The sequence below is a fragment of the Heloderma suspectum genome, chromosome 2 (assembly GCF_057233095.1).
Source record: "Heloderma suspectum isolate Gila_16-S chromosome 2, 16-S_ref, whole genome shotgun sequence".
Lineage (NCBI taxonomy): Eukaryota > Metazoa > Chordata > Lepidosauria > Squamata > Helodermatidae > Heloderma > Heloderma suspectum.
The window spans coordinates 307,013,555-307,590,270 of record NC_139459.1 but is presented as its reverse complement, the minus strand read 5'-3'; the positions used below and the strand labels follow the sequence as shown (position 1 = coordinate 307,590,270).

The 576,716-nt window shown below is 44.9% G+C and overlaps 8 protein-coding genes across 15 annotated transcripts; 4 read left to right on the top strand and 4 right to left on the bottom strand.

Annotated features, from left to right (window-relative positions):
- Positions 1–155,825: 155,825 nt before the first annotated feature.
- On the bottom strand, positions 155,826–185,809 carry LSM3 (LSM3 homolog, U6 small nuclear RNA and mRNA degradation associated). 3 transcript variants are annotated; one of them, XR_014788546.1, is made up of 6 exons: positions 185,778–185,809; positions 180,307–180,417; positions 177,970–178,065; positions 177,287–177,380; positions 176,304–176,342; positions 155,826–156,133 (listed from the first exon to the last, which is right to left on the bottom strand). XR_014788546.1 is itself a non-coding variant. In XM_084840212.1 (5 exons), exons 1-4 carry the CDS (start codon positions 185,796–185,798, stop codon positions 177,300–177,302), a joined length of 309 nt encoding a protein of 102 aa, XP_084696338.1. In that variant the 5' UTR covers positions 185,799–185,809; the 3' UTR covers positions 173,827–176,342; positions 177,287–177,299. The 3 variants fall into 3 exon arrangements, 2 of the variants coding, with proteins under 2 accessions (XP_084696338.1, XP_084696337.1); XM_084840212.1 differs by lacking the exon at positions 155,826–156,133 and having other exon boundaries at positions 173,827–176,342; XM_084840211.1 differs by lacking the exons at positions 155,826–156,133; positions 176,304–176,342 and having other exon boundaries at positions 176,375–177,380.
- Positions 185,810–189,364: 3,555 nt separating this feature from the next.
- XPC (XPC complex subunit, DNA damage recognition and repair factor) lies at positions 189,365–236,278 on the top strand. 4 transcript variants are annotated; one of them, XR_014788544.1, is made up of 17 exons: positions 189,365–189,964; positions 194,061–194,265; positions 195,210–195,334; positions 196,247–196,361; positions 197,049–197,133; positions 199,053–199,210; positions 200,214–200,331; positions 201,883–201,972; positions 203,513–204,460; positions 206,829–206,989; positions 208,634–208,715; positions 209,401–209,535; positions 210,700–210,869; positions 212,428–212,521; positions 213,325–213,414; positions 217,761–218,056; positions 235,844–236,278. XR_014788544.1 is itself a non-coding variant. In XM_084840209.1 (16 exons), the coding sequence occupies exons 1-16, from the start codon at positions 189,853–189,855 to the stop codon at positions 217,986–217,988; spliced, it is 2,916 nt and encodes a 971-aa protein (XP_084696335.1). In that variant the 5' UTR covers positions 189,365–189,852; the 3' UTR covers positions 217,989–219,334. The 4 variants fall into 4 exon arrangements, 1 of the variants encoding a protein (XP_084696335.1); XR_014788543.1 differs by lacking the exon at positions 235,844–236,278 and adding an exon at positions 218,249–219,073; XR_014788545.1 differs by lacking the exon at positions 235,844–236,278 and having other exon boundaries at positions 210,700–210,795; positions 217,761–217,914.
- Positions 222,731–251,290, bottom strand: TMEM43 (transmembrane protein 43). Its single transcript, XM_084840210.1, has 12 exons — positions 251,163–251,290; positions 243,646–243,799; positions 240,914–241,048; positions 238,186–238,280; positions 235,788–235,837; positions 233,012–233,081; positions 232,569–232,639; positions 232,190–232,311; positions 230,711–230,785; positions 230,495–230,596; positions 225,887–226,004; positions 222,731–224,465 (listed from the first exon to the last, which is right to left on the bottom strand). Exons 2-12 carry the CDS (start codon positions 243,784–243,786, stop codon positions 224,263–224,265), a joined length of 1,182 nt encoding a protein of 393 aa, XP_084696336.1. The 5' UTR covers positions 243,787–243,799; positions 251,163–251,290; the 3' UTR covers positions 222,731–224,262.
- A 415-nt stretch (positions 251,291–251,705) lies between these two features.
- On the top strand, positions 251,706–277,241 carry CHCHD4 (coiled-coil-helix-coiled-coil-helix domain containing 4). The gene is made up of 3 exons (XM_084840208.1): positions 251,706–251,882; positions 259,777–259,875; positions 273,235–277,241. The coding sequence occupies exons 1-3, from the start codon at positions 251,861–251,863 to the stop codon at positions 273,516–273,518; spliced, it is 405 nt and encodes a 134-aa protein (XP_084696334.1). The 5' UTR covers positions 251,706–251,860; the 3' UTR covers positions 273,519–277,241.
- Positions 277,242–277,492: 251 nt separating this feature from the next.
- Positions 277,493–384,328, bottom strand: LOC146354936 (netrin-4-like). Its single transcript, XM_084840207.1, has 12 exons — positions 384,210–384,328; positions 383,761–383,806; positions 381,828–382,673; positions 358,452–358,993; positions 336,812–337,075; positions 307,585–307,711; positions 303,748–303,936; positions 298,027–298,240; positions 297,538–297,671; positions 295,755–295,823; positions 294,055–294,225; positions 277,493–281,137 (listed from the first exon to the last, which is right to left on the bottom strand). Exons 3-12 carry the CDS (start codon positions 381,913–381,915, stop codon positions 281,001–281,003), a joined length of 1,935 nt encoding a protein of 644 aa, XP_084696333.1. The 5' UTR covers positions 381,916–382,673; positions 383,761–383,806; positions 384,210–384,328; the 3' UTR covers positions 277,493–281,000.
- Positions 382,089–467,868, top strand: UROC1 (urocanate hydratase 1). 2 transcript variants are annotated; one of them, XM_084840205.1, is made up of 22 exons: positions 382,089–382,235; positions 384,364–384,444; positions 388,111–388,252; positions 404,132–404,262; positions 407,172–407,265; positions 409,421–409,480; positions 414,743–414,871; positions 417,541–417,602; positions 420,035–420,101; positions 422,270–422,413; positions 426,859–426,947; positions 428,010–428,072; positions 428,848–429,027; positions 434,262–434,359; positions 434,759–434,831; positions 436,562–436,683; positions 443,078–443,148; positions 449,391–449,489; positions 452,492–452,591; positions 454,205–454,286; positions 465,296–465,395; positions 467,597–467,868. In XM_084840205.1, exons 3-22 carry the CDS (start codon positions 388,127–388,129, stop codon positions 467,735–467,737), a joined length of 2,031 nt encoding a protein of 676 aa, XP_084696331.1. In that variant the 5' UTR covers positions 382,089–382,235; positions 384,364–384,444; positions 388,111–388,126; the 3' UTR covers positions 467,738–467,868. The 2 variants fall into 2 exon arrangements, with proteins under 2 accessions (XP_084696331.1, XP_084696330.1); XM_084840204.1 differs by lacking the exons at positions 382,089–382,235; positions 384,364–384,444 and adding an exon at positions 383,556–383,733.
- A 14,123-nt stretch (positions 467,869–481,991) lies between these two features.
- On the top strand, positions 481,992–507,280 carry ZXDC (ZXD family zinc finger C). Of its 2 annotated transcripts, XM_084840202.1 has the most exons (10): positions 481,992–486,033; positions 491,387–491,539; positions 492,557–492,635; positions 493,904–494,034; positions 496,738–496,908; positions 497,650–498,335; positions 499,353–499,437; positions 501,533–501,687; positions 503,830–503,931; positions 504,280–507,280. In XM_084840202.1, the coding sequence occupies exons 1-10, from the start codon at positions 484,812–484,814 to the stop codon at positions 504,364–504,366; spliced, it is 2,871 nt and encodes a 956-aa protein (XP_084696328.1). In that variant the 5' UTR covers positions 481,992–484,811; the 3' UTR covers positions 504,367–507,280. The 2 variants fall into 2 exon arrangements, 1 of the variants encoding a protein (XP_084696328.1); XR_014788542.1 differs by lacking the exons at positions 501,533–501,687; positions 503,830–503,931; positions 504,280–507,280 and having other exon boundaries at positions 497,650–498,484; positions 499,353–499,438.
- On the bottom strand, positions 506,319–540,886 carry CFAP100 (cilia and flagella associated protein 100). Its single transcript, XM_084840203.1, has 16 exons — positions 540,650–540,886; positions 534,968–535,119; positions 531,505–531,591; positions 530,531–530,637; positions 529,121–529,313; positions 526,152–526,219; positions 525,340–525,503; positions 524,236–524,316; positions 520,053–520,237; positions 518,512–518,698; positions 517,681–517,747; positions 513,180–513,331; positions 512,132–512,267; positions 511,720–511,922; positions 511,027–511,120; positions 506,319–507,874 (listed from the first exon to the last, which is right to left on the bottom strand). Exons 2-16 carry the CDS (start codon positions 535,032–535,034, stop codon positions 507,761–507,763), a joined length of 1,905 nt encoding a protein of 634 aa, XP_084696329.1. The 5' UTR covers positions 535,035–535,119; positions 540,650–540,886; the 3' UTR covers positions 506,319–507,760.
- Between the last annotated feature and the right edge of the window lie 35,830 nt (positions 540,887–576,716).

Sequence of the window (576,716 nt, the reverse complement as noted above, 5' to 3'; positions counted from 1 at the left end):
TGGCTTGCAAGTCATGATAAGCTATGGTGACCACCCACCACAGCTTGAATATTCACAATGGCGGCTGGTATGCGTCGCAGTCCACCGTGGCTTAAATAAACCACAGTGGCCACCACTGATCATGTGAACCTAGTCTTTGTTGAGGATTACATTTCACTACAATCACTGAGTGGGCAGGAAAAGGACAATTCACCTGAGCAGTCTTCTTCCTTTCTTTCGCTTTTAAAAAGTTCAGTTATATAATTTGTGGTAAAGTGCTTATTTATTTAATCTATTTATTGTCTGACCACTTTCAAGAACTGCAAAACATGTTTGTTGGTTTTAAAGTTAAGGGCAAATCAGAAAAGAAAGTAAACATGTTGCTAGACTGGCAGCCAGAAAGGGTATAGCAGGTGGTTTTACAGCTCATTTTTAAAATTTGTGTTATAATGTACTGTTGCTCTATTGATCTATCTGCAGTGATTATATACATACATACATACATACATATATATAAAAATAATGTATGGCTGTGAGAGCTGGACTAGGGAAGGCTGAGCACTGAAGAATTGATGGTTTCGAACTGTGGTGCTGGAGAAGACTCTTACGAGTCCCCTGGACTGCAAGGAGGTCAAATCAGTCAATCCCAAAGGAAATCAACCCTGAGTGCTCATTGGAAGGACAGATACTGAAGCTGCAGCTCAAATATTTTGGCCACCTAATGTGAAGAGAAAACTCCCTGGAAAAGACCCTGATGCTGGGAAAGATTGAAGGCAAAAGGAGAAGGGGATGGCAGAGGATGAGATGGCTAGATAGCATCACCGATGCAATGAATATGGACTTGAGCACACGCCAGGAGAGAGCGCAGGACAGGAAGGCCTGGCGTGCTATGGTTCATGGGGTCACGAAGAGTCGGACATGACTGAACGACTGAACAACAACAACTCTCTCTCTCTCTCTCTCTCTCTCTCTCTATATATATATATATATATGAAGTTGCCAAAATGTAAACTTAAACCTAAATTGACATTTCAGCATTTTCTCATTGAATGAGACTTGAAATACAGTAGAATCCCCACTTTCTAAACTTCAGGTATGTGAAATTTTCTACTGCTGTTTATTTTCAGTCTAAATGTACGTTTAACTGAAAGTTTGGGCTATATTCTATCTATCCAGCTATCTCTCTGTCACCCCATAATGAAACAGATTACATCCTTTCTCTGAAACCACTGTTTATAGTTTGCAAAGAGGCTTGGTTTGATAAAGTTTTCTAACAATAAACTTGAGTTCAGACTCACATTTTGACAACTTTGGAGCTCCTCACACAGAATCAATAGTCAGTGTGTCCTCCATTGTTTTCATTGGAGTTGTGCAGAACTGGCTATATACTCATTGATTGCTGTTTTAGCTGGGTTAAAAGTGCACATGTTCCTGCCAACTTTTGAAAATCCCAGAGAAGGAAATCTAAGTGCCACCCCCATTTCTATTACTTGAGCCACGATGAAAGCAAAGCCAAGAAAAATATTGGTGTCTATATATTTATTATATTCAATTAGATTACAATCTTAATTATATGCTGAAAATGAACGCTCAATAATGCTTTAAAGATCAACATTAGTCTTAAGGATCATTAGTATATTCTGTCTGGATAATGCCCAAATTATTAACTGTGTAAGGAATAATGCCTGAAAGTTATTATTTTAATTATTTTTAATGTATTTATATACATGAATAGGGTTTTCGAGTAGCTCACTTCCTTTGCTGAAATCTTCCTAAATCTCTCAGTACATGACCAGGCCACCACCAAAAAGGCCCTCTCCCTTGTACTCACTAGCCTAACTGCCCTTGGTGGTGGGTAGTGAGAAGGGCATCTGCTGCTGACCTACTTTAAGGTGAAGATGTTTTATTTAAGCAAGCCTTTCCAGAATATTGATTTTACTGTATATTCCTCTGATTTTAAAATTGTTGTTAGTTTTGTTTAATTTTGTTTTCATAGGTTGCCATTTTTATCTTCGTTTGCACTATATTGATTTCATGTAAACCATTATGAGTATTTTTGAAATGGATGGCAATCATGCTTTCCCCATCTTTCCGTGTAGCCTGTGGCATTGCTTACTTACATAAGCCATCTGGGTTTCTTTGCTAAACACATTTGTTGTCCAACAAACAGTTCTGGCACAGTGCATCTTCATCACTTCTGTTCGGAGATGACCCACTGCCTTTTGCAGACAATTAGATAAAATGATTGTAACATCTCTGCTACAATTCCACAGTTGTAAGGGCCACTTCACATATTAGCTGGTGGCAAAGCATGTAGCTGCCATTCTACGTAGCCACATCCAACCTTGGCTCCCTGGCACATGATTTGTGTAATACAACCAACTGGTTGTCGTGTGCATATGCTGCATTCTTTTACACATATATGTAAAACATTTGAATATATATGTGCAAAAAGCAATGTGTGAAATGGAAATTTCACAGAGAAGATTCTTTTATAAGGCTGAATAATGAAAAGATTGCAAAGCACCTTTGCACACAGCACATGTATACTTAAACTGGTTTTACATTCCTAGCTTTCTCAAGGAGCCTAAGAATTATAGTTCTGGGAAGCTGCTTGGTCTCCTTAATTAATTTGTTTCTTGGAATCCTGGAAGAATTTGTAGCACACTGAAAACTAACTTTCCCAGGGTTTGGGGGATGAAGGGGAAGGGGATGTGGTAGCCCTTATGTTAACAAAGTTAGAGCTTCCCGAATCACCATCTTAAGGATAGAACATAAAAGACAAGCATCTACCATGGCCTCCAGCAGTAATACCTCCTCTTGCCTCTGTTCCCCCTCCCCCAAACTTTTAAACATCTAGCCTTAAGAGTTCTGCAAAGCACAAAATCGAGTTCACTGCTTTGGGACAGGTCCTAATAAAGGTCTTGTGAGTCAATTCTTACTGGAACAAAGTTACCATTTTCAGATATTCAAATGATGCTCCCATTAGACAGGATTCTGATAAGACCTTATGTGCTGCTATTAGAGAGAAGGGAGCCTTGAACTACCTTGTCTGCTGATGACTGGGAAATGATCGAACAGGATAATGTATGCTATCTTTCGTAGGAAGTTAATGAACGAACAATACAAGTGAGACCTGCAACAAAATGTTGCAGTGTGGAGGGCTTGTGTTCAGGGTTCCAGCCAGCCATGACCTCTTCCAGGAAACTCCAGTCCACCCCCCCACCCCATTTTCTATTTTCTCCCCTAACAGCCAGACAGCATTCTGGTCCACTGAACACAGTCAGTCCTAGTTGGGCTGTTTGGAGTCCCTTCCCCCTCCTGAGGATTTCTTCCCCCTCCCCCCGCAGGTTTGCCCCCTGCAAGTTTTTTGTACATCTGCAAATATTTGGATTCCTCCAAGCCTGCTGTTACCTTCCTCTTGTGCATGGATACTGCTGTTTTGGTTACATAAAAATTCAGCCATGGAGAATTAGTTTATTGGTATACAGCAGCCTTCCCTAACCTGGTGCCCTCCAGATGGGTTGGTCTACAACTCCCAGAATCCCCCAGCCAGCATAACTAGCTGGGGGATCCTGGGAGTTGCAGTCCAACACATCTGGAGGGGACCAAGTTGGGGAAGGCTGGTACATAGGATGGGGGCAGGGAAACTGTGGTTTTCAGGAAAATATGTGAGCAGATATACACACATGTGTAGTTCTAGTTTTGAAGTGCTGCATTTATAACCAGTAGCTCCAGTGAGAGATGCAGAAGTATGTACTTTTTTTTTCACAAAACCACTGAAACAGGAAATCCAGGGAGTAAAATTAATTCCAGGGTTCCAGTCCCATGTGAGCACTGGCTGAAGACGGCACTTGGACAATGTAACTCCATTATGAAGTGTTTTGTTCCCTGGAGAAATCTTGGACAGGCGGGGGGGGGGGGATGGGAAAAATTAGTCACCCTCTCAAAATACAAAAACAAGGGTCATCAACTGAAATGCACACAGAAATTTAAGGCAAAGAACCGGAAGACTATCTTTATGCAACACAGAATTAACTGCTGGAATGCATTGCCACTGTGGAAAAAAATCACTGGGCATCTCTAACAGAAAATTATTGGCACCTTAAAGCTATAATTCATAGCATTGTTTGCGGGGAGCCATGACAGTTAAAACTCTTGTAAGACTGATATGACTTTATAGTATAAATATGTCCAAGTGTTTGCAACATTGATGGAGACACAAACAGCTGAAGGTGGTGTCCTGAATCTCCTCCTTTAAAATCACCTACAATTCAGAGTCAGCTGGCTATAGAAGAGGGTTTTGGTGGAAGGAGCTGGGACGGGGCTATTTTTAAGCTCAAGGACAGGGCAGTCTGAAGCATGCCAGCTTGACACTGCAGTCTTTTTAATTCAGCTGGATGAGTATATCAAGCCCTTGTGCCAACTGCCCATCTTGCAGAACGCAGATGCTTGGATTTCATCAGCTGTGGTGGCTGACGCACTCCACTGCCATGTGTCCAGCAATGCTGCCTGCGTGAGCTGGACTGCAGTCTGCCAAAGCCTGGAACATGCTGCTCCTGACACACTATGCATGTCTTTATTTAGGTCCTTGGGGAAATATGGAAATCCTTTGATATTCAAGTAACAGGAGTTCCATGAGCTTGTGGAGAGTGGCATAGGGTAGGGGTGGGAGGTAGGAGGTGGACAGATGAACACTGGCGCAGTGGAAGCAGGGCTCACAGGGACACAGGCTGGCACTCTTTTATTAGCAGGGATGCTGACATGATCTGCTACCTACTGACTTCATTGTTCCATCTGAGCTCAGCTACAGTCCCCACAGCAGCTGGGGGCAGGTGGGGGGAGAATGAATTTTCCAAGCAACAATATATTGCTGCCTGTTGCAATGCAAAGTATTTTGGAGATGGTTTAGACTTAAATGGGCATTTAAGACCCTTAAGCTTTACAAAAGATCTGCTCCTGGTGGAGATGAAAACCGCTAGAACTGGTTTGTTGATCTGGATCAACACAGCTGCCTGAATTTTTGTACTTTCCTTGGGGGCATTAATTTGTGGACTGTCTTGATAAGCACCTGAACTTCAGATTTTACCACTACACCCCTGCAGCCAAATGAGTTTTCGGATGGAAGTATCATTAAAGGGACAGTCATGTACAGAGCAACCAGGCCCCCAAACTGAGGTTTATACAGAACACAGCAGTCATCACACTGCATTGTCTTTTACATTATTCCTGCCCCCCTTGAAAGTGTGTGTGTGGGAGCAGGTTGAGTTGGGATTTGAACTTGAAATACAGAATGGTGTTCTGGATGTGCACACCTGCTTTCTTTCTAAGAGCTCAGTCCTTCATGCAAATCTTGCATTACATTTAAGGATGGGGCAAAAAACCGAAGTGAATGTGCTCAAATATGCGCACATCTCACCATAGTGGTGAAGACTGTGATCAGGTGACCTGTGCACCTGCCTAGTCTGATGTCCAGGTGCTAACTCTTAATGGGCAGTTTCAATGTCCCTGCCCTGCCTTTCCCTTATGTTTTTTTTATTATTATTGTGAAACTGGACTTTGATGCCTTCACTTTGATCTGACAGCCCTTCAAATAGAGGACTGTCCCCTATAAAGTAGGACACATGGAAACTGTATGGGAAAGTGGGTTGAGGTCCCACACAAAGAGTTACCAAGGGCCACATGCAGCCTGTCTTAAATGAAATACCAGGGGTGGGCAGACTTAGGCTTGTAGGATCTTCCTTAATTTTACTAAGGAAGTAAAACTAACCTTGAGATCTGCCAACCAGATGCCAAAGAGTGGCTCAGGCAGGTGGACATATATTAAAAGATGATTAACAGGCTGCTTCTGAGCACGTGCTTAGCCCAGGAGTCCGTGATCAGTACCAGAACCAAGCTTACAAGTCCTTTCACACACAAAGCCACTCCTGTTTTCTCCCAAGTGTTCTTTTCCAGCAAGGGGGCGAGGAATCTTTTCAGTAATTGCTGTTGTTCGACAATTGGAAATCAGAAATCCTTGCTGAGCTTCTGCAAATCACCTGGAGTATGCCAGTAGATCCTGATATGGCCTGCCCAGCAATGTTCTATGACACATTCTTTGATGAATTAGGGGGTGTGATGGCAGTGGCAACGCCCCCACCAACAGCTCCCCACTGAAATTTTGCAGCAAACCACTACAGAGCCTTAGAAAGGCCAAACTTTGCTTGAAAACATTTACATTTGCATATCAGCTGCAAACTACTGAGTTTTGTTTTTTGCTGGCATGCTGCCAAATTTGGTGGGGCAGGGGTGGCAGAAGAGAACAGAGGGGCACATGCCAGCCCTGAACATGAACCCTTTATTGCTATATAGCAGTGCAGGGAGTATTACATGGAGGGATGAGTGTTGTAATCTTATGGCATTTATCTTCCTTTAGACCACTTTTTTCCTCCACCAGTGAGAGAGAACTGCTCACAGAAAATAAGGGGGAGACGGAGAGATGAGGATTTTTACCATAGCTGTGATTGTGCAGCAGCATGATCCTCAAACCACTCCCAGAAGATAGCACCAAAGACAGGCATTCCTGTGTTCAATGTAAACTATGGATGGGCGAACATGCAATGTTGGAATTTGTTCAGGTTTTGCAAATTCTTCCTCCCAATGGTATAAATACGCATTTTTAATTGAAAAATGCACATTTTCCCCCATAGGCTAAAGCGTGAAAATGCACATTTAGAAGGAATTTGCGCAAATGTGCATTTGCACATCTTCAAACGCAAGTGCAAGTTTGGAAAATGGTGAAAATTTCCTGAGAATTGCATTCCTGCTTGCATTTGCGTTCGATATTGCAAACGGGACATGTTCACATGGTTTGAGAAAAGGAACAAAATCCTCATATATACCTAGTGTAAATATCGCCAGCCGCATTGCCCTCTGCAAGCTGGAGGGCTGCTATCTGCAGCAGGAAGCCTGTTCTATTCGTGTAGGCCCCCTGTGCAATTTAGAACCTGGAAAATCAGGGCTCTAAAGACCTATTCGCGCATGACAAAAACTGAGGAACTCGCCACTCTGGTGACATCACACCTAGTGGCGTCACCCCTTGTCATGATGCATGTGATCCCGTTTCTAGTGTCTGTGTGTAGAGCACGAACATCTGTAGGGAGGAGGGAGCCCTACAGATGTGTGTATGTGTACATACATGTACAGATGTGTACCTACGTGTAGGCCTCCATGTGGGCCAGAACGCTGCACTATTGAGATTCCAGCCCACGTGGATGCCTTTGTATGTACAACAGGCCCCCTCCCTACAGAAACCCATGCTGTACATGAAGACATTAGGGATGGGACTATGTAATGCGTGTCATGTCAGGGGGCGGAGCTACTTGGCTCGGTCCTGTCTTCTGCTCACGTGGTAAGTATTGTGCCATAAATCCTGAGTTTTGTGTCACCACCAAAAGCATGAAAATGACATACCCTTGGTGTGGCATGGCAAATTTGTAAAAAAAATCCACATTTTCATATCACCTCTGAACCTATGCCAGAGTTGTGTGCTAGTAAGTTTTGTGCCGTATTGCATTACAAATCCTGAGTTTTGTACTACCACCAAAAGGATGAAAATGACATACCCTTAGTGGGGCCTGGTGAATGCAAAAAAGTTCCACATTCACATATCTCCTCCAAACCTATGCCAAAGTTTTGTGCTAGCTTTGTACTGTTTTCTGCCCCAAGTCCTGAGTTTTGTGCTACCATCAAAAGCATGAAAATTAAATAACCTTAGGTGGGGCCTGGCAAATGACACAAATCCACATTCTCATATCTTCTTCAAACTTATGCCAATGTTTTGTGCCAGTTTTGTGCTCTGTTGTGCCACAAATCCTAAGTTTTGTGCTGCCACGAAAAGCATGAAAATGGCATACCCTTGGTATCGCATTGCAAATGCTAAAAAAATCCCTATTCTCATCTCTACTCTGAACCTATGCCTATGTTTTCTGCTAGTTTCGTGCTATTTTGTGCCAGAAAACTTGAATTTTATGCCTCTACCCAAGTGTAAAAATGACATACCCTTAGGTGGGGCCTGATGAAGACAAAAAAAAATCCACATTCTCATATCACCTCTGAACCTGTGCCAAAGTTTGGTGCTATTTTATGCCACAAATCCTGAGTTTTGTGCTACCACCCACAACGGTGTACTGATGCATAGGGGTGTATGAGAATTTGGCTTTTGCTTGCAAAACATGTGAATGTGCCCCATTCGAAGCTCAAATGCAAGCACAAGTGTGAGAAAGTGTCTGCCGAAAATATTCGTAAATTGTCAGAGACGTGCTCACATTCATCTTGTTCCCAAATCCCAGTTTGATTTGTGCAAGTTTCCTAATCACATATAGTATGGGGAGGGGGGCAGTTAGGTTCTGATTCTTAGACCAAAGGAAGCGTGTTGGTGAGGCGGTTGAAGTCGTCCTTGCTCCTGCCATACCATCCTTTCCCCAGAAGCATGTACTTTTTTCCTGGGCCCAGCCAAGCTCTGAACTTTAGGATCCGGAGCTCAGTTGAAGAGAAAAGTGCTGGGGTGAAAAGACTGTGGCTGAATCTACACATAGCAGTTATACCATTCTCATATCGTTATCATAACTATTGGTGCCCAATGGTGTCATGCGTAACAATAGTTATGATAACAGTATGATAACGGTATAACTGCTAAGTGTAGATTTAGCCTGTGGTGTCTTAAACTGGGGCCTGGTCCAGCCAGGACCCATACTAATCAGATTCAAGGATACCAATATGACTCAAGTCCACTTGTGTGAAAGAATAATATAGTTTATTGATAAAAATGAATGCAGATAATAAAAGCAAAAAAAGCTTATGCATCCTTAACCCTTGGTTCAGTCACTCTGGTTCTTAGGGAGGATGATCGGCGCCATTCCATGGGGCTGGTTACCTAAGCCGGTGGCATCCTTCCCCCTTTCAGATGAGAACATGTAGCAGGCCAATTTGCTCAGGATTTTATAGAGAAAGTATCACTGAGTTAGAAAACTGTCAGAAAGCACACTCATGCTGCCCCCCCCCCACTAAGGCCTTTCTCTCTTGGAACAGTGAAAGGAGTGTCCCTATCAGTTCAGAAAGTACAGACCGTGCAGAGCTGTGCAAAGCAACTACTGTGCATTGTTTGTTAGTTTCTGTTAGTAGCAAAAAGTGTGGCTTTCACTGTATGTGAATACAGTGATGAGAACCAACTCTAAAATAATGAAAATTGCCAACAGCTCTAGCAAATTAGCATACTTATGCTGTTAATTACTACATTAAATATTGCATATGACTCTGGGTAAATTCACACCTGACTGCCCATTATTCTTCTGAAACCAACTCTAATACATGTGGGAAGGTAAACCATGGCCAGAGGAACTGTTTAGAATATATATTGTTTAAGCCCATCTGTTTAAATGTGATTGGGAAAGACCAGGATCTAAAGTTTAGAGTTTAAACAAACTGGCTTGCCACCCTCACATCATCTCATCATGTTGTTGCAATCCTATACACATTTATTTGGAAGTAAGCTCCACTGAAAGAACTTCTCAGTAAACACACATAGGATTGGCCTGCTGCCTATGATAACCAAAGTCAGCATCTGATGTTGCAAAACTGTCCTGGTTTTTCCTTCTTTTCCAGCTGGCATGTCCAAGATTCATTAAGCAAAAGCAGAGTGGCATTTTGTCACCATCAATGCTGCCCAGTTTAAAAACACACAAAAACAAGCCATGCTTATATTTTTAATGGCTGACCCATTCTTGAACCATGCTTCTAGTGTACTGTTATAAAGTAAAACATGAGTTATTTCCTTCAGCAAATATATAGCTATACAGAGCCAACACAAATACCACATTTGAGCAATATTTGGCTGCTTCATTATGACATGATTAACTATATCAGATGATATTGGCGCCCACCATCATTGCTTCCTACTAAAGGCAGTCCAGTGTTGATGAGCGAGATAAAAAATGGAAAAAGAAATAAAGAGAGAACATATCTCATCACCGTAGTTGCCAACATTCTTGGGGACAGGGCTACTGCGTGTGTAACGGCAACAAAAACAACTAGTTGCCCACCTCTGCTGTAAGGGAATGCTTCTAAATTCTATTACCATAAGAGTGGAACAATCTGATGGTACAGAGCTGGGACAAGGCAGCAAGAACAAGAGTGTTTAGTGTCCTTAAAATAGGAACACAATATGTCTTGATGGGGGTATAGAACAGCCTTCCTCAACCTGGTGCCCTCCAGATGTGTTAGACTACATCTGCCATAATCCCCATTCAGCGCAACTAGGCTGACCAGGGATGATGGGAATTGTAATCCAACACATCTGGAGAGCACCAGGTTGGGGAAGACTGCTATAGAAGATGCTAAGAATTCCACTGGTATGGTCAATTTTTCCCTTTCTATACCCTCCCCCCCCAGTTCCTAAGCAAGGAAAGTAAAATGTGGCTTTCTTGCCCTCCTCACCAGTTTTCTTTAATAATTTTTATTTTCATTTGTGCATGCATGCAGAATACACATGCATAGCAGGACAGGGAAATGTGAACCCACTTTTAGTGTTAGGCTTCCATATTTGAAATTGTAGTTTATTGGTAGTTTGCCTAAACTCCTCAGTAAGGTTTAGAGTGCATAGCAGTCACCAGAGTTAGTGGATGACTGCTATATTCCTATGGTGTGTGGATAGTATCATTATATTGTTAAGTCACTAGATGGCACTGGATTTAGTTGCATTTGAGCGGAGTCAAGCATTTCCTGTGTGTATTCTGTTCTTGTTAGACAGAGATAATAAACTTCTTGTCTAACTTCTTGACTTGTTTGTTTGTTTGTTTGTTTGATTTATTAGCTGCCCATCTGGGTGGCTACCTGGCCTCTCTAGGCAGCGTACAATACTAATAACAAATTTACATAATTTACTGAACAAAACAACATAACAAAACAACACTGCTCTAAAAACCCCTAACCCACCCCAAATGCCCGTCTGAACAGCCAGGTTTTTAAAGCCTGGTAGAAGCTCATCAAAGAGGGGGCATGGGGAAGGTCACTAGGGAGGGAATTCCACAGAGTGGGGGCCACCACAGAAAAGGCCTTCTCCCTAGTCCTCACCAGCCTAGCTATCCTGGCTGATGGGACAGACAGAAGGCCCACCAAGGCCGATCACATTGAGCAACGTCCCTGGTGTTGTTGGAGGTGCTCCTTAAGATAGACTGGGTCGGAACCATATAGGGTTTTAAAGGTCAATGCCAACACCTTGAATTGGGCCCCCAAAACAACTGGTAACGAGTGCAACTCCTTCAGCACCAGAGTGATGTGGTCTTCCCGACAGCTGCCTTTAATCAGGCAGGCCACCACATTCTGCACCAGCTGCAACTTACTTACTTACTTATTTAAAACATTTTTATCCCACCCTATATCATTAAGATCTCAGGGTAGCATACAGATAAAATCAGTGTGAACAGTATAAAACAATAAATAATTTAAGCACCTAAAAACATATTAAAATATTAAACAAGCTAAAACCAGTTAAAATCTAAAACAGTTAAAACTATGTGCTAGTGCTAGGGAATGCATTTAGACCTCAAAGGCTTTGGTAAAAAGCCACGTTTTTACTTGGTGCCGAAATGAGACCAATGTCTCCACCAGTCGGGCCTCCAAGGGGAGGGCATTCCCCAACCGGGGTTCCACAGCAAAGAAGGCCCTCTCCCACGTCCCACCATAGTGTATGACTCATACTGGTGGGATGCAGAGGAGGGCCCCTCCAACAGATGTCAGTTCTTGGGCAGGCATATATAGGGAGAGGCTCTCTCTCAAATATCAAGGCCCCAAGCCGTCTTTGAGGGTAACCCCACATACAGCAGACTACAGTAGTCTAGGTGAGAGGAGACCAGGGCATGAACTACTGATGGGAGCAGATGGTTAGGGAGATGGGGCGCAGCCACCATATCAGATGGAGTTGGTACAGCACTGCCCGGCTTACAGCTGACACCTGAGCCTCCATGGACAGCTGGGAGTCTAAAATGACCCCCAGACTGCGGACCTGGTCCTTCAGGGGTAGCCGCACCCCCTTAAACACTAGGTCAACATCACCCAACCTTCCCTTGTCTCCCACAAAAAGTACCTTGGTTTTGTCAAAGTATATGGTATACTGTTCCATTTTTAAAAAAAATCTAAGCCATTTTCTAACATCTAATTTTGGTTTTCTCTTCTCACAGAGCCCTAGCTTCTAATGATGATAAGAAAAACCAGTATATAAAACAAATTGGATTCTCCTTCCAAGCAATACTCTGATACTGTACAACAATCATTTTGAACCTCGTGTACTCTCTCCATACGTTAATACCATCCTTGGGACCTAGCATGCTTTATGAGCAATAAATATGTCAACAGCCCTGCCATACAGGAAAAATCAGCTTCCCCCCCAAATCCCCCCCTCCCGCATCTCTTCAAAATGTACTGTTGGTTAGTTGCAATGTTTAGACAGTAGTGTTTATGGAAAGCAAAAGAAGAGGCCCAGAAATACATTTTCTCTAATCCACTTGCCTTAATTAAAATGTTTCCACTTAACTTGAAGCTGAACTGTTTATTTAGCACAATGAGCTCTGGATCATACTGAAGTCAAGGAAATCTTTTACAAGAAAAGGGAGAAGGAAGGGCCAGCAGGGTGCTTTCAGATGAGACTTTTACTGTGCCGTTACCCAGTCTCATTCATGGAACTTTATGGGAGGTCCAGACAATGATGCCTTCCACTTGGAAACCTCCACAAAAAATCTGTTAAGGAGGAAAAGATGGAATAGTTATACAATACGTTTTGATTGGTAGTGGTAGGAGCCTTACGTATGGAAGCACCCTAAGTTATAGATTTTTCCTCTGAGTAATCATGCATATCCAAAGCAGTTGTGTTCAAGCTGTGCATGCAGTTTTAGTAAAGATCAGATTTGTCCCTGATCAATCTGCTGTAGTTTTCAGATCAAAACCCTGAAACTGACAGCTAGCTTTTCAACTCTCATTGCTTGATATAATACAGCCCCGTCCCCTGACCTTTTTGGGCTGGTGGGCATGTCTGAAATTTTGATAGTGTGTCATGGTCACTCTCCAAAAATGTCTGCCATGGAGGAAAGTACTTACCCATTCACAAAATGGCTGTCATGGTGGGTGTGGCCAGTTACAAAACACTCATTTTTTGGAAGGCAAACCGATGAGACTAAAGAAAAGTAACTTTGCCCAAGAACCTCAGCACAAGGCAGAAGTGGGGTCTGAGCAGCAAAATATGAAACCACTCTTTTGAACCCACTGTTTCCTACTCCAGCATCCATTTCACAGTAGGCAAACTGATGACGCTCAGAGATAAGTAAATTGGCTGAGGAATGGTACAAAGCAAAGGGGGGGCCTGATCCTCAAATGCTAATGCATACATTTGCTCCCACATTTCACAACAAAATACCAATGTCACAGAAGATAAACTGGTGATATTCAGAGTATCACATGCACACACACACACACACTCACACACATCCCACACGTAAAACACACCACACAAAAACAGCTACCCACCATAGTTATTTTCTAAGAACGTCTCTGGGGCTCAGAGGCATTCACTAGAAATGCCCAGTGTTTTGCTTTGCAGCATGCCAGCCTCTCAGCTTAAAAAACATTTTAAAATAGAATAAAAATCAGGAGGGTAAGCAGATGCCAAGAGTGGTGCCCACAGGCCCATTAATATAATAGATACTTGGGCGGGGGGGGGGAGAATTTATGCTCTGAAACTGAAAAGTGAGTGAGCGAAAGGCTATCACCAACTGAGGTGGCTTCTAAACTAAGCAAAATGGAGGAAGCCAGTTCTTCTGTAAGACGGAATGCTGCATGTTAAGGAACAAACGCTGGTGTTTGTTGGGACATTATATGGTAAATTAAGCTTGTGTCTGCTATCTTGAAGAAATTGGATTTGGGGGCAAACCTAGACACAGAACTGGGAGGTATAAGTACACTGCTAAGGTAGGGGCTGTCTATGGGGACGCATAAATGTTATGCTCGATGTTACTTTGCTTAGATATTGGTTTTGGCCATGAAATAGCCATCATCTTTACTTATTTCCTAAATCAAGCAAATCCCACAGCTAATTTGCAAAACAATTACACAATTCATCCAGTCTCTGCTTAATGTGTAAAAATTGGCGACAACTCAAAGAGTAACTTAAGAAAAGCCTTTGTCTTGTTAACAAAATCACATTAATTTAAGGAAAGTGCATTAACTGGAAAGATCCTTGGCTAATTTACAAAATATTGATTCTCAAAATGAGGAGTAGGGATACTAATCCACCTATCCTGAATGTAAAAAAGAAAAAAACACAATACACAATCTTGAAAAATGAAATGCAATGACACAAATTCTTTTTAACCATTTATTTAAAATTGTAACACTGGACTATTTTGCAGGGCAGATGTGACCCATGCTGTCTCAGCTCCACTCCCATCCCCTGCAATATGGGTAGAATAATGATGGGTTTCATCTGCATTGGCATTGGCAAATTATTTTTTTTGACATTTACAAATTGGCGCGTGGGGGGGGGGGATCCCAATTCTTTTGGTATGAAATAAGGCCTGTGTTATTTATTTATTACATTTCTAAACCACCCAATAGCTGAAACTCTCTGGGCACTTTACAAAAATTATAACCATAAGTACAGCATAAAAACAGTATAAAATAGAAAGATCATAAACGTCTATCTTTGCTGCTATGTTTTATTTTTGGGTAGTCACAGTACTGCCCAATGACAACAACACTAACATCCTGGATTTCTGAATTGTTTTCTATGGGGCAGCATAGGCTTAAAAGGCTTATAAATGAACCAATTGTTCATCAGAATGGGTGTGTCAGTCATTGCTATGACTTCATTTATTGGCTCAAAAAACTCCAAAGGTAGGAGACTAGTTTCTCACAAAATGAATAGACGGAATAGTGCCTACACATTTTGCTCCTATCTCAGGGTCTACAAGAGCTAGAGGCTTACTTTAAAAACAAGAACAAAAACTGGAACTCTGGGGATCTTTGCTCATTGGAGCAGGGGGCAACTGCCCTTACCCCATGAACACACATGCTGGTAATCACTGAAAGATAAATGAGACTGGAGCGATATGAGCAGAAAAGCCAGTACTAGAAATTACTTTGGCTGCTACATTTTGCACCAGTACTTTCCAAACACTTTTCAAAGGCAGCTTCATGTACAGTGTGTTCAGGACCTGTGTCAAGGATAGGCATGGTTGGGTACCTGTCAGGGGCCCACACCCCAGTAAGAGCCCAGTGACAAGGGCCCCTGGAGTTACTCTTCCTCTCTGCTCTCGCTCTGGTCCAGACAACTGTAGCGGTGAGAAGGAGGAGCAGGAGATGCCACGGCCTGCTTGCTCCCTGGCTCTCTGCCTGTCGACCAAGCAAGTGGTAGCAATGATGAGAATGAGGAGGTGGAGCAAAAGCATCTAGTGATGATGGTGGTAAGAAGGTAGACTCCCTGGGGGAGGGGCCCATTGAGGACTGTCTTGCCCAACGGCCATCAAAACCCTGCAGTGTGTTGCAGTACTCTAATCTGGATGTGACCAAAGCATGTGTGACGATGGCCAGATCTGCTTTATCCAGGAATGGCCCAAAATAGTTGGCAGCAATACTGGCATGTGCTTTACACTTGACCCTTCCAGAACAGGGATCTCAGATGCTGAGGCTGGGACAGGGTTCTAAGAAACACCTCCGCTTGTATTGCTAGGGCTGTTTGCTGGACAAACAGGTGGACAACTGGTTAATAGTACAGGATGAAATGTTGACTTGCCCTCCTATATACCTATATATTAACAGTGAATTCATTCTCCAAGTCTAGATCATTTCTGTACTTGAAAATGGGATGATCCACACACAAGAGAAGTACCCCCAAAACCCTTTAGAAAAAGCACCTTAAAAGGGGGGAACCCCAAACAACTCAGGGAGATCTGAGCACGCTCAGTGGCTGCGAATGCTTACTGGCTGTTGGGGATGGGCTAAGGAAACCCAGGGGGGAAGGGGAATAGAATGGAGTATCCTGGAAAAGGCCATGACTGGCTAGCTGAAGCACTGAACAGAAGCACTTCACACTGGGGGCTGGGGAGGAGATCGTAGGAAGGGGCTGTAGCTCAGTGGCAGAGCACCTGCTCTGCAAGCAGAAGGTCCCAGGTTCAATCCCCGGCATCTCCAGGTAGGGCTGGAAAAATTCCTGCCTGAAACCGTGGAGAACCGTTACCGCCCATCAGTGTTGACAATACGGGGCTGGATGGACCAATGGTCTGACTCAGTGGGCCGGTCTGCACAACATGGCTGGCTCACTGGGGGTTACTTAACCCACAATGAGCTACGGTGTGTGCCAGGCAACATTTTGAATATGCAACCCTGAGCATGTGAACCAGGCCACCTGCCACCAAGGTTATTTGAGGGTTAAACCACTCTCACATAACCCTACAACAAATTGAACCTGGGTTTGCATGACATGACAACCCCCAAGCCAGGACTGCATAGTTAAAATGTTGCCCAGCACATGCTGTGATTCATCAGAGCAGGGGTTAAACAACCCCTGATGAGCCAGCCATGCCATGCAAATCAGGTCAGTACAAGGCAGCTTCCTATGTTCCACTTGTCCTGTGCTATTAAACAACTATCAGCTAGGGGTGTACGAAACCTACTTACCCGTCCGCTGAAGGGGTCCACAGGGGGGAGGCGATCCGTCCCTCCCCCCGGAATCCTCCCCGGCCGGCTCCACAGCGAGTCTGCGGAGCCGCCAGCCGGGCCCATCCGCAGCCGGACTTCCGGCCGCTTCCACACAAATCGTGTGCGGTGTAGTGGATGCCATTTGTGTCCCTGCTGTTGGCCGTGATAGGCCACATAAATCTTTACGTAGCTCATCATGGCCAACGGCAGGGATGCAAATGGCATCCGCTATGCCGGACACCATTTGCGTCCGCAGCCCGGCAGCGGATGGCTGCGGAACGAAGACGACAGACCCATCAGAGTTTGAAAGAAGCAAACAACGCCCCTCAAGCTGGAGGAGGGAGTAAGAGAAAGAACAGAAAGAAGAAGAAAGATACACATTTGCAATTCGAATTGGGAAAGGAGGGCGGAGGTTTTGTAGCTGGTGTTAGCTGAGACTGAGGTTGCAGCCTCAGTGGGGAGGGGACTGCCCAAATTGCCATCTGGGGGATATTCTGCCCCATAGGAGTGGCTGTTTTCCCCCCATTTGTGTTCTGTTTGTATATTTGTGAAAGAAGCAAATACTACAAAGATGCCTTCAGTCTCCAGTGCTCTCTCATCCAAAGAAAACGGAAACCAATAGCACTGCCACTGGACCTTCTTCGCCACTTGGGGAAGAGGGAAATTTGTAACAGTATGCTACAGCACCCTAAAGTCAGACTCATCTGACATGAGAATGTAGCAGAATATAATCTTGCAGCAGATGAGCAGGAAACGTGAGGTTACGGGGAAAAACGCTCTTGCAGGTAATTTTGGCCTTGTGGAGCCAAAGCATGCTTTTCCTTGGCTGGAAGGGATAAACAAGCTCCCTACCTCTCCTCCTCTTCTAACCAATGGATGGGGCCAGGCCAAGCCTTCCATCACCATAATGTTTTTCTTGGGAGGAAGGAGATTCAACCTTTCTGTGGCCCTTGTGCTCAAACAGAGACACTTTCTGAGGCAATTCAATTAAAAACTTGATACGGGCACACTTGAACAGAACTGCATGGAAGCCGTGTTAAAGGGAAAATCTGTCACAAAGCATCTTTGCGAAAATCCAGCTTTTATGGCAGAAAAATCCATGGTTGCTGTGGAGTGGGGGTAATGCTATGTGTTGCATCTGTGTGTGAGGTGCAGTAGCACTGCAGTAAATTTCTCGTGTAGATTGGGCCTTGGTCTCCTGGCTGGTGGCAGTGGCCAGACTGTGTTTCCTTTCTGCTCTCCAGTCCCAGGACAACCATTTAAGGGCTAAACATCTTTTGGCATTCTCTTGATTTAAAGAAACAGATTTGAAGTAATTTGATATAATCATAGAATCATAGCGATATCATCTAGACCAATCCCCTGCTCAATGCAGGCTCTGCACCGCAGGATGCAACTCTGGAGCAACACAGAACAAGTCTGCTCCATCTTCTGCTTGACAGCCTTTGAGGACCACTGTCATGTATCCACTTAATCTTCTCTTCTCCAGGCTAAAATTCCCAGCTCTTTCAACCATTCCTCCTAAGACCTGGTTTCCAGACCTCTCACCATCCTGACTGTGTTCTAACTTGTCAATGTCCTTCTTAAAATGGAGTGCCCAGAACTGGTCACAGTACTCCAAATGCAGCCTGACCAATACAAAATAGAGTGGTACTACTAGTTTCCATGATCTGGACCCCATGCTTCTGTTAATGTAGCCCAAGATTGCATTAGCTTTCATAGCCGCTGCACTGCACTGCTGGCTCATATTCAGCTTGTGATCCACTAAGACACGTAGGTCCTTTACACGTGGCCTGCTGCCAGGCCAGCCACACACCCCATCCTATACTTGCGCCGTTGATGTTTTGTACCTAAATGCAAAATATTTCATTTATCTTTGTTGAATGTCAACTTGTTAGAGCGCCTTACATCACTGAGCAATGACATCTTAGAATTAAGGAGCAGAACTTAGAGCTTCCATGCAGACACGACTCCTGACACTTTTTTGTTGTTTAATTAACAATGCCTCTACCTCAGATACTGTAAAGAACACACATATGACATGTAGTGACATTGGTTATCTTTGCTGCCCACACTTTATGTACAAGCTCTGAAGTATACATATCAAGTTAATTTCGTATAAAATGGAGATGCTTAAATGATAGCTTTGCCTTTGTCTTATTCATCTTTCATGACCTCCTTTGCAGAGTTTTAAAACAAAATGCAGGGGACAGGCAGACTTGAAACATGAAAGGCACAGTGGAAAATGTCAACAGCAGTATCAGAGGAAATAGCTGAGATGGAACACTTGTGAACAAATGGGTTGTGGTTTGTAACTTTATATTATGATGTTGCTTAGAGACGTTGGAAAAGTAGCCACACTTATTGGGCATAAGTCAGTTGAGTGTTTACTGTTGAAATCTGGAATGTAATTCCCAGCTGTTTACAAATGGAGGGGGAAAGGGTAGTGCCACAAATCCAACGCAAATAATATATTTTAGTCCTGTTTTTCCATCCATGCATCAACTATTTGTAGAAAAACATGTATTTTATGCAAAAAGCAAAAGGTAGCTGTGTTGGTCATAAGAAACATTCCAAAATCCATATTAGTGTAATACCTAGGAGACTCTCTCTGGTCCATTATCTCCGTAATGGAAATACTTAGGTTTAAACTGGGATATTTTAATTTTATATGTCCCTCTTCTTTTGTTGTTATATTTGTGGGATTTATTTTTATGTCCTTTTGCATAACTATGACCAGAGAGCCAGTGTGGTGTAGTGGATAGCATTGTTGTTGTTGTTGTTGTTCAGTCGTTAAGTCGTGTCCGACTCTTTGTGACCCCATGGACCATAGCACGCCAGGCCTTCCTGTCCTCTGCTCTCTCCCGGAGTGTGCTCAAGTTCATATTCATTGCATCGGAGTGGATAGCATGCTACATGCCAATCAAGGTGTCCTGAGTTCAATTTGTTGGACTGACTGAATAATCTCTCCCATCCTCAGTTCCCTGTCTGTAAAATGAGGATATGAATGGCAGCCTCACTAGGTTCTTGGGGAAATGTCACAATTCCGCGAAAGCATTTTTGTGTGTTCAAAACTGAAAAATAACTTTAAAACAAAAACATTGTAACCTGCAGTTCAAGACTGAACAGGTTATAAATTGTGATGAGCAAGCTCCCTATTCTTCACCTCTTAAATAGCTCAGTTCTTCTGAGCTTTCTCAGATAATTCTCAGGAAAACTGTGGTATCTTACCGAGAATTTTCTGAAAAAAAACCTGAGGCCAGGAGAGCTCACCTCCAGCCCTTTCTGCCATTCCTCGTTTCCTAAAACTTCCCCTGAGGGAGGAGGCAGGTAGGACTGGTATGGAGGGCTGCAGCAGTGGCAGAAGCCTCATCTTTAAGACCAGGATGCTCCTGTGGAATGATCATTGTCCCTGGGGTGCATAGAAAATGGAATTCCTCCTGCCTCAGTCCACTAAAGCAGAGGCATGATTGGGAACTCTGTTTCCCAGGTTCCCTGATGGCAGTGGATGCTCTGTAAGAGTTATCTAGGCCTTAAAGGTGAGTCCTGTGTGAATGCTCACCAGTTCTCCTTGCCACTCCCAGCCCTTGATAAGATATACTTTGGGGAAAGGGGAAGCTGGTGACAGGCAGCAGTGAGCTGTCTGACGGTAAGAAATACTGGTGCAAACCATCACAAGTCAGGCTTGAACTTCAAGAGGTTTGAGCTTGGCCTACTGCAGCTTATTGCTTTCAGAACTGGGAAAATTGGTTTCTAACCCACCCTGCCCCCCATTCCAAATTTTGGCACCATCACCAATTAAAGAGAACTTCCAAATAAATGATAAGCATGCATCCTGACATTAGATTCGAATGGGCATATGGTTAAGGAGAAAATCTGCCAAGAAAAAAAACCTCTTGTCCAAGTTCCTCTGAAATGATGTACACACCAGAACACAGCTGTGGAACTCCTACTCATTTTGATGTGCCATGTGTAAGTGACGTTCCTCCTGATAGATTATGCCCCAGATTCCCAAAATACTTTGTATTTTGGAATGTTCAAAATGCTTCACATGTATGAACTCTGTAAATCTTACAGCTACATTGTATAGTAAGGTAGGTCACTATTATTATCCCAGTATTATAGATGGATGTTCATGGGGCTGAACCCAAGAGATAATGTCTTCATAAAGTCAGCTAGTAAATTAATGCCTGAGGCAACATTTGAACGCAGAACTTCCCAGATCCCAATCTTATCCATTACTCTGTACTAGAGTGGTCTTCTGCTATAAGCTCTCTGTTCTGCCCTGAAATGAGTTCTTTCCGGGAAGCAAATCCCTTAGGAAATTGAGACAACAAAAGAAAATCAAATTCATCAGGCCCAGGATTTTGGAGGAATTCTTTCTTGCTGGGTCTTTGGCCTACGTGGAGACACTCAGGCAGATCTACTTAACATTGAATTGAAAAATAAGGAGGTTTGGGGTCTCTAATCCAATCTGTTTAGGTCCCTAAAATGTGGGTAGTAGGTCACTAAAAAATTATTTAAAAATCGAAGGAGAAATGCTGTTCATAGCAGTCCAAAAATCACAAAGACAGATATGACACTGGGAAATATTAGGAAGAAAATATCACAGAAAATACCTCTGTGAATATCTGTGAGGCATCCAATACTGGATGAAGAAGGAAAAGAAAAGTAAACTGAGAAAGTTTACAGAAAGTGAAAATGATTAATAGTATTGTTGTGAGTTTGGCTGCCTTGATTACTGTGATTGGGCCTGTCACTGGGCAATGAATGGGTAGTGAAGGGATTAAAAAAACAGAAGATTAGCAGCCATGAGTTCACTAAATGCACATGGGGGAGAGTGGGACTGCATACAGTGAATGCTTGCTGGGTGTGTGTGTGTGGGGGGAATACATGCATGGTCATGTTGCAGACATTATAGCAGGTGACAGAGTTTGCTGCTGTGACTACCTTCCTCTACCTGCATTCATTGAAAGTGTGGTTAGTGGCTAAATAGTGCTGTTAATTTTCTTTGATGGCTGAAATCTCTCTTGTCTGCCTTTGGGAGGTGACACCTTTCAGCTACAGAGAGGAGCCGAGAAAGAGTGTTGTTGCATTGATTTTAAACAGAGAATAAATTAAAATTGTGTAGAGTGGCAAGGGTGCGCAAAAACAGCCATGGGGACGCATGCATCCCAGAGGCTATGTGTTGCCCAGCTCTATTGTAGAGAGAATGTGCCTGCTATACCTATCTGTTTCTGAAGTTAAGCAGATCTGGACCTGGCCAGAACCTGTTTGGTAGACAGCCTGAAAATCCCATATATGCTGCTTTGATTGCTGTGATCTCCCTGGCAGAAGGTCAGATACACACTTTATATATCAGTAAACAGAAGAGTGTTGTTTTATCATGAAGATTGGTGAAACTAATTCTCAGAATTTAATGGAATAACCTCCCCTCCGACATTTTGGAAGTGTACTTCAGTAGAAATGTGTATGTATTGGGGTCATCTCTGTGTAGAGGGAAAAAGGTGCCTCAAATGTGTACATAGTTGTGAGTGAAGAATATATGGGTGTCTGTTTTCCCATTTGTACATATTTTGGGGGACACAGTAGTTTCCCAATTTTACTCCCTAGCTCGTATTAATTCTCAATCATGTTATACTCTGGGCATCGCTACACCAGCCTAAAATCCTGCATTTAAAACAGGGCTTTCTGCCTACCGTTTTAAATGCAGGATCATGACTCCCTTTTTCACCCACTTCCTTTCCCCCTTCCCCTTTCCCCCTCCTTCTCCCCATATCTCAGTCTTCCATTATCTTTCACTGATCTTGCCTCTCTTCTTGCCGCTTTTCCTCTTTTCACGGAGGAAACTCAAGGGGAACACAACAGGCTAATGTGATAGCTCATTATCTGCAATCTATTTAAAAACGGAACAAAGGGCATTTAGTACAGGAGACACCCTGGAGGGTCACGGCGTCATGTAAAGAGCCTGCAAACTTCCGTGAAAGAGCAATCTCAATCGCAGGATAAAAGCTCCATGTGAAGAAAGCCTCTGTCAGTTCAGATGTGACAAAAACCCATGGCTTGGTACTACTTGGCCAAGCCTTAGGTTTGCATGCTCCCCCACTTCTTTCTTCATATGCACCATTAAATGAGTTACTACTGGTTTATAGCAAGCTATTAACCCTAGGCAGTTCAGCCTGCTCACCTGAGGGATAAAAGTAGGGAGGGCATGTGGCTGCGCACACACAGCCCACCCCCATTGGCTTCTCAGTACCTGACTTTCAAGTGTTGAGGGGGAAGGTCCAAAGAGGGTGACTACACACATTTGGTTGAAAATGATCATATGGAAGCTTCTATTCATGTTCCTGAGCACATGGAGGATTCTACTTTGTCTCCAAGCAAACATGAGTAGAAACCCCCTTCATACAGCGAGGCAGTGTGGTGTAGTGGTTAGAGTGTTGGACTGGGACTTGGGAGACCCAGGTTCTAGTCCTCACTCGGCCATAAAGCACTGGGTGACTTTGGGCCAGTCACTAACTCTCAGCCTAACCTACCTCACAGGGCTACTGTGGGGATAATATGGAGAGGAGGAGGACCATGTAAGCCGCGAGAGGAAAAAAGCCGGGATATAAATGTAATAATACTGAGGGGATGTTGGGGCAGGGCTGTAATAATACTGAGGGGATGTTGGGGATGTTGGGGATCCCCTAATACTGAGGGGATGTTGGGGCAGGGCTGTAATGTTGGGGCAGGGCTGTAATAATACTGAGGGGATGTTGGGGATCCCCTAATACTGAGGGGATGTTGGGGCAGGGCTGTAATAATACTGAGGGGATGTTGGGGCAGGGCTGTAATGTTGGGGCAGGGCTGTAATAATACTGAGGGGATGTTGGGGATCCCCTAATACTGAGGGGATGTTGGGGCAGGGCTGTAATAATACTGAGGGGATGTTGGGGCAGGGCTGTAATGTTGGGGCAGGGCTGTAATAATACTGAGGGGATGTTGGGGATCCCCTAATACTGAGGGGATGTTGGGGCAGGGCTGTAATAATACTGAGGGGATGTTGGGGATCCCCTAATACTGAGGGGATGTTGGGGCAGGGCTGTAATAATACTGAGGGGATGTTGGGGCAGGGCTGTAATGTTGGGGCAGGGCTGTAATAATACTGAGGGGATGTTGGGGATCCCCTAATACTGAGGGGATGTTGGGGCAGGGCTGTAATAATACTGAGGGGATGTTGGGGCAGGGCTGTAATGTTGGGGCAGGGCTGTAATAATACTGAGGGGATGTTGGGGATCCCCTAATACTGAGGGGATGTTGGGGCAGGGCTGTAATAATACTGAGGGGATGTTGGGGCAGGGCTGTAATGTTGGGGCAGGGCTGTAATAATACTGAGGGGATGTTGGGGATCCCCTAATACTGAGGGGATGTTGGGGCAGGGCTGTAATAATACTGAGGGGATGTTGGGGCAGGGCTGTAATGTTGGGGCAGGGCTGTAATAATACTGAGGGGATGTTGGGGATCCCCTAATACTGAGGGGATGTTGGGGCAGGGCTGTAATAATACTGAGGGGATGTTGGGGCAGGGCTGTAATGTTGGGGCAGGGCTGTAATAATACTGAGGGGATGTTGGGGATCCCCTAATACTGAGGGGATGTTGGGGCAGGGCTGTAATAATACTGAGGGGATGTTGGGGCAGGGCTGTAATGTTGGGGCAGGGCTGTAATAATACTGAGGGGATGTTGGGGATCCCCTAATACTGAGGGGATGTTGGGGCAGGGCTGTAATGTTGGGGCAGGGCTGTAATAATACTGAGGGGATGTTGGGGATCCCCTAATACTGAGGGGATGTTGGGGCAGGGCTGTAATAATACTGAGGGGATGTTGGGGCAGGGCTGTAATGTTGGGGCAGGGCTGTAATAATACTGAGGGGATGTTGGGGATCCCCTAATACTGAGGGGATGTTGGGGCAGGGCTGTAATGTTGGGGCAGGGCTGTAATAATACTGAGGGGATGTTGGGGATCCCCTAATACTGAGGGGATGTTGGGGCAGGGCTGTAATAATACTGAGGGGATGTTGGGGCAGGGCTTGTGTGTGCTTCCATCACATGAGCAGGGTGAATACTTGGTGCCATTAAAAAGGTAAAGGTGTCCCCAACCAGTCGTGTTCGTCTCTAGGGGGTGGTGCTCATCCCTGTTTCTAAGCCGAAGAGCCAGCGCTGTCCGAAGACGCTTCCGTGGCCATGTGGCCGGCATGACTGAACACCGAGGTGCACGGAACGCTGTTACCTTTCCTGCCGAAGCTGCACCTATTTATCTACTTGCAATTCCTTGCTTTCGAACTGCTAGGTTGGCAGGAGCTGGGACTGAAGGCGGGAGCTCACTCCGTCACGCGGCACTCGGGTCTCGAACTGCTGTCCTGCTGACCTTCCTCATCTAATGAACTATGGTTTGAAGGTGGTTTCTAATCCTCATTTGGGGGACAAGCACAAACCATAACTTGTCTGTTTGGAGGTAAAGGAACAAACTAGGGAGTAACTAATCAAGTGGTGTTTGTGAGAGGAGGGAGGAAGTGGCATGCCTCATTCCCATTACACAGCTTGAGCTTTATGCACAAAGCAACTCAATATCTAATTTTCTACTTCTGGCTTCCAGTCACTTACTATATCGTATACAGAAGGGAACAGAAAGGCTTGTGCTACTACTTCAGAATATAGATAAACACCCGGCCTCAACTGAAATCTATTGCTTTTGGAGTAGAAGTGTTTTCCAGAACAGACCTAGGACCTGCAACAATCCAATAGGGTTCTGCTTGGGAAATGGCGTGTGAGAGGCCTACTTCAGTCTGGGAATATCCCGAGGTTGGACAATATCCACCTCACGTGCTTGAGGGCCTGCAGTGCAGTAAACGATAAATATCCTTTTTGCCCACTACACCTTTGGAACCTTCCCAGCATTTGAGATATGAGTTTAGCCAGGCCCAAGTATGCTGCCAGGCCCTTTATGCTCCAAGGAAGGAATAATGTTTTTATTTTGTGCTCAATGTCTTGGATAAGGAGCAAAAAACATTCCTAGTTAACCAGAGAAATGAAATAAAGCTGATATCTCTAAACATAGAAATCTAAAGGTAGTTATTTGAAATTGAAACCCATACTACAATCCTGGATTAGGGTGTAGAAGGACTTGTCTGATGCCATAATGCCAGCAGCCTAGCCATCTGTTCATCCGTCTATTCTGGTGAGAAGTATTATTTCCAAACTTTCTGGATTTCATTGGCTTCTGTTATCTACAGACTTCAGCACTTCCCACGCCTGAGTTTCTCTCAGAGACGGATGGTTGAACAAGTCTCAAATTCCACAGCCAAATTAAGGGTGCTGTTCCTTGTAGAAACTTCGGCTAGGCTACAATCCATGCACCACAGGATCTCACAGGCCTGTTTCCATGATGTGTGAGAGCAGTAAGACAACGCAGATGGTGTTTCAGTGGTAGAACTGACTCCATTGTTGTTGTAGTTTTAATAAATTACATCAGCCCTACCACCTCATCTCACTATTACCCATTTATTTTACATATTATAAATGTGAGCCTGGAAACTGCTATGTTGGGTTAACTAAGTCTTTTGCATAAGCCCATAGAACTGACACAATTCTTTTCTAGGCCCACATGTCGACACACATAACTACATTAGTTAGGCTGCAATCTTGCCTCCAAGATCAGAGGCAGCGTGCCTTAGAAAACCAGTTGCTATGGAACAATAGCAGGAGAAGGCTATTGCCCTCATGTTCTGCTTGGCAGAAGTTCATAATTACCTGGTTTAGCATTTGAATTTGCTCAGCTTATAGAATCATAGAATAGTAGGGTTGGAAGGGGCCTATAAGACCATTGAGTCCAACCCCAGCTCAGTGCAGGAATCCAAGTCAAAGCATCCCTGACAGATGGCTGTCCAGCTTCATCATGAATGCCTCCAGTATGGGAGAGCTCACCACCTCCCCAGGTCATTGGTTCCATTGTCATATTGCTCTAACAGTCAGGAAAGTTTTCCTGATGTTCAGCCAGAATCTGGCTTCCTGTAACTTAAGCCCATTATTCTGTGTCCTGCATTCTGGGATGATCAAGAAGAGATCCTGGCCTTCTTCTCTGTGACAACCTTTCAAGGACTTGAAGAGCACTATCATATCTCCCCTCAGTCTTTTCTTCTCAAGGCTAAACATGCCCAGTTCTTTCAGTCTCTCCTCATAGGGCTTTGTTTCCAGTCCCCTGGTCATCTTCGTTGCCTTCCTCTGAACCCTCTCCAGTTTGTCTGCATCCTTCTTAAAGTGTGGCACCCAGAACTGGACACAGTACTCCAGGTGAGGCCTAACCAGTGCTGAGTAGAGGGGAACTAGTACTTCACGTGATTTGGAAGTTATACTTCTAATAATGCAGCCCCAAATAGCATTGGCCTTTTTTGCAGCCACATCACCTTGTTGGCTCATATTCATCTTGTGATCGACAACAATTCCAAGATCCTTCTCATTTGTAGTATTGCTGAGCCAAGTATCCCCCATCTTGTCACTGTGCATTTGGTTTCTTTTCCCTAGGTGCAGAACTTGGCATTTATCCCTATTAAATGTCATTCTGTTGTTTTCTGCCCAGCACTCCAGCCTATCCAGATCACTTTGAATTTTGTTTCTGTCTTCCAGAGTATTATCTATCTCACCCAATTTTGTGTCATCTGCAAATTTGATAAGCATTCCCTGCACCTCCTCATCCAAGTCATTCATAAAAATTTTGAAGAGCACTGGGCCCAGGACTGAGCCCTACACTACCCCGCTTGATACCTCTCCCCAGTTTGAGAAGGGCCCATTCATAAGGACTCTGAGTCCGATTCTGTAGCCAACTGTGGATCCACCTGATAGTTGTTTCATCTAGCCCACTTTGAGCTAGTTTGCTAATCAGGATATCATGGGGCACTTTGTCGAATGCTTTGCTGAAGTCGAGGTATATTATGTCCACAGCATTCCCACAGTCCACAAGGGAGGTGACCTGATCAAAAAATGAGATCAGATTAGTCCGGCAGGATTTGTTCTTGACAAATCCATGTTGGCTTCGAGTAATCACTGCATTGTTTTCAAGGTGCTTATAGATTGATTGCTTTATAATCTGCTCCAGAATTTTCCCAGGGATTGATGTCAGACTGACTGGTCTGTAGTTCCCAGGTTCCTCCTTTTTGCCCTTTTTGAAGATAGGTACCACATTAGCCCTCTGCCAATCATCTGAGCTTGTAATACTCAGATTTATTATCAATCAGACATAATCTCCCTGAGAATTTTCTATATAGCTTAGAATATGTAATGAAATTATGCACATGTACAGAATATGCTCTTAAGTTTAAGACTAATGTTTGTACATGTCCTGAACACAAATTATAACTCAGACAGAGGTAAGCAAATGCCCCCAAAGGAGGATTTTTAAGGCTTATAGGAACTGTGGGCAAGTCCAGGAAAGGTCTGGAGCCTTTGGAAAGGGGGAGTTGTGCAATCCCTGAGCTTGTGTGACCAAGCACAGAGAAGTTCCCCAACCCAAACACCCAAAACTAATAACTGAGAGACACGCAGCTATTGTGACAACTGAACGCCTGGAAAGCACCTATGGGTGCTTTCAACTAGACCTTTCAGGCTAGGCCAAGCTAATGTAGACCATCATTATCTAGCATACAGAGTTCCAAGCAGGCTTCTTTAAGCAAGGTGTTTAAAGAAGCACATAAGAGAGCTGCATTTTGCTATGTGAAACAACCCCAGTATTTGCCTCAGCAATTATAATGTGTAAAACTGTCCAAAGATGAGGTTCTTGCATATTGTCAGTTTGCTGTCCTTAAATGGCCAAGCTTTCCAACTTCTTTCCAGGCCATCCAGAACAGAATATTATCATATTTGCAGTAGCTATATTTCAGCTTCTCCCCAGTGTTCAGTATGTGAGGTTATATCCGCACAACAGACTTACAGTGGCTTAATCATCATTTCCTCTGGGAACTGTAATTTGGTGTTTGTGTGTGTGTGTGTGTGGGGGGGGGGACTTTGGCTCTCTTAAAAGAGAATTCTCAGCAGCTCTTCAAGAAACAATTCCCAGGGTTATTTTGAGGAACCCGTAACAGTTTAAGTGGCATTAATCCAATGCAAGTCTGTGCTGCAGATATGTCTGATGCTTCTTCCCTGGGTAAACTGGAGCCTAATGTTGCAACAGCAAACAAATTCTACAAATGCACCTGACGGTTTTCTGCTACCTCAGCATAGCTTGGCTTGTTAAAAAAGAAAGAAAGAAAAAGTCCTTGGGACCAGGCTCCTGTGGGAGATTTGTGGCTGTGCCATCAGTGGAGCAAGAGGGTGTGAAATTGAAACACTTTATAGAAACAACAACAGCAAACAGATATGAAAACATATCTAGTGATCCTGGATCACCAACAAGACATATGTGGAGGCTGGAAGACCCTCCCCATTGCAGAGGAGTTGAGAGGTTTTTATTAGAGCTGAGGTGAAATTTTCTCAGAAGCCATTTTTCTGAGAAAATTTCTTAAGATTTGTCCTTTTCTCAGCCCATTAGGTAAAGGAGGCCACTTTGCAGAATTTTCTCTGAATATTCTCCACAGTTTTTCTTTTACAACTGCCATTTCCCGCCCGCCCAGCCCCGCCAGGTTTGGGGCATAGTGGGGATGCAAAATGGTGGACAGGCTGCCAACTTGCAGCAAAAAAGAACAAGAAAATCTTTAGGAAGAAAGAAAGAAGCTGGGCTTCAGCCGCTGTTAGGGAACTGATCCTCTGCCTGGAGAGATTTGCTGAAATGGTCCCCCAATGTCTCTCCCCACAAATAAGGTTAAGAAATTTGAGAGGCTATTTGCACATACTCCTAGTTTTTTTTTATAGCAACTCGCTTGACCAGGGATTTTGTGAGGGACAGTATTGGCAAAGCAGTGGACAGAACATAATAATGCTGTTCGTTTATAACCTGAGTAGGCAGTGTGAAGGAAAGGACTGTGTTTCCACTTGAAATCTAGCATATCATGAGGAACTCAGCAGCAATTTCATATCTTTAATGGCTACAGAATCGGACTGGCTACAGAATCGGACTCAGAGTGTGCTTATCAATGGGAACTTCTCAAACTGGGGAGAGGTAACGAGTGGGGTACCACAGGGCTCAGTCCTGGGCCCAGTGCTCTTCAACATTTTTATGAATGACTTGGAGGAGGAGGTGCAGGGAATGCTGATCAAATTTGCAGATGACACAAAATTGGGAGGGATAGCTAATACTTTGGAAGATAGAAACAAAATTCAAAGTGATCTGGATAGACTGGAGTGCTGGGCAGAAAACAACAGAATGACATTTAATAGGGATAAATGCCAAGTTCTGCACCTAGGAAAAAGAAACCAAATGCACAGTTACAAGATGGGGGATACGTGGCTCAACCACACTACAAGCAAGAAGGATCTTCGAATTGTTGTCGATCACAAGCTGAATATGAGCCAACAATGTGATGTGGCTGCAAAAAAGGCAAATGCTATTTTGGGCTGCATTCATAGAAGCATCGCTTCCAAATCCCGGGAAGTACTAGTTCCCCTCTACTCAGCACTGGTTAGGCCTCATCTGGAGTACTGTGTCCAGTTCTGGGCACCACACTTTAAGAAGGATGCAGACAAACTGGAGAGGGTTCAGAGGAGGGCAACAAAGATGATCAGGGGACTGGAAACAAAGCCCTATGAAGAGAGACTGAAAGAACTGGGCATGTTTAGCCTTGAGAAGAGAAGACTGAGGGGAGATATGATAGCGCTCTTCAAGTACTTGAAAGGTTGTCCCAGAGAGGAAGGCCAGGATCTCTTCTTGATTATCCCAGAGTGCAGGACACGGAATAATGGGCTCAAGTTACAGGAAGCCAGATTCCGGCTGAACATCAGGAAAAACTTCCTGACTGTCAGAGCAATACGACAATGGAACCAATTACCTGGGGAGGTGGTGGGCTCTCCCACACTGGAGGCCTTCAAGACGAGGCTGGACAGCCATTTGTCAGGGATGCTCTGACTTGGATTCCTGCATTGAGCAGGGGGTTGGACTCGATGGCCTTGTAGGCCCCTTCCAACCCTTCTATTCTATGATTCTATAAGCAGATTCAATTACAATTGGGGTGGCTGCGGGCAAATGAGGAGAGGGTTATGTAGAAGATATTTCAGTTCACACAGCTTTTCATAGAATAGTAGGGTTGGAAGGGGCCTACAAGGCCATCGAGTCCAACCTCGATGGACTCATTTTCTGCCTGTCATGATGGGAAGCTGCCTTAGACGAGGTCAAGCTATTTGCTAATCTGGCCCAGTATTGTCTATTGTGACTGGGAGTGGCCCAGGGTCTCTGGCAACTCTCCAGGGTCTCTGGCAGAGAATCTTTCCTGTCACCACCTACCGGATCCTTTTAACTGGAGGTGCCGGAGATTAAACCTGGGATTGGCTAGACGCTAAGCCTGTGATCTATCACTGAGCACAGGAAGTGCTCTTTGTATCTTGTCACCTTTCTGATATTAGTGGGGCACCTTCAGCAAAAATCATAGATATGATATGACTAGCCCTAATAGCATTTGCTCAAAGGCACCTATTCGGAATCTCAGTTTTCACGTGATTTATTTATTTATTCATTTATTACATTCATATCCCTCCTTTTTCCTCCTTAAGGAACCCAAAGTGCCGTACATAATCCTCCTCCTCCTCTCCATTTTATCCTCACAACAACCACCCTGTGAGGTAGGTTGGGCTGAGCGACTGTGACTGGCCCAAAGTCACCCAGTGAGTGTCCATGGTCAAGTGGGGACTAGAACCTGGATCTTCCAACTCCCAGTCTAGCACTCTAGCCACTACACCACACTGGCTCTCTGGTACACACACACACACACATACACACACATAATTTTGTCTTGTCTATCTATCATTTATCTGTCTACACACACACACACACACACACACACACACACACGAAAATGGGGATTCTGGAAAACTTGGGCTGAATCTACACATAGCAGTTATACCGTTATCATAACTATTGGTGCCCATTGGTGTCATGTGAACCAATAGTTATGATAACGGTATGATAACACTATAAGTGCTATGTGTAGATTCAGCCTTCTTTTCATTATACACACACACACACACACACACACACAATTCTAGTGTGTGTGTGTGTGTGTGTATATATATATTCCTTATAGATACAGAAAAACAGAACATGCAACTATATAGGTAGCAGTCCTAAAAGACTGAGAAACCAGAGAAGGCCTCCAGTAGCTGTATAACTGGTTTTCTGGTGTATTTTTCCTCTCTCCTCCAAAAATAATTCTATCTGTGCACTGGAAACACAGCATACACATTTTTGTTGGTGTTGCAGAGACGGCTCTAGGTTTCAGAGTGCTCTCAGCAAAGTTCCCTCTGTAGTGGTTCCCCCCCTGCCCATGAACGTTGCCAGGTTTGCCTGATAGCATGCGGCAGCAATACCCTGATGGGTGCCGGGGTGGCTTAGAGCAGGAGTGGGCAGGAAGTAGATCTCTAGATTTTGGGACTTCAATTCCCAGCATGCCTGATCACTGACCATGCTGGCAGAGGCTTCTGGGAGTTGAAGTCCAAAGCATCTGGAAACCTACCTTCTTCCCATCCCAGGCTTCCCATCCATTTAACCCCCCCCCCCCGATCTCTTGGAGCTCATTAGAGCACTGTACTAGTGGGGCTGAGGACAGGCTTCAGTGGTGGGCCCTGCTGTGATGGTGGGTATTAGAGATGTGATAAAAAACTGGAAAATTTGGAAAAAAACTGATTTTTTTCCATTTTTCCCCAAGGACTATTCTGAAAAATTGGAAAAACGGAACAGCTTTGGATTATGAAATATTTTCTTTTAGAATTTATGACAAAGTATTTATATATTGTTACCCAGCCTTTACTCCCTACAAAATGATTTCTAAAAACTATGTAATAGGAACACTTGTATAGAAAGACTAGAGATGTAAAATGTCTGGAAATAATGGAGCCATGGGGAAAAATATTTTTTTTAATCCTGTCTGTAAGATTCCCAGCATAGTTAGTTTTTTTCATTCCTTATTGAAATTATTGATCTATAGTATATTTTACTGATAGACATTTATGCTGTGTTTCCCAACATGTGAGTAGAGTCACTATTGTGCATTCTTGACAGTAAATGTGTATTCTTACAGCTTGGGTTTTGTTCTATAGAGTCCTGTGTTTCTGATGCTACTGTAGCAGTCATTTAATGTAATTCTAATCTATTCAGATAATACTTACAAATGTACTGAGTTTACTTGTAAATGTTTTAAAATATAATGATAATTTTATGAGCAAACTAAGTTACACATAAAATAACTTCAGGAACAGAAGGCTGCTTTATGTTCCTAAAGCAGCCCTCTGGATGTTTTGGACTACAGTGCCCAGCATTCCTGACCATTGGCCCTTCTGCCTAAGACTGATGGGAGCTGAAGTCTAAAATATCTGGAGGGCACCAGGTTGGGGACGGCTGTATTAAAGCAACAAATTGACTTTAAAGAGTGCTAAAAAAACAAGTATTGCTTATTTTTCAATTTTTCCAAAATTTCCAATTTTTCTGAAACCCCCCAGAAAAAAACTGGTTTTTTCCCGTGGTCTCAAAATGTCTGGAAATTTTACATCTCTAGTGGGGACTGGCAGATGCCCAAGGATTCTGGATGCTGATGCTGGCCTTGCAGTGCAGCTTTTCATTTTGCTTTTATTGAAATGGTTATGAACAGTATTAACAACAGCAACAGAACCCTGTGTTGACTAGATGATCACTAGCATCATACATTTTGTGCAACGAAAAAGGAGAAGAGTTTTAAAGACCATTTTATTTCAATAGACCATGTACAGCAGCACTGCCACGGCCGTGTGAACCATTAGGTAGTAGGTTGGCAACTTAAGGCATTGCCGCCAAAGAGGATGTGCATCACCAAAAAAGAGGACAAAGATTTACATAACATTTACGTAAGCTAATGTATATGTACAGATGCAAACTCAGAAATAATAGCTTTAATTTAAATAGGAGTACAATATGTCTCACCATAGTAGGGAGGCTGTGACCAGGTGACCTCTGTGCCTGCATGTTCAGCTGTTGTCCAGGCACCATTGATGGATAACTGTTGATGGACAACATCACACTGCTCTCCCTTCCTTCTTATGGGTCTTCATCTTTAAACTGGACTTTGACTGAACAGACCTTCAGATAAAGAATGCCTTCACACAGACGACTGCCTTCTGTAAAGTAGGACATACTGTATGGCCACCCTATTAGTGTGAAGCTGCCCAGCTGAGATTATGAGGTAGCAATCAAGGGCAGAAAATTGTCAATTAAAAAAATATGTTATTTTTACTGTTAACTATATGGACCGGTTTGCTCTGGGGCCCAATAGAAGGTGCTGGTCTTAGCCTTTAAAGTCCTATATATAAGCAAGTGTATGTATATGTAAGCAAGTGTAAAGTGATGCACGTTGGGGCAAAAAAATCCCAGCTTCAAGTATAACCTGATGGGATCTGAGCTAGTGGTGACTAACCAAGAAAGAGCTATTGGGGTAATGGCGGACCATTCAATGAAAATGTCAACCCAGTGTGCGTCTGCTGTAGAAAAGGCAAACTCCATGTTAGGCATAATTAGGAAGGGAATTGAGAATAAAACTGCCAATATCATACTGCCCTTATATAAATCTATAGTGTGACCACACTTGGAATACTGTGTAGAGTTCTGGTCACCGTACCTAAAAAAACATATTGTAGAGCTGGAAAAAGTGCAGAAAAGGGCAACTAAAACCATTGAGCGGCTGGAGCATCTCCCCTATGAGAGAAGGTTACAACAGCTGGGATTGTTTAGCTTGGAAAAAAGGAGGGTAAAGGGAGACATGATAGAGGTGTACAAAATTATGCATGGTGTGGAGAATGTGGATAGGGAGACATTTTTCTCCCTCTCTCAAAATAGTAGACGCCGGGGTCATCCCACAAAGCTGATTGTTAGGAGATTTAGGGCAGATAAAAAGGAGTACTTCTTCACACAGTGCATAGTTAAACTATGGAATTCACTACCACAAAACGTAGTGATGGCGACCAATTTGGATGGCTTTAAAAGGGGGTTAGACAAATTCCTGGAGGAAAAGACTATCAATGGCTACTAGGCTTGAGGGCTGTGTGCTACCTTCAGTATCAGAGGCAATATGCCTGTGTACAACAGTTGCTGGGGAACATGGGCGGGAGGGTGCTATTGCACTTGTGTCCTGCTTGTGGGTTCCCAGTCAACAGCTAGTTGGCCACTGTGTGAACAGAGTGCTGAACTAGATGGACCCTTCGTCTGATCCAGCATGGCTCTTCTTATGTTCTTATGGATATAGCTGAAGACCCACATACTTAACGGACCACCTTTAGGCCCACACACCAACTGCAGTCAAGTCTGCTTACTGTTCTATTGTTTCAACTAGGAGCAGGGGAACTGCTAGTGTTTAATTTGTTTGGAGTTCTTACATGGGGGAACACTCAGAAATAGGGGGGCCACTTGTTGTTGTTCAGTCGTTCAGTTGTGTCCGACTCTTCGTGACCCCATGGACCATAGCACGCCAGGCCTTCCTGTCCTGCGCTCTCTCCCGGAGTGTGCTCAAGTTCATATTCATTGCATCCGTGATGCTATCTAGCCATCTCATCCTCTGCCGTCCCCTTCTCCTTTTGCCTTCAGTCTTTCCCAGCATCAGGGTCTTTTCCAGGGAGTTTTCTCTTCGCATTAGGTGGCCAAAATATTGGAGCTTCAGCTTCATTATCTGTCCTTCCAATGAGCGGTCAGGGTTGATTTCCTTTAGGATGGACTGATTTGACCTCCTTGCAGTCCAGGGGACTCGTAAGAGTCTTCTCCAGCACCACAGTTCGAAAGCATCAATTCTTCGGCGCTCAGCCTTCCTTATAGTCCAGCTCTCACAGCCATACATTACTACTGGGAAAACCATAGCTTTGATTAGACGGACCTTTGTCGGCAAGGTGATGTCTCTGCTTCTTACTATGCTGTCTAGGTTGGCCATAGCTTTCCTCCCAAGGAGCAAGCGTCTTTTAATTTCATGGCTACAGTCACCGTCTGCGGTGATCTTGGAGCCCAAGAAAGTAAAATCTGTCACTGCTTCCATTTCTTCCCCTTCTATATGCCAGGAAGTGATGGGGCCAGATGCCATGATCTTAGTTTTTTTAATGTTGAGTTTCAAACCAGCTTTTGCACTCTCCTGTTTCACCCTCAACAAGAGGCTCTTTAGATCCTCTTCGCTTTCTGCCATTAGGGTGGTATCGTCTGCATATCGGAGGTTGTTGATAATTCTCCCAGCAATCTTAATTCCAACCTCTGATTCATCCAACCCGGCATTTCTCATGATGTACTCTGCATATAAGTTAAATAAGCAGGGTGACAATATGCAGCCTTGTCGTACTCCTTTCCCAATTTTGAACCAATCGGTTGTTCCATGTCTGGTTCTGACTGTTGCTTCTTGACCCTCGTACAGGTTTCTCAGGAGACAGGTAAGGTGGTCTGGTACTCCCATCACTTTCAGAATTTGCCACAGTTTGTTGTGATCCACACAATCAAAGGCTTTAGCGTAGTCAATGAAGCAGAAATAGACGTTTTTCTGGAATTCTCTTGCTTTCTCCATGATGCAGCGAATGTTGGCGATTTGATCTCTAGTTCCTCTGCCTCTTCTAAACCCAGCTTGCACTTCCGGTAGTTCTCGGTTCGCATACTGCTGAAGCCTAGCTTGTAGGATTTTGAGCATCACCTTGCTGGCATGTGAAATGAGCGCAATTGTGCGGTAGTTTGAACACTCTTTGGCGTTGCCCTTCTTTGGAATTGGAATGTAAACTGACCTTTTCCAGTCTTGTGGCCACTGTTGAGTGTTCCAGATTTGTTGGCATATTGAATGCAGCACTTTAACAGCATCATCTTTTAGGATTTTAAATAGCTCGGCTGGTATACTGTCATCTCCGCTAGCTTTGTTGTTACTAATGCTTCCTAAGGCCCACTTGACTTCACTCTCTAGGATGTCCGGCTCAAGTTCAGTGACCGCACTATTATGGCTATCAGGGACATTCAGATCTTTCCTGTATAGTTCTTCTGTGTATTCTTTCCACCTCTTCTTAATCTCATCTGCTTCTGTTAGGTGCCTGCCTTCTTTGTCCTTTATCATGCCCGTCTTTGCACAAAACGTTCCCTTGAGATCTCCAATTTTCTTGAAGAGATCTCTAGTCTTTCCCATTCTGTTGTTTTCCTCCATTTCTTTGCATTGTTCATTTAAGAAGGCCTTCTTGTCTCTCCTTGCTATTCTCTGGAACTCTGCATTCAGTTGGGTATATCTTCCCCTTTCTCCCTTGCTTTTCGCTTCCCTTCTTTCGTGAGCTACTTGTAAAGCCTCATCAGACAGCCACTTGGATTTCTTGCATTTCTTTTTCTTTGGGATGGATTGAGTTGCTGCCTCCTGAACAATGTTACGGACCTCCGTCCATAGTTCCTCAGGCACTCTGTCTATCAGGTCTAATCCCTGAAATCTATTCCTCACCTCCACTGTATATTCATCAGGGATATGATTGAGGTCATACCTGAACGGTTTAGTGGTTTTCCCGACGTTCTTCAATTTAAGCCGAAATTTTGCAAGAAGCCGCTCATGATCTGAGCCACAGTCAGCTCCAGGTCTTGTTTTTACTGACTGTATGGAGCTTCTCCATCTTTGGCTGCAAAGGACATAATCAATCTGATTTCGATATTGACCATCTGGTGACGTCCATGTGTAGAGTCGCCTCTTGTGCTGTTGGAAAAGAGTGTTTGCTATGATCAGCATGTTCTCTTGGCAAAACTCTATTAGCTTTTGTCCTGCTTCATTTTGTACACCAAGGCCATGCCTGCCTGTTATCCCGGTGATTTCTTGACTTCCTACTTTAGCATTCCAATCCCCTATGATGAAGAGGACATCTTTTTTTGGTGTTAGTTCTAGAAGGTGTTGTAGGTCTTCATAGAACCGATCGACCTCAGCTTCTTCGGCCTCAGTGGTTGGGGCATAGACTTGAATTACTGTGATGTTGAATGGTTTGCCTTGGATTCGTACTGAGATCATTCTATCGTTTTTAAGATTGTACCCCAATACTGCTTTTCCCACCCTTTTGTTGACTATGAGTGCTACTCCATTTCTTCTAAGGGATTCTTGCCCACAATAGTAGATATGATGGTCACCTGAATTAAATTCGCCCATGCCTGTCCATTTTAGTTCGCTGATTCCCAAGATGTCGATGTTCAATCTTGCCATCTCATGTTTGACCACCTCCAGCTTACCTTGATTCATTGATCTGACATTCCAGGTTCCTAAACAATATTGTTCTTTACAGCATCAGATTTTCTTTTCACCACCAGACACATCCACAGCTGAGTGTCCTTTCGGGTTTGGCCCAGCCGCTTCACTCTTTCTGGCGCTACTTGGAGATACCCTCTGCTCTTCCCCAGTAGCATATTGGACACCTTCCGACCTGAGGGGCTCATCTTCCGGCGTCATCTCTTTTAGCCTTGTGATACTTTCCATGGGGTTTTCTTGGCAAGAATACTGGAGTGGGTTGCCATTTCCTTCTCCAGTGGACCACATTTTGTCAGAACTCTCTGCCATGACCTGTCCGTCTTGGGTGGCCCTGCACGGCATAGCTTATGGCTTCACTGAGTTACGCAAGCCCCTTCGCCACAACAAGGCAGTGATCCATGAAGGGGAGGGGGGGGCCACTTAAGCATCGCCAAAAAAGGGGACAAAGGAGGACACCAATTTGCACAATATTTGCATATGCAGAATTATTTGTATAGGTGCAAATTTAGAAACTATCATTATTAACTATTATTTCAATAGAAATACGATCTATCTCACCAGAGTGGAGAACACTTATGAGATGACATGTGTGCCTGCTCAGTCTTCTGTCCAGGTGCTCACTATTGGTGGGCATCTTCAAGGCCCCTGCTGCTATCCCTCCTTACAGTTCTTAAGCCTGGACTGGACAACCCATCAAATAGAGGACACCTTCAAATACAGGACTGTCCTCTGCCAGCCCTCCAAAATAGAGGACTTTCCTCTGTAATGTAGGACACCTGGCACCTCCCATCTGCAGTTTGTCTGAGGTGGTACAACCTATTCTCCCACTTCATGTTGTTGTTTGTGTAGAGCAGAGCAGAGTCACAGTTGTCTCCTTGATGATGGAGGAAGTCAAGAAATTTTACTATAGGTTTGCTACATATAGCAGGAGGGTGCTCTTTCGAATTTCTCCTTCTAGCACCAACTTTTCTTGAGCTCTCTCTGAACAGTGCTTCAGTGGATTGTGCTTTATTTCTTGGAAGACATATTAGTTTGCATGCTCTCAAAATATTGTGTCTTCACTTGTATCTCCAACTCCTATTTCCATTGGTATCAGCACTTCTCTCTTGTTGGTTATACGCAACAACTTCCGATATGTTATCACTGTGTATGAACTCAGTTTGCCTACCATTTTTACGGCTGTCCAGATCATTAATAAAACCCATTAGCAGTAAATTGAAAAGACTGAGCCGGGAGCAATGTACTCAGATAAAAAGGATTAGGGCAACACAGGTTTTAATGCAGCAGGATCTAATGTAGGAAATGCTGCTGCTGTGGGATGGCTTGGAGATCCACATGGAGATTATTTTAAATGTGAACTCTGCACTTTGATACTGAAAGGATGCTGAGAAGCTATAATGGATTCAGCGGAGAGATCTGCAGCTGTTTATGTCAGCAAAGCCATCCTCGCATGCCTAGACTCCTCCTACTTCTTGCTTTTGTGCCAACAGGGAAATGCTTATCTTCCAATAGTCTCTGTTGACCAAAGGCCATCTCATTTTTTCTGGGAATTACCCAAAGAAATCAACAGTCCATATTTTCCCTATGTTTTGTGTTTTATAGGGAGATTTAGGGGTGATGTTACTGTGAGCTACTTGAATTGCCTTTCTTCGTGTTCTGCTAGCCCCTTCTCCTGTATCTTGAGAAATTACAGCTATGAGTGGTGAACAGATGCATCTTATTTCTAGTGCACATGCATGTAAATGCATGTACCTGAACACTAAGGCATAACTATGAGGACAGAGAGCCAGTGTAGTGTTATGGTGAGAGTGACAGACTGGGAGCCAGGAGATCCGGGTTCTAGTCCCCATTTGGCCATGGAAGCTCACTGGGTGACTTTGGACCAGTCACAGACTCTCAGCCCAACCTACGTCACAGGGTTGTTGTTGTGAGGATAAAATGGAGAGGAGGAGGATAATGTAAGCTGCCTTAGGTTCCTTGCAAGAGGAAAAAAGGCGGAATTTAAATGCAATCAATCAATCGTGTCATTATATAGTTTAGTCACTAGGTGACACTGGACCTAACTGGATCTGTGTGGAGGCAGGAGTTTTATGTTGTTATTCTGTTCTTGTTGGTTATTTGAGGATTTAAAACCTGATTTCTGATGCCATGTCATAGAAGACTTAGAGGACACACGAGTCAGGAAGCTAGATTAGCACTTCTAATGTCTCGCTTAAACAAGAATAAAGCAACAACAGGTAACCCCAGACACTATACCCAAAAACAACTAAGTCCAGTGCCACCTAGTGACTAAACCATATAATGACACTATCCACACAATCACTAAAGCACAGCCTGCCAGTTTCACAAGTTGCAGCTGGTGAGGGTCCTTTGTTTGATAACCTATTCTGGAATAGGGGTGGACGAAAGTCACTTGTCCTCGAAGCTTGTTCGCGGTGGGGGGGAGGCGCTTTGCTGCTCCCCCTGCGAAGTTCAGGCTGGGTGGGGGAGGCTTCCCGCCTCGCCCAGCCGAAATTCAGGCCGGGGAGGAAGCGCCTCGCCTCGCCCAGCCGCGAACTCAAAAGTTTTTTTTTAAAAAAAAACGCCCCCGTGATAGGCTACGTGACGATTAACGTAGCCTATCACGGCTAGATCTGCAAAGTCAGCCGTGATAGGCTACGTGAATAATCACGTAGCCTATCACGGGTGACTTTAAAAAAAAAAAAGTGCGTACGCTAATGGCGGCCCGCATAGGGAGCCGCCATTCGCGTTCCTTATTTGGTCTCTGTAGTCTACGTAAATGTTTACGTAGACTACGGCGAAAATAAGGGCAACGCTATTTGCGTTGCCCTTATTTTCGCCGTAGTCTACGTAAAGATTTACGTAGACTACAGCGACCAAATAAGGAACGGGAATGGCGGCTCCCTATGGGGGCTGCCATTATCCATACGCGCTTTTTTTTTTTTTTAAGTCACCCGTGATAGGCTACGTGACGATTTACGTAGCCTATCATGGCTGACTTTGCAAATCTAGCCGTGATAGGCTACGTTAATCGTCACGTAGCCTATCACGGGGGCGTTTTTGTTTTTTTTTCTTTGATTGCAATGGTGGCGGCGGCAGCCGGTCGAAAGATCGGCTGCCCTCCCCGCCCCGGACGAACACCCGCCGAACCGCCGGCCGGACCCGCCGCCGGGAGGGACATTCGGCAAACGTAAGTCCCGTCCCGGGGGGGTGCGGGGGGCGGGGGGGGCGGAGAATTTCTCCCCGAAACTTGTTCGGGGGGCCGAACACGTTGGCGCTTGGCCCTCCAAAGTTTCGGGGAGAAATTCTCCGCCATCCCTAGGAATAATTAGGTTTTTGCAGTATATGTGTAACCAAAAGAACAAATGCCCTCTTTACTTTTAAATTAGTAGAGGGCAGGCTGAATGAATGCAGAGTGGATGAATTCAGCATTTGGCAAGCAGAAAAACACCTTCAATAACTTGTAAGGGGGGAAGGAGTGGGGTGGTAGTGATCTGTGAAGACCAGCCCTATGTGTGTCTCCTTGGAAATAAATCCTATTCATTTCAGTGAGACTTTCTCCCAAGTCTCTGTGTGTGTATGATTTGAAGGGCTGTCCCTATTTTTATTTGTGAAATGTTGAAGGATATGGAATGCTTCTGTTATATAGGAAAATGTGAAAATTCCAGTGAGGGCTTGCACCATTGTTTTACTGAAATGAATATACTGAGATTTCTGTGTGTGGCACATTGCAGTTTCAATTCCATGGTTTGACCTGTGACAGGCTTGTAGATGGATAGCCCTCCACTGTAGCATGTTAGGACCTAAAACACTGGCCTCATTAAGATCCAATGGTAAACCATGGTTTAGTGCTATGCCTAGCCTCCTCCTGAGCTCACACACCCCTCCTCTCCTCCTTTCATGTATTTGGGAGGATGATTTCAGAAGTTTTTACTTTTACTTTTATTTATTAATTACATGTCTATACTGCCCAATAGCCAAAGCTCTAGTTAACTGCAGCTTCCCGTTTTGTCTGATTGGGAATGGTGGTTAACATTAACTGTGGTTAGTTTAAACAAGCCAGGTTCCAAAACCATGGTTTGAAGTTGGCTTATTTCAAGCTAACCATAATTAATGTTGACAACAGTTTGTTGGTTTAGACTAAATGATAAACCGTGGTTAACTAAAAGCTAAAGTAAAAGCTTCTGAACTCCACTTCCCAGCTATGCATAGGAGGAGAAGGGAGCATGCAAGGAAGCTAGGCTCATTCATGTAGCACTAAGCCATGATTTAGCATTATATCTGAACATGGCCACTGAGTATATATTTAAACAACTGCTAGTGAACTGCTGTTCATGAATGTACAAGTGCTCACATAAGATACACACATATGAAGAAGTGGATGTTACAAACAAGTAGGAGTTTGCACATGTGGATTAGATCCACAAGGATAAGGCTTTATTGTCCTTATTCAGTGTTCTATCAAAGGTCTCTTGCAGGAGAGGAGAAAGCTCTCCTGAAGCTATTGAAAGCTCAAGATCTTTGGCTCCTGGCTTCTCATTCTATGAAAAGTCTACCTGGCCCAACACAGGAAGAATAAAGAAAATGAAGAAATAAAATTGCAGGAAAATCCTTCCTTTACCAGGTGAAAATCCATAATGTTAAAAGTCCATAGGTGCACCTGACTCAATTTAAAAATGAATGAGTTCAGTACTCAAATTACGGGGCGGGGGTGGAGGCAGAATGGGCCAGGCCCCTTATCTTTTGTGATGGTCCCATTAGCTACCGTTTTAGAAGACTGGGGATTCCATAGTTCCTCCCATAATTCAAGCTCTAAGCTTTGATTTTTGTTCAAGCTTTGTTTTTGTTCTTGTTTTGCTCCCTCTAGGGAGCATTATCTATTCCTCTAGAGAGATTAGCACAAAATTTCTGTTCTCCTAATTATTAATCATTTTGTGAATATCCTGTATATTACAGGTCACCCGTTTACCAGGATGGTGCAACCTGCAAAGGAAAGTTGGTGGTTCGCAGTGTGCATAAAACCTTCTGTACAATTTGTTTTTCCTAGTGTTGTTTATGCAAGAGACAAGTATGAGAAGTCTGGAATGTTGAGGCCGGTGCTGGATTTCTTGGTATGAAGTGCTGCTGCTGATATGGTTTGAGACTCAGGCTTATTTACGCCAAAAGTCAGAGTCTGTCTCACGAGCTCTCTTTTATGTGGGTGTCTGATTCCATTTGGGCATATCCAAATTCTTGACAAATGAGGTACCAATAAATGCTGCTGAAGAAAAACATACCATATAGTCTAGCTTCTGTAGAACCTATAAATCTTGTATATGGCTCCCAGCTGCAAGACTTCCTAAGGACCGAACATGATGTCCAAAGTGGAACACAAAATTGCCGATCAAAAATCAAGAAACATGGACAGATGTGTCTTTGACTCACCTCTAAGGAATTCCAACTTTAAAACAGAATTGTACAGCCACTGAGACCATATAATAGTTTAGCTATGTGTGGTGGTAATAACAGAAGAAGCGACAGTGGTAACAGGGGGAATAAGGTTGCTCCTTGGGTCATTTTAAAGCAGTCTCTCTGAGGGGACAGAGCTGCTAGAGGTATTACCTCATTAGTTTTACCCACTTTTTGCCTCAGTATTGGGCAGTGGGCCATTTTACACTGGCATACTTAAAAAACAAAATTATCCCATGCAAATCAGCAACAGATGTTACTCCCAATCATCGCAAAGGGGCAGCCCATAGTAAGAGATAGGGGCTGTGAATCTGACTTGGGTTGAGGTGGACTTTCTGCCCCTGCCTCTGCTTGGCTACCAGCTTTCTGCTGCCTCCCATTTTCCAACCTCTGCCACTCCTATATTTGGCTTCCCTTGTCAAGTCACTCTTTTAAATGTGATGTGCAAGTACAATGTTACATAGCAGGGAGGCAGTGGGAGCAGTGGGCAGGAAGGGGTGATGACTCATGGAGGGACTCTCAGTCTGTTTGGATATTACCGAAGCCACATAGCAGCTGCAGAAATATTAGCAGTGGCAACAGCATAATAGTAGCGGCCTCATACTGCCTGTTCGCATAATATATGATGGATGGATGGACTGACTGATTGATTGATTATGTTGGTGGTTGGAAACATTAGTCAATGACTTATGGTGACAACGTGAAGAACACAAAGAAACTGACAAGTGTGGGAGGCCACCTGGAACCTTATGATGCAACGCACAGCCCTCTTTGGGTTGGTATTGAACAGCAAATGATCAGGACATTGATTCTGAGATGGAGGAAAGGGAGAATTCCCCCCCCCCTTTGTATATTAAGAGAGACATGAATGAATGAATAAATTTAGTGTGTAGTGCAGCCTTCCCCAACCTGGTCCTCTCCGGATGTGTTGCCCTACAACTCCCACTATCCCATAACAGTGCAGCCAATTGATGACAAGCTAGCTTAGTGTCCAGATCCCTATGGCAGGAATTCTGTGGCACCTCAAGGGAGTATTGCTCTCAGAAAACCAGGGCACTAAGCCTGAACAATGAGCTGCTGAACGTGAGGAGCCAGGTCAAAGTCAACAGCTTTATACGATCAAGTGGAGTGCCATTGGGCACTTTGAGTCACCTGACCTCTACTGAACTAATAGCCGAAATACCACCAGGGGTGATTTCTTGTTAAGGGCAGTTATTTGCCAGCAGAACCCATGAGAAGAGGAAGCCACTTACTCTGACTGCTGGTCTCTTGACTTCTTTCCTCTCCTCTTGGCCTCCCTTAATGCTGGGAGTGGCTGGGGCTGAGTGGGGCTTGTCTCTCTGCCTTCTCCTCTGTTCTGTGGCTAAGGGACTCTAAATTTCCATGAATTCCTAAGGCAGCAGACAAACAGTCCAGGAGGACTGCTCTGCCAGATTTCCAAATATGGTCATGTTCAGTTCCCCCTGAGCCAGTCAGGATCCAGTTTCTGAAGATGGTGGCCCTTCAAGATGCCCATACCCAATGGGTATACTTTTTAAAACAAATATTATTCTTCCTTTGCCTGCTGGGTCCTCAAGAGAGAGACAGTGGAGGGAAGGAAGCAGCTACTGCCAGCAGGTAAGGCATCTCTTTTATGAGTGTGTATGATTTGGGGGTCTATAGCTATTTTTAAAAATTAATCTTTTATACTGAAGCCTGGGGGCCTGTAAGCAATTGTTAGGCATGTGTGTAGGGTTTCACAGGAGATGCAGCCCCTTGCTATTTTCCCTGTTTTGTTTTCTCTTTTTTCATTTTTATTTTATTTATTTATTTATTAAATTTATTAATCGCCCATCTGGCTGGGCAATGTACAGAATGTATAAAAGAACAGTTTAAAACAATAAAATCCTAGAGTAAAAACATATTTCTAAAAATACCCTAACCCACCCCAAATGCCTGCCTGAACAACTACGTTTTTAATGTGCGGTGGGAGCTCATTAAAGGGGGCATGGCGGAGTTCCCTAGGGGGCATGGCGGAGTGGGGGTCACCACAGAGAAGGCCCTCTCCCTCATCCCCACCAGTCTAGCTGTCCTGGCTGATGGGACAGAAAGAAGGCCACCAAGGCTGATCTTGTTAAGCGGCCTGTCTGGTGTTGCTGGAGGTGCTCCTTAAGATAGGCTGGGCCGGAACCATATAGGGTTTTAAAGGTCAAAACCAACACCTTGAATTTGGCCTGGAAAACAACTAGTAACCAGTGCAACTCCTTCAGCACTGGAGGGATGTGATCTCACTGGCAGCTGCCTTTAATCAGCTGCAGCTGTAGCTTCCGAACCGTCTTCAAGGGTAACCCCATGTAGAGCACATTACAAAAGGAGACCAGGGCATGTACTACCGATGGGAGCAGATGATCGGGAAGGTTGGGGCACAGCTGCCTTATCAGATGGAGTTGGTACAGCGCTGCCTGGCTCACAGCTGACACCTGAGCCTCCATGGAGAGCTGGGAGTCCAAAATGACCCCCAGGCTGCGGACATGGTCTTTCAAGGGTAGCCGTACCCCATTCAACACCAGGTCAACATCCCCCAACCACCTCTTGTCTCCCACCAAAAGTACCTCGGTCTTGTCAGGTTTCAGCTTCAGCTTATTCCTACCCATCCAGCCACTCACCATCTCCAGACATTTGGAAAGGGATTCTATGGCCAACCTTGGTGAAGATTTGAATGAGAGGCAGAGCTGCATGTCACCCACATATTGATGACACCGCACCCCAAACCTCCTGATGATAGCCCCCAGCGGCTTCACATAGATGTTAAATAGCATCGGGGAGAGGATGGCACCCTGTGGCATTCCACACGTGAGTGGCCACAGGCCCAAAACCCTCCTCTCCCAGTGCTACCCTCTGGTACCTGCTGGAGAGGAAGGACCGGAACCACCTCAATACCATGTCTCCAATGCTGAACCCCTCCAGGCGGTCCAGGAGGATACCACGGTCAACGGTATCAAAAGCTGCTGAGAGGTTGAGGAGAACAAGGAAGGAGCATTCGCCCCTATCCAGAAATATTTTAATATATTTCTTCTGACCTGGGTATGTGGAAACAATTGTGTATGGGGAGGGGGATTGGTGTCCCAAGAGGCCACAGAACTTTGCTATCTTTCCTATTTTCTTTCTGTACCCCATGTATCATTCTGCTTTTGCATTCATGATCTTTCATTGGTTTGCCTTTTTCTGTGTAATGGGTTGATGGTGGAGCAGAAAAAGGTGGGTTCAAAGGAGTGCTTTTAAGATGTTTTATGGGTCAGATTACCCACCCCCACCCTCTGCTTTACTTTCATGATCTTGACATTATTTGCCTCAGTTTGCCTTTTCTGTGCAATGGGTTGCTGCTGGAGGCTGAAGCAGAAAAATATGGGTTCAGAAGATTGTTTTTGTAGTGTATGGATCAGAGCAACATCACCAAATTTCTGCTTTGCACTCATGATGTAAAGTTCTTGTTGTTGTTGTTGTTCAGTCGTGTCTGACTCTTCATGACCCCATGGACCATAGCACGACAGGCCTTCCTGTCCTGCGCTCTCTCCCGGAGCGTGCTCAAGTCCATATTCATTGCATCAGTGATGCTATCTAGCCATCTCATCCTCTGCCGTCCCCTTCTTCTTTTGCCTTCAATCTTTCCCAGCATCAGGGTCTTTTCCAGTGACTTTTCTCTTCGCATTAGGTGGCCAAAATATTGGAGCTTCAGCTTCAGTATCTGTCCTTCCAATGAGCAGTCAGGGTTGATTTCCTTTAGGATGGACTGATTGGACCACCTTGCAGTCCAGGGGACTCCTAAGAGTCTTCTCCAGCACCACAGTTTGAAAGCATCAATTCTTGGGCGCTTGGCCTTCCTTATAGTCCAGCTCTCACAGCCATACGTTACTACAGGGAAAACCATAGCTTTGATTAGACGGACCTTTGTCGGCAAGGTGATGTCTCTGCTTCTTACTATGCTGTCTAGGTTGGCCATAGCTTTCCTCCCAAGGAGCAAGCGTCTTTTAATTTCATGGCTACAGTCACTGTCTGCGGTGATCTTGGAGCCCAAGAAAATAAAATCTGTCACTGCTTCCATTTCTTCCCCTTCCATATGCCAGGAAGTGATAGGGCCAGATGCCATGATCTTCGTTTTTTTAATGTTGAGTTTCAAACCAGCATTTGCCCTCTCCACTTTCACCCTCAACAAGAGGCTTTTGAGATCCTCTTCGCTTTCTGCCATTAGGGTCGTATCATCTGCATATCTGAGGTTGTTGATAATTCTCCCGGCAGTCTTAATTCCGACCTGTGATTCATCCAACCCGGCGTTTCTCATGATGTACTCTGCATATAAGTTAAATGAGCAGGGCGACAATATGCAGCCTTGTCCTACTCCTTTCCCAATTTTGAACCAATCGGTTGTTCTATGTCTGGTTCTTACTGTTGCTTCTTGACCCTCGTACAGGTTTCTCAGGAGACAGGTAAGGTGGTCTGGTACCCCCATCTCTTTAAGAATTTGCCACAGTTCGTTGTGATCCACACAATCAAAGGCTTTAGCATAGTCAATGAAGCAGAAATAGACATTTTTCTGGAATTCTCTTGCTTTCTCCATGATCCAGCGAAAGTTGGTGATTTGATCTATAGTTCCTCTGCCTCTTCGAAACCCAGCTTGTACTTCCGGTAGTTCTCGGTTCGCATACTGCTGAAGCCTAGCTTGCAGGATTTTGAGCATAACCTTGCTGGCATGTGAAATAAGCGCAATTGTACGGTAGTTTGAACACTCTTTGGCGTTGCCCTTCTTTGGAATTGGAATATAAACTGACCTTTTCCAGTCTTGTGGCCACTGTTGAATGTTCCAAATTTGTTGGCATATTGAGTGCAGCACTTTAACAGCATCATCTTTTAGGATTTTAAATAGCTCAGCTGGAATACTGTCATCTCCGCTAGCTTTGTTGTTAGTAATGCTTCCTAAGGCCCACTTGACTTCACTCTCGAGGATGTCGGGCTCAAGTTCAGTGACCGCACTATCATGGCTATCAGGGACATTCAGATATTTCCTGTATAGTTCTTCTGTGTATTCTTTCCACCTCTTCTTAATCTCATCTGCTTCTGTTCGGTCCCTGCCTTCTTTGTCCTTTATCATGCCCGTCTATGCACAAAACGTTCCCTTGAGATCTCCGATTTTCTTGAAGAGATCTCTAGTCTTTCCCATTCTGTTGTTTTCCTCGATTTCTTTGCATTGTTCATTTAAGAAGGCCTTCTTGTCTCTCCTTGCTATTCTCTGGAACTCTGCATTCAGTTGGATATATCTTCTGCTTTCTCCCTTGCTTTTCGCTTCCCTTCTTTCCTCAGCTACTTGTAAAGCCTCATCAGACAGCCACTTGGCTTTCTTGCATTTCTTTTTCTTTGGGATGGATTGAGTTGCTGCCTCCTGAACAATGTTACGGACCTCCGTCCATAGTTCCTCAGGCACTGTGTCTATCAGGCCTAATCCCTGAAATCTATTCCTCACCTCTACTGTATATTCATAAGGGATATGATTTAGGTTATACCTGAATGGTTTAGTGGTTTTCCCTACGTTCTTCAATTTCAGCCGAAATTTTGCAACAAGAAGCTCATGATCTGAGCCACAGTCAGCTCCAGGTCTTGTTTTGACTGACTGTATAGAGCTTCTCCATCTTTGGCTGCAAAGGACATAATCAATCTGATTTCGATATTGACCATCTGGTGATGTCCATGTGTAGAGTCACCTCTTGTGCTGTTGGAAAAGCGTGTTTGCTATGATCAGCGTGTTCTCTTGGCACAACTCTATTAGCCTTTGTCCTGCTTCATTTTGTACACCAAGGCCATGCTTGCCTGTTATCCCGGTGATTTCTTGACTTCCTACTTTAGCATTCCAATCCCCTATGATGAAGAGGACATCTTTTTTTGGTGTTAGTTCTAGAAGGTGTTGTAGGTCTTCATAGAACCAATCAACCTCAGTTTCTTCGGCCTCAGTGGTTGGGGCATAGACTTGAATAACTGTGATGTTGAATGGTTTGCCTTGGATTCGTACTGAGATAATTCTATTGTTTTTGAGATTGTACCCCAGTACTGCTTTTCCCACCCTTTTGTTGACTATGAGTGCTACTCCATTTCTTCTAAGGGATTCTTGCCCACAGTAGTAGATATGATGGTCACCTGAATTAAATTCGCCCATGCTTGTCCATTTTAGTTCGCTGATTCCCAAGATGTCGATGTTCAATCTTGCCATCTCATGTTTGACCACCTCCAGCTTACCTTGATTAATTGATCCTACATTCCAGGTTCTTAAACCAGGTTCTTAGAGAGCCAGTATGGTGTAGTGGCAAGAGTGTTGGACTGGGAGCTGGGAGATCCGGGTTCTAGTCCCCACTCGGCCATGGAAGCTCACTGGGTGACTTTGGGCCAGTCACACACTCTCAGCCCAACCTACCTCACAGGGTTGTTGTTGTGAGGATAAAATGGAGAGGAGGAGGATAATGTAAGCCGCCTTGGGTTCCTTGCAAGAGGAATAAAGGCAGGATATAAATGAAATAATAAATAAATAAATAAATAAATAAATAAACAATATTGTTCTTTACAGCATCGGATTTTCTTTTCACCACCAGACACATCCACAGCTGAGTGTCCTTTTGGCTTTGGCCCAGCCGCTTCACTCTTTCTGGCGCTACTTGGAAATTCCCTCTGCTCTTCCCAGTAGTATATTGGACACCTTCCGACCTGAGGGGCTCATCTTCCGGCATCATCTCTTTTAGCGTTGTGATACGTTCCATGGGGTTTTCTTGGCAAGAATACTGGAGTGGGTTGCCATTTGCTTCTCCAGTGGACCACATTTTGTCAGAACTCTCTGCCATGACCTGTCCGTCTTGGGTGGCCCTGCACGGCATAGCTTATGGCTTCACTGAGTTACGCAAGCCCCTTCGCCACAACAAGGCAGTGATCCATGAAGGGGGATTTAAAGTTACTTGTCTCTTAAAATTTCTTTGCCTATCATGATCTCTGGCTCAACCTACCAATGGCTCCAACTATTGCAACCTTTGGGTCTCCCTGCAATTAGCTGCTCTGTCCTCTGCCCCACCAACCACAGTGATCACCTGCTGCCAATGAATACCGTCCTCTGGTATTCTGTGATGGAACTGGAGTGGGAGCAGGGGGGAACAAGTTAGTGGTGAATGGAATAAGGCACTTTAGTCCTGCTGTTAGAATCTTTCATTTCAAGATAGTGAGTGTCTGTTGCTGTGCAAGCTGTTAGCTAGCAGCCACCCTAAGTAGTCTAAGGCTGTAAAAAAGGCTGATGTTTTATTAAATTTTAATGTCATGATCTGTTTGCATCCATCTTTGATGGAGAAAAGTGACATATATGTTATTGAAACTAATAACAACAGCAACCTCCTCCTCCTCCTCCTCCTCCTCCTCCTTCTTCTTCTTCTTCTTCTTCTTCTTCTTCTTCTTCCGATGTATCCAGTGGCGGCTTTGCACCAGCGGAAAGTGTGTATGTTCATGCAAGGCAGGATACCCAATATCTGCCAATCCTACCTACCCACTAAACCCCTCTATGCAATAGCGCATACTGTTTTGAGGATCCCTCAACACTCAGAAGCAATTGGGGGAAGGGGATGCAGGGGGGAAGGGAAATCAGTGAAAATTGGATGCTCTGACTTGCTTGATAGTAAAGACACCATTGGATACAAAATAATAATATTAACAACATATGTATTAGGAAGTCAACCTCACTGAACTCACTGGGAATTATTTCCAAGCAGGCATGTTTGGGATTGGTCTGCAAGGAACATTTCTTGTAATGTGGCTTTTTAATGTGGTAAAAGAGAAATGGTGGTCTGTGGTGAAAAAAAATCCATTAGAAGCTCTGACCCTTAAAAAAAAAAAAAAGATTGATCCATCAGTTGTGGCAAACCAGTATAGTTATTTTTAAAAATCCAAAATTCATATTAGGGCAATATCTTCATTAAGATATCTTCTATATCTTCAAAGTCAGAAAGTAGTGTGCAACTTCTGAGTTCTCCAGAACTCTTCATCAGGCTAGATGATAAACTAAGCAGGGTGGGATGGGGAGAAATCTAGTAAATGCAAGAAGACCAGGTCCCCACGTTGCAGAAACTCAGTCACTTGATTTTCGTTGTGCTGAAAGGGCTGTCACTTGTTATTATATTTACACATACATGCACACAAACGAAGCATGTGCCTCAGATCCTCTGGGAAGAAAAGGAACATGAGAAGCAGTAATAAAAGACTGGAAGGGAGAGCTTCATTCTTGAGTGCCAAATATTTATGTCCACATTGTGGGAAGGACAATGGGTTATTATGGTGGTGCGGTGGCGTTTCTCTGTACCTTCATATTCCAGTTATTTACAAGTATTCTGTCCAGTTTGGGGCACTGCATTTTATGAAGGACATTGACAAACTGAAGTGTGTCCAGAGAAGAGGAACCAGCCAGGATGGTGAGGAGTATGGAAACCAAGTCCTGTGAGGAACAATGGAAAGAGCTGGGTATGTTTAGCCTGGAGAAGAGAAGATTAAGGAGAGGCATAATGGCAGTTTTCAAATATCTGAAAGGTTGTCACACAGAAGATGGAGCAGACGTGTTCTGTGTTGCTCCCGAGGGTAGGACTAGAACTAACGGCTGGAAGTTGCAGTGAAGCAGATTTTGGCTAAACGTTAAAAGAAGCTTTGTAACAGTGAAGGCTGTTTGGCAGGGAGCAGGTTGCCTCAGGAGGTGATAGGTTCCTTCTTTGCTGGAGCTAATTAAGCAGAGATGAAATGGCCATCTGTCAGGGATGCTATAGCTGCACTGCAGAGCCTGCATTGAGCATGGGGTTGGACTAGATGATCTTCAAGATCTCTTCCAATTCTCTGATTCTATAAGTGTGATTGTGCTGTCTTTTGACAATATATGATGATTTGAAGTTTTCCACGTGCTGCTATAGAATTGTACATACCTGCAACATATTTAAAAGATACATTCTTCTCTGTGAAAGAGCACATCTTTTCAAGCAACTCTTCGTCATTAAAATGATTATGAAGTTAACTTCATGCTTCTCTTGAATAATATATGCGGGGGTCCTATGTTCCACCTTCACATGCCTCTTCCCCCCTACAACCCTACATATGAGAAGACTGCTCTTGAGTATTGCATGATGGCAGCATCTCCACTGTCATGCTGCATGTGTCCTAAGACTTGTCCAAGGGTATGTTCCCGTTGATGTCTAGCTGTCCAGATAACCCAGAGCCAATGTCACTCACTGACCTGGTTCTCACAGCACAGTAAGCCGCCATGAGTTAATTGTGTGCTGTGTCCCAGCTGCCATTTTGCATATGCAAGGCATGTTGGGGTTATGTTGTTGCACTGCAGCTTGTCGTGAGAGCCCAGTGAGAGTGGGTTGTTGGCATAGTTAAGAAACAATCCATGGGCTGTTTTAGGGTTGTGGGTGGTTTGTTAACCATGCCAACAACCCACCCCCACCGGGTTCACACAACGTGACAAGCTGTGGTGTGCCCTTGCCACTGCTCACATATGCAAAATGGTGGCCATGGAACTCCACATCATGGAGTTCCATGGGTGAACTAACCCATGGTGGCTTGTTGTGTCATGCGAACAGGCCGACTGTGTCTTTCTGTGCCCAATTATCAATCATCTGGATGTCAGCATTTGATCTTTGAATAGTGACACAATAGCCTAACACAATGGACCTCCTGAAGTCAACATGCAGTATTGCTGGCAAGGATTGCCATTTAATGGCCAAGAAAGGAGAAGGGTGTGTGGGAAGGCGAGAACATGCATAGCCTAAACAAGACATGAATTGTTTCAAAGCCAAATAGTATCAAAGGTCATGAATAATGATTGCAGCAGACGTTAGATTTGATTATACCGTTGCACCACCCGATGCAGCTCCAAGGGAAGGAAATTCTTGTGGTTTGTGGGGGTTTTTTATAAAAAGGCCGAATCGTTTAGATTGCTTGCTTCTGGCCCTGACACAGCCATTCTTCCTGCTGGTTGCCAAATCTCTTATCTCCTTTTCGATCACGAGTAGAGTGAGATGTTGATGTTGGCCTCCAAAAACCAAGAGACGCACAGACTGCAGTCCGACACACAGTTGTGTATGCCTGTATACCCCTGACAAAACAGTGGTGCAATCGGAATAATGAGGACAAATAGCATGATTCAGAAAACTCATAACTCTCACTGGAAGCAACAAACACAAACAAAGCTGCAATGGTATGTGTGCTTTCCCCTGGAAATAAGCCTCTTTGAACACAACGGGACTTACTTCTGTAAGTGTGCATAGAATTGCACAGTTAGTCATGTCGTACTTACGTGCCATTGATTTCAATGGGATTTATGGCTTCCATTTTATTTTATTTTATATTTCTAGGCCACCTTTCAGAACAACAGCCCTCTCAAGGTGGCTTACATCATGAAGTCTCATACAGCAAAAACCCATACAATGATAAAACAATAAAACCTAATAAAATCAAGAAACACAAGCAATAAAACATCTAGCTTAGACAGCACTAAAATCTAAAACACAGTTGCAGATAAAAACCCAGAACACTTCAATAAAACATAATCAGGAACAGGCCAGAGAAAAGTAAGTCTTCAGGGTCTTCCTAAAAGCTTGCAATGATGAGGCGTATGGACCCCTGATGGCAACCCATTCCAGCGGTGTGGGGCCACTGAGGAAAAGGCCCTCTCTCTACCAGTGTGTTCACTGGCAAATAAATCCCATTGAGTTCAAGGAGGTTTACTCTCACATTAAGAGTCCAAAGTTATGACTAACGTTTGCTGGATTGTGCCCAGAATCTGTTACTAGGTTGGCTTTTCCTATTGCCAAAGAATTCAGGACTTTTATAACATAACAGAACTCTACAGGCAAAGAGGAAAAATATGAAAAAAAGAAATGAGAATACCTATTACCTGTAACAAACAAGAATGGAATCTAAGCAGGATATGAAAGCTCACATAATGCTGGTTAATGATTGCAGTGTATTTCATATTTGATTATACTTTTTTCTTTTTCCTTTTGGTTGCCAGACACAGCACTCCCAAAGGGAGTGGTGAAAGCAAAGGAAAAATATCAGGTGATGGTTTGTTTCTTCTGAACTCTGGCACAGGCTGCCTGGGTATCCTTCGGCACTTAGTGTATATATCCTTTTTCCCCCGTGATCAAGTGGGAACAAGAACGAAGATGATCTATTAAATTAGAGGCTTGGGGCATCTCCATATGCCAGCTTCTGCCAGTAACAGTAATATGTGTGTGTCTAGGGACGAGATTTGCATCTGCAGGCCACATGGAGAGGTACAAAGGCCATGCCGATTGGTGCTTATCCAAACAGACTTAGCAGGGTCCGCTTGGGTAGCACAGCAGCCACCGCTCTAACCCCGCAACAGCAACACCTGTAGCATAATGTTAGTTTCCCCATAAGGCAGCAGGAGGGGATCACTTTTTGCAGCACGTCATAGAAAGCTTAGGGCAGGGATGCAGAACCGCAAGCCCAGAGGCCAAATCTGATCCTCTTGGGGACCCAATCCAGACCTCTGGGGTTCCACAGAGGCCCCATCCCTTTCTCCCAACCACAGCTTGCATGGTGGTTTCCTGGATTTTCTACAGTCTTTTCCCCAATATAAAAGGTTGAAATGCTTCTCCTAAGGATTAGTTAGTGGCAGTAGGGGCTTGAAGCTAAAATATGCTGGTATATCTGGCCTTGCTCATTTTACCTTCAGCCCTGCCCACCACTGGAATACGCCCCCCCCCCCCCCAGTGGCTCCGAAATGGAATTTGGCTCTTGGATGGAAAGAAGTTCAATGCCCCTGCCTTAGAGGGTGCACCAGTCAGGAAGCTAGAAGAGAACTTCATTGTCGCTCAGACAAGAACAAAACAGACACAGCAAACTCCTGCATATGACTAAGTCCAGTGCCATCTAGTGACCAAACCGGAGATGAGCCAGCTTCAGGCTTGTGAGATCTACTTTGTTTTTTTACTAGAACCCTGTGGTGCATCAACCAGAGACAGGTACAAAATAGTGGCTCAGGCAGGCGGACATACAGTAAGAATTTGGAAACTGGGTGCCTCTGAGCACATATGCAGCCAAGGAACCAAACTCACACAAGTCATGTCACACAAAAATGCACTCCTGCTTCCGCCTCCCCCCACCCCCGTGTTCTTTTTCAGCACCCTAATTTAGGGAGGGAAGTTTTTACATTTTCGCAATGGTTAAACAATTAGGAGTCAGAACCCCTTGCTGATTTACTGCAAATCACCCAGAGATTTACCAGCAGATGCTGATCTACCTTCTACCCAGCCCGGACTAAACTACATAAAAGACGTATCCACCCACTAAAGACCTGCTGAGACCCAGCTTACCAAACACGGCTCACACAGAGGAACTGACTCAGAACCCTTATCAAGGGCTGTAAGTTTTATTCCAGTTGTTTATAAGTCAAACAATGTGTTCCTTCATAACAGACCTTCCTCTCGATGATAATGAATTAACCTCTTGTGTGAGAAAGTGCCACTTCACTGAACATATATAAACAGGAGTCCAATTCAAATCCTCCATATACAAACCAAGAGCAGTGGAAATATATAGGAATCGATGCAAAACTTTGAAACACACACACCAAAAGAGGCAGGGTAAGATCTCACTTTGATCACAGTGCTTTGAAATAATTATACCCGCTACACAAACACATTTTGTGGCTCAGTTGGATGCATCTGCTCCATCATCGTCCGTTGGAAATTGATCGCTGAGGTTTTTCAAACAGAAGGTGGTAGCTGGGCTGTTGTTGATTGTGAAAGGGAAGAAGACAGACAGTGGAGAAATCAAAAGCGGCATTTAGTGTATTGGTTTAATTCAACCTTCCCCAACCTGGGGCATTCCAGATGTGCTGTACAAGTCCCAGCATCCTCCAGCCAGTGCATGCTGGCTGGGGGATGCTGGGACTTATAGTCCAACACATCCGGAGGGCAGCAGGTTGAAGAAGACTAGATTAATTTATTGTTGCATTAATTTATTGTTGCATGCTTCCTACATCCCCAAGTCATGAGAGGTTCTGGGTGCTATCCAGTTTTGGTTTCCTTTGGGTAAGAGAGCACTGGAAGATAGTTAAGGCATCTTTGAAATATCTGCTTGATTGACAGATATACAGGTAAAGTAGAAGTGGAGGCAAAGAGCAGGCACAGTTAAATGGCAGCACATCTGTTACCCCACATTAGATCCCCAGAGAGAGGTACCCTGTACACCAGCTCACAGCTGTTTCTCTCTGCTGCTCTCTCCCTGCAAACTTCAGACGGCTCTTTTCATACATACATACTATCATAAGTTAAGTTTCTTTCTCTGCAGAGCCTCCATGCAACCTGAAGTTGGACAATTCTACAGGGTTGCTGTAGGCTATTCTCTCAGTCTCAACCTGACCCCTATCCTGCAGTATTCAGAGTGAATTACATTGCAGGGCTGTTGTAATCCACTCTCCCCAACCACAGCCCTGGAAAAGGAAAGGAAAGGTTCCTCCTGTGCAAGCACCAGGTCATTACTAGAGGGACGCCGCTTTCGCTGGCATTTTCATGGCAGACTGTAGTGGGGTGGTTTGCCATTGCCTTCCCCAGTTGTGACTACCTTTCCCCCAGCAAGCTGGGTACGCATTTTACCGACCTTGGGAGGATGGAGGGCTGAGTTGACCTGAGCTGGCTACCCGAGACCCGGCTTCCGCTGGGATCGAACTCAGGTCATGGGGAGAGTTTCGGTTGCAATACTGCCGCCTACCACTCTGCGCCACATGAGGCTCTAACCACAGCCCTGACTACTCTGCAAATGATGCACTGCATTTGCATTTACTTTGGAAGAGCCATTTTTATTTTATTAAAAAAAAGAAAAAAAGAAAAGGGTTTCACTTGAAGTAAAGCCCAAGCTTAAAAAGAGAAATGTGCTTCTTTCTTTACTGCTACCAGTGGGTGGATTGTGTGTGTGTGTGTGGGGGGGAAGTAGTGACTAATTATAGCTATGTTAAAATCTTGGATTTCTCCATTGATTTCTATGGGCGGCTCTCACTTTCACCCTGAGGGAAATTTTAAAATGACTTCTTAATGTGATCCATGAGGAAATGACATATCTAGACCATTCGATGGTTGTCTCTGATATTTTCCTTTCCTGCTTTTCTGCTACATATCCTATAGGTGGCACTGTGGTATAGTAGAATAGCGCAAATACACAAGAGGAAATAACTCTTACTTTTGCTTTCACAATTAAATGCCACATTTCTCTGCTCTAAAATCACTCACCAAAAATGATGGTAAGTCGCAGAAGCAAAACAGGATGGTCACAGCATCATCTAAAGAACCCGTAAACAACCACACATAAGGGAATGATAAGCACATGATAAATGCCTCATGGATGCCCCTATCTCTTTGGGGAAAGTGGAAGCTTGGAAAAGCTCTTAGTCAAAAAGACGCATGGATTATGTTGAGATCTTGAGTAAAACAGTCGTATTTGCTCTTTCTAGACAATAATACAGGCTTGCTTCTAGGATTGGTTTGCAGGGGCTTAGTGTGTTTTTGTAGAGATCTGCCCAGTTACTAATTTACAGATGGGAGACGAATAAAAGGGATCAGTCAGGTCCCTCAAGGGCACAATGGATGTAATCAATGTGATAACACATTTCTCTGACGCCTTCTGCTGTCTCTCAGCCTTCAGCTTAGATTCCTGCAACAAATATAGTACATAGCCTGCCCCCACCATAGGACCAGTTCAGGGCCTGTCTTAAGATGGAGCAAGCGGTGTCTTTGCACTGAGATACAAATGTGCCTTTGACAACTGAAGTACTGCAATGTGCTCTATGTGGAGCTTCCCTTAAGGCTGCTCTGGAAGCTGGAGCTAGTGAAGAGTGCAGCAGCTCAGCTGTGGTCAGGAGCTGCTCCTTTTCAGCATGTAACTCATTTGCTCAGAGAACTGTACTGGCTGCCTATTCGCTACTGGGCAAAGGTTTAAGGTTCTAGTACTAGTGTACAAAGCCATAAACAGCTTGGGACCAGGATACCTGAGAGAGCGCCTTCTCCCTTACCAACCTGCCCAGTCACTGAGGTCATCAGATGGGATGCTCCTGGTAAGGATGGTGTGAGAGTCCGGGAAGGGGGCCTGAGGGGGCTGCCTCAGGTAGCCGATGCTGTAGAGTGGGGAGCAGTGGCGAGGTGTGGGAGGACAGAGCTCTGTGTGCCACACAGCCTGCTTTCTGCCCCCTAAGTTAGCCTGCTGTTCTCAGACGCCATGGAGGACACATACTGCTGCCAGTGTTGAAGTAAGATTTAGCTGCCGGTCCAGTCAGCTTCTGTAAGTTAAATGGAGGGCACCTTGTCCAGTTCATCCTAGGCAGCAAAGTGTCTTGGGGTTGTCCCTTATCCAATGCCGATATAATAAAATGGCAGCCTAGGGTTGAAATGTGGCAACAAAGTGCTCAAGTTAAGGTGGAGTTGGAGACAGAAGGACTAAGGGGAAAATGTTGTGATGGACTTGCATGAGCTCCTCATAAACCAAGATGAAGAAGCGAGACCAGCTCTTGCCTGGATACTCCAAGGAAGTAGAATTAACTGGATCAGAAAAATCGGCCTAGAATTGGTTCTGCGTAAGGGCTGAATGATTTTGTGGTACATAAAAGTGACATATTCAGGACGGTGACAGCAACACGAGAGAACAGGAAGCCAGGCTTGCTCTGGAAACATCAGATACGAGAGCTGGTCTGATGTAAAGTGGAGAGGCTTAGAGAGTGTTCCGATCTCACTTCAGCCACAAATTCACTAGGTGGGCTTAAGCAAGCCACTGTCTCTAGCCCTGAGGCCACACCCCATCTGTAATACCAAGATAAGAACACTGGCCTACTTTCAAAGGCTGTTAGATATTGTTATCCCAGATCATTCTCCTCTCTCTCTCTCTCTCTCTCCCCAATGTCCTGTCAAGGGGCAGGAGGTGGGCAGTGGCAGCCCCTCATAGGAAAGCCAGCAACAGAGCCCCCTTGTTGACCACATCAGTGCGCAGGCATAACCTGGAAGCTTTTGTAGGAAGTACCAAATGGGCCACTTTGTTGTCAAAAGGCCTCCTCTCGCTGGTCCAGCTGCTGTCCCTGTAATTTAGTTTTGCCCAAAGTTGAGTGATAGTTCACAGACTGAATCTTTGCCTGATATTCGGTTTTTGGTTTTAATTTTTGTGAACCGCCCAGACAGCTTCATATCCTGATCTGAAAAAGCCCTATGGGAGGAATTACCTCATGATGCCTTAAACTGGGCTTTAACTGAAGTGTAGAAAGGTGAGGAGACTTCAGGTTAGGGGTGGACGAAAGTCCCTTACCTTTCGCCGAAGCTTGTTCGCGGTGGGGGGGAGGCGCTTCGCTGCTCCCCCCGTGAAGTTCAGGCCAGGGGGGGAGGCTTCCCGCCTCGCCCCGGCCGAAATTCAGGCTGGGGGGGAGGCTTCCCGCCTCGCCCGGCCGCGAACTCGAAAGTTTTTTTTTAAAAAAAACACCCCCGTGATAGGCTACGTGACGATTAACGTAGCCTATCATGGCTAGATCTGCAAAGTCAGCTGTGATAGGCTACGTGAATCGTCACGTAGCCTATCACAGGTGACTTAAAAAAAAAAAAAGCGCGTACGCTAATGGCGGCCCCCATAGGGAGCCACCATTCGCGTTCCTTATTTGGTCGCTGTAGTCTACGTAAATCTTTACGTAGACTACAGCGACCAAATAAGGAACAGGAATGGCGGCTCCCTATGGGGGCCGCCATTATCCGTACGCGCTTTTTTTTTTTTTTTAAGTCACCCGTGATAGGCTACGTGACGATTTACGTAGCCTATCATGGCTGACTTTGCAGATCTAGCCGTGATAGGCTACGTTAAACGTCACATAGCCTATCACAGGGGCGTTTTTTTTTTTTCTTTTCTTGGAATGGCGGCGGTGGCAGCCGGTCGAAAGACCGGCTGCCGCTCCCGCCCCGCACGAACAGCTGCCGAACCGCCGGCCGGACCCGCTGCCGGGAGGGACATTCGGCGAAGGTAAGTCCCGTCCCGGGGGGGGTGCGGGGGGCGGGGGGGGTTCGGAGGATTTCTCCCCGAAACTTGTTCGGGGGGCCGAACACGTTGGCGCTCGGCCCCCCGAAGTTTCGGGGAGAAATTCTCCGCCATCCCTACTTCAGGTGGCCAGAGAGAAGAGTGTAAAATGAAAAACCACACACTTGCACTCACTCCTCAACCACCTCCTAAGTAAGGTAAGCCCAAGAAACTCAAACCCAACCCATGAGAATTTCTCTGAAATTTCTTCACTGTTGAATTTTTGTGACCCACCCAGAGAGCTTCTGCTATTGGGTGGTATAGAAATGAAATAAATTAAAAATAAATTTAAAAAATTCCCAGCTTGCAAGTTCAGGATGGACTGTGAGCTTGAGTCCAGATATAGGCTTTGAGTTTGAACACTGATTCAAGTGTGAAATAAATGCGATGTCGGCCTTCCCCAACCCCAGCCTTCTCCCAGCACCGAGGGACACATCTAGAGGGTGTCGGGTTGGGGAAAACTGTGCTATGTGAATGCAACCACTCATTCACCGCCAAATTGCATGGATGTCCCAATCACCCCCCCCATTGTACGTATTGTGTGATGGTTCAGAGGGCCTTCAGATATGCAAATACACAAATGACTTAATAGCAGTTGGGTGGGATAGAATTGCAACCTCCTACAAAGTACCTCCTACAAACAATAAATGAACGAGTGCCTCCTGAGTACTGCTGTTTAAAAGAAAATGTATTCAGGAGTTTGAGAAACTCCCTCCCAAGGGAGGTGAGATTGGCTCCCTCTTTGTTCTGCTTTAGATGGGTATTAAAGGCTGCCCTGTTCCATCAGGCTTTTAATGTTTAATATTTTGCTTCTCTTTAATTTTAATGCTGCTTGTAAATTTTTTTTGAATGGGTTTGTTCCTTGGGTTTTATGTGATGCCTTTTTTGTTCGCTGTGCCTACAGCCTCTTCAGTGGAAGGTGCGAGTTTATAAATAAATAAATGTTTTCTTTTACAATTCAGTTCTGTCCATCCCTAATAGACCATACAAAAGGGGGAAGGACAAAAGAATTAAGGGCGGGTTCTGGTTGAATCCTGAGGAAACCCCAGATTCTATTTGTATTGTGTGTATGTCACAAAGTGTATGGTCACTTTGTCTTTTTTAAAAATTTATTTAAGTAAAACAGTGGTTTTCAACTTGCATTACTAGAAGCATTGGCTGGATGTTTAGGAGAGGGTCCTTGATGGGAAGTTTGGTAATGGCAGACCAGTTTCCTTGAAATGCAGTTTGATTTCTACCCATCATTCCCTAAAGTGACCAGCTTTAAGGAGGTGTTGGGTATATTCTAAAGTGTAATCTCAGGTTTCATATAGTAAAAGTTAAGACCAACAATAGTGCTTGGCATCCCAGATCACACTTAAGAATCCTCTGCAATGAACAGGGGTTCTTTGGCAGTCAAACTAACGTTGGAAGTTTGACAACCATGGTCACAGAAGAGCCTTTCTCAGCCTTGGGGCCCCAGATGTTGTTGGACTACAATTTCCATCATCCCTCACAATTGGTCATACTGTTTGGGGATCATAGGATTTGTAGTCTCATAGCATGTGGGGACCTAAAATTGGGAAAGCTGTAAGAGAAACATTCTGTAATCTTTAACCTATCAGGCCTAAACATTATGGTGAATCCTGTGGGATTTGCTTGAACAAACCTTCCTAATCACTCTGGACATTACCACCTAATATTAAAGCAGAGTCTCTGTGCTAGAGCTGTGTACAAATGGCCTCTTGAAATTCTCCACTTGAAATTTGCAGAGAAATCTGGTGGACAATTTCACTGAATTTCTCCAGGGGGAGTAGAAATTCTCAACAGTTTCTCCCAGGCAGGGCTCCCCATTGGCAGGGCTTGTAGCACAGCTTCTTTCCTTTTTGGTAAGGATTTGAGGGGGAGGGGTTCATGCTGCAACAGCATCACCTGTCTTGGCTGGCCCTTTATTTGCATCCATTGCAATGCAGGCGGGCACAGTGTTGTGTCCAGCTCCAGGGATGAGGTGGTTAGTGCTCTGCCAAAATCTGTCCTCCAAAATCCTGAAAATTTTCTCTCCCCCTGCCCCATGAGAGAGGCTTCCATTGTTCTGTCTCATTCAGGATGCTTTATAATTTGGTTTGAGATGTTTTTGAGCGTACCTAATCACAGCAAGCCCCCCAGGCTGCCTGCATATCCTGATCTGAAAAAGCCCTATGGGAGGAATTACCTCATGATGCCTTAAACTGGGCTTTAACTGAAGTGTAGAAAGGTGAGGAGACTTCAGGTGGCCAGAGAGAAGAGTGTAAAATGAAAAACCACACACTTGCACTCACTCCTCAACCACCTCCTAAGTAAGGTAAGCCCAAGAAACTCAAACCCAACCCATGAGAATTTCTCTGAAATACACTATTGAATTTTTGTGACCCACCCAAAGAGCTTCGGCTATTGGGCAGTACGGCAATGAAATAAACAAATAAATAAATAAAATTTCTTTTAGAAAGCAATTTGTCTTCTATCAAATTGAATGAGAACTGTCGAAAAAAATGTGGGAGAAATGTTCGGCAAAGCGCTACAGTCTGTGCATATATTCAAGGCAAGTAAGAGAGAAGGGTCTAAAATACCAACAACAGCAAGAACAAGAACAGCCCCCCCCCCCCCGCTGCCATCATAATTGCATTCTTTCTCTCCTAAAGCAGAAACATGCCTACTGGTACATTGCATTCTGTCAGAGTGAAAAGAAAGAAAGGAAACAGAAAGAAAAGCCTGTTCCTATTGATCAGGGGTAGGGATTCAAAGCCTGAATCCAATTTTGAAGAAGCTCTCAGGGGCTGCATTCTGGTAGGGATGTCAGAGAATTTCACCACGAATCTCGGGCAGGCCGAATGCCAGCGCATTCGGCCCCCCGAAATCGGTGGTGAAATGGTCTGCCCTCCCCCGGGATGGGACTTACCTTGGGCGAATCTTCCTGGCGGCGGCGGCGGTGCAGTGGCGGCGGCCGGTCTTCCGACCGGCTGCCGCCGCCACCATTTCCAGTAAAAAAAAACAAAAACAAAAAAAGTGATAGGCTACGTAAATGTCTATCACGGCTGATTTAAAAGAAAAAAAACGCATGTACACAAATGCGTTCCTTATTTTGACACGTCTTAGTCTATGTAAACATTTACGTAGACTAAGACGGTGAAAATAAGGGGAACGCAAATAGCGTAGCATAGCCCATGGGCGCCGCCATTTGCGTATGCGCGTTTGTTTGTTTTTTCTTTTACGTAACATTTACGTAGCCTATCACGGCTGACTGCAGGGACACTAACGGCAGCGGCTACGGCCGCCGCCATTTGCGGACCCGGCCAGCCAGGATTCGGGGGGAGGGACGGAGCGCCTCCCCCCTGGCCAGAATTTCAGGGGGGAGGGACGGAGCGCCTCCCCCCCTGGCCAGAATTTCAGGGGGAGGGACAGAGTGCCTCCCCCCCACCTCGAATCAATTCCGTGAAATGGTAAGTGACTTTCGTACATCCCTACATTCTGGTGGTGGGTAAATTGGTATTTTACCAATTTAAAATTGGTAAAAATACCAAAATACCAGCATATTAAATACCAGCATATTTTAGCTGGTAAAAATACCAGCATATTTTAGCTTAAACCTCCAGTAACTAAGCCGTAGGAGAGGCATTTCAACCTTTTGAAATGGGGGGAAACCACAGGAGAAGTGGGCATGGCCTCCTGGGAAACCCCAGAGGGCCAGATTGAAATCCCAAGAAGGCCAGATTTGGCCCCTGGGCCCGAGGTTCCCCACCCTTTCTATAGACTGAAACATTGTGGTTTGTTATTGACTTATATACACTGCTGGTTTCCAGCTGATAATATTGTACAGTCTCTACCATTAACACACGGCCTGTCACTGTTGGCATCTCTCATTATCAACCTCTGCGATCCAGAACTCAGTCAGGGGGAGATCTTCACGACAACGGAATGAGAAGCACATGAAAATCCGGATTTTCATGGAATCGGCTTTGGCCCATCAGGGACACACAAAGCAAGATAAGCTGAGTGTACTGTACCTTTAAAATCTGGTTTTCAGGGGTCACACAGTGCTTGAAAGCAACATACTTCCAAGTTGGGTGAGGGGAGTAGAACGGAATGTTATCAACCTGACAGGGCTGCTCAACCAATGAGAGAGCCTTGTTTCCCGCCCCTGTTCAGGCTCCCCCTCCTTTGCATGAAGAAGCCAAAACCCCAATTCTCCAGTACAGCATCTGAAGGATCCCCATGAGAGCAGCCCACCACCCCAATTTTTTGCCCCATGCCAGCAAATTGTCACAGAGTTATTGTTCCCACTCCATTTTTTCCAATGTGCTCAGATCTCCCTGAAGAAGCCAAAATCCCCAATTCTTGAGTGCAACATCTGAAAGCTCCCCCTAAGAGCATCCCCTCCCCAATTTTGCCCCATTCCAGCAAACTACTGTGGTGTTATTGCTCCCCCCTTTCCCCAATGTGTGTACTATTCAATGAAGAAGCAAAAATCCTCGATTCTCCAGTGCAGCATCTGAAGGCTCCCCCTGAGAGCATCCCCACTCCCTAATTTCACCCCATTCCAGAAAGCTGTCGTGGAGTTATTGCTTCCACCACCACCACCCTTTCTCCTTCTCTGGGCACTTTCACCCTGCCTGCAATGACAGGTTCCCCAGACCTCTCCAGATTGCTACTGCAATAAAGCTTTTAGCATTGGAGAAGCAACTTTATATAACATCCAAGAACCAACTTCACACAATATCGGAGATGCGATTTAACACAACAATGGAGAACTGAAGTAATGCAAACATCAGAGAAGTGCATCATCACGGAGGATAATTACTCCCACTGGTGAAATGGGAGTGCAGGGCGATTCTGAAGGCTGGAAAGGCTCAGTGAGGTCACAACTGAGTGAAAGACACACCCTTGGGCAGGGCTATCATGCCAAAGTAAATGCGAAGGATAGGGGCACACAGCACCAGACGTGCAGAGTAAATAAATAAATTTCTTTATTTAAAGAAATTAAACAGAGTAACAGTAGTCTCAGAAAATCTAGGTTTTCCACTGGAAATCTCTGGGGTGGCTGCATATTGCAGCAAATCCCCAGTGAGGACAGCCCCCATGTCTTCTGCTGTCCCTTGTAGGGATGTATGAAATTGCCCTTACCTGTCTCTGCCAGGTTCCGCTGGGGGGGGGAGGCACTCCGTCCCTCCCCCCGGAATCCTTGCCGGCTGGCTCCACTCCGCGGGGATTCTGCGGAGCCGCTGGCCAGCTCCGCCAGCAGCCAGACATCCGGCCGCTGTCTTGCAGGGATGCAAATGGCAGCGACTGTAGCTACCGCTGTTTGCATCCCTGTAGTCAGCCATGATAGGCTACGTAAATCTTTAAGTAGCTTATCACGTCTGACTTTTAAAAAAAAACAAAAAACGTGCGTATGAAAATGGCGGCTATGGCCGCTGCCATTTGCGTTCCTTATTTTGGCCTGTCTTAGTCTACGTAAATATTTACGTAGACTAAGATGGCGAAAATAAGGGGAACGCAAATAGCGTAGCGGACGCTATTTACGTACGCACGTTTTTGGTTTTTTTTAAAGTCAGACATGATAGGCTACGTAAAGATTTATGTAGCCTATCACGTTGTTGTTGTTGTTGTTTTTAACCTAGCCATGATAGGCTACGTAAATCTTTACGTAGCCTATCATGTCTTTTTTATTTATTTTTTTACACTGGAAATGGCGGCGGCGGCAGCTGGTCAGAAGACCAGCCGCCGCCGCCGCCAAACCGCCGCCAGAGCCACCGCCGGAGCTGCCGCCGCCCGGAAGATCCGCCCCTGGTAAGTCTCGTCCCGGCGGGGATCCGCAGGGGGGTGGCAGGCCGTTCCGACATGGAGTTCGGGGGGCCGAATGCACTGGCATTTGGCCTCACCGAGATCCGTGGCGGAATTCTCTGCCATCCCTAGTCTCTTGCACTCACTCTGGAGCAGAACATTTATAAGGTTCCAGGGGTACTGCCAGACAAGGTTTTTATTGTGCGATCACCTTGCTTCATTCATGGAATTTTATGGGAGTGGGTCCAGATGGTGACATCCTCTCTTGTTTTCCCACTGTGCCACCTGCCTTTTCTCTTTCCACAGAAAATCCATCAAGGACGAAAGGAGGAATAGCTGAACAATGTGTTTTGACTGGTAGTGCTACAAGCCTTCCATCTGGACGTGTCCCAGGTTTAGTGCCCATTATCACTTTAACAAGTGCAGGTGTCAGGGATAGGAAAGATCTCCACCAGGGACCCTGAAGAGCCTGGATCCCCATCAGCATAGACAGGATATTTGATCAGTGATGTGATTGACTACAAGGCAGTTCTTGGTTATTCATTTTTGTTCCATCTAGATAAGATCACCATACAAAATACATGGAAAACTCATAAGAATACAAGAAGAGCCATGCTAGATCAGACCAAGGTTCCATCTAGTCCAGCATTCTGTTTGCACAGTGGCAAACCCACTGAAAGCCCACAAGCAGGACATGAGTGCAACAGCACCCTCCCACCCATGTTCCCCAGCAACTGGCATACAGAGGCATACTGCCTCTGATACTGGAGGTAATATATAGCCACTATGACTAGTGGCTACTGATAGCCTTATCCTCCATGAAAATCACTTATTTAAGTGTTTTTATTTAAACTACTTATATACCACTTGATATCATAAGATCTCTAAAGCAGTTTACATAAAAAATACAATGTAAAACCAATAATAAATAAATTAAAATGTTACAAAAATAGTAAAACAGAGCAGTGTGATTATAAGTCAGGGAAATCCTGAATAAACATGTGTAGCTTCAAGAGGCATCTAAAGTTCGCCACAACTTCTGCCTCTCAGGCCACGTTTGGGAGAGTGTTCCTGAGGGTAGGTACCACTACAGAGAAGGCCTGTTTACATGCCATTATTTGATGACACACGGCTAGCTGTGGGACGACCAATAAGCCCAACAAATATATAAGCCAACAAATATTCAGTGTCAGGTGTGTGAGAGAAAAGGTATGGAAACAAAGCTAGAAGAAAAGCAGTTACACCTGGGCAATTAACTGTAATTTCTTTTTGTTAAGCTTGGCTATTGCCCAATAACGTGGGAAGGCTCTATAGGTAAGATGCTAAATCATCCTGCTCCAGAGGCAAAACATCTATGTGGCACGTCAATGGAATTTCCCAGATGAACCTAATCTCATCATTCAAGCTGGATTCAAGCCCATCCCAGTTCTAGAAGTCTAGATGTGAGATGTTGCAACAGCAGGAGCCTCTCTTTGCTAGCTGATCACTTTTCTCCATTATTACCCTAGTAGTAAGAAAGAAGGGGTGGGTTATTTGTGACCTTCCAGCTGTGATTGGGCTGTAACTTCCACCAGCCCTAGCCAGCATAGCCAATGGAGGGGCATGGTGGGAGTTGCAGTCCAAGAACATCTAGAGGGCCACAAGTTGTCCACCCCTGAGTTAGAGGATGACAAGAAGTGAGGCAGATTCTGCTTGGGTGCTTCTGCTATGTTCCAGCCAAAGTGAGGAATGATGGGTAAACCCACGTTAAGTAGTCTTTTGAGCACCAGTAGTCCAGGGCAGGTTGTGTGAAAAAGCTTAACCCCTGAAAAAGCTTTAATCTGAGCAGCAAGGGACTCCCTTTGTGATGTGCACTGGGGTGAAAAACAGTGGTTCAGACTTGTGTATCACAATAACATGCCATTAAAGTGCAATGTTGAAACAGGAGCTGAAAGGTATCGCCATCCTATCTAATAGCCAGTAGGGGCTGATGACCGTTGGGGCTGGTGGAGCTGAGACCAGGGTGGATGCTCCATATTCTACTGAGATTGCTGGAAGAATACAGGAGAAGACCACATATGGCACTTAGAAGCAGTGGAACAAATGTACCTGATTGTAGGGGGAAATCTGGGCCATAAGTGGGTGGAAGACAGGCAGTGGGTCACTGCCTCATTTGCCCCAAATATAGAGCCATCTCTGCTAAAAGCTGGGACAGTTCTTTCAAGGGCTGGCTCATCAATGATCTGCGCTAACTTGATTTGGACTGACTAGTTAGTATTAAGGTTAGTATGTCGGGACGAATACATTAAACTATCTGTTAACGTTATCGGGGAGGGACCATATTTCATTGGTGGAGTGCATACTTTGCACAAGATCCCAGGTTCAATCCTGTCTATTTTTCTAAAGGCTCAGGGAGCAGGTGATGGGAAAAACCTTGGCACTGGAGAGCCATCATCACTAGTTGGAGCAGACAACACAGGGCAAGGGATGCTTGAGGGATTTGATCTTTGGGCTCACCTAACCTGCACTTCCCAGACTAATGTGCAGCTTGGAACTAAATTGTCCACTGGGTTTTGTACTTCTCAGACATTCCGATGCAGTTTTCGGCTGAAACAAAAGAGATCAAAATACATTTAACACAGTATATTTGGAGAGAATATACATTTTAAAATGCACATTCCAGTATGTATTTAAATGTGGACTTAAGAAAACAAAACAATTTGCAAATTAATGTAAAAACAGGGCAGAACGGACTTAGGAGTGAACATATCCAAAAGTAATACTGACCAGAAGTAGACTTAGGCTGCAATCATATGCATGCCTGGGAGTAAGTCCCACTGAACATCCTAGGGCTGACTTCCAAATAGACATGCACAGAATTGCACTGTGATTTCTCCATCCTAGGGTAGATGGACAAATGTTCTGACCTGAGAGAAGGCAGCTTTCTTTATTCCTATTTTTATATATCCCCCCTGCCCAACACTGATGAGAGGTGACTCTCATCAGTTCTCTTTTGGGGTGTGTGTGGCTAAAATGGAATGATGAATTGGGTATTGTTGTATATGCTCATATTAGACATTACCTCATATGCATGGTGTGAGTTCATGCATACACCCATTTCTCAATTGCACAGAATTTTCAGGGTTAGAGATTACATAAATGCACATAGCAAACTAGAACTCAATTAACTATCATGAGTTCTTGCAAGAAGCCTGGGGAAGTTACAGCTCCGAGAGAGGTCAGGTGATCTCTGTCTTGACGAAACTACAATTCCTAGGGTTTCTTGAGAGAAACTATGATACCTGAACCTTCTAAAAGTGGCTTTCATTTGTAGTGCAGAACCTCCATAGACAGCATAGCAATGAGTTTTCAAAGAGCTTCACCATCAGCTCTGTCTTGTACTTTGTTTTGGAGATCTTCTGCTGCTTACCCATCCTATACATGAAGGCTCTGCAGAGATTTGTACAAGTACTAAACAGAGTAACAGAAAAATATGAGAAACAGAGTGGAGGTACTGTATTTATGCAGCAGTTTTTCTACCACAAAAACAGAAGGAAGATGCCAAAGCACTACAGGAGTAAAAATTTGGTTTGGTTTGCATTTCAATGCAAACTCACCATATTCGCACTTCTGAAACCGAAACACAACCCAGAATGCAATTAGACATCAAAATCCATACTTTTCTGAAGGTTGCAATGCCATTTGCCAACAAAAATCCACCCATTTGAAAAAAATGTATACAAAAATGCATATATATTTTAAAACTGCACACAAAAATGCTTTATTTGATGGGAAAATCTCTTGCAAAAATGCATTTGTTTGAAAAATGCATACAAAAATGTATATATTTTGGAAAATGTGCATGAAAGTATGTATGAATGTGTGTGGACAAAAAATAATTCACAATCTGATGCAGAAATGGGACAATTAATTTAAAAGTGGAAAAATGAGAACCAGGGTGAAATTGCGCTTGAGAGATTCACCCATCCCCATCGAAAGCAGTGTGCATAAGTGGTTTGAGTGCAGCTAAGTAACTCTGCTGTAGTCCTATTTTAAATACGTGAAGATTTGAACATGTAAAATGCAAATTTGTAACTTCATGAAAAAATGTGTTGTTTATACACAACCTTTCCTAGGAAAATATATTAAATTTCACCCCTTGCTCTTTTGCTAGTTTCTGTGAAATTGGATCAGCCCTTCCATATTACTGCCCATTGCCAAGAACCAGATATATTTATAGGAACTGCCAAATGTAAACATTTCCTAAGGAAAAAAATGAGAAGGAATTGCTTGGGGCTGTTTGCAGGCTTGACTTAATAATTAGCTATCAAGGATGGCGTGCTTGTCTCTCAGTCTGCTTCAGTTTCAGAGCCTAACAAACTTCCTGACCACAGTAATTTTCTATTTATTTATTTTGTTTGTTTAGTTTTCTAAGACCAGAGAAAATATTTTAAAGTGTAATGCATTTTATTTAGAGGGTCCCTTCTACGAATGGCTCCTGTTCATGGAAAGGGCTGAGAACCAGCAGAGGCTCCCTTTGGAAGAAGTGGGAAGGTGGTTTTGGCCAGTTTCCCTTTCCCCGGACATCCCCCCTCCAGAACATCTTTTCAGGGAGTGCGGGGTAATGCAAGGGAAAGGCAGAAAGAGCGAAAAATCATGTCCCCCTCCTTCAGCCGAAGCATCGTAAGAGCGGAGCTCGGCTCACAGGAACTCTGGATCCAAGTCTTTGAAAGATCATATGCTTTAGCTTCAGGCTTAAGCACTAAGCAAAAGACCTGCAAGGAAAACCAGAGCTGGGAACATATAACTGCAGCAAGTTGTTGAACCTCTTGTGCTGCCGTAGCTTTGTTGGCATGGAAAGTATGAGGTCAGGACAATATTGGACAGTCCATACTCCAGTACTCTGTCTGCCAATGGCTTCCCAAAGGTGTCATGGTCAAACTAGATGTAACGACAGTACATAGTGTATTGTTCACGGGTCTGACCTCTTCACATATTTGCCAGACTTAGACCTGGTTAACTTCAGCGTTAGATATCCTCAGACCGTTCACCGAGCTCTGAAGGTATCCTGTTAAAATATCATTGAACTTTAACCCTGGGAGATCGCACAGGAAGGCATGCTGGTTAGGGAAAGAAATCTAGGACACTAAGCCCACAACTTCATGTGGTCTCCATCTAGAAGACGTTGGCCACCATCTCAAGAGACATTTGTGTAACCATCTTTACTCACCAACTCCAGATGAAGCAGGAACCACTCTGGCCTGTCCATCACTCATCTTTCATCTCCTTCTGAGGTCTCATTGTTGCTAGTGACAGAGAAGGTGAGGAGCAGAGAAATTAGCTGCTAATGTAGAGATAAAGTAAGCAGTAACAGACAATGAATGGAGGGGGAAAGGCAGCCAGCAGTTCCCACTTCTCTGTGTATTTGCCTATGATTCCCTCCAGCTTGCCCCACCATTTTCTCAAGAAGTTCCAGAATTCTTCATAGTCATTGGGCAGCCTTTCCCAACTTGGTTCCCTCCACATGCGTTGGGCTACAACTCCCATAATCACGCAGCCAGCTGGAGGGCACCGGGTTGGGGAAGGTTGGCCTTTGGGCCAGGTGGTAAGATTCCATTCTTGCCCACCATATGGGGCAGCACACCATCCCCACGGCCACCATCCCTATAAGTCATGTGGGGATGGGCAACATGTGTAACATCCTGCATGCATAGACTGATCCCCATTTGGATATCTGGGAACCGACTGTGTAATTTCGGCCTAACTATGTAGAATTTTATGCACACAGGCTATACCTGGAATGCACTGTCCCTGCATATCCCTTTACAATAGGGATGGGAGGAAGGGCAGGTGCATTCACGGCTTCCTCCATGCAATAGCTTGATTGGCATTGTGTGAACCAGCCAAGAACCTGGTTTACATTGAGTTACTGCTGGTGTGAATAACATATTCTGCAGCCAGCCTCTCAGAGGAGTTGGCTCAAGTCAAAGGCCATCAACACCTGCCTCTTATATTTTCTCCTGTTGGTCTGTAGTTAGCAATGTACTCGTTAAGGTGGCCATGTGTCCTACTTTACAGAGAACAGTCCTCTGTTTGAAAGGCTGTCCAGTCCAAGACTAGTTCAAAGATAGGAACATGCACCGGACCTTGTACTGAGTCCAGCCATTGGTCCATCTAGTCCAGTATTTTCAACACTGACTGGCAATGGGTCTGCAGGGTTCTGGACAGGATTCGTTCCTAGCCCTACCTGGAGATGATGGGGATCGAACCTGGGACCTTCTGCATGCCAAGCATGTCCTCTACCACTGAGCTAAGGCCCCTTTCTGTGAAAAGAAGCATAAGAAGGGAAAGCAGGGGTGCTGAAGTTGCCCATCAGGAGTTAGCAGGTTGAGTGGGCACATAGGTCTCCTGGTCAGAGTCTTCCCTGCCAGGGTGAGATGTACTATATTTCTATTTAAATTGTCATAATTGCTCCTAAATTTGCATCTATTTATACATATTAGCATATGGAAATTTTATGCAGATCTGAGTACTTTAGTCTTTTTTCCTCTTTTTGGGTGGGGTGATGCAGTTCCTCTTTTTGGGCAATGTGTAAGCAGCCACCCTAGCATTTGTTTTTAACTGTTGGCTTTCTTTCTGAAGAAAATACAGATCCATCCAATCTGACTCTCAGGTTTTCCCAAGGAAAATATATCATAGCACTAAATTAATACACCACAAAATGATGATGCACAATTATAATAAAAATATAAATTTGAAAAATGCTTTGTTTTTCTTCCCTAGAGCTTCGATGTACAGCTGTTGGCCTGGTTTTGCTTTTCCACTATAAATGGAGGAAATTATTATTAATTCATTTAAAAGTAAGAAGAGGTGAAGCAAAGACGATGCTGAAATGAGAGGACACTTTTTCAGGAAGTGCTATGAATAGAAAAGGCACATGTTGTAAAATCTAAATTCTTTCGAAGTCCTAAATAGGACAGAAGTTAAAAAGCAGCAAGAAATGGCAATTGGTTCCAAAAGTGATGATGTCAGATCATCCCTTTCTGGCTGTGTTGTTTGTTTTGTTACTGTGGCCTCGGAAGCAGGGCTGTCTACTTTGGAGAGTCTGTGTCTAGGAGTCCGGGCTCCTACATTCTATTCCTGGCCCTGGCAAAGTTTCAGCAAGCTAAAACTTCAGAAAGACATTTCCAATACATCTGACCATGTTTAAACATGGAATGCCTTAAAAAGATCCTTGGCTGTAAAGAAGCGTGACACATGGGCCACAATGTAACACAGAATGAAGGACACTTACGACAATTGAAATCAATAGGCTTAAGTGTGCCCACCTATGTGTTGGATCATGGTCATGATGTAGAGAGTAATGTTATCCAAATTGTTGGGTCAGCCTACTCATGAGTCAGGGTTAGGCACTTGCATCAGGCAGTGGAGTGGGAGGAGTGGCAAACTGCAAAGTTCCCCCTTGTCCCTGCCCGCCTCCTCCAGCAGGTGCTCTAGAGAGCCTCCCCAGCTGCTCTCCTGCCAGAAAGAGAGTGTCTGGCAGGGCTCTCTGCCACCCACCCTCTATTTCCCTCATCGGCAGCCTCTACTTCCCTCATTGAGAGCCAAGAAATGACTGTGGGGCTCTTGTGAGAGCTCTTGCAAGACCCAGACAGCCTCTTCTTCTGGTGGCGTGGCTCTCCATAGATCCTATGCTGTGGCAGCAAAGGTAAGGAGGGTGCAGGATGGGGAAGGAGGTGGGGAGTGCAATGTGGATGGGCCAGGGAAGAGGCACAATGCAGCAGCATGATATGGTGGCACATGTTCTTTCCCAGTTCAGGCGGAGAGAGAGCTTGCACCAGGGCTGGCTGGGTGAATCTACACCACCCTGTGCCCTTCTGTCATTACTTGTCATATACATCCATGGGATACTCATGGAGTAGAAGGCTATCAATGGCTACTAGTCCTGATGGTTACGTGCTACCTCCAGTATCAGAATTCAGAAGCAGTATGCCTATCTATACCAGTTGCTGGAGAACATGGGCAGGAGGGTGCTGTTGCACTCATGTCCTGCTTGTGGGTTTCCTGTGGGCAGCTGGTTGGCCACTGTGTGAACAGAATGTTGGACTAGATGGACCCTTGGTCTGATCCAGCAAGGCTCTTCTTCTGTTCTTACCGGGGCCTACTGTCATCTTGGCTCTACTCTTTGTGTTTAATGTGATGATGTTGCTCATGCACAGTACCAAGCTGTGGCAATTGGGACTGGGGTGCTGGCAATCACTGAGAGCAGTGGAAAACATTGTGGTGGATAAGCAGAGGGATTAGGAAGGAATAGCAAGAGGCAGAGAGCTGGATGAAAAACTCAGAAGATTTTTTTGTGTGAACTATAGAAAGCCTCCTAGGGAATTAGATGGTTATCTTCAGCATATAGGGCATGCTGTCATGTCAGAGCATTACTATACCTTTGGGAAGGAATAGAGGGCAAACTGAATGGATCTGATTCAGGTGTTGTTTTTTCCAGACCCATCTCCTTCCATGCCTACTCAAGGTAACTGAAGAGAGTGTGTGTATGGTGGTGTAGTTTTACTGCAAGAGAATTGAGTTCAGATCCCTGCTCTGCTAGGACTAGGTACATTTGAACACAATCTCTATGCCTAATCTAGAATCATAAGGTCATAGGGTTGGAAGGGACCTTTGAGGTCAGCTAGTCCAACCCCCTGCAGGATCTGCAATGCAGGATGCAACTACAGCATCCCTGAGAGAAGGCCATCCAGCTTCTGTTTAAATATCTCCAGCAAAGAAGAGCCCACCACCTCAGTAGGTGGGAACCAAAGCAAAGCAGATTTCAGCTACGCATTGGACAGTCCATCAAGTCTTAGAGACTTCCTAAGAGTTGTTCACCTACTGCTTGTCCAGCTTTCTGGAGCAACTGAAAACAGGCCTGCTTCTTCTTCTATATGGGAGACCTTCAGATATTTTGAAGACAGATATCATGTCTCCATTTAATCTTCTCCAGGCCAAACATACCCATATCTTTCAACTGTTTTTCACAGGACTTGTTCCAGACGCTTCCCCATCCTGGTTGTGTACTGCACACGTTTGCTCTGAAGATAAAAAATGAAAGAACCCCACATTCACTGTTTTGAGCTCTTTGGAAGGAAGGACGGAATACAAATGTAACTTATAAATAAGGGAAATCAGATGAAAGATGAGCACGTCAGCTGAGAATTCTTGCTATCATCCTATGCTGGAGGCCAAGTAAGAAGAAGGAGCAGGCTTTAAAATCTGCTTAAAGTAAGCGAAGGGCCAGCGAAAAACAGGATTTTGACCCATTGCTTCTCCTTGCACATTCATGCAGCTTTACCAGATCTTAGACCAATCCAGAATACGCAAAATTGGTGTGGCAGAAGGCCCAGAAAGAAATTCATGCCTCATAAAGCAACAACTTCCAATCCAGTAACCCTTCTTAGAGAGGTCTGACTTGCATGTTAAGAAACATTGGATCCAAGTTGACTTTTTAAAAAACAAAACAAAGCAAAACATCACAGGATAGATTCAGAGCCAATTAGTTGTACTTAAGTTCCACACAAAAGTCCCACACAATAACATTTCACATTGATTTTAATGGGATCTATATGTGAGTAACTTGTTCTGGATCCTACCTACCCCATTGTTTTACATAGCACAGTCTCATTAGCGGGTGGGACAGTAACAATCCATTTTAAACCATTTCTCTCTCTGTCTCTCTCCCTGTTCTCTCTCTCAATTTCTCTCTCACACACACAGCTGATCTACACTTACGGGTTTTTTCGCTTCCAATGAGGTTTCACCATCCGTCTTTCACACTAGGCAGTACCCGCCTCGAATTGGAACCAGAATTTCCCGCTTTAGTGCTCCTGCTTTCAATACCCTGATATGCCGGTATTTCCCCTTAATGTGCTCTGATTTTCCGCCTTCGCTACCATATCTGGTCGTAGTCCCCTCCCCTGCCTGTCCATATATGGCGGTGTTTGTATTTCCCTCCTGTCCAGTCACAGCTCTTGACAGCCCCATGTCATCTTCCAGCTATGATCACATAGCTTCCTCAGCACTCAATGGTTCCTCAACAAGAAAAGGGCTGGATGTGCATGCGCTTGTCTGATCTTGGAAGCTAAGCAGGGTCAGCCCCGGTCAGTAGCTGGATGGGCGACCACCTGGGAATCAGGCTTCCTGCGTTAAGCAGGGGGTTGTTCTATCCCTTCAAATGAAACTTAAGTTTTACCCCCTTCTATCCCCCGCTTCGGCTTTTTTTAAAAAATTAAGGCATTATCTTCGAAGAATCGTGGCTTCTCTGTGATTTTTTTTTTCTTATTCAGGCATGATCTTTGAAGATTTGAAGATTCAAAGATGTGAAGCGGAGGATAGAAGGGGGTAAAACTTAGTCTCATTTGAAGGGATGGAACAACCCCCTGCTCAATGCAGGAAGCCTGATTCTCAGGCGGTCACCCATCCAACTACTGACCGGGCCGACGTGAAGCTTCAAATCTTCGAAGATGCCAGCAGCCCTCCTGCAAACATGAGCGCTGGGTGCTGCCGCCACTGCCCCTCTTCCTTGCGCTGGCTGTCAAGGGCTGGCACGGGGAAAAGAGCATTGGCAGACACCCCCCAGCTCGCCCTGGCCTCCAGAAGGTGTGGGGGGGTAGAGGATAGGTGCCTCCTTCTTCCCTCCACCCCCACCTGCTACAGCAGCAGCAGCAAGGGACAAGCTGGCCATTTTCCCCAAGGCCAAGAAAACATGCAGAAAATGACAAGCCTCTCCTGCGCCACTGCCACGCGGTGGGCGTGGAATCAGCAGAAACAGGGAGGGCTTCTGATCGTCCAATGAGAGTCACCATCTTTACGAGCAGGAAAACAGCACAGAGCTCGAGTGTGAACCGAGCTCGTGCATTTGATGAAGCACCGCAACGGGGAAAATGGCTGAGTGTGGATGATCATGTTTTAATGTGAGAGCATTTAACCCGACAGGACACCGAATTCATTGCGATGGCGGGCACAATGTAAATCAGCACACACACACACACACACACACACAATGGAAACAATGGGAAGTGATGTTCAAAGGTTTCTTCTGAGGTGCCCTTTTATCTCCTCCACAACTGTGTGTTGTTTGCCTGTGGAACACGAATGGCATTCTAAGAATAAATGCTGCTGAAGAGGATTGAGGTGGTTCCAAAATCTTTGCAGGGAGTGTGAAACCCATCAGTCTTCTCTGCTCAACACCATTTCTCATACTGAGCCCCCTCTGGAATGACAAGCTTACAGAGTGATTACCCGTGGTTGGCTGGTCCCCACAAATTGCATCCCAGTTCCTCCAGTGGATCCAGGAAAAGATTGAAATATGGACCATGCATGTAGCAAGTAGGACAAGTCAACAGCAAAAATAGCTATAGAGGTAGATTTCTTATTTGTCCTCTGGCCAAATGTTTCCATGCTACCTACCAGCACAAGACCTTCATACTGGTAGAGCTTAAGTTAACGAGGCTGGCTTGCCAGCACCCTGGTTACACAAGTGCTGCCTTTCTCCCCACCCCTGGCATCTTTCAGCTCAGGCAGTTAGTTTTCTTGCTTTGGCAACCACTGTTGTTGATGAAAGGAAAGTTACTGTGCATGAGAATGCTTTGGCAGCCTGCTAAATGGCGTTATGTCAGCATGCTCCCTTGACTGACTAGCGCACCCACTCACAGAGTTACTCCCAGTGAGAAAACTAACACCAGTGTTCTGCTTTGCTTGAAGGAACAAGTATAAAAAGAACCACCTATCAGTGAAGGGTTGGGGGTTGGGGGGGGGGATGATGTCTGAAAGCTTTCAGATGAGATTAAAGTAAACCCACATTGTAACCGTGGGGAGGGGAGGGGAGGCAGTGAGAAAATACCATTTGGTATGGCAAGGAGCTGAGCTATCCATGTTGTTGACCCAATGGAAGGCCAAACTCTTAGATAACGGAGACCCCTGGCCAGCTGCCACTTTTATGGGAAAGCTCCTTTGAGCTTAGGGATGGACACACTGGGCTGCCACAAAATCCCATTGCCACAGCTACCTTTTCATCTACATGCTTCTCTTATCTCTGCCTTGACAAATGGAAGGGCCAACTCCTCAAGGAGAGGGGCAGATTCAGACCAGCAGACCCTAGCTGCTGATCCTTACCTTAGAGTTTCTCTGCATGGTGGGGAACACGACTGTTATTCGTAGCACAATCGAATCCTCATTAAGTCTCTCCTGGGTTGCAAATGCAGGCCTTTCTAGACCCTGTAAAAAAAAAACAACACAGAGTGGTAGGCGGCAGTATCTCAACCGAAACTCTCTCCACGACCGGAGTTCAATCCCAGCGGCAGCCAGGTCTCGGGTAGCTGGCTCAGATCGACTCAGCCCTCCATCCTCCCAAGGTCGGTAAAATGAGTACCCAGCTTGCTGGGGGAAAGGTAGTCATGACTGGGGAAGGCAATGGCAAACCACCCCGCTACAGTCTGCCATGAAAACGTCAGCGCAAGCGGCAGCCCTCTAGGAGTCAGTAATGACCTGGTGCTTGCACAGGAGGAACCTTTCCTTTATGAGCCTCGTGTGACGCAGTCGTAGGCGGAAGTATTGCAACCGAAACTCTCCCCATGACCTGAGTTCGATCCCATTCCCAGCGGAAGCTGGGTCCTGGGTAGCCGGTTCAGGTCGACTCAGCCTTCCATCCTTCTGAGGTCAGTAAAACGAGTACCCAGCTTGCTGGGGGAAAGGTAGTCACGACTGGGGAAGGCAATGGCAAACCACCCCGCTATAGTCTGCCATGAAAACGCCAGTGAAAGCGGCGTCCCTCTAGGAGTCAGCAATGACTTGGTGCTTGCACAGGAGGAACCTTTCCTTTTGTTTCCAAACAAATATCACTAGCATGGATCCAAAATAGCAGCACAATATCCTGTCTTCACACAGTGGCAAAGGGATGCAAGGGTGTGTCTGTGTGTGGTGGCAGTGGGGAATTGTAGACAATAAGTGGTAGCTGGGGAAAAGTATGTGGATTCCATGCACCCACCATGCAATAAAATGATAAAGAAGCTGCCTTATACCAAGTCAGACCTTTGGACCATCTAGGCCAGTATTGTCTACACTGACTGGCGGCGGCAGTTTTCCAGGATTTTAGGCAGGGGTCTTTTTCTGGTAGAGGCTGGGGATTGAACAAGGGGCCTTTGCATGCAAAGCATGTGCTCTGCTATTTTGCTGTGGTCCTTCCCTTTGTCTAGAAAGGGCCTGAGATGGGTCTCCTGTAATTAACGCTTTTCTCTTCTGATGGGTCCGAAGCTCAAGAGATTCAGCTGTGAAAATGTTTATTAACAAATGTGCGACTCTTGTTTAATTCTGGCAGCATTACCCAGCACTGGGGTGATCTTCCTACCCTTTATCTCATCAGAGCATGAGTCACCTTGTGATACTGCTGATGCTGACAGGTTGTTTGAAATTTTCTGCCCACGGATTATATTCACGGAGTGCTTACAAAACATTTTCTAATTATTTTTCCTTCCACCACACCGAACACCATTAATCAAGTGTTATTATTCCAAAACACATTGGATTGTAGCAATGGTACACTCTGCAGGAGACATGCTGAATGACTGGACTTCTTCCAGGCGATGCTTGCAGGTGACCAAAACTTCTTCTTCTCCTTCTTTATAATGAATTAAGCATTCAGGAGGAAGGAAAATTTACATTCTCACTGGATTTATTGGCACATTGTGTAACTGGGACTTTCAACTGGAAGAGAGCCCTGCAATTGTCTTTCTTGTCTCTGAATTTTATGTTCATTCTTTAAAAACCAAGGGTGTGTGTCTGAGTTTTGTAGGCAGGGAGCAGTAGCAGGTTTCAGTAGATGTAGTTCAGACTGTTTCCTGGCTTGAGCACCCCACCACCATCAAAGTGCTCCCCTTGGTCACCTGTCCCCATTTATCTGGTGCATCAGCTAAGTCTTACATTTTCCACAGTGTCCTGGAGCTATATAAATGTTGGTTATCATTAAGATCTGAAAGCCTACAACTGGATCTTCTCAAGATTAAATGGCAGAAAGCATCAACATCCAGTATTATCGCTTGCTCAGTTACACTGTACACCTTAACCCACTCCTACATTCTCTGAAAAGAGGGGAATTCTCACCATTCTGCCAGTTACCATGTAGCAGAAACAAAACCAAAAAGAAACAAAAACAGAACTTGAAATCCAACGCACTTGCTGTTCTCTGCACGCAATAGATATTTTTCAATGAACTCGATACGATGCTTAGAAAGGAAATGTTCAAAAGATGCTTTTGCCAACACATCTGTTTCTTCCCTGGTTAACCCACAATCCAGTTAAACTGAGATTTAAGCCAGTTCAGCCCCAATGTAATCAAGGGATTAAATTGACTGAAGGACATGTATTGAGGTTGAAATGAGTATAGGATGGAACTGTCCACATCTGGATCGTTTAGTTTTCCATTATAATAAGCAGGGATTTTTGTTTTATTATCAAAGTAGAAAATAAGTACTTAGATGCAGGTATGATGGCTATGTTTCAGTCGTCATCACCAAAGTAGTAGCCATACTGAGACACTGTTTTCATGTACTCTATCATGCCATGAGTTTTAAGAACCATTTTTCAACAGGATATTCCACCAATGCACTAAATTTTTTTTTAAAAAAAATCAGTTGAGTTTAAATAACCCACAGCAGTTCTTACATGGGTGGATACCACTACGCTGGGGTGCAGAACCTCAGGCCAAGGGTCCCAATGCAGCCCTCCAGGGTTCCCAAATGGCCATGCCCCTTTCCTCTAGCCTCACCCCGTTTCCCTTGATCACCGATCATTTGGTGGTTTCCTGGCTTTTGTGCAGTTTCCCCCCCATTCTAAAACATTGAAATTGAAAACATTGAATCTGAAACATTGAAATTGAACATTGAAACTGAAAACATTTCCGGCTTTTTGTGCAGTCCTGCCCCCCTAAATGTTTGCAATACCCCTCCTAAGGCTTAGTTACTGGGCAGCAAGAGCTTGAAGCTAAAATCTGCTGGCATTTTTGGTCCAGCCCCATTTGCCTTTGGCCCCACCCACCACTGGAATGCGGCCCCCAAGAGCTTCTCCACAATGGAATTCAGCCCTCAGGCTGAAAGAGGTTCAACACCCCTATGCTAGTGCATGGAAGATGATGCCCAACACATACAAGGCCACATGCCGCTGGCAACAAAGCACCTATACTGGGCTGCAAGTGGGGGCCAGTGACTCCATATGCAGGACAAGTCTCTCCATGCCACTGCACACAGCCAAGAAAAGGGTTGGTGCAGAAAATGGCCTAGTTGGGGTGGGGAGCAATTGTACATGAATTGGTCACCGCATGGTGAAAACTGCCATCTGGAAGGACTTCAAAGAGCCTTCCTGTGCCCTAGCCTTGCAGTAAGCACTGATGAAGTCCATTCTACCTCTGAACATTTCTGTAACTATTCAAGTTGTGTTTGTGTAGCCTCTCCTCTTGTGCATATTTAAACAAGTAGAACCCTGTGGTGCCAATGCTGAAACACGTCCCGAAGATGATTAAACAAACTATAGGCTGGGTTTAGTTTAACTACTCACATTATGGTGTTTTTCTAGTAAGTTATATCACAGGTTGTTTACACAAGAAAGCATTGCTTTTCTGCAATGAGCCGGAAGTGAAATTAAAATGGAGGTGCTATATTATCCAGCAATAGCCCTACCCCATGGCCATGATCTGTCTAGAATGTTTACTCCCAAGGTAGTCCTGTTTAGCAAAGTTCTTTCCATTGTTAAATAAAAGTTTCCACTTTGCAGGTCCTGTATGCTTTATTACTTCCTGCTGAACACAGCTTAATTGACCCTCAAATAGGCCTTTTAATTGACCCTCAAATAGCATCTCCTACAGGGCAATCCTTTACGTCAACCTGGTGCTTTCCAGATGTTTTGGACTACAACCCCCCAAAGCCCCTGCCAGCATAGCCAATGATTAGGGATAAGGGGAGGTATAATAAAAACATCTGGAGGGCACCAGGTTGCCTAGCCCTGCTGTACATGTAGATCCAGAAGTAAGTTCTATTGAGTACAATGGTGCTTACTCCCAAGTAAAAGTACAAGGGATTGCCTTAGTTGGCACAATGTCATTTTTTTTGTTCCCACTGTATGTGTGTGTGCATGCGTGCGTGTGTGGCGGGCGGGTTGTCCAGTGCTGGTTTCTGTGCATTCTTTTTTCATTTCATTTTTTATAGCAAAATAGTATTATTGTGCTATTTAAAAATGACAAACCAGTAAAGTACCCCCCCTCCCCTGACATCAAAGCAATTAAGAGATGCTATTCAAGGGACACTTAAAAGGATATTCATCACTAATCCCTCATCTGTGATCAAGAGGAAGCAATAAAATGCACAGGACCTGCACACAGGACACTTTTAATTAAAGGCTCATGAGCTCCCAAAGCCTTTATAGCACTTTGTGAGGCCAGCAATGCAATTGCATTTTATAGCAAAAAGGTTCCACAACTCAGGACTGTGGGGGTGGGGGCAGGAAATACAGGAGGACAAACAGAAAACACTGGAATGCCATGATTTGGGAACCTCGTCCGGATTCTCTGTGGGTGCTTCCAGACAGAGGGCTCCTAGCGCTACCAATCAAAAGGCATTGTGCACCTATTCCATCTTTTCCTCCTCAATGTTTCTTTTTTCCCCCTGAAAAGAAAACTGATGGAAAAAGCAGTGGAAAAGCACAGGAGAGCTACAAACTGAAGATGACGTCTTCATCCACTGTAAAATTCTGTGAATGACGCAGGGTGATTGCAGAATGAAAGCACCCTAGAAGCACCCTATAAATCAATGGTGGGCAGCTTGTGGCCCTCCAGATGTTTTGGCCTACATCTCCCATCAGCCCTAGCTAGCATAACCAATGGTGAGGGATCATGGGAGTTATAGGCCAAAACATCTGGAGGTCCATAGGTTACCCTGCTCTGCTGTAAATAGCGAATGAACAAAGGATGGTAATTCCAGAGAAAAGGGCAAGCATGGAAGCATCGTGTGTATACTTTAGCCTTCAGACATGAAACAGAATAAGGTGATGCAGCAGTTCCCCAAACAATCTCTTTTGATTGAGCTAAGAATTGTTCAAAAGCATTTGCTGGATGCAAAGAATTCCATTCTGATCTTGCTACTCAGCACTGGTTAGGCCTCATCTTGAGTACTGTGTCCAGTTCTGGGCACCACACTTTAAGAAGGACACAGACTATTGAAAAGGTTCAGAGGAGGGCAACGAAGATGATCAGGGGACTGGAAACAAAGCCCTATGAGGAGAGACTGAAAGAACTGGGCATGTTTAGCCTTGAGAAGAGAAGACTGAGGGGAGCTATGACAGCGCTCTTCAAGTCCTTGAAAAGTTGTCACAGAGAGGAAGGCCAGCATCTCTTCTCGATCATCCCAGAGTACAGGACACGGAATCATGGGCTCAAGTTACAGGAAGTCAGATTCCGGCTGAACATCAGGAAAAACTTCCTGAGTGTTAGAACAATGTGACAATGGAACCAATTCCCTAGGGAGGTGGTGGGCTCTCCCACACTGGAGGCATTCAAGATGAGGCTGGACAGCCATCTGTCAGGGATGCTTTGACTTGGATTCCTGCATTGAGCAGGGGGTTGGACTCGATGGTCTTGTAGACCCCTTCCAACCCTACTATTCTATGATTCTACGAAAGGAATTGGACACAGAAGGACTCAAATGCAGGCTAGCAGCATGCAGAGAGGGTTCCAATTGTTGTTGTAAAATGTTCTGAATGACAGAAACCTTTTCATGCCTCCCCTTCTCTGCTGCCAGACTGTCCCTTACTGTTTTTACACCCTGCAAGCTAAGCATGACATCCTGCATGCTAGGCAGTTTCAACCACAACTGGGTGGGTTGGTCAAAACAAGGCTATATAGAAAGTGTATCAATCACAGCATAGTAGAACAGTTATCATGTTCAGAACAAGAGAGACATGTCCAGTGAGTGACGTGAGCCCTCCTCCACCAGGCAACTGGGAAGGTCAAGAGATCTGCTTCGGAGTCAGGCTTAGTGCTTACCCATATCCTCATTGGCAGGTGCTCTGAGAATCATGCGCCCTTGTTGCCAAGAAAGAGAGCTTACACCCAGCCCTGTCTGGCTGCTACAGGTCACACTTCTTTCAGAGGAAACTGTGGCATCAACGTGGCCTATCCTTGCACTAACCACACATTTGCAGGAGGGCAGCAGGAGAGGGTATGTGAGCACTTCAGTGGTGTAGTGGTGCCAGGGCTCACAGGGACACAGCACTGGCACTTTTTGATTAGCAGGCATGCTGATGTCATCTGCCACCCCCACATAATTCTTTGTTCGCTCTGAGCATAGCTGAAATCTTCACAGTAGCTTGGGGGTGGGTGGGATGAATTTTCCCAGCAACAATATATTGTTGTAATGCAAAGTTTTTTGGGGGTGGCTTCTTGGTCTTGAATGGGCAATTAAGACCCATCCACTTTATTGGTAGAGACAAAAACTCCCTAGAACTGCTTTGTTGACATGGCAGCTGCCTGCAATTTTGGCCTCTCCTTGGGGGCGTGTCTGTGGGGACTATTGTGATGAGTGCCAGCTTTTCAAAATGTACCACTACGAGCATCTCTACACCAGCCTAAACTCCCACATTTAAAAAGGGCTTTTTGCAGGATCACAAGGGACTCCCTCGACACGTGCTTCCTTTCCCCCCTCCCCTTTCCCCCTCCTTCTCCCCCTTATCTGAGTCATCCATATGTTTCATTGGTTTAGCTCCTCTTCTTGCTGCTTTTCCTTTTTCATGGAGGGAACTCATGTGGAAGACAAGTGGGCTAGTTTGCTACCTCATTATCTCCAATCTATTTAAAAACAGAATAAAGGTCCTTTAGTGTGGGAGACACCCTGGAGGTTGATGATGTCATCTGAAGGGCCGGCAAACTTCCACGAGTAACCAATCTCAATAGCAGGATAAAAGCTCTGTGTGAAGAAGCCCTCAACCACGGAAACATTTCCTGTCACTTTGCACATTAGGCTCTGAGCTTACCCCTTTCTTTAGCTTGGGGATGACTCCCGTGCAACTTGAAAGCTTGCAGTTTTTCCCCAACAAAGTTCATCACCATGGGGCTTGTAATTACTGGGAACCAGTGTCTCTGTATATCAAAGGGTTAGCCAGCTGACAGTTTTATTCTGCTTCATGTCTCTCCCTCCCCCGCCGCCCGCTGCCCCCAGTTTATAAGCACTTTGTTCTAAGGTGCTGGAAGGGAGGCGGAATGTCAATAAGTGATCTCTCCATTTCATCTCTCGCTGCATAGATGAGGATGTTTACTTGGTGCTCGTCACATTGATGGGCAAGCCATGGATTAAAAAAAGAAGGAAAGAGACCGCTCAAAACAGGCTTGTGTGTTCTGAGCATTCTCCTTGAATCATCATGTCCATGAATGCAGCTTGTCTCTGCACAATTGAGTGGTTATTCCAGGGTCACTCGTGAGGGCTGGACCAAACCCATCAACCTTTCTTGGAACTGAAGCAGCAGCACACAGTGTTTATTTTGGAAAACAAATGGCACATTGTAAGAACTGCTTGCTAAGCGCAAGGTAGTGGTGTATGTGACAAGAGAGGGGAAAACAAAAAGAAAAGGGCAGGAATATTTTGGGACGAACTAGAGCAGGGGTGAGCAGGAGGTAGATGTGGATCTACTGTGGCAGAGCTCTGAGCAACTTGCATGACATCGGTAAGCGTCTCTGACTCCCCGTTGTTTAGCAATAATGCCACTAAAATGATTCCACGCCCACCCCGCATTCTAATGCTGAAACGAAGAAAGCGTTGGGTAACCAGGAGAGAGTGGCGCCCTCCTTGATACGTTTCTGCAAGCACGTTTTTGTTCTGGCAGGCCTTTGGGGATAGCTAGTCTGGACCTGTGAGAATAGGATGGATGGATACTATCTTTTTGGTGTCTTTTAATGTTTTGATATTTTATACAGTTTTAATACTTTTGGTGATTGAATTATATTTTTAACTTTTGTATACTTCTATTTATACTTCTATTTATAGGTTTTAATTGTACAAGTTTTAATGTTGTAAAGCCCCCTTGTGTCCCGGTATTGGGGAAAAGGCAGGATATAAAGAAATATAATAATAACCAGGACAGGAATTTTGTGGGGAAGGACTGTTTGCTGAGCTCCGTTCAGTTCTGGTATTCAGAACAGGGCTCAGAATCCCTTAATTCTAAGTGTATGTCTTTTGCACCAGGGTCTGGTTGCTGGGTCTCGGGATTCTAGTAAAAAGCGAACTAGATCCCGCAAGCCTGACATCTGCCCACCTCGACTAGGGGATCTAGAAATCTACATGGCTAGGATTGCATAACACACTGCAGAATTTGCCTCAGAACCTGACAACATGTCCAGCTCCAGGCAGGGTTCAAATATTTACCACTGGCCATTTATTTTATCTTTAGCTAGCTAATGCAAGTTGCCTACCTACCTACATAACTGCATAGTCTTAAGCTAGCATCAAAGTAGAAAAAAGAAAAAAATCAAAGTTGTTTTTAATATGTCCATTTTTTGTAAATCACTTTGACTTAAAAAAAATAAATTAAAAGGTAACAAATACATCAAACAATAAATTATTGTTTATGGCTGTGCTCATACCACAGTCTCTGTACCACAGAGACTGTGGTAGTTTAGAGCACCAATAGAAGGGGGTACTGCATTGTATCTGACAGCTCCTTGAGTACAAGCATTTTTTCCAAGATGGATCACAGGCTCAGGTTCCTGTCATTTCACACACACACCCCCAATACAACTGAGCAGTCCATCTTGGATTTCTGGTGTAGCCTACATGCTTTACATGACTTAGGGCACAATCCTACCAGGATAGACGGCCGTCTCCGAATTCGGAGGTGACCGCCTATCCAATGCAGGGCAGGAGAAGCGCAGAGGGGATCGTTCCCTCCACACTTCAGCCGCCCTGCATTTGTAGCTAGACAGCCAATTTTGGCTGTCTAGCTGCTGGAAGGCAGAGTGGGGGAGGAGGCTGCCAGACGACACATTGGATGTGTTGTACCGGCATTTCAGCCTTCCCCGCCCTGGAATGCCCCCAGGAAAGCCCCGCTTTTGCTGCTCCGTGCTCCTCTTCCAAGCGTGGAGTGCGGGATCGTTCCAGGCTGACTGCAAGGCAGTGCAGGGGGGGGGGGGAAGGCTGGTTCTCAGGGAACTGACCTCAGAGCATGGGCTCCGAGGTTGGTTCCCGGAAACCGATGTATCCTATGGCCATCTAGCCGCTGACTAGCGGCCATAGGATTGCTCCCTTAAGGAACATACAAAGGAAACCATACAACAAGCGGCTAGAATCTACTTTCTTGTTAACATAGTGACTTTTCCTCCTTGAAACCACAATTCAGACATTTTATTTTATGTATTTATTTCATTTGTAAAATGTTTATACCACTTAATATATTAAAATCCCTAAGCAGTTTGCATTAAATTGCAAGATAACAAGATAACATAATAAATAAAAACTTGTACTTAAATGTCCTGAATAGTCCTTAAAATGTACTTAATAATAGTCTCCCTTGGGGATGCAGAGCTGTTCTCCATCTGCTTTGGCATCTTGTAAAAAATGCCATTCTAACAGATCTCCCTTCTCTCCTTATCCCTTTCCCCCCCTCAGATCAAACCTTTTTTTCCTTTTGATAACGCCTGCCCCTTCACAGCCTCATTAAGTAATGCCAGTATTTTCTTTCATGGTCAGTTGTATGTTGCCATTCCTAAACAAGCTAGGATATGTATGTATTGTATTGTATTGTATTTATTTATTTCTATACTGCCCAAAATAAAAAGGTCTTCACCTGGCGCCAGAAGGAATACAATGTAGGTGCCAGGCGAACCTCACTAGGGATATAGATTCGAGGAGCTTGCATATCCTCTGATTTACGTGCTATTCTTACTTCTAGGGAGCCCAATAAACAAACACGCATATGGCTTTCATGGAAAGCAATCTCTTCTGAGAATGGAATGGACAGTTTGGAAAGCACTCAACTTTCAAGGTCCTTTCCCCCCTGACTGAACCTTGCTTAAAGCACATGGAACAGAGTAGATCTCTAAAGGTGTCCAAAGTACTACACTGTACTCCTTTCGGCACCAGGTGAAGACCTTTTTATTCTCCCAGTATTTTAGCATTTTAGCTTCCTAGTCTTTTAGCTTTGCTATTTTAAATCTGTATTTTAAATCTCTGCTTTGCTGCTAGGTTTTATTTTGGTTGTATTGTTATACTGTGGTTTTAATGTTTTATATATTTTATATTGTTTTATTGTGTGCTCTTTGGTTTTAATTTTTGGGAACTGCCCAGAGAGCTTTGGCTATTAGGCGGTATAGAAATAAATAAATAAATAAATAAATAAATAAATAAAGTTACCAACCAGAATTTGAGGCACTATACAGGGCTGTGTCTTGCAGTACTCTGATATGTTTGGCAAAAGGTGGGAGGGTCAATCTCAGGTTCTAGTGTTTCCTCTTCCTCAGCAGCTTTGCCATTCCCTTAATGAGCTGAGCATCTGGAACTAGGGACTGTCAGTCACCACGACGTCAGTGGACGGCTGTTTGCCTCTCTCATTTTACTAATGAATTTCTAAGCAACAGGATCTGTACGAAACATACTGTGTGCATCCAAGCCAGATTCCAGATCTGAGTGCTATGGGGAAGCTGAGAAATCGATCGTAAGCTTGTGGTTTCACCTATCTTTAATCAGAAACCCTCTTATCTTCCTGCCCTGCTACATCTCGGGCTGATCGCATAAGTAGCATGTTCACTCCTTCTGACTCTTTTTTTCCCCCTTGGAGGAAATCCTCTGAAAGGCTTGGGAAGGGCCATTGAACATCTGCTTTGTATGCAAAGGTCCCATTTTCAGTCCCTGGCATCTGCAGTTGAAGGGTCAGGCTGCATGGATGGGAGATGTCTGAGCTTAAGTGACGGTCAGAGTAGACCAGGAAAGTTGAACCTCAGGGCCATGGGCCAAATCTGGCCCACCTGAGGCCTCAATCTGGCCCTCCAGGGTTCCCCAGGTGGCCAAACCCCTTTCCCCTGGCTGCCAATCATCTGGCAGTTTCCTGGCTTTTGCCCAGGTTTTTTTTTTTTACCCCATTCTAAAAAGGTTGAAATGTCTCTCCTAAAGCTTAGTTTCTGGCACTAGGAACTTTAAAATATGCTTGTATTTGTCTTATTTTGGCCCCAGCCACCACTAGAATGCAGTCCACAAGAGCTTCTCCGAAATTAAATCTGGCCCTTGGGTTTAAAGTGTTGGGAATATTGCAACTTTGTCTGCAAGTTACCAGAAGACAGCAGTGCTGCAGTTAGTAAATTCATGGGAATTTGTGTCATGGCTAGCCTTAGGATCTCTATAGCCTGCAGTGTGGTTTCCTGCTCCTCCCCTTCCTCCCTGCCCCCTTTGATCTCCCACCATCGCTGGGAGCATGTTGTATTTGCTTTCTCTTTCCTGCCAGTGTTAATGGACTTAACAAACTCTGTCTGAAACTCTATGCTGTACCTGCATTTTAATGCAAGAACATTGTGAATAAACCATTTTACCCTTTCTTCACTAAAGAAGGGTGTGGTCCCTTGTTTTAGCCTTGTGTGTATGTGTGACTGGTAAATTGCTCATTCTGCTCTGCCTTTCGTTTTTTTCTCTGCTAATTGCCTTTTTAACAGGAGGAAGCAATACCAAATAATTCCCATCATAAAGAGGTTCAGCTCCCCTGGGGTATACAATACTAGGCAAGAGGGACTAATGGTTTAACTCAATATAAGCCAACTTATATTGTTAGTGTCCTGATCTGGAACTATAATTGCTAACTTCAGGAATATGAACTCTGAGGAATTAAGTAATAATGACATTCTCTCTTCCATTTTAAAGTTCCATTTAATTCCTTTTTTTGAAGTAACCAATTCAAAATTATAAGCACTAATTTGAAGCTAATTGAATGGAGGAAGCGATAGTCAGTTTAGTACTCAATGGCAAATGATCATTAGCAAGCAACTTTTCTTTTACAAAAATCAAATGCTAATTCTGAAACTATCACATAATCCACTGTGCTACTTTCTCTGTTAGAAATATAAGTATACACTCCATTCAATCAATCTGCTGGTTTTCATTTAGAACTATCAGACCTCTACATCTAATAAAATGTGCTAAAGAGGAACCTGAGTAATTGATTTTTTGATCCTTAAAGGATCTGGTAGTGTTGATTGGACATCCATTCAAATCCCTCAAATGCCAGAGTTTAGAAGAATATAATGTATTGTTATCTGAACCAACTCTTGCATCAAGATCACCAGCAATAACTAAATGAGCTGAAGGGTAATGTGGTTCTACCATAATAAAGTATTGTTCCAATTTATCCCAGGTGGCCTTCACTTCCTGCCTAGAATGTAATGGTGGTAAGTAAATATTAAACAAAAAAACTACAGGCTTTAAATTTTGTCAAGACTGCCATAGCAATTGGATTACAGTAGGGCAGCCAAGTAATGGGTGCATCAAGTGCAGAGGAGACCTGCACTACATCTACCGTTCTGTATAGCAGAACTAGCTTCTACCGTTCCAGCCACAAACCCTTTTAACTCAATTTTTCCTTTAGCCCATGTTTCCTGGAACAGCAAGACATCAAAGGAATTTATAAATTCGACAAAATTGCTATTCCTCATTTTAGCATTCCAGAAGGTGATATTCCAGGATAGAATATTCAGTTTGGAATATCTCTGAATCATTTGTTGTCCGTTAATGTGGGATATGTTGTCAAGTTTCCCTTTTGTATCCTTGAAGATGCAAGGATCATTGATAGAGTGATTTATGACTATATTGGGCTCTAGAGGAATTTTCAAGATTAGCTCTACTGTTTGCCCCATCTCATTGGGCTCCAGAAACCACCCCTGTGTCCATTCTATTGCAGACATCCGATTGTGGGCTGGCTTATTACTGACGTACTCTCTAACAGGAGAATTAGAAGTAGGCTGTCTTATGCAATTAGAGCTAAATTCCATTTGATTAAACAAGGAATTATGTCTTCTGGAGTCAACGATGTTTGTGGAAGAGTACCACAAACCACAGAACACAGGCTTTTGCAGCAGTCCCCATCCTAAAAACACTCCCAATCAAACAGAAGGCATAATGATAGTCATGTTGATAATAACTTTGAATGTTCTCCGGGTGAACCTTTGGGGCAGCTGTCAATTTTCCACGGAGCAGACATCCACTCATTACTGCAGGGCAAACAGGAATTAAAAATAATGCTCAGTTTTAAGATTATTAGCTAAATTGGTGCTGTGCTTGAACACATTTCATTTTCTGCTCCTGGAGGTTCAGCACAGTCCTTCTGGTGTGTATCCCTGTAAACACAAGAAAACAGCAGCCCTTTTTAGCTGTTCTCTTCATCTATAATTTCTAAAATTGCATAACGTACTACATAAGGTGCCTGCTTCATCACTATAACTACATGAACTTGAATGTATTTGTATAGGTTGAGTCTGTACTTCTATAGGTTGACTCTGTATGTGTGAATGTGTGGATTAACCTATATCAAGGTCCTACTGAATAGAAACTGAGATGACTTGAGGATGACGTTATACATCTGCCTTGTCAGAGAAATCAAGTAATAGTAATCTTCCATGTTGTTCTTCTGGGGTTACCCTTCCTTACAATTTTGTCACTACATAAAATGAATATCCAACCACTGACATGCCTCAATTAAAAATGGACACCGCATTTGATGCGGTTGTCTCCTGACTTCACAATGCAAGGGCACATTTATTAGCAGAATTAGCATACAGGAATGACAGAGAAATATTATCTCTCAGTGGTATCCCCCTGCCTCTCCCAAAAGGAACTTACCCATACACTACGTTCAGCATCTAAGGCCCTCCTCCAAGTGCCTCCTCCAAGGGGAGCTCGGAAGTCAGCAATGAGGGAGAGGGCCTTCTCAGTGGTTGCCCTCCATCTGTATAATAAGCTCCCTGATGAGGTCTGCCTGGTGCCAACATTATTATTTTTTAGGCGCTAGGTTAAGACTAATCTCTTTTCCCAGGTATTTGGCAGCAGATGGTGAATTTTAATCGGTCCTGGATGTGTCTTTAGCTATGGCTGATAGTTCAATGTTGTTTTTAGTTATATGTTGTTTGTGTATATTGTCTGTGTGCTTTTATGTGTTTTTTTGTAAATGGCCTTTAAACTTTTTATATTGTATTTCATGTTTTAACTTCTGTAAACCACCTAGAGAGCTTCAACTATGGGGCGGTATAGAAATGCAATACATACATACATACATACATACATAAAACCGATTGTATAACTCATACTAAAATAGTTTGGATTCAGATTGTGGGAGCAACCTATCACACCAACCTATCTTTAAAAATGTAGTGGGAGAATAATGCTGCTTGGCCTTGATCATAAGTAAGACCCTCTTCTTTGTCCTAGCATCTCTACCTTGGACTCAGCTGGACGAACAATCTGTACCTCTAAACGCTTGTGGTTAATGAGGGGATAAATGTGTATGTGTGCGGGGGTGGGGGAGATGGGATAACTGTATATACACAGCCAAGTGCTTAAGGAAAATAACAACCAATGTGCAAGAGAAGGAAAGCTAATCTTCAGCACAAAGGCAGAAGTCTTCTTCAAGCCTAATAATGCAACATTAAACACCTGACTGGTCACTATTAGAAGAGGCTTTTGAGGGGCGATTTCAGATGGAGGGGTCCTAGGGGTAACAGTTACAATTGTGCAGCTATTCTATCTTTTCTTCCTTAATGGATTTTCCATGGTAAGAAAAACGATGGAAGAAGTGGTGGGGAAACCCAGGAGGGTTACAAGTGGAAGGTGACTTCATCTGGATCCCCTCTAAAATTCCATGAATGAGGCAGGCTGCGATCCAAGCCTCATCTGGAAGCACACGGACGGTGCAACCCTCTTGGGATGGGCGGCCACCTCCGAACTTGGAGGTCACTGCCAATCCAATGCAGGGCAGAAGAAGCGAGGAGGGGATCGTCCCCTCCACACTTCAGCTCCCCTGAATTTGTGGCTAGGCAGCCAATTTCAGCTGTCTAGCCGCGGGAAGGTGGAGCGGGGAAGGAGGCTGCCAGACGACACATAGGTTGTGTTGTACCAGCGTTTCCACCTTCCCCACCCCAGAATGCCCCCCGGAACACCCCGTTTTCGCCACTCCCCGCTCCTCTTCCACGCGCGGCACGCGGGGCTGTTCTTGCAAGGCAATGCAGGGGTGGGGAGGTTGGTTCTCAGGGACTGACCTCAGAGTGTGGGCTCCGAGGTTGGTTCCCGGAAACCAACGTATCCTATGGCCATCTAGCCACTGACTAGCGGCCATAGGATTGCCCCCTAAGAGAAGTTTCACCAACAGTCACTTGGGCACTATCAAACTGATGATACAATATATCTGTACTTGGAGAGGCCAGTCATGAGAAATGGCCCGTACATTTGCACCTGACAATATAAAGCACTACACTGACATTCTAAAACTGGCGATTTCTGACAGAGGCAGAAAGTCTTATTTATGCTCTTCCAACTTTAGGATGCAGTTGGTGTAGGATCTCTGATTCATATGAAGCCTTTTCTCTTATTGTGGGATGCTGCTAAAAATGAGGGCAAGGCAGACGAGAGCCCTATTCCTGTCTGCCCCCTCGCACTACTCCAATTGTGGGGGTGGGGGAGAGAGCAGGACTGCACTTGCTGGCTCCGGACTCTCTGTGGCATCCCCGTTGCCAGCCCAGTCGCCCCCCATGCATTAGAAATGTCTGCAGTGGGGGGCTTGCTGTCCTTGTGTAGGTTCCTGAGTGATTTAGAACAGTGGTCATCCAGGATTCTGGATCATGCAAGTAAGGACACTGCGGGTATTCAGCCCTCGAATGTGGGGGGGGAGGCAGAGACAGGGCTGCAAAAGAGGGGGTGGAGCTCATCCCCACTCTTCCCCTCACATGATTGAGATCACATAAGGGGAACATATGAATAGGGCCGAGCTTGCACATACATGTGTGTGTGCATGCGTGTGCGCATGCATGTTCATGTGTGCAGAATTTACCCTGGATATAATGTTAATTTGATCCCAAGTTAACTGTCTCCTGTCCTCATGGTATGTTTGAGGTAGGCTGCAGTTACTGACTTTTAGGGTAGCCACTTATGCATCTCCAAAAAACCAATTTGCAAAACATTTGCATATGAATATGAATTTCTGTATAGGCAGAAATTTAGGGGGGAAATAACCATAAATAGAAATACAATCGTTCTCGCTATGGTGAAGGCAAACTAGGAGTCCTATGTGCCTAGACAGCTCAGTCTGCTTTCCAGTTGTAGATGGACAACTTCAAGGCCCCTCCCCTCCTGCCTTAAGGTTCTTTGTCTTTAAACCAGACTTGGTCTGGTCACCTCTTCAAACAGACGACACTTTCAAATAGAAGACTGTCCTCTCTGCCATCTCTCCAAAGTAGAGGGCTCTCCTCTGTAAAGTAGGACAGCTGGCCACGCCATGAGAGCTTCTTGCTGATCACATTCTCAAATCCCTCTCTCCTCTGCTTAGAGATTGACATTCAAGTTCTACAAATAAATTTAAAAGCTACCTCTTAGCAGACCAACCAAGGCACAGACGAATGTGAGTGGACTGGCTTCTCGTTGCCAGTTGTCGAATGGCTATGCTCCATGAAGGGATGAGAAGCTTTCATGTTTCTCAGCCAGAAAAGCTAGGGTTATAGTAACTGTTTGGTTTTGCTGGGGGGTGTCCTCAGCATGTGACATGTCTTCTGTTCCCATATGTCTGGCTTGTGCCCATGGGAGGAGACTCCTTCAAGGGCTCTGAGTGGAAGTTGTTTGCTTTGGAGGCGGGGGCGAATTGACACTGCTTTACAGACTATTACTGTTTGTCTGCTCCTGAATAATATGCACATGAATAATATGCACATTTATAAATGAACAGGTATCACAGAAATGCTGTAAGTCACTAGAGCTCTCTCATCCCCAAAGAAACAGAACCTATTGGGTCTTTTCACTGCTTAGGAAAGTGGGGGAGATGGGTAGCAATAAATTAAGCAAAATCAAATGGGATAACCCATTCCCCCCCCCTCTCTCTCTCTCTCAATCCTACATTTGATGTGTGACATACTTTATGATAGGCCTCAAAGCATATTGGGTTAGATCCAACTCCACTGTTGAAAGTGGACTTCCCCACCCCCTCTTTCCCACAGCAGCCCCTCCAGTCCCCTGAAAACGCTACACAGAGGGCCAGTTTGCATGACACAGCTGGCTTATTGTGGGTTAACCCACAATGAGTGGTGCATGCAGCTGCCATTTTGATTACACAACCCCAGATCAGACCAATCAGAAGTTGCACCATATTGTCTGAACTGGGTCATCTTGAGTTATTTGAGGATTTAACAATCCTTGCTCAACCCCTACTGCGAATTGTGGGTTAAGCAAGGGTTATTTAAACCTTGAATAACCCATGATGACCCAGTTCAGACAACATGGTGCAACCCCGAATTGGCATATTCAAAATGGCAGCTGCACACATCCTACACATGCTGCGACTAATCGTGGGTTAATTAACCTACAATAACCCATTGTGTTGTGCAAGCCAGGTCAGAGAGCCAGGAGATCCTACTGAATGGGATGAACTGTGGTGTGTGTGTGTGGGAGGGGGGATCCCCCCAAATCAGGCAGAGGGGCCTTTCATGAGTGGAGCCCTTCAGAAGACAAGTCCTGGATCCAACCCCTTGTTTCCCTTCTGCTATCTCTCCAAGCTTAAGCCACTAAAATATGACACATACCCCTACAATTGTGTTACATTAGTGATTAACATATTAAAATAGTAAGGTTACGTGTTATATTTTACTAGCCCATACCAATGTGAGCTGATTTTATTTTTCTTGTTGACTTGTGCTGAGGCAGTGTTCTGTAGGGTCAGTACTGTCCAGATCCTGACCCAACAGTTCCTGTTCAGCTCACTTTTAAAGAGACTTCAGCATATGTTGAGTAGAGCACGTGTTGAGAAGCCTTTCCAAAAGCTGGTTCTGCAGATGCAAATGAACTGCTGGAAAAGCCAGTGTTTTTCCATGTTAAAAAAAATGGTTGTGCAAATTGTGCTTTCTTGACAAGAATAATCTTTCTTTTCTTTTTCATGATCTGAATAATCCAGGAAAGAACTAGTGAAGCCTGACATCTTAGATATCCCTGGGAAGTTAGGTAACAGGCAGTGCCCTGCTCAAGTACCATGCAGAGTTGAATGTCGAAGAAAACAATTCATGAACTTGTTGTCAGTTGGCTAATTCGTTGCCTATGCAAACTCTCAAGTTTGGCAGAAGGCAGAGGAAATCGCATTGTGTCTGTTCCAGAGAGGATGTCTAAAAGAAAAGCCAACACCAGGACAGCTGCTTCCTTGAATCTCCGCAACCTTTTGGGTGGAGATACAAAATAACCTTACAGTCTTGCCTGTCATTTTTAACTGTCTGTGGTGCTAGTTCTCATAGGGGAGCTGGAGGGAAGAAGTAGGCCTGTTTATAAAGAGGTTTGACCAGTAATGGCTGAGATGGAATCGTCTTGCATGTCAATACAGGTGGAGCAGCTTTAAGAGTAGCAAAGGTCATCAGTTGGCCAGGGTAATTTCATTCATTCATTCATTCATTCATTACATTTATATCCCACCTTTCTTCCATCCTGGAACTCAAGGTGACTACATGTGGTTCCCAGGTGGTCTCCCCTCCAAGCATTGACCAGACCCAAACCTGCTTAGCTTTAGCAAAGTGGCTGCCTGATGTGCCTTCATACTTTGCCTTGGGACCAGGATAACCTGCCATTATTCATTTGTTTATTATATTTGTATCCTGTTATTTCACTTCAAAGCTCAGAACAGAGGATAATTCCATTTTCTCCCCATCCACCCCTCCACCAACCAGTCTGTCATGACTGCCAACCATTTTCTCCTCCCAGGCAATCTGTTATGACTGACCTAGGCCCAAGCCTGGAGGTCTCCTCCTCTGATGAAGATTCCAAGGCTCAAAACCCCACAGGACCCCCACACTACTGTAGGCATCCCTCACCTCTCCAGAGAGGCTACACAGGCCCTCCAGCAACAGTGGACCTTGAGGGACCTGTGGATGGGGGTGCTGATGAACTTACTGAAGTCAGAAGAGGAAGCTGAGCGAGCGTCCAGCCATAGAGAGTGCTGGCTCCAGAAGGTGTACGTGGAGGCAGCAGCCCGCCGGCAAAGCATATGCCTCAGGGCCGTAAAAAGCCAGGCTCCTCATGAGTAAGAAGGATACTCAGAAGCAGGGGGCCTCCTCAAGAGTAGGGTGCCTTCTCAGGAGAAGGGAGCCTTGAGGGCTGGGCCAGCTCTTAGCAGCTGGATCTCAGTAGGGCTCTGGAAGACCAAGCTACATTGTTCAACCCTGGCTACAATGATCCTTTCCCCCTTATACAAATCTACGGTGCAACCACACTTAGAATACTGTGTACAGTTCTGGTTACCACACCTAAAAAATGATATTGTAGAGTTGTAAAAAGTGCAGAAAAGGGCAACTAAAATGATCAAGGGGCTGGAGCATCTCCCCTATGAGGGAAGGTGACAACAGCTGGGATGGGATTGTTTAGCTTGGAGAAGAGGTGAGTAAGGGGAGACATGACAGAGGCGTACACAATTATGCATTGTTTGGAGAAAGTGGATAGGGGGACATTTTTCTCCCTCTCTCAAAATACGAGAAAATACATGTTCCCCAGCTAGAATACTAGCTGGGGAACATGGGCGGGAGGATGCTGTTGCACTCGTGTCCTGCTTCTGGGTTCCTCATTAACAGCTGGTTGGCCACTATGTGAACAGAATGCTGGACTACATGGAGCCTTGGTCTGATCCAGCACGGTTGTTATGTTCTCATCATGCTGTCTTTTGGACTGCTTTTCCAGGTTTGATCCCAGCCTCTGTATGAAGCTCTGCATTTCAGACTGGCTGTGCACCCAAGGCTGCCTGTGACTTCCAGGCCCTGCACTGTACTCTGGCTAGGGATGTCAGAGAATTCCGCCACGGATCTCGGTGAGGCCGAATGCCAGTGCATTCAGCCCCCCGAAATCTGTGGCGGAACAGCCTGCCACCCCCCTGCCACCCCGCGGATCCCCGCCGGGATGAGACTTACCTGGGGCAGATCTTCCGGGCGGCGGGCGGTCTTCCAACCGGCTGCTGCCACCGCCATTTCCAGGCTTGTGAAAGAAAAAGAAAAGAAAAGACGTGATAGGCTACGTAAAGATTTACGTAGCCTATCATGGCTAGGTTTAAAAAAAGAGAAAAAAACGTGATAGGCTATGTAAATCTTTACGTAGCCTATCATGGTTGGGGGTGGGTTAAAAAAAAAAAGCATACACAAATGGCGGTGGCTACGGCCGCTGCCATTTGCGTTCCTTCTTTTTACCGTCTTAATCTACGTAACTAAATATTTACGTGGACTATGACGGCGAAAATCAAGGGGAACGCAAATAGCGTAGCGGGCGCTATTTGCGTCCCCTTTTGATTCGCCGTTTTAGCCTACGTAAAGATTTACGTAGGCTAAAATGGTGAATGAAAAAGGGACGCAAATAGCACCCGCTACGCTATTTGCGTTCCCCTTGATTTTCGCCGTCATAGTCTACATAAATATTTACGTAGATTAAGACGGCCAAAAAGAAGGAACGCAAATGGCGGCGGCTGTAGCCGCCGCCATTTGCGTACGCACTTGTTTTTTGTTGTTGTTTTTTACCCAGAGCCCTCCGTGGCCGGAAATCCGGCTGCAGACGGCTCTGGCCTGGCCGGGCTGGGCCTGGCCGGCTGCTCCGTGGAGCTGCCGCAGAGCACAGCTGGCCATTCGAGGGTTCCGGGGGGAGGAACGGAGCGCCTCCCCCCCCGGCCAGGATTCTGCGGGGAGGGACGGAACGCCCCCCCCCATCAACATAATCCGTGAAAGGTAAGTCACTTTCGTACATCCCTAACTCTGGCTTAACTCCTCTGCTTCGTTTGAGTCACGGGGGAGGCTTGGACTGAGCTCAAGCAGATTAGGCTGAGTGATAATGGCTGCCCCTGGGTAGGGTGGCCACTTATGAATCACCAAAAAGAAGAAAATAAATAACCCCCAAAGAGGACAGTGATTTGCATAACATGTTGCATATGCTAATTTATATATTTGCATATATAGTGATGCAATATAATAAATATGATAATCTAAATAGAAATATATTACATTTCATCATACTGTGGAAAGGTGTGACCAGGTGACCTGTGTGCCTGCCTCTTCAGTCTACCCCCCAAATGTTGACCGTTGATGGGCAACTCTTCTTAAGGTTCTTTATCTTTAAACTGTAATTGGACAGGGCAGCCTTTCAAATACAGGATGGTCCTCTGGCAGCCCTTCAAATAGAGGACTGTCCTCTGTAAAAGAGGACACCTGGCCACCCTAAATGTCCACCCAATAACTGAGAAAGGAGTTAACTTCCAGAAAGCAAAGGAGGATGTTGGTGTTGGCTGGGTGGCCATTGTGGGAGGATTCATGTGGTAGGCTTGGTAGGGTTTAATGGGAAAGAGCAAACAGAAGGCACAAACATTTTGTAGTAGTCTTAAGACGAACAAAAAATAGTCTTGTGCCACCTTTTTGCTGCAATAGACTAACACAGCTACCCTCTGGAAATCAAGAAGATATTTTGTATCCTTGCAATCAGAATTATAGCCTGATCCTAAAGATATTCAGGCCCAATTCACAAGGATGGTAGCCACTCAACACCACTCCCCTGACGTTCTGTTCCTCCTCAGTAACTTTTCCAGTTCTAAATCGCATGGCATTGCAGTGATCCCAACATTCTTTCCCATACTACATCAGCGTGTTAGGAACATGTCCCGGCTCCCTCGTTTCTGTGTAAGTATATTTCTAACCAGAACTGGCTCCAGGGTTGATGGGGCTTGCGGAAAAGTGCTGTCCTGTGGGTTCTCCTCCTTCCCCTGTTGTTTGGTCCTAATAAAAGCATTGGCCTACTGTGGATTGTTTGTTTCTAGCGGACCAGTAAGGCTATCTGTGCTTTATTTTTTCTTGGCATAAAACAATGGGCCACTTGATGAAGTGAGACAGCAAGGCAATTCAGGTGAACAAATCTTGATTTAGAAAGCCTCTGTTTTTACACCTGGCCTTGAGGACACAGCACCTTCTTTTGCCTTGCAGCGTGCAAAGTGTATTAGTAGGTGGGCTGCAGTGCATTGCAATGATTTCCTTGATCAATTGTTTAGCGCACTGTAAGAACCACAACATTCAAGGGTATATCTCAGGGCATAAGAGGAGACACATGTAGCCAAGATGAGAAAGTGCTTCAGAAGTAGACCTGAGTGTCTTCTTTCTTTCATACTGTCTCAAAAATAACCAGGAGAAGAGTTTAAATATAGCACTATGGAATAGCTCTTTCCAAGAACTGATGATCTGTTTGCTCATAACGTTATGGTCCTAGTTTTGCAAGGTTAACTTACAGAAGCTGCTACTTCCCTAAGCAAAGGCTACTGCAAAAGAAAACAATTCCCAAGTGGTACATCAAGGCTCACCCCTGGGTTATGGGAACTTTGTTGGTGGGCCTCCATGCTGGAAACAATAGATACTGGGCAACAGGGGCCGAGTCAGTGAGCTTCATTTAAAGGGCAGGGGTCAGAGATCAAGTTAAATACATTACATACGTGTGTGAACCAGCCCTAAAAAGGTCTAACCTTTTGGGAGGACGGAGGAACATGAAGCCTTCAGCACTTGGGCTACCAGCAGCCATCACTTTATTATTGGATTTAGCAGCAGAACAATTCCTGTATTCATTCCAGCAAATAACATTTATATCAGAGTTTTCTGCTGCTTTTTTGTTTTGTTTTGTTCTGCTGTTTTGCATTTTGTCCAAACCAAAGTAAAATACACACTAAATTATGTGCAAGATATTTAGTCAGTATATCAACTTCTATTAACCATGTAACACAGAAAAAATCATTATGAAGGGGAGAATGGTCTTAAAAACTTTGCTTTCGCCAAGAGATCTGTACAGTTTTACATGAGCTTCCTAGCACAGTAACCCTTTCCCCCAAGAGCAGGGGGTGCAGAACCAAAAAGGGATGGGAGGGCCAGATGAGGCCCCACCCAGCCTGTCGCGGTCTGTATGACATCAAGTGGGTGTGGCCACACCCCTGACATTAATGGCCTAAAAGGCTTGTGTCCAAGATACTTGAAGGATCACCTCCTCCCATACCAATCTGCCTTCTCCATAACATCAGAAGGATGTTATACCTCCTCTTTTCTGGTCCGACGTCACCTAGAGGAGCGGCACAACTGATGGTGATGAAACTTGGGGCTTTCAGGGTGGCTGCAGCGATATTGTGGTGAAGCACCGTGCCCCATTGTGGGTGACCTCCTTTCTGGATGCCTTTTGCTGCTTGATGAACACATTTCTATCCCAGCAGGCTTTTTCATACTAAGCCTTTCTTTGTTTACAGGTTATTTTATTTAGGGTCTCTGCTTCTGTATTTTTATTGTAACTGAATATATGGTTTTATTTTGCATGGTAGTTTAAAATTGTTGCGAATAGGGATGGACGGACTCAACTCTGTCCGGGGCCATCAGTTGCTCACCGAGCTGCTGCCCACATGCCACACGAGCCCTGCGATGGCTCAGTGACCGACGGACAAGCGCCATGGACCCACCTGCTCCTTCTCTGAGCTATTCTGCACAACAATGGTGGCTCGGGCATTTCTGGAAAACGAATGTTGCATAGATAGTGGCTGTAAATGGCGAGTGATGCAACATTGCAGGTGTGAATGAGCCATTCCTGCCTGTACTGTTGCACTGATCATCCTTTACGGCAGCAATCTATGCAACGTTCCTTTCCCAGAAATGCCTGAGCTGACGTTGTTGTTCAGAATGGCAGCTCGGGGAAGGAGCAGGTGGGCTGCCGGATGCTAACTGTCCACATGGCACTTGTGGATGGGTTTGGTGAGTGCTGCGTGGTCCGTGAATCGGGGTTCGGGGGGCCAAACAGGGGGAGTCTCTTCACCCCCATATCAGGTGGCTGCAACATCCCTAGTTGTGAGCCACTCCATGCACTAGAAAGATGGGATATACATTTCTATTATATAAATAAAATAAATCTAGAACACTTTTTTCTGAGATATTAACTTTACAAGTTCAGAGAGTCTTGATTTATTTATAGTATTTAGTTTTTTAGAAATGTATAAGTGTAGTGTGTAGATAGTAGTACCATTCTGAAGTGGCACAGTCTCAGTATGACAGTACCACATAAACTTTCTGAGCATGCAGGTCAGACTTTGATCCAGTTAGCATGTTGTGACTGTGAGTTTCAGTAGCATGTTCTGCTTGTGGTGAAGCACATGTGAGATTGCTTTAGCTGTGGGCACCCAACTTCCAACCAATGGGATTATTTAGTAATGATGTTAGAAAGGCAATTAGCAGAGTAAAAAATAAAAGGCAAAACAGAATGAGCATCTACCAATCCCACATGCACATAGGCTACCTTAGCACAATGAAGGAGACCCCGCTCTTCTTTAGTGAAGAAAGAAAAGAGTTTACTCACAAATATTCTTCCATATACAATGCAGGCAGAGCGTAGGCCTTCAAAGGAGTTTGTTCAGTCCATTTTGTGTTCCATTACGCAGGCAGGAGCGAGAGAGCAAACACCCATGCTCTCAGCAATAGTGGAAGGTCGGAGGGAGAGAGAGAGAGAGAGAGAGAGAGAGGAGGGGAAGGAAGGGGAGGTGCAAAAGGAAGAAATCACAGGAAACCACACTGCAGGTTATAGAGATCTAAGCCTAGCTGTGGTCAAAATTCCCATGAATTAACTAACTGCAACACTGCCCCCTTCCAGTAACTTGCAGATGAGGTTGCAATATTCCCAACAGCAACAACCCATGTTTATTGTTCTAATATGGTAGATAATAGCGGTAAAACAAGTAAATGTGGAGAATGGTTAACTGAACTGAGTCGTGTGGGTTGAAACACTCCCATGGTTGCTTTACTATGTGATGAAACTTGCATAGACTTCCCCTAACCCTGGGGACTCCAGCAGGGTTCCTATGAGCACCAGTGTCCCCATGGACACCTCTCTTGGCACCTGCCAGCCTCCCTGCCCTTACTGACGTTTATTTTATTTCTTTTTCTTTTCCTTTTTTTAATCTTTATTTTCACACCACACCCCTGCCTTGTACTTAGGTTCTTGGAGAGATTACTTTTCTTTTACTCTCACCTGTTTGCCTTCTTAGAAATGAATATTTTGTGACCAGCCATGCCTTCCATTGTAGCCATTTTATGGATGGGCAAGCCCTCCCCATGGCAGCCATTTTGTGAGAGCACCCACAACACTCCCAAGATTCCAAATGTACCTACCAACCCAAAAAGATTGGTGAAGGTTGCAATTAGCCTTCAATCACAGGAGTTCAATAAGTGATCTTGTAGAGGTCGAGGGAATATCCCTGAGCTTTAATATTTAGAAAGTGGAGATAGCAGTAACCAAATAACTGGAGTCAACAGTTCTGAGACATGATTTAATTTCATATGTGGATGATAAGACTTTCAAATGTATGGAGCTATCATAACTACCGAATATAATGAATGACCTCACAGCAGGAATAAACAGAAGTAGAACACTTATCAGCAAAAGTAAATAAATTTGTTTTGCATGAAGGCAGTAATTTGGAGAAGGACTGAAATGTTTTACAAAAGAAAGAAGAACATTCTCCATAAAATATTTTGTTTTAACTTATTTCCTTCTGAGCCAGTCATGGTTTTTGACACAGTTTTCAGATCCAGCCTTCAGGGCAGCCACTAAGTAATAAAACTGGGTCATTAAATCCTCTTCTTAAATTGGATAGAGTATTAGCTGAGTCCTCTGAATCCTTTTTTTAACCTCAGGACAGAAGCAGGCCAGTCACAGAAGTATTAAGAGCTGATATCTGTCTTACATTCTTTAAGAGCTGTAGAAGAAAGCAGTTCATGGAAAGAGGCGAGTTGGATTCACCGGGGATGTTACAGTTAGGTCACAATAAAAATAGGATACAACATGCAAGCGGAGATGAACCCCATTTGACCAGTGCAGAGGGAACTGTATAAGAATTTGAATGGGAAGTTCATCATTCTGTGCCCTATATATGCAAAAGACTGTAAACGAGTTCTGCTCTCAGATCTGGAAAGAAACAAGTGCCATCTACTGGCAATGATTAAAATACAAATAAAAAGAAGTGCTATTGCTCAAACCTAATTAAGAAATATCACCACTATTCAGATACGTATGGGCAGCTAAATGCCAGTCTTGTACTTATTTTATTATTTATTATATTTTTAATTTGCCCAAGACTACAATGGCATACAGTTAAAAATATAAAATACAATATAAATATTTAAAAGAATATAATACAGTATAATACAATAATTTCCTACAAAATAATGTTTAGGAAATTATTTCTGTATATGCTCAGAACCATACTGTTTTCTTTTTTCTTTCTTTCTTCCTTTCCTTTCCTTTCCTTTCCTTTCCTTTCCTTTCCTTTCCTTTCCCTTCTACCTTTCTGTACCACCTTTCAGCTGTAACAACAACCCCTGAGGCAGTTTACTAAGCAAAATACCACTAAGCCCATTTCAACAATACCAGAACAAAAACGGTGCATTAAAACACACAAGAGCAGAGGGTTTGTTTGTTTGTTTTTTGTTTTAAAAAGTGGAAGTCCCAAGATTTTAGAGGTGACCTCTGATTAACCTCTGATCACCCAGTGAACCTGGGTGATCAGATAACTGTTTCTTTTGCACCCATGGGAGCAACCACTTGCACAACATGGATTTTGTGGTTCTAAAAGTGACCCCAGAAACAAGTGGAAATGTTCATTTCTGGATCGGGACAGGTCAGCAGAGCTCCCTTCTGTGAGCTCCACTCACCTTTCCCATTCTGGAAACAGGGCTAGATCTACACTAGTGCTGTTTATCGGTTTTGTAGAGCACTGATAATGTTTGGGGCACATTACGCATTCTGTATGCCACTTTTCTAAAGTTATTTCCTTCTTTTTATTCTATGTTACCCAAAATACTGCAACAGATGTCATTCTGGCCAGATCTACACCTCGTGTCATATCGATACGATCCCACCATGGTGACTCTATATCCCTCTTGCGCATTTATATCTCGTAGGACACACAATGACATCTCTTGTGGTATTTTGGATACTATGGAATAAAAAGTGGGATATAATGCTAGAAAAGTGATATTCGGAATGCCTAATGTGCCTCAACAGTTATCAGTGCAATTCAATAGCAACAAAAAGCACTAGTGTAGATCTAGCCAGAGTGTTTTATGAGGTATACATGCCCTAGCCCAGCATTTCTACTCATTTCAGATTGCTTGTAGAAGTGCAAAATCCCTGTTGCACAAGCAGTTGCTCCCACTGGTGCACAGGCACCATAGGATACTGTGCATGGGATTTATCCACACAAGCAATCAACTTGTTAGCGTGTTACATTTGTCCACATCAGTGTACAGCTGCAGTTGGTCAGGAACACTCTTATAGACAGAAAATGCATTGTAGGAAGGAACCGTACGAGCCTGCTAGATACCATAAAGTCAGTGGAGTGATATATATACAGTTTAATTTATAGAGAGAGTTAAAGTCAATGTGTGGTGTTGACCTTTAAAGCCCTAAACCACCTGGGACCAGAGTATCTAATGGCACGTCTCCTCCTGCATGTACCTGCTTGGACTCTTAGGTCATCTTCAGAGACCCTCCTCTGGGTGTCCCCGCCAAAGGAAGCTAGACAGGTGGCTTCAAGAGAGAGGGCCTTCTCAGTGGTGGCATAAACCCCCCAAAGAGGTTCACCTGGCATCTATGTTGTTATATTTTCAGCACCAGGCAAAGACCTTTCTTTTCTTCCAGGCATTTTAGAAACCTAGTTCTAGGTTATTATGGCTGTTTTATTGATTCCTGTGCTGTTTATCGTTTTGCATTATATTGTATTTTATTCTTTTAAATATTTGTATTTCATTTTATATTTTGAACTGTGTTTTAAAATGGCATTTTAGTTTTGAACTGGTTGTAATCCACCCAGAGAACATTAGTTATTGGGCAGATTAGAAATGTACTAAATAAATAAAATGAAGTAAACAAGAGGTGATTATGAACTTGTTTGAAAACTGTCCATAATTATATGAACGTTAAGAAAGAGAAATAACTGTTGTGGGACAATGAACTGGATGGTGATGGGCATTGTGACTATAAAGTCCTTTTCACTAGAATAGGGTCTATTAATTCTTCTTTTACTTTTATACAGGCATCTCTGATTAAACTAAGGGAGTGTCTTAAGGTATAGCAGTGGAGTTTGCTTGCAAACATTTGCAACTAGAGTGGGTTGAGTGAGGCATGGCCAGTTCTGCCCACAGGCCCAACAGTCGTGATGGCTAATTCCCAAGACTGATACAAAAGTCCTGTCCTCATACCAACTGAAGCAGTGAAATTGTTCTGCGTTTAGGGCACACGGTCCCTGCCAAGTCACATTCCATCCATGTACAGCCAGACATGTCGCGTACCTTTATTACAATGCAGATAATGGTGGGGGGTGGGAGTCATGGGCTGTGCATTTCACATGTGTATGGTTGACAGCAATGAGTCTGCCAACCCCCCGAAGTCACCGGGCATCGCTTTCCATAGGTATGGCTTCTCACACTGAAGTCACCAAAGCCAACCCCACGCCCCAAAAACATGAATGGAAAAGCAATGGAATGGGACTGAAATGTAACAAATATAACCCATTGCTTTCAGTTAGACTTAATTGCATCGAATCTCTTTTTGCCGGACTGTGCCTCAAACCTAGAATATGAAAAGCTTCCTTGTTGACACAACCCCAGAGGTTACAATCCTCAGCTTTTCATGATGCAGGCATGGCAAGTGGAATGTATATGATGTTGGTCTTAGTACATAGTCATAGGTTTAGAACACAAGAGATGTGCAGTTACTTCCCATTTGTTGAGCAAGATGCAGATATCAAAGCAGAATATTGCTTCTCCAAGCATATCACATTTTATAATATTAATTACTCAAGCAGCAGTATTCTAGCACTGGGAGAATGTTAAACTTTCCTCAGGTACAGTGGCCATTGTAATTAAGGGTGCTATTGTTTAGAATGCAGTCGTGTGAATGATGTTGGAGCCTATTGGATAGTGCCTGTGACATCACTGATGACAAGTGCTGACTCTTATACCCACATCATCATATGACTGTTTTTAAAGTTTTGTTTTATTTTTCAGAAGTTTTTGTTTCTACTTCTCTGTGGCTATGGGGGACTCCAAATATGGGGGACTCCAAATTTGATCAGACAGCGGTGTGGTGGGTAGAGTAATTTCCCAATCAGAAATTTCTCCTACCTGCTTTTCTCCCTGCAGGGAAGAATAGATTGAGCCTATATATTTTCCCTATGGAGAGAGAAGAAGCTGGGGAGGCCATTTTGTTTGTGAAAATTGAGGAGTGAAGGTGGGGATAGGGTTTTTTTAAAACAGCAACAACATCTCAACCACATCATTCCAAAATTCCAAACAAAAACAATGGGGAGATATTTCTCTCTCCTAGTTTGTTGCTGAAAACTCCTAACAATTTCATCATCTTCCATGATTCAAGGAATATTAGACTATTGGTCTTGATTTTAATGGACATGCGGAGATTTCTTAGGAATATTTTTCTTGTGAATAACTATCAGTGCTGTTATATACACTGCTGGGGGGTGGGGGAAGCAGAATCTGAAGTCTAACTGAAAAGCATACTAACTAATGCTTGAAGAAAGATTGGCTCCACATTGAACAACAGAAACAGTTGTTCCAATCAATGCTAACCAATCTCACACAAATTAGTCTCAACAAAAACAGTCCAACTAATAAAAGGAACCTGTTCTCTCAAGTTCATTCTGCAAGAACATAAAAGCAGTAATGAATATAACTGCTACATTCATCACCATAATTTGCTGATGAATTATGGTGCCTAAAATATACTAGGTGTTGTGCATAGGACTTTGCACATAGGCTCACTGTCTAAATCAGAGGTTCTCAAACTGCTGATCTGTGCGCTCTGTTCAGGTGGTCCATGAAAAGATCTCAGAACACTTAAGGATATATGTACTTTGTCCCACACTTGATTTTTTTTTTTTAACCAGGGCCAGATTGTCGGACAGGCTAACAAGCACCTGATCTAGGGCTATTGTTTTCATTACAGAGTGGTGGTACGGTCTAACAATTTTTCCATATTACCATTTGCAGAGGCCCTTCTCGGCGGCTTGGCCTGTGTCCATGTTTTTTTAAACACGGCACTTGCTAGACCTCCATCAATTTTCAAGTGGTCTGCAGAGGAAAGCTTCTGGTGTAATTAATACCTAAATAAAATATTTGTGTGCTGTGAGATGCCTGTATGTTCAATATTGTACAAGTAACCCTGGATTCCCCTTCATGGATCACTGCCTTGTTGTGGCGAAGGGGCTTGCGTAACTCAGTGAAGCCATAAGCTATGCCGTGCAGGGCCACCCAAGACGGACAGGTCATGGCAGAGAGTTCTGACAAAATGTGGTCCACTGGAGAAGGAAATGGCAACCCACTCCAGGATTCTTGCCAAGAAAACCCCATGGAACGTATCACAAGGCTAAAAGATATGACGCCGGAAGATGAGCCCCTCAGGTCGGAAGGTGTCCAATATGCTACTGGGGAAGAGCAGAGGGTATTTCCAAGTAGCGCCAGAAAGAGTGAAGCGGCTGGGCCAAAGCCGAAAGGACACTCAGCTGTGGATGTGTCTGGTGGTGAAAAGAAAATCCGATGCTGTAAAGAACAATATCGTTTAGGTACCTGGAATGTCAGATCAATGAATCAAGGTAAGCTGGAGGTGGTCAAACATGAGATGGCAAGATTGAACATCGACATCTTGGGAATCAGCGAACTAAAATGGACAGGCATGGGCGAATTTAATTCAGGTGACCATAATATCTACTATTGTGGGCAAGAATCCCTTAGAAGAAATGGAGTAGCACTCATAGTCAACAAAAGGGTGGGAAAAGCAGTACTGGGGTACAATCTTAAAAATGATAGAATGATCTCAGTACGAATCCAAGGCAAACCATTCAACATCACAGTAATTCAAGTCTATGCCCCAACCACTGAGGCCGAAGAAGCTGAGGTTGATCGGTTCTATGAAGACCTACAACACCTTCTAGAACTAACACCAAAAAAAGATGTCCTCTTCATCATAGGGGATTGGAATGCTAAAGTAGGAAGTCAAGAAATCACCGGGATAACAGGCAGGCATGGCCTTGGTGTACAAAATGAAGCAGGACAAAAGCTAATAGAGTTTTGCCAAGAGAACATGCTGATCATAGCAAACACTCTTTTCCAACAGCACAAGAGGCGACTCTACACATAGACATCACCAGATGGTCAATATCGAAATCAGATTGATTATGTCCTTTGCAGCCAAAGATGGAGAAGCTCCATACAGTCAGTCAAAACAAGACCTGGAGCTGACTGTGGCTCAGATCATGAGCTGCTTCTTGCAAAATTTCAGCTTAAATTGAAGAACGTCGGGAAAACCACTAAACCGTTCAGGTATGACCTAAATCATATCCCTGATGAATATACAGTGGAGGTGAGGAATAGATTTCAGGGATTAGACCTGATAGACAGAGTGCCTGAGGAACTATGGACGGAGGTCCGTAACATTGTTCAGGAGGCAGCAACGAAATCCATCCCAAAGAAAAAGAAATGCAAGAAAGCAAAGTGGCTGTCTGATGAGGCTTTACAAGTAGCTCACGAAAGAAGGGAAGCGAAAAGCAAAGGAGAAAGGGGAAGATATACCCAACTGAATGCAGAGTTCCAGAGAATAGCAAGGAGAGACAAGAAGGCCTTCTTAAATGAACAATGCAAAGAAATCGAGGAAAACAACAGAATGGGAAAGATGAGAGATCTCTTCAAGAAAATTGGAGATCTCAAGGGAACGTTTTGTGCAAAGATGGGCATGATAAAGGACAAAGAAGGCAGGGACCTAACAGAAGCAGATGAGATTAAGAAGAGGTGGCAAGAATACACAGAAGAACTATACAGGAAAGATCTGAATGTCCCTGATAGCCATGATAGTACGGTCACTGAACTTGAGCCGGACATCCTCGAGAGCGAAGTCAAGTGGGCCTTAGGAAGCATTAGTAACAACAAAGCTAGCGGAGATGACAGTATTCCAGCCGAGTTATTTAAAATCCTAAAAGATGATGCTGTTAAAGTGCTGCATTCAATATGCCAACAAATCTCGAACACTCAACAGTGGCCACAAGACTGGAAAAGGTCAGTTTACATTCCAATTCCAAAGAAGGGCAACGCCAAAGAGTGTTCAAACTACCGCACAATTGCGCTCATTTCACATGCCAGCAAGGTGATGCTCAAAATCCTACAAGCTAGGTTTCAGCAGTATGCGAACCGAGAACTACCGGAAGTACAAGCTGGGTTTCGAAGAGGCAGAGGAACTAGAGATCAAATCGCCAGCATTCGCTGCATCATGGAGAAAGCAAGAGAATTCCAGAAAAACGTCTATTTCTGCTTCATTGACTACGCTAAAGCCTTTGATTGTGTGGATCACAACAAACTGTGGCAAATTCTTAAAGTGACGGGAGTACCAGACCACCTTACCTGTCTCCTGAGAAACCTGTACGAGGTCAAGAAGCAACAGTAAGAACCAGACATGGAACAACCGATTGGTTCAAAATTGGGAAAGGAGTACGACAAGGCTGCATATTGTCACCCTGCTTATTTAACTTATATGCAGAGTACATCATGAGAAATGCCGGGTTGGATGAATCAGAGGTCGGAATTAAGATTGCCGGGAGAATTATCAACAACCTCCGATATGTAGACGATACCACCCTAATGGCAGAAAGCGAAGAGGATCTCAAGAGCCTCTTGTTGAGGGTGAAAGAGGAGAGTGCAAAAGCTGGTTTGAAACTCAACATTAAAAAAACTAAGATCATGGCATCCGGCCCCATCACTTCCTGGCATATAGAAGGGGAAGAAATGGAAGCAGTGACAGATTTTCCTTTCTTGGGCTCCAAGATCACCGCAGACGGTGACTGTAGCCATTAAATTAAAAGACGCTTGCTCCTTGGGAGGAAAGCTATGGCCAACCTAGACAGCATAGTAAGAAGCAGAGACATCACCTTGCCGACAAAGGTCCGTCTAATCAAAGCTATGGTTTTCCCAGTAGTAATGTATGGCTGTGAGAGCTGGACTATAAGGAAGGCTGAGCGCCAAAGAATTGATGCTTTCGAACTGTGGTGCTGGAGAAGACTCTTATGAGTCCCCTGGACTGCAAGGAGGTCCAATCAGTCCATCCTAAAGGAAATCAACCCTGAGTGCTCATTGGAAGGACAGATAATGAAGCTGAAGCTCCAATATTTTGGCCACCTAATGCGAAGAGAAAACTCCCTGGAAAAGACCCTGATGCTGGGAAAGACTGAAGGCAAAAGGAGAAGGGGATGGCAGAGGATGAGATGGCTAGATAGCATCACAGATGCAATGAATATGAACTTGAGCACGCTCCAGGAGAGAGCGCAGGACAGGAAGGCCTGGCGTGCTATGGTCCATGGGGTCACAAAGAGTCGGACACGACTGAACGACTGAACAACAACAACAACCCTGGATTTGAAGATGAACTCATCTTTCTGTGGAATATGTGGTCTGTGTGCCAAGTTTCATAAATATAAGAGATAAGGGTGAGCTGTTCTTCACGCTGGCCAAAGCAAGATCTGAGCCATTCACGCTCTCCCTCCGACAGCTGTATCAAAGTTGTGATCCCCATAAACTATTTCCTGCCCTTATTTTAGTTACATTATCCTACATGGAAGATTAAACAGAGACCGGCATGATTCTCCTTAGCTGTCGCTCTTAATAATTTAATCCCACTTTCTTGTGGATTTGTAAACATGAAGCAGCTCCACTAAGTCCCCTTGTACTTTTCGTTGGACTCTGTGTACCGGTCAACTTCACACACACCAATGTCACTAGGTTTGTGTGGGGTCAAACTTTTAGCACCTTGGCACGCACAGAGTGAGACTACATGGGCGGGGCCGGTGGGGAGGACTCTTTTCAAACTATGGTGATCAAAGAAGGCATCCGAGTGAAACAGCAATATCGTCCAATGACTTTTTAACAGGTGCCATTTATTTTTAGCTTGCTAAAGTGCTCCAATCAGATTTACACTCAGAGACAAATCCCATCTCTGCCTCCTCAGGAACAGAAAACTCACAACAGTGGAACCACCACTAGGCCATGGGCAAAGAATTTGTTTTCCAGCTCTGGGCTGGAAACGCACTTGGGACAATTCTCTCATCACATTAGACATCATAGGTCATGTCAGGATCTAAATTCGACACTCAGGATCTAAATTCGACACTCAAGGTCTACCTCATTTTGCCCCAGCATTGAAGGGCTGTTTCTGAGGGTCAGTTCAGAAGTGCTTATATCATGCTGAAGACCTGGGGGTCCCTGACATGGCACCCACGGACACCTCTCTTGGTGCCCAGCTGAAGGTGGTGGTTTTCTTGTGTGTACAGTACTCGCCACCAAATAAGAAAGCACAGCCAAGGGTGTAATGCTGGCGCATTCCTAGTAATACTGTTAGAAGTATGGAGTCGCTTTTCATGGGATGGAATCAGGAAGTGTGGTCAGAAATGCCAGTTTTGTATCATCTCACTGGCTCAGCTCCTCATTTGTATCCAGACTTAACTGAAAGCGCTGGTTGCAACCTATAAAGGTCCTCATTGCTTAGGGCAACAGTATCTGAAGGGCTGCCTTTTCCCATACATTCCAACCCACGCTTTGGGACAATCAGGAGAGGCCCTGCTTTGAGTGCCTCTACATATTGTTTTGGCAGGTGGCTATTTGTGAGTAGGCTTCTTCTGTGATAGCACCCCAATTGTGGAAGGCCCTCCCCAGAATGATCTGCCTCGTGCCTACTTTGTTTCTTTTTCACGACCAGGCAAATACTTTTTTTCCCCTTCTGTCAGGCCTTTCAGCTTGCTATACTCTCTACTCCCTAGAACCATATAGGGTTTTAAAGGTCAAAACCAACACCTTGAATTTGGCCCGGAAAACAACTGGTAACCAGTGCAACTCCTTCAGCACTGGAGTGATGTGATCTCGCCGGCGGCTGCCTTTAATCAGGCAAGCCGCCGCGTTCTGTACCAGCTGCAGTTTCCGAACCGTCTTCAAGGGTAACCCCACGTAGAGCGCATTACAGTAGTCTAAACGAGAGGAGACCAGGGCATGTACTACTAATGGGAGCAGATAGTTGGGAAGGAAGGGGCGCAGCCGCCGTATCAGATGGAGTTGATACAGCGCTGTCCGGCTCACAGCTGACACCTGAGCCTCCATGGACTGCTGGGAGTCCAAAATGACCCCCAGGCTGTGGACCTGGTCTTTCAAGGGCAGCCATACCCCATTCAACACCAGGTCAACATCCCCCAGCCTCCTCTTGTCTCCCACCAAAAGTACCTCGGTCTTGTCAGGGTTCAGCTTCAGCTTATTCCTCCCCATCCAGCCACTCACCGTCTCCAGACATTTGGACAGGGATTCTACGGCCAACCTTGGTGAAGATTTGAATGAGAGGTAGAGCTGCGTGTCATCCGCATATTGATGACACTGCACCCCAAACCTCCTGATGATAGCCCCCAGCGGCTTCACATAGATGTTAAATAGCATCAGGGAGAGGATGGAACCCTGTGGCACCCCACAAGTAAGTGGCCACGGGTCCGAAACCTCCTCTCCCAGTGCTACCCTCTGGTACCTGCCAGAGAGGAAGGACCGGAACCACCGCAATACGGTGTCTCCAATGCCCAACCCCTCCAGGCGGTCCAGGAGGATACCGTGGTCAACGGTATCAAAAGCCGCTGAGAGGTCGAGGAGAACAAGGAAGGAGCATTCGCCCCTATCCAGAGCCCTCCTCATATCATCTACCAAGGCGACCAAGGCCATTTCTGTCCCATGCCCAAGCCTGAAGCCCGACTGAAATGGGTCTAGATAATCAGTTTCTTCCAAGTGTGCCTTCAACTGCACCGCCACCACCCGCTCAATCACTTTGCCCAAAAATGGCAGATTTGAGACTGGCCGAACGTTGTTCAGAACTTGAGGATCCATGGAGGGCTTCTTTAAGAGCGGTCTTATCACTGCCTCCTTGAGGGCTGATGGCATCACTCCCTCCTCAAGGGAGGCGTTCACCACCGCCCTGATCCCCTCACCCAGTCTCTCTCTGCAGCCCATAATGAGCCAAGATGGGCAAGGATCAAGTAAGCAGGTGGTCGGCCTTACAGATGAAAGCACCTTGTCCACTTCATCAGGAGGAAGAAGCTGGAACCAATCCCACAAAACCGGTTTGCCACAGGCCGCCTCTTGCTCACTAACTGTATCCACAGTGTGCAGAGTAACACACCTAATCTGATCAATTTTATCTGCAAAGTGCCTTGCCAAGGCCTCACAGGAGGCCTTAGAATGCTCCAGTGGTTCCGGAGCCACAGGACCGACCAGGCTCCGGACCACTTGGAACAGCCTCCTGGGGCAGCACTCTGCAGACGCGATGGAGGCAGCATAATATTCCTTTTTTGCTGCCATCACCGCCACGTGATAGGCTGAAGATACAGCTCTAACCCGTGTCTGATCGTCTTTGGAGCGAGACTTCCGCCACCGGCACTCTAGTTGTCTCACCTCCTGTTTCAGAGCTCGTAACCGCGGATTGAACCATGGTGCAGTCCGAGCCCTGTTCAGGGGGAGAGGGCGTTTCGGAGCCACCTGATCTAATGCCCCAGTGATTGCGGCATTCCAGCCACCCACCAGGGTCTCGACCGAGTGGCCGTTGGCGTGCCCCAGAGAATCCCCAAGCGCGTTCAGGAATCCATTTGGATCCATAAGACGCCTGGGGCGGACCATTTTAATGGGTCCTCCACCCCTGCGGAGGGGTTGTGGAACCGAGAAGTCCAACGTCACCAGATAGCGATCTGACCATGACAAGGGGGTGGTGGATATACCCCCGACTTCCAGATCACTCCCCGCTTCTCCAGAAACAAACACAAGGTCTAGTGCATGACCGGCTACATGGGTGGGCCCAGTTAGAATATGGTGCAGCTCCCAGGAGGCCATGGTCTCCATGAAGTCCCAAGGTGCTCCTGTGAGGATGGCCTCCGAATGTACGTTGAAGTCCCCCAACACCAATAAGTTAGGGGACTGTACACGCACATCAGAGACCACCTCAAGCACCTCGGCCAGGGAGTCAGTCGTGCAGTGGGGTGGACGGTACACGAGCAGAATCCCCAGACTGCCTTTCGGGCCCAACCTCCAGTACATGCACTCAGCAACTTTGGTCTCCCGGAGAGGGGGCGTGGTGAAGACCAAGGGCTCTCGGTAGATAACAGCCACTCCCCCTCCCCGATCCCCAGCCCTCGGCTGCTGTGCATACGAAAATCCGGCTGGACACATGGCTGCAAGGGTTGGAGCAGCAGCCTCGGCCAGCCAGGTCTCCGTAATACATGCCAGGTCTGCACTCTCATCCAGAATCATGTCATGGATGAGGGAGGTTTTCTGGGTAACAGACCTGGCATTGCAGAGCAGCAAACAAAGGCCAGAAGATGGGGTCACGCCTCCCCCAGCCATCCTTTGGCTCTGGACAGGCCCGGAGCAGGGGACAGATATTACACATCTCCCCCTTGTTCCCCTTACCTGGCATGGCCTGCCCCTAGCGCTCCGCCAGCGCCTACCACCCAGCCTCGGTATGTTCTGGCCCCCAACACTCCCCCCACTGCCTCCATCAGGTGGACACATGCCCCCTCGCTCCCGCCTATCAGGCAGGCTACCCGTCCCTAAAAACGCAACAAAATCCCCCAGAAAAACAAACAAACAAACAATTAAAAATCCCCTTAAAAATAATGCCAGGCCTGGTCCTGCAGGGACTGGCAGTCTGCCAGGCAGACGTCTACAGAGAAGGCCTGGTGGTGGTGGTGGCGGCGGCGGCGGCGGCAGCAGCAGCAGCAGCAGCAGGCCCAGCAGCAGCAAGCACACCTCTTCCCCTGTGGTGGCCTCTCCTGCAAGCCCTGGCTCTCCCAGGCCACCTTCGCCAGCCAGCTTTTGTAGCCCCTCCAGGGAGGGGCAGGTGGAGCAGCACAGCTGGCTCGGTACCTGGGGGCCTGGTCCTGCAGGGACTGGCAGTCTGCCAGGCAGAAGTCCACAGGGAAGGCCTGGTGGTGGTGGTGGTGGCGGCGGCGGCAGCAGCAGCAGCAGGCCCACCTCTTCCCCTGTGGTGGCCTCTCCTGTAGGCCCTGGCAATATTTGTGGCAGAATATTGGATCACGTGGACTAAAAAGCAGGAAGTAACACTACAGAAGCAGTGTAGCGAATGTGTCATGTGCCCCAACAGTTGCCAGTGCTCTTCAACACCGCTGTAAAGCAGTAGTGTAGATCTAGCCCAACAGTCCCAGCGTGGAGGTCGTCCAGGTGCGAGAGAAGCACTTGGAAAGTAACCAGCCAGGGCCCTCTTCACCCATGGGAATGAATAGAGAAGGAGTTACAAAGCAGAGATCCCAGGCTGAAACGCTGAGCTAGGTGGGGGGAGCAGCAGCAGCATCTCCTGAGCCGTTCCAAAAGGCTGGCTGGGCAGGGAAGGTCCCTCTGGAAAGACCCACCCTCAGGGAGGGGCTTACCCAGCCCCTCAGGTTGTCAAAGAGATGGCTGGCACCAGTTTTCGTTGCAACTATATAACATAGCTCATTAGCCAAAGGGGGTTGTAGCCTAAGTTGTCCCATGTTATGCAAAGCCACCTAGAGACTGCTGTTCATGTCAGGAGCCTCCTAGCTGCCTCTTGCAGTCCCCTCCAGTAGCCAACTCAGGACACCGACGATGAGGATTCTTTCCAAGGCTTTATTCCTTTATGACTCTTTCAGATACTAATCACTAGCGACTAAGCAAGGAACAGCACTGGGGAAAGATAGCAGAGTAGCCTAAGCTCCAGGTAAGGCAGTTGGTCCCTGTTTGAAGGAGAACCATGGGAAGACTCTGAACCTATGGGCTAGGGAGAGATCCTCCCTCTTTCCCTTGGGTCCTCGGGATGCGACCGTTGTTTGCGCGCCAAATGAGCGCTACGCCTCCTTTCCGCGCCCTCCGTCTGTCGTCACTCCCTGCATCTGTGCTGAGCATCCAGCAAGCTCCCCTCCAGCGCTCTCTCACTGCCAGGGTCACTATGTATCCCAGGAATGCTGGCAGGAGGAATCTCTGCCAGCTGCTGTGCTTATGAGAGATGAGCAAGCTCCAGATTGCTGTTCTTCCTCAGAATCAGAACTGCTCTGGGGCTCTATGGGCTCAGTTTCTACCCTGACAGTTTGTAGATTCCAACTGTAGCCTGAAGCACTGTTGATCTGACTGTAGTTTGCATATTAAAAGCAATTGTTCTGCAGGAGACCTGAGGCTGGGCACTTGACACCCAGAGAGGTGTCCGCAGGCCCATTGGTGCCCATGGGCACCACGCTGGGGACCTCAGGCCTAGGGACCTTCCTGTGTCACTAACCTCGTTCACCAGAACTCACAAGTTACCCGCAGCAACTGCAAAGCCTCCTCCATCCTCCTCAACAGAGGCACGGGAAGAGTGGTGGCTGACGTGGTGCTTTGCTAGGCAAAACTGCCACTCTGCAGCCATACAGCAAGGAGAATAATTTCTGCCCTTACCCTTAAGTATGGATAAGGCAACGGTGAAGGTACGGCTGCTGAGGGGAGAGTCACTATGGTGTATGTGCAGGCTGCTGACACCAGTGCAAACCCTACAAAATCTCATATATGTGGCTCTGTTTGCCACTGTTACATTGCAGCTGTAATAGGGGCTGGTTATGTCACTGGGAAGCAACCCAAGCAAACATTCCTACATCCTGACAACTATTCTGTATTTGTCATGAGAAATGTGACAATGTGCCATCATATTTATAGCACAGCATCTCTCTTTGATCCCATCTCAGAGGAGGATTCTCCCCTTGACATAGTTTTCTATGCCCAGCTGGCGGTGGCAGATAGTAAATAAAAAGGATTGACATTTTATAGAGTTCCTGTCATCTAGAAGGCCTGAACTGATTTATAGTGTGCCACTCTCTAGGCATTGGCCTATAAATAAGCAGGCGGTATTCTCTTGCTTGCTCACTCGCCTGCTCTCTGATTTTCAAAATGCCAAAATAATTCAAGATTCCTATCTAAACTCATCTTGATAAGGATCCAGTGTTATGAAACATACATCGTTTTGCATACCGGCTGTAGTTACAGCTCTCAGCTGTGGCTGCTCTCTGATTCTGAAATGATTTCCATCCAGCCCCAGGGCCTAACTGCCATTAAACCTCCTTAGGAGAGCACTTTGGATTGGAAATGAGCAGGCTGGTATGGGAGACACCGGAGGAGGTGATGCTCCTCCCTGTCGAGCTTTGATTCCCTTGGAAGCAGTGAAAAAAACCTAGACAGCTTTTATTTAATGCAGCTTCCCCATAAATACCTTCCCCTTGGCCTTGTTTCCATGTCTGGTACAACTTCTCTCAGTATTTATGTTTTTTTATCTTATGGGTTTCATTACACAGAAGATATGGCAACAGGCTCTAGGGTTACATGGCTTTCAAAGAGGATTAGATAAATCCATGGAAGGTAGCTCTACTGAAAGCTGTTAGCTATGATTGCTAACTTGAACCATCATGCCCAAAGGCAAAACAGGGCCAGCCCTACCATGAGGCAGGGTGAGACAGTCACCTTAGGTGGCAGATGCTGGGGTGGTAGTGGCAAGGAGCAGCAGCAAGGACAACATTGTTGGAGACAACGTTGTGTGTGCCACACGGCCTGCCCAGAACCCCCCAATGTAGCCTAATGTCCTCAGGTGCAGAGGAAGAAGCAACGCTGTTGTCAGGTGCTGAAGTACAATTCAACGGCCAGTCTGGTCAACTTTGCACATGGAAGTGAGGGGGCGCCATCTTGCCTCAGGCAGAAAAATGTCTTGGGCCAGTGCCACATACCTTGGAGTACTAGATATTGGGTACAAACACCAGGAGATAGCAGCTATCTCCACTATGCATGGGCATGAGTGTCTTTCCACTGGCCATTGATGGAGATAGAACACTAGACTAGCTGGACCCCTGGTCTAACCCAGCAGCAAGAAAATTCTTACATTCTTAAGTCAATTTGTGCACTTCGATTGCCCCCGATTTCTTTTTCGTTTATTACCTGGAAATCTACAAATCTACAAAGCGTGTATAACATTAGTGTAAATCATGAGACAGAACTCATGCCTCATCATAAGGCTGTTTTTAAAAATCACAAGATACAACCACTGGGCGATAAATGTCTAAACCAACTCTAATGCCATGTCTCTGAGGGGAAGACGCAATATTTTTGAAAAATTGACAGTACCAAGCTGGTATTGGGGTCAAATGCCATATTGGAAACCCAAACAAATAAAATACCTGGAAGTTATTAAGTAAATAAAAACAAACAAAAAGGAAACAAAACCCAGGCACACTAAGGCCTTCCTCCTTCCAGTATAGTTGCACATAAGTCATTTATATAAATGGCTTTTAACCTCTGCGATTTTCTGTCATTGTAATCTTTGTAACAGCGCAGAAATTTTTGCAAACCGCCCAGAGAGCTTTGGCTATTGGGTGGTATAGAAATGTAAATAAATAAATAAATAGTGTCTACTGCAGAGATGACACCTGCTCCTTCACATGCAGACATCAGTCTAGTAGGAAGAGATGTATTTTGGGATGTTCACACACCATCGTGGGTTGTTCAGCTTCCAAACAATATACGCCGGCAATGAAACAGGCAATGAAAAACAAAATGCACACCACTGACTATCACTTTTTTTTATATTTACCGCAAGCCACTCAGAGAACCTTCTCTTTCGGGGAGGTGTACAAACACCACAAAGAAACAAACAATATATTTAGAAGTATGTGTGGAGACCATCTGGTCACACGTGTCTCCACCACCTTTAGTCTTACTGTAATAATTAATAATCTTATGCTTGGATTTGTTGTCTGAAATTGTTACATCCTTTTGCCCTGAAGAAAGGAGAATCTCTGTCATTTCTTTGTACATAACTAATAAGTGTCAAATCTTTAGGAAAACTAAAAATGCTGCTGTTCATACATCTGGAATTGTGGACAAGAAATGCTGGGGGGGGGTGGCATTTCTGGTTTGTTGTTTCCAGTATCCCAACCAGAATCAGGTTTTTTTTTTTAAGCTAGTGGCACACTGGTGAAAATGTTATCGTCTGGACCCTGTAAAACTGGAGCTAGTTTATCAACCTCTGTCTGGCCTAGATTTTGAGCCTTGGAATACCTGAATATATGTCAGCATCATAAAAATGTGATATTTTGGAATCACAACACTGCCAGAATTTAAGAGGCCTGTAGATTTGGATAGCATATACTGCCTTATTGGGCAGCTCTCACTGAATGGCACTAATTGTTCATCAGTTGTACTATTCTTATATGATGCAAAGCACTGTAGAAGAGTCTCACATTTTGGACCAAAATGCCCCCAAAACCAAATTAGTAAGTTTTGCTCAGAATGATAGCCATGATTCAAAAAACCCCACAATTTTGCTGCGTTGTGGGGGGGAATGTTTTTAAAATTAGAGAAATGTTCTAATTGGGAAGAAAAATGTTTTTGAAAGGTGAGTAATTTGTCTATTATGAAAATAGATTAAAAAAATGTTTAACCCTCTATCCTCCGTTCCCACGTGAAATGTACAGAACAGGTATCATGCTAAGCATCTGTAGGTGTGATGAGTAACTAATAACTATAAGCAGCATTTAGCAGGATCACGTTGACTCCTAGCATCATCTGTGCATGGTTTTACAGTTGTCCTGGTCATTCAAACAAGGGTACATTCACACACACACCCCAGCCCTAAGACCAAACACATCACTTTTCCACTAAATTAAGGACGGGGGCCTCTGAAAAACTTCGGCATAGTTGAGGACTATGTGGTATGTGGAGTTGTGGAAGGCTGACACAAAAGTTGTGTGAATATTTTTCAGTGCTGTTACGGTGTGTTTTGACCCTATATGTTGACAGAGGGCTAAGAAATGGCTTTGGTAAACTTTATGGGCATTTAAGTTTTTGGCTGTGCTCTTTAGCAATTGCCATCTAAGCTGAGGCAATGTGCTAGACAGAATGCTATTTTGTTTCTTTCTTCTGCTTTTTCCTGAATTAAACTTTCTTTTGTTTATCAGTCTCTCAATTTTTACTTCTTTACTTTGACACCCACAAATGGCTACAGCTATTTGAAATTGTATTGGCCCAAATCCAAAGAAACTTAGTCACACTGAAGTCCAAGTAAAATTAAGAGGACATAAATTAGTCACAGTGAACATGTCCTATTTATTTCAATGGGACTTAAGCATGACGAACATTCTCTGGACCATTACTTTTGATATAATCCAGAAGATGGATAAACGGTGTTGTTGGAAAGCCTCTTTTGTTAAAGAGCTGTTCATAGAGAACTACATCAGTTTTAGTCCTGGTGGTTGTACGTCCCCAGGTACCTTTGTCTTCCTGCCTCCAAAGAAAGGAAGGGAGCTGGTGTTATCTAGCTTGAGTTTGGTGTCTGGGTGAAATTTGGTTAGCCCACTCTCATTTGTGAATGTTAAGAGTAGGGCTGCCAGTTACATGTTGCCCAAAGTGAGAAAATGCAGCCCCTAAAAAGAGGACAAATGAGGACACAGATTTGCATGAAATTTGCATGTGCTGATTGATATGTATAGATGCAAATTTAGACATAATTATTATAATTTAAATAGAACTACAGCACATCTCACCACGGTGTGGAAGACAGTGAGCAGGTGGCCTGTGCACCTTGCTCAGTCTGCTCTCCAGGTGCTGTCGAAGGGCAACTTCAAGGCCCAGCTCTTCCTTCGGATGGCTCTTTCTCTGTAAACTGGACTTAAAATAGAGGACTGTTCTCTGCAAGCTTGGTCAGCCTACTGAAGAGTCACCCCGGCTTCGTTCTAAGTGCAATAGGCATGCAGGTGACCCAGCTCCTGCACCTGTTGTTGCTATACAAGCTGAGGCCCTTATTCTGGCCAGAACTGATCTTCTGCTGTAATACTAATTCGTATAATGGTGAAACCTTCCATGTCAGTTTTCTTGGGCTTAAGAAATTGTCCTGGTAAAGGGCTTCTGCAAATACAAGATCGGATGGATACAAATGATACCAAGGTAGGTCTTGCCCTCGATCAGCATTGCTTGTTGCATCCATACAGACAATGGTGGTTCTAAAGTAAAAAACAAGAAGACTTTTGGCAATGACCTTAATTTGCTGGTACTCAGAGTACTCAATGAACTTCCAGGCAGCTGAGTGCGAAGGCTGGTTTCTGAGCAACGGGGAGGTTTTGGCTCTCCTTGTTATAGGCACTGTTTGAATTCTTTGCTCTTTGCTTTCCCTGCCAGAATGGGCAAAACGTTGTGTTTCTAGGCTTCAGCGTTGTCTTGTGTTTGGATTCCTTTGGATTAAAGCAAACATCTTGTATCGGCCTTGGAGAGAGATCACACAGTTGTCCATCATCTTACTCTGGAAAACACAAGCTTTGGTTAAGGAGAACAGAAGTCACACAAGGCCAGTGAAATATGGAGGCATTTTTTTCTTCTCCCACTGTCTTCTGTACTGATGGTTTAAAAAAACATTTATTAGTAATACTTATATATACTGCTTAATATAATAAAATCTCTAAGCAGTTCACATATAAATATTAAAAATCACATTTAAAATATATTATTAAAAACAATTTGAAATGGATACCAAGCCCTTGAGATGGGGAGGGATATCAATTAAAATAAATAGACCTGAGTCTTGCCATCATTAGCTAGAGTTGGGACAAATGCTGATTATCTCACCAGTGCCTCCTTATGTATGTACCAGTCCTGTCTCTTTGAGGATTGTTCTAGCCTTGCAGTACTCACAGGATCGGCACTTGGCAGCCCACTGAAATAAGTATCAGAGGACAACCAGCAGCAGGAACAGTGAAATGCAGGAGGGAGCAAGTCCCTGCTATTAATTCATCCGACGCACTAAATACCTTAACACCCATACCAATGAGGCCCTGGAGACAAGAGCTAGCCTTCATCTGAGGCCTTAGCAATACAAGAGGCAGGAACGGGAGCTCAGAAGGCACTGAGTGTAGTAGCAAAGGGGATTCAGGAGGGTGATGGATATCTGAAGCTGGAGTTTGTCAGAAATAAGGCTTCTGTGGAGGATTATGTCAGATGTCTAGAACCAATCTGGCCTTGCCACATTAAGCCCATCATGACATCTGCCAAGTCTAGAAGTACCAGATAGGGGCAAGAAGTAACCCAAAACTAGGAAGATCAATTAGGTTGAGGGGCAAGAGAGAGAGGGCCTTCATGGTGGTGGCCCTATAGTCATGGCACTATGTATGGCCCATACAGTGCAAGCCTTCAAACATGCATTGAAAACTCATCTATACTGTCTCTGTTTAAAAGTGTTTATGCCACCGATTCTTGAGACTCTATGTTTCTTTACGATGTTGTATTCTTATGGTTTTGAAGCCTCAAATGTATCTTAACACATCTCATTTTATTGTTGTATGCTGCCTTGTGAAGGCTATGCCTTAAAAGTGTCCTATGAATATTTTAAATAAAGAAACAAGAAAGAAACAAATTTTGTCCTTGAATGCTCATAGTTCAGTGGCAGAGCACATGTGATGTGTGCACAAGGTCAGAGGTTCAAGCCCCAGTGTCTCTATTTAAAAGGATCTCAGGCAGCCGGGCTGGAAAACTCTCTGCCTGAGACAATGAAGAGTCAGTGTCAGTCAGAATAGATAATACAAAATTAGATCAACCAGTGGTCTGAATCATCACAGTTTCATATGTTCCAGGATAACTTTATCCCTGCGATACACATTGTAGGTCTGTAGGATGGACAAGATAACCCAGTGCACTAACACTGCACAATCCCATGCCTGTCTACACATAAATTAGTCCCACTGAGTTCAATGGGGCTTACTCCCAGGTAAGTGTGTATAGGATTGCAGCCTCTCCACCATTTCAGTACATTATTCACTGTCTGCAACTGGCACCTCTGGAATTTACAGGCCGCTATACCAGCTTTCTCCAACCGGGCACCCTCTGGTTGCATCGAACTACAACACCCCTCATCCTCAGGGAAAGAGGCCACCAAGTTGGGGGAGGCTACAATACCATCTATCACATGTTGTGCCAAAGGAACAATCACAGGAAACAGCAAAGTTATCATCATTTCATTAACATTTATTTAAACAGCAACTACAACAAAAGCCTTTACAAAATGTATATATGTCATTTCCTAAACACATTTGCCTCTGCAGTGAAGCTCTTGTTTCATGCGTAGTACGTTTCCACTGAGTCCAGAAGACAAAGAAAACTTCCTCTCCATGCAGTGATGTTGCTTGCTTCTCATCTGGTGGTTTCTGTTTGTTTGCTTTTTGCCAGTGGGAAAATTAACCGAAAGAACTCATGGTGAAAAAACATGAATCCTGCAGAGGACTTGAAAAGATTTAGGAGCTTTAGAGATCACACACACACAGTCATGAGATGGAAGAGAGAGTAGTTTTTGTTTTTACCTTGTAAATATATATTTTCCCATGTTATGCTCATGAAGAATATGGAATTTTTCTAAAGGTAGGGGTGAAGCTGAAATCACATGCTGAAGCTCATGGCTTTTCCAGTTCCTTAAGGGAGTGATCCTATGGCTGCTAGTTGGTGGCTAGACGGCCATAGGATATCTGGTTTTCCGGGAAGCGACCTTGGAGCCTGCACTCTGAGGTTGGTTCCCAGAGAACTGACCTTCCCCCACTTCTGCACTTCCCCCGAGGCAGCGTAGAACAGCCCCGTCCTCCGCGCTTGCAAGAGGAGCATGGAGCAGCTGAAAGGGGGTGTGTCTAGGGGTGTTCTGGGGCGGGGAGTGCGGAAATGCCTGTACGACACATCCATGTATCGTACAGCAGCCTCCTTCTCCACTCAGCCCTCCCACAGCTAGATAGCTGCAATCGGCTGTCTAGCCAAAAATGCAGGGCAGGAGGAGCACAGAGGGAATGATCCCCTCCATGCTTCTCCTGCCCTGCTTTGGATAGGCAGTCGCCTCCAAGTTTGGAGGCGGCTGCCTATCTGAATAGAACTGCGCCTTAAGTATATAAGAGTCAGGCCCAGGGTCAAACAGGCAACATCCTTAGGCACCTGCCAAGGCCCTAGCAGGGCCCTTTGCTGATGACTGCTCAGAGTCCTCCCTTTTACGTTATTTTTCAATGTTCTAGGAGCAGCCATTTTAATTTCCCACAATGTCCTGGAGCAAAGCTATGTTGGAGGAATTGTGAGAAATTAAAATGGCAGCTTCCACACCCACCTGCCTTGTGCCGATCAGAGCACTCTTGCTGTTGGCCATGGCTGTTACCATCCCTAGGTAACCTTGCCAGGTCTCACCTACACTGAAGCCTGAGCACTGACAGTGGAGGAAGCTTACCAGAGAGCACTTTGCTGAAGGCCCCATCCAAGCTAGAACTGATCCTGATAAAGAGTTAAGGGGAGCACATTGGTTGCCATGTTTCACCTGAGTCAGATTCAAATGTGAGAGCTACTTATGCTGTTTGAGGCTCTGTCATACATTAGAGATTGCCTCCTCTCCCATATACAACAGCAATCTCTAATACCAACAGAACATGCCTTTCTGATTGCATGATTCATGGGTTCAGTCCGTATGACAAGAGTAGGTAAAACAATGTTCTTTTTGGCTGCCTGCTCCACACTTATGGAATGTCTTCTGCAACTGACACACTAAAACCCAAACCACAGCATTTTTCAGGAGTGAAGTTGGCACACTGTTTTGTGTTTGAACATATTTTCATGCAGTCCAATATTCAATAATGAAAAATAGGCACACGTGTAAAGTTAAACTCTTCTTTTGAAAAGGCATTAATTTTATAAGTCAGCCACTCCCAGGAAGGGTCTTGTAACATGCAAATCTCAAGAACCTCTGAATTTTTAACTTAAAAATAAACATTAACTTGACAAGTTATATAAAGACTTTTTAATATGTTGCTTTGAGAACTTTGGCCAAGAATCCGGGGTATAAGTCCAATAAACACTCTGTCAAATAAATAGACAGTAACGAGAATAACCAGTTTCACATTGGGGTGTCATAAATTCATACGTGGTTATAGTCACACGGCTTTTCATTCTTGAAATAGTAACATTTTTGGAAGCACACATTTAGACAGAAGTACAGGAAAAGACCTAGAGACAATCTTATGCACAGTTACCTGGGAGTAAGCCCCATTTAACTCAATGGGGCTTAACTCTGAGTAGACATGCACACTTAGGGTACAATCCTATGCATGTTTAGACAGACAAAAGTCCTACAGCATGGCTGGCTGGAAAGTACTGGGAGTTGAAGGATGTTTGTCTGTCTAAACATGCATAGAATTGCACCCTTAAGAACATAAGAGCTATGCTGGATCAGACCAAAGGCCAATCCAGTCCAGCATTCTGGTCCCACAGTGGCCAACCAGATGCCTATGGGAAGCCCACAAGTAGAGCATGAGTGCAACAGCACCCTCTTGCCAGTGCTCCCCAGGGGCATACTTAATCTTCTTGGTCAAAGAATAGATGCTATTGTGGAAATGGACAAATTAACTGATATAATCCATCAAAGATCTGGAGGTATGCCAATATACAACTTCTTAGCAAAACGAACTCCACGAATTTCTTACTGGAATGTGCAATGTAATTATATAAGGAATATAAGAAAGAAATTTACTTTTGTAAAATGGCATTTTGATTTGGCTTGGCTTACATCTTGACAGCCCAAAGGGATTGTGTGAATTAGTTTGGTTAGTCAAAAGAAGGATCATAGAAAGTTGGGAGAGGAACCTTATCTAAAAGTTACCCACCCACTTCACTAACCCATTTTTGAGTTAATTGGGGCACAATCCAATGCATGTTTAGACAGAAAAGCGTCCTCCAGTTCCCAAGTCTAAAGATCCCTGTATGACTAAATCCTATTGGAATTACTGAGGCTTAGTGGATGATTCAATCCGTTTTGGGTAGCAGTTTAAAATGTACAACATCTGTACATACTGACATAGCTCAGGGCACGTTATCTCATTTCGGTAGGCCTTGTAATCCGCCGAGGGTTCAAGTGCATGGATATTTGTGCCCAGCTTTTTAAAACAACGGAATACAGTTTCATATTTGTTAACAGGGGCGAAGAGATAGTCTGTGTGGACTGCATTAACTCTTTAAGGAGTTGTTCCCAGTGAGGCAAATGTCACTTGGAGGCCTGACTAAGGCCACTGAATAGCAGGTGAACAAAGGGCTCCTTGCTAGTGAGAAGTGAGATTTGGCGCCACCTGCTGTTCCTTATAAAGCTTTAAGGCGCTGCTTGCAATCATGTTCTGCACTGCGGAGGGACCAGAACTCACACCAACGTGATTCACATAATTTACAGCACGTTTGGATCTGACCATCTGCTTGTTCTGACCATCTGCAGGAGCAGGAGGGGGTTATCCCAGGCCAAAAGGCCTGCCCCCAGGTCTGCCTCTGCCGTTATGTATGTATTCCTCTCTCCATTTAGCTTCTTTATTTATGACTGAGACACTGGGTGGTTTATAAAGGCCTTAGAATATTAGGCCTTTAAATAATAAATAAGTTAGTCTGTTTTATTCAAACTGTTCTGGGGAACTAGGGTGGCCACTGACATGTTGCCAAAAAAAGGATGCAGATGTGCACAAAATGTGCATATGCTCATTTATATGAATAGATGCAAATTTTGAGATCATTACTATCACTAAAATAGAAATACAATACATCTTGCCATAGTGAGGAGGTCTGTGACCAGGTGACCTGTGTGCCTTCTCAGTCTGTCCTCCAGGTGCTAAGTCTTGATAGGCAGCTTCAAGACCTTTTTGCTCTTCGTTGTGAACCAGCATTGTTATCTTTAAGGTTCCTCCTGTGCAAGCAACGGGTCATTACTGACCCCTAGAGGGACGCCGCTTGCGCTGGTGTTTTCATGGCAGACTGTAGCAGGGTGGTTTGCCATTGTCTTCCCCAGTCGTGACTACCTTTCCCCCATTGGACAGCCCTTCAGACAGAGGGCACCTTCAAAATAGAGGACTTTCCACTGGAAAAGTCAATTGTCAACTGCATTTCATGGGTCTTTAATGGATTGGGTCTAGACTTAGTCATGCTTAGAGCAGACCCATTGAAATCAGTGGGACCTGAGTTAGTAGGTCTACTCTAAACATGACTAAGTCCAGATTCAACCGCATGAGTATGGCCTGCATATACAAATGCAAATATACATCTTTGTATATTAATTGTGGGGAGGGAGATTTTATTGTTGCTACTGCTAAACCAACGCACATCAGAAACCTCAGAGTGCAAGACATAGAATAATGGGCTCAAGTTACAGGAAGCCACATTCCGGCTGAACATCAGGAGAAACTTCCTGACTGTTAGAGCAATACGACAATGGAACCCATTACCTAGGGAGGTGGTGGGCTCTCCCACACTGGAGGCATTCAAGATGAGCTGGACAGCCATCTGTCAGGGATGCTCTGACTTGGATTCCTGCACTGAGCAGGGGGCTGGACTCGATGGCCTTGTAGGCCCCTTCCACCCCTACTATTCTATGATTCTACTGGAAATAATTCTTGATCAGCTTTCTGCCTAAGGACACACCTCTGAATGCTCTCATCATGCAGAGATTCCAGAGCAGATGTGTCAGGAATTCTTCAGTGTGGAAACATTTTCCAGTGAAGGCGGGACATTTCAAAGTGATTTCAAGACCACTGGTATTAAAAGAAACTAAAAAAACGATTGGACAGAGCATAAAACCAGCCTCAACCACTAAATCCTTTGTTAGCCATTATAGCTGCAATCCTATACCCAACTTACCTGTGAGTAACCAACATTGAACTCAATGGGACTTCCTTCTGAGTAGGCATGTATAGGATTGCACTGTATGCAAAAACCACCCCCTGCCCAAGTCACGAACCAAGGGTGGCCCAAACTGGCTTGTGAATCATAAACAATCCCCCAACATTCTTTTTGCTGACATTCGTCAGTTCTGTCTTGTGTGACTTTTAGAGCTTTGGCAATGCACTCTGTTCCCAGTGTTCTGTTTGCACCATGTTTTCTTGACAAATTCCATGCCAGAGGTAGATGAGACAAGGAAGAGTGTGTGTCTCTGTTGCAGTGGATGGGGTAGGGGAAAGGGAAACACTGGGCCACCTGAGAAGAGTTTATACGGTCAGATTTGTAAAAATTAAACATACTTGTGAAAGTCAAAAGTGCACAAAGCTCGTTGTGAGATGAGTTTCTGCTTACATCTGCTCAGGCTTTGGACAGAAAAGAAAACCAATAACAAACAGAAATTCACAGGTCAGGAGCACATCAAGTCTGGTCAAAACTGGAAATGCAAGTAAATAAGCTCTGTATTTATACAAGGGACGGAAGGTCACATTTGATTATAATAGTTTATACCTTTATTGCAGGAACAGGTTGGATCCACCACATTTCCCATGCATTTGACTTTTAGAAGTAAGTAACATGCCTAATTTATGATCTCTCCCTCTGACAAAGACAAAAAGGTGGTATTTGGTCATTTTGGCACAATCAATTTTCAAAGACGCATGCTGTGATGTTGTTCAGTTGACCTTTTGCATTGAGGGAAATCTCTATTCATGTGAAATCACAGCAGAGAGTTTCACAGGGTGCTTGCAGATGTAGTTATTACCTTAGGGCAAAAAGCCAGTAGAGCATCTCAAGGCCTCTCTGTGAGATCATCATTTATGTGCAATAGATGTTCATTTGATCTAGCTTTTAGCTACTAGATATATTTGAATCTTATTCATTAATTCCCAGATGGTATCTAGTGTAGCCCTTTATGCATCGCCAAAAAGAGGGAAACAGAAGGAACGGATTTACATACATTTTGTGTTTGCTAATTTATATGGATAGTTGCAAATTAGTGCAGAAGACTATGACCAAGTGACCGGTTAGTCTGCTGTTTGATGGACAACAATTCTTATGGTTCTTTATCTTTAAACTGGCCTTGGACTGGACAGCCCTTTAAAGAGAGAACGTCTTCAAATTGAGGACAGTCCACTGTAAAAGAGGACACATGGCCACACTGCTTGGCAGACAAAAGTACATGAACAGTAAGCTGTGTTTGGCTTGGTGGAGTAGGTTTGGAAGGCCTTCCTTACAGTTATGCCCATATAACTCCATCTAGGCCTGTAAATATGGTCAATTTTCTGTTATCCTAAATACAAAAATTCACACAGCTCTGTCAGGACACTTTAGAAATGATGGTCTCCCGCACCCTTTATTATTCCAGATCACCTCGAGCAGGGTTACTCCTCATGCCACCGTTTACTGAAATGGATGCTGAAGACAAACTGGAGAGGGTTCAGAGGAGGGCAACCAAGATGATCAGGGGACTGGAAACAAAGCCCTATGAGGAGAGACTGAAAGAACTGGGCATGTTTAGCCTTGAGAACAGAAGACTGAGGGGAGATACGATAGCACTCTTCAAGTCCTTGAAAGGCTGTCACAGAGAGGAAGGCCAGGATCTCTTCTCAATCATCCCAGAATGCAGGATACGGAATAATGGGCTCAATTTACAGGAAGCCAGATTCTGGCTGAACATCAGGAGAAACTTCCTGACTGTTACAGCAATATGACAACGGAACCAATGACCTAGGGAGGTGGTGGGCTTTCCCACACTGGAAGCATTCAAGAGGAGGCTGGACAGCCATCTGTCAGGGATGCTCTGACTTGGATTCCTGCATTGCGCAGGGGGTTGGACTCGATGGTCCTGTTGGCCCCTTCCAACCCTACTATTCTATGATTCTATGATTTTCATGATCAAAAATTAGCCAAGGGAGGCCCTCCTTCCAGCATCAGTTCTGCTAGACTTCAAAAACACGCATACAAATGCACACCAGAGTTATATAGGGTGGCCACTCGCACATCACCAAAAAGGAGGAAATTGCACGGACTCTTCAGCATGGAGGAATGCAAGCCGCATAGGCCTGTGTTTAGGAGGACTTCAGTTGGAACAAGAATGAAGTGTGTTGGCTGACAAGCGGGGAGAAAAACAAACATCGCTCCATGTACTAAGAGACAGGAACTTGGGCTGAAGGGAATAAAAAAGGTCCAGTGGTTAGCAGACTGAATTTGGAGTATAAAACATAACTCATTTCCAGACTTCCCTTAGGACCAGCCAGGTAGCCTTTTTGAACATCACTTTCTACACCTACATGACAGGAGTGACCTTTCTTCCTCAATTCTTCCTCAATTCACAGGAGATTTGGGGAGGGAAATCGAATACTCATATGCACGTACGATACTCAGATTCACAGCAGGAGGTGCCATGTAGTCAGTTGTTTTAGTATCCTTCTCTGAGGAACTCTGGGGGAAAGCGACCATGTTGTACTTGAGTTCTTGGTTCTAAGGGAAGCAAAAGCCGAGTGTAGTCAAATGCATACCCTGGATTAAATAGCCTTGTAGGCCCCTTCCAACCCTACTATTCTATGATTCTATGGTATCTGGAATTTGGAACAGGATTTGGCATCCCAACGTTTTAAAAAAAGGGTTTTGTACCTTCCCATTGTGGAAAGGAGGCAGCATCTCCTGTCAGGCTCAATGCAAAGTGGGGCTTCCAGTGCTCAGGGGAGAAGGCTTGTGAGTAGGGGAGCCACTTATGAATTGCCAAAAAAGGCCAAAAGAGGGCCATGATATGCATAAATGTTGCATAAGCTAATTTATATGTATAGATGCACATTTAGAAATAATTATACTGTATTTCTATATAAATTGTGACGTCTCACCATAGTGTGGAAGACTGTGACCAGGTGACCTGTACGCTTCCCTGCTCAGTCTGCTGCCCAGGTGCTAACTGGTGGTGGACAACCGTTCTGCTGTTCTTTGTCTTTAAACTGGAATTAATCAGGACAGACCTTCAAATAGAGGGCAGTCCTCTGTAAAAGAGGACGCTGGGCCACCCTATGTTGTGTGCCATGCACGGTTTGCTCCTGGCCACCCCCCAACTCCCACAATGCCCTCAACACCTCTCCATTTTCCTTGCCTTCACATTCGATGAACAAATCTGTTACGCAACTGACCCAAATTTATGCAGATATACACAATTTGGCATGGAAGTAGATAGACAGAGAAAGGGAGACAGACAGGCAGACAGACAGGCAGATAATTGGTGCTGAGTGAAGGCAGCCCCACCTATCTGAATGATTCCCAGAGATAAAAGGGGTTGTTCCACCAGTTTCCCGAGCAAAAAGGAACACAGGGCAGTTTCACACAACAACCTGTCACAGGGTGACAGCTTATTATTGCTACAACTCCACTGCTGAGTTCATTTGTGCAAACCCATCAGGGCATGTACGTGCATGTGCAAGAGAGAAATGGAGGGTGGTGTGTGTTATTTTATTTTATTTATTTTTAGTCTTACCTTTCGGACAAATGCAGTCTCCCAAAGCAGCTCACCTCAATCGAAACAAGGAGCTGTGGGCACACAGCCCTCAGGGCTTACAAACTAAAAAGGCGAGACACGCAAGGGAAGGGAAGAGCGGGGAAGAGCTAGAGAAGGGAGATTGGCGTGACAATGCCAGAATGAAGAGTCGAGTTGTAAACAGGCAACTACTTCCAGTCAGGGCCAGGCTGCGCTTCCCGGGCTGGTATTCTTCCTTGGAGAGAAGTGGTGCAACCGGGCTGCAACTGGGCTGTTAGAGCCAGGAGCTGGGGGGATGGGGGAGGGGTCTGGCAGGGAGATGGGGAAAGCAAGCTCCTTGCAGCTGCTCGTTGCTTGAACACTGGCTGGGATCACACTGGGCTTCTCCTTGCAAGAGTTGTTCTTCCTGTAGGGGGTGCAATTTCCTGGTGCCCCTTGTTCCTCTAGCCCAGACGTCTTCAAACTGGAGCCCTCCAGATGTCTTGGACTACAAGTCACATCATCCCCAGTCAGCTGGCTGGGGACCATGGGCGTTGCAGTCCAAGACAGCCGGAGGGCACCAGGTTGGGAAAGTCTGCTTCAGCCAGCAGGTAGGAACTCAGCCTCCCCTTCATCTTTCTGTGGAGATGGCCTCCTCTGGGCTCCCCTAGTTAGACCAGTGAAAAAGGGAGATGGGTAGGAGGCCGCTGTTCACACACTGAGTGGTAAGCAAGCGATAACAGATCAAGTGATCTACAGGCGAGTGAGCAGGCGATGACAGATCAAGTGATCTACAAGCAAGTGAGCAGGCAACGACAGATCTAGTGATCCACAAGCGAGTGAGCAAGGGATGACAAATCAAGTGATTTGCATACATGTGTGAACGACTCATTACCTTGCAGTAGACCCTGCTGTGGAATAGCTAAAAATCTTCAAATCACATTCCAGGTTGGTAATGGCAAAGCAGCTGCCAGGCCCTGCACCCTCCTCTCCCTGCCCTTGGCAACTGCTTGGCCATATAATATTACAGCAAATGGCAGCATATTAATCATATTGCTGGCAATCAGTAGATCCAGCCATATGGCCAGAGTGAGGTGGCGAGCATTTCTACGGTGCTTGAAATGTCCAGCACTTTTAAAGAATAGCAGCCAGTAGGAGATCACGGTAGTAGGGGGTGTCTATGGAGAGGGAAGTCAATCGATCAAAATGATCCACTGGCAGCAGCTGGTCAGTAACACAAGCACTCTGCTTTGTTTTCATCAGCAAGTAGGTGCTGATTCCAGGAGGAGCTGAAGGAATGAGACACCCTCCCCTTTAAAGAGGCCAGCTTCACACCATGCTTTTCCTAAAATCTCCGCCGGCCCCCACCCCACAACCGCCTTATGTGAGCTATTATATTTCAGCAGCATCTATTGACCTTGGAAGATCTGAAATCTGCAACGGACAGCTACCATCTCAGCTGAAAGGCATGCGCAGTAGATCAGAGATTCAGGCACTTCTTGAATGCACGAGGATGACGAATGTTTCAAAAAGAGCATTTAAAGTGAAAAGTATTTCTTTAAATACTTGGTGGAAGTCAGGCTTTTGCATTACCTTTGATCAGTCAGGCTGCTGCTGCTACAAAATACTTCCTGTGTTTACCTCCACATAGCTGATTGCTGCAACACAGATGATGATGACGATTACAACCATGGCAGCAGTGAAGAAACTGTTCTTTGCTGTCCTTGCATCGGCAAACATAGTCCAATGGTGGCACTGTTTCAACTGAATGATAAGCCACCTGGTGAGTCTAGCAGTGGAGGCTGGTGGCTCCGATGTCAGCGGGGTGGTAACTATTGGGTTTCAGTCAGAACGCTAAAGGAACTATCCAAGATGCGGATAGCTCCTTTAGAGTTCTGATTGGCTCTGACTGAAACCTGGAGAGGATTCACCACCCCACTGACATCGGAGCCACCAGCCTCCACTGGAATCTAGGTCAGCCTTCCCCAACCTGGAGCCCTCCAGATGGCTTGTACTAAAACCCCATCACTCCCAGCCAGCATGGTCATTGGTCATGCTGGCTGGGGATTATGGGGGTTGTAGTCCAACCCATCTGGAGGGCTCCAGGTTGGGGAAGGCTGCCCTGCCCACTGTAATCAGTTTGCCCCCCACTTCAGACCAGGCAAAAATGCTCATCTTGGATTTGACAAGAGGAAGAGGTTTCTAGTTTAAGCAGCCAAGGATCCATCCTGCCCTCTTAACTTGGATCATTTCCAGCTGGTATCTCCTAGAGGTAGAAGAATGCTTGGGAGCATGCAAGCAGCCACACATCCATTGGATGCATGCCCATGATGGCTACTGAAAGTCAGCTGGAAGAAGCTGGATCCTTTGGTGGCTGGGCTGGCCCCCAGGCCATCTAACTGTAAAGGATGGAAGGACAGATTGGCCTTGAATCCATGACCATTCAGTTCCAACTTTTTCTCTGCAGTCTATCTCTGTGGAGTTTGTTGTGTCAATGGCAGCTTTGCAACTTCGGGCACAGATGGAATATATTTGATTTCTGGAGCCCTGCCAATGTGGCTTTTCTCCTGCACATAGAATGAGACTCCAGGTGTAGCTTTGGCTGGTGAATTTTACCTACAGATCAACTGAGGAAATTATACCCTGTTCATTCTATGGATATTTTTGCAGCGTGACTTGATACGGCTGGTTTTGAGGGGTTGGAGTCAACATGTGTGAGATGTGGCGAACTTTCACCAGACTGCTTGAGTGGTTCATTTCATTTGGGGCAGGAGCATTCTGGAAGAAGTGCCAGAATAATGAGTTCTCCTGGGGGAACTCATTATTCCCCCAGGAGCTTTGCACAGGGTTCTGTTCTGTTTGGGCTTCTGTTCAGGACAGGACAGGAAGTCTGTGGAGACATGGAATATGGTGCCATCAAGACAGCCAGTTCTGCTTCCTATTCAGTCCTAATCCTGAAGTGTATTCCCCCGCCCCCCATCCAGTGCCTGGAAGACATGACAGAAGACTGGACAAACTTATTGAAACCAAACCCAAACATGACTGAAAAGACTGCAGTTGGCAAACCTTGTGATGAAATGACTATTCGCATTACTGATACTCTTCAGCCTCTCTTGAGCTACTATCCTATACCCATTTACCTGGGAGTAAGCCCTACTGTATTCAGTGAGACTTCTCTCCAAGTAGGCATGTCTAGGATTGCACTGTTGGTCATGCAGGTTTAATTGATTGATTTGAACCCCACCTTTCTACCAAGAAAAATGGTACTCAAGGCAGCTTACGATCACAAATAAAATTTGATTAAAACAAGAATAAAGCAAACGCATTAAAACACTATTAAAAACACAATAATAACAGCATCCAACCCAACAGACATGGTTACATGCCTAAGGCCTGCTTGAATAAAAAGGTCTTTGCCTGCCAACTGAAGGACAGCAGAGAGGGAGCAAACCTAGCCTTCCTTGGAAGGGGATTCCACAGCCTTGTGTGTAGAATGTATAGCCTTGGGTAGCTTCTAGATACATTGCTTCACCTGAAAACTCCCATAATATGCTGTCTGTGAGGTCGCCCTTGATGGTCATTTAGAACTGGAGTGGGCAAAGTGTGGCCTACAGCTCCCATGATCCCTCATCATTGACTATTTTGGCTAGGGCTGATGGGAGTTGTAGGCCAAAACATCTAGAAGAACACAAGTTGCCCATCCGTGGTTTAGAAGGTTCAGCAGTAGCACAGTGTAGTCACCCACATCCTGATAACAGCTCTTCACCTAGAGAGGAGCACCCGCACTGGATATCTTCTCCAGAGATGTGCAAAAACCCAAACACCATAAGAGTTTCTTATTTGTCTTGGCATTTGATGGCAGATACTAAGCCAAGGTGGTGGTGGTGGTGGCATGGCTAATGTTTTATCTGTTTTGCTTGTTAATGGGTATTTTATGTACAGTTTAATACATTGTTTCCAGCCTAGTAGGTGGCAATACATCCACTAATCGATAAAGCAAGTTGACAGTTTTTCCAAATATTAGTAGACATGAGAAAATGTAAGCTTTCCCAAATGTATTCATTTATCTGTCAGTGTTTGTACTCTACCTTTCGGATGGTTCTCGAGGCAGCCAATTGTAACTAAGGTAAAACAAAGCCAGATAGCTCTGTTAGCCAATGTTGCTTGGACTTTCTTAATGGAATGGTGGCTGGGTTGGGAAAGGAGTTCACAGAAAAAAGGAAGCAGCAAGCCCATAAGTGATACCTTTGGGAAGCATAGAGCATGCCCTAAAATATGGGTGCAGAACCCAAGGTCCATGGGTCGCATGCAGCCTTTGGCCACTTCCAGTATGGCCTGTGGAGCCGTGGGACTTCCCTTGTTAATGCTTGGGCAAGCCTGAGATCTCCCTTGCCAGCACTAACACTAGGGCTATCAAGGGAAACCTTTTTTCTTATCTCTCATCTCTCTGGAGAGATCGGAGATAAGGGAACTGTTTCCCTTGCTAGTGCTAGCAAGGGAAAGCCCTGTCCAGGGGCAGGGGAGGGTGTGCCTGGGTTCGGACTATCATGGGGGGAAAGAAACCACTGTGGTTTCTTCCCCTTCCACTGCATGTGCCATGCACATGACCACCATTTGCATAATTACCTGCAATGCCACTTCTTATTCATGCCACAACCCATGGCTTGTAGTAGGAATTGTTGGGTGGGTAACACTAGGTTCAGACAACAGGGCAACCTGCACCATGGGTAATTATACAAACGATGGTTGCGTGCATGGCACACGTGGGGGCGAAGAAGCCTAAGTACTTGCATGGACATGCGTGCCTGTGTGAACATATGGGCAGCTCCTGGCAGACACTCAGTCTGGCCCTCAGGGCCAAAACAATTGTGCACCTCTGTCTTAAAAAGTTATTGCACTGTGGTAGTTCATTGTCTTCTACCACCACCAATCAGTACTAAAATGATGGGAGGAAGGCACAGAATCTTTGGAGACATTCATAATGTGCTAGTTGAGGGGCGGGGGAGAGAGAATTCATCTGCTTTTCAGTGTCCTTGTCAGAAGAGCCACGAAGGAGGACATACCTTGCAACTGGAACTACAGCTGCTTCTGCCTCCTTTGGAAGGCCCTCTCGCACTTGGGAGCCATGAATAATATGAAGAGTTAATTTGGGGAATGCCTCACCCAATGAGAGAGAACTTAGGCAAGAGTGATACTTCTTAATTGGGCCAAGTTGGCAGAAGGGTACCAAGGATAATTCAGAATGCTGGCATACCTTTTCCTCAGGTCAGCCAGTCCAATAAGAGTATCGCCTTATCTATGTTGCATGATCTTTCTTGATCTGTGCAGCTTCTCTCTCTCTGCAGCTTCTCTCTCGCTGGCTTCTGGAAGCTCTCTGACATGTGCTGACAGCAGCACGCGCTTGCCACGGTTCTGAAAATGTCTGTTGCCATGGTAACCAGCCTTCCGTAATATTTTTGCTGTATCTCAGCTAACGCATCTGAGCATTTATCTTCTCCTCAACAGCAACAGATTGGTGCCTTAAAGATTCTCTCTCATTGCTGGCTGACATGGGCAGTGGAAATGCTCCAATCAGTCTACTCGGCCTACGCAGTTACATAAAGTTTCATCCTGGTTCCCTTAAAGGCACAGCGTACGTGCTGCGCAAGCAGTCACTCTGCCCTCCCAGGGGGCCATCTGTTGTGTGGGCAGCTGCGCACTCAGCAGCTGGCACAAAAGGCACTGATGGGCTCTTTATTTTACTGATTTATAATCCAAAGTTTAACCTGTCAATCCCTTTGTAGCTCTGCTGAGCAGTATGTGGACAGCAAGATATAGCACTTTGCTCAATGCTGAATAGGGCTGCGGTGGCTTAGTGGTTAAGACGCTGAACTGCAGACTGGAAGGTCGGCAGGTCAGCAGTTCGAGACCCGAGTGCTGCATGACGGAGTGAGCTCCCGTCTTCAGTCCCAGCTCCTGCCAACCTAGCAGTTCGAAAGCAAGAAATTGCAAGTAGATAAATAGGTACCGCCTCGGCGGGAAAGGTAACAGCGTTCCGTGCACCTCAGTGTTCAGTCATGCCGGCCACATGTCCACGGAAGCGTCTTTGGACAGCGCTGGCTCTTCGGCTTAGAAACGGGGATGAGCACCACCCCCTAGAGTTGGACACGACTGGTTGGGGACACCTTTTTTTTTACAACGCTGAAAGCTCATTCTCCTCACCATTTCCGCTTGTGGCAATGGCAAGAAAAGCCTCTCCTGGGCTGGCTTTCAGCTGCTTCAGCTGACGCCAAGCCGGCTGCATGTGTGCGCCAAAGGGCGAGTCTGGAGAAGGGCAGCGCACCCACAAACTTTGGATGGGCTTTAGCTGGTCTTTGTTCCTACTAACCGGTGCGGTGCAGCTTTCTTGCTTCCTGTTCCTCAGAGGCAAAGCAAAGGGGTATTCACACAATTGTGCCACCCCCATGCTCACTGAACGCATGGGGGGGCAATTGTGCCCCACCGGCCATACCCCGAAGTTGGCATGTGCGCTAGCCATTCCTCCAGCCCCACGTTCAGTATTCGTGAGAAAGGGCTGTATGTACATAGGACTCCTCCTTGCAACAGGAATTCTGATTTGCCCGGAGTGCCTGATCACAAGGAAGGGCCCCTATTTGCACAGAGCTGTACACACCCAGGGCCCTTTCTCACTAACACCAAACGTGTGGCAGCCAGAACTGTGGTGACCAGTGAGTACATCAGCACCAGGGTCATGAGACTAGCTGGCGCAATCCCACTCCCCCCTCACTGAGCCACTGAATGCAGTGGTGTGTGTAGAGCAACTCTGCCATTCCAATCCACCACACTGAGCCTGTGGCCATTTTGAAAGAGGTGCTGCTTGTGTGGCTGGTGGTGAGATATACTCTCTCTCTCTCTCTCTCCTCTAATATACTTCTCCATAGGAGTAATACTTCATGCTCTCTCTCTCTCTCTCTCTCTGTGTGTGTGTGTGTGTGTGTGTGCGTGCGTGCGTATTACTCCTATGGAGAAATATATTAGACCCTCTCCCTGCTGGTCGACAGAATAAAATTTACAACTGCTCCTGGAAACCTGGTTTCTGCATTTCTGGGTCCCTCTCTGCACATCATCAGCTTGACATTGGTGAAGCAATTACAAGTCAGCACAGGCTAGTTTTCCCCTGCACAACTGCCAGAGATCAGGAGAACAGATGCTAAGATTTGGCTGCTTACCATGGGGCTCTGAAGTCCCTGAGCATTGAGCTTGAATTAAAGGGGCCCAGAGAGGGAATTGTCCTCTTGCCTTTGGTGATGGGCCTGTCACTACCGTTTATAGAAGGGTTGGAGGGAGGGGGTGAGCTGGCTAAGAGGGATAGGGCTTGTGGATTTCAGGAAGGGGCCCCTATCTTTCCCCTCATTATTTGAGCACTGCTAGCGAAACCCAGACACGAAGTCATTCCAGGGGCACCACCAAATGTCCAGACCTATACCTGTGGCAGTGCCTTAGACGAAGTGAGTGTGTGTGTGTGTGTGTGTGGGGGGGTGAACCTAAAGATTGTGTGTGTAAGGAAGAGAGACTATTCCTGATCCCAGTAAGCTGGAAAATGATGTATGTCTAGGACTATACTTTAGGGCAGCGGGGTGGGTTAATCTAGCAGCCTTACCCCAATAGACAAACAATGTGGCCATGGGTCACATTTTACAGAAGTCCTAACCTGGATTAAAGGCATAGAACCAGAAGAAGGGAGAGCAGAAGGGGCCTTGAAGTGGCCCATCAGCAGTGAGCACCATGTCCTGGTGCAGACTAAACAGGCACACAGGTTACCTGGTCACCCATTGTCCCCACTATGGCAGGTTGTACTGCATTTCTATTTAAATTATATTTTTAAATTTGAACATACGCACGCGCACATGCGTGTGCGCACTGACATAAGGACATTTTATGCAAATCTGTGTCATCTTGTTTTGTGATGCGTAAGTGGCCACCCAACATGCAATACTTTCTTCCTGGCTCCTTATGGTTATTTGCAGCACTTCAATTTTAGGCTGTGGTAGTGGTGCGAAAGGGCAGACATCTCAGTTGGGAGGAGAGCCTGTTTCACAGTACTAGTTACATTCCTGCTTTAGGATATGAGCCCTGTTCTTGAGACTGCAAGAACTGGGCATGTTTAGCCTTGAGAAGAGAAGACTGAGGGGAGATAGGATAGCGCTCTTCAAGTCCTTGAAAGGCTGACCCAGAGAGGAAGGCCAGGATCTCTTCTCGATCATCCCAGACTGCAGGGCATGGAATAATGGGCTCAAGTTACAGGAAGCCAGATTCCGGCCGAACATCAGGAAAAACGTCCTGACTGTTAGAGCAGTACGACAGTGGAACCAATGACCCAGGGAGGTGGTGGGCTCTCCCACACTGGAGGCATTCAACAGGAGGCTGGACAGCCATCTGTCAGGGATGCCTTGACTTAGCATTGAGCAGGGGGTTGAACTCAAGGGTCTTATAGGCCCCTTCCAACCCTACTATACTATGATTCTATGATATGTTGTTGTTGTTTATTCGGTCAGTCGCTTTCGACTCTTTGTGACTTCATGGACCAGCCCACGCCAGAGCTTCCTGTCGGCCGTCGCCACCCCCAGCTTCCCCAAGGTCGAGTCCGTCACCTCCAGAATATCATCCATAAGGGCTGTGCATTTCAAGAGTATTTGTCGTGGTTATTTTTAATGCTTTGTAGTACACAGAAATGTGGGCAGGGTGGTGCTCCTAAGGAATCACTCCATGTGGTCTGAAGCACAGGGAACACTCCCCTTTCCCATGTCGCTTCTGCCTCCTTTCTTTGGCACTTAGGCCCAATTCTAGGCATACTTTGGCCATCCAGAGCAGCTTTGCTCGCATTCAGCCCCTTCCTTGGATACCTTCCCTGGTATGAGTTTAGATATTCAGAATGTTTGTCTTGGGCTTGGCAGAGCTTGCCAAGACAGTCAAGAATTCCATTGCCGGGGTTCTTCTGACAGTGAACCTCCTTCATTACACCATCCTGGTCAGGGAGGAATGGCCAGAATGTTTGACCAGGAAGGAGGACAGAAAAGATTTGAGGAGGAGGAGACAGAATGCACAAGCCAGTGCCAAGTTCGTTCTGAACTTGTTGTACCAAGGCAGTTACCTTCAGTTTCCTGGCTTTGTCTGAAAAGAAATGAGGCATGTCTTTCCATGCCTCATATACCCATCCAGCTGCTCCCAGTGGGAGCCTGTTATAGAAAAATAAGTTCTCAAAAGGTTCCCTCAGGCAGATCAAATTGTCTGTTTAGGGGTGGAGAAGAATTTAAAAAGGGAAGAGGGAACCGATGGTGCAGAGACAGAGATCAAAACGTTCTGTTAAGAGTCATGTGTGGATGCCGTGGGCATTTAGAACTGGGGGGGAGGGGGGAGAGTCCTTCTCTATAATACTCCTGTTCAAGTCTCTACCTGATGCATCTTGTCTGATCCCTGTTGTAGCTGTTGCCACGCAAGCAGAGGCTTGTATCGTGACAACTCTGATGTGAGGCGAGTGGAGGCAGAGCTGTTGTCAGTGTGGTTCTGGGACCTCTCGCATATTGTTCCTTCAGATGCAGCGGCTAGAGTTGTGGGCAGCACGACACTCCATGCCATAGCCCACCCTCCTGATGTGGTATTCCTCTCCTTCATAAGGGCATTACTCCAGAAGTGGTTTAGCAGAAGTAATAGGTAGGTAATTTGAGACTCTGGACTTCTAGGGCAGGATCCAATCCTGTTGCTATGCTTCCGTTCATCCCATTGCACCACCAGGAACCACCACTAGTGCAATGGGAAGTTAGTGCTGCCTAAAGCCAGCCCGGAAACAACCAGAAATGCTTGCTTCTGGATCCGCTGACCTGCTCCATTCTGGAAACAAACATTGATGGGAATTATTTGGTATTGTTGCCTCCTGTTAAAAAGGCAGTTAGGAGAGAAAGACAAAAGACAGAACAGAATGAGCTTTTACCAGTCCCACATGCACACAAGGCTAAAAAAAGAGGACACCACACCCTTCTTTAGTGAAGAAAAGGTAAAATTCACAGTTTCTTGCATAAAAATGCAGGTACAACATACAGTTTCAGTCAAAATTTGTTCAGTCCATTACTTTGTGTTCTGTAAACACTGGGAGGAGAGAAAGCAAATACATGTGCTCCCAGCTATGGAGAAGGTCCGGGGGCAGGGAGGGGAGGAGCCGGAAACCACACTATAGAGGTCCTATGGCTAGCTATGCCCAAAATTCCCATGCATTAATTAGCTAACTGCAACACTGCCCCTTTCCAATAACTTACAGATGAGGTTCCAGTATTCCCAACAACTTTAAGAACCACTAGCTCACCACTGTGCTAGCTGTGGGTCCCTCTGGCATGTGGACAGTGTAGGATATGGCCCAATGATCTTTTCTGGGGACCCCTCTCTAAAGATGGTAATGTCTATTACTTTGTTTACTTCAAAATCTATTATTTTGCTTACTTCAAAACATGGTATACTTCTCCTACTGTGTTTGGAGGGAGTCCTTCTACCCATTCAGCTGGGAGGGGTCCTTGACCTCTGCCCCAAAGTCCTACCCTGACCGCACTGCTATGAGCACCAATAGCTGCTAGTCTGGTACAGAGAACATGACCTGCTGGCTGCCAGAACTAGGGCCTTTTGCCCAGTCCTAAACACCGCTGCTCTGCACGCAGCACTGCTTCACACTTCCCAAGCTGGGCAGTCTGGATTCTGTCCCCTATGTTGCCATGGTCAACACGTGATGCATAAAGGAGAAATACATGTCTCCAAGCATTTGGGGACATGCTGCAGACACATGCTGGAGAACCATGCTTGATGCAAGCCTACAGTGTGTTTGGAGCCATGTGTCTATCTGTCGGTCACACTTCATGCATTTACCACAGCAGTCTCCAGTGGAATACCAGGCAACCACATACAAAGCGAAGAAGCTCTAGGGCTGAGCCCAGATGGCGGTTCCTCCCATGGCAGGTTGTGGGATTCATCACCCGGTATGGCCCCCTTTATGTGGCTTCTGGGCATTGGGTGGTGGACCGAGGCAGCATACTTAAGGATCTGAGAAATCCGCCATGTGGACTGGAAGCCCCCTTATTTATTTATTACACTTCTAGCCCACCATTCATACCAAAGCTCAGAGTGACTTACGTATGATTCTTTCCAGGCAACCTCCCATCTAGGTGACTTATATCGATAGATAGGACCCCTTAGCTTCAGCAGTAGGAACGCACATCACAGCACTCCAGCACACAGACTACTCACACTGGCACTTGTCTGTACCAGTAATCCTGGGAAACCTTTGCTAGCTGCATGTTGCTGGAAAGTTATTTTTTTAAGGTTTTAAAACTGAATACTGGGGCTTGACCACTGCAGAGAGTGGGTTCCTGATATACCCTTTCATAACAGGGTCATCTTGCCCATGTATTTTATTCCTGCATGCAGGGTGGCTGTATTCAAGGGCGACTAGTAAAATATTACGACAATAGTACAACAGGGCTGCATACTGTCGCCCTGCTTATTTAACTTACATGCAGAGTACATCATGAGAAACGCCGGGTTGGATGAATCACAGGTCGGAATTAAGATGGCTGGGAGAATTATCAACAACCTCCGATATGCAGACGATACCACCCTAATGGCAGAAAGCGAAGAGGATCTCAAGAGCCTCTTGTTGAGGGTGAAAGAGGAGAGTGCAAAAGCTGGTTTGAAACTCAACATTAAAAAAACTAAGATCATGGCATCTGGCCCCATCACTTCCTGGCATATGGAAGGGGAAGAAATGGAAGCTGTGACAGATTTTATTTTCTTGAGCTCCAAGATCACTGCAGATGGTGACTGTAGCCATGAAATTAAAAGACGCTTGCTCCTTGGGAGGAAAGCTATGGCAAACCTAGACAGCATAGTAAGAAGCAGAGACATCACCTTGCCGACAAAGGTCCGTCTAATCAAAGCTATGGTTTTCCCAGTAGTAATGTATGGCTGTGAGAGCTGGACTATAAGGAAGGCTGAGCACCGAAGAATTGATGCTTTCGAACTGTGGTGCTGGAGAAGACTCTTACGAGTCCCCTGGACTGCAAGGAGGTCCAATCAGTCAATCCTAAAGGAAATCAACCCTGAGTGCTCATTGGAAGGACAGATACTGAAGCTGAAGCTCAAATATTTTGGCCACCTAATGCGAAGAGAAAACTCTCTGGAAAAGACCCTGATGCTGGGAAAGACTGAAGGCAAAAGGAGAAGGGGACGGCAGAGGATGAGATGGCTAGATGGCATCACCGATGCAATGAATATGAACTTGAGCACGCTCCGGGAGAGAGCGCAGGACAGGAAGGCCTGGCGTGCTATGGTCCATGGGGTCACGAAGAGTCGGACACGACTGAACGACTGAACAACAACGAAGTAAAATATTGCTGGTTCTTTGAAGGTATATCTATACCTCCCTCTATTGGGTGCCTTGTAGGAGAACAAGAGATTCAGAAGGAAACATTTAACAGGAGGACATTTGACAAAATCGAGATAGGGAGGTTTTTGGTGGCTGGAACTCTGTCTTAACGATTTCCACCCAAATAATGTGGGACATGTAAAACTCTTTACCATCTTTTTATCTTGTTTAACCACAAAACATTTTTTTGAGGTAGGACATTCATAATCCCATTTCACAGATGGGGTGGTAAGGCTGCTTGTTGGGTAGTGCCACCCAAAGTATGAGGCTGAGAATCAGATTGTGTATCAAATTCTTCCCTTTTCCACCCTCCCCACTGCTTTCATTCTTTCTCAAGGCTTCCAATAGCACCTTTTAAACACATGACTCCGAAACCTACATTTCCAGCTTTGATCTCTTGCCTTCTGCCCAGTCCAGTACTTCTGGTGGAATGAAATGTTACAAGAAACACAGGCTGCTGCTGGAAATGGTAGCATTTGCTGGTACTTTTACCAGCAGCCAATGACGTGGACTAGGGAATTGCACAGTGTGCTGTCATCAGAACATGGGGTATATTGTACTAGACCAGAGGCAGGCTACCAAAAATGAGTGGTGGACCAGATGACACCCCCTGAATAATATCAAAGGGGGTGAGGCCATCTCCCCATCATCATTTGGTTCCTGGCAGATGCACCAGGTGGATGTTCCAGCTGGCGCATCTGCTAGAAACCAGCTTCACTGCATGCAGGGCTTCTCTCATTGGAGAAGGTCCTCACACAACAAAGCTACTTTGCCTGCCCCATGCCCTTTCCTACTGGGGAGAGGAGATAGGGCAAGTGAAGCTGCTCAGCCTGGCTGTCTGGCTTCACTTATCTTTCACGGGGAAGGCGAAAGATGAGTGAAGCCAGGCAGCTTATTTCTCTGGCACATGTGGGATTCCCCCGCACGCTGCTCTCCATCCATTGAGAGGGGGAGTGGCATGCAGGGGGAACCCCTTGTTATCTCCTATCACAGATTGGAGATAATGGGAGATATCAAGGGGATCCCTCCCCTGCTGTCTCCTTCCCAAACCACCAGGAGCCTCCAGGTCAGGGATGGAACTTTGGAAAGGGCAGAGCTTGGGGAAGGGAGTGGGTGGTTGGGGTGGGCGGGGAGGGACACTTGACATGGGGCTGTCATGGCTGCTGGCAGACTTGGGTTGTTTCTCATTCTTTCCTCTGCTCTTGGTCCACTGGTATATCCTCCTGGATTCCTATTATCATTCATTACAAGTCGAAACCTGCAAAGACTGAATACTCAGATCCTGACATTTTTCCTGACAGCTTTTCCTAATGGGTAAAAAGCTGCAAATTGCTTGGCAAGCAGAATACTGTGCGAAAATCAAACAAAACTGGCATTGGGCTTCACACAAAAAATTACAATGTTACCTCTTTGTCAGCTCCTTGTTTCAAGTCAATATGCAAATGTTTGCATGGAATATGAGTACATTTCATTATTAAAACAAGGGGAAAGGTTTTAAATGATGGACAGTTTGTAAGCCTGCCTGCCACTCTGATCCATTTGGAGAAATGCAAAGCTAAAGATTGGACAAAGGCAGACGACGAAGCTGGTGTGACCAAGACTGTGTTGCAAGCTCCCCTTGAATAGGGAAAGTGCTGAGCCGAGCAAGATCATGCTGTGCTGAGGGTGGGTTTTAGAAGAACTGTAGGCAACACACCAATCAATCAATTCCATGCCATTGATAACTGCTGTCTCCTTACAATCAAAACACCTGCAAAGTATCGCTACAGATTCAATAACTCCTTCAAGGTCAGGAAGCTCTGGAAGATTATATTGCTTGCCAATCTGACTGATTTCCCTCCGCTGGCTGTTTCGGTGCATGACAGCTAACACCGTAGCGGGAGGCAAGCAGGGCAGAACTGGATGGCTCCATCTCACTTGCCTAAAAAAGCAACGGGAAGCCCCTTGTTAGAGCTCCTGGCTGGCACAAGACTCTGTTGGGGACAGGAGTTGCAGGCCTCTTCTAGATGGTTTTAAGATGTTCTGGAAGGGGTTGCGCTCCCCCTGAAGGATCAGGTGCATAACTCAGAAGTGCTCCTTGACTCAACACAGTCCCTGGATCTTCAGGTGGTAGCAATGGTGAGGAGAGCGTTTGTACAGTTATGCTTGGTGCTCCAGCTTGAATCAATCTGATTTGGCAACAGTCATCCATGCCTTGGTTACATCACGTTTGGATTATTGCAATGCACTCTACGTGGGGCTAACCTGGAAGAGTGTCTGGGAGCTTCAGTTGGTACAAAATGTGGCAGCTAGGCTGCTAACCAGTGTAGGGTATCAGGATCATATTACACCTGTCCGGAAAGACCTGCACTGGTTGCAATTGCTTTCCGGGCTCAACTCAAGGTGTTGGTCTGAACTTTTAAACTCCTGGACAGCATATGACCTAGCTATCTATGGGACTGCCTGTCTCACTATGAACCTGCCTGACTACTAAGACCTGTAAAAGAGGCCCTTTTGAGGGCACCTTGACCCACAGAGGCCCATTTATTGGGCATGCATGAAAGGGCTTTCTCCTGTTTTACCCCCAAACTATAAAATGCACTCCCTCAAGAACTATGATTAACTCCCACTCTTGGATTTTACAATGGGTGTGAAGATGCATCTTTTTAACCTAGTCTTTTAAATTATATAGCTTAAATGCTTTAAAGTTGTTATTGTTTTTAATGTACGTGTTTTAATTTTTTTAAGGTTTTGTTGTTTTAAATTGCGCACAGCTTTGATGGGTTTTTAGCAGCTAGGGTAGATAGATAGATAGATAGATAGATAGATAGATAGATAGATAGATAGCCTTGTGTTCTCTTCCTGCCCACTGAACAGCTGATCAGCAGCAGGTTCAGGAGCAGGAAGGTGAATCTGACACCCTAACATTTTTAATTTTTTTAATTTTTATTTTTTAAGGGGGCAGGGAGTGGAGAGCTTTGCAGGCACTGTTGGAAGCCCCGTGGGTGCTGCGTTGGAGACCCCTGGCTGCCCCACAGAGTTCCAAGCATGAATTTATATAAATATGCATTTGGAACCTCATGGAAGAAAATGCTGGAGACTGGAGTTTGACTAGAAAAAATGCCCACCGGGGAAAAGTAATATAGCCAGTTCATTGCTCTGTTGGTTTTCTTTCAAGAAGAAACCAGGTAGAGCTTTGTTTCTCCTAAGGCAGCCTCACCTCCTCGTTGCCCTCCACAAAAACATGTAACGACTTTCCTCCAGTATCTGCTGCTGTCTTGCCAGTAATGATGAGTGTTTGGGCTGTTATCGTCACTCTTTGTGGGCTGCAGAATGCCTCTGAATGCCAGTTGCTGAGGAACACGAGCAGGAGGGTGCTGCTGCAGTCACTTCCTGCTTGCGGGTTTCCTGTGGGCATCTGGTTGGCCAGTGTGGGAACAGAATGCTGGACTAGATCAGCCTTTAGTCTGATCCAGCAAGGCTCTTCTTATGTCCTCAGATTTTCTAATTATTTGTTACTGGCAATCATTTCCAATTACACTGTAACTGTCATTTCACTTCAAATGAAATGCCAGTTACAATGTCAGTCCACTTTCACATATCCATTTTTAATATGTTACTGAGCATGTGCCTTAACATTTCTGAACATGACTGTCCAAAACTAATTTTGCGGTTTGTTCAAGATAGGCCCTCTAAAACTGGTGGGTTTACTGTACTATGCTGTTGGTTATATAGTTGTGCAAATTAATATTTCCTAATCCATACATCTGCTTCTACCTTAATGAATGAAGAATGGCATGATATATTCATTTTGCAGCTTTGGGAGGTTTTAGTGAGAAGAGAAATGTAAACATAATAATTAAAAAATATAGCCTCTTGAAAGCAAACATTTGTGAATAAATTATGCTAATGACCTCAATACAAATGCAATGGAATGCCCTCCTGCATTGGCCCCAGGAGCGTAACCAAGTCACCTGTAGTGTTAGAGGGGCCTACAGATCCATAATGCCTTGCTTAAGTTCATTATGGGTGCAATTTCCTTGCTAGTAAGCCTCTGAGCATGTGAAGATGAGTCAAAGGGCCGATAGTGCAGCCAAGCCCATTCCATACTAATGAGCTAGAGGGTATTTTATCTAGATGTGCCTGGGAAGTGAAATGTGTTTATGCTGAGCTGCAGGTGGCTGTGCTGAGAACCAAGCCCGGTTAGTCTATGCTGGGAATGAATGCTAGGGGGTGCTTGCTGCTGTCATGCTGCCTCATTGCTAACATATATGGCATAAAACCCATTGTACCCCATGGCTCGTGGTTCAGAGAAGCTATCTGATCCAACCACTGGGTACGCCTGTGTGCTGTAAGTTACTCAATAAAGTATTCCTTGTAAGCAAACCTGGGTCTGATTTATCACTATCTTGGCACCTCTAAATTAAGAGGTCGAAGCCTATGGCCAGGGCAATACACCTTCCCAGGAAGGCTCGCCTGGCACCTATGTTATGGTATTTTCAGTGCTAGGTGAAGATGGCTGATCTAGATGTACATGCTGGCTGGATGATTCTGGGAGATGTACTCCAACACATTTTAAGGGCACCAGGCTGGGGAAGGTTGGTCTAGATGTCTTGTGAATATTCAGCCACCTTTATTCACATCAGAGCTTTGATAATGTGACTGCCAAGGAATTGGCACTGATCACATCCTTAGTAGACAGAGGAAACCTTTGAAGATGAAATTATGCAGAAGCACATATTAGCTAATGAGATCTTCAGCTATTCCACAAACATCCTCTGGGAGTGAAAGTTAATGGGGAAGGCAGCAGCATGTTTGAAAGGGAGTGTCTCACGTCACTTTGTGCTGCGCGTTCAGAAACCTAAGACCTGAGCTGCTGCATGAAGGTGGTGTGTAGTCAACATTCAGTACATTACATGAGCTTATGCCCAGAAGCAGGGCATGCTGAAATGCCTGGGGTACTTCCCAACTGGGTATTCACTCTGGAATTGCCATGCTTTTTATTCACACAGTTTTTACAGGACAGCAACATGACATCCCCAGGAAATGGTTGTTCTCCTGTGTTTCCCCCATGGTTCTTCCTTCTCTTGTCAAACCACAGAAAATCTAATTTGTTCTTGTTGATGATGAAAGAAAGCACAGTCTCCACAGGTGTAGATTGCCAATGCCACCCTTCGATTGTTTTCTATAGGTGTACCGATAGAGTACCGATGACATATCAGCTGGATTCACCTATTGCCATACATCTACTTTGAGAACCTTCAACATTACCTTTCTAATCAATATCGTTTTGTCAGCATGTTCACTTTATTAATCAATCTTTTAATTTGAACTAAAATGCCTATTTTTAAAGGACTGTAATATTTTCGCAATAGCACTGAAATGAAAAAGTGTTCCAACACAAATTAAAACACTGTGCCTTTCTGATTGGCACCATGTCAGCACTGTGTTACATTTGGGTGTGCGTGTATGAAATTTTCATTAGCGTTAAAACATGTTCTATCCTTCCTTTTAAAAGGTTAAAGTAATGGCACAAAGTGCCTAGATGAAAAAGCACTTTAGCGGAAATTTAAAAATCAAAAGAGAAATACAAAAGGATTAATAAAATGGCATGCTCAGAATTGTCCCTTCCCTGCCCACACAACTAAGTCATACCCATTACGGTGGACAGAATATATTGGAATGTACGCTGACACCACGCACTGGGTTAAAGCCAAAATCGTGCTAGCAGACATCCCCTAGTGCAACAGGACCTTCTCCCTCTCCCCCTGCAGCCCTTTGCAATGTCTCAAAATCTACTCCAGAGCATTTCCGAGCCTCCTGGAGCAAATTCTGAAGATGAATCACGCAGCGGGGGTTGCAGCAGGATGGGGAAGCACATCCCTTCTGGTTCCACTGAAAGAATTCTTCCATCAGCAGAATCGCATTGCTGGATCCAACCCACCCCACCCCCACCCTCACCACCCCTGCAGTGTGAAAAGTCAGTTGCAATTCTGTATGTATCTCACAGCAAAAGAGAACATAAGAAGAGCCCTGCTGGATCAGACCAAAGGTCCATCTAGTCCAGCATTCTGTTCACACAGCGGCCAACCAGCTGCCCACGGGAAACCCACAAGCAGGGCATGTCCATGTTCCCCAGAAACTGGTGTACATAGGCATAGTGCCTCTGATCCTGGAGGTAGCATATAGCAATCAGGACTGGTAGCCATTGACAGCCTTCTCCTCCATGAGGCTCGGCAACAAGGGAGAGGGTCTTCTCAGTGGGGGCCTCCTGGTTATGGAATGGTCTCCCCACTGAAGTCTGCCTGGCACCAACACTGTCATCTTCTCAGCACCAGGTTAAGACTCTCCTCTACTTCCTGGCATCTGATGGGGCATTTATGTCAGTTGTTTCTCTAGGGTCCAGTATCTTATTGTAAATGTTTTAGCTGTTTAAATTGTTTTAAATTTTGTATGTTAAGAGATTTTATATTTTGTTTTTATTATCTTGTATTGTAATGTGTACTATTTGTGAACCGCCTAGAGAGAGCTTTGGCTATTGGGCAGTATGGAAATGAAACGAATAAATAAGTCTTGTAAAAGAAAACCTCAGTATAATACTTCCAAATAAGAACAATCCCCTTTTCTAAAATCCTTGATTATTATTATTTTTTAAAAACCACACACCTACCTTCCATGGCCTGTTTGGATGCCTAAATTCCAGGCCCTAAACCAAGGGTGAGAAACCTGTGTTCCCCCCACAGATGCAGTTGGACTCCAACTCCCATCAGCCTCAGGCAGCATGTCTTATGGTCAAGGATGAAGGGAGGCGCAGCCCAACAACATCTGGAGGGGCACAGGTTCCCACCCTTGCCCTAAACCATGTTCCTAGTGTATCCAATTAATTCCTGATCATGATGCCAATCGCACTGTGTAGGATGTACCACAGGGCCAACCTCAATGTTGGGCATCATCGGGTAACTGTCAACCTACAAAACAGCAGTGGGGCCACTGCCAAATCCTGCTTCCTCTTTGCTTTCTCTGCCTGTTCACCAGCCCTCACTGAGCATATGTAACCCATTGGTATATTTTTCTTTAACAATTCTGTGTGGGAATATTCCTGCACATGCTCAGTAAAGCAGTGAGATAGGGAGCGGCCACCATTTTAAGCCGTAACCAAAAATGCAGTGTGGAAGAAGCTGGCTTTCTCCTCTCTGTAAGACCCTGAACCCTTGAGACAGGGCTGTTCAACAAGTTGTTCCGTTGTTGCTGGATCCTGGTCCAATTTGAGAAGTTTGCTGCGGAGCTGGAGTGAACTGAGTAGAGACTGTTTTCTTTCTTCGGCCAGCAGAAAAATCAAGTTCAGAGAGAAGTTTCATTTATATTTTTTATTATGGACTCAAGCTGAAAGACAGAACTTTGGGAGGGCTTGCTATATGTTAACTGGCCTTGTACAAAGCCTTTGCTGTGAGTCCCTGAAGAAAAATGCAAACCGTGGCAAGAGTAAGAAGGTGCAGCAGCATTTCCAACTTGCCTGCGTTCTCCCTCTGGGTTGTAATGTGGGCTGGGCCCACAGGCAGAGGGCAAGAAGATGGGCAGCAGTGACAGTTGTGAGGAGGTGAGCCCAGACAAGGAAATGGGTGTATTGCCCCCAAACCTGAGATGGCAGAGCTCCAACAGAACCTTAGAGAGTTGAACCTCAGGCCCAAGGGCCAAATCCATCCCTCATGGGGTTTCCCAGATAGCCACCCCCCTTTTGCCACATTACAAAGTGGATCCCACTTCCCCCTGCCCCCCTGCCAATCATTTGGTACTTTTGCACATCCCTCCCCCCCATCTAAAAGCTTGAAATGCCTCTCCGAAGGCTTAGTTACAGGGAGTAAGGGCTTTAAGCTAAAATATGCTTGTATTTTGGCCCTGCCCCTTTTGCCTTCAGTCCCGCCCCTTTTGCCTTCAACCCCGCCCACACCCAGAACGTTGCTCCCGAGAGCTTCTGCAAAACTGGCTTCAGCCCCCAGGCTCAAAGCGGTTCTGCACCCCTGCCTTAGAGAGTACAGAGCAATGCTGGCAACTGTTTCCCATGTCAAGAGTTGATGTTGTGGGATGGGATGGAGATACACCAGTGTGATGAGCATTATGCTGGAATGCCTCACCTCTCTGAAATAAGTTGCTTGTAACCATGGATTCCAAGTTGTGCTCAAAACAGCCTCAAAACAGGCTGAATCCTTTCAGGACTGGTAGAGGTGTGAGGGAGGGATGCTGAACAATCCCAAGGATTTTAATAATACATGAACAGACAAAAAAAACACAAACCCAACCTGTTGTGTCTAAATTTGAAGCATGTCGCAGGGGTTTTAAACGTACTGCGAAAAAGCCACATCTGGGATACATGCTGTGTTGGAACTGAGCTTCTCAGCCAGAAAATCTAAGCAGTTTGTTCTAACAGCGACTAATTCCAATCCATGGGGCTGTTAAGAGGTTGAAGATGCTTCTCTCTCCTTGCCATTTTAGGATTTAACAATGGAAAGCTCTTTGCGCTTAATACAGCATTTAAGTGGTCCTTTTTAAAAGGATAATTTGGTTATTTGATTCATCCCTGAAGTCTGTGACTGGCCCCCAAAGACACATCTTCTTCTGATGGCATCTTAGGAGAGAACGTGCCATCAGAATGAGCATCTTAGGAGAGAGAATGAGTCAGCACATGCGTAGCTATTTTGAGTCACCACAGAATGATGTGAGTATACATATGCACTCTGCAGAACACTAGAAGGAAATAGCCCAGTGGTAGAGCACATGCTGGGCATGCAGTCAGCACCAGGTTCAATCCCTGGCATCTCTGGTGAAAAAAAGATCAGGTCACAGGTGACAGGAAGCACTTGTGCCTGAAACTCTGGACAGCCACTGCCTGTCACAGCAGACACAATACTGGGCTACATAGACACGTTGACTGATCTGGTAGAAGTCCACTTCCTATGTTCCTGTTAAATTAATGAAAGGACTGGTAGAGAAGAGACAAAATGGATGACTTATACCAGATGGAATGGACATCAAGTATCACCTATTAGCTTTATTCTAGTCCAGCCTGCCCACAGGGATCCATATACCTAAGTCAGGAGTCCCCAGACTTTTTGGACCTGTGGGCACATTTTGGAATTTGAGAAACTGCTGAGGGCATCACCACAAAATAGCTCCCATGGAGGATGTGGCTAGTCACATAATGGCTGCTGTGGGGCCCTGGCTAGTCAAAAGAAGTGTGGGGAGAGAAATAGCAAGGCTGCAGATTGGGGGGGGGGAATATAGCTCAGGAACGGGGTAGAGGGATGAGAAAGAGTGAGGCTAGAAGCTAGGAGGGAGGATAAACAGCAAGGTAAAGAGGCGTGGGGAGAGAACTACTAAGACTAGAGGCTGGGAGTGGAGAGAAACAGCATGGTAAAGGGGTGAGTGGGGGAGAAAGAGCAAGGCTAGGAAGGGAGAGAAAGAAGGATAGGGACAGGGATGGGAAGGGAAGGGAGAGAAATCACAAGGCTATGCATAATAGCTAGAAAGTTGTATTTTCATATATAGGCATTTCATACGTATTCATATGAAATTTACAAATATTTGTGGATATATACAAATCCATGTATGTATATTTTAAAAAATGGGATTTTTTTAGAGCTTTGCGGGTGCCCATGGACACCATTTTGGGGACCCTTTCTTGGATGCCATTGGAGGGCCCCACGGGCATCGTGTTGGGGACCCCTGACCTAAGTCTTCATGGACAAAATGTATCTCACTTTTTCTAAACCACAGTGGATAAAAATCTATTAATCAACGTTAAAAAGAAAGGTTAATTTAGATCTCATCTTCTTGCATGTCTCACGTTGTTTAGAATGTAAACCCAAGTGTAGGACCTGTGCATTTTACAAGGTTGCACAACCGCTTTGGAATGGTAGGCACATTTGGAATTTTGAGAGAGTGTCAGAGGGACTCTCACAAAATGGCTGCTATGGAGGAGGCTTACTGGCTTATCAATTCATAAATTGGCTGCCATGGTGGACATGGCCAGTTGTAAAACACTAATTTCCCAGAAGGCAACTGGGAAGACTAAAAGAAAAGTAACTTGCCCAAGAACCTAAATATAAGGCAAAGATGGGGGCTGATGGGGGCCGAAGATGGCACTGCAGGGCAGCAGTTCACTTCACGGCATGCCAACCTCTCAGTTAAAAACATGTTCAAAAAATTCTTAAGAAATAAAATTAAAATCAGATGGGGCAGGGAGCCTGGCAAAAACCAAGAGAGGTGTCTGTGGGCACACTGGTACCCATGGGTAGGGATGCTGGAGAAATTTGAGATGGATTAAAATGAGCTCGGATTTCTAAGAATCCAACCTGTGGAATCCGCTGCGGAGTGACCCCCTCAGGCCAGGTGGAGTCTGTGGACTTTTGGATTTTTTAAAAACTTTCCCAAAATTTACACATATTTATTTGTAGGAAAATACACAAGTTTCTGCTGAGGAAAAGTTGAATGGAAAGGGGGACAATATACTAAATGTTACATACTAAGGTAAATTATGTAAATTCTAATGAAACCTCTTATGTAACTATTTGCACATTTTTCCACATGACGGGGGAAAAAAAGTTCGCATCCGTCTGTGAGTGGATGACGGAACAAAAGGCGCCTGACAAGCAACAAAACACAATCGGAGCAGATCTTACCAAGTATATACATCCCCACCCATGGGCTCTGTGTTGGAGACCTCAGACATAGGTACTCTAAAAATATGAAATAATAATAAATTAGTACAAGAATAATTAGTACTATTTCACATATCCCACAATACCAGAATAGTGTTACTAATAGTGTTACTAATAGTGTTACTAATAGTGTTACTATTCAACCCCCCCCCCCCCCCGCTCCCAGTAGTATGTGTGGGGCATTATTGAGTCATTATTGAGCTTCGAAGGGCAGCAGAACTACACCTCTTGGACGTGCCCCCACTCCATATTTTCATAGTGAAAGGAATATTATGGAGGAAGTCCTATGCGCATAAACTCTCCATGCCACCATTAACCCTGCACAGTCAGGATTTCTGCTGGCACATTATGGCTGCATGCACATAGGACACCCTTGCTAACGTTTCGCTCACTGTGTGGATGTTGGGAGAAGAACCAAGAGGTGTGTGGACATTGGTGGGTGGCACTGGCAGTTGTGATACCACTGTCCCTCGTGCATTGACTATATGCGTAAAGGGGCCTTTTTCAGAGGCTTTCAATAAAGACAACAGAAGCCACATCAATCTTGGAGCAAGCTATCTGTGCACTTGGCAAGGTCAGGCCAAGAATCAACAACTATTCCTTTGCTAATATGGTATGGGGCACAATGTAGATTAGCTCGATGCAGTATTTTACATTAAAACAACAACAACAATCCGTTGGCATACTCTTATTGCATAACATTGCCCTTGGCATGGCAATTTCTGAGCTGATTATGTCAATGTAAAGGCAGCTATGTCGGGTGCTACAATGTGTTAAATGCTGGCTCCTTTAAGATCTTCTGATTTAGGTTCCTTTCCGGCCACTGTCAGCACCACAATATTTTAGTGCCCGTCAATCATTTTTCTTGCTGACATGACAGATTCCAAAGAATTGGGAACTCTGTGTTTTGGAGCAACATCAAAGAGAAGTCTAATCTACAGCTAGATAAAGCGACTGGTGTCGGACTTTGTTTATTGACAAACTGAACTTCAGCCAATGGGGCTAAATAGAGCCAGCATGGTGTAGTGGTGAGAGTGTTGGACTGGGAGCTGAGAGATCCAGGTTCTAGTCCCCACTCGTCCATGGAAGCTCACTGGGTGACTTTGGGCCAGTCACAAACTGTCAGCCCGACGTACCTCACAGGGTTGTTGTTGTGAGGATAAAATGGAAAGGAGGAGGAGGATCATGTAAGCCTCCTTGGGTTCCTTGCAAGAGGAAAAAAGGCAGGATATAAATGCAAATGCAAATGCAACCAATAGCCACCACATTCAAGAGACCTGGATCTGTAGGTAGCTCTGATAGCTCTGCTATCAACAAACTGTGCACGACCCTGACCATTTCTTTACAGCTCACCCTCTTAGCCTGGAACTGAAGTTACCACCTTATCATCAAAAATCACATTATTGCTACTACTATAAATACTGGGCAAACTCCAAAAGCATAGACATGTTAGTCTGTAACAACAAGAAGATCCAAAGGGCCAATGGAGGCATAACACTGGCTCCCTCTTGCCTGCAGTTAAAAGATCTGGAACCAGCATCTGGAATGTCTGCCCCTTTCCCTCTCAAGAATGAATTTCACCTCTTATGCTAACTGTTGTTAAGAGAAACATATTGGCTTTAACAAGAGTTGCTAGGGCTGGGCCCATGGAGCCTGTCCCTGAATCTATTCCCCCCCAGCCCTGGATCTATTCCCCGGCACCCTGAGTGCCGACTGGTGCCAATGGAAGCTCCCCCCCCCCAGCTTAATTGCCATGCAGGAGAAAAGGTTCAAGGGGGACTGCAGCTGGGGAAAGGAAAGGCTAACCCCTCTCCATAGGCTGCAACATTGTCTCTCCAATTCCCTGTGTGTGGCAATCACAGCTTAAAAAGAAATACTTTCATTCGGTGCCATCAAGAGTTTTTTTCCCTAAGCTTAGCTGCTATGCGAGGGGGGGTGATCACAGCTGGGGAGGGAAGGGCTAACTGCCCCCCCTCCCTGTGGCAATTAAGATTAGAGAAAGCTTTCCACCGATGCCAGTGGAAAGGCTGTGTGCCACATCTCTTAAGTGCCCAGTGACACCTGAGCCCAGAATCTAAACAGTACAAATGCAGTTTGAGATCCTGGATAAATGGGAACCCTGGTTCGGGTTAGTTCTGGTTAAGATTGGTCCTAACATTTCTGCAGTTAAGAAAAGAGTGGAGAATCTGCTTCAGAGAGAGGGCATAGGCAGGTAAGTAGGGAGGTGTATCAATGTTTGTGGCACATATTGCAGCACCCAGTGGTCTTGTTGAAAATGATGCTGGAGAAGGGAAGGAGTGCATGTTCCCAAGGCCAGTCCCCAGTCTCTTAACTGCAGTTCAGAGGGAGCCAGGGTCACATTTGCACCAGCCCACATTTCTGAGATGAAGGGCACAATGCGATGCATGTTGAGACAGAAAAAAAGTCCCACAACTCCCAGCATTCCCCAGCCAGCCATGTCTGGCTGGGGAATGCTGGGAGTTGTAGGACTTTTTTCTGTCTCAGCATGCATCGCATTGCACTCTAATTCACTCAGAACGTAAGCTTTTGTAGATTAAAAAAAAGTACCTAACTAGATAACAAATTGGACTATGGCAGATAAACTGTAAATAAACATGGGTTGAGACTGATGGAAGAAGAGAAAAGCCATATTTACAAGGTGATAACTGAAGATAAGAGGAATGAAAAATTGGAAGTGACAGATATACTAAAAGGTGGGGAGGGAGAGAAGAGAGCGAAGCTGTAATCTGAGCAAAACAGGGCACTCTTTCTTGGAATGGTAAAACTTTAATGACCTTTCTTTAGGATGCAGTGCCTTTGAGGAATTGCCAGCAATTACAGCTGGGCATGTGGCGGGGTTACGATGGATCAGCCAGGTGTTTTTCAAGCAACAGTGTAAGTATGACCTGGGAGTACCTTTGCAGTTCAACAAGACCGGAGAAAACCTCAATCCAGAGACCAAAGAGCACAGAGAGATGTCAATGACCTCAGTGCGGAAACCAACAGGCAAAGGCTATAAACCCTTGACTTGACAAATACGACCACGCTACAATGTTCCTGTTTTGCCAAGTTACAAAGAGAGCCACAAGGAAAAATGCAACTTTATGACTAACAGGAGTCTCAAGATCAGAATCCTTTATGCCAAATCACTCTCAAACTTGGTCACAGCCATCATTTCAAGGGAAGGGGAAATTCATGTTAAATCCCTGTACTTATTTACTTATTTTTTGATGTTTATATCCTGCCAACATGGGATATTGTAGCCAATGTTAGTCCTACTTAGAGCAGACCCTTTGAAATGAATGGGGCTGAAGTTAGACTAACATTGGATAAAACCCATGGGCTGAAAAAAACATATAGGGCAGTATCCAATACTGCCCTTGTGCTAGCGGGCTCTACCGTTAATGCAGTGGAAACCTAGCAGTTTCCAAAGCAATTGTAAACGCTCATTTCCAGAACAGCAGAGTTCAGCTTGCAGGAGAGAGCTCTGTTGATTTGTCCCGTTCTGTAAATGATCCGCTCGTTTCCAGGGTTCCTTTCAGAAGCACTAGTTCCTGTTGCAGTTGCGGTGGGTTCCGCGAGCACAACAGAACCAACGGAGGACACAGCAGCAGTGCTGGATATCACCCATAGGCTGTGACTGGACAGAAATTTTGCAACATTATCTTAAGATTCGGTAGCTGCTGAAAGACTTCTGCAGAAAACACCCATATGGCTCTAAAACAGGGGTAGGCAACTTGTGGCCCTCCGGATGTTTTGGCCCACAATTTCCATCATTCCTCACCATTGGCTATGCTGGCTAGGGCTGATGGGAGTTGCAGCCCAAAGCATTTGGAGGGCCACATGGCTTTACCCTGCTATAAAGGGTTGAGTGATAGGATACCTAACCTAAGATGCTTGCATATATTCAGGTGATACGGAGATCATGTCATACACAAAACAAGCTTAGCCACCACTGATGTTACACCGTCTCTGGTATTAAATCATGTCCACAACCCATGGCTAGGATTCCTGCTAGAGAGGTGGTTATAACTAGGATGGAGATGTGGAGTAAGAACTCTTCTAATGCTGAAGAAGGAATATATGGCCAATGAGGGCAAAAATACCAGTGGTTCTATTCCAATTTTGGCAATGCTACCTGACCACATTTATGGGGGCCTGAGCATCTTCCATGTTTACCTTGCTGACACCGCAGCTGATACCTCCTCCATGCTGGCCATCCAGCTCTACAAAGGATTCCAAATTCCTTGAGAAGATTATAAAAACCTGCAACCTAAATTATGGAAAACAAGTTACAGAACTTTGGCATTTCTCATAGAAGTTGGACTTCTTTTAAAAGTGGAATTTGAAGGAGACTGTGCATCAGCAATAGTTCCACAAATGCCTCCTTTCAGGCTGGGATCAAGAAGCTGGCTATCTGTCTTTCATTCTCTGAAATGAAGCCTTTAATTTGGAATCCTGTTTCTCTCTCTCCTTGGCTCCATCTGTGCAGTTTCCAGCAGCAACACAGGCAAGTGGCGCCTTTACAGGTGCATTCAAAGTTCAGACTCGCTCCAAAGAACAACTTTCAAATGAGAATTAAGTAGAACATTCTTTTCTGAGTAGTTAGAAATTGGCAATCAAGGCTGAATTTAGGAACAAAGATATTAAGCCTGCAGGATTTGGCAGAAGAAAGGAGTTTCTTTTTGGAGACCGAGATCGTTTTCCCATAACATTCAACAATTGTGCTTATCTATCCATGTAGATCAAGAGTGGCAATAATTAGGGATGGAGCCGGAATTTCTGAACTGCAGCAAGACTCTCCCTCCAACCTTGGTAAGTTCAAGGGTTCAGGAATTGTGTTCAATTTATCGCAGAGAGATGCAACAACTATAAAACTACAGATCTGGAAAAAGCAAAGCTCTAGAATCACATTTGCGAAGAAATGTGCATCGTTTGGGATCATCACCAGTCGATAACGTTTGTAACAGCCCCTCCCATTTCCAAGCACATTTGAGGATCTCCTTATAGACTCCTTTACAACCCCACTGAAATATAATCCTTCCACACTTGATCTCAAGCTTACTTTCAATTTTCTTTTGGTAGGAACAACCTTATAGAGGAGGGTGGTGTCACAGGAAGAGAAGGAGGAGGATTGCTGTTTAAGGGTCAATCTACATTAGCTTTCCCCAACCTGATGCCCTCCAGATATTTTGTGCCTCACACTCCTAATCTGGCACAAGGAGGGTCTCAGCCCCACACCCTAAAATATAGGTCCTACATAGAAGGGGGAACATGTAGTCTGGGTGCCATCAGTTGGCCATCACTGCTCTAGAGAAGTCCATGATGTTTACCCTTTCAAAACGGTGCTGATAACTCAAGAGATACTTGTATACGCAAGACTGCACAAGAAAAATAAAACACAAAGTAGTTATTTAAAACACTGAGAAAGTCATTTCAAGCTTAAGATATTAAGCTTATGCTTATTGCCCCAATGAGGGACAAATTAAATCCAGCATGCGTCTAAATAAATGAACATACGTGCATGAAGCTCAGTCACTACGAGAGGTAGCAGCCCAGACCCAGAGTTCATCCCCTTTCAAAGGATCTTCAGTGAGAAAGCAAAGAGGGCTAAAATGGAAAGTAACCTTGGAAAGAAGGCAGGCATCAATATACAACCCCCAGCCCCTTACCCCAATCTATCCACGTATATGGGGCACGGCAGGATGAATGCACTGAGGACTTCTTGTCCTTGGTCCAGTCTTCTGAATCCCATTAACTAGCAACAGCTCTTATTTCTAAAGAACGCCACTTCTTTCAAAGAAAGGAAATCGACTCAGAATCCAGTCAGGCGATGATGCCAACACCAGAGTGGATTTGTCAGTTGTTCTAGAAGGAGAACACTTTACCAAAAAGGCACAAAGGGAAAACTGTGTGGGGGGAGACAGCCTCAGCCAGGTGGACCTTGATCCAAGAAGTCTCAGGAAACAACTGCCTTAAAAGATGAATGCATTGGATGTGTTCAGGTCCTTCAGGTGCAACAGTTCTGCTTTCTGTGGCCCTCGAGTGTAGATATATTCGGATAAGGCAAACTCTTGCTTGCACCTTTTCAAATCAACAAGGCCAGGTGGACAAGCTGCCTCTCCCCTCCTCTGGGAGGCTACAATCTTATACTGACCCAGGAGTAAGCCTCATTGAACTCAATGGGACTTACCTCTGAGGACAGAACGGAGGATTGCACTATGACAGTCTCGTTCATCTTCACCATCCAGTCCACAGAGGATGACTCACTTAGGCCAATCCCCTGCAGACTACCCTAAATGGCTTTGGCCTGGGATACCTAGGCCTATGGCATCCAAGGGGCCATCCCCTCTCAAAGAAACCAGTCTTTCTCTTAGATCTGCTGGGCAGGTTCTTCTTTGTGTCCTGACCGTGGCCACAGTGTGGCTGGTTGGGACATTGGAGAGGGCCTTCTCTGTGGCAGTAACTAAGTTATGAGACTCGGGAAGTCCATTCAGACACCTCTCTCCTTGCTTTGTGCCACCTGGCTAAGACGTTTTTTAAAATTCAGGCAGGCATTTGACCTGCCTGATTAATGATTCTTTTGTGGCTGTCCATCCCACCCACCCCCTTTTTAGATTGGTTTTATCTGCAGAACATTGCTGCTGCTGCTGCTGTTGTTTGATTTCTGCTGAATTTTCTTGTGTGTGTTTAATTGTTGCTCTGAGTTGCTCTGAGTGTTCCAAATGCAGTGGAAGGGGCAGAGAGAGAGAGAGAGAGAGAAAGAGAGAAGCAACTAACTAAAAACTGGGGTGAGAACACTGCAGCTGGGAAGCCACCCTAGTAAATGTATTAACCTTCTGAAGGTCAGAAGAGGAAGGAGATTAAGCAGAAGAGGAAGAGAGATGCAGAAGGGGAAGATGAACCAAGTAGGGTTGCAGAGGCTCTGAACAGGATGTTGTCTTCTTGCACTTCTGAGTGACCAGAAATGGTCAGAGTGGCCCTCTGTCATTACAAATGCTGTTTTCTACTATGGATAAGGAGAGGCAGACGGGCAATCATTTGGAAGCCTAAGGAATAGGAAAACATATTTCTCTTTAAAATTAAACCAGTGAATGTAATCAACTACCTAAACAATGAATGAACAATAATAAAACCCAAAGTGATCTGACCCTCTCCCAAACCATGGTTCATTACGCAGCACGATGTCAGATGACTCTTGCTTGTCAAGTTTCAGTTCATTCATGGCCAAACTGCAATATGATGTTATTCACAGACTTGAAGCGAGCCTGCTTAATCTGACCTATTTTTTTATTTTGGAGAAAGAGCAGCTGTACTCCCGATCTGGACCAGGGTCTAGGGCCCCATGCTAATTTTCTGCTGAAAACCACCCCCTACCTGGCTGTTTGCCATCAGAGGTGCTGTTTGCAGTAAATTGCACTTTCAGAGAGGGGAGGGGGGAAAGCAGCCAAGAGGGAGCAATTTTCTGCAGAAAACCAGTGTGGGGCCCTGGTCCAGATCAGGGCCCCACAACTGATTTTTCTCCAGGCTAAGTAGCCAGGTTAAGCACACTTGTTTTTAAACACAGGAACAATGTCACATGTAGCTTGGCCCTTTGTCTCTTGCTAGCATTCCGGCCAATGATCGCTATTGCTGGTGTTGATCTTTCTCTCCTTTCTGAAATATAACTGCTTCTTTGCCTTAAGGACATAAGAAGAGCCATGCTGGATCAGACCAAAGGTCCATCTAGTCCAGCATTCTGTTCACACAGTGGCCAGCCAGCTGTCAACCAGGAACCCACAAGCAGGGCATGAGTGCAACAGCACACTCCCACCCATGTCCCCCAGCAACTGGTGTACACAGGCTCACTGCCTGTGGTACTAGAGGTAGCACATAGCCATCAAGACTAGTAGCCACTGATAGCCTTCTCCTCCAGGAATTTGTTCAACCCCCCTTTAAAGTCATCCAAATTGGTGGCCATCACTACATCCTGTGGGAGCGAATTCCATAGTTTAATTCTGCGCTGTGTGAAGAAGTACTTCCTTTTATCTGTCCTGAATCTCCCTCCAATCAGCTTCATAGGATGACCCCAGGTTCTAGTATTTTGAGAGAGGGAGAAAAATGTCTCCCTATCCACGTTCTCCACACCATGCATAATTTTGTAGTCCTCTATCATGTCTCTCCTTACCCTCCTTTTGTCCAAGCTAAACAATCCCAGCTGTTGTAACCTTCTCTCATAGAAGAAATGCTCCAGCCCCTTGATCATTTTAGTTGCCCTTTTCTGCACTTTTTCCAGCTCTACAATATATTTTTTTAGGTGTGGTGACCAGAACTGGACACAGTATTCCAAGTGTGGTCACCCTATATAGATATAGGGGCAGTATGATATTGGCAGTTTTATTCTCAGTTCCATTTCTAATTATGCCTAACATGGAGTTTGCCTTTTTTTTTTAAACAGTGGCTGCACATTGGGTTGAAATCTTCATTGAGCTGTCCACCACAACCCCAAGATCTCTTTCCTGGTTGGTCACTGCTAGCTCAGATCCCATCAGGCTATACTTGAAGTTGGGATTTCTTTCCCCAACGTGCATCACTTTACACTTGCTTAGACTGAACCGCATTTGCCATTTAGATGCCCATTCTCCCAGTTTGGAGAGATCCTTTTGGAGTTTTTCACAATCCCTTTTTGTTTTAACCCTCCTAAATAATTTGGTGTCATCCGCAAACTTGGCCACTCCACTGCTCACTCCTAATTCCAGATCATTTATGAACACGTTGAAAAGCATTGGTCCTAATGCTTCTCTCTTTCTTTCCTTTTCCCTCCTCAGTTGCTTTTCCCAGCTTCCGCAACCAACATCTCCCTTTCTCCCCTCTGCATTCTAGGTGCTTCACTTTGTGAAATCCAGCATTCTCTGCCCTTGTGGGAAGAGGCATTACATCACCTCTTGGGCAACTGGAAGGGAGCATTTCCCCTTCGGCCGATGACCCCAGTTCCCTGCCCCAAACCCTGGGGGTAAACATGACACTCTTGGGGAGGGTCCAGATACAATTATTACAGTACGTAAGAGCTGCCTGCACAGGTTCCAAATCCTTTGCAATTGCAGCTCTCTGGACAAATGGCATTCTGGCCCTGTATTTTAAGGAGAAGTTCAGCTGAAGGAACAGAGAACTGGCTCTGTGGTGAGGAGAGACAGCATTTTGCTGTTTCCTAGCAACCTAAGCCTTCACCACCACCTTCTCCGCCCCCAGACACACACAAGCGTTAAGCCTAATGGTGACAGTCTGGCATGGAAGCTTTCTGGGCACGCGCTCAGATGACCGTCTTCCTCTCCTACCAGTCTGCTTGAAAAATGGGTTTACTGTTTCCCTTGAGACCAGGTTGGAACAGCTGATCACACATTTTAGTCCTCGAGGCTCGTAGCACCAGCAGCAACATTCTGTGGTGTTTATGTGTAGGAAGCCATGGAACATTACACAAGCCGTTACGCCAGAGCGTGCCACAGGTTGCCAGGGAGGATTTCACAATGCAGTGGAAATTGGATCCCCTTCACCTTCTTCACTTCAGAGCATCTTACACAAATCCAAAGCGAAATCCAAATCTATGTTTGAAGATTAGACCGTAGTCGCCACCCCCCCCAGACCTCACCTGAGGGTTGTCATGCGTTTCAACTCCCTTGAAGGATAGCGACCGCCCAGTTTGAAACGAATAGCTTTTCTGTTTGCCAGCTTTATGCGACATTGCCATCTCGTGGGTTAAGTGTTGCATTGCAGCAAAACTCTACCACTTCGAGCTACTATTTATCAACGTGAGCCTAGCACTTTTAATTTGCTAAGTGCTTTACAGTCGTTATAGTATTTAACCTCTTTATCCCCTGCAGATTCAGTCGTTTTCACAAATGAAGATTCACATTCATATGTGCAGCCTGCAGCCTTTGAGGTCATCATCAAAATATGCAAGGCTTAAAATATAAGGTGACTGACTGATTCAGGGTCATTAACTTGTGAGTCTTTCTTTTGTAAGATCATATTCTCATCACTCATCATTTGTGACTTCCATAATACACCCGGGATTCCTGCCTGTTTTTGAAAGACATGCATTTGTACAAATCCAAAGCTCTACATTCTTCACAGACTATCATGCACTTTAGTTTAGTTATTAAAAATGTTGGTAAATATATTGCAAAAGCAATGCAGAGTTTGGTAAGATAGACGTATGCTTCTGTATCAGATCTTGTTTCACATGAGGTTAGTATCACATTGCATCTGGAAGAACTAGCAGAGGGGGAAAACACTCTTGTGAGCAGCAACTCTGGCTGACAATGGCACAGACCATTTCAGAGAGGTTATTGGACCCTCAGAGGTTCGCCAGTCATAATTTACCTAAAACAGGCACGACAGGGATCTTCATATTTAGGGTATCTCTAAACTTCTAATAAACTGAAATGAAAGATGAACTACAGAGAATGGAATACTCCAAAGCCTGCATGGCAGAGGTGAGCAACACACAACCCATGGGCTGCAAGCAGCCCCCCCCCTTGTTTGCAGCCCCCACTGCTGCCGAATTTCCCATGGTGGTAGCCAAAAAGCCACTATTTGCCTCTGAAATTCAGCAACATGGCAGCAAAAAGGGGTGATTCTGCTTTAAAGCAAAGCGTGCGGGAAGTGCACCCCTTGTTTGGAAGGAGAATCACACTCCTGGGATTTTTGCTTTAAAGCAAGAGAGGCAGGGGGCAGAGGGGCAGCCCCAGTGGAGTTTGGGGGCAAGCAACATGGCTCCCTGACCGCCGGAAGCCGCTCAGTCCTTCTGTGTGGGCTCTAGGGCTGGGATAGTGGCAAAGGGGGTGACCTGGCTCAAATCCCACTCAGCCACAACCTTCCTAGGCTGCTTTCTTCTCAGTTCAGCACATCAGTTGTCAAAATGGGGGCACTAGCGGCCTGCTTTGCACAGCTGTCGTAAGGATTACTGAAGTACTGTATGTGAAAGGTTTGGGCTACATAAGTGATACATACTGTAATGGTCCATACAGCACCCGAGCATCCCAGACTGGGCCCTCTTGAATGCAAACTAGCCAGATGGTCCAACAGGGCTTACCCTTACAAGAGTGTGGGTTAGGGACGTGAGAACGAGGCTGAGACAAACAGAAAGACGTCACAACATTAGAATGGCCCGTGAGTCCAAATTGCTGGAGTATTCTTCCAATTTTCCTCAGCATTTCTAATTCACCTAATGCCAGAGCATACAGGCATACCTATGAGATTAATAGCATCTGCTTCCATTCTAAATGAGGGTTTTGAGGGTTAATTGGTTTTTGTAAACATGCCATCCCAGTGGTTTTCCTAACCAATGTTCTGGAATATCCAGTGCCTGCCTCCAAATAATCTACATGAGGATCTATGCCGAGGCTAGTGCCTGCTGTATCAGCCCTTAGGAGGAAGTTAGGGAGTGCTCAGCTCTGCAGATAGCAGCGTTAACACAGTAATGATTTATTATGCAAACCAAAGCTTGGGTGTATGGCCATGTACACCCCCCCACACACACACACAATTCCGAATGTTGTGCCAAGGAGACTCAAATCCTAATCTCCAAAAACATGCACAAATGGCTATTTGTCAGTGCTGCGCTGTTCATTCTGTTTCCAAGTTTTGATTCTCTTAGCAAGCCCAAGGTAGTTTCAAGACAAAGCCCAGTGCACAGAGGGAATAAAGGAGAGAGGATGGAGACTAGTTGTTAAGCAGGGAATAAGGGTGAGGGGCAAGGGAGGTTACAGTCACAGCAGAAGGGGGAGAAGAGATAGTGAAGTAGGGAGGGTACTGTAACCTTCCCTAACCCCTTCGGTATTGTCGGTCATTTGCCAGACAATACCTATTTCCCAGCTTTTTCATAATGTTGGTTGCTGGTGTTTTCACTTAGCTTAAAAAGTAACCCCAAGACAGCCCCAGTGCAAGCTCTCCCGATGTCTAAAGCGAGGGAGAATACACACAGCCATGTCACACCCTCCACATACCCCTTCCCTTTACCGTAGCGTCCCCCGGAACCCTTGCCTTTAACACGGAGCCATGTGGCCGGACGCAGCCAGTGTGGTTCTTTAGAGAGCCTGCCAGGGTGAAATGCCTGGCCCTGTGGTGGTCTTCCTTCAGAGCTAGGCATGGCAGTGGTGTCCCAGGAGACTGCTGCTACAATGCCTAGCTCTGAGGAAGGAACCCCCCTTCCCCACCATCACGAGCCAGGCATTTTGGCTTGGCCAGCTTTCCGAAGAGCCACACCGGCTGCTTCCTCGGCTCTCTAGAGAGCGGCCGCTCTGGAGAACCCTGCCAGCCGCTCTCTCCCCATGGCAAAGGCAATCACAACAGAGTGGCTGGCAGGGCTTTCTGGAGCTCCTGCTGGAGGCAGACAGCCCTCCTGAAAGGAGCGGGAGAGGTGCAATGCCTCACTCCTCCTGCTCCACCGCCTGAGGCGGGGGGCCTCACTCTGCCTCATGGGAGGGCCGGCCCCAACCCAAGGTTCCCAAGTTGCACATTGTATGCCAAAATTGAATAGAACATCCTTATGCTGAGAATTTGTGGAATAAATACAAGCAAATTGGACGGAGAGGGGGAGGGAGGGAAAAAGTGCTCTCTCTTGTGAGACTTGGTTGGGCCTGGTAGTTGATGGGGGACATCAGCCACGAATGGTATTTGAATCGTTACCCACATCTGTGCGGGGGGGGGGTGAAACTGGGTCATCCTAATCAGAGTTAGGAAAACATGGGAAAGCTGAATAGCAACAGTTTGGATTTGGTTGGCAGGGGTGGGGAATGACTGATGTTGTGTTAGGAGTAGCATGCCTTGCCCGCATGCTTACTTCCGCATCCCCCCCGCCACCCCCATAAATGAAAAACAGGGTATTGCAAGAATACCTTATATCTCCAGTGGGCAAGCTGTGATCATTGGGACTAATTTCAAAAACCTTCTGCAAGCAAACAGTACACACCTTCGGCAAGAGCAATCTGTCCATGGTCCAGTATGGAGGGAGAGGGAGAGGAAGGAAAAAAAGATGGGAGGAGGAGACAGCTTTCCTGTTCTAAAGGAAGCTTCTGGTATAAGGATTATCCTGATCTTCCTATTATTAAGTAAGAAACCACATGAACAACTATACACCTCATTTATTTGGTAGCATTTGGGCCATCCCCCACTCACGCTTTTACCTAATCTTAGATCAGGGATGGGGAAACGCAATCCCATGGACCTAATAAAGCCCACAGGTGTTCCCCGCCTGGGAGCTTCTTGCCCTGGTCCCACCACTCTGCCACAGAGGGAAAAGCTCTTATTTCGATCAGCAGCTGATCTGAGATGGGATTTCCTCTGCTTAGCACTGAAAAGGCTCCCATTCTCAGTACTTAGTGGGGCAAAGCATTCCTCTGCTGAGCAGTTCAGTCCTGCTTCTTTGTCAGTGCTGACCTGCAAAGGCCTCCCCTGCGTATTTCTGAGTAGACATGCAGAGGTTGTCTTGCTTACTTGTGAGTAGAAGTTAGCTAGTGACTTCTGAATAGACTTGCAGAGGCTTGATTTTAGATCAGCATGTATGATTACATCATCTGCCAACCCCCTTTAGACTTCCCTGTTCCGAGTTCAGGTGGAATCCTTGCAGTAGCTGGAGGGTGGGTGTACATGGATTATCCAAGCAACAAGATATTGTTGGGAGCTATCCCTGTTTTGGGGTGCCTTAATGTTGACTGGTCATTTGAGACTAGGGATGTTGCAGGAGTCCAAGAGTGGGGTAGAGTCTTCAGACTCCCCACCACCACTTGGCTTCCCACACCCCATTCGCCAAGCCACTGCATTAGCCAGACCCTGCTCACCAAGCTGCCCACAACTGCCCGCTAGCTGCCTGCCCCCTCAGCGAGCTGCCATTTTGCAAAATAAAAATAAAAATGGTGGCTTGTTTTTTTCTGTTAATGCAATGTTACGTAAATGGTGGCCGTGAAAGAGCCATTTATGCAACATCACAGATGTAAATGGTCCATGTATGCCTGTAATGTTGTGTAAATGGCCCCTTTATGGCAACATTACATTTACAGGAAAACCCGAGTACCATTTTTTTGCTGTTGGGTGGCTGCCAGGCACCCACAGACTGTATGGTGGCTCATCCAGGGAGCTGAACAGGGATGGGCAGCCAGTGACGGCTTGGCAAGTGCCCAGTGGCATGGGCATAGGTGAGTCTGTCCATCCCTAATTGAGACCCATTAGCTTTGCAAAAGTCACTCCACTGTTGAAGATGAAAACTGCTAGAATTGTTTTTTTGATATGGATTAACACAGCTGCCTGCATTTTCGGATTCTCTGGGGGCAGTGGCTATGGAGACTATCATTATGCCTGCTGCATTTCAAAATTTACAACTATGCTTAAATTTACAAGTCTTGCTTACTTCTGAGTAGACACGAAAGAGGTTTGCCCTGCTTATTTGTGAGTAGACATGCTTCCTACTATAAATGGATAACAAAAGAATTGCGTGTGGGGGGTTGATTTTTCAGCCCCCCCCCTTTGTCTGTGGCCCTGCCCACCACTGGAATGCAGGCCCCAAGAGCTTCTCTGAAATAGAATTTGGCCCTTCGGATTAAAAAGATTCATCACCCACACCAATGAAATGTATTAGCGATAAATGACTGGGTTCACACAACAACCCATACTTAAGGTTGAGTGTGGGTTGTCATTGAACTGAGGGTTATTGTTGAATCACGTGTTTTTGTGTTGTGTGAACCCAGCCATGCTAACAAAGCATGGTTTGTTAACCACGAACAACCCACAAAGAAAGCCCAGTTTGTTGTGGGGTTGTAAACCGTGGGCTGCTTGTGGTTAAAAAAAGCCATGGTTAGACATATTCCTCTCACACAGATCTTACAGGTCCTCAGATGTTCTCAAATATTGTTAACGTTTCTTAAATCATCATATTTGTTCATATTTCTTCAACAGAGAAATATGTCTGCACCGAGGAGAAGAAAGGAGCTGGCATCCACTCCCCTGGCATCCTCTGTGTCCAAATTGTCGAAGACAGAAGATATAGGGGAATTATTTACGCTGATAAAGACTTTAACTTCGCAATTTATGGAGCAGGTCAAGAGGCTGGATTTAATCCAAAATTCCATCACCACCCTGCAAGGAGCTGTAAATTTAATTAATGTGTCACGGCAAAAAATGGAGACTAAAATTAATGAGCTTGAAGACCGTGTGGCTGGAAATGAAACTACGACTCAGATCTATTTTAAAAACACCTCTGATAGAATTTCTCAACTGGAGGCTTTCACAAAGAGATCCAATGTATGTATTTTGGGGATTAAAAATTTGCCTAACGATGTAAAATTGCTTGTTTTTGTGGATAAACTTTTGCATGAAATACTCCCTGTTCCATCTGATTTACTTGATATTGAGCAGGAATTTCGTGTGCCAAATGCTAAAGGGACTGATCACACCATCATAGATCAATTTGCAAAAGTCTCCACAAAGAATTATATCCTGCTCTTGTAGGGATGGCGGAGTATTTCTCCCCGAATCTTCGGGGGGCCAAGCGCCAATGCATTCGGCCCCCCGAAATCAGCGGTGAAATTCTCCGCCCCCCGTCCCCCCCCGGGACAGGACTTACCTTTGGCGAATGTCCCTCCTGGCGGCGGGTCCCGGCGGCGGTTCGTCGCGGGCGGGGGCGGCGGCCGGTCTCCCGACCGGCTGCTGCCGCTGCCATTGCAAAAAAAAAAAAACTAAAGTAAAAAAAAAACCACACACCCGTGATAGGCTACGTAACGATTTACGTAGCCTATCACGGCTAGATTTCCAAAGACAGCCGTGATAGGCTACGTAAATCGTCATGTAGCCTATCACGGGGTCTTATTTTTTTTTTTACTTTTTGTTTCGCGGCCAGGGGGACGGAGCAATTCTCCCCGGCCTGAATTTCGGCCGGGCAAGGCGGGAAGCCTCCCCCCCTTCGCCTGAACTTCGGTGGGAAAAGCGAAGTGCCTCCCCCCCCACCGCGAAGCCAAGCTGCGAAAAGGTAAGTGACTTTCGTACATCTCTAGCTCTTGGCAAGAAAAGCTTTAAGTCTTTCCTGGAGACAAGATAAAGACTACATCAAAGAGGTGGCAGATAAAAGAAGGCAATTTATCAAAGCAAAGAGCTTGGCAAAACAAATGAACTTACAGTACTACTTAAAATATCCTGCTACTCTTTGCATTGTGTCTGAAGGTCAGATTAAGAAGTTTCAAAATCATGAAATGGTGGAGGCTTGGCTGAGCGTAAAAATGCATGAGAATCTTGTTACAACCCCATGAACTGGAATTTTTAAACAAGCTTTGTTGTTTCTATTTAGCCTATATGATACACGCTAACTCAGAAGATAAATGATTATATATATATTTGCTTATTTTCTTTCATTTATTTTTTCTTGTTTTCTCTTGCTTTTATTTTAAAATAGATAAAATATTTAGTATAAAATATATTACTGAATGTTGAAGGTTTATATTAAGTTTTATTATTAAATATTACATATATATTAATCTTATTATTATTACTAATAACACTAGGCTTTTGGGAATGAATTCTAGACCTCTTTCTTTGATATAAGATTGGTGATATGATATAGAAATGTAAGGTTGTTTATTAAATTGTAAGATTGTTAAGGTTATAGATATAGTCTTTAAAACAGAATGACATTGGAGACTGGGGAGGGAGTGTTGTTGGAGCTTAAACTCAATTCCTTAGGGAGGAGGGAGAGGGAGCGGGGGAGTGAGGGGGAAATAATTTTTTTCTTTTTTCTTCGCTTCCTTTCCTCCTCCCTTTTCCCTTTTTTTTCTTTATCTTTTTTCTTCTCTTTTTGTTATTGTGGTGTCCTCATCAGAATATTGTATTGCTGGGAAATCAAAGCATTGATAAGGTTGTTGGTAATTTTGATACTGTTTATTTAATTCATATAAAATAAATAAAAATATATTCAAAAAAGAAAAAAAGCCATGGTTAGCATGGCTGGGTTCACACAACACAACAACCCATGGTTCAATGACAACCCACCCTCAGCCTTCAGTGTGGATTGTCATGTTGTGTGAACCAAGCCACTGCATTAAGAACACCGGGCATACATGGATAAGGTAATTCCCCCACCCCACATCCACCCTCTGAGGACGAAAGAACAGAGTCTTGTTAAAGACAAACGCATGTGTAATGGCACAAGCATTTGTGTATTACTGTAGTACACCAAAACTAATGCCATAATAAATGTGTTCATTTTCAAGGTGCCACAAGGCTCTTGTTTTTGCTGCAACAGACTAATATGGGTACCTGTCTGGATTCCTATGGGGTAGTTAGGGGGACAAGAGCTAGACCAAGATCATTCATGGGTTTCATGGCAAAGTGGAAATTGAAACTCAGATCTTTCCAGTTCAGGTCCAACACAGTAATCACTACCTTGGCTGTAATGACCGGCCTGAATCAGGGCTGCAAATAACTGGGCTTTTCACAAAAAAAGTTGGGCATATTTTCCCTAGTAAGAATAACTGATAGTTTAGAGGGAATTAGGTCTATTATATGAACCAGCTGTTTAAAAGCATGGCACTTTTTTTTTTTTAACGATCTAGGCTGTTTAGCAGCACAGGTGTTCAGAATAAGATTTTCTGTGATGTTATACACAGTCCCACTGATTCCAATGTGTAAGCGATGCTCTTAGATCTCTCCCACTGAAAATATGGGACTTGAAAACCGCATTTTCTCTTCATGTGTATCTTACATGTTTAAAACAGAAACTCCAGAAACAGTTTATTACAGATGTGTTACATTTTTCTAATCATACATAATTTCTACCTCAAAAGCCACATGATCACTACAGAAAACATCAACTCAGATATTTGGCACATGCTCACTGATGCTTATGACTGTTTTGCCCGTTACAACTTTCACATCAAGACAGAGCTGGGATATACACACGGAACAATTGCATCAGTTGCCATGGACGATCTATATAGCCAAACGTTATGCTAGCCTTTGGCTACAATAGGGAAAGAAAGTCAGAGAGATGAACTCCAGTATTCTGTTTACTTTTTAAAGGGTTCATTTAATCCTAAACAGTTGAGACAACTGAGGCCTCTTCCTTTGGAGACAGGAGAATTGCACTGCTTTTTGTATAATGCAGGTCAGCCCAGTGGGCACAGCACACCAGACGGAACTACCAGAGTGGCTGTCACTTCAGGTTCCAGCACTAACTGCACTATTTGGGAAGCTACTTTATTCCTTAGCAGTTGTCAGCCCCACAAAAACCTAGGCTTTAGCTGCAGCAGGTGCTTACTACAGTAACAGGTAAAGCAGGACCTCATGAAAATCAAATAGGATACCACCACAAAGCACTGTGGCTGCTTGCTTAAAAACACACACACACACACTTTAAAATTTATTACGTTTGTGTCCCACCCTTTTCCTCTTGCAAGGAACCCAAGGTAGCTTGCATGGTCCTCCTCTGCTCCATCTTTTATCTTCACAACCACCCTGTGAGGTAGGTTAGGCTGAGAGTCAGTGACTGGCCTAAAGTCTCCAAGTGGGGGCTAGAACTCAGATCTCCCAAGTCCCAGTCCAACACTCTAACCACTACACTACACTGGTTCTCTGTGTGATAGTACTGTTTGCTGGTGAAGATCCAGACTCTTAGCCTTTCACTGCAGTAGAAGAGCAGCTATTGTCAGATCCAGCTCCTGCTACATTTGGGGGGGGGGGGAGTTAAGGGGCAAGGTGAAGCAAGCAGAGCCTTAGCTTAAGACCAGAGAACACGCCCACCCTGGAAACTTATACAGGCTTTATTACATTACCTGCTCCAGGACAATTGCTACAGAAGCAGCTTTTTGTTGGCTGTGGTTTCCAAGTTTTTACCACCACCAAGTTCTGGACAGACTGACCTGATATCTCTACGTATGGGTTCAAATCCACCCCTTCACACCATTAGCGACTTATGCCTAGCAAGTGCATAGTACTACCAATGGCAACTGCTCCCAAGGTGTAGATGTCAGTGATGCATTAAGGAAGCAAGAAGCTGCTGTGCACTGGTAGTCAGAGGCTACCCCTGATCCTATGCTCTGCTGTAACATGCACATACTACTACTGCTGCTGCTGCTGCTGAAAAAAGTGGAGAGAAAAGAGAATTTCTAGAATGCCTAAAGGAGAGGTGGGCAACTTAGTCCTGCAGATGTTTTGGCCTACAACTCCCATCAGCCCTCACCATCAATGATGCTGGCTATTGTGGATAGGCCAAAACATCTGGTGGGGCAGAAGTTGCCTGCTCCTGGCATACATAGAACAGGCTCACATAGCTAGAGGGCATAACTGGGTGCCCTCTAGATATTTTGGACCAGCTCCAAACATTCCTGACCGTTGGCTGGGGTTGATGGGGGTTGAAGCCTGAAATATCTGGAGAGCCCCAGGTTGGGGAAAGCTGCTCTATGAAGTTAGATCCATGTGCAGAGGGGTCTTGAGAATGCCAGAATTCTGTACTGAGAAGTTTGGACCTAGCCAATCTTTCCCTTTGGCAAAGGAATGGCTATCTCTAACTAGCATTTGGGGCCTCAGGCTGGTGAATAGGGTCAGATTGTCCCTCTGCCCTATTGCTACAGCCATGAGGAAAGGGCATACCCTGAAGAGCAGCTGAAAGCCCAGCCTGCTGTTATCCAAAAACTATGCAGAAGTGAAAGGCCTCACTTGAAGTCCTGCTGCATTCCATACAACCTCCCCATAACTGTGAAATTTGCTAGCAAATGCCGACACCTCTCTCTCTATTCCTTCAGTTTTCTCTTTCCTCCTCTCCTCCCCTTTCCTCAAGCCACTCATGCGCAACTGGGATTATCAGAAGTAATACGATCCCAACCAGAATGTTTAATAAGATTGATATCAACATACTTAAGCTATTATACACTCTTGAGAAAGCCACTGGTATAATCAAAATGACCAAGGAACATTTTGTTCTTTAAGTGTTAATGTTCAGCATGTTGCAACTGCCTACTTAGGACTGCACATTATAGCACCCTTTCATTAGAAACAAATGACTTAATTTGATGAAGATACTTGGGCCACATAGTACATTATGTTGCTTTACTGATATGCATCAGGCAAATTACGTTACTGATCGCTACACCGAGCATGATGTTAATGATGGCGGCAGCACCATCTAGCGTTCAGTGAAGGCTAAGCAAGATTGGGACAGGCAAAAACATACCACGGCACAGCCACAGGGCAAAGATAATAGCCTGGAGAGCTAGATTGTGGAAAATTAAGGAAAGTATTCCTGAACACTTGAAGAGAATATATTTGTAACAGCAACACTGAAAAGACGGAGTTAAAAATCATTATACCAATTAGGAACTGCCAAGCCATTTCATTATAAAAACACTGTCGATCTTCCCCCGCTGTTCCAATATAGACAATATGGGAATCCATTCCAAACTATGGTACAAAGTAAATGGACCCCATTATCTATTACTTTTCTTTTTCTTATAATGCTGACAAAAGTGTACAAACAATTGGACCAAGTCTTAACAATAGAGAAAGCTATCACTTTCTTTTAACTGCTTGCTCCTCATACTTTCACACAGCTGATATAAATACCAGGGAAGAGAGACAGCTGCAGTTTCTTTTATTCTTTCCGATTACCTTCTTCAGTATATTTATGTGGCTTTATAATGAAGTGCCATGCTATATTCTCCTCTTAAATGGATACTACTATTGAAGCATATACACTCCATACATATAGACCACTCAAATTACTGGAGTCATCACCGCATGAGTAGTAAATACGCAATTAAATCCTGGCTGATTTGCACCCAACATTGTCAATGGTAACCGAACAGGTGAAGGAGTACTAACACATATGCAATGAAATGAACTACAGTGTTAGAAGTGCTTCGAAATATGCACGTATACAAAGTAAACTAACAAGTGACTTTTATTTTTTTTTAAAAAAAAGGAGTACAGTGGCCATGAGTATTAACTAAAATGTTAAATCCCCCGATTTGGTATAGAAGACAATACATTTAAATTACTCCAGGAAAAATGATGTGAAAGTGTTATTTGCCAAATGAGCTCGTGCCTCACAACACACAGTCAGGGCTGGAATGCCTCCTGTAAAATTATGTGCAGAGTCTTAATATTTAAGGGGAGCAGAAGCCAGCGTCTTGAAGTCCAACACTTTCCAAGGGATACATTTTTCATGGTTTCAGCCGACCCTCAGTGGAGGAGCGACAAGTACAACTCCATCTCCTCTGACAAACAGCATTGGAATATTCCTCTTGGTGGACTACGGAGGGAAAAGAAAGGAACTTTCAGGCTCTGTCCAAGAACATAAGAACAGTTGCAAAGACTAATTCCATTTAGATTAAAGATTATAAATCTAAGACCCAAGCATCATATTTTCTGCAAATAAGTGTAAATTGTAAACATCTTATCTGTATAGTGAAGCAATCATATGGTTAAATCCAACTTCACAGTGGCAGAAGTCCACTAAGGCAATGGCACTTTTCCCCTCTCTTCCCCCTGCAGTCCTCTGCACTGCCAGAATATCTACTCCAGAAGGCTTCTCAGCCCTCCAGAGCAGATTTGGAGGGCGTGTAGAAGGTTGCAAGGGGGAAGGCGAATCCCCCCCCCCATCCGATTCTGCTGGCAGAATTGCTTCCATCAACAAAATAGCACAACTGGATACAACTCACTACATTGGAATAAACACTGTCGCTTTTATTCCAATTATAACATTTTTGACATTACTGAAGTCAAGCTGGTACACCAATCTCATTACCAAAGAACAAGATGGAATTTAAGTTTAGACAGTGCTATACTTCTAAAATAGTATTTGAAGCTTTGGAAGTTCAGAAAATATTGTAGACTCTTACTTTATAAATCTCTTCATAGGTTTCTTCATCAATCTCTATTGTTGTCACAGTCTCTTCAACATCACCCAAAATCATATTTAAATGCTGGTCATAAGCCTTTGGAAGTGAGATAAGTTTATAATTTATTCTTGATCTTGATGACAATTTAAATTATTTCAGTTGTAGATCAAATACACATATCCAGAACTTCCAGCTACTACACTGTAAAAACACTTTCCTTGCACATTTCTGCAGTTTGGACAAATATGGAATTGCTTGACCTAACCAATGTTCATACATGAGATCCTTCCAAACTGAACTAGACAGCTTATTCATACAGCTGAAATGCCACTGCACCATTTGCTCATATGTTACACATTTGCTATCAAATATACTGCTCAAGCAGTAGCCCCTTCCAAATAACCACCTCCAATATACATGTTTGTGTACAGGTAAGAAAAAACAGGGAACAAAAAACTGGATGTATGTTAATACAACAATAAATGGAAACTAGACCACATAATTTCAAGCAAAGTTGACAAGATGACAGTGCTGAAGGAAAAGGAAACAAAGTTAACCAAACAGCATTTGAGGTAAATATTATTGATGACAATCCCAACAAGCTGTTCACTAAACCCCATTATTAACTAAAGTTACAATGAAGGTCTCAGAACACAGGCAGGCAGCTTGCACTTTATGAAAGACTGCTGAGTAAATGCACCCTCAGTATACTCGCTTCAGATAACTGATATGTTGCATTCACAACAAAATACACCAATTTTGGAGCCAACACTTAAGACTGCAGCAACTAAAAAGTTTGCTCTTTGGATGAAGTTTGTAGATATCTTCCAGGCACATGCTAAGTGCCCTCTCACTAACTGAATTACTCAGCCAGATGGGACCCAGGTGCCAATCGTGAAACTGACTAGTAACTTGTAGGATGGGGAAGCACACACAAAAACTCCACCGCTTCCTCCACAGAGAAAGCTATAGCTTTGCCCCAAGTAGGAATGAAAAGAGAAAGATTATAATGAACTATAACACAATGCTATGCAATGGCACTGCTGAAAAACAAACAGGTGTTTATCTCAAGGTAGGAGGAACCTATTTTGAAACATATTTTGCTGTTATCAGGAACCATCAGTTCCTGTCCTAACATGTTGCCTCTTCAGCCACATGTTAGGACAGTGATTGACAAGCAATTTACCTGCCAATAATTTACTGGGGCAGAAAGGATAAGCTAAGATCTGAGCTTAGTCTTATCTCCACCATGCTTTAGGCCCCAAGCTGTTTGCTTCCCTTCATGTTCTCCAACTTCCAGTCCTGCTTGAATGAGGGCTCACATCTATGCTCTGCTACCAGGGATATGCCCTGGCAACATGAGTACTATGTAGACACTGCATGTATGCACAGCTCTCATCGCTTGCTAGCCTGGGGCATTTGGGTAGGAAGTGGAGAGTCGTTCCAACTCCTAATATTTTTCTCTAAGGGGTCTCTGCTCTTGGTAGTGATCCTCTACTATGCTGCACCCCCAATCCCATTAGGCCCAGTGATATCTGTATGAGGACATTCCACTTTTGAAATACCGGTAACTGCATTGCTTATTAGTTTATAGCACTGGCTCTCTGCAGGAAGGCCTGTTGAGAACAAGTTACAATTTGAGAACTGCTCGTGTAGCGGATATCCATAGAATTATCATTTCTAAAGCAGACTCTATCCTTGTTTTCCCCACTTTTTATTTTGTAGATTCATGTGGCTGTCCACTCCTTCGCAATCAAGTCCTGCAAGCTAAGTCTGTCCACATGGATTTTGTCTCCTGCTTTATTCCCTCTCTCAAAAGCAAGAATGTTTAGTAGGTGTTAATTTGTGCAAAAGAGTAAAAGCAGAGGTGGCACTAAGTCACCATTCTATAATGCAGGCAGGCAGAGGATGAGCATAACTGATATTTTTATTCCAACATATGGAATGTTCTTGGAACATGACGAATTCACTAAAACAGGCTTATCCATTTGCAAGTGCAACAAATAAACCCATCTCTCAAAAGACTTCTTCACAGAGCAAGCTTCCAACACACAGAATCCAAATCCTGGAACTTCTAGGTCATATACCAGAGATACCTCTTCAGAATAAGTTTCTCTGACTAGGCCATCTAGATAGAGGGAATATACTTTCAGTTCGTCATCACCACTATATCCTGGGTAGTGGTATAGCTTTGAACTTCTAAAGTATTTCAGAAGCCAAGTTAACTGGCTGCAGTTTCTCTTTAGTAGAAGCTGTAACCTTTGTTCAAGAAGTGTTTGAATGAACACCACACACACCACCTTTTCACCAGCACCCTTCAGTTCTACTTTTACTTACATGTAATCTGCCTCGAAGTTCTCGGTCATTCCTCATTTTCACATAAATTCGTTCATCAAGACTGAGTCTGATGAGATCCAAGGGCTCTTCTACAGTATTAGTGGTTTGTTGCTGTAAGAGAAGAGATAACATCTATGTACAATTGATAAAGTGAATTCATAAAACAATACATACATTTTTACCCTAAGGGAGGGCTCCGCTCACATTAGCATTAAATCCTACTTGCTGTGTTTTTCATTACTCAGCACCACTGAAATGACTGAATGCCAATATGCGATAGCAGGGAAAATTAAAAGCTGATTATGGCCCTCAAAATAATAAACTGTTGATTTGCAAAACACAACTACCTCCTAAATAATTCAGGCGCAGAGTTAGGAAGATTTAAGCAGCATGTGGGATCGCAGCAGCCTTCAGTTACTTCAGACAACCCCCTTCAGTGCCTTAGTCTCATCTGATAGAAGTGCCCTAAAGGTGTTTTTGTTGTTGTTTATTCGTTCAGTCGCTTCCGTCTCTTTGTGACTTCATGGACCAGCCCACGCCAGAGCTTCCTGTCGGCCATCGCCACCCCCAGCTCCCCCCAGGTCGAGTCCATCAACTCCAAAATATCATCCATCCATCCATCTTGCCCTTGGTCGGCCCCTCTTCCTTTTGCCTTTCACTTTCCCTAGCATAGTCCCATCTTCCAATGGTATACCGACATATCTCTGGTTGTACTGATCCATTTAGTTTTCATGGCAAGAATACTGGGGTGGGTTGCCGTTTCCTTCCCCAGGGATTGTATTTAGTCTGACCTCTCTGCCATGACCTTCCCGTCTTGGGTGTCCCTTCATGGTTTAGTTCATGACGTCATTGAGGTGCTCAAGCTCCAGCACCACGACAAGGCAACGATCTCCTTTGCTGAAGGTGTTTAGACAGATAAAAGACCTACAACTCCCAGCGGGCCCCAGTCAACATTTCTGGCTGGGGCATGCTGGGAGTTGTTGGCCTTTTCTCTGTCTAAACATGCATAGGATTGCACCTTAAATGAAGCATCATTGAACATAGAAATGATTCATATAGCCAATTCTCCAAGGAGAGAGCGCTTTAGGTCATCTCAGGGAACGTCCACACTGATAATTATTCTCTTTCTTAGGGATCATCAGTTTTTTTTTTTTTAAGTCTATTCTAGAGATGGCCAACTCCTGCCTTATCAGGTATCACATCTGTTCTCTAAACAAAAGACAGGAAGCAGACGTCATTGCACAAACCAATACTGCCTCATGGGAGTCCATAACATTTGTGCTATGTAGCAGTAAGAGCATCACTTATGGAACCCATGTGCTCCAGCTTAGAATCATGGGTTAGAAAGGGCCATTTAGGCCGTCATGTCCAACCCCTATAGCTATTGCTCACCAAAACACATACCACATACAGTACACACACCCCAAATAAAGAGATGCAGCACACAAGTGTGTAATCTCTATTTCTTACAGCTTGAGTTTGTGCTAAGGGGCGGGTTTAATTTACTGAAAAGATTGCAAGTAAATATTACAATGTCAATAACTAAACATTATGATTAGTGTGGAAATCTATGGAACAAATGTTTATAAAGGTCAGGCTGATGTTGTTGAGACTTTATAGGGATAAAGCAAAAAATACTTTAAGCCTAATAGTCTTTAAGTCTTTGTTGCTGTTGTTCAGTCATTCAGTTGTGTCCGACTCTTTGTGACCCCATGGACCATAGCACGCCAGGCCTTCCTGTCCTGTGCTCTCTCCCGGAGCGTGCTCAAGTTCATATTCATTGCATCAGTGATGCTATCTAGCCATCTCATCCTCTGCCGTCCCCTTCTCCTTTTGCCTTCAGTCTTTCCCAGCATCAGGGTCTTTTCCAGAGAGTTTTCTCTTCGCATTAGGTGGCCAAAATATTGGAGCTTCAGCTTCAGTATCTGTCCTTCCAATGAACACTCAGGGTTGATTTCCTTTAGGATGGACTGATTGGACCTCCTTGCAGTCCAGGGGACTCGTAAGAGTCTTCTCCAGCACCACAGTTCGAAAGCATCAATTCTGCGGCGCTCAGCCTTCCTTATAGTCCAGCTCTCACAGCCATACATTACTACTGGGAAAACCATAGCTTTGATTAGACGGACCTTTGTTGGCAAAGTGATGTCTCTGCTTCTTACTATGCTGTCTAGGTTGGCCATAGCTTTCCTCCCAAGGAGCAAGCGTCTTTTAATTTCATGGCTACAGTCACCGTCTGCGGTGATCTTGGAGCCCAAGAAAGTAAAATCTGTCACTGCTTCCATTTCTTCCCCTTCTATATGCCAGGAAGTGAGGGAGCCAGATGCCATGATCTTCATTTTGTTAATGTTGAGTTTCAAACTAGCTTTGGCACTCTCCTCTTTCACCCTCAACAAGAGGCTCTTTAGATCCTCTTCGATTTCTGCCATTAGGGTGGTATCGTCTGCATATCGGAGGTTGTTGATAATTCTCCCAGCGGTCTTAATTCCGACCTCTGATTCATCCAACCCGGCATTTCTCATGATGTACTCTGCATATAAGTTAAATAAGCAAGGCGACAAAATACAGCCTTGTCGTACTCCTTTCCCAACTTTGAACCAATTGGTTGTTCCATGTCTGGTTCTTACTGTTGCTTCTTGACCCTCGTACAGGTTTCTCAGAAGACAGGTAAGGTGGTCTGGTACTCCCATCACTTTCAGAATTTGCCACAGTTTGTTGTGATCCACACAATCAAAGGCTTTAGCGTAGTCAATGAAGCAGAAATAGACGTTTTTCTGGCATTCTCTTGCTTTCTCCATGATGCAGCGAATGTTGGCAATTTGATCTCTAGTTCCTCTGCCTCTTCGAAACCCAGCTTGTACTTCTGGTAGTTCTCGGTTCACATACTGCTGAAGCCTAGCTTGTAGGATTTTGAGCATCACCTTGCTGGCATGTGAAATGAGCGCAATTGTGCGGTAGTTTGAACACTCTTTGGCGTTGCCCTTCTTTGGAATTGGAATGTAAACTGACCTTTTCCAGTCTTGTGGCCACTGTTGAGTGTTCCAGATTTGTTGGCATATTGAATGCAGCACTTTAACAGCATCATCTTTTAGGATTTTAAATAGCTCAGCTGGAATACTGTCATCTCCGCTAGCTTTGTTGTTACTAATGCTTCCTAAGGCCCACTTGACTTCACTCTCTAGGATGTCCGGCTCAAGTTCAGTGACCACACTATCATGGCTATCAGGGACATTCAGATCTTTCCTGTATAGTTCTTCTGTGTATTCTTTCCACCTCTTCTTAATCTCATCTGCTTGTGTTCGGTCCCTGCCTTCTTTATCCTTTATCATGCCCATCTTTGCACAAAACGTTCCCTTGAGATCTCCAATTTTCTTGAAAAGATCTCTCGTCTTTCCCATTCTGTTGTTTTCCTCGATTTCTTTGCATTGTTCATTTAAGAAGGCCTTCTTGCCTCTCCTTGCTATTCTCAGGAACTATGCACTCAGTTGGATATATCTTCCCCTTTCTCCCTTCCTTTTCGCTTCCCTTCTTTCCTCAGCTACTTGTAAAGCCTCATCAGAAAGCCACTTGGCTTTCTTGCATTTCTTTTTCTTTGGGATGGATTGAGTTGCTGCCTCCTAAACAATGTTACGGACCTCCGTCCATAGTTCCTCAGGCACTCTGTCTATCAGGTCTAATCCCTGAAATCTATTCCTTACCTCCACTGTATATTCATAAGGGATATGTTTTAGGTCATACCTGAATGTTTTACTGGTTTTCCCTACGTTCTTCAATTTAAGCCGAAATTTTGCAAGAAGCAGCTCATGATCTGAGCCACAGTCAGCACCAGGTCTTGTTTCTACTGACTGTATAGAGCTTCTCCATCTTTGGCTGCAAAGGACATAATCAATCTGATTTCGATATTGACCATCTGGTGATGTCCATGTGTAGAGTCGCCTCTTGTGCTGTGGGAAAAGGGTGTTTGCTATGATCAGCGTGTTCTCTTAGCAAAACTCTAATTAGCCTTTGTCCTGCTTCATTTTGTACACCAAGGCCATGCCTGCCTGTTATCCTGGTGATTCTTGACTTCCTACTTCAGCATTCCAAACCCGTATGATGAAGAGGACATCGTTTTTGGTGTTAGTTCTAGAAGGTGTTGTAGGTCTTCGTAGAACCGATCAACCTCAGCTTCTTTATCCTCAGTGGTTGGGGCATAGGCTTGAATTACTGTGATGTTGAATGGTTTGCCTTGGATTCGTACTGAGATCATTCTATCATTTTTGAGATTGTTCCCCAGTACTGCTTTTCCCACCCTTTTGTTGACTATGAGTGCAACTCCATTTCTTCTAAGGGATTCTTGCCCACAGTAGTAGATATGATGGTCACCTGAATTAAATTGGCCCATGCCTGTCCGTTTTAGTTCGCTGATTCCCAAGATGTCGATGTTCAATCTTGCCATCTCATGTTTGACCACCTCCAGCTTACCTTGATTCATTGATCTGACATTCCAGGTTCCTAAACAATATTGTTCTTTACAGCATCGGACTTTCTTTTCACCACCAGACACATCCACAGCTGAGTGTCCTTTCGGGTTTGGCCCAGCCGCTTCACTCTTTCTGGCGCTACTTGGAAATACCCTCTGCTCTTCCCCAGTAGCATATTGGACACCTTCCGACCTGAGGGGCTCATCTTCCGGCGTCATATCTTTTAGTCTTGTGATACATTCCATGGGGTTTTCTTGGCAAGAATCCTGGAGTGGGTTGCCATTTCCTTCTCCAGTGGACCACGTTTTGTCAGAACTCTCCGCCATGACCTGTCCGTCTTGGGTGGCCCTGCACGGCATAGCTTATGGCTTCACTGAGTGACGCAAGCCCCTTCGCCACAACAAGGCACATAAATAGCGCCTGCCATTCTGTCAGAGAACTATAACCTAACCAAATCATATTTCCTCAGCTCAGAATGCACAAGATGGTCACACCGGATATAGAGACAGAAATCAACACAAGTGTGTGCTCAGAGAACTGCTACATCCATTCTGGAGAAGGGAGCAACGTGCCTGTTAGGTGTCAGCTATGTGTAGCACACAAACTAAATGGGCAGTACTTCATTAAAGCGAGGAAGGGAAGGGAGAGAACTTCAGACTACTCTTTAGCAACCACAAAGCCACTCAGAAACCATGAAGTGGTCCACAGCATTTCACTACACTCATTTCAAAGACTTATTAGCATCATCTCATTTTTGCACCTCCGTTGAGGAAGAGCGAGTTGTATTGTTACTTGCGCTCAAAAATGAACTCTAGACACGCGCAAAAGGACGACGTTAAAATGAAGCGGACACAGGGGTCTTCCAAGATGCCGCCCCCCCGGCATTCAAACCGGAAACCAGGGCTGAAAATTACCTACCTACCTACCTACCTACCAACCAAGCTGCCCGCCCATCCACACACCCCAAGGACTCTCGCCGACCAGTCCAAACTTACTACCGCCCTCGCCCACCTGGTCCACCTCGTCCGCCATTTTTCAAAGCCAGCTGCAGCTTCCTCTCGCGAGATTTTATGCCAAGCCAGATACGACTACTGCACGCATAGGGGAATAATAGCAATTGTAGACTCACACACAGTGTCCAGATTCCGGGCCGGAAGTGAGAAATATCCTTAGGAAGCAATGGAGCGAGCTAGAATTTCGGTGTGTCTGTGACTGGGCGGCAGCGTGTGCTCACCCGCTAGTCAAAGACAGCAGGAAGTACAGGCGGTCATTTAAAAAAAAACAAACTACCTCTGACCTTATTTCGTGTGAAACATGTAAGGAAACAGGAAGTTCTATATCGGATGCAGACACTCTTCCATTTCCTAACTCTAAGTGCAACCAGCAGCGTAGGTCCTCAGAGTGGAATGACGGTTGCGCCTGCGCACTTCCTGAGAGCGGGGGAGCGAGCTGGTTGGGGAGGGCATACTGGGGGGGGGGGGGGCGCCAAGCTCGGCTGCCGTCGGAGTCCCCGGAAAGTCTCCAAGGGCGCAATCCTGTGCACGTTCAGACAGAGAAAAGGCTTACAACTCCCAGCGTCCCTCTAGCCAGCAAGGCTGGCTGGGGCACGCTGAGAGTTTGTAGGCCTTTTTCTGGCTAAACATGCATAGGATTGCACCGTATGGGCACAAACCTATGCATGTTTAGACAGAAAAAGCGGCCCTACATTTCCCAGCATTCCCCTAGCCTGCCATACTGGCGGGGGCATGCTGGGAATTGTAGGACTGCTGTTTGTTTCTAAACATGCATAGGATTGCGGCCTAACTGGCTGTCTCTGAAGCACATGCCTGGTGTTGATCTATAGCCCATCCCTTTTCCTGTGTGTCCTGCCCTTTTAGATTGCAAGCCTGTGGACAGGGCCTGGCTTGTTTAAGTGAGTAGATGTAAGCCACTCTGGACGCCTTTTTGGCTGCGGAGCAGCATAAAAATACTTCCCATGAATAAAATATAAAAAATAGTGTTCAGGCAGAGGATGACCCTATTTATTTGTTCTCACGCGTTCGGATTTTCCACCTGAAGCTGATTCACATACTGACGCTCACCACTTGATAACTTGCAGGTGTGAATGACCCAGCGCATGTCTTATCACCTCCCAAGCAATGCGAAAGGAAGGGCTCTAGCTCAGTGGGCAGAGCACTTGCCTTTCATGCAAATGGTCCCTGGCATCTCCAGGTAAGACTGAAATGCAGAAGAGTCTGCTCTGAAACCCCAGAGAGCTGCTGCCTGTTACTGCTAGACAGTCCAATGGTCTGACTCAGTATAAGACAACTTCCCATGTAAGAACATAAGAGCCATGCTAGATCAGACCAAGGGCCCATCTAGTCACACAGTGGCCAACCAGCTCTTGACTGGGAACCCCCAAGCATGGGAGTGAAACTGTACTGTCCTGCCCATGTTCTCCAGCAACTGGTGTTCGTAGGCATACCACCTTTGATACTGGAGGTACCATATAGCCATCAGGACTAGCTGATAGCTTTCTCCAAGACTTTTTCAACCCCCTTTTTAAAACCATCCAAATTGGTGGCCGTCACTATGTCTTGTGGTAGCAAACTCCATATGTGTGCAATAAAATCTGGTTCACACATACATGTCTAACACTGCTTGAACTACTGTGTGCTTGATTCCAAAATCCAGATTAGTATACTCCATTTATTAGGTCAGCAAAAGATCACAAAACATGTGCAAGCTTTTGAATTGAGCTTGACACTTCTTGTGATCTTTTGTTGGCCTAATAAAAGTATTATACTAATATGGATTTTGGTGTTTTTCTTACAGTTTTTCTTACAGCCCAGCTACCTTTGTGGGTTTTTTGTATGCTTGATGAAGCTGAATGAGTGAGGTGAGGCAATACGAAAGTTCTGTCTGTGGTGTCATAATTGTGATGATTCATTCACATGAACAAGTCATTACTGCAGTCTATGCCCTGTGCTGATATGTCAGTCCACACTGCCTCCTGTGAGGAAAAAAGCCATATCTACACATGGCTTAACTTCATGTGAAACTTGAAACATTGTGTGTGTTTGAGCCAATAAAACTCTTCCTCTCATGACAGAGAGCTTTATCTTCTAGCTAAAAATAATTTCAGTGGAAATACGGTTGTTGGTCACAACCCCCTATGTTGTAAATTGCCCCTACAGTGCAATCCTAAGCATGTTCACTCAGAAGTCCCACTGAACTCTGGCATTTACTCCCTAGAAGCTGTGTTTAGGATTGCAGCCTTAGGTGCCAGGCTCTTGTTTTCTGTAAGTTAGGCTGCAGTCCCCAACTCACTTACCTGAGAGTAAATGCCATTGACTCTAATGTGGCTTACTTCTGTGTAGGGATATTTAAGAGTGTACTTTTAAAGGAACAGACACTGATGTGAAGTAGCTTCTCGTGTCTTTTATGTTAAAGGGGGGGGGTGATTGGGGGAAGTTTCCAAAAAATCTGTCAATATTTTATACAACAGGACATATTTCCACACAAAATACCATTGATTTTGGCCATGTACCCATGTTATGTAAAAATTAGGTATTTGGGGTGGGGGCATATTGGGGGTGTCTGACTTCGAGAAGCTCCACTAAAATGGTGATAGATTTTATATTCTGCAAAACCAAAAAAGAGTCTCATAGCACTTTAAAGACTTATATTTATTCTGGCATAAATGCCCATGGACTAAAGGCCACTTCATCAGATGCTATAGTCTGACCATCTGATGAAGTGGGTCAGAGACAGAGTCCACAAAAGCTTGCGCCAGAATAAATTTGTTAGTCTTTAAGATTCCACAAGAATCGTTGTTTTTGCTGCAATAGACTAACACGGCTCCTCCTCTGGAAATTTATATTATGTATCAGGACGTATTTCCACACAAAAAGGCACACATGTATCTTATGGAGTGGAAGTGGGGTGCCTGCTGGAGTCTCAAGCCAAGTTGCTTAATGAGAGTCAAATTTTATAAAGAGACATGTATTGCAATAGTTTGAAATTCTGTCCTCTATGAGGAAGGTAAATCCATTATAGGCGCTTGGGCTGAAATCCATACACACTTCCCTAGGAGATGCTGCAGGCATCTCCGTTGTTGAGCTTACTTCTGAGTTGCCATGTATAGGATTGCACTGTGAGTCTATCACTGGATAGCATCCTCTTTTAACAGACACTTTCCAGAGGGGTAGTCCTGTTGGTCTGTTGCAGCAAAACCAGCAAAGAGGCTTGTGACACCTTGAAGACTAATGCATTGATTATGTCATAAGCTTTCCTGGACTAGAGCCCACTACATCAGAGGCATGGAGTGTTATCCTAAGTTGCAGGCATATATACACACATAATGGGGAAATTGCAAACAGTGAGGCCAGCGGGAAAGGAAATGCAAACAGTACAGACAGTGCAATTACAGTAAAGCTTGCAAAGCGATGTTAGTGGTACACCACCCCATATAGACCTGCCTCTGACGAAGTGAACTGCGGTCCATGAAAGCTGATGCCGTAATACGTTTGTTAAGGGTGCAATCTTAGGCATGTCTCGACCGAAAAAAAGTCCTACAACTCCCAGCATGCTCCAGCCAGCATTGCTGGCTGGAGCATGCTGGGAGTTGTAGGACTTTTTTTTTTTCGGTCGAGACATGCCTAGGCTTGCGCTTCAGATCTTTTCAGGTGCCACCGCAAGACTCGTGGCTGCTCTTCTTCTAAGGGGAGCCGTCTTATCTCCTGTATGCTGCAGCTGCCGGCATCGCAGACCCGGCACGGGAGGGACGTGAGGCAACGAAAGAAAGGAGGAGCGACGGGAGATCAACACAAGCCGTCTGCCGCAAGCCCCGCTTTCTTGCCTTGCACCCGGCGGGGCCTCCTGCAAGGAAGGGAACACCAGGGACTAGCACCGACAGCGTCTAGCGACCACCGCCTTCCTCCAACCCGCGGGGAGAAGGGGGCGGGCTTGCTCGCAGATCCGCTGCTTCGCCAGGTCGCCTTTCTTTCTCCGCCGCTTGTTTGGCTTTTCTCCCCTCGCCTTTGTGCCCCGCACACGCCTCCCTGCCGCTCCTCCGGGCGCACTGGCGAGGAAGGCAGCAATCGACATGGTCAAAAAGCGCAAGGGGTCCCCGCAGTTGCCGGGGTCGAGCAAGAAAGTCAAGGGGGAAGGCGCAGCTCCAGCTTCCTCCGGCCCTAAAACCCACGAGCAGCGAGAGGGTGAGTGTAAGAGATTCCTGATTCCTGGCCTGCTACCAGTGGTTGCATAAGGGCGGTGGGGGTGGGCATTTACTTTCAGTCGGGAGCTTAAAATCCATCCAGGTGCGGAAAATCCGGGAGCAGCCTTGCTGATCGCCATCCTTCCTCTGACAAACTTGTTTCGTTTTATCGCGCTCCCCTCTGTTCCTGTGCAATCCCACTCCCTTGCAGCAGGTAAAACTTAACAGCGTTTCAAACTCTCTAGCCAGGATTCCATTGTTCAGCTCCATAGAAAACTGTTTCTCGCTTTCCCCAATGGTGCAACTAGGTAATTGTAGACCCTGGAGTTATTGGGTAGTGGCCAATGTTAGTTTTACTTAGAGTAGACCCATTTAAATGAATGGGACTTACATTAGTCGTGATTAACTTGTCCCATTCATTTCAGTGGGTCTAGTCTGAGCAGTACTAAGACGGAATACTACCCATTGGTTTTACTCCTTCTCCCTGCCATTTGTATTTGTGTGAAACGCACAACTAACAGTTCTCCTCTGTGCACCGCCATTCTCTTCCATGCTTTGCAGCTGCTTCTACATGTTACACCAAAGAAACAAACACAAAACTAGAGTGGTAGGCATGTTAGTCTGTTGCAGCAAAACCAACCAAGAGTCTTGTGGCCCCTTAAAGACGGACACATTTATTATTTACCTTTCATGAACACTGTCCATCTAATGAATCTGATGATTAAACACAAAACTGTTTGCCGTCCCTGATAAAAGTAACCCCCAAAACGAATACTTTTGAGAAATGTGCAGTTCTGCATTTTAAACTCACTGAAATCATAGCACCACCGTGACTACGAGAATAAGATGGAGTTTACTTCTGATGCCCTGATGCTAAACACATTAACTGGGGAATAAGCACCGTTTTGTTGTAGAAAAATAATAAAAATGAGAATCTGTAACCATGTACAGATCCAGCTAGCTGCCTGCTGACTATAACATTTTTGAAAACTAAGAAGAAACCATCAGCCCTGGTGAGGCAGCCTAGGTTCTCACACAGGGCCTTTTTGCCACTGGCCCCATCATCTTTTGCTATACAGGTGGTGGGGAGGGGGCTCGTCTTTGGCCGAGAGGACTGGTCCTACTTACACCACTGCTCTTCCCGTTAAATTATCTTTGTCCAGTACTGAAAGAGTATTTGCTAATCTTCCTATTTAAAATGTTACCTTTTTTGTAATGAAGGTCTCTGTGAAAGACTTAGGAAAGTTCAGTAACGTAGCTGTGAAAGAAACGTCCCGTTTCTGTTAGCTTATACAAGATGTCACATGATTAGAAGAGACTTTCTCCTAGTAGCTTCCTTTGCCTCATTTAAATACTACAGATGTTAAACTTGTTACATAAATAAGGCTGTTCTCTTTTAGAAACAGGAAAGTTCCCAGTGCATGATCAAGATTACTAAGCGTTTCAGAGAAAGAAGAGAGATGAGGAGAAAAAATACCTGATCAAAACGAGAAAGAAAGAACTGACTTAAATTGATCGGCAGTAGCTTCTGCTAGAAAAACAAACGTTTTCAGGGTATAGCTTCCTGACTGGCTTAATGCTCACTATTTGAACATATCATCATCATCTTGTTGTTGTTGTTGTTTTTATTACATCAGTATGCATGGCATAAGAGCACAGGTCTTCGCCCCAAAGAGCTTACAATCTAAAATTTGAAACAGGGGAAACAGGTAGTGGAGCCAGGGGTCAACAGAGAAGCAATGTGTAGTTGTTTCAGTTGCACATATGTGGTCTTAATTATGTTATTAGCCTTCATACATGCATGTACAACACTTGATTACTCATAGCTTAGTGACTTATATCTAGCTGGGTAAACTGACTTGGCTGAAAAGCATTGGGGTGAGAGGTGCTGTGAAAATTCTGTCTGGATATTTGCTGCTTCATTCACACATGCAAATAGACACTTGATGCTGCAGTCATCAAGTGATTAACATGCAGGTGTGTGAACATGTATGTAAGTGTAATTTTTCCTGATAAAAAGGATATTATGGTTCATTTGAACTTGCAGTCTCACTTGCTCAAACTTGAAAATAAGCTAGAGATAAATATACACTGTGGGAGACTTACAGTTCCCAAGGCCTGTGATTTAGGGAGCAGTCCTGTGGCCACTAGTCAGTGGCTAGATGGCCATAGGATATGTGGTTTTCCGGGTACCGACCTCAGAGCCTGTGCTCTGAGGTTGGTTCACGGAGACCCAGCCTTCTCGCCCTTCTGCACTGCCTTGCAGGCAGCGTGGAATAGCCCTGCGATCCCCGCTCGGAAGGGGAGTGTGGAGTGGCCAAAACGAGGCGTTCCAAGGGGGCGTTCCAGGATTGGAAGGACAGAAATGCCTGTACAACGCATCCAATGTGTCATACAGCAGCTTCCTCCCCCACTCCGCCATCCCGTGGCTACACAGCTGAAATCGGCTGTCTAGCTGCAAATGCAAGGCAGGAGAAGCGTGGAGGGAACGATCCCCTCCGTGCTTCCCCTGCATTGGATAGGCAGTCGCCTCTGAGTTCAGAGGCAGCCGCCTATCACCATAGGATTGCGCCCTTGGTGTGTTTAGCTTAGAAAAAATGTGAGTAAGGGGAGACATGATAGAGGTGTACAGAATTACGCATGGTGTGTAAAAAGTGAGCAGGGAGACATTCTTCTTCCTCTCTCATAATACTAGAACCTGGGGTTGTCCCATGAAGCTGATTGGTGGAAGCTTCAGGACAGATAAAAGGAAGTACTTCTTCAAACAGTGCATAGTTAAACTATGGAATTTGCTACCACAAGATATTGACGAGGTTCAGACAGCTACAGATGTAGCCTTGGCTACAACCCATGATGAGCCTCAGTGCCCAGGGGTACCATGTTGTATATTCAAACCCCGCTCGGGGGTTGTCGTGTCATTGGTTGTGCAAGGGTTAAATAACCTTCATATAGCCCTAAAACAGACTATGGGTTATGTGAGGGTTGTTTAACCCTCACATAACCCACGCTCTCCTGGTTCACACGACATGACAACCTCCGAGCTGGGGTTGCATATTCGAAATGGCAACTGCATGCCATTGGCAACTGCAATGCACAACAAAATGGCAGCTGCATGCATGCACACGCTGCAGCCTCACTGTGCGTTAAATCACCCATGGTGGGCTGTTGTGTTGTGCAGACAGTCCAAACGACAACCCACAATTCAACAAACCATGGTTAATTAAAGCATGGTTTGTTGTTATGTGCAAACCAGGTCATAGTGATGGCCGCCAATTTGGATGGCTTTAAAAGGGGATTGGACAGATTCATGGAGGATAAGGCCAACAGTGGCTACTAGTCATGATGACTATGTGGTACCTTCAGTATCGGAGGCAGTATGCCTCTGTATGCCAGTTGCTGGGGAACATGAGCAAGAAGGTGCTATTGTGCTCATGTCCTACTTGCTGGACTAGACAGGCCTTTGGTCTGATCCAGCATGGCTCTTACGATGTTATGATTTTTCATTAGATCCCATTTTTAAAAATATTATTCTCAATACTCAGTGGTTAAAAAAATAAAATGCAGATGCACTTTCAGTGCTAAACAGTTTGCCTGCCCTGACATTTAGAATACAAGTTAAAAGTAGAAGGCCTCTGCCAGTGGACAAAATCCCTGCAGCCCAACCTTGAACGGATTGCTTGGAAGTTCTGTGAGACCCACTTCCTAGTAAGAGAGTTCAGGAGTAAGTCAACTGAGTTCAGTGGGTCTTTCTCCTAAGTACGTGTGGACAGAACTGAGCTGCATGGAAAGCAGTTTGGAATCAATCCAACAGTCCTCAGAAAATTGTTTTGACACAGCCTTAACATTCTGTTTTCGTTAAGATCCTGACTTTCTGCATCACCAAGTGAAAGAAAGCAAAAACAGAACAAACCCCCACTGCTATAATGACTGATGTAAATTGTGGGTTCATAATGCATCAAAATTGTATTGATTGAAGTGCTAAGTAGAGGAAGATACTACAAAGTTGCCTTGAAAGGATCATCGTCATCATAACTGGTACTGCTATTTAATTTTCCCCAGATGTTTGACTCTTGTTCCTTGTTTCCAATTTGATACAGATGATTTTGAAGAGGAAAAACCCAAAAGGAGGAAAAGCTTGCCCAAAGCCTCACCTATAAAAAAGAAGGCAAAAGAATGTGAGTGGAATGTCCCTCAGCTACCCGGCAGAAACTCAAAGAAGAAAGGAGCAAAACTCCATGTGAAGGAGGAAAATAACAGAACGGCAGAAAGTCAAGGGCCCTGTAAAAAGGGGGGGAAATGCAGGTGAGTGGGGTTATAGGCCTGGTTTGCATGTAATGATAAGCCAGAATTGCTGTGAATTCACTCAAATGCTGGCTTCAGATTCTGGCTTGTTAGGAGAGCAACAATCCAGGCATCCCAATTCGGATGTAACATTAAGCTTTTTACTTGCTGGTGTAGCAACTTCCACTGGTAGAACGCGCCAGCAGGAGAGATCAGACAAGAGTGCATGAGCATACTGCTTGGAAATGATAAGCCAGAATGCACAGCAATTCTGGCTTATTGTTACATGTGAACCAGCCCACTGAGTCTTCAAAGAGAACTATTTGTTATTTCCTGAAGCCTCCTTGTGCAAACCCTTAACAAATGAGAGCATCCCAAGATTTGTGCTAGTGCTGTGTGTGTGTGTGTGTGTGTGTGTGTGTAATGCAAGAAGATTTTCCCGCCTTTCATTGCACTGGAAATTTTGTGAAGATGAGGTACCAGTTCAATTGAGGTTAGCACTTATTGCGAACTAATCAGCTCAGTTCCAGTACTCCAACTTTAGTTGGCTTGTCGATGGGATACTTAAGAGCAGATGTAAGCTGTTCTGTTTCCTATACCCCTCATGTTGATGAAGACACACATGGCTCTACAATGCCCCATTTCTGTAGAAGGTTCTGTATCATTGATCCCTCTGCGTAAACCTCAGTGGAAATGTGAATAGGTTTAGTGATCTACCTGTATGGAAGGCCTTGTAAAATTTCTACCTTGTAGAAAAAACACAAAAAATGGCCTTGTTCTCCCATTGTCTGCATTCAGACACAGCTTGTTGTGTTGTGCAAGCTGACTAACTGTGGTTAATGTTAAGTATGGTTTGTTTGAAACAAGCCAATTTGAAACTATGGACGCACCGGAGGAGGAAAGGAGAGGTGTATGAGCCCAAGGCTCGTAATATATGTTTTTTTGTTCTTTTGCGGTCATTATAGTGGTTTACAGAGCACTGTTCTAAAGAAAGAGACCAATGTAAAAAAAATATCCACTGTCAAAAAAAGAGACGAAGAGGAAGATGATGAAGATGCTGAAAGTGAGGATGAGTGGGAAGATGTGGAAGGTAATGCATTTTTCCATTTTTGCTTTGTAGATCATTCTTTTCTGCCATGAATTACTTGCATTTATCATTTGGGCATCTTCTCATGCTAAAGGCACCCAGGTTTCATCATATCTCAGTTGCAATTTGTATGGCTAGATAAAAATTTGGTTAAGGTCTGCCATGGCCAGCATGTGGCGTTCGAACAGAATTGGACGATTGCATTTTCGGGCTGTTTACATGTAATGGCGGCAAATCTTGGGTTAATTAACCCACAATTTGTTGTGGCGCATTCTGCAGCCTTTTTGAATATTCAAACCCAGATCAAGCCAATTGGGGGTTGCTACATGACATCAGAATCTGGACAGTATAGGTTAATCGTTGATTAAACAACCCACAACCTAACTACTAATTGTAGGCTAACTGTGGGTTGTTTAACCTATGACTGACATATAGTGTTTGGGTTCAGACGTCACATAGCAACCCGTGATTGGCCTGATTGGGGGTTGAATATTCAAAATGGCCATGGCTCATGGCCGGCATGCACCATGGCAAATCGTGGGTGAATGAACCAGGTCAGTATTGTATTTCCATTATGACAAGTCCTGCATCAATATGACAAGTCCTGTGCTCTAAGAGGCATGCAAGCATCATTTATAAAGAGCACAATGCTTGCCTGTTTCACAGGCAAGATGTATGTTTGGCGAAGTCTTGGCAATCAGTTGGGAGAACGTATGTCTCTTCTGTGGAACTGAAACAGCCATAAACCCTCTTACATGATTCCTTCATGAGTCTTCTTTTAATTCTCTGGTCTTGAGAAACGTGCCTTTAAAAAACAACAAAAGTGGGAGCAGCCCTGAGTTAGAACTGAAATGCTCAGTATCTTACTGGACATTATCTGGACCACACGGACTAGATTTGGACTTTTGTCTCCAGAGCTTCGTGAGCCTGAGGTAGAGATGCTGGAAAACATTCCTGTACTGACACTGCCCAGCAAAACTGTCGAGATAGAAATTGAGACGCCAGAACAGGCAAAGAAAAGGGAGAGAAGGTACGTTGAGACCCACAGGTTCACTACTTGGAGGACTTTGAGGGTGACTTGCCCTTTGGATTGCTACACCACATGGAGGGAAAAAGGCCCCACATTGAAGATCTTCCTCCGAGGCCTTGCTCCTAGTGCTTTCACTCTGTGAGCAGGGACTTTTCCATTTTGGCATCCATACTTTGGAATATCTTTCGCCACCTGTATTCATCAGGAGTCTATGTTGTTTACTTTTAGATACCAAGTAAAAAACATTTCTGTTTGCTTTAGCTTTTGGTGCCCTTTATTTGGTATTTAGTTTGTATTTTTGTGTTCTTTGGCTGCTGGATCCATATCTTGTTTTCATTGCCACTCATTTTCATTTCTTGCTTTTTTTGTGATAGGTTCTATTATTTTGTTTGCTGCCTAGATTAGGTAGAAAGGCAGGATATAAATACTGTGAAATAAATAAATTCACCCAACCTGTAGCATGCAGGGCAGTATCCAACTGTGTCATTCTGTTAGTACAAGTGACGTTGCACTAGCAGGACACCATTGGATACTGCCTGTAGGATACGTAGCCTCTTGCAATGTGTAACGCATAAATGTGCTCTTGTGTTTTGTGGCATCAGACTCCTGCTCAGAAGCTAGAAAGGTAGCTCCCAAGGTCATTGCTGCATAGCACTCATCATTTGTTTTGTATGGGGCATCTTGCAGAGAGAAAAGGCAGGCCGAGTTTGAGACGTATCTCCGTAGAATGATGAAACGTTTCAACAAAGAAGTTCATGAAGATACACACAAGGTAAGATGTCTCAATGGTAATGTGTCAGTAGATGGTGGAGACTTCAAGGGACAATGCTGGGCTTCCTGAAAGCTTCACATTTGTGCTGTTAGCTTATACTGGCCAGGGCTGGCCCAAGACATTTCGCTACCTGAGACAAAAGTAGCAAGATGGCAGTCCCTCCTGTTCCATGTACAAAAGCTGATTGGACGGGCAGTTGAATCTTTAGTCAACGTTGGCAATGAAACCACCACCCTCCACCACACCGAAGGCAGCAAGCCAGCTTAGGGGGTGCAAGGCAGGCCACGTGGCCCATAGCTCTCTCCTCCCACATCCTGCTGCTTCCTCCCAGTATATGCTGCCTGAGGCAACTGCTTCACTCTGCCTAATGGTAGGGCACACAAGAGCTCGAAGGGATCTTGGAGGCTATCTAGTCCAACCCCTGGTCAATGCAGGCTCTGCAATGCAGGATGCAACTACAACATCCCTGACAGCTGGATGTCCAGCCTCTGCTTAAATACCTCCAGAGAAGGAGAGACCGCTACCTCCAAAGGCAGCGTGTTCCAGGATCAAACAGTTCTCACCATTAGAGGCATTTATTGGAAATCCAGGTATCTCCAAATAGTAATTCAATATATTGTTACTAGAGCTATATACATCCTGAGCCATTCTGGAGGAGGGGGCTACAGAAAAACTTCAAGAAAAATTAGCACATGATATCACACAAAAGAATCAGTTTCCTTTCTACCATTCAGCTTCCTTAAACTCTTGTTATGGCTCTCATCCTATTGAGATAAACCTGGCTATTTTTATTAATTTATTTAAAACAGTTATATGCTGCTTTTCCTTCACCCAAAGCAGCATATGAACCTCAAGCAGATATTTAAAGTAACAATTTAGAGTTCTAACAAAATGATGCAATTCAGCAATAAGCCAAACATGTGGACACCAAAAAAGAAACCACAGGAACTGCATCTGGTCAATTAGCATTCAGTTGAACCAACAACCAAATGCCAGATGGAACATATGGGGTTTGCAACCCTTACAAAAGGCAGAGGAGGAAGAGCTTCCTTCCTGTAGCTTCAACCAGGAGGTCATTCCATTGTTCTGGCCCAATCACGGTAAGGGACCTGCTCTTATCAGCTAGTGTTCTTTTATCACAGAGTCAAGGTAACTAGAGTAACAGATGTAGGAGCTGACAACCTGGCATTGTCATCGTTAAAATTTAATTTATTTGTCTGCTTTGAAATATTTATACCCTTCTACCAACCACAGTTCTCAAGGCAGCTTACAGTATATTCAGAATACAATAAAATAGACAATAGGAATGTTTAGAGCAGGGGTGCAGAGCCTCAAGAGTGGGGGCCAAATCTGGCCCTCTAGCATTCCCTCGATGGCCACACCCCCTTCCCCTGGCCCCACCACTTTCCCCCAAACACTGATCGTTTGGTGGTTTCCTGACTTCTGTGCCCCCACCCCCAATTCGAAAAGGTTGAAGTGCCTGTCTTAAGGCTTCATTACCTTCAGCTTTAAGCTGAAATATGCTGGTATTTTTGGTATGTGGTCTTACCCCTTGTTTAGAGTCCCTCACTGGTTTAGGGGCTCTCTCACCCAGGCTGCTGACGACTTTTGCAGCTTCATCTCCTGGAATCAGATGCGAGAGACATTGAGGGGAGGAATGTGTTCGCAAGTCTCTCCCTGCTGCCCCTCGTCCTGGTCCTCAAATGTACCAACGGACAGTCTGGTTCTCAATCTCTTGACTGCCATGGCAAGTCTCAGAGGAAGTAGCTTCAGATGTTAAGAGTCCCTCATAGGGCAGAGCCTCCCCGTGTCAGGTGGGTGAATTTGGTCAGAGCTGGGCCTGCCCTTTTGAGGTGTGCATGGTGTAACATACTACTATTGCAGTTTCTCTCTTGGGACCCATTGCCTTTTCCCAACAGGTTCACTTGCTGTGTCTGTTAGCAAATGGTTTCCATAGGAACAGGATCTGCATTCAGTCAGATCTCCAAGCTATCGGCCTTTCTATCATCCCCACCCACTTCACTAAAGTGCCTGCAGCTCGCGTAGACCGCCTGTACCTGTCAAATCTTGTGAAATGGTAAGGGTCTCTTCCTATTATTATTATTATTATTATTGGCATTGTACTGTTATGGATCAGTAACTGGTTAAAGAACAGAAAGCAGAGAGTAGGAATAAATGCTAAGATCTCCCAGTGGAGGGATGTAAATAGTGGGGTCCCACAGGGATTTGTATTGGACCAATAGTTGTCAACTTATTCATAAACGATCTGGAATTAGGAGCGAGCAGTGAAGTGGCCAAGTTTGCTGATGACACCAAATTATTTAGGGTGGTTAAAACAAAAAGGGATTGTGAGGAGCTCCAAAAGGATCTCTCTAAGCTGGGAGAATGGGCATCAAAATGGCAAATGCAGTTCAGCATAAGCAAGTGTAAAGTGATGCACGCTGGGGCAAAAAATCCCAACTTCAAGTATAAGCTGATGGGATCTGAGATAGCAGTGACGGACCAAGAAAGAGATCTTGGGGTTGCGGCGGACAGCTCAATGAAAATGTCAGCCCAGTGTGCAGCTGCTGCAGAAAAGGCAAACTCCATGTTAGGCATAATTAGGAAACGAATTGAAAATAAAACTGCTAATGTCAAACTGCCCCTATACAAATCTATGCTGTGGCCACACTTGGAATACCGTGTACAGTTCTGGTCACCACACCTAAAGAAAGATATTGTAGAGTTGTAAAAAGTGCTGTCAAGGGCAACTAAAATGATCAAGAGGCTGGAGCATCTGCCCTATGAGAGAAGGTTACAACAGCTGGGATTGTTTAGCTTGGACAAAAGGAGGGTAAGGAGAGACATGATAGAGGTGCACAAAATTATGCATGGGATGGAGAATGTGGAGAGGGAGAGATTTTTCTCCCTCTCTCATAATACTGGAACCTGGAGTCACCGTATGAAGCTGACTGGTGGGAGATTGAGGACAGATAAAAGGAAGTACTTCTTCACACAGCATATAGTTAAACTAATGGAGATGAACCATTAAGATGCCAGCTGGGCAAATAGAAAACTAAAATGTGGTTTCGTTCTTCAAGGTTTGTTGCAACCTTCACTGTCAACTCTGAGCTGTCTGATAACGAAGAAAGTTGGCAGACTACCCTTGAGAGGCGCTTTGCTGTCTATGCTGCACGAGATGAAGAAGAATTGGTACATGTAAGTGACACAAGGCTTTTTGGGACGTGCCAAATCACTGTTGTGACTGTGTTGTGGACACTGAAGGAGATAAAGGATTTGGAGATTCATATTTTTGAAGTGACATCCATGGAAGTCTTCATGCTAAACGAGGGGTGTTGAATCTCAGGGGCCAAATCCAGCCTGCCTGGAGTCCCAGTCTAGTCCTCTGGGGTTCCCCAGATGGCCACACCCCCTTCCTGTGACCCCGTCCCCTTCCTGTGACCCCGTCCCCTTCCTGGGACCACAAATTGTTTGGTAGTTTCCTGGCCTTTGTGCTCTTTTTTCCATTCTAAATGGTTGAAATGCCTCTCCCCAGGCTTAGCTACTGGCAGGAAGAGATTTAAGCTACGATATAATGGGGTGGGGGGTTCGTATTTTTTGGAATTTTGCCACACCCCTTTTGCCATTGGCTCTGCCCCACCATGATGCATCCCCTGAGGCCCTTCCTGAAATTGATTCCACCCTCGGGCTGCAAGAGCTTCGACACCCTGTGCTAAAGCTTCATGTTTCGCATACCAAGAAAACAACGTGCCTGCCTTTCAAGGGGTTGGGCACACTAGTGGAGGAAAATCATGACACTGGCTGGCATGGGGGCAACTACACCACCCATGGTACGTGGAAAGGAGATCCAAGTCTCAGATATGCCACATCTCCTGGGGAGAAGGGCCATTCATTCTCTCTCTCTCTCTCATATGTATGTGTGTGTGTGTGTGTGTAATTTTCAAACAGTAACTTAGAAAGGCGGCAATCTCATGGCCGCTAAACAGCTTCTGGGGGGCCATAGGATAGTTCACATTCCTGGATCCAAGGTTGGAGACAGCGCTCCAACCTCGGACTCAGGAGTCTGAGCTCCTTCTCCCTCCCCCTCCTCCTCACAGCTGGCATGGAGAGAACTGCACTGGCCGCCTCTCTGAGGTTGCAAAAGCGACCTCGGAGAGAATGTAAAGGTGGCCTTCCTGCAAGTGGGGAGGGGACTGGGGAGGCTGGCTTTCGAGGAATCTTCTGGCTTCCCTGGCTTCCTTTTCTCCCCCTCCCCAGAGCCTCAGCTAGACAGGCAAAAAAGCCTGTCTACGTGAAATGCAGAACGAGAGGAGCACAGGTTCTGCTTGGAGCAGGGGGTTGGACTCGATGGTCTCATGGGCCCTTTCCAACCCTACTGTTCTATGATTCTAGAGGCGAAGATTGCCTCCTCCACTCCTCCTGCTCTGCATTGGATGGCTGTCAGCCTCCGAGTTTGGACTGCACCCAAAATAACTTATCCAACTAAGTAATAGACAGTACTGGTATACAATAGGCTGGCACAATTTACACACCTCATTTACAGCAATTCCTGCCATGCACGCGTTAAGCTTTTGCCAGATCTTGATATAAGGGGAAGGACCGTTCGGATCACCTTTGTTTCCATTTAGTCTAGAAACTATCACAAAAGTCACCGTGTGGTTGGAAAATGTTAAAAAATTAGGGAGGGAACATCATTTGTGTGACTTTGATTCCAAATGTATTAATTTGTGTTTCTGTCATTTTCAACAGATATTTTTACTTATTCTGCGAGCGTTGCAGCTAGTGTGCCGGCTTGTGTTGTCTCTGCAACCCATTCCTCTGAAAGAATCAGCAGGGAAGGTAAGGATGGCACATTACGGTTGCAATTCCTGCGCCTGCTTTCCTGAGAGGAAGCCCCATTGAACACAGCGAGGCTCACATCAGCGTAAACATACGTAGAGTTGTGCTGTAAAGTGGTGGTTCTTAAACTGGTGGGTAGTGAGGGTATCGCTGGCAGCTGTGTTCAGATTTTTGAAATCCGCATTATCATTTTGGTTCGCTTCCTTTATTTCTCCAAGCCTTCTTTGTGCATAAGGCCAACGCTAATCATGTTTATTCTCAAATGAGTTCAGGAGTACTTGCATCCAAATAACCAGGCTTAAGATTACAGCCTCAGATTGTGGTGAGACCCTTGGGAGCAGTGATTCACCTAATATTTTTTACTGACACTGCTGTGATCTGTCCCAGCCCATGGCATAGGGCAGGCTATCAAATTCTACACAAAGAAAACCCATAATCTGCCCTAAGAGGGGGAAGTTGCATTTGCAATGACTTCTCCAAAATGGTACAGAGTTTGCATATGTGACTTGAGTGTTTGCAGATTTTAGAATTCGCAGTCAGGATGTGGTTTGATGGCCGTTGTCTGTGCATGAGCAGTAGATGGTGTAAGGTAGGGGTGGGCAACATGTGGTCCTCCAGATGTTTTGGCCTACAACTCCCGTCATCCCTCACCATTTGCTATGCTAGCTAGGGCTGATGGGAGTTGTGGCCCTCCAGACGTTTTGGTCTACAAGTTGCCCTACCCTGGTGTAGGGGGATTGGAGATCACGAGGGAGGGACAGGGATAGGCAGAGCTAATATTTTGAAGAGGATCTGCTATCTGCAACTGGTGTGGCATTAGGAGAGTTTTAGCTGTAAATTTCTTTTAAAAAAAGCAAATTTCTGGTTCTTATGGTTGTAAAGAGAGGATTGCAAACGCATCCTAGTCTCACAGGCCCTTCTAGTCTGGGGGACTCTGATGGCACTAGCTTGCCCACAAGAGATATTTTGCAGAGGAGGGAGTTCTATGCAGGCTGAGATTTGCTCACAGAGCTGCCTTCTCTGCTGAGGTGAAGGGCAAAGTCTACAGGCTTAGCGTCCCCATGTGTGCGCTATAGTGCATGTGGGGCTATGGGCGCTCTCTTCGAAATGGTGAATGTACAGAACAGCGAGTTCAGAGCATAGCAGCTCTCTCTCTTCTTAAACAGCCAACAGGTTAAGATTGAACTGAATGGAGCAGGGCAGTTTTTGTCTCACATGCAGGGCTGGCCCTGCTATTAGGCAGCGTGAAGCATGCGCCTCAGGCAGCAGTTCTTTGGTGTCATGAAAAGACAGACATTTGTTAGTGATTAATTTATTATTGTTGTATATTTATTGCCTGGAAAAGGGAGAGGTGCCTTTAGGATTTTCTACCTCTGGTGCCAGAATAACCTGGTTGGACTTGGGTGCTAAGCACTGTGACTTGTGGGGTGGGGGTGGCAACATTTGCTGCTTTGCCTCAGGCAGCAAGGTGTTTTGGGCTGGCCCTGCTCATCTGCTTTATCTCATGAAAATCCATAGTCCTCTTGCTTGTGTATTTCAGGGAAAACCCTCCTCAAAGAAGCGCTCTGTCAGTGCAGTTTCTGAGGAATTGGTTGGCTCTGCCAAAAGGCCTAAGGTTATGTCGAAAAAATGCACAGGGCCACGGAAGACCAAGCAAGGGGCAGACCAAGAGAAGGTTCTGTCAAGGAGCCAGGAAGCTGAGAAGAAATCAAACTCCCCTGGAGCCAAAAGGACGCTAAATAAATCTCCACTACTCAAGGGTGCTCAGAACGAAAAGGAATCTGGCGATGGTGAGAGCCGCCTAAGGGAAAAGGGAGGGTTGGGGAGGCCCAAAAATGACCGCCAACGAAGGGTGGCCTCAAAAGTGTCATATAAAGAGGAGAGTGGAAGTGACGAAGGCAGCGATTCTGAATTCTGTGCTTCAGAGGAAGATGAGGATGATAGTAACAACTCTGATGAAGAGTTTGAAGCTCCCAGTAGGAAGCAGAGGTCATTCCCAGGAACCCCTAAAGCAAAAGTAGCTGTTAACAACAGGGGGAAATCTGTGCCTTTGGTGTTGAAGAAGAAATTGGAGATAGTTGACAGTTCACTGGAGAAAACAGCTAGCCCAAGTTCTTCCAACCCATCAAAGAAAAGGAACAAAATAATTTCTAGTGACGATGATGATGGAGAGCAGGGACCAGTTAAAGTGAACGGCATGGACCAGTGGGTAGAGGTTTTTCTAGAACGGGAAGATCGGTGGGTATGCGTGGACTGTGTCCATGGCACTGTGGGTCAGCCTGTACTGTGCTTCAAATCCGCCACAAAGCCAGTGTGCTACATCGTCGGCATTGACAACGATGGGTGTGTGAAGGACGTAACGCAAAGGTACGACCCGGCATGGATGACTTCAACGAGGAAATGCCGCGTGGACGCCCAGTGGTGGGAGGACACCTTGGAGCCGTACAGAAGCTCTTTTGTGGAGCGAGAGAGAAAAGAAGAAAGAGAGGTAAATAGAATGGAACCGGGTGGGCATTTTTCCCATGATCAGAAGTAGGTCTGGGTTGGCTCAGTACTCCTCCATGCTGTTCTGATGGTTTTGGATTCCTGGGTTGTGTAACATGGGGAAATGTGTATTTGTGAGTGTGCAAATTTATCTATCTATCTATCTATCTATCTATCAATCATCTATCACATTTATATACTGCCTTATCTACTAAAAACCCATTAAGGCAGTGTACAACAATTTAAAACAATAAAACCTTGCAACAATTAAAAAGATTAGAAATGGTATAAAAAAAAATAGACCCCCCATATATACACATGCACCCCCCCCCCCCACCTATCCATGAGTGAAGTGCATTCTGGTTTTTTGCTGAACGGGTTTCTCCACATGGCCTGAACTTGGCCTCGGGAAGGAGCAGGAACAGGGAAGAGAGGACTAAAGAATGCCAGTTGGCAGCTTAGTGCCAACTCTGGCAGCGTGAGGGTGCTAAAATAGACTTTTGGTTCTAGAATGGTAATTTAAAAGCCAAAGCCTTGCACTGAGGCAGGAGAGGTCATGTTTTCTACATTCCTAGTTAGCAGGCAGCTGTTTAGCGTCTAGTATGCCCCAGGAGGTAAGCAGAAGGGACCCAAGAGGGTTTGTGTCAGAAGGGCATGTCGAGCAATTTTATAATAGTGCCAACTTCATCATCACTGTCCGTCTGGCAGAGAATGCTGGCTAGGGTCATGGGAGTTGTAGTCCAAAACATCTGGGGAGGCAGCAGGCTGGGGAAGGGGGCTCTGGCATTATGGCAGAAACACTCCACAGAACTTCTGTTTGAGAGATGTGGCTAGTAGCTGTTGATAGGCCAACCCTCTATGAATTTGATACGGTGAGGCAGAGAGATTTGAGTCCGCATTCTGGTGTATCTCTGTATGGTCAAAGTAACACTGACCAGGAGGAGAGTGCTCGAAAAAGCCGCTTATCTGACCGAGCTCCGAAACTGAAAACTGGTTCGCTTGGAACCCTGGAAAGATCAGCGATGCTGTTCTTCTTCACTTCTGCTTTCATAAAGAGTGCCTGAGAGCTGGTTCTCACATGCACGTATGTTGCTTCCGTCTCCACACTTGCTTTTTCAGCATTCAGTGATTCGCAGCTGAATGTGTCTGGTGCCTGCTTTAGGAAGTGTTTCACCTCAGGTGGTGGCCTCCGTTCACACGGAAGCTCTGCCTGTGGTGTTGCAGCCAGTGGTGTAGAGGCAGGGCCCATAGGCTTGAAGCACTAGGGCTTTTAGATCCGCAGGGACGATGAGGTCATCCGCCACATGCCTCAGACTTCCCAGTTCCTTCTGAGCATAGTTGCACTCCTCGCAGAAGCTGGGGGAGAAATGAATTTTCCCAGTGACAATATATATATTTGTGAGCCATCGCTGTTGTAGCACAAAATATTTTGGGGTGGCTTTGTCTTGAATGGGTAATTAAGACCCATTAGCTTTACAAAAGACCTGCTCCTGGTGGAGAGGAAACCTGCTAGAACTGGTTTGTTGATTTGTTGATATGGATCAACACAGCTGTATGCATTTTCAGACTCCTTGGGGGCATGGCTAGGGGGACTGTCATGATGAACGCCTGCCCTTCAAAGTTGACCACAACTCTACTGGTTAGAGCAGTGATGCAGGCCTTCGCTCGACTGAGAAATTTGTTTGTTTATTTATTTATTTATATCTATCCATCCATCCATCCCACCCAATAGCTGAAGCTGTCCAGGCGGTTCACAAAAATTAAAACCAAAAGAGTGCAGCCTAAAATGATATAAAATATGAAAGCTTAAAACTGCAATATAACAGTAGAACCAGAATAAAACCTAGCAGCAATGCAGAGATTTAAAATACAGATTTAAAACACCAAAGCTAAAAGACTAGGAAGCTAAAATGCTAAAATACCGGAGAATAAAAAGGTCTTCACCTGGTGCTTGAAGGAGTACAACGTAGGTATCAGGTGAACCTCTTCAGGGAGCTCATTCCACAGCGACGGTGCCACGGCAGAAAAGGCCCTCTTCCTGGTAGCCACCCGCCTCACTCCCTTTGGTGGGGGCTCTTGGAGGAGGACCACTGAGGATGATCTTAGGGTCCAGGCAGGCACATAGGGGAGGAGGCGATCCTTCAGATAACCTGGCCCCAATCCGTTAAGGGCTTTGAATGTTAATACCAGCACTTTGAATCGGGCCCGGACATGGACTGGCAGCCAGTGCAGCTGCAAAAGAAATGAACATGCCTATGGAAAGTGGCCCTGCTATTGCCTTTAATCCAGTCTTCCAAGAATGGAAGAATATACATGTATGTATGTGTAGGTAATGTAAACTCTAAAGTCTATCACAAATGGCTCGATTCCAGTTTCAAGTGAAACTCCAAGATCAGCCCCTGCCGACAGCCGTCGGAGAGTACAAGAACCACCCGCTTTATGCCTTGAAGAGGCATCTCCTTAAATATGAAGCCATCTATCCGGAGACGGCTGCTATCCTAGGATATTGCCGAGGGGAAGCCGTGTACTCCAGGTGAGAGACATCCCTCAGGTGTGTATGCCATGAAACATGGCTTCGTCCGGTACACTGTTCTGGGATCAGGTATGAGTACCTTTGGAAAACGGTTGAATAGCCAGTGTAGTCCAATGTATCTGGTGGGGGGACTGGGTTGGGGAAGGCTGCTCTAGTGTTACATTGGATCCACTGTCAGAGCTGTGTTGCAGCCCTCGCTTGATCGAGTAATGAACACGCATATGGAAGCTGGCCCTGATGCTGCCTTCCACATTTCTGCTTGCAACAGTGGATGCTCCATCGACCTCTGGTGAGGGTGTCGAGAGGCAGCCCTGCCTTCCTGTTTAGCTTGGGGAGTGGATGAGGATTATCCTCACTAGACTTCGGAGGGCTCAGGCAATGGCAGGGAAGGTCCCTGCTCCCCGGCTCCAGACTAGAGAGAGGGGTTGGGGCTGGGTGTTTTGGTGCTCTGAGCACCTCAGCCGCCTGCCACCAAAACAAGCCTCAGCCTTTCTCTCCTAACCCGGAAAGGCACCGGCTGTTTTGACGGAGGTTGGCCGAGATTCCCCAAGGGCATTGGTCCCTCCCTGCCAAAAGGTTCCCCCAACCTTTCCCTCCACCTCTGTAAGGAAAAGCTGTGGGTTGCCATTTTGGTGGCAGGCAGGCAAAGCACTAGGAGAACCTCAGCCAGCCAGCACCAACACAAGAACCTGCTCCTGTCCGTGAACTCCAAAGGTTTTCACGTTAGTTAGAATAACAATCGTGGTTGTAAGTTTTCTCAAAAGTGCAGCAAAAGGGCAGGAATTGTTTTTGAGGGCTGCATTCAGCATCCTGAGTATCTCAGCTTTCTTTTCCTTTTTTTTTAAAAAAAAAAGCAGGTTTCAAGCCCTTATGACGATGAAGAGTGACTTTAAAGTATGTGGGCAATGCCTGGTGAAACCCTGGAATGATTTCTTTTGGTTGGAGGGATGGGACTTCAGGACCCTACATAGCACCTTGCTCCGTTCATGGCTAGTAGAAGTGGAATAAACTATTCAACGATAGTTGATCTGTTCAAATTTGCTCAATTTTTATTGGTCACAGAATTTGGCTTGCTTTGGCACAGAATTCTGATGCTTTTTTTTAAGTGCCAACTGCATTTAGTTAATTTATTTATTTCATTTTTATACCACCCAATAGCCAAAGCTTTTTGGGCAGTTCAAAACAGTTAAAACCATAAAATAGCAGACAATAAAATATAGATGATAAAATACAATATAAAAGTTTAAAACTACAATATAACAGTAAAAATGACCAAACAGAAGCTAGTAGCAGAGCAAAATGTTTTAAAATACAATACCAGATAAAAACAAACTGAAAAACTAAAATGCCTGAGAGAATAAAAGGTCTTCACCTGGCACCCAAACGAGCACAATCTAGGTGCCAGGTGAACCTCTGTGGGAAGCTCATTCCACAACTGGGGTGCCACAGCAGAAAAGGCCCTCTTCTTAGTAGCCACCCACCTCACTTCCTTTGACAGGGGCTCCCGGAGAAGGGCTGCTGAAGCACGATCTTGGGGGGGGGGTGTCCCGCCCACATACGGTGTTAGTAAGATAGTAGCCAAAGTTGGGGTGTATATGATTCACACTGAGAATATATTGTCATGGGTGATTTGGACTCTTTCAGAGATTGTATCCATACGCTGCACTCCAAGGACACCTGGCTGAAGCAAGCCCGAGTGGTGAGGATTGGAGAAGTGCCCTATAAGGTAAGGCGATTACAGCTGTGCTCAGGGGCTGTAGTGGCCATAGCATGAGGTGTGCAGTCGTGAGGTGCTCATGAGCTGAAGAAGGTAAGAAGTGCCCTTCTGGATCAGACCAAAGGTCTGTCACTTCCAGCATTCAGTTTCCCACACTGGCCAGCCACATGCCACTGGGAAGCCTCCAAATGGGATGAGGACATTAACCCTCTCCCACCATTGCTTCCCAACTGTGGTCTCTGATCCTAGGGGGAGTGTATAGCCATCATGACTAGTGGCTAGATCTCAGTCCTATCCTGTTGAAGCTAAAGATAGGGTAGCTAGCCTGGGAAAGACCTGCGCCTGGGATTGCTGAGTGCAGGAGCTTCTCCATTCCATTCAGCACTAAGCCCATCAACCATCGCTGGGACTTAATAGGATGCGCTTGTTCGATGCATTGGCATTCTGATGGTGTCCTTGGATGTTGCTGAGAGGCAATGCACGAGTGACTTGCACATCCTCTTCCACGCATCCAGGGCGACACCTGAAGTGACAAAGGGTTCTTCTCCCTCCCAGTGAGATCCGCAGGCTCCAGGCGCACACCGAGCTCTGCTGTATTTCACCACGAGGGAGATGCGTGCGGGCCACCACTTTGAGTATTACAAGCGGGAAGTGGGGAGGGGTGTGAGTCTTGAACTCCATTGTCTTTGCACAGATGGTCAAAGGTTACTCCAACCAAGCAAGGAAAGCCCGAATGGCAGAACCTGCAAGCCGGGACAAAAAGGACTTGCCACTCTTTGGTCTCTGGCAGACAGAGGAGTACCAGCCTCCTGTGGCAGTGGATGGAAGGGTAAGCCGGGCAGGCTTTCTGCTCCACACCTCAGTATTTAGGCCGATTCTATTTATATGCTTATCAATATGAAGTTACCATTTTTGAGAAGCGTAACATTCGGTACATCTTATCCTAAGTCCCTTGTTGGCACAGCAAGGCTTCTACGTTTGAGGGTCTTTTAAAAATAAAGAATTATCTATACACACGCGCACACACTAATCTCCACATAGAAAATGAACATCTGGAAAATAGATATCCATGTAGAAAATGGACATTTCAGCAAACTACATGGATTTGTGAACCTGATTCTTTTCCAACCTCTGCTTCTCTGGATTTTGCCAGGTAGAGTGGCAGCTTACATATGTGTTTTCACAGGCACACCTGATGTATGTGTCTGCATTGAGGTACAAAAAATACTGTTGGCAACAGCCCAATCTGCCCTCCCGTGAATAATGCCCTTTTCTTACCTGTCAAGAAAGATGACACAATTCTGTGTTTTGTGATGTTGCAGTGGTGCGGTGATCCTAAGCATGCTCTCAGTTTTTATGATTGGGGTGTAAGTCCCATCAACTTATCAAATCCAATGCTAAAACCAGTAAAGGAGGCATAGTTGACTCCCTTCTGCATTAATCCTATTGGACTCAGTGGGATTGTTCCAGAGTTAGAAGCTTGAAGAACTGCATCTTAACTGCCTGTATCCTTGGTCGTTTTAGTAAGCTTTTGGAAAAATCAGGAAATCAATATTAATTTTGATTAATGATCAAAATGTTTAGCATGATCTTGTTTCTCTGTTTGGACCAAGTGTGCTATATAATAGAGTACTCTAATAGAGTCTAATAGAATTCTATTTATAATTCCTTGCACAAAAAACAATGGTCCAAGATTTTCCTTCCCCCAGACCTGTGTAACGTTTCTGATTTTGGCACAGGGATTTAATGATTCTATTATTTTTAGGACTCTAGGTGCTACCTGATCTACAAAAATATATCGGGAGAATTTATCATGTATTCCTACTCTGCTTTCCTGTAAATATGCACCATAGATATTCACCCTTGCAACATATCTCCTTCTACTATTTATTATTTTAAGTCGCACCAATTCTCTGCTTGTTATCTCAGTAAGATCTAAATTGTGCTTTAAAGCATGAGCATAATATATTTTTCTTCCTTTTTTTTCTTTTAGGTTCCCCGGAATGAATTTGGGAATGTGTATCTCTTCCAACCCAGCATGTTACCAATAGGCTGTGTGCAACTAAAGCTTCCTAACCTCCATAGAGTGGCACGTAAATTGGATATTGACTGTGTTCCAGCTGTTACTGGATTTGATTTTCATGGTGGCTACTCACACCCAGTGTATGTCACAGTCCTGCTATCTGGCTTTACTGGCCATGTGATGGTCCTCATTGGTGGTGTCTCACATCTATTCCGTCAGTGGGGAATGTGCCTTGGATATTTTTATGACACGTGGCTACCCACACTAATCACAGGGACCCAATACACATGTCATGGTGGCAATTCTTGGATTGTTTAACCCAGGAATTGTGGGGATAAGTGGAGCATGCGAGCTGCACACTTGTCATTTCTGCTTTTACTTAATAACCCAGGAATGGCCCGTTCCTGGGTGATTTCATGATGTGCGAACCCAGTAACTCTGGATTGTTTATTAGTTAAACAACCCAGAGTTAATCCAACAATAAACCTTAGGCAATTGTTGGGTTAACTGTGGGTTGTTTAGCCTATAAACAACCTGGAGTTTCGAGTTTACATGCCACGAAACAACTCAGAGTTCCTGGGTGGTTAATTGAAAGTGGAAACATGACTTGTGTGCTCCGCTCATCCCCATAATTCCTGGGTTGGTTAACCCAGGGATTGCCACCATAACAAACGATCAAGGTCAGAGTGGTGTAGGCTGAGATTTCGCTGTCACTTTGCCATGTTCAAAACAGGATCGGAGCTAAGCACCTGACCCCAAGCCCCTTTTAAAATTCTATTTCAGTCTTCATAATATATGCATCATAAAATCAGATCAGTCTTATATGTCTTTCATTGCCTTATATTATTTCCCAGTGTTCCAAACTTGTATAAATAAACGTTATTTCAGCGTACAAAATTCCCAGTAAATTATTTGGCTGGATCCTGTCCTGAACTTTAACATAAATTTAACAAATTTAACATTTAACATGTTACAAAAATAGACAATTTTTCATTAAAACTTTTATTTCCCTGCCTGTCTTCTTTCATTTTAATGATGTTTGTGTGATAGGGAGGGGAGCATTTAAAACAAGGATTGGAGGGATTCTCACAGATAACAAGGGGATTCCCCTCCCTGCCCCCTCCCCAAGCTGTCGGCAGCCTCCAGGCCAGGGGGTGGGGCTTGGGAAGGGAGATGGGTGGGGCCTGCAGAGAGCTCAAGCCTCCATGGGTTGGATGGGGAGCCTCCATGGGCCAGAGGTTCCCCATCCTGGTGTTGAATGCTCCCCTTTCTACAGCCTTTCCAGAGGTGGACAAGAGCAGTTTACCCTGCTGTGGTTTTCCACTTGTGTCCATGACATTTGAGTAGTCAGATTTTGGTCAAGCTAAATCAGTGAAGACTCTTTCAGAGAGGAATCTAGTGCAATTAATTTAATTAATTCAAATGTTTATATCCCATCTTTCAGCCTGCTCATGGGATCTCCCATATTTTCTACCCAGTTTTCCAAGGTTCTTTGAAAGCACGTCTATATAGCCTATTGGCATAAACACACAAATAGCATCTGGATTAATATTTGTCCACATCTGTGTCAGCCTTCCTTAACCTGGTGCCCTCCAGATGCGTTAGACTGCAACTCCCATAATTCCCAGCCTGCTCTATCAGATAAAACTATCGTGGCTGAGTGCATAAATGACAAGCTGTTGTAATTTTCCTCACCAGTACTGAAGGTTATGTCATCTGTGAAGAGTACAAAGAGGTGCTTGTTGCTGCCTGGGAGAATGAAGAAGCAGAGAGGGAAAAGAAGGAAAAGGAGGTGAGAATCCTTTGAGGGTGAGATGGTGGGTCTCTTTTGGTGGTGGTGGGGATGGCAGGGGAATTGATACTGCTAGAAGTGGGCAACATTACAGAGTTAATTAAAAATCTAATTCAGATTTACAGCTGGTGAGTAGTACATGTTTTTGCAATTTCTGGTAGCACCTCCTACCCAGTTGGGTGCCTAAACATTTGTTTTTCCCAGACTGTCACCCAGTTTGCCTTTGGAGTTCCCACACTTCAATCTGGATAGTTTTAAAAGAGGGTCAGACAAGTTCCTGGAGGAGAGGTCTATCAATGTTTACTAGTCCTGATGGCTGTGTGCCACCTCCAGTACCAGAGGCGGAGAGCCTATGTACACCAGTGGCTGGGGAGCATGGGCAGGAGGGTGTGTTGTGCTCATGTCCTGCTTGTGGGTTTCCTGTGGGCAGCTGGTGGGCCACTGCGTGAACAGAACGCTGGACTAGATGGACCCTTGGTCTGATCTAGCAGGGCTCTTCTTAGGTTATTATGTTCTTATGAACTTCAGTGTTGGAGAATGCTCTACATAGGCAATTGAAATCCTATGTTTCAAGTCCAAGCCTCGTGTGCCGTTCCCAGGGCTCTTCTGCTTCTCATATGCCCAAGCTGAACAACATATACAAAGCCTAACCCCAGCATAGATTTTATAAGGTCTGATATCCCCTCGCTTCCCTCTGGGTTGATGGAGTTCTGTCGACGTGTCATTCTTTTGTAAAACATAAAGCCAACTGTTATTTGATTTATGCACCTTTCACTAAAATTCTGAGTGAATTTTAAAAATAGAAGCGGGAGAAGAGAGTGCTGGGGAACTGGAAATTGCTGGTGAAAGGACTTCTCATCAAAGAGAGACTGAAGCTACGCTACTCTACTAAGGTATCAAAAGATTGACACGTCTCTATTGTTACCGCTGTAAGAATATTTTTGTTTGTTTATTAATTTTTATTGTAAATTTAAACAAAACAATAAAAGAAAAAGGAAAGAAAAGGAAATACGTCAACATGACTGAATGTATCAATTTCAGTTCATACATATGAAGTGTGTGTGTGTGTGTATGAAAATACCGCTTTCTGGAAAATAAAACAAATTATACATAAACTTCAGCAAAGACAGACCAAATATCCATGTAGGTATCCATTCTCAAGTGGCACTTATAAACCACCTGTTCAAATATTGAAAGTGTTAAGTCCTCAATCTATTGCTTATAGGTCAGTGTTTATCCTTCCAGTGTTGTAATATCAGTCTTTCAGCTGTCAAAAGGGCACAGAAAATCCATTTACGCTGACTGTGCCTTAATTTCCAGGAAGCAGGTAGCTAATTTAAAGGAACATGTACATTACTAAATAGAATCATAGAATAGTAGGGCTGGAAGGGGCCTACAAGGCCATCGAGTCCAACCCCCTGATCAATGCAGGAATCCAAGTCAGAGCATCCCTGACAAATGGCTGTCCAGCCTCTTCTTGAAGGCCTCCAGTGTGGGAGAGCCCACCACCTCCCCAGGTAATTGGTTCCATTGTCGTATTGCTCTTACAGTCAGGAAGTTTTTCCTGATGTTCGGCCGGAATCTGGCTTCCTGTAACTTGAGCCCATTATTCTGTGTCCTGCACTCTGGGATGATCAAGAAGAGATCCTGGCCTTCCTCTCTGTGACAACCTTTCAAGTACTTGAAGAGCGCTATCATATCTCCCCTCAGTCTTCTCTTCTCAAGGCTAAACATGCCCAGTTCTTTCAGTCTCTCTTCATAGGGCTTTGTTTCCAGTCCCCCGATCATCTTTGTTGCCCTCCTCTGAACCCTCTCCAGTTTGTCTGCATCCTTCTTAAAGTGCGGTGCCCAGAACTGGACACAGTACTCCAGATGAGGCCTAACCAGTGCTGAGTAGAGGGGAACTAGTACTTCCCGGGATTTGGAAGCGATGCTTCTATGAATGCAGCCCAAAATAGCATTTGCCTTTTTTGCAGCCGCATCACATTGTTGGCTCATATTCAGCTTGTGATCTACAACAATTCCAAGATCCTTCTCGCTTGTAGTGTGGTTGAGCCATGTATCCCCCATCTTGTAACTGTGCATTTGGTTTCTTTTTCCTAGGTGCAGAACTTGGCATTTATCCCTATTAAATGTCATTCTGTTGTTTTCTGCCCAGCGCTCCAGTCTATCCAGATCACTTTGAATTTTGTTTCTGTCTTCCAAAGTATTAGCTATCCCTCCCAATTTTGTGTCATCTGCAAATTTGATCAGCATTCCCTGCACCTCCTCCTCCAAGTCATTAATAAAAACGTTGAAGAGCACTGGGCCCAGGACTGAGCCCTGAGGTACCCCGCTCGTTACCTCTCCCCAGTTTGAGAAGGTCCCATTGAGAAGCACTCTTTGAGTCCGATTCTGTAGCCAACTGTGGATCCACCGGATCGTTGTTTCATCTAGCCCACTTTGAGCTAGTTTGCTCATCAGGATATCATGGGGCACTTTGTCGAAAGCTTTGCTGAAGTCGAGGTATATGATGTCTACAGCATTCCCACGGTCTACAAGGGAGGTTACTTGATCAAAAAATGAGATCAGATTTGTCTGGCAGGACTTGTTTTTGACAAATCCCTGTTGGCTTCGAGTAATCACGGCATTGTTGTCAAGGTGCTTCCAGATGGATTGCTTTATGATCTGCTCCAGAATTTTCCCAGAAATTTTCCCAGAATTTTAAATATTAAAGAGTGTTCGAATACAAAGTTTATCCGTATAATAACCTCCTCCCCACAAAAGGCAACTATTGGGCATTGCCAAAACATATGCTTAAGAGAAGCATTAGTAGTATTATATCTCCAGCAATTAGCCAACTTAGACAGACCCTTATTGAAGAGATGTCCAGTAGACATGGAACAAGAGTTTTTGTGAATAAGACGGAACCTGACATCCATAGATGCTTCAGGCACAGATGCTAAAGTGGAAATCCATTGATTAGGCAAAACAGGATGATCCATTTCCCTATTCCATTCCTGCTTAAGGCCCTGTGTATCATATTTATTTACCAACAGTAAGTATTTATAAATATGGATCCTGGGTTGATATAGCTGATTGGCCTCAATAAGTGTTTCCAGTGCCAAAGGAGACTCTGAAGCTGTAAAAGCGGCAGGGCCAAACCTAGATTCTAACAGATGTTGCAGTTGCTGGTATTGCCACTCAGCCATAGCAGGCAAATTGTACTTGGCACACAAACCCCAAAAATCATTACCACCCATTAATTGATCCAAGGTAAAAATCAGCTTATCTGTCCAAGTCCACCACAAAAATGTTTTCTTGCCTATTTTAAAATCTGGATTTCCCCGTAGAGTCAATTTAGCATGAGAAAATAGATCAAAATGGAGTTGACGTGACATTATAAGTCACACGTCTCTAACAGCCTTAACTGTGGGAGGAACCCTATCCATTTTAATATGACAAGAACCTAATGCCATCCATTTGGAGAGAGGATTCAAATAGAGGTTCTAACAATGACCAAGGTGAAAATCTAATATAAGTGGCAAAGACCAAAATTTAGTACAAGTCAGCAGATAGGCCCGATGATATAAAGCAAGATCCGGAAAGCCCACCCCACCTTCTTTAATTGGAAGTTGAATCCTTTTCAAGGATATTTGTGGTGGAGAGAAGCCCCCATCCCCCCAATTTACGAAACAAAGCTTTGAATTTTTGAAAATATTTGCCAAGTATAAATAAAGGAATCCCATGTATAACATAAACAATCCAAGGCACAATATTCAACTTAAGTGTATTTACTTTACCCCACAAACTCAACTTTAAAGATGCCCATTTATCCCATGAGATCTCATTAATTAAGTTATTCAAATTTAGCTTGATCATAAGTATTTCAAAATAAGAAATAAGATTGGGGCACCATCAAAATTGACAATTAGTAACAAAGGATTGGCAAGTCTCTATTTTTACTGCTATAAGGATGTTAATGCTAAGATTATTCAGGGCAACATGGATATTAGGGAGTAGAGATTCAGGTTCTGGAGAAAAACAATATGGGTTGTATCCAAAGTTAGTCCTGTTTAGAGTGAGTATGTATGTATGTATTTATTTCATTTCTGTACCGCCCAATAGCCGAAGCCGAAACTTTCATTGAGTAGACTCATTGAAATGAATGGGATTTAAGTTAGACTAACATTGGATACAACTCAGTCTGTATACATAGACTGTTGTGTTTGTATTATCACTCTGATTTTTTAAAAAGTGCAGTACCTCCCCATGAATCTGTATGTGTGTAACTCACAACCACCCCTTATACATTTCAACAAATGTGAAAAGCCTGCATAGGAAGGATCTTGCTCTTTGTTACTTCAAGTAGCTATAGTACACTCCTTTTCCTGCATGGATATAAAATTGCTTTTGGCTGCAGTTCTGCACACATGTATCTGGGAGTAAGCCCCATTGAATTCAGTGAGGTTTACGACTGAGTAGACATGTGTAAGATTCCAGTTTGTGTCTTGATCTTGCTATCTGGATTACAGAATGACTTGGCAGTGGCTCAGATCAAAATGTTGAAGACCGCTTGACCAAAATAGCTATAAGTTGTGTAAAAAGTTTTAAAAGACAGCAAAGAATGTTAATGTTAACTACAGGCTGGTGGGAGGGTAATCAATTTCAGAAATGGGGAGATACAAACTGTTTCTCTCTCTTTGTCTCTCTCTGTCTCTCTCTCATACATACACCCATCTTTGGGGGAGTGTAAAGTTGCCAAAAGGAGTGATGGGAATTGTGGTTTGGGAGTGGGGAGCGAGCAATCATTTTCTAACTGAATTAATAAAAATGTAGCCCACGCTTAGGGAGCAATGAACATGTGTATTTTATTGTTCTAATAACTTCAGAACTTATAGTGGGTCCTGTAGGTTAAGTGTGTGGGGGACAAGAGATTTTGTTAAAAGAGGCATGGCATTCTACTTCAGGAAGTGGGTTCCCATGGGCCCAAATATTATAGAGAAAGCATTCTCCCCACCCCTAGCATTTTGCCTAACATCATGCCAGTGGCAAAGAGCCTTGAAAATGTTTGCCTTGTATTCTGATTATTCCACTTTCTTGTGGATGCAGTAGAATTCTCTAAGGTTGTTACCGGAATATTGGAATTTGGTCTGTGCAGATTTATGCACCAAGCTGAAAATTCTTTGTGTTCCCAGTGTTCTTGCAGTGTCCTCCTCCTTTTGAGGCAGCTTAATATTTCCACTCCTTTCTCTTCCAGAATGAGGCAGCAGGAGCAATGGTGGAAAAGCTGGCTGGGTTCTCCTCCTCCTCCTCTGATGATGATGATGAAGGACCAAGTCCAGAGACACCTGCTGGGGATGTGGCTGCTTCTTGGCCCCAAAATCGGCTAGTGGAGGAACAGAGTAAGGGAGAAAAAAGAACCAGAAAGAGCAAGAGGGAAAAGAAAGGAGAAGCAAAGCACTTGTTCCCATTTGAGAAGCTGTGACAAGGAGTCTTTGTGTTGGAATCTTACTAAGCAGAAAAAAGCAGTTTGGGCTTCTTTCAGACCAATTTGTAAGTACTTTCAAACTTAGGAAATATTTTATGTATATTTTCTGCAAGTTGGAAACTTGGCTTTGAGGCATTCTGTAAAGAGAGCATTGTTTGTTTATATGCAAAAATACTTCTGGTGGGAATAAATCACAGAGGTAGTGGGGACGTCTACAAGTCTAGGCCATAAAATGTTCACTTTACTCCATTATGCAGTTTCAGGTTATGCAGACTGAAGTGTGAATCATCTTGAATTCTCTTGAAGAGCTCAGAGTTAGCCATGTTGTACTTTCATCTCTTTTTAAGAGCTTTGAGCCTTCCTCTTTTATGGCCATGTGGAGTTATGAGAAAGAGATTTGTTAGATGCTGTTAATCTTTTTGAGACATCTCCTTGTGGACTTAATTTTCCCTTGGACATCCTTATAATTCCTCAGTGGCATAACTGTTTGTTAGTGGTATCCTTTCACTGTCCTTTGCTGGTTTTGTCTGTAGCTTCTGTTTGTTCAAAAAACAAGTTGCTTCGTAGATACAGAAAGGTCCCAAGTGTGTCATTGTTAGCCTGAAGGTAGTGAAGTTACGTTCTTTGCTTGTAAATGAGTTAGAATCTTTACTGAATATAGGAAATGGTGTTGTTATCCAGATTTAGGGTGCAGTCCACCGGGAAGCTGTCCTGCACAAGCACCATAAATGGGAACTGTTGCATGAGCATGGGTTGTGCTCATGCACAGCTACCATTCATTTCAACAGAGATTGTGCAAGAGGGACAAATGTGAACTTTTTTGCTGGTGTTAAGAGGTATCATAGGACCTTTGGGGAGGAAGACTTTTCAAGAATGTATTAGTTTTTCGGTCTTTGATTCCACCCTCCCTCCCCTTCTGTATCTTCATAGATAAATGTTATGATATTGATTTTTACATACTGAGCATTGAACAGAAGTTACTGTAGTCCCAGTTTTAAACATTGCAAGTTAATGTAATCTAAACAGGCCGTGCAAGAAAAAAAAAAACCATGCTTGAAGTCTGCCATTACAGACTCAATTATCGTTTGCCTGTTGTGTTATTTAGAGTGCTTTGATTTATACATGTTGTCTCCCATGAAAGAAATGTTAACTACACCAGCTATTTTGTGCAAGAATTTTTAAAACATTATCTATTTTCATTGGCCTGGATTTTGTAGTGATGAAAAAAAAAACCTTTTCCTTACCCTTGACCCCTCTGACTAGAGCTAGTTTTAGCACTTTAAATATATTCAGAAAAATATTTTTATACTAAATCCTTGGCAAAAATAAAAGCTTTAATAAGATCTATCTTGTGCAAGAGTCTTCTTTCCATAGGTTCTCATTGGTGGATGCATGCGCCAGGTGCCTGATTCACACTTCTTTGGAATGCACCGTAGTTCACTTGAGCAATTCAGATTACATTGCTTTCTCCAGATTCGCAACATTCTGATTGGCTTAAATTGAGGGTTGAATCCAGAGGGCCACGAAGGGAATGCCTGTATCTACACCCAAGTTTTTTGAGGCACCCATTCCAAGGGTAATCTCTGGTAGTCTGCCCCATCCTGATGCAGCCTAAGTAATAGCAGAAGCTTCCTGTGTATAGAGGGGTGCAAGTGAACATATGCAAGACCCTCTTTGAATCCCAACCCTTCTTTCTTTTAATTTGCCTTGGGGAAGTTTTGGGGAAACCTTAAGTGTACCTTAGGTGGATTGTAATCTAGTGGTAGATCTCCAGAGCAATTTGAAGTAGAGCAAGGGTTTGACTCCCAATGGTTTAACAATATCAACAGTAAAAAGCCACCCACCCCACTCTAAATTAAGCTGCTGAAATGACGCTTTGGGAAAAACCAGGAGTGGATATTTATGTCCAAGCTTAGTTCTGATAATGAAATCATTTTTTTGCTCTGAGCCATGTGCTCAGAAGCACCCTGTTCCTTAATTCTACTAGATGTATGTAACTAACCGGAGCGGCTATTTTGCCTCCGAGTCCAGTTGGTGGACCTTGAGGGGTTATACTAAAAAAAGAAAGAAAAAAAAGTAGATCCTGGAAGCCTGAATTCTGCCCACACCAGCCTTAGGTATGCAGTGACAGCTTAAGGGCTTTATTTTAAGCTGTTCTTTGGAATAAATGCTAGAAACCTATGGGAGAGATTTCAAGAGTGCAGACTTCTAAAACAAAGCCTGATTTTTAAAGTATAATTATTTACGGAACGTATCAAAATACTCTCACAAATAGGTTTGGGGGGTATCTTTCTCAGCACCTCTCATCTTAAAGAGCATAATGTCAGCCCCCCATGGATGTGAAGTTTACTACAGAGCTCCCGCTCTGTCCATCTATTACTATTATTTATTACATTTCTATACCGTCCAATAGCCAGAGCTCTCTGGCTGGTTTACAAAGATGAAAAACATTAAAAATACATAATATTTACATAAAAAACATGTATTTTCAATGTTACATAAAAAACACATGAACAGACAATATACACAAAAGAAACATATCTAAACCAACTTCAAATGAACAAAAACAAACCATAGCCATAAGACATTCCAGGATCAATTAAAGACTTCTATACTGTCAAATGCCTGAGACAGGAGAAAGGTCTTAACCTGGTGCCAAAAAGATAATGTTGGCGCCAGGCAGGCCTCGTTGGGAAGATCATTCCACAATTTGGGGGCCACCACCAAAAATGCCCTCTCCCTTGTTGCCGTCTTCCGAGCTTCCCTCAGTGTAGGCAGCTGGAGGAGGGCCTTAGATGCGTAGTAGACGCTGAGTGTGCTGATTGGTTATATACCTAAATCCCCTGCTATATAGGTGGGATACAGTTTAGCTTGACAGTGCATTAGGTAAGGAAACCTGCCAATTCGAGGAGTTACAATCCAGGTAATGGTGTTTGTTGAGAAACTTTTCCTAGCTGTAAGAACAGATGAGCTCTCGAATGAGTTGCTCAAGGAAGTTATTTACTGATTTACAACATTTGTATACCGCTCCACAACTAAACAGATTCTGGAGTGGTGAATGACAAGAGATAAAATGAACAAAAGATAAACAGAATCAAACATATTAAAATTATTCTTTTAAAAAACACAGTGCCAATAAAACCGAGTCTGGTTAACCAAGGAAGGCTTTCTGGAAAGGAGCTGTTTTCAGGTGCCCAAAACGACCCAGTGTTAGTGCCTGACTTCCAGAGGCAGGGAGTTCCATAGGAAGGGACCCGCCACACTGAAGCTCTTCTCCAGGTGGACTCCAGTCAGGCCATAGGGCCATGAGGAACCACCAGAGCATGACCTCAGTGACCGGGCAGGTTGGTAAGGGAGAAGGTGCTCTCTCAGGTATCCTGGTCCCAAGTTGTTTAGGGATTTGTACACTAGTACCAAAACCTTAAACCTGGACCAGTAGCGAATAGGCAGCCAGTGCAGTTCCCTCAGCAAAGGGGCTACATGCTGAAAAGGGGCAGCTCCCGACAACAGCAGAGCTGCTGCATTCTGTGCTAGCTCCAGCATCCAGAGCAGCCTCAAGGGCAATTCCATGTAGAGCGTATTGCAGTAAGCCAGTCTTGAGGTTACTAATGCCTGTACCACTGTGGCCAATGTATCCCTGTCCAGGAGAGGCCACAGTTGGTGAACCAGCCGAAGCTGGTAGAAGGCACTCCAAGCTGCAGCGGCTACTTGGGCTTCCAGCGACAGTGATGGATCTAGGAGTACCCCTGGACTATGAAGCTGTAGAATCTCTCCCTTATTGGGCACTTCGCTGCTTTTCCATGTGGGGTATTCATGCGTACATGGAATGTGTATGTCTGGACAAGCATGGCCAGGGCTGCATGCAAGCAGTGGGGGTGGCCCCAACCACTGTTGACATGAAGACCCCGGATGTGCTTGCCATGGACCAAAAATGGTTCCCTATCCTGCTCTAGAGGCTTTTGAAAGGAGACATAATACACTTGTTGGCCATCCCTTGCTTGAGGATTCAATAAGTATACGCCACTGGAATTTTAGTGCATCCAAGCAAGCTTCAAACACAATCACAATGTGATACGTGATCAATAGTTAAGTCAAAGAATTCCAGCCATTCCTTTTAGGAAAGAATACATACAACCTGGCATTTTCCTGGAATGTGACTATCCTGGCAGTGTACATGTTCGGGAAAGACATCTGCAAATATTCTGTTAAGCAAAAAGCGGAAGGACGTGTGCTATGAACTTTTTTCCTATAGGAATGCCTCAAATGTTTCTCAAACTTTACTCCTTAAGAGGAAGAGAGTGCTGGAGCACCATTGTCTGCAGTGCCGGGGTAACAGCAGAAGCCTCAGACCACATGGGGGAAGCCCACAAACGTGGCTCCTGCCCATTCCAGCATTATCCAGGTGGGCAATGCTGAAGGGGAAAGGAGTCTTCTCTGAGATGCCTCTGAGATGGTCTGGAGCTGCTGAGCTAGCCATTGGTTCAGGAATGATCTACGCCGCAGTGGCTTGCATGCAGCTCGGATAACACCAATGTCGCCAGTTTTATGTATACACAGGAATAAGGCATCACAAACTGCTTTGTTGTGGCTGCCGTTGGCATCTGCAGAATACGTTATGAATCGGATTTCTGCCCACTACTGCAAGCAGACCTTTTGTGTTACCACACTAGAGTCAAGAATTAATTGAATACATATCCTTAATACTTAACTCTGGTTTAAAAACACACACATACACTGCCCACAGTTCATGAAGCTTTATTCATAAAATATAAAAGTCTGGCACTTCCACCTGTAGAAAACAAGAATTTCAAAAGTTGCCATTGTAAAGTATACAAATACTGAAAACGGGCATAATACTTCTGTCTGTACCAATGTCTAGCACACAGCTGATGCAATAATAAAATGTTAATCAGTTCTCCCACGAGCATTGTAAACAGCAGATGGTATCAATCCCCTTTTCTCTGGACTGTCTGGAAAGGTCGACACCATTTGCCCATTCAAGCAGGGACCAGACTGTGCGGCCCAGGACTCCATACCTGGCAGTATTTTACCTCCAAGAATAGGACAGGTCCTATCTGCTCATCAGCTATATACCTGACCAGTACTGGATAGGCATATCTTTTCCAGTAGTTACTATTAGGAGATGAGGAACAATATGATTAACCCCCTAGTAATGACCTGGGAAGGACATGGTATGTGGCAGTGATTTTAGGTTTAGCACACAGAGGCCTACCCTATATTGCTAACTACAGTGGAGTAGATCAGAAGTATAAGAGATATAGACTAATGGTATCTCTACTGGCAGCAGTTTCTACAGAATTTGTCCAAGTATAGGGATGTTTATTATTGCTAGCAATGATGATTTACTTACTGTACCTTTCAGTAAAAGTAACACATCCACTGCTTAATGCAGACATTATAGACACACACACCGCTGCCAGCTGATGTATATTTGATTAAGAATTTTAAGCCATTAGAAATGTATTTGGAAAAATAATTCTTAACATTAAGAAAACACTTTATCACAGGTACAAATCCAATTGAGTTCACCGAGCATCTCCCATATTGGCATTATTCCTTAAAGGGGGGGGGGGGGCATAGGATCCTTGCACTTTAAAATTAAGAGACAACTGTTTCAAACTCACAGATAACAGTATAAGAGAAAAGGGTCAATAAACACCTTAAAAAAACAGGAGAGAGACCATTTTACTTCTTGCATTGTTCAAGGCTCTACAGTTGTGGTAACTTAAATACACAAGAAAACTAATACAAGGATTAGAATTAGTACAGCAAGAGAAAGGAGATGTGAGCTGTAAAAAGAATACCAAACAGCTGCATGCATTTAAAAACATGTAAAGATACAGGAGAGATAAGCAAGGAAAAGGCAGATTAATGTTGCAATGATTTACACATTGTTTTCAAAGCCACACACCACCTATCCTTCCCTATGAGGATTGGCAGGTATTTTAATTCAGTTACAAAGGTGTCTTCACTTTAATTGTGCTTGGTATCAGGCACACAAACATTCTGCCTCATTTTATCCACTTCTTGTAAAGACAAGCTCAGGCAGCTGTACTTTTTCTACTTGATTACATCATACAAAACAGTACAAATATTTTGCATCTAGGTCCGTTACGGAACTCTTTGGTGTCCATCATCTGTCTTGTGGTGTCAAGGAGCTTTTGTATTAACCCCCACCCAATGTGATGGCAATTCCCTCAAATATGACAGTTGTATCATGGCTCCGAAGTGAGGCACGTTCTTCATGCTGTCACTGCTGCTTCTTTGGTGGGACCCGGGATCTTGCGATCACAATGGGAACGGCAGCCAGCAATCCAATCAATACTGCCCAGAGTGGCCGGTAGAAGAGCCAGCCCACTGAAATGGTCAGCAGGGAAAGAGAAGTGGCTAAACAAAAGGCAAATGCTTTCAGGCCAATGTTAACCAGGTCCCGGACTACTGGAAACCAGTCCACTGTGGCAGGGAGAAGAATTGTAAAGAAAAAAATTAAGCATCAATACACTGGTGAAAGAAACATCAGCAAGACACATGTGACTGCTAAGTGGTCACCGATTTCACTGTAGCCCTCTTCTTCTCCATACTACCATCCTTACATCAACAAAGGCTCAGGCCTTTACCTACTTCTATGCTATATACCCCTCTGAGCATTAAAGTGCCGTAGAGTGTTAATGTTGGTCAGACCAGGGAGACCAAAGTTCAAATCTCTGCTTGGCCACAAAGCTGACAGAGGAAGCTTGGGCTAGCCACCATTTCTCAGCCTCTCTTACCTCACAGAGGAAGCTTGGGCTAGCCACCATTTCTCAGCCTCTCTTACCTCACAGAGGAAGCTTGGGCTAGCCACCATTTGTCAGCCTCTCTTACCTCACAGAGGAAGCTTGGGCTAGCCACCATTTGTCAGCCTCTCTTACCTCACAGAGGAAGCTTGGGCTAGCCACCATTTGTCAGCCTCTCTTACCTCACAGAGGAAGCTTGGGCTAGCCACCATTTGTCAGCCTCTCTTACCTCACAGAGGAAGCTTGGGCTAGCCACCATTTGTCAGCCTCTCTTACCTCACAGAGGAAGCTTGGGCTAGCCACCATTTGTCAGCCTCTCTTACCTCACAGAGGAAGCTTGGGCTAGCCACCATTTCTCAGCCTCTCTTACCTCACAGAGGAAGCTTGGGCTAGCCACCATTTCTCAGCCTCTCTTACCTCACAGAGGAAGCTTGGGCTAGCCACCATTTCTCAGCCTCTCTTACCTCACAGAGTTGTTACGGTGAGGGCAAACTGGAAAAATCCCGTAAAGCCACCCTAAGCTCTCAGAGGGAAAGGTGGAATGCAAATGTAATAAATGAAATAATTTCCAATCCTTCTGGAAACTTGACTGACAAAGGACCTCATCCAACCCATTTTACATAGAGGGAAAGTGAAGCTTTGCAGAAACGAAGTGCTTTAACCCACGGTCTCAAGGACATTCTGCAGAAATAGTGGCAGGAATACACATGTTTCACAGTATAACATGGTTTCCATTCAGTTCTATAAGAGCTTATGGAAAGTTCCTTGTTCTTGTGGTTTAGAGAGGGATGTAGCTCAATGGTGAAATAATCAATTACCACCCGTCCTGTCCCAGTGAGCTATCTTCTAAACTAAAGTGTCCAGTGCAATGAAAGATTCTCCCTAGCTCTGCTTCCTAGACTATCAACATAAGAGGTGATGCAAAGTCTGGGAAGGAGAAGATTAGGTTGTATTTCCTCACTGTTCAAGCCTAGGGTAAGGATCGATACATCTTTATAGTGAAAGTTAATGTTCAGATCATATTTAAAATGTTGCCTAGCACTGAAGTTGCTTGGATCCAGGATGTACAAATCAAGCCAGGCTGCCATCAGCAAAACTTACCGAGGGTGTAAAAAATTCTGGTCATAAGGCTGATGCCTACAAACATAGCCAACCATCCAGCTGCACGCAAACCCCAGGTCTTCATGCTGTTACTCTCATGTTCTTTCTGGAACACCTCCTAAAAAGTGTACAGTATTCAGTGAGCACACCCATTCACATACCTAGCATCCAACTCTTCTCCTTCTGTGTATGCTCACTACCACATCCAACCCTTCTGAAATTTTTCATTAGGAAGACAATGACTGTGTTCAGATATATTGCTATACCACCACTTTGTGTTACACATTTGATTCTGCTCCCTTTTCTTCTGGTGCAGCCACAAGGAGGAGGTTGAAAGCATTTGCTTCGCTTTTCAACTAACTGTAGTTTGTGATTACGTCCTTACCAGGAACTGATAACCATTTTAGCTATTTTATTTCTGAACAATCATGGATTGTAAACCATGATTTGAAGTTGGCTTTCCTGGACAAGCCATAGTTAAAGCTAACCAACGGTTATCCCGGTATGGACATAACAAGAAACGTAGGTTAGTTGAAAACAGAAGCAAATGCTTCCAATCTCCTCCTCACGGCTGCATCAGAGCAGAGAGAAGAGGGGGAGTGCATAAGCCCAAGGCTCCTTCATATAGCACCAATATATAGTTTAGTGTTATGGCCTATATCAAGGTGCAGAACGAGATTGGGGGGGGGGCGGATGATCCCCCCCCCCCCCTATGGGCCATATGATGTCAGGTGGGCACAGCTACTCCCGATGTCAGTGGATGTGGTCACACCTACCTGACATCATTTGTTCCCTGACCGATGTGCTGGGTGGGCCAGGATCCAGGCCTGCTTTCACAGTTAGGGAAGACAAGCTGGACTAGCCCCTGTTGCTCTTCTGCTGGGGAGCAACAGGGACTCTGTTGGCTCTACCCGCCTACACATGCCCCGTCTCCTTCCCCTAATGTAAGAAGAAGGTGGCTCACGCGAAGGAGAAGCGACTGAGTCTCCTTCAATTCTCTAGCGGAGGGAATTCAGCCAGCTTTGCACACCGAACTTCCTTCCTGCAATGGGGAAAGTGCAGCAGGGTCAGGCCACCCTGCACCCTCATCCCCACTGTTATCTCTGATCTCAGACTGGAGGTATCAGAGGCTGTTCCCCTGCTGGTGCGCACCAGCAGGGAAATCCCCACCGTTATCTCCAATCTGAGATTGGAGACAGCAGGGGGGGATGCTGTCTGAGATTCTTCCAGGGGGTGGGCCTTAGACCCTAAGCCCCGATCCCTGGAAGAACCCCCAGAGGCTGTGGGGGCCACACTGGGGTGCCTGACAGGCTGCAGGTCCTGCACCTCAGGCCTATATAAATACACACACACACACGCACCACTTTATACTCCCTATAATATTCAACACAGGTTGAAGCCCACCTTTTGATCAAAAAGTCGACTTTTTTCCCACTCCTCACAGAAAAAAAAAATAGCCCTATGAGACTAACGGTTATGAGAATTCCATTTTGAAGTGAAATAGTGATGGATTTTGCCGGGTTGGTCCTGGCGGATTTCGTTCCATTTTCCCCACTGGCATTGACTTGATCTGTATGTAGCAAGTCAATCCCAAATGTGGGTTTCGGATTTTTAAAAATAGCAATGGCAATTTGCACAAGTGTGTGTGTGTGTGTGTGTGTGTTTTCAGGTCCTGTGATATGCACAAATGGGACTGTTGGTTTTTTTCATTTTTCAGGTCTGGAGATTTGCGCATAATCAGATCTTTTCTTTTTCCCCTTCGGGCCTTTAAATTTGTGCAAATGGAGGAGTGCCAAAGAGGAGGATGAAATTGACAAGTTCTTGGACAAGTATGGAATATGGCCCACCCCATTACTAAATTCAGCCAGCTTTGCACACCGAACCTCCTTCCTGCAATGGGGAAAGTGCAGCAGGGTCAGGCCACCCTGCACCCTCATCCCCACTGTTATCTCTGATCTCAGACTGGAGGTATCAGAGGCTGTTACATGTAGCATGTGGAGAGGATGAAACTGACAAGGATATTTACAGTGGGAATAAGCCTCTGCAGCAGGCAGACTTGCACAAGTGCACATTTGCACAAGACCCCCAATAAAAAAAATATTAAAAAAAATAATGACCCCATTTGCACAAATTTAAGCACCTGAAGGAAAAAAGAAAAGTTAAGATCCCATTTGCACAGATCTCCGGACCTGAAAAATGGAAACACACACACACACCACAATCCCATTTGTGCAAATCATGGGACCTGGAAAAAATGCGCCTACTTAATGTGTGCAAAAAAAAATGAACATTTCCAGAATCAGAAAAAAAAAATCCACTACAGCCGTTCTGCCACTTATCAGAATGGAAACACTGCGAAATTCTGTCGGGTTTAAACGGAACAGAATTCCCAGCTTCACACGCCCCTATAGGAGACCTTCTGCCTTTATGGCACATCATAGGGTGACATCCCACTAAACAAATCTACATTGCTAAATTACATCAGTGCTCTTTTGGCACAAGGTATGAGAGAATCCTTCTGTGGAATCATGCTGCCCAAGCATGTAAAGGACACACCCAGCCAGCTGTATCTAGCAACACATATACACTCTGCTTCTAGAGCTTTAGTAATGGGGTGGGGCGTTAAGTTTCAAGGACTTAATGAAAGTACCGCCTTGAAAAAAGATGTGGGAAACATCCTGGGGAAGTGGGGGGGGGGGATGGGGAGCTGCAACTAAGACATATTGCTGGAATAGAAGGCAAAGATATAACATCGTTCAGAACAAAGATGCAAATCAGAAAATCGCAGAGGTATTAGCATAATCATATCTACTAAATCACATCTTGCTATTTCTGTGAATTATTATTTTTTAAATGGTGCATGCATTTTAAAAATAAGAACAATGGATTTTGGATAGTGTACCAATTCAGGATAATAAAAATCCTCTGTTCAAGATATATCTCTGCAAGTTTGATAAGCCTAGAAAATCTTCTCCAAATCTGCATTCTCATCACGCACTGTTCTCCGATTCTCTCAAGACTTCCTATGATAGATTTATCAAAGTGCTCCTGTAAGTCATTCCTACGATGCAAGAAACGTTCCAGTTTCAATTCACAAGAATGAAATGAATATGCTGAAGAACAAGGAGAAGCCATAAACCAATGACCTGCAGAAATGCTTCATATATGTGTGTGTGCATGAAAGAGAGACAGATGGACAGACAGAGGGGCTAGTCACACAACACGGGCCCCAACTACATGGCACTGCTTCCACCCCCCACCCCGTCACAACAGTGCAGCATTGCAGCTTTGAATTAGCTGCGATACGCTCACAATTTACTGTGTGCTTCCCTAACAGACTCCACCATGCCCTCTTTTTTTTGCCGTTATACTTTAATGCCCAGCTGTGCAGTCCCGTGAGTGTGGGGGTGCGACGCTGCAGTGGTTGTTCTGTATTTTATGGATTCTGTTGTGTCTTTCCATCTCTCATTAGGTAAAAAGGGGGTGTTCTGTGTCCCTTAATTTCCGCGGCATCTGTTTGTCAGTTCCCCAGCCTGAAATTCTAGCAATGGTTCACGTGAGTGGTACATGCCTACCCATCACTCCGAAATGGTGGCTGGAGCGAAGCTGGTCCGCCCCCAAGACACCCCTGACCCTTGGGCACTGAGTCCAAACACAACCATTGTGAAGATACGAAGCTGCAAAAATGTGCAAAAGTGTGATTAAATAAATGAAAACACCTCTCTGTGCCTCTGTAACTGCGCAGCTGCGAAGGGACAGGGGGAGTAAAGGGACATCACAGAGTGAAGCAAGCACTATGCATGCCTACAACACGCCCACAGCAAAATGCAAAGTCGGTTTGGGGAAGGGACAAAAAGCTCGCAACCGGGAGAAAACCACGGATGGCTGTGAAGTGGCGACTGAGTCATCTGTCCTGAGGGACCTCAACTTGCAGCCGCCCCAGAGTAAGAGGGTCGTGTAGATGGGGCCACGGTAACCCCCACTCAGTGGCTGAATGTAGGCTGTTTTGAACCATGTTGTTTGAACATGTGTTGTCTGAATGCAGCCAGGGTGGCTCGTTTATTTTCTCAAACAAGCCCCCTTGAGAACCCAGGATTTATTGCTGGGTTGTTTACGGTGGTTAACAAGTCACCTTGGCTGCGTTCAGACAACACGATAACCCATGGTTCAACAAACAACAACAATAGTTCAGAACAACCCACACTCAACCACTGAGTGTGGGTTAGCATCTTGTGTGAGCAGTCCCAGAGAGGTGGGGGTGGGATGATACTAAAAGAGAAAAATGAGCGACTAGAATGTGTGTCTTGTGTGACACCTTCTTAGAATTGTGAATGTGCCTACCAGCCCAAAAAGGTTGCCCACTGGCTGCCAGCGGCTCTCCAGGGTCAGGAGCCTTTCCCAGCCCTACCTGGAGACACCAGGGATTGAACCTGGGCCCTTCTGGATGCAAAGCAGGGGCTCTGCCACGGAGCCACAGCCTTCCTCAAAGACGTATTTCAGGAGGATGGGGGAGGAAAGCAAATTCAAATTTTCTTCCTATCTTACTTGTGCGGAAGGGGAAAACAATTCTTTCCATTATTCTCCTCTATACTGATCAATACCTCTTACCTCAGGAGAGAGCTCACCAGGATAGAGAATCTGCAAGACATCCCCAGATTTAGTTTGGTATGAGAACAACTGGTCCCCTTGTTGACGCGCAACTATTGTCACCTGAAAAAGGGGCGGAGGTAGAAAATGAAAGCGTTTGGAACAGCCTTGCGTGTTTAAATTGTGGGGCGTTATTTCTGTACGTGGGGAGGGGTGGGAGAGGGATGGCACACTTACCGTATCTGCTGGACCCAGGTGGGACGAGTCTCCACTCAAACCTGCATAGAAGAATGAAACGCGAAGGTCTCCTACCTGAAAGTGGGAGAAAGCAAATAAGTAAAGCTCTTGGCGATACGAGCTTCCCAGTGGAGATTTCGGGTAAAGGCTTTCTACATTCTCTCACCTCAGGCTCTTCCTGTGTTTTAAATGCAGCTCACAAGCAGCACTCCTCATTCTGCAATAGCATCAGCCTTTGGGCTCAGCACACCTCAGTCCCTACAAGCAATTGTAGGGATGGAAGCAAACTGTGCATGTGGCTAACGCAGCAAGGGTGTAAGGCAGGAGTGGGGAACCGCAGGCCTGGTGGTCAAACCTGGCCTGTATGGAGTCCCCATCTGGCTCTCGGGGGCTCCCCATCTGGCTCTCGGGGGCTCCCCATCTGGCTCTCGGGGGCTCCCCATCTGGCTCTCGGGGGCTCCCCATCTGGCTCTCGGGGGCTCCCCATCTGGCTCTCGGGGGCTCCCCATCTGGCTCTCGGGGGCTCCCCATCTGGCTCTCGGGGGCTCCCCATCTGGCTCTCGGGGGCTCCCCATCTGGCTCTCGGGGGCTCCCCATCTGGCTCTCGGGGGCTCCCCATCTGGCTCTCGGGGGCTCCCCATCTGGCTCTCGGGGGCTCCCCATCTGGCCGCACCCCCTTTCCCCCAACCATCAATTCTTCAGTGGTTTCCCAGCTCTTGGGCAGCTTCCCCCCCCCCAATTCGAAAAGTCTGAAATGCCTCTCCTACGGCTTAGTTACTGGCAGTGAGAGCTTTAAGCTAAAATATGCTGCCATGTTTTATTTTGGCCCCACCCCTAACTAGAATGCAGCCCCTGAGAGCTTCCTCAAAATTGAATTTGGCTCTTTGGCTGAACGAGGCTCCCCACCATTAGTGTAAGACTTTGCTGCGGGAACTGCACTGGCTGCCTATTCACTACTGGGCCAGGTTTGAGGTTTTAGTACTAGTGTACAAAGCTCTAAACAACTTGGGACCAGGACACCCGAGAGTGTGCCTTCTCCCTTACCAACCTGCCTGGTCACTGAGGACATGGTCCTGGTGGTTCCACATGGACCCATGGCCCGACTGGAGTCCACCCAGGGAAGAGCTTTCAGTGTGGTGGCTCCCTTCCTATGGAACTCCCTGCCTCTGGAAATCAGGCAAGCGCCAACACTGTACTGTTCCAGAGCCTCCTGAAAACATCTTTATTTCAGGAAGCCTTCCTTGACTGACCAGCCATGGTTTTTATAGAACTTTGTTTTTTAAAAATAATGACTTTTAACATGGAGTTTTATTTTTTTTATCTTATCTCTGTATCTTTTCTTGTTCACCACTCCAGAATCTGTCTAGAAGTGGAGCAGTATATAAATGTTGCAAATAAATAAATAAGACAAGGCAAACATAGTGTTTGCAGCTATTGGAGATGGGGATTGGGGAGATACCAGCTTTTTGGGTTTCTTACTTCTGGACGTCGAGGATTCTCACTGTGAAAGAAATAATCCCCCGAGCGGATAACATCAGCATGGGGATCTTCCAGTTTTGACAAGCTCATCTGTTTGAAGTTAACGATCTTGTCAATAAGGCCTACAAAAGAAGACAGCATCAATTGTTCTGTACATTAGCACCAGCTATTTAACCACAACAGTCCATGCAGCCATTTTGGTTTTGTCATGTGTAATCTCTGCTCTACAAGGATTCAACACAAATCAGATGGAACTGGAAACTGAGACTGAAACAAAGTTAAAATTTCCTTAACCAATTTCTCCCCAAATTCCCCATCTGCGGGATGATCTAAAACCATTTTGTAAAAAGAGCATAGCCTAATTAAACTAGCTGCTTACCTTTAGAAAGAAAGAACCTGCCCACTTGGACTTCAGGAGCAACCGCAGTGAAAGTTTCTACAGCCATGGCACTGTGGGGACAAAAAGGAGAGCCAGGTGAAATCCAGTGTGATGGACACAAGGACACAATAAAGGTCAGCAGAGATGTCTAACCATACAGCACAGCAAAGATGTACTCCTGAATTCCCAAATCAAGCAACAGCCATGCGAGCACACTATGTCAGAAAACCATCCACAAATGCAGATGTTAAGTCATTCACAATGCCATCCTATTCTGGTTCCAGAACAGCTAACAATATCAGTTCAGGATTAAGTGAATCAAAAAGAAATCTTTCTGTGGGATGCCCCATAGTTCAGAATCACAAGAATAGAACTGGAAGAGCCAGAATTCCAAAACGGTCACAATGACCAAGTTTCTTGGAGTGGGGAAATATGGGACTTACCTAGGGTTTTTATGACCAATTTCTCGATCAAAATTTCTGCTGTTCACGATTTCGGATTTCCATTCTGTATCTGAAAGGGAAGCAAAAACAGGGTAGATTTAGAGACACTAAGGCTGCAATCCTAGGGACCCTTGGAGCATGTCTTAGGGATCACAGACTGGTGTGGATCGCTCCCTGAGATGTTAGTTCAGGATATTTTTTTTCAATTTCTACTGTTCATGGACATATTTACACACATACCATGCAATTATCAAGGGGCACTTCCATATTGAAAAGGTGCCAAATGATTATTATTGGAATAAAGGCCATAAAACATAGGACTCAAAGGGAAAGTAAATGGGGTGAGGGTGAGCCTGGAACAAAACATGTTCTTGCCAGCTAAAGAGGTGATGCCAGAATAAGCCAATAAAAACAAAAAAGAGGGTGGCCAAATAACAGAGCAGAACTGAGCCTATTTGCTAGAGGGCAATGGAATTTCTGGCCATACTCAAACCATTTCCCATTTAAGTTCCTGAATAGCAGGCCGGCCCATTGTGCTTTTTGAGCTGTGAAGCTCAGGTAGTCTTGGCATAACTTGCACATGATTCATCTATTATTTATTTAATGTACTAAATTATTACTAATTATTAATGTTATTTAGTAATTATTTCAAAGCATTGTTATCCTGCTTTTCAGTCAAAAGGCACTCAGAGAAGCTTGCCAGCTAAAAAGGCACAAGACACGAGGGGAGGGATTGGAGGGAGCAAAAAAAAAAAAAAAAAGCATGGGAGTTGATTTAGTTGCCCAGATGGATGGGAAGAATCCAATTTTGGAATCAGTTGTACTCAGGTCTGCACTGCATCTATTGTGCTTTTGAGCTAACATCCCTGTGGTTGTCCCATGAAGCTGACTGGTGGGAGATTCAGGACAGATAAAAGGAAGTAGTTCTTCACACAGCGCAGTTAAACTATAGAATTCACTACTGCAGGATGTAGTGATGGCCACCAATCTGGATGGCTTTAAAGGGGGGGTTGAGCAAATTCCTGGAGGAAAAGGCTATCAGTGGCTACTAGTCCTGATGGCTATATGCTACCTCCAGTACCAGAGGCAGTGAGCCTGTGTACACCAGTTGCTGGGGAACATGGGTGAGAGAGCACTGTTGCGCTCATGCCCTGCTTGTGGGTTCCTGGTTGACAGCTGGTTGGCCACTGTGTGAACAGCATGCTGGACTAGATGGACCCTCGGTCTGATCCAGCATGGTTCTTATGTTCTTATGTGGCATGTGCTTTGCTCATCTGTTCCTCTTTTCTTTCTTCTCTGCTGCAGTTTCTCACTCTCCTTTTGAGTTCAATCTTAATATTTTCTCTCTCTCCCATCCCCTCCGGCCAAGATGTTTCCTCAGATGCCCTTCTGGTGGCAATTGGGGGAGGGAGGGGGAGCTGCTAGGAGCAAAATGGTGGCACCTCACCAAGTTGTGCCTGCTTCTTCTCCCATCCCCTCAGGGCAAGACGCAGGTTTTCTTACCGAAGGGTGGCTTCGGCTTGCTTCAGCACGCTGTGTGTTCACACAACACAACAAGCCAGAGTATGGGTTGTGTATGGGTTGAGTGTGGGTTGTTGTTGAACCATGGGTTGTTGTGTTATGTGAACCCAGCCGTGCTAACAAACCATGTTTTCTTAACCATGTAAAGGTAAAGGTAAAGCTGTCCCCAACCAGTCGTGTCCGACTCTAGGGTGCGGTGCTCATCCCCATTTCTAAGCCAAAGAGCCAGCGCTGCCCGAAGACGCTTCCGTGGTCATGTGGCCGGCATGGCTGAACACTGAGGTGCACGGAACGCTGTTACCTTTCCTGCCGAAGCGGTACCTATTTATCTACTTGCAATTTCTTGCTTTCGAACTGCTAGGTTGGCAGGAGCTGGGACTGAAGACAGGAGCTCACTCCGTCACGCAGCACTCAGGTCTCGAACTGCTGACCTGCCAACCTTCCGGTCTGCAGTTCAGCGTCTTAACCTCTAAGCCACCGTGGCCCTTAACCATGAACAACCCACAAAGAGAACCCATGACGTGACAGCCCCCACCCCTAGTTTAATTTACCCACAGGGGTTGTCATGTTGTGCTGGGCACCCATGGGCACCATTTTTGCACGGCATCAGATTTACTGTGCTTTGTTGCGTTATGCGAACCCAGGCAGCAGGGGTTGTTTGAGGGTAAATTAAGCCACAGTGGGCTATCATGTCATGTGAACAGGCTCCATGGTTTGTTGCTGGGTTGTGAACTGTGGACTGTTTGTGGTTAATAAGCCATGGTTAATACAGCTGGGTTCACATAACACTACAAACCACAATTCAACAACAACAACCCACATCCAACCTATACTCAACTCAGACCTGGTTCATACAACATGACAAGCCAGAGTACATCTGACTTTTGCTAGTCAAAAGGATAAACCCACTTATTCCATTCTGAGCTTCTTGAAGTATGTGCAGAACACAAATGCAATACATAAATAATATCCCAAAGTCATTTTAAATTCAGAATGCTGAAAATAAAGAGACTACCTTTTTCCTGTCAGTGGTTCTGTGTCTTTAACAGTTGTATGATAGGCAAAAATTCAGCAGAGGCAGCTCTCACCATCACTTATTGCAGCAACACTGGACAGCTTCTCCCAGCTTAGAGATGAGAAAAGTGCTGGTGAGATCTGCCCCGTTGAATTTTTGCCTGTCATACACATATTTGAATACACAGAGCTACAGTCCGTGACAATTCTAGCAGAAGAGTTTCTGCACTAGTCAACTTACTATATGAATATTTGGTTTCTTTTTTCAGTTCCCCATTCTCTTCATATTCCCTATAGGTGGAACACAAGCAAAACACACAGCAATGATGACAATGACTTTTATGAATAGTTAAAACATTTCAGAAATCTTTGAACTTCAACTCTGCTGTTTTTGTGGATTTGTGAATGCAGGTATGGTATGGACATAATACAAAGTCTTGTCATGGAATCAAGCTCTCTTTCATTTTCAAGCTTTTCTAGATGAGGTGGTTTAACCCAGTTGTTTCTACTTCTGGTTTTGTTGCAGAATTAAGATTGCAGCTCTACATGAAGTTATTTTCTTTTCCTGCCTTTCCATACTTTCCCCTACATAACAGCTATAGTGAAACAATGCGACTACACTGGTGTGGACTTGCACTTTGTTTCACGATGCCACAAAATACCGCATTTTCCCCGCTCTAAAACCCCTCATGAAAGTGCTCTTAAAAAAGAGAAGCAAAACTGTACAGTGACGATGTCGTCTAAAACATCCATAAACAACGGTGAGAAATGGTGAGCACACAATAAAAGCTTCATCTAGGAAAGCTTTTCATCTCTCTGCCTTTTATTTCACCTAGAATATGTTGCATTTGTCATCTTATTTTGTCACCTTGTGCTCATATTTGGGTATGATTTCTGGGCGTGTCCCGTCCCCCCCGGCCTTTTTCCTTTTTACACAGTAATGGTGTATTTTCGGTAAAAGTTACTCATTACCAGCGAACATCATGGCTAATGATTTTACTAGGGTCATAGACTATTTCTAAAAATAGTATCTAGTTGAATCTCTCAAGATGGTACCAACCCCTCCATTTAAAGGGGTATGTATTTGGAAGGAACTGTGCTGACAAGGGGTGGGGGAGTCGTATTGATGTACACCAGGACTGTTACCTCAATAGAGTTATAACCAACCACTGATCACTGTCAGATAACAGGCTAAATGGAGAAAATTTTGGTATATAATATGCTGAAGACAGACAACACCTTGGCCTCTATGAACAATTTTATCCATAACTGAAATCTTAAAACCATTTTTCCCATGCCTGACTTACAGATTTTGCACTGTGCATTCTGCATCTTTTCAGTGATACTCCCAAAATTTATTTCAATGCATTACCAATTTTTTGTGGTCACTTTGAACCCTTTGGGGCTTTAATTGGGCAAAAGGTGTCAAACAAGTACAATGTATTTTCGGCTATATTATTTACACAATTAAGGGAACAATCCTATGGCTGCTAGACAGCAGCTAAACAGCCATAGGATATGCTGTTTTCCGGGAACCAACCTCAGAGCCTGCACTCTGAGGTCGGTTCCCAGAAAACCGACCTCCCCCCACTTCCGCGCTGCCTCAGCGGCAGCGTGGAACAGCCCTGTCCTCCACGCTTCGAAGAGGAGCATGGAGCGGCCAAAAAGGGGCATGGCTGGGGGCATTCAGGGGCGGGGAGATCGTAGCTGCCTGTACGACACATCTAATGTGTCATACAGCAGCCTCCTTCCCCGCTCTGTGCCCCAGTGGCTAGACACAAAAAGCCAGGCAGAAGAAGCGCAGAGGGAACAATAGCTTCCGTGCTTCTCCTGCCCTATTTTGAATAAGCAGTCGCCTCCAAGTTCGGAGGCAGCTGCCTATCTAGATAGGATTGAGCCCTAAAGTGTGTTTTTTCAGTCAAAGCTACTCATAACAGATGGCTTTCATGATTAATAATTTTACCAGGGTCATAGGCTATAAAAAAAGGCCACCTCGTTTATTCAGTCCAGATGGTAATGGCCAACCCTTCTGGCCAAAAAACTATGGGGATTTGACCACTCTCAAAAGGTCATGGAGAAATTCACTGATCTGAGTTGGTAGAATATTCAGTAAAATGGGCTCAGGTTTTGTGTGACAGAGGAATCTGAAGCAATAGGCAAGGTGCCAGCATACGTGCCACTTGGCTGTATCCTCTCTGGCACCTAACTCACCCAAGACAAGGTAGGGAAAGGAGTTGCAGGCATGGTTACCAGTGTTGTGGGGGTTTTTTTTGCCTTAGCTCAGTTCCTCATATTTTCCACTCCAGAATCCAACTATAAACAAGTGACTCATGGTTCTGTGTGCATTTGCTCTTTATAGCTTTGAATCATCAGTCATCAGAGGAGAAAAAAAATACTGGCAACCAAAGGAAAAGATTTGGTCAAATCACTGTTATAGGCCCCAAAGTCAGAATGCTGAAATACATTAGAAGCAAAAGCTACGAACAAGCATAAATATAAGTCAATGTTTCCTCTTAATCTCTAACAATATAAAATACAAGCCCACACACACAAGCACCTCTCCCCTTCCTACCGCGCGCGCGCGCGCACACACACACACACACACAATGGCAAAGAAAACATTAACGTGTGAATCTTACTTGGATTCTTCATGCTCTACCCATTGATACATCTCCACGTTACGCTTGAGCTTGACAGCCCGGATAGAAAGTCCATAGCTGGGATCATACAAAGGCTAGCAAATGTAAAGAAAGTTTAAATCAGCAGGAGATCCATACTTTACAAATATTTCCCTAGGATTTGAGTAGGCAAAGAGATACAGAAGAGAAAGGCAACATTTACATCTGAGATGCAAGGGCACATCTACATAGCTGTTTGGTGCTGGGCCCTGTTGAATTAGAGCCAAGGACCCCCAGGCTCAGAAAACAGGAATCTAATTAGCTAGGAATGCTACATAAGCCCTATCAGGACAAGCCAGCCTCCGTCCAAGGTAGTGTTGGTAACTGAAGCAAACATTTTCAGAAGAACAGGCGACAAACATGGGAATAACAAAGTACACCGGAAATAAGCAACTTTGCCTGGATCACATATGATAAAATGGTCATTTGTTTAGAAAGTTACCTCATAGGCCCATTTACCAGCCTGTCCAGCACAGATTCCTGGCTAAATAAGAGCCTGACTGGGTGGCAGGTTCTACTGCTTAAAATGTGACAATTCGTGTTACTGCTATACAAGATTAGTTTAACATACATTATAGGGTAGGTTGCCAAAAGGGCCCACACTCAAACGGCAATATGCCATTTACTGGAATTATACGATGGTAGCATCGTGTTGTAACTAGGGATGTACAAAAGTCCCTTACCTGAACCCGAAACTTGCTTCGCGGTGGGGGAGAGGTGCCCTGTCCCTCCCCCCGAAATTCTGGCCGGGGGGGAGGCGCCCCATCCCTCCCCGCCAAAATTCTGGCTGGGAGGGGAGGCGCCCCGTCCCTCCCCGCCGAAATTCTGGCCGGGGGGGGAGGCGCCCCGTCCCTCCCCGCCGAAATTCTGGCCGGGGGGGGGAGGCGCCCCGTCCCTCTGGCCGTGAATCCTGTCCTGCCGGGACACAAATATCCTGCCAGGACGTCCCTGCAGTCAGCCGTGATAGGCTACGTAAATGTTTATGTAGCCTGTCATGGCTGAGTGGAAAAAAAAAAAACCGCGCCGCCATTTGCGTTCCTTATTTGCATTCCCCTTATTTTCGCCGTAGTCTACGTAAATGTAGACTACACATGCCAAAATAAGGAACACAAATGGCAGCGCCCATTTGCGTACTCGTGTTTTTTTTCCCCCCCACTCAGCCATGATAGGCTACATAAACATTTACGTAGCCTATCACGGTGTTTTTTAAAAATCTAGCCGTGATAGGCTACGTAAATCTTTACGTAGCCTATCACTTTTTTTTAACTTGGAAATGGCGGCGGCAGCAGCCCGTCGGAAGACCGGCCGCTGCAGCCGCCACCGCCAAACCGCCGCCGCCAGGGGCATTCGCACAAGGTAAGTCCTGTCCCGGGGGGGGCGGACCGTTTCTCCACCAATTTCGGGGGGCCGAATGCGCTGGCATTCGGCCTCCCCGAGATTCGTGGTGAAATTCTCTGACATCCCTAGTTGTAACACATGAGCCTAGAACATTTTTAGCTGAGGGCTTTTCCATCTCTATCATGGCTTAACATTTGTGGAATCTGCTTGTAATGCCAGTCATCTACCCTGAAATCAAGGACTGAGAAGGAGTCCCTCCAAACACATACAGGATGCCTTTTCTTCACCCCTGTTAATTGCAAGGAGAAAGATTGTGAGTCAGAGGATAAGACCTAATCATTCACTAGGCGTACATACCCAATCATTTGTTCTGATAAATTAACCTCCAGACTCTGCCTCCAAGCATGCATCATAAAGCAATTCCAGGGGCAACACATGGAGGAAAAACAGAACACTATGAGCTATAACTTAAAGGCATTCTATGGTCCAGTGTGACATGAAGCCATTTCAGGGATTGAGTGGCAGGCCACAAAGTAAACATATCTGCAGACCAATGTTGACAGTCCTAGATACTCACTCTAAATCAGTCCTTTGATACAGATTAAAAAGGTAAAGGTGTCCCCAACCAGTCGTGTCCGACTCTAGGGTGCGGTGCTCTAAGCCATTTCTAAGCCAAAGAGCCAGCGCTGCCCGAAGACACTTCCGTGGTCATGTGGCCGGCATGGCTGAACACCGAGGTGCACGGAACGCTGTTACCTTTCCCGCCGAAGCGGTACCTATTTATCTACTTGCAATTTCTTGCTTTCGAACTGCTAGGTTGGCAGGAGCTGGGACTGAAGACGGGAGCTCACTCCGTCACGCAGCACTCAGGTCTCGAACTGCTGACCTGCCAACCTTCCGGTCTGCAGTTCAGCGTCTTAACCTCTAAGCCACCGTGGCCCTTAACCATGAACAACCCACAAAGAGAACCCATGACGTGACAGCCCCCACCCCTAGTTTAATTTACCCACAGGGGTTGTCATGTTGTGCTGGGCACCCATGGGCACCATTTTTGCACGGCATCAGATTTACTGTGCTTTGTTGCGTTATGCGAACCCAGGCAGCAGGGGTTGTTTGAGGGTAAATTAAGCCACAGTGGGCTATCATGTCATGTGAACAGGCTCCATGGTTTGTCTTAACCACTAAGCCACCGCGGCCTCAAATGTTCATTAAAAATATGGCATGGGATGAAATAAACAAGCTTTTCAGGTAAGACCTCCAAATCAAACAGGAACAACAGAAGCAACATGTATTTTTTTAAAAGCTGCGATGTGCAGGAAACATGTTTTCTAATAAAATCCTTTTGATTTACCTTTGATGTTCTAAGGACACCAGATAGGTGCACGAGTTTCCTTTCATTCTCTTGTAATACACTCTGGATGCTGTCAAGACGGACCACCAGAGAAAGCCCCTCCTCTAGAGAGGAGGCAGTCTTCAAAGCTCGCCCCTACAGGTAATTAAAAGAGAGGTTAGGTAAGTAGTGGGTGGGAAGAGCACAACTGGAGGCAGCAACAAGTCAATGGAATACCATGCTAAAATTATATAGAAAAGCCTTGTAGCAGGGCTGGGGAATCTCCACGAGCCCAGGAGGCTCCAAGAGTCCAGGGGGCTGAAAACCCACCAGGCACTGTACCCCCTCCTGCTGTCATTGAATCTGCCACCAAAATTTGGTGGCATGATGGGGGGGAAAAAGCAGTGATTTCTCTTGAAAACAAAGCACATGGGAAGCATGTTCCTGGAAGCCTCCTATAAGGCCTACAGGAAGAGAATCCACTCAGGGTCTGGACACAGAAGAAGACTGAAGTATATTGGCTGCAGTGCAATCAACAACCACCTAGCCTCTCATACTTAAATCATCTAATTCTGATGATACAACTTCTTGAAGTGATCTGTGGATTACATTCCAGAGAACAATATTTAAAAGAATTCGTCTTTTCTGAGATGTCAAAATGAAAATGCAAAAATTAAGTTGTGAAGTTTGGGAGGCATGTGTGCATTTATCATGATTGTACTACCGCAAAATAACTACGTGAGGGTGCACTCCTATGCATGCTTTAGACAGAAAAAAGTCCTACAACTCTTAGCATTCCCCAGCCAGCCATAGGATTGCACCCTTAGGGCTGTAAACTCTTTGGATGATGCTTATATCCAGTTCTTTAGAAATTCTGGCACAGATAACTTTCCATTGTTGGTCACTGCGTTAAAATATGCTAAGACTACCCTTTATAATTCAGTTATTAATATATAGTGGTTCCAGACTTAGTGAAAGCACAAAGAGGGGCTTAGACAGGAGTCCAGTGGTAACAGTCAAGTACAGCAGGCAGTTGGAAGCAACAACAGAAGGAAGCAAAGTGGCAGCCCTGGTCAGTTTGATTCACACACACAGGATTCACCAAGGCATCAGCTGCTGATCTCTTGTCAAGCTTTTATAAGCATCACAGCTGAGAAGCATTCTAAAGAATTATTTATAGACTGTGATCACAGAAGCAAATTAAACCATCTGCAAGCAGCAGTGCATAACCTTGAGGGTGATTCATCTACTCAGTTTTGTTCAGGTGACCAGCCCATTCTGTGCAAGCAAGTGGGAACAGGGGAAAAAACACCTTTAGGGTCTGTGAGTACAAAGGCTAGCAGGGACAGTTGTGCTTTTTGGCACAGGGATTCCCTGAACTAAAACATCTGGGCAAGCAGATGCATCTGGATGTATTTCCCATCAGATGAGAAAACTCAGCATAGCCACACAGATAGTTACAACTCAATGCTATAGGAATATGCCATCAGCTTGAGGTTGGTGACAAAAAGCACAAAACCTCCTGGCTGACAGAGGATTGTTCAGTTCTTCCCCAAATGCAATAATAAAGATTGTGGTGTTTGGACACCAGAAGCTTTTTGAATGAGAAGCATTTTCCCCCCATTTTCAATAATGCGTGCATATCGGGATGCAAAACTCAGACTGCAGTGGGCAACTTCCCCATGACACAGAAGTCTGCAGTCTGCACCCTTTTTTTATTTACCCCCTACACACACACACACGCGCCCCAACTCCACTTAAGTTTGAGGAGCACCAGTTCCCGAAACCAGAGGTGGGCAGAAGGTAGCTCTCCAGATGCTTTGGACTTCAGCTCCCAGAAGCCCCTGCCAGCATGGTGAATGGTTGGGAATGCTGGGAGGTGAAGTCCAAAACCTTCGGAGATCTACTTTCTGCCCACCCGTGTCCTAAACATCTCTTCTCAATTCTCAGTGTATACCACCCGCATAAGTAGGTCACTTCCTGGAGGATATTCCAGGTGGGAAAACACTACAAGGGCAGAGGAGAAAGAATGCTTCAAAGGAGAACCACTGTCAGAATGTCTTGATGTCTGCCTGTCTCACTTCCCCAGTGCCCAGTCTAGTCCAGCTTACTGGTTAATCAAAACAGGCTTAATCACTACATCCCCAATGCAAAGAACACTGTCTTAAGGCTTAAGCATTAAAACAGCAATGTAGGCCTTTCCAATAGTGAATCAACTTGTGAGTAAGCACACAAGCCTGCCTTTGCAGCTTTTGTCCTGAAAATGACCAAACCGACCTGGTTCGCATGTAACAACAACCTATGGTTTAAACAACCTATGGGCTGTCGTGCACGAGCGGGAGAGAGAGAATGCGCTGCCTCCCACATGCCCACCATTGCCACTTTTACTCAGGACCCTACAATCGGCTCATTTGTAAGATGCTGAGCGTGATGTGCGAACCCAGACCAATGGGATGTTTAGGGGCTAAACAACCCATCAGGCTAGGCATCACACACAACCACCTATAAAGGAGCCACTTGTTGTCTGTTGATTGAAAGTGGAAGGGGTTGGCGCACTGCCTACTGCTCATCCCTGACAGCCCATGGTTTGTTTAACCCATGGGCTGTCATTACTTGCAAACAGCGCCATTGTGTGGAGTGTGGTAGGGATGTCAAGGGCTATATTGGACCTTATAAAGCTTGCTATCCCTGAAGTATATGAAAAACAGTCCAAATACCTTTCCATCCCCTCTCTCTTCTGGTCCCCAACTTACCTCATTGGTAAAAAGAATGTAGAAAGACAGTGCAAAAGTAGCAAGCCCAATGACTATCCCCCCAGACGTCTCACCGAGGCGCTCCAGAAACCCAGGCTTACGCTCACTCGTGATCTTAACATGTTCTTTCTTGCTACTCATGTCAGAGAACTTGCTAAAGAGAAAAAAAAAAGAACAGAAAATATTTATCGATACGAGTTCCTACCAGAATGACAGAAATTGGCAGCCTAGTATCAACCCCCTACAATAGTGGTTCATGGCAGTTTTTATTTGGCAGCAAAATAGTGACAACCATAAGCTGAGACCTTATCTTGGAAGTCAGCTGCCAGGTTTCAGCCCCACCCTACTGAGTACATGGTTAATCCCTCACTGCAACACTCTGTGCACAGTTTGGAAAGGAAATCACCCTAAGGGCGCAATCCTATTGAGGTAGATGTCAGCCTCTGAACTCAGGGGCTGACGCCTATCCCATGCGGGCCAGGTGGAGCACAGAGGGGATCCTCTGCCTGCACTCTGCCTGCCCTGCATTCTTGGCTAGACACGTGATTTCGCGTGTCTAGCTGGGGCTTCGGAGAGGGGGCAGGAACAGGCCTGGAGACCCCACAGGAAGCAGCATACAGGGGCTCCCACGATCTTCTCCCCTCCCCCGGGAACGCACCCTTTTCGCCCTCTCCACACTCCATTTTATGAACACAGAGAGGCGGCCACCACGGTTCTCCCTGTGCAGGGCACGAGGGGTGGGGGCAGGGAGAGCTGTTTCCTGGCTCTAAGCTCCAAGCGCTGCCCACAAGCGCAGAGCCGGCAAACCGGAAAATCCTATGGCCCTCAAGACAGTGTCTAATGGCCATAGGATTGCTCTCTAAAGGACTAAAACTGAGGTTCTCAAACCACTTACTTTGGAGTACGACTCTAGTCCATTACAGTGGTCACAATGGGCTGGTTCACACGCTCAGCCAGCCAAAGGTGGCAATTCTGCAGCAGTGACAGTGTGGCTGCACCTTCACTGAGAGTATATGGCATTGCATGAGCCAGATGCGGAACACTGTGGCCTGTACACATAAAGCAGCCATTCCCACAATCCTTCCCTTCTGTAGGGTGGCAAGGTGTCCTCTTTTACAGAGAGCAGTCCTCTATCTGAAGGGCTGTCAGAGGACTGCCCTCTATTTTGAAGGAGGCCTCTGTCTGAAAGGCTGCCCTGTTCAATTCTGGTTTAAAGATAAAGAACTATAAAAACTGTTGTCCATCAACAGTTACCACCTGAAAAGCAGGCTGGCCACCTGATTACAGTCTTCTGCACTATGATGAGAGGTCCTGTATTTCTATTTAAATTATAATAATTATTTCTAAATGAACATCTACACATATAAATAAGAGTATGCAATTTTTAAGCAAACTAATGTCCTCTTTTGCCCTCTGTTTTGGTGATGCATTTCCTCTGTTCTGATGGTTCATAAGTGGCCACCCCACCTGCATGGGTAGGTTGGGCAGAAACAATGTATGATTCATGCCTATGTGGACCTTGACCTATTTGTCAAACACGCAGCTCATGCAATGCCTTATATGTACAGTGGAGAAGTGTGCACATCCCCCCGCCACGAACTGTGTGTGAAGTGACCCACGGTCTTCACAGCGAAAGATAACAAAGAACAGCTGCGCTTGGTTTTATGGTTTCGGTTTTATTTAACTGTTTAAGGTTGAGCTGGGGCTAGAGGAGCACAGAGTGCTCAGACTAAACACATAGTATGACTCCATATCATTTACAGAACCTGCTCCTCAAAATATACTAGGACACAGGGTTAAGTAATGCAAAAGAGGGCCTTTTCTGTGGTGGCCCCTACTCTGTGGAACTCCCTCCCTAGGGAACTCTGCAATGCCTCCTCTTTAATGAGCTTCCGCCGTGCATTAAAAACATGGTTGTTCAGGCAGGCATTTGGGGTGGGTTAGGGTATTTTAGAAAATGTTTTTATTGTAGAATTTTATTGTTTTAGACTGTTTTGCTGTATGCTTTGTACATCGTCCAGAGTGGCTGGGTGGCCGGCCAGATGGGCGATTAATAAATTTAATAAATAAATAAAATAAAAAATAAATTTAAAAAGTTGCATTAAGAGGAGGCACTGAAGGTTTATCAGTTGTCCCGGTGTAAGCACATCTGAGGGTGTGTCTACTCCAAATATTTTCTATAGTTGCCTGTAGTAACATGCTTTGGAGCGAAGCACTGATATACATTGTTTCCCAGGGCAACATGGCAAGAACCTGTGTGCAGGCCCATGTGACATGTGCTACTCTAGCCAACTTCAGCATGTTTTTAAACTACAGGGCAGAAGTTCAAACAAGATAAAGCGTAAAGTTTTTTTTTATCACTTATAATGGAACACAAGTTAGCAGAAAGAAAATGCACAATGATCGGAAGTAAGTTTTTTTGGGTTGTCTGGCCACCCTCTCTCTGACTGAAACAAAAACACACTACCAGCAACAAGGCTGAAGTTGGTTACTGGTTCCCATTCCTTATTCGCATGAAAGTTCATAACACAGCTTAATAAGGCTTAATAAGAAACTGAAGTTTATATATCCCTAAACCCCAAAATAGGCTTTGGTCCACCACATATCATATGTTTCCATGACCAGGAGATTGCCCCTTTGATATTTGAAACAATTTAATAATTAAAACTGAAGTTTTTCCACAATAATCTTTAAAGTGTTATAACAATTACAAATAAGAAAATGGGGCTGTGCATTGCAAACTAAGCTTTGAAATTTCTGGAAATTTTGAGACTGTGGGGCAAAAAACCTATTTTTCAGAAAAATGGGAAATTTTGGAAAAATGGAAAGAAGCAATACTTACTTTTTTAGTGCTCCTTACAGATCAAAAGTCACTTCATTGCTTTAAGACAGCCTTCCCCAACGTGATGCCCTCCAGATATTTTGGACTTCAGCTCCCATCAGCCTCAGGCAGCATGACCAATGGTCAGGAATGCTGGGCACTGTAGTCCAAAACATCCGGAGGGCACCGGGTTGGGGAGGGCTGCTTTAGGAACATAAAGCAGCCTTCTGTTCCTAAAGTTATTTTATGTATGACTTAGTTTGCTCATAAAATTACCATTATATTTTAAAACTTTTTAAAAGCAAACTCAGTAAATTTGTAGTTATTGTTTGAATGGATTAGAACTACATTAAGGGCACAATCCTGTGGGGATAGGCAGCCACCTCTGAACTCGGAGGCAACCGCCTATCCAATGCAGGGCAGGAGAAGCATGGAGGGGATCATTCTGTCTAGCTGCTGACTAGTGGCCATAGGATTGCTCCCCCCATGACTGCTTCAGCATCAGAAACACAGGACTCTGTAGAACAAAACCCAAGCTGTCAAGAATGCACATTTACTGTCAAGAATGCACAATAGTGACTCTCCTCACACATTGGGAAACTAAGCATAAATGTCTATCAGTAAAATATACTTTAGATCAATAATTATAATAAGGAATGAAAGAACCAGCTATGCTGGGAATCTTACAGTGAGGATTTAAAGAAATGTTTTTCCCCATGGCTTTATTACTTCCAGACAATTTACATCTCTATTCTTTCTATAAAAGTTCTTATTACATAGGGTTTTTTTAGAAATCATTTTGTGGGGAGAAAGGCTGGGTAACCATATTTAAATACTTTGTCTTAAGTTCTAAAAGAAAATATTTCATAATTGAAAGCTTTTTAATTTTTCAGAAAAAACAAAAATGGACCTGGGGAAAAAAAGTTTTTTTTTCTGGTTCTTTTCTGGGCTTTCACATCTCTACCTGGGCCACCTCAAATCGTACACCCATACCTCCTGGAGATTGTCCTCTATGAGCTGGCATAGAATCATGTCTGGCTCAGTGCTTTGTTTAGGTACAAGACACCATCAAACGTGGTAATCCTGTGCCAATATTAGCATCTCATAGGGGACGCTCTGCTGAAATTTGTGTGTATGATTTGGAGTGTCCCAAAGCCTATTATGGTGTGCACACCCCTAGTTCCTTATTCTTTTCTACACATTGTGGGTATTGTTTGTGTGTGCATGCATGCTCTTGACAGTGTCTTGTGTACAAACAAAATATTGGGATGACACAACGGAAGGCCATCTTGTAGGACACACTCTCCTGGAGGTGTAAGTGCATCATTTACGGTGGCCCAAAGCTTATCGTGGGGTACATAGTGCCATCTCCTTATTTATAATTGTCATCTGGGGTCATCACACATTAATGAGCATTGTGCAAGAATGACAGCTGACTGGAAGTAATTATTGTGGATCATGAAGGGGACAGTCCCCCAATCACAGAACAATATGGAGCAGGTCTAAGCTTATTTTGGGACTATAAACATTAGTTTTTTATGTTTATTGATTGAGTTCTGTTTTGAACTTACATGCAAATAAGAAACTACTAACCAACTTCAACATTGTCCAGCAGCACCATGATCAGAATGTCAAAACTGCACAAAACATAAGCATCATTCGTACAATACAGCAAAAGCTCCACCACTTCACATTAACTTGTATTTCAGAAACTCTGATCTAGAAGCTATAAAAGCCAAACCACCCCTAAATATTGAAACAAAGAACTTACACGATAATATTTATCTGGCAACTGTAGCAGGATAATACTGGGGAAAGTGGCTTACAAAGAACCTCCCTTGTAATGCTATTAAGGAAAAAGAGCATCTCCCTAGCCTAAAGCAGGGGTGGGGAGGAGGTAGATTTGGATCTACTTGTAGATCTCTGGGTGATTTCCAGTAGGTCACCAAGGAGTTCTGACTCCCTATTGTTTAATAGCATCAACAAAAAAGGTGGGGTTTTGTTCCCAAATGAGGCTGCTGAAATGGATAAAACTTAGGGGAAATTATGAATGGATTTGGGTGTGAATAGATACAAGCTCAGTTCTGGAACTAAATCAAATTCTCTGTGCTGAAAACGTGCTCAGAGGCACCTTGCTCCTTAGGGAAAAATCAAGAGTGGATTTGCATGTTAACATTTTAGGGTGCAATCCTATGCAAGTTTAGATGGGAAAAAGGCCTACAACTCCCTGCATGCCCTAGCTGACTGGGGCATGCTGGGAGTTGTAGGCCTCCCCCCCCCATCTAAACTTGCATAGGGTTGCACCCTTAATATATTAACATTCTTCTCTTCCTGCTCACCCCCAGCCACTATTTTGCATCTGGTGGACCTCAGAGTTCTACTAGATCTAGCGATACTAGATCTAACAAACCTGAAATCTGCCCACCCTGACCTAAAATATTAACTGATATCCCCTATTTTAAAGGGCTCTTCCAGATTGCTACTCAGAACAATCCTATTCATCTTTACACCAAAGTATGCCCAACTGGATTTATGCTGCAGTCCTATACATACTCCCCTGGGAAAAAGTGCCAATGAACTCAACAGAACTTACTTCCAACTAGACATGTATAGAATTGCATAGTAGGGCACAATCTTATGCAAGTATAGACAGAAAAAAAGCCTACAACTCCCAGCATGCCCCAGCCAGCTATGCTGTCTGAGGCATGCTAACAGCGGTAGGCCTTTTTCTGTCTATGAACTTGCATGTTTGCATCTTTACCCTATTAACTCCCTCCTCCAAATAATTTGTTCAGGATTACTCTCGACTCCCCAGTTCTGCCCAGGGGATGAATCCTAACTATTCACCCAAGGTGTATTCATAGCCTTTGCCTCATGTTGCCACCATCCTGCCCCATTTAGCCAGACTGGAGCACCAGCAAAGTGGCCAAGCAACTGTAAACTACCTCTAGCCAGTACTTTTCTCCTTCCCAGACTTCCAGCACCAGCCTTATAAAATTGATCCCTTAGGTTACAGAATGTTACAGCTCTGAAGAACATCCTTCATGTTTTCTTTCAAAATGCTGGGTGTGGATAAAATGAAATTTTGAGCTAATTGGTTGGACCCAGATTTAAGCTGGATCAACTGGACTTGGCAGAAATAGACTTCCCCACCCCATCCTTCCCATGGCAGTCCCTCCAGCCCCCTGAAAATGCTACACAAAGACTCAAGGGACCCTGCTGAATGGTGCAAGATGTGTGAGTATTGGGTGGGGGAGGGAGTAGAAGATCTCCAAAAATCATGAAGAAGAACTTTCCACGAGCAGAGCCCTTCCTCTTGCAGAAGGCAGCTCCTGGATCCAACCCACTGACTGGGGTCACACAACATGATAACCCACACTCAAGGTTGAGTACAGGCTGAGTGTGGGATGTAAATGAACTATGGGTTGCTGAAACATGGGTTGTTGCATTGTCTGAACCCAGCCATGATGACAAACCATGGTTTGTTAACCACAAGTTACAAGAACCCAAAAAAACTGCTCACCAGAGCTGGAAATGGGACAAATGTATACACACCACAAGCGACAATCCCTCTTTCAATGCTCTTAAAAAACAAACACAAACAATTGCCTGTCTCCAGGCTTTGGTATCTTGATTGGTGCGTTGGTCCCCACAAGAGAAAAAAAGGTGACAAAATGATTCTATTAATTAGATTTCAGAAGAGACCTTACTGAGGCTGCAATCCTGTGCACACTTACCTGGGAGTAAGTACCACTGAACACAATAAGGACTTACTTTTGAGTAGACATGCAGAGGATTGCACTGTGAGAGTTTCACAGGAAGTTCAGCCTACAGATACCTAGATCAGATCCTTACCTCTTGGGGTGATACCTAGCTTTGCCACGCCTGTTTTTAGTACGATCTCCCAATTTTGCCAACCTTTCTGGAAAAATTCGTGACAAAAGTCCTGCTAAATCGTTAAATTTGGGAAATGCTTGTTTGCTGCTGCGTGTTGCCTTTTATTATACTAAACACTGTAACTAAACATGCTTTTTAAACAGCGCAATCGCATGCATATATGCTCAGAAGCAAGCCCCATTAACTTCAAAGGGGACTAGTTCGACGTAAGTGATTGAACACTGCAACAGAATGTTGTTAATGGAGGGCAGGAACCGGGAAAGTGTTTTAAGCTGAGCACATACCGTAGCCAAAGTAAGGCGCACTCATGCGCTTCTATGCACTAGAAAGCAAAAGGCCATTTTTCAGCACTTAAAAATGACAACACCCTGAAACAATTCACGATCAGACGCCCCTTTCCATAGGAACATCCGTGCTAGTTGGCAGCAGCAGAAAGGCACTCAGTAACCCGCGCAACATCTTAGCTACATACTAGTTCACCACCCATAATCTTTCGAGAGCAACAGTATTTCACCAGCGGCCTACATCGGGGCGAGAAGAAACGGTTCCTCTCCAACACCCTACCTAGCCTCAGCTGAATCGTCATCTAATAAAGCGGGGCACCTTCCTACAGAAAGCAAATGCTGACAAGCCAGCAAGGCTCATACAACCAGATCCTCGGCATCCGCGGAGAGGAGGGATCTCAGCTCAGTGAACGGTGTGCACAAGAGCGCGGCGCCAGGATGCCACGATACCGCGGTGCCTTCCTCCGGCTCTTAAAAGGGACTAAATATTTATGGGGGAAGAAGGGCGCGCTTACATGTCGAGCGCCCCAGTCTCCAAACTCCGCGGAACGAGTCTCCCGCTGGAAGGAAGAGCGCGCGGCGCAAACCCCCACGGAGCGGAGACAAGGCTCGGGCCAGCCCTCCCCGCCCAGCAGAAGGCTCCGCCCCGCCTAGGCGCTCGCTCTCTTTTACAGCCCCCTCGGAGCATGCTGGGAAATGTAGTCTTTAAACAGGGCGGGCCGGCCACGCGCTCTTTTCGCAAGGCATTGCTGGGAATATCATTGAACGTGAAACGCGCGGCGAGGGGCGGGCATAATGATGAAAGGTCGCACAAAGCATGTCGGGAGACCGGCGGGAGGGGAGGGTTCGGCGCACAGCGTATTGGGATATGTAGTCCGCCGTGAATAACGGCTGTTTCCCCCCCCCCCCTTCGTTTTCCTTTTGATAACTCAGGAGGGAAGACTCTGGCCCTGCCGGGGCGATCTTGCGACGCTCGTGGGTTCCCGTGTGTGGGGGAGAAAGAGGCGCTCAGGCGGCTTCTGGGCTTCACCTTGGGGTCCTTCCCGCGCTGCGCGGGTGAGAGGTCGCCGCGAGGGTGCCTGGAAGCAGGGAAAAAACTGCGTGCGCTCCGCTGTGCCGCCGGCTAGTAACGGTGTTGGGGCCGACCGACGGGTCGTGGTTTGGGCCATTTGGCGTCGTGGAGGGAACAACGCGCTCCCTGCTTTCCCCAGCCATGTCCTACTGCAGGCAAGAAGGTACCGGGGCGCGCGCGGAAAAAAGGGGGAGGAGGTGACAGTAGTCGTAGTATTAGAAGCGGTGTTAGTATTAGTGGTGGTGCAGCCACATCCCTTCTCGTAGCTTGTTCAAAACTTTGAATGGTTCTCGGGGAGGAGAATAATTATTCATTGTATTACAATATTTTATACCAGTTTCCCACACGCTCAAAGTGGTTTGCGCTATTAAAAATGCAACTCGGGATAAATGGTTGCAGTATTTATTTTACCGTATGCATTTGCTACAGTTTTATTTGCCCTTCGCCCAAAAAACTCAAGGTAGTGTATGCGGTGCCCCCCTCCGCTCGAAACAACCCTGTGAGTAGGTCGGCTAGGCTAGGAGAGCATTGCCGGCCCAAGGTCACTCCGCGAGAGTCACGTGGCTGAGCAGGGAGTTGAACCCCGGTTATATTTCACCTCTCTTAGGATGCAATTCTATGCATGCTTAGAGAAAGAGAAAAGCCCTACAACTCCCAGCATTCTCAAGCCGTGCTGGCTGGGGATTGCTGGAACTTGTAGGACTTCTCTCTTTCTCTCTCTCTTTCTCTCTCTCGCGCACGTGCGCGCGCACTCATAGGATTGTGCCCTTGGCAGATTTTTAAGGTGGCCTCTGGTCTGTTCTTAAACGTTGCCAGTTGAGTAAAGTGTAAGAAAAGTGTGCTGTCAGGTTGCACTTAAACTTAAAAAAAAAACCTTAATCGCAAAATTTCCCAGTGCCATGGGTAGAAGCCTCTTTTTGAACATAGGATGCTGCCTTTACTGAAACTATTGATTCATCAAAGCTCTACGTCAGCCTTTCCCAACCACATGCCCTCCAGATGTGTTGGACTACAACTCCCATGGTTTCCTAGTCAGCATGGCTGGCTGGGATGCTGGGAGTTGTAGTCTAACTCATCTGGAGGGCACCAGGTTCGGGAAGGCTGCCCTGTATTGTCTGTTCTGACTTGGTGATATCTCTCTAGTCCCAGGATCTTGGGCAGAAAGCTTCCTCAGCCTTGCTACTTAAGATCCCCTTTTAACTGGAGATGTTTCGAATTGAACCTAAAGGGGCCTTCCACCTGCAAATCATATACTGAGCTAAGGCCCTTCCAGTGAGCTCTTTTATCCTGCCCCCTGGCTATCAAATCCAGCTTGACTAAGGGTTTTTGTTTTTTTTTGCTGCACTTGCAGAAGATCCCTTCCTCTGGAGACTTGCCAGAGTTCAGGAGTAGGTGAAGTCTGATAACTGTTCAAACTTACACTGTAACTCCGCTAGATGAAAACACATGTGAGATTAGAACATTTGATTTTGACTTCTGATGCCCTTAAATAAAGAATTACAACTGAACATACTACTGTTCTGATCTAAGGGCTCATGAAGGGTTATACTGGGTTTCTATTACATTTTAAATTCCTTAACAAGGCTGTAAAAGTAGGTTACGTAGAGGGCTGCTTCGCTACATGGAACCAACATTCTAATATACAGAAGGCAGCCCCAACCAGTTTTGACTACTTGAGACATGCATATATTTATGGCTGAGTGACAGCATGAACTTGGAAGACTTTTATGGTGAAAGCTAATTTTTTATACTAGTATCCAGTTTGATGTTGATAGTAAGGTGCTGTTCCTTTTACCAGTAATTCTTGAGTAGAGGTCTGTTTAGTCCTTTCTCCCCCTCCTGCTCCATTTTCCCTACATGGAAAGTGGGTGAAATGATGACACTGACTAGCAATTTCTGTCAAGTAGTGTAATGATTTGTTTATTTATTGCATTTATATCCCGCCTTTTTTCCTCCTTAAGGAACCCAAGGCAGCATACATAATCCTCCTCTCTATTTTATCCTCACAACAACAACCCTGCGAGGTAGGTTGGGCTGGGAGTCTGTGACTGGCCCAAAGTCACCCAGTGAGCTTCCATGGCCAAGTGGTGACATGGCGGAGTGATGACTAGAACCCAGATCTCCCGATTCCCAGTCCAACACTCTAGCCACTACACCACACTGGCTGTCCAGTGTTGTCAAACAGTAACATCCACTAACAGCATAAATTACAAAATGTGTGATTTAATAGAGAACCGTTGAGAACCAAATATATAATAAAAAGCTAGATAAACACTGAGTACTGACTGAATGGTAGTAATAAAATGATAGTGAATAAGTAAAGCAATTTAAATGAAAGCATCGAATTGTCATTTAAATCTAAAGTCATGTAAATACTTAAACAAATGCTTGTAATTATATTTAATAGGTGTTTGAGCACAGGCTTTATAAGGTAATATATTATAAAACTGTAAATATGACTGTGATTTTTGCCTTGCATTTAGTTGCTGTGTCCAAGAGCACACATATTTAATCCAAAAACAAGTCTTGTTGTATGTTAAAGACTAGCAAATTGATCATGGCTTTAATGGATTAGAGGCTGTAGTTGCAAGGCATATGTACCAATTTTTTTGCCTTTGAGGTAGCCACAGTGTTCTCTCATTCTTTCTTCTGCAAAAGATTAACACAGTTACCCATCTGAAAGCATGTTCATGCACTCACTAGGCCTGCTAATAAGATTAGTTACTCTCGGTTGAGAGTGCCTGAGTTTGCTTTTATCTTCAAGGGCTGAAATGGCTAAAAGCCAAGAACAAGCAGCATTGCAAGACTCTTCCCTTACCTCATTCAGTAACACCATGTGTGAACAGTAACAATTTATTTCTTGTAAGTGGCATTATCTGTGCCATAGTTGTCTTGAATACTACTGGAAGTAGAACGGTGGGGAATACATTTTAAAATAATGTAAAAAGCAGCACATAGGTGGCCAGCCCTTAAAGGCCTTATCAGATTTTAATGGAACTATGTATGAAAAGATTTCCCATCTCAATTTCACTTGAAAGGCAAAGAGAAAAGTGTTTTAAGTTGTGAGAGATAGAACCAGTCCGCACTTCTAATATTACCTCTCACTTCTTGAATTTGTATGTAACATGTATTTTCTAGTCTGCCTTTTTTTTTTTTTAAGTAATACCTGATCTTTTATGACCACTGTCTCCCCACCTCTGTTGATATCAGCTGAACTGGGACCTGTATAGATCTGCTTTTAAAAATATGATTTGAGGAGAGGAAGAATAGGATTGCACCCTTCACTGTTGAACTGGGTTTTGATTGTGTACTTCCATTTTCTCTCTCCCCCTCCCCCAATTCTCCCAAATAAATGGCTGAGCCTATCAAATGTAGGAAGATATTGGGTGTGTTCGCAAAACAACACCAACCCATCATGAGTGACTAGCCATGCACTGTGAGCTGTTTTGCAAACACCAGCCAGGTGCACCAACCAGCATATGGTTGGTGTGCCTGCTAGACAATTGGGCGCATCAACCATGGTGCAGTCATTGTTTCTCTCCCCCCCCCCCCGCTTCCCCTTCAGCCGGCTCCGCCCAGCATCCCAAGGGACTTGGCGGCAGAACCTATCTTGTCTGCCACTAAGGCCCTGCCCCTGCTCCAATTGTGATCCTGACTGCAGTCGGAACCCGTTATTTCTTTTTTCTTTTTTGCGCAAAAACAGAGCCCGGAATTTTTTTCTCATTTTCCCAACCTTGTTTTATGTGTACATATCCCCCCTTTTAATTTTTTTAAATTCGGTTATTCATGTGCAACTGTGGGTTTCCAAATTATAAGGCCTTGGGTGCTCAACTTGTCAAACATACAAAGAAACAGTCAAGGCTATACAACTGATAGGCTGGGAAACTGGGTGTAGACCACCCCCCTAGCAAGGGTATCCCCAGGGTTCAGTGCATTGCCCTGAACCTTGGGGGTGCCCTGATAGGAATCCCCACTTGCCTGAGTCCCTGTCAAACTAGAAACAGTTACTGCATTTGGGAGAGAATATTTATTTATTTCATTTATTATTATTAAATTTCTTAATCGCCCATCTGGCCGGTCACCCTGCCACTCTGGGCGATGTACAAAAATACAAACAGTTTAAAAACAATAAAAGTACACGTTAAAACATCATTTTCTAAAATTTTCCTAGCCCACCCCAAATGCCTGCCTGAACAACCAAGTTTTCAATGCATGGCAGAAGCTCCTTAAAGAGGGGGCATGGTGGAGTTCCCTAGGGAGGGAGTTCCACAGAGTGGGGGCCACCACAGAGTGGGGGCCACCACAGAGAAGGCCCTCTCCCTCATCCTCACCAGCCTAGCCGTCCTGGCTGATGGGACAGAGAGAAGGCCATCTGAGGCTGATCTTGTTGAGCGGCCTGTCTGGTGTTGCTGGAGGCGCTCCTTAAGATAGACTGGGCGGGAACCATATAGGGGTTTAAAGGTCAAAACCAGTGCCTTGAATTTGGCCCGGAAAACAACTGGTAACCAGTGCAACTCCTTCAGCACTGGAGTGATGTGATCATGCCAGTGGCTGCCTTTAATCAGAAAAGGAGGGTGATGTTCACTTTTATATGAAAACGAATTGCTGCCGACTCAGGGAGGGGTACAGTACAAGGAGGGGATCCCCAAGCATCAGAGCAACACTTTAAATCCTGGGGGTCACTTGAGTAAGTGGGTGATCTTGAGCACTGTCCCCACCTGTCAAAGTGCTCAAGATCACCCAGGTAATCAAGTGATCCTTGGGATTTAAAGTGTTGCCCTGATCATTGGGGTTGCCCCACTTCTAGTCCACTCCACCTCAAGTCAGTAGCACCCCTATGATAAAAGTGCATTCTACACCTTTTTTGGTCCTGTCAGAGGAACTGTCAAAAGTTGCCGTGGCTAAGGGAAACAGGAGAAAAAAGTGGGGAGGCATGTAGATCTGCTTGGAAAAGGCTTTCTATGACAAAGAGGGTCTTTTTCAAGCAGATCTATACACCTCCCGATTTTTTTCTTAGTTGCAGCAACCTTTGACAGCTGTCAAATGTAGCCACATCTAAGAGAAAAGGAGTGAAAAGGGGGTGGGATGCAGTTTTATATGAAAAGGGGGTGCTGCCGACTCGGGGTGGGATGGACTCAAAGGGGGGTACTCCCAATGGTCAGGGCAACACTTTAAATCCTGGGGTCACTTGCGTAAGTGGATGCTCTTGAATGCTTTCCCCAGCTGTCAAAGTGCTCAAGATCACCCACTTACCAAGTGATCCCCAGGGTTTAAAGTGCTCTCCTGAGCCTTGGGGATCCTCTCCTTGTACTGCACCCCTCCCTGAGTTGGCAGCAACCGGTTTTCATATAAAAGTGCATGTCAGCCCTTTATTTTACTCTGAAACACAATAACTGCTTCTAGTTTACTGTTGTCAGGCCACAAGCAGTTAATGCATCTGGGAGCGAAAATGGGGGTGGCGTGTCACGCACCTGAAAGAGTTGCTGGGGACTTGGGCAAGTGGTCATTCTTAGCAGGGCACCCCCAAGAGTCCAGGCAGCCCTTTGCATCCTGGGTATAACCCTGCTAAGGGGGTGATCTGAACCCTGTTTCGTCACCTGCCAACTGTGCAAGGCTGTCAAAACAGCCTTGTTGCAGTGTAGCCTTGACTGTTACCTTGTATGTTAGCCAACTGCAGCATACACGGGGCCAGGCAAGGCAAGGCAAGCCTCTGTAGTTTGAAGAGCTGCAGTTGTGCAAGCGTGCAACTGCAAATAACCAAATAAAGCTTTTTTTAAAGGGGGGGGGCATTTGTGCTAATTCCCCAGGGCTAGGAAAATGCGGGGAAAAATTCCCAGACCCATTTTTGCACAAATAATAAAATGAAAAAATGTAAAGGGCTCTGATCAGGATCAGTGTGGGGAGAGGGGCTTTGTGCCAGACAAGACAGGTTCTGCCTCCAAGTCCCCTGCGATGCCAGGCAGAGCCAACTGGAGGACCAAGGGGGAAGAAGGGGGCAAACAACCCACACCGACCTCGAGCTTATGCTGTAAATGTCAGCATGTTGCATACGGTAGAAAAGTCCCCCATGAGAGCCAGTGTGGTGTAGTGGCTAGAGTGTTGGGCTGGGAGTTGGGAGATCCGGGTTCTAGTTCCCACTCAGCCATGGAAGCTCACTGGGTGACTTTGGGCCAGTCACAGACTCTCAGCCCAACCTACCTCGCAGGGCTGTTGTTGAGAGGATAAAGTGGAGAGGAGGAGGAGGATTATGTATGCTGCCTTGGGTTCCTTAAGGAGGAAAAAAGGTGGGATATAAATGTAATAAATAAATAAATAAGCTTCAGTCTCTTCATAGGAGTGTACAATGCTCGGACATTAAATTTTCTATATGTTAATAAGCATTCATATAGCACATTTCAAATGTTCAAAGTGCTTCCCATAACTAGCTCAGTAATAATTGCAAAAGCCCGGTAAGGTAAATTAGTATTGTTCTCCCTGTATTACAGGTGGGGATTAATGCTGTGATAGTACTGGCTTACCTAAGGCCTCCTACTGAATTTGTGGCTACAGGGAAGTTCCTGGTTCAAATCTCCCAACTCTCACTCTTGGTACACCATCTTTGTGGAGTTGGGAACAGGCGTGTGGATGTTCTGCCTGGTTTTGAACTTGTCGACAGCCCCTTTATTGCTTGCTACATTGGGCTGTGAACTTGAGACATCTAGTAGTACACTATTTTCAGATCCTGAAGCAGCACCTGAACTATAACTTTAGTGATGGTTTAAGCAGGTGAGACCTTCAACAAAACAATTGCAGTGTGGAGTGCTCCTGTTCAGGATGGCAGCCAGATGGCCACGCGTTCTTCTAGTATCCTCCATTCCATTCTCTGCCCCCCCCCCACACACAATTTTTGTTTCCCCCCTTTCCAACAGTCAGACAGCATTCTGCATCCACTGAGTATGCCCAGTTCTCCCTGAGCTGTTTTGGGTCCCATTCCCTCTAGGTTTTTTTCTAAAGATTTTTTGCACTTCTGCATACCTTAGGGTTCCCTCAAGCCTGCTGATACCTTCCTGCCATGCATGGATGGTGCTGTTTCGGCAACATAAAGATTCAGACTTGGAGAATGAGTTTGCTATTATTATATAGTTTAAGAACAAATGTGAAATTTCATGTTGGCAAAATATTTGAGGCTTCATTAGCCTGTTACTGACTTGGACAAAAAGTTATTTGTATTAGTGCTTTCTCTTTTAGGCATTGCCTTCCTAAGTGATCTTACTTGGCTAAAATTAGATCAGAATAAGCTAATTAGTTCTAATGTAGTTCTTATGAAATGACTGGGTATTTACTGCTGCTATAAGGGTGTTTAATGCTTCAGTTGCCTCTGGCCTACGCAGGTTACTTTGGGTTAGGCAGCGCTTCCGGAGAACCTTTCCTTAGAAGTGCTGATGCATGATTTCAGTGTTCTGGTGCTAGACAGTGGGATGTGCCCTAGGAGAATCCCATTTGCAGGGTCATCCCAGGATGGGATGTGACCATATTCGGCTTGTTCCAGCTCCACACTATAAAATCAAAGCAAACTGATTCACAATGGGAGTTAAATTACCCTGCTGACATCATGAACTCATTACCATTTGTCCTATCTTTGTTGACTAATGAGATTAATTGATCTCTGATGCCGTTATGCCATCTTTTCTTTAAAAAAAATGTGTTTGTAGACAGTAATCTGCCTTTTAGAATTAACACAGTCTGCTTCTCTCACATTTTCCTCGCAAGTCTTCATGAAAGTTTGGAAAATATAATAGATTGGACCCAGAGGAGCTAAAGCATCTCTGGATCCAAGCCAGTGTTTATCCTTAATTTCTGAATATCCTCCATTTTGCTTTAACCAAATGTGATACCCAAACCCATACACAGCTGTGACAATCCTCTCCAGGGCCAAGTGGAAGAGAATTGTTAGCCTTTAAGAGGAATGCATCTATTTATGGAATTGTTCAAAGTCTTCATTGGGCAACAGCTTTGAATGCCCTGGGTTTTATCTGGGCCAAATGCTCTTCTGAGGTGTTTTTGTTTTTAATTTTCAGGAAAGGACAGAATTATATTTGTCACCAAAGAGGACCATGAGACACCAAGCAATGCTGAACTGGTAGCAGATGATCCCAACGATCCTTATGAAGACCATGGTCAGTGGTATGGGAATAAGCAGTGTTCATTTAAGCATGCCCCAATATGTGTTTGGTTTCTTACTATACTGAAATAAAGTAGATCTGGAGGAAAACCCAGCGTATTTCTAATGTATTGCCATATTTGTTACATATCGCCATGACCTAATAAACATTAATGGGTTGGATCCAGACTTAGTCAACTTAAAGCAGACACATTGAAATCAATAGGAATTAAGTTAGTAATGGGAGAGCATACCTCAGTGGTAGCATAGCTGGTTTGCATGGAGAAGGTCCTAGGATTAATACCTGGCATCTCCAGGTAGGATTGGAAGTACTCCTGCCTGAAACCCTGGAGAGCCACTGCCCGTCAGCGTCAACAATACTAGGCTAGATAGAAGAATGGTCTGAGTATAAAGGAGCTTCCTATATTCCTATGACTAACTTAAGTCCTTTTGTTATCAATGGGTCTACTCTGACTAAGTCTGGTTCCAACTTAATAAAAAAAGCAGTTGGCCACTTAAATAAACCCTCAAAACTCAAAGAAGTTCAGTCATTGAGATATAACACCAAGCCATGGTTTAATATCATGAAAATTAGCTTCAGGCTCACATGCTCCCTCATGTGTTGAGATTGGACACTTCCAATCCCAGTTTGCAACCAACTATGGTCAACTGTGATTTCAAATCCTGTGGCTAAACTGTGGTTTGCTGCAAACCAAGATTGGAAGTTTCCAATCTCTACATGTGAGGGAAGGTGGGAGCACATGAACCCAAGCCTCATGCCTCTTCATGCTCCTAATGCCAAACCATGTTTTGACATTATGTCTTGACAGTGCCGATGTGCCTAGCTTACTGTTGAAGAAATTTTGGTGAAGACAGCTGAAACATGTTGGGAATAAATACATTAGAATTGTGCCTTATTGTCCACTCATGTTCCCAGTACATAGCCACCATCTTGTAGTTGATAACCATAGCATTTTTTTTTCATGTTCTGTATTAACAAGTTGGAACCTAAATGGCTTCGCAGCTGTAAGATCAACAGCAAGTCCAAGGCTTCCGCCTCTACTTTGTTCTCAGTGTGTAAAGGTGAACACATGAAGTGGAAGATCCCATGGTCCTAGAGAGACTCTGGGATTTTCCAGTTTATATTCTCATCTTTATCCTTAAGTAACCATGGAATAAGTCAGTTTGGGCAGTTTTATGGCCAGACTTTTGCATACTGTTTAGTTCTTGTAAATTGCCACCCTCTAAGTACTGTATCCAGGTTAGGCAATTTGAACTGTAGTTTTGGAAGTAATGTTAGACCAATTCAAGCTCATTCGCTTACGAGCATGGATTCTTGGGAGTGTTGGAAGGACCCCTTCAAGGAAGGCATGACCAGAGTATGGTCATCCCCTTGTCATGCGTCTAGGTAGAGGTTGTGTTCCTTTCTGTTGACTCGATGACTGGTAACGGAGTCAATTGAGTGTTCTTCTCTTTTTCTAATAGCCTAAAATGTTGTATTTTATTGTATTATTTGAGTGTTGTATCTGTATGTTAACCTCTTCGAGCAGGCTTTGTGGGGGGTGGGTGGCTTTTTGGCCAAAAGGCAGCACAGACATAAACTACTGTAACCTGCTCTGGGCCTATATGGCCCTGCTTCCATTTCCTTTGACCCGCTTATCCCCAAATCAAGACCGAGCATTGCCATATGAGCCTCCTCTTCCTCCTCCAAAGACTTTATGGCAGTATTTGAGAACTCCTGACTTACTGCAGCGATATCTTAAGGCTATAGTATCCCCTTTTTACCTTTTCTGGTGGCACAGCTATACTTTCAGTTACTAGGCTTCCTTTATTGCATCCAAACATACGCTATATTGTTTTGTGAAATATGGACTAGCTATTTTGACTCTGTAAATCCTCTGATCTCCCACTTCTCCTTTCCTCATGATTCATACGAAAGGTCAAATATGTTGTACTAAGGGTTTATATCCGAGTTTGGCACAAATAAGGGCCATAGCATATACTTTGCATGGCCATAGCTGGGCTTTGAAAGATCTCTGCCTGAGAGCTTGAAGAGCCACAGCCGTTTGGCATAGACAGTACTGGGCTAGATAGACTTATGGTTATATGGCAGGGGTGGGCAGCTTTATGTGCTTCATGGGGGGCCAATTTCAACCTCCTGGGGGCCACACCCCCATCACTACCATGCATGTACTCACACACACTCATACATACACACACATACTTCCACCCCCATCCCAGCAACTTGGATCATGAGGCGGAGGGTGGGGTTAAGGGGTCTTCCTCCTCCAGTGGTCATGATCCAAGTCACTGGGATTGTAGGGGGAGAGCTTTAATCTGGTGCCCCGGCCCACCCTTCCCTTCCCCCAATCCCAGTAACCTGGATCACAAGCAGCCTTGTCTGGAAAGTGGGTGTGCAGGGAGAGTCATCCTGATGCACCTGTTTCCCAGCCGATTCTGTTGGGAAATGAGTGCACAGGGATGACTCCGCTTGCACATCCATTTTCCAGCAGAGTCTTTGCGGGGGTGGTATTCTGCTGAGAAACAGGTGCGCGCAGAGAGCCATCTTTGTGCACCTGTTTCCTAGAAGAATTGGGCTCCTGCCAAACAGCTGATGGGCATGCTGGCAGGAGCCCAATTTTGCTGCTACACAGGCCACATGGGGGAGACACACTCTTCCTTTTGTACCCTGTGTAGTGGGGCAGCAGCATGTGCTGGAGTGGAATTGTGGGGGGACAGGCAGCTGCGCTAGGCCACGCCTGCAGCATGTAGGCCTCATGTGCCCCACCCTGTTATGTGAGCTCCATATAAAGCAGCTTCATATGTTCTTATGCGAGTGGTTGCAAAGAGAAATATCAACACTTTCCTGTCCTCATAACCCTGACTTCATGTGTACCTTGACTGAAGCTGGAGACACAGACCTCTTCCTCTTGTGTCTCAGTCAGCATTCTCATCCTGGTATAAGAGAGAAATGGGCCAGCCACTTTACTTTAGGGGAGGGGCAAACAGATTCCTTGCTTCACAGAGGGTGTGTGCTGTGACCAAGTTGGAGAACCTCTGGTAGTGTTAGCATCAGAAATATAAACCATCATTTTCACATGTAGATTGCTGAAAGTTGGGACCAATAAATGAATACTCCTAAAGACCCTAAAATTGCCAGTTCCTGTAAGAAACTACTGAGAGATTTGCTCAGTGGTCTATAAAATTGAGAGCGCTTAACATATGCCCATGTTAAATTACGTCCAATATTTCTGTAGTTCAGTTTGTACAAGTTGTTTTAAGTTTGAACACTTGGTTTTCTTCCTTTAAACAACGTAGTTGGGACTCTTCATTTGGCTTTAATCTCTAGGGGGCAGCGTTTACACACTGAGACAGCTGTATTTTCCACTGTGCTGTTGACTATCCTCTACGTTTGAGCCTGTTTGAGCCCGCTCTCATATGAAACTTTGCCACAGGGATTTGTTTTCAAATATGCACACAGTGCCTGGCTGGCAGTGGAAGTTGGTAATCCTACTCACTTGTCCATAGTAAAACGGCTGTACCAAGACAATAGGCGTAGGACGAGTGTTATAAAACAGAGCTATGACATTCCTTATTTTTGAGAGTAGCACGGATCCTCTGATACCACAAATGACATAAATCAGGTTTAAAACTCAAATGGGCTGGAGAGCCCAATTCCCTATCCAGCAGATAGAAACACATCCATTTTCCCTCCACTGAAAAGTGTCAGTTTCCATCTGAATTCACATTAACTCCTTTGCAATTACTTTTATATTCCCAAATTTCTATCCTGCTTTCACTGCCTTGGTTTTAGCAACAATAACAAATGTAAAACAAATCATGACCCTCTTCCTCCCCCCATAAAAACAGAATAAAACAAGAGTGAAAGCAGCCAAGAACCAATGCTACTTTCAGGAGAATGACCCAAAACCATAAAAGCAACTAAATGCCATTTAAAAACTTATGAGAATGGGATGGATTCCACCAGCCCAAGAGGTAGTAATGAGGGTGCCTGGTGAACATGGCTCAGGCAGGAGTTGCAGTTGTGGTGGCGCCATAGAAAAGCCCTGTCTCTGGTAGCCACCTGCTGAACCTGAAATGGTGGAGGCACCTGAGGAAAGCCTCTGAAGAGGACCCTATTGATTGGGCAAGTTCATGTAGGAGCAGGTGGTCCTTCAGGCACATGGTCCCAACTTTTTAGGCCTTTAAAGACCAAGACCAGCACCTTGAATAAGCCCAGAAACTAAAAGGTAGGTCGTGAAGTTATGCTTGAGTGGCTAGTTGCAGCTGGCAACCTAGCCACTGAAGTTTGAATCAGTTGCCATTTCCAGTTAGGCAGTATAATCTGAAAAACTAAAAATGTTCCTGAGCTTTGTCATGTTGTTGACTTTTAAAGACTTATAGCATGAATATAACCAAAATGTGTCATGTATGCATCCTTAATATCTGGCTGTGGGTCTATACAGTTTCAATAAATAAACTCTCCATGGGGAGTGTGGCACCGCCCTCTGGTGAGCAGCCAGCCTTTTTCCCAAGCTGCAGAGGTGGGTGAGATCATCTGTGCATGGAAACAATACATGCAGGGTGTGTGCAAGAGACTCATCGTAGAAGGTTGATGAAATATAACTTTAGTTCTATAATTAGAAGCAGCTGTTCATAGACTGTACTTGCTAATGCGCTTCATAGTCGGATACTAAGAATAACTTCCATTGATTTCCCCTGCCCTGCCCCCATTTCTTCCAGTAAGTGACTTGCAGGCTTGATGTGATTGAAGTTAACCTTGCACCCTTCTTGAGATGAAAAGAAATAGCTGATTCCCCCACCCCACCCCCACCCCTAGACCTTAGCCACCATCTGTATCTTATACCAGAAAGATGTGCGGAAGCACAAACGGAGTGTCTCTCTCCCTCTCTTTCAGCCTTTATAATTTCAGACAGGACATATTGCTGGCCAAGAGCCAGCACGGAGTCTATAGATTGGGTGGAAATGATTTCTGCTTTTGCAGGCTGTCAGCATCAGCATCCCCCTATCTGAGGTTCCTGCAGCAGCTTCTAAAGGTTTAGAGTCAAATTGCTTACTGGCCATGAATACAAAAAGATGAATGATGGCTACTTCCCTCCCCACTCCTCTTTTTGTTTTGGTGAAAAGCAGTTTTGTTGAGGAGAAAATCAACATCCACGTTGAATACAATTTTGTTTAAAAGCAAAGCTTGCTTCCAGATAGGAAAGCCAATTGGTTTTATAGAAGCACAAAACAAATGAGTTAAATTGACCCTATAAATTTGCTTGAGTCCTGGATGCAGCTGTCTGTCACAATTGAGTGTGAGAGCCAGCCCGTTTGCTGTTTTCCCTGGGGCAGGAGTGCTCTTGTGCAGCCTCCCATTTCTTTCAATGGGTCTTGTGCAGGAGAACATCGTGGTGAATAGCGACAGGTTTCGTATATGTAGTCTAGAAGAATGGATCTAAAAGTACCATAGAGCCACACAAGCCTAGTCCTGTTGAATTAATATTTTTAAGTTGATGTTTGACTGTTCTCAGGTTAAATACAAAATTCAGCATCTTGGTTACATTTTAGCTTGATGAGAAGTGTTGTGGTGTTGCGTCTTTCAGTTTAAATATTTTGTTTTCAAATGGTTTAGGGAATAGTTACCCGAGAACATCCCCTAACTCTCTTTATAGTCATGCTGGGATTCGATGGTATAATTATTTGCCTTTCCATTGCAATAACTTCTAAAAATACATTTTGGATGTTTATAGTGGAATTTGTTCAGTGGGTCTGATGAATCTGTTTGTCTGTGGTTTCTCAATCGCTTTAGAACAGCAATTTTGTTCAATAAAAACATTTTTTTAAAGGTACCAGTTCTCCTTTGAGAATGTTTCAAATGCGCCAAACAAAGTAAACTGCTGTTCAACATGTGAGTCAGCTACCTCACCGTTGAATATCCTCTCTGAGGCATTAACCCATGTGTCCCCAACCTTTTTGAACCTGTGGGCCCATTTGGGAATTTGAAAAACTGCTGTGGGCACCACCACAAAATGGCTCCCACAAAGGATGTTGCTAGTCGCATAATGGCTGCCCTGGGGGCCTGGCTAGTCAAAGGACAAGTAATTCACCCAAGTTCTTCTTCGTGGTCTTTGTGCATTGCACATATGGGCTCTATGCCCGTGCGGAGCCTCGATTTGGGAACCTTCTGTAGCTGAGGATCATTTTGGCGGGAACCCTCCACCACCATCCTACTGCACATGTCCTGGCAGTTTCCTGCCTATCCTCTCAGTTCTTTTTCAACTGCCTGGCTGGTTGCCTTGTAGGGAACTTTGCTCCCTCACGAGAGCTTGTTAATCTTTGCTGAGGTTGTTGTTGTTGTTCAGTCGTTCAGTCGTGTCCGACTCTTCGTGACCCCATGGACCATAGCACGCCAGGCCTTCCTGTCCTGCGCTCTCTCCCGGAGCGTGCTCAAGTTCATATTCATTGCATCCGTGATGCTATCTAGCCATCTCATCCTCTGCCGTCCCCTTCTCCTTTTGCCTTCAGTCTTTCCCAGCATCAGGGTAGCTATTAGTAATTTCTTTTCTATCCAATCTTCCATCGTTTTCCTCCTTTATAAAAAGAGTGAGAGATTACTATAGTTGGGTTTTTTTGTCATCACTCTTTCTGATCCTTGATCACCGCGGGGCAGAGGCATATGGCAGTTAAGGCCCTGTTCCACAAGAGTGTGCAGTGTGGAAGCAAATTGCCCCCCAGTCACTCTGTCTTTTTTGTCTTGCGGAGTTCCACGTTATTGAGACCGGCCCTCATTGTATGAGCTTCACTGAACAAGCCAGATGCAACTGCTTGGACCGCTTAAAAGTGGTACTGTGGAAAAGAGCCTTAGAGGCAGTAGACTCCAAAAAGCCTCCTACAGTCAAGCTCCAGGATGCTACTACATCTCCGGAGATGTCACCTCCGCCGACCCTGCAGGGTTGTATGACTCTAAACATGGGCCGTACAGACCCTCCAATTCCTGGGTGTTCTCTAACAATCTCCACGGCTAAGAAGCTGTCTAAAAGAGCAAGAGTGCCTAAAGTGTCTTTAAAAGCTCAGAAGAAGAAAAAGAGGAAAAAGGGATACAAAAAATCCCATGATCTTGAACCTAAAAAATCTCATAGCTGAGTGCAAAAACCTGTGATTCCGCCACCTCCCCAGTTATTGGACTCATCCATACTGACAGGACTTCTGTCGGTATTGATGTCAGGCCTGACACACAACACCTTGACTTCCATACCAGGGAAGGATCTTTAATCTCCCTTTCGAGTTAGGCACAGTCCACCTCCTGAGTCACCGATATGTCTCCCTGGCACATAGAGACTATTAACACCGAGATTTTCTCCAGAGTCTGTGCACTCTGAGCACTCACAGAGGGATGATAGATACGGGCGAGAGGTTTGAGCAAGATGCAGGTTGCCCATGTGTGACTGGGATAGGTATTCTAACTGGACTTTCCTACCACACACCTCTTACCGTTAGGATGACTGGCAATTGTGTTGACACCGAGAGGCATACTTTGATTGGGCACTGTACCTAGGGCTGACCTCACCTTGATACTGTCTGCCTCCGTCAGCAACAGTGTTGCACCCTCCGGAAGACAGCCAATTCCTCCATCCCTGTCTGGTCCCACCAAGGTCTGCCTCTTTGGGACATCTGCATTCAGTACCTCGAGCCCTGTCAGTTGAGCTTCAGGACACTACAACTAGCCCTCCTCCAGTTCACCCTTTACCATTGCCACAGTGACCATACAGAGACCACGGGATGATCAGCCTTGTGATTGTGAGATGTTTCCACAGTCAGTTGAGGACTATGAATCAGACTCAACATCATATTCATCAGTTCTGCCTTCTGTTTTGTCACCGGATGATATAGTATCTGCGCAAGAAGGACCCCCTCCGTCTGAGGATTTAGGTCATTTTACAGACCAGATTTTACTGATGGCTCAGTCTCTTACGGACCCAGCAGCCTTCGGAGCACATCCAGGATCCAGTTTTCTATGCTTGGAACTCTCCTGTCTCATTTTCTCCTGAACTGGGCTTCGATAACTTCAGACTCTTTGGTCCTGAACAACATCCAACAAGGGTACAGCATAGAATTTGAAGTCCTCCCTCCTGTCAGTACCGTATAGGTGACTGCTCCATCAGAGGTCCTGAAGCTGGAAACAGACTCTCCTGAGGAAACAGACTCTCTTGAGCAAAGGTGCCATTCAGCGCATCATACCATATCAAACCCTAGACAGCTTCTTCTCTCATCATTTTACCGTACTGAAGAGAGATGGGGGAATTCACCCAATACCAGACCTCAGAAATCTCAACGGATTCATCAGACCCAGGAAGTTCCGAATGACCACGTTGACTACAATTCTGCCTTTGCTGCATTGGGGAGTATGGTTTGAAGCAGTTGACCTCAAGGATGTCTATTTCCATATTGCTATTGAGAATTCTTATCAAAGCTATCTCAGGTTCATCATCAGGACCGACATGTTCCACTTATGGGTCCTCTCAGCCTAACCACTGCACTGAGGGTGTTCACGAAGTGTATGATGGTGGTATATGCACACCTTCGGACACTAGGCATCAAGGGCTACCCATATCTGGACTACTGATTGATAGTCGCTTCATTCGAAAGGTGTCTCATACAAGCTGTAGTAGTGGTTTGGAACCTCCTGGCTTCCCTAGGTCTCTACATCAACGAGAAGTCCAAGTTGAAACCGATGCAAGTGATTCCCTTTATCGGCGCAGTTCTGATTGCTATAACAAGGTATGCCTACCTTCCACGGGATTGAGCGCTGGTTCTGGTCAAATTGGCATACAGGCTCTCTTAGTACTGTGGGACTACAGCTTTTCACATTCAGCTGCTACTGGGAGTTATGGCAGCAACAGTGTCATCACTTTTTCAATAGGACATCGCAGCATACCTATCCACTTCTGGTAAGTTGCCTTTTTAATTCCCCATATGTGTGATGCACAGAGACCACAAAGAAGAAAAGCAGGCTGCTTACCTGTAACTGTAGTTCTTCAGGTGATCATCTATGCATTCTCAGAACCCACCCACTGTCCCTGCTTCATTTCATTTTTTTTCATTTCATTTATTATATTTCTGTATTGCCCCATAGCCGAAGCTCTCTGGGCTTGACTTTGCAGCCATTACAGACCTAGCACTGTCAATGCTTGTCGATTCCAGTTGACAGTACTGGACAGGATTTGGTGGGCAGATCTGAACAACCTGCTGCAGGGCATGCCTTTTGTCCCACTGACACCATCTTGAGTACTTGTAACTGATGATTCTCTCCTGGGTTGAGGAGCACCTTGTGGCCCGTTGTGGATGCAGAATGAGTGGAACGAGGCAGAAAAGCGTCTTCACACCAACGTCCTAGGGTTGCTAGTGGTGAAGGAGGCTCTCTGCTCTTTCAAGAAGGTCCTGGAGCGGCGTGGTCATTTTAAAAGGTTTTTTCTTTCTTTAAAACAGCGTTGCTTTAAACAAAGAGTTTATCGCTCAGGCACACCTAAGACAGCCTTCTTTTGGGAAGCCCCAAGGAAGAGGAAGTGTTGGCTGAAAGTAAATGGAGAAGAAGGATTTAATTTTTTTTAAATAAATATGTAAATATTTACGGAAAATAGCGATTCTTACGGAAGTTATGCAGACTCATGGAGATGGCTGGGCACTGGAATTATGGTTTTCGGTACGGATTTATCTTCATAATTTTCAGAGCGGAAAAAAAGAGGAGAATTCCAGGGGTTTGTGAACGGTGGAACGGAGCACTGGCCACAAACTGCAGAAGTCAAGCGGCAGTGAAAGTACACAATTCGTACATCCCTAGTCATCTGTTCCAGTGGTGGAGAACTCCAGATGTGGATCTGTTTGCAGTGGCTCAGAACAAAGTATGCTGCAACTTCTGCTCAAGAGGAGGAATAGGCAGATCCTCTCTGGGAGATGCTTTCCTGAATTCATGTTCAGGGAGCATGTTTTACATATTTCTACCATTTCCACTGCTAGGGTATTAGAAAATCAGGCCACACAGTACCGATTGCATTGCACTGTGGTGGCTGAGACAGGCCTGGACAAGCCTCTCCTCAAGTTTCTTAACTTTGCAGGGCTGCAACCTGGGTGAGGCCATCAATTTTTATATTGCACTACTGACTCAATGTTTGAGCCCAAATGGACTGCAACTTTGGTCGTGCGGTCCTGTCATCACTTTTTCAATAGGACATCGCAGCATACCTATCCACTTCTGGTAAGTTGCCTTTTTAATTCCCCATATGTGTGATGCACAGAGACCACAAAGAAGAAAAGCAGGCTGCTTACCTGTAACTGTAGTTCTTCAGGTGATCATCTGTGCATTCACACAACCCACCCACTGTCCCTGCTTCATTTCATTTTTTTCATTTCATTTATTATATTTCTATATTGCCCCATAGCCGAAGCTCTCTGGGCAGTTCGCAAAAATTAAAACCATTAAAACACAGTATATAAAGTATAAAACCATTCACGTAAGGACATAAAACAGATAGCACACACAACAACAACATATATCTAAACAATTTAAAATAATCAATCAGAGACCACCCAGAACCTTATCAAAAGACTCGTTATATGCTGCGAAATGCCTGAGAGAAGAGGGCAGTTTTAACCTGGCACCAAAAAGATTACAATGTTGGCATCAGGTGGGCCTTGTCAGGGAGATCATTACTTAAATGGGGAACCACCACCGAAAAGTCCCTCTCCCTTGTTGCCGCCCTCCGAGCCTCCCTCAGAGGATGCTCCCAGAGGAGGGCCTTGGATGCAGAGCGTACTATAATCATAGAATCATAGAATAGATTAATCAAATCATAGAATAATCAAATGCCTCCAAGAGAATTCTGGAATTAAAACTGAGATCCCAGTGCCTAATGGAAGCCAGTTAAGCCTTCTGACCCAGGCGTGGTTAATGTCTTATCTTTGAGGGTTGCCAGGTTAGAGACGGTAGTACCAAGCCATTAGAAACAGATCATTAGGGCCCTTTACTGATTAGAAAAGAATCCAGATAAAGAGGTGCCAATGTTAAATTTAGGGTTATGACTTTCACTTAGCAGGGTTAAAGAGGGTACCATAAAACAAGTAGCTACATAATAAGGCCAGATGGGCCATCAGATAGGTTACTAACAAGCCTCCTCCCAGATCATAAATATAATGAAGTATATATAAGGTAACAAGCTCACAAGACAAGATGATACCAAGGAAATATTTCTGGGTCAAAAACAAACCTGTAACATGTCAAAGAAAGCTAAAACGATGTCGCTATTGATGTTGGTACTGAGGTGTGAGGGTTTTTTCTTGTTTACGAGGCTGAGTTACCCAGTCTCAAGGAACTGAGGAGATAGGTGGAAACATGCGCAGTAGGATGGTGGGGGAGTGGTCATCTGTCCATATGCACAGATGTCCACTCGAAAAACTGCAGCTATAGGTAACTACAGCAACCTCCCTTAACTGAGTAGAAGCAGAGGAACTCTAAAGCCAGCCCACATATTTGACCATACAGAAGCACTACAAAATACCCATTTATAGCAATCCTATGCATGCTTACATGGAACTTGATGAGAATTACTTCTGAGTAGACCTACATAGGATTGCTCTTCTCATTCTATACACACATACCCACACACACCCCTACACACACCCCTTTCTCCAGCTCCAAAGGAAAGGAAAATGCCCCCACCTCCAAAAGGAAAGAACAAAACATTCCCTCAACCCCAGAGTCACCACACAATTCCCCACCTGATGCTCCTGCTTCCTCCTCTGCCATCAGTGCCCCCAGCCAGGAAAGTGCTGTGCTCACGCGCGCGCGCGCGTGTGTGTGTGTGTGAGAGAGAGAGAGAGAGAGAGAGAGAGAGAGAGAACGAGAGATGGGACTAGGGAGGGAGAGAAAAAGAGCAAGGCTAGGGGCTAGGAGGGCAGGGGGGGGAAATAGTGAGAGAAAGAGCAAGCCTCTGAGGGGGAAGAAACAGCAAGGTAAACAGGCTGGGAGGGAGGGAGGGAGGGAGGGAGGGAGAGCAAGGTGAGAGGCTGTGAGTGGAGAGAGCAAAAGGGAAAAGTCTGTGTGGATAGGACAAGACTGTGTGGATAGGACAAGGAAGCAAATCCTTCCTTCTCTTCCTGCCTGCCCAACTGCTGATCAGAAGCAGGTTCAGGAACAGGAAGGAGAACCTGGCGTCCTAACATTTCTCACAGCTTTTTATTTAAAATAATGTTTTGAAGGGGCAGGGAATGGAAAGCTACATGGTGCCTAGGGGGGTCCCCCACAGGTGCAATGGTGCCCATAGGCACCGCATTGCAGACTTCTGCATTAATCTGTTAATGCTGTAGGGAGCTTTTGCAGAAAGTTTTGTGTATTGGTTATGGGAGGCTATTTAAATGTAAGGATGGTTTGTGTGAACATTTCCGAGACTTAAAACATAATCCCATTAGCAGTTTTCTGTTTCACTTGTCTTTTGGGCTCAGCTTTATTGAATTTAACATGCACAGTGGGATTGGAAGTTTTTACATTTTATCCATGGCTTTTCATGTTAACAAAAGTATGTGTAGAAAATCCTGATGGTCAATTTTCCCATTTTATGTTAATTTCAAAATGCTTAAAGAATTTGGTTTATAGTTCTCAGTTCCCATGCATCTTTACTCAGAAGTAAGCCCACTGTGTTCAATGGGACTTACTCTTAGCTAAGTGTGAATAGAACTGCAGACTTAACTGGAAAAAAATTCCCCTAAAGGATTCAATATGTTAAGTCTTGCTGCTGTGCAACCTCCATTAATGTCCAGCCTGATTGATGTTTAAGTTGGATACATAGCAGCTGGGCTTGGTGAATTGCACCTGGAGAACTTAGAAAGCACAGGGTGATCAGGGAAGGCTTGCTTCTGGAAATTGTTCAGATTTGCTTTTAAAGCGTTAGCCAATGGCCTGAAGTGTCAGGCAGCTGTTCTGTTCTTTATTGGGCATCTTCTGTGTTTTCTCATTTGTAAAACACAAACCATATTCCGTCTGCTTTGCACAAAGGCCCCATGTCACCTGCTTCATATTTTCAGTCCCAAATTTGGCTACGTGTCTGTTAAGACATATAAACAAACAAGGGACTTTCCTCAGCTCCAGCCAGGTTTGCTAGTACAAGCAGTGTCCTGTCAGCATAGGTGGCATCAGACACAGAATCAATCAGATTGGTCCTTGAGGGTCTTACTGTAAGGCCAAATTTAAATGAGTAGTCGTGTTCTACATCATATTGAACTTACAACACACTAGTTAATTCAAATGAGATTTATCTATTAGTCTTTTTAAAATCCCCGTTATCTACTGTTAACTTACTGATTTCTTTTTTCCTCCTAGGTTTGATATTGCCTAATGGAGATATCAACTGGAATTGTCCTTGCCTTGGTGGAATGGCTAGTGGTCCTTGTGGGGAACAATTCAAGTCAGCCTTTTCCTGTTTCCATTATAGCAAGGAAGAAATAAAGGGATCAGATTGTGTGGACCAGTTTCGTGCAATGCAAGAGTGCATGCAGAAGTACCCGGATCTGTACCCCCAAGAAGATGATGAGGAAGAGGAAAAGCAGAGCAAAGATTTAGAAACTAGTCCTTCTGTAGGCAAAGAGGAGGAAGGATCAAGCTAATGAAGCTGCATGGAGGCTGTGGTCTCCTTTCTATATTCAAAGACACACCAACTTATGCAAAACATCTTCTCCCTCCTCCCTTTTTCCTCATAGCCCCTTCTGATCCTTCAGGGAATGCACTTCACTTCTGTTCTGTACACTGTATCATGTGAAATAGCTTGCTGCCAAGGAAGACAACTCACCCCTGTGGTCCTGATAAGTAAATGCTGCAGAGAGGTCAATACATAGCAAAAACCATTTGCAGACCCACCTTCTTTGACAGTTGTTTTCTTCTCCAGTCATGTTAAGTCTGTCAATTGGCTTTAACAAGATCAGTAGAAAGATGGAACCAACCCTCAATGGAGGAAAAACCCATCAGCAAGGATATTGGGTCAGTTACAGTAAAGTTTGGTCATTGGCTGCCTCGGATGTGTTCTGTGCTTTAAAAATAGCATAAAAATATTTCCGAAGGTTTTGAGAAAGCTTCAGAAACTGTTAAGAATATGGGTGAAGTTTTCAGTTCGACAGTCTGTGCTTTAATAGCATATAAACTTTGCATATGCTACTGATTTCTGTGAATGGAAAATTAATGTTAGTATATGTATAGGGGGATTAATGTCACTGAGTCTGATTTTCTCTTTTTTAAAGTGTTGATCTTCTCCTGATATAACTGAGTTGACGGTGGAGAACACTGGCCACTGTGTTCCTTAATGTTTCTGAGGAAGCCTGTTTTGTGGGGTTCCCTCTGTTCGAGCCTATCCCTTCTCCAGATAGTTGCTAAAGTAGTTGCCCTTGACAAAACAATTACAACATTACCTGGAGTAACAGCCTCTGAATAGATACTGTGTCTTGAGTGTACATTAAAGACAAAAAGTTTCTACCTTGCATTGAAGCCCTTGTTTCTTTTATAAATGCTGGTGATTGAAGGATTATGTGGTGTGAGAAGCTACTCTGATTTGGATGGTCCAAATGAAGACACTTTTTCAGTTACTTGTACTGAGGAAAAATGGAAGCCCAGATGGCATGTGCATGTTTTGTTTCTTGGTTGAGGCGCTGACACCTACCCCCCTGCTATCTGCATTGTGAGAGGAGGTAGCTATGGAGTCATCAGTGGCAGCATGTATGCAGTATTCCACACCACATATTTTCTTGCTTTTTTGAGAACTCCTCCTATATTTTAGTTTCGCACTAAAGTTCTAGTGTACTTGCCCTCCGCAGGCATACAAATGAAGTCTTTGGAATGTAGATGATTCACTGTAAAATACTACCGGAGCTCATTAAATATACAGGATTGTATCTAATTGTGTCCTTCCACTCATGGTAGGGTCTTTGATCCAGCAGAGGCTTCCCTGAATGAAAGGAAGGGCAAAATGGTTAGCAGATTGTCCCTTCCCTGTCCACCCCCCGCCAGGTGCCCCACAAAATTTGCTTCAGAGGATTGGGGGACCCTTTGGAACAGCATGGTAGATGGTGGTGGTGGGCTGCAGGAGAAGCAGATTTTTGAAAAATCACCTCTCTCTTTTCACAGAAGCCACTGCTGGAGCAAAAAGCCTTTTGTGAATAGAGGGACATAAGTGGATACAACCCAGTAGATCTGCTAGAATGGGTCTGGCTTACTTGCATTCTGCTTATTATGCCTTTGACAACAGCCACTATTGGAGGCTTCAGCACAAGCATAGATCAGTGCTTAACAGCCTTCTTTTATCTTGTGCATTCAGTTTCAAAACTGTCAGAGAACTGTGAATATCTGGGAGAGAGACCTTGTTCTCTCCTCCACCCCCAGATCCTCTAATCACCTTTGGAGCCCATTTATTTCCATTCTGTAGGTATTCATAAATCAGTGTTGTGAAGGTATTGCTGTAATCTCCTGTTCTACCCACTTAACTTTCCTGCATCATTTATGATGCTAATTACCACACTTTTTAATAGGTGAAGTACTTTACAAGTCTTGACAGATCTTAAAGATGAGGAACTGTTGGCTAAGACAGATTTTATCCAAGGCCACCCAGTCAGGCCAGGGCTTCTAAATCCAGTTCTCCAGGTCCGAACTCAATGTTCTCCCTAGACCATGCTCATGTTTTATAGAATTGTAGCTATATCACATTTTGCTTCCATTCTAACCTAAGTTGTAATCAAAACTCAATGATATTCCATGATTGGAGGCTTGCCTTATTTGTAAGCGGAAACCAAATCCAATGACTGATGGAAATCAAACATGGGCTTGCCCTTCTGTCCCCCATGTTTCATAGCTTTTATGGACTAAGGGGCCAAACCCACCCCAGCTCTATGTATTCTACAGCTGCCAGTTTTGTAGAGTTGTTACATCATGAGACATATATAGCAGCCAAAGCTATATTGTGTTAGGTGGATTTATGCATTAATACTGTTCTTATGCTTTATGTATTTAACTTGCTGTTTCTAGTAGGCAAACTCCAACCCTTTCTTTAGCAGCCAGGTGTAGTTTGTACTATATTCTGAAGTCAAGTGATCCTAACATATAACATCTCCAACAGCTGACATAACCACTCTACTCTGGTACTCCCTTGTCCATCTTAAAATGAATATGTTTACAATAGTATTAATGAGCTTCAGGAGTTAGTAATGTTACAGCCCTTGTCTCTTTAGCTGGTCATTGTCTCTTGCACAGACATCAGCCTGCTTAAATGCAATGTAAATGGGTCTCAATTGCTGCCTCTTCCAGGCCCTTTCTTAAGTGCTGTCTGATCTCTGTCATTCACTTTTCATTTAATGAAGTGGAGTGGAAGTACCAGCTCTCTGTCAGCAGTTCGGCTGTGGGGATGGATTGCAGGCGTTTTGAGAGCACATTCTACTGTAACAGAAAAGAGTGTGAAAAGGCCTCTCAGTCTGCATACAGAGCAGTCAACAAAGCAGATGCCAAAAATGCTGAAGTGATAAAACCTCGGCGCCTAAGCAGTTGCCTGTGGCAATGGAGTCTCAAGCAATCAGATGAAATATAAGGCACTTGTTAAGAATGGGTTTACCTGAGCCTGTCATTTCTCAAAGGGATGCTCAACTTGCTATTAAGGACTGGTCGGTGTATTGTGTTTGAAAAGCAGGCTGCCTGCCTCATGTGATGTTTTTGTTATGTTCCCCCCTTCTTTCATGCCCTTAAGAATTTGAGGATTTATTATATGTAACAGTTCTTGCAGCATTTGGGTACAAACATGCCCTTTACAGTAGCTCCACAGGAACTGCTTCTGTGTAGGCTCATCCCACAGCATTCCTGTTGGCTTTTTAAATATTACAGGAACACTGTAGGATGAACCCACAGAAAACCAACTTCCTCGGTGCTCCTATAATGCCTAAAGGGCACCACAGTTAGCCCCACATTTGAGTATATTAACCCCCGTTTGGAACTTGTCAGCACGTTTGAGAGGGGAATACAAGATACAATGGGTTGGATCCAGTTGAATTCAGGTCCCATTGTGATCAGTGAGACAAGTTAATCATGACTTAAGTCCCACTGAAATCAAACTTAGGGTGCAACCCTATACATGTTAATTTGGATCCAGCCCAATATCTGCCTTTGCAGAACTTCATTTTCAGAATGAAATAAACATCAGTAGACTAGACCAGTGGATCACATGTCCAACCTTTGTGTTTTGAGTTTACCATTCTGTACGTTGTGAACAGAATTAGCATTCTTCTCATTGAAAAGCACTTGAAACAATACATATTATCTTAAGCTTGCTTTTAAAATAAAGTGGAAGCACAAAAATGTGGCATGCGGTGTTCATGATTGCGTTGTGAGATAGGACTAGTAGTATGTCTCTCTGGTACCTCTCCCTGTGCAAGACCGATGTTTTAGCTTCCTCACCCACGCACCTCCAATTCCTCCCCTCCCCCAGTCTTTTCTTCTGTTCTGGTAATGAATCTCCTTTTTCTCTCTGCATGTAAATCTTGGGATTATGAGCCAAGGTAGCATTAATTGCCCCTTCACTTATTTGCACCCACAAAATTGCAGATACAAAAGCAAAGCTTCTAACAAAGGTCTTTATATAAATGAAATACCTCCAGTTCAGCCAAAACATTTAGCCAGTCTAGCTCTTGACCTGACAGAGCACTCCTTGTTGGAACAAAATATAGAGAAGTCGCTGTTACATTCAGACAGTATAATATAAATGTAGAGTTTACAATAATGTATCCAAACTGACTTTAGCATTTTCATGAAAACTGTGAGAAGCTAGAAGAAATTTCTTCTACTCATTGATTACTGAAGCGCATACCAGATTCCAAAGGAAAGGAATGAAAAGACCAATAATATGTAATAAGCCATGGCCTGTGGTTAAGTATGAGGAGTTAGCTGTGTTTTTGACAATAGACATTTTGTTCCCCTAACCTAGAGCTAAGCCTTTCCCCATGTTTTTAGATGAGGTTAGAGTCATTTATTTTGCAACAACTCAGTGGCCTTCAAAACAAACTTCATAGACTTTCGGACAAATAATGTGTGTGCAATGCATATTGTATTCCTCAATCACAAATAACAAAGTCTTGAATGGATGCCTTACTTAGAATGGGAGCCTTCTACATATGTCAGTTTGGTCAATACCGGTTATGTTGTGGTGAAAGCTACGGAATGCCAATTGTGTCCTTGCAGTTTTTCCATACTATTTTAAGGGACTGGCATTCTCACTTAACAGTGAAGACAAAGTATGACCAAAGTCTTTCCTTTCCTTAAGGACTTAGTACCATTCAAATGTGTGTACCAGGTGTGGTTCCTGTATGGACACTATTTCAAGTCAAGCCGTTGTGGTGGTACTCACCATGTTGTGTGTAGACTTGCCAACTTTGTGGCAAGACTGACCTCAAGCAAATGTTTTACATGTTTGCAATATTCTTTTGGTCCCCTTGGACTGCACAGATTTGCTCACCCGTGCAACAGATGATGGCTGTGCACAGTACTGATTGGCCAGAGCAGTTCTGCAGTGGGTTAAAAACTGCATCTTCTCTCTTTTTAAGAAGGAATAAGTGTGCATGCAATGATTTAAAAATTAAAACGTGAACATGGAGGAAAGGGCAGGACAGATTAGTGCATCATTGTTTAATTCACAGGCCAAGATGGCTGTCGGTTGTATTGTGAAGGGAGGGAGAGATACTAAGCTCATGCCACAGAAGGGAAAATAAGTCCTGATTCGTGTTCACATACGTTTTGAATTTCTCCCAATGAACAATCATGGTTTACAGCTGGCTATCCAAGTTGGAAAAGTTGGCCCCAGTGAGGGCCACTTCTGTGCATGGAAGGCCACAGAAACTAGATCAACCACAGCTATACTCTGCATAGCACATAACATTAATGAAGGACAAGTAGTTGCTAGGCAGCCATGAGCATTCCTGGCTTTTCTGCAGTACAGATTGGTGTGTGCCTTGACAGACCAGGAAGTTGCATGCTGCCTACCAGTCTCAGGCAATGCAAGAGGCAGTCATGTGGGAGCAGTATGCCTGGTCACCTGTAGTGACATGGAGTGCAGGAATCAATGGGACAAGGTGTTGTGCTTTAAGGTCAACACTTCAAACATCTTTATGGCCCTGTTCTCTCTGAGCAGAGCCCTGGCCAACAGCAAGTGTTAAATACCAGTAACAGTAGCTATCTGCCTTGTTTTGTATTTGAGAAGAGAGTTCTCTGAGAATTCCCACTTTAAGCAAACTGCACACATTTTCATTGGGAAAGCAGGCAAGTGTTTGCAAATGGCTAGAAGCCAGACACTGGCAATGTGAGTATGTGTACATGTAATATTAGCAGAACAGAATTTGAGAATAAAATACTGCCTTGGAAAGAGTAGGCCAGAGTAAACACATGGCTGGCCCCAGAAGTAGCCCTTCCTTTAAATTAGTTTGGTATGTCCCATTTGCCATACAGCAGCTTCCTCTTGAGTTTACCCAACCCAAATACCTCCCAACTTCCAGTACTTCTTTTTCTATCTAGTTGTGCATAGAATTGCAGACCAATGCTGTATTTTTCCCTTACAAAGGAAATGTCAGCATCTCAAAAGCCCTCCAGAGCAGCAGAAATCTTCCTGAAATGCATGTTGGGCAACGGATGTTGATGGGAGGTGACCATTGATGAGAGCAGGTGGGCTTAGCTTTAAAGCCAAAAGTATTGCCTTGCTGGCACATGCCTTGAAAGAACAGAGCTCTACAAAAGGCAAACCCATGGGCCATAATCAAACTGCCCCTGCATCATGAGTAAACATCTGTAGACTCTAGGTTGTCAGCTACCTCCTTTCCCCCAGATGCTCTTTGGAAAAGTAAAGTGGATGTCCACAAAGACTCCTGCCTGCAGGATCAGATCTCACCCATGTCCCATGGCTATGTCCTAGGAACCCTATCTGCTTCTCCTACCCTCTCACAGGCTCTGCCTGTTTATGTCTGTACTTTGCCAGAGAAGCAAACAATATAAATCTACAGAATCTTTCCGTTCCAGTGCAATCACCAACGGGGCACATACACACACTAGGAACCCAAAATGCTGTGTATAGAACCTGAATTGTAGCTCATGTACTGAGCTTTACAAAGGGTTGTCAAATGTAGCAAGAGTCCTGTGATAGGTTAAACGACCGAGTATTTCATAGCTCCAAAGCTCAGCAAAGCTGTTGCCCATCTTTTACAGCTACTTGAAGAGAGCAACTCCTCAGAAATGAATGCTTTAGTGCAGCAGTAACATGTTTATGTGTTAGTAGTATCAGGTTGGTTCATGGGAGCCTCGACATTATAATGTAGCTTATAATCTAGGTATTGGCCATGGCGGTGTGTATGTGAAAGCTCTGGTTAACCATGGAGGCAAGCTATAGAAGCTGAGCTGTGGGTCCTAAAAGTATAGTGTTAGGGAGCAATCCTATGGCCACTAGACATTGGCTAGACGGCCATAGGATATGTTCTTTTCCGGGAACCAACCTCCCCCCACTTCCGCACTGCCTCTGAGGCAGCGCGGAACAGCCCTGTCCTCCACGCTCATAAGAGGAGTGCAGAGCAGCCAGAAAGGTGCATTCCAGGGCGGGGAGGGCAGAAATGCCAGTACAACACATCCTATGTGTCATACAGCAGCCTCCTTCCCTGTTCCATCCTCCCACGGCTAGACAGCCGCAATCGGCTATCTAGCCGAAAAAGCAGGGCAGGAGAAGTGCAGAGGGAACAATCCCCTCCGTGTTTCTCCTGCCCTGTTTTGGATAGGCAGCCGCCTCCGAGTTCAGAGGCAGCCGCCTGTCTAGATAGGATTGCTCCCTTAGTTACTTATTGAGGTTTTTGAGTGTGTGTATATATGGGGGCGCAGGGTGTGTGTGGGGGAGAAGGATTGTTGCCTTGGAAGAAAGAAGTAATGGCACAAGGTTCCTGCTGAAAACACATAATAGCAGTGGATGAGATGTGAGTGTGCTTTTAAATTCCCCTTAGGAACATTCTGATTGACAGTAAGAGAACTAACTAGACCTTTCACTGCAATATTACTAACAGGCATAAAGTTCATGGCTTTCACTTTGAAAGAAGATACTATTTGCACCCAGTTCGAAGTATGTCTGCTATGAGTTTCCCCCAATGAGCTTTCCAGGGCTTCACCAAGCTGTTCATATTCACGAGGAGTTTGTTGGTCCGTGTATCTTCCTGTCCTGCTATCAGGTAGTCTATACCTGGTTTGAAAAAGGATAGCAAAAGTGTTAGAGTAAGCTTTAAATATCGACTGCCCCATTGAACACATACAGAACAGAGAACAGCTACAATTCAGAACGATTTGCAAGGACTACAAATTAGCCCAGCCTTGCATAATATATGCTTTCAAGCCCACTGCATGGCACCATATGGAGCACACCGATTGTGATGGGGGAAATGTTTATAAAAGTGCAAATGAATGGATAGGCAATTAAAAATGGTATGATGGATGAGGGAGGGAAGAAGGGTTGCCAGCCGACTAGAAAAAAAACAGCCAGCCTGCTCTTGTGCCTTTAACAGATATCAGCAGGTGAGGCTTTTCACAGCATGGAGATAAAACGTTAATCATCCACTAATGTCTGCAGTCACTTTTGAAAGCCTGGTAGAAGAGGCTGGTTGAAAAGTTGACAACTCCAGAAGGAACAAATAGTGTATTTGGTAGATGCTCTTTATTTTAAGAGACTGTCTCCTATTCTGGAACAACGGTCCTAATCAAACATAGTGGATTTTCCTTGTTTAGTACAGCATGTTTTGAACAGGGCTGCACCCTTCAAAAGCAACAAGTTTGTGGCTAGTGAATACTCCTGCATCTGGCATTGCTCCTGGATGGACAGGTGGTAGCAGTGGCCAGGAGTGTCTTTTACCAGCTTTGTCTTGCACACCAGCTGTGCCCTTTCCTGGAGAAACCAGATTTGGTCTGAGTCATCCATGCCCTAATAGTTTCCAGATTAGATTGTTGTAACGCACTCTCTGTAGGGCTGTCTTTGAAGGCAGCCTGGAAGTTTCCTTTGGTTCAGAATGCAGCCAACAGGGTTCTGACTGGAGCCAGTAGATTAGTCGCATTACCCTGATCCTTTCCCAGCTATGCTGGTTACCAATTTGTTCCTGGTCTCAGTTCACGGTGCTGGTTTGACCTTGAAAGCCCTAAACAGCCTAGGACCACAGCATCTTAACACAGGAACATAGGAAGCTGCCTGATCCCGTCAGACCAGCGGTTGTCCAGGTATCACATAAGTCTTTCCTAGACCTGCCTGGAGAAGCAGGGATTGAACCTGGGGCTCTTTGCATGCAAACTATGTGCTCTGCCACTGAGCTATGGCCTCCCCCCATACACGCCTGCTCAAGAACTCCTTTATGGCACAGAAGCCTTCCTTAATGTCTCCCAGCCATCGGATGTATGATTGGTGAGCAACTGGGTGCTAGACAGGGCCTTTTGTGGTTGTGGCACCCAATATCTGGATCAGCCTCCCAAGAGATGGGACCCAGAATTGGTCCCATCAGTTTTCAGTGAGTAGCAAAGATCACTGTATTCCAGGGGGATTTTGCTTTGAATTAGGATTTATTTGCTGTTGTTTTTTATAACTCTTGCTCTCTTTTTTAGATCACTGATTGTGATTTCACTGTCTTCATTATTGTCTTACTGACTTTAAACTCTTATTTTGGTAGAAAGACAAGGATACAATGCTAGAAACAGTAGTAATAAAACAAATTAAAACACCTGAATTCTACATTCTAATTTCAGCATTTGACCTGGCCACACAGGTGTGGCTGAAAGAAAATATATATATATATGGTGTGTGTGTGTGTCTGGTTTTTAACTGAAGTGAAGATTAACTTTTCCATGTTAAAGTGGAGCAGGATCTCATTCTCTATAGGAACATGAGCAGCATCCAAAGATTCCATCTCCAGAATAAAACATCCGGACCCAAGTTAAGTGGACACAGCGCTTGCCTCTCTCCCTCTAGCAGAAAACCTGCCAAACTCCCAAAGGTCTGCATTGGTGCTCAGTATTTTCTGGTGAGGAACAAAATAAGCACAATTATTACAGTGCTCTAGTGTTCCAGTTGGCTGCTGAGCCGCCTAAAGCAGCCAGCTTAATCTGTATGTGTTCTGCAGCTAAACCGAGATGGCTGTTAAATATAACAAATGCCCACCCTGTATTTTTCCTTGTATAATAGCACACAACTCTCCATGCCCCTGGTCACAATAGGGATCTTTTACAACAGTTCAGACAGATCCAGGAAATTCAGCCTCTGCATCCCTGTCAGATTAGAGGCATTTTCCTTTAAAGTCGAGAGGCACCTTAAATGAGACAGTTCCAGGGAGAGAATACACTCCTCCTCCCCACACCCTCCGCTGTAGTACTTACTGGCAAACAAAACATAACCCTTATGCTGTGAAGAGCCCTAAACACACAGGACAAAATCCCCACTCTGAGAATGAGAGAGAGGGAGAGAGAGAGAAGACTTTTATCTTTACTGCTTGCTCAATAACCCCAAAGTTACAATAGAGTTGGCTAGCCACTTACAGCTCACCCAAAAATAGGAAATGTGCCACAAAAAAAATGTTTGTACAACGTGTGCATGTGCCAATTTACATGTATTTAGTAGGGCTGTGTACTGCTTTGGTCCGAAGCCCGAATAATGAGGTGGAGCAGGCGGAATCGGAGGTGCCTCAGCATCATACTAGGCAGATCAGAACCACACTGAGGCGCCATGAAGCAAAGCAGCTCTGATACGAAGTGTCTCATCTGCCTCGGTGATTCGGAGCTCTTCTTAGGCCTTCTGAGCAACCCAGGCGGCCTGGCAGCAAATGTATCGGCTTGCGAGAGATCAGCGGGGAGGAGGAGGGGGAGGAGGAGGAGGAGGAGGGAGGGAGTTGGCGAAAGGCAATTCTAGTTGCCAAATTAGGGCTGAACTTAATCCAGCAGTCTCCAGTCAGTGACAGTGGTGGAGGAGGGGAGGGAATACTGGCGTGGAGAGATCGGCCTGCTTGCTTGCTTGCTTGCGTTTCATCATGTAAGAGGGCCTGCGCAGGTTAGGTGGTGGTTTTGTTGTTAGACCAGAGAGAGATCCTTTATTCCGAAACTGAATTCAGTTATTCCCTTACTTTCTTTTGTAGATTCTTTATTAAAAAAACCAAACATTTAGTGCTGAGTTTGAGTTTCCTCCCTGTTCTTTGTTTCACCCAACCCCACCCTTCTGTAATAGGTTTTTACCTTGTGTTCTTGTTTGTTCATTTTAAAAACTGGAAAATTTCACTTTAGTTGCTTAGCTCCCCGCTCCCCGCCACCTTGTCAATCTGTACAGCTGTGTTTGCTCATTGCAAGAGAGACCATTCTGGTGGTGTCAGAGGGCTCTGTCTGAAGTTATCTGGCTAGAGGTATGTGTGTGTGTTTGTCTCAGCTGAACTATTCTGTTTCTTTAAAAACCAAACATTTAGTACTTACTTTGAGTTTCCTCCCTGGGCCTCTCCCCCCACCCCACCCTTCAGTAATAGGTTTTGCCTTTCATTCTTGTCTGTTTATTTTTAAAAACCAGAAAATTTCACTTCAGTTGCATAGCTTTCCTCCTCCCCTTTTCAATTCTCTCTCAACCATTAGTTTGCCCTTACTTTGATTCTGTCTAGATTTGATATATATGTATGTATGTACGTGTATGTAACTTTTCTTGTTCTTGTCCTTGTCTCCTCTCCCCCCCTTCTCAAGTCCTGTATTCCTTCCCTTCCTATTTTTGAACTCTTTTCCCTATAATTTTGTTTTGAAAACCCTTTTCTGTTAGGATTATAGTTAGTCCCCCACCTTTGCTTGTAGTTTAGTGTTTGCTTTTCTTTTGCTCGTGTGTGTGTGTGTGTGTGTGCGTGTGCGCACGTGCGCTTGTGCTGTGTGGACAAGCAAACAGTATATGTTAAAGCACCACACAAAGCACTACACACATCAACAACTATTACTTAAATTATATAATACTACACTGTGTGGGAAAGCAAGCAAGCCCAATATGAGGCATCTTCAAGGTGTTGTTGGCAGGGGCAGAGGTGGGCGAGGTGCTGCTGGGAGTAGCAGTAGTGGTAGCAGGGACGTCGTTAGGAGGGGGCCCACCTGGGCACGAGCCCCAGATCTTTTGAGCTGTCCTAATTGCCTCCCCCCCCCCATTTTCCCATTGACTTGCACTGGAAAACAGAAACGGCCATAACTTTTTTCCTTTATATGATAAATACATGACATTTGGAGGCCTGGTAGCCCCCATGGAGCTAATTGAACCTGCCCATTTTCAGGCCGTTGGGTCCAGTGGCTTTTGTGCTAGTCACAGGTAAAATTTGCTATTTTCAAGAAAATCTGTCAGCAAAGAGGTATATTTTTTGTGTGCTTCCACATAAGTGCATAGAGTTTGGGGACCTGGCTGCCCCTATATAGATGACTGAATCTGCCAAATTTCAGACAGTTAGGCCTGGTGGCTTTTGTTCTAGCCACAGGTAAAATTTGATTTTTTCAAGAAAATGTGTCAAAGCAAAGAGCTATATTTTTTTGTTCTTCCACATAAGCACATGGAATTTGGGGATCTGGCAGCTCCCGTAGAACTGATTGAACCTACCCATTTTCAGGCAGTTAGGTGCAGTGGCTTTTATGCTACTAACAGAAAAAAATTGCTATTTTCAAGAAAATCTGTCAAAGCAAAGAGCTTTTTTTTTTTTTTGTGCCTCCACATACATGCATGGAATTTGGGGACCTGGCAGCCCCTATGGAGCTGACCGAACCTGCCAAATTTCAGACAGTTAGGTCCAGTGGCTTTCGTGCTAGCCATGCGTAAAGTTTCCTTTTCTCAAAGACTAAAACAAAAAGTAAAAACTGCCAAGCTACACGGGGGATTAGAAATCCTAATCAGAAGGTATTTAAGGTGCCCATTAGGAGGTCACTATCCCTAATCTCTGGTGTAGGATTTTTTGAGGTGCAAAAAAACCTCTCTCCCTTTACTTTTCTGCTCTTACATGCCCACTGTTGGGAGCTTGCTTGCAATGAAGAGGGAGAAGGAAGGGAAGAAAGAGCTCCATGTGAAATACTGGTATTTCACACAGCACCTGATTTTACTGCCCCAAAGCGGAAACTTTGGCTTCTGCAGAAGTTTAGTAGCTTCAGTACAGCAAAGGATCCAATCAGCCTCCACAGACTTGTTTCTCCCCCTCCACTTTAATTTCTCCTAAATACCTGTAGGACTCAAATTATTTCAAAAGGAGGGTTAGGACAATGTGGCATCATGATGGAGGAACTGCTAAGGCTTTTAAACAGGTTCTACAGTCTAAAAAAAGCTAGAAAAAGCCCTCACCCACCTCACCTCATAAAGTTCATTTAAGCACGTGCAATCCTTACAAAAACCCTCCACAGCCTCCTAAATTCCTCTGAAGTACCACCTCTCTGAAAGGAGCCACTTGGCTTAGGGAATTCTCTCTACCCCCTCGCATTTCCAATCAACATTATTCCTTTCTTCTTCCTTCCCCTATCCTGTTCTTTCTTTCTCTTCTTTATTCCACACAGAGCATATCTTGAGCAATTCTTAAAGAGAATTCTCTTCGGTGGGCAAGAGAAGTTCTAAACTGTATTTGACTTTATACAAACAGACAAGAGGGCTGGTTTTTCTCCTTCTCCTCACTCAAGTCTTTGAGAAGAGTGGGTTCACATGGTCACAGAGAAACAAATCTGGGGCTGTTTTGTTTGTCAGTTGCCATTATCCAGCAATAGGATAATGGCAACTGCAATAGGAAGGGCTTGGCATGCAGAAGGTCCCGGGTTCAATCCCCAGCATCTCCAGGTATGGCTACGAAAGAATCCTGCCTAAAACCCTGGAGAGCCGCAGCTACTAGTCATTGTCAACAATACTGGGCTAGATGGACCTAGGGTCTGACTCAGTATAAGGCAGCTTCCTATGTTCCTATGAACAGAAAGCTTTAATAAAAATAGGAGTTTTTGGTTTGTTTTTTAAGTGGAGGGGAGATAAATACTGCTCATTTATACAATCCTATGTATGCCTACTCAGAAGCCCCATTATGTTTAATGAGGCATACCTTCAGGAAAGTGTGCATAGGATTCCAGCACAAGTTACTTTTGCAGGGACGTTTGCACTTTGATTTTCTGGATGTTTACTCAGAAATAAGTCCTGAGTTGTGAGCATGGTATTGCAGGCTTAATACAGTGCCTACCCTCCACCTAATGAATTGACTACCCTTTCAGCTTAGTCCTATGCATGTTTTGTCATTTGTGGGTTTGGGGGCGGGGGGGGGGGTTGCATGAACTCTAGCTTCAGTGGTGAGGGAAAGGCACTTAGTACATGCTCAGAGTCTCCCCATAACTTAGCCCTAGTTTTGAAAACAGTCTCATTGGTTGAATCCTGATGAAGTCTTGGCACAAATGAAGTTATGGGGAGGAAGATACGATGAGAGCTTGTGCATAACAAGGAGGAGGTAGAGAAGAGTTGCACAAAACATCTGTTTTGATGAAGAGTTGCTGGAGGAGGGTAGGATGAGGAGGGATGGTTGCATGGAGGGGAATAGAATTGGTAGGGGGAGAACATAAGTGCTTAGTGGTGAAATAAAAACATTCTGCATATGCTCAGAGGCAACTTCTATTTCAGAACATAAGAAGAACCATGCTGCATCAGACCAAGGTCCATCTAGTCTAGCATTCTGTTCACACAGTGGCCAATCAGATGCCCATGGGAAACCCACAAATAGAACATGAGTGCAATAGCACCTTCCCACCCATGTTCCCCTGATGCTAATGTTGGTGAAATGTAAATAAATTCTAGTCATTCTAAATTTGCATGTATGTATATCCTTCAGAAACTTTGCAAGTTTCTTGCCTGGGAGACACCTCTAATGACCTATGCATTTTCATACAAGTGTACCCAAAAAACTATTTGGGAAGCGGTGAAGGGAAAGCAAATCACTCCCTCCCCCAAACTGGAGAACTCCCCTTCCACATGAACTGCTGCACTTATCCTTCTGAAACTTTGCTGTTTTCTTACTTAGGGACAACTGTAGCCTGTCTGTAATTTTCAGACCAATGGTCCACAAGGAAAATAAGGAGATAAGTATGTCCTCTTTTGGAGACCTCAAAATGTCAAGGCCACCTTTGCACAAAAACCCTTGTCATTCTGAAATTTGGAGACATGCTCTCCTCTGACGGGGCAATGAATCCTGAAATGTGTATCCACTTCTTCCAAGTAATAAAAATGTTATTGTCAGTTCCCTTTAAAAGAAAATCAAAATATAAACGCTGCACCTATTTTTCTGACATTGGGCAGGTGTAATCCCCTTCTAGGGGGCTACTGTGCCTGAAATTATCCAGTTCTGACCAAGAGAAAAAAGTTAGGTTTTTTTTTAAAAAATTCCAATGGCAGTCAACAGGAAGCATAAAGACTCATTTTTCCAAACCTTGACTCAGGTTTGGTGCTGAGCTGAAATGGTCTGACTACAAATTCGCCTGAGCAAAAGCGGGATGTTTTCCAAAATGCTGAATCGGGGTCTGAGTTGAAGGGGGGGGGGATCAGTGCACACTTCTTATGTATGTAAGTATGTAATCTATACACACACACAAGCACACTACATGCACACCACACACGCGCGCGCGTGCGCACACATATATATATATATATTAGAGGTGCACTTAGACTTGGATATAAAGATAGATAGATAGATAGATAGATAGATAGATAGATAGATAGATAGATGCAAATTTGTGTTATGGGCCTGTGCCTTTTAGGATCTTTTAAGGATCTTTTAAGAACCTAGCAGTGCCCCTGAGTGGTAGGCAAGCTGGCTCTCCCCCAGTCCGGATAGTGTGTCCCAGCAGGCAGGCAGCAGGTGCAAGCAGAAGGCTAGTAGTGCTGGAACTCCTGCAAGCTCTTCGTCTCTCCCCCCCAAGAGGCTTAGGCAGGCCACCACAGAGGAGATGGGGGGGGGGGAAGTATGGGTCCACAAAGTGGAGGTGTCCATAGTTCGACTTGATGTGCCATCCTGGCAGGGTTGCTTGCTGTTGCTTACTGCCTCTGTCAGACAGGACAACTGAGAGCCTGAGGTCACGACTGTGATTCTGAATAGGAAAGTACTAGAGGAAAGGGGTTGTTTGCACTTCAAAGTAACCTACAACAGAGATTAGGGATAGTGACTCCTTCGCTTCAAAACCTAACTTCTCTGATTATTATCCCTTCTGAGTTCGGTTTGAGTTCCCGAGAACAGCATCATTTCTGAGAATCTGCATCATTAGCACAGTTCTGTGCTGATTTCTCTAGGATGAGGGCAGTGGCTCTTGGTTTTGCTTCTGTATGCACCATGATACAGTAGATTACTTCCTAAATAAAGCAAGATGGGAGGATTTCTGTTCCGGCTTGCTGTATCTTAAGTTAGTGGGTTGATTGCCCAGCCAAATAGTGCCACTTGATGACCTTACCAATCCAACGTCATATTAGGTAGTGGAGGGAAGGTAACTATCGTTTTGTTAGTAACATAGAAAGGTTTCCTAAAAAAATCTGTACTGGAATTCCATTGTGCTACTACACTATCAATGAAGTTTTATGATTAAACTCTAAGGCTGTGAGATTAGATATGGACTTCCTGTCACCAGCCAGGCAAGAACATCCAGTACAATGCCACAGAGATAGATGGGCAGGGAGCCAGATTGCTGTGTACAGCACAAAGCCCTAGTGACTGCGGTGCCAGACTGCAGGGGCGAATGTGGATTATTTCCTTGTCTTTTCCCAAGGACGTCCTTCCCCTTGCTGAAAACAGAAAGAGACAGGAAGGATGCAATACTTTGTGGACATTCAGGAAGAAAGGGAATGTGGATATAATCAGAACTGTATATGGGGGGGTGCATTAAGCTATATTTCAGTATTTCATATGTGGTGGTATAGTGCAGGGATGGGCAGAAAGCAGATCTCCAGAAGTTTTGGACCTCACCTACCAGCATTCCTGACCATTGGCCATGCTGGCAGGGACATCTGGGAATTGATGTCCAAAATATCTGGAGATCTACCTTCTGCCCACCCCTGGTGTAGTGAATCAAGTATTGGATTTGGACTGGGGAGACTTGGGCTCAAATCCCTGCACAGTCATCAAGCTCACTGGCTTGCATCTTAACTTGCTCCTCCGTTCACGTAAAGTGAGGGGATTTCCTCCCAGAGATGGACGATTAAGTCCATTTCTGGTCTGTGTTAATTTTGCTTGGGTTCAACCATCAGCCCATTTTATCCTTTATTGTATGAAAGTTCACATTTAACTTGAATGCATTTCCCTCTAAAATATGGATTTTGTATGCATTTTTCTTTTAAAACACTATTTTTATGTATTTCCTCCTAAAATATGCAATTATTATGAATGCATTTTTATATGCATTTCCCCCCTAAAATATTCATTTCTCCACACGTTTTCTTGACCTGAGAACTTGATCGCAAAATTTGGAGAAGTGCACAATCCAAATGAGAACTGTACAAGTGCTTGCCCAGGTAAACGTGCGAATTAGATTGGCTCAGTTAAAAACACAGACCAAATGAGATTCTCCTGCAGCCCTATTTCTGCAAACTCTTTTCTCCATCTACAGCCCCACACCATAACCAAATGTCACCCAGTCCCCAGGAACAGATTTTTGGGGTCCACAGGGGACTGCAGACAGGAAGAGGAGTTAGGGAAACCCCTTTCTGTGAATTCTGTTCCAATCACAGAAGGAAAGTTAGGATCTGAGGCACTCTGTGGCCTTGGCCAAGTCACTCTCTGGGCGAGTTCTCACGATCACCATGGGTTAAACAAGGCAGGCACCATGTGCCTGATTACCCGTCCAGGTGCAGCTTGTTGTGTCATCTGAACCCAGGCAGCATGGCTTGCTGGAGGGGGACACAACCCTCAGATAACCCATGGCCTATTGTAAAGGTAACAAACTATGCCACCTGAGTTCGGACGACATGACAAGCCATGCCCAGGCAGGTGATTAGCCAGCATGCACCATGGCTTAAACAAGCCACTCTAGGTTGTTTAACCCATGGGGATTGTGTGAACCAGCTCCCCTCTCCCTGCCTAATCTACTTCACAGGGTTGCTGGTGAGGATAAGACAAAACTTCCCAACATTTTTAGAATTTGCCTGTTCCCTAAAGTTTAATCCAATCTTTTGGGGATGGGGGCTTCACCGCACCACCCCCTCATAACTTATGAAAAATGCTTTGAGGTACTACTTTTTATGGCATGGAGATAAACATGATCACCGGCTAATTGCTGCAGATCCAACTGCAGGGATAGCTCCAGGGGCTGGGTTCAAAAGTCAGCAACTCTAGTGTTAGGCTGGAGACAAACAATGTAAGAGAGCTGGAAGTGGGCTAAGAGAGGCTTCACTTCATTTCTTTTGTCCCATTGTCACCTCAGATCTAATTGGTTTGCATGTGGTTTTGTTTTGGTGTGTGGAAACAATACCAGAAAACCCCTGCTATACCTACTTACCACAGGCAAAAAGAGGGATGAGTAATGGATATACACCATAAGCAGCAATCTCTCTTTCAAATTGCCTTCAGTTCTCTCTCTTTCTCTCACCCCCCACCCCCATTGTCTGCCTCTTGCGTTCATTTATAGGGCTTGGCAAATGGAAAATCCAAACAGGCATTTCAAAGAATACGATGTGATAGAATTACTGGCTATTCACAGAGAGCTGCTTCTCACATTAATCATGGTGACTGATTAGGTTATAAACCCTGCATTTAAGACAAAACACTTCCTTTCAGTCAATGTAGATGTGTGTTTAATTCTCAAGATAAAGAAAGCACGATATAATTTATCTGTTAGTAATTGATTGAAGGATGAGGGGCAAGACAGAGGTGACCTTTGGGGAGGCATGTTTGCTCATCCTGACCTAATGGAACCCAGAAGTTAATCTGGTTTATTCTCTGGTTACTTTGACTTTAAACGAAATCCACGGCCCAAAGCATGTTCCCAGGCTCCAATTTAAAGAAGGTGGGACCTACTGGGGCATTGTGCATTTAATTATGAAGTATAGCAGGTCAAATGGAAGGAATCATGCAAAAGACTGCCATGAAATTTAGTGCTACAGAACCTGACACAATCATCTGAAGGAAAGAATTCGTTCCCTTAATATGGTTGCTTAGTTTTACCATTATTTCACAGTTGTGAACTCTGCGGTGCGTAGGGCAACTCACAGGAGATCAGTAAATCACTTGTTTGGCCATGGAATATTATGGGTACACTGGGGCACCACCTCGATCTTTTTTTCTGGGGAAAAGAACAGCAAGAAGGTTCCCAGGCTGTTCTTTTGTTGCTCTTTACCACCTGTATTACCGCAGAGAAGAATTACTCTTGGGGAGTAAGGGTGGTGTAGCGCTGCTGCCTTTGGACTGCTTGCTGATAAGTAGATCCACTTGTTTGCAAGGGCTCCCGCCTGCATCTTAGGAACATGGGAAGCTGCCTCATACTGAGCTAGACCGTGGGTCCATCTAGCCCAGTACTGTCAACACTGACTGGCAGTGGCTCTCCAGGGTTTCATCATGCAGGGTTTTTTCCAGCCCTACCTGGAGATGCTGGGGATTGAACCTGGGAACTTTTTCATGCAAAGCCATTTCAAGCTAATCTGCTCTGAGAAAGAGAAGGTGGCACCCTATGAGTGGAGGTGGCTTGTAAAGGCTCCAGGCTGCTGTTCCAAGCTGCTCTTGATGAAGGGCTGCGGTGGCTCTGAGGACTAGGGACGCCTGACTAATAAATGGCATGCTGGAGAATTTCCTCCCCGCCAACAGTTCACGAGTAAATATCCAAAGTTGCCATTTCACATGACAATGGGGGTGCTGACTTCTAAGCCGAGCAGCTGAAATGGACCTTTATTAACCAGAAGGTCCACTATAGACATTCATTGGAGGCAAATCCACAGGCTGTGAGGGACTCCAGCGTGTCATTGCATGCAGCAGGCCAATGTCCCTCTTGCCCAGCGGACATACCTACCTAAGTGGAGTGCCAAGGAGCTCTTCCACCCAAGATCTCATAAGCCTCACTGATCTACATCACCCCGTGGCCAGCTCTTGGCCAGCCCTTCCCCAGGCTCCGACGCAAGGTGCCGCTGCTGCTCCGGCTGAAGGTGCTTATGTACATACAGAACAGGGTTGGGGAACCTTTTGGATCCCAAGGGCCAAACTGGTCCCAGCCAAGCACGCGGGGGGTTGCATAACAACACTGGGCAGGGCTGCATCAAAACGTGGGCAGGACCATCCCACCATTGGCATGTGGCCCTGTGACTTCCCAGACTCCATTCAAACACACACACACTGCCACTTCCCTGATGCAATCAGAATCAGTTAAAAAAGCCTAATGGCAGTGGGGGCATGGCAGTGTTGGGGAGGGGAGGGAAGGGCATTTCTCCCTCCCCTCCCCAGCAGCCACCTATCCCTAAAAATGCCCCGCCCCAGTTGTAATTGGGCTTTTAAAAAGCCTAAATGTAGCATGGGTGGGGGAGCAGGGAAACTGTCTTATCTTTGAGCAGAGGTAAGGCTGAATGAGCACTTCTTGCAGACTCCGACATGCTGCTTTGGCCTTATACTGTGTCAGACCCCTGGTCCATCTGGCCTGGTATTGTCTGCTTTGGCTGGCAGCAGCGGTGTTTCCCATCACCTGCTCCTGGATCTTTTTAACTGGAGCTGCCAGGCATTGAATCTAGGATGCTTTGCATGTGCAGCATGGGCTCCACCAATGAGCTCTGGGCCCTGCGCTGTGCGCAGCAGGCTGAGAGAGCATCACATTCACGGAAGTATGTTCAAGAGGTTTCAGAGATCTTCAGGTGGCTGGGAATACTAGACATCATGTCCAATACAGCAGCAAAACACCCCACACAACCACTGGCATGAGTGAGGGGGATAAAGCTATAATGTATTCTACGTGAAGCCCCTCTGCCTGCACCTTTCTGTGTGCAGAGAAAAGCTGGTTGATGCCCATAGATCTTTTCACATGCAGACAAGAAGTTGCAAAGCACAAGACGGATTCTGTGAAATAGCAAGAGGTGGTAGATCAGGCTCCTCACGGAAGAAATCCATGACTGTACCCTTTCTCCCCAGAATCAGTGTCATAAATACAGATTTTGTCAATACTTGCCGGGATTAAGAATAGGGCATGTGCATCCCCTGTTGGTCCAAGACTCTGGATAGATGCTTCTGTTATTCCTGGTGATTTTCACTTTGCCTGATTGCAGAACCTTCTTTACCTTCACAATGACTTCAGCATGGGTTCCTTTGTCGTGAGCGGAGAGGATCTTTGCTTTTATCACTGCCGGAAAGCAGAAAGACAAATGCCATTAATTTCACTCAAAGGGCAACTTTTTTGGCTGTGCCAAAGTGGCAGAAGCAGAAGGCGCTGCTAGGAGGAATGTAATACACCTCATTAGCAGGCCTGCCTGTCTTCACAGATCTGGCACAGAACGTGGATTCCTTGAGCATCTTAGGGCCAAACTAGATGATACATGAAAGGTGTGATTGTATGTTTTATATCAGCAAGTGGGGGGGGGGGAGAGGAGGACAAGCCTGAGACTGTGGTGTGCAGGTGGTTAACCCTTTCCCTTGCAGTGTCGTCACTATTTGCTCAGGGAAGAAAGTAGCTATTGTCACTAGGGATATATGTTAAATCTGTTCCATCCATGTTTCATGGATTGTGAGGAGTCATTCGTTCCATCATCCGCACATTGATGGAACTGGATTTTTTTTTTTTACCAGAATGTCTTTGTACTTGCACTAATTCACATTACTGCTAATTTGCATTAGTGCTAGTGCACATGTGCGTACCTGTGCAAATGCGCTAATGTGCATTACTGCAAAACTACCATCACCCTGGTTGAAAACCTGTCTGTGTGACTCAGAAAAAGGCACCCTGCTGCAGATTCCACAGGTTGGATTCATAGGAATCTGAACTCATTTGAATCTGTTGCGGATTTCTCTGACATCCCTAATTGCTACCAATGGGTACAATTTATGGCAAGTTAAAGGCTGTGGTACTTTCACTCTCTATCTCTTACCTGCCAAGGCTGGTTTGTTTGTTTGTTTGTTTGTTTGTTTGCATTTATACACTGCCTCTCTGGAACCAACCAAAGTGTTTTTTAAAAAATTCAGAAAACAAAAATCATAAACAAATAAAGACATGGTAAGAGTCGGACACGACTGAACGTGGACTGAACAACAACAACAAAAATAAAACATTAAAAACAATCTTGAACCCCCTAAAAACAATTCTAAAAGCCAAATTAAAAAGGTGGGGTCAGAATGAGAATGGTCTGAAACCACATGATACAGTCGTACTGCTGAAGCTAAGCAGAACTGGTCCTGTAAGCTACCTGGATGAGAGATGGCCTGGGAACCCTATTTAACCAGTTCTGGGCTCCTTAAATGAAGAGGGGTGTGTGTGTCATAAGTATAGGATGACTTCCTGCATTGAGCAGGGGGTTGGACTCAATGGTCTTATAGGCCCCTTCCAATCCTACTATGCTATGATTCTATGACTGGCCCATGGGTGAGTCACCACATGGTTTGTGGGACTGTATGGACCAAAGCAAAACCTTGCAGGGTTTTCATATGGCTCCAGTGCTGCAGCTAGGTAACTTTAGACCCTGGACGTAATGGTCCTACAGACCCCTTTAGATGGCCATACATATTACTTCAGTTGTGAAGCAAATAACATTTCTTTTCTCCCCTACCCCCACTGTTGGAGAGCAACAGCAAAGAGTTTCTGGCATTTCAGTTAGTCTCCCCCCCCACACACACACACACACCACCATTTAAATGAGAGGCAGCATTTCTTTCACTTACCATACGCATATTTCATCTGGCAGAAATTGCTGACACTTCCTAGTATCTTCTCTTTGCATACACACTTTTCTAGCCAGGGAATCACAGGCCAATGTGTTGAAGGATGTGCCACATTAAGAAAAGACAGAGGGTGGGTGGTGGGTGGGTGAGAAATCAGGTCATTTTTATGTTCATATATAATCGGATTCAAATATCTGGATATGCCATTAAAATAGTTTTTAAGAGAAATAATTTAGTTGCAAATCTGACACTGTAATGAAAGATAGCTATGACTCATATCTAGCCAAGCTTTCTCAATAGTAAGCTAACCACCCTGCATGGAATCTATTCCACAGTGAACAGATACTAAATAAGAAGCAATTTAGGAATCTGATACCAAGTGGCAACAAAATAACGCTTCAAAAATCTCACAACCTAAGCGATATGCTACCTTGTCAGCACTTGGACAGGAGCACTTTTGAGAAAACTGTAAAGTAGGGCTGTGCAGGCCCCCCCCCCCAATCTGACTCGGAAGTTGCTTTGAGGCTTCTGAAGTGGGCCCAATCCGGCTCGGGCAGATTTGGAGGGCCTCCACCCCGCCCTGAAGTGGGGTTCGGATGTCGAACCCCACTTTGGGACCCCCCCAACACCCCCACGCAAACCCCCTTACCTTGCTGCCACCGCCGCCCTCACTGCCGCCGCTATTGCCTCCATCCTCACTGCCGCTGCCAACTGCTGAGGCCTGCACGCGCTCAGCAACTCTTTCTGCAGGGAGTCGCCATTTTTAAAATGGTAACCTCCTGGCACCTCCTGGAGGTTGCCCTTTTAAAAATGGCGACTCCCTGCAGTAAGAGTTGCCATACATATCCAGGTCTCAGCAGTTGGCAGTGGTGGCAGCGGCGAGGATGGCGGCAGCGGTGGTGAGGACGGTGAGGACAGCAATGGAGGCGGTGATGGTGGCGGCAGCTCAGGTAAGAAGGACCTGGATGTGCTGGAGGAGCCGAAGCTCCAAAGGGCACCAAGCACTTCAGAGAGCCCCCGACCCGCTCCAGGTCACTTCGTGCTCCCTTCGCTTCACCTCGGAAGGGGCACAAAGTGACCCGAAGCAGCCCGCTTCAACTCAGGGTTCGGTCCTCAGGCTGAAGCAGCACACAGCCCTACTTTAAAGGAAACTGTAACAAATTCCTTTCCTCTGGACTGGGACTGACAAATTAAGGCTGTAATCCTGTGCTTGTAGAATTGGGAGTTTTCAAAATGCACCATACTAGGCTGTGTGCCTATATGCGTCGAGCTTGAGTGATTCACAACAGAATCTTACACATGTCAACTCAAAAATAAGTCTCATTATTTTCAATGGAGCTTACTCCCAGGTAAGAGAGGATAGGATTGCAGCCAAAGTGTACTTTTCGTATACATGCTGGTGAGCTACCTCAACCTCCAGGTGAACTGTGATGATTAAAAATAATTCAGGAACAAAAGGAAACACCATCCATAAATATATACCCTTGAATGATCAGAGACAACTTTCCCCCCAAAAGTAATAATGAGGTCTCGAAATCTAGCTAAACTAAGCTATATGCTCACATGGTGGTCTCTAAACAGGCTTACTTGGAACTTGTCCTATTGGAATTCTGCAGGTTTTACCTGGTTCCATGTTAGAAGGACCATTCAGTGCTCAGCAGTGAATCTGCTGGCATGAAAGTTATGAGAACTTTTATCCTTACCAGTGTTTTAGAAATACAGCTCTCAGACGTTGAAGTGATCATTGGCATTCGTCAATTTCTTGAAAAATATAAATTCATACCTGGATGTCTTAATGCAGAAAATCCTTGCTCATGATCATTCCATTGCCATTCATCACTTTCATTGGCTGGTGTTTGAATGAGGTCAGGGATTCTCCCACCAATGGGAACATTGAAAAATTCCTGATTGTCATAACTGGGAAGAGAGGAGAGAAGAAAGAGCAGAAACTGAGCTCAGATTACAAGATATGATATTCAGCCATGAGGCTCAGCTTCATTCACCTACTGCTCAGTGATAGAGAGGCAAGGTCAACTCCAGAGTTCCGATGAGCAAAGTTCACTGAACATTTTAAGAACCAATCGTTAGTGCTTGTTACATAGAAATAGGCAATCTTAACATTTGCAAAAAAATCCAACAGTTACCCAGTTCAGTCTATAGGGCTGCAGGACTATCTGCTCAACCCAATATCCTTATTCAGAATAAGGAACTTGCTAGATTTAAAAGCCTAGTGAGAGTGCACATTTTCAGTTCACAATCAGGATTTGCATACCTGCTGAGACATTCTCCAGTGTGCTTGTCACAGTCGCTGGCACAGTCACAAGGTTGGCAGCCATTTTCTCCAAAGCCCCAATATCCCAAGAGGCACCTGTCACATTTTGGGCCTGCGACACCCGGCTTGCAGTAGCAGAATCCTGTCTTGGGATGGCATCTCCAGCTCTGGTTGAAGGTTGAATTCACTGAGCCCACGGGTTGGCAGGAGCAGGCTAAAAGAATGGGTAAAATGCCATTGAGATGATAAGTCCACAGTTAGGGGATGTGGGTAGAATCCCCCCAAGGCTTTCAAAGTAGGCTACGTCTCTGTTTCCAGACACAATTCAAAGTGCTGATTATGAACTTTAAAGCCCTATACAGCTTGGGACCAGGCTACCTAAAAGGCCGCTCTCTCCCATATGAGCCTGCCCAGTGTTGTGGGAGGCCTGTCCTTTGGTATTGCAGAGGCATGTCTGCAGCTGGGGATGCAAGAAGGGGACTTTCTTTCTTTCTTTCTTTCTTCATTTCATTTCATTTCATTTCAATTCTATACCTTCTCAGTGACTGTGGCCAGGCTCTGGAACTTTCTGTCAGAGGAGGCTAGGTGGTTCCTTCTCTGCTTTCCTTTTTCCGGCAGGCAAAGATGTTTCTATTCAAACAAATCTTTGGCCTATAAAATGGTCTGTTGGGTTGGGTGCTTTTTTATTCTGTAATTTTTGGTGTGTTTTTATGTGTTTTAACGTATTTGTTTTATTTTTGTTTTTAGCTACTTAAAAATGATTTTATGATTATTATCTGCCTCTTGTACCACTTTCCTAGTGGAAAGGTGGGGTTTAAGTGGAATGAATGAATGAATGAATGAGCAAGCAAGCAAGCAAGCAAGGCCTTCATGTCAGAAAGGTTAAACAGAGCATTCTCAGATAAGTTTAAAATAATTTGGCAATTGGTGGGAGCCTTTACTCATTTAGCATGGTAACTAGGTTGAAATGTCATTACATTTCTATACCAAATATTCACTGGAGACAACTCTATGATAAATGTGTGTGTTCTGATTTGTGAAGCATTATGACTGTATATTAGGGATTGACAAATCTGTCAATTTTGGTTTTTGTCTCAGGTTCTCATTTTTGCAACCTTAAGTTCAGGTGTTCTGACCTTTGAGAATTTTTCAAAAAGTTGTATGAAAATTCATGAACATTTTTGAGCACCCTTCTCCTAACTCCTGCATTCTCATTTAATTTTTACCAATATACACATTTTTTCAAGCAATTTTCCTTATAAAATGTATTTTTGAACACCATTTTCCCTAGAACATGCATTTTGGTATGCATTTTTTGATTGGGGAACTCCATTGCAAAATTCGGAAAAGTGCAAATTTTGAAGGACCAGTTGGTTACCCATGAACACAGTTCATGGAGAAAAGTCAAATCTAACAAAAGGTTTAATTTAACTAACTGCATTTATTGAAACATTCAAGGTATTACATCTTCTGTCTTTACAAAACTTCCTTAAATACAGTGTTCTTGGTGTAAACTCCAGGGCAGCCACTGGAGTTTTGCACAAGTTTTGAACAAGACCATCCTTGTTCTGGTCCACTGACAACTTGAATCTTGAGGGCTTTGCACATATGCAAATATGCACCATTTTATTTTTTAAAAGATGGTGACTGCGGGGATCAATGAGGCTGCTGGGGTGAGTGCAGACCACTTGCCGGCAGGGGGTGAGTGGGGGCAAGGGGCTGAGCAGGGCTCAGGGGTGTGGGCTGGGAGGACGTTCTGTTGGATTCCCACATGGAATTGGGAGCCTGCGCCATCCCTTGTCCCCGGCCTGAGGTTCTGAGCCCTGAACTAGGCCACTGAGATTCTGCAGATGCAGCTCTTCCCACTCTAGAGACCAAGGTGCTCTTTCTTCCTCCACATCTACTAGCTCCCAGTTTTAAAATTAAATAAGCATAATCCCCAGTTTGAAGTGTGCTCATTCTACTCTTTTAATGAAACATTCTCAGATAGGGAGATCTAATTTTTTTTAGTGAACCTAAGAAAGGTCCCCTTGGCTGCTTTTTATGAGGTTTTTTGTGGGGGAGGGCAGGAAAGTCAGGAGCTCTCCTGTGTCACATGAGGCCTTCATTAAAACAAAGTTGTGTGCCCGATCTGCCAGTCATTCTGCCCTAATGTGGTATCCAAAGAGTAGAAGAAAAGCCATTGATGAGCTATCTGACAGGATCATTGGAAATGGCAGATGGGTTCATATTTGGCTAGGATTTTTTAAAAAGTATTTTAAAGGAATGTCTGTGCATCCCTACCAATCGGAAGTCAGCGAAGGAGGATTTGGCTAGCATCCAAGCATTCAAACTCTTATACAACACATTTCCCCCCTCTTACTGGTGATTAAGAGAGAATGTGCTCAATTATTATGACTAATGCTGAGAGATTCCTTCTGAGCAGAACCCTGTTCGCTTCTCTTCTTGTGAGCCTGAGGGTTTGTTTCAGCTGAGCCCGGGTTCTTTGCTCTGGATGGAAGAGCACTATAAGCAGGCTTTCATTGGGGGATTAATAAAGTATTTCATTCAGATTTTGTATTTGAGTTCTTTCCCTAAGCTGGTGCCCACTGGAGAGAGAGAATTTTGATGCCCTCCCCCTTCCTGAAGGATATCTTCTCCTTCCTCCTTTCTCACAATGGAACTGAGCACTGCATTGCTCATCTCTCAAACATCTGTGCAATCTGCTGTGACAAATTTGTTATTTTTTTCTTTGGTATTTCACAGCATAAAAAAAGACAGTGCATATGTAATATTTTGGCTTTTCTAAGCCAAAATAAGCTGAATATAAGAGTTATTCCTGGTAGATCCCAACCTTTCAAGTATTTGCTGCGGGACAAGGTGTGGCACAAATGAAGAATCATGAGCTGTGGCAACCTTCCCCGACTTGCTGCCCTTCAGATATCTTGGACTACACCTCCCATCATTCCTGACCATTGGCTATTTTGGCTAAGGCTGATGGAAGATCTAGTTCAAAACATCTGGAGGACCCCAGGTTGGGGAAGGCTGAGCTATGTTGTCCTGCTTAGTGGCTTGGTCGTTAACAATGAATGCTGGTTAAAGGGCAGTCAGACCACACACATCTTGGTCCCTGGTTTATAGTCAACTAAGGAGAGGGATCCTGCTAAAAGAGTTATAATAGCTCTGTATGACACTCTGTAGTAAGATCTTCAGTATACCACAAGTGCTAACCCAATGCATCAATATTATAGGAATTAGTACAACCACTAATTGTGCATGCATATTAGTATTCCCATATTCTGAGTTACTACTAGAATATGGGAATACTACTACTACTATATGGGAATATATGGGAATATAGTTACTACTACTGAGTTACATATTCTAGTTACTACTGGAACTAAGCAAATATCTCTCCACTTGCTGCAGCTTGTGCAAAATGTGGCAGCCAGATTGATAACAGGGATAAGAAGGTCCGAACAAATAACACTGATTCTGGCCTGCTTGCACTGGTTTCCTGTATGTTTCTGAGCCTGATTCAAGGTGCTTCAACCCATAAAGCCTTACGTGGCTCAGGACCGCAATACCTGACAGAGCACCTCTCCTCTCTCTACCCATATACTGCACTTATCAGCTGCTTCCTCTGAGGGAAGCTCAGAAGGTGGCAACAAGGGAAAGGACCTTCTCAGTGGTGGCCCCCCAATTATGGAACAATATGCCCAGTGAGGCCCACCTGGCGTCAACATTGTTAGATTTTCAGTGCCAGGTTAAGACCCTGCTCTATTCTCAGGTATTTGGGAGCATATGATAACGTTTTTAATTTAGGTCCTAGATTTCTTAGTGATTGTTAAAATTGTTAGGGGTGTGTGTGTGTGTGAGCACGCTGTCTGTTTATATGTCTGTATGTAAACAGTTTTAGATTATATCCAATAGTGTATTTTTGAGCTTTTTAATTTTTGTAAACCACCCAGCTCTGGCTATTGGATGGTATAGAAATGCAAGAACTGAAATGAATGGAATGGAATTGAATGCTATGTATTTATTTTGCATCTCTTCAAGTTTCTGATGCAAGCTTATCATTTGGTACCTGAATCATGTTTGGAATGCTACTTAGAGCACCTAAAAATACCTGATGACATGTGCTCCTATTCAGGATGGGGTCACTGCATCCTGCACCTGCAGCACGACCCTGAACAGTCTTCAAGGATAGCTCCACAGAATGCACATTATTGTCAATCTAGCCTGTGCTTGAAGAGGTTATGTCACTACTTATTGTAGCCCTCAAATCAGTCCTTCATTCCTTTATTTTGGTAGCACATTGGCATGGATTATTGAGAGTAGAAATGAAACGAATATTTTAAATTTGACAAAATTTCAGATTTTGTTAATTCTGAATCTGACATTTCAAATTTGATATTTGAATTCAAATTTGAATGTCAATTTTTTACTTCAACCTTTAGGTGTTTTAGACTTGTTAGCATCTCGTCTGTTTTGATGTTGGCAGGTGGCAAACTATAAAACCTCATATAGTATCAAATACCAAATACCACTGCATATATCAAATATTATTGCATGTCAGCTACCAAAGACTGTGAAGAAAAAGTTACCATTGCATGCCTGCTATCAAATACTGTCAATTACTTAAATTATTATATGTCTACTATCAAAAAATGAAATCAAATATCAGGTATCAAACTGTAATCTTTACAATTTGTAATCTTGTAATCTTCAGTGAAGGCTCAATTTATATTCAAATATTCAGAGGATATCTGGTGAACATTCAGCATCAACATTGACAAAGGTGAATTTATTTCAGTGTGAACTTGTCAGAGCTCTACTTGGGCAAAAGGTGGCCACATCAGATTAAAGAGCCATGCAGAAAACTGAGATCCACTTCCATCCAAGCAGACTGATCTAAGGTTTCCACCGGTGGATTCCCTAGTAAATAATGGTTTCAACTTCTCTGTTGCTGCTCTCTGAGTGAATATCTAATAATGCATCTTTCTGGTTGGACAGCCTTGGCCCCACTTTAGAACCTGGACACAGGATCTTCAACTGCCAGAAGGCTTGAAATTCAATCTCGTGAAATGGCAACTTTGACAAAGCTTTACTTTTACCAAGACTTAGGAGGAAGGAGCTCCAAGAGAAGTCCTTGGGTGTCATGCAACATGACTGGGCACACCAAGAGGTTAGGCTAAGCAACTTCTCATTCACTGCATGCTTTCATGAGAGGTTAAAAGTGTGTGGGGGGGGGAAGCTGGAGGCTGAGCCAGCACTAGCTTTCAGGAAAGGCAAACACACAGAAGGGCAGAAACAGAGGAGGTGTTGTGAACAGGCCGCCCCAGCAATAGCAAGGGCCTGGCAACTGCACTGTGAAAAGCATCTGTAACCTGAGTTTAAAGGAAGCCCGGGTCAGGTCTATCAAGGCAACAGCAGAACTTCAGAAGCAGGCCATTTACTTGATTAAAGGAATGTTAGAGTGAAGACAGAAACAGAAAAAGAGAGCATGAGTATGCTGCTGAAAAGACAGATGTACTTTCTAGCAAATCAAACACTGGCCCAGCCACTGTCAGTTGCCGCTCACCATAATTCTGTGTCCCGTCAACATTTTTCAAGCACTACGTGAACATTCCATGTATTCTGTGGTTTTAATTGTTGTGAATGGCCCAGACAGCTGTGGCTATTGGGCGGTAGAGAAAAGTCATAAATAAATAAATGTACATTCCACAAAAAACTGCTTACGTTTGCAAATCTCTGGGGATGACATGGGTTTTCCTCTGTCTCTGTAAAAACCAGGCTTGCACCTTTGACATCGATAGCCCTCTGTGTTGTGCTTGCAGCTGTCGCAGACACCTCCACTCTGCTTTCCTGATGCCAGCCAGACGCTCAGGTCAAAATGGCAGCTATTGGCATGGTTGTGACAGCGACATTCTGTTGGGGAGAGGAGAAGAAGAGGAGGAGGAAGAAACATGATTCTTAATCACATTATAGCAGAAGTGAATGTAAGTTTGGTGTGGTGAGCTTTTTCTCATGGATATATTGGCTAGTATTCAATGGTAGCACAGCACTAGCACTAACGACATTGCATTGCAAGCCAACCACTGGATTCAATCCATTAAATCCTAGGGTAGAGTAGACCCATTGAAACTAATGGACTTAGTTATGACTAACAAGTCCATTCATGTTGATGGGTATATGCTAAGTAGGACTTCAGTTGGATTCTACCCTGAACATTTTAGTAAGAGCAAAGAAGCATTGGGAAAGCGAGTAACAAAAATCCGATGGCATAAGCAGTTTATTCCTTTAAATAGTCAAACTGGTTAAGATGTTCAACATTGGGGAGTGTATTCGTATTATAATGGCCTTCACGCTCATTTGTGCAGAGGTTTGCTATCATCTGTACAGGCATCAGTTTGATGGCTGAGATGCCACAGGAAATGGACCTGCAAACTTTGCTCAAGAAAAGCCTGCAAACTATGCTCAAGAAAACATAGGGTTGATTTCACTGGGTCCACTCCAAGTATGATTAATTCTGGATTGAACCCATCGAATTTAGGGGAAAAGAAACACGTTGAGTAATGTAGGTGTTTCAGTTGTCTCTTTTGTGCTGTTAATTACATATTGTTGTCACATTAATGAGCTTGCTTACTTGCTGCTTTTTATCATTAAATAATACACAAGTAGGACAGGAAGGCCTGGCGTGCTATGGTCCATGGGGTCACGAAGAGTCGGACACGACTGAACGACTGAACAACAACAACAACAAGACACAAGTGATAGAGAGGTTTTTTTTTCTAATTCTGATAAGAGAATCAGGCTGTATATATTACTTGTGGGGGTAAATTTGGCCTGTACAACTGATGTTATTCAACCCTGGTATTTTCTTTTGTTTTTCAACTAGTTTAAACTGAAATCTCTTTGGAATAGTGATACTCTGCTTTTGTAAGTTAGGCCAACCAAAGTTAAAGTGGGCACTGGTGGGCACATCTCCTTCCAGGTCACTAATTGCTCTACAATTCTAAGACAAAAAGATCACCAGGGTTAGAATTTTGATTATTCACACCACAGAGCCTCATAGGCAAGCCACTAAAATCAGATTAGAAGATTGGAAAACTTCCCTGGGGCTACAGTTTTGCTGTATCCAGTTTATTCTTATCAAACATTATTTCAGTTTGATCTGTACAACTATATGCAATCTGAATTATTGTTATTATTATTTTTCTAATGAAAGAGTGGTGGTTTGACTCTTCATTGTTGTTATTCAGTCGTTAAGTCGTGTCCGACTCTTCGTGACCCCATGGACCATAGCACGCCAGGACTTCCTGTCCTCTGCTCTCTCCTGGAGTATGCTCAAGTTCATATTCATTGCATCAGTTATGCTATCCAGCCAACTCATCCTCTGCTGTCCCCTTCTCCTTTTGCCTTCAATCCTTCCCAGCATCAGGGTCTTTTCCAGGGAGTTTTCTCTTCGCATTAGGTGGCCAAAATATTGGAGCTTCAGCTTCAGTATCTGTCCTTCCAATGAGCACTCAGAGTTGATTTCCTTTAGGATGGACTGATTTGACCTCCTTGCAGTCCAGGGGACTCGTAAGAGTCTTCTCCAGCACCACAGTTCGAAAGCATCAATTCTTTGGCGCTCAGCCTTCCTTATAGTTAGAGATGGCAGAGAATTCCGCCATGGATCTCGGTGAGGCCAAATGCCAGTGCATTCGGCCCCCCGAAATCTGTGGCGGAATGGCCTGCCATCCCTCCGCCCCCCCGCGGATCCCCCCCGGGACGAGACTTACCTGGGGCGGATCTTCCGGGCGGCGGCGGCTCCGGCGGCAGCTTCGGCGGCTGGTCTTCCAACCGGCTGCCTCCGCCACCATTTGCAGTCTTGTCGGGTTTTTGGTTTTTTTTACAAGATGTGATAGGCTACGTAAAGACTTACGTAGCCTATCACGTCTGGCTTAAAACAAAAAACAAAAAAACGCGCGTACGCAAATGGCGGCGGCTATGGCCGCCGCCATTTGCATTCCTTATTTTTGGCCGTCTTAGTCTACATAAATATTTACGTAGGCTAAGACGGCGAAAATAAGGGGAACGCAAATAGCGTAGCGGACGCTATTTGCGTTCCCCCTTATTTTCGCCGTCTTAGTCTACGTAAATATTTACGTAGACTAAGACGGCCAAAAATAAGGAATGCAAATGGCGGCGGCCATAGCCGCCGCCATTTGCGTACGCGCTTTGTTTTTTTTTTTAAGCCAGACGTGATAGGCTACATAAGTCTTTACGTAGCCTATCACAGCTGACTACGGGGACGCAAAAGGCGGCGGCTATGGCCACCACCATTTGCATCCCTGCTAGCCAGCGGCCGGATGTCCGGCTGCTGGAATCCTCGCGGAGCGGAGCCAGCCGGCGAGGATTCCGGCGGGAGGGACAGAGTGCCTCCCCCCCCCAGCGGAACCTGGTGGAGCCAGGTAAGGGGAGTTTCGTACATCCCTACTTATAGTCCAGCTCTCACAGCCATACATTACTACTGGGAAAACCATAGCTTTGATTATATGGACCTTTGTCAGCGAGGTGATGTCTCTGCTTCTTACTATGCTGTCTAGGTTTGCCATAGCTTTCCCCCAAGGAGCAAGCGTCTTTTAATTTCATGGCTACAGTCACCGTCCGCGGTGATCTTGGAGCCTAAGAAAATAAAATCTGTCACTGCTTCCATTTCTTCCCCTTCTATATGCCAGGAAATGATGGGGCCAGATGCCATGATCTTCGTTTTTTTAATGTTGAGTTTCAAACCAGCTTTTGCACTCTCCACTTTCACCCTCATCAAGAGACTCTTTAGATCCTCTTCGCTTTCTGCCATTAGGGTGGTATCGTCTGCGTACCTGAGGTTGTTGATAATTCTTCCAGCAATCTTAATTCCGACCTCTGATTCATCCAACCCGGCATTTCTCATGATGTACTCTGCATATAAGTTAAATAAGCATGGCGACAATATACAGCCTTGTCGTACTCCTTTCCCAATTTTGAACCAATCGGTTGTTCCATGTCTGGTTCTTACTGTTGCTTCTTGACCCTTGTACAGGTTTCTCAGGAGACAGGTAAGGTGGTCTGGTACTCCCGTCTCTTTAAGAATTGGAATTAAGTACACCTCTTCAATAAATTGGAAGGAATTGAAGTTCAACTGCCGAGGAACTGGTGAACATTTAAAATCCCACTACGTATACTCTGCCCTGGTTTCACAGCATATCAAAGGACAATAAAAAGTGGAAATCTCTTTGAAGATCAGAGCTTTGCCCTATTTTACAGTACATCAAATTTTACAATATGTCAAATAGGCCAGCTACGTTTACATGTGTGTGCATGCATGCATCCAGCTGTGCTCTCTCTCTCTCTCTCTCTCTCTCTCACTCTCTCTCTCGTGTGACTGAAAGGATTTTCATGCAGTTACTTAGCAGTCCATTCCCCATCTGCTTCTAAAGCATCATAAATCCAGACTCAATGAATTGGCTGTTATAGGCTTTGCTTTGGGTGGAATGATTTATTATTATTGCAGCCTTCCATCACTGCTCTCTCTTCACCATACCCACATACTTCTGCATTCATTCGGTGCCCCAGTTTTTCCATCGCCTGGCTCCCATGGCTGGTCATTGTGTAATGGTGTACACCTCTCACAATGGTGTCCTGCAGTGTTGTGTCTGCACATACACTTCCCATGGACCTGTCGAGGCAAGGAGAAGAAAACGTCCAAAACAAAAACAATATAATCAAACAATTACAAACATTAAAAGGGCTGGAGGGCCCCAAGCTCAGGGGAAAGGCAGACAGACACTTTAAAGTGTGGTGAAAATGGTTTGAACATACATCCATTGCATTCCAAAGGGCTGTTCACTCAAACTTCCTCCATTAAGAAATGGTAGCAGGACCATATCTCCTATCTCCCCCCAACAACCCCCCAAACCTTATGCCCCATTGGCCACTGCCTCTTCCAGCAGTCCTAAGACGTATAGGGAGTGCACTTCTTGATACAGTCTGATCAGGAGAAAGCCTAGTTGTGGGCCTGGAGGTGATGTGCTCAAAGAGGTTTGTACCTTCTGGGTAGCATCACTGAAATGGCAAATGTGTGGAAGATTTGTGAAACGGAGGATGGAGAACTTCTAATCAAATGTTACAAGGAAGAAGTATGTTCACTAGTTCTGGCTCGACTGCCTGTGTGAGATCAGGCCTATTTTAATTTTAGCGGAACAAACACTACAGAGGAATCAGGAACCTAAAAGAATCCTTTTGGGGTGTGTAACTAACAAAAATCGCTTCAGGATTCTATTCATTTTCATTGATGAAAGCCTAGTTTGTTATGTGTTTTTTGTTCATTTGCATTTGTTTCATTTTAGTGTTCACAATTGTTTCTAGGTATTTTTTTCTTTTTTTAAACATTTTTTTAAGTCCAAAAGAGGTCTCCCATTTATGCCCATTAGTTCCTCTCTGCATTCACTGTGCGATGAATGAAAACTGAACTGAATGGGTCCCACTCGGTTCAGTGTTCCATTCGTCATCAACAACAACAGCTATAGCCAGCACACCCCTAGAGAGCTTCTTCCTTCCTATCTTGCGCATGGGTTGGGATACCAACTGTTGTAGTCGAACAGCCATGCTTCTGCCTCACTGTATATTATATATAAAAGTGGAGTGTGAGATTTCATTTCTGACTGAGGCATACATTTAATCTAAATCCCCTTTAATCTTGCAACTAATGCCAGTGATGGTTCTCTGCAGTGTTTCATCTTTTAAAAATCCTTTTAATGAAACATGATTGTGTTTCATCTACCCCTCGTCCTCCTGTACACGTCATTTCAGGTAAAAGAAACTGGTGAGAGATTTTAAAAATAAAATGAAATATAATAAAGACAGCTCCTTCACACTCCTCTCTCTTGTCCTCAGCCATTGCTAGTTCACCACAGCAATTTGTCCCTCTCTCTCCTCATTTCTAATCCCTTCAGATCAGATATGAGGAAAGGCTATAGCTGGTGCCATTTCTCCTCTACAGCCAGCTGGCAGATTTGCTGTGCCCAGAGCGGTTGGCTGCCTCCTCACGGAAGACTGAACACAGACTTCAGGGGATGGATTTCTTTCTCTCTCTCTCTCTCTCTCTCACTCTCTCCCCCACTCCACTCTAGTTGGCCTAGGGCACTTTATAGAGAGCATCTCTAGAGCATCTTTTCCCAACCTGGTTCTCTCCAGATGTGTTGGACTGCAACTCCCGTCACCCCCTGATAGGGATGTACGAAAGGGACTTACCTTGTCCCGCAGCTTTTTTCGCAGTGGGGGGGAGGCGCTTCGCTTCTCCCCCCGAAGTTCAGGCGAGGGGGGGAGGCATCCCGCTTCGCCCGGCCGAAATTCAGGCCGGTGGGGGAGGCGCCCCGCCTCGCCCAGCCGAAATTCAGGCCGGGGAGAAGCGTCCCGTCTCCCCGGCCGCGAAACAAAAAGTGAAAAAAAAAAAACCATGATAGGCTACGTAACGATTAACGTAGCCTATCACGGCTAGATTTCCAAAGTCAGCCGTGATAGGCTACGTTAATCGTCACGTAGCCTATCAAGGGTGACTTCGGGGGAAAAAAAAAAAGCCCGTACGCAAATGGTGGCGGCCCATGGGCGCTGCCATTTGCGTTCCTTATTTGGGCCCGGGTAGTCTACGTAAAGATTTACATAGACTACGGCGAAAATAAGGGCAACGCAAATAGCGTTGCCCTTATTTTCGCCATAGTCTACATAAATCTTTATGTAGACTAGACGTGCCAAAATAAGGAACGCAAATGGCGGCGCCCATGGGCTGCCGCCATTTGCATACGCGCTTTTTTCCCCCCAAAGTCACCCGTGATAGGCTACGTGACGATTAACGTAGCCTATCACAGCTGACTTTGGAAATCTAGCCGTGATAGGCTACGTTAATTGTTACATAGCCTATCAAGGGGTTTTGTTTCTTTTTTTACTTTATTTTGTAATGGCGGCGGTGGCAGCCGGTCGGAAGACTGGCCGCTGCCCCCGCCCCCGCCGAACCGCCGCTGGGACCTGCCGCTGAGAGGGACATTCGCAGGAGGTAAGTCCCATCCGGGGGGGGCGGGGGGCGGAGAATTTCACCGCCAATTTCGGGGGGCCGAATGCATTGGCATTCGGCCTCACCAAGATTTGTGGAGAAATTCTCAGAAATTCTCTGCCATCCCTACCCCTGATCTCAAGAGCACCAAGTTGGAGAAGGCTGCTCCAGGGGATCATATAAGAATGTTGTCTGTGTTCAAAACCCTAGACATGATTATAATTTAGGAATGATTTTACAAAGGAGGCGGAGTGAGAAAAGAATTGAGTAACTGTTGCTTTAGCATATAGCATTTGGGACTCCTTTTAAACCAAAGAAGATATATATCAAGTTCAGGACTGGGAAGAATAAACATAGGATAAACATAGGACAGAAAAACACACATTCTCTCACACAATTTATTTAAGTAATTAAGTAATTACAATATTTAAATGTATATCCCACCTTTCCACCAAAAATCATGCTCAATTCTAACGTATGCCAAGGACAAAATTCTGAATTGACACTGATGAACTTACGATAAATTCAGAATTAAAAGATTTTAAGTCATTCCTTAACCAAGAAACAGAACTAGGAATGGGTTTTGCAGATGAAGGAGGTGGGGCTATGTAGACACGAGACTCCCAGGGGGATCTTCATGACAACAGAATGAGAAGCACATTGGAATATTACCCAGATTTTCATTGAATCAGCTTTGGTCCGTCAGGAACACACAAAGCGAAGATAAGCCGAGTGTACCATACCTTTAAAATTGGGTTTTCAGGGGTCACACAGTGCTTGAAAGGAACATACTTCTGGGTGGGGTGGGGGGAGTAGAACTGAACATCATCAACCTGGCACAGGCTGCCCAACCAATGAGAGAGTCTTGTTTCTTGCCCCTGTCCAGGCTCCCCCTGTTACTTCATTATTATGAATGGACAACTAATTTTCCACATGTGTGCAGATTTCCCTGAAGAAGCCAAAACCCCCAGTTCTCCAGTGCGGCATCTGAAGGCTCCCCCTGAGAGAGTCCCCCCAACCCCATTCCAGCAATCTACTGCAGAGTAATTGCTCCCACCCCATTTTTCCCCATGATGTGTGCGCTTTTGCCTATTGCTTCCAACCCCAACCCCCCCTTCTCCCTTTCTCCTTCTCCCTGCTTGCAATGAGAAGCTCCATAAACCCAGAAGATCATTACTCTGATAAAGTGATAAAGCGGAGAATGGACTTTACATAACAATGGAGAAACTATTTTATGTCAGAGTAACTATAGACCATCAGAGAAGCACAACATCACAATAGCGATTTAAGAGAGCGACGGAGAAGCGAAAGAGCTCTTTAGGGCAAGTTACTAAACTTAGCATTTAACCCTTTCACTGTGGGGGAGCGTGATTTATTTCCTACTTCTGAGTAAACATGCACAGAAGTGGAGAAATGTTAAAGATTAAAAGCAGACTAGCTAAAGTGAATGAGTGTCCCCACTACTGCAGTAATGTGATGGGTCGCTGCTGCACTCCTGGGGATTTTCTCAATGGGAAAAACTACTTCCATTGGGGAAACAAGAGGGAATGGGACGTCCCACCTCTGTGACCACATCACTGCCAGGTCACAAAGGCATGCCCAGGATTTAATTGTGTGTGTGTGGTAGGGATGTCAGAGAATTTTGTCACGAATCTCGGGGAGGCCGAATGCCAGTGCATTCAGCCCCCCGAAATCGGTGGCGAAACGGTCTGCCCCCCCACCCCCACCCCGGGACGGGACTTACCTTTGGCAAATCTCCCTAGCGGCAGCAGTGCTGCAGCAGCGGTGCGGTGGCGGCGGCGGCCAGCCTTCCGACCGGCTGCCACCGCCGCCATTTCCAGTAAACACACACACACACACACACACAAACGTGATAGGCTATGTAAAGATTTACGTAGCCTATCATGGCTAGATTTTCAAAAAATACCGTGATAGGCTACGTAAATGTTTACGTAGCCTACCATGGCTAGATTTTCAAAAAATACCGTGATAGGCTACGTAAATGTTTACGTAGCCTATCACGGCTGAGTGAAAGAAAAACAACAACAACCGCGCGTATGCAAATGGCAGCGCCCATGGGCGCTGCCGTTTGCGTTCCTTATTTTGCAACGTGTAGTTGCAACGTGTAGACGCTACGCTATTTGCGTTCCCCTTATTTTCGCCGTAGGCTACGTAAATGTTTACGTAGACTACACGTGCCAAAATAATGAACGCAAATGGCAGCGCCCATGGGCGTCGCCATTTGCGTACGCGCGGTTGTATTTTTTTTCTTTTCACTCAGCCGTGATGGGCTATGTAAACATTTACGTAGCCTATCACGGCTGGCTGCAGGGACGCAAACGGCGGCGGCTACGGCCGCCACCATTTGCATTCCCAGCCAGCCAGGATTCGCGGCGGGAGGGACGGGGCACCTCCCCCCCAGCCAGAATTTTGGGGGGGGAGGGACGGGGTGCCTCCCCCCCGGCCAGAATTTCGGGGGGAGGGACGGAGCGCCTCCCCCCCACCGCGAAGCAAATTTCATCAAAGGTAAGTGACTTTCGTACATCCCTAGTGTGTGGGGACATGGCACACTGTGGTAAAGTCACCACGGAGCTGCTTTCAGTAAAAAAAAAAAGTTGAAGTAAAAGGAGTTTCAGAAAATGCAGCTTTTCAAGAGGGAAGCGGCTGGTTGGCAGCGATTGGTAACAACGTCATCTGTCATGAAGGAACTCAAAGTGCTCTAACTTCGCACTAAATCTCTCATGAAGACAGCCCCCCAATCAAAATGGTTGCCACTGAATTCAATGGTAGCAGAGACACATTGCATCCCCTGTCATCATGTCCCTGCAATATACAGGCCCTCCCTACACACACACACACCATGACAACAGGCATTTCACTAGTAGATAACAACCAGCACCTTGAATGTGCCCTGACACTAACTGGCAGCAAGTGCAACTGAGCAAGAACAGGATTAAAGTGCTCACTGTGATCCGCTCTTGTCACAATGGTTTGATTTCTGGACCCCAATCAAGAATTCCTTTTGTTCACAGCCAACATCATCATGATGGCAAAGGGGTGGAAACTACACTTTGAAAGAAAAAAGAAACACATTGGTCGGGACATTTGTGATGCAAACTACTGTGACGCAGACTTGCATTTCCATTTGTTTTCACCTTCCTCTTACATTTACTCCACTTAGGGCGCAATCCTATGGCTGCTAGTCAGCAGCTAGATGGCCATAGGATAGGTCGGTTCCTGGAGAACTGACGCCCACCACTTCATAGGCAGTGCGGATCAGCCCCACACTCCATGCTCATAAGAGCAGCACAAAGTGGCAAAAATGGGGTGTTCCCAGGGGTGGGGGTGGGGAGGGCGGAAATACTGGTATGACACATCCTATGTGTCATCTGGCTGCCGCTTCCTGCACTCCAAGGTCCTGTGGCTAGACAGCCAAAATCGGATGTCTAGCCGCGAAAGCTGGGCAGGGGGAGCAAGGAGGAGATCCACTCCTCACCACTCCTCCTGCCCTGCATTGGATAGGCAGTTCCCCTGGGCTCGGAGGCGACTGTCGATCCAGATAGGATTGCTCCTTCCACCTCTTTTATCCTGTTGATAAGCGCTATTTTGTTTGTACTACTGTTGCTAATTCCTGGCTGACGTCAGTATATGGGAGGAGGGGGTTGATCCCCCCTCCCCCATTGAATGAAGGCTGAAACACTGGAACCTTTTCAGAACTGGGCAACTGTTGCTGATTCACCAAAAATATTTGACTTTGGACATCATGTTCACTTTGTAGCATTGCCAAAGCAATTTTGGTCACCGAGAAAGACTTGCATGTCATCAGCAGCAAGTCACTTACAGGCCTCAAGGAAGGGACAATCCTTCTTGCAAAACAATACAGGTTCTCCTCTGCCCAGGACATGAACACAAATCTCTGTTCACTGAAAGCGTATTCAGCATGAAGGGATGGAAGTGTTACATGAACTGCTTTGTTTAATTCGAATGAATGAAGGGGATGCTTTGTTTACACTTAGTCAAGAATCCAAAGTTATCTGAAGCCCTGTGAATGTGGTTTGTGTGAGTGGGTGGGACAGGGGAGGGAATTGGGATTGGCACTGTCCTGAATCAGAGCAAAGGCCTATCTCATCCAGCATTCTGTTCCCACAGTAGCCAACCAGATCCCTATGGGAAGTCCACAAGCAGGACATGAGGACAAAAATTATTATTTTTCACTCATCTAGAAATTAAGAACAAGATATGCCAATAAAACTTTACACAAAAAATGGTCTGAAGGCATGGGGTTGGATCAAGAATCTGCCTTCTGCGAGAGGAAGGGCTCTGCTTATGGAAGGTCACCCTGCCCAATTTTGGGGATCCCCCTCCCCCACACACACCACACCTCACCCAGTCAGCAGGGTCTCCTGACTCTCTGTGTAGCATTTTCAGGGGGCTGGAGCGGCTGCCATGGGAAGGAGGGGGTGGGGAAGTCAACTTCTGCCAGCACAGTTGACCCAGCATAAAACTGGATCTAACCCACAGTGAAGTATTTCCACTGCTAAAACTATGCAGTTCTGGCCATGAAAATTGCGTGGATAAGAGCCGATCTGCCAGGTTCTTTGAGCTCCTCAGCAGAACACTCCGGGGTACGAGTGTAACAAGCACTTCAGCGTTACCATTTTACTTGGCTTTAAATCTGCAGAAACAAAGTTAGTTGGTAGGCTTTATCCCAGGATTATTTGGGGCTCAATTAGGAAATCTCTGTGGATTTATGGGGTAATTGACCATGGTTGCTCTGAAGATATCTTGACTTAGTTTCCAGGAGGCATTGGAAAAGGTCAACACAGCAGCAGCAATGGCAGCAGAGAAGGGAGGTGAGGGACTGTGCCATCTAACCTGCACCCCCCTGCTGTACTCTGGGGAGACCAGTTGATTCTGAAATAGACCTGGCTGGAACATCACACCTTGTGAGTGGCTGAGGCTATTGTGCCCAGCCCACAACCTGGAGGAAGTGTCATCGGTGCCTTCTGAATGTGCTCCAGGCTGGCTTATAAAGTCACCACCACAGGAGGCTGCTGTGTGAGGCATGTACATCATGCCAGCTGCCTTCCCCTTTTCTCCCTCTGTATTATCCTGCGCTGGGGGGCAGTTTTGACATGAGGGGGTTTCAGAGTATAGTGGTTCTTTGTATTTGGTACAGTTAGGGTGCAATCCTATCTGGATAGTCGCCAGCCTCCAAAATTGGAGGCTGCCAACCATCCTATGCACGGTGGCTGGAGCACAGAGGGGATCCTCTCCTCCATGCTCCGGCCGCACTGCATTTTTGGCTAGATGGCTGATTTCTGCTGTCTAGCCACGGCTTCAGGGTGGGGAGGGAAAGAGGCCATGTGGTGCATAGGAAGCTGCGTAAAGTGGCTTCCGTGGTCTCCTCCCCTCCCCACCCCCACGACTGCCCCCTCTTCCCCATCTTCGCACTCCGTTTCTGAGTGCGGAGACATAGCTGACATGGAGAGAACCGTGCTAGCTATGAGGGGGTGGGGGGGTGCAGTTTCTGGGGACCATGAATTCCAGCCTCAGTTCCCAGAAACTGAAAAATTCTATGGCCCTCTAGACAGTGTCTAGTGGCCATAGGATTGCTCCCTTAATGCATTAATTGGTTGCGTCTAGTTTTTTTCCCCTGCTGATTCAAACAGGGATGTGTTTCTGTTAATGGTATGTCCAAAGAGGTTAATATATTGGCTGCTGGAGTGGGGTATAAGTGTGTATTTTTGCTTAAATATGGCTTGTGTTTTGTTATCCCCTTGTTCTTTCAATATATCTATGATTTTTGTATTATGTAATTGATAAGTTTCTGTTTTGAATGGAAAGTTTGTTTCTAGGTTTATTGTAGTATTTTTACTATTAAATTTTCATATTGTTGTCTTTTGATATTTTATTTGATACATTGTATTCTGTATGTTGTTGTTAGCCACTTTGCGTTTCCTTCTGGAGGGAAAAGTGGGATACAAATATACAAATAAACAATGCTGATCACAGTGAGATTTCCAGTAGAAAAATAATCTCAGGGTTCTATTGGACGGAGGGGTTTGAAAGTATCCGGCATGCAGAAACTAAAAACAGGCAAAATGCTGGAGAGAAATGCAGGTCTTTGAAGTCTGACTAGCTATAGCTGCAAGAGTTAGGGCTTCACTTTTTTTGAAATGAACACTGAATACTCACAAACATTCCAACTGCTCAAGAGTAAAAACAATCAGCACACAGGGCCCATAGATGGCAAAATGTTGGTGAGGAGAGATTCAGAAAACAAGGAATCACTGTTGTAGCTGACTTCTAGTGACAACCAAGTGGACGAGGAAGAGGGAACACTCAGGCACCCCTTCTTCTCTACCCTTGGTTTTACTGATGGTTTGAATCAGTCCAGTGAACTCCCTGAGCTATTTCTTCCCTCTCTTTCCTTTCTGAGGAAGGTTGAAGGACAAAGGATGCTTAGCCCCCTTCTTGCTTGAACAGGGAAAGAGCTAAGCCATCCCTTCTCTCTCACGTCTAGGGTTGGCGGAGAATTTCTCCCCGAAACTTCGGGGGGCCGAGCACCAACGTGTTCGGCCCCCCGAAGAAATTTTGGGGATAAATTCTCCACCCCCCCGCCCCCCGCACCCCCCCCCCCGGGACGGGACTTACCATTCCCGAATGTCCCTCCCGGCAGCGGGTCCCGGCGGCAGTTCGTCGGGTCTTCGTCAGGGGCGGGGGCAGCAGCCGATCTTTCGACCGGCTGCTGCCGCCGCCATTCCAATAAAACTAAAAAAACGCACACACACCCGTGATAGGCTACGTGACGATTAACGTAGCCTATCACGGCTAGATTTGCAAAGTCAGCCGTGATAGGCTACGTAAATCGTCACGTAGCCTATCACGGCTGACTTTAAAAAAATTTTTTAAAAAGCACGTACGGCTAATGGCGGCCCCCATAGGGAGCCGCCATTCACATTCCTTATTTGGTCGCTGTAGTCTATGTAAAGATTATGTAGACTACGGTGAAAATAAGGGCAACGCTATTTGCGTTGCCCTTATTTTCGCCGTAGTCTACGTAAAGATTTACGTAGACTACAGCGACCAAATAAGGAACGCGAATGGCGGCTCCCTATGGGGGCCGCCATTTGCGTACGCGCTTTTTAAAAATTTTTTTTAAAGTCAGCCATGATAGGCTACGTGACGATTTACGTAGCCTATCATGGCTGACTTTGCAGATCTAGCCGTGATAGGCTACGTTAATCGTCACGTAGCCTATCACGGGGGCGTTTTTTTTTTTTTAACTTTTAATTTCGCGGCCGGGCGAGGCGAGGCACCTCCTCCCCGGCCTGAATTTCGGCCGGGCGAGGCAGGAAGCCTCTCCCCCCGGCCTGAACTTCGGGGGGAGAGCAGCGAAGCGCCTCCCCCCCACCACAAAAAGCTGCGAGAACAGGTAAGTGGCTTTCATGCACCCCTACTCACGTCCTCTTCGGAGAGGGGAACAGGGTGGTTAGTCCTCATCTTGCTTGGGTTAAAGCAGGATGTAAGTTAAGCCCACAGCTCCCTCCCTTCAGCTACGTTAGCACAGGTATTATTTCTAGAGAATGTATTATTGAACAGTCACAGTATTTATATCCTTACTGTTTATATTCCCTTGCAGAGAAAGGCAGCCGTTAGCAGAGAACTTTGGTGGAACATATTGATTGAGTCTAATGTGAAAAACGGTAGACACAACTTGTTGATGTTTTACTGTTGAAGGAAAACCTGAAGGCATTTCAGAGGACTCCAGAACAACTCTTCTTTCCAAGGGCTTTATTTGTTCCAAACTCGGTTATTTTAAAACAAAACAAAACATGTACTTAATGGCAAAATGTTGCTTTGAGGAAAACACGAAGCCAATTAAAGCAGTTTACTAGCCTTAAGTACCCTTACAAGTGTTTCCAATCAAAGGCCTCTGCTGGCAGGGTTAGTGTTGATTTTTCCCAGGAGATGAAAGTAGCAGAAGGCCACAATTAAGTGATTAAAATAATCCAACCTCAACAGTAGTCAAGCACTTATGCCATCAAATCGGTCTCCTTTTAAATGTCCATAGCCTTCTTTTTAAGCCATTATTTTAATAAGATGGCTTCCCTAAAGTTCTGTGAATTGCTAGCTGCAACACGCAGTAGCCCTGGTGGTATTTGGAGGTCACAAAGATTGGCATAGCTTGGATCAGATAGTATGGAAACTTAGTTGATTGGGGGAATATCAGAGGGAACTGTACAGAAGTATCTAGAGAAGAATATAATGTTTGCAAGAGAAAACAACAACCAAGTCACCAAGAGAAAGATAGGTAGAGGAAAGCAAGTTTTACCTTGCTTAACACAGACTTCTGCTACCCCAAACCAGAAATTGTAGATGTGATAGATGACAGAGGCTCCATATGTTCCCATTTATCAGGGACAATCCCCATTTTCTGATCCCTGCTCTCTGGTAAATTATTTGGCTCTTTGGAGAGATTTGGCAAGGCATCTTTTTTAAAATGGAGGCAGTGGGTGAAGGAGACAATGGCCTGAAGTAGAGAAATGCAGTAGAGAAATGCAAGAGGGCTGAGGGAGACAATAAGCAAGCAGCCCTAGGAAAGGATGGAAATGTGTGGAAAGCAGATGTGAAAAGGAAGGGGAGCTCACATTTGCGTGTACATTCCCACCATTTGTTGGGCATCCTCCTAATGATAACACTGACATTACTAATGTATTTGAGATCATTATTCTCCTGTGTTGCCCCCAAAGTTTGGGGCCCAAACTTTGAAATGCACTCCCTCAAAAACTTATGATAGTAAGTGCATAGTAAAGTGCATAGTAAAAGACAGAGGAAAGAAATGATGGTTCAACTATTAAATAAGGATGGCAAAATGATACAAAGAAAAGGCAGAAGGGCTCAATTCCTACTTTGGCTCAGTCTTCTCCCAAAAGAGGGTCTATGAGCCCACTGGCAAAGGCGAAGTACAGGCTGAAGGGGCAGGATTGCAGTTTGAGATCGATAGGCATATGGTCAAGAAACACCTAATTACTTTGAATGAGTTCAAATCTCCAGGGCCAGATGAACTGCATCCTAGAGTAATAAAGGAACTGGCAGAAGAGCTCTCAGAACCACTGTCTATTATCTTTGAGAAATCATGGAGGACGATAAATTGCCAGATGACTGGAGGAGGGCTAATGTTGTCCCTATCTTCAAAAAGGGCAAAAAAGAGGAACTTGGAACTACAGAACAGTCAGTCTGACATCAATCCCTTGGAAAATTCTGGAGCAGATTATAAAGCAATCAGTTTGCAAGCACCTTGAAAACAATGCAGTGATTACTTGAAGCCAACATGGATTTGTCAAAAACAAATCCTGCCAGATGAATCTGCTCTCATTTTTTGATCAGGTAACCTCCCTTGTGGACTGTGGGAATGCTGTGGACATAATATACCCTTGACTTCAGCAAAGCTTTCAGCAAAGTGCCCCATGACATCCTGATTAGCAAACTAGCTCAAAGAGGGCTAGATGAAACAACGATCCGGTGGATCCACAGCTGGCTACAGAATCAGACTCAAAGAGTGCTTATCAATGGGATCTTCTCAAACTGGGGAGAGGTAACGAGCGGGGTACCGTGGGGCTCAGTCCTGGGCCCCATGCTCTTCAACATTTTAATTAATTACTTGGAGAAGGAGGTGCAGGGAATGCTGATCACATTTGCAGATGACCCAAAATTGGGTGGGATAGCTAATACCTTAGAAGGCAGAAACAAAATTCAAAGTGATCTTGATAGACTGGAGCACTGGGCTGAAAACAACAGAATGACATTTAATAGGGATAGATGCCAAGTTCTGTACCTAGGGAAAAGAAACCAAATGCACAGTTACAAGATGGGGGATACTTGGCTCAACAACACTACAAGCGAGAAGGATCTTGGAATTGTTGTAGATCACAAGCTGAACATGAGCCAACAATGTGATGTGGCTGCAAAAAAGGCCAATGCTATTTTGGGCTGCATTAATAGAAGTATAGCTTCCAAATCCCAGGAAATACTAGTTCCCCTCTACTCAGCACTGGTTAGGCCTCATCTGGAGTACTGTGTCCAGTTCTGGGCACCGCATTTTAAGAAGGATGCAGACAAATTGGAGAGGGTTCAGAGGAGGGCAGGGGACTGGAAACAAAATCCTATGAAGAGAGACTAAACGAACTGGTCATGTTTAGCCTTGAGAAGAGAAGACTGAGGGGAGATATGACAGCGCTCTTCAAGTACTTGAAAAGTTGTCACAGAGAGGAAGGCCAGGATCTCTTCTCGATCATCCCAGAATGAAGGACATGGAATAATGGGCTCAAGTTACAGGAAGCCAGATTCCGGCTGAACATCAGGAAAAATTTCCTGACTGTTAGAGCAATACGACAATGGAACCAATGACCTAGGGAGGTGGTGGGCTCTCCCACAGGCATTCAAGACGAGGCTGGACAGCCATCTGCCAAGGATGCTCTGACATGGATTCCTGCACTGAGCAGGGGGTTGGACTCAATAGTCTTATACGCCCCTTCCAACCCTATGATTCTATGATTGGTCCCCATGCTCTTGGCCTCTAGAAAGGGTCTGTAGACACATCTTTTCAATTTAGCCTTTAAAAATATATAGTTTTAATGTTTTTAATGTTCTTATTTCTATTGTTTTAAAGTTTTATTGTTTTAAATACATTGTTGAACACTGCCTTGATGTCTTTTAAGCAGAAAAGGTGGTATATAGATGATAATGATACCTAGATTTATTATTTGTTTAGAACATTAATACACCATCTTTCCATAGCTAGAGGTGGCTTCCAACAACTAATGATTAAAAAGAAGAAGAAAAAAAGCATTATCAATAAATACCCAGCAACATGGGACCACAGTGCCCACTTAACAGTCATGGGCCTTCCTAAAGTGGTAAGTTTTATATTGGGGTCCCCAGGCTTTTTGGACCTGTGGGCACATTTGGGAATTCAAGAAACTGCTGTGGGCACTACTACAAAATGGCTCCCATGGAGGATGTGGCTAGTCACATAATAGCTGCTATGGGGGCCTGACTAGTCAAAAGAGATATGCATGTGGGAGAAATAGCAGCACTAGAGGTTGGGAGGGAGAAGGAAATAGCAAGGCAAGGGGATAGAGGGAGAGAAAGAGTAAGGAAAGAGGTTAGGAATAGGAGAAACAGCAAGATAAAGAGGGGTTTATGGGGGAAATAGCGAGGCTAGAAGCTGGGAATGGAGAGAAACAGCAAGATAAAGAGGCAAGTGGGAGAGAAAGAATAAGGCTAGGAAAGGGGAAGGGAGAGAAATAGCAAGGAAAGGGGTTGAGTAGAGAGAAATAGCAAGCCTAGAGGCTGGGAGTAGAGAGGGAGAGGGGGAGAGAGAGGGAGAGAGAGAGAGAGAGAGAGCGCAAAGTGGAAAGGTCTGTGTGGACTGAAGAAGACTGAGTGGGGCCAGATATTTTGAACTACAACTCCCATTTGCTCAAGTCAGCATAGCCAGTGGTCAGGGATGATGGGAGTTGTTGTCCAAAACATCTGGAGGGCACCAGGCTGGGGAATGCTGATCTAGGAGTAAAGTGAGGTCCAAGAATAACCTGATCAGGCAGGAAACTCCAACCCCACCATTCACAAGAAGCACCACTTCCTCCAGCACATCAGGATTACCAACCAGCATTACCTCAGATGGATTAAATATCTTTAAAACATATTCTCAGTTGCTTAATATAAGCTGCTCTATGGTATGATACACATTAATTTCAAGGCTATTTCCTATATTTAATTATTCTACTTTCTTCTCTTTCTTTGATGTAAAACAAAACTGAGTGACTAACTTGCTTGTGCCAAGAAAAGAGATTTGTGAGATTATGGTCTAGGGTTTGCATTGAGGACTGATTATATGAAATTCCATGATGTTGTTTACCCCTTGCGTATGAAAGCCTTTCCTCTTATGCTGTCACTGGCTGCCCTGCTCCATGAGGATACTCTGTGCTAAAGTTCTCTCCAGGCTCCTTGCACAATAAACACAACATTGTTACGTATTTTTTGTTGGGGACCCAGGTATCTTCCTTCCTGTTGAGTGCTTCTGTGGTGGGAATATCGCATTTTCCCCAGCCCTCAAAACTGCCATATATTGTTGCTGGGGAAAATATATCCCCGCCCAGTCCTCTGTTTGTGCTACCATTAATAGCCTGTGACACTTGTGCAGCATATATGAATAATACTTAGCAATGCAACTCTGTTCCCTGACTTGCACCATTCTGTGAACTCCTTTTAAAAATAAATACATTACTGGATGAGTAAACAATGCACACAGCTCAAGCAGGAGAGTTCACCCATGCCTGTGTTTCCTCCACATTCCTCTAGTGCTGGAGTACACAACCGTACAAGAGGAGGAGGAGGAGGAGGAGGAGGAGGAGGAAGAGGAAACCTGACAGTAACAAGGCTGTTACATCACAGCAAGGTGATCTCTCTGCACCAAGGTTACTGCCCTGTGTCTACTTTATAACACGGGACCAATGGAGGATGCGCACGAATACTTCACTCTTAATAAAATGCAGCTTGGGCATGAAGAAATAAGCCCAAACTTGTCATCCCCACTATCAAAAATGTGCAACCAAATCCTGAGAACCTTGCTTATGTGAATTTCATCTTATGCCAATAGGGACATTAATCTGAGTAAGGACTGAGATTAATTTCTCTATGGAACTGATGCCTGCAAAGTAACGTTTTATCTAGGGTTACTGTGTCAAATGTTCCTTAATTTTTATATCTGCTTCAGAAGCAGATATTCTACACCAGCCTTCCTGGTGCCCTTCAGATGTTTTTGACTTTAGCTCCCATCAGCAGCTCCAGCCAGCAAGGGCAATGGTCAGGGATGCTAGTCTGGATGGCTCCAGGTTGTGGGACGCTGTTCTACATGTTAAAAACAACAAAATGGCCAAGTTTTCGCTTTTTATGTTGTTCTGCGTCAATTTTATTACCACACTTAGGACAACTGTCTCTAAGCAAGTCTGCAGACCACTTCTCCATGTTCAGAGAATAAGCCCTTCCAAATCACAAAAGCCTGAGGGGAAATTAGCTCAAATGTTGTGCTAGGAGAACTGTTTCCCACTGTGACACTGGCTCTGTTCTGGAAGACGGGCTATTCTTGGTCTGGCAGAGCTGGCCCAGAACTAGAACTCTAACCAACATACCAAAGGAGCCAGGCATGAGTAATGAGTGCCCATGTAAGGTATTTAAGGGAGCATTGGTGACAAAATCGGAATACTCGGTGTCCAACCTAGAACATGAAGTGTTACTGTGAAAGTATAACAAAATAGCAATTAAATGGCTAACTCTAGGTTTCCCAGGAAGGGAAAGAGAGAGAGAGAAGGAGGAGTTGAGAAGGAGTTGGTGGTGTGACTTCAGCTTCAGAGGAGGTGGAGGAAAGGGACATTCACAGCAGGACTAAGCAAAGCAGGATAAGAGATTAAGGGCATCTTTATCATAGAATCATAGAGTTGGAAGGGGCCTCCAAGTAGGGGAGTACGAACCCCACTCACCAGTCCGCTGGGGGGTCTGCGGGGGGGAGGCAATCCGTTCCTCCCCCCGGAATCCTCCCTGGCCAGCTCTGCTCTGTGGCAAGTCCGCAGAGCCACCAGCTGGGTCTGTCCACAGCCGGACTTCCGTCTGCTGCCAGTCTGCGGACACAAATGGCATACGGCGTAGGGGACGCCATTTATGTCCCTGCGCTTTGAAATATTTATGTAGCCTATCATGGCAAAGAGCAGGGATGCAAATGGTGTAGCGGATTCTTTAGAATCCGGCCTCATTGGAGTCCGTGGTGGAATTCTCCACCATCCCTACCTCCAAGACCATCGAGTCCAACCCCCTGCTCCATGCAGGAAGCCTGATTCCCAGGCGGTCTCCCATCCAAGTACTACCCAGGGCTGGCCCTGCTTAGGTTCTGAGATCAGACAAGATCAAGCACATCCAGCCCTTTAGTCACTCATGGAAGCTTAAGGGTCCTTTACATGACGTCGTCAACCTCCAGGACATCTCCCACACATTTTCCCCTTTATCCCACTTTCAACAAAATTGGAGATAAGCTAGTAATAAAAGTTAATGGTGCCAGATCGGCAGTGTGTAATGCCAGTGCAGTGCTATGAACTTGCTGAGGAAGGACTTTCCTTGATTCAAACCACATGCCTGCCATGTAAACACTTGAGCACATTTTTTGATCGTAGGCCAATTGGATGGGGAATAAAGTAAAATTGCAACAAAGGGAATCGGATCTGATCCTCCACTCCACCAAGCTCAGAATCAATATCCTCTGTTGAATCAGAACACTGCATTGACTTCAATCGGGCTTACTCCCAAGTAAGTGTGCTAAGGGTTGCGGACTTACAGGACAATCTTACATCTACTTTCCCGCACGCGTGGAAGCAAACATGAAATGAAATGTGTAGGGACAACTCATAAAGTTGATTCTCAAAAACAATGTGTTAATGTATCAGTGTGCATTCCACGATGCATTCTTCCTGTTGAATTCTGAGAAATGAGTAATTTATGAATTTTAGTTAAACAAAACAATTTAATTCTTTGCTGGATGAAGTCACTTAGTGGCACATCAAGTAGTGGAAAACAAATAAAAATGAAAACAAAAAAAAAAAAAATCCAGCAACAGTTTACAACCTCTATGCCAGTAGCGTGGGTGGTGATATGTTTCCTCTTTATACAGTTGTTAATTTATACAGAAATTTATACAGTTGTTAATTCTGTCATGCTGACCTCTAAGGCTAAAACAATGAAATGGAAGTCAGGCATTTCCACCTCAGAAGAAATCAAGTCCAAATTACAAAAATCTAGAGGGACATGAAATTAGTTGTGCAAGGAGTCCTTGACTGCATAATGTCAGGCTATGCCAGGATTAAAGCATTTCAAACTACTTTGGGTTTTAGAATGCTTTAGAGAGCCAAACAGCCAAACAAGGAAATAGGATGAGTTCACTTGTAAACTAGTGTTGCTAGCTTTTGGCTTAATGGGTTGAATGCTGCTTTGGAACATTTATCTGGAGAACTTTCTAAATATCCCTGAAAGACAATTTTTCTACATCGCTCCCTTCATTACAACATGCAGTTTTCTTTCCATTTTTCCTCCAAAAGCTCCAGTTCAAACAATGCAGCAATTTTCTGCATTTTGGACTTTCTGGCCCACAAACACAGCTGTTACCCGTGACCCATGCCAGAGCTTTTAAAAATATGCAACCAGAAACAAAGAGCACAGTTCTATTTTTTTAACTGCAGTTCTAAAAGAACATTTATACAGTTCAAAACTTCAAGTCATGCAAAAATTGTGTTATGTTAGCTACTGTCAAATGTGATCAATAATAATAGCAAAAGTAAAGTGAATAATCTAGGCTCCTCTAGAATCCCAGACCCTTATCAAGCATACCCATTTCTCCTCCCCCTGCCAAAGACACTCCCAGCAGACCAGACTGCTACCCTCCAGGGTGTTCACAAATGTTTCAAAGATGAAGAAAATAATTCTAGAACATGGCAATCCCTTTTCTCACAAGTCATGTGAAGTTGTGAATGTTATGATAATGTTATAGTTCAATGCCAAAATATTATATCCAATATGACATTCTTAACAGGGTCCTTATTAGAGCATAGTTACGTGATACTGTTGTGTCTGAAAGTATCATCAGAGCACAGCAGCCAGTCTGGTCCTCAATGAAAAATAAAAGCCTCCCTTAAGCTTTTTAAAGATTCTGCCAAATACAACAAGACAACGAATGCTGGGGGGCGGGGGGGGGAATTACTGAGACTCTGAGAAGAGAGAAAATGTCTTTGTAGATTTATCATTGTAATAAGAAGTCAACCACATATTAACCTCAAAAAGGCCCTTGAGAAGCATGGATTCTCAGCTTTCCCAAGATCCCTCTTCATTCTAGATGGACACATATTTACATATGACAAATCAAAACTCACTCATGCTCTAGACTACACATAGAGTCTCCTCCAGTCAACAGAGAAGCTCATTTGGGTAATCTTGGCAGACATACCGAAAGCTCCCAGAGAAGTCCTGCTAACATGGAAAGCTATTCGAAGACTTGACTTTGGTTGTTCCAGGACCTGAGACTGTGTCCACGCTGTAAAACTGCCTGTTCCAGGAGGTCTAGCTGGACAAAAGTCGCCTCCTTAAGATGATTTTTTTATTCTGTCAGGCATTTAATTTGCCTGGTGAATTTATGTATTTTGTTTGTTTTTTCTGTTCTACACTCCCCCCTCTTTGTTTAATTATTTTAGTAACTGGTTTTTAAAATCTTTTTAAAGTAGTGATGATTTTTTGTAATAAATAAATAAATAAATAATATGGATAGCTGTTAGCCACGTTGGGCACTTTTTAAAGAGAACACCAAACAAAACCAAAGAAAACCTAAATAAATAAACAATCCCTGGTGGGACATGACACTTAGAATGATATCATCCCACTTGAGAAAGATGACTGTTGAGCTTCTCATTGGTTGGGAAGGATGCCCTGAGTATCATTTCTTATCAAAGATCTCGCTGATGGCAAAAAAGGGCTGTAATTTGCAAATGAGTTGGCAGCGTGAGGGTGGGGAAGAAAACCTGTTCTTGTGCTGAGCCACCAGGGGTAGATTTAGCTCCCACCACAATGGTTTCCCCTTCACTTTCTCTCATATATATAAATGGCTAGCACACAGTCCTATAAAGCAAAGTAGAGTGTTACATTTGGGGGAGTTACTGTGGAAGCAAAACCTTCACAGTACCCCCCCCATACACACACACACACTGGGTGGCTCGACCTACTCCAAGGGGATCTCATGAGTGGTGCTTCTGAACTCTCACGGATCCAACTGTACGCACCCTCTTTTCAAGGCCACAGATGTGGGTACAGGTTTATCCCAGGGGGGATAAACATGGCCAAGGAATCCTACCCACCCCCCAGGGTGGGGGAGCTGAATACAAACAGTGTGCTAGACCCAGAGCAACCCATCAGTAGTGCTGCTTCTTTCTATATGCTTCCTACCTGTCACAGTGATAGGCATTTTGCTAGCTATGTCATCATGAGCCAGATCCATATTATTCCAACTTTAGTTTAAACTGCTGGGAAAGATAAAACTGAAAAAGGATATATATGGTTGTTGTTGTTCAGTCGTTCAGTCGTGTCCGACTCTTCGTGACCCCATGGACCATAGCACGCCAGGCCTTCCTGTCCTGCGCTCTCTCCCGGAGCGTGCTCAAGTTCATATTCATTGCATCCGTGATGCTATCTAGCCATCTCATCCTCTGCCGTCCCCTTCTCCTTTTGCCTTCAGTCTTTCCCAGCATCAAGGTCTTTTCCAGGGAGTTGTCTCTTCGCATTAGGTGGCCAAAATATTGGAGCTTCAGCTTCAGTATCTGTCCTTCCAATGAGCACTCAGGGTTGATTTCCTTTAGGATGGACTGATTTGACCTCCTTGCAGTCCAGGGCACTCGTAAGAGTCTTCTCCAGCACCACAGTTCGAAAGCATCAATTCTTCGGCGCTCAGCCTTCCTTATAGTCCAGCTCTCACAGCCATACATTACTACTGGGAAAACCATAGCTTTGATTAGACGGACCTTTGTCGGCAAGGTGATGTCTCATCTTCTTACTATGCTGTCTAGGTTTGCCATAGCTTTCCTCCCAAGGAGAAAGCGTCTTTTAATTTCATGGCTACAGTCACCGTCCGCAGTGATCTTGGAGCCCAAGAAAGTAAAATCTGTCACTGCTTCCATTTCTTCCCCTTCTATATGCCAGGAAGTGATGGGGCCAGATGCCATGATCTTCGTTTTTTTAATGTTGAGTTTCAAACCAGCTTTTGCACTCTCCTCTTTCACCCTCAACAAGAGACTCTTTAGATCCTCTTCGCTTTCTGCCATTAGGGTGGTATCGTCTGCATATCGGAGGTTGTTGATAATTCTCCCAGCAATCTTAATTCCGACCTCTGATTCATCCAACCCGGCATTTCTCATGATGTACTCTGCATATAAGTTAAATAAGCAGGGTGACAATATGCAGCCTTGTCGTACTCCTTTCCCAATTTTGAACCAATCGGTTGTTCCATGTCTGGTTCTTACTGTTGCTTCTTGACCCTTGTACAGGTTTCTCAGGAGACAGGTAAGGTGGTCTGGTACTCCCATCACTTTCAGAATTTGCCACAGTTTGTTGTGATCCACACAATCAAAGGCTTTAGCGTAGTCAATGAAGCAGAAATAGACGTTTTTCTGGAATTCTCTTGCTTTCTCCATGATGCAGCGAATGTTGGCGATTTGATCTCTAGTTCCTCTGCCTCTTCTAAACCCAGCTTGTACTTCCGGTAGTTCTCGGTTCGCATACTGCTGAAGCCTAGCTTGTAGGATTTTGAGCATCACCTTGCTGGCATGTGAAATGAGCGCAATTGTGCGGTAGTTTGAACACTCTTTGGCGTTGCCCTTCTTTGGAATTGGAATATAAACTGACCTTTTCCAGTCTTGCGGCCACTGTTGAGTGTTCCAGATTTGTTGGCATATTGAATGCAGCACTTTAACAGCATCATCTTTTAGGATTTTAAATAGCTCAGCTGGAATACTGTCATCTCCGCTAGCTTTGTTGTTACTAATGCTTCCTAAGGCCCATTTGACTTCACTCTCTAGGATGCCCGGCTCAAGTTCAGTGACCGCACTATCATGGCTATCAGGGACATTCAGATCTTTCCTGTATAGTTCTTCTGTGTATTCTTTCCACCTCTTCTTAATCTCATCTGCTTCTGTTCGGTCCCTGCCTTCTTTGTCCTTTATCATGCCCATCTTTGCACAAAACGTTCCCTTGAGATCTCCAATTTTCTTGAAGAGATCTCTAGTCTTTCCCATTCTGTTGTTTTCCTCGATTTCTTTGCATTGTTCATTTAAGAAGGCCTTCTTGTCTCTCCTTGCTATTCTCTGGAACTCTGCATTCACTTGGGTATATCTTCCCCTTTCTCCCTTGCTTTTTGCTGCCCTTCTTTCGTGAGCTACTTGTAAAGCCTCATCAGACAGCCACTTTGCTTTCTTGCATTTCTTTTTCTTTGGGATGGATTTCGTTGCTGCCTCCTGAACAATGTTACGGACCTCCGTCCATAGTTCCTCAGGCACTCTGTCTATCAGGTCTAATCCCTGAAATCTATTCCTCACCTCCACTGTATATTCATAACGGATATGATTTAGGTCATACCTGAATGGTTTAGTGGTTTTCCCTACGTTCTTCAATTTAAGCCGAAATTTTGCAAGAAGCAGCTCGTGATCTGAGCCACAGTCAGCTCCAGGTCTTGTTTTTACTGACTGTATGGAGCTTCTCCATCTTTGGCTGCAAAGGACATAAACAATCTGATTTCGATATTGACCATCTGGTGATGTCCATGTGTAGAGTCGCCTCTTGTGCTGTTGGAAAAGAGTGTTTGCTATGATCAGCATGTTCTCTTGGCAAAACTCTATTAGCTTTTGTCCTGCTTCGTTTTGTACACCAAGGCCATGCCTGCCTGTTATCCCGGTGATTTCTTGACTTCCTACTTTAGCATTCCAATCCCCTATGATGAAGAGGACATCTTTTTTTGGTGTTAGTTCTAGAAGGTGTTGGAGGTCTTCATAGAACTGATCAACCTCAGCTTCTTCGGCATCAGTGGTTGGGGCATAGACTTGAATTACTGTGATGTTGAATGGTTTGCCTTGGATTCATACTGAGATCATTCTATCATTTTTAAGATTGTACCCCAGTACTGCTTTTCCCACCCTTTTGTTGACTATGAGTGCTACTCCATTTCTTCTAAGGGATTCTTGCCCACAATACTAGATATGATGGTCACCTGAATTAAATTCGCCCATGCCTGTCCATTTTAGTTCGCTGATTCCCAAGATGTCGATGTTCAATCTTGCCATCTCATGTTTGACCACCTCCAGCTTACCTTGATTCATTGATCTGACATTCCAGGTTCCTAAACAATATTGTTCTTTACAGCATCGGACTTTCTTTTCACCACCAGACACATCCACAGCTGAGTGTCCTTTCGGGTTTGGCCCAGCCGCTTCACTCTTTCTGGCGCTACTTGGAAATACCCTCTGCTCTTCCCCAGTAGCATATTGGACATGTTCTGACCTGAGGGGCTCATCTTCCGGCGTCATATCTTTTAGCCTTGTGATACATTCCATGGGGTTTTCTTGGCAAGAATACTGGAGTGGGTTGCCATTTCCTTCTCCAATATATATGGTACATGTAGGTAAAAGCAATTCTCCCAAATGAGCTTTGCAAATTTGCCCTCATTCTGTCATTTTGCTTTAGATGTAATTATAAGCTTGTTCCCAGCTTATCCAAAAAAACAATATAAAAGGACACACGCTTGATCTGGTTTTCTCGACTGGGCAGGAGGATGGTGATCTGAAAGTGGAGGAATTAACATCTGTCCCTTTGTCATGGTCAGATCACTTCCTGCTGAGGTTTAGACTCCTGGCGACCTTCCCCCTCTGCAAGGGTGGGGGACCTATTAAAATGCTCCGCCCCCAGAGATTAATGGATTCTGATGGATTCCAGAGGGCTCTGGGGGATTTTCCTGCTGGTATGGCTGGTGCTCCTGTCGAAGTCCAGGTCGCTCTGTGGAATGCAGAGATGACTTGGGCAGTTGACACAATCGCGCCCAAGCGCCCTCTCCCTCTGAGAAGAACCCGGCCAGCTCCTTGGTATACACCTGAGCTGAGGGCAATGAAGCAAGAGGGGAGACGGCTAGAACGCAGGTGGAGGAAAACTTGTGCTGAGTCTGACCGAACACAGGTAAGAGCCCACTATCGAGCCTACTCTGTCGCGGTGAGGGTGGCAAAGAGACAGTTCTTTTCCACCAGCATTGCATCTTCTCACTGTCGTCCAACGGAGCTTTTCCGAGTGGTTCACGGCCTGTTACATTCTGGGCCAGGGAAAGAGACGGTGGAACCCTCAGTAGCACGCTGTGACAAGTTTGTACAGCACTTTGAGGATAAAGTCGCTCAGAATCGTCATGAATTGGACACCACCATTAATGCAGTTCCATTGGTAGAGGCATTCAGAGCACCGTCTGGTCCAGTTTTATTGGATGAGTTTCAGTTACTGAGGCCTGAGGATGCGGACAAGGTGCTTGGCCAAGTCCGATCGACCACTTGTGTGCTTGACCCTTTCCCTTCATGGCTTATTAAATCAAACAAGGAGGGGTTGTCCGGCTGGGTCCAGGAGGTTGTAAATTCCTCCTTGAGAGAGGGAGTGGTGCCTGCCGCTTTAAAAGAGGCAGTAATTAGACCACTCCTGAAAAAGCCTAACCTGGACCCAGAGGATGTTAACAATTATAGGCCAGTGGCCAACATCCCCTTCCTGGGCAAGGTGCTTGAGCGGGTGGTTGTAGGACAGCTCCAGGCACTCTTGAATGAAACGGATTATCTAGATCCATTTCAATCGGGCTTCAGGCCTGGTTTTGGAATGGAAACTGCCTTGGTCGCCCTGTGGGATGACCTCTGCCGGGAGAGGGACAGGGGGAGTGCGACCCTGTTGATTCTCCTGGACCTCTCAGCGGCTTTCGACACCATCGACCATGGTATCCTTCTGGATATGTTGTCTGGGTTAGGAGTTGGAGGCACTGCACTACAGTGGTTCCGCTCCTACCTGGATGGCCGATTCCAGAAGGTGGTGCTGGGGGATTATTGCTCTGTGCCATGGCAATTGTGCCATGGGGTTCCACAGGGCTCTATTTTATCCCCCATGCTGTTTAACATCTACATGAAACCGCTGGGGGAGGTTATCCGGAGGTGTGGGCTGAGGTGCCATCAATATGCAGATGACACTCAGCTCTACCTCTCTTTCTCATCAAAACAAGGTGAGGCAGTGGCAGTTTTGAATCAGTGCCTGGGCACGGTAATGGACTGGATGAGGGCCAATAAACTGAAACTCAATCCAGACAAGACGGAGGTACTGTTAGTGGGTGGTTCGTCTGCCCGGCTAGGTGATATTCAACCTGTTCTGAAGGGGGTTGCACTCCTTCTAAAGGATCAGGTTTGTAGTTTGGGGGTGCTCTTGGATCCAGAACTGTCACTTGAGGCACAGGTGAACTCAGTGGCATGGAGCACTTTTTATCAGCTTAGGCTGGTATCCCAACTATGCCCTTATCTGGACAGAGATAGCCTAGCTACAGTTATCCATGCTCTGATAACTTCTCATCTGGATTACTGCAATGCGTTATACGTGGGGCTGCCTTTGAAAACGGTCCGGAAACTTCAGCTGGTCCAAAATAGGGCAGCAAGATTGTTAACAGGGACTGGCCTGCGAGCTCATATTACGCCAGTACTTTTCCAGCTGCACTGGCTGCCAGTCCATTTCCGGGCCCGATTCAAAGTGCTGGTGTTAACATTCAAAGCCCTTAACGGCTTGGGGCCAGGTTACCTGAAGGATCGCCTCCTCCCATATGTGCCTGCCCGGACCTTAAGGTCATCCTCAGCGGCCCTTCTCCGTGAGCCCCTGCCAAAGGAAGTGAGGCGGGTGGCTACTAGGAGGAGGGCTTTTTCTGCTGTGGCACCCCGGCTCTGGAATGAGCTCCCTAGTGAGGTTCGCCTGGCGCCTACATTGTATTCCTTTCGGCGTCAGGTGAAGACCTTTTTATTTTCCCAGGCATTTTAGCATTTTAGCTTTCTAAATTTTTATCTTTGCTGTTTTAAATCTGTATTTTAAACTCCTGCACTGCTGCTAGGTTTTATTGTGGTTGTATTGTTATATTGTGGTTTTAATGTTCTATATATTTTAAATTGTTTTATTGTGTGTTGTTTGGTTTTAATTTTTGTGAACCACCCAGAGAGCTTCGGCTATTGGGAGTTATAGAAATGAAATAAATAAAATAAAAATAAAATAAACAACTAATTCCCAGACTCCTTGCAAATCTGGCATTTTTCTAGAGGCCAAAATAAGGTTGGGATTGAGAGTGACTGTTAATCAGAAGAGGGTTTAATATTCCAGGTATTTCTTTTAACAGGTATTTCTTTTTAAAAATACAAATTAAGTTATACAGCACCCACTGCATTGTTAGTCCTGGAAAGGAAAGGTTCCTCCTGTGCAAGCACCGAGCCACTGCTGACTCCTAGAGGGATGCCGCTTACGCTGGCGTTTTAATGGCAGACTATAGCGGGGTGGTTTGCCATTGCCTTCCCCAGTCGTGACTACCTTTCCCCCAGCAAGCTAGGTACTCATTTTACCGACCTCGGAAGGATGGAAGGCTAAGTCGACCTGAGCCGGCTACTTGAGACCCGGCTTCCGCTGGGATCGAACTCAGGTTGTGGGGAGAGTTTCGGTTGCCATACTGCCGCCTACCACTCTGAGCCATATTAAAAATATTCATAATTACAAACAAACTTTTCACATGCATTGAGTTTGGCCAGGTATGTGAAAGCGAGTGCTTTAGATTCTTAACTCTTTATTCAGAATTACGATAAATAGGCTACGTTTATTTTATTTTATTTTATTTTATTACATTTTTATACTTCCCAATAGCTGAAGCTCTCTGGGCAGTTCATAATAATGTTGATGTATTGGATCACAAGAAAACACCTCTCCAACCTAATTTCACCAGATATTCCATGAGCTTGTCAACATAACTGAGTTTTAGAAATTATCTTGGAGGTAACTTCAAGCATCCTGTGATAAGAACCTTTCTTGGCACAAGCAACAAGTGCCAGGGTATGTCAAACAATACCACCCTGCTGACTCATGGAAGTTGCATAAATCACTGTATTTCTCTGCTGCATGGTGAACTCTGCCCATAGCCACCAAAGATTAAAAACCCTATTTTTGTTTATAGTCTGGCTTATCCCAGTCAGTCAAGTCCCAGGGCTTCATGGGGTTCATCAGAAGGAGCTTTTATCCTGCTATTGAGATGGCTCTGTCACGGAAGTTTTCAGGCTCTTGAGATGATGCCGTTACCCTGAGGGTGTCTCCCACCATTTTCCCCAGCCTATCCCGGGTTTTCCCCAAACACAAAAAAAGTAGAATTTTTCCCAGCCCATGGAACAGGAGTTCCATGACCTCCATGTGAAATTCTCCCATAGCAGAAGAAACCGCTCTGTCTGCCTGCTGTGGGCATTTGTTTTCGGTTCCTGGGGGCGTGGTCAGGATGATGAAGGCATTGAGGATGGGAGCGGGGTTGCAGGGAAGGAGACCTGAGCAGATTTGACAGGCGTGAGGGCAAGAATCACCTGCCGATTGTGTCTCCTGCCTCTGCATTTCTCAATCGGGGGAGAAGAGGGTAAAATGCCTCCCTGCAACGAAGGGAGACACATATGATCCCTGACCCCACCAAGCTCAGAAGCAACACCCTCTGTTGTTTCAGAGCACACTATTAAGTTCAATGGGGCTGAATCCCAAGTAAGTGCACCGAGGGTTGCAGACTTACAGGGTGATCTTATGTCTACTCAGAAGTAAGTCCCACTGAGTTCAATGCAGCTTACTCCCAAGTAAGTGTGCCCAGGATTGCAGATTTATACCACTTATACTCTACTCAAAAGTAAGTCAGAGGTTCCCTGGGGGCTGCGAGAAAACAGTACAGAAGTTGAGCTATGAAAACAAGACTCCCCCCCCCCCTTTGCACACATGCCAGGGAGGGAGGCACTCCCTCAGTTCAAACCATGTGGCTGCTGTGTAAAGAAGCCCTTCCTAATCCCGCAAAGAAACCGAAAGCAGGAAGCTCCAGAAAGGATGTGGGGTTTTTTTTTTGCGGGGGGGGGGGTTGCTTAATGTAGAAACACCCCTTGATTCTCTTTCACCTCTAATTTACCCTTTCAATATGCAAATCAAGCCAGATGTTTAAGATAAACAAGGTTAAGGGATCCTAGGAAGACAATTCTAAATTCTGCAGGAAGGTACTCAAGCCCTTTGTGGAAAACAGCTGTGCGTTCCCTGACTCTCCCCAGCAATGGAAGGATTTGATACAAGGTTACCCCATCCATTTCTGGTTACCTCCCTGTACCAGTGCCAATTGCTTTAAGGGAGGTGCAGTAGTGAAGGGGGAAAATCACTTACCGTGGAATTTAACTGTTTGCATATGTGGGGAGGAACAGGACAGCAAGGGATGCAGGCAGCCAAGGAAGACCTCTGAGGCTGTTCCAGCTAGACTATACTCTCCCTCCGTCCCCACCCAGCCACCCTGACAGCCAGTGCAGCATAGCGGATAGACTGTCAAGGCTAGGAATGGGGAGACCCAGGTTCCCATCCCCATCCAGCCAAGAACCTCACTGGGTAAAGCTGGGCCAGTCAGCACAACCTACCCAACAGGATTATTGTGAGGAGAGAATGGGAGGGGGAGAACCATGCATACTACCTTGACCTAGAATCACAGAACCATAGAATAGTAGGGTTGGAAGGGGCCTACAAGGCCATCGAGCCCAACCCGCTGCTCAGTGCAGGAATCCAAGTCAGAGCATCCCTGACAGATGGCTGTCCAGCCTCGTCGTGAACGCCTCCACTGTGGGAGAGCCCACTACCACCCTAGGTCATTGGTTCTGTTGTCGTATTGCTCTAACAGTCAGGAAGTTTTTCCTGATGTTCAGCCAGAATCTGGCTTCCTGTAACTTGAGCCCATTATTCCATGTACTGCACTCTGGGATGATCGAGGAGAGATGCTGGCCTTCCTCTCTGTGACAACCTTTTAAGTACTTGAAGAGCGCAATCATTTCTCCCCTCAGTCTTCTCTTCTCAAGGCTAAACATGCCCAGTTCTTTCAGTCTCTCCTCATAGGGTTTTGTTTCCAGTCCCCTGATCATCTTTGTTGCCCTCCTCTGAACCCTCTCCAGCTTGTCTGCATCCTTCTTAAAGTGTGGTGCCCAGAACTGGACACAGTACTCCAGATGAGGCCTAACCAGTGCTGACTAGAGGGGAGCTAGTACTTCCCGGGATTTGGAAGCTATACTTCTATTAATGCAGCCCAAAATAGCATTTGCCATTTTTGCAGCCACATCACATTGTTGGCTCATATTCAGCTTGTGATGGACAATAATTCCAAGATCCTTCTCGCTTGTAGTGTTGTTGAGCCACGTATCCCCCATCTTGTAACTGTACATTTGGTTTCTTTTTCCTAGGTGCAGAACTTGGCATTCATCCCTATTAAATGTCATTCTGTTGTTTTCTGCCCAGCGATCCAGCCTATCAAGATCACTTTGAATTTTGTTTCTGTCTTCCAAAGTATTAGCTTTGGACCTCCTTGAAGGAAAGGTGGGTGATAAATGCAATGGAACTTAACTACAGGTGATGCCAGCTGCCCTGTGGGAAAGATCCTGACGAGATGTTATGTTCTGATGTTGTCTTACTGTGATTTTATTAATTCCTTGTTCTCCCCCCACCCCACCCATTGGAAAGATTTTATACTCTTAAAAGTGGGATAGAAATAATTATAATAAAAGAAATAAAATGTTGTCACCGACACACAGAGCCTCAACAGGCAGAAGCAGTGTTTCTGCAGCAGCCCTGTGATTATGGTGACCTATGAGCCAGTTATATTTACAAAAGGCTCGAAGTGGTATTTTTTATTGCTTAGAAATACTCACTATGACCAGACTAAAGACCCTGTGTTCTAGATAAGTTTATCCTCATTGATAAAAGTAATGCTGTTTGGCTATTAGAGAAAGCATTAGATATTCAGGGGCAGTTTTTTCTTCTTCTTAACATACTACAGGAAGGCATAACATGCACACTCACCACGTTGTCGAGGACATCTGTCCCATTGGCAAGCTGGCATTCTTCTGCATGGCCATTACAAAAGCAGCTGCCGCGGACAATTAGGTCATAGATGGCATAATGGGCAAATCTGTGTGGTTTCTCCAGCAGCCCTGAGCCTTGGCAAGGACACTCTTGCCTCTTCAATAATAAGAGCCGCAAATTGGTGAGTTTCAGGAGGTCTTGGGCTTCAGGACTGTATGGGTCTTCAATCTTGTTTGCAGGAGTTAAGGCACGGAAGATCACCTGAAAAGAGGGAGAGAGAGAGAGAGATCTACGATGAACTGCCATCGTCTGCACTGCCATCGTCCGCACGTAGTCAAGAGAGGGTGTATCTATGCCAAACACATACTCTGTTTTTATTGCAGCTTAACTGGACAAAGCTTCCTCCCAAGAATCATGGGAACTGTAGTTTGAGAAGGATGCTGAGAATGTGCAAGCATTTCATGACAGCAGCACACAGGTCAATGAGACAAGGGGTCCTTCAAGGTTGCAAACCACTACCCTGGATAAATTCATTTCCAAGCTAGGTTTCATGTATCTTGATGTGCACGATCTTTTCAGCCCCCACGGATGTAGAAATCTAGACCACGGAAAATAAGATGTGAACTATCTTTTCAGCCCCCATGGTATAGAAATCTGGGGTCAGCTGAGGGACACACATCCCCCCCCCCACACACATATATCTCCTCTCCTTGCATGCTGAGATCTAGGTAGCACTGAGAAGCAGGGAGGTGAAAGCCTCTCCCATCCCCCAGCCATCTCCACCAAGACTGCTGTTTCTCCACCACTACTAGCAGTAAATTTATTTATTTTATGTATTATATTTCTATACTGCCCAGTAGCCGAAGCTCTCTGGGCGGTTCACAAAAATTAAAACCACAAGTACAGCATAAAAACAATATGAAATATAAAAGCATTAAAACTACAGTATAAAAGTACAACCAGCATAAAACCTAGCAGCAAAGCAGAGATTTAAAGTACAATATTTTGGCCACCTAATGCGAAGAGAAAACTCCCTGGAAAAGACCCTGATGCTGGGAAAGACTGAAGGCAAAAGGAGAAGGGGACGGCAGAGGATGAGATGGCTAGATAGCATCACGGATGCAATGAATATGAACTTGAGCACGCTCCGGGAAAGAGCGCAGGACAGGAAGGCCTGGCGTGCTATGGTCCATGGGGTCACGAAGAGTCGGACACGACTGAACGACTGAACAACAACAACAACAACAAATTTAAAACAGCAGAGCTAAAAGACTAGAATGCTAAAATTCCTGGGAAACTAAAAAGGTCTTCACCTGGTGCTAGAAAGAGCACCAGGCAAACCTCTCTAGCAAGCTCATTCCACAAGCAGGGTGCCACAGCAGAAAAGGCCCTTTGTCTGATAGTGGCATACGGTATATATGCATTTTCTCAGATGCCTCAAAAATACCTACAGAAAATGTGTAGGAGACTACAACTGATAAAATAATATACTTCCCAGTTCACCAACTATTGTGTGTGTGTGTGTATTGTGTGTGTGTAACACACACATATTGTATATGTATATAAAATATACATATTTTAAATACGTATTTATGGATACTTACTCTGCATTTTTATTTCAAATAAGCTCTTCGTGCATTGGTAATACATACTTGTTTTCTATTGTAATTAAAAGGATGATCAGACTATAAATTAACATTTGTGGTGGATTTTATAGGGATCAAGAAAGATTGTTAAAGTTTCTTATTTTTTCCTATGCAAATAGTGCTCAAAGACACTACAAAAGAGTTACATATTTTTCCCTAACATTAAGCTCTGGGATTTAAATTTTTTAAAAATAAAACATTAAGTAAAAGAAATTAACTAGACAGTTAATTAAATAAAGAGCAATTAGGGTGCAATCCTATGCATGCTTAGACAGAACAAAGTCCTCCCTCACAGCCTAGTTGATCAGCTGGGATGTGGGGAAAAGAAGGTGGGTCCTGCCAGCTTCGGGAAAGCACAGGAAGTGGCCAAGGGCTGCAGCTTGTGCACCCCCAATGCTTTGCAGATTCAGAAACCACTGAGTTCTGTCACTCCCCCTGTGTTTTATACAGCAGCAGTCTCCATCTGGAACTCTATCAGTGAAGTGAAAGCATTTCTATAGTAGACATTGTCTCTCCCCACCCCTCCCTTTTGTGGGGCATTAAAAAAAGAAGAAGCTGTTCTGTGTAAAACATTTTCCCAATTTCTTATTGTTTTCAAGAAGAAGCTTCTGGAGGTTTAGGTGCCTGGTCACTACCTCCACTATGCACCAAGAATGCATGCGAGACAAACCCTGTAACAAATAATGGAAATCAGCTGCTTGATGCGGGCATTAGGGAAGCATCATGCCTGGAAGAGCATTGCAGAAAGGCCTGTAATGAGTTTTATGCATTCCTTCTGCTGCTCAAAGAAGATCACTGTTGCCCCTTTCCCCATCTTCTTCACAATCTCTTTTGAGGACGCAGATCTGCAAACGGACCAGGGTCCAAACCGGAGATGTCTCTTGCTCATGGGAGCAGTGGGCAAACTGCCCAGCCTGTGTAAGCAATGCAGGTGCTCACACATTCCCGGATCAATGAAAGCATGAGAAAACAACACACAGCCCCTTTCCGGCCAGCTGTCCGCATTCCCCTGATGAATGGAACCATGTGCAAACGGCCTGTTCTGTTTCGCACAGGTGCCTGGCATTCTTGCGATCAATGGAATTAAAGGCCAGTGACCAAGTTTACTCAGCCCACGTGCCTGGCCCAGCTTGGTCAATGGAAACAAAGGCGAGCAGACCGGCTTATTCAGCTCAGATAGCACCATTCCATTGTTGACAGAGAAGTGCTGAAATTAAATATGAATTCAAAACCACTGGATGAATATATCGGGAACTGAGATTTCCCCTTCTGAAGTTCAAAACTCAAAGAGTCACATGCTCATGAATGGGTATTTGAATGCTGGCATGGGTGCATGAAATTCACCTTTCCTCTTTATTGTTGAACCTAAAGGCAACAGTTGCACAGAACTAGCGTGGTCATGCGTCCTACTTCACAGAGGACAGTCCTCTATTTGAAGGCATCCTCCATCTTCTATTTGAAGGGCTGTCCAGTCCAAGCCTGTTTTAAAAATACAGAACCATCAGAACGAAGAGCAAAAAGGCCTTGAAGCTGCCTATCAAGACTTAGCACCTGGAGACAGACTGAGGAAGGCACACAGGTCGCCCGGTCCAGGCTTCCCCACTATGATGTACATCCCCGCAAGATGTATTGTATTTCTATTTAAGTGATAGTAATGATTTCTAAATTTGCATTCATGTATATCAATTAGCAAACGCCCTCGTTTGTCGCCTTTTTGGTGATGCGTTTCCTCTTTTTTGGCAAGTGACCAAAAATGAGCAAGTGACCAAAAATGAGCAAGTGACCACCCTAGTGTACTATTATTTATTTATTATAGAATTTATAAACCGCTCCACATCGAGAGATATTGGAGCAGTGTACAACAAAGTAAAATCCAAATATTTTACAATAAAAGCAGAAATATCAATAAAACAGTGGCTGGAATTTAGTCAGTCAGGAAATGCTCACTTGAAAAGTCTTCCGCAAAGGCCCAAAACAAAGTACCATAAGAGTATGCCTGATCTCACTTGGGAGGGCATCCCATAGGGCACCCCACATGAGCAAAGGGCTGGATGTGCCTGATCTCATCTGATCTCGAAAGCTAACCAGGGTCAGCCCTGGTTAGTACTTGGATGGGAGACCGCCTGGGAATCAAGCTTCCTGCATTGAACAGGGGGTTGGACTCAATGGTCTTGTAGGCCCCTTCCAACCCTATGATGCTATGATTCTGATTCTATGTAGCTCTAGGGACCACCAAGGCAACCTCTAATGTGTCTAGAGGTAAGAACTGTTTACATTTCTACCTTACACCCATCCAAAGGCTTGTGGCACATGAGAATAATTTTAAACAAAAGATATATGGAACACATTAGCTAAGGTAGCACATTTCTGGCTATTTCTCCTGTGTGCTATCAAAACATTAAAGAACATCAGTGGAGCAGCTGGCAGTAACATCTGAGAACCGGGGAGTGGACATTTTACATCAATGTCCCCACTGAGCTTTTATCAGGCTCCATCTCACAGGGATACAAGGTATGCTGTATGCACATACCTCACAGAGATATATTACTGCCCCCCTCAGGACTCCTTGCTCTCTTTCTACTCTGCCCATCATGATAGGCATTTTTTAGTAATAATATACATGTGATTCAACATTTCTATAGCACTTCTTATTGCAATATTTCATTACAACTGATTCCAAGCACACACTCATTCTTGCTATTTTCATTATCACACTTTTTTCTGTCAAGGAACACATTCCCTCGGGTTGATTATAAACTATCAGGGGCCACATGTCAGCAACAGATGGGGTCAAAGCACATAGCGGCAGGGAAAACAGTGGGTGTAGTTTATAACTCTGCAGGATATGTGCCACCCTGTCCTTCCCTCTCACCCTCTCTCTCTCTGTCACCCCCCATCTCTTCAGGCTGCACAAAACTATACTGAGGGGTGCAGGTTCCTCACCCTTGTACTAGAGCATGATGCTAGTAAAGGATGAACTGGTTATTATATAGAGAGAGAAATCTTGGATTTGGGTGATATCCATTGCAAATTGTTGCATGCTAATAACTATAGGGTTACTTTACTAGAGTGTTCTACAACTTGAAGGTCTTCAAGCAGGCCATAAAGACTTATTTATTTACCTTGGCCTATAATTGAGTCAGGACTGTACTGGGTTCTGTTGTGTATATGGTGTTATCTTTCAAATGAACTGGAAGTGGTCCAGCGTTGTGCAATAAGTTTCATTTCAAGCTGCCTTGAGGGCCATGTGTAAATTTAAATGTAAATAACAATTTAAAACACTTTAAAATGGATTAATTCATTTACCCTCATGGATGGGTGAATCAGTAAGTTTTGCTTTCTTCTGCATTTTAACTTTTAAAATCTCAAGTTCTTTTTCTCCCAAACATGAAGAACTTTGCAAATTTTGGCGAATTCTTATCAAAACCAAAGTGAAACAAAATTCTTACCCATTCCTATTTATCCATCTCCCCCCCACCCCCCCGATACTTGTTTTGAGTCAAGTAGAGAGCAGATTCTATTAGAGGATAGATCAGGGGTCCCCATGGGCACATTTGGGAATCTGAGAAACTGCTCTGGGCACCATCGCAAAATGCCTAATCAGTAGATAACCGCTTTGGCATCTACCGGACATGTCTATGGTTCCTAGGCTGCGTCTTATTCAGCAAAAATGTGTGTTTCATATCTAGTGGACACTGCAATGTCTCTTTAATAAGGAATTATCTAATTTGGCTAACTGCTGGAAGTGCAATACAGCCAATGCTTCTTTTAAACATATATTTTGGCAATGTCCAGTAGTTGCTTCTTTTGGGGAGGAGGTTATTACATGGATAAATTTTGTACTGGAACAGGCTTTAATATCCATAGATGTACACACTCCTTTAAATTATTTACCTGTTTCATGGAAATTAACAAATGGCCAGCATACATAGATTCTCTGTGCCCTTTTGACAGCTAAAAGACTGATATTACATCATTGGAAGGATAAACATTCACCACCTCTAATGCAATGGATTGAGGACCTTACAACACTTTCAGTGTTTGAACAGGTGGCATATAGACACCACTTTCAAATGGATACTTATTTGGATATTTGGTCTATTTTTGTTGAAGCCCATGTATAATTGCTAGAACGTTGTGTGCATTTCATATGCACTCATTGCTATGGATATATACAAATCCATGTACATATATAAAAAAATGGGGGGGGGGATTTTGTGACTGCCCATGGGCGACACATTGGGGACCCCTTCACGGGTGCCATTGGAGGTGCCCATGGGTGCCATGACACCCACAGGTACCACATTGGGGACCCCTGGGATAGTTTCTAGTCTACCTGGATAGCAACACTTTCCAGTAGAGACAATGGCTCCAGAATGATCAGTTCTGATCCTCATGCTGCCTACTATCATGATGGCTTACTGAATTGTCTGAAAGCTTCGAAAATACCCAGCCCCCCTGAAGGGTTTAATTGTTTTGCAGTTGTTTCTGTTTCAGGCCTTGCTTTTCTTTTAGGAGCTTGATTGACATCTCTGTGTCCCTATGAGCCACTGGATATCTGTCCATCGGCAACAAAGCTGATAGCATGAGCTTGTCCCAATGGGCTCCCACCATCTTTATATGGAATTTCAGTGTTTCCTACTCTAAGGTGTGCATCTACCGTTAATTCATGGCACCTTTTTACATGACCAATAAATCTTAAGAAGCAGGCTGGTGTCTTAGCTCTCTTTCACAGCAAAAGATGGAGAGTGCTGCTGCCTGGAAAGTGGTAATGGCCAACTGCAAAAGCAGGTTCTGAAAAGGAAGGCAGAAACACCAGTTGCTCATAACAAATGGAGTCAGTTGTCACAACTGTCCAAGAGGATAAAATTCTAGGCAGGCCAGTAAAATTCTGGCTGGGTGGCTAATTCCTAGTCTCTCCATCTGCTTGCTTTTGCCCCAATTTTCCAACTTCCGTGTAGGCCTGCCTGTCTATTTGCTGCCTACCATACCTGGCCAGTGTTCGACTCTGCTTCTGGTTGATTATCCTGAGTGCCATTTATGTGGTGCTGCTTGCTTAGGCCAGCCTTCCCCAGCTTGGGGCTCTTCAGATGTTTTGGACTTCATTTCCCATCAGCCCCAGCAAGCATGGCCAAGGAATGGTGGGAGTTGTAGTCCAAAACTTCTGGAGGACACCAGGGTGGGGATGGCTGGTTTAGGCCCTCCTGTGAGCATCTGGTCCAGCTAGGATTGCCAGGTTTGTTTATTTGATTTGTGCCCTGCCTTTCTACCAAGAAAAATGGAACTCAAAGCAGCTTACAATCAGAAATAAAATGTGATTAAAATAGTAATAAAAACAAATACATTAAAACCTAATTAAAAACACAGCAACAACTGAATAAAAACTGCATCCAACCCAACAGACCTGCTTACAGGTTCCTTACCTGAGTGCTATAACAAGTGAGATTCAATGGATGTATTCACACAATACGCTAACCCACACTCAGTGGTTGAGTGTGGGCTGTTGTTGAACCGTGGGTTGTTGAACTCTGGGTTGTTTGTTGAACTGTGGGTTAATGTGTTGCCTGAATCCAAAACATTTTCCGCAGGGTGGCTTGTTAACCACCCTGAACAACTCAACAACAAGCCATGGATTCTCAAGGTGGCTTGTTCGAGAAAAATAAGCCACACTGCATGGTTAACAAGCCACCCTGCAGAAATGTCCTGGGTTCAAAAAAGATGCTAACCCATGGTTCAACAACAACCCACACTCAACCACCGAGTGTGGGTTAACGTGTAGTGTGAACCCAGCCTGTGTCTCTCCTACAGAAGGTGGGGACAGGCAGAAGGGCCAATCAAGGGCAGAAAATGCAACATCTCTAGATTGCAACCTGGGAGCAGCCCCAGAGTTCCATCCCAGCTCCTGTCCTGTTCCTGTTGAGGCCCGTACTTTGTAGGCATTTGGCTGCCTACTCTCCAGGACTAACAGACCGAAAGCACCCTCTGGCTCATTGTGGAAGCTCCCAGACTCTTACATGAAAAGAGGTCTAAACCCTGTCTTTCTCTTATAATCCAAAATGATGCTGGAGCCCTGTGCTTTGTTAGGAGTTTCATTCTTAATCATAACAAATGCTACTGTTTTCAGTCACTCAGCAGCAATTCATAATAAAATTGAATATTTATTATCTCTGCCTATCTCTGACCTTTTATATATATATAGTAAGGAATTTGGAGTGCCTTGGAGCTATATAAAAACTGAAACTGACAACCATCAGGAAGGGGTGTGTGTGTGTGTGTGTGTGTGTGTGTGTGTGTATCTTCTCTTTGGCATCTGGCACTTTTACATCTCTTTGATATTTTATCTCCAGCCAAAAGGGTCATCTTCACTCCCAAGACAATGACCTGGTTCACACGATCACCGTGGCTTAAATAAGACACAGTAGATTGCGGCGTCATGCGTTACGTGAGGGTTGTTTAACTCTCACACAACCCATCCCTGCCAGATTTGGATGGTACAAGCCGCAGTTGTGGCTTGAATATTCAAAATGGCCAACTGCACATGCTGCAGGCCACCATGGCTTAAATTTATTTATTTATTTATTAAATTTATTAATCGCCCATCTGACTGGTCACCCAGCCACTCTGGGCGATGTACAACCCCCATAAAACAATTTAAAACAATAAAATTTTACCATAATTTTTTTTTTTTTAAATACCCTAACCCACCCCAAATGCCTGCCTGAACAACCACGTTTTTAATGCACGACGGAAGCTCATTAAAGAGGGGGCATGACGGAGTTCCCTAGGGAGGGAGTTCCACAGAGTGGGGGACACCACAGAGAATGCCCTCTCCCTCGTCCCCACGAGTCTAGCTGTCCTGGCTGATGGGACAGAGAGAAGGCCATCCGAGGCTGATCTTGTTAAGCGGCCTGTCTGGTGTTGCTGGAGGCGCTCCTTAAGATAGGCTGGGCCGGAACCATATAGGGTTTTAAAGGTCAAAACCAACACCTTGAATTTGGCCCGGAAAACAACTGGTAACCAGTGCAACTCCTTCAGCACTGGAGTGATGTGATCTCGCCGGCGGCTGCCTTTAATCAGGCGAGCTGCCGCGTTCTGTACCAGCTGCAGCTTCCGAACCGTCTTCAAGGGTAACCCCACGTAGAGCGCATTACAGTAGTCCAAACGAGAGCAGACCAGTGCATGTACTACCGATGGGAGCAGATGGTCGGGAAGGAAAGGGCGCAGCCGCCGTATCAGATGGAGTTGATACAGCGCTGTCCGGCTCACAGCTGACACCTGAGCCTCCATGGACAGCTGGGAGTCCAAAATGACCCCCAGGCTGCGGACCTGGTCTTTCAAGAGTAGCTGTACCCCATTCAACACCAGGTCAACATCCCCCAGCCTCCTCTTGTCTCCCACCAAAAGTACCTTGGTCTTGTCAGGGTTGAGCTTCAGCTTATTCCTCCCCATCCAGCCACTCACCGTCTCCAGACATTTGGACAGGGATTCTACGGCCAACCTTGGTGAAGATTTGAATGAGAGGTAGAGCTGTGTGTCATCCGCATATTGATGACACTGCACCCCAAACCTCCTGATGATAGCCCCCAGTGGCTTCACATAGATGTTAAATAGCATCAGGGAGAGGATGGAACCCTGTGGCACCCCACAAGTAAGTGACCACGGGTCCGAAACCTCCTCTCCCAGTGCTACCCTCTGGTACCTGCCGGAGAGGAAGGACCGGAACCACCGCAATACGGTGTCTCCAATGCCCAACCCCTCCAGGCGGTCCAGGAGGATACCGTGGTCAACGGTATCAAAAGCCGCTGAGAGGTCGAGGAGAACAAGGAAGGAGCATTCACCCCTATCCAGAGCCCTCCTCATATCATCCACCAAGGCGACCAAGGCCATTTCTGTCCCATGCCCAGGCCTGAAGCCCGACTGAAATGAGTCTAGATAATCAGTTTCTTCCAAGTGTGCCTTCAACTGCACCACCACCACCCGCTCAATCACCTTGCCCAAAAATGGCAGATTTGAGACTGGGCGAAAGTTGTTCAGAACTTGAGGATCCAAGGAGGGCTTCTTTAAGAGCGGTCTTATCACTGCCTCCTTGAGGGCTGATGGCATCACTCCCTCCTCAAGGGAGGCTTTCACCACCGCCCTGATCCCTTCACCCAGTCTCTCTCTGCAGCTCATAATGAGCCAAGATGGGCAAGGATCAAGTAAGCAGGTGGTCGGCCTTACAGATGAAAGCACCTTGTCCACTTCATCAGGAGGAAGAAGCTGGAACCGATCCCACAAAACCGGTTTGCCACAGGCCGCCTCTTGCTCACTAACTGTATCCACAGTGTGCAGAGTAACACACCTAATCTGATCAATTTTATCTGCAAAGTGCCTTGCCAAAGCCTCACAGGAGGCCTTAGAATGCTCCAGTGGTTCCGGAGCCACAGGACCGACCAGGCTCCGGACCACTTGGAACAGCCTCCTGGGGCAGCACTCTGCAGACGCGATGGAGGCAGCATAATATTCCTTTTTTGCTGCCTTCACCGCCACGTGATAGGCTGAAGATATAGCTCTAACCCGTGTCTGATCGTCTTTGGAGCGAGACTTCCGCCACCGGCGCTCTAGCCGTCTCACCTCCTGTTTCAGAGCTCGTAACTGAGGATTGAACCACGGTGCAGTCTGAGCCCTGTTCAGGGGGAGAGGGCGTTTCGGAGCCACCCGATCTAATGCCCCAGTGATTGCGGCATTCCAGCCATCCACCAGGGTCTTGACCGAGTGGCCGTTGGCATGCCCCAGAGAATCCCCAAGCGCGTTCAGGAATCCATTTGGATCCATAAGACGCCTGGGGCGGACCATTTTAATGGGTCCTTCACCCCTGCGGAGGGGTTGTGGAACCGAGAAGTCCAACATCACCAGATAGTGATCTGACCATGACAAGGGGGTGGTGGATATACCCCCGACTTCCAGATCACTCCCCGCTTCTCCAGAAACAAACACAAGGTCTAGTGCATGACCGGCTACATGGGTGGGCCCAGTTAGAATATGGTGCAGCTCCCAGGAGGCCATGGTCTCCATGAAGTCCCGAGGTGCTCCTGTGAGGATGGCCTCCGAATGTATGTTGAAGTCCCCCAACACAAGTAAGTTAGGGGACTGTACACGCACATCAGAGACCACCTCAAGCACCTCGGCCAGGGAGTCAGTCGTGCAGCGGGGTGGATGGTACACGAGCAGAATCCCCAGACTGCCCTTCGGGCCCAACCTCCAGTACATGCACTCAGCAACCTTGGTCTCCCGGAGAGGGGGTCTGGTGAAGACCAAGGACTCTCGGTAGATAACAGCCACTCCCCCTCCCCGATCCCCAGCCCTCGGCTGCTGTGCATACGAAAATCCAGCTGGACACATGGCTGCAAGGGTTGGAGCAGCAGCCTCGGCCAGCCAGGTCTCCGTAATACATGCCAGGTCTGCACTCTCATCCAGAATCATGTCATGGATGAGGGAGGTTTTCTGGGTAACAGACCTGGCATTGCAGAGCAGCAAACGAAGGCCAGAAGATGGGGGCACGCCTCTCCCAGCCATCCTTTGGCTCTTGACAGGCCCGGAGCAGGGGACAGATACTACACATCTCTCCCTTGTTCCCCTTACCTGGCATGGCCTGCCCCTAGCGCTCCGCCAGTGCCTGCCGCCCAGCCTCGGTATGTTCTGGCCCCCAACACTCCCCCCACTGCCTCCATCAGGTGGACACATGCCCCCTCACTCCCGCCTATCAGGCAGGCTACCCACCCCTGAAAACACAACAAAATCCCCCCCAACAAAATAAAACAAACAAAACAATTAAAATCCCCTTAAAAATGCCAGGCAGGAGTCCACAGGGAAGGCCTGGTGGCGGTGGTAGCGGCGGCAGCAGCAGGCCCAGCGGCGGCAGCAGCAGGCCCAGCGGCGGCAGCAGCAGGCCCAGCGGCGGCAGCAGCAGGCCCAGCGGCGGCAGCAGCAGGCCCAGCGGCGGCAAGCACGCCTCTTCCCCGGTGGTGGTGGTGGTGGTGGCTTCTCCTGCAGGCCCTGGCTCTCCCAGGCTACCTCAGCCAGCCAGCTTTTGTAGCACCTTCAGGGAGGGGCAGGTGGAGCAGCACAGCTGGCTCGGTACCTGGGGGCCTGGTCCTGCAGGGACTGGCGGTCTGCCAGGCAGAAGTCCACAAGGAAGGCCTGGTGGTGGTGGCAGCGGCGGCAGCAGCAGGCCCAGCGGCGGCAAGCACGCCTCTTCCCCGGTGGTGGTGGTGGTGGTGGCTTCTCCTGCAGGCCCTGGCTTAAATAAGGCACGCCATGGTGGGCTGTTTGATTGTGTGAACCAGCCCAATGTCTCAGTGTTTCCTGCCATTCATGTTTTGATTCTCCATCCCTGATGCAGATAATTCTGTTGTAATAACCTGATCTTCCAGTCTGGAGGTGACATGAAAAGATGTGGCCACATCAAAAGCTTGTCTTAACAGGAATTCAAAGGGAGAGTCAAGAAAGGATGAATAGGCCATAGATTCAGGCACTTTGTATGCATGACCTCCTATGGCAGATTATCCTTGTGAGGAAGGGGTGTTGCAGATCATACTTAAGAAGTCAATAGAGCATAAAACTAATAAGGGAGAGATATGTCACCATCAAAGGTGCGTTTGGTGGCGATACAAGAGAGGGCCTTTTCGGTGACTGCTCCCAGGCTGTGGAATCCCCTTCCAAGGGAGGCTAGGTTCGCTCCGTCTCTACTGTCCTTCTGCCAGCAGGCAAAGACTGCTTTATTCAAGAAGGCCTTTGGCTTGTAAGCAGGTTTGTGGGTTGAATGCTGTTTTATCCTCTAATGGTTATGTTTTTATTGCATTTTAATGTGTTTTATTGTTTTTATCTATTTGAAATCGTTTTGTACGCTGCCTTGAGTGCCATTTTTTGGTAGAAAGGTGGGTAATAAATCCGGGTTCTAGTCCCCACTTGGCCATGGAAGCTCACTGGGTGACTTTGGGCCAGTCACAGACTCTCAGCCCAACCTACCTCACAGGGTTGTTGTTGTAAGGATAAAACGGAGAGGAGGATAATGTAAGCCGCCTTGGGTTCCTTGCAAGAGGAAAAAAGGCGGGATATAAATGCAATAAATAAATAAATTAATTAACACATTGTAGGTGACTGACTAAAATCAAAATTGCATAAAGCAACTGTACTGAATGAAGACAAATGAAAGCAAACGAAAACTATGGAGATAAGAATCTTGCTGTGACAACCCTCATAATAAGCTGAAAGAAAATGGAAGACTTTCTTTCTAATCCCTCCATCTCCGGCTGGCAATTGATGATGCAGAGCAGCCACTACAGAGATGACAACTACAGGACAGTCCTTGGCAAATGGAGGGCCTGCCCTTCTGACCTTGCTGTAATAGATCTGTTGATGGGACATGGTATGCTAGCCAGCGGCCGGATGTCCGGCCGCTGGCGGAGCCGGCCTGCGGCTCCGCAGAATCCCCGCGGAGCGGAGCCGGCCAACCAGAATTTCGGGGGGGAGGGACGGAGCGCCTCCCCACCCACCTCGAATCAATTTCGCTAAAAGGTAAGTGACTTTCGTACATCCCTAGTATGTACACTGAATGCAGGGGGCCTGGGAGTTGGGATCACAACCGCTAGTTCTGCCCAACCTTATGTGCAATGAGTAGAAATTCTGAATGGATCCATGCATATATAAAGAGAATGAGCATCAGTTTGTCTTGCTGTTGAGAATCCTGGTTTTTGCAGATTATACATACAGAGCCTTCAATTGGATGCACACAGGTCAGGGATGGAACCAGAGGGTGCAATCCTGAAACCTTTCTCCACATGCTACATTCACAGGGTTAATGTTTGCAGAAGGCACAGCAGGCGTAACATTTATTTAAAACATTTCTATCCCGCCCTATATCATTAAGATCTCATATAGACACAATGACAAATTATAATCAGTAACTTAAAAGATTTACTGTTCATGTGCATAAAAGATATACTATGACAGAGTCCAAATTCATCCTTTAATTCTTATTTATTTGTTTGTTATATTTGCTAGTCACTGTATATAAATACATGCTTGACTACAACTCCCATCATTCCCAGCCAGCATGGGTTGAGGAAGGCTGCCATAGCCAAATGGCCTGACGATTATTACTTATTTCCCCAGCCTGATGCCTTCTAGATGTCTTGGACTACAACTCCCATCATCCCTAGCCAGCAGTGTCATTGGGGATAGACTATAGACTTTGCTATGCTATAGGCTATGCTGTGGATTATGTTTCAACAGTAGAGTCCAAGTCAAGGAAGATATAAGTGATTTTATCGACCAAGAAATCTAAAAAACAGTCACATCAATCCCCCCACAAGGGGTCTAGCCCCTCCATCAAAGGGAGACTGAGATGTAACACAACCCTTCATACAACCTGAAATAGTTCAACTGGTTTAGAGCTAGAGTGCTGTGGCAATTCACCACTCAGCCAAGAAAAAAATAAATACAAATCTGATGTCCCAAGATCTTTTATGCATTCTGATTGGGTGGATGGGTTTTCCTCAGGACCAATCAGCATATTTGGGTTTGGGAAGGAATTTCCCACAATGAGATGATGACTGTATGAATGATGGCAACATGTAAGCAATTAATTGCTCTGCAAGTCTGCTGTCACAAAGCAGCAAATTTGTCTTGCAAAGGTCTCCGTGATGATCATGCAGTATGGATGTCTGGGCACTGGGATTGTGAACCATCAAGCTTGGTTCACACACACACAGAGCCATCAGATCAAAATTGCATTCAGTGCTTGCCAATTTTAGTTAAATTTGAACTAGTTACCTAGAATGAACTTGGCTGGGGAAAAAAGAAAGCTTATCAGCCACTGTTCTAGCAGTTGCTATAAAAGAGACCACTGAGAAAAGCATAAAGTTCTTCCTTTGAGCTCCCTGAATAGGTTTGGGAGCACTTGATGCTATAGCATTTTTGAAGCTAAGTGGATGTGGTCCTGGTTAGTGCCTAGATGGGAGAACATTGAGTTCCCTATGAAAGCTAGAGGAGGGACTGTAGCTCAGTGGTACAGCACCTGCTTTGCATGCAGAAGGTCCCAGATTCAATCCCTGGCATCTCCAGGTAGGGCTAAGAAAGTCCCCTGACTGAAATCCTGGACAGCTGTTGCCAGTCAGTGCTGATAATACTAGGCTAGGCGGACTGATGACCTGACTCAGAGACTCCAGAGACTCACACAGCACTTGGAATCAACATACTTCCAGGTCTGGTGGGCGGAATAGAACTGAACATCATCAACCTGGTAGGGGCTGCTCAATGGATGAGAGAGGGTTGTTTCCTGCCCCTGTCTAGGCTCCCTCCAGCTATTATATTATTATGAATAGAGAGTAACTAATTCACAATTCTGAAGGCTAGAAACAGTACTGTAGTGGTTTTATGAATGATAAAAGACAGGATAGATACCCCATGAGAGCATCCTACCAGCACAAATAAGTTCTACCTCCAACCCCCCTTTCTCCTTCTCTGGCCACTTCTCCCTGCTTGCAATGACAGGCTGCTATGCTCCCATGATCCACACCACAGTTCTGGTCATTGCACCTAAAAAAGATTGCTGATACTGTGGAGTTGGAAAAGGTTCAGTAAAGGGCAACGACAATGATCAAACAGCTGGAGCAACTCCCCTAATAAGGAGAGGTTACAATATCTGGAACTGTTTAACTTAGAAAAAAGTTGCATAAGGACAGACATGATAGAGGTGTACACAATTATGCATGATGTGGAGAAAGTGGATTGGGAGCTATTTTTTCCCCTCTCTCTCATAATCCTAGAACTTGAGATCATCCCATGAAGCTGATTGGTGGGAGATTCAGGACAGATAAAAGGAAGCACTTCCTCACACAGCACAGAGTTAAAGCATGGAATTCACTACCACTAGTGAAGGCCACCAGTTTGGATGGCTTAAAAAGGGGATTGGACAAATTCATGGAGGAGAAGGCTACCAATGGCTCCTACTCCTAATAGCTATATGCGACCTCCAGTGTTAAGAGGCAGTATGTCTATGTACACCAGTTGCTGGGGAGCATGGGTGGGAGGGTGCTATCTTGCCCTGCTTGTGGGTTTCCCATGGGCAGTTGGCTGGCCACTGTGTGAACAGACTGCTGGGCTAGATGGACCCTTGGTCTGATCCAGCAGGGCTCTTCTTTCGTTCTTACTATATAATGATGCGAGGATGAGAAATCTATTCAGTATCTCCTGTCCTGCATGACAGGAAGTGCAGAAATAATGCTAGAAAAAACAGTGCCTATTCCTGGCTAGTTTACAAGTTGTTCCCCCACCACCACCACCACCACACACACACTGAAAAGAAAAAAGCAGGAATAAAAGGAAGCCTGCTGACGTGGCTCATTAAAATGCCAGTTAGAAGAGGATTCCTTTTGCAAAGTGACATCCATGAACTTGTTCCCCATTTTGCTTTCCCCCAACAAAACCATATTCTGCTTGTACAGCTTCCAGTGGACCTCCCCCCTGCCCCACTCTAAGCCTTTCCTCTGGGGAGGCAGAACCTGGTGGTGCTATCTGCATGTTTATTCTGCTGGAGTTAACTGCTTCCCCTCACCCTTGCCTCTGCATTTTATCTCTTCTGCAGCTCAAGTTCAATGAAATGCTGAACAAACAGGCCTAGTCATAACATTTGGGCACTTGCCTTTAGGAGTGACTAATCCCTTCTCAGATCTTTTCCAGCTGGAAGTTGGAATAACTAAAGAAGCGGGAGATCTGCTGACTCAAGGAGCCTATTACTCAATAAGTGGCCCTGAGGTTACGACTTTTCGTTTTTGAGTGGAGTGTGTGTGTGTGTGTGTGTGTGTGAGTGACTATACCTGTTGTGTATGTTTTCCTAGTCATGATTATCATGATCACAGCAACTAGAAAATATGCTGTTGCACTTGTGAGAATCTACCCCCCACTTCAAAGCAGTGACTGTGTCACTGTATCCTTGTGCCCCAGGATGCTCCCAAACTCTTGGCTTCAGCATTTCCCCCCAACTTGGGCTGAAACGGCAAATTCCACCCTCCTCCACCCATTGTCAGTCTCTTCCTCCTACTGCCTTCACACACCCAGTAACCTTTATGGCACCCAAAATATGCCACCTAAGATGGCCACCTCACCTTGTCACATGTTACCACCTCAGGTATATTGTTAGCAGTTTCTCTGAATATATTCAGAGAGCATCACACAGAGGTGAAAATGATCGTGTGATCCAGTGGCCCTGTCCTGCTAAGCATCTGCCGCTTTCTTTTTACCAGCCAGATTCTCCGAGAGTGTGTGAGGAGGAAGGAGGCAGGCTTCCTCCTGAGCTGTTCCCTCAGAACCAGAACTTGCCTGTTTGCTGCTCCACATGGCAGCAGGTGTCCACCCTTGGCCACCATGTTGGTCTGGAGAAAAATGAGGGGTGCGTTAACTGATATTCCTACAAAGTCTACTCTTTCTGGTGGTCTTGTGCATAAGGGTGGTGTTTGTTTTGCCCCCTTGCAGACATGAGCCTGAGATAGTCCACTCTTATACTTTACAAAAGTTCCTGTATCTTGTTACAGCAATGGGAGAAGAGGCACCTCTTGAATGTCTTACTCTTGTGCAGTTATTAAAGGCACAGCTGGGCCTTACAAGCAACATTTTGGCAATTTTAAGCATCTCCCATCAGGGATTTTTTTACTGAGCAAGGATCTTTGTAGCACTACAGTCCACAGCTCTGCCATGTAAAGAGCTCCTGACCTCCTTGAGGTGCTATCTGGTAGCACACACCAAAGGATCCCAGCAGCACGGTTTCATGACACAGATGTTGAGTTACTGCAGGGATTTTGCTGGCTTACTTCACTCAGACTTGTGTTAGCAGAATCAGATCTGACTTTGAGTCTCCTTGGGCTTGGAAGGAAAACATTAGAAAATCCATTAGTTGATCCACCGGTGTGTATGTGTTTAAAAAGACAGCACATGGTTCCTGAACAGAAAGCAGAAAGTAGGAACAAATCGTTAATTCCCACAATGGAGGGATGTAAACAGTGGGGTCCCATAGAGATCTGTATTGGGACCAGTGCTTTTAAACCAGTGCTGTATTGGGAGAGCCAGTGTGGTGTAGTAGATAGAGTGTTGGACTGGGAGTTGGGAGATCCAGGTTCTAGTCCCCACTCAGCCATGGAAGCTGACTGGGTGACTTTGGGCCAGTCACAGACTCTCAGCCCAACCCACCTCACAGGGTTGTTGTGAGGATAACATGGAAAGGAAGATCATGTAAGTTGCCTTGGGTTCCTTAAGGAGGAAAAAAAGGCAGGATATAAATGTAATAAATAAATACACTTGTTCATAAATTATTTGGAATTAGGAATGGGCAGCGAAATGACCAAGTTTGCTGATGACACCAAATTATTTAGTGTGGTTAAAACAAAAAGGGATTGTGAGGAGCTCCAAAGAGATCTCTCCAAACTGGGAGAATGGGCATCAAAATGGCAAATGCAGTTCAATGTACGCAATATACAGCGATGCACCTTAAGGCAAAAAACGTCACGTATATGCTGATGGGATCTGAGTGAGTGGTGACTGACCAAAAAAGAGATCTTGGGGATGTGGTGGACAGTTCGATGAAAATGTCAACCTGGTGTGCAGCTGCTGTGAAAAAGGCAAATTCCATGTTAGGCATAATTAGGAAAAGCATCAACAATAATCTTACTGCCCTTATACAAATCTATTGTTGAGCCACACTTGGAATACGGTGCACAGTTCTGGCTGTCACACCTAAAAGGGGTATTTTAGAGTTGGAAAAGGGCAGAAAAGGGCAACTAAAATGATCAAGCAGCTACAACACCATCCTTATGAGGAAAGGTTATGTTTGTGACTGTTTAGGTTACAAAAAATGTAAATAAGGAGTCATGATAGAGGTGTACAAAAGTATGCATGATGTGGAGAAAGTCAATATAGAGGAGTTTTTCTCCATCTCTCATAATACTAGAACTTATGAAGCTGATTGGTGGGAGACTGAGGACTGATAAAAGGAAGTACTTCTTCACATAGCGTATAGTTAAACTATGGAATTTACTACCACTAGATGTAGTGATGACCACCAGCTTGGATGGGTTTAAAAGGGGACTGGATAAATTCATGGAAGATAAGGCTATCAATGGCTCTAGATGGCTATATGCTACCTCCAGTATTAGTGGTAGTATGTCTGAATATTAGTTACTAGGGAACAAGAGCACTTTTAGAGGACCCATGGGCAAGACGCCCTCAGTGAGTCTACCTTCTCACTGCCATTGTCACCAGCTGCTGTTGCTCCTCGTCTTCTTTTTCATCACTGCTACCACTTGCTTGCTTGACAGGCAGAGAGCCAGGGATTCTGTTCACACAGTGGCCAGCGAGCTGCCTGTGGGAAGCCATTAAGTAAGGACATGAGGGCAGGGCTGGTGTCAAAGGTAGGCATGGCTGGGCACCTGCTAAGGGCCCATGCCCCAGCAGGGCCCCACTGACAAGAGCCTTCTGGACTTGCTCCTCTTCCTCCTCCCCACTGCGTGTTCACCTGCCTCTTGCTTTGGCCCAGACAACAGTGGTGGTGAGAAATTGATCTCCTGCATCAATTTCTCACCACCACTGTTGTCTGGGCCAAAGCAAGAGGCAGGTGAACACACAGTGGGGAGGAGGAAGAGGAGCAAGTCCAGAAGGCTCTTGTCAGTGGGGCCCTGCTGGGGCATGGGCCCTTAGCAGGTGCCCAGCCATGCCTACCTTTGACACCAGCCCTGCCCTCATGTCCTTACTTAATGGCTTCCCACAGGCAGCTGGCTGGCCACTGTGTGAACAGAATGCTGGACTAGATAGGCCTTTGGTCATATTCAGCATGGCTCTTCTTATGTTCCTCTCCTCATGGGTCATGATGGGTTAGATAGCAGAGCCTGAACAGGTCTGCAAAGCAAGGCACATTTAACTTGTTCCCATAGCAACAGGCTACCTTATTCAGGCATACACAATTCCTCTTCCCCTAGTGAATTCCAGTAATGGGCTAATTCTAGCACACTTCATTGGTTTCATCTGTCACTCTCGCATGAAATGAATGGCCTTTTGATAGTTTCACCTCCTGTACATTCTAACAGAATTGGTAAATAAACAAGCAAGTAAATAAATTGGTTGCACTCTGTGGTGGAAGAGTATTTTGACCTGCAGCTCTTGCCACTTTATACAGTGGAACACTGCAGTGGACAGCTCTCTGTTGCGCTACACTCCCTCCTCTGCAGAGACTCTTGTTTTTATTTCCGGATGCTCTGCTTTATTAAAAAACGTGCTTCTAATTTCCCAGATCCTTTGACTGGATGGGTGGACAGTATGAAAAAAAAAATCTAGCATTTCTATTCGTATTTCTATCTTATTCAAGACCTTAAGTTCAACATAAACCAGCATCAGTATTTTAACCTAAGCTTCTGCTTTTGATCACATCTTCCATTTAATTGGCACAATGTAGGTGAAAGTAAAACTAAAAGCCTGACCACATGTGACTGAAGATCTTCATAAAGCAGGGTAGATTAAGGCTTTTATTAAACCAGCTTCCATTGGTAACAAAGAAAACGAGCTTTTGAAATGTTGTATGGATATCTGTGCCTGTGTCATCTTCCACCAGCAGAACATGCTCCGCCCCGACCTCACGTGAATTCCTCATTCTCTGTACAAAGGCAGTATGATGCATCTTTGTATATGTCCATGTCTTAGGAAGACATTGAAAAGGTCAAAGAGAAGTCAACAGTTCCATATTCCATACTTTGGAAGGTGGGGAGGTAACAGAGCTGGCCCAAGATATTTTGCTGCCTGAGGCGAAGAACAACATGGTGTCACCTCCCATTCCATGTTCAAAAGCCAACTGGACTGGCAGTGAAGTCTTATTTCATTACGGGGAATGAGCAGCATCCTCCACTGTACCTGAAGGCAGCAGGCTTGCTTAGGGGGCTCAGGGAAGGCCAAGTGGTACGCAGCTCTCTCCTCCAATACCTTGCTGCTGCCTCCCAGCATCTGCCACCTGAGGTGACAGCTTCACTCTGCCTAATAGTAGGGCCGGCACTGGGAGGAATAATCACATGACTCATTTGGATAACAGTAATTCTGTTCAGGTTGGCTTACTCCAATCTTAATAGGGCTTACTCCTACCTGGGAATAAGCCCTATTAAACACACCTGGAAAGGACTAACTTCTGAGTAAACATGCATAGGACTGGGTTATGTCACTGCGCGTTAAGAACATAGGATCTATCTTATACCGAGCCAGACCATTGGTAAATCTCGCTCAGTATTGTCAACACTGACTGGTAGTTGCTCTCCAGGGTGTCAGACAGGAGTCTTTCACAGCCCTACCTGGAGATGCTGTCAGCTGATCCTGGGAACCTTTTGCATGCACAGCATGTACTCTGCCACTGAGCTATGGCCTCTCCCTAGCTGAAGGTGCCATGGCATGCTAGAAAAGGGAGGGAATGCTAGCACAAGTGAAATCTGTATCAGTCTTTCTCTTCTTACCCTTAATTATTCCTGCCTACCATTAAAAATCTGATGCACGCTTACATAACTACGTCATGGTTCATTGTCTAATTTATAGGTATAAATGCAAATTTAGAAATAATTATTATAATTTAAATAGAAATACAGAACATCCTAGCAGGGAAGGCTGTGACCAGGTGACACCCCCCCCCCCCACAGGGCCTGCTCAGTCTGCCGTTCAGGTGCCCCTCTCTTTCTTCTTATGGTTCTTTATCTTTAAAGTGGACGTGGGCTGGACAGCCGTTCAAAGAAAAGATGACTCAAATAGAGGACTGTTCTCTGGCAGCCCTTCAATAGAGAACTGTCCTCTGTAAAGTAGGACACATGGCCACCCTATGTGTGAGTAGTTGCCAGTGGCCAACATCTTCTGAAGGTTGAACTTCCTAGCTTTGTTAAGTGTAATCTCAAAGTGGCGATTGAGAGGTTAATCATATTTCAGTTACTGTCACTTACCTCCCCTCTGGTGCAAGGCACCACATGTGAATACTTGGAAGTGCACAGAGATCCCTCCTCAATGGTATCATCAGGAAGCCCAAAAGTGGCTGTGCAGTTGACAGCAAAATATTTGTAAGGCCTCCATGTCTGCCCATAGTCCTGGGACCTCTCCAAAACCATGGCTGCTGGGCGAGGTGATCTGAACACTACTATGACGTGGGTCAAGTAGAACTCCGTTTCCAAGTCCAGCCTGATCTCTTCCCTGTGTACTCCTTGCGCAGACTGCCACCAGGAGCCGGGATTTAGGAAGAAGTCATCAGTCATGTCATAAGGGAGGTGAGAGTTATCAGGCTGGTTGGCATTACATTTGGTGCACCTGGGCTGCCCACAACCTTGGGAGGCCTGGTGGAGGAGGCTGTGATCTGGGTAAAAGCAGTAGAGTTCTGTGCTGTTCTGCCCACAGGTGGTACGTGTCGCTGGCGTTCTGCCTGTTGCTAGATTCCCAACAGCGGGATTGCAGGAGTGCCGATCGCAGCGGAAGGCTCGCAGCTTCACTGAATCTGCAATAAGAGCAGCAGGGAAACAACATTATGCCATATCAGTGCCCTGTACAGTTCTGTATTGCCACCCCTAACCACAGATCCCTACCACACACCTAACGCCAATCTTCATCCCATTCTAGGAACATAGGAAGCTGCCGTCTATTGAGTCAGACCCTTGGTCCATCTAGCCCTGTGTTGTTGACACTGATTGGCAGCAGCTCTCCAGGGTTTCAGGCAGGATTCCTTCCTAGCCCCGCCTGGAACCATCTGCATGCAAAGCATGTGCTCCACCAGGCAGGAGAGGGAACTGAGTGAGCTACAGCCCTGCTCTCACTCAGTTCCCTATCCTGCCTGCCTTTGACCACCCAGTTGATTGGTTTTTCAATTTCATTTTTTAAAAAGCTCAATTCTTTGAAACCTTTCATTCTAGAGGGGGAATAAATGATGCAAAATCAGCCAAGATATCCGGTGATGCTCAATGTGCCTAGTTTGTTGTGGCATCAAAAGCAAACCAAAAAGGGCAGGATGTGAGGAGAACACCTACTCCTTTTGGTGCCAGATGAAGACCTTTTTATTTTCCCAGCATTTTAGCACTCTAGTCTTTCAGCTCTGCTGTTTTAAATATGTATTTTAAATCTCTGCATTGCTGCTAGGCTTTATTCTGGTTGTACTTTAATACTGTAGTTTTAAGCTTTCATATTTTATATTGTTTTATGTTGTACTTTGTGGTTTTCATTTTTGTGAACCACCCAGAAAGCCTCAGCTATTGGGCAGTATAGAAATGAAATGAAACAAAACAAACAAACAAACATTGGAATAGCTGGGATGGCTAGTTCTTCACTGCACATACAACACTCTTCAAGAAGCAGCGGCCCACAGGGGGAGCAAATTAAAGCAGCATCCCCACAGCCATTTGGAATGCATCAGCCCTAAGACAGAGGCACCTCATGTGGCAACAGAGGCAGAAAGAGGCACCTCAGACTAAGACAGAGGCACCTCATGTGGAAACAGAGGCGGAAAGAGGCACCTCAGACTAAGACAGAGGTACCTCATGTGGCAACAGAGGCAGAAAGAGGCACCTCAGACTAAGACAGAGGCACCTCACACTAAGACAGAGGCACCTCATGTGGCAACAGGGGCAGAAAGAGGCACCTCAGACTAAGACAGAGGCACCTCAGACTAAGACAGAGGCACCTCAGACTAAGACAGAGGCACCTCATGTGGCAACAGAGGCAGAAAGAGGCACCTCAGACTAAGGCAGATGCATCTCAGACTAAGACAGAGGCACCTCATGTGGCAACAGAGGCAGAAAGAGGCACCTCAGACTAAGACAGAGGCACCTCATGTGGAAACAGGGGCAGAAAGAGGCACCTCAGACTAAGACAGAGGCACCTCAGACTAAGACAGAGGCACCTCATGTGGCAACAGGGGCAGAAAGAGGCACCTCACACTAAGACAGAGGCACCTCAGACTAAGACAGAGGCACCTCATGTGGCAACAGAGGCAGAAACAGGCACCTCAGACTAAGACAGAGGCACCTCATGTGGCAACCGGGGCAGAAACAGGCACCTCACACTAAGACAGAGGCACCTCATGTGGCAACCAAGATTAACAGACTGAAAGAGAGGTATCTCCTGTGGCAACAGACGCAGAAAGAGGCAGCTCAGACTAAGACAGAGGCACCTCATGTGGCAACCAAGATTAACAGACTGAAACAGAGTGTGGCAACAGAGGCAGAAAGAGGCACCTCAGACTAAGACAGAGGCACCTCATGTGGCAAGAGGGGCAGAAAGAGGCACCTCAGACTAAGACAGAGGCACCTCATGTGGCAACCAAGATTAACAGACTGAAACAGAGGTATCTCCTGTGGCAACAGGGGAAGAAAGAGGCACCTCAGACTAAGACAGAGGCACCTCATGTGGCAAGAGGGGCAGAAACAGGCACCTCAGACTAAGACAGAGGCACCTCACACTAAGACAGAGGCACCTCATGTGGCAACAGGGGCAGAAAGAGGCACCTCAGACTAAGACAGAGGCACCTCATGTGGCAACAGAGGCAGAAAGAGGCACCTCAGACTAAGACAGAGGCACCTCAGGTGGCAACAGAGGCAGAAAGAGGCACCTCAGACTAAGACAGAGGCACCTCAGACTGAAACAGAGGTATCTCCTGTGGCAACAGAGGCAGAAAGAGGCACCTCAGACTAAGACAGAGGCACCTCATGTGGCAACAGGGGCAGAAAGAGGCACCTCAGACTAAGACAGAGGCACCTCATGTGGCAACCAAGATTAACAGACTGAAACAGAGGTATCTCCTGTGGCAACAGGGGAAGAAAGAGGCACCTCAGACTAAGACAGAGGCACCTCATGTGGCAACCAAGATTAACAGACTGAAACAGAGGTATCTCCTGTGGCAACAGGGGAAGAAAGAGGCACCTCAGACTAAGACAGAGGCACCTCATGTGGCAACAGAGGCAGAAAGAGGCACCTCAGACTAAGACAGAGGCACCTCAGACTAAGACAGAGGCACCTCATGTGGCAACAGGGGCAGAAAGAGGCACCTCACACTAAGACAGAGGCACCTCAGACTAAGACAGAGGCACCTCATGTGGCAACAGAGGCAGACAGAGGCACCTCAAACTAAGACAGAGGCACCTCATGTGGCAACAGGGGCAGAAAGAGGCACCTCAGACTAAGACAGAGGCACCTCAGACTAAGACAGAGGCACCTCATGTGGCAACAGGGGCAGAAAGAGGCACCTCACACTAAGACAGAGGCACCTCAGACTAAGACAGAGGCACCTCATGTGGCAACAGAGGCAGACAGAGGCACCTCAGACTAAGACAGAGGCACCTCATGTGGCAACAGGGGCAGAAACATGCACCTCAGACTAAGACAGAGGCACCTCATGTGGCAAGCAAGATTAACAGACTGAAACAGAGGTATCTCCTGTGGCAACAGGGGAAGAAAGAGGCACCTCAGACTAAGACAGAGGCACCTCATGTGGCAACCAAGATTAACAGACTGAAACAGAGGTATCTCCTGTGGCAACAGGGGAAGAAAGAGGCACCTCAGACTAAGACAGAGGCACCTCATGTGGCAACAGAGGCAGAAAGAGGCACCTCAGACTAAGACAGAGGCACCTTAGACTAAGACAGAGGCACCTCATGTGGCAACAGGGGCAGAAAGAGGCACCTCAAACTAAGACAGAGGCACCTCATGTGGCAACAGGGGCAGAAAGAGGCACCTCAGACTAAGACAGAGGCACCTCAGACTAAGACAGAGGCACCTCATGTGGCAACAGAGGCAGACAGAGGCACCTCAGACTAAGACAGAGGCACCTCAGACTAAGACAGAGGCACCTCATGTGGCAACAGAGGCAGAAAGAGGCACCTCAGACTAAGACAGAGGCACCTCATGTGGCAACAGAGGCAGAAAGAGGCACCTCAGACTAAGACAGAGGCACCTCATGTGGCAACAGAGGCAGAAAGAGGCACCTCAGACTGAGGCACCTCATGTGGCAACCAAGTTTAACAGACTGAAACCGAGGTATCTCCTGTGGCAACAGAGGCAGAAAGAGGCACCTCAGACTAAGACAGAGGCACCGCATGTGGCAACCGATATTAACAGACTGAAGCAGAGGTATCTCCTGTGGCAACAGAGGCAGAAAGAGGCACCTCAGACTAAGACAGAGGCACCTCATGTGGCAACCAAGATTAACAGACTGAAACAGAGGTATCTCCTGTGGCAACAGAGGCAGAAAGAGGCACCTCAGACTAAGACAGAGGCAACTCATGTGGCAACCAAGATTAACAAACTGAAACAGAGGTATCTCCTGTGGCAACAGAGGCAGAAAGAGGCACCTCAGACTAAGACAGAGGCACCTCATGTGGCAACCGAGATTAACAGACTGAAACAGAGGTATCTCCTGTGGCAACAAAGGCAGAAAGAGGCACCTCAGACTAAGACAGAGGCACCTCATGTGGCAACCAAGATTAACAGACTGAAACAGAGGTATCTCCTGTGGCAGCAGCGGCAGAAAGAGGCACCTCAGACTAAGACAGAGGCACCTCATGTGGCAACAGGGGCAGAAAGAGGCACCTCAGACTAAGACAGAGGCACCTCATGTGGCAACCAACATTAACAGACTGAATGTTTGAACTCCCCCTAAGAGAAAATGATCAAGCTCGACCCAGTAATATCAGAAAGCAACCTGAGGGAAGTCCATGCTAGAGCTAAATCAGAGTTTGAAGCTGCAGGGAGCCAAAGCAGACCCCTGTTGATAGTGCAAGTGCTTTGTAGCTACCCATTACTACTATGTTAGCTCTTGGCTAGCCACTGATTGGTTGAACAGACTGCTTGGCCTGAAAGCCTCTCCATGATACAAGCTGATGGTTTTTGTCATGTCTCCTGCTCCAGTTTCTACAGTCTAGTTTTTATTCTGCTCTGATACCATGACAGCCAGGGTGGTATAAGAGTACCAGACTAGGCCTGGGGAGACCCAGGTTCAAATCCCCATTCGACCTTGACATTCACTGGGTGACCTGCCTATCTCACCTACCCAAGCTACCTCACAGGGTTGTTGTGAGAATAAAAGGGGTGGAGGACAGACTTTACATTTATTAGCTGCCCTGAGAGCACTTGTGATGAAGGACAGGGTAAAAGTAGTTTAAATCAATTATAGCTGCCTCATTGCACTACCTTTGGCCCTGTTTCTGTTTGTTTTCTATTACGTTTCCTGAACTTGTAATAATAATGTGTTTTTTTTTCCCTCCCTCACCCCTTTGATCTTTCTGGTGTCCTCCATTATGTCCTTTGGATTTCACTTCCGTCTCATCTTGACCTTTGACCTTACACTCTGACTATGCATTGCACCCAGACTGTCTCAGCCCTTCAGGCACAGTCCATGACGTTCTTCCCTTAGATCAAACACTGCATACGCCCTTTTCAGTATATGCAGTACGAACTCAGGCCATTGCAGTGCCCCCAAATTTTAGGTTAAGCCTTAGAGAAAACATCATAAATATGAAAGCAGTTCCTCAGTGGAATAAGTTGCCAAGGGAGATTGTGGAATCTCTGCCCTTGGCGGTTGTCCAAAAGGTTTCAGGGTGTACCTTTCTTCTGGATGCTTCTGCTGTAGGGTCCCTCACAGTTCTCTGATTTGATGATTTTCCCGTCCACAAGGGTTTTGAGTGTGTGGGTGGGAAATCACTTCTAAACTGTCTAGACAAACCACTGGGTTGGATTTAAAGATATTTGAACTGAAAGAAAAATGGCTGAAAGTGGCCAGGTTCTATATGAGTTCTCAATCTTCTGCTCTGTGCAAATGGAAGAACCTATTTGGATTTAGTTTTACTTTTCTTGCATGATGCTCTAACGCAGTCTCCCCCAACATGGTGCAAGCTGACTGGGATGATGGGAGTTATAGTTAGGAAGATGCCAGGTTGGGGAAGACTGATCTAGAGCGAGCGATACAGCAGGCCTTCTGTGTGTAGAAAACACCTTCCATGTCTACAAGGGTACCTGGCTTTGGATCTAACCCAAGAATGACTGTAAACCTGTGCACAGCTCTGTTGCACAAATAAGCTTGCCCTGGTGTCAAATGAATTTCTTGGATGATACAAGAATGGCAGGTGATGGAAGACAGAGAATGCCCCCCCCCACACACACACAAACACACTTCTCAAAAATCAAGCAGAAGGCTGCTTCTTTTCATTCCGATAGATGAAATGAGAAAGCAACACCCCACTCCACCCATTGCTTTTCTAACTGCATTTTGTGCAGCGTGCCAAGCAGGGAAGAGCACAGTTGGCTTTCTGCTCAGTGGTGATGACATGGAGGTTTATCTGCTGTGCCTGCTAATGCAGCAACATCAATAAATGGTTCCTGCCTGAACTGCTGTGTCATTAGGAACAGCAGAGTAGAGCGCAAGACAAATGAGCAGAGAAGGGAGGCTGGGGGGAAGGGATGGATCAAAATCATCTGTGGCAGATTAAGAGCCTCACATTGGAAGAAATCAATGTGCTGGAGAGATCGCTTGGCCTCCCAATAAGGCAGCCCATCTATCACTCAGTTATTCCCTGAAATATGGGGTCACAGCAGTGGGGCACTCTGGATGAAGGGGCAGAGAACTCCTCAGGCAACCCAGGACTTACCCTGAATGCCAAAAGGGGCTCCTTTAATAATTCATAAAAGGCTAAACAATCAAGAGGGTAGTGCACTCTCCCTTCTCTTGCCCCTGGGGGCTGCATGTCACTGAGGTTGATGACTCTTGGCTCGTGATGGATGGTGTGGCCTAATACTCCATGCCACTCGACTATTTGTGGGTTTACTCCTCCGTCCCAGGGGAGCTGCTCAGTGAGGTAGTTGCTGGTTGGAGGGCGGATGGCAAACAATCGGGGCATCTGGTGATGAAACAGCTGTCCCATTGGGGGCGAGTCACACAGCTGGAAAAAAGCTGCACTGGACAACCGCTTAGATGCGTGATGGCTGAGATCAGATAATCCCAAGTGGGTAACCAACCATGAACTGCTGCCTTAGTAAAAAATAAAAATCATCTTTTTGTTACCCTCTGTAGAGCCATACACAGAAGAAACCAAATGATAGACAAGGGGATTGAAGGGAAGACTCTCACTGAGTTCAGCTGGCTGTGCGTGGGCTGAAAAGAGAGAGACCACAACTTATCTCTTCCTTTCCAAGCATGGGTTCAAACCGCCAAGGGCTCCATGCTAGACGCTGTGCTGTGCAAACCCATTCTTCATCTGTGTACCTAAGTGATAGCAGCATTACTTTTTCCGTGTTTTGTGTTACTGCTCTGTTCTTGCTATTGAGTGCCTTTCCCCCGTTGATGCTATGTTATTAAAGAAGAAAAACAATCCAGTAGTGGAAAAGAGAGAAAGACCTTTTAATGCAAGGGTGGGCTGACCGGTATTGTGTGGTTTGGATTTTTTGTTGTTGCTGTTGCTTTTATTGGAATCTCTGTGGTCCCTCAATGTGTTTTGAATTTCTAAAGGGTGCGTACTCTTCCAGATGACTCTAGATGGGGTTGTGCTCTCTCTTATGGAAGAGGTTCACTAGGAGGTGCAGTTAATCCAGGCCTTACAGTGGATGCTTGAGTACTGTCCATGGCACAAAATGCTTTTCACCAGCTCAGGCTGCACTCTTATGCAAGTTTAAGTGGGAGTAGGGATGTATGAGAAATTCATTTCAGGTAGTTTTAGACCAGAATTTACCTAGTTCACACCTCCCAAATTTGATCACAGATTCAAACGCAATCTGTGGTCGAGGTCTGCACATTTCCAAGCTTGTGGACCAAAGAAAAGTGAGTTTAAAAATGTGTGCATTAGAAAGGTACGCATGGGGGGGGGGGAGTGTGTACTTTAAAAAAATGCACACTAACATGCTTTAATCAATGGGGAAAGTGCATGCTTTAAAAAAATGCACAACAAAACCTTGCCTTTGGGAAAATATGCACTGAAATATGCACAATTTTTGTGTGTGCAAAGAGTAACAACAAAAGCTCATAATCTGACACAAACATGGGTCAGGATGAGCTTTGACATGGACATCGGAGAAAATTCGAGGAGCTTGGGTTTTGCAGATTTTCACATCCCTAACTAGAAGTCAGACCCACAGAATAGGACACAATTCCGAGTAAACATGCATAGGATTGTAATGTTAGATCCGCGCAGTTCCTCCTAGACAAAGATAGGCCTGTCACTAAGATGCTTATACATCGCCTTTCTGCCAGTGCATTCAAGGCAGTTTATAATTTAAAACAATGGCTTGGCTCACCACTTAATAGACATTACACCAAAGGAAAAGAGGACCTTAACACATTTATGTACCACTGCCAATGTGTGAGCCAGTTCTGGGAAAACTGGAGCCAAATGGCAGTTGATCGTAACCAGGCCAATGGAGGGAGCCTTGCTCTCTCACCTCTCCCTTGGGAACAGACAGGTGGGATGGCCAATGCTGGAGGCAGGTCTGGGAGGGGAGGAGCCAAATGGCAGCAGGGCTGACCCGGGACATTTTGCTGCCTGAGGCGAAGAACAAGACAGCGCCCCCACTCCATATTTAAAAGATGACTGAACTGGCAGTTTAAGCTTACGTCAACACAGGGGATGGAGCAGCATCTCCCACCACTCCCAAGTCCTGAAGGAAACAAGCTGGCATAGTGGGTACAGGGGAGGCCGCTTGGCACACAGCTCTCTCCTCCAACACTGTGTTGCTGCCTCCCAGCATCTGCTGCCTGAGGCAACCACCTCACTCTACCTAACAGTAGGGCCATCCCTGAATTGCCATTGTACTGCCTCTGAGCCAGGCCAGTGGGGGAGGTGCTAGTACCTCTGAGGCACTGGAATATTGTTGTAAACCACTCTGGATATTTTAAGAGAATAGTAATATATACATACGTTAAATAAATACAAATAGATACTTAGGATTAGGGATGGTGCAGGTGCCTGACTGGGTCTGGGAATCCATCGGGCCCCCTCCGCCCATGACCCCTGGACTGTGCCCGCCAAAACGCTGTCCTCACTCGCCCCCTGCTCATGCATGCTCACGCCTGCTCACACCCTCCTGGACTCATCATGATCCTGTCCGATGAGCGCCCACCATTTTCCCGCCTTTGATTTCTACGTAAAAAAGGAAGTTTAAAAAAAGTGCATATTTAAATATGCTCAGTTTGGGGCCAAGAAAGCTTAATATGTGCAATATCAGAGGTATAATCCCTCTAATATTGTGCTTATTAAGCTTTCCCAGCCCCATACTGCGCATATTTAAATATACACTTTTTTTAACTTCCTTTTTTATGCAGAAATCAAAGGCGGGAAAATGGTGGGTGCTCACCAGATGAGATTGCAATGAGCCTGGGCAACTTACTGAGCTCATGGGTGGCCTGAGCGTGGGTCCAGGGGGAGGGGTTGCAAGCAGGGGTGCCACTTCAGCGGGTGCCCGGAGGAGCCGAGCTGGGGTGAGTTTTCACATCCCTACTCAGGATCTCTTAACAATAGAGGCATAAGTAATCTGCCTGAAGGGAGCCTGAGTATGCATTCTTGCTTAAGAATATAAAAAGTTTATTGCTGGGTTAGACCAAGGCCAGCCTAATCTTGCATTCTTTGGAAGAATCCCAGCAACCAGTAGGTATTAGGTGATCCACTGGAAATTGGCCAGTGATCCACCAGTGGATTGTGGTCTACTTCTGTCCAGTTCTGCTCTATGCTGTCAGAATGCCATCTTTTGAGTAATGTGCTCACTAGGAATAACTAGTCATGATTTTACAGCTCTCATCCCTAAAAATTATTGTTATATGCAAAGGATTGGACAGATCCAAGCTATGCCTCACTGCAATCTGCCTGTTTTACCTACTCCTTTATCTTCTTGGATAAGATGCTGATAATGGCATGTCTTTCAGAAGTAGTGCCAGGGCTACCATTGCTCCTCAAGTATTGCTGACATCAAACACATTTGGTATATTAGTCTTCCACTGTCACATCGCAGACACAGGAGGAGGATGTTTCATATAGAGCTATATTGTTGTTGTTCAGTCGTTCAGTCGTGTCCAACTCTTCGTGACCCCATAGACCATAGCACGACAGGCCTTCCTGTCCTGTGCTCTCTCCCAGAGTGTGCTCAAATTCATATTCATTGCATCGGTGATGGTATCTAGCCATCTCATCCTCTGCTGTCCCCTTCTCCTTTTGCCTTCAATCTTTCCCAGCATCAGGGTCTTTTCCAGGGAGTTTTCTCTTCGCATTAGGTGGCCAAAATATTTGAGCTTCAGCTTCAGTATCTGTCCTTCCAATGAGCAGTCTGGGTTGATTTCCTTTAGGATGGACAGATTTGACCTCCTTGCAGTCCAGGGGACTTGTAAGAGTCTTCTCCAGCACCACAGTTTGAAAGCATCAATTCTTCGGCGCTCAGCCTTCCTTATAGTCCAGCTCTCACAGCCATACATTACTACTGGGAAAACCATAGCTTTGATTAGACGGACCTTTGTCGGCAAAGTGATGTCTCTGCTTCTTATTATGCTGTCTAGGTGTGCCATAGCTTTCCTCCCCAGGAGCAAGCGTCTTTTAATTTCATGGCTACAGTCACTGCCTGCGGTGATCTTGGAGCCCAAGAAAGTAAAATCTGTCACTGCTTCCATTTCTTCCCCTTCATATGCCAGGAAGTGATGGGGCCAGATGCCATGATGTTAGTTTTTTTAAGGTTGAGTTTCAAACCAGCTTTTGCACTCTCCACTTTCGCCCTCATCAAGAGACTCTTTAGATCCTCTTCACTTTCTGCCATTAGGGTGGTATCGTCTGCGTATCTGAGGTTGTTGATAATTCTCCCGGCAATCTTAATTCCGACCTGTGATTCATCCAACCCGGCGTTTCTCATGATGTACTCTGCATAGAAGTTAAATAAGCAGGGTGACAATATGCAGCCTTGTCGTACTCCTTTCCCAATTTTGAACCAATCGGTTGTTCCATGTCCGGTACGTACTGTTGCTTCTTCACCCTCGTACAGGTTTCTCAGGAGACAGGTAAGGTGGTCTGGTGCTCCCATCTTTTAAAGAATTTGCCAGAGTTTGTTGTGATCCACACAATGAAAGGCTTTAGCATAGTCAATGAAGCAGAAATAGACGTTTTTCTGGAATTCTCTTGCTTTCTCCATGATCCAGCGAATGTTGGCGATTTGATCTCTAGTTCCTCTGCCTCTTCGAAACCCAGCTTGTACTTCCGGTAGTTCTCGGTTCGCATACTGCTGAAGCCTAGCTTGTAGGATTTTGAGCATAACCTTGCTGGCATGTGGAATGAGTGCAATTGTGCGATAGTTTGAACACCATTTGGCATTGCCCTTCTTTGGAATTGGAATATAAACTGACCTTTTCCAGTCTTGTGGCCACTGTTGAGTGTTCCAAATTTGTTGGCATATTGAGTGCAGTACTTTAACAGCATCATCTTTTAGGATTTTAAATAGCTCAGCTGGAATACTGTCATCTCCGCTAGCTTTGTTGTTAGTAATGCTTCCTAAGGCCCACTTGACTTCACTCTCGAGGATGTCCGGCTCAAGTTCAGTGACCACACTATCATGGCTATCAGGGACATTAAGATCTTTCCTGTATAGTTCTTCTGTGTATTCTTTCCACCTCTTCTTAATCTCATCTGCTTCTGTTCGGTCCCTGCCTTCTTTGTCCTTTATCATGCCCGTCTTTGCACAAAACGTTCCCTTGAGATCTCCAATTTTCTTGAAAAGGTCTCTAGCCTTTCCCATTCTATTGTTTTCCTCGATTTCTTTGCATTGTTCATTTAAGAAGGCCTTCTTGTCTCTCCTTGCTGTTCTCTGGAACTCTGCATTCAGTTGGATATATCGTCCCCTTTCTCCCTTCCTTTTCGCTTCCCTTCTTTCCTCAGCTACTTGTAAAGCCTCATCAGACAGCCACTTGGCTTTCTTGCATTTCTTTTTCTTTGGGATGGATTTCGTTGCTGCCTCCTGAACAATGTTATGGACCTCCGTCCATAGTTCCTCAGGCACTCTGTCTATCAGGTCTAATCCCTGAAATCTATTCCTCACCTCCACTGTAGGGATATAAGGGATATGATTTAGGTCATACCTGAATGGTTTAGTGGTTTTCCCTACGTTCTTCAATTTCAGCCGAAATTTTGCAACAAGAAGTTCATGATCTGAGCCACAGTCAGCTGCAGGTCTCGTTTTTACTGACTGTATACAGCTTCTCCAGTTTTGGCTGCAAAGGACATAATCAATCTGATTTCAATATTGACCATTTGGTGATGTCCATGTGTAGAGTCACCTCTTGTGCTGTTGGAAAAGAGTGTTTGCTATGATCAGCGTGTTCTCTTGGCACAACTCTATTAGCCTTTGTTCTGCTTCATTTTTTACACCAAGGTCATGCTTGTCTGTTATCCTGGTGATTTCTTGACTTCCTACTTTAGCATTCCAATCCCCTATGATGAAGAGGACATCTTTTTTTGGTGTTAGTTCTAGAAGGTATTGTAGGTCCTCATAGAACCGATCAACCTCAGCTTCTTCGGCCTCAGTGGTTGGGGCACAGATTTGAATTACTGTGATGTTGAATGGTTTGCCTTGGATTCGTACTGAGATCATTCTATCATTTTTGAGATTGTACCCCAGTACTGCTTTTCCCACCCTTTTGTTGACTATGAGTGCTACTCCATTTCTTCTAAGGGATTCTTGCCCACAGTAGTAGATATAATGGTCACCTGAATTAAATTCGCCCATGCTTGTCCATTTTAGTTTGCTGATTCCCAAGATGTTGATGTTCAATCTTGCCATCTCATGTTTGACCACCTCCAACTTACCTTGATTCATTGATCTTACTTTCCAGGTTCCTAAACAATATTGTTCTTTACAGCATCGGACTTTCTTTTCACCACCAGACACATCCACAGCTGAGTGTCCTTTCGGCTTTGTCCCAGCTGCTTCACTCTTTCTGGTGCTACTTGGAAATTCTCTCTGCTCTTCCCCAGTAGTATATTGGACACCTTCCGACCTGAGGGGCTCATCTTCCGGCGTCATATCTTTTAGCCTTGTGATACGTTCCATGGGGTTTTCTTGGCAAGAATCCTGGAGTGGGTTGCCATTTCCTTCTCCAGTGGACCACATTTTGTCAGAACTCTCTACCATGACCTCTCCGTCTTGGGTGTCCCTGCATGGCATAGCTTATGGCTTCACTGAGTTACGCAAGCCACTTCACCACAACAAGGCAGTGATCCATGAAGGGGATAGAGCTATATGGATTTTGTTAAATCTGTTCCATCTGTGTTCGTTCTGTCGTCTGCTCATTGATGGAATCAGATTTTTTTTACAAGAATGTCATTCTACATGTGCTAATTCACATTAGCGCTTATTCACACTTGCAAAATTGTGCTAATGCAAATTAGCGCAAATCCCCCTCAAAAGTGAAAAACTGGTTTGCAAGTCTGCAGAATCTGTGTGACCTCAAAAAAGCCAGTCTGCTGTGAAATCCACAGGCCGGATTCATAGAAATCTGACCTCATTTGAATCTGTCGTGGATTTCTCTGACATCCCTAGTTTCACATTCCTTTCGAGGGCAATGGAAAATTGGGAGATCCTTTCCACATGAACTTTTTAACAAAGATACTGCTGCTGCTAGTTTTTCTCCATGTGACAATCCACCACTTCTGGGGGCATATGCCTCTATGAAGTCTATGTTATTACAGGGAGGAGGTTGGATTGTTATCTGGAAGACTGGCAGAGCATGCACAGACAATGAAGATGGGGTCATGAATCCTACCAACAACATGCAAGTCAAAACCTAACTCAGGAGCTGTGAAGTCAAGGTGTGAGCAGAGTAGGCCCTGTCTATAAAGCAAAGCAATAATATTAGGTTCTACCCAAGGATCACTGCAGACGGTGACTGTAGCCATGAAATTAAAAGATGCTTGCTCCTGGGGAGGAAAGCTATGGCAAACCTAGACAGCATAATATGAAGCAGAGACATCACCTTGCCGACAAAGCTCCATCTAATCAAAGCTATGGTTTTCCCAGTAGTAACGTATGGCTGTGAGAGCTGGACTACAAGGAAGGCTGAGCGCCGAAGAATTGATGCTTTCAAACTGTGGTGCTGGAGAAGACTCTTACAAGTCCCCTGGACTGCAAGGAGGTCAAATCAGTCAATCCTAAAGGAACTCAACCCTGACTGCTCATTGGAAGGACAGATACTGAAGCTGAAGCTGAAATATTTTGGCCACCTAATGCAAAGAGAAAACTCTCTGGAAAAGACCCTGATGCTGGGAAAGACTGAAGGAAAAGGAGAAGGGGACGGCAGAGGATGAGATGGCTAGATAGCATCACTGATGCAATGAATATGGACTTGAGCACGCTCCGGGAGAGAGCGCAGGACAGGAAGGCCTGGCGTGCTATGGTCCATGGGGTCACGAAGAGTCGGACACGACTGAACAACACCCAAGCAACCTCGTGTCTTCCTTCTCAAATTCATATCTTTCCCCCTCTATATATCCAGCTTTTAATAAGCTAATTAGTCATGCTTGGATGTTCTGGGAGCTGAATTCTTCTTGCCTTACTCCCCATCCCTAGTGGACAAAGAGCCTTAGTTCAGCCTTCTCCAATCTCCAGAAGTTTTGGACTACAACTCTCAGCAATCCTGGCCATGCTGGCTGGGGCTGATGGGAGTTGAAGTCCAAAACACCTGGAGGGCACCAGGTTGGGTAAGGCTGCTTTGGTCTCTGCAACTGCATTTGCTGTCACTCCAGCCCTTGCTACCTTTGGCTCTCCCTTTCCTTCCCTCTCTTTGTCTCCCTCACTGTCAACATGTATAAGCTCTTCTGAGCCGTGGTTTTTCTTGTTTACTGATGTAATTCTGTAATGTGCCATGTTAGCTGACAATGTAATAATTAGTGCTGCCCCACCCCCCAGTCAAAGAAAGATTAGTCAATTAATCATGTATTTTGACTTGATTAATTGATTAGATCTGCATGAATGTGTGGATTATATCACTTCTTTTTTGTTGCAGGTATTACTGACCATTAGATAGTTCGCAATCATAACCAGATACTATTGCATAAATTTATTGGCAGAAACAGTTTGGGTGCATCACAGACAGATATCACTATACTTCAGTATGGATCAAGACTGTACTTGCTCCTTGAGTTTATTATTTGACAGCATATTTATTTATTTACAATGTTTATATACCACTCCACATCAAAGATTTTGGAGTGGTGAACAAGGATAAAAGAATAAAACACGATATTAAAACAATTAAAACATTTTAAAAGAAACAGATTCTGAATTTAATAAACCACAGCTGGTCACTCATGGAAGGCCTCTTGAAATAACAACGTCTTCACGAGGTGTCAGGGTGGACACTGATCCCATAGAATCGCAGAGTAGTTCGGATTCTGAGGAAGAGGAGTCGCTCCTCTTTCCCAGGGCCAACAGCTGACGGAGATTCCTCCCACCAGCATTCCTAGCTTAGATAGCAATCCTGGGAGTGACAGAGAGCGGGAAGCAGACTTGATGGACGCGCGACGCCGACGCAGAGAGCGGCGCCAAATGGAGGGCGCAGAAAGGAGGCGTAGTGCCCGGTTGGCGTGCAAACAACGGCTGCGCCCAGAGGATCCAAGGGAAAAGGGGAGGGACTCTCCCTAGTCCTTAAGTTCAGGGGTCTGCCAGTAATTCCCTTTCAAACGGGGACCAACTGTTCCAACGTAGGGCATAGGTACTCTGCTGCTCATATCTAGTTGCTAACAGTAGAGTTGTTAAGTTGTAAAAGAGGAATAAAGCTTTGAAAAGAATCCATTTGTCTGTGTCTGGACTTGGCTACTGGATTAGACTGAGAGAGGCCTCCAAGGAGCCCTTGATACGAGGTGCCAAAAGAACACAACATTGGCGTCTGTCTGACTTCCAAAGGCAGGGAGTTCCAGAAGAAGGGAGCTACCACACTGAAGGCTCTTTTCCTGGTGGACTCCAGCCGAGCCATGGGTCCATGTAGAACCACCAGGGACATGCTCTCCAATGACCTCAGTGACTGGGCAGGTTAGTAAAGAAGAAGGTGTTGTCTCAGGTAGGGATGTCAGAGAATTCCGCGACGGATCTCGGTGAGGCCAAATGCCAGTGCATTCGGCCCTCCAAAATCCGTCGCAGAACGAAGCCCCTGCCCCCCACCCCACAAAAGGCGCGCGGGACGAAGTCCCCACCGCCCCCACCCCACGAAAGGCGCGCGGAACGGAGCACTTACCTGCTCCCGTCCGTGCTGCTTTGCGAATGGCGGTTGTCCTGCGGCCGCCATTTGCTTCCTCCTCTTCATAGCCATGATAGGCTACGTAAATACTTACGTAGCCTATTACGGCTAGTGCAGGGATGCCATTTGCGTCCCTGCGGAGGCCATGATAGGCTACGTAAGTATTTACGTAGCCTATCACAGCAGGGGGGGGGAACCCCAGCGTACGCAAATGGTGGCGGCTACCGCCATTTGCGTACGCTGGGGTTTTCCCCCCTGCCGTGATAGGCTATGTAAATATTTACATAGCCTATCATGGCTCAATACAGGGACGCAAATGGCGGTGGCTACGACAGCTGCCATTTGCGTCCCTGCAGGGCTGCCCAGCGGCCGGATGTCTGGCTGCGGGCAGCTGGACCTGGCCGGCGGCTCTGCGGCTTGGCTGCAGAGCTTAGCTGGCCAGGCAGGATTCCGGGGGGAGGGATGGAGCGCCTCCCCCCCATCAAGGATTCTGGGGGGAGGGACGGAGCGCCTCCCCCCCCATGGATTGCCTGGCGTGGAGCCAGGTAGGTGTTTCGTACATCCATAGTCTCAGGTATCCTGGTCTCAAGTTGTTTAGGGTTTTGTACACTAGTACTAATACCTTAAACCTGGTCTGGTAGCAAATAGGCAGCCAGTGCAGTTTCCTCAGCAAAGGAGTTACATGCTGAAAATGGGCAGCTCCTGACAACAGCCAAGCTACTGCTTTCTGCACTAGCTCCAGCTCCCAGGCCAGCCTCAAGGGCAGCTCCACATAGAGTGCACTGCAGTAATTTAAAATTAAGGTTACTAATGCCTGTACCACTGCGGCCAAGCTAGCCCTGTCCAGGAAAGGCCGAAGCTGGCAAACCAGCCGAAGCTGGTAAAAGGCACTCCGAGCTGGACCAACTGAAGTTTCTGAACAGTTTTTGAAGGCAGCCCCAAATACAGCATGTTAGTAGTTAGTACAGTAGTCCAAATGGGATGTAACTAAGGCATGCATGTCTTTGGCCAGATCAGACATCTCTAGGAACAGGCACAGTTGGCGGACTAGCCCCTGATGTGCAAACACACTCCTGGACACTGCTGAAACCTGGGCATCCAGATTCAGGGCAGGGTCCAGGAGTACACCCAAACCGCGAACCTGAGTCTTCGGGGGAGTGTAACCCCAACCAGCACAGATTGAATCCTTATTCCCTGATCTATTTTTTGACTAACCAAGAGCACCTCTATCTTGTCTAGATTAAGCTTCAATTTGTTTGCCCTCATCCAGTCCATTACTGACATCAGACACCAATTTAGAACCAGAAAAGCATCCTTGGAATTGGATGGAAAGGAGGGATAGAGTTGGGTGACATCAGCATACTGGTGGCACTGAACTTCCAGACTCTGGACAATCTCTCCCAGCACTTTCATATACATGTTAAAGAGCATGGGGGATAAGATGGAACCCTGAGGTACACCACAGGCCAATGGCCACAGCATGAGCAGGAATCACCCAGCACCCCCTTCTGAGATCTCCCCTCCAAGAAGGACTGGAGTCACCATATAACAGTGCCTCCCAGTCTCATCTCAGACAGATGCCCCAGGATACCATGTTTGATGGTATCAAAAGCTGCTGAGAGGTCCAGCAGAACCAACAGGGACACACTCCCCTTGTCCTGGTGTAGATCATCCACCAAGGCGACCAAAGCAGTCTCTGTCCCATAACCATGCCTGAAGCCAGATTACAATGGATTTAGATAATCTGCATCATCCAGAAATCCCTGGAGCTGAGAAGCCACCACACAATCCAGCACTTTGCCAAAGAGTGGAACGTTGGAGACTGGCCAGAAATTATCCAATACAGTGGAGTTCAGGGAAGGGTTTTTTTTTTTTTAAACAAAGGTTTTAGTACTGCCTCTTTTAGGCAAGATGGAACCATACCTTGCCATAAGGAAGCGTTCACCACTACCCTTCCCCACTCAGCCAGTTCCCCCCTCACCAGGTGCATAGGCCAGGGAGGACAACGGTCCAGCACACAAGTGGTAGGCCTCGCTTTTCCAAGGATCCTGTCCATATCCTCAGGCTGTACAAATGGAAATCCATACAATTCCATAGTAACTGGCCAAACAGGGGTCAAATCACATCCACTGGACCTGTATCAATTATGGATTCCAAGCTGGAATGGCTACGATCAATTTTATCTGCAAAGCATCACACGAATTGGTCACAGCAGGCTATTGAGCAGTCCACCTTTTTTTCTTGCAGGCCAGAGTATAATAAGCCTCTGTCCACTTGATAAAGCTCCACTGGGCAACTCTGTGCAGATGCAATGGTAGAAGAAGTGTAATTTCTTTGCCTCCCTCATTGCCACAGAGTAGGCTTTAAAATGAGCCCCAGCCCATGTCCAAATCAATTGGACTTGTTCCAGGTTTTCCACCAACATTTCTCTAGTCGACATTTCCCCAAATTTCACTTTATTTCTGGAGTCAGAACATGTGTTAATGGTCAAATAAAAATTGTTTGTGTGAATTCTATGAAAAGCTATCAAGCTTTCAAATTTAGTGATATGGTGGGATATGTACATGGTCTATGCTATCTAAGTCAGTATCCCATCTCTGTGACTGTAGTCAGTTACTACAGAGAGTTTTATAGGAAGAAATCCAGCAGCATCTTCAGAGAAAACATCAGAGCAACAGAGGAGTACCCAATATCATCAATGCTGTCCAGGTAGTATATGATTACTCTTCATTCCTCAAATGCAAAAAACGTAGCACTTCTAATGGTAAATAATTCATTTTATTGCTACTTGATCCTCATTTTATATAATCAGTTTAGCACCTCTACCATCACTATGCACTGCATAACGTCAAAGAGAATTCAGCTAATATGGATAATACAGGTAAGGGTAGAAGATACAATTCACTTCTCAATAATGATGCAGCACCTAAAAGTCCCCATTTCCATATGAAATCATATTTAAAAAATGACATTAAATAACTTGAACGAAAGCTATCTTGATAGCTACTTTGGATGGAGGTTTACAACTAGTCTTAGATGGGGTTGCACTCCCCCTGAAAGACCAAGTGCGCAGTCTGGGAGTCCTCCTGGACTCTGAGCTAACTGGGGAAGCCCAGGTGGCTGCAATGTCCAGGAGTGCTTTTTACCAGCTTAGGCTGGTAGGCCAACTGCAGCCCTATCTGGAGAGTATGGACCTTGCCTCAGTTATCCACGCACTAGTCACATCCAGGCTGGACTACTGTGATGCACTATACGTGGGGCTGCTTTTGAAGACGGTTCAGAACTTCAGCTTGTGCAGAATGCAGCTGTCAGAGTATTGGTGGGGGTGATTCGATTTGATCACATAACACCTATACTGTGCCAGCTGCACTGGCTACTGGTGTGTTTCTGAGCCCAATTCAAAGTGTGGTTTTGACCTTTAAAGCCTTAAATGGTTTGGGAGCAAGTTATTTGAAGGACCACCTTCACCCATATCAGCCTGCCCATACTTTAAGATCCGAAAGAGAGGCCCTTCTCATTTGCCCACCTGTGAGAGCAGTCAGGCGGGCAATCATACGTGAGAGGGCCTTCTCTTCAGTGGCCCCACACCTTTGGAACAAGCTGCCATGCTCCGTCATTGCAGACTTTTAAGAAGGCCTTGAAAACATATTGTTTTACGTTCTCGTGAAATGACTGCTATTGTTGCTGTTACTTGCTGTTACCACTGTTGCTGGTTTTATTATTGGCATTTATTGTTGTTTTTATCGGTTTTAATATTTTAACTGTTTTTATGTATTTTATTGCTGTAAGCTGCCTTGGGAGGGCTTCTGCCCTGAAAGGTGGCCAAGAAATATTTTAAATAAATAAATAATCTTCTTCTTAGTGGAGAGAGAGTTGGGAAACTTCATATTCTTCAAATGTAGAATAGAAAGTGAAGCTCTTTTGGGATTCAGTACCTACTGCTGAAATTTAAACCACCAGCCTACTCTGTAACCTGATCTCAATGGGCTTAGAAATGGCACATCACCAGAATGCCAGAATACTTTATGTTCCTCTAAGCTATTCCTCTCTCCTATTGTCTGATTTGCCCCTTCATCCTTCAAGGAAAATGGGTTTGAAAAAAGATATTCATACATCTCATTGGCTTCCTTCTGTGCTCCTGATGGTTGGCTGGTGGTAGTAGTAGAAGTGTAATCGCTGTAACAAAACTTATTTAATTGGGTGGAAAGAGCAGTGCTATTTAGTCTACTATATATATAAAAAAGCAGCTACTGTATCATGATATCAACCAGTTGAATTTAACTTAATCTGCCAATCTCTTGTCATCGAGGCAGAGGGTAAACTGGCAGTTATTTAGCAATTACTATACCTTGAGATAAAAGCTGCATTTCCCAGCTTCCTTCACATCCAGTGGGATCAAGAAAAAGAGCCCTGGATTAGGTCATGCAGATGAAGGGGTGGGGCCATGCAAATAAGGGCACACCTGATTCTCAGTGGCTAACGCCACTGGGGTTACCAGGGGCAGTAAAGAGGTTTAGGTCAATGCTGTCCCCAGTGCACTAACCAGTCAGGATACAATATCACAACCTTGGCATGGCACCCCAATATACAAAGACTGGTCAGTTACTCCATGAAACCCCATCTTTATAGCTCCCAGGGGTGTAGAACCTCAGGCCTGGAGGTAAAATCTGTCCCTCTGGGGTTCGCCAGAGGGCCACACACCTTTCCCCTGGCATCACCCCTTTCTCCGATGGTTTGGTGGTTTCCCAACCTTTGTGCAGTTTCCGTCCCATTCTAAAAGGTCAAAATGCCTCTCCGAAGGCTTCATTACTGGCAGTAAGAGCTTTACGCTCAAAGATGCTGGCATTTTGGGCCCTGCTCACTTTTCCCTTCAGCTCCACCCACCACGGGAATGCAGCCCCCCCAAAGCTTCTCCAAAATGGATTTCAGCCCTCAGACTGAAAGAGGTTCTGCTCCCCTTTGCTAACTGTTAATAACATCCATGCTTTACGCTCAAAGATGCTGGCATTTTGGGCCCTGCTCACTTTTCCCTTCAGCTCCGCCCACCACGGGAATGCAGCCCCCCCAAAGCTTCTCCAAAATGGATTTCAGCCCTCAGACTGAACGAGGTTCTGCGCCCCTTTGCTAACTGTTAATAACATCCATGCTTTACATTGTTTATGGTATGTTGGGGAAATGGCTGCAAACAAAGTGAGTGGGTCAGGTTGTGTGCGCCTCCTGCTCAGTTCTAGCGATTTATCATCATCTGCCCCCACAATGAAGGAGGCTGCATGCCAGAGTCCTGGGGTCGATGGACCAATGGTCTATGCAGCATAGGGCAGCTTCCTATGGACTACATTAGGGGAGGGGCTACAGCTCCATGGCAGAGCACCTGCTTTGAATGCAGGAGGTCCCAAGTTCATCTCCAGGTAGGAAATACTCATCTCTGAAGCCCCGGACAGCTGCTGCTAGTCAGTGTCGACAGTGGTAGGTGGCTCAGCTAGGCCAGGAGTGGGGAACTTCAGGGCCAGGGGCTAAATCTGGCCTGCCTGGAGTCCCAATCCAGCCCTCCAGGGTTCCCCAGATGGCCACGCCGCCACCCCCTTTCCCCTGTTGGAGGAACAAGGCCATGAGTCACTTAACCTGAACCTGAAGAGTTAATATGCATGTGAGTGAGGTGGGAGGGAATTTCTGGGAGGTCTTCTGCCTTTTCCTTGTCTCCTGCCTCTACTCTCCTACCTTCTTCATTTCTTCCTCCTGCAAGTGATGCTAACCATGGTTGGGGCTGACCTCAGCCAACTTACCTTGAGATGTAAGTTTGTTCTATCCCCAGTAAAAGTCTGTTCCTAACCCACCACTCAAGTGCGTTTTGTCTACATCTGTGGCTACTGATGGGGGGCTGATTTGGACTTCATCCCCCAATCACCGATCACTTGGTGGTTTCCCAGCTTTTGTGCCATTTCTTCCCCATTCTAAAAGGTCAAAATGCCTCTGCTGAGGCTTCCTGACTGACAGCAAGAGTTTTAAGCTACATTGTAATGGTATTTTTTATTTGGGCCCCACCCACTTTGCCTTTTACCACGCCCACCACTGGAATGCAGCCCCGGAAAGCTTCGCTCTCAGGCTGAGATCCCCCCCCCCCCGGGCTGCATATAATATAAGGCAGCTTCGTACTTATAAAGAGCACACATGGGGGTTTCACATGCGTAGGAGGGGGGTGGCCCATTTATGAATGTATCTTTAGCCCTTCTCTCATCATAGAAAAATGCTCAAAATGTAAAAACAGTCTTCCTAAGGAGAAAGTTAATACAGAAACCCAGAGACACACTTTGTATGCAGGTTACATAAAAGACTGACTTGAGTTGAGATGTATATCTTTTCACCACCACTTTTACTCCTATTAACATCTCTTAGTCCTAACTGTGTGTCGGGTGCTGCACAGAAACATTAAGCACTGAGATATAGTCCTGATGGCTATATGCCACCTCCAGTATCAGAGGCAGTATGCACATGTATACCAGTTGCTGGGGATCATGGGCGGGAGGGTGCTGTTGCACTCATGTCCTGTTTGTGGGCTTCCCATGGGCAGCTGGTTGGTCACTGTGTGAACAGAATGCTGGACTCGATGGACTCTTGGTCTGATCCTGCACAGCTCTTTAACAGTCAATGTTGGCATTTCCAGTGTCGATCTGCTTGATTCAAGTCTGACATTTCAGAATCTGAGCCAAACTAAAACGTCTTACCTAACATTTCAGATTTGAAACCAATTCCCAGAAAAGTAATTTCTTCTGCTGTATTCCAATCCCAGAGCAGCCCTGGACTCACTGGCTGCTCTTGGGAAATTACACTTTTTCTTCTGCCTCAACTTGCTGACTTTAAAATGGGAACAATACCAACCTAGAGGGGTGATGCCATGAGGCGGGAATGAGAGAAGCAAAAGTGATCAGCTTCTGGAGTCAATGATAGGGAGGGCTATGCACCTAAATAAAGAACAAACGACATGTAGACCTATCAAGCATACACAATCCAAGCGAAAATGAAGAGATTGTAAAGATCTACCTGTCTTGGTACCATTGATTGGAAATATATCCGTGGATGGCTTTATTATTTTTTTTCCGCTTACCTGCTCCAGGCTGGCCAGAAATAATATACTCCAGGAATACGATCAGCGTGATGCTTTTATGCTGCATGACTCCGCCTAGGAAATCCATCTTCACCGGCGACGTGAGGACAAAATAATTATTATAGTTATTACAAGTGTGGTGCGCACATGACCTTTTGGAGAGAAAAAACCCCCTCCCCTTATGGCAGTAGTGATCGCTGGCTTCTCATTCTTGAGTTTTCTGTGTATTTGCTTTCCTCCTCCGGCTCCGCCCCCGTCCTCTTCTTCGGAAGATTAGGCTGCGTTTCGCAGGTCTCTGCTCCCCTCGCCTACCCTGCGTGTCAATCGCAGCCGTCCATCGCCGCGCAAGAAATGAGCCACGCCGGCTTAGAGGTGGACGCCCCCCCCCCCCCCGCCTCCGGAGACGAGGTGAAGTTCACATGTCTGGCGCAAGCCGAGCTGCGAGCAAGCGAGCGCCAAGCCGCCTTCCCTCGCCCGCCCGCCGACCCGTTGGGTCAAACCACCGACGGCGTGGTCAGACGGCGGAGTCCCGCGGAATATTCGTTGCGCTTTCGATTCCGCTTCTTCTCCTTTGCCCAAAGGGTCCTCCTCGGCCGCGATGTCTTTCCCCCGGTCCTTGCCCGTCTCCTCCCCACGCGGGGTTGACTCCCGCCCTCGGTGCTCCTGCTCGAGGGGCAAAGCCTGCCTTTGTTTTGCCCCCTCCCGCCCAAGCAGTGCCCTCTCCCCCTCTTGCGCTCCGAGGCAGATGGGGGCTCAGGAGGAGAGAAGGATCAAATAGGCTTTCTTTCTCTTGTCTGACAGAGATGATCCGATGCATGCCACCGGCTGCTCGTCTTTTCTTTCTTTCTTTTTAACCAAACCATTAGAAAAAAAGGATGGTGATGGTAATGGTGATGATGAAACCATCATCATAAAACAATTCCCTCCCTCCCTCGCTGTCACTGCTTTCACGCACTCGTCGCCGCAGATGCAGCAGCTTGCAGGCAGATCGCCCCCTTCCCTTCCCCCCGGTGGAAACAGGCTCGATTTGGATCGTCTTTTCTGCTCGGCAGGATCTTGAAATTAAAAACCAACCGAGGCACAGATCATAATAGGCGTGGGACAGACTATGGTTCAGAAGGGCTTTGGGGATTGGGGGCGCGGGGGGGGGGATATTTCCTTCCTTCGCTGGTGATGATGATTATAATGATAATAAATAGGAGCCGCGGGGGAGAGCTTCCTTAAGCCTAATTGCTCCCCCCACCCCCGATCTTTCCCATCTCAGCCTTTCTCTGACATCTCGAGCCCAGTCTGGATGCAAATGGGATTATTATAACATGTCTTCTTCCCGTCTTTTTTGTATTATTATTATTATTGTTGTTATTATTATTTAGAGAGGCAGTTAAATTTAAAAATTAAATCATTTGCACACCCGTTTGGTTTGGGGCTTGCGGTGGTTGCCGCTCCTGAAGCGCACGTGTTACTCTATTTGCATCCTCCTTCCCCTCTTGCAAGAGCCCGGCTCGAAGGCGGCTGCAAGCGACAGGTCGTCCCTTCCCACTCCGTCGCTTTCCCAATGCTTGCTCCTGTCCCTTTAACTTAAAAGCCCGGCGACAAGTGGGGGCTGCTCGTTCTCCTTCCTGGTGCCCGGATGGTTTCTTTGATTAATAGGTATCTCTGCGGCGCCCTCTGTCGGGCGCCACGGCCAATAACAACTGCCTGCCGCGCGGTGCCGCGAGCCAGACAGGCGACAGAGGAAAGTCGCTCCGTGCGAGGAAGGGGCGGGGGGGGGGAGAGAGAAGAGAGGCCTGCAGGGCGAAAAGGAGGGCGCGCTCAATAAATGGCTGGAGTTACGAGCCATATGCTGTCCTGCGTAGTGGCGTTGACCAGTTAAGGATGGATGCTGATTAATGGTCAGGCAAGGAAGGTCAGCTGGAAAGCAAGTCATACCTACCTGCCAGATTCTGGGCTGAGACGAGTTTTGCACTTTGTGCTTTAGCCTGATAAAAAAAAATGAGAGAGAGAGATTGAGAGAAGTAGACTGGATTTGTGCAGCTGGCTGGCAAGTAAGAGATAGGTTTTTTAAAAAAAAATATTTAAGGGGATGGGGGTTGCTGGTGCTTTGGGACCCTGGTAGTACCGCAGGCCAGTGTTTCTCCATCCCCTGTTGCTTTACATCGCTGTAGAGAAAAAAAGAAAAAGATATTACACAAACTTGTGGTAAGTGTCCGGTATTCTCTCCGTGCAAGATTCCAGGGAGGGGTAGCCATGATAGTCTGTTACAGTGAAAAACAAAACAAATAAAAGTGTTGTTAAGGTGCAGGAACAAGACTCTTTTTTGTTTCTCCTTACAAGGAAACTAAGCATTAAACCAGACAAATCAGGTTGGGAAAATAACTTTACCTCAAACAAAACATTCCTTACACCCAGATGCTCAGGTGTCCAGTCTGATATTGAAAAATTCTCAGTATTGCATTGTTGGCTCGGCCTGCTTTTCATTCATGTACGCCTTACCGACACCCACAAAATATTCCCCCAAATGTTCCTTCCGTTTTAGGATTACCATGTGATTATTAGTCACTGATGTGGTGCTTTCCCATCTGCCTTGTGTCCATCTTTTTACTGCAACCTCACAAAAGTACGTCCCTCTATTACTCCCATTTTACAGATGATATGAGAAAGTAATTTGGTTAAGGCCACCTGTGGAATCTACTGATTAGGCTTGATTTGAACCAAGGTTTCTAGACCTGTCCAACAATCTATCTATAGATTTATATAATCTATGACTATCTGTTTCTAATTCCCTGAGTGCCCATACCAGAACTGCATGATAAGATATGACACAAAATAATTGCTGCCTGCTGGAGCCATAAGCATCGAGTGGATTTTCTAATCTGTTGCTGCACTAGCTTTGACCGCCTGCATGTGTAGACATTTGCTCAGACATAATCAGAGGCAAAATAGCCACCTACCTACTTCCTTCATCAGCCAGTGTGGTGTAGTGGCTAGAGTGTTGGACTAAGAGTTGGGAGATCCAGGGTCTAGTCCCCACTCGGCCATGGAAGCTCACTGGGTGACTTTGGGCCAGTCACAGACTCTTAGCCCAACCCTCCTCACAGGGTTGTTATTGTGAGGATAAAATGGAGGAGGAGGCGGACTATGTACGCTGCCTTGGGTTCCTTAAGGAGGAAAAAAGGCGGGATATAAACGTAATAAATAAATAAATAAATAAATAAATATTTGACTTAATTCCCTGATCTTGACTTAATTCCCTGAACTCCAAGAAAATAATATTTTTATTTTCTTTCTCCTCCCCAAAGTATTTGTGGACCATGTGTATAAGACATACAATAATGCATGGACACCCCCCCCCCATTGTCATTAACTCAGGAACTTTTTCTTGTATCAGAACTAGGGATGTACGAAAGTCACTTACCTTTTCGACGGGGTGATTCGCGGTGGGGGGGAGGCGCTCCGCACCTCCCCCCGAAATCCTAACCCGGCCGGCTCCGGCCACAGACATCCGGCCACTGGGCAGCCTGCAGGGGAAAAAAAAAAATCGCGTATGCAAATGGTGGCGGCTACGGCGGCCGCCATTTACGTTCTCTTTTTTCGCTGTTTTAGCCTATGTAAATATTTACGTAAGCTATTACGGCGGGAAAAAAAGGAGCGCAAATAGCGCCCACTACGCTATTTGCGTTCCCCTTTTTTTTCACTGTAATAGCTTACGTAAATATTTACGTAGGCTAAAACAGCAAAAAAAGGGTATGCAAATGGCGGCCGCCGTAGCCACCGCCATTTGCGTACGCGGTTGTTGTTTTTTTAGCTCGCCGTGATAGGCTATGTAAATACTTACGTAGCCTATCACGGATAGCAAATGGCATCCCTGCGTTAGCCGTGATAGGCTATGTAATTATTTATGTAGCCTATCACAGCTATGATGAGGAAGCGAATGGCGGCCACAGCGCGGCCGCCATTTGCAAGTCAGCGTGGATGGCAGCAGTTTTGCGCGCCTTTCGTGGGGGGGGGCAGGGGCTTCGTTCCACCATGGATTTCGGGGGGCTGAATGCACTGGCATTCAGCCTCACCGAGATCCATGGCGGAATTCTCTGACATCCCTAATCAGAACTAAGCTTTTTGTATAAGGATCCAGAAGTCTCTAGTTCTCTGCCTGCCTATGCCTTTGTTTGGAGTCACCCCTTCCGTTCAAAAGAGTAAGCTGAGGTTCCTGCAGGAGTGGATGTGGGGATATGTTGTGTGTGTATGTATCAAGTTATACTGGAGCAGAGGCTCTCCTAGTACAGCTTTTGCAAGCCTAATTGATAGTGCATGCACACACACACAACTACATACATATACAGACTCTATCTGGAAATGAATTACAATTTTTAAACAATTTTTTTTTTAGAACATAGGAAGCTGCTTTACCGTACTGAGTCAGTCCATCTAGTTCTTACTAGATGGACTGACTCAAGCCCAATACACAGTATTGAGCTTCTGTATGCTGACTGGTAGCAGAAAGGGTTCTTTTTCAGCCCTACATGGAGATGCTGGGGATTGAACCTGCAACCATCTACATGCAAAGCAGCATAAGCTCTGCTACTGACCTATGGTGCCTTGGATTTGAAAAAGATTCCTCCCCTTCCCAAATTTGTTGTATTATACAAAGGACAGTGGGAGAACAATCCAAAATGCTCCAAAGCGGATTGTGCTTTTATTGTGTTGCAATGCAAATGTAAAGCCAACATTGGCCAGAATGCTCATTTACATTACAAATGCCTCTCTTCCACACTAAGGGCTTCTCCACACAGAGGCTTTTTATCCTGCGATTTCACTGGGGCTTCTGCTTCTGGATTCTTTGCAGGATTAAGCTCTGCCCTTTACATGTACTTCCCTTTCCCCCCCATATGTGCGAGTTCTATATGTTTCATTATACAGCCACTAGATGGCACTGTTGTTATAACACCACTTCCTCTTTACATGGACAAATTCAACCTGATTCAAAGCGTTTTGTTTTAGTAGCCCATTATTTCCATTTCAAATTAAGCCATAGAAATGGTTGGAAACCATGGGAGAGGCTCTGGAGGTTGATAATGTCATGTAAAGGATCTGCAAACTTCCGTAAATAACCAATCTCAATCGCAGAATAAAAACCTCATGTGGAGAAGCCCCCAAATGATGAGGGTATTTTCATGTGTGCTATGTTATTTCTGTCATTTGCTTTTGAAACATCACTCAAAACTACAACTAGTTCAGAATGCAGCTGCCAGGATACCGACCACCACAGGCAATTCTTCAACAACTTCATCAGCTTCCGATTTGTTTCTGGGTTGAATTCTGAGTTCTGTTGATGGCCGTGGCCTGAGATATTTATGGTCTTCTCCCACGTGAACCTACCCACACATTAAGATCCTCCTTAGAGGCTCAGCTCTGGTTGCCCCTGACATCGGGGGTACAGTGGGTGTGTGGCTACTCAAGGCAAGACATTCTCAATATTGGCACCAAGCCCCAAGCAAAGTTCACCTCATTCCTTTCCTGGTAGTTTTTCAAATTGCTTTGTTTCAGATGGCGGGGGGGCTCTGATAGTGTTAGTTATACAGTTGCTGCTGGGCTTTCATGATGCTTTATAGATTTATTTGTTGGTCTCAATTTACAGATATTTTATTGCTGTGATTTAAACAAACTATATTGTTCAATAATCTTATTGTGGATTTTACCTGTTGAAAAGCCACCTTGGAGATTTCTGGAATCAAAAGGTGGTCTATAACTGTTTTGATCAATAAACATAATAAAATGAAGAAATCATGTGAGAGAGGCTCAGCGGTGATTTAAGCCCCAAAGATGAAAGCAGGCAAAGGGAAAGATCGTAATATTTGCCTGTGAGATTGTATAAAGTGAGAAGGACGTGCTTTTGCCACGTCTTTCCATTTGAATTCTTGCAAAAGCCAGCAGGCATCCCCACGGCAGGCTGAAGGCAGTGAATGTTTCTGGTGGCATGTGCAAAGTACGGGACTAGGCCAAATTTGGTTCAAAGTGACAGAGCAACAGTATGTACAGAAAATAAACAGTAAACCTGTGAATCATTATTTAGGAGGAGGAGGTAGGAGAAACCAATAGGATGGTGCAGGCTGAATAGGTGTGTCAGACATGGTGTCAATCCCCGCAAGATTGGGCAAAAGCCAAAGGACAACCTGCTTTTATCAGGACTCACCTCAGGACGTCTATAGTTTCTCCAAGACTCCAGTTTGTACCTCTTGTCCCTCAGGCAGGACTTTCTCTTTGTTTGGTCTCTTGCTGCTGCTAGCATTTCCTCACAAGCCATGTCCTGCCTGAAAGAAATTTGTGGCGGGCTCCACCTGCACCCTCTTCCTGAGAACAGAGGCCGAAAGAGTGGAATCCCTCATGCTCCTGTCAGGACCCCCAACCTCACTGCGTATGAGGAAAAGGTAAGATTTTGCATTCCTTCCTTTTGGACACCCCCTCACCCCACCCCATCCCATCAAGTCAAAACCAGCAGAATGTCAACATTCACTGGGATTTTGGTTTACCAAACATAAGGAAATTATGTGTGCAATCCTATGACTTTTTTCCATCTAAACATGCATAGGATTGCTCCCTACATTAAGGAAAGGCTGATGTGCCTACATGAAGAGCCTGGGGTGATCACCCTTCTGTTTGCCCTCAGTGAGGCAAAGAAAGAGTGAAGTACTTCAACTGGTTAGACAGGCATCAATAGTTTTTTTTTAATTTGAAAAAATGCACCCATCCAAAGTTAGAGCACAAAACAGTGTACAAAGACAGTACATTTACTACAGCGCAATCTTAATCAAGATTACTCTGAAGTAAATTCCAGCGTGTTCAAGGGAACATTTTCTAATAAGTGTAGTTAGCTTTGTACAGTTATTAAAGGAATTAATGAATGTTCTTGCATTTGGCCTTGCCCCATGTATGAGGCTGATTATCTGTTTCTCTATTTGTTTATGTGCCATTTAAAACAGCAGTAACGGAGGAATCCCTCATGCACGCTCTCTAAGCTCATTGTCTACTCATCATCATTAAAAATAAAGGTTCCCTGTTTGTATTTCCTTTAAACTGGGTAATTCTGACATAGCTATATTTTTGTATTTAATTGGATCCTGTGTATGAATTTACAACAGTCGGAAGTTCATAGAGATTGCTTCTTGCACACGTCCCATTCATTACAATGGGAATCACAGAAGAGACCATGGCTACTTCCAGAGTAGTGGCTGCTAGCACTAATAAATAATTGCTTTTCTGCTGTAAGCTACAAACAGAATTGCAATGGATTTTCCACAGTATTGCGATTATTGCACTCTTTCAGTATGTTAGTTGCACTGTGTTCCATCTATACCATCCAGTGGGTGTGATGTATGGCCATGGCACACATTATTTTGAAGATGCAGCTATTCATGGATGTTCCATGTACAAAGTACTATATACTCATAACCATAAGAACTCAGAGAGCTGGTATCTATTCTGCAGGTAAATGGGATATTTCAATTGTCATTTTCCAGAGTTTTCAGTAGTTTCTGTGTAAGTGAGTTATAGACTAGCCATCTCTTCCTCTTGCTTTGTTCTTGTTCTCTTATGCCAGTGTTTTCATATACCTGGATATGTGTTTGTAAGGCCTTCTCAACAAAACTGATCTATGCAAATTGGATGAGATTGACTCAGTTTTTCAAATCAGGTGGTCATAAATCATATATCTCTATATCTCTAGATATACATCTATAGCTACATCTAGATATAATATGTTGCTATGATGGTATAGAACAACCTTCCCCAACAGGGTGCCCTCCATATGTTTTGGACTACAAGTTCCACCATCCCTGGCTGGGACTGATTGGAGTTATCATCCAAAATATTGGGAGGGCACCAGGTTGGGGAAGGCTGGTATAGAATATTTTGGCACATTGAGCTGGGACACAGGCTTCAGGGTGCTGAGTTAATGATTTGCTTTTTGGTTGTATCTCTTTCCATTTATTTGAGCAGGCAGCTGCTCTGATGAGCAATAATTGAACTCTACTCATAATACTAGTTGCCTGTTAGATTCTTGACTATTGTGACATTTCTCCTTGGAATTTTTGCTCATCTTTGGATGAGAAGAGCACTAGGGATTTACAACATCTTTGTAAGAATTGGTTAGGCTGAGAGTCTCAAAGTCACTGACTTTTTAAGTTCCTTGTACTTGATATATTTGTAATTAGTTCTTCCCAGATAAGCCTGTTAAAGATTTAAAAGTGATATCTCTATTTATTTCAACAGGCTTTTGCTCCTAAGTGGTTTTACTATACTGCCAGTTTCCCAGTCCTAAATACTTCTGCTGGTGCACCAGTACTTAGGACTAGGCCATTTGAAAGTGATTTGTTTCAAATGCACATTTTAAGAAAAACCTCCATTTTGTTTTGTATGCAAGTTTAGGATTTTTGTTTAGCACTTTCAGTGTTCACATATAGGACTTTAAATCAAGTGAGACCTTTGCTAGAATTTTCCCTTCACTGATGCTAAGTGTTCCGTATCCCATGCTCCCCTTATCACAGATTCAACTTATTTTATTCATTATTTACATTTAAAATATTTCTAAGCTGCCTTTCGGGGCAAACACCCTCCCAAGGCCCTTTACAACATTAAAATTCATATAATAAAAAAGCATACAATAGTAAGGCAGCAAACATTCATAAAACAACAAACACCAACCATAAAACATTACTAAAAACCTTCAGCATAATTGCAGCTACAGAGAACAGTCCAATAAAACATAATCAGGGGAAGGCCAGAGTAAACAAGTAGGTCTTCACAGCTGCCTTTAAAGCCTGCAGTGATGGGGTCTGACAGACCCTTGGTGGCAACCCATTACAGAGATGTGGGGCCACTGAGGAAAAGGCCCTCTCTCGTGTACTTGCTCAGCTAACTGCCCTCAAAGATGGGCAAGTGAGAAGGGCCTCTCTTGCTGATCTTAAAGCACATCCAGGCTGATATGGGTGAAGGCAGGTAATTTGGTCTCTAACCGTTTAAGGCTTTAAAGGTAAAACAACAACAACAACCAGCATTGGGCTTGGAAATGCACTGGTAACCTGTGCAGCTGGCGCGTTATATGATCTGGCTGTCTTTTCCCCACTGAAGCTCGGGTGGTTGCATTCTGTGCCAGCTGAAGTTTCCAGATGATTTTCAAAGGCAGCTCCATTTACAGTGCATTACAATAGCCCAGCCTGGACATCGCTAGTGCATGGATAACCTGCTTACTTTTGAGTAGACATGCAGAAGCTTGGCATTTGGAACATTTAAAAGTGTTGAGTGATTCAGTCCCGCTTGCTTTTGAGTAGGCTTTGGCATCACCCACTTTGGCTTTAGCCCCACTCACAGAGGGATTGCGCCCCCCTAGACTTTTTCCAGATTGGAATTTGGCTCATGGACTTAAAAAGGTTCACCATCCCTACTATAGGGAGATTATTTGCACAACTTGCAGCCTGTCAGTACTCAGTACCTAACCAGCTCTTCAGATTATTGCTCTAGTAGTATTCCATCTCCCCTTCATGGATCACTGCCTTGTTGTGGCAAAGCGGCTTGCGTAACTCAGTGAAGCCATAAGCTATGCTGTGCAGGGCCACCCAAAACGGACAGGTCATGGTGGAGAGTTCTGACAAAATGTGATCCACTGGAGAAGGAAATGGCAACCCACTCCAGTATTCTTGCCAAGAAAACCCCATGGAACATATCACAAGGCTAAAAGATATGATGCTGGAAGATGAGCCCCTCAGGTCGGAAGGTGTCCAGTATACTGCTACTGAAGAGCAGAGGGTATTTCCAAGTAGTGCCAGAAAGAGTGAAGCGGCTGGGCCAAACCCGAAAGGACACTCAGCTGTGGATATATTTGGTGGTGAAAAGAAATCCGATGCTGTAAAGAACAATATTGTTTAGGAACCTGGAATGTAAGATCAATGAATCAAGGTAAGCTGGAGGTGGTCAAACATGATATGGCAAGATTAAACATCGACATCTTGGGAATCAGCGAACTAAAATGGACAAGCATGGGCGAATTTAATTCAGGTGACCATTATATCTACTACTGTGGGCAAGAATCTCTTAGAAGAAATGGAGTAGCACTCATAGTCAACAAAAGGGTGGGAAAAGCAGTACTGGGGTACAATCTCAAAAATGATAGAATGATCTCAATACGAATCCAAGGCAAACCATTCAACATCACAGTAATTCAAATCTGTGCCCCAACCACTGAGGCCGAAGAAGCTGAGGTTGATCGGTTCTATGAAGACCTGCAACACCTTCTAGAACTAACACCAAAAAAAGATGTCCTCTTCATCATAGGGGATTGGAATGCTAAAGTAGGAAGTCAAGAAATCACCAGGATAACAGGCAAGCATGGCCTTGGTGTACAAAATGAAGCAGAACAAAGGCTAATAGAGTTGTGCCAAGAGAACACGCTGACCATAGCAAATACTCTTTTCCAACAGCACAAGAGGCGACTCTACACATGGACATCACCAGATGGTCAATATCGAAATCAGATTGATTATGTCCTTTGCAGCCAAAGATGGAGAAGCTCTATACAGTCAGTAAAAACGAGACCTGCAGCTGACTGTGGCTCAGATCATGAACTTCTTGTTGCAAAATTTCGGCTGAAAATGAAGAACGTAGGGAAAACCACTAAACCATTCAGGTATGACCTAAATCATGGCTCTTATGAATATACAGTGGAGGTGAGGAATAGATTTCAGGGATTAGACCTGATAGACAGAGTGCCTGAGGAACTATGGACGGAGGTCCGTAACATTGTTCAGGAGGCAGCAACTCAATCCATCCCAAAGAAAAAGAAATGCAAGAAAGCCAAGTGGCTGTCTGATGAGGCTTTACAAGTAGCTGAGGAAAGAAGGGAAGCGAAAAGGAAGGGAGAAAGGGGAAGATATACCCAAGTGAATGCAGAGTTCCAGAGAATAGCAAGGAGAGACAAGAAGGCCTTCTTAAATGAACAATGCAAAGAAATCGAGGAAAACAATAGAATGGGAAAGACTAGAGATCTCTTCAAGAAAATTGGAGATATCAAGGGAAAATTTTGTGCAAAGACAGGCATGATAAAGGTCAAAGAAGGCAGGGACCTAACAGAAGCAGATGAGATTAAGAAGAGGTGGAAGGAATACACAGACGCACTATACAGGAAAGATCTTAATGTCCCTGATAGCCATGATAGTGCGGTCACTGAACTTGAGCCGAACATCCTAGAGTGAAGTCAAGTGGGCCTTAGGAAGCATTAGTAACAACAAAGCTAGCGGAGATGACAGTATTCCAGCTGAGCTATTTAAAATCCTAAAAGAAGATGCTGTTAAAGTGCTGCACTCAATATGCCAACAAATTTGGAACACTCAACAGTGGCCACAAGACTGGAAAAGGTCAGTTTACATTCCTGTTCCAATGAAGGGCAATGCCAAATGATGTTCAAACTACTGTACAACTGTGCTCATTTCACATGCCAGCAAGGTTATGCTCAAAATCCTACAAGCTAGGTTTCAGCAGTATGTGAACCAAGAACTACCGGAAGTACAAGCTGGGTTCCGAAGAGGCAGAGGAACTAGAGATCAAATTGCCAACATTCGCTGGATCATGGAGAAAGCAAGAGAACTCCAGAAAAATGTCTATTTCTGCTTCATTGACTATGCTAAAGCCTTTGATTGTGTGGATCACAACAAACTCTGGCAAATTCTTAAAGAGATGGGGGTACCAGACCACCTTACCTGTCTCCTGAGAAACCTGTACGAGGGTGAAGAAGCAACAGTAAGAACTGGACATGGAACAACCGATTGGTTCAAAATTGGGAAAGGAGTACGACAAGGCTGTATATTGTCGCCCTGCTTATTTAACTTATATGGAGAGTACATCATGAGAAACGCCGGGTTGGATGAATCACAGGTCGGAATTAAGATTGCCGGGAGAATTATCAACAACCTTAGATACGCAGATGATACCACCCTAGTGGCAGAAAGCGAAGAGGATCTAAAGAGCCTCTTGTTGAGGGTGAAAGTGGAGAGTGCAAAAGCTGGTTTGAAACTCAACATTAAAAAAAACGAAGTTCATGGCATCTGGCCCCATCACTTCCTGGCATATGAAGGGGAAGAAATGGAAGCAGTGACAGATTTTATTTTCTTGGGCTCCAAGATCACCGCAGACGGTGACTGTAGCCATGAAATTAAAAGATGTTTGCTCCTTGGGAGGAAAGCTATGGCAAACCTAGACAGCATAGTAAGTAGCAGAGACATCACCTCACTGACAAATGTCCATATAATCAAAGCTATGGTTTTCCCAGTAGTAATGTATGGCTGTGAGAGCTGGACTAGGGAAGGCTGAGCGCCGAAGAATTGATGCTTTCGAACTGTGGTGCTGGAGAAGACTCTTACGAGTCCCCTGGACTGCAAGGAGGTCAAATCTGTCCATCCTAAAGGAAATCAACCCTGACTGCTCATTGGAAGGACAGATACTGAAGCTGAAGCTCAAATATTTTGGCCACCTAATGCGAAGAGAAAACTCCCTGGAAAAGACCCTGATGCTGGGAAAGATTGAAGGCAAAAGGAGAAGGGGACGGCAGAGGATGAGATGGCTAGATAGCATCACGGATGCAATGAATATGAACTTGAGCACACTCCAGGAGAGAGCGGAGGACAGGAAGGCCTGGCGTGCTATGGTCCATGGGGTCACGAAGAGTCGGAGACGACTTAACGACTGAATAACAACAACAGTATTCCATCTGCTGATTGATTTAACTTCATCATCTACGTTCACCTATGGATTATATAAAAAAAAAACCTTTGCCCAATTAATAGCTCTTCTTTACCCAATTTATTCTGTCAGTAGAAAACATGTACTTTTCCTTTGTGTCCACTTTTTAAATAGAGTCCATTTAGAACTGACACGTGTAGGCAAGAGGCTTTTGTCTCTAAAAAATGTAGCTGTCTGCAGTACATCATTGTGTAAATTAGCAAGAATGACCATGTTAGTTTGCACATGAAAGTAATTCCTCCTGAGTGAAGCCACCATAAACTCATCTGTCAAGGGGAAGTGAATTTGCTAATGTGAAAGGCTTTACCCTGGAAAAGAACATAATTTTTCCCATTTCAGATGACAAGCAGTTAAGCCGCAAATAAAAACACCCATCGTTGTTGTTGTTGTTGTTATTTTATTTTGTTCAGATTTATATACCACTTTTGATAAAAGTATCAAAGCGGTGAAGATAAAATACAATGGCATAAAAACAATCACAAATAAACAATAAAAAACAATGTGAAACAATCAGAAATCAAACTGCGTATTCTACTGTGTGCTGGCTGGCTCACACTTCAGGGAAAGCCTCTGTAAAGAGATAAGTTTTAAGAAGACATTTGAACATCAGAACTATAGAGGCCTTTCTAATATCAACTGGTAAATTGTTCCAGTGGATGGTTGTACTGGGCTCATTCAATATCTGAAACTCACCAAGGCTAAGATTAACATCCTCTTTTTACATGATGTGCCATAGCAGTGGAATTAAATTTTAAAAGTTGGACACTCGTCTAGTACTACTGAGTTGGCACCAATGGGAACTTTTTTTCCTCTCAGGAAAAACGGCAGCTGTAGGGACCCTCAGTTCACATCAAGACTTTGCAATGGAGGCAAAGGTTTAAATCTGCCCCCCTGCCATGCCAGCTTCCCGATCTCGTTCGCCCCATCCCCATCCCAAGACTGCTGTTTATTTTTTATTTTTTAAAATACTATCAGGTTTAGTTGGGCTAGACCTAGTTTGGGTATTATCCTTGAGGGCTGGCTTGAGGAGAAGCATCAGTTATCAGTGGAGACTCACTCTTTATTGCTAGCAAAGATTTTTTGCAACAGTGTGACATTCTTGTCTTGGTGTACTGCTGCTGGTTCTGGTGCCGCTGGAATCAGCAGGAATTTTGCTCTTCAAACAACAGCAGGATTGTTCGCTGCTTACATCAGAATAGGTGATATGAATTGTGTGCCACAAGAAAGGCTGTCTCTGCCACAGAGCATGCTTTTTGTTTTTAATTGTATTCTGTAGCTTGATGTGAATCAACAAAATTCAAGTAACATTCTTTAAGTGGTGGCTGGATGAATAAAACAAGTGGTATTGGTTCTCTGTCCCCAATTAAGCTATGGCTTACTTGGGGTGTGTGCGTGTACACAGGCACATTTATTTTGATTTCCTTGCATTTGACTGTGGGATTCATTTTTTACCCTCAATGCTGAGATCAGAAAGCTCAACTGTACTTCAGATGTTTAAGGAGTGGTGACTGAAACAAGAGAAAATGAGCTCGACTAAACTTGAAAATACATGTTTGCTGAAAACGTTTAGTTCTAAGCGATCTCATCTATTACAGTGCAATTTAGCTCTCCATTATGAAAAAGAAGGCCACACTTTGACCCCTTGCCCATCTACGTAGCTGCTGGAGACAACATAGCCTGCATGACTACAATCCTCTGTCACCGTGGTCATGCATGCCTTAGTTACATCCCATTTGGACTACTGTAACAAGCTCTCTGTGGGGCTGCCTTTGAAAACTGCTTGGAAACTTCAGCTAGTCCAGAATGCTATGGCCAGACTGTTGGTTGTTGTTGTTCAGTCGTTCAGTCGTGTCCGACTCTTCGTGACCCCATGGACCATAGCACGCCAGGCCTTCCTGTCCTGCGCTCTCCCCCGGAGCGTGCTCAAGTTCATATTCATTGCATCCGTGATGCTATCTAGCCATCTCATCCTCTGCCGTCCCCTTCTCCTTTTGCCTTCAGTCTTTCCCAGCATCAGGGTCTTTTCCAGGGAGTTTTCTCTTCGCATTAGGTGGCCAAAATATTGGAGCTTCAGCTTCATTATCTGTCCTTCCAATGAGCACTCAGGGTTGATTTCCTTTAGGATGGACTGATTTGACCTCCTTGCAGTCCAGGGCACTCGTAAGAGTCTTCTCCAGCACCACAGTTCGAAAGCATCAATTCTTCGGCGCTCAGCCTTCCTTATAGTCCAGCTCTCACAGCCATACATTACTACTGGGAAAACCATAGCTTTGATTAGACGGACCTTTGTTGGCAAAGTGATGTCTCTGCTTCTTACTATGCTGTCTAGGTTGGCCATAGCTTTCCTCCCCAGGAGCAAGCGTCTTTTAATTTCATGGCTACAGTCACCGTCTGCGGTGATCTTGGAGCCCAAGAAAGGAAAATCTGTCACTGCTTCCATTTCTTCCCCTTCTATATGCCAGGAAGTGATGGGGCCAGATGCCATGATCTTCGTTTTTTTAATGTTGAGTTTCAAACCAGCTTTTGCACTCTCCTCTTTCACCTTCAACAAGAGGCTCTTGAGATCCTCTTCGCTTTCTGCCATTAGGGTGGTATCGTCTGCATATCGGAGGTTGTTGATAATTCTCCCAGCAATCTTAATTCTGACCTCTGATTCATCCAACCCGGCATTTCTCATGATGTACTCTGCATATAAGTTAAATAAGCAGGGTGACAATATGCAGCCTTGTCGTACTCCTTTCCCAATTTGGAACCAATCGGTTGTTCCATGTCTGGTTCTTACTGTTGCTTCTTGACCCTCGTACAGGTTTCTCAGGAGACAGGTAAGGTGGTCTGGTACTCCCATCACTTTAAGAATTTGCCACAGTTTGTTGTGATCCACACAATCAAAGGCTTTAGCGTAGTCAATGAAGCAGAAATAGACGTTTTTCTGGAATTCTCTTGCTTTCTCCATGATGCAGCGAATGTTGGCGATTTGATCTCTAGTTCCTCTGCCTCTTCGAAACCCAGCTTGTACTTCCGGTAGTACTCAGTTCACATACTGCTGAAGCCTAGCTTGTAGGATTTTGAGCATAACCTTGCTGGCATGTGAAATGAGCGCAATTGTGCGGTAGTTTGAACACTCTTTGGCGTTGCCCTTCTTTGGAATTGGAATGTAAACTGACCTTTTCCAGTCTTGTGGCCACTGTTGAGTGTTCCAGATTTGTTGGCATATTGAATGCAGCACTTTAACAGCATCATCTTTTAGGATTTTAAATAGCTCAGCTGGAATACTGTCATCTCCGCTAGCTTTGTCGTAACTAATGCTTCCTAAGGCCCACTTGACTTCACTCTCTAGGATGTCCGGCTCAAGTTCAGTGACCGCACTATCATGGCTATCAGGGACATTCAGATCTTTCCTGTATAGTTCTTCTGTGTATTCTTTCCACCTCTTCTTAATCTCATCTGCTTCTGTTAGGTCCCTGCCTTCTTTGTCCTTTATCATGCCTGTCTTTGCACAAAACGTTCCCTTGAGATCTCCAATTTTCTTGAAGAGATCTCTAGTCTTTCCCATTCTGTTGTTTTCCTCAATTTCTTTGCATTGTTCATTTAAGAAGACCTTCTTGTCTCTCCTTGCTATTCTCTGGAACTCTGCATTCAGTTGGGTATATCTTCCCCTTTCTCCCTTGATTTTCGCTTCCCTTCTTTCGTGAGCTACTTGTAAAGCCTCATCAGACAGCCACTTGGCTTTCTTGCATTTCTTTTTCTTTGGGATGGATTGAGTTGCTGCCTCCTGAACAATGTTACGGACCTCCGTCCATAGTTCCTCAGGCACTCTGTCTATCAGGTCTAATCCCTGAAATCTATTCCTCACCTCCACTGTATATTCATCAGGGATATGATTTAGGTCATACCTGAATGGTTTAGTGGTTTTCCCGACGTTCTTCAATTTAAGCCGAAATTTTGCAAGAAGCAGCTCATGATCTGAGCCACAGTCAGCTCCAGGTCTTGTTTTGACTGACTGTATGGAGCTTCTCCATCTTTGGCTGCAAAGGACATAATCAATCTGATTTCGATATTGACCATCTGGTGACGTCCATGTGTAGAGTCGCCTCTTGTGCTGTTGGAAAAGAGTGTTTGCTATGATCAGCATGTTCTCTTGGCAAAACTCTATTAGCTTTTGTCCTGCTTCATTTTGTACACCAAGGCCATGCCTGCCTGTTATCCTGGTGATTTCTTGACTTCCTACTTTAGCATTCCAATCCCCTATGATGAAGAGGACATCTTTTTTTGGTGTTAGTTCTAGAAGGTGTTGTAGGTCTTCATAGAACCGATCAACCTCAGCTTCTTCGGCCTCAGTGGTTGGGGCATAGACTTGAATTACTGTGATGTTGAATGGTTTGCCTTGGATTCGTACTGAGATCATTCTATCATTTTTAAGATTGTACCCCAGTACTGCTTTTCCCACCCTTTTGTTGACTATGAGTGCTACTCCATTTCTTCTAAGGGATTCTTGCCCACAATAGTAGATATGATAGTCACCTGAATTAAATTCGCCCATGCCTGTCCATTTTAGTTCGCTGATTCCCAAGATGTCGATGTTCAATCTTGCCATCTCATGTTTGACCACCTCCAGCTTACCTTGATTCATTGATCTGACATTCCAGGTTCCTAAACAATATTGTTCTTTACAGCATCGGATTTCTTTTCACCACCAGACACATCCACAGCTGAGTGTCCTTTCGGGTTTGGCCCAGCCGCTTCACTCTTTCTGGCACTACTTGGAAATACCCTCTGCTCTTCCCCAGTAGCATATTGGACACCTTCCGACCTGAGGGGCTCATCTTCCGGCGTCATATCTTTTAGCGTTGTGATACGTTCCATGGGGTTTTCTTGGCAAGAATCCTGGAGTGGGTTGCCATTTCCTTCTCCAGTGGACCACATTTTGTCAGAACTCTCTGCCATGACCTGTCCGTCTTGGGTGGCCCTGCACGGCATAGCTTATGGCTTCACTGAGTTACGCAAGCCCCTTCGCCACAACAAGGCAGTGATCCATGAAGGGGCCAGACTGTTGACCAGGGCTGATTACAGGGAACACGCGACTCCCTTCTTACAACAGCTTTCCTGGCTCCTGGTCTGTTTCCGGGCAGAATTCAAAGTGCTGGTTATGACCAATAAAACCCTATAAGCTTAGGACCAAGGGGCTGTCTTCATGAGTGATTTGGTACGAAGTTACAGCAGCCTTGAGTTCCTTCGTGAAAGATGATGTCATCGCCAATCCACTGCCAAACAGCTGCTTCCCTCTTGAAAAACCGCATTCTCTGAAACTCGTTTTACTCTGACTTTTTTTTACTGAAAGCGGCTCCATGATGGGTTTTCCCACAGTGTGCCATGTCCCCCCCCCCCACACACACACATTAAATCCTGGGTGTGCCTCTGTGACCTGGCAGGGATGTGGTCAAGGGGGTGGGGCACCCCATTCCCTCTTGTTTCCTGAATTGAAGTTGTTTATCACATTGAGAAAATCTCCAGGAGTGCAGCAGCAAACCCTCACATTACTGCAGTAGTAGGGACACTCATTAACCTTAGCTAGCGTGCTTTTAGTCTTTAACATACTCCCCCCTTCTGTGCACGTTTACTCAGAAGTAAGAAATAAATCTCATTCCCCTGCAGTGAATCTGCAGTGAATTAAATCTTTAATGCATTCCAAGCCACGGTATTTCACTAAACTGCTAAAGCATTAAAGGGTTAAAGGCTAACTTTAGTAACTTGCCCTAAAGCGCTCTTTCACATCTCCGATGCTGTCTTAAATCGCTATTGTGATGCTGTGCTTCTTTGATGTTCTGTAGTTTCTCTGACATGAAGTTGTTTCTCTATTGAATTTCTCTTTTGTTATGTTTCTCTTTTGTTATGTAAAGTCCCTTCTCTGCTTTATCACAGTAACAATCTTTTGGGTTTATGGGAGGTTCTCACTGTGAGCAGGGAGAAGGAGAAAGGGATAAAGCGGTGGTGGTGGTGGTTGGAAGCAATAACTTCACTGCAGAGTGCTAGAATGGGGTGAAATTGGGGGGCTGGGATGCTCTCATGAGAAGCCTTCAGATGCTGCACTCAAGAATCAGGGATTTTGTCTTCTCAAGGCAAAAGTGTGCACATGGGGGGAAGGGGGAGAGATAATGTAGTAGTGGGGGGAGCCTTCAACATCGTGAATTAGTTGCTCTCCATTCATAATGTAGTAGCAGGGGGGAGCCTGGACAGGGCAGGAAACAAACGTCTCTCATTAGTTGAGCAGCCCCTGCCAGGTTGATGACATTCAATTCTACTACCCCGACCTCACCTGGAAGTATGTTCCTTTTGAGTGCTGTGTGACTCCTGAAAACCGGATTTTAAAGGTACGCTACACTTGGCTTATCTTGCTTTGTGTGTCCCTGATGGACCAAAGCCAATGCCATGAAAATCCAGGTAATATTCCAATATTCTTCTCATTCTGTTGTCATGAAGATCCCCCCTCCAGGCTACCTGAAAGTCTGCCTTCTCCCATACAAACCCGCTCAGATTTTAAGATGTACAGAAGAGGCTGTTCTATCGGTCCCACCAACACTGAGGTATATTTGGTGGGGACATGAGAGGGGGCCACTCCCAGGCTCTGGGACTCCTTGCCAAGGGAGGCTACATTGACCCCCTACTCCTCTGTTGTCCTTCTGCTGGCAAGCAAAGACATTTTTATTCGGGCAAGCCTTTGGCATGTCATCAGGTCTGCTGCTGCACAGTTTTTTAGTTGGTTGGTGCTGTTTATTTCTTTAATTGTTGTGTTTTTAATTATGTTTTATATAATTTTATATATAATATAATTATGTACTTTTATCTAATTGGTTTTTCTTAATTATGTAATTAAGGCAAACCAGTTAGTTTCCCACCCAGTTCACCCCCAAAGCAATCCCCTTTGCATTAATTTATCCCCAATTAATATCACATGCAGATCACCCCTAAATCAATCCTCCTTTAATTAATGTATCCCCCTATTACCTGCCCATTTCCCCTTTGATTAATCCTCAAAACACTCATTTCCCCACTTCCCACCCCCAAAAGAAAGAAAATTCCCAGTTTTCTCTTGCCCACCCAATGCCATCTTCACTGTGCCTCCTGGTTTGAGAGGCAGGGCATGAAAAGGGTAAATGCTGTCTGGTCACCAGCAGCCACCCGCAAGTGCTCTGATAGCCAGCCTGTCTCTCCCAGTACCTCTTGTCCATCTTGTCACAGAGCAGCTACCAGCTGGTGCTTTGTGTGTCTTTATAGGTTCAAGCAGGGGATGGGGAGAACCCAGCAAACTTTGCCCCCCTTTTGCACAGACCCGTTGGTGCCAGTGTCAATTCCAGCTAGAAAAGAAGTCTCAGAAGGGTTTTTTTTTTTAATGTTAAGGCTGATTGCATGCACACACATTGATTTTAAGAGTTCTCTCACCCCTCCCCTTCCCCACTCAGCCCCCCCTCCCCAAACCACCCACTGGATGTCACTTGCACCCTGTGTTATCTGTATGATAATTCGTTACTGTTCTACAGAGTATGAGCATCTCTATACCAGCCTAAAATCCTGCATTTAAAACAGGGCTTTCTGCTTTCATTACAGGATCACAACGGACTCCCTTTACACGTGCTTCCTTTCCTCCCCCTTTCCCCCCTCTTTCCCCCTCTTATCTGAGTTTTCGATATGTTTCATTATACAGCCACTAGATGGCGCTGTGGTCTAGCTCCTCTTATTGTGGGGGTTTCCTCTTTTCAGAGGGACCTCAGGCGGAACTCGAGCACTGTAATTTTATAGCTTATTATCCCCGATCTCTAAAAAAAATGAATTATTTAGTGCAGGAGATGCCCTGAAGGTTGACGATGTCATCTAAAGGGCCGGCAAACTCCTCTGAGTAACCAGTCTCAACAGCAGGATAAAACCTCCGTGCAAAGAAGCCCCATTTCTACATTACAAATGGAAATCAGTCTTATACCAGTTTAATTGTAATGGCTTCCCTCAAGGAGTCCTGAGAATTCTAGTGCTGAGAGGGTACATTTCTGTCGAAGATCCCTATATTTCCCTGGGTTCTTTGGAGGAAAAGCCATGACTCCTAAGTTGGTTTACACTTTCTTCTTTAAGCAATAGAGCTTCTTCTATACAGCTCCCTGACTCTTCCTTGGCTCCTAGCCTTTGGCTGCTAGGCACTACTTCCTCCCTTATGCTACACTGTCTCTCTCGCTCTCTCTTTTTGGCCATCTGTTATTCTAGTTCCTGCCAAAATATTTCAAAATTGTGTGTGAAGCCTAGAAATGCAATAAAAAGAAAGGATAAAAAAGCAAATGTATGCATTTTAGGGTTGCCAACTTTTGTTTTTCCAAATATATGGCACCTTCTGTAGAGTTCTTTCTCCTTAAGGCTGAGAGCAAAATTGGCTCCAGGCAACTGTGTTGGTGGACCCATGCCATCAGCGGGCAGGGCCACCCCACTGTTGGCATGTGCCCTCCCCTTGAATGCTGAGACCCATACATACAGCCACACACATTCACACATAACACACACTCTCTCTGAACAGATTTTCCCTGCCTGGGGGAGAAGCTGGAAAGCCTGATGGGAACCCCTGCAGACTGGAGGTTCTCCATCTCTGCCCTATGTGGACTCGTTTTTAAAGAGCTTTGTGGAAAGTGACCCTAAACATCTGCAGAATGATTTTCCGTTACAAGAGGAAAATTGTCTTTTTTATGTCTGTTCAGCCTGGGCATGCTGGGGAAACTCGTATCCTGCCCTTCATCCCTGGCCTGCCTGCCAAGGTTGATGGCAGATGCACGCACTGGCTGAGAGGTATCTTGGAAGAAAGTGACAGGCAGATGGCTGACCTGTCTGTGCAGTGGCAGTGGAGACTATCCTACATGTCAGGTTTTACAGCAGTCCATACATGCACACTAGCAGCAAAAATAACTCGTCTGGATTTTTTTTCTGGCTTTGCAGCCTCTACTTCAGGCAACCTTCCAAGAGGGTGGGCCTGTAAAATTCTGGCTATTTGGTTACTCGATCACATCTAGATATCAAGCACAGAAATTTGTGCTTTCTTTGGCATGGCACCAGGCGCTCTTGCTCCATGAGATTGCTCAGTGCGCAATGAACCTTTGGGGCCATTTCAGCGTGATGGTGAGGTGACAAAGCCGATGGGACAAAGTCCAGGCGTTGGAGCGTTCTGCATTGTTTTGTGCTTGGGATGAAATTATTAGAATGTGCGTTAACTGCAGGTGATTCCTCTTGCTATTCCATCTCCTCTGGAGAATGGGTGCAGCACAGACTCTGTGCCAGGGTATTATCTTGTTTACACAAAAGTTAGAGCGAAAAGATCCCATCCCAAATGCCGTGCTACCTTGTTTGCTGGAGCCTGATACTTATTATGGTTGATGCCCTTGGATACACTTTTAGGATCTGGGCACATTTCCCGTTGAGCCTGATAAAATGCATGTGTTAACCACCCACTTAGCCACAGTTTACATTTACTCTTGCTTCCCCTCCTCTGTTGGCAGCTGGCTGTGAAGAACTCCCTGCGTTATTTTCCACCCAACGTGCATGAAGTACTAGCACCAGAATTTGCCAAAGAACTGAGACTCTATGGACATATCTACATGTACAGGTTCTGTCCCCAAGTGGAGATGCGGTAAGGGTTGGAGGGCGGCATGCTTGGCTGCGTCACAGGGAACAGCCAGTCTCATGCTGGGCCTGGGAGTGAAATACATTCTTCTTTGTTTAGAGACAGGCTAACCAGTGCTGCCCCCAGGTTCTTGACAATGCTTGGGACCCTCAGTGGGGCCCTCCCTCAGCGAGTCCCTCTTTTCACTGCCCTTGTCACCAGCTGCTCTTCCTCCTCCTCCTCCTCATTGCTCCCACTTGCTTGCTCAACAGGCAGAAAGCCAGGGAGTGAGCAGGCCCTGGCTTCTCCTGCTGCTCCTTCTCGCCGCCACCTTTGTCTGGGCCAGAGCGAGCAGCAGGTCAGGTCGCAATGGCAAAGAGGCAGAGCAACTCTATTCCATCTGGTGTGTTCTTATAATACAGGGGCCACAGCTCAATGAAAAAGCATATGCTTTGCATGTAAAAGATCCTGGGTTCAGTCCCTAGCATCTCTTGGTAGGGCTGGAGAAGACCCTTTCCTGAAACCCCCCAAAGCCATTGCTAATTAGTGTAGACGATACTGAGTTAGATGGACCAATAATCTGACTTGGTATAAGGCAGCTTCCTTTTATTTTGCTTCTTTGTGTCTTTCTTATTTATTTATTTAGATGGACCAATAATCTGACTCGGTATAAGGCAGCTTCCTTTTATTTTGCTTCTTTGTGTCTTTCTTATTTATTTATTTAGATGGACCAATAATCTGACTCGGTATAAGGCAGCTTCCTTTTATTTTGCTTCTTTGTGTCTTTCTTATTTATTTATTTAGATGGACCAATAATCTGACTCGGTATAAGGCAGCTTCCTTTTATTTTGCTTCTTTGTGTCTTTCTTATTTATTTATTTAGATGGACCAATAATCTGACTTGGTATAAGGCAGCTTCCTTTTATTTTGCTTCTTTGTGTCTTTCTTATTTATTTATTTAGATGGACCAATAATCTGACTTGGTATAAGGCAGCTTCCTTTTATTTTGCTTCTTTGTGTCTTTCTTTCTTTCTTTCTTTCTTTCTTTCTTTCTTTCTTTCTTTCTTTCTTTCTTTCTTATTTATTTATTTCTATACTGCCCAATAGCTGAAGCTCTCTGGCCAGTTCACCAAAATTATAAGTATCCTGTGTACTAATAGCAAACCTATTCTCCAAGTGCCTATTTTTATGTAGCCAAAATGGCGCCATCCACACACAGGGAGAAGTATCATCAGGTTTGCAGGTTTTACATTTTGCAGAAGTACAAAAAAGCTTTGTAGAAGTACAAAAAAAATCTTTAGAAACTTCCCCCTGCCCCGGAGGGGGAATAATGCTCAGAACAGCCCAATGGGAACTGAGCATGCTCAGTAAGAATGGAATGTTGACTGCTGGGGTAGGGGACCGGGATACCATGGGGAGGAGTAATGGAACAGAGTATCCTGGAAAAGGGCCTGGCTGGAATGCTGAACAGCAGCACTCCATCCAGACTGCAACATTTTATTGTGGGCCCCACTTGTGTTTATATTCTCAGGGCCATTTACAAAAAGAATAAAACAATTCAATTGTAAATGTAAATAAAAAATAGAATATGCTAACCACCAAATTATAAAAGCAGCATAAAATAGCCAGCAGGATTAAAATTGCATCTAAAAAGCACAGAAAAAAAATCTTTGCCTGGCATCAAAAGGAGAATAAAATAGATGTTAGGTTAACTTCTTTGGAGAGAGGATTTCACAACTAGGATGCTACCACTGAAAAGGCCGTCTCTCTAGTAGCCAGCCACCTCACCTCAGATAGCAAGGGCACCTGTGGGAGGCCTTTTTAGGGAGGGTGTCAATTTGTTGTGAGCAAATTCTGGGTTGTTTGTCTGCCAACAACCCAGAGTGTCAGGTTCAGACATCATGATAAACAACCTAGGGACCAAGCATCCCTGCGCTGTTTATCACAGCGGGAGCTCCACCCTGTCTTCTCAATAAACCAGGGTTTGTTAACCATTTATTTATTTATTTATTGCATTTATATCCCGCCTTTTTTCCTCTTGCAAGGCACCCAAGGCAGCCCACTTGCACTCAATGTGAGCCTTAGTCACCTAAAGGCTGCACAAAACATTTGAGCTGTTTTTTACTGTGTTCCAAAGTATGCAATCCTGCTCCGCAGTGTGTATTGCTGCAACTTTGTCTTGGCTGATCAACTTTGTCCATTTATTGGTATAAAACTGCATTTTAAAAATTTAAAATTACTTCCTAGTTTAGCAAGGATTACAAATGTTAATTTTCATCCAAATTGTATAGTTAATGTATTTGTGTCCATGGGGATGAGTCCAGCTGCTATGAGTATTACAGCTGTATATAGTTCAAATGCAGGATCTGACATTGGTCAATTATTATCTGTTTATCTTAGCTGGCTGCCCTAATTTTCCTGCCCTAATAATCTCTGCCTGACTTTCCATATGCAGAAAGAGTCCAGCCATTCAAAATCCATATGCAAATAAAGCAGTTTTTTGTCCAGAAATGTGACATATTGGAACTAATAAGCAAAACCATTGATACACACACATCCTTCACCTCTATAAATCTTGGGTAAAAATGAATATAATTTTGTATCTGATCAGTTTATGCAGTGGGAATGCATTTTGATGGGGACACTCAAAGCTCTGTGAATACTCATAGAAATGTGTGACTTCATTAATCACACGATTAGACCACCTTCTACCAAAAAAGTGACCTACCCTGCAATCCTACACATGTCAACTCAGACGTAAGCCCCATTGAGTTCAACATACTTCCATGTAAGTGTTTATAGGATTGCAGCCCTAATTGACTTTACCATTCAGTTTTATTTGGTTTTTCTTTTTATTTGTGATAAATCCAAATATGCAATTGTAACATGGCTGAGAATAATTATTTCATTCCCCCACCTATATATTTTAATTGCAGAGCTCATCCCATCCATGAATATCCTTGCAAAACCAAACAAGCTGCTGCAATAATGCACATGATTATGAATAACCTTGATCCTGCAGTGGCACAGGTAATGAAACTTCAACACGAGTTTATTCTTCGAAAGGAATCTGATTGTCATGTCAATGGCAATTCATTGGTCTTTGTGAATCATCACATTTCAGTTCTTCTTGGATCGTTCTGAAATGGAGAGAGTGGCTCCTTTTTCTTTGTTTGCACTCATTTTAATTACAGAACTCTTATGCAATATTAGCATGCCACTTTGGAAGTAAAGCATGCGAGCATCAAAATACCCAAGCCAACGGTGGTTGGCTGATGACAGCCTGATGAAGCAGACAATCGGGCATCGGGGTCTATGTCTTCCAGATGCCCATTGACCAAGACAAAATTGCTTAAGAACAGTTCATTAGTTGTCCTTCCCTAGGGCTTCCTTTGGTACCTTTCAATAAGTGCAGTCATGGTTGTGTATTCACACTTGCACTGTATTTCAGCTGGAATTACCATCAGAGGTACCCGTTTTGCTCTAATGTCCAGTGGTGGGGGTTTTGTTTTTTTGAAAAAGTTTATTAATTAAGAAACACAGACAATGACAAACAATACATACAGACCTGGTTCACAGGTCATGACAAGTCACAGTGGATTGTCAGCCTTCATAGAATCATAGGGTTGGAAGGGGCCTGCAAGACCAATGAGTGCAACCCCCTGCTCCATGCAGGAAGCCTGATTCCCAGGTGGTCTCTGATCCAAGTACTAACCGGGGCTGACCCTGCTTAGCTGCTGAGATCAGATGAGATCGTGCCCACACAGACCTAGAGTGGCTTGTTGTGTTATGCATGGGGCTACGCACAAGCCACCCTGAGAACTCATGGCTTATTACTGGGTTGTTCAGGGTGGCTTGTTTTCAGGGTGGGTTGTTGTGACATCTGAACCCTACAATGTGGGTTCTACATGGCTTGTTGTAGGAATGGCCAAACTCACCCCTGTCTGCACTGTGCGCCATTCACTGGATCCCTGCCACCTCTCCACCCCTGCTTGCCACACATTGTGAGCCCCTGGGCTGTCTGCGAGGGCCTGATGAGTGGAGTGCAGGCACATTTCAACCGGCAGGTCATTTCACAACTGAGGGGTGGCAAAGGAGAAGGTCCTCTTGCATGTGGCTGCCAGTCTCACATTAGGCAGCTGCAGCAGAGAGCCCTTAGAGGACCTTAGGGGGCGGACTGGGATGTAGGGGAGAAGGTGCTCCCTGAGGAACCTTGGACCTAGATCATGTAAGGCTTTAAAGGTAAGAACCAGCACTTCATATTTTTCTTGGAAACAAATTTGCAGCCAGTGTAAAGATTTTAAAACTGGTGTAATATGGTCTCCACGGGATGTCCCAGAGACCAACCTGGCTGCCATATTTTGTACCAGTTGAGGTTTCCGAACTAAATGTAAAGGCAGCCCCAGGTACAGCGCATTGCAGAAATCAAGCCTAGAGGATACCAGCAAGTGCACCACCATTACCAGGTCCACATGTTCCAGGAGTGGGCATAGCTGATGTATCAGCTGAAGTTGATAACAGGCACTTCTCACAGTTGCCACCACCTGGGCTTCAAGCAGCAGATTTTGACCCTTTTGGTGTTCTGTAGCCACTACAGACACCCCCCTTGTTTCTGAATTTGGTGGGCTGTGGGGACCACATGTAGCCTACCCCTGTTCTTCCTTCCCAACAATTTCACCCATGAACTTACCATGGAGTCTTACAGTGCAATCCTATACATGTCTACTCAGGAGTATCATAGAATTTTAGGGCCAAAACAGACATTTACATCTGTATCTAGCAGCTATGTCTTTTTTCTCAATTTTACTCTAGACTAGGCACAGGGCTCCCAGCCTGGATCTTAAAAGCCCCGTATACTCCATGCTAGGATCTGGCCCCCTGCAGCCACTCTAGATTAAAAATTTAAAAAGATATACCTGCAAGATATGGATTTAAAATAATGACTGCTTTGGCCCTAAGAGTTGGGAAGTATCCTGGAGTTCATCTAGCCCAGTCCCCTGCAGGAATCTTGAAATTACAGTGTCCCACCCACCCTCTGCTTAAATACCTCCAGCCAAGGAGAGCTTACACCTCCTGAGACTTGAGACAGGAAATAAGAAATACTGAGATCACTTTCAAGGAACTGTTTTGAAAGCTTGTATGGCAGCACTGTTTCCAATGTAATTTTTTTAATGTGTGTTTGCAGTTTCCCCAGGAACTTGTAACTTATGGAGGGAATGGACAAGTCTTCAGCAACTGGGCACAGGTAATATGTTGTTGATACATTCGCTACCACAAATTGTGTGAGAAACCTGACCGTACTCGTGTTTCACCCATCTTGTACCCATTCCACTCAGGTAAAGTTTGGTAAGTTGCGCTGACTCTCAGGGTGTGTCTAGGTTAAGCAAAACCCCCGCATCCTTACCAAGGCTTTTTGCTTTTGGTTTCTTTGTGGGATTAGGATGGACTTCTTTACACAGCAGACACATGGTTTGCATAGAGGAAACACCTCCCTCTCTCCCTGGCATGTAGTAGCGGGGGTGGAGAGTCTTGTTTTCGTCACTTAACTAGTGCTGTTCCATTTCCTTGCAGCCCCCAGGAAAGCTACAACTTACTTCTGAGTATACATAAGATTGTGCAGTAAGTCTGCAATTCTAGACACATTTACTTCTGAGTAGGCATATGATTTCTCTGTAAGTCTGTAACCCTAGGCACACTTACTTGGGAGTAAGCCCCATTGAACTTAATGGGGTGCTCTGAATCAACAGAGGACATTGATTCTGAGCTTGTGGGGTGGAGGAACAGATCTAATCCTGGGCCTAGATGGAGATGCTTGCAGTGGGGTGAATGTGCAGAGGGCTGTTGGGAAGATGAAGTGGTTGGGAAAGGCTCCAGCCTGGCCTTTTAAGGGGGAGGTTGGAGTCCTCCCTGCCAGCGATCAACTCATGATGAGTAAGCAGCACTTCCATCCTGCTGATTTATTTGGCAGACTGGGATACAGTGAGAGATGTTCTTAGCTGATACAGTATGGGCTCCTGTAAAGAGCAGCCAAAGAAGGTTCTAATAAGAGGAGAGACAAAAATCAAGGTCCTTCAGGCAGCCTGTCTCCCTCACACTTTTGAGAACCCTGGTCCTGATCAATGGGGGGCTATGTCTCTTTTGGAGGGTTCGCACAACACGACAATCCACCCTGCAAATAAGCTACTCAGTGTGGGTTATTTTCAGAACAACCCACAGTGCGCCTGACAGACGATTGGGCTCACTATGGGTTGTTTCCCCACTCTTTTCCCCTTGGTCCTCCAGCTGGTATCCCAGTGTCCTGTGTGGCAGAACCTGTCTTGTTTGCCCATCCCATCCTGTCCCCATCCCCACTCCAATTGTGACCCCTTTTCATTCCCTAGCTTAAAACAACCCCGGCTCCTGAAATTTGTGCAAATGGGGCCGTAATATTTTTTGAATTTATTTTTTGGCCCCAGGAATTTGTGCAAATGTGTTCGTAATTTTGATTATGTATTATTATTTTGTCGATCTTTCGCAGTTGTGCAAGCGTGCTCTTACAGCGATCTGATATGTGTGGCCTTGCCTTGTCAGTGCCTTTGTCAGTTTCCGCTGTCAAACGGAACAAGGTGCGCTAGGAAACATACAAGGAAATCTACAAGATGAAATTGTATATGGGCTAATTTGCATGCCGTTGACAGTGACAGGTCAGAAAAGCAAGTGCACCAAAAAGGGGGTGGGGACAAGACTGGCCACTTAGCATGGTGATCCTCTGGGTTTTATGTGTCAGTGTCCTGCTTTCATTCCACACTTCCCCCGGAACCAGCTACTCCAGAAAAGGGTGATCTAGGGCCCCCCACTTTTTTTGTGGCTCCCATTCACAGTGACCGCATCAGTAACTGCTTTGAAGGGAGCTGCAAAAGGGGTGTGTGTGGTTTGTTCATGAAAAATAAGCCACCCTCCAGGAAGGAGTCTGCGTTTGGACAACACAACAACCCACCATGGCTTGTTACCCCCGATGGGCTGTCATGTCATGCGAACCCAGTCATAGTCTCAATTGTGCAGCAAATGGTCTTGTCCAAGAAGGAAGGGATTCAGATCCCTGGCAATTCATTTCCATGATGGTGTGTGTGGGATGCACTAGGAATTAGATGCCGCCAATTTGAAAACTTGCTTCTAAGATGGATTCTGGAGAACAGAAGACTGAGGGCAGACATGATAGCACTCATGAAGGACTGTCACTTAGAAGAAAGCAAAGACTTGTTCTCTGCTGCCCCAGAGAATTGGACTAGGTCAAATTGGCTTAAGTTACAGGAGTGTAGAATCCAGCTGAACGCTAGAAGAAGTGTCTTGATGGTGAGAGATGTTCTACAATGGAACCAATGGAGATCTTCAAGAAGCTAGATTACCTGCAGCAAGCAAGGTGTTGCATTAATGGCCTATAAGGCCTCTTCCAATTTTCTGATTTTAAGATTCTAATTCCCCACAGTTCTACTATTAGCTAGGACTTACCAGGGTTCTGTTCTAAATATTTTAAAACAAATTTAAATAATAAAGCAGATGGGTGTGCCTCTGAGCAGGTGCAGGGTGCACTTGGCTCATCATTAAATAAACACAATAATTCCCTACCCCGTCTGGAATTAGGACTCCCGGGTTCCCATGCACAGTGGAGCCCTCTCAGTTTTCTTCCTTGAAATAGTCACTGTGCTTCTTAAAGATATATGCAGAACATGCTTTTGTACCTAGTGTGCCTAACGTTCTTCAGGGCATGTGTACTGGGCTGCAGAGTGAAATACAGACAACACAACATTTGGAAACTTGCTATCTCTTCTTTTGCTCCAGCAGCCTTGTCCAACTTAGATATGACTGTGTTATCGAACAAGAGTTTCACAGCGGAGCAAACAATACGTCTTTGTCACTGGTTACTTAAGAATAGCAATTGGATGAATGATTTTCTTTAGCTGTGATAAGGACAGTTTGTTCTCAGTGTCTGGTGTCATGAAAAAGCGACTGTAGAAAAAGATGTTTGGTTGTAGCAAAACTATGTCTCAGAATGTTATTTCTGGTGTGTGTTATCAACGTTGTCTCTTCCTTTTTTCTAAGTGAGTTACTGAAGAGCATCAATCTGTATTTATCTTGGGATACAAATTTTTCTGCCAGTCTTAGAGAAAGAGGGCCTTGGGTCCAATGGAGGCTGGTGGCTCTGATTTCGGTGGGGCTGTGAATCCATTCTGGGTTTCAGTCAGAACCAGCCAGAACTCTAAAGGAGCTATCTAAGGAACTGAACTCTATCCCCAAAATAGGTCAGACACCAGCCTCCACTGCTTGGGCTATTTTTTAATTGAAGAAGTTGGGGTGGGACTTTCTTTACATGCGTTCATCTATTTTCTTCATTAATAACCCTCAATGCTTGATGTGTCTGAAATCAACATACATTATTTTAAAACATTTCTGTTAATAGTGTAGCCTAAGGTGCCCAGGGCAGTGTACAAGATTATCTCCTGACTCCCATTTTATCTTCACAACAGGCCTATGAGGTAGGTTAGGCTGTGAGATAGTGGCTTTCTTCACACAGAGCTTTTATCCTGCAATTGAGGTTGCTCCTTCACGGAAGTTTGCGGGCTCTTTGCATGATGCTGTGAACCTCCAAAGTGTCTCCTGCACTAAATGCCCTTTGTTCTGTTTTTAAATAGATCGCAGATAATGAGCTATCAAATTACCCCATTGTATTCCGCTTGAGTTCCCTCTGTGAAAAGAGGAAAAGCTGCAAGAAGAGGAATGAGATCAATGAAAGATAATGGAAGACTCAGATATGGGGAGAAGGAGGGGGAAAGGAGATAGGGGGAAGGGAAGCAGGTGAAAAGGGGAGTTGTTGTGATCCTGCATTTAAAACGGAAGCAAAAAACCCCATTTTAAATGCAGGATTTTAGGCTGGTGTAGAGATGCCCAGTGACTGTGGTCCAGGATTACCCAGTGAGCTTCGTGGTGGTGTGGGGATTTGAACCTGGGTCTCTGGGCCAAATTAGACATTGATACATTAATGTGGACTAGTGTAACAGGCTCTAACTGGGACTACCTTTGAAGAGTGTTTTGAAACTTCATCTGGTTCAGAATGCTGAACCAGACTATTGATCAGGGATGGTTAGAGGAAGCATGTGATGCCCATGTTACAACAGCTTCACATATTGGTCTGTTTCCAGGCACAATTCAAAGGGCTAGTTATGATCTACAGAACCCTACATGACTTGAAACCAGGTTATCTGGAAAACCACATTCTCCCATATGAGCCTGCCTGCATTTAAGATCTTTAGGAGAGGCCCCTTTTTTCTGTCCCACCATCAACACCTGAAATATGCTTGGCATGAACTTGAGAGAGGGCCTCTTTGGTGGCTGCTCCAAGGCTCTGAAAAGCCTTGCCATAGGAATTCCATCCAGCTCCTTTTATGGATGGCCTCCCACCAGCAGGCAAAGGCATTTATATTTAGGCAGGACCTTGTTACTGCATGTCCTCCTTCACATGTTTATGCACATCTACACATGTGTACTTGATGGACGCAGAAATATTGAGATCTTTTGCAGAGATGTGGCACGCACATGGGAGATTATGCATTGTCCTCAAAGTGGGGAAATTAACATATATGAAGGTTAAGTTTGAAACATTCAGGTTTTATTGTACCACAGATGTTTGCAGAAAGAAAAGTATTGATTGGAGTTCCATCCCCCCTACCACTAGGCAGGCAGACTGTTCCTAATAAAGGTAATAGAGCAAGAGAAGATGGAGACAGGAGTTATGGATTGCCAGACAAAGAGTGGGGAGGGTGCTTGGAAATGGTGAGGCGGTACTTGGAGGTCTTAGTGCAATGGTGTTTCTTGAGTTTCAGTGGCGCAGGGATGGCCACACAGCGCAGAAGGGGCATCTGCTAATTTAGACTTTCTATAATTTATACATTCCCTGCTAAGGTGCATCCTTTTAAACTACTTTATTTAAAAGCAACAAGGTTAACAATGATGTTTTGTATAAAATTACATTCATGTTGCCTACAGTATTGCTTTAAAAACAGAAATTTAGGTGTAGTGCTGGATGTTACACTAGAATTACCTGTGTGTTAGAATATGGTTGTCCCAAATTCAGGGGGAGAGGCCATTGAAAATGCAGCATGGGTGGATGGAAGGCATTGCTAAACTTTTACCCAGCCCTCATGTTTCCTCCAAAACCACTTCTCCTTAAGTAGTTTTCTCCCCAGTGGTAGTTTCTTCCAGTTTCACAGCTTCACCATGAGTAAAAAATGGCTGGTGTGAAACAGTTTCAGGGCAAAAGCATTGGGGAGGGGATATTCATCATCCCCTTCCCACTTGCCAATGCTACATTTTAAATTGTCCCTTTTAAATTGCTATTTTATAGGAAAATTGGTAGTGACCCACTTTTGGTCTTCCACTGTCCTGTCTAGTCTGCCCCTTAAAAGCTTGTAGAATGCTCATTGATATAAGAAGGAAACCAAGTCTGTTTCTCTTCCATTCTTTTCTCTTCCAGTTCTGGCTGGTGATGCACTATTTATCTGAGATGACTGAAGATCAGACATTAGTCATGTACAGTGGACATCCTTTGGGACTCTTCCCTAGCCATCGCAATGCTCCTCGATTAGTTATCACCAACGGCATGGTAAAAGCTACTGCTGTTTTGCTCCCTCTTTGCTGTTCATTCATTATATCCACAATGCTTCCTGCGCTTTACACTGTGCCTTACCTCACTTATCTTGTGTGGGTTGGTGAAGGTCTTCCAATACTTCCTTTCCAGTGATTTAACACTAAACATGCAGGGAGCAGCAGTAGCTATCCCCTTCCCAAGCGTCTACAATGTGGTATGGGATTTTCTGTACCAAGGTCCTCCTTTCCCCTGAGTAGGCTGAACTTTTCCTTGTCAGCCTGCAGCGCCCCTCATTTTCGGGGCAAGTGGGTGGGTGGCCATTACAAGCCGAGCACCGAGGATTCAGGGCTTGCAAGGACGGGATGCATGGCTTGAGCACAGCCAGTTTCCACAAACACTCCTGTGCTGAGAGGCACACAGGATATATAACAAGTGGGGCCTGCAACAAAATGTTGTCAAGAGTTCTATCCCATGCTAGTCCTACTGAGAGTCAACTCATTGAAATGAATGGGACTTAAGTTAGACTAACATTGGAGACAACCCATTGGATACAACCCTATGTATCCTCACCCGCTAACAGGACTCCTATTCATGGTTTCAGCTAGCCAGCCAGCCAGCCATGCCTTCCTCAAAGGTATTTTGGTCTACTGCCATCTCATCCAGTCTCTCTCTTAAAAGCCTTTGTGGTGTAGTGGTTAGAGTGCTGGGCCAGTCGCTGACTCTCAGCCTAACCTGCCTCACAAGGTTGTTGTGAGAATAAAATGGAGAGGAGGAGGATCATGTAAGCCATCTTGGGTTCCTTGCAAGAGGAAAAAGGCAGGATAGAAATGTAATAATAATGATGATGTAATAGTAAATCAATAAAATATAAGCAGTAAGGACAATTCACCCCCTTCCACCCCCTGTTTTTCCATTTTTCTTTTTGAATGCACACTCAACATTCAATGGGTCCTGGAGGCCACTGAACATGCTCAGTCCTCATTGGGCTGGGTGTTTTTTCCCGCGTGATGGTGGTACTCCATTCTCTTTTTAAAAAATGTGTTATACTTCTGTTTACCTTGGAGTTCACTGTGCTCATCCCTCCCTCTTGTTTCTCAGTGGCCCCATTTTGGCTCAGATCCTGTCAGCACTCAGCCACCCACTGGACAACCTTTCAATACGCAATACCAATATTTAAAGTCTTTTCAATATCTGAAATTCTGTCACTGTACAAATCTGACAACCCAACCCTACCTCTGAAAACCTTTCCCTTTCTCCCTTATGACACCCTTTTGTTGGTTGGGAAGCCCTTAGGATGCTGTCTTAGGGCTGTTGATGGCTCTGCCCCTCTCTCTCCTTCTTTCCTGCATTTCCCCAACTCCACAAATCTCTGCATGGTGCTCCTTGTTCCAGTATAGGAGACACTATGCTGACCCTATGCTCTAATGTGGCTGCAGAACCCTTGTTTTAGTTTGCACCTGTTTTCAATACACATCTGGACTTCAAGCTATGCTTCCACAAGCTGAGCCAGTCATGTACATGCTAACATATTGAACTCGGCATCAGCCAGCTTTAGGCATAGTAATAATAATAATAATAATAATAATAATAATAATAATATAAAAAGAGCCCAGCAGCATCATACCTAGGGACGAGGCAAGAATTCATTGAACTTACCTAATTTCACATTTTTGAACAGCTACGTGAACCAAAACTTAGTTATCCTTCAAAAGTTGCACTTCTCTGAATTTTGCAATGGAATTCCCCGACAATTAAAAAAAAAAAATATAGTAGGGGAAATAATGCTCAAAAATACATTGCATTAGGAAAAGTCTCGCAAAAAAGTTGTATGTTAGGTAAAAATGCATACAAGATGCATGCAATAAGAGAAATGTGCACAAAAATGCGTATAAATTTTCCTGCAAACTTAAAAAAAATCCTCAAAGTTTGGGATGATCCAAACGTAAGACTGGAGAAGTTCTCAAAGTTTGAGACAAACTGAATGTAAGACTGGGAAGATGAGAAAAGGAGAGAAACTGAAACTGACAAATTCGTGCATCCCTAATTCAGACCAGAGGTTGATCTGTTTCACTCAGTGGCCAGCCAGATGCCTGTAGGAAGCCCACTCATGCAGGGTTAGCCGCCTCCTGCTGCCCTGCTGCTGCCCTTCAGCACTGAAAAGACTGGGCAGGTTAGTCAAAACACAGAACAGAATAGCATCAGAGAATGGCAGGGTTGGGAGGGGCCTACGAGACCGTCCAGTCCAACCACCCAAGTCCTAATTGCACCCGTGTCATGGGACCCCGTTTTTGAGCCAATGACATCCATGTTGTCTTTCTGTTATTCTTTCCCTGTGCCTAGGAGAAAAGAGAGATGGAGAGAAGTGTCCAGGCATTCCTGAGTATTTTTAAGAGTGTCAGAATTATAACAGGGCCATATTTATTAGCTGCAATTGGAAGTGGATAATTTGCTCTTTCCATGGGTTCTTTCACACTGCAAACATGAGTAAGGTTGATTGGATTTAGCTGGACTGATGGGGTATCTATTCCAACATGGCATTATTCCAAGACCTCCCTCCTGCCCTCCCTCCCTCCCTCTTTCTTTCTCTCTCTCTCTCTCTCTCTCTCTCTCTCTCTCTTTCTTTCTTTCTTTCCCTCCTCCCTGCCCCACCATTTCTATTTTCCTTTTTGTGTGTTTTTGTTTAGGTAATTCCCAACTATTCCTCCAGAGATGAATATGAGCGAATGTTTGCAATGGGGGTTACAATGTAAGTTATCCATCGCCCAAGTTGACTTGAAGGGAGGGGCTGGTCTACGTGAAACACTGAATTTCTATATTTGCATAGAAATATAGACCGAGGGTGCAGCCGTATGACTTCCGCCCTCAATGCTCACAATCCTCCGAACTTGGAAGCTTACAAGCATCCAGTGGGGAATGGAAGGAGCGGCGGGGGCAATTGTTACCTCCCTGTCCTCCTGCTCTGCATTTTTGCTAGACGGGCTTTTTTGCCTGTCAAGCTGGGGCACTTTGGAGGGGGAGGGAAGGAGGCTGGAGAGGCCTCAGTGTCAGGGGTGTTTCTGAGTGCAGGGATTGGGATAGCAGTTCAGATTCTGAAGGATAACCATCAGACATGGGGGATGTGTTTTCCCGGGCTAGTCCAGATATGAGTAGGCCTGTTTCTCAGGTTACAAACATACAGATGGCTGAGCTTGAGGGTCCCTCCTCGCCCCACCCCCCGAGAGGCAGCGAAAAGGAGGTTGACCTAATAGTAGGGTTGGTGGAGAATTTATCCCCGAAACTTTGGGGGGCCGAGCGCCAACGTGTTCGGCCCCCCGAACAAGTTTCGGGGAGAAATTCTCCACACTCCCCCTGCCCCCGCACCCCCCCCGGGACGGGACTTACCTTTGGCGAATGTCCCTCCCGGCGGCGGGTCCGGCCGGCGGTTTGGCGGGTGTTCACCCGGGGCGGGAGCGGCAGCCGGTCTTTCGACCGGCTGCCGCCGCCGCCATTCCAATCAAAGAAAAAAAAAACAAACGCCCCCGTGATAGGCTACATGACGATTAACGTAGCCTATCACGGCTAGATTTGCAAAGTCAGCCGTGATAGGCTACGTTAATCGTCACGTAGCCTATCACGGGTGACTTTAAAAAAAAAAAAAGCGCGTACAGATAGTGGTGGCCCCCATAGGGAGCTGCCATTCCCGTTCCTTATTTGGTCGCTGTAGTCTACATAAAGATTTACGTAGACTACAGCGACCAAATAAGGAACGCGAATGGCGGCTCCCTATGGGGGCCGCCATTAGCGTACGCGTTTTTTTCTTTTTTTTTAAAGTCACCCGTGATAGGCTACGTGACGATTAACGTAGCCTATCACGGCTGACTTTGCAGATCTAGCCGTGATAGGCTACGTTAATCGTCACATAGCCTATCACGGGGGCGTTTTTTTTTTAAAAAAAAACTTTTTAGTTCGCGGCCGGGCGAGGTGAGGCGCCTCCTCCCCGGCCTGAATTTCGGCCGGGCGAGGCGGGAAGCCTCCCCCCCGGCCTGAATTTCGGCTGGGCGAGGCGGGAAGCCTCCCCCCCGGCCTGAACTTCACGGGGGGAGCAGCGATGCGCCTCCCCCCCACCGCGAACAAGCTTCGAGGACAGGTAAGTGACTTTCGTCCATCCCTACCTAATAGATGCCAGGTGCAGAGCAAAGAGAGAGAAGGCAGGGTTGGAACTTAGACAGTCTACCCGATTGGCCTTGCGTGAGAAGCTGCACTTAGAGGCCTCAAGAGAAGAGAAGGACCTTCCCCCATCAAGTTAGGCTAGTGAGACCGCCTCCCTCTTCAAATGGTGGGCAAGTCTCGTAAATTCCATTTGGATCCCCTGAAGGCATTCCTTTGTAGAAGGAGACTTTCTCTGAGAATTTGCATCTGTATGACCCTGTAAAGTAATGGATTAAAAACTGTAGACTGAAGCTGCTTGTCTGTGTATGTTTGGGCACTGAAGTGAAGTGGGGGCTAAGGGAATCTTGACACTCAGGATAGCTCGTAAGCTGACCTCTCCAATCTCTTCCCCTCCCCGCCCACTGGAATGCCCCCTTTACCCCATCTCCAAGGTTGAATTCCTAACCTTGGAGAGGCAGCCAGCATGGTTCTTTCTGCACTGGCAGGGAGGGGGACAGAGCACGGATTCCCAGATCTGAGGTTGGAGCACTGTCTCTGACCTTGGATCCGGAAATCCAAAATATCCTACCCCCCCCAGATGCTGTCTAGGGCCCATAGGATTGCTCTCTAAGGCTGCAACCCTATACCCACTTCCTTGGGAGCAAGCCCTATTAATTCGATGTGACTGACCTTTGAGTAGACATGTATGGGTTTGCACTGTAAGAAGCCATGTGGAGAGAAGGAGAGAAGTGCAGAACTGTGTCAAAGGGTACAGTTAATTGGGGGATATTGCATCACTAGGCCAGCTTTCACCAACTTGGCGCCTTCCAGATGTCTTGAATTACAATCCCCATAATCCTCAGCTAGCCTGGCCAATGGGGATGATGGGAGTCGTAGTCCAATAAATCAAGCAGGCACCAAGTTGGGGAAGGCTGCACTAGGCTAACAAACCAATGGAGTGGCACATTTTTTGCGGAAGCGGGGTGTTCCACATAATATCATCCAGAGTTGACTGCGAGAACTGTGCTGCTTACACACTGCTTTTGACAGGTATGGACAGATGACAGCAGGGAGCTACTGCTACATTGGACCACAGGGAATAGTCCACGGAACTGTGGTAAGTACTGCACTATCTGGCAGAACATATCAATTGTGAAAAAGGGATTATCGATGCACTTCTCACCAAAAATAGAAATGTAATATCTCTTAGCTATTAAAACTGCGGATCTGACCCAGTGCTTTGGTAAAGACAGGATCTAATGACTCGATTCTAAAACAGGTGACTCTGCCATATCTCTGCATCAGGTGCGATGAGATCTTTCAGTCGCTACCAATGCGTAGATGCAGCAGAATTGCCACCTTTGGAGGGAGCAGGGACAGAACGCTCGGATCAATAATTGGGTCCCTCCCTGAAATACGTTTTGCTTCATTGAGACATTTGTATCCTGACTTCTCCCCAAGCAGCTCAAAGGAGTAGTATATATGGGGCTCGGTAGCATTCACCTGTCCAGGTCTGTTTAGCCTCAAAGACAGAATAACATCTGGCTCTTTCACAACATTGCTGAAAGTGAATAGGGCAGTGCTTGTTTTCAGAAAAGAACCGAGTGCCCACAAATCTCAGGCTTGAGATGATTTTCGTTATCCAGGATAAACGTACCCTTCCTGATCCAGAAATGTGTGAGTGCAGTAGAAGCTGCACACCTGCATTCTCGCTGAGTCCCAGTTTTAAAAGTGATTCCAGATATGCAAAAAAGCAAAAAAAAGTGGGTGGGGTGAGGAGATTTCCATGTGGGGCTCTACATGAATAGCATCTTGTTTGAACTGAGTACCTGGCACCAACATGGGCAGCATTAGCAAGCCAGCACAGCATGATCAGGGTCATAGATTCTTGAGTTAGTATCCAAGGTTAGTCCTACAAAGAGTAGACCCATTGAAATGAATGGGACTTAAGTTAGTTGTGACTAACTTAAGTCTCATTCATTTCCAAGGGTCTACTATACATAGGACTAACATTGGATACTACTCTTGGTGTGCTAATGCTGTATTGTCAGGGCCAAAGCAGCCATTACTTTAAATCCATATCTAGCAGCTACATCCTTTTGTATTTTTTTTTACTCTAGATTAGGTGCAGAGCCATGATCCAGCTCTTAAAAGCCCCCCTCCCTCCCATGCAAAGGTTCTAATCCAGATCAAGCCCCCTGCAGTTAGAGCAATTTCTTTTTAAAGGGAGATGGATTTAAAGTAATGTTTATTTTCATTTTGGCCCCTAGGGGCCAGTGGCTCAATGTGGTGTTGGCCGTGTAGAACCCTGCACAGGTCACTTTCTTTTACATACCCGGAGAGTAATTGAACCTGAGTAATTGGGCAGAAGATGTTGAGTTCTCCTTAATTTTGCTTCAAGCCTTACATGGTTACTCCAAAAAATTCAGACATTGTTGGATATGAAATTATAGATTTTGAACAATAAACAAATGTAGATGTGACAGCAGTATTGTCACTGGTAAATTATGCTGTGTGTGTGTGTGTGTGTTAGGGATGTACGAAATTGACTCACCGTTTCGTCTGGTGTCATTCGCGGGGGGGGGGGAGGCGCTCTGTTCCTCCCCCCGAAATTCTCCCTGGCTGGCTCTGCTCCGTGGCAACTCCACAGAGCCACTGGCCTGGGCCGCCTGCAGCTGGACATCCGGCCGCTGGGCTGCGCAGGGACGTAAATGGCGGCCGCCGTAGCTGCCACCATTTGCGTCCCTGTCTTCTGCCATGATAGGCTACGTAAATGTATACGTAGCCTATCACGGCAATAGGCAGGAACGCAAATGGCAGCCACTGTAGCCACTGCCATTTGCGCCCCTGTCTTTTGCCGTAATAGGCTATGTATATATTTATGTAGCCTATCACGGCCTCTGCAGGGACGCAAATGGCGTCCCTGCGTTAGCTGTGATAGACTACGTAAATACTTACATAGCCTATCAGGGCCATTCGAGGAACACCGGAATGGCCGACAAAGGTAGGCTCCGTTCCCAGCCCATTTCGTGGGGGTGGGGTGGGGCGGGTGGCTTCGTTCCGCATATCATTGCGCTGGCATTTGTTGCACTGGCATTCGGCCTCCCTGGAATCCGTGGCGAAATTCTCCAACATCCCGTGTGTGTGTGTGTGTGTGTGTGTGTGTGTGAGAGAGAGAGAGAGAGAGATTGGGAGAGAGAGATTGGGAGAGATTGGGAGAGAGAGAAAGTGAAAGAGATGGGAGTACCATCTACAGTAACCACCCTCTTCTGCAATGTGCTTTAGCTAACAGTGCTCAATGCAGGGCGTCGCTACTTGGGAGTGGAGGACCTGTCTGGGAAAGTCTTTGTCACATCTGGCCTTGGAGGAATGAGTGGGGCTCAAGCAAAGGCTGCGGTCATTGCTGGCTGTGTGGGAATTATTGCTGAGGTAAGACCATATGGGTTTTTATGGTAGTCACTGCTTATGGACATTCATTTTGAAATTATATTTTATTGTATTTGGTTTCATTTAAAATTGTTCATATTTAATTTGAATGTATTAATATATTTGCATTGTTTCATGCTGTAAGCTGTCTTGAGAAGACAGTGGTCTTGGAAGGTAGCTAAGAAATGGATATAATAATAGTCATAATAATCATAATGATAATCATAATAATCTTGTATGCTTTCAAGTCATCGTCATCATCATCATTATCATCATCCCCCTTTCACTCAGGTTTTCCTTCACTGAACGTCCATCTGATAGTCATTTTGGAACGTGTCTGTAAAGGTTTGGGGAAAGGGGATATCAGGTGCTCAAATTTGGTGCATACGATCCCTGCAAACTACAAGAATCACATCCTGGCTCCATAATTTGCACAGCAGACTAGGGATATCGTTGGACCAGCAAAGGTGGCAGAAGATCCACACATACATGGAGCATGTGCAAAGCTATTTGCACGTAGTAACCCACCAACAGCCCCACTTTTTCTTCTTTGTTTCTCAGTACAGCATTCTGTGTTTCTAGCTGTCTGCTAAGACTACCAAACTAAGAACACAGCAATGCCCCATCTGAGGAAACAGGAACATAGGAAGCTGCCTTATACTGAGTCAGACCCTTGGTCCATCTAGCCCAGTACTGTTGACATTGCCTGGCAGCGGCTTTCCAGGGTTTCAGGCAGGAATTTTTCAAGCCCTATCTGGAGATGCCAGGGACTGAACCTGAGACCTTCTGAATGCAAACCAGTGAGCCATGGTCATAGGTCTCCTGATGACTTCTCAGATGTTTTCTTCTACATTTGAGAATTAGCACCAGACTGCTGATGCTGCAAAGAGATAATCAAATCACAGAAGGGGCCTCACAGATATTCTAGGGCACTTTGGGGCAGTAGTTCTGGTGACTGACAAGAGCACAGATGTAGAAGAATTCAACATACCTGGCACTTGCATTCCACAAGGGGATTATGCTGATAGTCACTACTGGGTGACATTTATTCTTTATTAAATCCTGTTTTGTATTCTGCCCTGTGCATCCAAGGAGAAAAGGGAGGCATATATTGAGTGATCCTGTTCTATCCAAACAACAAACTTGCAAGGTAGGCTAGACACTTTGACTTGGCAATGACCACTCATGGAGCTTAATAGCTGAGCAGGTATTTCAACCCAGGCCTCCCTGATGCAAGTCCCACACTCTAGCAAGAGACCACTAAATCACGCTGGTGTACAGAAACCATGGCTCAAAACTGGTAATGATAATATCAAATCCCAGCATGCTCCCTTGAAGTACTTTCCCACTTCCACTTTGCTACCATTGCTCAGGGAAGCAAATACCTTGCAGCTCTTCATTTCACCCTCTGAAGTAAGACATGCCCCTTCAAATAACTTCTAATAGCAGCTAAATTTTAATAGTTCAGAGATGGAGAGATATCTCAGTTTCACTCTTAGAGGGTGGCTAACTAAGATTTGAAAAGTAGCTGAGGCGACAAAAACAACCAAATAGATATGTTTCCAAGATGGTAGACAGAAGTAGAAAGTTCCTCTAGCAATTGGCCATCATTTCTCCATTTTATGAAAACAAGATATAATTTAGATATCAATAAATATACGAGTTTTTCTGTGATGTAAATTGGTCTAGTACAGGGGTCCCCAAACTTTTTGGACCTGTGGGCACATTTGAGAATTTGAGAGACTGCTGTGGGCACCACCACAAAATGCCTAACTAGTGACTTTGCTGCTTTGGCATCTACCTGTTGCATCTGTGGATCTTAGCCTGCTTCTTATTCAGCAAAAATGTTTGTTTCATGTCTATTGGGTACCACAGTATCTCTTTAACAAGGAATTGCCTAATTTGGCTAATTGGTGGTGGTGAAATACAACTAATGCTTCTTTTAAACATATGTTTTGGCGAGGTTATTAAACAGATAAATTTTGTACTGGAACAGACTTTAATATTCACAGATGTACACACTCTTTTAAATTATTTACCTGTTTCATGGAAATTAACCAATGGTCAGCATAAATGGATTCTCCACATCCTTTTGACAGCTAAAAGACTGATATTACAACATTGGAAGGATAAACACTTACTTCCTATAATGCAGTCGATTACTTACCCTTACAACGCTTTCAATATTTGAATGGGTAGCATATAGACACTACCTTCAAATGGATGCTTGTTGGATATTTGGTCTACTTTTGTTGAAGCCTATGTATAATTGCTAGAAAGTTGCATGCGTTTCATACAAATCCATGTATATATATTAAAAAGCAAAAAAACTAAAAAAAAACTTAAAGTTTTAGTTTTAGTCACTACATTGGAGACCCCTTCACAGGTGCCATTGGAGGTGCCCATGGGCACTATGGTGTGTGTGGGTGCTGTGCTGGGGATCCCAGTCTAGTAAATGTACTATTTGTTTTGTAGCTGTATGTTATATTTTATATATATTTGGATTTATGTATATTGATCTATGTCATAATTCTAGAGTTGTCTCTACAGAAATGGCAAAATATTATATTTGTATAAATTTTGTATATTCTGAAATTTTGAATAACTGTTAAAGGGAAAAAACCCAACCCTTCCTTAATTTCTCCTTCTCCACCCCAAAGGCTATGAACCCCACACAACTTCCTGGTAGAAATGTAAATAGAACATTTAGGCCACAATCCAAAGAGTTAAGGGAGTTGAAACCAGCCTTATCCCACCTATTGCCTTCCAGATGCTTGGACCACAATTCCTGGGATTCCTGACCACTGGCTATGCTTTCTGGGGCTGATGGGAGGTGACATCCTAAACATCTGGAAGGCACAAGAGTGGGGAAGGCTGGCTTAACAGAAGGATCCTATGCATGCCTACTCAGCAGCAAGTCCCACTCAGTTCAATGGGACATATTCCCAAGTAAGTATGTGTATAGGATTGTACTCTTATGCTGCAATCCTATATTATACTTGCTTCTGAATAGACATGAATAAGATTGCATTATTAGTACATTTATGCCTGTTTTGTGCTCTTAAGCCAACTAGAATCATAAAATCATAGAATCATAGAATGGTAGGGTTGGAAGGGGCCTACAAGACCATCGAGTCCAACCCCCTGCTCAGTGCAGGAATCCAAGTCAGAGCATCCCTGACAGATGGCTGTCCAGCCTCGTCTTGAATGCCCCCAGTGTGGGAGAGCCCACCACCTCCCTAGGTAATTGGTTCCTAGTTATTGGTCATATTGCTAATAAGTATTTCCTGATGTTCAGCCAGAATCTGGCTTCCTGTAACTTGAGCCAATTATTCTGTGTCCTGCATTCTGGGATGATTGAGAAGAGAACCTGGCCTTCCTCCCTGTGACAGCCTTTCAAGGACTTGAAGAGTGCTATCATATCTCCCCTCAGTCTTCTCTTCTCAAGGCTAAACATGCCCAGTTCTTTCAGTCTCTCCTCACAGGGCTTTGTTTCCAGCCCCCTGGTCATCTTTGTTGCCCTCCTCTGAACCCTCTCCAGCTTGTCTGCATCCTTCTTAAAGTGTGGTGCCCAGAACTGGACATAGTACTCCAGATGAGGCCTAACCAGTGCTGACTAGAGGGGAACTAGTACTTCCCGGGAATTGGAAGCTATACTTCTATTAATGCAGCCCAAAAGAGCATTGGCCTTTTTTTGCAGCCACATCACATTGTTGGCTCATATTCAGCTTGTGATCTACCTCAATTCCAAGATCCTTCTGACTTGTAGTGTTGTTGAGCCACGTATCCCCCATCTTGTCACTGTGCATTTGGTTTCTTTTTCCTAGGTGCAGAACTTGGCATTTATCCCTATTAAATGTCATTCTGTTGTTTTCAGCCCAGCGCTCCAGTCTATCCAGATCACTTTGAATTTTGTTTCTGTCTTCCAAAGTATTAGCTATCCCGCCCAATTTTAATATACCTATTCCAACCCTAGACCCTTCCTTGGTGAGAAAAAAAGGTCCGAGAGTAATAATGTATTTATTATTGAGAAGATGCTTTGCCAAATGTGAACTTTGTCAGGCAGATTGTAATTTAAACTGTATGGTGGTTGACAGATTCACCATGTCTTGCTCGCTCAATAAAATGCTTCCCTAAGGAGCTCAAATGTTCTCATGTGGAACAGACCTTACCATCAGAGCAGCTCTATAGGTATGCTAGTAAACCAAGTGATAAAAGGGCTTCAGTGACCCATGTAATTTTACCATGGATGATGGGGAGAGCATTTTGTTTCTAAATTTGATGGAAAATTCTCGCCAAGTGATCATGTGTGGCATCATGTCTGAAACGAGACCTCAGATCAGATCTACACAGTGCTGATCAGACTCATCGCTAACCTACTATGCACAGTGAGGGCAAAATATTCTAAAGTGCAGGAGTCACTGATTTTTTAAAATTTAATCTCTCAGGTTGATGAAGCTGCCCTTTTAAAACGTCACCAGCAAGGATGGTTGATGGAAATCTCAAAGAGTCTGGACCACTGCATTGTTCGGCTCAGGTATGGCTCAAGGAACATATTCTTCAGTGCCTCACTGGTTCACTCCATATCCCACCAAAGACGTTTTGAGGAGTGTTTTCTGCAATATGGCGATAAAGGCCGAGCCAGAAAACCCTTTCCGCCCAATGTATTTCTAGGGGCTGACCTTACATTTCGCAGAAGTGAGTGAATACTGTGTCAGTGTTCCTCACAGAAATAAATAACACTCGTGGGGGGCTGCTCCTCCTGACATCTGTTTTCCCTGTTGGATTTTAAGGTGCATGCAGGGAAGAGAGGGAGAAAGTGGTTAATGATCCAAGCCTTTGCCACTGGGAAATGTTTGACACATGGAGCTTGCCATGTTCTTTGAAGCGGGTCTTCCGCTTGCCTGTATAAGAGTCTGACCTTCTCAATATGACCAGGCCTCATATGTTCAGCCATTTCCCCCTTAGTGAGTGTGAAGAACTTGCCCACACTGGAGTCATCCATAAATGAATTCTTTACAACTTAGCAAGAGTCTGTCCGTTTCCACTGAAATCTTCCAAATCTATTCCCACCCCTCTCTGATTGGCACCAGCTGGATGTTGTCCAAAAGCCCATGACGTCTTGTCAGTGCTTCCGAGATTTGGGCATTTTAAGATCTCCCAAAGCCTCCTCAGTACTCAGCAGCTCAGCTCACGATTGGCCAAGCTCTTGACATCAGAACAGCTAAGCCTGTGGAGGCTAGAGGGACGATAACATCACTTTGGCATCAGGGAGGATCAGCCAATGATGTCTAGAGAGTTGGGAGAGGCAGAGAGGTCAGGCAGAGGAGAGGAATGAAGCATGTCAGGAGATGTTCAACACTTATAGCCCATGGGCTGTGAGTATGCTCGTAGTAATAAATTAATATAAAATACTTATAGTCCACTTTATAGCCCCAAGAGGCCTTCCATATATGCCATTTCTAGAAATTGTCACATTTACTTGAAAATGCTTATCCAGACATTTAATTCTGAGCAAAAGTCTTTTGCATCTTTTAAAGATAAAACTATTATGGTGCAGGAATTTTTAAAAACAGAGTTATTTTTCTCTTTTACACAGAGAAGCAAAGAAGAAAAAAATACCCCTTAGTTTGGGATATCATGGGAATGTGGTAGATCTCTGGTAAGTAGGTGATGACCCTCTGTGATCCTCTTGCAGAGATACATTTCTAATACTCTTTAATTGAAGAATTTAGTTTATCCCCCACCAAACATGTGGCATCTCTTCTAACCTATGTCTATCTTGCTTATATATGAGAACAACATATACAACTGTATGAAAAGCTACAATGAAATGTTAACTAATTTCCCCTTAATCGTGAAACAATTGATGCTTTATTGTTTATGATATAGCTAAAGTTAAGCTGTTTTAGTGACAAACTAGAAGATAGATTAACAGTGCAATCCTGGGCATGTCAGTAAGCCCTGTTGAGTTCAATGAGGCTTCCTCCTAGGTAAATGCGTATAGGAATGTAGCCTGAATATGTGACTGCATTTAATGTGTCCTCTTTAAAAACAAATGAACATAACTCTGGTGCATTTGTCTGTGTGATCAGGGTTGGGACCACAGTATTGGGGTGTGGTTAACTTTTCCCCTCCATGCCATACTCCCAATAAAAATGCCCCCCCCCCATGCTATTCTGTCTAGGAGGGAAGCTGCCATAGTCTTTTAATGGGAGACCGAAACATGTGTCACTGAAATCAGTGGGTTTTACACGATTGACATATTGGTTGTATTGCTCCCTATAATGGGTCCTTAGCAAAATGCATGTTGGCTAATAACTTTACCCAGTTTTCCTGTAGGTGATCCTGAAATGTCCTCCCCTCATCCCTATATTTTATTAAAAAATCAGACCTACTAGTCTATAGTTGTCCACTTTTTCTCTTACTATACACAGGGAGAGACTTGTCGATGAATTCAATACCACTGGAGAATTGTTGGCTGATTTGGGGTCTGACCAAACATCTTGCCACAATCCATTTAATGGAGGCTACTACCCTGTACAGCTGAACTTTAAGGAGGCTAACCAGCTCATGTCCAGCAATCCTGTAAAGTTCCGGTCCCTAGTGGAAGAGAGGTACTTCAATAATTTTCACAAATTTTGTAGGTTGGAAGAAAATCTACCCCTGACTTCTGTGAGGTTGGATGTCTCTAGCAAATATTCGTTTTCCTTCTGTAGACACTATCTTTTAGGGGATTTTTTTTGGAAGGGGCAGGGAAGGTTGATTTTTGAATGACAATCATAAAATCAGTACGGTAGAATCTACATTCTGTTGTGGTAAACTAAGTCTGAAGTAATAGCTCTTCATTAGCAACATAATCCTATGACAAACTCTGATACATAAGCATACGTGAGTGAGTTAGTCAGCCCATCCCAAAACTCTTTATATGTATTTTATTTGATAAATTCCTTAAGGGCGCAATCCTTTCTGGATAGTTGGCCGCCTTGGGAGGATCCTCTCCTCTGTGTTCCAGCTGACCTTCATTTGTGGCTAAACAGCCGATTTTGGCTGTCAAGGTGGGGACTTCGGAGCATGAGGGTGGGAAGCCACACAGCACATAGGAAGCATTGTAACTACACTTCCGTGGTCTCCTCCCCTCCCTGTCCCCAGGAACGCCCCCTTTTTGCCCTGTCTGTACTGTGTTATGAGTGCTGAGATGAGGAAGAACTATGAGATGGCGGGGGAGGGGGAGGGGAGTGCAGTTCCTGGGAACACAGCTTGGAGCACTGGCTTTGAGCTTGGTTCCCAGAAACCCAAAAATCCTATGGCCTTCTAGACACTGTCTAGCAGCCATAGGATTGCTCTCTAAGTATGTACTTTGCAGTCTGATATGCTTAAGGCTGCATTCCTCACCCCCTGTGATGTTACCCTTCCTAGTCAACTCACCATCTTTACCCATTGGGTGCTTCCAGATGGAGGACTCCTGGTGCTAGCAATCAGAAGGCATTGTGCAGCTCTTCCATCTTTTTCTTAACAGATTTTCTGTGTTAAAGGGGAAAAAATGGAAGAAGCGGTAAGAAGACATGGGAGGGTCAAGTTTAGAAGTCAACATTGTTTGGACCTCCCATAAACATTCGTGACTGTGGCAGGGTGGAGGTGCCATAAAGGTCGTGTCTGAAAGCACCCCTAAAGATTCAGTGTGCATAAGGAAATAGCACTGAGGTGCTCTGCAAGAGAAGAATATAGCATTTAGCCAGCCAAAGTTGTGTGCAATAAACATTTGGGTCTGCTGAGCTAGTAGATGGAAAGAAAGTGCTGACAGATAGTGAAATATGGCCTCATGGTTAGCGCTGTGGAGAATCTTAATTTTTATTGCTTAGCCAAAGGTTATCACTGTTCATTTAGTGGTACAATAAATGGGCAATATGCAGTTCAAAATATAATTAAGACTAACACAATTTGGTACAATGTCCAATATATATCTATTATCCTATACAATGATAAAAACTGTCACACATTATGGGCATGGCTAACAGGAAAAACAACAACTGAAACACAAAAGAATTTAGTAAATGTATGAGAACTAAAGGGACCCAAATATTTCTAGCAAACCATATAATAAGATTAGCTCTAATGTCAAAGAAATTAGCTGAGAAACAAACAAAGGAAAACTCTACCCATTTCTGATGGCTACAACGATTAAAGCAGCCATGGGGAAAGGTGGCTGTATCCATATAATGTACATCACATGCCTAGAACTTTACACGTTCTGGCCAGAGTGCAGGGATAAAGCATGAAAGGGGTGCCCAAGTTGGGGAAGGGGGACATTTTGGGTGGATATTTAAAAACACACACACCCCACCATAAAGTTCCAGGGGCATGATTAACAGTGCTAGCTGGGAAATGTCAGCAGTTCTTTTATTTCTTTTTTATTTAAGCTTTTTTTGCCACTGCTTATGATAGCATTGACAGAGCTCTTCACAGTTGCTCATGTCAACCAACAGCTAGTCCCCATTATCCTGTCCTAGAATTCTTCTGTAACACGATTGCATTAAGACATCTCATTCCAAGGGGGGTTTGGCTGCCATTTTCCCCTGGGAATGTCCCTCAGAGGCATTTTTGGGGAGAATAATAGTGGCATGCCAGTCAGCTGCAACAAGGAGATCTGCTGTCACCATCACAGGCAGCAGCAGAATGTTTAAAAAGAAACCTCTGACACTCTCCAGATGTTACTCCCCCCTCCCACAATTCTCTCTCTCTCTCTCTCTCTCACACACACACACACACACACTGACCCCCTATTTCCCCTACCATGAATAGAGCAGTGAATTGGTATGGCGGGGGGGGGGGGGCACTTTACATCAGGCCTAGTTTAAACCAGTTATTATGGTGATGTGGGATAACATTTTGGAATACAACTTAGAGCTTTTCTACACGAGATATTTATTGTGCACTCCTGATTCCTTACCCACCATTGTTTATGAGTTCTTTAGACGATGTTGTCCTCTAAAGTTTTGATTCTGTCTTTAAGGACATTTTCCTGGGTGTTTTTTAGAGCATGGAAAATGGGCTATTATTTCTGAAATGAAAGAAAGGGTAGTTTCCTTCTTCTGTATTTGTGCTATTCTGCTATAGCACAGCATCACCCAGAGATTATGTAGTGGAAAAGCAGGAAAGGAAAAGCTCTTGATGTAGAGCTTGGATCTCAATTCTGTGATGAAACTGAACGTAGATACAGTGATTAACAACCTTGTGCAGAAATGCTCTTAGAGTGACAGCCAGAAAAGAAACTTGACCCTATACAGTAAGGCTGCAATCCTATTCACAATTATCCAGGAGTAAGTCCCATTACCATGGGACATGGGAATACCATGGGACATACTTCCTGGTAAACATGATTAGGATTGCACTGTCCGTATGTGTTACGATGGCTTTTAAAAATGTACTCCATTCCTGATGGCTTTGGGGCAAAACCACACATCTAGCCAACACATGGTGGCAACTTGAGACATAACAGTATTCCTTGGCTTGATTTAAAACACTCATGCAAATGAGACTGGAATGAGAAGGTATAGAAGGCACTGCTTGAATTAAAAATGTTCGGAGGGAACTATTCTAAGGTTTGATTACCCCCATTAAACACTAGTGAGGGTTGAATTCTAGTGAAAGGAAAAAGGAACTGGAAAAGGGACAAAGGAGGTAATGTGTTGGGAGGTTTGGAGTAGGGCTGTGCAGGGACCCCCTGACCCGCCTGTAATGTTGTGTAGATGGCCCATTTATGGCCACAATCTATGCAACATTTAATTACTGGAAGATGAAGACTCACCATTTTAAAAGAAATGGTGACTCCCTTCAAGACAGCGACAGTTGGGGGCGCTCCCCGCAGGTTCAAGCAAGGAGCAGGGGGTTTGCGCGGCTGGGCAGGCGGCTGTCCAGATCGGGCCAAAGCACCTTGAAGCACTTTGGATCGATCCAACCCACTTTGGGACACTTCGATCCAACCCCGACCCGCTCCGGAACCAGACCGCTTCAGTTCGAATCACCCCGATCTGCTTTGGGATTTGGACTGAAGCGGTGCACAGCCCTACTTTGGGGAGTCTTCTAAAAGAACTGGATTTCAGTTCTAGAAATAAGTGGCAGCTGGAAGCCACTTCAAATTACAGGAGTGGCCCTGCAGAGAGAGTACTAAGTTTTTTTGGGGGGAAGCAGGGGAAGGTAGTGGAGCTGACCTCTGAGGAAGGAGAATTCTCCTTTCCAAAGGTCAGAGCAGGCTGCAGGGATTTCATTATCTACCCCCGCACACCCAGCCACCAATTTTGTTCTAAAATCAAACTAGCAAATTGCTGTGTGCAGGAAGAGGGGTTTTGAGCCATGGCCAGCTGCTTGTTTTTCCAGTGCATACGTTCTGGAACTAGGAATGGGAGAATTAGGGTCTAAGGATTAGTAGTAATAATTCTCTTCTTGCAGTGTGTTCCTGTTAAGTTTCTGTTTCAGAAAAGATGGCTTGGGAATTGGGAGTTGCTTGCACTGACTAGCTCAAGTGAGTTTGATGGTTCAGACGAGACACAACGTAGTGGCAGACCTTGTTTGGCCAGATCATAGAGGAAGCAAGGGAAGGGTTTGCATTGAAGAACAAACGGGGTGTGTGGAGTGGGGTGCGGGGTAAGGAGAGCTGAACCTTCCCCACTCCTGTTGCCCTGGCACTTTCTCCCAGCTGGACACTTCCAGTGTCTGAGCCCAATTGTGGGGCAGGTGGTGGGTGGAAGAGTTTGAATCTCAGACTGTGGGAAGGTAAGACGCTCTAGCCAGCCACTGTATTGCACGGAGCTTATATTTTATTGTTAGGTTGCATTTTAACTGTTGTTTGCTTAGTATACTGCTTAGGTCTTTAGAATGTTAAGCAGTTAATCAATCAATCAATCAATCAATACAATACAACACAATACGCTGCAAGAGGAGGGAGGATTCAGTTATGTTCACCCACATCTCCCTTTAGTTCTTTAAAATCAGGTACCTCTGCCACGCTTCACTCTCTACACATTTGTTTAAAGACCTGTTTTAAAACAATGCGTAAAGGCCCGTTTTTAAACAATGGGTCTCCACTGTCATAACTGCTGTCAGGCTATGTCACTTAACAGTTAGGAATAGAAATGGTTTTGACTCCCAGCTCTTGCATGATCATGCCCAACTGCTGAGGTCTTCAGGGGAGGCTATGCTCCGTGTCCCATGAAGATACAGCTGGTGGAAACATGGGACAGGGTCTTCTTGGTTGCAGCATCCACACTTGGGAATTCACTCCTTTGGGAGGCTTGTCGGACCCCTGCCTTGCTTTCAGTGTCTGGTAAACACTGTCCTTTCTTGACATGCCTTCAATATTAGCTAAGTTGACCCCATGCTTGATTGGTTCTGTTGCTGATTTTTGGTCCTGTTTCTGTGATGGTTTTAATGTGTCATGCTGCTTAAGATTTTGTTATTTTTTTAATGGTTAATATTTTATTGAGTCTTTATTGTATTGATTTTGTAAATTGTATTTTTATGCCCCCACCCCCAGTATGCCACTTTGAAGGCCCTTCTTTGGGTGGAAAAGCAGCCTATAAATCTATAATAATAAAAGGGGATGTGTGTCTGTCCGTCCATCCATCAGCAGCACCATAGCTCCAAGACCATGGAACCTAGACACCTGAAACGTGGCATGCATACAAAGGGGACCCTAGGGGTGTGCACCTCAGGGTAATTTTGGTTTTTAACAACATATTAATTTATTTGAATGTATTTGAATGTGTCTGTGTGGTTGAAGTGCTCACTTTTTTCCCTTATGTAAATTGATAGATGGTGTCAGGAGTAATGTTGCACCTTTATGTGCTTTCAGTCTGAGGAGGCAAGTGGCTGCAATCAACAGGCTGTCTGATCAAGGACTGTTTTTTTGGGATTATGGAAATGCTTTCCTTTTAGAAGCTCAGAGAGCTGGTGGGTATATGTTTTCTTTTTTGTATGCAGATTAAACAAGTCATACATTTGGCTGAGTGCAACTGATAGCACGTCTCCAGGATAGGGGTTCTCAATCGTGTGGAGAACCTCCACAGAAAGAGGAGGCTCTCGTCTTCAGACAGTCGCCCCCCGTGAGTAAAGGGTGATGAGCACAACAACAGAGGGGCGTAAGTTTAGAGTGATCCCTTTTCTCACTCATTGAATTTAACCTCATTAGAGTGTGCCTGAATAGGGCTGTAAGCCAATTGCCATTCTGCATGTAGCTTATAACAGAAGAGCAATAATTCATTAGTGCTAGGAGCCACCCATCTGAAAGCACTCTTGAGATCTGTGGAATTTCTTCCTCATTTAATAGCTTGCATTGACATTCTTTTGAAGGTGCTGATGTCAAGAAAAGAGGAGCCGGCAAAGGAGAATTCCGATACCCTTCCTATGTTCAGCACATTATGGGGTACGTAGAAGAGGATAGAATATGGAACGCAAACCCTTTTCCATCAGGAGGAAGAAAGGAATGTGTCTGCAATTTGGGAGGGGATTGGGAAGGGAAGGAGGAAGACTCTGAATGAACTGCCAAGTCTGAGGTTGCTTCTTAAAAGTCACTCCTGTGTATTCATGTGTTCTCAACGGCCTTTTGTGAAGAAGTAATCCAACAGTAGACCAGCGAAGTGTAAGCTGGATTCTCAGGTACTATGGTTCACAAATCTTTTGTGAAGTCCATCATGTGTTTCGCTTCTTCATGCACATGTGAACATGTATGGAGGTATGGAGATCTATGAGAGGAATTCTGAATCGGATGAAAGTAATGTGAAAATCAGACATGAGAGGTGGAACATAGTAGACAGAATGTGCATACAAGGACTGTACATCTGTATTTAGTCCATATACTTTTGGGCACCCCAGAAAATATAGCCCACAAATTCAGGGTGGGTATGAAATTCCTGACGGTCAGGAAAGATACCTGCCTGTCCTGCACTCCTTTCCTGCCTTTCTGGATGCATGCTATATTACTAAATCAGGAATTTGGGGAAGTGTTGTCTAGAATGGATAAGCCCTGAATGATTGCCAGAGAATATGTGTTGCTCCTAAGCACATATACTTAGAATAAGAAAGATCTACTGAAATAAACTGGACTTGCTGCTAGCTCAGTCTGTATAGGACTGGAGTGAAAGGCTATGGCGAATGTGGTACACAGAACCCTAACGATGCTTGTCGCTAGAAACACTATAAATAGTTTGTGCAGTTCGGGGATCAGCCACTGATGCTCTAGCAGCCAAGTTTTGCCCTTGCTGTCTGACCCCATAGCTGCTTTCAATACCCACCAAGGCTCACTGCCTTTTCTCCTTTGGGGCAGTGGGACTGAGTGAGGCAAGAGGCATCTAGCTAGGGGTGGTGGTGGTGGCAGGGCATGAGTTCTTTGTGCCATCACATATAACTTTGGGGGACACTTCCTATTTGTATGGCTGGATGAGAAGAAGTGGTGTACAACTCTCTGTCTCTGTCTCTTTCTTGCATTGCTTTTGACCTGGCTGCTGCTGCTGTTCTATGTGAAACTGACTGAAGTCTGCCCAGGTGTCTTCTGAAAGGGTACAGTGGACTCCTGGGTGTACTCCAGCGTCCACAAGTCCAGTCCATCCGGGTACCTCACACTAAGTGAAAGTATGCCCCCAATACCTCTGCTTTGGTTACAAATGGCCCCAGCTTGTACTCCAGTGTCATGTCTTCTGCTCCACTCAGCCACTTCTCATCCTGCTGTCTGTTGAGGACAGACCTGGTGAGGGGTATAATGGGATACCTTTGCCAGCAGACAGAGGAGTCAGGAGTAGACCTGGCCCTCTGTGTCCTACCACACTTTTGTCTGTGGCCAAAACTAATAGTGAGCAGTGGATGTAGTTGAATCATAAGGTACACTTCTTTGATTAAAGTTTCCTGGTCTTTTACCAGAATGTGTTCATGGCAAGTATGATTTTGATTATGCACACACATTAGCTTATGACTGTTTGTCAAACCTTATTTAAAATTCTGAAAGAATGGTCCAAAGTGCTTTCTGTTTGGATTAGTGTGTTTGAAATATCTGAAATTCTTGCATCGTCAGTTAATGAAAGAAAAGCATTGCTCACTGCCAGGATAAATATGACAGGAATTTAAACTATCTTCTAATCGTTAAACATATTCTCTTCCCAGCGACATTTTTTCTCTGGGGTTCGGCCCATTTCGCTGGGTTTGTACCTCAGGCAACCCGAAAGATTTGGCAGCCACTGACTCTATTGCCACATCAGTGCTCGAGGAAGCTGTACTTCAGGGAGGTAAGGCATTCCATTTTCCATTTTCTAATGTGGAGTGAACGATGGGGCATGGATAAACCTACCTGCAGTCTATTGTGTCTTGCAGCGTAGATCCGAAACACCAAATTGTTATCCTCTTTGGGTCACTTCAACTCCCATTTCCCAGATAGACACATCTTCAGGGTGGGGAAACATCATATACTCTTCATCATCTCCATCCTGTATTACAAGTGCATGGATGTCTATTATACCATGTGGGACTTCCTCCCATATGTACGGGTAATTGAAATCTCCACCTGCTGTCTCCATTACTTGTGGACAAAACCAAGAAACCCTGAGTAGATGCTTCAGCTGAAGGCCAGAATGGAGGATAAATTGTTGGGCTTGGAGTGGGACGCCTGGGTTCAGGTCCCAGCTCACCCATGGAGTCTAACCTACCAAACAGAGTTATGAGGATAAAATGGGAGAAAATCATGTGTGCTAAGCTGAGCTTTTTAGAAAAAGGGTGAGATGCAAATATGATAGATTAAGGGTGCAATCCTATTGGGATAGGCGGCCGCCTCCGAACTTGGAGGCGACCGCCTATCCAATGCAGGGCAGGAGAAGCGTGGAGGGAATCGTCGCTTCTGCACTTCAGCCACCCTGCATTTATGACTAGACGGCCAATTTCGGCTGTCTAGCCATGGGACCTTGGAGCGTGGGAAGCGGCAGCTGGATGACACGTTGGATGTGTCACACTCGCATTTCCGACTTCCCCGCCCTGACACGCCCTCAGGAATGCCCCATTTTTGCCATTCCACACTCCTCTTCCGAGCACGGAGCATTGTTCTGTGCTGCCTAAGAGGCAGCGAGGTGGTGGTGGTGGTGGTCAGTTCTCAGGGAACCAACCTAGCCTGTGGCCATCTAGCCACTGACTAGTGGCCGTAGGATTGCGCCCTAAATAAAATTATATTTTCATTCAATCAGATCATATTTCCAAATGCACATAAAAAGCAAAATAATTAATATCACCATTATTTAAAGGCTCAACAGCAGGGGTCCCCCCCCCCTTGAGTTGGTATTACTTTATTACGCAGACATGGACAAAACACACAGGCAGACACTGAGGGAGAAAGCACCCTTCCTCCAAGACTTTTTGCTTTTCCATGGAGTCGGGTTAGAAGTCAGTTCTAGTAGAATTACAATGGATACCATTGAACATGCATGATTTTTACATGGGATCCCACCCCAAACACCATCACATTAAAGCTTACATTGTTGTCTATAGACTGCACACTAAGAAACACGTCTCTTAGTGTGGGACTTTCCTGCACTGCCATGGCACAAAAACATGGATCCAAGGCAGGATCATTATGAATCCCCATATTTTTTTTACAAGGGATCCCCCCACAAACCACCAACAAATGGACCATGTCCGTCGACGTTGTTGACGGAGTATTTGTCGGCATCCTACAGAAAAAAGTCATGAAGATTCATGGGGATTTGCACTTTGGATACAGGCTTTTGTGCCGTGGTGGCATTGGAAAGCACTGGACTTGCGTGTTTTTTGTGTGTGCATTCTGTAGCCACCCATGTAAGCTTTAATTTGATGGTGGTTTTGGAAGGACCCCATGAAAAAATGGTACAAATTCACAATGGTCAATTCTTTCATTACTAGACCTGACTTTTAACTTCTTGCCATTTTGTGACTGGCCTCACAGTAAGACCCTGCCTTATGGCAGCCATTTTGTGGTGGCCCCCATGGCACTTTCACAAAATTCCAGATGTGCCCCAAAAGGCAGCAGCTCCCCAGGGCTTCAGACAGCTCTTTCCTGCCCCTACCTGGAGATGCCAGGGATTGAACCTGGGACCTTTCACATGGAAAGCATGTGCTCCACCACTGGGCTTCAGCCCTTCCCCAAAGGTACTGCCCTGTTCTCCCTGACTGCATAGCACTGTAGGGCCTGTATCGGCTTATTTTTTATTTATGCTATTAGGAGACAACTCTAAAATGGTGCCAACAGTACTAAGGACTCCAGTATTCCATAATGACAAACTCTGTGACAAGCAGAATATTCGTATTCTCACAGTGCAGATATTCCCTGAAGGTATGACATCCAACCCTAGGAAAAACTGCCTTGAAATTCCCACCATTCAAGCTGGACCAAGGCCCCAAGTATTTTGATATATGGTAAAGCTAGGAGGATATGTGTCTCACAAGAAAATGGCCATTGGCATTATATCTATGTATGTATATATAAAATGACATTTTAAAATCTAGCCAACTGAAGCAGATTGGGGGGCAGCTCTGTTATTGGACTGCTGTTGTGCTTGGCAGGGTAGTGGATAGAGGAATTCGGAGAGAAATGACAGCTGATCTTCAGTGGGAAGATGCCTATTAAAACTACCCTTTCAAGGAATTCCCTTTGACCTCCTTGTTATTGAATGTTCTGCTTGTGGTTCACTGTTTCCAGACAGAAATAGTACTTTTGCTACAGTCCTAAATCTGAACAGTGCCACAGCAGTATGTTGAGAAAGTCAGTTGATTGGATGTCAGAGTTTGGTGCTTTGGGAAGGGTGCAAATAGTTTGCCATGTACCCAGCTTGTAACCCAATCCCTGCCTATCCCTCTGTTGGAAAACTGCCAGAAATGGATGGAATGATGGAGTGATAAATGTGGGTTGAGTGGCAAAGCTGTGCCTGTGTGACGGAAACACACAAGGGCTTCACTGTGAATCAAGTTCTACGTGGTCCCAGTCAATCCATATTCTCAAGATGCGGGTTTGGGTATTTTAACTGGTTCTTTGTCTTCCATGGATACGCCTCCTCCCATATAGGCTGGCCCCGTCTCTGCATTCTGAGGGGGAGGGCTTGCTGACCATACTGAGGTCAGCCTACTGAGGTTCGCTTGGCCATTGTGCAGAGGAGGGCCTTCTCAACTGTGGTGCCCACCATGTGGTCTTCCTGTTGAGATCAGGTACACGCCTAATCTGGAGTGCTTCCACTGACAGTGATTACACACTTGTTTGCCCAGGCATATCCCTGACCACTAGCATTGTCAGCTACCCCGGTTATTTTAATGTCATTTTATTGTTTGTATCATTGCTTTATTGTCTCAGTGATTGGTTTTATTGTATTTTATCATGATTTTTATCTTATAAACCACTCTGGGATTTTTAAAAAATGAATGGTGATATAGAAATTCTCTGAAATAAATAAATAGATAAATACATGGATAGGTACAGTATATAGGCTCATGGGATTTGCTGTAGCACAGTAGTAGAACACACTGAGAAGGGCTGTAGCTCAGTGGCAGAGCATCTGCTTTGCATGCCAAAGGTCCCAGGTTCAATCCCCAGGTAGGTCTAGGAAACAATCCTGCCTGAAACCATGGTGAGCCAGTGCCAGCCAGTGTTGACAATACTGGGCTAGATAGAGATGGACCAATGGTCTAACTCAGTATAAGGCAGCTTCCTATGTTCCTATTTTTTTTTTATTCTTCAGGCCAGCAACCAAAGATCAAGGTGGCCATTGAACTGCTGATAAATAGCTACAGTTGCCCCTTTGTTGGGCTGTTCAAAAGGCTTTTGTGGTATGTACATATAACAAGTATAATGACCACAAGAAAATGCTGAATCCCAATTTTCCAGACTAGTCTGCTGGTTTTTTTTATTATGCTTTATGAAACAGAGGCAAAAAGCATAGTTTGAGGGCATGTGATGCAGCCACCTTTCTGAAGATAAGCAGGTCTGACTCTGGTCAATGCCTGGATGGGAGTCCAGCTGGTAACCCCATGTATGTTCTTGATTTCTATGATGAAAGAAATGCAGAATATAAATACCCTAAATAAATAAATACATGAATGAAAGAAGGCCATCAAAGAGGGAATGAGGTGAGCCTCACTGGGTAGGAAGTTCCACTACCTAGGCATGGTCACAGAGAAGGTGCTTTCCTGCATTCCAACCAAATACAACTCAGGCATTGCTGGGGCATGGAGGAGAGTTTCTGAAGAAGATCTTAATGTATGGGTGGGTTCATATAGGAGAATATGGTCCACTAGGTGTCCCAGTTCCAAGCCACTGAGGGATTAAAAGGTCATGAGCAAGATGTTATGTTTCTTTCTTTCCATGATGGAAACATCAGCTGTTGAGTGGCATGTGCAAAGGGGCCACCACCGGCAGAACTTTTAGATCAACTCGCATCATCTTGAAGGCACTGCTGTTCAATGAGATCAGTTTCTCACATGTCAGTTCATAACAACTTTAGTAAAAAATCACACAACCCCACTAATATCTTAACTATATACATTAGTATAAGCAGTCCCTGAATAAACACCCAAATGAGACTGACAAATATAGGATATATGCTCAAATGTAGAGAGAGAGAGAGAGAGAGAGAGAGAGAGCTGTAAGATCCTCAGACCATTGAATGATAGGTGGAGGGTGTTTCTCCTTCCAGGTTTCCAGTAGAAGTCTTTTTGCAACTCCCAAAAACCACTTCCACTGCCCATCCTAGTCCAGATGTCACAGGAAGATAATTTATAAGTGCATGAGCATTTGCAATTATAAAAGATTTTTCTAAAACAAATTAATGTGAGCAATAATTTCCAACCAAGAAGAAGCCAACATGGGACACACCCACATCATGTGCCTCAAAGAGGCATTGTCCACATTACGTTGCTGGTCCCATTGCCAGTGTTGGAGTAAGATGGAATGTGGGAAGGTGGTACCATCTTACCCTTCTCGTCAGGTAGCAAAATGCCTCGGGCAGGCCCAGCTGCCACTCCATATTACAAAGCAGGAAGAAGGGCTGCACAACATGAAGGAAGGATGATGAAGTGCACAATCAGTATTCAGAGAAGAGCCTGCAAACCAGCCTCCATGTCTTCAGAAGCCTCTGGTCAGCTGTGTTAACAGTTTATCAGTTCTGACAGCTACTATGGGTACTTGGAGAGCTGTTCCAGCCTCACCTGAGTAGGTCCATTTGCTGTGACTTCTGTGTTCCACTTCTCTTCTGCCCAAGGAAGCCAAGGGGTAGAGCGAGAAGGTGAACAGCAGCAGCAGCAAGGTGGCTGCTGAGAGGGCTGGAGGTTTTTCTGATGCCTGTAGCAACTGCCACAACTTAGAGCTACAACCAAACAGGGTGTTGTACAGCAAAATGCACAGGACATAGGTTATTGTGCATTAGCATATATCCAATGTTAAATTGAAACCCGTTTTAATATTGGTGCATTGTATACTCCCCCCCCCCCCCGACACACACACATTCAAAGACTGTTTCTGGTCAATTCTTGTACCATTCTTAAACCAAAATTAGTCCCAAGCTACCCTGTCAAAGTGACACATGGTAGCTCTGTAAGAATTGCAAAATGTGCTGAGATGTGATGGCTTCTTTAGGTCAGGGCTGCAGTGGGAGTGAAATGGTATTAACTACTTTTAAGTGAAGAATGTGCCCCCTGTTATGGGTGTATTTGGAGAGGGTTGCATGATGTAAAAATAAAATAGGACATAAAAAATAACTCCTGAGGATAGGGAGTAAACTTCCTTACTGACACAGATAATGCGGATGAGATCACAGTGTACCTTTAGTATCTCCTAAAACCTAAATAAAGATCAGCAAACAGAGAGGCAACAAAATAAACTTATATGGGAATGTTTTTGTGGATGAAGTGGCAACTTTTTGGAAAACATGAAAGGAAGGATTTTGAAAGTCAAGTTAATGAAAGGGCAGACGTTCAACCTAGGAATTCTACCTAGGAAGAGCGACTGAATTGTAATCCTATGAGACATGAGAAGAGATGAAGTCTCGTTCCTCAGACTTTTGCACCACAGATTCACTGTGTTTGTTTTCTAGGGTGATTTAAAAACCATTTTAAAGACAATGTATTCTCTATTACATTTCACAAAATTCTGTTAATTTTTTCTTTTGTTTCAGTTCTGTTAATATCCTTGTACAGGATATTTCCCCATGAAATTTGCAGTGCAGTATAGTTCTCCTAAGGAAGCAGATGTTTCAGTTCTTAAAAAGCCTGCCATATTAATCCTCACCGCATAACTTAAAGAACCTTGTATTGGAGTCAAACCATAAGCATCATGAGAAAGAGCATGTTGAGGCAGGCTTGACATAATATCTCATTCCTGAGTATTGATTAGTACATATATTTTACATTTCTTTTTAGTACTATGCCATACGTGGTCATAAATGTGCTATTCTTTCCCTTGTCTCCAGAACTTGCATGTTTGTGGGTAAACCTAGTAACACATAAAGTGCTCATTTATTCCCTCTAGCCACGTGCTAACTTTGTGTAACACCAGTGGGGTCATATTAGAGGTGTGCATGTCCAACCTCCTTCCATGTATATCTCAGACTTGGGCTGCAATGGACCAATTTAATGAGCTGTTTTGTTGCTTCTCCCCCACCCCCGCCCCCCGCCTAGTGAATGCATCTGTGAAGCAGCAGTACCACGATAACATCCGCTGGATTCAGGAAGCCAGAAGGCACAATTTGGTAGGTGGACCCAGCAAGCTGAAACAATGACTGCGCATTACTCAAATCCAATGCCATTGTGTTAAAAGGACATAGCCTCCAAATGGAAGCTTGGGCGGAAACAAAAACTCATTTTCCACTCTGTTTTCTCTACCCTGGAGTCTTATGGATTGCTTATGATCTGAGAAGCATTTCTTTACCCCCATTTTGGCTTTTTTAAAGCACTGCTTGAAACACTAAAAAAATGCAAAACTTCTTAAGCCGGAGACTATAGGTGAATACAGATGATCATTTACTGAGTGTTCGCTTGCAATAGTGTGCATGTAACTGTTTGGTACACTGGTTGTCTGTATTGTCCTGCCAAGCAGGGAGGACAGTGTTGTCATTCTCCCTTCAACTAGCCAGATTAACAGCTCACCAAGCTGTTAAACGGTCATCTGTATGGACTCACTCAGTTGCTTTTAGAAAAGCTGCTTTGCAGGAGCGTGAGTGACAGCAGAGAAGTGATAATAGTAATAAGATATCACTAGGGTGACCACCTACACATTGCAAAGAAAGAGGATATGTATCATCACCAAGGAAGAGGACAAAAGAGGGTGCCAATTTGCATAAATTTGCATATGCTCATGTATATGTATAGACGCAGATTTAGAAATATTGATATTTATATAATTTAGAGTGCAATCCTATGCTTGTTTGGACAGAAATAAGTCCTACAACTCCCAGCATTCCCCACCCAGCATTATTTCTGTCTAAACAGGCATAGGATTATGCCCTTAAATAGAAATGCCGTACAACTCCCCATAGTGGAGGAGACTGTGATCAGGTGATCCGTGTGCTTGCTCAGTCTGCTATCCAGGTGCTTACTGATGACAGGCAACTTCAAGGCCTCTGTTGCTCTCCCTTCTCCTAGTTCTTTATCTTTAAACTGGACCTGAACTGAACAGCCCTTAAAACAGAGGATGCCTTCAAGCAGGGGCCTATCCTCCAGCAGCCCTTCAAACACAGAATGGTCTTAAGTTGGATCTTCAGTTCTTCCTCCATTCCCTTAAGGGAGGGAGCAATTTCTGCCAACGGCCCACTCCATCTGCAGCCTCCAACAAGATATATCACACTGTTCCCCAGGGTCCCCCAACCCACAGCAGCAGATTGGGGATGGGGCATAGCAGCCTGCAGAGGGAAAGGGGAAACCCTATTCGGTGAGCATGCATTCTGTTCCATTCTCAGAAGGAAAGTTGGGATCCAAGCCATTGCTTTTGTTTTATTTTGAAATTGTGCTATTGGAGTATTATACTATTGTGGATTTGTGCAACTGAAAATGGGAGATTTTTTAAAAAATTGGGTGCCTTTTGGGGGGAGAAATTGTTTTTTAACATTAACATTTGGTGTGTTGTACTGCAAAGAGAGAGAAAATTGAGCAGGAATCCCCCTTCATTCGACTTGCAAACTGCCAGAAATGTCCCTTCGGAACTATAACAGGTTCTAGCCCTGTTCCAGCATTCACCCTCTGTGGGATTACAATCACATGGGGGCGGGGGGGAGAGCAGGACAATGTTTGCTCCCCCCCCGTTGCATTCCTGTCACGGGGGCACAAAAAGTCTCCGCCAATGAAATGGGGGACCCTGGCTTGGGAGCTGGCTGCATGCTGAAGCAATCACTGTGTGCTGAATCCAACCTACTTCTGTTGAGCTCGCCTTGGCTGGCCTTGTTCTCTTTCAGCTGGTAAACCTGGACTGACCTGCACTTTACATACTGCAAGTGGGACTCTCATCATGGAGTGCATCTTCATGTAAAACTCTTTGCACATAGAAAACTAGATGCCAGGGGAAAGGCTAGGTTAGAACCAGGGGCGTTGTTAGTGAGAGGGCCACCTGGGCACGGGCCCTGGATCTTTTTTGAGCTGTGCCCCAGATCATTTGAGCTGTCCTAATTGCCTTTTTTTTTTTTTTTTACATTTCCCCATTGACTTGCATTGGAAAACAAAAATGACCCTAACATTTTAAATGTGTATAATAGATACATGAAATTTGGAGGCTTGGTAGCCCCCATGGAGCTGATTGAATATGCCAAACTTCAGGCAGTTAGGTCCAGTGGTTTTTGTGCTAGTCACAGGTAAAAGTTGCTATTTTCAAGAAACTGTCAAAGCAAAGAGCTGTAATTTTTTGTGTGTGTCCACATAAATTCATGGAATTTGGAGACCTAGCAGGCCCTGTGGAGCTGACTTAAGCTACCAAATTTCAGACAGTTAGGTCCAGTGGCTTTTGCGCTAGGCATGCGTAAAGTTTCCTTTTCTCAAAGTCTAAAACAAAAAGTAAAAACTGTCGTCACCCAGGGGATTAGAGATCCTAATCAGAAGGTGTTTAAGGTGACCATTAGGAGGTCACTATCCCTAATCTCTGGTATAGGGTTTTTGTTTTTTTTTTAAGGTGCAAAAAACCTCTCTCCCACTACTTTTCTTTTCTGCTCTTACATGCCCACTGCTGGGAGCTTGCCTGCAATGAAATTTTGAAGACTGAGAAGGAAGGGAAGAAAGAGCTCCATGTGAAATACTTGTATTTCACATAGCACCTGATTTTACTGCCCCAAACTGGAACCTTTGGATCCTGCAGAAGTTTAGTAGCTTCAGTACAGCAAAGGATCCAATCAGCCTCCACAAATTTCTTTCTCTCCCTCCACTTTAATTTCTCCTAAATAGGTGTAGAACTCAAATTATTCCAAAAGGAGGGTTAGGACTATGTGGCATCATGATGGAGGAACTGCTAAGGCTTTCAAACAGGTTCCACAGTTTTAAAAAACTAGAAAAAGCCCTCAGCTACCTCACCTCATAAAGTTAATTTAAGTACGTGCAATCCTTACAAACTCTGCACAGCCGCCTAAATTCCTCTGAGGTACTACCTCTCCGAAAGGAGCCACTTGGCTTAGGGAATTCTCTCTACCCCTCCCCCGCATTTCCAATCAACATTCTTCTTTTCTTCTTCCTTCCCTTATCCTGTTCTTTCTTTCTTTCTTTCTTTCTCTCTCTCTCTCTCTCTCTCTCTCTCTCTTCTTTATTCCACTCAGAGCATATCTTGGGGAATTCTTAAAGAGAATTCTTTTCAGCGGGCAAGAGAAGTTCTGAATGGTATTTGACTTTATACAAACAGACAAGAGGGCTGGTTTTTCTCCTTCTCCTCACTCAAGTCTTTGAGAAGAGTGGGTTCACATGGTTGCAGAGAAACAAATCTGGGGCTGTGTTGTTTGTCAGTTGCCATTATCCAGCAATAGGAAGGGCTGCAGCTCCGTGGTAGAGCATGTGCTTGGCATGCAGAAGGTCCCGGGTTCAATCCCCAGCATCTCCAGGTAGGGCTACGAAAGAATCCTGCCTGAAACTTTGGAGAGCTGCTGCTTCCAGTCAGTGTCAGTAATTCTAGATGGACTAGGGTCTGACTCAGTATAAGACAACTTCCTATCTTCCTATGAACAGAAAGCTTTATTTTTTTTTTAAAAGGAGTCTTTGGTTTGTTTTTTAAGTGGAGGGGAGATAAATATTGCTAATTTATGCAATCCTATGTATGCCTACTGAGAAGTCCGTTATGTTTAATGAGGCTTACCCTCAGGAAAGCATGCATAGGATTCCAGCATAAGTTACTTTTGCAGGGAGGTTTGCACCTTGATGTTCTGCAAGTTTACTCAGAAATAAGTCCTGAGTTGTGAGCATGGTACTGCAAGCTTAATACAGTCCTTACCCAATTCCATCTAATGAATTGACTACCCTTTCAGCTTAGTCCTATGCATGTTTTGTCATCTCTGTGTTTGGTTTTTTGTTTTTGTTTTTGCATGAACTCTAGCTTCAGTGGTGAGGGAAAGGCATTTAGTACATGCTCAGAGTTTCTCCATAACTTAGCCCTAGTTTTGAAAACAGACTCATTGGCTGAATCCTGGTGAAGTCTTGGCACAAACGAAGTTATGGGGAGGAAGATACAATGAGAGCTTGTGCATAACAAGGAGGAGGTAGAGAGGAGTTGCACAAAACAAGACATCTGTTTTGATGAAGAGTTGCTGGAGGAGGGTAGGATGAGGAGGGATGGTTGCATGGAGGGGAATAGAATTGGTAGGGGGAGAATGTAAGTGCTCAGTGGTGAAAGAAAAACATTCTGCACATGCTCAGAGGCACTCTGTATTTAAGAACATAAGAAGAGCTGTGCTGCATCAGACCAAGGTCCATCTAGGCCAGCATTCTGTTCACGCAGCGCCAACCAGATGCCTATAGGAAACCCATAAGCAGGACATGAGTGCAATAGCACCTTCCCACCCATGTTCCCCTGCTGCTAACATTGGTGAAATGCAAATAAATTCTAGTAATTCTAAATGTGCATGCATGTATATCCTTCAGAAACTTTGCAGGTTTGTTGCCTGGGGGACACCTCTAATGACCTGTGCATTTTCATTACAAATCTACCCAAAAACTATTTGGGTGAAGGGAAGGGAAAGTAAATCACTCCCTCCCCCAAATTGGAGAACTCCCCTTCCACATGAACTTCTGCACCTATCCTTCTGAAACTTTGCTGGTTTCTTACTTAGGGACAACTCTTGGCTGTCTGTAATTTTCAGAACAATGGTCCACAAGGAACATAGGGAGATAAGTATGTCCTCTTTTTGAGACCTCAAAATGTCAAGGCCACCCTTGCACAAAAACCCTTGTGGCTAGCATATTGAAATTTGGCAGACATGATCTCCTCTGACGGGGCAATGAATCCTGAAATGTTTATCCAATTCTTCCAAGGAATTAAAATGTTATTGGCAGTTCCCTTTAAAAGCAAATCAAAATATAAACTCTGCACCTATTTTTCTGACATTGGGCAGGTGTAATCCCCTTCTAGGGGGCTACTGTGCCTGAAATTGTCATCCAGTTCTGACCAAGAGAAAAAAGTTACATTTTTTTTCTAATTTCCCATGGTAGTCAACAGGAAGCATAAAGACTAATTTTTCCAAACCTGGACTCAGGTTTGGTGCTGAGCTGAAGTGGTCCGACTACAAATTGGCCAGAGCAGAAGCGGGATGTTTTTCAAAATGCTGAATCAGGGTCTGAGTTGAAGGGGGGGGAGGTCAGTGCACACTTCTTATGTATGTATGTAATCTATACACACACGCAAGCACACTGCATGCACACACCACACACACACACACACATTAGATGTGTATATATATATATATATATATATATATATATATATATGCAAGTTTGTGTTATGGGCCTGTGCCCTGGATCTTTTAAGAACCTAGCAACACCCCTGGTTAGAACCCTTGTCCCCCTGACATCTAGCTTTCTGGGTATGGGGAATTGTTTGTATGGAGAAGCATTGGAGCCCCATCTGTAGCCTGCTGTATTATAGTCCAGGGACAGATTAACTACTTCAGTGAGAACTAGGCCATAGTTGTTGCACAAACTGGGTCATGAATGTGTCCTTTTGTTACCACAGACACTGGAGTTTTTGAAAATCTCCAAGCAAACTGGGCTTTCAGGTCCGTTTCTGCCAGTTGTGCTTCAGGCTGTAGCTTTAGCCACTGACCACAGTGATCTTGGGCCTGGAACATATACTCTGGCCTGCCCTACTCCTGACAGTCATAAATACAGATCTAAAATGTGTGAGTCTCTTGTTTTTTTTAAAGTGAGAATTTGTCTACCAGGTTTCCTTATTCATTTTCTGTAGACACACGACTTGACTGCTTAATTTGAAGGAGTTATGTATTAGTGAACTGTGCATCTGACAGAACTCAATTCCAATTTGTCTTGATTGGAACAAATCTCACTCACATTTACCAACCAGATAAATAAATTTTAATATTAGCAGCAAATGTGCAACATTTCAGGGCTCAGCCGTGAAGTCAGGAAGTCTGATGAAACAACACATGCGCGGGCGCACACACACACAGGATTATAGATATTTGACATTATTTGTGACCATAGTTCCTCTCTAATTCCTATTTCCGTCAGTAGCTACAAATCTATACTTCTTACCTGACTATAAAGAAACAGCTAATATTGGACTGTGGGGTATTAAACTGTGATTGTTAATTTACTGGCTTGTGGCAGCTAAAAGTAAAAATAATTAATTCCATTAAGTGAGTATAGAGAAAAGCACAGTAAGATGGAAATCCTTAGCCATGGAAGGTGGGCATTTGTGAATTCACTATCCTTGCTTTTTCCATTAAAGAGTTGTCCCACATCTGCACCATGGAGATAAGCCAAGAAATGCCATTACTGAATTATTTCTATTTTCTAGGTTGTAGGATCCCAAGCCAGAATTTTGTATTCCGATCAAAAAGGTCGTATAGCTATTGCAGTGGCTATAAACCAAGGCATTGCTGCAGGAAGAATTAAGGTATTTTCCACTCAATGTAACTGGCTAATTTTGCTCTGACATAAAAGATTGGTCTGGAATGGAAGAAGCCATATGGTTCAGCTACCTAATTAAAAATGTTGACACCACATTGACAGGATCAGAGAAGATGATGGGGCAAGGATATTCCTTATAAAAATACAAAGCGTCTGAAGTCAATGAATTTCCACTAGAGTAACAAAGAATAACAGTTTGAAATGGGTTTGGCTCTGATACTAACCACATGTTGTTTAAGAATGAAATTTTGTAAGATTTCTGAACCTTTTTCTAATCTCATTAGGAATTATCCACTGTATACTTTTTTTTCCCCAGAATATTCAATCATGGACATACTTCCTTCTTCTGTCAGTACAGAGAAACAGAGATTCAGTATAGAGATTCATCACAAAGAAGGGTGGGTCAAGTGCATACCTCGGGAACCCACTATTGAGTATCAGTTTCCTGTGCTGGGGACTCCATGGTGTGAACTCTGGGCAGCGCCCAATGCTGGCAATCTGCCAGTGCCCATCAGGTTGCTGGCTGAGGGACAGGTCAGCGGGACAGGTCAGCAGAGCTCCCTTCTGTAAGCTCTGCTGACTTGTTCGGTTCTGGATATGCTAGTTTTGTCCAGTTTTCTGTTGCTGTAGGAAGGAAGTGCTAGCTTCCTGTTACACTGGTGATCATTCCTTCCAGCACAAGGGCAGCATTAGATATTGTGAGCAGCAGTCTAATGTTGTCTAGTGAGCTAATGTGGGTCTCTGTGTTCAGGCCTCAGCACCCTCATCAGGTATAGAAGAAAACAGAAGCGTGCAAAATCACGGTAGGCAGTATGAAGGATCTGGTGCAAATGCTAGGAGCTTGGTCTTCTGCCTTTTGCTGGTCAACAGCCCACTACCTTTTGCCTGCACAGCTTCAGGCTCCAGCTTCTCTATCCTGGAGCTCAGTTCCAGAGACCTCAGAAACTCCTGAAGTGGAGAACCAGACATGGCATCCCACAGCCCTAGCTGGGCCCTGACATCCTGAAACATATCCAAAGCAAGCAAGCAAGCAAACACTTGTGCTTTCCTCCATATACATGTCAGAACACATACATTTATCAGCCCAAGATGTTGCCAAAAGTAACATGTGAATTAGCTCTGAGAGGGCACCTCTGGCTATGAAAGGTAGTGTTAGCAGTGGCCGTGAGAACAGCAACAGGCCAAAACAGTCAAACACTGGAAATAATACTATGTAGTGCAGTGTACCTTATTCCTTTCATTATCCAAAGGTGAATTATCCTAACATTGTAGAACTAAGTCCGGTGACTCCTGACTTGGCCATGTCTGGTTTATGTTACTTAGCTGTGTCTGGTTTATGTTACATTATAAAATATGTTTATGAACATATTTTAAATACCATCAATCTTTTGGGGGAACTCAGAAAGAATCCTGGGGCAGAGCAAGCCTAACTCAGGTCACAGATATGCTGGTGGAACATCCGTTGCATTCTAGGCCTGCTCAGCCTGACATGGGAGAGTAGAAATGCAGGGTGGGGGTGGGCAATGCAAAATGGTAGAAAAATGAAAGGAAAATGACATGCCTCCTGTCATAATTCCACAGCAACCAATCAGGGATGGTGCCTGCAATGACACCTCCGTGACATGTGGAGATGGATGTAGCCAATGATGTTGCTACAACTTTGACATGCCCCCCCACATTGCCACAACACCACCATTCCAGCAGCCACAGTGGTGCACTCCATAGGGTTTAGGCTTGAGAAGCTGGAGAGAAGACTTGACTTACCAAGAGAAAGTGGAGGAATCTGCCTGGTGGGAAAGTGAAGTTGGGGAAACAGAAAGAAGGAGCTCCCAGGACTCAAACTCACACTACTAACACAAAGAGCAGCTCCCTAACCACTCAGTCACATCAGCAGACAGCAAGCAACACACTTCATGCTGCAAGTGTCTGCCTCCCCACAACCCCAACATGCAAAGATTCCAGAAGCAATGCACAGGGTGGGCACGCATAGCCTGGTATGGCTGGTATAGTCTGGTATAGGCTGAAAGAGGAACGACACCCCTGCTGTCTCTCAGCATTACAGAAAGTTGAGGACTTGAGCTGCTGGAGTGATAGACAACAAATAGAGGGAGAATGGAAGTAATCATTACACACATCAAGATTGTGAGCAAATGCTTTCAGGAATATATCAAGGAGAAAAATGGCAACAAGCTAGAGCACCTGTTTAACTTTTCAAGTGAAATCAGTGAGATTTTAAGGCTGTAATTCTATACCTAGTTACCTGGGAGTAAGTCCCACTGAACTCAATAAGACTTACTTCTTGGGTTTGTGTATTGATCAAGGTGAACATGAATCTCTATTAAATATTCCCAAGTTGTCACCTTTATTCAGAGGTGGGCCACAGTATTTTGGGTGCCCAAGGATGAAAACTCAAAAGGTACTCCCTAGGATAGTCAAAATAAAATAATGAACTAAAATGAATAAATATCATAATGATCTTTGGCCTTGATCGATTTGTTGTTCTGCCTCTTTATGATATTTTTCATACATGATATGGTTCTTTTGCTTGTTCTTGTTCTATGTTATGGTTTTATAATGGCCTTTTGTTGACTGTTTTTATACATAATAGAGTTATTTTATTCTTATATTTTATAGTTGCGTAATGTTAATATTCTGTTTTTAATTTTGTAAGCTGCTTTAAATGCTTATGGGCAGAGAAGTGGCCTATGAACTAAAATAAATAATAAAAATAAACCATTTACAATTGACTGCCCCTTAATGGTGCCTTAGTACCTACAGCCAGAAGTGGTCTACCATGACCTACTGAATATTAGAGTTGGCTTAGCCATTGAGAGACTACAATAGTTTCTCCAATGGACTGACTTAAAAGTCAGTACTTAATCCAAAATTTAAACTGGCTGACACCTCTATTCAAGGGAGACATTTTAAACAAGAAGAATTATCTGTTTGCTAATTCCTACTTCCTTCTCCTTGGCTTTTTCCTTCCAGGCTCCAGTTGTACTTAGTCGAGACCACCACGATGTAAGTGGGACAGACAGTCCTTACAGAGAGACCTCAAACATCTATGATGGTTCCGCATTTTGTGCAGGTCAGCTGAATGGTTGCAGGATTGTCTCTTCTTAGTGAATAGAATTGCTTAAAATGTGAAAATAAATGTCACTGAATAGCTTGGAAAGCATGTGCTTCCCCTTTTAATGTGATGGGGTGAGATTTCCTATTATACTGAGGTTGCCTGCAATTCGATGATGTCAAAAGACCCCAAAGAGTTGCAGCACCTTGGAGAGTAACTGAGTCATTGTGGTCTAACCTTTCATAGACAGTAGCCTACTTCATCTGAGAAGGAAGTAGACAGAGAAGGTGGTTGGTGGTATAAAAACACATATGAGGTGAGATCAAAATGTGCAAGCTAAAAATAATGGGGTTGTAAACACACACACACACACAGAGAGAGAGAGAGAGAGAGAGAGAGAGCATAAAACATGACTATACAAGGAATTTGCTTATGAATCGTAATATATTCCACTTTTATGGTTGAATTTTAGATAAGCTGGGATTTCAGAAGAAGTGTTTATCAATTACACGTGCACACACATTTTATTTTATTTTATAATTTTTTTTGTATCACACCCTTCATTGTAAAACGATTCCAATAAAATACACAAGGTCAGTTAGTGCCAAATTCAATATACCCTTCAATTATCCCACTCTGATATGTGTGCCCAACTGTTAAAAGATCTGGCAGAAAAGAATTGTTTTCACCTGGTGCCAAAAACTAACCAGTGTTGGCACCAGTCTAACCTCCAGTGGGAAATTGACTGGAGAGACTTGTTCTTTCCAGTAACTTGAACAAACTTTGGAGAAGGCTTTGTCTCTTTATACGAAAGGACGAATTCACATGATTTTAAGGACCTGTTTTTTTTGGGGGGGGGAGTTAGAATGGTTCATGGATCCATTCTTTTGGGGGGGGGTTAAATAAAAACACACACCCCTCTCCAATAATCTGAATTGGCCATTAGTATGAAGCCTAGGGAAACTGTTTTAACAAAAACATAGTCAAGCTTCTTTTAAAACAAGAAGAAGCAGAGAACAATCTGAAGGTACATGATGGAGTTCTGGTATTAAGCTAAGGGTGCCTCTGACCTTGCATTGCCTAGATTGGAATACAGCCTGGGATCACAGCCTGCTTGCTCAGAGGAATAGTACAGGAAAGCAGACAAGGACACATGGTGGAAGAGCAGCGACCACCATGGCTGCCAACCTGCTCACCTTCTTCATCTGAGAGGAAGAGGGCAGGTAAATGAGTGGGCCGTGATAGTGACAGAGAGGGGAAACAGCAGTAGCAACCCTCTTGCCTTCCTGTCAGCATGCTGTGGGAGGCTCACCCCTGATGGTTTAAGGGGACCCACTGGGGAAGTCTTGAGATCTTGACCAAACACTGGCTGCACTGTACATTGCCCCCCCACCCCGACTGCTTTATAGGGATCCTGCAACGATTTGATGCATGGAGCTGCCACCATTACATTTACTTTGGCCCTCTGGTACAATGCAAGGGAAACCACAATACCTGAAAGCAGCAAAAGAAATTCAAACAAAAAACAAAGCTTTTGCCACATAGCTGCAAATAGATTGCAGGTGGGATTCTTTTTTCTTAACTGGAGAATTCCTATATTTCAGTCATTTCTTTCCTTTCTTTCTCCACAGATATGGCTGTCCAGAATTTTGTGGGAGACTCATTTAGAGGAGCTACCTGGGTTGCCTTGCACAATGGAGGTGGTGTTGGCTGGTAAGGAGAACTTGCCTTTGAAAGGAAAAGGGATATTGTCTTACGAGTGGAGGAAGTGTAGTAGGAAAATAGGTAGGGTACACCTATAAAAAACAATGATTTTAGCAATAAAATAAAAGAAGCAGTTAAAAAAAACAATTATTTTAGGGTGATAGGCTTTTGCTGAAGAAAACCTATTATAAGGCATGTCTTACCCAACCAGGTGCCCTTCAGATGTGTGGTACTACTACTGGCTGGGGATGATGGGAGTTATAGGGTATGTCTCCATGGCAATTTCCAGTGTTGCTATTTCATACTTTACAAACACAATCCCTCAGGGGAGTTGTCCCCTTGAACATTCTGTATTCAGGGTGGAAAGATGGGAGAATGGAAAGCCACCGCCAAAGTGATCTCTAGGAATTTTAACAACAGTCCCATCATATGACATTTTGTGCTGTGTCTACTACTACTACTATTACTATATCCCACTTTTTTTTCCTCTTTTCCTTATATCCTTTTTTTTCCCCAAGGCATGGTCTTCCTCCTCTCCATTTTACCTCACAACTGCCCTGTGAGGTAGGTTAGGCAGAGAGTCAATGACTGGCCCAAAGTCTCCCAGTGAGCTTCATGGCCAAGTGGGGACTAGAACCCCAGTCTCCAGAGCACTTTTCAGCACTCTAACCACTACACCACACTGGCTCCCAGTGTCATTGTACTATTGGCAAGTCTGGAAAGCAGATCTGTCCCAAGAATGTAGCATGTGGCTCAGACTTTCTTGTGCCAACATCATGCTTCCTTGGTGCTTTTATCATGCAGTTAGCCTGCCTTATTCCTTGAATTGTATGGGGTTTCCAGATGATGCTGTCTTCCCCTTTTAATCCTCCCATGTTTTCCCACCACATCTTCCATTTCTTTCCATTAAAAATCCATTAAGGAGGAAAAGACGGCATAGCTGCACAATGCCTTTTGACCTAGGGCTCCTTCACATGGAGCTTTTATCCTGTGATTGAGATTGCTTCTTCACGGAGGTTTGCAGGCTCTTTACGTGACGCCATGACCTTGCCGTGACCCTCCTGCACTAAATGCCCTTTGTTCCATTTTTAAATAGATCTCAGATAATGAGCTATCAAATTACCCTGTTTGTGTACCGTTTGTGTTCCGCCAAAAGAGTTAAAGCGGCAAGAAGAGATCGATGAAAGATAATGGAAGATTCAGATACGGGGAGAAGTGCAGGGGGGAGGAAGCGCATGTAAAGGGAGTCAGTGGTGATCCTGCATTTAAAATAGAAGCAGAAAGCCCCATTTTAAATGCAGGATTTTAGGCTGGTGTATAAATGCCCTTAAGGCTTCTCTACACATAACTTTTATCCTGCTCTTGAGATCGGTTGCTCACGAAAGTTTGTGAGTCCTTTAGATGACATCATCAACCTCCAGGGTGTCTCCTGCACTAAATGACCTTTATTCCGTTTTTAAATAGATCAGAGATAATGAGGCATCGAATTACCTTGTTTCTCTTCCGCTTGAGTTCCCTCAGTGGAAAAGGAAAAGCCGCAAGAAGAGGAGCGAGACCAATGAAACATATAGAAGATTCAGATTAGGGGGGAAAGGAGCAGGGAAAGGGGGGAAGAAGCGCATGTAAAGGGAGTCCGTTGTGATCCTTTACAGGGATTTCAGGCTGGTGTAGAGATGCTCTGAGTGGTAGGAGCCCTCTGTCTGGAAACACCCACTGTATAAGGATCAGAGCACCTATGTTCAACCCAGGGCTCCCCTCGTCACTGATGATGTTGCAACTATGTCGAACACATCCTTTTCTAAAATGTCATATGATGGTACTGTTGTTAGGACTCCATCAGTGGCTTCCCTTTCTCCCACATTTGGTTGCAACAGATGATTTGCCTGTGTGCATATATTAAGCAACAAACTGATCATTCAGATCACCCTCTGTGATCTACATGCTTTTCTTTTACCTTGGCTCGCTTTAGGAAACTCTGACAATTTCCTGCCTGGTTTAAGCAGGCTCTGCTGCAGTCTGAGAATCCCTTTTCTTGAGGCCTAATGTTGCATGATTCTCTTTTAATTAATTTCCTAATCTTAAAAGAAGAAGTGGGGTTGGACTCGATGATCTTATAGGCCCCTTCCGACCCTACTATTCTATGAAGTCCCAAATACTTTAGGCAGAGACTATAGTGTTCTTTTGAAAACTCAATTTGCTAAACAAGGGCAGAATGCCTGTAAGCTCTGTGTGTGTGTGTTTTAAAACAGAACTTGCTTCCAACACCATGTTCCCTTGCATAAGGCATTCAGAGCGTCAGTGGAAGAGATGTATTCAGACTCCCCTCAAGCTGCATTTAAACCTGTGACCTTTGGACCCCAATATAACATACCCATATGCTAACATGCAGTAAGGGATTGCTGATACAAAACAGGTCAGGTGTCAGCCATCTTCTCTCCCCCCTCTTCCCTCCAATTAGCTTTAGCATATTTCTTTTAAAGAGCAACAAAGGAAGAACTGGCTCAAACCACCTCTTACTGGATACTGAATCTGGAAGAATTCTTAGAGCATGATATCCTCCCAACTCTTACTTAAGGGCAGTGGTACCATCAGGTCAGGACTTTGGGGCAGAAGTCCACAGCCCTCCCCAGCAGAATGATCAGGAGGCCCCCAAACACAGCAGGGGTGGCTTACCATATGCAAAGCTATACACACTGCCATCTAAAGAGTGGGTCCCAAGTAGAACCATTAAGTCCAGGGTTCAAAAATACTTATCAGCACCACGGCTTAAGACATTAGAGTGGCTGTTTTACTGTACCTCCACCACGCAGTACCTGTGCATTGGGTTCTACAGCCCACTCTGCTGTCCTGGTTCTACTTGTGCTGGCCGACAGGGAGAATTGCAGGAATGATTAATGCTATATTCAGCTAGCACAGCTGGCTTCCTGTGATGATAATGATGAACTTTGGTGATGATAAAATGGGATACACCCATAGGAAACTGCCTTATACTGGGTCAGAATATTAGTTCATAGTCCAGTATTATCTACCCTGACTGGCAGAGGCTCTCCAGGGTTTCAGGCAGGATCTCAGCCCTGTCTGGAAAAACCAGTACTTGAACCTGGGACCTCTTGCATGCAAAGGCATGTCCCCTACCACTGATGCTGCCCTTGGAGGAAGATGTAATAAATACATTGAAAATCCACTTAAGACTTGCTGCTCGTTCTTGTTCCAACAAACCATGATATGTTGGTCCAGGAATGCTGCGTCTGAACTGTGCCTCCGTGTGATGTTATTGTGCGGTTCATTTCCTCAACCCTTACTGCCAACAGCCAATGACATATGTGGGAAACGCATCTGATGATATCGCCCCATTTGTTGCGCTTAAATGTTACCAGGAAGAGTGTAGGGAGAGAGAAATGGAATGGTGCTGGCTCTGTGTTTCTTGTAACATGTTGTCCCTAAACAATAGGTTATGGAATCTGTTTTTAATGTATTAAATGTGCGATTTAAGGCATGTTAATATGGGAACTTCTCATACATTCTGTTTGCTGCTTTGCACTAAATAGTTAGTGTAGAAAGCACTAGCAATGTTGCTTCATCCCGCATTGGGTTTGTCTGCGATGCACATGATCAGGTATCAGGGTGATCTGACCTTTGAGGCTTGTGGGAAGTGGATGCATTGGATATGCACATCCATGCATTGTGGATTCCCCCATCCAGACAGGTTTTTGATCCTTCAGCTTCCCAGCATCAGTCCCTGATCATTGTGTTTGGTGTACTATATGGGCGAGCTTGAGCATTCCATTGTCTTTGGGATATTGCTGTCTAGAGAACTGACAAATATGAGCTGCAATGCATTTATTGTTGGATAAATACATGTATTTATCAGCCATCTTTTTCTATGCCTGTTTTATTTTGGTTTGGACTGCTTTTGATTCTTCCTTCAGAGGCTCAAGAGTATATTTCCTGGGTTTTTATTTATAGGGCTGATAACCATGCAGCCTAAACAGAGGCAGATATTATTGACTCACAGATCTGTATAATTTTTGTTGGACCGTATATGGAGGTACATTAGGGTTGGCCATTGTTTTGGCAAATCAATTCTGGAAGCCTGTTTATTAGCGGGAGGCCAAAGCGACTTGTAGTAACAAAGAGACAGGGCAATTTACTGACTGAAATACACAGTCCACAGTGTGATGTCTTGATTGCAAGAGGGGCCTGGAGTTCTTTGATCACCTTGGATGGAGACATCTGGAAATTATAGGAGGTAGCTTAGGTCAAAATGCCACATGTTTCTTTAATTATTTGAATATATGACCCAGTGCTAATGAGGGCAAAACGCTCTCCTATAAAAGTGAGAAGACTTGTTGGAAAACTCAACTTAACAAACATGACTTGTTGTAGGTTTAATTTATGGGCTTTTTTAGGCAAATGGAGTGGGGCAAATCTGGATCTCACTGACCTATGGTGGTTTAGCTATCGAAATACATGGCATAATTCTAGATTTGACTCCAATATGGGAAACCTAAAAAAAAAAAAAAATTCTGGCCAGGCATCATACAGAGATCTGTGGAGGAACTTTAGCACTTGACAGAATATTTTACATCCATGACAAATGCCCTGTTTAGTCAAAACATTGTCTGAAGATCTAGCTTTTTTTTTTTTTTTACTATCATGCTGACTTTATTGGGAATGCTGATTTGGTTCCTGAAGATATTTCTCCAGCAACATCAGTTGAGTCTCAATCTGCAGTTACTTTCCTCCAGTTTATGATCAGAGAGTATTGTATCACATTAAGGACTAAGAAATTTATTACGGCATACAATAAGCATTCTTGGACTGCAGTGGATGAAGTGGGCTCTAGCTCATGAACACCTATGCCATAGTGGCTCATGCTACACAATTCTTTTTGTTGCTTTTGCTGTCTGAAGATGTAAGCCTTTACACATAACTGTGTCCTCAATCCTATTGAGTTCAGTGGAATTTAGTTATATTCAGGTTTCCTCTGGTTTGTTTACAGTAGATAATATATATTTAATAATGCTTGCACAACCAGGGCTTCAGCCTTTGTAAAATTCTGACTTTTGGCATGTCTACAGAGCAATTTACATTCTTTGGAAACTGGTTTAACTGTCATAGCTGCCTTTCAACCAGACTAGGAATTATAATTACAAGACAGGAGGGGTCAGCCTATTGGCCCTCCAGATGTGTTGGACTACAACTCCCACCACCCCAGCCATGCTGGCTGGGGATGATGGGACTTGTAAACAACACATCTGGAGAGTGCTGGGCTGGTGAAGGCTGCCAAAGAGCACATGCTTTATCCTGTGTCCAGTCCCTAACTTCTCCAGCTAAAAGAATCACAGGCAAGAGATCTTGGAGAATTGCTGTCCACCAGAGCAGACAATGCTGGGCAAAATGGGTTTGGCAGAATGGTTCTGTATACGGCAGCTTTGTATGTGTTACATCTTGAGAAGATGCTAAGAGTTCCTTGTTACTTAAGTTCACAGAACTACAACTCCCAGGGTGCTTTTTTTTCAGGCAGTGCTGGGGAAGAAGAGCTTTAAGATAAAGTTGAAATGAACATTTGTAGTCTAAACCTATATTTAACGAACACTGCTGGGGAGCTGTTTACACAAAATTTCCAGGTAGCTGCTGTTTTCTGTGGTCACACCTGGACATCTAAAAAAAGTAACACCGTATTGAACTTTTGTCCTAGCTGCAGCATCTAGAGATGAACACACCCCTAAAAACTTAGCTTCTGCTTTGTTTGGTCTATTTTATTTTGAGTTTTGTTTTTAAAATATTTGGAGGGCTTCCAGCATAAAATTAGTCACTATTACAGCATATGCTACCACTTATGGATTCCATTAATTTTGCTTTGGCCTTTTCATGGTGTGTGTGCGTGGGGGCAACTTCTAGCCCTCCAGATATTTTGGCCTATAACTCCCATTAGCTCAAGCCAGCCGAGCAAATGGTGAGGCATGATGAGAGTTGTAAGCCACATTTGAAGGGCCACAAATTACCTATTAATGAGTAATAACAATGGATGGTTGTGAGTAAAGCTTTGATTTTACTAATTGTGACTAGGGCTGTGCACCGCTTTGGCCTGAGGCCTGAACCTCAAGTTGAAGCGGGCTGCTTCGGGCCCCTTCCGAGGTGAAGAAGAGAGGGCATGAAGCAACCTGAAGCAGGTTGGGGGCTCCCTGAAACATTCAGTGCACTTCGGAGCTTCGGCATCCTGGCCCAGCTGCGCTGGCACCTCCAGCTCCTTACCTGAGGGGACTCACAGGAGTTGCCGCCACCTCCGTCACCACTACCGTCATTGCCAGCTGCTGCTGCCAGCTCTTGATCCCTGGACGCGCATTGGCTTTTTTTGGTGGGAGTCGCCATTTTTAAAATGGCAACTCCCTGCAACAAGAACTGGCTTGTGTCCAGGGCTCAGGAGCTGGCGGTGGCTGGCAGCAATGATGGTGGTGGCAGCAGTGATAGTGGTGGCCATGACAACGGAGGTGACAGCGGTGGAGGCAGCGGTGGCCCAGGTAAGGAGCTGGGGGTTTGTGTGCGGGCAACATGGGGGGCCTGAAGTGGGATTCAGATGGCTGAAGCCTGCTTCGGGTTCAGGGCTGAGTCGGGTCGGAGGGGGGGCCTGAATCAGCCTGAGCCTAAGTGGGCCTGCCTCCGAAGCCATGAAGTAGCTTCTGAGTTGGCTCGGGGGTGGGGTGGGGGCTGCATTAATTGTGACCATGGAATCTATAGGGATTGTATTTAGTTTGGATAACTGCCATCCTGAGTGAGTCCATATTCAAAAAGAAGAGCTCTAGAATGTGATCACATATATGACCTAATAACACAGGACATTCTGTGTTGTTGTTCAGTCATGTCCGACTCTTCGTGACCCCATAGACCATAGCAAGCCAGGCCTTCCTGTCCTGCGCTCCCTCCCGGAGTGTGCTCAAGTCCATATTCATTGCATCGGTGATGCTATCTAGCCACCTCATCCTCTGCCGTCCCCTTCTCCTTTTGCCTTCAATCTTTCCCAGCATCAGGGTCTTTTCCAGGGAGTTTTCTCTTCGCATTAGGTGGCCAAAATATTTGAGCTTCAGCTTCAGTATCTGTCCTTCCAGTGAGCATTCAGGGTTTATTTCCTTTAGGATGGACTGATTTGACCTCCTTGCAGTCCAGGGGACTCATAAGAGTCTTCTCCAGCACCACAGTTCGAAAGCATCAATTCTTTGGAGCTCAGCCTTCCTTATAGTCCAGCTCTCACAGCCATACATTGCTACTGGGAAAACCATAGCTTTGATTATATGAACCTTGGTCGGCAAGGTGATGTCTCTGCTTCTGACTATGCTGTCTAGGTTTGCCAAAGCTTTCCTCCCAAGGAGCAAGCGTCTTTTAATTTCATGGCTACAGTCACCGTCTGCGGTGATCTTGGAGCCCAAGAAAGTAAAATCTGTCACTGCTTCCATTTCTTCCCCTTCTATATGCCAGGAAGTGATGGGGCCAGATGCCATGATCTTTGTTTTTTTAATGTTGAGTTTCAAACCAGCCTTTGCACTCTCCACTTCCACCCTCAACAAGAGGCTCTTTAGATCCTCTTCGCTTTCTGCCATTAGGGTGGTATCGTCTGCGTATCTGAGGTTGTTGATAATTCTCCTGGCAATCTTAATTCCGAGCTGTGATTCATCCAACCCAGCATTTCTCATGATGTACTCTGCATATAAATTAAATAAGCAGGGCGACAATATACAGCCTTGTCGTACTCCTTTCCCAATTTGGAATCAATCGGTTGTTCCATGTCCAGTTCTTACTGTTGCTTCTTGACCCTCATACAGGTTTCTCAGGAGACAGGTAAGGTGGTCTGGTACCTCCATCTCTTTAAGAATTTGCCAGAGTTTGTTGTGATCCACACAATCAACAGCTTTAGCATAGTCAACGAAGCAGAAATAGACGTTTTTCTCGAATTCTCTTTCTTCATGATCCAGCGAATGTTGGTGATTTGATCTCTAGTTCCTCTGCCTCTTCGAAACCCAGCTTGTACTTCCGGTAGTTCTCGGTTCACATACTGCTGAAGCCTAGCTTGTAGGATTTTGAGCATAGCCTTGCTGGCATGTGAAATGAGCGCAATTGTACGGTAGTTTGAACACTCTTTGACATTGCCCTTCTTTGGAACAGGAATGTAAACTGACCTTTTCCAGTCTTTTGGCCACTGAGTGTTCCAAATTTGTTGGCATATTGAGTGCAGCACTTTAACAGCATCATCTTTCAGGATCTTAAATAGCTCAGCTGGAATACTGTCATCTCCGCTAGCTTTGTTGTTACTAATGCTTCCTAAGGCCCACTTGACTTCACTCTCGAGGATGTCTGGCTCAAGTTCAGTGACCGCACTATCATGGCTATCAGGGACATTAAGATCTTTCCTGTATAGTTCTTCTGTGTATTCTTTCCACCTCTTCTTAATCTCATCTGCTTCTGTTAGGTCCCTGCTTTCTTTGTCCTTTATCATGCCTGTCTTTGCACAAAACGTTCCCTTGAGATCTCCAATTTTCTTGAAGAGATCTCTAGTCTTTCCCATTCTGTTGTTTTCCTCGATTTCTTTGCATTGTTCATTTAAGAAGGCCTTCTTGTCTCTCCTTGCTATTCTCTGGAAATCTGCATTCAGTTGGATATATCTTCCCCTTTCTCCCTTGCTTTTCGCTTCCCTTCTTTCCTCAGCTACTTGTAAAGCCTCCTCAAACAGCCACTTTGCTTTCTTGCATTTCTTTTTCTTTGGGATGGATTGAGTTGCTGCCTCCTGAACAATGCTACGGACCTCCGTCCATAGTTCCTCAGGCACTCTTGTCTATCAGGTCTAATCCCTGAAATCTATTCCTCACCTCCACTGTATATTCATAAGGGATATGATTTAGGTCATACCTGAATGGTTTAGTGGTTTTACCTATGTTCTTCAACCATATGTTTTAGTGTGAACTTATTAGGCCTAGTATAAGAGATGAATGGTAGAAGAATTAATCTTAGTCGTTAGTATCTTGGCCAAATGGTTACTAGTTTTTTTGCCTTGCATGTATACTTCCACTGCTACCAATTGTGTCAACTTCCCCACTCCCCATACTCGCCTTGTACATCTAATGTAGATTATGAATTCTCTGGCAGGCTATTGTCTCACTGATATTCGCTATATACTGTTGATGCTAAATGTTACATCGTAATAGCATTACTAAACATGTAGATATAAGGCAGGGATGGGGCAGTTTCTTAAGCCTCAGAGAATCATATTCCTGCTTGGATACCAGTTTGCTTTTGCATTGGATACCAGTTTGCTTTTGCACTCTTTAGGAGAGGACAGTTGGGCACCCAAAAGTGACTGGGGTACTCTCTTTTCACAGCGCTCTGTGTGTGTGTGTGTGTGTGTGTGTGTATATGTGTGTGTCTAGGTTAGCCTTTCAAGATCAGGGAAGAAGTCATTGGTACTGGAAGAAAAAAGGAATTTTCTATCAGGGGAGTGAGCAACGAAGCTGGGAACCACTAAGGACCAATCAATCTGCACTATGTAGCCCAGAACCATAGGGAAGCTCTTGGCCCTGAACAGGACCCGTTTGGGGAATAGGTGCTTGCTTATTTTATTTTTCATTTGGGTGTGTGTGTGCTTATTGTTTTGTTTTTGTGTTTGTTTAAGAATCGATGACATTTTTACCTTGCCTTTTGTCCAAAGGGGAAGGTCAGTGGTTGACCATTCCTATTAGGCAAACATACTACTTCCTGAAAACCTTGATTAATTTCCTGATAAAAACGTAGATCTGATTTATTGAAAAATTCATGGAGAATCAATCATTCAGTAGCTGTTAGCTATGATAACTAAATGGAACCATCCACATACAGTGGCAGTATACCAGGTTTTGGGGTAAAGAACCAGGAGCATGGACATCACTTCCATGTCTTGCTTCTGAGCTTTCAGGGGATATTGGGCTGGTTGCTCTTGGAAACAGCAGTGCAAGACCAGATGGACTCTTGGTCTGATATAGAAGGGCAATTTTCAATTTTTCATCATCTAATGATTTCGCAACAAGGTGATATGAAGCTCACAGATCCCAAATTCTGGAGTAATTGCCTCATGAAAAACTACCTCATTTCATTCTTTTTAAAATACACTTGCTCCTGATTTAGTGAAGCAGAAGCTGGAGTGTTTGTTCAGATTCCATCTTGACCACTGCCATCACAGCAACTGAATTCCAAACTGCAGTGTAATAAAACTTAAATAACCGTGGCCTGACCTTTAAGAGACCCAGTAACTTTAGCCACTTAATCATCAGACATGTAGGCATTTTCATTATTTGTTTAAACAAGTGCTTTTTGAGCTGTCCTTGTACTCAGGAGAATTATAGCAGACTCAACGCTTGGCACTGGCATTTGGGTAAGAATTGAGCTTTCTGGCTGAGCAGTGTGGGAAAATACAAAATGGGTGGCTCCTTATCCCACACTAGGATTCTCACTGCCCATTATCTGAACAAAGCCCCTTTCAATTATAGCATCACAGAATCATAGCATTTTAGAGTTGGAATGATCCATGGAGCTCATCCAGCTCTCAGTGCAAGAATCTTGCCACTACAGCGGGGGGAGGGGGGAGCATGCAGCCCACACTGCCCCCCAAATTAAAAACAAATTAACAGAAGAATGGCACCTGGAGTGCCAAAACTGTCAAAATTAACACGCTAACAAACTTTTCAAACTATTTTAATTTTTTCAATTTATTTTTTCAGTGCCTTGCAGAGTGTGGCTCATGGAGGCAGAGGCAAAAATGACCCCCAGACCTCCCGCAATTGCCCACCCATGAACTACAGCATCCCTGGCAGATGGTGATCCAGCCTCTTAAATGCCTCCAGCCCAATTACATTAGATGTGTCCCACGACAGCAATATTTCTTAGGCCTAATCTTTCATTTTTCTCAAGTGAACGTCAGATTGGTGAGTGATGGCATACGATTTATTAATTCCAAGAAAATAAACTAAGAATGTAATTTTCTGTTAATTTTAAAGGGGAGAAGTGATAAACGGAGGATTTGGCCTTGTCTTGGATGGCTCAGCAGATGCAGAAGAACGTGCAAAGATGATGCTGAGTTGGGATGTTTCCAATGGAGTAAGCACATATACTTGATCCATTTATATTGAAAAGTTGCTTTGGAGGGGGGGTGTTGTGTGTGTGTGTGTGTGTGTGTAAAACACATCAAAATACAGGATTTCCCAAACTTCTTAGCAAGATGATCATGTGAAATTACCAAGTCATTCCCCTTGCTAGTTGTTTTCTAATGATATGTATTACTTGCAAGTCCAATGAGGTCTCTTAGAATCTGTTGCTATTTAGATCTCTGGATTAGATTGCTGGATTGTAGAATGAAAAACAGAAGGCTTTTAGGAAAGAGACAGGCAAGGGCAAAATCCAAAGGCCATGTCCAAATAAAGGACTGAACCATTAATGATTTAATTCCAAATCTTGTAAAGTCCCTTTTATTCCAGCCCCTGACATCTAAAACTCCTGGTTATTCTATCTCACACATGGCACTCCGATTCAACCCTGTTCATGACTATTGATTTAGAGACCTCTCAAGCCTAGGAATGCTGGAATGTCATGTATGTCCTTTTATTTTATTACACCACCGTTCTATGCCATTGTATGGAAGAAGCTCAGTTATTTCACAATATCCCTTATGAACCTGCCTGGGTCTTGAGATCAGCCCTGGAGGTCCTGCTTAATGACCTACCATTAAGAGTCAGGAGGCTGGCAGGTACCACGGGTTTTTCATATGGACAGCTCCTAGTGCCATAAGCAAAAAAGCATTGTGCATCTATCCTGCCTTTCCCTCCTTAACAGATTTGTTTGTAGTAAGAAAAATGATGGGAATAGTGCTAGGGAAATATAGGAGTGTTACAAATGGAAGACATCATCATCTGGACCCCTTGTCAATTTCTATGCTTGAAGCAAGGCAATTGCACAATAAAAGCCTTGTCCGGAAGCACCCCCAGGGTTGAGGTCTTTTCAGCAGCGGCCCCACAGATATGGAATTCCTTTCCCCCAGGAGGTGCATATGATTCCTTCACTGGTTTCTTTCTAGTGATACCATAAACCCATTTTTATTTTGCCCTGCTTTTTATTGAAGATGTTAGTTCCTGCTGTGTTTAAATTTTAAACTGCCATTTAAAATGTTTTGTTTTTCATTATTGCGTCTTATGTGTTGTGAGTCAACTTGTGAGAGTCCTCCCTAAAATACAGAATATAAAACCTCTTAAATCAAGAAACACATTACTTTTTACCCTTCATTGACAGAAAAATTCATAGAATCATAGGGTTGGAAGGGGCCTACAAGACCATCAAGTTCAACCCCCTGCTCAATGTAGGAAGCCTGATTCCCAGGCGGTCTCCCAGCCAAGTACTAACCAGGGCTGTCCCTGCTTCGCTTGCGAGATCAGATGAGATTGGACACATCCAGCCCTTTGCCACCGTACCACTCCAGTATCGGGATCAAATGTTCCCACAAAAGTCATACAAATAAAATACCTTGTAGAAAGCATTAAGCATGATGCCATTTGCAAGTCAAATGAATCATGCCTTTATTAAGACCTTCTCTTTTCCAGTAAAACAATTATAGTTGTACATAAGTTATCAAACCCCACAATATGGGATCTAACCGACCCACAGTTTCTAAACATTAAAAAAAAAATATTGTGCCATTAGCATATATATGACATAATTATAACCGTTGCACAAGTATAACAATGCAATAATAATGACTTGTGAATTACCAGTAACTACCACCACAAATCTCACGGACCTTGCAGCTGTTGCACAGGCTACCTGAGCAGCTTACGCACAATCACCACATTCCACAACTGCATAAGTAGGACAGACAGAACGGTTACATGGAACACACTGTGGCTGTGGTTTCCTGTCACCGTGTCTACGGCAGAGATCACACCTTCCTCTGAAACCTACAGTGAAAGGCCTGGAACAAAAAACTGAGCCATGTATTACAGATCACACTTGTTGTGCACTAGGCCTTCTATTATTTGAGGGAACCTTGTGAAGCACCTGGTTTATACTGTGCTTGGCTCTCATGAGTGCTATCCAGTAATATTTTAATTGGATCTAAAACATACTAGGTGTATATTTTTTTAAAAAAAGGTCCAAGGTGGAAGAGCCAAATATTGAGAAATCAACAAGTTAAAGATGAGGAGTTAGACCCATTTGGCTAGATGTGTTTTCCTAAAATGCCATTCATGTAGCTGGGAGACAAAATGTACATTCCAGTTGTATACCCATTTATTTTTGTTCCATATGGACAGGTTGCTAGACGCTGCTGGTCCGGCAACAACAATGCTTATGAAACCATCTGTCAAGCCATGGAGAGAGACAAGACACTGAAGGTGACCCTTCCACATAAGGTGGTAGATGACAACATCCTGGAACAAGCCCTGAATTGTTAACTTTACACTAAGTCTTTTATTCTGCCTTTTTTGAACTAGGCTTTGAACATTGCTCTTCCAATGCCAACCTGCCCCCCCCCCCCCAAGCCTCGGTTTAAGATGATATAATAAATGCATTTTGAGATTAATTTACAGGTGTGCAGGGTTTTTTTTCTTTCATCATTAGGGAAATCCATCTACACACATTCAGCATTAATGGAAGTCTTTCAAACACATCACAGTGAATGGATCCCAGTCCAAGAATCTGTTCAGCATACATATTAATGTGAAAATACTGAACACCTATTCTCATCTATCAGTTTAGAAATCTAAGCCAAAGAAGCAGAGCCAGGAACATGTAAATATTAATTCCATTTCTATATTAATCATGATGCTCCTTCAGGCAAGTCATTTTTCAGGGTTGTGGTCAAGATTCAGTATTGTTAGAAGTATATTTAGGTCTCAGTATCAATATCCCTTCATGGATCACTGCCTTGTTGTGGCAAAGGGGCTTGCGTAACTCAGTGAAGCCATAAGCTATGCCGTGCAGGGCCACCCAAGACGGACAGGTCATGGTGGAGAGTTCTGACAAAATGTGGTCCACTGGAGAAGGAAATGGCAACCCACTCCAGGATTCTTGCCAAGAAAACCCCATGGAACGTATCACAAGGCTAAAAGAGATGACGCCAGAAGATGAGCCCCTCAGGTTGGACGGTGTCCAATATACTACTGGGGAACAGCAGAGGGTATTTCCAAGTAGCGCCAGAAAGAGTGAAGCGGCTGGGCCAAAGCCGAAAGGACACTCAGCTGTGGACGTGTCTGGTGGTGAAAAGAAAGTCCGATGCTGTAAAGAACAATATTGTTTAGGAACCTGGAATGTCAGATCAATGAATCAAGGTAAGCTGGAGGTGGTCAAACATGAGATGGCAAGATTGAACATCGACATCTTGGGAATCAGCGAACTCAAATGGACAAGCCTGGGCGAATTTAATTCAGGTGACCATTATATCTACTACTGTGGGCAAGAATCCCTTAGAAGAAATGGAGTAGCACTCATAGTCAACAAAAGGGTGGGAAAAGCAGCACTGGGGTACAATCTCAAAAACGATAGAATGATCTCAGTATGAATCCAAGGCAAACCATTCAACATCACAGTAATTCAAGTCTATGCCCCAACCACTGAGGCCGAAGAAGCTGAGGTTGATCGGTTCTATGAAGACCTACAACACCTTCTAGAACTAACACCAACAAAAGATGTCCTCTTCATCATAGGGGATTGGAATGCTAAAGTAGGAAGTCAAGAAATCACCGGGATAACAGACAAGCATGGCCTTGGTGTACAAAATGAAGCAGGACAAAGGCTAATAGAGTTGTGCCAAGAGAACACACTGATCATAGCAAACACTCTTTTCCAACAGCACAAGAGGTGACTCTACACATGGACATCACCAGATGGTCAATATCGAAATCAGATTGATTATGTCCTTTGCAGCCAAAGATGGAGAAGCTCCATCAGTCAGTAAAAACAAGACCTGGAGCTGACTGTGCTCAGATCATGAGCTACTTATTACAAAATTTCAGCTTAAATTGAAGAACGTAGGGAAAACCACTAAACCATTCAGGTATGACCTAAATCATATCCCTTATGAATATACAGTGGAGGTGAGGAATAGATTTCAGGGATTAGACCTGATAGACAGAGTGCCTGAGGAACTATGGACGGAGGTCCGTAACATTGTTCAGGAGGCAGCAACTCAATCCATCCCAAAGAAAAAGAAATGCAAGAAAGCAAAGTAGCTGTCTGATGAGGATTTACAAGTAGCTGAGGACAGAAGGGAAGCGAAAAGCAAGGGAGAAAGGAGAAGATATATCCAACTGAATGCAGATTTCCAGAGAATAGCAAGGAGAGACAAGAAGGCCTTCTTAAATGAACAATGCAAAGAAATCAAGGAAAACAACAGAATGGGAAAGACTAGAGATCTCTTCAAGAAAATTGGAGATCTCAAGGGAACGTTTTGTGCAAAGACAGGCATGATAAAGGACAAAGAAGGCAGGGACCTAACAGAAGCAGATGAGATTAAGAAGAGGTGGCAAGAATACACAGAAGAACTATACAGGAAAGATCTTAATGTCCCTGATAGCCTGATGCGGTCACTGAACTTGAGCCGGACATCCTCGAGAGTGAAGTCAAGTGGGCCTTAGGAAGCATTACTAACAACAAGGCTAGTAGAGATGACAGTATTCCAGCTGAGCTATTGAAAATCCTAAAAGAAGATGCTGTTAAAGTGCTGCACTCAATATGCCAACACATTTGGAACACTCAACAATGGCCACAAGACTGGAGAAGGACAGTTTACATTCCAATTCCAAAGAAGGGCAACGCCAAAGAGTGTTCAAACTACCATACAATTGCGCTCATTTCACATGGTTATGCTCAAAATCCTTCAAGCTAGGCTTCAGCAGTATGTGAACTGAGTACTACCGGAAGTACAAGCTGGGTTTCCAAGAGGCAGGGGAACTAGAGATCAAATCGCCAACATTCGCTGGATCATGGAGAAAGCAAGAGAACTCCAGAAAAACGTCTATTTCTGCTTCATTGACTACGCTAAAGCCTTTGATTGTGCGGATCACAACAAACTCTGGCAAATTCTTAAAGAGATGGAAGTACCAGACCACCTTACCTGTCTCCTGAGAAACCTGTATGAGGGTGAAGAAGCAACAGTAAGAACTGGACATGGAACAACTGATTGGTTCCAAATTGGGAAAGGAGTACGACAAGGCTGTATATTGTCGCCCTGCTTATTTAACTTATATGCAGAGTACATAATGAGAAACACCGAGTTGGAGGAATCATGGATCGGAATTAAGATTGCTGGGAGAATTATCAACAACCTCAGATACACAGACGATACCACTCTAATGGCAGAAAGCGAAGAGGATCTAAAGAGCCTCTTGTGGATGGTGAAAGTGGAGAGTGCAAAAGCTGGTTTGAAACTCAACATTAAAAAAACGAAGATCATGGCATCTGGCCCCATCACTTCCTGGCAATGCTGGCATATAGAAGGGGAAGAAATGGAAGTAGTGACAGATTTTATTTTCTCGGGCTACGAGATCACCGCAGACAGTGACTGTAGCCATGAAATTAAAAGACGCTTGCTCCTTGGGAGGAAAGCTATGGCAAACCTAGACAGCATAGTAAGAAGCAGAGACATCACCTTGCTGACAAAGATTCGTATAATCAAAGCTATGGTTTTCCCAGTAGTAACATATGGCTGTGGGAGCTGGACTATAAGGAAGGCTGAGCGCCGAAGAATTGATGCTTTCGAACTGTGGTGCTGGAGAAGACTCTTACGAGTCCCCTGGACTGCAAGGAGGTCAAATCAGCCCATCCTACAGGAAATCAACCCTGAGTGCTCATTGGAAGGACAGATACTGAAGCTCAAATATTCTGGCCACCTAATGCGAAGAGAAAACTCCCTGGAAATGACCCTGATGCTGGGAAAGATTGAAGGCAAAAGGAGAAGGGGACGACAAGAGGATGAGATGGCTAGATAGCATCACCAATGCAATGAATATGAACTTGAGCACACTCTGGGAGAGAGCGGAGGACAGGAAGGCCTGGCGTGCTATGGTCCATGGGGTCACGAAGAGTCAGACATGACTTAACGACTAATGATGAACAACAACAACAACAATCAATATTCGGAGTCACTCATTGCCCTCAACTGCACAGGGGGCTCTGGCACTCACTGGCTTCCACTGGAGATTTGGATATGCTGTTCTTTAACTAATTTATATGTAGAATTAGGATATTAGGATAAATACTTTACTTGCAATTGCCTCCCTAGTCCCTAGATGATTGTTTCTTACTATGTATGGATGGGTCAGAGTTGTCTGACAACCCAACCTTTGTCCATATTGCTTTATCAAGATGTGGTAACTCACCATCTTTACCTCATGGGGACACTTTCCTGGAGCTACTTAGTCATGTAGAAATGGAGGGAGAAATTCACCTGGTGACATTTTCACCTTGAATGGGCTCTAGGTGGCCCTTAGACTGGATGTTGACTGTAGATCCTCCCAGTCTTCCATACTCATAGTATCATTCATCTCAGCAACTTGTTATCTCCATCCATAAGGAATAGAATGGGGTGAAGATCCTCAGGCCTGCAGGGCAAATCCATCCTGCCTGGGGTCACAGTCCAGCTTTCTGGGGTTCCCCAGTTGGCCTCTTCCCCTTGCCTCACCGCCTTTCCCCCAACTGCTGATCGTTTGGAGGTTTCATGGCCTTTGCGGACTTTCCCCATTCTAAAGTGTTGAAATGCCTCTCCTAAGGCTTAGTTACTGGCGGTAAGAGTTTTAAACTACACCATGCTGGTATTCTTTGTATTTGGGCCCCAACCCCATTTGCCGTTGGTTGCACCCCCTTTTGCTTTCAGCCCCACACACCTCTGGAATGCAGCCCCCAAGAGCTTCTCCAGAATGGAAGTTGGCCCCTGGGCTGAAAGAGACTCAACACTCCTGGAGTAGAAGAAAATGCCACTACCTTGTTCCATGGTCCCCAAATGGCCCCACAAGAGTTTGTGCCTGTTGACATAGGACTGTAGAGGGCTGCAGCTGTGAGGGGTTGTGGCTGTTGGTTAGAATGGAGGCTGAAATTACCCTCAACTGCAGGTGGTGAAAAACCTCTTCCTGCTTCACGAGCAGTAGTGATGGACTGCACTCTGTGGTGATTTTATCAATGAAAACAGCTCACAGTGGCCTCTTCTGAGTCACCAAATCAAAATGTTCAGTTCAGAACATTTCTGACTTCATGCCCAATCATTCCCGCCTCCCCATATGTTAGGTTCATGTGTTTTAATATTTGAATATGCCAATAAATTTAAAAGCTCCCAGTTCCATTGGAGTTTACGTGCACCCAGTTTGAATGCAGCCGGAGCCAACATATTTCAACATCACTCTGAGAAGCTCTTGGCCATAGATGTTAAAGCTAGATACTTCGTTTCATCACTCACTTAAGAGGAGGGAAAGCTCTGTTCACCTTGCACAACATACTGAAGGTTTTATGGTGTTGGAGCATGTCAGATGTTCCTTTTTTGAATCATAGGGGCTTGCTGAATTTCTCTAACCCATATGCCACATAACTAGGTATGGACTAATCTGTCAATTTCTGTTTCTCATATTTTCTTGTCTTCAGGTTGTTTCATCCCATTTCCACATCAGTTTCTGATTTTTTCAAATGCTGGCATGAAAATTCGTACACATTTTCACGTATGTTTCTCCCCCTAGTATAATGCAGTTTTGTATGTTGTTTTCATTAATATGCATATTTTTGTGTGCACTTCTCCCTAACGTATGCATTTTTATATGCATATTTTGATTTGAGAATTCCACTGCAAAATTCAAAGAAGTGCAAATATCCAAGTATAGCTGTGGTTTGGTTTGCATATTGATCTGGGAAGTGCAAATTATGTAAGTTTATTTTATCATTACATTTATATCCTGCCTGTTTTCCTCTTGCAAGGAGCCCAAGATGGCTTACATGGCTCTCCTCCTCTCCATTTTATCCCTACAGCAAGCTTGTGAGGTTGGTTAGGCGGAGTCAGTGACTGGCCCAAAGTCACCCAGTGAGCTTCATGGCTGAGTAGAACCCAGATCTCCCACGTCCCAGTCCAACTGTAACCACTACACCAAACTAGTTCTCAATTACAATGTGAATGGAACTAATTTGTCCTCATCTCTAACTGTAACTGCTTCTTGAATTTGCACAGGCAGAGTAATTTTCAGTCCTGAGCCCTAGCATTATGGCAGACTGCAGCTAGGGTCTGATTCTGCCAGGTAGGTGAGGGTCAAATGGACCAGAGGGAGAAGTTGTGGTCATGGGTAGGGGTGGAAGTCATGTAACAGAATAGGCAAACAAGGACCAAACGTCAGAAGCAATCTCCAGTTACTCTGTCAGACAAATTGCTCATACCAAGAAACACAGGTTGGAGCAGAAATAATACCAGGTGGCCCAAAAGTAGGTATACAGTTGTTTAGAATGTTGATGGGAGGGGGAGAGAATGTGTGAGTAGAAGATGTGTGGGTGGAGTCAGAATGACAGTTGGGAAGAGTGAGTGACAGGGAGTGACAGTTAAATCAGTTAAGTGCAGAGAGTGAGGGGAGTGAGGCTCTTAAGTAGGTATACAGGTGTTTAGTTGTTTAGTTATTTTTTTTACTGATATTGTGAATGATGGCAGCGAACTTGAGTCAAGGACAAAGAAAGTGGGTTCTAAAGCAGTACTGGAAGACTGAAAATGCCGAGCGGGTGCACACAGCGTGGCAAGATGCATCTGACACTCCTCCATCAACACGTCTGACAATTTATCATCTTAGAGATAAATTTGAAGCAGCAGGTGCAGTGGCTAATGCACCGAAATCTGGATGTCCTAGGATGTCTATGACAGAGGAAAATGAGATGAGTGTCGCTCTGACATTTGTGAACAGTCCGAAAAAGTCCACACTACATGCATCTAAGCAGCTACCCATACCTAGAACGTCCTTGCAATGCTTAATGCGTAAATTGAAATTGAAGCTGTACCGGCCAAGACGATTACATGGTCTTCTGGAGGACGACCCAGACTGTCGGTTGCAATTCTGTGAGATGATGCGTAACCAAATCTATAATGAACCAGACCTTCTTGATAAGATCATCTGGTCAGATGAGGGTTCTTTCAACTTGTCAGGCCACGTGAACACGCATAACTATGTGCATTGGGCAGATGAAAATCCTCATTTAACTATCACATCTCAACTGAACCAACCAGGCATCACAGTGTGGGGTGCACTGTCCAGCCAACATGTTGTAGGACCGGTTTTCTTCGATACAACTGTGGATAGTAACAATTACCTAAACATGTTATGCGATGTGGTAGTGCCACAACAACAGGGCTAACTTCACCGAACTGCTCTTCCAACAAGATGGGGCACCTCCTCATTATGCTTTTGCAGTAAGGGACTATCTTGACAACACCTTCCCACAGCACCGGATTGGACGACGTGGCAGCATTGAATGGCCGCCACAGTCACCCGACTTAACACCAATGGACTTCTTTCTGCGGGGCGCAGTAAAGAATAAGGTTTTTGAGAGGAATCCCCGGACAGTGGACGAATTAAAAGAGTTCATCTCGGAAGCATTTATGGACATTGATGCGGACTGGAATTTGTGCCGTACTGTGTGTCACAGTGTTCTGGACAGGTTCAAGGAATGTTGCAACGTTGATGGAATACATTTTGAGCACTTACGAGATTAAACAGTGTTAAACAAATGTAAATGTAATAAACAATGTAATAAAATGCAAATAAACTATACTGTATACCTACTTTTGGGCCACTCTGTATACAGCCAGCCAGGCCCCTATTGGTTCCTCAGGTCACATGGTTCTGGCTGGACTGAAAAACTGTAGTTCTGGCTCTTCTGTGGCATAACAGTGGTTGGGCCTGTAGTGCCTCAGCCTGTGAGCTGTTCCAGTGATGCAGGAAATAAGGTGCTCAGGCCCTGCTGTCTGAGGCCCTCATTAAAATCCTTGGTTTAAGCCTCACAGTAATGCAAGCACACATCCCATACAGCAGGACTCAGGAACCTTTCTTCTATGAAGGGCTGTTGCCCCATGGAAAAAGTCAATCGGAGGCCACCAGAGGTAGGTGGCGCCTAGGGATGTCAGAGAATTTCCTCATGAATCTCGGGGAGGCCGAATGCCAGCGCATTCGGCCCCCCGAAATTGGTGGAGAAATGGTCTGCCCCCCCCCCCCGGGACGGGACTTACCTCGCTTGAATGTCCCTGGCAGCGGCGGTTTGGCGGCAGCAGCCGGTCTCCTGACCGGCTGCCACCGCCGCCATTTCCAAGTAAAAACAAACAAACACACAAACGTGATAGGCTACGTAAAGATTTACGTAGCCTATCACGGCTACATTTTTAAAAACACTAGGGATGGCAGAGAATTTCTCCCCGAAACTTCGGGGGGCCGAGCGCCAACGTGTTCGGCCCCCCGAAGAAGTTTCAGGGAGAAATTCTCCGCACCCCCCCGCCCCCGCCCCCCGGGACGGGACTTACCTTTCCCGAATGTCCCTCCCGGTGGCGGGTCCCGGTGGCGGTTTGTTGGGTCTTCATCAGGGGCGGGGGCGGCAGCCGGTCTTTCAACCGGCTGCCGCCGCCGCCATTCCAATAAAAGTAAAAAAAACCAAAACGCCCCCGTGATAGGCTACGTGACGATTAACGTAGCCTATCACGGCTAGATTTGCAAAGTCAGCCGTGATAGGCTATGTAAATCGTCACATAGCCTATCACGGGTGACTTAAAATTTTTTTTAAAAAGCGCGTACGGCTAATGGCGGCCCCCATAGGGAGCCACCATTCGCGTTCCTTATTTGGTCGCTGTAGTCTACGTAAAGATTACGTAGACTACGGCGAAAATAAGGGCAACGCAAATAGCGTTGCCCTTATTTTCACCGTAGTCTACGTAATCTTTACGTAGACTACAGCGACCAAATAAGGAACGTGAATGGCGGCTCCCTATGGGGGCCTCCATTAGCCGTACGCGCTTTTTTTTTTTAAGTCACCCGTGATAGGCTACGTGACGATTTACGTAGCCTATCACGGCTGACTTTGGAAATCTAGCCGTGATAGGCTATGTTAATCGTCACGTAGCCTATCACGGGGGCGTTTTTTTTTTAACTTTTTATTTCGCGGCCGGGCGAGGCGAGGCGCCTCCTCCCCGGCCTGAATTTCGGCCGGGTGAGGCAGGAAGCCTCCCCCCCGCCCTGAATTTCGGCCGGGCGAGGCAGGAAGCCTCCCCCCCCCGGCCTGAACTTCGGGGGGAGAGCAGCGAAGCGCCTCCCCCCCACCGCGAAAAGCTGCGAGACCAGGTAAGTGGCTTTCGTGCACTCCTGGGAATTCCAGTCTTAATGGATGAAAGTAATTATTATCGTTAGTAAGTACACTACAATAGTTACCTATCAACAAAAGTAGTTTAACGAATTAGTTTGAACAACCATCCCAGCTACATGAAAAGTAGTTAAGGGCACAATCATATTGGGATGCCCATCAGCCTCAGAGGCTGACAGGCATCCTATGCAGAGTGGAAGGAGTGCAGAAGCCCAGAGGAGTCTTCATAAGCCAGCCCCCCAGTCCCCTCCCCTCCTCGCCCACAGAATCACCCCCTTTCCCTCCTGTCTGAGGTTGGCTTTACGACCTCTCAGAGAGGCAGCTGGGGCAGTTCTCTCTGTGCCAGCAGGGAGGGGAAGGGGAGTTCAGACTCCTAGGTCTGAGTGCTGTTTCTGACCTCAGATCCAGGAATCTGAATGATCCTATGGCCCCCCAAAACACTGTCTGGGGGCCAATGGATTGCTCACCCCACTACTGATTTAACTACTGCTGGTCACTGAGAGTAGCACAGAATTGGGCAAATTGGATTCTAGATTCCCATTCAATCTTGCTCATGGAATCATCTTGGTTAAAATTATATAGATAACCCGTTTAGTAATAACTTTAGCACCTAAATGCATATGTAACTGATTTCAAGAAATGATTTCCCTGGCTGTGCAACTCCCTGCCAAGGGAGGCTAGGTTTGCGGCCTCTCTACTGTCCTTCTGCCAGCAGGCAAAAACTGCTTTATTCAAGCAGACCTTTGTTGTGTATGTGCTGTTGGCTTGGAGGCTATTTTCACTCTGTTATTGCTGTGTTTTTAATTGTTTTGATTGTGTTTAATGTATTTGTTTTATTATTGTTTTTATTAAGTTTTATTAGTGACTGAGTGGTGTCCAGAGTGCCATTTTGGGTAGAAAGGTGGGGTAAAGCTCAAATAAATAAATATAGTGTGAACAATAGAGGGAGCAATCCTATGGCCGCTAGCCAGCAGCTAGCCAGCCATAGGATATGTGGGTTTCCAGGAACTGACCTTGTAGCCCGCACTCTGAGGTTGGTTCCCAGAGAACCAACCTTCCCCCGCTTCCACACTGCTTCGCAGGCGGTCTGGAATGGCCCCAAGCTCTGCGCTCAGAAGAGGAGTGCAGAGCAGCCAAAACGGGGTGTTTCGGGCCGGGGAAGGTGGAAGTGCTGGTACGACACATCCTATGTGTCACCGGCAGACCCCTCCCCTGCTCCGCCTTCCCGCGGCTAGACAGCCGAAATCGGTTGTCTAGCTACAAATGCAGGGCAGGAGAAGTACAGAGGTTTCTCCTGCCCTGCATTGGATAGGTGGTCGCCTCCAAGTTCAGAGGCGGCCGCCTATCCCCATAGGATTACTCCCTAATATGTGCAATTTGCCCTTTTGTGCAGGGGGTGGAAGGGGTTGACTTTCAGCTCCTTCAAACCTGAAAATCTTTGCCATGGTTTTGTTCCATAGTTTTGTGCCAACAGAATGCAGTTCAAGCTATGCTATCAATGAATCATCCCACATTGGCTAGTCCAAGCTAGCTCTACAAGAAAGACTGAAGATTTACCATTCCCAATAATGGGTTGTGGCTGTGGTTGTTTTAAAGTCTTATAAAGGTCTGACATATCATAACAGAGTAAACATGCTTGTGGCCAATATTCTTCATATGACTTTGGGTATATTGAAATTGCATTAATAAAGCCAACTGTGTAAATAACTTTGCTGGCTATAGAGTAATTTATATTGATTATAACAGGAGATAAACAAATACACCAAAATGGTGGTTGTCTACATACGCTGGCCAATCAGTGATTTGTTTGGTGCAACGTTACCTGTGGGTTGCAGTAGAAAAGAAATTATGGCCTGATTCAGACATGATAATGAAAATGAACAGATGTGAGCCTGAAGCTCATATGCTCCTGCCTTTCTTTGCCCCTCCTTCCCAGGTGAGATGACCAGACAGGAAATTTCCGATCGTAGTTTGTAACAAATAGCAGTTTCCCATTTCGTGCGAATACAGAAAACTGGTTTGTTCACAAACCAGAATATCAAACAAGCATTAGATTTTTCTATGGTTGTTACATCTGAATCAAGCCTCTATAGAATTATAGGCTTTGAAGGCACCTCAAAGGTAATCTAGTCCAGAGGTGGACAACTTCTGGAGGTCCTGGGGCCATTTTCGGAGAAATGCGAATTCTAGGGATGTACGAAAGTCACTTACCTTTTCGCAGGGGTGATTCGCGGTGGGGGGAGGCGCTTCGCTTCTCCCCCCAAAGTTCAGGCGAGGGGGGGGAGGCGTCCCGCCTCGCCTGGCCGAAATTCAGGCCGGGGAGAAGCGCTTCGTCTCCCCGGCCGCGAAATACAAAAGTAAAAAAAAACCCCAAACCCCGTGATAGGCTACGTAACGGTTAACGTCGCCTATCACGGCTAGATTTCCAAAGTCAGCCGTGATAGGCTACGTTAATCATCACGTAGCCTATCACGGGTGACTTTGGGAAAAAAAAAGCGCGTACGCAAATGGCGGCGGCCCATGGGCGCCGCCATTTGCGTTCCTTATTTTGGCACGTCTAGTCGACGTAAAGATTTACGTAGACTACGGCGAAAATAAGGGCAACGCAAATAGCGTTCCCTTATTTTCGCCGTAGTCTACGTAAATCTTTACGTAGACTAGACGTGCCAAAATAAGGAACGCAAATGGCGGCACCCATGGGCCGCCGCCATTTGCATACGTGCTTTTTTTTCCCCGAAAGTCACCCGTGATAGGCTACGTGACGATTTACGTAGCCTATCACGGCTGACTTTGGAAATCTAGCCGTGATAGGCTACGTAAATCGTCACGTAGCCTATCACGGGTGTGTGTTGTTGTTTTTTTACTTACTTTTTTATTTTGTAATGGCGGCGGTGGCAGCCGGTCGGGAGACCAGCCGCCGCCCCCGCCGAACCGCCGCCAAACCGCCGCCGGGACCTGCCGCCGAGAGGGACATTCGCTGAAGGTAAGTCCCATCCCGGGGGGGGGGGGGCGGAGGGCCGGCGGAGGATTTCCCCAACACTTTCGGGGGGCCGAATGCCTCGGCGCTTTGCCTCCCGAAGATTTGGGGAGAAATTCTCTGCCATCCCTAGAGAATTCTGAAGAACTGAGTTTTGGTTGGCATAATGATCAGAAAGTGCAAAATTAGCTGTTTGTGTTAAAGTGCAAGGTGAATAAACTCCCCCATCCCTAGCAGTAGTACCATTGTTTTGCCAGGTAGCATAGCACCATCTGCTGTTTGAATAGTATTATAGCAAAAACTACTGCATTTAATTCTGTCCTATCACACAACCCAGCAAATGTTGTAAGATGTTATTGGTATTTAAAGACACAATTCAAAAAAGTTACGTGTGCCGAAGGCTGAAAAGAAACCTATAATTTTAAGTGTGGTGAACTGACAACTACTGCATTCCAAGGCATTTGTTTTCAGGACTTAAAATTATTCCCTCCATTTCTGATGTTCAGAGGAGCGTATCAGTGCTTACGTAGCCAAAATGGCACCACCCACACAAAATAGGGAGTTATCAACAGGTTTGGAGAAACTCTAATGTTTGCAGAAGTCCCAAAAAGAAATCTTTACCAAAAAAGAAAAGAAAAGAAAAAGACAGTGTGTGTGGTTAACCCAGCCCAGCGTGGAATGAGCATGCTCAGTGGAACAGAATACTGGCTGTTGGGGGAAAGGAACAGAAACCTAGGGCAGGGAGGGGGAATAGAATGGACTATCCTGGGAAAAAGCATGGCTGGGTGAACAAAACACTCCAAACTGCAACATTTTGTTGCAGATCCCACTTGTGTGTGTTAGAATGTCTGACTTCACCTTAAACCCATTGAAAACCACCATCAAGCCCTTAAGTAGTGCTGGCTAGTTTCAGGGATTCAATGAAACAGTTGGACTTCATAATTGTAATAGCTGTCTATATATCATGGGAAGAAACATCATTTGCAATTACCAGTCTAGTTGGCACCTGTTAACCTGGCTGGCTCAGCACAGCTCTGTATACCCAAGCTGGCTGAAGATGTTTTTGCCTTCTTACCCTCCTTCTGTCAGGCAAGGACCATCTGCACAGACATAGACCTGCACTCTTCCTTCTTGTGGAGGGTTTAGCAATGCAACTCCCCCTACCCCCTTCAAGAATATTTTGCCACCATCTGCTACACCTGTCATGCCTTATTAACCAGTCTCCAGTGCTGGTAAGTATTCTCTTTACTCCTCTTCATGGGTTCCATCAGTTTGCTGATGAACAAGTGGGCCGAGCAAAAAAAAATGTTGCAGTGTATCCTCCCTTCTAAAAGGAGTGCTCCTGTTTAGGGTCTCAGCTAGCCATTTCCTCCAACATCCCATTTCCCTCCACCCCACCTCCATTTTTCTTTTCCAACTGTCATGCTACGTTCTGTCAGCTTCTGAGCATACTCAGTCATCATTGGATAGTGGGGGGGGGGGAAGCGCTGCATCCATAGATTGTGTGTGTTTTTTAAATGTACTTTTGCAAACCTTAGGATTCCCCCAAGCATGCTGATTCCTCCCTCATTTCTTAGTGGCCCCATCTTGTCTACCATTCGGTTGGCACTCACCACCTGAGTTTCCTTAGGAGGAGTAATGGCCTGCCTTTTACATAGTCAAAACTAATGCTGAACCGAACTTGAAATAAAACTTTACCATCCTCCCCTAGAATTTTTAAAAATACAGCTCTTAGTCTGAAATGTTGCCATTCCAAAAGTCCCCACTAACTCACAAATAAGAGTATGGGATCTGTCCCCCTTGGAGTGCTGGCATTGCTTCTACCTCTCTTAGGCATGATGGACAGAGAATGGGAGCTGTATAGACACTGGGGGCTCATGTACATCTAACTCTTTGAAAAATAGCCTGTGTAGACCAACGGCAGCCAAGAGCTCATGTTTTTAAGGGTCCCCACTATGACAGTGTAATTCACAAAGTGCCTAAAACCAGCAGCCTGATGGATCGGTAAAGCTATAGCCTTGCATTTAACTGGTTTAGGGTGCAACCCTATGCATGTTTAGACAGAAAAAAGTCCTATAATTCCCAGCATTCCCCAGCCAATGTTAGCTGGGGAATGCTGGGAATTGTAGGACTTTTTTTTCTGTCTAAATATGCATAGGATTGCACCCTTAGCCACTTATAGCACTTAGGCCAGCATTCATCTTGCATGTCAAACCCTTCCATCTCTTGAATGCCAGTAAGAATGAAAAAAACTGACTTGGTACTTTAGGCTGCAGTCCTAGGCACACCAAACAGTCCTAAGCACACTGGTCAGATGGGCGATTAATAAATTTAATAAATAAATAAAAATAAATAGTCACACACACTGCCCAGTTTCTGCTTTGACTTATATTTTGATGGGCAAAAGCAACAACATGTTTGCATGGCAAGCCAATGGAACTTAAAGTATCTGCATTTAATTGGCATGGGTAGGATTTGAGATGCCAATTTAACTGGATTTACCTTTGCTAAGGTGTGTTTTATATAGAGCATTTCTCCCCCTGAAAATCCAAATATCTGTTGCCAGAAAGTGGCCAGGTGTGCTGGGAAGGGAAGAATAATTTCTGTGATGGCGGCCAACTTGGACAGCTTCAAAAGGGAAACAGACAAATTCATGGAGGATAAGGCTATCAGTGGCTACTAGTCATGGCAGCTATATATTGCCTCCAGTGTCAGAGGGAGCATGCCTTTGAATACCAGCTGCGGGGAACATGGGCAGGAGGGTGCTCTTGCACTCATGTCCTGCTTGTGGGCTTCCCGTAGGTATCTGGCTGTCCACTGTGGGAACAGAGCGCTGGATTAGATCAGCCTCTTATGTTTTTATTTTAATGTGCTATTTTACTACCTTGAGGCTCAAACTACATCAGCCTCAAACTTTTTTCTTTAAAGAAAATGTTTTTAAGGGAAATTCAGATCTGGGGGATTCGAAGCTGAACATAGCAGTGGCGTACGGGGTGTACGTATCTGTGCAATTCTTTCCCAGCAGGCTGTTTTTGCTATCAAAAGTGTTCTCCAAAGAGTGTGTGTGTGTGTGTGTGTGTGTGTATTTTGATCATAAAAATGGTCCAACAGGAAAAGGTTAATTACCCTTCCTCTAGATTGGTTGCTGCAATCAACTTTGCAGCTTCCAACCCTACCCCCAGGATCACTCACAGATCTTAATTTATAATTTGAGTTTGCTTGTTGTACAAAGAGTTGGCTACAATTTATTAAATGTTCCCAAGTAACACTGGACTACACTGCAGGGGTGTTGTAAAGTACCAGTGCCAGCTACAGGTTTTTGAGGGCGCATGAGCAAGACATGCTCAGTGGGGGGCGGGGGGCACAAGTCTACCTTCTCAGCACTATAGTCACCACCTGCTCTTGCTCCTCACCATTACTACCACTTACTTGCTTGGCAGGCAGAGACTCAGTGAGCAAGTCAGCAGTGGTATCTATTGCTCCTCCTTCGCCCTACCACTGTTGTCTGGGCCAGAGTGAGAGGCAGGTGAACAAGCAGGCTGCAATGGGGAGGAGAGGAAGCAAGTCATGGGCCCCTACTTGCCCTTGGCAGGTGCCCAACCATGGCTACCTTTGATGCCATCCTGTAAAGTACTCTCAGCCCCACCTACATTGCTAACACTGCAAAACATTTACGGGACTGTCATTAGTCACTTTCTCAGCCCTTCACAATCTTCAATATGGAGATAATATCATCTGTATTTATAATTGGTACAGAAGGGCAATCTTTAACGGTTTAGAAAGCTCTTAATTTTTTTCACATGAAATAAAATGTGTGTTAGAGCATAGACTCCTGTGTTTGTTTCTACCATTACTTTGGGGAAGGGTGATGAAACCTGCTGCCCAATCACAATTATATTAAAACCCTATTTTTTCCATGGCTTCCTTTGGGCAGCTGTCACTTCTGCTGCAACATCAAAAAGAACCAGGAACTCTTGTTCCCAAAGAAATGGTCTGGCCAGAGGTTTTTGGTTCTTTTTACAGTCTGTGAAGCACACCAGGCTGGTTTACTCTGTAGCCTGTTTTCCCCCACACCTCCTAAGGAAGCTGTGCCTGCACACTGCTGGTGGTTATCTCTTGTTCCAAGGGTGAAGTCCTTCTTCTGAAGCAAGACCCCCTGCAATGAGTTTTACTTCCAAATAGTAGATCACATTAGAAGACTTTAACTTGCCACCAGTTAGAAGACTTGTAACTTGCCACCCAGGCTTTCACAGGCCTGCTTTATTAACAGCACAATTCTCTTACATGTCTACTCAGAAGCAAACCCATTGAGTTTAACAAGCCTTACTCCCAGCTAAGTGTATATAGGATCGCAACTGAAATGCCACCATAAACCAGTTGAGGTGCACCCGTTGTCTTTTTAGTTCTGCGGACTTAACAGGGTTGGAACTTGATTTCAAGGCATCTCTGGGCTGGCTGAGCTTCATAATACAAATTAGCTGCCGTGTCTTTATTTGAGCCTAAGGGGATTGTAATGGTTTGTTTGATTCAGGGGCAACTCCAAAAACAAGCTCTTTAATCCTACGGGGATGAGGGTGGGGAGGCTGTGATTACTCATTGGTGAGGGGAAGGCACTCTGCACAAGTGCGGATAGGTTTTTCTTTATTGATATTTCACATATTGGAGGACTTAGCCTGGTGAAACAAGCAAGTTGGAGGGCTGAGCGACGGCAGTGCGGAAACTGGGTTGTCAGAAAAACACCTTAGGAAAACAAATGCCGAAACACTGCTATTTACATCGGTACACTTTCTAGATCCAGTGCTTGTTTACCCCATTCAACAGAGTGGGGCTTCCTTCTGAGTAAACATGCTTAGGTTCGCGCTACACATCAAACGCAAATCGTTACGGGCCTCGTCTGTACAAATCGCCCTATCCTGGGTTCCTTCCTCCTCGTCCTTTCCCGGGTTTCGTTCCTCGCCAGCCCTCCGTCCTCGAATCCTCCAACATCTGCCGTTTCCCCGACTCCGTTCCAGGAAGGCCACCCTCTCGGTCGTCGATGTGACACCACATAGAATACCGCCTCCGGGTTTTCCGCGCTGCCGCGTAGTCCCGGCTTCTCTCCGCCTGCCCGCGCTCCGCGCTCCGGGTTTCTCCACTCGCACGGCCGGCTCCGCCCCGCGGCTCCGGTTTCAGCCGCTGCTACAGGGACCCCCAAGATGGAAACGCAGGGGCTGTCTGCCGCCGCGGAGGCGGCCCAGCCCGAGCCCGGCGCCCAGCAACATGGCGGCAGCGCCGTCGAGGACGACGGGGCTTCCCCCGCAGGGCCTGCTCGCCGGCCCCCCCCTCCTCAGCCGCGTGACCCGGCGGCAGCGCCAGGAGCTTGGGGCCTGGACGTGTCATTCCCCGTGCTGCTGCTGCTTGAGGGGAAGAAGCCGCCGCCGCCTCTCCCGCCGCCGCCGCCGCCCCCTCAGCAGCCATTGCCGCCGCCGGGACTCGCCCCCAGCAGCGCTTCCGTCTCCGCCGCCTTCGCCCTGCCGCCGGGAGCCGGAGGCCCAGGGCAGCCGCCGCAGCCGGACAGCGACGCTCTGCTGCTGGTGCTCAACTTGGTGCGCCAGGGCGGAGCCTCCGGGAGCCCCTCACGCGGGCCCGCGCAGGAGCCGGCGCCGCAGCCGCGGGAGCGGGAGGAGAGAGCGGGCGGCGAAGGAGGCGGCGGCGGCGAAGGCCCGGCTGCAGGGCCCCCCTCTGAGGGCAGCGGGCAGCAGGGGGACTCCGGCGGCGGCTCGGGGAGCTCGTCCTTCTCGGGCACGCTCACCATCAACAACCAGAGCCTGCTGGTGCGCTTCGAAAACGGGCTCCTCAGCCTCGGCGGGCCCGCACCGCAGGCGGCGGCGCCTTCCCTTCCGCCCCAGCCGCCGCCGCTGCCCCCTGGCGCTGCCATCGAGCCTCCGACTCCGGCCGCTGCCGGCCCGGCCCGGGCCGCGGCGTCTTATCCTTGCCCCGAGCCTCGCTGCGCCGAGGCCTTCTCCCGCAAGCAGCTGCTGCGGCTGCATCGGTTATCGGCGCACGGCGGGAGCCCGGCTGGTGCGGCGCAGGATGGAGGAGGAGGAGGAGGAGAAGCGGCGGCGGGCGCAGGCCGAGCGGCGCGTCCCTTCTGCTGCCCGGTTCCCGGCTGCGCGTGGGCCTTCGCCACCGCCTACAAGCTGCGGCGCCACCTGCACTCGCACGACAAGCTGCGGCCCTTCGCCTGCGCCGTGCCTGGCTGCGCGAAGCGCTTCACCACCATCTACAACCTGCGGGCGCACGGCCGGGCCCACGAGCAAGAGGCGACGCACAAGTGCGAGGTCTGCGGGCAGCGTTTCCCCAGCGCAGCCCGACTTGGGGCGCACCAGCGGCGGAGCCATCTGGAACCGGACCGGCCTTACCGCTGCGAGTATCCAGGTAACAGGTCTACCCCGACGGTTCCATTACGGGACACCATCATCATTATTATTATTATTTACTGTCGGTATCATCTAATACTGTTAACAGGTTAGTCCTAAGGACATTACTAACTTGGAACTGAACTTGGCAGTATCCATTTGGGTTTACCTCCTAGTAGTTATTCTTAGGCGTGCCCAGAGAGCCTGTTTTCCAGTTCATGTGTGCATGGTGTTTCTGCCAGAAAAGAGGCAAAGGAAGTGTACATTCTAGCTCATACAGGCTTTACAGTCGCCTTAGAGAATACAAAAATTGCAGATAGCTGTTTTGGCCCCTTTGGGGGTAGGGTGGGGGAAATTCAGAAGTGCTCGTTCAGGTGCACCACCTTACGTTATGCTTCCCTAATACTGATATAAGGACTGCTTGTGTCTTTCTTTAGTTCTGCTCTCTGCCTTGCAAGAAAGTGTGTGTTCCAGTTAGTACTACATACAGACCCAAATACCTGTTGGCTTTTATTTTTTCAAGCTGAGAGTAGACATGACTGTCTGTCTAGGCTTTGGTGTGTGAGAACTTTGTGCTGCATTCAGTTCAAAATCTAATGCGTGTTTATTCATAAATGTCCCATAGCACTCAATGGGTCTTACTTGCAAGTAACTGTGAATAGGATTGCAGCCTACACCTACACCATTACATTTTAAGGTCTACAAACTGTATATTTCATGTATTCCAATAAACCCCTTCATCCACAAGGTTGCCCAGGGCAGTGTACATAAAATTATCAAATACAATATGACTTCTTCTCATTCTTTTTCAATTTTTATGTATTGTTTTCCACCTCATAAAGCATCGTCAAAGTGATGTACACACACACAAAAGAGAAATCCATGATTAATATCACAGATGCACACACCCCAAATCAATATAAACCATGAACACCACAAAACAGTCCACAACAATTGGACTATAATATCAAAATCCCTGGAAAAATAAGTACATCTTTCTTTGTCTGGTGCCAAAACAATGACAGTGTCAATGCCAGATGAACTTTCTTTGGAAGAGCATTCCACAACTACTACAGAAAAGTCCCATTCCCAAACTGACCCCCCCCCCCCGAGTTTCTCTTGGAGATGACACACAGAAAAGGGCCTCAGAAGTTGACCTCGGGGACTGGGTAGGTTCATATGGGAAGAGGCAGTCCTTGAGATAATGGGGTCCCGAGCTATGTAAGGCTTTATAGATTAAAACCAGTGCTTTGAATATGGCCTGGAAACAAATTGGTAACTGGTGCAGGTGAACCAGGACTGGAATTGTAAGTTCACATTGCCTAGTCCCTGTCAACAACCTGGCCACTGAATTCTGCACTAGCTCCGGTTTCTGACCTGTCTACAAAGGTAGCCTGACTTACAGTGCATTGCAGTAATCTAACCTAGAGGTTACCAGAGCATAGACCTCTGATGCTGGGCTATGCCCATCCATTTTGGGTCACAACTGGACTACCATCCAAAGCTGGTAGAAAGCACTCCATGCCATGGAGACCACCTGAGCCTCCAATGACAATGATGGATCCTGGAGTACACAAAAGCTGCGCATCTGCTCCTTCAGGGGGAGTGTGACCATTTTCAGAGCTGGCTGCACTTCCGCCGTCCAGACAGAGGAACGCCACCCGCTAGCAGAGCCTCAATCTTGTCTATATTGAGCCTCCATTTATTGGCTCTCATCCAGTCTATTACCGAGGTCAGATGCTGGTTCAGCACATCCACCACCACATCTGCCTGAGATGAAAAGGAGAAGTAGAGTTGCGTGTCATCAGCAGTTGATGACAACATGCCCCCCCCCGCCCAGCAGAACTCCAGATGACCCCACACAGTAGTTTAATGTAGACGTTAAAACAGCATGGGGGGATAGATTCGATCCCTGCAGAACCCCACATTGCAGGATTCATTAAGCCGAGCAATACCCGCTAAGCACCACCCTCTGAAACAACCAGGTAGGAGTGGAACCACTGAAAAGCATGGCCCCCAACTCAGACAGCCGCCCCAGAAGGATACCATGATCGATGGAATCAAATGCTACCAAGAGATCAAGGAGCATTGGCTGGGACACACTCCTCTGTCTCTCTTGACACAGGTCATCATACAGGGCAGCCAAGGCAGTCTCAGTATCAAAACCAGGCCTGAACCCCAACTGAAATGGATCCAGAAAATGTCTCTTCGAAGAGTGCCTGGATATGGTCAGTGACCACGCACTGAAGGACCTTGCCCAGGAAAGGGGTCTGCACAACTGGTCTAAAATTGTTCAGATCTTCCAGATCCAGGGCGGGCTTCTTAATGAGTGGGCCTATCTCTGCCTCTTTCAGGCGATCTGGGACCACTCCCTCTTGTAAGGAGACATTTATCACCCCCCTGGCCCAATTAGCTGTCCTTTCCCTGCTAGATTTCACCAGCCATCATGCAAGGAGGGCAAGGATCCAATATGCAAGGGGTCACAAGTACCCATCCCAGCATCTTGTCCCTGTCCTTTAGCCATACCAACTAAAATTCAATAATACTGGAACAGACAGCGCTCTGGACACCTCCTGAGATTGATCTGCTAAAACAGTTGAGTGATGATATCAGTAAATGCAGGTAATTTTGTCCTCAAAATGCCAAGCAAATAGATCATGGCAGACCACTGAGGGTTCATCCTTCTCCTTTGGGCCAGTGTGTAGTAGGTCCTGAACTGTTCAGAAAACTATCCACTGGTCAGGAGTTTTCATCATGCTCGGCAAAACCTTTTTCATCTCACCCACTTTTTTGTAGGGAAGAGCTTTAAAGTGTATACTATCTAAAATATTTAAAGTGGTGAAATACTTGGAAGTGTGAAAAGCCATATATGGATAATCAGCCATGACAATTGCATTGATTTTCACTTTGTGTATAGGTCATGAGTTGGAAATGTTCTGAAGGTAATTGTGTGTTGGCTAAGGAAAGTTCAAATCTGTGCTGAGGATATATACATAGGCTTCTCTCAGTATTCCATTTGAAAGTGTGGAGCACTTCTGAGAATTTATGATAGATAAGAACATAAGAAGAGCCATGCTGAATCAGACCAAGGATCCATCTAGTCCACATTCTCTTCACACAGCGGCCAACCAGCTGTCGACCAGGAACCCACAAGCAGAGCACGAGCACAACAGCACCCTCCCACCCATCTTCCCCAGCAACTGGTTTACATAGGCTCATTGCCTGTGGTACTGGAGGTAGCACATAGCCATCAAGACTAGTAGCCATTGATAGCCTTTTCCTCCAGGAATTTGTCTAACCCCTTTTTAAAGCCATCCAAACTGGTGGCTATCACCACTTCCTGTGGTAGCGAATTTCATAGTTTAACTATGCACTGTATGAAGAAGTACTTCCTTTTATTTGTCCTGAATCTCCCACCAATCACCTTCATAGGATGACCCTGGGTTCTAGTGTTTTGAGAGAGGGAGAAAAATGTCTCCCTATCCACATTCTCCACACCATGCATAATTGTGTACACCGCTGTCATGTCTCCTCCTTACCCTGGATCAAATATTGTCTTCCTTAAATAGATGACTTCTGATCTCTGTTTGTCCCTTTTGGTAATGTTGCCTTTTCCAGTGCAAGTGTATTTTTATTTGATTTTGTCCTCTTTCTTAAGGGCTTTGTGGCACCCTGTGAAGTTGTCAGGGTTCCCCTTATGACCTGGACCCCCTGAGCAACACCTTAATGATCTTTTGCCCCCTTAAGAGTCCCACCTTCCTTCTTTTAAATGTCCCCTTCTTGATAACAGGTTTAGGCTGTAGATGTGGGGTGATCGGCACTTCAGACACCTGGGTGATGACCATAACAGTTTACTGGTAAATTAAAGCAAGCAGATTACAACTAAAGGTATTTACGGGATGGAGCTGAGATACAAAAGGCATTAAGAGAAAATAAAAGTTGCAAAAATGCAAGTTCCTCTACTCTAGCTGCACTTAGACTTCTCCAGGCTGCTTCTTCCTGCTCTCTCTTCAGGCTCTGGTCTCCCTCTCACTTGCTGTCTCTCCCTTTGTAACCCCGCCTTCCCCAAAACCGAAAGTACTGTTTCAAACCCGGAGAAATGAAACCTAACTCAGGAAAATGAAATTAACCAGGGAAATGAAAGTACTCCTCTCAGGGATGCCCCCTCCCAACAAAAAGCCCCAGGTCCTTGGGCCTGACTTTTTTTCTTTTCCTTGCCTGTGTAGGTCTCAAACCTTCACAGAGGTAAACTTGGCTGAGAGATGTGACCGGTTAAGAGTCACCCAGTGAAACTTTGTAACTAACTTTGAACCCAAGTTTCTCTGGTCCAAGTCCAACACTATTATAGGGGAAGGACTGTGGCTCAGTGGCAGAGCACCTGCTTTGTGTGCAGAAGGTCCCAGGTTCAGTCTCCAGCAGCTTCAGGTAGGGCTGGAAAAATTCATGCCTGAAACCCTGAAGACCTGCTACAGCTCAGTGTCGGCAATACTGGGCTAGGTGGACCAAAGGCAACTTTCTATGCTCCTATCCGTTGTACTATACTGGCTCTCTGGATGGGTGTGTGTGTGTAATTCTTTCATATTTTTAGGTTCAAGTGTAATTTCCAGAAAGTTACACCTTAATATGCTACATACAACTTGGGTTAAATTTATATTGATTAAGTGGGATGGGAGGAAGGATTTCTTGAAAGCTGGTAGAGATCTGAGCCATGCCTGGTAATTGACCAACTAACAGAAGGCCCATCTAGTCCAGCATTCTTTTTCTAAAAGCAACCAGCCAGAGTCAAGCACAGAAGCTGAGCCTGAGGGCCTTCTGCGGTTGTCTGTCCCTAGCACCTGGTACTCAGAGGTAATCTGTGTCTGAAAATGGAGGTTTCATTTAGCTATTTTAGCTAAAATGCCTTTCTAATAATTAAGGTTTAATCCAGAATATTCATTAGGCCTTAAGGTGCCTCAGGATTCTAACACAGCGACACCTCGTGATAATTTCCAGAGGGGTATCTGTACATGTGAATGAGGCAAACACTTACACATTACCATGTTGGAACACTAAAAGTTTAGGGGTGGAGAATAAGTGCTAGCAAACCAACAAGAAAATTTAGTCAGAAGAAAAAAATTGCAGTGTTACTTTTAAGAGCTGGAGAAAAGGAGACATGAGACTGTAACTTCAGCTCTGACAGTTATTTATAAATTTAAAGTAATCTGTACTGTAGTGTTGGGAATAAACTTTGTCTAGAACCAGTTGCTTTACAGCTGTTGTCCTAAAGAACATGATTATTACCATTAATAATTGTAGCGAGTTGCATAACCAGTTGCATTGTTTGCTTCTGCTTTACCCCTAAAACACACTTCGTTTCCGCCCCCTCTCTCTAGGTTGTGAGCGGACCTTCATAACAGTGAGTGCATTGTTTTCTCATAACCGAGTCCACTTCAGGGAACAAGAATTGTTCTCCTGCTCCTTCCCAGGCTGTAATAAGCAGTATGACAAAGCTTGCCGACTGAAAATCCACATGAGAAGTCACACAGGTGGGAACTACAGTGTTGATTGAAATTGGCATATAGATAGATGACATATAAAGTGGTTCTGTTAAGTTAAAACATAGCCCTTTTTTCCTAGATGCTTAATTTTTCTTTGGGAAACGTAAATCATATGACATGAAATACTTGCTCATAGAAATTGCAGTATTAAGGACTAAACAACACGGTGTTTTCTATTTGATTTTTCATCCAATTGTTTGATTTATTTGAATCCTGATATTACCTGTTGTCCTTGGGTACATTGCTAGTAAGCTGCCTGATTAACGTGCAACTTATAACTAAATAAAATTAGCAAACTTGGGCTTAGGTGAATGGGAGGTGGAAGCAAAAATAACTTAGCATTTAATTGATTGCTATGGGTGAGGCTTACTTGGAGTTAGGAAGCTTGAAATAGTATTTGCAGATTAATAGGGTGAGTATCTTTAAGCATTCTTGCATTCTGTCACTTGCCTGGGGTCAGTAGCATTTAATCCCCTCAGAGCTGAGCAATGGAAGCCAGGTGTATGGCTGGCTCTAAGTCCTCTGGTGTAAAAGAACCAATAGCCCTTTAGCGTAAGTGCTCCATTCGCACAAAGCACTGGCCATGTTGGCTGGGGATGATGGGAGTTATAGTCTGGAGTTCACCAGGTTGGGGAAACCTGGTTTAGCTGCTCTTGCTTGCAGGAGGAACCAAGTGAGAGTGGTCTGGCAGCACACACAAGCATACTTGCTCATTACTGATAAGCCAGAATTTGAACGTGGCCAAGGAGGGAGGAAGCTGGCAGAGGGGCCAGTGGATGGGTGAGCATGCCTTATTTATTTTAAAAGTTGATGTGTCAGTTATAGGTCAGGCTTTCAAAGCAGCTTCTAAGCAGCATAAAACAAAACAATAAAACCAGCAATACATATAAAACAAAGTGGTTAGTGGTTATGAACCCTTAAATTCTGGGGAATTTACTAGAGTGAATGTTTTCTTGATGGTAATGTAAGATAGTTGCAGTCTTTGTTTCCCTTTTTTCCCTCCAGGTGAAAGACCTTTCATCTGTGACTTTGAAGGTTGTGGCTGGTCCTTCACCAGCATGTCTAAACTATTAAGACATAAAAGGTAAATGTCCTGATAGATGGATTTTATTGATGCAGAATTATTGGTGCACACTGCTATATACAGGTCCTTCAAGAGCTTGCAATCTAAATCTTGACATTGGAGTGGTAGGAAAGGAAAAAAGGATGAATATAACAAATGCTGTTACACATACATAGACTGTTTCAATTGGGGATGAGAAATGAATTATACCTAAAAGATTGTTTTTAGAATTCTAAAAGTCCTGTTGACAGCGATGTGGGTTTTCTGGAAGATTTTGAATTGGAAAACTTTCCAGAAGAAATTCCAATGCAAATTAGGTTGATTTACATAGGAACATTTTCAGTTTGCATAGGCAATGGTGAGAGATTATGGGAGCTGTAGGCCAAAACATCTGGAAGGCCACAACTCCCATCATCCCTCACCATTGGCTATTCTGGCTAGAGTTGATGGAAGCTGTAGATCAAAACATCTGGAGTGCCACAAGTTGCCCACCCCTGCCCTAGAGAGATCTAATTTAGCATGTTTATTATACTTGTATTTCGTAAACACCAAAGCTAAAAAAAGTACCCCATGTTATTTTTTTTTGTCCCAATACATCACAAGTATTTGATCTGAAATACTTGAGGAAAAAAATTAAAGCACACTTAATATGTTTTAGATGTTACATTATGTAGAAATTATTGTTGGAATACTTGTAAAAATTTAAAGTCAATAGCATGTACTTCCCTTATGTTGTTAAAATTTAAGGGAAAAAAACAAAGGTACTGAAAATTGTTGACACTAACGAATTTTAGCAACCTAAAGAACTGTTCATGATATGCTGACAACTACTCATCTGTTTCAACAGAGTTCAACTCTTTTACTAAGGTTCCACTAAACCTTCAGTTAAGCTGCCACTATTTAGCTCCATTTTACTCTGAAACATGTATGTATTTCAATGACATATACGTACTCTCTGACATCCTCTCTCAGGATAATCACCTGAAAAATATTAATTACAACTTTGAAACTGCCAAGGTTGCCTAACATTGTATTTGCAATTGGCACCCATTCATTTTACTAATGAACTTATGAAATGGAAAATTTTCTGTGGAAAAATTAAGCAGTGGAAAATTTTCTGTTTTGGAAAGTTTCTAGCTCCCGTTGCCACCTGTTTATGGGCCTAAGTCTAATAATTTCGGTATTCAACTAAAAATGTTAAGGTCAGTCTTCAACCCATTGATACCTGACTTCTCTAGACTGTGTCCTTGGTGCATGATATTAATATAAAATTGATTTAATTCTTGTAGGAAACATGAAGATGACAGGAGATTTACATGTTCTGTAGAAGGCTGTGGAAAATCATTCACAAGAGCAGAGCACTTGAAAGGCCATAGTATAACTCATCTTGGTACAAAACCATTTGAGTGTCCAGTAGAAGGTATTATTTGTACTTGTGATCCCATATCCTTGTCTTTACCTCCTTGGTTGCCAGTCGTGCATAGAGAATCAAAGTAAATGTGATGACAGCAGATGCATGCATCAGGATTGAATTGCTGATGAATCCTATGACTGGGAGGGAGAGGACTTCAAAATACAGCATTATTGGGCAGGGGAGCTGAAACCTTTCCTCCAAAGACATGCTTTTTCCTCCAGAATTGACCAAGGTATCCTTCTGAGGCGTCTGTCTGACATGGGCTGGGAGGCACTATACTTTGGTGGCTCCAGTCCTCCTTGGATGGTTGATTTCAGAAGGTAGTGCTGGGGGATTCCTATCTGACACTGAGGCTGTTGGCCTGTGGTGTCCCATTTTGTTCATGTATATGAAACCGCTTGGAGAGGTTTTCTGGAGTTTTGGGGTTCAGTGCCACCAGTATGCTGATGACACCCAAGTCTATCTCTCCTTTCCATCCAAATCCAAGGAAGTTCTGGTTCTAAATCGGTGTCTGATGTCGGTAATAAACTGGATTAGGGCGAACAAATTGAAGCTTAATTCAGGCAAGACAGAGTTGCTCTTGCTTAGTTGAAAGGCAGATCATGGAATAGGGATTCAGTCTGTACTGAATGGGGTTACACTCCTCCTGAAGACTCAGGCTTACGGTTTGGGTGTACTCCTTGAATTTAGCCCTAAATTTGGATGCCCAGGTTTCAGTGGTGGCTAGGAGTGCATCTGCACAGCTGAGGCTATGCACCAACTCTGCCCATTCCTAGAGATGTCTGATCTGGCCATGGTCACACATGCCTTAGTTACATCCTGTTTGGACTACTGTAATGGGCTGTAAGTGGCTTTGCCTTTGAGAACTGTTCAAAGACTTCACCTGGTACAGAATGCTGTGGCCCAACTGTTGACCGGGGCTGGTTGCAGGTAGCACGTGACTCCCTTGTTTACAACAGCTCCCCTGGTAACCTGTCTATTTCTGGGCACAAGTGCTGGTTATAACCTATAAAGCCCTATATGGCTTGGGACCAGGCTACCCAAAAGGCTATAACAAGTTGCTTGGGTTTTAGGATCGTTGGGGGAGACCCTTCTTTCAGTACCACCACCTTCAGAGGCACATTCAGTGGGAACCCGAGAGAGGGCCTTGTCACTTGCTATTCTTAGGCCCTGCAACTCCCTGCTGAGGGAGGCTTGGTTGCCCCCCCCCCCCCCCCTGCTATCCTTCTGCTGGCAGGGCAAAGACGTTTGTATTCAGGCAGAACTTTGACATTTAAACTGGTCTGTTGCTAAAGGGTTTTTTATTGGTTGGGTGTTGATGTCTTTTTTAGGTGTTCTTAGCTGTTTTTAATTCATTTGTTTTTATATTACATTTTAATTAAGATATTGTTTTTATGTATTTTATTTGTTATCCTCTTTGAGTGTCATTTTTTGGCAGAAAGGCAGGATACGCATTAATTAAATTTTATTTATTTATTTATTTATTTTACAATATTTATATACTGTTCCAGATCAAAAATTTCAGAGTGGTGAACAACAAGATAAAAGAATAAAACCCCATAATTAAAACAGTTAAAACATTTTAGAAGAACAGATTCTGAACTTAATAAACTGCAGCTGGTCACTCGGGGAAGGCCTCTCGAAATAGCAATGTCTTCAGGAGGCACCGAAAACAACACAATGTTGGCTCCTGCCTGACCTCCAAAGGCAGGGAATTCCACAGGAAGGGGGCCCACCATGCTGAAGGCTCTTTTCTTGGTGGACTCCAACCAGGCCATAGGTCCATGTGGAACCACCAGGAGCAAACCCCCCAGTGACCGGGCAAATTGGTAACGAAGAAGGCGCTATCTCAGGTATCCTGGTCCCAAGTTGTTTAGGGCTTTGTACACTGGTACTAATATTGTAAACCTGGCCCAGTAGCGAATAGGCAGCCAGTGCAGTTCCCTCAGCAAAGGGGCTACATGCTGAAAAGGGGCAGCTCCCGACAACAGCAGAGCTGCTGCATTCTGCACTAGCTCCAGCATCCAGAACAGCCTCAAGGGCAATTCCATGTAGAGCGTGTTGCAGTAAGCCAGTCTTGAGGTTACTAATGCCTGTACCACTGTGGCCAAGGTATCTCTGTCCAGGAGAGGCCGCAGTTGGTGAACCAGCCGAAGCTGGTAGAAGGCACTCCAAGCTGCAGCGGCCACTTGGGCTTCCAGCGACAGTGATGGATCTAGGAGTAATCCCAAACTACAGACCTGATCTTTCAGAGGGAGTGCAACCCCACCTAGAACAGTCAATAAGCGTATCTCCCAGACTCGGGGACCGCTCACCCACAGGGCTTCCTGTCTTGCCAGGATTCAGTTTCAGTTTATTGGCCCTCATCCAGCCCAGTAAATAAAATTACTTTTTAAAAACTTTTTTTTTTTCCTGTGGGGATCACAGAGCCCTGCCAAGAAAGATGCAGGGATGTTTTGTAAAAGCAGTGTTGGGGTGAAGGGTTTAGCTCTTGTACCCACCCATGCTGTGCTTTAACCCCCACCGCATGTTTCAGTGTAATCCTGGGGTGATCTTGATAGTCATTTTCAACATGCAAATGGAAAAGAGGGATATAAACCTAAATATGGAAGTCATGCTCACATTCTTTGTAATGGCTTAACATTTTAAAGAGCGTTCATGGATGCTAGAGCAAGAAGACAGCATCTAAACTTGGATACCTTATTTCAGGTTGTTGTGCAAAGTTCTCAGCACGCAGTAGCTTGTACATTCACTCCAAAAAACACCTTCAGGATGTGGACTCACTGAAGACCCGCTGCCCTGTATCCAGCTGTAATAAATTGTTCACTTCCAAGCATAGTATGAAAACACACATGGTCAAGCAACACAACTTTAGTGCAGGTATGATCTCCTGATTATAAAAGATAGATCTCTGAATTACATCTGCTATGCAATAATACTTTGAATAATATTACTTGGTTTTAGTTATGGTATTAAAACCTAGTTTTAATTCTAGAGAACCAGGAAGTTGTAGTTAAGAATCAACCATATTACTATAATGGCTTGTTTGCCACTGAAAATTGATTCTGTATGATAGAAGTTTTGCATGCTTGTGGGAGAATATGAGTTGGTTTCCCATATGGCTCATCCAAATTCAGTAGCAGGTACCTGTGCCAGCTTCTGGGGAGGTGCAGCACCTGCTATGCAGTCTGGATGGCACATGGAGGAGGAAGCTGATTTAAATTACTGCCACAGTTGCATGGAGCTTTGACCACATGGAAATTATTACAGCAGCCATTCCACTGTGGATACATGTAAATTAGATCTCTATTTTGCTTCAGAGTGGGTGAGTGCTGACAGGAAATAAAAATTATCTGAAAGAACAGCATACTGGAAGTAGTCATAGTGGCATACAGAAATTGGGTCATAGCAAGCTTTGGCAACTCTGGCTCTTGCCAGGTGAGAGGCATGTTGGCTGAGTTAAAACAGACTGCAGCAAGTTTGGGATGTGGATGTGTAACCCAGTTGGAGGTAGAAGCGGGAGGTGGAGTTCCTTGTTGGCATTTGATTCCCGTGTTCCATGGGGAGGATGGTACTGACTTGTTGGTTTTATAATGTAAACATGACAAATCTTTGTTTCAGATCTCTTAAATCAGATGGAAACTATCGGTTCCCTCACGCCTAGCAGTGAACTCTCCAGTTCAGGACAAAGTGACCTCAGCAATGTAGACCTTGTGTCCCTTTTTTCCAGTGTGTCTGGACACGCTTCTGGAATTTCAGCTGAGATGGCTCTGATAAACTCTGGAATTCTCACAATAGATGTTGCTTCCGTGGGCTCCACGCTTGGAGGCAATCTTTCTGTCGGTAGTAATTCTCTTGGGCAGACAGTTGACCCACTGATTTTAGTGGCTAGCAGTGACATTCCGCACAGTCTGGATAGCTCTCTTCTGTTGGGAACCACTGCCACAGTTTTACAGCAAAGCACTTTAAATCTGGATGATGTACAGACTGTAAATGCAGAAGCCTTAGGTTCATTAGCATCTTTGTCCACAAGGAATTCCAATCAAGACCTCCATGGTTTGACCTCCAGCAATAACCTGTCAGTAGACGCAGCCACTTTAACCCCTTCCAGCAGCCTTGGGGGAAACAATGCATCTGAATTGCTGGCTCCAAGTAAAGCAGAGCAAACTTTGCTTCCTAGCCTGGATGTTGTGGGACAACAAGAAGGCAGTAAAGTGGTGACTCAGTTTGTATTCTCCAACCCTCCAGGAAGTTACAGTGCACAGAAAGAAACTGATTTGAGCACGGTGACTGGCAGCTCCTTTCTGGTATGCAGTAACTCTCAATAACTGTAGTTTTCATTAGTATCTTAGCTTTGAGGATATTATATTGCCGTGTATGAGCCGTCCTTTCTACCAGATCAAATGGGTTTGTGGAATGTCTGCCACGAACGAAGTCGCCGTATATTTTGTACAATGTAAGTGGTATAAATTGTGGTTGCCTGTGAAAGTATTAAATCCAGTTACACGTTGTGCATCACACTTGGAGGAAAGAGGATACTTTTACCCCCAGCTGGAGTTTAGTGTAATTATCTCCTTTCCCTAGTTGTTGTAAGTACTAAAAACTCTGCATAATGGGTGGCTTTGGGACCAATTGAGGAAGAGGTCTACCCTGTTCATTGCTTATAGAACAAGAAGGAGAATGGGCGGCAAGGTCTTTCTTTTTTAAGAGTTGCCTCTCTCTCCCGATTCCTTATTTTCTTCTACATGCTGTTGATTGCATTCATGGTAAGAATTGGGTTGCAATCAAAGAATCCCATCTAAGCTTAAGGAGGGTTTCTTATTGGGAGTTGCATTAGAGTTTTGTGTTAGTTTGAGGAAGATAGAAGAGGACCAAAAACAATCCTGAGCTACATCTGCATATTGCGTTTTTATAGAGGCTTTCTTACCTGTTCCAGTGTCCTGTCAGTTGAGGTAAATGGGTGGTTCTCAATATTGAATGTTTCTGTGGTTGCATCATTATCCCATTAAGATGTTATGCTGATTAGCATAGATAAAGGGCTACAGCCAATGTTGAGCGAACTGACTTCACCTTGCACAGTGGGACCTTCCCTTCTGTCCTTTTGACTCCCCCACCCCCTGAAATCTCCTTTAGTGGGTCCCACAACCCTCCAAAGCAGATTGTGAGGGGGTGTAGGGTGCTGCAGGAGGGAAGGGGCACAGTTGGATACAACCCAAATTCTAGTGCCAATATGAGAAATATATTGTCTTAAACAGAAACTTAATAGATCCTAAGAGTCTTCCTTATTGTTTTGGTGACATGCATAAACCTTCTTCTCTCATCAGGAGAGTGGTGGGTCTGCAAGAACAGATTATCGAGCCATTCAGCTTGCCAAGAAAAGAAAACAGAAAGGAAATGGTAATGACATAGGTGAGTGTTAATTGTTCTAACAGGAGGATGTCATTTTCAAACTGAAACAGTCTAAATATTTGAAGACCAAGTGTGCTAGATACCAGATTAGTGAGGTGGTGCCATGGTTGGTCAGAACTCTTCTGATGAGTAGAATGTCACATCTTAGAAAAGTAATCCCAAATTGAGGAAGTCTTACATTATAGTAGTGGGTATGATGTTTTGCAGTACAAATGGATGAGTGAACACTAAGGAAGCATCTTCGAAGGTCACTTAGCATATCTTTTCCTGTCTGTTCACTTTTATGCTTTCGTATGGAATGGCAATTGTAAGTTATCCTTATAACCTGATCCATGTTTACTGAAGAATTTCCATTTATTACAATTACTTGCATCCACTCCAACCTTCATGCGACCAGTGGAGCGATTTCTATGGGTGTATCCATGATCTGGTCCAGTTTTATGGGATCAGTTTCATTTATTGTGACCTGAGGACATATTTAAGGTGTCCTGGAGGGATTTAGCCAATCTCTTGTGCATTTGCCCCTTTCTCATTATGGTTATTAACATCTAGCAGAAGGGAATTGACTGAGTGAGTTTAGGAGGTAATTAATGCTTTACCGAAAGAGGCAGTCCCCATGACCTTGAAGGAAGCAGTGGTGCAGCTGGCCTTAAGAAGGTCTCCTTGGACCTAGACCGTTGTAATCACTATTGCCCAGTTGTGAATATCCCTTTCTTGGGAAAAGTGCTTCAACAGAAGGTTGCCTTTGAACTCTAGGCTCTCCTAGATGAAAGAGGTGATCTAAATCAGAGGGTTAAGATGAGGAACCGGTGGCTCTCCAGGTGGGAATTGGAATCCATCATCATCAGTCTTAGCCTGCATGGTAATTGATCAGGGGACATGGGAGTTATATTCCACCAACATCTGCAGGGCCACGGGTCCCCACCCCTGATCTAGAGACACATTTTGATCAAGCAGGCCTGAGTTTTGCACAGAAACAGCCTTGGTTACCTTGATGACTGCCTTTTTTCAGAAGAGAGATGGGAGGAGTGTGAACCTCTTCATTTTCCTTGACCCCTTAGTGACTCTAGATATCAGTAATAGTATCCTTCTGGACTGGTTCTGTGAATTGGATGCAAGGTGCTATGGTGGTTCCATTCTTACCTGCAGGGCCACTTTCAGAGGGTGGTGTTGGGGCACTTCTGCTTGGCCTCTTGGAAGGTATGCTATTCTCCATCTTGCTCTCCATGTTCTTTAATATCTATATGAAGCTGCTGGGTGAGTTTATCTGGGGATTTAGAGTTAAGTGTCGCCAGCATGGTGATGACATCGAGCCTTATTTCTCCTTATTTGAATTGGCTGAGGCTATGCAGGTGCTGAATCAGTGCTTGGATTTGGTAAAGGGCTGAATGGCAGCCAATAAGCTGAACTGGAATCTTGACAAGATAGAGATGCAGTGGGTGGATGGTTCATGCATTTGTCATTGGTAGTCAACCAGTTCTGGAGGAGATTGCAATCCCCACAAAAGGTCTGATTAATTACTATAGGGTTCTGAATCCAGCTTCACCACTGGAGGCCCAAATTGTTTCTGTGGCATGGAGAGTCTTTTACCTGCTTTGGAGGTTCACTACCTGTGACTGCTCCTGTACTGGCACACCCATTTCTTTGTGGAGCAAAGAAACTTCCAAGGAAGATTGGCATGAGGCACTGCTGAGTTATAAGTCATCAAGAGGTTCAATTCTGTTGCCAGAGGCTTGAATTGGGATCAAGGTTTCTTTATCACTATACGTATGTTAATTGGTTTACCCAGTGCCATGGTGTTGTGTTATCAGCAGTAACTATGTTGTGAATGGCATCTGTTAATAATGTGATTGTCAGTTCTTTTCTGCATTTAATTTCCCTCTGACCTCATTCTTTGCTCTTCCCCCCCACCTCCCAATCATGTGTATGGTATATATACCTGAAACTCTTGATAACACTTGGTGTATCTGATGAAGTGGACAGTGTCTATGAAAGCTTATGCCATAATAAATGTGTCAGTTTTTAAGGTACCACAAGACTCTGTTGTTTTTGTTGCAACAGACTAACACAGCTACTCCTCTGGAAACTATTTCAGGAACCCCTAACTCTGGCATAAGAAAAGGCAAAGGTGATAAAGTTAGTTCTTCTAGCCATGGGAATCGGTTATGCAACAGTGTTTTACCAAATGGAAGCCCAACTGTGAGAGACCCATCAGCCGGCACACAGTTTGTTCAAATTCAGCTACTTCAGGTAAGGAATCACTACCTGACTTAAGGAAGCTAATCTACTCATTTAAAAAGAAAGTGTGTGTGTGTGTGTGTGTGTGTGTGTGAGAGAGAGAGAGAGAGAGAGATGTGCAAGGTAAATCTAATTTGTTATATGACAGAACAGTGGCTTTCACTATATAAAAAGGTAAAGGTGTCCCCAGCCAGTCATGTCCGACTCTAGGGGGTGGTGCTCATCTCCATTTCTAAGCCGAAGAGCCAGCGCCGAAGACACTTCCATGGTCATGTGGCCGGCGTGACTGAACACCGAGGTGCACGGAACGCTGTTACCTTTCCCGCCGAAGCGGTACCTATTTATCTACATGCAATTTCTTGCTTTTGAACTGCTAGGTTGGCAGGAGCTGGGACTGAAGACGGGAGCTCACTCGTCACGTGGCACTCGGGTCTCGAACTGCTGTCCTGCCGACCTTCCGGTCTGCAGTTCAGCATCTTAACCACTAAGCCACCACGGTCCTTTCACTATATACAGTGATGCATAACATAGTTTAGTGCAGTATACCTGAAGAGTGTTTAGGAAATCATTGCAAAATGAACTCAAGCTTCCAGCTTTCCCCCTCTACATCCTTTCTCTTTTCCCTCAATCACATGACTGAAAACCTCTTGCCCTGTTCCTGTATTTACTGGAAACAAATCTTGCTGTTCACCACTCCAAAATCTTTAATGTGGGGCGGTATATAAATATTGTAAATAATAAATAAATAACAAATTCTCTTGAAATAGTTATGGGGAGAGGATTAGGATAAGTGAAGCAGCAAATGGGAAAAGATACATTTAAGCTAACAGTTGGCAAAGTTGGAGGGAGGAAAAGGTAAGTTAGAGAGCAATCCTGTGGTTCCTGGGAGGGCACTTGAGGTGTCATAGGATACTGTGGACTTGCCTCTCCCCCTGTGAACCTCTGTCACTGTCGAAAACCTCCCCACTGTGGCAATGGAAAGTTCTGGCCATGGTAGGGCCAGAAATGGTGTGTGTTGGGAGTGGCCGTGGAGCCCCAGGATCCAAAGACACCTTGCTCCCCTACATGTCCCTAAAACGAGCCTGGAGCTGTGCCAGCCTTGGAGCTGGCATAGGAAAAAGAAAGACCACCCCCCATGGCCACAGCAAGCAGGTGGCATTTTAGATGTGGAGCAGCCACCACGGATTCTCTCCCATAGGGTTGCCGTGTTAGTGCAAAGTGGTATGACGTGTTTCAGGATAGGGGACCCCTCATCTATAAAACTGAAGTGTAACTCATTTGCAGTTGAGTATTAATAAAAGCACAGCTGGATATGTGTGTACTAGAGAAGTTACCTCACATAAACTTGTCTTGAGATAAGTTTTATTCATTGAATAAAATGCTTAAAAGAATTTAAGACAACTGTCCTTGACTTGTATCCCTGTGGTGAGTTATGGAAGCTTGCAGTCCAACCCCAGCCATGCTTTCTTGGGAGCAAGTCACATTTAGTTCAGCAGAGGTTGCTTACAAGTAGGTATAAATGGGATTTCAGTCTTCGTCTAGAGAGAATTTCAGTACACTGTTTTTGCATGTAACACATGGTCCATGGTCCTGGCCATTTTTGTGCCCCTAACTGCTGCTGAATTCGCTGCTGAAGTTGCAGCAAAAAAAGGCCACAATTTTCCTTTAAAGCCACATGGGGAGTGTGTACCTTGCTGGGAATCAAAATCGTGCTCCTGGAAGCCTGCTGGGAACACAGTTCTTCTTCCTTGCAAGGTGTGTGCTCCCCATATGCCTTGTTTTAGTCGTTACTTGCTGCCACGCTGCTGAATTTTGGCAGCAAAATTAGCAGCATGGCAGCAGCAATTTTGGCAGGAAGGGGTCAAGCCCTTGGTGAGTTTTGGGGAGAGAATTGGCCCCCAGACCTTCTGAAGTTGTCCACCCTTGATGTAATGGATAGTGCCTGTGGGGGGAGAAGAAGCGATTAATTGGCTGTTCATAGTGAATGCACAAGTTCTTCCATGGAAATGAGTAAGATCCCTAATTTCTGGATTAAGAGTCTTAAAATGTATAGCTAGAAAGGCATGTTGCATCTTTGAAATAGCAGCAGATGATCAGGTGCCTGTTGGGGGATTGTCTGTGGCTAGAAACTGATCTTGACTCATTTCTCCTTAGGATGATTCCCCAGGAGAGGGAGATCTGCCCTTCCAGCTCAGTTCTCAGTCATCCTCTTCGCATTCTCAGCTGACAGTGGACTTACCTGTACATATCCTTCAGGTATGATCCCTCTGTGTTGCAAAGTTGGACACTAAGAGCAACTTCAGACATCCTGCCTTATAAAAATTGATAGCTGTTATATGTTTACAATAAGGTGCCTTTCTTTGCTTGTTTTTGGTTTGAGTTAGTGATAAAGTGAAAGCAAAGACTAAAAACATGCTGCAGTCAAGTATGATTTTTGGTCAGCAAGTATTTGTGCCAGTTGAGGAAATGTGGAATTTTAATCCAATTACAATAATAAATTTGGGTGAGCCTTGGAGAGTGCAATGTCTTTGTAATTTAAACAACACAGCTGAGCTGCTGTGGAAGCTGTGTGTAAATTCTCTTATTTCACTCTGCTTTGAACAGGAGCCGCACAATTCTGCTGAAGAGGATGCCAGTTCTGATAATTCTCAGTTTACAGGAAGCACCATTAACCTACAAGACCTCGAATGATTGTGTTGGGGACAGAAACATTGAAATATTCAAGTGCAGCAGCATCTTGAGAAATAGACATCTGTTCCTGCTTCTAAAGAAAAAATTGAAGAATAGGAGAGTGCACACATCAGTGCTACCTTGTGGCTTGTGTGATGGTTACCGTGCAATGAAAAACATGTTCAGTAAATTTTATTTGATAAGGCTCTTGGAGATCTTGGTATGTTCTGTCTTGTGGTCAGAAAAAGGTACTTATGGGTGAGTTATTTAGGTTATGCAATGGATGCTTTGGTATCCTGTCCAGGAAGAGATGTGGTGTGATGATACACCACACTGATGCTTTTAAGGACAGTCCTCAAATACTAATTAACAGTTATGCTTGGCAGTTTTTATAGACGTTCATACAAGTAGGTGATGAGAGGTGTCCCTAGTTGAAAATCGGACTAAGATGGAAGAATAACAGTGAAGAGCAGTTCAGTGCTGCTTCTCAAAAGCTGACAGTTTTTGTGGCACTGTTGAATACAACAATGTTGAATATAGTTTTAAGGAGACAAAAGCAGAAAAAATAGTATAGTACTCAGGGGTAGTAAAGGTTGAACTGTAGTTTCTTGTTCCTGCTATACCTGATAACTTTGCTTTATACACTGCCTTTTAGGAGGCTGCCTAGCTTATATTAATTCTTATGTCCTAATGTTTACAGTAATACAAAACAGTGTTTCTAATTCCTTTGAAATTGCCACTTTACTCCATGCATCTGAAGAAGTGGCCTATAGTCCACAGATGCTTATGCGGACTAATGTTTTTAGTCTTTAAGGTGCCACAAGACTTTGTTGTTTTTGCTGCAATAGACTAACATGGCTGCCCTCTGGCAATTGTCACTTTAATTATGGCCTGTGCATGTTTACTCAGAAATAAGTCTTGCAGAGTTCAATGGGCCTTACTCCCAAGTAAGTCCTCATAGGATTTGCACCCTTGGTCTGTTTGCCATTTTACATGTACACTATATACTTAAGCAAAGAGCTTCCAGCTAATGTCCGTAATATGTGATAAACACATAGGTGACTTCTTGACTGAGAAGGGAAGTGCATCTTCAGTTAAATTTCTAAAACAACTGCCTTTTTTATTATAGATAAAAGGAAAATAGTTAAAAAAATAGACTTTTTAAGAACAAATACCAAGACTAAGCAGAAGAATAAATAAGATATCAGTGTTCAACAACAAATCTTAAGGCTGGAACTTAAATCATTCTTTCCATGATGTGCCCAAATGGCTGTAAAGTTATACATATATAGGGCTTGGTTAAAGAGCAATGTGAGTGTGTATGCATTTTTATTCCCATTGAGTGTGAGTGCAAAGGAACTTGTATTTTTTTACAAAACAAGATATGCTTGTGTTCTTAAACTTGCATGTATTTATTTGCAGTGATGGGATGCACTAAAACGATGTTGCTTTGTTATAAATGGCAATGGTGTGCTTGCGTGCATGTAGGGAGTCAGAAACAAATGGCTCCTTTCCCATCCCATTGTGAAATGGACCGTCTGAAGTTCATGCCCAGTTAAGAATGGGCTCACCTTATTGGCACCCAAACCTATCAGGCTTGCAATGAGCAGGACAAGTAGCAATGAGGAGGACTGGTGTCAGAGCCTCCATTAGGACTTGGAGTGCTGCTGCTGCAGCAGCAGCATCCTCGATACGAGCGCTCCTGCTGTTCTTACTAGGGATGTCAGAAGCCCTGGGAACTACATTTCTTAGGATTGCTGGTACCTGGAGGGAATTGCTTAGGCCTCGTCGTATTATGTCATAAGGAGCACAGTGTGGCTGGAATGGCCTTGGAAATAACACTTTTTTCTGATCTTACCTTATTGGACCATGGATAACTTTTACGGTAGCTCATTCCAAATTGAGACTGGGGAGGGCTCACCCATAATTAGTTAGAAATGTACTAATCAGTTCCTGTGCCTTTTGAACTCCCATGTCCAGAAAAATGCAGTAGTATGAAAGCAGTTGATACAGATTACTTCAGATTCTGATTTGTGGGTATTATATTTTAAAAAGATATTCTTAGTTAACACGTTTAATTTGTCATTGTCAGTGATTAAAACCTAATTGACTACTGTCTTGATCTATTCATATACATCTGCAATAGCAAACTTGTGCATAAAATAAGTTTTACAACCCTGAGATGAAGTCTTCAAGCCAGAAGGAGTGAAGAAACTGCTAATTTTAAAGCCTTTTTGGCTTTTATTTTTTACATCACTAAAATTCAGTTTAAGAGAAACTAAAACAGAGTGAGTCTTCTACAGAGGTGTGACATTGTTTGTTTGAAACAGTACTAGGGGGCATGTTATCCTCCAAAATCGTCACCTCTGATTTTTTACTTGTGGGCTGGTTTACATATCTACCTTGTCAGTGATCCTCTGTGGGGGTGCAGGCACACCCCACCCCTTCCCAAGCACCAGAGGCAGTTGTGTGAAGCAGGTGGTCAATGAGGAGGCCTATTCACATGATATTTTCTCCACCCCACACCCTTTCCTGAGCAGGAAGAACTGCTTTTCCACAGCCTTTTGTGTAGAGTGCCTGCCCTGCATGTTACTTTAAGATGCATGGTGGAATGGGGTGTAGGCAACACACCCACTTCTTCACCACCGAAAGAGGATCACTGACAAAGCGTGTGAATTGGATCCATCTAATTTGGTGCTTCTGTTTTACAGAGTCATACTTATTGAAGAATAAGTCATTGCTTCTGTGGGACATGTAAATGTATTTCCTTCTAAAAAGTGTATTTACTCAGCTTTGTATATCATTGTAAATTCCTAACAGCTTTAGGGTAAGCGTCAGATTTATTCCAGCAAAGTCCATTGCTGGCAGTGGACAATAAAAAATGGCTGAGATAAAAGGACTAATAAAAACAACTTATGTCCGGTTTCTCCATTTCAGCTGGGTTTTTTGTTTGTTATTTCCATCCAGGATGCTGAACTGCAAATGAACAAATGTCTTGTAAACACTTCTCCAATTTTGGGGACTTACATTTCTGAACAGAAGAAATTCATACATGCTACTCATACTTTCATTTTCATAGCTGCAAGATTTGAAGCTCAGATCAAACTATCTGAATGCAAATAATTTTCTCTTGGTCACCTTGGTAGTCTTACTGTTTACTTTTAACAGTTTTGTAATCTTGTTCACAAAAAGGCAGAACTAGAAATTTTGAGTTAAAGCACTGTACAAACAGTAACTCGTCATCTATCTCGGTCTTGGTGTGGCGGGGTGGGGATGCAGGTAATTAATATTAGGAAATGACATTTCAAGATAGTGTACATTTTGTCTTTACATAACTTGCAGACTATCTACCAAAAAGTTTCTCCTAATCAGTTTTGTCACTTTCTGTACATTTCATAACTACTTCTTTGGGCTGCTAAGTAAAGTAGTAGAGGAGCTCTTCCTTTTCCTTGTCGATCATCCCTTGTTCCTCGTCTTCCTTCTCTTTGAAGGCAGGGGGCTCGGAGCGGAAAACCAATCTTCTGCCAGTCTGAAAATATATATATGAAAGGCAAACATAAGGACTTGCAGTACTCTTCACGTGTGATGCGCAACTGGTGCTATCTAAAGCTCTCTTGAATCAAAGGTACATTAGCAAAAGCAGAACCAACTTCAATCTTCTCCCTATCACCTTTTGTCTTTGGGGAGATCCAACAATACCAAAGAGTAGCTTCCAACTATGTCCAAAATAGCAGAAAGACAAAAGGGGACAATACTTGCGAAAATGGGTAGTACACAACAGTACCTTTCCCTGTAGCCAGGACCAAATGCTAATTGGCAAACTAAACCTTTGTAGAACAGCGTTCATCATTTCTGTAACCCCGCTGCAACTTCTGATGAAGCTGTAACATGATTCTTGAGTGCATTTAATTTAGAATGATATAGGAAATCTGGCTCTGAAATGATGCTACTAGAACTTTTCTCTCTGAGGTAGTACCTCCAGCAAGCTGTCTCAATTTCACCAGAACTGACAGTTACTATAAATACCTCCAAATGGAGTGGGGACATATTGCCCATATTGTACTGGGCAGTAATACCAGTTCATAGATTTAGCACTAAGAGTTGCACCATGAGCTCTTTGACCCTTTGCACTGTTCCTGTCTGCACAAAAAATCCAGGCAGTGACAGATAATGGTAGAAATAATGCCAAATCATGGTTTGAAAACTACAGCCTGTGTTGACTGTGGTTATGTCTGAATTTACAAACCACAGCTCAGGCCAGTACTCTGCTTCAAGAGGCTGCTGTCCATGGCAGGTGTGACCTCCTAAACAGTGTGGAGCAGCTGAAAAGTGAAAGCAGAGAAGAAGCTGTAAATGGGTTTATTTATTTATTGCATTTATATCCCGCCTTTTTCCTCTTGCAAGAAACCCAAGGTGGCTTACATTATCCTCTCCATTTTATCCTCACAACAAAAACCCTGTGAAGTAGGTTAGGCTGAGAGTCTGTGACTGGCCCAAAGTCACCCAGTGAGCTTCCATGGCTGAATGGGGACTAGAACCCAGATCTCCTGCCTCCCAGTGCGACACCCTCACCACTCCACCACACTGACTCCACTAGGTTGACATTTTGACAAAATTCCTCGGTCGTGGGATAAGAGGACAGGTCCTCCCATGCATCGGAACTGATTAAAGAACAGGAAGCAGAGTGCAGGAATACGTAGACAGTTCTCACAATGGAGAGCTGAAAAAAGATCCTGCAAACATCTGTATTGGGTTGTATGCTTTACCTTTAAAAAAAATGATCTGGAGTTAGGGGTGAGCAGTAAGGTGGCCAGTTTTGCAGATGACACCACAAATTATTCTGGGTGATAAAGACAGTGGCCTGGTTCGCGTGACAGGAGGGTGGTTAATAAGTCACTGTGTGCTGGCTCATTTCTCCAATTACCCTCACCAGGTGCAAGTTGTAACATTCACATCTGGTGATGGGTTGTTAACCACACCAACGAACCACCCAGAACCCATAGCCTGTTGTAAGATGGTTTCTTAACTGCCCCAACAAGCCACCCTAGCTAGGTTTGGATGACAGGAGAAGCCAGGGGAATGTGAATTGGCAACCTGGTGCCACAAGGGCTGCAAAGTTGCAGTGGGCTGCAGTGATCATGCGAACTAGGTCAATGTATTGTGAGACCAGTAAACAAAATGGCAAATGAGCATTTTGCACAATGAGAAAAGAACTTCACCTATACATTGGTCAGAGTCTAAGCTTCCGCTGATTGACCAAGAAAAAATATTGGGGTTATAGCGCATAGCTGAGTGAAAACAAACCAGTCCGTGGCAGCTGCAAAAAAAGAAATGCCATACTAGGGACTGAAAATAAAACTGCCACTATCATCATGCCTTTTTACCAAGCTGCCATGACCACAACTGGAATACTGTGTACTGCCCTTGTTGGATATCAAAATGGTTATTGTAGATCTTGAGAAAGTGTTGAAAAAGACAATCAAAATGATTAGGGGGCTGTAAACTTTGAGGAAAGGTTACGACGTTGGGGGGGTTTAGTTTAGAAAAATGGTGAGTAAGGGTTGGGTGACATGATAGAGGTTTATAAAATTGCACCACGTAGAGAAAGACGAAACAAAGCTATCTCCCTCTCGTAACACTAGCATCCAGGGTCACCCAGTGAAGCAGAATGGTAAGAGATTCAGGGCAGACAAAAAATGTAGGTCACACAGTGCATAGTTAAGCTATGGCATTCGCTACCACAGGATGTAGTGATGGCCACCAACTTGGATAGCTTTAAAAGGGGGTTGGACAAATTTATGAAAGGTAAGGCTACCACAGGCCTACTAGTTGTGAAGGCTATATGCAACCTCTAGGAGCCGAGGCAGTATATTTCTGAACACTAGTTGCTGTGGAAGAACAGTCGGAGAGGGCTAGTGCCCTTATGTCCTGGTTGGGCTTCCCAGAGGCATTATATCCATTAATTAAAATTGGAGCCTCCTCCCACGTGGCTCCGAGAAGGTCTCGCATGCTGATAAGATGCCATGGAAAGGCTCGTAGTATTGGAACAGTTTTCAGTTTAGGCTGCTTGATGCAATGTTGGCTGGAAGTTGTGCATGCTGATCATGGAAGTATCTTATTGCGCTACAGAACATTAACTGAAGTCTGTCCCAGCTACATGAAGGTGTAGCTGGCTGCAATCTGCATTTCACAAATAGCTTGAAAGGAAATTGATATTTTCTGTATACAGAGCGAAGATGTTCAAAGGCCTTTTCAGGCTGTTCTCCTGCCCTGTAAAACAGCCCATTCCTTGCTTTTCTCGATAAGCCTACTGAATAAAATTCCCTTTGAACCACAGATTACTTGACCTCTGAAGTAGTTAAGTCAGCTTTTCTATCGGTATCAGATGTGATTGTAGGGTGGAGAAATTGGAAACATAGCTGTATTTATGCTAGCCTTTCACTGTGGGTTAGAAAAAATGAAGCTGCCCATCCAAGTTATTTTGGGCATGTAATTTGTGATGTATTCTTTGTTCTTGGGACCAATGCACAAAAGTAGACAATATACCGAGTCCGACTTTATCCTTTTTATAAACACAGTTCAGTGGAACTGGAGCTACGGAAGCACTCTGAATAGAAGAGTTCATGTAATAGGGTGAAATTCTGAAAGTGAGAACAAATAATCAGGAGTTGCTGGGTTTACCTTTTTCTTAACATCAGCTTGTGCTCTCGCCAGTGCCCGTTGCAACCTCTCTTCCTGCAGTTGTCTCTGCTGCCTAATCTTTTCTTCTCTCATCCTGGCAAAATGAAGAAGCAGAGTTGGGGTTAGAATTGTGAGCCACATAAGCCAAATTGTCTGATAGAATTCTACTAAATTGAGTTCGCACAAGGCCTTGGATCCAGAGAGGCTTTTGCACGCGAAGTGCTTCTGCATGCACACAAAAGAGGTGGTCAATTTCTTTCTCCTGGTAGCCCCTTTTTATGGAGTGCAGCAGTGGAAGCCCCTGCACTCTGAGGAAGACGTGAGGGCTGCCACCAAAAGCTAAAAACTTCCTGTGCGTGTACGAAAGAGTGTGTGCAGTACTTTGAATCCCAGCTGAGAACACACATTCTCTTCTCCAAGTGAACTGAACAGAGGCAGTTCATTTTCATGGGGTAGCTCATTTCAACTTGAGCATGCTCCGGGAGAGAGCGCAGGACAGGAAGGCCTGGCGTGCTATGGTCCATGGGGTCACGAAGAGTCGGACACGACTGAACGACTGAACAACAACAACAAGCTCATTTCTAGGGTAATTCATTTTTATAGGGTAGCATTTTTTAATCAGGACGTTCCAAGTGTTGTTGAGCTTCTTTTCAATTGTGACCTGGCTTTTAAAAAACATTATTCCTCTCTTACCTCATCCTTCGTTCTTTCTCTTTGGCTTTCTCAGCTTGTTCTATCTTTGCTGGGGGGACCCGTTCGAGACACTCTAGCAAGTCATCCAGCTGGTGTTCTATAACAGTGAGCATCTGCAGGGTTCCTAGGTTTGCTTCATTTTCTCCAATGCAGCGTCGATACACTTCCAGTACCTTTCGATGCAAGCTCACCAACATTTTGTCCTATAGGCAAGAGCTAATATTAATCTCCTAGGACTGCCAAAATGGTCTAAGGATTGGTAATAGAACATTACTTTTTAGCAGTATCCACAATAATTCTCAAATTTCCCACTTTTCTGGGGAAAGTGTCATCCTCCCATTAGTGGCAGTTGATGGGCATGAATCTATCCATAAGCCAAGTATGTGCCATCATTTCTTATTCATTGACATACCTGAACGTCCGCTTTGTATTCTCCAAAGGAAAAAACTCGTGCTTTGAGTTCAAGGTCTGCGGCTGTCTCCTCCTCTTTAACAATGTTGGTTTGGAGAGTGACAGCAAGAAGCTTCAACTGCTCTATTTCACGGTCCCTGCAGAACCGTGGAAGAAGAGATGGAAGTTTGTTCGTTTTTTGAAAGAATTTTGAAATGACCAATTTTCACCACATCTACTGACCTTTTTCAATTATAGGGGCAGGTTACATGTAAAACTTCACTTAAAAGGCCTGAACATACATTCAGTTTCCTGGCAAACAGGCCCTACATAACCTGGATTTAGGGTAGCCATGTGTCGTACTTTACAGAGGACATTCCTCTGTTTGAAGTGCTGCCCAGTCCAAGTTTGGTTTAAAGATTAAGAACCAGAAGAAAGGAGAGCAGCAGGGGCCTCGAAATTGCCCATCAAGAGGACTGCAGACTGAGTGGGCACATGGGTCACCTGTCCAGCGAGATGTATGGTATTTCTATGTAATTTACAGCAATTATTTCTAAATTTGAATCTATCTATATAAATTAGGCTATGCAAATTGGTGTCCTCCTTGTTTTGGCAATGAATAAGTGGCCACCCTAACTTGATGCTTTCAGCTTGGGGAAAGTGTGTAAGTCTTGGAGCCTAATGATACACCTTCATGAAATTAATGAATAATTGAATGCTTCAAGGATTCTACCATAGAGACAGCCAACCCCACCAATGGGAAAATTGATTGCACATCTTATGAACTGGCCCCCAGGCCTTTCTCCAAGTTATGTTTCTCAGAATGGATTTTGATAACGCAGATTGGAAACAGCAAGTACTCATGATACCATCGCATCATAATTTCTCAACAGCGGCAGTTTACATTGCATTATTTTATGTACTGGACTAAAGCAGTTTTTCATTCATAATTTGATATATGAACTGTTTGGTAATGGAAGTGTTTTATATCAAGTATCAATAGCATTTGGAAAGAGACAGAAGGATTGTGTGCAGTGATTCATTGTAGGCAGCATTCTTCAATCACCCACATTTTATTTCGTGTATTACTCAAAGTATGCCGAAGCTCATCTAAGGTTTCCTCTGTCTCCTGAGAATTCTGAATTAAAGACAAGTTCTGTTCTTCCAGCTCAGTGAAAAGATTCAGCAATTGATATGGATCTGTAAAGTATAACTCCGGTTCCTGCAAAGGAAAGTGTAAAGATCAAGGTGTCTTTTCTGTCAGTCACACTGGAGAACATGCAGGACAGGAGAGAGACATGCTTTACTTTCCAGTTGCTTTCCTACTCTCTCCTTGCAATCATGCCACATATAGACAAAGTTAATAGGGGGCTGAGTCATAGCTAGGTCTCTGCACCTTCCAGGGAAGGCTAGGGAATGGAGAAAGACAGAGAGAAATAGGCCTACCATGTGCATACCAGCACCTTGATCAGGTGTGGCCAACTTGTGGACCTCCAGATGTTTTGGCCTACAACTTCCATCATGCCCCATTATTGGCTATGCTGGCTAGGGCTGATGGGAGTGGTAGGCCCAACATTCTGGAGGGCTACAAGTTGGCCACCCCCTCATCTTGATGTTATTCATCTGCATAACCATGGCTGTGCAAACATGGTCTGCTTTACTGCAATTAAAGCTGCACATGCATAGGGTGACAATGTGTTCTACTTTTCAGAGGACAGTCCTATATTTGAAAGGCTCTCCATCCCAAGTCCCGTTTAAAGATAAAAGAACTCGAAGAAGGGAGAGCAGGCACCCTGAACTTGCCCTTCAGCAGTTAGCACCTGGACAGCAGACCAAGAAGAGGCACAGGTCAGCTGGTCATATCCCTGCTAGGATGAAGGGTATTATATTTCTATTTAACATATAGTCATTTCTGAATTTGCATCTATACAGATACATTGGCACATGTAGATTTCATCGAAATCTGTGTCCTCTTGGATTCTTTTTTTTTTTTTAGGTGATGGAGTTCCTTTTTCTTGGCAGTAAATGGCCAGCTTACCTGCTTATGGGCCAATGTGCAGTGATGTTAAAGGCATCTTTGCATCTAACTTGCAGGTTTTTTTGAAGTGTAAATTGCCTCCACTGGGTGAAGGCTGATAAGGAATAGGATTAGAGTATGTGTGGAGAATTTTAATCCTTTCCTCCATGCCATGTGCCTCAGGAAAATCCCTCTTCTGAAGCTGGTATTTGCTTTGGGGTGGGGGTGGGGGGACTGCAGCAGGGGAAGAAAGAGTAAAATATAATAATGGAAGGGCAATTTATGTATTTTTGGAGGCCACGCTATGCTCCAGGCATAGAGTTGCCTGATGGCTGGAAATGCGTTTTGCCATGCAAACCAACCTTGTGGATGACTGGGTTCTACTATAAAAAGGGCATCATCTTAGGGATGTCGGAGAAATCCACAAAGGAACTAAATGAGTTCAGATCTTCATGAATTCAACTTGTGGATTCTACAACAGACTGACTTTCCCCCTGTCAGGTGGCTTCCGTGGACTTGCAGACTGGTTTTCTAGCTTTCCTGAATTTTGCCAAAAAGTTTGTCATAGAAAAATTTGTCATAGAATCATAGAATAGTAGGGTTGGAAGGGGCCTACAAGGCCATCAAGTCCAACCCCCTGCTCAATGCAGGAATCCAAAATCCAGTCATAGAAAGTTTGTCATAGAAAAATATGCAAAAAATTTAAAATGGCAAAAAATGTGCATTTCCCCCAGGGGCTAAAGCATGAAAATGCAAATTTGGCAGGAATTTGTGCACTTTTGCAGTAGTGAATTTGTGCAAATGCGCATTTGCATAAATTCGGAAACAAAAAGGAATCTGAAACCATGGTTGGGTGGAAGACTGAACAAAAGGCGCCTGACAATCCGCAAAACACAGACTGAATGGATTTTACAGTCTGTACATTCCTACATCATCTAACAGCAAGCACTTGATGTGAAGCACAGCTGGGATATTACATGCAAGTTTGAAGGAAATACTAAAGTCTGGACTAGACCTCTTACCATTTGAAAATATGTATTCTTTTCCCTTAAGAAGCTGTACTGCATCATGATCAAAATTGGCAGGATTAACCTGACATGGGTCAATTAAAATCACTTTGTGGAGAAAGGCAGATTTGGTTTGTGGGCTACCAGTTGCCATCTCTGGCTGCTCATTACCCCTTATCTGAAGGCTCTAGTCACTGGAGATGTAAATGAGCCAGCTGGGCTACCTAGCTACCAACTCCCCCACCCCACCCTGCTTCAGTGAGAATATTAAGGAGGGCTTGATCCTCTCTCCCTTCTGGAGATGAGTTCTATGTCTTCTTTTTTTTTCATCTCCCCTGAATAGCCTTTCATGGCAGAATTCTGATATTTTTATGTTTTGATGTTGTAAATTAAAGTCCTCTGGTCTATACTTAACCATCTGTGCAGATACAGTGGGAGAAGAACCATTTTCTTGATGATGATCTCACCTCCAAGTTTTAAAATAAATGCTTTATAAAATTGTGTTTTGCCTTGAAATACCAGAAGCTACTCTCCATCCAAAAAGACTGCCTGACATGTTTATGCTCTTCTTTATGCTCAAAAGGACCTTGCTCCCATGAGGCAGTTGCGAAACTAAAAAGCCTCCAAGCTGGGATAAAAATACCTCCAGGAAAAAAAACATGATCTATAGGCCTGTAAGCCCCCTTGCCAGAGATGGATGGCTTACCTTTCAAGTATGCAGTTCCTTTCCCTCTAAAAGTGGTAAGGAGACAGAATTTTAGCAGGTGTAAACATCACATGTCACGGTGCTGCACAGCTCTGAAAAATTCTGCCGCCCAAATTCTATCATCTACATATCTCTTAAACAATTTCCAAAGGGGGTAGTCATCTTAGTCTGTTACAGCAAAAACAACGGACTCCTGTGGCGCCTTAAAGTCTTAACAAATTTAGGGTGCCATCCTATGCATGTTTAGACAGAAAAAAGTTCTCCAACTGCCAGCATTCCCCAGCCAGCCATGTGTGGCTGGGGAATGCTGGGAGTGGTAGGACTTTTTTCTGTCCAAGCATGCATAGGATGGCATCCTTAATTATTCTGGCATAAGCTTTCATGGACACTATCCACTTCATCAGATGCATGAAGTGTACAGAAACCCTTGTCCTGAAAGGTTGGCCATCAATGGCTTGGGCCATTCCTGTTGGCCTCTCCCATTTCCCCCTTTCTCTGTAAGAACTCAATGAAAAATCCATGTGGGCAATTTTGTTTCACCATATAGGAATAATTTCCTAGAGACTGATGTTTTTAAGCTTTTGTTTTTAAAGAACTGCATTAGTTATTTTGTAGAGAAAATTGGTACCAATATATGTTGTTCCACCAAATGCCAAAACAAATAAACTAGCTAGTTTACACTTGCCCAGAGTGTCAAATCGTTAATGTTGGGTTAAACCCCACATCGCACTAGGGGGTGTCTGCTAGTCCAATGGGATTTTCTCCCTCTCCCCCCCCCCCCCCCGCAGCCATCCACACCACCTGAAAATCTGCTCTTGGGGAGTTCCCCTGACAGAGCTGTTTCTGTCAGTGGAATGACACCACTGGATACAACCCATTGGTTGCAAGTCATTGGACTGGTTTGCATGACACGACAGCTGTGGGTTATTTAGCCCATGGTGAGGCTGCAGTGCATATGGGTGCCATTTTGAATTTGCAACCCATGATGAGCCTCAGCGTGTTGTCTGAACCCAGTCATTAGGTGCTTCTCCTGCACAAGCTTCATTTAGATATCACTCAAGAGCACTTTCCAATGGCTTCAAATAAGAGTGGCACAAATGTAGCATGTCCCTCTGAAGCGTATGGACTGTTCTATCTAGATATTTTCTTTATTTTTTAATATTTCTTTATTTCTATATTTATCTGTTTGTAATTATATTTCTTTATTTTTATATTAATTAATTAATTACATTTCTATACTGCCCAATAGCTGAAGCTCTCTGGGTGGTTCACAAAAGATAGGCTTTCTACAGTTAGTCTTTGTTTTAGAGCTAGTGCCTGCTCTCCTGGGGTTGGATCCAGCTTTTATTCCACCAATGAGAGCAGCTCCTACATGGGAGTTCCATTCAGAACATCTTTATTCGCTAGTACCCCTTCCCTCTGCAGCCCCCAGCACTGCTTCCCTCCCCACAAGTTCTGGAGGCTCCCACAACTCTTGGAGTGGATTTTCAAGGGGCAAAGGAGACTGCAGGGAGAGGGGGGAACCAATGAAGATCACCTCCTTTCCACGAGTGGGATTCCTGCACTGGATCAGAAACTCCCATGGATGGAAGGAATCTGTATGTTTGCAAAAGGCTTGTGCTGGATCCAACCCAATCTTTTTATCCAGTCCCTCTTTTTATTTTATTGCCACGTTCAATACTTTATGCTGTGTTTTTGAACACTGTACCTCACTCACTTTGAGAAATCTGAATGAAAAATGAATTGTTATACCTCCTCAAAATCAGTCAGTCATACAATAAATCCCCAGATTACTAAACCAAAAGTAATGTGTTAAAGAAATTGGATTCAAGGTTACTAACCTCATCATCTTCTTCATCAGATAATTCTGGAGTGTCCTTTTCATCTGATGAGGGCATTAGAAGGCTCCTGCAAATATTATCCCTGTGTTAGATTTTGGGGGGACTTTTTGGGGACCCCCTTCCCCCACAATACGGCTCCTACACCCATGCAGCACAGTCTCGTGCCTCTTTTTGTAGCATTGCCAGGCAACTGGCGAGGCTGCTGTGGGAAGGAGGAGGCAGGGAAGTTCACTTCTGTGAGTGCAGTAGACCCAGCTGAAATCTGGATCCAGCCCAAGAAGATTTTTCTGTGAATTTCTCCTAATATATGCATTTTTATATGCATTTTTATCTAATGTACACATTTTTTTGGCAAGCAACTTTCTTAATGCATTTTCAATGTTCTTGTCACTGATACAGACATTGGTGTGTGCGCTTTCCCTTAATTATATGCATTTTTCAATGCATGCTTTGATTGGAAAACCCCACTGCAAAATTTGCAGAAGTGCGCATTTTGAAGGATAACTGAATTTTGATTTGCATATTAATTGGTTGGAAAGTGCGGTAAGTTTATGCTAAAATGCAAACTGTGCAAATTTCTTCACTGTCCCTACCTGAGAGTGAAGCACTTGCATGATAAGTCACTTATACCAACTTTCACCGACCTCTCCATTGCTCTCACAGCTTTTGGTTGCTTTCATTTGTTATTCTAATCTGAGAGACCCAAAGTGCAAGTCATAATGTGAAAGATGGGATTAAGTGGTGGACCACTGTATATTCATGGGATGGATGGCTACGCAATGTTGACTTTAGTTCCTCCCCCTGCCCACACACCCTCTTTTCTACACTTACATTCTTTTGCCTTGCTGGGATCTGAGGTTCTGCCTAGAAGATGCCCGGCTCAGCTTGACAGAGTCCTTTCTGAGCAAAGCTTGGCTTGGAGTCCTGGAGGAGCTAAGGTCTGTTGTAGACAGGTCAAAACTGGAATACTTCCCTAGACTCATTGCTCGACGTTTGCTCTTTTCTCGGAAATCCCGACCTGAATATCAGAGCAGAAAAGCTCGTTAAGAGATGAAGTGATATACACACGCATTTGAGGCTTTGGGTTTAGTTTTTTTTTTAAGATAGATAAATATGTGACATGATAGTGGTTTATAAAAATTATGAACTGTATGGAGAAAGTGGACAGAGAATTTTTTCTCCTCCTCCCATAATGCAAGATTTTAGGGTCACCCACTGAAAATTGATGGGCAGGACAAACAAAAAGAAATATTCTTCACAATACAGTTGTACCAAATTGACAAGGACCATTTATCAGCTTGAAATTGGCTGTTTTCTTTTAGCTGTATGTCAGGGAATAAGGGGAAATTCTTTGGGGAGATTTAAAATGGTTGTCATAAAAAAATGCATGCCTCCTTTGTCACTCACTGGGGACTGCCATTCTAGTGGACAGCAGTTGAATATCTACAGAAAAATGCACACTTTTACATGGCGGGTGGATTGTTTCTCAAGGTGCTCATTTTATCTGAGAGGTCCAGTGTTAAATATCCCGCCAAAGAAAGGGAATAAAGCAGGCCTGCTTAAAACTTGGAGTCACAGTGTGAGATTCCCTCCAACCCTATTTTTAAATCTGAACTTCTAGGAACAACATTTTTTAAAATGTTTGGATTTCTTTCTTTAAAAAAAAAGTCTCGCAACATGCCCAATGCTCAGGGGCCACATGCACATCTGTGCGCACGCACACATATATACATGCACACACATCAGGGCTGGCTTCAAAGGGAGGCTGGTTGGGCACCTGCCAAGGGCCCACACCTCATCAGGGGCCCACTGGCAAAAGCCCTGGGACTTGCTCCTCCTCTTCACCATTCCGACCTGCTTGTGCATCCTTGCACCAGTCAACGGTGGCAGTGAGAAGGCGGAGCAGGAGATGCCACGGCCTGTTTGCTCGCTGGCTCTCTGCCTGCCATGCAAGCAAGTGGCAGCAGGACCGATGAGAAGGAGCAAGAGCAGAAAGTGACCATGGTAGTGGGAAGATAGAGCCAGTGCGGTATAGTGGCAAGAGTGCTGGACTGGGAGCCGGGAGATCCGGGTTCTAGTCCCCACTCGGCCATGGAAGCTCACTGGGTGACTCTGGGCTAGTCACAGACTCTCAGCCCAACCTACCTCACAGGGTTGTTGTTGTGAGGATAAAATGGAGAGGAGGAGGATAATGTATGCCACCTTGGGTTCCTTAAAGAGGAAAAAAGGCAGGATATAAATGTCATAAATAAATAAAGGGGGGGAGAGAGACTGAGGGAGGGGGCTGATTGAGAATATCGTACCCAGAGGCCCTCAAAACTGGAGCCAGCAGTCACACATGCACCATTCACTCCTTTGCTGGGAGATCTTACTTTTTGATGAGACTAATGACCATTTGTCGTCTTTAATGTCGGGAATGATTTTCACCACTTTTTCTTTTTCCTTCATCCTCCTCCTCTTTTCGTAATCATCCCGCCACTCTTTGGCGGACAGCTGGTAGAGGAAGTCCTTGAATACTACATACTCCTGCAAAGTGTCCTCGAACCTGGCTATCTCACTGGAGGGGGAAAATCAGAAGTTACATCAGGGCCTTGCCAATGCGAACGGAATCCTTTCCAAAGTGCAGCTCTGCACAGAGGAAGGCCTCTCAGAATCATACCCTTTTACCTTTGTCTTCTCCCCTGGCAGAGGCAAAGCCACAGAGAGGACTGTTCCACTGCAGCAGCTGCTAATTTCCTACACCAGCAGAAGATTGTTGCATCACAGTGCTACTGTCTCCCAATGGGGAAGCCTGTGTAATGGCCAGGATAAATGTGGGGAAACCAACCCCACCCTAAAACATGAGACTGCTCCCCCCCGGCTAATTTTGTCTTTTCAGATTAATCAGGCCATTGTAAGGAGGGGTCAGATGTAATGTTAAACCATGGTTTACAGAGCGAAACTCTGGTTTGTTGTGACGTTGAAACTGACGGCTTCTGACAAACCACAGTTTGCAAGCAACCGCCAAACCAGGGCCTGCAAGCCCTCCTTTGAAGCTCTTTGGCAAACTGCAGTTTGGGCAAAGGCTGGCTTGGTGTTACCTCTGAACCATCAAACCACGATTTGGGACACTGCTCCGCCTTGAGTGGCCACCTAGCCAGAGAGATGGGAGTATAGCGGTCATGAAAATGAAACCTCTCCAACATCTACTAAGTGACTCACTGGTTGTCTGGAGGAATCCTCTTTGGAGGATGATCTGGAGTCCCCTGAATTGAACATTGCAGGGGAGTTGCCTGTGCCAAGGGACCTTGAGGCAGATCGGGGTGGGTGGGTCCTGGGCTCTTGCGGGGAGGGGACGGCCATCATACCTTCCCCTCAAGACATACTTAGTCCCCTCTTGGAATCAGAGGCAGATGCCAGGTGGCCACATAGCCCAGGGAACGCACATGCCTAAAGCTGCAGGCTTGGCTGGCTATCAGACGCACAAGTGCCCACTTGAGGAATAAGGACTCCTCATGAGGAAAGGAATACTTGTGAGCAAGGCTCTACTCAGGAGTAGACATTTCCTCAAGTGGCACTGATGGCCTGCAGCTGTGCTCTGGGAGGACTCTGAAGGCTCAGGCTTAAAAGCTTTCAGTTCCGCACCCAGGATGCCAAAATAGTGTTTGTGTATTAGTGCTAGCCTTATCTTTTCCCTGTTAGCCTTGCTCTTTTCTGGAACCCCCTGTGTTTGGATTTCAAATGGCCTACAGACCTTGCCTTTGGAACTGCCCCTTGCGAAATCCCTGGAGCTCTGTCCCTGCACCACCATAAACAGGGCACTGGTGGGACCAGAGGCAAAGCCTTTTCAATGGTGGTGGAGTGCTGGCTGTGGTGAGATGCCACAGTCTCTCCCCCTTTCGGCCTTCAGATGGGCAGTTAAGATGAAGCTGAGTAAAACCATTTCCCCCCACCCACCCAAAATGAACCACCCCATTGACAGGCAGCAAATTTTGTGTGGGGGATGTGTGTTCAGAGATTTGGTTTGCAGGGAGAACATATTTTGTTAAGGGGTCCTGGAGCAGGGCTGACTTACTGTTGGTGACAGGGTGGTAGTGAGGCAGTGGGAGCAATCTTCTCTTTAGTTTTACAGTTTCAAACAACAAGGGCTCCAGAATATCCTACTCCATTGCATCGTGAGGGGAAATAGTGACCTGCCAGAAGGAGCTCCTCACAGTCCTTGCTTCATATTTTAAAAAGAGAAAGAAGCCACTGGTGTCCTGCCATCACCTGCCAACAATGGTAAGCCTGCCCTGCCCTGCCCAGCCCAGCCCACAAACCCTTTCACCCTCCCCCAACTGCTCCCAATGTCAGGGACCCATTTTTAGTCTGCCTTCCTCTCTTTGGTACTAGTTTTTATGCAGAAAGGCCTTTATGGCTTAATTTCTGCTGTTTTAATGGAGTCATATTGTCTCCGCTGCTGTTACTTGTTTGGTTTCATTGATTGTCATTTTACTGATTTTAGTGGCCATTTGGGGAATCCTGGAGGGCCACACTGGGACTCTATGCGGGCTGGATTTGCCTCACTAGCCTGAGGTTCTGCATCCCTCCTCTTTTTAAAGGGATGCCCAGTCTAAAGATACAGAAGTATAAGAAAGGAGAGCAAAAGGGGGCTTGAAGTTGCCCACCAGCAATGATCACCTGGACAGCAGACTGAGCAGTCACACACAGATCACCTGGTCACAATCTTCCCCAACTATGGTGAGAGTTATTTTATTTATGGTAAAATAAATTAGTATTTAATTTATATTTAAATTACATTGTGTAAGAGCTTTTCTACACTAGGCTGCTAATCTCTGTATCTGCTTTCGGTTTCATTGCAGAATTGGGATCTGAGAGCTACACAAAGGGCCTTTCCTGTCCTGCTTTCTTGCAACATAAGCTCTAGGTGGTGTTGTGCTATAGTGGAATAGTACAAATACACAAGTGGGAAAAGACATTTTCTTTCACTTTCAGAAATAATACCCACTGAAAAAACATTAAGTGAAACTGGAGGATCACGACATTGTCTAAAGAACCATAAAAAAGTGAATAAGGAATCATGAGTGTACAATAAATGCCTCACATGGAAAAGCTCAAAGTGGCAAACTTATTGTTGGCACTGAAATAAACAGATGATCAATAGAAAACATTCCAGTTCCCAATATTCCATCACATGCTAAAGCATGGCTGCCTGGGGGAAGCTGGGAGTTGTAGTCCAACATATCTAGAGGGCACCAGGCTACAGAAGGCTGCTCTGGTGTGCTAAAGCAACAGTTCTCAGAATGGGGCTATAAAGATGGAAGATATGGGCTTGATTTTCTAGGGTGAGGGCAACTGGGGGCAGGGATTATGTTTAACACCCACATCAGTGCTTCCTTGGACAGCACCCCTGGCCTTTTGCCCGTATAAGTAAACGGTTGCCATTCACTCCTATCAGAAAAACTAAAGCATTGCGATCAGTAACACCGTTGGTGTGAAAGAAGAACTTCTCTGACATCCTTGACACTGGGCAATCTGCCCTCACTGACAGGATTCCACAATGGGGGACCAATGTCTCCACAGGACCTCGCAATATGGAAGCCCTGTGTTCATCTCATGGCAATGGCCCGCTTGCTAGTAACTGAACAGTGTCCAGGCTTGGAGAGTCTCTGCAGCAAGGGGCAGGCATGGAGAAGACTACTCTTCCTATCCCAGCAATTCACCCAAGTCTTGAATTATGGGGGCCAGCTGTCTTACCTTTTGCAATGGCCCCCATCACTCCTGGTTTTACAGAGCTAAGCGGGAGCACAGTTTGTCTTAACACTGGGCTGGAGTCAGGGCTAGGGCCTGTGGATGCAATTTAGGCTTCCCTGACCTTTCTGCCCATAATTTGGGCACTGAATCTAAGCCTGGGGTGTTGAACATCAGGTGCTGGGGCCAAATCTGGCCCTCCTGGGGTCCATAACCAGCTCTATGGGGCTCCCCAGAGGGCTACTCTCCCTTCTTCATGTCACCAGGTGGTTCTCACCTTTTCTGTCCCTATCCTGATTGTTTGGCGGTTTCCCAGGTTTTCCTCCCATTCCAAACAGTTGAAATAAGAACATAAGAAGAGCCCTGCTGGATCAGACCAAGGGTCCACCTAGTCCAGCATTCTGTTCACACAGCGGCCAACCAGCTGTCGAACGGGAACCCACAAGCAGGGCACGAGGGTGCCTCTCCTAAGGCTCAGTTACTGGCTTTTAAGTTAAAATATGTCAGTATTTGGGGACCAGCTCCTTTTGCCTTTAGCGGCACCCATCTTGCTTAGATCCCACCCACTGCTAGACCCCTGAACTTCTTTGGAACTGAATTTGGCCCTTGGGCCGAAAGAGGTTCTATGCCTCTGATCTACACCCTCTGGAGTTCTGCATGCAGCATGCTGCATATGAGTTTCGAGATTCTGAAAGCATGAATAAAATCCGATGAAACCAGAATGCTTATGAATGCTCCTGGATATCCAGCCAGGGAAAAGGGAGAGAGAAGCAAACCCTGATGTGTGAATTATATCTCCAGTTAGAACACTTTCTGAACGGCTACCTTTGGATGTTCATCATCTGTGCCGTCAGTTCTCGGATCTCAATGATTTTCTCCAGTTTGGCTTTGGTTTCTTTTTCAGCACTACGGCAAAGGCAGAAAAACAGTTATGTACAGAACGCTGGCAGAGGTACTATATGAGATGAGGCATGGCCCTCAAAGTTTGAGGTGGGCTTCCCTGAAAAGTCAGAGGTAGTTGCTACGGGAGACATAAGCTTCTTCCTGACCTTGATCCATCCCTGGCCTCCCCCATCAACCTTTTCCATCTTGTGTGTTGTCCACATTGGTTAGACACTGGACTGGAGAATATCTGTGACATGTGCTCCTATATTTCATATAGCTTCGACAGATTGTAGTGGATGTTCCTGCAATGGGGCAGCCCCACTCTTTTAAGACCCCCCCCCCTCCATTTAACTTCCACATATATACACCTTCCTCTTGGGTATCTGAGATCTCGATCTGAACCTATAGAGTGCAGTATACACTCTCTCTCTTTAGGGTGTGTTTACAACAAAAATACCATTTTTGTTGTAAACACACCCTAAGGAGAGAGAGCAGGGACTCTTGTTTTACCTAGCACAATACCTAAATTTATTTTTGTACTTCATCTTCAGCAAAAAACCAAAGGCATCCTAGAGCATACCGAATTTAGCCACTCAGCAGTGAGACCCTACATGGGAGGAAGAGGATTTTATACCACCTGAAGTTGGGACTTTATTTTCTGAGGGTTCATCTCCTTTAACTATTAGGTAAAACCACCCAAGGTTTGCAGAAGTACAAAAAATCTTTACGGGAAAAAAAGCTTAAGAGGAGGGAATCCCCCAAATTGTCCAGTGAGGACCGCATGTGCGCAGTGACCATGGAATGATGACTGACTGTTGTGGTGGAAGGACAGAAAACCAGTGGGGAGGGCAAATGGAATGGCCAGAACCTTGAACAGGGAGCAAGCCGTGCTGCAACATTTTGTTGCAGGTCCCAGTAGTCTCATTCTACTGCTTATGTAGATAAGGCTTGTGAAGGCAACTTGCTCACTGCTTCCTCGCATTCCTCCCACCAGCTGAGATTTTCTACTAATGTTATGGTACGGAGCCCAAATGCCAGCATTACATTTTCAGGGCTTGTGCTGAGTTTTTGTCATTCTCCTTCAGGAACTCATCAAACATGGCAGCATCCTTCTCGAGGTCTTCCTCGGCTTTTTCCAGTTTTGCTTCTTCTTCAACAGCCAGGTTTTCCAGTTTCTGAATTTCATCTTTCTTTACAGTTACAGCATACTGTAATTTAAGTCAATAGTGAGAGAGAAACAAATCTACTGATTCACACTGGAGATTTGCTTGATTGGGTTTGCTACTGTTTCTGACTTGACTCATCAATCATGTTGGTGACCTTAAAATTAAGCAAGTCTCATTAAGCACAAGTATTGTATGAGCCCTCCCAAGTGGTGTAGGAAATTTATGGCAACTTCAGCAGCGTATCCCCTCATGCTCTAACTTTCTTTCTTCTCTCAAGGGCTCCTTTAAAGTGGCCCACTGTTCATTTACACAGTGGCAACAATTCAAACATTCTGGAAAAGTATGTGGTATAGTCCTCTCCGGATTGTACCACTACAGAATGTAGGCAGTGGGGCATTACATCTAAATATTCCTTTACATCAAAATCTCTTTGCAGGTAGCAAGCTAGCACTTATTACATTTGGAACCTGTGCTTCTTTCTCCAAAGAGTTCAGGGTTATGTGCATGCTGTGTTCTGCCTTTTATCTTCACAACCATTTAGGCTGGAAGTGTTGACCTGTCCAAGACCACCCAGTGAGCTTTGTGGTCAAACAGAAGTTCTGAAGACAGCAACCCCTGATTTAGGCTCAGTGCCCCATCTACTCCCTCACATGCTGGCTCAAAGTCCCATTCAAAACTGAAGTCAAATACCTGCAGCAAGAACATTTGCCGCTTCTGATTGATGTAGTCATGAATGGTCTCTCTTTCTACAACCTGGTCTGGGAAAAAGAAAAACAGAAGTAAAACTGTGTAGGCTAGAGCACACAGCCAAAGAAATGCAGTGATGAAAAGAGAGACGATGTGCAAAACAGCTAAAGGGGGTTTCAAAAATATGTATCTGTTCATTGAGACTGTGAAAAGTTTCTGGAACTAGAAATCAAGCAGGTACGTGCATTACAGAAGATCAGTGGTTGGCAACCTGGTGCCCTCCAGATGTTTTGGACTACATCTCTCATTAGCCCCAGCCAGCATGGCCAATGGTCAAGGATTATGGGAGCTGTTGTCCAAAACAGCTGGTGGGCACCAGGTTGCTAACCGCTGGGGTACACAGTCCCTTCCGTTACCACAAGGGATGTTTGTATTTTATGAAATCCGTCCCATGTGTGTTTCGTGGATTGTATGGTGTTATTCCATCGTCCGTTCACAGACGGATTCAATTTTTTTTCTGTTATGCAGAAAAAAACAGAACTAATCCCGTAAGAGGGTTCGCAACAATTTATGTATTTACTTTAGCATGTAACATTTAGCGTATTGTCCCCTATTCCATTCAACTTTTCCCTGCGTATATTTTCCAGGGATGGCATATGTCTCAGCAGAAACATGCATATTTTCCTACAAATAAATTAGTGTACATTTTGGGAAAGTACAAAAAAGGTCAAAGTCCCCAAGCTCTGCGTGGCCTGAGGAGGCCAGGCAGCAGCAGATTCTGCAGGTGGGACTCCTAGAAATCTGAACTCTTTTTAGTCCATCTCAAATTTCTCCAACGTCCCCAGTTACCGCGGACCATTCTGCTTCTCCTACAAGCTGCTGCTACTTTGCCCAATCTGCCCACCTTTGCTCTACCATTTTCGCTCAGCTGTAAGCTTTCTGCACACTTTTGTGTGTCCATACAGCACCTACCACACTGGTGACAATGGATAGTAGGAGCTTCTTCACATAACCACCTGGCATATCCAGGAGCTCTTTAGAATGACAGCAACAAATTAACCCAATGACTCTTTTCTAGATTACAAAAGCATTTTGGAAAGAAATAAACAGGCGGAGTTTAACAGCACAATTCTATGCATGTTGAGACAGAAAAAAACCCTACAGCCCCCAGCATTCCCCAGCCAGCATGTCAGGCTGGGGAATGCTGGAACTTGTAGGCTTTTTCTCTGTCTAAACATGCATAGCATTGCAGCCTGAGTAAGTTTAGTTCCTCTCATACTAAACTGAGGGGCAGTGTGGGGAGAGAGTAAGAGTATAAACTACTCCTGTTAAGGGAGCAGCTGTACAATCTCAAAATATTGGTCCGGCTAGCCTAGTCCTATGTGTCAGCAGCTCTCCTCTGAACCTGAAGCCAAGCTCTTTCCTAGCCCTGCCTCTGTGTGTGTGTGTGTGTGTGTGTGTGTGTGTGCGCGCGCGTGCGTGTATATATATCACATGTAGTTTCAGCCTCAGGGGTGTGTCTGTGTCTGTCTGTCTCTCTAGATATAGATATAGATATCTCCAGTGATCTTTAAAACAAACAACAGCAGTTCTGGGAAGATGAGTACTGTGTGTGTGTGTGTGTGTGTGTGTGTGTGTGTGTCTCTGTCTGCTGCTTAACACTTTCCTCCCTGGCTGTTTCCTCACTCAAAAGCCCCTCCCACCGCTTTTCTTTGGCGGGGGGAGAGATATGGATATGTTTTTGTGAACCACCCAGAGAGTTTCAGCTATGGGGCAGTATAGAAATATAATAAATGGAATAAAATGCCCAAATTGGGGCAGGGGTAAACAGCTGGAAGGGAAAGGGTTAAGCTGATCATATATAAGCTGATGGGATCTGAACTGGTGGTGCCTGACCAAGAAAGAGATCTTGGGGTTGTGGTGGACAGCTTAATGAAAATATTGACACGGTGTTGTGGCTGCTGAGAAAAAGGCAAATTTCATGTTAGGCATAATGAGGAAAGGAATCAAACATAAAACTGCCAGTATCATACTGCTCTCTTGCAAATCTATGGTGTGACCACACTTGGAATACTGTGTACACTTCTGGTCACTGCACCTAAAAACACTATTGTGGAGCTGGAAAAAGTGCAGAAAACGGCGACTAAAATGATCAAGAGGATGAAGCATCTCCCCCGTGAAAGAAGGTTACAACAGCTGGGATTGTTTAGCTTGGAAAAAGGGCGAGTGAAGGGAGACAGATAGAGGTGTACAACATCATGCATGGTGTGGAGAAAGTGGATAGGGAGACATTTTTCTCCCTCTCTCGTAATACTAGAACCCGGGGTCACCCTGTGAAGGTGATTGGTGGGAGATTCCAGACAGACAAAAGGAAGTATAACTTCACACAGCACAAAGTTAAACTATAGAACTTAATACCATAAGATGTAGAGAAGGCCACCAATTTGGATGGCTTTAAAACGGGATTAGACAAATTCCTAGGGGAGAAGGCTATCAACGGCTACTAATCCTGATAGCTGTATGCTGCCTCCAGTATCAGAAGTAGTATGACTCTGTATGCCAATTTCAGGGGAACATAAGCAGGACAGTACTACTGCACTCATGTCTTGCTTATGGGCTTCCCACAGGCAAGCTGGTTGGCCACTGTGTGGACAGAATGCTGGACTAGATGGACCCTTCGTCTGATCCAGCAGGGCTCTGTTCTTATGATTAAGAAGAAACAGTTTCCCATGCCCCTAACCCAGGATCGTCCTCTGCTAAAGACTGCAACCTGCCATGGCTGCCTTGGGGTTAAAGACAACAACAAAAACCAAGCATGTTGGGGAGATGTAGTTCCAGTCTGAGGTCTTTTTCACTGGAGATGCCAGGGACTGAACCAAGAAGCTTATGCAGTGAGTTCTGCCATGGAGCTGTGGGTCCTCTTTACTTTTGTCCCGAGATCTGGAGGCTTTCTGAAAAGCCGTGTTGGCTACCTTTAGTGATTGCAATCTTCCACGAGATGCTTTCCCGGAGAGCTTTGAGCCGTTCCGCTTCCGCTGCCAACTCTTTGTCCTCGGCTTCTTCTTCCATCTGGATCTCTTTCTTGAACCCAGATTGTTTAGAGCTCTGCAGAGTGGAGCAGGTCATCTTCTCATGCACCTTCAGTGTCTTCCTTCGTTCTCGCTCCTATAGATAAATGGGGTTGACTGACAGCTCTGTCTGGTTTTCAGTAACCCCCAAAGATCAATGTACTGTCAAAATGTGCCAATGCTGCTTTTAAAGGGAGGGAGCAAATCAAGGCTGCCTGGGGTGGGGGATGGACAGACTAGATGCCCTTCAAGGTCCCTTTCAACTCTATCATTCTGTGTGGATGATACTGGTGGCCAGTTGGGTACTTGTAACATGGAATGGTAACTTCACTTGCGGAGACTCCATGTGCCTATTCCAGCAAATGGACAAATCTTAATGGACCAGTCTGCCACTGACAGTCATCCAACTCAAGGTAGTGGTGAAGCTGGAAGTACTAACCCCAGCAGAGGATACCATATCATATACACATTGCCTAAATAACGTGTCTGTTAAGGACATGGCCCTTAACAGCCATATTTTCCTGGCATTCTGGAGCTTGGGTGAATGGGAAAGCCTTTAACACAATATATTAAACCAAAAGGTTTTTGTTATATTGAATAATGTTATATAGCTGATGGTAGGGATGCTGGAGAAATCCACCATGGACTCATGAGGCCAGCTTCCAAAGTATCTGACCTCCGGAGTCCACAGCAGACTGCCTGCACTCACCTCTGCATCTGGAAGAGTTCCCACAGGGCAGCTCTGTAGCTTTCTAAAAAACATGATATGCTAACGGCAGCTGCCATTAGCTTATCGTAGGAAAATTACAGCCGTAAATGGCATATTGTATGCCATTTGTGGCTGTAAAGCACTTACCTTTACCTAAATACAGCTGTAAACAGCTACAATTTAGGTAAAAGTAAGTGCTTTGGGGCCGCAAATGGCGTAAAATATGCCATTAATGGCTGTAATTTTTCTGCAATACGCTAATGGCAGCTGCCATTAGTGTATCACATTTTTTAGAAAGCTGGAGAGCTGCTCCGCCAACTCCGGCAGACATGGCAGGGCTCTGGAGGAATCCGCTGGGCCCCAAGTGGCCTGAATTTCCCTGCGGCAGACCCCCCCCTGGACTGGATACTGGGGGTTTGTGCTTCCCTAGCTGATGGCCAATGGTAAAGAATGCTGGAGTGGTAGTCCAAAACACCTGGAAAGCACCAGGTTGGGGAAGGCTGATTCAGTGCAACCCTACAGTGAGGCCACAGTGTCATTTGCTGATTTACGTTCTTGGGGCAGGGAAGAATTTCCTTCACGCATCTCTTGTGATTTGTACGTACAATTTTTGCCTTTTCCCTCTGCTTGTCTCTCAGTAAGAAGATATCAATATCCGATGGGATTTTAAATGGATTTTTCTCCATCAGGATGTCTGTTTCGTGAACAGAATCTGCAGAAAACAGGATGATTTTAACAGAGAAGCAGCAGCAGCACTTCTTGCAATTATAATGAGCAAATTAATAACAGAGATATGCTAGGAGATGTGTTTAGTTGAGAAAGGAAGAATTTAAGTGCTTTGAGGGATGTCATTGACGATGGAGCTATTCTAACAATTGGCTAAATCGGAGTAGGCCCAAATTATTATTTTCTTTTTTCCCCCTTTCAAATTAGACATGTCATTAATCACTTATTATTAAGTAGGACACCATCTGGAACTATCGTAACTAGGATAACTAATTATGCCTATAATTAATAAAGGTTTGATTGGTAAGAGTCATAGGGCAGCATCCAATTGTGCCCATGCGCTCACGGGAGCAACTGCTCATGCATTGGAGCTTTTGCACTTCTAAACATAATTGGAAACTAATGGAAATGCTCATTTCTGGAATGGGGCAGGTCCCTTCCGTGAGCTCCTCTGACCTGTCCTATTCCGTACTACTGTAAGAATTGATATCTGAGTTACTATAGATCAGGGATTGTAACTTCTCTTTTTAAAGGTTGAAATCCTATGCATGTTTAGACAGAAAAAGGTCCTACAACTCCCAGCATTCTCCAGCCAGCCATGCTGTAGGACTTTGGATAGGACTGTGAACTAAAAAAAAAGCTTTTTTGTTGCTACTGTAAACAATTGGGAGACAAAAACCTTTGCCGATCTACTGCAAATCATCTGGTGAGCTACTAGTAGATCCTGGTCTACCTTTTGTCTATTCCTCCACTGCATAGTCAAATCAAGAGTGGAAACAGCCTGAAACCTGTCAGCCTAGTGGAACTTGGGCCCAAAAGGAGCTAGCAGTAAAAATAAAAAAGAGTGCCTTACCTGACTTTGATGTATTTAGTCCAGAGCCAGACTGAGCTGAGGGAATCGTAAACACATCCCCTGTTTGCCGAGAAGCCAGCCTTGTCCCTGGTGGTCCAAAAAAGAGCAAACCCCACTCTTAGTCATCCTTCTATCAGGAGCAAGAAATAATAGTTTCTATTATCGATAGGAAGGGAAGCTGGCACTTGAGATGTTGGCAGAGATGCTCATGCTGGAGGACCTGCCTTTGGTCGGCCTGCAGTACGAGGACTTCTGAGAGATGGAAGTTTGTGTGCCAAGCAGAGTGGAATTGCACCCACTGGCCCCATCCCCTCCATTGGATTTGGAAACCATACGCAAACACAAGGTTGGCTGACAAGAGATCACACATGTATGATTTGTACACACATAGGTTCTTTTGGATGTTGTGCTGGATACATGTAGGCAGTAGGGCCAGTGGGCATGATCTCACTCATCCCCTATTCCAGGGCTGATGGGACTGTAAAGTTTGGTTTGAGATGCCGCCTCTTCTGCTCATCTCCATACTGGGAATATCTATTGGCTAAGTCAGAATCTTTATGAGCACTCTTCTCATACATCTATCAAGGATAAATAATGGCAAAAGGTGGGCTTAGGGCCTTTTTACATGAGGCTTTTATTGTGTGCTTGTGATTGCTCACTCACAGTAGTTTGCAGGTCCTTTACACAATGTCATCATCCTCCAGAGCCTCTCCCGTCCTTTGCAACCATTATCATGGGATTTTTTAGATCGAGGAAAGTGTAGTATTTTCCTGAATGGCGTTAGATTTATAGCATTTAATTCTGCTATACTACAGCACATCTAGTGGCTGTATAATGAAACGTATAGAAAGGCAGAGAAAGAAACCCCCTGGAAAAATGCACATGTAAAAGAGCCAATCTTAATCCCATAAGAATCTGGAAGCAGAAGCCCCACTAAAGATGTGGGATAAAAGCTTCATGTAGAAATGCCCATAGTTCTAGCCCAGAGATGCAGCCTGAGCCAATGCATCTCTATTCAGAAGGAAGTTCCATTAAGTTCATTGCATCTGCCACCATATGCTGCTCAGAGTGGGGAGGATCAGGGGTGCATGGGGCCTCCCCTCTGCTGGTATATCTGCCCAAGGAAGGACCTGATGCAAGCTGTGTTACAGCTGACAGGTGCACAGTGATGTACTCAGGGCAGAGCTTTGAGGCAAAGGTCCAGGGCCTCACTCAAGTGAATGACCACGAGGACCACCAAATGCGGCAGGGGTGGCTTACCACATTTTGAAGGAAGTGAAGACACATCACTATATAAAGGGGGGGCATAACATTATTAGGTCCAGAGCCACCCCCCCCAGGAGTCCTTTAAGCCCAGAACCTAAAATTACTTAAGTGCGCCAGGTACAAGAGAGGAGGGCAGGACACTGGGAGACAAAAGCCTGTGCAGGTGTCAAGCCTGAACAGGGTACACCAATGCATGCATGGGGACATGGGGCTGTGCATACTGGCTCCTCCCCCTAGATCCCAGTGTGCACCACCGCCTCAGCTCCAATCTGGCCATGTTGAGCAGCAAGGTCTGGAACAGGAATTCTACTTGCATTCACTTGAACTTAAGTAGAAATCTCCGTGTGGTTAGGGCCCCTGCCTGATCAGAGTCCCCGATGGCATGGAGAGCTCTACTTGCATACAAGTGAGCACGACACAACTGGAACTCCTGTTCAGACCTGCCACTTAATGTGGCAAGTTTGCTACTGAGGGGGTGGTGTGCACTGGGACGCAGGGGGCTGTCATGACCCTCAGCTCTTCTAGTGTACAGTAGAGGATTCTGATGAGGAGAGGATACTTCCTTGGAGGTAGGACAATCAGTGCCTTATTCAGCGCCTCCATCCCAAGCTGGGGAACAAAGCCCTGCCATTGTCCTCTGGTTCAGAGGATGAGTCCCCAGCAGAACCTCCATCTCCCCAGCCTTGCAGAGGACTCAGGCTACAAAATCAGTCAAGGGCCCTTTAACAGTCCAGTCAGCATCTCTAGGAGGGGTGCAGCTGACCACATTACAGCTTTTGTTAATCTACATAAGGCTTCAGGTGGCTTCAGCTCCCAGCTGAGACAACATCCTCTAGTAGAAATTAGGGATGGCGGAGAATTTATCCACGAATCTTCGGGAGGCCGAATGCCAACGCAATTCGGAAATTCTCCGCCGGCCCCCCGCCCCCCCCGGGATGGGACTTACCGTGGCCGAATGTCCCTCTCAGCGGCGTTTCGTCAGGGGCGGGGGCGGCGGCCGGTCTCCTGACCAGCTGCCGCCGCCGCCATTGCAAAAAAAAAAAGGAAAGGAAAAAAAACACACACCCGTGATAGGCTACGTAACGATTTACATAGCCTATCACGGCTAGATTCCCAAAGTCAGCCGTGATAGGCTACGTAAATCGTCACGTAGCCTATCATGGGTGACTTTGGAAAAAACAAAAGCGCGTACGCAAATGGCGGCGGCCCATGGGCGCCGCCATTTGCGTTCCTTATTTTGGCACGTCTAGTCTACGTAAAGATTTACGTAGACTACGGTGAAAATAAGGGCACGCTATTTGCGTTGCCCTTATTTTCACCGTAGTCTACGTAAATGTTTACGTAGACTAGACGTGTCAAAATAAGGAACGCAAATGGCGGTTCCCATGGGAGCTGCCATTTGCGTACGCGCTTTTTTTTTTCATAGTCACCCGTGATAGGCTACGTGACGATTTACATAGCCTATCATGGCTGACTTTGGAAATCTAGCCGTGATAGGCCATGTAAATCGTTACGTAGCCTATCACGGGTGTGTGTGTGTGTGTTTTACTTTTTTTTTCGCGGCCGGGTAGACGGGGCGCTTCTACCCGGCCTGAATTTCGCCGGCGAGGGATGGGGCGCCTCCCCCCCGGCCTGAATTTCGGCTGGGCGAGGTGGGGCGCCTCCCCCCCCTCGCCTGAACTTCGGTGGGAGAACCGAAGCGCCTCCCCCCCACCGCAAAGCAAGCTTCGAGAACAGGTAAGGGACTTTCGTCCATCCCTAGTAGAAGTGAGTTCCAGCCAGCAGGACCCACTTGGAGCTATCCTAGGCCCTGTTTTCTTCTTGGTTTGGTCTGGCTGCCATCAGATGCTACCAGCTTTCCCTGCAAGCCTCAAAGAGCAACAGAATTGGACAGGGACAGTGGGAGCGGCCCTATGCACGCATTTGCCTGAAGAGGGCTAATATTTACTAGACTATCCAGTAGTTGCAAGGAGTGCCCATTTTCATGAACAGACCATGCCCCAGGCATTTACCATTTGGGAAAGACAGCATCAACCTATTGGGCTACTTGATAACAGACTTTGAAAAAGAAATGTCCCACAAGGGCCACATCCCAGATATTTCTGTCTTCTACTTCAGAAGGTGCCCATGTCAGGACATGAATTCTAAACCCACAAGTGACAAATTAAAATGCTAAGAAAGAAAGAAAAAATCTTACTGAAAATTGTTTCAGAGCTCTCTGGGTCCCCAGACACACTTGAATGATTAAAAGAGACTCCAGACATGTTGGAGATGTTCTGTGTTAACAAAATGCTGGAAAAGGTTGCACTAGAAGTTTGCTTCCCAACAAATGTCTGCTGTGTTCAATTCCTAGAAGAAAGGCAAAAAACAGACGTCACACATAGTGAGAAGACAGCCAACCACATTTATGTTTAGTTACTCAGATTAACAGTGAAAGCTGCCCTCTCTATAGAAGGAGATACATACATCTAAATCATCTTTTGCTAAATATGCTTTTCTCAGCGTTTCATTCAGCAGACACATTTAATTTTTAAAAAGCAGTTAAACTAAATGGAGACTGGAATTAAAGCTGCCACCCTTTTTTTGGTGACAAAGCTTCTGCACTGTTAAGAACAAATTCCCACTAATTGGGTGGAAATGGCAAGGAAGCAGATTGTGGCTAAACATTAGGAGAAACGTCCTAGAGGTAAGAGCTATTTAGCAGTGGGACAGACTGCTGCAGGACCTTCTGGGTGTGACTTCACTGGATGGCCATCTGTCAGGGATTCTGTAGTTGCAATATTCCTACTTTGAGCTGGAGGTTGGACTAGATGACCTCATAGACCCCTTCCAGCTCTAAAATTTGATCTGTGTGACAAGCAGAAATTCAGCAAAGGTAGCTTTTCCTGAGACAGGAAGAGTAGAACTGTTCCAACCTTTGAATCTCTACTCCCATGCCATGTTCAAGGCATAGAATTCTCTCTCTCTTTTTTTTTTAAAGGTGGCAACCCTGAAATTAATTTTTTTCATTTTCTCATTTAGAAAATGTATAACATACTTTCCAATAAAAAATGCTCAAAATGAGGCACAATATTTAAAACACAATACAATATAAAATCCATAAAATCAAAAAGAATATAAACAGGCAGAGAGAGTCAAGAGAAAACTAAAACATGAACTGTCACAAAATATGAAGGTGTTGATACGAATTCATTGTATTTCATAGGAGTGCTATTCATAATAATCTGTGTGCGCTAACTATAAATATAGAGTGATTAGCTATGTATGCTAGAAGCTAACTTTAAGCGTAAAATTGTTCGTGGAACTGGGACAAAAACGCTTGCCACAGCTGGGTTGGTTAATTATTGGAAGTAAAAAGCTCATGACTTCATGAGGAGACAGATCTTTGCAAGGGTGCTTCTAAAGTCACCATTAAACCCAGCTGTATTGAGATGCAGTTCTCTTAGGGCCAGATGCTAAGGCTCGGTGCAGGAGAAAGACCAGGTCTGAAGCTTTGATTGAGGTCATCAACACAGAAGTTATAAAAAGTAAGCTTTTGACATGGTTGACCAGAGAGATCCTGAGAGAACAAGAAGGCTCCCAAACATGATTACTGAAGCTCTGCCTTCTATGCCTGCTGGACAGGTAACAATAACATCTTAATGATGACAGCATTGTTGGTTAAGAAGAGCAAAACTTTAATTTTACTAAGAAATATGCTAGCCAGCCGCTATTGCTACTATGCTTCTAATCATCCTACTTGCATTGCATATAGTGATGTGTTTTGCTCATCCCATCATTGCAAAGTTTTACTATTCTCCAATACTGTTGGAGCTATCTATCTATAGATATCACTTTTTGTTATTTGGCTTGAAGTGTGTTTCAGGGACCACAGCCCATAAATTATGACTCAGCTGGGATTAACATTATGTGTTGCTGAGCGGGTCTGTCCATACAGCTGCTGTTTTCTCTCTAGGTCAGGTGAGTCACAGACACACCTGTTCAGAGAAGAGAAACAAGCTACAAGATAGTTGGATAGAGTGGGAGTGGGTCTCCCATATCAGAACCACAAAAGGCCCATGTGAATAACAACAATTTTCAAAGTCTTAATGGCATGCTTAAAAGGGCGTGGCCTGCTGGAACAGGAAGTGGCTCCAAAGCTTAGGGTCCCTTGTTGATAATGTTCATCCAGCAGTGTACTCAATGGAGGGACCACTACAAGGTGATCAGTTACCAATCTCAAAGTAACCAGAGAAGTCCAGATGAGAGAACGCCATTTCTTAACTACGCAAACTTTCCATTGGTTCACACTGAAGAAATTATTCACAGGGGATCTTCCTGCCATGAGAGAAAGTGCTCTGTTTGCGCAAGTCCCTCTTCCCAATTTTTTTTTGGGGGGGCACGCCCACCAGACCTCACCTCATTCAGCAAACTCTCCTGACTCTCTCTGTAGCATTTTCAGGGGAGTGAAGGGGCTGCTGTGGGAAAGAGGGGGCTGGAGGAGATGTCCACTTAAGAACATTAGAACATAAGAAGAGCTGTGCTGGATCAGACCAAGGGTCCATCTAGTCTAGCATTCTGTAAACCCAGTGGCCAACCAGCTGCCCATGGGAAGCCCACAAGCAGGACACGAGTGTAACAGCAGCCTCCCACCCATGTTCCCCAGGAACTGGTGTACAGAGGCATACTGCCTGATACCGGAGGTAGCATATAGCCGTCAGGACTAGTAGCCATTGATAACCTTCTCCAGAAAGATAGCCTTCTCCTCACTTCCACCAGCACAGTGGATCCAGCTTGACACCAAACCCTACCATTTTTTATTCCCCTCCCCTTTATTTCTATGTAACTATTGATTTATCCAGTTTTTTCTGAATGTATTTATTTATATACATGGAACCTTTAAATACAGGATGATATGAAGAGGGGAGGGAGAAAACTAACAGGGGGAGGAGGGACAAAGGGCAGGATGGGGGAAGTGTTTATTGTCTGTGTTGTACTGAAAAATGGGGGTGATCCTTCTAACTGTTAATAGCATATACACCAGACTTCCCCAACCTGCTGTCCTCCAGATATGTTGGACTACAACTTCTATCACCATCCCTGAGGAATGATGGGAGTTGCAGCCCAACACATCTGAAGGGCAGCAGGCTGGGGAAAACTGAAATAAACATTTAGGGAGGGTCCTGCCTTTCTGTGCTGTTCCAAAGCTTACTCATACATCAACAAGACTCACTTTTCAAAGCTACTTCTACTGAAGTCATCATCGCAACGCCTCATGTAATGTGCATAAGGCGGTGGTGAACGCATCCCTTGAGGAGGGAGTGATGTCATCAGCCCTCAAGGAGGCAGTAATAAGACCGCTCTTAAAGAAGCCCTGCTTGGATCCTCAAGTTCTGAACAACTTTCGCCCAGTCTCAAATCTGCCATTTTTGGGCAAGGTGATTGAGCGGGTGGTGGCGGTGCAGTTGAAGGCACACTTGGAAGAAACTGATTATCTAGACCCATTTCAGTCGGGCTTCAGGCCTGGGCATGGGACAGAAATGGCCTTGGTCGCCTTGGTGGATGATGTGAGGAGGGCTCTGGATAGGGGCGAATGCTCCTTCCTTGTTCTTCTCGACCTCTCAGCGGCTTTCGATACCGTTGACCACGGTATCCTCCTGGACCGCCTGGAGGGGTTGGGCATTGGGGACACTGAATTGTGGTGGTTCCGGTCCTTCCTCTCCAGCAGGTACCAGAGGGTAGCACTGGGAGAGGAGGTTTCGGACCCGTGGCCACTTACTTGTGGGGTGCCACAGGGTTCCATCCTCTCCCCGATGCTATTTAACATCTATGTGAAGCCGCTGGGGACTATCATCAGGAGGTTTGGGGTGCAGTGTCATCAATATGCGGATGACACGCAGCTCTACCTCTCATTCAAATCTTCACCAAGGTTGGCCGTAGAATCCCTGTCCAAATGTCTGGAGACGGTGAGTGGCTGGATGGGGAGGAATAAGCTGAAGCTGAACCCTGACAAGACCGAGGTACTTTTGGTGGGAGACAAGAGGAGGCTGGGGGATGTTGACCTGGTGTTGAATGGGGTACGGCTACCCTTGAAAGACCAGGTCCGCAGCCTGGGGGTCATTTTGGACTCCCAGCTGTCCATGGAGGCTCAGGTGTCAGCTGTGAGCCGGACAGCGCTGTATCAACTCCATCTGATACGGCGGCTGCGCCCCTTCCTTCCCGACCATCTGCTCCCATCGGTAGTACATGCCCTGGTCTCCTCTCGTTTGGACTACTGTAATGCGCTCTACGTGGGGTTACCCTTGAAGACGGTTCGGAAACTGCAGCTGGTACAGAACGCGGCGGCTCGCCTGATTAAAGGCAGCCGCCGGCGAGATCACATCACTCCAGTGCTGAAGGAGTTGCACTGGTTACCAGTTGTTTTCCGGGCCAAATTCAAGGTGTTGGTTTTGACCTTTAAAACCCTATATGATTCCGGCCCAGCCTATCTTAAGGAGCGCCTCCAGCAACACCAGACAGGCTGCTTAACAAGATCAGCCTCGGATGGCCTTCTCTCTGTCCCATCAGCCAGGACAGCTAGACTGGTGGGGATGAGGGAGAGGGCCTTCTCTGTGGTGGCCCCCACTCTGTGGAACTCCCTCCCTAGGGAACTCCGTCATGCCCCCTCTTTAATGAGCTTCCGTCGTGCATTAAAAATGTGGTTGTTCAGGCAGGCATTTGGGGTGGGCTAGGGTATTTTAAAAAAAAAATTTTATGGTAAAATTTTATTGTTTTAAATTGTTTTATGGTGGGTTGTACATCGCCCAGAGTGGCTGGGTGACCAGTCAGATGGGCGATTAATAAATTTAATAAATAAATAAATAAATAAATAAATAAATAAGCAAGTCGCAAACAAACTGATACATTTTATGGGGCCAATCCTCGGCTTTGCCAGATATGCCTAATTGTTACTGAAGCAGGACTAGCCTTGCAAATTACAGTGTTTTTAGGGCCGTGCTTTAATATCATAGTCACATGGTTAACAATAACATTGAAAGAGAATCATGCAGCCTCTGTCCCATAGCACATTCACAGGGAAATGAGGCCTGCAGTATTCAGTGCTCCATGCAACATGTACACAGAAGTAAATCCACTGGTTCCAATGGGACTTACTCCTAAGTAAGTGTGCAGAGGATCATAGCTTCTCTCCCCCTGTGTGCCCACAAGATCGCAGTTTGCCAGCTTCCTTTAAATAAAGACAAAAATGGACACTTAACCAATTCTATTTCATGAGCAAAGATTGAAAACATTTATGAATTATACCCTGCCCTTTCCCAACAGCCAAGGTTGGGTTACAGTGCCATATATCATAAGAGACGATGCATATAATATCTTCTAAATGCTAAACTGACAAGCAAACAGAACCCCAGACGTCTATAGTTTCTCCCTTCCCTCTGTCTCTCTCAGAAAGTTTACATACAGGAAACATAAGTATAAAATGTCAGTGCTTTGAATGAACATGTTGTATTGAAACACACAAATATATAAATCAACTGTCAAGAGTAAAAACAGCAACTGGGCTAAGAAAGCACTGAAAATATTTTTAAACCCCCTGACAGGAATGTAAGAGGCAAATGAGTTACCGTAGATGTAAATATTTTGGAGGGAAAACTTATCCCACAGACAGCTGGATTGTCAACTTTTTTTTGTATGTGAATAAATATTTGTGGATGGAATGGGGGGAGCATCACTTTTTTCTCCCCCAGCCCCCGGATATGGTCGACTTTCATGATCTTCACTGTAATTCTTCCCCGTACACAAAAATATTGATTTAGCCTGTAGATTTTCCTGCTTTCAAACAACCCAGTAGACGCCTCTCTCACCAATGCATAAGTACGAGTTTTAAAAGCTCATTGCTCACCCTGAATTCTCTGTTCGGAAGGAAAACACAATTCAGTTACTAGTCTAATTTGCCAATCCGATCTTCTCACCCCACAATAAAACGCTTCATTTAACTGTTACTTCAAAGCAACATCCTTGAGGTCTTGAGAGCCCCTTCGACCACTTGAATTCAAGCTCAGCTGCTCCTTCGGACGGCAGGCGGGGGCTGGCCTGTGTCTGCGTTCTTCCCCTTCCATTGTTCTCCCCTCTTGTTTACGTTGCCGAGGAAACCATTCTCTCCGGTTGCCAGGGGATTTCGACGTCATAAAGGAAAGAACCCCCGCATCATTCTGGAGGGCTTCGTGGCGAACAGGAGAGACCAGTGGGGGCTGGTGGCTCCTATTTCACTGGGGCAGTGCATCCGCTCTGGGTTTCAGTCAGAACTCTAAAGGAGCTATCCAGAGTGCTGAACCCTGTAGCCCGTGGTACCATCAGGAACCGTATGGATTCAGCACTCTGGATTAAAGGAGCTATCCTTTAATCCTTTAAAGGAGCTGTCCAGAACTCTAGTTCTGACTGGTTCTGACTAAAACCCAGAGCGGATTCACTGCCCCACTGAAACAGGACCAACCGGCCTCTGCTGGAGGAGACTACAGAAAGCAAGAATTGAGCTTTCATCAGGTTGCAACAGTCCTGGAAAGTTAAATGCCATAAAATGAGAGCTGGTGTGGTGTAATGGTTAGAGTGTTGGAGCAGGCCCATAGCCAGCCTAAACACTGGGGGGGGGGGCTGCCAAAAACATTGGGGGGCAGTTCATCTAGTTTGCAGGCCTTTTAAGGACAAAATTATAAACTGTTTTTAATTATTTGTTTGTAAAAAAAAAAAAATTAGGGGGGCAGAGAAAATTTAGGGGGGCAGGCCCCTCCAGCCAGCCCATCCCTGGTTACAGACCTGTGTTGGACTGGGACTCAGGAGATCCAAGTCCCCACTCAGCCATGAAGCTCACTGGGTGACGTTGGGCCAGTCACTGACACTCAGCCTAACCTACCTCACAGGGTTGTTGTGGGGATAAAATGGAATGGAGGAGGATCATGTAAGCCGCCTTGGGGGGGAAAAGGCAGGATATAAGTGTAATAATAATAAAAATAATAATAACATAAACAAGACAATAATACTAAAACTCAGGCTCACCCAATAAATTGAGAGTAGCAGTAGATTCAAGATAGAAAAAAACCCAAAGTACTCTCTACACAATCGATAATAATTAACATATAATCAATCATTCACTGCCACAAGACGTAGCAATGGCCAGTAGCTTTGATAATGGTGATGAGATGACGATTAACTGGCACATTTATGGAGGATAGGGTCTTGTTGTTCAGTCGTTAAGTCGTGTCCGACTCTTCGTGACCCCATGGACCATAGCACGCCAGGCCTTCCTGTCCTCCGCTCTCTCCCGGAGCATGCTCAAGTTCATATTCATTGCATTGGTGATACTATCTAGCCATCTCATCCTCTGCCGTCCCCTTCTCCTTTTGCTTTCAATCCTTCCCAGCATCAGGGTCTTTTCCAGTGACTTTTCTCTTCACATTTGGTGGCCAAAATATTTGAGCTTCAGCTTCAGTATCTGTCCTTCCAATGATTAGTCAGGATTGATTTCCTGTAGGATTGACTGATTTGACCTCCTTGTGATGTGTCTGCTTCTTACTATGCTGTCGAGGTTTGCCATAGCTTTCCTCCCCAGGAGCAAGTGTCTTTTAATTTCATGGCTACAGTCACCGTCTGCGGTGATCTTGGAGCCCAAGAAAGTAAAATCTGTCACTGCTTCCATTTCTTCCCCTTCTATATGCCAGGAAGTGATGGGGCCAGATGCCATGATCTTGGTTTTTTTAATGTTGAGTTTCAAACCAGCTTTTGCACTCTCCACTTTCACCTTCCACAAGAGGCTCTTTAGATCCCCTTCACTTTCTGCCATTAGGGTGGTATCATCTGCGTATCTGAGGTTGTTGATAATTCTCCCGGCAATCTTAATTCCGAGCTGTGATTCATGCAACCCGGCGTTTCTCATGATGAACTCTGCATACAAGTTAAATAAGCAGGGCGACAATATGCAGCCTTGTCGTACTCCTTTCCCAATTTTGAACCAATCGGTCGTTCCATGTCTGGTTCTTACTCTTGCTTCTTGACCCACGTACAGGTTTCTCAGGAGACAGGTAAGGTGGTCTGGTACTCCCATCACTTTAAGAATTTGCCACAGTTTGTTGTGATCCACACAATCAAAGGCTTTAGCGTAGTCAATGAAGCAGACATAGACGTTTTTCTCGAATTCTCTTGCTTTCTCCATGATCCAGCAAATGTTGGCGATTTGATCTCTAGTTCCTTTGCCTCTTTGAAACCCAGCTTGTACTTCTGGTAGTTCTCGGTTCATATACTGCTGAAGCCTAGCTTGTAGGATTTTGAGCATCACCTTGCTGGCATATGAAATGAGCGCAATTGTACGGTAGTTTGAACGCTCTTTGGCATTGCTCTTCTTTGGAATTGGAATGTAAACTGACCTTTTCCAGTCTTGTGGCCACTGAGTGTTCCAAATTTGTTGGCATATTGAGTGCAACACTTTAACAGCATCATCTTTTAGGATTTTAAATAGCTCAGCTGGAATACTGTCATCTCCGCTAGCTTTGTTGTTACTAATGCTTCCTAAGGCCCACTTGACTTCATTCTCGAGGATGTCCGGCTCACGTTCAGTGACTGCACTATCATGGCTATCAGGGACATTAAGATCTTTCCTGTAGAGTTCTTCTGTGTATTCTTTCCACCTCTTCTTAATCTCATCTGCTTCTGTTGGGTCCCTGCCTTCTTTATCCTTTATCATGCCCATCTTTGCACAAAACATTCCCTTGAGATCTCCGATTTTCTTGAAGAGATCTCTAGTCTTTCCCATTCTATTGTTTTCCTCGATTTCTTTGCATTGTTCATTTAAGAAGGCCTTCTTGTCTCTCCTTGCTGTTCTCTGGAACTCTGCATTCAGTTGGATATATCTTCCCCTTTCTCCCTTGCTTTTCACTTCCCTTCTTTCCTCAGCTACTTGTAAAGCCTCCTCAGACAGCCACTTTGCTTTCTTGCATTTCTTTTTCTTTGGGATGGATTGAGTCGCTGCCTCCTGAACAATGTTACGGACCTCCATCCATAGTTCCTCAGGCACTCTGTCTATCAGGTCTACTCCCTTAAATCTATTCCTCACCTCCACTGTATATTCATAAGGGATATAATTTAGGTCATACCTGAATGGTATCGCAGAAATCACTTAAGTCTCCAGTGATGATCTCCTTCTAAGGAAATTGAATCCTGGCTTGGTAAGCATAGGAACCTCTGAAACTTCTTACCACTCAGAATTTGGGTGTGCATGTGTAACATTTGCTTTTCCTTTCTGCCATGGCTGGGGGACTTCTTTACAATCTTTTAAACAGACAGAGGCTCCATATTAAAAGAACCTTTGAATTGCATCTCCTTTTTCTAGAGAGGGATTTAAGGTTGAACAATGTGTCTTTGGGCGAAAGACCCCCCCCCGGGGGGGGGTGTTCATAAGTGGGAAGGGATCAAAAGTGAAGCGTAAGCACAGTTTTCTCCGCAGTCTAGCAATCTTGCTGAAAATGGTTTTTGGATTAATGTCTAACTGCACAATCCTATACATGTCTACTGAGAAGTAAGTCCCACTAAGTTCAATGGGGTTTACTCTCATTGGCCAAAATAGCATTGGATTAGTAATCAGTAAAACACTCATTTTGGATCAAACAATATAGTTCTACCTTTCAGGCAAAGGTCTTTAGCAGATCATACGGAGGACGATTTCCTGCTCACAAGGCAACAATTGTGTGTTCTAAGTCTCCTTGTTGTTTACTCTTGGCCCCACATTTCACTCCCCCACCCCCACCCCATATTGCAGAGGCTGGTGGAGCTTTTCAAAGCAATAGTCCCATTCCTCTGTCAATAATGTTCCAGATGTTTTGTGCACTCTGCATAAACTCTATGTATTATAAATGACACAAATGTTTCTTTTTAAAACATTTTTAAATGCTAAAATTCCATTTAGTTGTCACAGATACATCATTTTCTGTAATTGCTGATCTCTCAGACATTGGAGTCAGCAAATGGTGAAATCATTGAATGAAACAAACAAGAAGATAAAGGAGGTTGATTGGGAACCATTAAAACACGAACAATGGATGAAACATCTGTTTATGCTGCACACAAATCCCATGGCATTCATCAGTGAGAATTAAATAGATCCATCCAAGTGTGTGTCATGACTTTGTCATAACTGAGAGTTACCAATGCAGAAATGAAAATAATTTTGAAATAGTCCTATCAGTGTAGAAGGCACATACTTTTAGATTTAAATGAGAGAGAACTGGGAATTGAGAAAAAAATGTTATAATTCTTGATAGAGGGTAAAAGATCTGAAATATGATCAGTATGGGGCTGGTGGCCCCAATGTCAGTGGGGTGTGTGTGAATCCGCTCTGGGTTTGTCAGAACCAGTCAGAACTCTAAAGGAGCTATCCAGGGTGTGGACCAGAGCACCTTGGATAGCTCCTTTAGAATTCTGACTGGTTCTGACTGAAACCCAGAGCGGATTTACCACCCCACTGACATCAGAGCCACCAGCCTCCACTGAATCTGATACAGATTACTGAGAAACCTAGCATTCTTTTTTTTAAAAAAACAGAAGAAAAACAACCTCACACAATACTTATTTATTTATTTGCAACATTTTAACCCCACTCGTTAGCCAAAAAAAGGCTAATAAGAAGGCAGACCCTGCCCTCAGGCTTACAATCTAAAAGAGAAAACACAAAAGGAAAAGGGACTGGGAGGGAGAAGGGAAAAGGCAACATTTAAATATTCTAATCCTTAGTATGGAGGTATGTTTGCAAACATTACCCTGGTCCAGCAGTTCTTTATGGAAATGAGCAGTAGCATAGTGGAAAATTTTGAAGTGCATGCACTCATCATGATAGTCCCCAAGGAAAGTCCAGAAATCGCCACCAGGAGCCAGTCTTTTGTAAAGCTAATGAGTCTTAATTGCTCATTCAAGACCAAGCCACCCCCAAATACTTTGCATTACAGCAGGGATGTTGTTGTTGTTCAGTTGTTCAGTCGTGTCCGACTCTTCATGACCCCATGAACCATAGTACGCCAGGCCTTCCTGTCCTGCGCTCTCTCCTGGAGCATGCTCAAGTCCATATTCATTGCATTCGTGATGCTATCTAGCCATCTCATCCTCTGCTGTCCCCTTCTCCTTTTGCCTTCAATCTTTCCCAGCATCAGGGTCTTTTCCAGAGAGTTTTCTCTTCGCATTAGGTGGCCAAAATATTTGAGCTTCAGCATCTGTCCTTCCAATGAGCACTCAGGGTTGATTTCCTTTAGGACTGACTGATTTGACCTCCTTGCAGTCCAGGGGACTCGTAAGAGTTTTCTCCAGCACCACAGTTTGAAAGCATCAATTCTTCAGCGCTCAGCCTTCCTTATAGTCCAGCTCTCACAGCCGTACATTACTCCTGGGAAAACCATAGCTTTGATTAGACGGACCTTTGTCGGCAAGGTGATGTCTCTGCTTCTTACTATGCTGTCTAGGTTTGCCATAGCTTTCCACCCAAGGAGCAAGTGTCTTTTAATTTCATGGCTACAGTCATCGTATGCAGTGATCTTGGAGCCCAAGAAAGTAAAATCTGTCACTGCTTCCATTTCTTTCCCTTCTATATGCCAGGAAGTGATGGGGCCAGATGCCATGATCTTAGTTTTTTTAATGTTGAGTTTCAAACCAGCTTTTGCACTCTCCTCTTTCACCCTCAACAAGAGGCTTTTTAGATCCTCTTCGCTTTCTGCCACTAGGGTGGTATCATCTGCATATCTGACGTTGTTGATAATTCTCCCGGCAATCTTAATTCCGAGCTGTGATTCATGCAACCCGGCATTTCTCATGATGTACTCTGCATATAAGTTAAATAAGCAGGGTGACAGTATGCAGCCTTGTCGTACTCCTTTCCCAATTTGGAAACAATCGGTCGTTCCATGTCTGGTTCTTACTCTTGCTTCTTGACCCTCGTACAGGTTTCTCAGGAGACAGGTAAGGTGGTCTGGTACTCCCATCACTTTAAGAATTTGCCACAGTTTGTTGTGATCCACACAATCAAAGGCTTTAGCGTAGTCAATGAAGCAGAAATAGACGTTTTTCTGGAATTCTCTTGCTTTCTCCATGATCCAGCGAATGTTGGCGATTTGATCTCTAGTTCCTCTGCCTCTTCGAAACCCCGCTTGTACTTCTGGTAATTCTTGGTTCGCATACTGCTGAAGCGTCGCTTGTAGGATCTTGAGCATAACCTTGCTGGCATGTGAAATGAGCGCAATTGTGCGGTAGTTTGAACAATCTTTGGCATTACCCTTCTTTGGAATTGGAATGTAAACTGACCTTTTCCAGTCTTGTGGCCACTGTTGAGTGTTCCAAATGCATTGGCATATTGAGTGCAGCACTTTAACAGCATCATCTTTTAGGATTTTAAATAGCTCAGCTGGAATACTGTCATCTCTGCTAGCTTTGTTGTTAGTAATGCTTCCTAAGGCCCACTTGACTTCACTCTCGAGGATGTCCGGCTCAAATTCAGTGACCGCACTATCATGGCTATCAGGGACATTCAGATCTTTCCTGTAGAGTTCTTCTGTGTATTCTTGCCACCTCTTCTTAATCTCATCTGCTTCTGTTAGGTCCCTGCCTTCTTTGTCCTTTATCATGCCCATCTTTGCACAAAACGTTCCCTTGAGATCTCCGATTTTCTTGAAGAGATCTCTAGTCTTTCCCATTCTGTTGTTTTCCTTGATTTCTTTGCATTGTTCATTTAAGAAGGTCTTCTTGTCTCTCCTTGCTGTTCTCTGGAACTCTGCATTCGGTTGGATATGTCTTCCCCTTTCTCCCTTGCTTTTTGCTTCCCTTCTTTCCTCAGCTACTTGTAAAGCCTCCTCAGACAGCCACTTTGCTTTCTTGCATTTCTTTTTCTTTGTGATGGATTAAGTTGCTGCCTCCTGAACAATGTTATGGACCTCTGTCCATAGTTCCTCAGGCACTCTGTCTATCAGGTCTAATCCCTGAAATCTATTACTCACCTCCACTGTATATTCATCAGGGATATGATTTAGGTCATACCTGAATGGTTTAGTGGTTTTCCCTACATTCTTCAATTTCAGCCAAAATTTTGCAAGAAGCAGCTCATGATCTGAGCCACAGTCAGCTCCAGGTCTTGTTTTTACTGACTGTATAGAGCTTCTCCATCTTTGGCTGCAAAGGACATAATCAATCTGATTTCAATATTGACCATCTGGTGATGTCCATGTGTAGAGTTGCCTCTTGTGCTGTTGGAAAAGAGTGTTTGCTATGATCAGCGTGTTCTCTTGGCAAAACTCTATTAGCCTTTGTCCTGCTTCATTTTGTACACCAAGGCCATGCCTGCCTGTTATCCTGGTGATTTCTTGACTTCCTACTTTAGCATTCTAATCCTCTATGATGAAGAGGACATCTTTTTTATGCCGTGCAGGGCCATGCAAGACGGACAGGTCATGGCAGAGAGTTCTGACAAAATGTGGTCCACTGGAGAAGGAAATGGCAACCTACTCCAGGATTCTTGCCAAGAAAACCCCATGGAACGTATCACAAGGCTAAAAGAGATGACGCCGGAAGATGAGCCCCTCAGGTTGGAAGGTGTCCAAAATACTACTGGGGAACAGCAGAGGGTATTTCCAAGTAGCGCCAGAAAGAGTGAAGCGGCTGGGCCAAAGCCAAAAGGACACTCAGCTTTGGATGTGTCTGGTGGTGAAAAGAAAGTCCGATGCTGTAAAGAACAATATTGTTTAGGAACCTGGAATGTAAGATCAATGAATCAAGGTAAGCTGGAGGTGGTCAAACATGAGATTGCAAGACTGAATATCGACATCTTGGGAATCAGCGAACTAAAAAGGACAGGCATGGGTGAATTTAATTCAGGTGATCATCATATCTACTACCGTGGGCAAGAATCCCTTAGAAGAAATGGAGTAGCACTTGTAGTCAACAAAAGGGTGGGAAAAGCAGTACTGGGGTACAATCTCAAAAATGATAGAATGATCTCAGTACGAATCCAAGGCAAACCATTCAACAACAGGGATAGCTCACAACAATATGTTGTTGCTGAGACAGCCCATTTCCCCACTGCTACTGAGAGGACTGCAGTTAGGTTCAAAGGGAACAGAAAGTGGGGTGTGTGCGTGTGTGGCATCAGCACTCCTGGTCATAAAAAAGTCCAAGCACTTCAACCCTATGAGCCCTGGCTCCACCACACCACTAGAAGTGGGTTCTCATGCACACATCCCTCCACTTTTGAGGGATTCACGCCATTCTCTTCAGTGAGGAGCAACTCTAAGGGAACAGAGAACCTAGCTCATGCAGGGCCTCCATATGCACACACATTGGATGGGGGGGGTGTTCCACAAAGTTTAAATATTTAGGCATAAACTCCAATCACATTTTCCTACAAATGCATCACTATTGCCATACATTTTAACCAGACCTCTTCTCCTGTTGCCATGTTATGCTGACATGTTCTATATTTTGCAAGATGCTGCTTAAACTCTTCCTTGGATATGGCTTATGAGAAATAAGGCACAAAGAAAGAATCTGAAATCAAAAGACAACCCAAATTTAATATGGTCCACGTGACAGATGTTCACATAAATTCTCCCTGTAAAATGTAGAGGAGTACAGAGAGAGAGAGAGAGAGAGAAAGAAGAAGAATACTTCAGGTGAATGCCTGGCTGTGCAGATGGTGTTGATGAGAGAGGTTCATTTTCTGGGTCTCAGCTTCCTTAATGAAGAACTTATTAACATCTGTCAGTGTCTACACATGTATAGTGATACTCACACACAAGTGAACGGCATATGTTGGGGTTGTCAAGAACGGGCCACCTTTCTCCAGCCATCAAGCCAGGCCCAGCAAACATGTATGATATACTCACCTGTGAACGGTTATCTCACTGTGGTTTCTAGTCTCTGGTGTTCAAGGCCAGGCAGAGACTCCGTTAATTCATCGAATCATAGAATAGTAGGGTTGGAAGGGGCCTAGAAGACCATCGAGTCCAGCCCCCTGCTCAATGCAGCAATCTAAGTCAAAACATCCCTGACAGATGGCTGTCCAGCTTCATCTTGAATGCCTCCAGTGTGGGAGAGCTCACCGCCTCCCTAGGGGTGGGAGAGTGATAACAGCTGAGCTTGGTAGGAAGACTCTGCCCCTTATGGGGTGGGGTGAGAGGCTTGGAGTCCAGGTCTAGGATTGTTTGGGGGAAATCTGACCTGGGTTGCCAGGGCTGGCCAATAACAGGAGTCTGGGCGAAGGTGTGGCTATCCACCCTCTTCCTGGCTGTGTTTTGATGTGTTAGGCTGCTGGCAAGGATCCCATCCTGGGAGGCCCTTACTTTGGTAAGGGTATAGGTAGGGTAGCCAGTGCTTTATTGTTTTGCTTGGTTGCACTGTCTTGAAGGTTCTCTGAATATTATACTTTCTGTAACCTTTTATTCCCCCTTCCCCTTAATTTTCCCCTTTTAGTAAACCTTATGCAACCTTAGAGTTGAATGTGCTTCCTTCTGGCTAAACCTCGGTGCTAAGTCCTCACAGTGCCAGCTGGCCAGTGACGGTGGCTACTAGGCTATCATTTGGGGACAGAGACCTGAGATGGTTTGGCCTACCTTGCAGGGAGGTTGAAATTAGTTCCAGCCTTCCTTCACAGGGGTTTTTAACCGAAAACCATGATGGTTATGGCAAGGATCAGGGCACCCAGGTCAGGAAAGAGCAAAGAAACAATCAGCCAGAGATGGAGATGCTCAAATGTGTGGTTGATTACAAAAAATAGGCAGAATAATGACATGAACAGGATTCAGATGGAACTAGCAATTATTTGGTTACATTTAAAGAGGATTCAGGAGACAGAGAAGACCTGGGTAAAAGAGAACAGCAGCCTATGAGGGAGGGAGAGACAGAGGAAGGGTAATTGATGCCAGATAAGGAAATCAGAAGGTGGGAGGAGCCAAGTAGACACATATGAAGCCTCATCAAGTAGGGGAAAAGATGGAAATGTAAAAAGCACCTTGAGGCACAGGCAGTCACTTGAGGGGTAGAGAGGAATTAGAGTGAAATATGAGGTTGAAATGCAAATACTACCTATCCCAAAACAAAGGCGGCTCTTCCTCAGGGGTCTGCTGTGATGTCCTTAGGAATTAACAATGGGTCAAACACCCTAGCTTTTGGACAACAAGATGCAGAGTGTTGGCAACAATAATCCAAGAAAAAGGCAGTGATTGGGGACCAAGAGCAGGTTGGTCCCTCCATTGTAAGTTCCTTTGAGACCCATATAGTATGGAACCTGAACCAAACCAAATCCTGGGTTCTGCCTGAGCCATCCAAGATGGTCCAGAAAAAAGGTGTAGAGCAAAAAATAGAAGAGGTGAAGTTCTCATGCTGAGCAAGAGCCAAATGACTAAGGGCTTCTCTACACCAGGCTTTTATCCTGTGATCGAGATGGGTTTCTCACAGAAGTTTGCGAGGCCCTTTACATAATGTCATATAACCTCACCACAGATGCGATGCTTTCAAATGAGATAGCCCACACATTGAACTGACAGTCAACAGTAATTAAGTGGGGTGAACACCAGAGACAGGTCCATATTTGGGGCAAATGGGGCAGTGAACCCCTGCTTGCCTGCCACCTACTTGTAGTGCAGAGATCCCCCATGGCCATGTATGTTTCCTCCAGTGGATGGCATGCAGCTGCTGCGTGCCACACACGATCTTCTCCTGACCTCCTCCGACAATCTCAGTGGAATATTGAATACCTTACCTGCCCTCTGCCTGACCACCCTTAATGGGCACCAGCTGCAAGCTAGCTGGCACTGGGCTTAGCACCGAGGTTTAACCAGAAGGAAGCATGTTCCACTCTAAGGTTGCATAAGGTTTACTAAAAGGGAAACATTAAGGGGAAGGGGGAAAGGGGGAATAAAAGGTTACAGAAAGTATAACATTCAGAGAACCTGCAAGTGGTGTACATGCGTGTGAGGAGTGCACCTTGGTCTCCTGTGAACCACCTGTCCCCTCCATTTTGGAGAACAAGGTCAACTTTCATTAGACCATGGGTGTGGAACTTGTGGCCTTCCAGCTTGGATTACAACTCCCTTTACCCCTAGCTATTGGCCATGCTGGCTGGGCTGATGGCAGTTGGAGTCCACATTTTGAGGGCCACTGGTCCCTCTCCTCTGAATTAGATCTTCATTCCAAACCACCATTTGTTCTCAGAGCACTCTGGGGGACCAGCAGCCTAACCTATTTGTGTAAAATTTTATACCATTTTGTTAGCCTGTCCTACTTTTGCACCCAAGCCTGAAGAAGGACTTCTTAAATCTTAAAGTCTGCAGCACTTTTAAGCAACTACAGCAGCCTTCCCCACCCTGGTGTCTGCCTGCAACTTGCAGAATTCCTGATCATTAGCAATGCTAGCTGGGGCTAATAGGAGTCAAAGTCCAAAACATCTGGAGGGTACCAGGCTGGGTAAGGCTGAGCTAGAGAATCAGTTAGATACATAATCGGACCTAGTCTATGTAACCCTTTAAAGCCCAATATGGACATTCCGTCATTCTTCTAAAATAATGATTTCCTTTGACAAGGCAGTAAAAGTCTGGAAAGGCTTTTAGGGCCAAATTAGGTATGTTTCTTTAAATGTGGGCTTGCCCCAATCACACATAAAGCAGAGGCCAAGATGGTGTAGAGCAGAGAAGAGAAAATGGCCAAAGAGGTATGTGTCTTCATGAAATCAGGAAAGTTAGACCTGGGCATAAGACATGCATGAATGCCAAAGAAAGGCTCAGGAGATGTGACTGTATCTTCTTGTGCTGGCATCTGATTGTTCAAATATTAATTTGAAGGCCATTGTGGATGGTCATTTTCTGGTAAGTTCCTCTGGTAGCATGTTCTTAAAGTGTTAATAAGGGGTGTGATGCAGATGCCTAGCTGAACAGTCCTTTTGTTGTAGAAACCTCTCAATGGATTTCAGAACAGCTTTCCCACCCCTAACAAGTGCACTGCCCAAATCTGCCACAGGATGTCATCCAATATTGCAATTTAGTCTCTTTTTAGCAGAGAGAGAGAGAGAGAGAGAGAGAATGGAATAAGAGGGGGGGGGAGAGAGAGAGAGAGAGAGAAAGAAAGAAAGAAAGAAAGAAAGAAAGAAGTATTTAGCTGTGCTTTTGTTTTTTGGGTATGTTGGAAAATTTACATCCTGCATTCTTAAATGAGGAGGTAATTCTATGCTTACTTTTGACTTCTAGTCACCCCCTATGTGCCACAAATCTGATATCAGAAATAGAATATTCCAAAACCAGTGGGGGAACCCTTCAACCTCCCAGGTCATTCTGTCACTGACCTTAAGGTGGCCATTGTTGAACAAAGGAACTTCAAAGACAGCTGAACTACATTTCATCAGGAGGCTCAACTCTATCTCCTATGGCCTGAATAGGGACAGAGTTATTTTAATAAACAATAAAATCACAGTCTGTGTTAATTAGCTCACCAATGCAAGGATGTCTGTGTAATTACCCAACTGTTTTGTGAATGACCACTGTAAGCAAGGTAATATCACTGTCTGTAGGCTGAATCTACATGTAGCAGTTATACCGTTATTGTAACAATTGGTGCCCATTGGTATCATGTGTACCAATAGTTATGATAACGGTATAACTGCTATGTGTAGATTCAGCCTGTGTTTTTCTCATTTCAGTCCACTCTGATCTCATCATTTATAATTTTGTCTGTCTGTCTGGAGAACACTTCATGCAGCTGATGAAGTGGGATGGAGTCCACAAAATTTGTCATGATAAATTTATTAATTTACAAGGTGCCACAAGACTCTTGTTTTTGCTCTTCAGTAGTTATTTTATAAGTATATGTGCATGGATCCTAGGTTTTCTCCCACAGGCAGGAGTATCCACTGAGTAGAATTCAGAATCTTTTGCTGGACTGGAGGCCTTCTATGAATGGAAAGAGCCCCTTTGTTCACAGAATGCTAAGTTAGGATCCAAGCCATTGCAATGATAAGTATATTGAATTTGATAGGTATGTTGTTCAGGCTGGGGATAAGAAAAGCTGGTAAACTCCAGATGCCGTCAAAATCTAGTTCTGACTCACCAGATTATTCTCCCCCGGATCCATCTTTGTGCTCTGAATTTTGTCTCAGCTCTGGTCTGACCCACCAGATTCCTATTAATGCCTGCCAGCCTGTGTTTAACTTTGGCTGTTTGCTCTAGCTCTTCCTTGCCATAACATGATAACATAAGATAAGCTATAGCCTTGCATGTGGTCCTTGACAGAGCCAGCCCAAAAGCCCTTTGTGGTAATTTGTTTCTGGGCCTGTTCATTCAATACATAGTCTGTGAACAGTTGTATCAGTCATGTCGAGCAGATGGTATAGAATCATGTGTGTGTAAAATTTATCTCTCTCTCTTTAATGGCAAACTCATTCTCAGAGTGCTGATCCTTATGCAGCCAAAATGGCATCATCCACATAGATGAGGGATGGATCAGCCTTACGGGAACCCCAAGGTTTGCAGAAGTACCAAGAAATCTTTAGAAAAAAGAAACCCAAATTAGTGTTGAGACAGGATGGAAGACCCCAAATCAACACAATGACGACAGACTGTGCTCAGTGGGCATGGACTGCTGAGGATAAAAATGGAAAACTGGTTGTAGTGGAGAATGAAATGGAATATCTTGGAAAAGGGCCTGGCTGGCTGAAATCCTAAAGAGGACCATTCCATGCTGCAACTTTTTTGTAGCAAATCCCATTTATATGCATGTTGTTGTTGTTGTTGTTGTTGTTCAGTCGTTAAGTCATGTCCAACTCTTCGTGACCCCATGGACCATAGCACGCCAGGCCTTCCTGTCCTCCGCTCTCTCTCGGAGTGTGCTCAAGTTCATATTAATTGCATCGGTGATGCTATCTAGCCATCTCATCCTCTGCTGTCCCCTTCTTTTGCCTTCAATCTTTCCCAGCATCAGGGTCTTTTCCAGGGAGTTTTCTCTTCCCATTAAGTGGCCAAAATATTTGAGCTTCAGCTTGAGTATCTGTCCTTCCAGTGATTAGTCAGGGTTGATTTCCTTTAGGATTGACTGATTTGACCTCCTTGCAGTCCAGGGGACTCGTAAGAGTCTTCTCCAGCACCACAATTCGAAAGCATCATAGAATAGAACAAAAGCAGATTGCCCTTCATCTGCACGTAGAACAGCTGGTTGTAACCTTTTAAGTCATAAATGGGTTCGTACCTGGGCACATTATAGATGGCCTTCATCCATATGTTCCTATCCACATGCTCAGTTCAGCATCTGAGGCCTTGATCCAGAAGCCCCATCTGTCAAAGGTGTGGTGGGCAGTGATGAGGGGCGGGGCCTTCTCAGTGGTGAGACTCACCTTGTAAAATGCCCTTCTGTGTGAGATCTGTGAAGCTCCAACATTGAACTTCTTTAGAAGTTTGATTAGAACTTGGTTGTTTACGAAGGCTTTTGGTTGCGTACTTTCTAATTTCTATTCCCTTTTGTTTTGACCCTTATGACTTCTTTTTTTATTGGTGCTTTATGAACTGTTGTTTTAGTTCTTTGATTTCTGGACTTGTCACGTTAACTGCTGCTTTCCATGATTATTGTTTTATGAACCATTGATCTCTATGTTGTATGTATTGTTTGGCCATTTTATTGTTGTAAGCTGCAATGAATCTGTTTTTGAAATAGATCAAAGTTAGTTTTTAAAATAATCAATATAAATAAATGACCAGCAAGCTCAGGAAAAAACAAATTGTGTGAAGACTTGAGACTGAATTATCACATTGGTTCAAGTCGACACTCCAGTTTTTGTTTTTTCAGCTATGTTGCTTGGGAGTTAAAGTAAGCAGAGCGAGAGAGACAGCTCTGCTAAAAGGGCTACAAACTGCATTCTTCTATGCTTGATTGTCCACCCTAGATGTGACTTAGGCTGCCATCCTCTATATCTGCTTACTTGGGAGTAAGCTGCACTCAGTCAATGGGGCTTACCTCTGAGTAGAAATGTCTAGTGACTGCACTGTTAGGGCCATTTCACTCCTGTGTAGCTCAGGTCAAGCCAAACTAATTTGAACTATAACTTACTGAATACTGGGTACCTATATGGACAGGGTGGCTGCCAGATGCCAGGGTGCTATTATTTACAGGTCCATTGGATTGACCAGATGATAACATGGGCTGGTTACAGCCATTTAAAAGGTTGTGCCAACTGGCACATAAGATGTACCCTAGGTCAGCTTTCAAGGGGGTTAAATGGGTCTAGAGCAGAGCCCCTATTGCTTCCATTCCCTAGACCAGTGTTCCCCAACCTGGTGCCTTCCAGATGTTTTGGTCTGCAGCTCCCAGCATTCCTGACCATTGGCCATTCTGGCTGGAGCTGATGGGAGTTGAAGTCCAAAACATTGGGAGGGCACCAGGTTGGGGATGGCTGCCCTAGGCTGCGAGTTGGGAGTGGGTAACTTGTGGCCATCCAGATGTTTTGGCGTACGACAGTCATGATCCCTCACCATTAGCCATGTTGGCCAAGGCTGATGAGAGCTATAGGCCAAAATATCTGAGCGGCCACAAGTTGCCCAGCCCGGCTGTATGTGGCAAGCACTCTCTGTGCTGAGTTGCTTCTGAGGCCATGTTAGCACATGTCTTGCTGAGACAAAGGAGGGCATCGTTTTCCAGTAGTCCCGACTTTTCCTGGAAAGTTCATATGCTGCTCTTTACACATGTATAGCCCACATATGCAAAGGGCAGCACAAGAACCTGAATTGTGAATTTCAAGAAGCTGGATGAGGAAGGGGGACTACTCATTAATAGACCCACTGGCAGGGAAAGCTCTGGCCTTCTGCTGGACACTCATGCAGCTCAATCCTATTCATGTTTACTCAGAAGTAAGGCCTAATGTCTTTTGTGGGGCTTACTCCCAGGTAAGTGGGTACAGGATGGCAGCCTAAACTGATCCTGAGGAGTTTCAATGTTCTCAAGAAAAAGCCGTCTCTCCCCACAACAAAATGGGGGGAGCAATCCTATCAGGATAGGTGGCCACCACCGGGCTTGGAGGCGACTGCCTATCCAATGCAGGGCAGGCAGAGTGCAGGGGGGCGTGGGGGGGGGCGTACGACGCATAGGAGGCATCGTACAGGCACTTCTGCACTCCCCGCCCCCAGGAATGCCCCCTTTTGCCCCACTCCGCGCTGCTCTTCCAAGTGCAGAGTGTGGGGACAATCCACGCCGCTTACAAGGGGGCAGGGGGCGGGGAGGCAGTTTTCCAGGAACCGACCTCGGAGTGCGCGCTCCGAGGTTGGTTCCCCAAACCCGAACAATCCTATGGCTGTCTAGCATCCCCAGGTTGCACCTGAAATTGACTAACATAGGCATTTGAAGCAGACGAGCCTGCAAACTGTTTGAGAGGTTGGGTTCTTCCTGCCTTGAAGTTACACAGATTCTGCAGCATACACACAGGCCTCCCTTTCAAGCAGATCCATTAGTGGCAAGCGCGTCAGTCAGATTGCTGCTTGAAATGGTAGATCAGGATGCCTGCCCATGGGTGGATTTACTCAGGAGTAAATGACCTAGCCTACCAATAAAAGCAGCAAACATGCATGGAGGTGGGACATCTCTTAAGATGGCTACGCAACCAGACATTTTGAAGAACTCTCAAACAGAGTCCATTAAAGAGACAAATTAGAATACGGGAATCTAAACTCAATAACTTTTGAATTATTGAGTTCAGCCAGAGATTGTGGATAATAACCTAGTACTGCTAGATAAATACATAAACCAACGAAATCCCCAGTAAACAGGAATCTTCTTTTATTAAATCTTTGGACGGGGCTGATGAACTTGATAATAAAGTTTGTCAAAATAATCTGGTCCCTTGTGGGATTCCTGAGGTAGTAGAGAAGAAGAGCTCATCTTTTATTTATATTGAATCCTCTTACTGGGACATGGGTGTGTGTGTGTGTGTGTGTGTGCGCGCGCGCGGGTGTGTTCCAGATGCAGCCAGAAATCTCCACTTGTCTTGTGGTGTAGTTACTCATGTTCTTAGGGTAACATTTGTTTTTGTGTTTTAAGGAGGAGCCCTGACATGCTGCTGTTCTGTCACAGGTGTGGCTTTTCTTATGTTCAGACTTACATTCCTGGCTGCCACTACAGATTTTCTCTCCACCAGCCTCTCGCTAGCTCTCTTCCCCCTGCATTCTGTAGCAGTATGGCTGGTTTGCTTTCTTCTCGCTGCCATTGTTGAGGCAGACTTCACGCAGTGCATCCTGATCATGAGGTGTACAAAACCGTCCAATTTTTCTAATAATCAGACCACATAGATGAGTGAGTCAGAGAGAGCCAAGCAGCTTTGCAAGATATAATTTTTATTTTAAAAGCTCCTGTTTTGACAGTTTCCCCAGACTATGAGTAATGCCATTTAGCTGGGAGTGGCTAGCTCACTACAGAAAATTGTCCCACTTTAGGTGTTTATTTACACGAATGGCCTTACTTTGCCAATTGATGACGAGGTTGTTTCCACACTTATTGCTGCTGAGGCATTGTTTTTCCACAGTTAGCTGGAAGTGTAACTAAAACAGCGGTTTCATTCAGCACTTAAAACTGGGCTGCGTTATCCAGCACTGCTCTTCCCCATAGCCAAGATTCTTCTGCATTTACTCACAAGTAAGCCCTGCTCAGCAAAAGGGAATTTCTACACCAGTCTAAAATCCTGCATTTAATTCCAGCTGACACTTCGCGAGAAGGATCCAACGCCATGACCAATCATTTGTTCTCCCCAAGGCCACACCTGCTTGGAGCCTGGAGTTCCATGAACCAGGATGTCAGCAGATCCTGGAGGCTGTTTTTTAGCTAAAAGTCCCCTTGTGTCAATATTGCATTTCAGGTTGCTCGGCCTGAGTTTTCCCATCCACCGTTTATACAGCAGGTCAGTGCCCTGGGTGATGATAAGAAAAATAATTGCTACCAGAGACGGTTGCTACTTTAACTTTCCCCCTTGTTTCCCCCCTGCCTTTGAGGTGTCTTAATTCCTATACCCATAATAACAATATGCTTGTCCGCTTCTTCGTCTCTCAGAACCAGAGTATCTTACCAACCACTGCTGGCTCCAGGTTTTGGGGGGCCCTTGGGCAAGACACCCTCAGTGGGCCCCTCCCTCAGCGAGTCAACCTTCTCACCGCCATGGTCACCGGCGGCTCTTGCTCCCCATCCACTTTCCCATCATTGGCTGCTTGCTTGACGGGCAGGGAGCCAGGGAGCGAGCAGGCCGTGGCATCTCCTGCTCCTCCTTCTCACCGCCACCGTTGTCTAGGCCAGAGCGAGAAGGAGGTGAACACCAGGCTGCCATGGTGAGGAGGAGGAGCAACCCCAGGGGGCTCCTGTCAGTGGGCCCCTGCTGGGGTGTGGCCCTCGGCAGGTGCCCAGCCATGCCTACTTTTGACACCAGTCCTGTTGCTGACAGTCCAGGCTCCATCATGTCCCAAACATAGTTGCATTAAGCCCTGTCTAATCTCATTCCTGGAAGAAGGACTGTTGGCAAGGGAAATTCTCGAGGCACAATCACAAGCAATTCCAACAAGAAGAAAAGGGAGAAGACAACAGAAGAAGCCAGTGTGGCTTCACAAAAAGCTTAGGGATGACCCAGAAACAGAAAAGGACACATATAGGAAGTGGAAGGAAGGCCAAGCCACAAAGGAAGAGTACAGGCAGGTAGCACAGAATTGCAGGGGTGGCGTCAGGAAGGCTAACGCTGAGAATGGGCTGAGGTTAGCGAGGGATGCTAAAAACAACAAAAAGGCTGTCTTCAGCTACGTGCATAGTAAAAGGCAGAGGAAAGAAATGGTGGTTCAGCTACTAAATAAGGATGGAAAAACGATAACAGATGACAAAGAAAAGGCAGAAGTGCTGCATTCCTACTTTGGCTCACTCTTCTCCTGAAAGAGGATCTGTGATCCTCTTGGCAAAGGCGAAGTACAGGCTGAAGGGGCAGAATTGCAGCTTGAGGTCGATAGGCATATGGTCAAGGAACACCTAATTACTTTGAATGAGTTCAGATCTCCAGGGCCAGATGAACTGCATCCTAGAGTACCAAAGGAACTGGCAGAAGAGCTCTCAGAACTGCTGTCTATTATCTTTGAGAAATCATGGAGGACGGGGGAAGTGCCAGATGACTGGAGGAGGGCTAACGTTGTCCCTGTCTTCAAAAAGGGTAAAAAAGAGGAACCTAGGAACTACAGACCAGTCAGTCTGACATCACTCCCTGGGAAAATTCTGGAGCAGATGATAAAGCAATCCATCTGGAAGCACCTTGAAAACAATGCAGTGATTATCGAAGCCAATGTGGATTTGTCAAGAAGAAATCCTGACAGATGAATCTGATCTCATTTTTTTTGATCAGGTAACCTCCCTTGTGGACTGTGGGAATGCTGTGGACAGAATATGTGGACTTCAGCAAAGCTTTTGACAAAGTGCCCCACGATATCCTAATTAGTAAACTAGCTCAAAGTGGGCTAGATGAAGCAACTCTCAGGTGGATCCACAGTTGGCTACAGAATCGGACTCAGAGTGTGCTTCTCAATGGGACCTTCTCAAACTGGGGAGAGGTAACGAGTGGGGTACCGCAGGGCTCAGTCCTGGGCCCAGTGCTCTTCAACATTTTTATGAATGACTTGGAGGAGGAGGTGCAGGGAATGCTGAACAAATTTGCAAATGACACCAAATTGGGTGGGGTAGCTAATACTTTGGAAGACAGAAACAAAATTCAAAGTGATCTTGATAGACTGGAGCACTGGGCAGAAAACAACAGAATGGAATTTAATAGGGATAAATGCCAAGTTCTGCACCTAGGAAAAAGAAACCAAAGGCACAGTTACAAGATGGGGGACACTTGGCTCAACAATACTACAGGTGAGAAGGGTCTTGGAATTGTTGTCAATCACAAGCTGGATATAAGCCAACAATTTGATGTAGCTGCAAAAAAGGCAAATGCTATTTTGGGCTGCATTCATAGAAGTATAGCTTCCAAATCCCATGAGTATTAGTTCCTCTCTACTCAGCACTGGTTAGGCCTCATCTGACGTACTGTGTCCAGTTCTGGACACCACACTTTAAGAAGGATGCAGACAAACTCAAGAGGGTTCCAAGGAGGGCAACAAAGATGCTCAGGGGACTGGAAACAAAGCCCTATGAGGAGAGACTGAAAGAACTGGGCATGTTTAGCCTTGAGAAGAGAAGACTGAGGGGAGATATGATAGCACTCTTCAAGTATTTGAAAGGTTGTCAGAGAGAGGAAGGGCAGGATCTCTTCTTGATCATCCCAGAGCGCAGGACATGGAATAATGAGCTCAAGTTAGAGGAAGCCAGATTCCAGCTGAACATCAGAAAAGATATCCTGACTGTTAGAGCAATATGACAATGGAACCAATGACCCAGGGAGGTAGTGGGCTCTCCCACTCTGGGGGCATTCAAGATGAAGCTGGACAGCCATCTGTCAGGGATGCTCTGACTTGGATTCCTGCATTGAGCAGGGGGTTGGACTCGATGGTCTTATAGGCCCCTTCCCACCCTACTATTCTATGATTCATTATCTAGGGGTTCTTGGTTGGGAAGGGATGCTTTTTTAAAAATAACCCTTTTGTTTCTGAGGGACCCTTTTTCTCACCATGTCGGATCATGGCTTACAACCCCTTTCCTTGGGATAATGTTGAAGAGATGCAGTTTAAAACAACAATAGAAAAAGCCTCCCCACAAGGATTTACTGCTGGCCAGGGGCCTCACCGCAGATAATTCTGGGGTGACACGTTGGCCATGGACTTTAGAACCTAAGAGGAGCCCTGCTGGATCAGACCACAGCCATTTTGACTGATAGCCACTGGTAGCCTTATCCTCCATGAATTAGTCTACTCTATTCCATTTAAGTGGGATCCCTTGAATGCTGCTATTTCAGGTGGTTGGACAGAGTCAGCCCTACAGAGTCATATATTCATTTCGCCCTTGCAACAGTGGCCACTATGAGAGAAGGCACTCATTGGCTGAGTAAATTCCAAGGTTCAGCAACTGACTCAATGTGTGGATACTGCTGAATGTATTGGCTTTGAGCTCATCTGTATTGAGCAACAGGAATAGTATACACTTGGGTATTTGCGGAATGGAGAAAAACTGCTGCCAAAGAGGTGAAAATACGAGAAGCTCACATACTTCTGCTCATTCATTCTGTCCCAAGGAAATAGCAGGCTCTGCTTAAGTTTCAGAAACGCCACATGGGTGCAAGTGACAGTGATGGCAGAGAATGAAGACGTGCTGTTCTGTCTTTGTTTCATAGAATCATAGAATAGTGGGGTTGGAAGGGGCCTACAAGGCCATCGAGTCCATCCACCTGCGCAATGCAGGAATCCAAGTCACAGCATCCCTGACAGATGGCTGTCCAGCCTCATCTTGAATGCCTCCAGTGTGGGAGAGCCCACCACCTCCCCGGGTCATTGGTTCCACTGTCGTACTGCTCCAACAGTCAGGATGTTTTTCCTGATGTTCAGCTGGAATCTGGCTTCCTGTAACTTGAGCCCATTACTCCGTGTCCTGCACTCTGGGATGATTGAGAAGAGATCCTGGCCTTCCTCTCTGTGACAACCTTTCAAGGACTTGAAGAGTCTCCCCTCAGTCTCTCTCCAGTGTGGGAGAGCACACCACCTCCCCAGATCATTGGTTCCATTGTCGCATTGCTCTAACAGTCAGGAAGTTTTTCAGCTTCTGTTAAGCCAGATGCAACAAAGCAACACTCAGCTGCTGCAGGCATGCATTTAGCAAAATGCATAGGTAAGAGAACATGCTTTGAAGCATCTAGAAATAGCCTTGGGCCTGAAAAACAGCTCCTGCCTAATAGCATCGCCCCATTTTAAACAGCAACAGAAGATCGCAAACGTCCCCCTCCACACGGTGTTTGTAAAGCGATCAGCTTGGCTTTCTAGAGCTTGTGAGACGCTCTGGCGGCAAGCCAGAGCATGTCCCTTCCCAGATGTATCCAATTAAGAAGATAGGGCTCCTTTAACCTGTGCTAATTCATCCCCCTGTTCTGAAGTGTTTGCCTGCTGTGCTTGGTGGATAACCTATAGAAAATACAAACAGTTTTAGCTGCCACCTGAGAGGCCTATAAATAGAATGGCTGCACCTGCTACAGTCATTATGGGAAGAAGAGGGCACAGTCTTGTGCCACTTCCCTTCCCGCAATTGAAAGTGCTCTTGCAAAAAATGTGACTTGGAGACTATCCCCACCACTACTGCGCTTGCCTGCATTCATCCCTTATTACTTCTCTCATCTTTATGGCCTCCGCTGTTCAAATTTAGCTTTGAAGCTTCTTAGTGCTAGGGTTGCCAACTTTGTACTGGCCCTTATTCCTGTGCCTTTCATAGCAGCATGAGCTGTAGACATTATCAGATGATAATGCTTATTTGCATGCTTTCAAAAGCTTCACCTGTTTATTTCTGCAGAACAACATAGTGTTAAAGGCACAAGAGCATGCCAGGCCCATTTTCTGGTTAGTTGGCAACCTTACTAGGGCCAGTGGGGCTTGGACTTCTTTTTCCCTTGGACATGATCTTGGGACCCAAAGGCCATTCCTTAGCTAGGAATTCTAATAACCAGTTCCGGTGTTCAAGCCTCATGCAATGAGGAGAAGAGTGGGGCTGCATTTGCTAGTCCCATCTTCTCCATCACGTCCTGGTCACCTGGGGACAAGGAGGTTATTTAGCTAACAGCCCTACTTTCTAGGAGTGTTCCTAATTAATGTGCTGAGCCTTCCTACATCTTTCTCTCAGTAGGAATTGAGGGTACTCGGCAAATCCCAGCTTAAAGGTGCAATCCTATGCATGTTTAGAGAGAAATAAGTCCTACAACTTCCAGTATGGCTGGCTGGGGCATGCTGGGAGTTGTAGGATTTATTTCTGTCGAAACATGCATAGGATTGTGTCTTAAATATCTTGATATGCCTCTGCTCTCCACTTGTAGGACCTTATAATTTGCATGACATGACTGTTGTGCAACAAACGTTGAATTTTGAGCATTGCATCTTCATGCCTGGAGCTGCCAATGCAGGAAAGAAAATGTATTGATGCTTTTCCTTCTGGCCAGCTTACCAGGCCATGGCGGGCTCCTATTCCCTGCCTGTTAAATCTGGTTTGGGCTAAGAGAGGTGGCTGTGAAATCCAGTCAATCAGCCTTCCCCAACCTGGTGCCACCCATCATCCCCAGCTAGCATGACATGTCCATTCTGGCTGGGGATGATAGGGGTTGTAGTCCAACACATATAGAGGCTGCCAGTTTTGTGGGAGGCTGCTACATGCGTCCACTCAGAAATAAGCCACATTGTCTTCAACAGGACTTACTCTCAGGAAAGTGTCTGTTAAGGAAATATCCAAGGCAGCTTAGGTTGAACAGTCAGAAATTGATTAAAGCACATCACGGCCGTGGGAGAGACAGATGAAACTGTGTCTCTCCCCTCAAAAGAAAACAGGATGCATTTATACAGACTGAAAATTGGAGAACAAAGGAAAAACACACTACACATCCTCAGACACCAATTATTACTCAGCACAGTCTTATCAGCACAATGGCCTTCTTATCTTTAGGGATGAGTTACTTAGGTAGATAGGAATTTCTTGCTTATGAGCAAATTATAACTACCTTCTCATGGCCACACACGCGCACGCACGCACTCAATCCCATCTGGCACCTCGCTTGAACCAAACTACTTACGAGGCCATGTCAGGCCTACTTTCACTGTTTCACATGTCTATAGGATAACATAAGGAGCAATCCTATGCATGTTTAGACAGAAAAAGGTCCTATAACTCCCAGCATTCCCCAGCCAGCATGGGTGGCTGGGGGATGCTGGGAGTTCTAGGATTTCCCCCCCAATAAGCATAAGATTACATTGTAATTGACTCCTCTCTTCTTCCAGATGTACCAAATAAAATTTTGAGCCTTCTTAATCCATTAAAAAAAAGAGAGAGAATATGATTGGATTCCTTTAGCTGGCAGACTGTGTAAAAGGGGCAAGTCATACCCTTCGCTTTCTCCATTCAGTGAAAATTGAATGATCGACAGCATTTCAGGTCAGAACTATTCTTTGGCTCTTGCATAACAATTCTGTTTTTCAAGACACTTACTTGCCATCCCCACTTTGGACAAATAGGTGAGTTTTGTCCTATTGGAATGACGTCAAAGGCTGCAATCTCTTCCCCATGCATCGTTGCAACACCAGCAGAAGTACGGTTTCCTGGCGAGATTGCAGCTGCCGTCACTGAATGTCAAAAAATCACATAACGGGAGTTCGATCCAGTCAGCTTGGTTAATAGGTTACCAAGTGGTTCAGATTGCTTTATCCAAGGAATAATATCTGCTTGCATTGCTAGCTGTTTGCCTTCGATTCTTTTGGCTACAGACAGCAGAAAACCTGTCCCGAAATGAAAACTGAAAATTGCTGCTAAAGGGAAACATTACTAGAGTTGATGCAAATATTGAATGATCTAGGAGGAGGTTTTGAACACACACACACACACACACACACACACACACACTAATGTTGTAATATAGGATTATCCTGAAGAGAGAGAGGAAAGAACAGCCTGTGTGGTGTTTGAGAAGTTTAATAATAATAATAATGATGGTGATGATGATAACGATGATGATGATAATAATAATACATAGCTTAGTTGAGAATTTCCACTATTAATTACAATAAATAAAAATAGAAAATGAAGGGGAGGAATTATAAACAAAATCAGAACAAACATGTGGCAACTTTGAATGACTTTGGCAACAAGACCCCTGGGAAGTGTGGATTCCCAAGGCTCCTTGGTCTTTTGTAGAGACCCAGGGGCCCTGGGAAATGACAATTTCCAGGAATCCTGGCACTCAGGTGCATGTTGTTCAGCAGTGCCCTGCTCTTGATGCATCAAGGGCCTAATTGAGGTGGTACTGGCACCACCCCTTTTAACCACTACTATCACCAGGTAAGATGTAGGGAAAAGAGAAGGGGGCAGTGTGTGGGGCATATGGGCAAGAAGACCTCTGGGCCTTAATGTGTTCCTGATGACATTGTTAGGAATGCAGTGAGACGTGGAGGTAAGAATGGACCTGAACTTTAAAATAATCAGTTCTGACCACATCCAAGTGGAGCCCAGATTAACTTATTTTAGGTGAGCACATTAAGTTTGGGGGCCACCTTGTAGTAATCTGTTACTGCATTTTGAATGTTTCCACTGCTGCTAGGTTATATTTGGCTATTTTTATTTTATACTTCAATTTTAGACTTTTACACTATTATATTGTATTTTACTGTGTAGCATTTTGCGGTTTACATTTTTGTGAACCCCCAGAGAGCTTTGGCTATTGGGCGATCTAGAAATGAAACAATAAATAAATAAATAAATAACCAGAGCACCTCTGAATTTGTGCAAAGTATCCCTTCACATATACGTCGCTTTGCTTTTGAGATGCCAATCTGAGCAGTTCCACTACCAGAGTCTTCATTTTCAGGGAGGACGGTGGGATTTCCAAACTCATCAAATCAGCTGCAGGGCAGTGTTAACTTGCACTGTGTAAAAGTGCAAGCAGTCACAGAATTACATTTCCCTTTTCAAGCAAGTAAAAATTGTTCGATTAGTAGCTGGACTGGTCAGATCTGTTCTTTCACTCCTGGCTAATATCCAAGAGACACGCCACAGCTGAGCTTTATCCTATTGGAATGAAGTCTGTAAACTCTGAGCACATTTGCCAGAGACTCTGAGAGACTCGGTCTCCAGAAATCAGTCAAGCTCCCTGGACAAAAGCCAGGATCTCATCTATTAAGTTTGTGTTCTGCCCTTCCTCCAAAGGCTATACCATTATATCTTAACAACAGCCTTGTAAGGTAGGTTACATAGAGGGAGTGTCATTTACTCAAGATCACCCAGGAAACTTCATAGCTGAATTGTGATTTGCGTTGCCAGGGGAGAGCGCATAGATTAAGAGTTTCTCCACACCGGGCTTTTTATCCTGCAACTTTACAGGGGCTTCTGTTTCTGGATTCTTTGCGGGATTAATAACAGTTCTTTCACACATACTTCCTCTTTTTTTCAGGGGTTGCCTTTATCTGCAAGTTCTATGTTTCATTATACAGCCACTAGATGGCGCTGCTGTTATAGTACCACTCCCTCTTTACATGGACAAATGCAATTTTTTTAAAAAAGTACCTCATTATCTCCATTTCAAATAAAGCTGTGGAAATGGTTGGAAAGCATGGGAGAGGTGCTGGAGGTTGATGATGTTATATAAAGGACCCACAAACTTTCATGACTAGCCAATCTCAATAGCAGGATAAAAGCCCTGTGTGGAGATGCTCTAAGTGGGAAAGACCCATGTGATAGTCCCCAACCGTGGCGTTGATTCACCGCCCCCCCCTCGCCCAGAGGAGTGGGGTTGCACCATGGGGAAGCAGCTCTTACCACTTCAAGTGGACCTTAAGCACCAATCCTGTGTACGCTGACATGATATTAACTCTCCCTTCAACACAGTATGACTTATATCTGAGTAAACATTCATAGGACTGTGACATACATTTTTTAACCATTCAGTCTGCAGTTTTAGTGGTCAAGCCACCTTTTGTGGACCGGTCTTTTTCTGGCCAGTGGTAGGAAGTGGTACTTTAGAAGAAGTGATTTAAAGGTCGCAGTCCAAACCTGTATAATAAACCATGTATAAAACTGCAGTTTTGTTTTGAGAGCAAGAATTCAACGTAATTTGAGAAAGTCCATATTTACTGTGTGTATGTGTGTTCTGGTATTTAAGCAAGAGATTGCTATGTTTGTCTGCCTGCTGCTTGTTTGGAGCAACAGTAGGGTGGCGTGTTATACATTGCCAAAAAAGAAGAAATGCATCACCAAAAAAGAGGACACAGATTTGCATATGTCAGTTTATATTTAAACTGGCATATGCAATGAAAATTGCATGAACATTTAGAAATAACTATTAGAATTGAAATAGAAATACAATACACCTCATTATAGTTGAGAAGACTGACCAAGTGGCCTGTATGCCTGCACAGTCTGCTGTCCAGCTGCTAACTGTTGATGGGCAACTTTAAAAAGGCCCCTGCTGCTCTCCCTCCTTATGGTCTAGTTCAACTAAATGTGGACTACACAGCCCTTCAGACAGAAGCAGTGGTGGCTGTGATGTCAGTGGGCTGGTGAATCCACTCCGGGTTTCAGTCAGAACCAGTCAGAACTCTAACGGAGCTGTCCAAGGTGCTCTGCTCTGCACCTTGGATAGCTCTTTTAGAGTTCTGACCGGTTCTGACTGAAACCCGGAGTGGATTCACCACCCCACTGACATCGGAGCCACCAGCCTCCACTAAATAGAGGACTGTCTCTATTAAGTATGACACATGGACACCTATAAGTAACAGCTCTGATACCAAGGAAAGACTGTTTTTAGTATAACATTCATTCATTTCATTTCTATACCCCCCAATAGCCAAAGGTTCAATGCAGTGGTCTCCTCCCATGTTTTCAGCTATAGACCCAAAGCAAACTTCCAGATCAAACATTTCTGGACTGAAGTGCAGTTTCTGATCTAAATTATACACCAGTGCTTTCCCCAAAGTTCTGAGCGCGAAAGCCCCTTTTTTTTCTGAATTAAAACTGGAGGTTTCTGAATTAACACTTCACTCTTGCACCCAAAGAAATTAACTTTGAAGGTCAACCTACATGTGACATGAAACATGTCGTTTGGTGTTGCATGTTTCTTTTTTCAGCTTTAAAGAGTAGCCATGTGAGGAGGAAGGTTGAACCCTTTCCTCCTGCACTGTGGCTCCAATGAAAATCACTTCACCCTCACCCCTTGCAAAACGGATCTTCACAATGAGAGGGAGCCCACCGTTGTGCAGTGGCAGCTTCCCTTCTGTACCAAAGAGCAGCTTTGTGGGTGGGAAGAGGGTGGTGGGAAGCAATCGTTGTTGGGACCATGGCCAGGGAGATTAACTCCCTGCTCTCTTGCACCATGGTCCCAATCCTGCCCACTCCCATGGCTGCAGTGTAAAGTACCTCAGGCTAAACTAGATGCTACGATGAATGCATAGTATCTACGTGATCCTAATAACTTTTACTCTGGTGTAAGTGCTGGATTGGGGCCATCACATGTGAGTAGGGGGTGGTAATACCTTCGCATGCAGCTCCTTATTCTGCATCAGTCCCTATTCTGAGTGTGTGACTTCTCAGGACAAGTAATTCTGCTATGTTTTTGCAGCAGGAGTGGTTGAATAAGAGCTTTTCTACATGAGGCATTTATTGTGCACTTGGCATTCCTTACAGTTGTTTATGGGTTCTTTAGATGATGACGTGACCCTCCAGTTTTGCTTCTGTTTTTTAAGAGCACTTGCCTGGGGTTTTTTTAGAGTGGGGAAAATGGAGTATTATTTCTGAAAGTGAACGAAAACTTATCTTCCTACTTGTGATTGCGCTATAGCATAGTGCAACTTAGAGGTTATGTAGCAGAAAAGCAGGAAAGGAAAAGCCCTTTGTGTAGCTCTGAAATCCCAATTCTGCAATGAAACCGAAAGCAGATACAGCGATTAACAGCCTCGTGTAGAAAAGCATACAACATAATTTAAACATATATTAAATACCATATGTCTCGCCATAGTTGGGGGAAGACTGTGACCAGGTGATCTGTGTGTGGCTGCTCAGTCTGCTGTGCAGGCAAGGGTGTCATTATATAGGCCCACCTGGGCACGGGCCCCGGATCTTTTTTGAGCTGTGCACCGGATCTTTTGAGCTGTCCTGTTGTTGTTGTTGTTGTTCAGTCGTTCAGTCATGTCCGACTCTTCGTGACCCCATGGACCATAGCACGCCAGGCCTTCCTGTCCTGCGCTGTCTCCCGGAGCGTGCTCAAGTTCATATTCATTGCATCCGTGATGCTATCTAGCCATCTCATCCTCTGCCGTCCCCTTCTCCTTTTGCCTTCAGTCTTTCCCAGCATCAGGGTCTTTTCCAGGGAGTTTTCTCTTCACATTAGGTGGCCAGAATATTGGAGCTTCACCTTCATTATCTGTCCTTCCAATGAGCACTCAGGGTTGATTTCCTTTAGGATGGACTGATTTGACCTCCTTGGAGTCCAGGGGACTCGTAAGAGTCTTCTCCAGCACCACAGTTCGAAAGCATCAATTCTTCGGCGCTCAGCCTTCCTTATAGTCCAGCTCTCACAGCCATACATTACTACTGGGAAAACCATAGCTTTGATTAGACGGACCTTTGTCGGCAAGGTGATGTCTCTGCTTCTTACTATGCTGTCTAGGTTTGCCATAGCTTTCCTCCCAAGGAGCAAGCGTCTTTTAATTTCATGGCTACAGTCACCGTCTGCGGTGATCTTGGAGCCCAAGAAAGTAAAATCTGTCACTGCTTCCATTTCTTCCCCTTCTATATGCCAGGAAGTGATAGGGCCAGATGCCATGATCTTAGTTTTTTTAATGTTGAGTTTCAAACCAGCTTTTGCACTCTCCTCTTTCACCCTCAACAAGAGGCTCCTGAGATCCTCTTCGCTTTCTGCCATTAGGGTGGTATCGTCTGCATATCGGAGGTTGTTGATAATTCTCCCGGCAATCTTAATTCCGACCTGTGATTCATCCAACCCGGCATTTCTCATGATGTACTCTGCATATAAGTTAAATAAGCAGGGTGACAATATGCAGCCTTGTCGTACTCCTTTCCCAATTTGGAACCAATCGGTTGTTCCATGTCTGGTTCTTACTGTTGCTTCTTGACCCTCGTACAGGTTTCTCAGGAGACGGGTAAGGTGGTCTGGTATTCCCATCACTTTCAGAATTTGCCACAGTTTGTTGTGATCCACACAATCAAAGGCTTTAGCGTAGTCAATGAAGCAGAAATAGACGTTTTTCTGGAATTCTCTTGCTTTCTCCATGATGCAGCGAATGTTGGCGATTTGATCTCTAGTTCCTCTGCCTCTTCTAAACCCAGCTTGTACTTCTGGTAGTTCTCGGTTCGCATACTGCTGAAGCCTAGCTTGTAGGATTTTGAGCATCACCTTGCTGGCATGTGAAATGAGCGCAATTGTGCGGTAGTTTGAACACTCTTTGGCGTTGCCCTTCTTTGGAATTGGAATGTAAACTGACCTTTTCCAGTCTTGTGGCCACTGTTGAGTGTTCCAGATTTGTTGGCATATTGAATGCAGCACTTTAACAGCATCATCTTTTAGGATTTTAAATAGCTCGGCTGGAATACTGTCATCTCCGCTAGCTTTGTTGTTACTAATGCTTCCTAAGGCCCACTTGACTTCACTCTCTAGGCTGTCCGGCTCAAGTTCAGTGACCGCACTATCATGGCTATCAGGGACATTCAGATCTTTCCTGTAGAGTTCTTCTGTGTATTCTTGCCACCTCTTCTTAATCTCATCTGCTTCTGTTAGGTCCCTGCCTTCTTTGTCCTTTATCATGCCCGTCTTTGCACAAAACGTTCCCTTGAGATCTCCAATTTTCTTGAAGAGATCTCTAGTCTTCCCCATTCTGTTGTTTTCCTCGATTTCTTTGCATTGTTCATTTAAGAAGGCCTTCTTGTCTCTCCTTGCTATTCTCTGGAACTCTGCATTCAGTTGGGTATATCTTCCCCTTTCTCCCTTGCTTTTCGCTTCCCTTCTTTTGTGAGCTACTTGTAAAGCCTCATCAGACAGCCACTCGGCTTTCTTGCATTTCTTTTTCTTTGGGACGGATTTCGTTGCTGCCTCCTGAACAATGTTACGGACCTCGGTCCATAGTTCCTCAGGCACTCTGTCTATCAGGTCTAATCCCTGAAATCTATTCCTCACCTCCACTGTATATTCAGAAGGGATATGACTGAGGTCATACCTGAACGGTTTAGTGGTTTTCCCGACGTTCTTCAATTTAAGCCGAAATTTTGCAAGAAGCAGCTCATGATCTGAGCCACAGTCAGCTCCAGGTCTTGTTTTGACTGACTGTATGGAGCTTCTCCATCTTTGGCTGAAAGGACATAATCAATCTGATTTCGATATTGACCATCTGGTGACGTCCATGTGTAGAGTCGCCTCTTGTGCTGTTGGAAAAGAGTGTTTGCTATGATCAGCATGTTCTCTTGGCAAAACTCTTATTAGCTTTTGTCCTGCTTCATTTTGTACACCAAGGCCATGCCTGCCTGTTATCCCGGTGATTTCTTGACTTCCTACTTTAGCATTCCAATCCCCTATGATGAAGAGGACATCTTTTTTTGGTGTTAGTTCTAGAAGGTGTTGTAGGTCTTCATAGAACCGATCAACCTCAGCTTCTTCGGCCTCAGTGGTTTTGAGCTGTCCTACTTGTCATTTTTTTACATTTTCCCATTGACTTGCATTGGAAAACAAAAACAGCCATAACTTTTTGCGTTTGTAGGATAAACACATGAAATTTGGAAATCCGGTAGCCCCCATGTAGCTGATTGAATATGCCAAATTTCAGGCAGTTAGATCCAGTGGGTTTTGTGCTAATCACAGGTAAAATGTGCTATTTTCAAGAAAATGTGTCAGAGCAAAGAGCTATAGTTTTTTTGTGCTTCCACATACGTGTATGGAATTTGGGGACCTGGCAGCCCCTATAGAGATGACTGACCCTGCCAAAGTTCAAACAGTTAGGTCCAGTGGTTTTTGTGCTAGCCACAGGTAAAATTTGCTTTTTCCAAGAAAATCTGTCAAAGTAAAGAGCTATAATTTTTTTGTGCTTCCACATAAATTCATGGAATTTGGAGACCTGGCAGGCCCTATAGAGCTGACTGAGCCTACTAAATTTCAGACAGTTATGTCCAATGGCTTTTGCGCTAGCCATGCATAAAGTTTCCTTTTCTCAAAGTCTAAAACAAAAAGTAAAAACTGTCAAGCCACCCAGGGGATTAGAGATCCTAATCAGAAGGTGTTTAATGTGACCATTAGGAGGTCACTATCCCTAACCTCTGGTGTAGGGTTTTTTGTTTTTTGTTTGTTTTTTGAGGTGCAAAATCCTCTCTCCCCTTACCTTTCTGCTTGTACATGCCCACTGCTGGGAGCTTGCTTTCAATGAAATTTTGAAGAGCGAGAAGGAAGGGAAGAAAGAGCTCCATGTGAAATACCAGTATTTCACACCACATCTGATTTTGGGGCACCAAACTTCTGCAGAAGTTTAGTAGCTTCAGTACAGCAAAGGATCCAATCATTCTCCACAAACTTCTTTCTCCCCCTCCACTTTAATTTCTCCCAAATAGCTGTAGGACTCAAATAATCCCAAAGGGAGGGTTAGGACTATGTGGCGTCATGATCAAGAAACTTCTGGGGCTTTTAAATAGGTTCTATAGTTTTAAAAAAGCTAGAAAAAGCCCTCAGCCACCTCACATCATAATTTAAGTACGTGCAATCCTTACAAACCCTCCACAGCCTCCTAAATTCCTCTGAAGTACCACCTCTGTGAAAGGAGCCACTTGGCTTAGGGAATTCTCTCTACCCCCCCCCCCGCCGCCCCCACGGACATTTCGAATCACCATTCTTCTTTTCTTCTTCCCTCCCCTATCCTGTTCTTTCTTTCTTTCTCTTCTTTATTCCACCCAGAGCATATCTTGTGCAATTCTTAAAGAGAATTCTCTTTGGTGGGCAAGAGAAGTTCTGAACTGTATTTGACTTTATACAAACAGACAAGAGGGCTGGTTTTTCTCCTTCTCCTCACTCAAGTCTTTGAGAAGAGTGGGTTCACATGGTCACAGAGAAACAAATCTGGGGCTGTTTTGTTTGTCAGTTGCCATTATCCAGCAATAGGAGGGGCCGTAGCTCTGTGGCAGAGCATGTGCTTGGCATGCAGAAGTTCAATCCCCAGCATCTCCAGGTAGGGCTACAAAAGAATCCTGCCTGAAACTTTGGAGAGCTGCTGCTGCCAGTCAGTGTCAACAATTCTGCGCTAGATGGACCCAGGGTCTGACTCAGTATAAGGCAGCTTCATATGTTCCTATGAACAGAAAGCTTTAATAAAAATAGGAGTTTTTGGTTTGTTTTTTAAGTGGAGAGGATAGATACTGCTCATTTATACAATCCTATGTATGCTTACTCAGAAACCCCATTATGTTTAATGAGGCTTACCTTCAGGAAAGTGTGCATAGGATTCCAGCACAAGTTACTTTTGCAGGGACGTTTGCACCTCGATGTTCTACATGTTTACTCAGAAATAAGTCCTGAGTTGTGAGCATGGTACTGCAAGCTTAATACAGTCCTTACCCAATTCCGTCTAATGAATTGACTACCCTTTCAGCTTAGTCCTATGCATGTTTTTTCATCTGTGAGTTGGTTTATTTTATTTTATTTTGCATGAACTCTAGCTTCAGTGGTGAGGGAAAGGCACTTAGTACATGCTCAGAGTTTCTCCATAACTTAGCCCTAGTTTTGAAAACAGACTCATTGGCTGAATCCTGGTGAAGTCTTAGCACAAACGAAGTTATGGGGAGGAAGATACGATGACAGCTTGTGCATAACAAGGAGGCGGTAGAGAGGAGTTGCACAATACAAGACATCTGTTTTGATGAAGAGTTGCTGGAGGAGGGTAGGATGAGGAGGGATGGTTGCATGGAGGGGAATAGAATTGGTAGGGGGAGAATGTAAGTGCTCAGTGGTGAAAGAAAAACATTCTGCACATGCTGAAAGGCACTCTATATTTAGAACATAAGAACTGGTCTGCATCACACCAAGGTCCATCTAGTCCAGCATTCTGTTCACACAGTGGCCAACCAGATGCCCATAGGAAACCCACACGCAGGACATGAGTGCAATAGCACCTTCCCACCCATGTTCCCCCGCTGCTGACATTGGTGAAATGTAAATACATTCTAGCAATTCTAAATTTGCATGCATGTATATCCTTCAGAAACTTTGCAGGTTTCTTGCCTGGGGGACACCTCTAATGACCTATGCATTTTCATACAAATTTACCCAAAAACTGTTGGGGAAGGGGTGAATGGAAGGGAAAGCAAATCACTCCCTCCCCCAAATTGGAGAACTCCCCTTCCACATGAACTGCTGCACCTATCCTTCTGAAACTTTGCTGGTTTCTTACTTAGGGACAACTCTAGGTTGTCTGTAATTTTCAGAATAATGGTCCACAAGGACCATAGGGAGATAAGTATGTCCTCTTTTGGAGACCTCAAAATGTCAAGGCCACCCTTGCACAAAAACCCTTCTGGCTATCATTCTGAAATTTGGCAGACATGATCTCCTCTGATGGGGCAATGAATCCTGAATTTTTTTTATCCACTTCTTCCAAAGAATTAAAATGTTATTGGAAGTTCCCTTTAAAAGAAAATCAAAATATAAACCCTGCACCTATTTTTTTTTCTGACATTGGGCAGGTGTAATCTCCTTCTAGGGGGCTACTATGCCTGAAATTATCATCCAGGCCAAGAGAAAAAAAGTTACTTTTTTTTTCTAATTTCCCATGGTAGTCAAGAGGGAGCATAGAGACTCATTTTTCCAAACATTGACTCAGGTTTTGTGCTGAGCTGAAGTGGTCCGACTACAAATTGGCCCAAGCAGAAGCGAGATGTTGTCCAAAACACTGAATCAAGGTTTGAGTTGAAGTGGGGTGGGGGGTCAGTGCACACTTCTTATGTATGTACATATGTATGTAATCTATACACGTACACAAGCACACCGCATGCACACACCACACACACACATATTAGGTATGTACTTAGACTCGGATATATATGTGTGTGTGTGTGTGTATATATATATATATATATTTATATATATATATATATATATATACACATACACGCACAAATTTTTGTTACAGTCCTGTGCCCCGGATCTTTTAAGAACCTAGAAACACCCCGCTATGCAGGTGATCGCTGCTGGTGGGCAACTTCAAGGCCCCTGTTGCTCTCCTTTCTTAAATTTCTGTATCTTTAAACTGGCCATCCCTTTAAATAGTGGAAGAATGCAGAACCTCACACTCATGAGCCAAATCCAGCCCACCGAGAGTCCCAACTCCCAAGTGAAAAAAAAAGGTATCTTTCTATTTGTGATTGTGAATTGCACTATTCTGCTATAGTACAGCGCCACCTAGAGATTATGTAGGAGAAAAGCAGGAAAGGAAAAGCTCATTGTGTAGAGCTTGGATTTCAGTTCTGTGATGAAACCAAAAGTAGATACCATGGATAAATAGCCTCATGTAGAAAAGCTCTAATCCAATCACACCCTATGGAGAGAGCTGCCACAGAATAAATTATCCCTTGGGGAGGCTGATTAGGAGAAAGGATAGAGCAGGGAATCGTGCAGAGGCGCGATTGGCAGCATACTGTCAGGGGTGGCTTCCCTGAGCTCCCAGGAGCCTCTAATGCTGTGTTTGTTATTTCTCATGGCACACTAGCAGTTCTCTTGCAGCCTACTCCTATACTCTGGCACTGAGTTTGGGAATTACTGCTGGGCAGGCATTGAGTGCCTTGTCCAGGAGCCAGGAGAACTTCATACTGGGTGTATCATTTCCAGGCATGAAATACTACACAGCGTTGATGTCGATGCATGCGGAGCTTCTTCCAGCCAGCCTCTCAGCATTCCCTAGCCTATCTGGCTCGCTAATAGCGAGAGAGAGGAATCTCACATTCACCACCTTCCCTACTCTGCCTGGTTTTCATACCCTGTGGGGCCCTCACTTACAAGGGTGGCCTTTGCATAACATTTCACAAAGGAAAATGGGGAAGCTTGTATTAGCCGGCCTTGAGGCGACTGCATTGGCTGCCTGTCTGTTTCTGAGCCCAGTTAAAAGTGGTCACTCTTACCTTTGACATCCCTGAATGCAGGGCATCGAACCTCTTTCAGCCTGAGGGCTGAATTCAGTTTTGGGGAAGCTTGTGGAGGCCGCATTGCAGTGGTGGGCAGGGCCAAATGCAAAAGGGGTGGAGCCAAAGATAAAAGGGGTGGGGCC

What these genes read in the sequence shown, in the direction of transcription:
- LSM3 (XM_084840212.1), bottom strand. Translation starts at nt 185,798, where the DNA reads ATGGCGGACGAGGTGGACCAG. An exon ending in AACTTCGAGGCAGATTACAT is followed by an intron (nt 178,066 to 180,306) that starts GTAAGTAAAAGT and finishes TCACTTCCAAAG; the next exon opens with GCTTATGACCAGCATTTAAA. An exon ending in CCTATGAAGAGATTTATAAA is followed by an intron (nt 177,381 to 177,969) that starts GTAAGAGTCTAC and finishes TTCCCTCCGTAG; the next exon opens with TCCACCAAGAGGAATATTCC.
- XPC (XM_084840209.1), top strand. Translation starts at nt 189,853, where the DNA reads ATGGTCAAAAAGCGCAAGGGGTCCCCGCAGTTGCCGGGGTCGAGCAAG. An exon ending in AACCCACGAGCAGCGAGAGG is followed by an intron (nt 189,965 to 194,060) that starts GTGAGTGTAAGA and finishes AATTTGATACAG; the next exon opens with ATGATTTTGAAGAGGAAAAA. An exon ending in AAAAAGGGGGGGAAATGCAG is followed by an intron (nt 194,266 to 195,209) that starts GTGAGTGGGGTT and finishes CGGTCATTATAG; the next exon opens with TGGTTTACAGAGCACTGTTC.
- TMEM43 (XM_084840210.1), bottom strand. Translation starts at nt 243,786, where the DNA reads ATGAGTAGCAAGAAAGAACATGTTAAGATCACGAGTGAGCGTAAGCCT. An exon ending in ATTGGTCATAAAAACCCTAG is followed by an intron (nt 232,640 to 233,011) that starts GTAAGTCCCATA and finishes TTGTCCCCACAG; the next exon opens with TGCCATGGCTGTAGAAACTT. An exon ending in CAGAATTTTTTACACCCTCG is followed by an intron (nt 224,466 to 225,886) that starts GTAAGTTTTGCT and finishes TCCCTGCCACAG; the next exon opens with TGGACTGGTTTCCAGTAGTC.
- CHCHD4 (XM_084840208.1), top strand. Translation starts at nt 251,861, where the DNA reads ATGTCCTACTGCAGGCAAGAAG. An exon ending in GTCCTACTGCAGGCAAGAAG is followed by an intron (nt 251,883 to 259,776) that starts GTACCGGGGCGC and finishes TTTAATTTTCAG; the next exon opens with GAAAGGACAGAATTATATTT. An exon ending in CGATCCTTATGAAGACCATG is followed by an intron (nt 259,876 to 273,234) that starts GTCAGTGGTATG and finishes TTTTCCTCCTAG; the next exon opens with GTTTGATATTGCCTAATGGA.
- LOC146354936 (XM_084840207.1), bottom strand. Translation starts at nt 381,915, where the DNA reads ATGGATTTCCTAGGCGGAGTCATGCAGCATAAAAGCATCACGCTGATC. An exon ending in ACTGGAGAATGTCTCAGCAG is followed by an intron (nt 297,672 to 298,026) that starts GTATGCAAATCC and finishes CTCTCTTCCCAG; the next exon opens with TTATGACAATCAGGAATTTT. An exon ending in ATGCCCTATTCTTAATCCCG is followed by an intron (nt 281,138 to 294,054) that starts GCAAGTATTGAC and finishes TTTTCAAACCAG; the next exon opens with GTATAGACTACCTGATAGCA.
- UROC1 (XM_084840204.1), top strand. An exon ending in TTTGCAATGGGGGTTACAAT is followed by an intron (nt 417,603 to 420,034) that starts GTAAGTTATCCA and finishes TGCTTTTGACAG; the next exon opens with GTATGGACAGATGACAGCAG. An exon ending in GGAAGCTGTACTTCAGGGAG is followed by an intron (nt 436,684 to 443,077) that starts GTAAGGCATTCC and finishes CCCCCCGCCTAG; the next exon opens with TGAATGCATCTGTGAAGCAG.
- ZXDC (XM_084840202.1), top strand. Translation starts at nt 484,812, where the DNA reads ATGGAAACGCAGGGGCTGTCTGCCGCCGCGGAGGCGGCCCAGCCCGAG. An exon ending in ATTTGAGTGTCCAGTAGAAG is followed by an intron (nt 494,035 to 496,737) that starts GTATTATTTGTA and finishes ACCTTATTTCAG; the next exon opens with GTTGTTGTGCAAAGTTCTCA. An exon ending in TGACTGGCAGCTCCTTTCTG is followed by an intron (nt 498,336 to 499,352) that starts GTATGCAGTAAC and finishes TTCTCTCATCAG; the next exon opens with GAGAGTGGTGGGTCTGCAAG.
- CFAP100 (XM_084840203.1), bottom strand. Translation starts at nt 535,034, where the DNA reads ATGTCTGGAGTCTCTTTTAATCATTCAAGTGTGTCTGGGGACCCAGAG. An exon ending in AGAGGGAAAAGGCAAAAATT is followed by an intron (nt 529,314 to 530,530) that starts GTACGTACAAAT and finishes ATTTATCTATAG; the next exon opens with GAGCGAGAACGAAGGAAGAC. An exon ending in TCAGCACAAGCCCTGAAAAT is followed by an intron (nt 524,317 to 525,339) that starts GTAATGCTGGCA and finishes CCTTTGCCGTAG; the next exon opens with TGCTGAAAAAGAAACCAAAG.